We start from the raw sequence: 576716 nt of genomic DNA, 5'->3' as shown, positions 1-576716 counted from the left end.
AATGTCTCCGCATTTGCCGCTGGTGTTCAGACTTACCCCTGGGGAAGAACCCTTCGTTCCAGCCAAAATTGTGCATAACTTGGGGGTTCTGGTAGATGATAACCTCCAAATGGAGTCACAGGCTAACAAAACGGTTAGCGTCTGTTTCTCCTTGCTGAGAGTGCTTCGTCAGATTCTCCCGTTACTGCCTAGTGACACTAGACCCCTTGTGGTGAGGAGTACAATTCTGATTAGACTGGACTACTGCAACTCTCTGTATCTGGGAGCACCTCAATTCGTCCTACGGGGGTTGCAGAGAGTCCAGTCTATAGCAGCAAAGCTGGTGCTAAATAGGCAGCGCAGATCCTCTACGGCGTTGGCCCTAAAGGATCTTCATTGGTTACCGATCAAGGAAAGAATCTAATTTAATTCTCTCTGCATTGTATTCAGAGCAGCACATGGTCTGGGTCCAATACCCCTGCAGGAGAAATTTACCTGGTACAAGCCTGGGAGGAATCTTCGCTCTTCCAGTGCAAACCTGATAACGACCACCAGATTTAAGAAGTCTAGGATGGGAGGCAGAGCATTTGGTATTGCAGCATCACGCCTCTGGAATGATCTGCTCCAGAGTATCGGACAATCTAATTCCCTGCCATGCTTCAGAAAAAGCTTGAAAACCTGGCTGTTTCCAAGGAATGAGTATAATGAGCTTTCCACCTGCAATTAGGATTGATGCTTGCTGATGCCATCTGTTAAGTCGCAGCACCAGGATACCCGTAGGGTGACAGTTCGCGCTATATAAGTTCATATACAATACAATTACAACAAAACCCGTTTGTGAACCATAGATGAGGTTGGGAATGTGACTTTGCAATCTATTTGCTATAATCTTTGCAACATTTTTTGCTTCCATATTCAATAAAGAGATGGGACAGAAGTTCTTTGGATCGGAGTGATCTTTGCCTTCCTTAGGTATAATTACTATAGTGGCTTCGGCAGCCGCACCCGAAACTTTGCCCGACAAAACATAATGGTCAAAAAACCCCTTAAGATATTTGATGATTGAGGAAGTAAACATCTTATAGAAAGCAATGGGATAACTGACCGGTACAGGAGCTTTCCTAGAATGAGTAGATTTAATAGTTTGATTAATCTACTCTATTTCAATCGGTTTACCTAAAGTACCTTATTCATCATCCGATATAGTGGAGATAAGAAGAGAATTGAGGAATTGTTGGCAAGATAGTCCTTGAGGGGTATATACTTTTTCATAAAAATCTCTAAATATTTCTTGGGTATGAAACTTTTTCGAGCCATTTTTATCAGTAATGTGAATAATTTGTGTGGAATTAGTATTATAGTATTTAAGAGTAGATGCTAACAATTTACCGGCTCTATTACGTAACAATAATTGACATGATTTCTGAAAATGCACTCCAAGATAAGCTCTTTTGCTAACTATGGAATTGAAAGAATATTTTAATTGTTTAATATCCTGCAGAAAAGATGTATTGCTAGTATGGCTATAGAGTTTCTTTTTTGTTAAATTTCATATCCTTAAGATTGGAGAGCTCTTCTTATGTCACCATGCCTTTTAGACATGTTTTAATAATGTGACCCCTTTTGGCACACTTAAACGTGTCCCAAAGTATTATCAGGGAATTCAACGATAATTTGCTTTCTTCAAAGAACCAAGCAATCTTGTTATTGAGTTCCTTAACCTCAGCGTCATCCCCTAAAATGTCTGTATTTAGATGCAAATTACGGATCCCTTTTGTATCTGTAAGGCTAAGAATGGATAATAAAACTGCTGCATGGTCAGAAGAAACTATTGGGTGAATCATAGCAATCGTTGTATTTTTTAAAAGAGAAGCGTCAACAAGGTGGTCGTCGATACGAGAAAAGCTTGAATGGGTGAAGAGAAGAACATGAACTCACAACCCATAGGATTATGGCGTCTCCAGGCATCGAGAAGATGATGTGAAGAACACATACTAAGCAATTGTTTGTGTGCTTTGGGAGTCTAAATTTAGATGCAGAGTGCCTATCTAAAATAGGATCCAAAGGAAGGTTAAAATCTCCTCCAACAATTGTTTTAGAACTTTGTGGAATGTCAGCAAGTTTTTTGTTTGTTGCACGCCAGAAGTCAGGTTCATCAGTATTTGGACCGTATAAATTCATAATACATAAATACTCCACCCCATTAGTCAGTCATGTAAATAACCATCTCCTACTAGTGTCATGTTCAGCTCAAATTATAGATAAGTCAGATTTTTTAGAGATAAGAGTAATAACCCTGTTTTTATTCCCATTAGCTTTAGAGCACATTACATCTAACACCCGTTCTCTTCTCATAAGAATGGCTTCCCTAAAGCCTATCATAGTCTCGTGGAGTAAAATCAAATCCCCAGATAGGCTCTTACGATAATCCAAAATCTTGGCCCTTGTTACTGGGTGATTCAAACCCTTAACATTAAGAGAAACTATGTTTATACCAGTCATTCGTATATATATAGCTTGCTGACAGAAGATACATCTGAGTAAGAGTCTCGATGTCAGCCATAAGATATGTTAGGAGCAAAGAAAGTGAAGCAGATATCCCATAAATAAGGTGTCAAGGGAGGGGAAGGATAAAGAATAGGGAAGAAACTAGAGCGCTCAAACGTTCTTGAGATATGTCCAGAGCAACATCCAAGCCCTTTTCCACCAGAGGATGTCTTTAAAAGACATATTGCATGGGAAAACAAACGTAGGTGAGCAACAGCAATGACTGCCATCAAACAAACAGACCACTCCATCAGGGAGTCTCAGCAGAACAGGAAAAACAGCGGAACAAAAGTTGCCATCGTACATGTATAACTAACGGTTTGCATGATCACATCAGTCACGTATTAGGGGTGTAACATCAAGCAATTGTGAAATGGTTCAGTAAGATGTGAGGAACACTTATGTAAAAGAATGATATTCAATAAGTAAGCTAGCCATAACAAATTATAACGTATATATCTCAGCCTATCTGTACTCCCTCACAGCTCAAAGCATTCATATAAGTTCTAGTGCTATACTTGCAGTATCATCATAAACTGGCTATATGGTATAAGGCAATATGTAACCATATGTTACAAATTTTGAAGGTGCATCTTCAGAATGACAATACATTTAATTGGAGCAGCGCATAGAAACTTTTATGTTAGAAACCATTAGAGATTGGGCCAATACCGTCCACAGCATTGGAAGCAGAACAAGGTGGATATGCATTGCATCAATGGCCCATATGTATGTGTCAGAGCAATTCATTCCTGACAAGTAAATAATAAATAGCTACATAGAGACTAACTTTTCATTTAAATATATCTGAAAAAAAGATCAAAGGGCAGAATACTTACCTATAATAAGAAAAGCTATCAAAAGAGGCACATGAACTAGCAATGCTGAAAAAGTTACCATCAACATGTTGAACGATTAGAGCTATTTCTTTAATATTCCAATATCAGTCACATCGAAAAATTCAAATAGATATATGCGCCTGTAGAAAGACCAAACCAGATGAGCTTCCCACCACATACCATCATATAAGAGGCTCCCAAAGAAGACCTCAAACTAATCTAAACTCTAAATATGTATTACATAACAATACATAAAATGTCTAAATCTGACCAAATCAGTAATAGTAAGCAATTTCATGGAAGAAGCCACTGTACAAGGTACATTGAGTACAAACTAGAATAATTAGAGAAAGTTACATAAAATCCTGTAATTAGTAAAATATGCAAAGATAGAACCAGATGCTATTAATTGACATAAAGGATATGGTTTACAATGGAAATGTAGATATAGCAGATCAGGTACATACGAGTGGCTAGGGCCATGAAATACCAGGTAGAGAGTCTGAGTCCATCTGAGATTCAGAGTGATTATCCAAAACAGTTGAGAGGTCTAAAGGTTCATAAAAGATCTGTGAGTGGCCTTTGAGAGTTATCCGGAATGATTAGGGGCCCGATAAAGAAAATGGGATTCCCATATCAGTAAGCCTTATCCGCAGATTAAGGAAGCCTTTGCGATGGATTACGGTATCTCTGGCAAAGTCCTCTAAAGCAGAAATGTTGCGTGTGAGAAAGTGCCCTCTTTCTTGCATGGTGTGCCCCCACTTTTTGCTGAATTGCTGATGTGCTTTGACTGAGTGTGCCCTGGGCTCCTGCCAATCAGGTACCAAGAGCCTGTGTTCCTTCCCTAAAACTGCATTGAAGCCTAAACCCAATTGGCATCTCTGGCCACATGTCAGCCCCTGGTAAATGGTACCATAGGTACCCAGGGCACTGTGACCATAGAAGGCCCCTAAGGGCTGCAGCAATTATTGGCCACCCTTAGAGGCCCTGTACCCTGACACACACACACACTGCCTTTGCAGGCTGAGTGTCTTGGTGCAGAACAAAACAAAGGGTCGACATGGCACACATCCCTGTGTGCCCTGAGCACAAACCACTGCCCTGGCATACATCAGTCACCCCTCTAGCTGGGTGCCCTATGCCAGTGGGGAGGGTACAGGTGCATGAGCCCTGTACCCCAACAGTACCCAGGTCAATTCCTGGGCCCTGTAAGTGCAGTGCTGCCATTAAGAGTATATGGTGCTGGGAGGTTGTCATTACGAACTACGCAGCACCATAATGGCTACACTGAAGACTGGGAAGTTTGGTATCAAACTTCTCAGCACATTAAACCCACACTGATGCCAATGTGGGATGTAAAATGCACGACAGAGGGCATCTTAGAGATGCCCCCTGAAACATGACCAACTACCAGTGACCTGACTGAGTGGCTGCACAGGCTGCCACCACCACACATGTTTCTGAACCCCTGGGTCGGGAGCCTGTTGCTCTTGGGGGCCTGAAACAATGCACATCCTGGGTCGAGGTGCCAAGCCTCCTCCCCCAGGATGGGCAGGATTCACGAAGGAGAAGCTTCAAATTCATGCCGCCTTTGCGAGCCTCCCCAGACCATTTGCTGCTTTCAGCAACTGGTCCCCACTGGTTCTACCCCCCACTTTGGGCAGGAGAACCGACAGGAAAAACAAGTGAGGAAGAGAGGTATGCCCACCTCTGCCAACTCCACTTCTAAGGTGGGGGGAGGCGAAGTGAAGCACTCGAGTCCCTGCCATATTGAGGATGGAGAGTGGCAGAATAGGGGGTGTACCCACCCCAGGGAAGGGACCTATTGGTCCCTGCCCTTTACCTACATGTAACGCCCCTAAATTTAGTATTTAGGGGCACCCTGAACCTTCCTTCCTCAGATCCAGCAACCACAAGAAAAAGAAGAAAAGAATAAGGATGAGAAGCCGTGCAGAGCTAACAAGAGGACGACGCCCACTGACTTGACCCCAGCCCTACATGCCTGTCTCCCCTCGAACCTGCTCCTGTAAAATCCCGGCGTGTCCCGCAGACAGCAACCTCAAAAACCCCGCAGGACCGGCCTGCCTTCAATTTCCAAGCTGTTTCTCCCCTGTATACTGGACATGTTTAAACTGCAGCTTCTGGTGCCAGCCAGGAACCGCGAATCCAGCCCACCTGGCACCCACCGAACTCGGCCCGAGTGGAAAAATACCACGAGGAGGTCCCCCGGTGATCCTGACCCGTGATCCGGCGACCCCAGACCTGCCTCAAGCCTCCAGACAACGCCTGCAGTCTCAATCCAGAGGACCCCCCCTACCGCGACCAGAGCGGTTAAGAAAATCCGTCGTCCCAAGGCACCCCTACACCCGACGCCCCACGGCCTTGTGTGCCCAACACAGTGGTGCCTAACCAACTCTCAACATCCCAACTTACCCCTCAAAGTGGTGGTCACTCCTGGAAGATCCTCGTTCCCGAGCCTGCAGTGTTTCTTTGTCCCGGAGAATCTCCATTGAAATCAACAGGGCACCCGACCTCAAACAGCACCATGCACCCGGCTGCCCTAGTGCCACTGAGGGTGCCCTTTTGGTGCTAACTTGATCCCCAACTTGCCCTGAGCTTAACCCTAGGAGCTTTGCTCCCACCACCCCGTAGCCTGCTTGCCAGCAGCCACCAACGGGTGTCCCCCTATCCTCCATAGGATAACATTGGGCCTCAACACTCTGCACCCGGCCGCCCGAGTGCCGCTGAGGGTGCAACAACAGTGCATCACTGACCCTTGGAGACCCCTGAGTCTAACTACAGAACCCTAACTCAAATGACTGATTACTTACCTTGAAACCGATAACCTGTTATTCCTCATAAGATAACATTGACACTTTTTCTCCCAAAAAGTTTCTGTGTCAACTTTTGAAAACTAAGAATATTCCTTAAAAATCACACAAATAAGCAAAAAACAATTTTCTCAACTGATTTCAGGAAATGTCCCAGTGCTGAATCTAGGTATCCAGCACAGAGTAAGAAAAGTAACGTTAAATTAACTTACCTGCAAAGTGAATTTCCTCCCATAGGATAACATTGGTGATTCTATGTGAAAAAGTGTCAACTTTTGAAATACAATAATATTCTTTAAAAATCGTACCTCTAACTAAAACGCATTTACTCAACTGTTTTCAGGAAATGCCCCAGTGCTGAATCTAGGATCAAGCACTGTGTTAGTAAAAAGTAATCCGAAAACTAATCTAATTGAATTTTACTGAAAAAGCCTATTGATTCCTATGTACTGAGTCTACTAAGTTTGTGCATTACATTGCAACCCCTGTAAGCTCTAATTGATACAAAGTCCTACAGTATTTTGAAAGTATTCAACAACAGCATCTTGTAGTTGAAATGTATTTACATGCTTACCTGTACCAGGCTTGCTTGGTTCTAGAAATAAAACAATAGTATATTTTTTATACAAAAACAATTGGCCTAGAGTTCATTTCTTGAGTGTGTGAATTCATTTGCTGACTGAGTGTGTACATCAAATGCTTAACACTGTCCTCTGATACTGCCCTACTGCTCGACCAAGCTACCACTTTAGAGTGTAAGGTTCTATCTAACTTTAACCTCTGCCAAACCTCTGGAGACCTTTGGACTCTATACACACTGTACCTCACTTTGGTGCAGTATATACAGAGCTGGTTTCTTACATTGTGACCTTCCCATTGAATAGGCTTAATCTTCCTCATTTGTGCTAGGGTTTGATCTGTGTGTTGGCGTCGCAGTGGTTTAAAAATCAGTGGTCTTGGGGAGGACATATTTTTTTACTTAAAAGTTGGAACTCTGTTGGCTCTTTCTATTTCAAAGCCTTTTATGAAAGAGTTGCAGAACACTTCGGATCCAGGATATCAAGAAGTCAATCACTGAGGGAGCAGAATTCTCAATCCCATCCGCCATCCCAAAAATACAGGGATTACTTCTCAGATTAAGATCTTCCTATTCTGTTAGATCTCTCCTTAGAGATGAGATAAAGCGTTCCAGGTTCTGGATGTGCTTTGCTTGCTTATTCGTGTAATCTTCTACATTACTTATTCTTGTTTCGGCATTAGACACACATATTGATAGTTCTTTAAAGTCATTACAAATCCCTACCACCTCCACTTAAAGTAGATCAGTATTGGTTTTGGTGCTTTGAGCAATGTCATGTAACGTGTTGAGCTTAAGTAAAATAGCCTATAAAGTTGAAGCGGACTCAGGACAGCCTTTAACCGGTGATTCCAGGATAGGTGGAGAGTGTTTAGAACGTTTCATATTTCCCTTGGAATCTCTGTCTTTAATGTTACCACACGTATCTTCTGCCATTGGGTACACTCGTGTGGAAGAAGTAATGTATGATGAAATTAGAACCAAGGTATACTAGTCACTGTACACAAATAGCTAAAAGAATGGTGTTCAGGAATGATATGTTCCAAATTACTCATGTACCATAATGTCCAAGACCAGGCAACTTTAATATATTCTCAGAAGAGCAAACAAAGCAATGCGAATGAGCTACTGAGCCACTGAGATCGAAATGAGCAATCTGGCTGCTATGCGGAAAATTAGAAATCTCCTTCTATACACTGCAAAGCACTTGTTGAGGTATCAAGCACGTATTTAGCAGGATCGAAATACAAAGTGTGCTGAGCAGCTTTGAACCAACAGCCTATAGAGAACAATAGGAAATGGTAGCATACTCCAAGCTGTTTAGAAGTCTTATAACAACGTGGCCGATGTGAATAAACGTGAAATCCAAATGATACAGACCAGCGCTGGAGCTAATCTTGAGGAGAGAAGCACTGGTGCTGCCATTTTGAGATAGATAGTCACTGAAAGTTCGCATGTAATTTGGAGAGATTTATCACTCAACAAATAGCAGAATATCCAGTAAGCTCTTAATAATATTCGGTAAATATCAAACGCTGAATATATACCTCATTTACAAACCTAAAACCTGTCAGCAGGAGCTGCACGCCACGACAAGGTTTCTTTCAGCGGCCGCCATTTTCAAACCTCCATCAAGGAAAGAATCTAGCACTCCCGGCACTTGTAAATATATATTTCTAGACCCGAGGTCTTATTTTTTTAACTGCTTTACACTGTACCTCTGTATCTGTAGAGAATCTATGCTGCAATGCTGCAGATCAGAGCTTATAAATTCTCCCTACTTCCACGGACAGAGTAATTTCACAGTCATACGCACATACACTCACCATACGCTAGGGCCCATCACACCAACATTCATTCTATTACTCTATCCACACTGAATATACGAGAGAACTCCTAAATCAATCTGCATCTAATTTGAGGTCAATGCAACCAAATTGAATTGTCTCGAGTCATGATTTAAACAATTTAAACACATTTGAGATCTCAATAAAATGACAAAGAAATAACCACCCGACACTGAAATTCAAACAAAGTTATTTTATCTAAATTAGTTCAAATGAAAAGTTATTCAATTGCAAAATCATTATTCTCATAATTACCTATTCTAGCTAAATGTCGTATTTTAGGTCAGGTCAGGTCTCTCAGTAAAGAATCAAAGTCTCTCGAGTCGCCGTCCTCTCAATCAGCATCGATCCTCTTGAGCATAAGTTCAGGAAGAAGTGGCCTTAGACCCTTTCTAGTCTAACAATATTTATACCAAAACTTACACATTAAAAGTTACAAACAAGCTCTAAGCGTCCGTTGAGCAGAGCGAGCAGGAAAGGATGTTAACTCGCAACATTAGAAAAATCTTCGCTCTCGGATATCTCAAAAATAAAAACACGGAAAAAGGAAGTCAAACTAAATATGCAACATCCATGAATGCTCTTCTCCGGAATTATAGTGAAGCCACCGCAAGTTTATCAAAATGTTCATTTGTGACAATTGTTCTCCTCCAAGGATATCTGGCGACCAGCCCAGAGCTGCTGTCCTTTCATAACTTTTAGCTCAGACAGAGGCCGAGGTCATGTTTTCAACCATATTCAGCGAGGCCTCTCTTCGTATTTCATCTACTCAAATGCAGGCTGTAGATGTCGGCCATTTCTCAACAGGCCAAAATGGGCAACTTAATTAAAAAGAAACACAAAACAACGTTACTACATCGTATTGATTATACAGTGTTAATTCCCACTAATACCCTTATGTGTATGTAATTATCTAGTCATTTGCGACATAAAAAAGCATTAAAGCATATTATTTTAAAGCGCAAACACATAACAAATAGCACTTTAGCCACACTTATTTAATTAATTTGCTCACCAACTTAGTTCACTTATTAATTAAGCCATGCAACTGCATTCCCACGTGTAATTCTTTCATTAGTAAGGTTGATTAATTAAAACACTCGACAAAAATTAATACTTAATAATTAATCGTTAGTAATTTTAATTATGACATATAGAAATATAAACTGAAGTTTGAGTTTAAATAGAAAACCCTGCTCCAGCAATCCCCCCTTTGGTGATATATCATCACCACAAAAATCCAACCTAAAAATGTAGTCCCCTTTTCTTAGGAGAAATTCTAATGTCTTTTTGCATTTACATTAAACCCCAGTTTCTCTTTCATCATCTCTTTTTGTTTCTAAGTACATGCTCTCCCTAAATTCTTCTAATTCTATTTCTTGTGGCTCTCTTTTTGACCTCTTTTGTCTCTTTTCAACATTTTCTTTTATTATTTTCTTTTTACTCCTCCTGTATCTGCAACATAAACACCCTAATCTAAGAATCAATAAAGCAACAATCACACATGTCAATGGAAATAATATTTTACCAAAAATGGTACTACCTATCTTAGCAATAAAATTCTTAACAGCAATCACCTTATTAGCCATTTTAGTCCAGATACTTTCAGCTTCCAGTGGTACTAATTCTTCATGCAAATCAGTAATATTTTTGATATAGACCTTTAGATCTTTGCTTTCATCAGGAATGTAAGTGCAACAATGTTGAACTTTCAGCATTCCACAGACTCCACCCTCCTTTGCCAATAGAATATCAAGGGCAAGTCGATTTTGCATAGACATGGCACGTAAGGCAACCATCTCTGTATTCACCAATAGAAATCCTCCAGCGGTGCTTGTCGATAAGCGATCCACCACTGTTGACAGCTTCCAAATTCCATATGCATTTAGTGAAATTCCCACTGCTGGAATCAAAGCTCCAAAAATATCTCCTACAATTTCTGACCAAGTTTCTCTTTTAAAACGTGTTAGTAGATTAATTTGTTCTGCATCTTCTATTCTATCCATATGGAAAATCTTTGGAAAGACCAGGCCAACATAACATGTGCCATACCAATGGTCAGGCAACCTGTAATAAGCCCTATTCCCACAAATATAATACACTCCCGGGAAAACTGGATCTTCTCCTCCTTTGAATCCCCATCCTGTTGCAATAAAGTATGTATCATGACACTCACTAGTTCCAACGAAATGATTATCATATTGGGATTTCCTTCTGGTAATGCATAGTTTACCCTTCTGTGGTGCATCTAAAGCCAAAGTTGGACTGGCCCCATTTTTCAACTCCTTTCCCATCTCAATGTCCCACACTGTCTCACTCATTTTATATCCTCCTGCCTTTTCATGCTTGCTCATTCTTCTCTTCTCTACCATGTCTAGAAAAGCTTTTTCCTCTTCCTTCAAACTACAAGTTAAATTGTTTCTAAAAATGTAATCTAATGTTAATTCTTCTGTTTCAATAAAAATCTCACCAAAAATGTTAGCTTCTTTAGCAGGATTCAGTTTTTTATTCATAGGCAATTGCCCAAAAATGTTATCTTTATTAGACATCTCATAATCTATTTTCCCTAACAAATAAAAAATACTACTCAACACACTACATGAAATCCCATACTTAGCTGGAGGATGATGATAAGTAACTCCCTCTGAAACAGACGCAGGTAATTGCATACAGACGTAGCAATCCCTTACTTCCATTGTCTTTACGTATTCATACAACAATTTTGAAAAAACATTACTAGAAAAATCATTAATTGACCTATCCTTATGAATATACATATTACTAATTCTAGTCGGTACTACTTTCTGTAAACTCTTCCCTATGTTAGTCATATTCTCAGTATGTCCCAAAGTGTCTATTGTAACTCTAAAAGTAACTAATAAAGCAAGCACACTCCATAGTAGCATTAATAATCCTGTACAGCAGCAGCACATTCTGCACCATCTTTTCAGAAAGGTACATCTACTTTGATTATTTTCTGTGTTAGCCTCTACTACTCCACTACTGAATCTCTAGAACACTAGATTATTTCAATCCGTTAATTTTTAGATTTCTTCTTCTTCACTCTTCTCCAAGTGACTCCTTCAGTTCACTCAATTTGGATTTTCATCACTTTTCACTTCTTCTTCAGCAACATCAAATTGTATCAGATCCTGAATATCCTGAACATCTGTCTCTTCTCCAATGTCAGTCAAGATAACTTTCAGGATTCCAACAGTTTTCTCCTCCTCAACCACTCTCCGTAAGGTCCCCTCTGGATTTCCTTGACTTTCTGCCTCTTCCTCTTCCTCAGACAGTGCCACATACGTCCATTCCGGTGACCTATACTTCTGGTTGGGCTTTCTGATTCTCTTGATCTCCTCTGGTTCCTTTGGTTCTTTTCGTTCTTCTTCTTTTGCTTGATTTTGACTTGACACCTCGTTCACCTGTTCAGCTTTCGATGGATTCACTCGTGTCAGTCGATATCTCAGCCTCTTTAGCTTGTTAGGCCAAAGATCTCCTTTTACACTTCTCTTCTGTTTCACATCTCTATTGTTTCTTTCTCCAATCCAAGTTCTCTTTCTCAGAACTCGACCCTCTGGTTTCTCATTCTCACTCTCATCCGATTCTGTCTCATTTGCCTCTTGTTCATCAACGATTCTCTCTTTTTCCACAGTCTTCTTCTCCACCGATTGAGACTTCCCTACTACTGTCCCTCCTTGGGTCTCCGACACGCAATCTTCTTGCTGTCTACTTGTCCCTTCACCTAGCTTATCAGGAATGTTCCCTACACCTCCTCGGGGGTCTTCCGCAATCTGTCCCTCTCTATCTTCTTCTGACCCTACTTCTTCAGAAGTAATCTCAGGTGGATTTCTCTCAATCTCTTCATCTGACTCGGGTATAGTCTCTGTGGAGTTGCTCTTTTCTTTTCTTTCTTTCTCTTTTTCTTTTTCACTGCTCGTTAGAACTTCAGGCACTTTCCCAGAATCTGCACTCTCTTCTGAGGTCCGCAATGTTCCTCTTGAAGCCTCTCTTGGTAAGAAAAAAGAATCACCCGACTCTCTTTCTGACTCTCTTTCCCCCCTTTCAGGATTCTTTTTTCTTCTCACTGTTTCAGTGTCTGCATCATCACTGGAATCTGACTCTTCAAAGTACTCTTTCCCAGTCCCATACTTTGGATTTGGAACTCTCAGAGTATGACTTGCATGAATCCAGTTCTTCACTCCAGCACACTTTACAGCAGTCGTTGTAGTCAGAATGACTTGTCTTGGCCTTCCCCACCTTGGAACCAAGCAATTTCTTCTTCTGTGCACTTTTATTCTCACCCAATCCCCTGGGCTCAGATCATGGGCTTGCTTCTTTTCAAGTGTAGTCGCGTCTTCTCCAACCTGGTGAAACACAGAATGAACTGCGTCAGCCAGGCCTTTACAGTAATCCAAAATCATGTCATCAGTTATTGTCATCAACTTGTTGACAGGCACGAATGCATGTCTCATTGCACGTCCCATTAATATTTCATGTGGACTCAACCCTGTAGTTCTGTCTGGAGTAGATCTAATAGTCATCAGCACTAGAGGCAAGACATCAGGCCATTTCATTCCAGTAGCTAAGCACATCTTGCCAATTCTGTTTTTGATTGTGCCATTCATCTGCTCAACAACGCCAGAAGCCTCTGGCCTGTATGCACAATGTAGCTTCTGCTGTATGCTCAAGGCTTCACAAATTAAACTCATGAGCTCATTATAGAAGTGTCCCCCTCTGTCTGACTCAATTGTCACTGGGAACCCGTACCTAGGAATCAACTCTCTTAACAGCAACTTGGCCACTGTTATTCCATCATTTCTCCTAGTAGGATATGCTTCCACCCACCTTGAGAACAAACAGACTACCACTAGAACATACCTCAATCTATTCACTTGGGGCATTTCAATGAAATCTATTTGCATTCTCGTAAAAGGACCTCCTTCTCTGCCAATTGTTCCTAGGCTCACCACTGTTTTCTTTCCAGTATTGAACTGCTGACAAATCAAACATCTTTGACAGATGCTCTCTGCAATCAGCCTGAACTTTGCATTGTACCAGGTCTGTTTAAAGGACCTAATCATAGCATCCCTCCCCAGGTGTCCCTGGCCATGATACATTCTTGCCATTGTTGACAACATAGAATTTGGCATGACTGGTCTTCCATCTCTATAGATCCAAACATGATCTTTTTCCCTTGGTGCACAACCTGCTTTGATCCAATCTCTCATTTCCTCATCTCCTGCTTCATCCTGCAACTGCCTCACCTCATCCCATGTTTCCAGCACATTAGTAAACATCACAGTACAAAAAGACATCTCCTTCTCCTTTCCCCTGTTAATGGAATGATTGTTCTTTGCACAATACTGTGCTATGTCATTTGCAAATCGATTACCAAGAGTAACAAAATCATTTCCCTGTCCATGAGCAGCACATTTTACAACTGCTAGTTCTTTAGGCAGCTGTATCGCCTCAAGCAATTTCCCAATCACTTCAGCATTCTTTATAGGAGTTCCACTCGAGGTCAGGAAACCCCTTTGTAGCCAAAGCTGGCCGAAGTCATGAACCACTCCAAATCCGTATTGAATATCAGTCATTACAGTCACTCTCACATTTTTGCCAATCTTGCAAGCTTTTGTCAGTGCCACCAATTCCGCTACTTGAGCAGACTTAACTCCTTTCAAAGGTGAAGCTTCCATAACTTCTGAAACTTTGCACACTGCATATGCTGCACTCAGCACACCCTCTTCTGTTCTCAGACACGATCCATCCACAAACAGTACATGATCACTCTCAGGTAGTGGCAGATCTCTTATGTCTGGTCTCGATTTTGTACAGTAATCAAGCACATCCAAACAATCATGATCAACATCATCTCTCACACTCACATTTTCAGCATCTGGCAACAGTGTTGCTGGATTCACATTCACACATCTTTCAAGAGTCACATTTGATGCTCCCAGAATGATGTTCTCATATTTAGTCAGCCGACTATGTGACATATATTGAGTTCTGCTTCTTGTCAAAAGAATTGCCACATCATGAGGTACGAACACCCTTACAGGATATCCCATTATTATACCCTCACTCTGTTCCAAGCTTCTGCATGTAGCAGCTACTGCTTTCAGGCAACCTGGTAAACCCACAGCTACTGGATCAAGTGTTGATGAGAAGTACGCAATTGGCCTTCTCAGACGTCCATGTTTCTGGATTAACACTGAAAGTGCACATCCATTTCTCTCTCTACAGTACAGTTCAAACTCCTTCTCATAGTCTGGCATTCCTAGAGCAGGAGCTTCACATAATCTGCTCTTCAATTCTTCGAATGCTGCCATTTGTTCTGCATTCAATTCCAATGGGTCTTTTACCTCACTTTTGGTCAATTTAATCAGTGGCTTTGCTATCAGGGAAAAATTACTTATCCACTGACGACAATAACCCACCATTCCCAGGAACATTCTTACTTCTCTCTGGGTCATTGGGGCTCTCATTCCTCTGATAATTTTGATCCTGTCAATGGTCACTTTTCTTAGACCTTTTTCAATATTGTGTCCAAGATAATGTACTTCTTTTTTTGCAAAATTGCAATTTGGCTGGAGATACCTTTAACCCTCCATCTGCCAGATGATTCAGTAAAGCTATGGTATCTACTTCACAAGCTTCACGTGTCTTCGATGCCACAAGTAGGATATCGATATACTGTACTAGAACTGAGCTTTCAGGCATTGTCATACTCTCCAAAGACTTCTTCAGCAACTGATTGAATATTGAAGGACTCTCTGTATATCCCTGTGGGATTCGGCACCATGTCAAAATACGCTGTCCAAACCGAAATGCAAAAATCGGCTGGCTGTCATGATGCAATGGAATTGAAAATAAAGCATGGCACAAATCAATTACTGTGTACCATTCAGCATCATGAGGAATCTGATACAAAATCACTGATGGATTTGGCACAATGGGACAGCATGATACCACAATTTTGTTAACTTTTCTCAAATCTTGTACTATTCTGAACTTCCCATTAGGTTTCTTCAGCCCCATTATCGGTGAATTACATGGGCTACTCAGTAACTCTCTCAAAACACCTTGCTGAATCATTTTCTCAATTATAGGTGTTATTACTTCAATTATCTCTGGTGTCAATCTGTATTGTGGGATATTAGGGTAAGTGATTCCATCTTTCACTGTAATCTTTACTGGATCTACATTATTCATCAATCCCACATCTTCTCCAGTAAAATCCCAAACTACTGCTTTTACTGTGTTTCTCAACTCTTGAGGCAAGTCATCTGGATTAAATACAGCATATGTTCCAACAATCTCACTTTCTCTATTATCCAGAGTCATCCTGTATAAGACATCCTCATCCGGTGTCTCAAAGGCTATTCCATCCGGAGTACAAAAAATTGTGCAATTCATTTTACACAATAAGTCCCTACCTAACAAGTTCACTGGACTAGTGTTGCACACCACAAACCTGTGCATATCTGAAAATGTCCCTATCCTTACCCTTACTGGTTCAGTAAGACGAGTCTTAATCTGTGTATTAGACACACCAACCACTTGGATTGCTTCGTCCGAAAGAGGAAGATTTCTTATATCTGCTGACCTGACAGTTGATCTCGTCGCTCCTGTGTCTACTAAAAAAGTAACACTTTCCCCATTTATTTTCCCATCTACAAATGGTCCTGCCTGGTCTATTTCTAGAGTTGCTCCAAGTATGCACTCTTCCTCCTCTCTTCGGCACCGTCAATAATCCCCTTCAGACTCACTCCCCTCATTCTTTAGCCAGTATTGCTGTACTGGATTAGTACGTCTCGGTTTGTTTACCTGTTCATCATTGTAGAATCCTGAGTCCTGGTTATATTTCTGAGATCCTCTGTTCTGTGGCAAAGGCGGTTTTGGCTCTTGATTCTGCTGCTTGACAATCTTCTGCTGTTGCTGCTGATGATGATTACACCCCTCGTTCTGCACCTGTTGATTCGAGGATTTATTCTCATTACTCACTAATGGTGGATTTGTACACTCGGATCTCTAGTGCCCCAATTGTCCGCAGTTGTGGCACGGAAATTTTTTCTTTGCCTCTTCTATATTCCCCTTTCCTTTTCCTGTACCATATCTGGGCCTATTTCCTGTATTATTTGCTTGTTCAACCAGCTGTGCTTCTTGTCTTTCTGCAACCTTCACCTGTGCCCACATTGCTTTTTCCTTCAGTTTTTTTTGTTTCGCCTCAATTTCATCACTGAAGTACTTCGCATGTCTCAAGATCTCATCAATCTTCTTACTCTGCCAATCAACTGTGTGCTCACGTATCATTTCACTGATTTCAGGTCTCAAGCCATATACAAATCTGTATACAAAATGACTCAAATCCTTATCACCCAGATGTTCATCTCCACTGAACTGTTTAAAAGCCAGTATCAACCTTTCACAGAAAGCATGAACTGATTCTTTTGCTTCCTGGTGTGTTCGATCTATCTTAACCCAATCTGTCTCTTTAGGGGGTACCTTATTCTTCAGGAACACAATAACCTGCTCATATTTCTTCATAACCTCCGGGTCTGGAGCTCCTGTTCTCTGATCTCTTGGGTATGCCTTAGCAGGCCAATCTACAACTATTTTACACTCTGCCCACAAGTCTGCTGGAACAATTATATCAAACAGACTATTCAGGTCAATCCACAGCACTTTTGACAATTTCACAAACCTGTCTACCTGCCTATACCACTCGACGGGCTTTTCTCTCAGTCGAGGGAAGTCATTCGTAAATGACAAAATATCCTGTCTAGTCCATGGGACATGTACATATCCTCCTCCAGGAATCTCTCTCATAGGATAAGCATCCACTGTTTTTTCTTTTTCTCTCATGGGAAATGCTGAATAAGTCCTGTCCACTGTATCTTCCCTTTTCTTATACCACCTATCCTTCCACTTTTCCACATCACCCCATTTTCGCAATAAGGAAATCATTTCCTTAATCTGCCCTGTTCTGCCAACATCATTTAGATTCTCAATGTCTTTGTCAGAAAAATCCACTCTGTAAGGCTTCTGCAAAGCTTTCACCTTATCCATGTCAACTCCCATTTCACTCGCTATTCCTTTTAACCTATCATGTGTACTCTTAGCCCTCCAGGTGATACTCTTGCACATGAATAACAACTCTCCATCATGATGATTTTTCAACATTTCTGTAGGAATTGTTCCCGCAATAAGCTCCTCCAGTTCTATACGCAACCTAGCCACATCAATTGCCTGAGAATCTTTATCCTTCTTTTGAAGAACTTTCAACCAATCATTCACATCCTCAGCCGTTATTTCTGTAGACTTTTTCACTGTACTCACTTTTTCTGCCATCCTCTGTGGTTCCAAAATTGATCCTCCTACACAACCAGTATTCAATCCTGAATTAGGCTGTACATCTGACTCTTCATCACATATATCATGCCTCAACTGTCTCAAATGACTCTCTTCCGTCCTCATTCTTGACTCTGAACTAACTAGTCCATTTCCCACATATGGAACTGTCAAACCATTTTCACCCATTCTCTGCTTATCAAATATAGGCATAACCGGACCTATCGTTACAGGCACTGTAACTGCTTCTAGATTCTTGGTCAATTCCCTTATTTTCTCTGTCAACTCAGATGTGGTTCTTGCTAATTCTCTTGTTTTTTCATCCCCGATTGCACTCTCTCTCTCTCGCTCTCTCTCTCTTTCCCTTTCCGCGAAAGAGCTACCACTTTTCAGATCAGGTGTCACAACTTCTGTTTTTACGATTCGCAAAGTATCTCTCATTGGGGTAGCGACTGGTGTTCTCACTTCTGGTTCTGGTCTATATGGAGGTGGTCTCTTATAGATCATGTCATCCAAGACTTCATCCTCATAGTCATTAGCCCCATACCTTCTCAACTCTGCATCATGTACCTTTTCCGTACCTTTCCTCCCTTCTGTTTCTTCAACAGTTCTCATAGGATACAATCCCTCTGACATCTCGCCATCTCCTCATTCGATCATGATGAGTTTCACGATCATATTTCCTCCCAAAAATGTACCTATAGTTACCTCCACTCCTCTGCTTTTCTCGCTCATGCACCTCCTCTTCCCATTCTACCAATGCCTCGAACTGTGTCGGCCTTGGTCTAGGCTCTAGACACATCATTTTTTCCCGTAAATTTCTCAACACGGCCAGATTAAATGAACCATTTTCCGGGAATGCTAAAACACCATCTTCTCTAGTGTACTTAGCCCAATTGTCTAACCAAATACAAGTATGATACCCATATTTCGCAACCATGAAGGATGCAGGGGTTCTTGTCGGAGGTAGTAACTCACCCTCTCTAGTTATTATGTCTTTATCCTTGTCAAACCACTTTCTAATTTTACTGAACAATGATTTCTTCTTCTTTTCCTCTGTTTGGTAATACATTTTCGCGTTTACCACAACCCTCTAGTCCTTTCCGTAACTGTACGATCTTTTGTCCAATAACAGCGCGACTCACACTAACGCACCAATCCCAGAGCATCTACGTCACCCTGTACTCCTTCCAATCCCTGCGCGGCTCACACCAACGCACCAATCACAGCGCTTTCGCTGTTCTAACCCACTGTCCAATCACAGCGCGGTCTTTTCTGACGTCAGTAGTCGCTGTAGTCGCTTCTACTCCTGTCTCCTGTCACTTGTCTACCCCTCCTTTACAAAACCTTCTCGGTAGACTCTGTTTCAGATTCTACAAATCTATTAGTTACAACATATAAACATCTCCATTGTCTGCTTCGCTAACCACAGAATAGTAAAGACCTTTCCCACGGAAATCCCGCTTCTCTCCAGAACAGCGCTTACCTCTGCTCTACTACGGAATTATTACTTTCGTTGACACAGTAGCACATCCCTCTACTCTGCCCTTCTAACATGCATCCATTAACTGTTTCCTCCCGGAATGCTCCTAAGAGTTTCACAATCAACTAAATGCCCATACATTCACGCACTTTCATACCAGAAAATGTAGTACATTTACACAGAATCCTGCCTTTCCCGAGAACAGCGAACAATCTGTCCTACTACAGAATTATAACACACGTTAACCAAGCAGCGCTTACCTCTGCCCAGTCCTTCAAACAAGCTCAGATAATGCCTACTACTTCTCCAGCGGTAAGCTTTAACGGCGAACCTTACGGATCCCTGGGACTTAAGACCAGAGTTTCACAGATATCTTTTGCTACCATACACACTTCTTTTATACAGAAAATATGTCTCTAATAGTAACACATGACAATGTCACCTAATCGAACTCAGACAATGCGACGCGCAACTTCAATTGTCACACGCTTTTCCCTGCATTCGTACAGGGCCAACAATCCCGTCTTTCCCGAGAGCAGCACTCACTTCCCTCTGCCCTACTACGGAACCGTCACCGACTCCCTACGTCCCAGAAGCCGTACACACTACATGTAACTCAATACGACTACTTCAACATTTAGTATTAGTACATGTATCAACATCAATCAATCAATAAATCAATAAATCCAAAGCCTATGTATAAGCAATTTATCAGATCAAGACAATAATCAAAACCATCATACTGCTACCAGGAAACTGCTGCAGATCAGAGCTTATAAATTCTCCCTACTTCCACGGACAGAGTAATTTCACAATCATACGCACATACACTCACCATACGCTAGGGCCCATCACACCAACATTCATTCTATTACTCTATCCACACTGAATATACGAGACAACTCCTAAATCAATCTGCATCTAATTTGAGGTCAATGCAACCAAATTGAATTGTCGCGAGTCATGATTTAAACAATTTAAACACATTTGAGATCTCAATAAAATGACAAAGAAATAACCACCCGACACTGAAATTCAAACAAAGTTATTTTATCTAAATTAGTTCAAATGAAAAGTTATTCAATTGCAAAATCATTATTCTCATAATTACCTATTCTAGCTAAATGTCGTATTTTAGGTCAGGACAGGTCTCTCAGTAAAGAATCAAAGTCTCTCGAGTCGCCGTCCTCTCAATCAGCATCGATCCTCTTCAGCATAAGTTCAGGAAGAAGTGGCCTTAGACCCTCTCTAGTCTAACAATATTTATACCAAAACTTACACATTAAAAGTTACAAACAAGCTCTAAGCGTCCGTTGAGCAGAGCGAGCAGGAAAGGATGTTAACTCGCAACATTAGAAAAATCTTCGCTCTCGGATATCTCAAAAATAAAAACACGGAAAAAGGAAGTCAAACTAAATATGCAACATCCATGAATGCTCTTCTCCGGAATTATAGTGAAGCCACCGCAAGTTTATCAAAATGTTCATTTGTGACAATTGTTCTCCTCCAAGGATATCTGGCGACCAGCCCAGAGCTGCTGTCCTTTCATAACTTTTAGCTCAGACAGAGGCCGAGGTCATGTTTTCAACCATATTCAGCGAGGCCTCTCTTCGTATTTCATCTACTCAAATGCAGGCTGTAGATGTCGGCCATTTCTCAACAGGCCAAAATGGACAACTTAATTAAAAAGAAACACAAAACAGCGTTACTACATCGTATTGATTATACAGTGTTAATTCCCACTAATACCCTTATGTGTATGTAATTATCTAGTCATTTGCGACATAAAAAAGCATTAAAGCATATTATTTTAAAGCGCAAACACATAACAAATAGCACTTTAGCCACACTTATTTAATTAATTTGCTCACCAACTTAGTTCACTTATTAATTAAGCCATGCAACTGCATTCCCACGTGTAATTCTTTCATTAGTAAGGTTGATTAATTAAAACACTCGACAAAAATTAATACTTAATAATTAATTGTTAGTAATTTTAATTATGACATATAGAAATATAAACTGAAGTTTGAGTTTAAATAGAAAACCCTGCTCCAGCAGCAACCTCCCATGCTGCACTTGTGTGTCCTGTGAAGATATTAAGACATGTCAAACAGGAATCACTCATCGTGATGAGTTTCCTATGTCATCTTCATTTCAAATCCCTGTCATGGAAGAGCACAGCGTGTGTAGTGGTCTTCCAGAGGAAGTTTGGAGCACAAACTCCCTTCTCAGTGCTCACGAACCGTTCCTCCGTGCTCCGCCGCCCAAGGGTGATCAAATATCACCCTACAATTCACACGGAAGGGACCCCTGAGGCTGATAACAGGCAGAGAGAGTAGGGGAAATAGTCTAGGCAATAACAACGAGAGTCCTTTTGCCCAAGGCTGATATGTCAAAAGCTAAACAGTCATTGATAAATAGAAGACAGCCCGAAAATCCTGACCTTCCAAATTATGATATGAACAACATAATGAGCTAACAAGTCACATTTATTTGTTTGATGTTGTCAAAATCATAAACATAATGAATATAAAAGTTCCAGACGCATCCAAAGTCACACACACACGACCACTCAGTCAACATAACTCAGACACATACCCAAACAAACTCTAGCATGCTGTCAATTCAAACAATCACTAAACATCAAGACAACACAATTTAAATAAATGTACACAAATAATTACAAGATTTTCCCATCAGATAAGGGGGTACAGGAATTCAAACGTATAGTTGAATAAAGTCCATAGCAGCATCCAAGGGTCCCATGTTACATTGGTCATACAGTTCATCATCCCAATGCTTTCTCAGAGGGGTAGATGAAAACAGAAAAGCTAAGATCAGCTCCAGCGCCGACGTGCATTTCAGTGTCTAACCCAGCTGTGGGTCACACCTTCTTCAGGGCGCATGAGCTATGTGGGGGACACACAGAGTAATGCGCCTAGAGGAAAACATTGATAATAAGCAAATATACATATTCACAGTAACATATTCAGATAGATCCAGGTTTGAGGATATACACAGTCCTAATATCAGAAAGGACTGAAAGCAGGGAAGGTACAGTTACAGCGCTATGGGATGAACAGAGGATTACTATACAAAGGTGTGTGCACACTTAGAAAGCACAAACATAGTGTGAGATACTGGTGAGTTCTCTAATTAAAAACATGCAGATCAGCCTAGAGACATGCTAGTGTACACATGCCTAAAGAGAGAAACACATGTCCAAGAGATGAGGAAGTCAGACCCAAATCGGTCTGAGGGATAATAGTCAGGAAGCCCAGAAAACACAATAGTACAGTAACCCAAAAAGAATTTTTATATAATGCAGATACCTGGAACAATAAAGTAAGAAACACACCGCCACGGGATCATATAAGGCGTGGGCAACGCAAAGAAATGATTTCCACACTTGGATCTAGAGAGAAATAAATAAATAAATAATGGTAAAGAATGTTGGAACTAAAGGAGCCAAGAAAGAGGGAGCCCATGTCTCCCAGAGTTAAGGTCAGGCCTAGTTTATTAGGTCTTGGTATTACACAGCTTACCCGAGGAGCTATGTGATCAGGTCAATTACAAGCGTCTCAGCTAAGGGGGTCCAGACTCAAATAGGCACAGAATCAGGAGGTATTGAGCAGCCCAAAGGAACCCGAACAGTGAGAATCTTGCCGATAACAGGCCACAGGTCGGGCAATGTTCAATAATGTTTTATGAGATCGATGCGATATACCTAATAATGCCAGAAGTAATGCAACAATGAACGATAAGCAGAATGAGCACATAAAAGTCATAGCAAAAAGGGTTAGAGGGTATAAAGTGCAATCTAATGTATGGTGTCCCGGGGCCACATTATCTCAAAGATCCAGTAGTACAGACCGCTGTGGTCGGAATCACAATGTTTCTAAGCACGGGGGATGCCCGATACAGAGCCTGAAAATCGAGCAGAATGGGGACAAGGCATAAGCAGGGCTTTAAGTGGTTTAGACGGGGTCCAGGACCCCTCACACAAGAAGAACAAAGACTTTTGAGGTATAGAAGTAGGACTGGAGCCCCAGTAAAATTAGATTAGGAAACTTTGTGATCAAGAAGGAATCCCTGCCAAAAGAAGAACAGCCAGGAAGACTGAGGAAAAGTGCTGCCATTGCCGAGTGTCTGGGAGCTGACCTACAGTTGCTGTGATTGCTGAGGAAGAGGATCAAGGGACTGTCTGCTGTGTGCTGTGTCCCCCTTACTCTGCCTCAAGCGCGATCTGCCCCAGGATCGTGTCCCTTGCGCTCTGTGCGGATTAACGCACCGCTGAGGAACTTTGGAGTGCCTGCTTTGCCCCCCAGCGCTGTGTGTGCATTGACTCCACCGCCGCCCCTCGAGCTGTGTTGTGTGCCCGAGGCCGGGTTCGCCATTCTGAGAAGGAGCCTTGAAAACACCCTGCCGGTATTCACCACCGCCGGCCGGGGATCGTCATTTCCGAGCCGCTCTCGAATTGGTCACAGCAACGAGGGTTTCCCCCAGCAACGCGGAGGTTCGTCAGGCGGAGCTACATTGAGTCTGGAGAGGCGCGTGGCATCCCCTAGCAACCAGGGTTCCCTCGCGCTCGTCATCGAGGAAAGGAGCTGAATCTGAGGCCGAGGCGCGTCCCACCGGCGAAAGCGGCTTCACCGGAGATCAGCGCGGACCACAGAGCCCCCTTCACATCCTAACGTAACCGGCTCCAACACGTGACTGGAGTTTGCACAGGGGGGGAGATTGTGATCCCACGCGCTACCGGCGGGCTGCCGCAGGGTTGATTAAAGCTTGGTGACTTGACTATGGCAATCACGGGGGTGATTTGAGAAAGCGCTATTTTGTGATTTGAGAAAGCGCTATTTTTGTGATTGGGAAAAGGCTACTTTTTTTTTAACTTTATTTTGCATTTTAATAGTAAACAATACGATACATTTGTAGTATAGCTGTCATGTACGCAAATGACGATGTTGTTTTACAGCTTACAGTTAATTGCATTTTCATCGCATTTATGTGAAGGGAAATATACAAAATTTCTTATCGCCTACACATTAGCCAATCTCTAATTACACATTAGTTGCCCCAACTAATCGTTGTAGTGTAAGAAGAAGGTGTTTTACTGTTGTGATATATGGGAAAACCTTTTTACCATTTATGAAAATTTCTTATGCCGCATAAGAAATTTACATAAATTGTAAAAAGGTAGAAAACACAACTGCCAAACAAGCCGGAAGGGTGAGCTGCAAGTAAGTGGAGCCCCACGTCGTAGCAAGAATAGATAAAAACATAAGTATGTCGGCAAGTGAGTCTGCGCGCTGCTCAATTAGAGGGACAGCAGTGCGGGTCATATAAGTACAAGCATCTAACGGAAAAAAATGCATACACAGGGGTGAGTAACTCACAGCATACAGAGCTCAAGACACGGCAAAAGGGCTTACCCGATAGTGATGGTGCAAACGGCGGCGTGGGACGAGTGCCTCAGGTCAGCACTACTGGCCGGTAGAAGAGTGAGGCTCCGTCGTCCTCAGGGGAGCAGCTGCAAACGCCAGACCTCAGAACGCCAATTTAAATGGATGAGAGCACGAACGGGAGCATCGCGAATCGGAGGAGCGGGCAGGAGCGTTTCCCTCCCTGGAAGTTCGATGTAGAAAGCGGCCGAAAGAAAGACAACACGATAGGAAGAATGAGGCGCCTAGATAGTATGACTGCCTCAGAAAGCAAACATAAGAATGAGCAGTCATCCTGATATTGCAAAAAAATGCTAAGATGGTAGCTAGGAGCAGCGGGACTAAGAGAAGAGTAGAAAAGATGATGATATAATAAAAAAAATATATAAATATATATAGTCCAGAGCAAAATTCAGGTGACAAGGGTCCATTCCAAAAGGCCTAAGGACAGAGGTGGGTTATCTAACTGTGTACAGCGAATAAATGTCAAGGTCAACACGACCTAATGAAGAAAGGTGATGCAACAGGGCATCACTGTGGTCACGGGCCAAACCAGATGAAAAAAGGAATAATATATACAAAAAAATAATTACCAGAAGTGCCAGAAAAGGCACAACTGGTATGGGGAGATAGCCGGGGTCCGGGCGAAAGATAGGGACCCAAAGACATGAAAGAAGAAAGGGGGAAACTCCAAAGCTAAAAAGCTAAATTACAGAATTGCTCGTTCAGTCCTCTTTCTTTTGTGTTAAGAGTGAATATCCAGAACACTTCTCTCTTCCTGCAGGTGATTGTCATATCTCTACCTGCCTGGGTTCGGATTTTCTCCAGCACGGACCATCTGAGATCATTCTCCACATGTTTGGCCTCCAACCAGTGATCAACCAGGGGTGCAGTATGTTTTGACAGTCTTAGTTTGGATTTATGTTCCCCGATCCTTTTTCTGCATTCTCTCCCTGTTTTGCCTACATAGGCCAGATTGCAGGGACACATAATAATGTATATCACATTTGAGGATCTGCAGTTTGTCATTTCTTTGAGGAAGACCGTTCACTCGTTGATTCAGATATTATCGCTAGTGATGGCATTGGGGCATGCTTGGCAATACACACATCTGTGTTTGCCCTTAATGGGTTCCCCTCCTGCAATAGATTTCTGGCAGAAGGTGTTATATAAAGGACCTTTGCCTCTTACCAAAATGTTTCTGCGGTTTTTGTTCCTCTTAAATGCAAAAAGAGGTCTCTGTAGTTTTTGTTCCTGGTCACCAATATTAAGAAGGTGCCGTTGCGAATTTACGATCTGGCGGATCTTGTGGTCAAAGTTAGAGTGTTTGGTGACACAGACAAGTTTGTCCTGTTCCTCGGTGTATTTTGGTCTGAACATTGTATCCCGGTCATAATACCTGGCTCACTTGAGAGCGTTTTTGATTACTCTAATGGGATAACGCCTCCTTATTAGCTTCTCTTTCAGGGTTTCTGCTTGTTTCAGAAAATCCCTCAAGTTTGAACAATTTCTCCGATCACAAAGAAATTGGCTGAAGGGTATCCCCTCCTTCTGGCAACGAGGATGGAAGCTATCGAATTGCAATAGCGTGTTTCTTGCCGTGGGCTTGGTGTACAATGAAACCTGAAGGTGCGAGTCCTGATGTTCCACCCACACATCAAGAAACTCCACCTTGATGTTGCTCGAGTGGACAGTGAACTTGAGGTTGGAATCGGCCGCATTTATCCATAGGGTGAATTCATCTAAGGCCTCAGAGTCGCCATTCCAGATGAAAGAAATTTCATCAATAAAACGCGACCATTGGTGCATGTTTTCAAAGAACGGAGCCATTTCGTTGTATATATTCTGGACCTCGAACTGTCCCATGTAAAGGCATGCTACACTTGGGGCACAGGCTGCGCCCATACTTACACCATGGATTTGTTGGTAATAGGGGTCATTGTGTTAAAAAAAATTGTCCCCAAGTACGATCTCTAGACATTGGAGGATAAAGGAAGAATTAGTAATGGCAGGATCCGTTTCGAGGATTGACTTCAGTACTCTCATGGCCGCCTTCTGAGGAATGTTGGTATAAAGGGACTCCAGGTCCATCGTCACCAGAATTTCACTTTTGCTGTCATGGGGGAGATTTTCTATTTTGGATATAAAATGGCCAGTGTCCTTGACGTATGAGGTAAGGTTACATACCAGCGGTTTGAGACATCAGTCGGCATATTTGGACAGAGGTTCTGTCGCGGCTCCGATGGTGGAAACTATCGGCCTTAGAGGAGGGTTGTAGACATCTTTGTGGGTTTTTGGGACCCCATAGATAATGGGTATACGTGTGTAGATTGGAGTGAGAAATTCAATTTCTTTTTGTCAGATATAACCATTTTCCACTGCATTTTCTACTAGTCTGAGGATCTTTTATTTTAAGCTAGGTTCAGGATTGATAGAGATCTTCTTATAATGTCTGGTAGATCCGAGGAGATTTTTCATCTTCTCCACATATTGGGGGGTGTCAAAGATCACAATCCCCCCTACCTTGTCACAGGGTTTGATGGTAAGGTTCCCATTTTCTTTGAGTGATCGAAGGGCAACATTTTCTTCCCTACAGATATTAAAAGGGGGTTTTGGGACAAATCTGATGGTTTTCTGAATTTTTGACATGACAGCCTCCTCAAATATTTCTACTTCTGTGCCTAGAGATTCAAGACTGGGAGTGAAGTCAGATGGAGGTTTTAAACCAGATAGATTGTCTTCAACGTCGTAGGTGGGTCTGTTCAAAAAGAACTTCTACAGTCTAATCCTACGGAAAAATGACTGTAAATCCTTAATGAGTTCAAACTTGTTCAGGCTGGCAGAGTGGACAAAAGAAAGTACTCTCGATAGGAGGGTTGCAGTGTGGGAATCAATACTGCCCTTGGAGAGACTGAATACTGGAATATGATTTATTTTCTACAGTACTGCTGGTTGTGAGTTTGTATATATTTCTGTGGTGGCTCTTGTTCTGGGTAATAGCCCCTCTGTTGTCGGTTCCGGAACCTGGGGCAGAAATTGCCCCTTCGGTTGCCTAAAAAACGGTTACAAGCGGGAGATCTCTCAAACGGATCATGTCTGAGTTGGTAGTTAGAATTGTAGTTAGATGGGCCTTTGTTGTCTGAGTCCGTAGTATCGGAGAAGGTCGTCACACGTCTATTTACCCAATGAGGTATTCCTGGACCTGATGCACTCTCACTGTTAGAGGTATGAAAAATTTCAGTGAGATATGGGTATGTGCGTTCCTGGGAAAATAGGCGGATATCTTTCCTCAGCTTCTCCGTGAAAACTATCGGCCTTAGAGGAATATCACCCTACAACCATCACAACTCAATGCATCCATACCAGAGATGCCGCGGAGCTCACGGAAAGTCAGACATCTTCACTGCGCATCAATCCACGACCCTGTGAGAACAAAGAATTTTGATGTGACTGAATGCCTTTAATACATTTTAGCAAAAACTGATATGTTTGCATATCTCCAGTGGTAAATTTTATTTGTTAATAGCTCCCTACAAATATTTTATGTCATTTTTAAACTTTTTATACGCATCTAACCCAGTGGCGGCTGGTGACATTTGATAGTGGTGAGGCGTAAACGAATCTTCTTACCGCACTGCGGTGAGCGAGCGAGCCCAAACCACCCACGGAGGGTTCGGGGGGTTCCTACCCCAAGAAAATTTTGAAAAAAGAGTGGGCAAATGGTGCATTTTCAAGCCAATTTGAGGAAACAGGAATGTTAATAAAGCAATTGTGAATCTGTTCTAACAAAGACAATGACTGGCAAAACTGTTAGTCTAATTGGATGCATATCAGACGCCGGCCTACCACGTGCTCTGTCCATCTGTGCTAGTGTGTGCTATTCTTTCACAAGTAATGGTTTGTACTAAAGTGAGCTGGTATTCCTTGAATTCCACGAAGGTCCCTAGTATTCAAAAGAAAACTGAAATTATTCAAAAGAAAGACTGAAATTCTCCTGTGCGGGACAAACACAGGAAGAAAACCACTGAATCAAGATGAGACAACTGAGACAGGCACTAGAGCCAGCCAGTCATGTGCAAGGGGTTAACTTAAAAGCCCACTTTAAGTTTATGTCATGTATGGAGACAAGAAGTTTAGGTCCTATCCATACCAGTACGTAAAGCTAAATGTGTAAACGTTCCTATGGGCAGTGTCCACCTTTTTGTCTGAAAGGTTGCATTTGGTAGCAGCACTCCCACCACTTATTTTGCAACATATTTATTGCTGTTACAGAAAAATAAAGGAACAGGGAAGGGTGAAACCTTTGACCTCTCACAAGACCCTGTTTCAGATCACCAGCTTGGTCCACATCTGTGTACCAAATTCCCTGTGACTCTTAAGGGCTCCAGGGACAGGCCCCTTGACAAACGAGCTGGCCATCTCGTCTTCCTATTTTTCTCCTCTCATCCCTATCACTTCAAGAAAATTAGCGCTCTAAAACCTCTGAAGCAGGGGCTGCCTGCTGCACAAACACACGTCATCAATCAAGCAGAACGCAGAGGGCGCCATCTTTTATTCTTAAAGCCAAGTAGGGCAGAGTGAACGAGCAGGCAGCACTTTCATTTTGGTTGAGCACGATGTTCTGCCAAGAAAAGATATAAACCGCAAAAGTGACTGTACCCTGTGATGATTCATCTAATGTAAATGAGTTCACTTTAGCTTCCAAGAAAGATATGAAGCTTGCTGTTTGCACTTTAAGAACAGAAACGTGCCTCCTAATACACATGTATCATCATGAATATATCACCGATCATGTAGCTGCCAAGGTTTCAGATTGCTATGTGTGACACTTTCATAATTTCATTGTAATTATGAGTGACATTTCAATGGCTATGAGTGACTTTCTTGCAAGCAAAATCAAGCATGAAGACGAGGGAAACTTACAAAAATCATAAATTACACCCATTTTTGGACCCCGACCGAGTCTGTAACAGGGCGTGAGAGGCCCCAACATGGCTCTCAGCAGTCAACTGACTCGGTTTTCGGCTGCCGCAGAGTCACAGCATGGCATGGTTGGGCAGTACTGATAAGGCAGCTGCTAGATCAGTGCTGAAGCTAGTGTTGAAGTAGCAGGACAGACGCTATTGTTATCCGGGGCAAGGGATGAGGCTTTGTCTCTTTTAGCCAAACAAGCCCATGTCAAAGAACCATAGCTATATCCTTTTTTTTGGGCTACAGCATTTTCTATGATGGTATTTTAAGCACATACTTACACTGGTTTAAGTAAAACCACAAGTCCCAGAATACAATGTGTTGTAAGCTAAAAAGACAGAACTCGCAGGAGTCTCACATGGACCTACTTAGCAAACATGTGCATAGCAGAAAATAGTTCCTGAAGGAGCATTGGTCTTAATTTCGGTAGTGCACCCAGGAAAGTATGGGCATTTTTAAATTGTTTTAATTTATTTTTTTAATGAAGTACCTTTTCAATGTGTAGCTTGGATTCCTGAGCAAGTTTGCATCATTCCCAATCAAAGCACTTCACTCACCATTATGGAAAGAAACAACAGATTGCTACAGAAAAGTCTTTCTTGAAGCAGAAATAAAGCAGGACTGCATTTTTAAAAAAAAATCTATTTACATATTATGCCCTTTCCAGACAGTAGTACCTCGTCTTGGAGATACCAAGGCAAAATTGTTAAAACAACCTGAAACACGTTGTGTCGGTGTTTGGAACAAAGTGAAGCACGTCGTGTAGGCAGGGTGTCTGCAATAGTTATGACTGCCCTAAAAGCGTGTGAATATAAAAGACAATAAAACTGTTCATACACATTTTTTTGTGCAGAAGCCCTCATTTCAATTTGACAATGAAGAATGAAATCTGTTGATTATGATGAGGCCTTTTAGGGTTCATCTGCCACAGGGAAGCTGGCCGGTTTCAGTTTAACAAAGTGGAACACATACGGATTGTGAACCGACTTTTGCGCAACTGCCTTCAACTTGCATCTAATATGAATACACAATGTACACAATAAAAATGTTACTATAACGAAGTTCAAAAGAATTGATTAAACTAAAAAATAATCAGTTTGTGACGTCTCCCTCAGTGCATATTCTAGCTCGCACCTACCTTTCTGTGTGCTGCGCAGCGCTCCCGCCCACCCGCTTCTGTGTATGATAAGGATCTCTATAGGGGGCGACTCGGCTGATTCTCCCGTAGTTCTGACTGTCAGAGCAGAGAGCTAGCTAGAAGAGGCCGGGATCCTCCTGAGGATCCCAGCTGCAGGGTTCTTTCCTTGCAGAGAGCGGGAGGCTTGACATCGGAAGTGGACGGGCTTCCGAATCGGAATGGGAAGACGTGCTAAAAGAGAGCCAGTGGTACTTAGGCGCATAGTCATAAGGTGCTCTGCTTCGCATCAGCTTGGGGCCTGCGTTCATTGTCTGGATCAATGTGCAAGCACAACACAGACACTAAGGGGCATATTTACAAGCCCCTTGCGCCACTTTTGCGTCAATTTCCCCCTGTTAAAAGTGACGCAAAAGCGGCGCAAGAGGCTTGTAAATCTGCTCCTAAGTCCGCACTCAGCAGCTGAGTTGCGGAACCCTCACGGTACACTGAGCCGGCACTGGACGTTCGCTTGTACTGTACCAGAGTGAGAGGCACGCCCAGCATATTCAATTCCATGCGGGCGATTTTTGACCGCCCGGCCGGGAGAAGCAGAAGGCAGTTCTGCGAGCGCCATAATTACTGCGCCGGATCCGGCGATAACCAGTCCCTTAGCTTGCTGCTTCCTTTCAAAACAAACACCCCGCCTTTGGCAGCAGGATGTGACGTCACCCCGCGGCGCCCTGCCCCGGCTGTAATGGTAGGATGCATTGCACACACCTCCATGAAGTCAGGCTGTTTGAGAACTGTGCCGGTGGACACATGATGCACGATTGTAACTGTGAGCTGCCTGCCAGCAGCTTCAGCTAAGCTACGACCCGGAAAGAGCAGCGCTACATGCCACGGTGGGGGCGCCCAGCTGTCAAACTCCATGATATTACAGCTTTAGGCAGTGCTTCACTCAGGCTGAGTCACTATGCAAATGCGTGACAATGCATTTGAGTGCGGTGATGCGAATCACTACACTGAAATGCGTTAGAGTCACGCCTGATGCGTGATACTTGACAGGACTGCGATCACAGCATGCTGAAGTGCTCAGGCTGAGTGAGAACATGGCGATCAATGACAGGCCTGTAATTCCTCATGGTAATGATGTGGATCGAGTTCTAATCTCAAAACAGCAGAGGATTTTCATTTTAATGGCAGCAGAGGATTTTCATTTTAATGGCACAGGCACATAAAAAGGAGTGAGGACAAAATATATATGCCCACTCTGACTCATCTGAAAACGGTACACCGGTTCACTTGATTTGATGCTTGTTCGCTGTAAGGTCATTTTTGCACTTACTACAACAAGCCAGTGAGCCCACCGTCAGCCAAAGGAGGTCCCAGTTCACCAAAGATGCACGAAACTTTGAGGAATCAGCAACTTAATCACACACCATGGCAGAGGATTTCTGTACACATACGTACTGCATGACGACAGACCTATGTCAGCCTACGAGTACGACCAGTCAATAATACCACGCATTCCATTCCAGGTTTAAAAGATCATGCCCATGTTTATCAGAGTGTAATAAGAACACACTATACGGGGTCTGAGGGTATTTTTAGACTCAAACGGATTAAATCCCCCTAATTCCATTAATCACAAAACAATAGAAGTAATCCGTGGTCTATGGCAACAACTGTAAATCTAGATATGATTCTAGAGTAACAATATAGATAATGCTAATAATCTGAGTGCAACCAAGGAGAAAGAAGATCCAGAAAAAGAAAGAAAGTAATAATAGGAACCCATTTAGGATTATTGGTCTCCCATCATTTCACCAAAGTGACCAGTGTCATCATTTGGGGTTCCAAACAACTCTTTTATCTTCTGTGAGATTCTGAGGAATATCAAATGAGTTGTATCCTCTCTTTAGGTTCGTATCAGAGGAAAAGGAGAAATCATAAGAGAAGGTCTAAAGTTTGTATTTAAACCTTTCAAAATAATTGCCAAATAGAAATAATGCAGTGCAAACAATAGGGAGATGTGTGATTAAAATAGGATTAGCAAGAGAAAAGAGAAAATCTATTCTTTTCAATAATCTCAATTGCGTTCCTACGTAAAAACCGTGAGGAAAAAAGCAGTTTGAACAATTCACTGCTACTATATGGTCGGAATGTTTCAGCCAGCGGGGTAATTCTCCCCGGCTTTCTTCAGGACCTCACTACAACAAATCCTCGCTACTGCAATACTTTTTCGTTGAGTGTCAAAAAATAAATATACATACTGATGGGATGTATTTGCCCTTATTCTGATCTTCAGTATTTAGAAGATGAATAGGACATCTAGAAAAACAATAAGATTGCAAACTCAGTCAAAATTTACATCTGTATCTCTTTTGTCATAAAGTACAGTTTTGTTGTTATAGAAAAACCTTCACAATGGAAAATTCAAATGCTCACCCGTTAAATACGAGGGCTAGACCTCACCTCACCCGGCTCCAGCTCTTGTCAATGAGGCCCGCTCTATATTGAATCCATCAAATGCCCGACAAAGAAATGGATACACAAATATTTGTTTAAAGCATGTCCTTTTGGTGTCTTAATCACCTGAATCACTTTTTGTCATTAAGTGCACATGCAGTATATCATTTACGAATATACATCACAAAAAAAAATATAATAACGAATCTTGAAACATTCACCTATTCGTGGCTGACTAAGGAATGGCGGCTTGATGAACTCCAGTCATCCTTATTATACTTGTGTCACAAATGCGGTAGCGATTATTGTTTGGTCACATTCATCGCTCCTATCTTATGATATACCTAATTTTTCAAAACTTCTTTGAGGATATTTTTGCTATACTTGTACCTTCTTTATTGTTTATAGTAATTGCGTATTTATCATGCTTTCGCTATTTCTAAACCTCATTAATACCCGCCCTCATGATATATGTTGCTGTGTTGGTATTTTCCATAATAGAACTATTGTCCAAGACACTGTTGTGTCGCAGACGCCATTATTCTAAGTATCTCAGTTCTACATCTGGACTCTATAATGCGAGAACAACGGTAACTTAAAAAATTTATGCCCGTATCATTGTGAGTTAAAGGCATATAAGCACTAGTTCTAGTCTAATAGGATAGATAGAAAAATCTGGTCTCTTCAGATTAGCGTGTCTGTAAGGCTTATGCTCATGTCATTGCAAGTAAAAGCCTACAAGCATTAGTACTAATCTAATAAAATAGATCAAGAACTCCATGCGGCAGGTGATTACTCTACAGGTTGCTAAAAAATAGTAAGTGAAAGTAATGCGTGCTGTGTCTGAATTTCCCTTACCTGTCCGTCGGTACCTCGAGTTTGGACGTTGCTGGGATGGAGGTAAGGGACAAGGGGGAACCTTTGTTTTTTTGTGTTTAGACGCCCACAGGTGAAATGTGTTATCGTACACACGTCACGAAACAAGCACGTCATAATTGACTACAAAATTACGTCATTCATGACAGGATTTGTAGTTTTTGTGTGTTTTATATCGCTAATATGTCTAATTAGTTCTATATTTGATGTTGTGAACAATGGTACCGGGTTTCTCGTGTTCTGCGTTTACTCAATTCATACCTTATATAAAATATTGAAGCATGTTTGAAATGTCAATGAATAGTGTTGTAATCATAAATTCTCATATCGCTTTTTTACTCTGGGCAGTGAGTTTTCATTGGCTAGTTAAAAACTACCAAATGACGTCATTACACTCGGGAATGGTAGTTCAATCGAGAAAAACCTCAATACAAGATAGAGGTCTCATAACCACGATGTTAAAGAGCTAATCACAAAAATGATACTCACTTTGTTCTGTTGTTATACATTGTCATGTTTGGAAAATAATATTACAGCAAAAGCTATTTCGCTCTCAAATCGTTCGTTTATGGTTAGCTGACCAAAGGTCTCCTCGTTGCTAATCGAGTTTCTTGACTGTCATGATAAAATTACTCATATGTTCATAAAGGTCATAAACCGAACGACTGTCATAACAGTTGTACTTTTTCTTATTCATATTATATTCATAAACAGACAGAGTCATGTACAGAAGTTCATATATCTTGCTTGATCTGTAATCAGTTTGCAAAATAATGCGCATTAAGGCCTAGATGTGCAGTTTTTACTGTTATATCAAGTTGGATCTGAAGACACCTGATTACTCAGTCTATTATCTGTTGCTGTTACTGTTGTCATTATTTTCTGTAGAGAGAGACCCAAGGTATGGCATCATTCAATCCTTGCGTGTCACTTGATAATGTATATATCCACTTCTGTTCACGTATAAAGAGGAAGTTAGATATGTCACTAATGTGTGAGGGAATATAAGGTTTCTCCAATACCATCCACACAAAGTCCTCTGCATTGTGAGCTAAATCTACGAAATGTCTTGTCAGCTTGGTCGTCGTTTTTTTGCACCTAAATGTGCTCTTATGTTCTAACATTCGTAGTTTGACCTTTCTGTTAGTCATTCCAACATATTGTGAGTTACATGGGCATGTGATTAGGTACATTAAGTTATCACTATTACAATTTGTGAAGTTCTTTTGGATGCATGGTCTTGTGGTTCCAATATTTATAGATTTCGACTGTCTTGTTTGTGGACAGATGGCACAAGATCCACAAGGGTGGTGGCCTTGCACTGCTGGTAAACCCCACAGCGTGCCAACTACACATGGTTTATTGCCAAACGGACGTGTGTGGACAAGTTTATCTTGCAGGTTGGTGCCTCTTTTCAATTAAAACAAAGGCAGGGGTATTTTGTCTGTAAAACAATTCAAAATACGCCAGTGTTTCCTGACGCTCCTTTGTATGTCATTAGTCAGGGTTCTAAAAGTGTTTACAAATGTGAGGCGACCTAATGGTGGTTTTGCAATAGAGGGTTCTAATTATTATAATGATTTGAGAACGAAATAGCTTTTGGTGTAATGTTATTTTCCAAACATGACAATGAATAACAACAGAACAAAGCGAGTATCATTTTTTGTGACTAGCTCTTTAGCATCGTGGTTATGCGACCTCTATCTTTTATTGAGGTTTTTCTCGATTGAAGTACCATTCCCGAGTGTAATGACGTCATTTGGTAGTTTTTAACTAACCAATGAAAACTCACTGCCCAGAGTAAAAAACGCGATATGAGAATTTATGATTACAACACTATTCATTGACATTTCAAACATGCTTCAATAATTTATATAAGGTATGAATTGAGTAAACGCAGAACACAAGTAATAAGTCTGTATATTATGCATACATTGGTGTCCAAACTTTGGCAATATCCGCGACCTCAAGAAAGTGAGAGACTTTACGTTTCGTCTATTTTTATTTAAACCCAGTACCATTGTTCACAACATGAAATATAGAACTAATTAGATATATTAGCGATATAAAACACATAAAAACTACAAATCCCGTCATGAATGACGTAATTTTGTAGTTAATCATGACGTGCTTGGTTTGCGACGTGAGTACGATAGCACATTTCACCTGTGGGCGTCTAAACACAAAAAAACAAAGGTTCCCCCTTGTCCGTTACCTCCATCCCAGCGACGTCCAAACTCGAGGTACAGACGGACCGGTAAGGGAAATTCAGTCACAGCACGCATTACTTTTCACTTGCTATTTTTTAGCAATCTGAAGAGTAATCACCTGCCGCATGGAGTTCTTGATCTATTTTATTAGATTAGTACTAATGCTTGTAGGCTTTTACTTGCAATGACATGAGCATAAGCCTTACAGACACACTAGTCTGAAGAGACTGCCTTTTTCCATCTATCCTATCAGACTAGAACTAGTGCTTATATGCCTCTAACTCACAATGATACGGGCATACATTTTTCAAGTTACCGTTGTTCATGCATGATAGAGTCCAGATGTAGAACTGAGTTACTTAGAATAATGGCGTCTGCGACACAACAGTGTCTTGGATAATAGTTCTATTATGGACAATAACAACACAGCAACATATAACATGAGGGTGGGTATTAATGAGGTTTAGAAATAGCGAAAGCATGATAAATACGCAATTACTATAAACGATAAAGTAGGTACAACAAGTATAGTAAAAATATCCTCAAAGAAGTTTTTAAAAATGAGGTATATCATAAGTAGGGCTCCCGGTTTTATGGTATTTATTTTTTGGACATTTCCGTCTGTATTTATCCATATTTATTTTCTGCAAATTTTATCTGTATTTATCCATATTTATTTTGGGTTTTGTGGAAAAATGAAGCTGAAATTAGTATATTTCCACATTTATTTACCGGTAAATATGCACTCATGCTTGAATGCCTACTAGGTTTCAATGCTGTAGACACCTGCAGAAGATAGATCTAATGCACTTTTAATAAAATATGCACATTTTAGTATCAACCTTGTGCATATCTACTGTTGTTAAAGCCTCTTTACTAAAAGTACTTTCTTTTTTAGCCCCCTTACCTATCAATCCACATAGTTATTGGCCTGGCAGTCATGGCAGAGAGTATTTAGAATTACTCAAAAAGTAAACCAATTTCCGTTTTTATCCACATTTAAAAATAAATACAGACAAGAAAATAAATGTTTTCTGTCTGTATTTATCTGTAAAAATCAGTAAAAACGGAAAACAGGAAGCCTTAATCATAAGATAGGAGCGATGAATGCGACCAAACAAACATCGCTACCACATTGTGACACAAGTATAATAAGGATGACTGGAGTTCATCAAGCCGCCATTCCTTAGTCAGCCACGAATAGGTGAATGTTTCAAGATTTATTATTATATATTTTTTTGTGATGTATATTCGTAAATGATATACTGCATGTGCACTTAAGGACAAAAAGTGATTCAGGTGATTAAGACACCAACATGACATGCTTTAAACAAATATTTGTGTATCCATTTCTTTGTCGGGCATTTGATGGATTCAATATAGAGCGGGCCTCATTAACAAGAGCTGTAGCCGGGTGAGGTGAGGTCTAGCCCTCGTATTTAACGGGTGAGCATTTGAATTTTCCATTGTGAAGGTTTTTCTATAACAACAAAACTGTACTTTATGACAAAAGAGATACAGATGTAAATTTTGACTGAGTTTGCAATCTTATTGTTTTTCTAGATGTCCTATACATCTTCTAAATACTGAGGATCAGAATAAGGGCAAATACATCCCATCAGAATGTATATTTATTTTTTGACATTCAACGAAAAAGTATTGCAGTAGCGAGGATTTGTTGTAGTGAGGTTCTGAAGAAAGCCTGGGAGAATTACCCCACTGGCTGAAACATGTCGACCATATAGTAGCAGTGAATTGTTCAAACTGCTTTTTTCCTGCACTGTTTTTACGTAGGAACGCAATTGAGATTATTGAAAAGAATAGGTTTTCTCTTTTTCTCTTGCTAATCCTATTTTAATCCCACATCTCCCTATTGTTTGCACTGCATTCTTTCTATTTGGCAATTATTTTGAAAGGTTTAAATACAAACTTTAGACCTTCTCTTATGATTTCTCCTTTTCCTCTGATAAGAACCTAAAGAGAGTATACAACTCATTTGAAATTCCTCCGAATCTGACGGAAGATAAAAGAGTTGTTTTGAACCCCAAACGATGACACTGGTCACTTTGGTGAAATGATGGGAGACCATTAATCCTAAATGGGTTCCTATTATTACTTTCTTTCCTTTTCTGGATCTTCTTTCTCCTTGGTTGCACTCAGATTATTAGCATTATCTATATTGTTACTCTAGAATCATATCTAGATATACAGTTGTTGCCATAGACCACGGATTACTTTTATCAGAGTGTAATACCATGTCCATCTCAATAAAATCCTATACAGAGCCAAACTTCGCACGCAGCACTGCCATGCATTTAATCTGGGCCCTAGGCACCCAACAGGGAGACTCCTGTTAATTAACCCCTTGCATGCCCTTGACGGAACCACTCCGTCATGAGCCACGGGCGCCGTGTGCTCATGACGGAGTGGTTCCGTCATGCTGCGGCCATTGGCGGCCGCTCCTCCCACGCGGCGCTAATTCCCCGCCTGTGCGGGCGATTAGCGCAGTGGGTGGAGTCATGACGGAACCATGCCGTCATGAGCACAGCTCGCCCGTGACTCATGACGGCGTGGTTCCGTCATGAGCATAGCGGCGCTGCAAATCCCCCCAACCCCCCCAGCGCTGCGGCGGAATTCGCGCCGCAGCGAAGGGGTTAAAAATGATTTGTTTTTAGGCAATCGGGCAGCACGCAAACACTGTGAAATGTGGTATTTTTTATTTTGCAATTAGTTAACACACACACCACACACACTCAAAAACACTCTTCAATACTGAAGTGGGAAAAATGAAGTGTCCTCACATTTCCTCAGCTTCGCTATTTGGCAATTCCTCGAGGTGCGAGCTCGCGCCTCTCCAGCGCATACTTCACACGTGGGCCTCCCTTCAGCACATTTAACGTTTGTCCATCCTGCGTGCCCAAGTCTTGCATAAATATGACGGATAGAAGTATTTCAGTGAGTTTGAGCACTAATTAGAGTCAGATGCGTGCGTTTAACAACATTATGAATCTGGAGCACTGTTTATTTTACTCTGCAGACAAATAATAGAAAGTTAGCAGTTGCAGCCGGCAAGACGGGCGGGTGGGGACGGGAGGCAGGGGACAGCGACGGTAATTAAAATAAAGAAAACTTACCTCGCTCCGTTCCTTCTCTACACTATGGATCGGATCACGCGCCGCCTCAGCGTGTTCCCTCAGTTTGAAATGCACCAGGCTGCGCCAGGATTGGCTAGAGCAGGGTTACTCCCTGCCCATTTTGAGACCCGGGGGCTGCTGCATGAAGCACCCTCGGGTCCCTCGCCAGTCACTCTCCAAAGGGGATAGGTAGCAGTGGAGTAGTGTGCGCATGTTCGGGCTGTACCAGCCCAAAAACAGACATGCGCACTACTATTGCTGCTACAGCCGCACTGTCAGTGACAGTCTGTCACTCAAGCTGCCGCAGCCCCATCCCCTTCAGCGCCTTCCGATTGCCTCGGGGCCAGGTGTGTCCTGGTAGCGTTTAATTTGAGCGAGACTGGTCAGAGGCTGCAAGACTTTTACTGGCACAAATTAAATTTTAGGTGTGACGGTGCTGCCCATGTGGCTTAGTGGGGCAACCACTGAATGCCCCAATGGACGCACCGCCACTGATCTAACCCCATTCCAAGACTGAAAAAGTTCCAGAGAACAGACATAGCAATCTTAAGCATTCCCTGATTTACAGTGTTATCTGGGTAATTGAATGTGGTACCCTGCTGCAGCTGGGAAATGAAATAGGAGCAGTGCGAATGAGATCCAGCAGACCCTTGCACTGACCCACGCCTTAGGTCTCATATCTTCTAAGACATAACTTACACACATTTTAATGCATCCTGCTTCCTGTTCGCATTACTCCTGCGTCTAGATGGGACAGGCTCGTTAAAGCCTGGTATAGCTGCCATAAAGTTTTTCTAAAGTCGTCTGAAAAAGAGTAGTCCCTATATGTTTAAAAGGCACTGCACATTAAACTTTAATCTGCATTTTAGTGTAACATGGAGCTATGTCTGTGATGCAGCGCAAAAACCGTGGCAACGGGGAAAGCAAACCCGTACCGATATCCTCCCTGCGTCACAGACCCGTCATCAATCCTAACTCATTCACACATACAGTCATTGGTGGGGCCCATAACACCAACACTCACACTAACCATTTACCGGTCTGTACGCAGCAGGAGGGATGAGCGGTTCAAGCGCTGGACATGTAGGGGGAATACCTTATAACCTACAGGAAGAAAAGTTATTTTACAAAATGTACTTTAACACCCCTTCCACCTACAGATCTTAATCCTAAACATCAAGGCACTCCTCCCACATGGTCAATGGACCATTTAGTTGGATTGGTTGATGGTGATTTAGAACCAGCTAAAACACATTCAAGATTCAGATCTTACCTTTGAAGAGAGGATCACTACATCATCGGCATAAAGCCCCAGTTTTTTCTCCCAACCAGCAAATCTAAAAGGCTGAAGTTCTGGATCTTCTCTGATCTTCCTTGCCAGAGGCTCTATATATAAGTTGAAGAGCAAGGGCGATAGAGGGCACCCCTGCCTCGTTCCTCTTGATATCTTTACTGGTTGAGACAAGGAGCCATTAATTAGAATACGAGCCTGAGGAGCTTGATAAAGACCAGCTAGAGCATTATTAAAATGTATACCTAAGTTCAGGGATGTAGTCACTTCCTTCAGATATATCCAGTTTACCATATCAAAAGCCTTGGTAGCATCCAAGGCCACCAAGGCTAAAGGCAAATTATAGGTAGATGCTAGGTCGATCGTGGCAATCAGTGAAAAGGTCAAGTCTTTCAAGAATCTCCCCCGAGTAAAACCTTTTTGGTCATCATGAATTAAATCCACCATCAGCCCGTTTAACCTATCCGCCAGAATCTTCGTGTAGATCTTATAGTCACTGTTCAGTAAGGAAATGGGACGGTATGAGTCACATTTTTTTGAGCATTTCCCGGGTTTCAATATCAAGGCTATCGTGGCTTCCTTCCAGGAGGCTGGCATGACCTTATGTTCCATGTACAATTCATTAAATATTTTAGTTAAGGTGGGAGCTAGGGTATCTGCCAAGATTTTATAAACCTCCTGTGGGATGCCGTCTGGCCCTGGGGCCTTCCCCTTCTTTAGATGCGCTATTATATTTCCCACTTCCTGGACTTTTATTTTATCATTAAGAAGGCCCGCTTTTTCCCCTGGCAAGGAATTGTCCGTACCTGATCTTACCCATTTACTGAGGGTATCTTTAGATGGCTTAAGATCCTCCTGATATACTCTATTGAAATGATTATGGAAAGCTTGCTTAATCCCTTCGTTATCCTCAACTAGCCTGCCTGTTTGTTCACAAATAATTCCCTCAACCCTATTTCTCAGTTGTTCTTTCTTTGCTCTCCAAGCTAGGAGTTTTCCACACCCTTCACTGTACTCAAAATGTGCCATTTGACTAACTTCCCATCTCTTTCTTACCCTGTCTTGTATTATCATGGACACATTAGTTTTCTGTTGTAGCAGCTCTTGAAGCATACTTGTCCTCATCTGCTCGTCTATGCCAGAGTTCCTTAATTCTTTTTCTAAAGAACGGATCTTTTCCTCCTGTGTTGTGACCTCTTTATAGTAGTTTCTCCTTTTCTCAGCCCCCAAAGCACCTAGCCTCCCCTTCAGGAACGCCTTATAAGCATCCCAAACAATACCGGGGGCCGCTGATCCCCAGTTGATCTAAAAAAACTCTTCTGTTTCATATTTAAGAGTTTGTATCACCTCCTCCTCCAGTAGAATTGTGCGGTCTAAGGTCCACCTAGACTGAACCGCAGCCTCCCTGAGCTCTAGTATGAGCATCACTGCCGAGTGGTCTGACAAATGGGCTCCTAAGTGCTCAACCTTCTGTACCTCATCTTTGATCTTATAGTCCACCAAAAAAAAATCTATTCTGGACTGGTGTCTATACTTTTTGTTGAAGAAAGTAAAGTCCTTTTTTTCACCCGCTTTCCATCTCCAAATATCGAGCAACCCTAGATGTTCCATAATTTGTTTAATTAATCTAAACTTATTAGGGTTGGTCTGAGCTTTACTGCTTATAGACCTATCTAATGTTTTGTTCAACACTACGTTGAAATCGCCAGCCAGAATAATTGGATCAGATGAGTCTAGAAGCCTCTCCCAAAGATCTTGCAAGGGTATCACATCATCATGGTTTGGCCCATAATATCCTGCTATTGTAAATAATCTAGTTAAGATCTTAACTCTAGCAACTACCCATCTGCCTGCCTTATCCGATGAAGAGGAGTCTAAACTAACTTGAGCCCCTTGTTTCAAAAGAATCACCACCCCTTTAGTCACTGCTGTTTGTGCAGTACATACAAACTGTGCCACCCATTTCACAGCGTTAAATATCTCCACTGCCTCTTTCTCGGTCAAGTGAGTTTCCTGAAGTACAATAATATGGGCTGGAGAATCTTTCAAATACTGAAGTATTCTCATCCTCCTACTTCTTACCCGTAGGCCATTTACATTCCAGGATAGTGTGTAGATGATGTAGTGATCCTCTCTTCAAATATAAGGGAAACCTGGCCGCGTCTTATAGCCTTAACAACGGACTTTGGAATGGCCTCAGGTTATGAGATTAATGAAGATAAGTCCGAAATCATGACCTGGAATATAGAGGAGACACCTGGGAAGAATGAGATAAGATATTTGGGAGTAATGATACCACATGACATTGATGAGATAGCAAAGATTAATTTTGATAAAGTTCGGAAGGAAATTGCTAAACTTTTAAAATCTTGGTCCCACCTCCAATTAACAATTTTCGGAAGATGTAATCTGATTAAAATGGTAATTCTTCCAAAGCTTACTTTTCTCTTTGATGCAATACCTTTACCTTTTAAAACGCTTTGGCTGAAGAATTTACAAGGTGACTTGGGTTCTTTTATTTGGGCAAGTAAAGGACCAAGAATAGCTTGGAAGAAGCTACGAAGGAGGCTGGAAAAAGGAGGAATTGCGTTACCAGATCTCCTCTTCTATTCATGGGCTTTTCTCTTGAAGAATGGCAAGCATCTTTTTAACTCACCAAACCCCACAATTGCAGGAGGCTTATGGTGTACTATAGCGAACTTAGTCCCGGGTGGTAGGGAAGGTTTCATTTTTAAATATGCCGACCCCAAGTTCTTTAAAAAGATCAGGTTGAAGATCTTGAAAGGGTTTGCAGAGACTTGGTATAACGTGAGAAGAACTTTGAAAATTCCCTACCACAGTCTTCTAGCCCCTATCTGGGATAGTCCCGGCTCTCCAGAGTGGACAAAAGATAGCTTGGCTAAACCCCTCTTACAAGGAGGTTTTAGACAATGGGACCAGTTAATAACGGATGGGAGACTTATTTCTTGGGAGAGCTGTAGTCAGATTATAAATTATAGTCTCTCCAGATTTAAATATATGCAAATTCAGAGCTGGTTCGCTGATTCACGAACAAAAATAGGGGAACAGAATGAGTTAGAGTTTCAACTCAAGCTACAACTGCATCGAAAAAAAGAGGTGTCGATGATCTATTGGTTATTGGTGGAAGCTGAAGATGGAGATTTTACACTTCCAATGGAGTTGTGGGGCAAATACTTGCCGGAATCATCGCTGGAGAAGTACTGGCAAGTATCTATGGCTATGGTATTTAAATCAGTTAAGCCCGCGCACCTGAGAAGAAACCATCTCTTTTCCATCCATAGAGCATATTGGTCACCTTTGAAGTTGTCGAAGTTTGGGAGAAGAGGAGAAGTTCCTTGTCCAAAATGTGGTAAAACGATGGCAGATGACGTCCACATGTTTTTAGATTGTGTAGAGTTGCAAACTTATTGGAATGAAGTGACTGAGATGTTATCCCTAATGCTTAATGCTTAAGTTGCAAGTTAAGGTAAGCGTTTTATTTGTTATATTTGGACAAGTGGAGTCTGAAGTAAAACCTACTAAAGATCAGGCGAGACTTATTTTTTACATTGCATTGCTTGCACGAAGAGAAATCTGTAAACTATGGGTGTCCCCTCTCTCCCCAAACATAGATAACTTGCTACATTCTGTCAATTATATAGTCACTTTAGATGGAAAGAGCACTAGAGATGTAGATTTTTGGCTCCCTTTTACTGAATGGTGTAATAATTTAAATAATAATAGATAATCTTTTAATGGTCCTATGATTATGCCTACTAGCCTCGCTAAGCATTCGGGTTTATGATATATGTGTTTTGGTTTCTGCTTGGCGGAGAGTGAGAAAGAAGGAGAGTGGATAAATTGATACGTTTCCTCCTTTTCTTCTCTTGTACTTCTACACATACATTCCCGTATTGCCTATTGCAAAAGCCATAAAAGGGCAGAGGCGTTAGGTACCCATTGAAATGTGCAAAAGAGGAAGAACGTTGGTTTTGTCTTCCCAATAAAGAGGCTTATGAGGACTAAAAAAAAAAAAACCCCAAAAAAAAAAAAAGATTCAGATCTTACCTTTCTTAATAAACCACAAACTCATTTCTTGTTAATCAATATCTGTTTATCTAAAATTTCTTGATGAGTTAAGTTCGCATTTGGAAAGTTTATATCAAATTTTAAGTAAATCGCAGAACATCATATTTACCTAATCTGGCTATTCGGAGTCCTCTAATTCATTGGCTCAAATCTGCAGTCAGTCGTCCGAAAGCTAACCAAAGTTCAAAGTAGAGGAAAAGTAGGTCGCACACCGCTCGTCACACCAGCAAGTTGCCCCAAAGGACTGTGGGAAATGTAGTGGCGATGGCGGGTACGCCTATGCCACAAAATGTAAATAGAACAGTATGTGTATGCGTTAGCCATCCCTGGACACGTGTTTCGAGGTAGTTGCCTCTCGTCAGCAGGGAGCAGGTCAATGTAAAGGGGTGCCGCGTGGACTGCCAAATGTAATTAAAAGCAGGTTAAGTACCTCTCCTGGCGCGCAGGTGCAGACTCAAGGCTCGTCAGCCCGTTAGCTTAAGGAAGCCGTTTAAATTGAGGAAAACTAGGTCGCACACCGCTCGTCACACCAGCAAGTTGCCCCAAAGGACTGTGGGAAATGTAGTGGCGACGGCGGGTACGCCTATGCCACAAAATGTAAATAGAACAGTATGTGTATGCGTTAGCCATCCCTGGACACGTGTTTCGAGGTAGTTGCCTCTCGTCAGCAGGGAGCAGGTCAATGTAAAGGGGTGCCGCGTGGACTGCCAAATGTAATTAAAAGCAGGTTAAGTACCTCTCCTGGCGCGCAGGTGCAGACTCAAGGCTCGTCAGCCCGTTAGCTTAAGGAAGCCGTTTAAATTGAGGAAAAGTAGGTCGCACACCGCTCGTCACACCAGCAAGTTGCCCCAAAGGACTGTGGGAAATGTAGTGGCGACGGCGGGTACGCCTATGCCACAAAATGTAAATAGAACAGTATTTGTATGCGTTAGCCATCCCTGGACACGTGTTTCGAGGTAGTTGCCTCTCGTCAGCAGGGAGCAGGTCAATGTAAAGGGGTGCCGCATGGACTGCCAAATGTAATTAAAAGCAGGTTAAGTACCTCTCCTGGCGCGCAGGTGCAGACTCAAGGCTCGTCAGCCCGTTAGCTTAAGGAAGCCGTTTAAATTGAGGAAAAGTAGGTCGCACACCGCTCGTCACACCAGCAAGTTGCCCCAAAGGACTGTGGGAAATGTAGTGGCGACGGCGGGTACGCCTATGCCACAAAATGTAAATAGAACAGTATGTGTATGCGTTAGCCATCCCTGGACACGTGTTTCGAGGTAGTTGCCTCTCGTCAGCAGGGAGCAGGTCAATGTAAAGGGGTGCCGCGTGGACTGCCAAATGTAATTAAAAGCAGGTTAAGTACCTCTCCTGGCGCGCAGGTGCAGACTCAAGGCTCGTCAGCCCGTTAGCTTAAGGAAGCCGTTTAAATTGAGGAAAAGTAGGTCGCACACCGCTCGTCACACCAGCAAGTTGCCCCAAAGGACTGTGGGAAATGTAGTGGCGACGGCGGGTACGCCTATGTCACAAAATGTAAATAGAACAGTATGTGTATGCGTTAGCCATCCCTGGACACGTGTTTCGAGGTAGTTGCCTCTCGTCAGCAGGGAGCAGGTCAATGTAAAGGGGTGCCGCGTGGACTGCCAAATGTAATTAAAAGCAGGTTAAGTACCTCTCCTGGCGCGCAGGTGCAGACTCAAGGCTCGTCAGCCCGTTAGCTTAAGGAAGCCGTTTAAATTGAGGAAAAGTAGGTCGCACACCGCTCGTCACACCAGCAAGTTGCCCCAAAGGACTGTGGGAAATGTAGTGGCGACGGCGGGTACGCCTATGCCACAAAATGTAAATAGAACAGTATGTGTATGCGTTAGCCATCCCTGGACACGTGTTTCGAGGTAGTTTCCTCTCGTCAGCAGGGAGCAGGTCAATGTAAAGGGGTGCCGCGTGGACTGCCAAATGTAATTAAAAGCAGGTTAAGTACCTCTCCTGGCGCGCAGGTGCAGACTCAAGGCTCGTCAGCCCGTTAGCTTAAGGAAGCCGTTTAAATTGAGGAAAAGTAGGTGGCACACCGCTCGTCACACCAGCAAGTTGCCCCAAAGGACTGTGGGAAATGTAGTGGCGACGGCGGGTACGCCTATGCCACAAAATGTAAATAGAACAGTATGTGTATGCGTTAGCCATCCCTGGACACGTGTTTCGAGGTAGTTGCCTCTCGTCAGCAGGGAGCAGGTCAATGTAAAGGGGTGCCGCGTGGACTGCCAAATGTAATTAAAAGCAGGTTAAGTACCTCTCCTGGCGCGCAGGTGCAGACTCAAGGCTCGTCAGCCCGTTAGCTTAAGGAAGCCGTTTAAATTGAGGAAAAGTAGGTCGCACACCGCTCGTCACACCAGCAAGTTGCCCCAAAGGACTGTGGGAAATGTAGTGGCGACGGCGGGTACGCCTATGCCACAAAATGTAAATAGAACAGTATGTGTATGCGTTAGCCATCCCTGGACACGTGTTTCGAGGTAGTTGCCTCTCGTCAGCAGGGAGCAGGTCAATGTAAAGGGGTGCCGCGTGGACTGCCAAATGTAATTAAAAGCAGGTTAAGTACCTCTCCTGGCGCGCAGGTGCAGACTCAAGGCTCGTCAGCCCGTTAGCTTAAGGAAGCCGTTTAAATTGAGGAAAAGTAGGTCAAAACATGTGTCCAGGGATGGCTAAATGCAACACATACTGTTCTCCTTACACATCGTGGCATAGGCGTACCCGCCGTCGCCACTACATTTACCACAGTCCTTTGGGGCAACTTGCTGGTGTGACGAGCAGTGTGCGACCAACTTGTGTACAAATTATTACGGCTCCCTTGAGCTAACGGGCTGACGAGCCTTGGATCTGCACCTGTGCGCCATGAGAGGTACTTGACCTGTTTTTAATTACATTTTGGCAGTCCACACGGCACCCCTTTACACTGTCCTGCTCCCTGCTGACGAGAGGCAACTACCTCGAAACACGTGTCCAGGGATGGCTAAATGCAACACATACTGTTCTCCTTACACATCGTGGCATAGGCGTACCCGCCGTCGCCACTACATTTACCACAGTCCTTTGGGGCAACTTGCTGGTGTGACGAGCAGTGTGCGACCAACTTGTGTACAAATTATTACGGCTCCCTTGAGCTAACGGGCTGACGAGCCTTGGATCTGCACCTGCGCGCCATGAGAGGTACTTGACCTGTTTTTAATTACATTTTGGCAGTCCACACGGCACCCCTTTACACTGTCCTGCTCCCTGCTGACGAGAGGCAACTACCTCGAAACACGTGTCCAGGGATGGCTAAATGCAACACATACTGTTCTCCTTACACATCGTGGCATAGGCGTACCCGCCGTCGCCACTACATTTACCACAGTCCTTTGGGGCAACTTGCTGGTGTGACGAGCAGTGTGCGACCAACTTGTGTACAAATTATTACGGCTCCCTTGAGCTAACGGGCTGACGAGCCTTGGATCTGCACCTGCGCGCCATGAGAGGTACTTGACCTGTTTTTAAATACATTTTGGCAGTCCACACGGCACCCCTTTACACTGTCCTGCTCCCTGCTGACGAGAGGCAACTACCTCGAAACACGTGTCCAGGGATGGCTAAATGCAACACATACTGTTCTCCTTACACATCGTGGCATAGGCGTACCCGCCGTCGCCACTACATTTACCACAGTCCTTTGGGGCAACTTGCTGGTGTGACGAGCAGTGTGCGACCAACTTGTGTACAAATTATTACGGCTCCCTTGAGCTAACGGGCTGACGAGCCTTGGATCTGCACCTGCGCGCCATGAGAGGTACTTGACCTGTTTTTAATTACATTTTGGCAGTCCACACGGCACCCCTTTACACTGTCCTGCTCCCTGCTGACGAGAGGCAACTACCTCGAAACACGTGTCCAGGGATGGCTAAATGCAACACATACTGTTCTCCTTACACATCGTGGCATAGGCGTACCCGCCGTCGCCACTACATTTACCACAGTCCTTTGGGGCAACTTGCTGGTGTGACGAGCAGTGTGCGACCAACTTGTGTACAAATTATTACGGCTCCCTTGAGCTAACGGGCTGACGAGCCTTGGATCTGCACCTGCGCGCCATGAGAGGTACTTGACCTGTTTTTAATTACATTTTGGCAGTCCACACGGCACCCCTTTACACTGTCCTGCTCCCTGCTGACGAGAGGCAACTACCTCGAAACACGTGTCCAGGGATGGCTAAATGCAACACATAGTGTTCTCCTTACACATCGTGGCATAGGCGTACCCGCCGTCGCCACTACATTTACCACAGTCCTTTGGGGCAACTTGCTGGTGTGACGAGCAGTGTGCGACCAACTTGTGTACAAATTATTACGGCTCCCTTGAGCTAACGGGCTGACGAGCCTTGGATCTGCACCTGCGCGCCATGAGAGGTACTTGACCTGTTTTTAATTACATTTTGGCAGTCCACACGGCACCCCTTTACACTGTCCTGCTCCCTGCTGACGAGAGGCAACTACCTCGAAACACGTGTCCAGGGATGGCTAAATGCAACACATACTGTTCTCCTTACACATCGTGGCATAGGCGTACCCGCCGTCGCCACTACATTTACCACAGTCCTTTGGGGCAACTTGCTGGTGTGACGAGCAGTGTGCGACCAACTTGTGTACAAAGTTCAAAGTTCTTTGCTCAGCACGCTACAGTCCCAAAGATCCGCAAAGAACCAGAGACGTGCAAGCATCTATCATTGCCCGTAGATCTAAGGATAATTCGCAGTCATCAAATAATCGGGCAGCATCCGGATCCTCTAGGATTCAGGAAAACGCAGCAGTCGCCTAAGTAGCGTCGTCGTAGCGTCATCGAGGATGTCGTTGTAGTAGAGATATATAGCTGTGTCCCTCTCTATTCTACCATGCACTTTTATAATAAAATCGAAACAAATATGATACATTTTATATTTTAGCACAGTCATGATTGGCTGGTTGAGATAGTCCGATGCTAGGATTTGGGATGTTAGTACAGTTCGAGGGGTGAGGTCATCAAGTTCATTTAAAAGTCAGTCTGTTCCGGTTTACTGTAAAGTCAATTGTTTTCAGTCTTGGCCGTCTTCCCACTGTGTCCTTGCTTGGGTACATGGAGAACACAGGTCATGACGAGTCTTAGAAGACTTTTCGCGCAAGCGTAGTTCACTCCGGGCCTCGTGGGACAGTGGCCACTTTGTCGTGTAGCGTCAGCGGCCATCTTGTTTTTAGGCCCAAACGCCAACTTAAGAGAAACAAACACAAAAGAGTAATTAATGCATAGAAATAATATATCTAATGTTAACCCCTTACTAATCCCTCTATGTGCTTGTATTTATCTAACGTATAGCAACATTTAAAGCAATTATATTCACCCTTTTGGTCCTCTTCATGGGCAACATTACAAAGACATTACAAAAGCACATATATCATGCCGTATTCTATTTACTACATATACTACTGTTAGTATACGTACGGATTTTAGTCATTAAGGTTATTTAGCCATTCAATATGCAAATCCCACGTGTAAATCGAATATTATTAATGTTGATTAATAAACATGCAAACTCATTTGATAATATTATAGTTAATAGATTATTTAATTAGTATTTTCATGCAGAATGGGGGAGGTATACACAATTTTGTACTACCCGCTCCATCAATCCCCCCTTTGGTGATTTTATCACCACACCATCAAAATTTTGTATCAATTTGTCAAGAAAGTGAAATGAATTCTTTTAATTAGTTTACATCTCTGTTTCCTCAATTTCTTCTCTCCTTGCTGTTTTATACATACTTTCTTTCATTTCTTCTAATTCTACTTCTTCAAATTCCCTCTCTTGTCTCTTATTCTGTCTTCTTTTCAAATTTTCTTTTTTTAACTTTTTCTGTATTTTCTTTCTTTTATGACATAAACATCCTAGTCTTAAAATTAATACTATAAAAATCACACAGGTTAATGAAAATAAGATCCTACCTATAAAGGTACCAGCTAAGTTTAACAGGAAATCTTTAATGGAAGAAAGTTTCTTTCCAATCTTTTCCCAAAGTCTTTCAACCTCCAGTGGTGCAATTTCTTCATGCAAATCAGTTATATTTTTAATGTAGATTTTCAGATCTTTACTTTCGTCAGGTATGTAAGTACAACAATGTTGAACTTTCAGCATTCCACAGACACTACCCTCTTTGGCCAATAATATATCAAGGACAAGTCAATTTTGCATTACCATAGCACGCATGGCAACCATTTCAGTATTAACCAATAAAAATCCTCCAGCGGTGCTTGTTGACAAGCGATCCACTACTGTTGATAGTTTTCTAATTTTGTGTGCATTCAGAGATATTTCCACTGCTGGTATCAATGCTCCAAAAATGTCTCCTACAATTTCTGACCAAGATTCTCTTTTTCTACGTGTTAGTAGACTACCTAACTTATGTACACCATCTTCTCCTCTTCCCATGTGGAATATATTTGGGAAAATCAGACCTACATAACATGTGTCATACCAATGGTCCGGCAACCGATAATATGCCTTGTTCCGCAGATAAAATATAACCCAGGAAAAACTGGATCATTTCCTCCTTTAAATCCCCATCCACCTATGATTCGGTATGTATCATGGCATTCACTGTTCCCTACAAAGTAGTTATGATATGCAGTTTGATTCCTTCTAATACACAACTTCCCTTTCTGAGGCCAATCTAAAGCCACAGTTGGACTAGCTTCTCCCTTCAAGTGTTTTTCCATTTCAACATCCCAGACAGTCTTTTCCTCTTTTCCCTCAGATGCTTGCTTTTGCATTTTCAATCTCCTTTCTTCAACCATATCCAAAAACGTCTTTTCCTCTTCCTTTAAACTGCCAGTCAAATTATTTCTAAATATATAGTCTAATGTTAGTTCTTTAGTTTCTAAGAAAAATTCACCGAACACCTTTGCAGGCTTTACTTTATTCAATTTGTTAATCGCAGGTACTTGTGAAAATATGTTATCTACATCTGAAAAATAATATTCTAACTTCCCTATTTTGTAAAATAGACTAGCTATTACACTACATGTTATTCCATAAGTTACTCGGAGGTGATGGTAGGTCACTCCCTCCGTTACAGATGCAGGTAGCTGCATACAAACATAGCAATCACTCACATCCATTGTCTTTACATATTCGTACAAAGGTTTCGAAAACACATTGTTAGAGAAATCATTTAAAGACCTGTCTTTATGTAGATAATTTCTATCTATTTTAGTCGGATATACTTTCTGAATCTTTTCTATATTAGTTTTATTTTCACTATGTCCTTCTATTGTGTCTATGGTAATCTTAAATGAAATCATCAAAGCTAATACACTCCATAGAAGCATTAGTAATCCTGTACAACAACAACACATTTTAAACCATCGTTTTAGAAATACACATTTAGCTTTTCTACTTTCTGTGTTTGCCATTTTTGTAAAATGATCAGTGTCTTTTGACTTAGCCTCTTCTACTTCACAACTAGTTTTGTCTAACCCAAGGCTCTAAGCACCTACTTGGTTCTATCAGTTATGTCTTTTCCTGTATTTTCCTGTATTTCCATTAGCAGCACTTTCGTCTTGTTCAGTTTGGCATTTGATCGTCTTTCACTTTTCTCTCATAATCTTGATACAGAACTTCCTGAACATCCGTCTCTTCTCCAATATCGGACAAGATAACTCTCAGGATTTCCGATTCCTCGTCTTCCTCAACCACTTCCGGTACAGTCACCTCTGGATTTTCTTGGCTATCCGCCTCTTCTTTTATTTCAGGCAGGGCCACATACGACCATTCTGGCGACTTATTCTTCTGGTTGGGCTTTCTCGTTCTTTTGCCTTCCTCTACTGTAGTTACTTTCTCATTCTTTGATTTTTCTTGGCTAGATACTTCATTCACTTGTTCTGCTCTGGGTGAATTCACTTGTATCAGTCGATATCTCAGTCTCTTTATTTTGTTTGGCCAAATTTCATCTCTTGCTGACATTTTCTGTTTACTTCCTTTAGCATTCTTTTCAGCTCTCCATGCTCTTTTTCTCAGGACTCGACCTTCTGGTACTTCCTCATCACTTTCCTCTGATTGATTCTGTTTCAACTTGCTTTTTGCTTTCAGCTGTTCTTCTTTCCACCACTTCTTTTATTTTCCCTACTTCTGTCCCTCCTCATGGTTCTTGCACACAATCTTCCTGCTGACTAATTGTCCTTTCTTCTAACTGGATTTTTGAATTCCCTACAACTCCTCTGGGGTCTTCCGCAAGAATCTTTCCCTCTCTTTCTGTATCTGGCACCTGTTCATCTACTTTTGTTATTTCAGGTGGAATTTCTCTCAGTTTTTTATCAGGAACTTCCTTATCAACAATTTCTTTGATTGTCTCTTCACTGCTTTTCTCTTTTCTCCAATGTACCTGTGCTTGTTCAGTCTCTGAGTCTGAGCTTGTATCAGAAATCTGTAATTTTCTTCTCAAGGGAATATTTTCTGGGGCAACGATCAAACTTGGTTCTGACTCCCCTCTTTCAGGATTTTCTCTTGTTCTTGTTTCTTCAGCATCCGATTCAGAACTAGTCTTGGATTCTTCAAAATATTCTTCTTCTTTGTTATCCACTGGATTTGGGAATCTCAGTGTGTGACTAGCATGAATCCAGTTCTTGATCCCAGCACACTTCACAGCTGTTGTTGTGGTCAAAATCACTTGTCGTGGTTTTCCCCAACGTGGGACCAGACAGTTCCTTCTTCTGTGTACTTTAATTCTCATTCAGTCTCCTGGGCTCAAATCATGAGCTTGCTTCTTTTCAAGGGTGCTGGCATCCAATCCAACCTGATGAAACACAGAATGAACTGTGTCAGCCATCCCCTTACAGTAATCCAACAACAAGTCATCAGTTATAGGCAACAGCTTGTTGACTGGTATGAATACATGACGCATTGCTCTTCTCAAGAGGGCTCAAACCTTTGTTCCTATCTTGAATAGATCTAATAGTCATGAGTACCAGAGGCAAGACATCAGTCCATTTCAAACCTGTGGCTAAACACATTTTTTCCAATCGGTTTTTAATGGTGCCATTCATTTGTTCCACCAAACCAGAAGCCTCTGGGCGATAGCCACAATGTAGTTTCTGTTGTACATTCAATGCTTCACAAATCAACTTCATGATCTCATTATGGAAATGCTTTCCTCTATCTGATTTAATTGTAACTGGGAACCCGAATCTAGGGATGAATTCCCTCAAAAGCAATTTTGCTACTGTAATTCCATCACTCCTTCTTGTGGGATATGCTTCTACCCATCTAGAACACAAGCAGACCATTACTAGAACATACCTCAACCTATTACAGGGCGGCATCTCAATTAAATCAATCTGCATTCTGGTGAAAGGCCCTCCTTCTCGACCTATCGTTCCTAGACTTACCACTGTCTTTCTTCCAGGATTGAACTGCTGACATATAAGGCATCTTTGACAAAGGCGCTCAGCTACAAGGCAAAATTTTGCATTGTACCACGTTTGCTTGAAGGACCGAATCATCGCGTCTCTCCCTATGTGTCCCTGTCCATGATACATCCGTGCCATGGCAGACACCATGCTATCCGGCATGACTGGTCTTCCATCTCGATAAACCCATACATGATCTGTTTCCCTTGGTGCACATCCTGCTTTTACCCACTGTCTCATTTCCTCATCTCCTGCTTCTTCCTCCAACTGCCTCACTTCTTCCCAAGTACTCATAATGTTAGTAAACAGTAGGGGGTAAGAATTCATCTCTCTTTCTTTAGCCCTGTTGATCGAGTTCTGGTTTCAAGCACAATATTGGGCCATATCGTTGGCGTATCTGTTTCCAACCGCGATATAATCGGCGGTTTGCACATGAGCAACACTTCACAAGGGCCAATTGCTTAGGCAGCTGTATCGCCTCAAGCAACTTCCCAACCACTTCAGCATTCTTTATAGGAGTTCCACTGGAAGTCAGAAATCCTCTCTGCAGCCATATCTGGGCGAAATCATGCACAGCACCAAAACCATACTAACTATCAGCTATCACAGTCACTCTCACATTCTTTCCCAACTTGCATGCTCTAGTTAAGGCTACAAGTTCAGCAACCTGGGCTGATTTTATTCCCTTCAGGTAAGATGCTTCCATTACTGCTGCCACTGTGCATACTGCATATGCTGCACTCAGATTTCCTTCCTCTGTTCTCAAGCACGACCCATCTACAAACATCACAAAGTCACTCTCAGACAAAGGTACATCTTTTATATCAGGACGTGGTTTGGTACAGAAATCCAATACATCCAAACAATCATGATCCACTTCGTCCCTGACTTCAACATTCTCAGCATCAGGCAATAGCGTTCAAGGATTCACAGTCAGACATCTCACAAGTTGCACCTAATATGACCTTCTCATACTTAGTCAGCCGACTATGTGTCATGAACGAAGTGCGACTCCTTGTTAAAAGGATTGCCACATCATGAGGTACAAACACTCGCACAGGATATCCCATCACAATTCCCTCACTCTGTTCCAGACTCTTACAAGTAGCAGCTACTGCTTTCAAACAACCTGGCAACGCTACAGCTACAGGGTCTAGCATAGCTGAAAAATATGCAATTGGTCTTCTCAATTTTCCATGTTTCTGTATTAATACAGAGAGTGCACATCCATTCCTCTCACTGCAGTACAGGTCGAACTCCTTTTCATAATCAGGCATTCCTAATGCTGGCGCTTCAAACAAACTGTCTTTCAATTGCTTAAAAGCTGCTAGTTCTTCCTTACTTAATTCAATGGGATCTCTCTCATCACTTCTCGTCAGGCTTACCAAAGGTTTTGCGATCAGGGAAAAGTTACTTATCCACTGACGACAATATCCAACCATTCCAAGAAATATTCTCACTTCTCTTTGCGTCATTGGGGCTCTCATTCCTTTTATTATCCTGATTCTGTCTGTTGTTATCTTCCTCAGTTCCTTTTCAATTTTATGGCCTAAATAGTGTACTTCCTTTTGACAAAATTGTAATTTTGATGGTGACACTTTGAGTCCTCCATCTGCCATATGGGTTAGCAATGCTATGGTGTCCATTACACAGGCTTCTCGAGTTTTCAACGCCACAAGCAGGTCGTCGATATATTGAACTAGCACTGAATTTTCGGGCATTTCTAAATCTTCCAAAGACTTTTTCAATATCTGATTAAATATTGAGGGGCTTTCTGTATACCCCTGTGGGATTTGGCACCAAGCCAAAATACGTTCGCCAAAACGGAACGCAAAAATTTGCTGGCTATCTTGGTGCAACGGGATGGAAAAGAAAGCGTGACATAAGTCAATTACTGTGTACCATTCTGCATCATGAGGAATCTGATACAAAATCACAGATGGATTTGGTACAATAGGACAGCACGACACAACAATTTTGTTTATCTTTCTCAAATCCTGCACTATCCTAAACTTTCCATTAGGCTTTTTCAGTCCCATAATTGGTGAATTACATGGACTACTCATTATTTCTCTCAAAATTCCTTGTTTAATCATTTTCTCAATTATAGGGGTAACTCCTTCAATTATCTCAGGTGTCAATTTATATTGAGGGACATTTGCGTAGCTTATTCCTTCCTTCACAGTTACTTTTACGGGATCCACATTTCTCATCAATCCTACATCTTCTCCTGTGAAATCCCAAACTTCTGCTTTCACTGTCTGTTTCAACTCTTTTGGTAATTCATCAGGGTTGAATACAGCATAGGCTTCAGTAATCTCAGTTTCCATATTAGCCAGAGTCATTTTATATAGTACATCTTCATCAGGGGTTTCAAATGCTATTCCATCAGGATTACAAAATATAGTGTAATTCATTTTGCACAATAGGTCTCTTCCTAATAAATTTAGAGGACTTGAATCGCACACGACAAAGCGGTGCATTTTGGAAAATTTCCCTATACTGACTTTTACTGGTTCTGTGAGATACGTTTTAATCTGTCTGTTGGATACTCCAACTACTTGGATTGTTTCGTCCGATAGAGGAAGATTTTTAACATCAGCTGACCTAACAGTTGATCGAGTCGCACCAGTATCTACTAGGAAAGTAATATTTTCATCATTTACCTTTCCGTTCACAAAAGGGCCTGTCTGGTCTACTTCTAGAGTTGCGCCAGCTACGCACTCTTCTTCCTCCCTTCGGCACCGTCAATAACCTTCTTCTGACTCACTCTCATCGTGTTGTAGCCAATACTGCGAAACAGCGCTAGCGCGCGGCAGCTTAGTTACCTGTTCTTCGTTGTAGAATCCTGTCTCATTACTGTATTTCTGTGAATTTATGCTCTGTGGAAAAGGCGGTTTTGGCACCTGATTCTGTTGGGTAACAACCTGCTGCTGTCGCTGAGGTTGACCACTCACCTCTTTCTGCATCTGCGGATTCAATGATGCATTATCACTATTAGTATTCAGGGGAAATTTACACTCGGATTTCCAGTGCCCTATTCTTCCGGAATTATGACATGGCCATTTCTTTTTGGCTTCTTCAATATTGAATTGTCCCTTTCCTTTTCCAGCATTAAATCTAGGTTTTGGTCCTGCAGTATTTGCTTGTTCAATCATCTGAGCTTCCTATCTTTCAGCTACCTTTAGTTGTGCCCACATAGCCTTTTCTTTTAATTTACGCTGCTTGGCCTCGATTTCATCACTTACATACTTTGCATGTCTTAGTGCTTCATCTATTTTCTTATTTTTCCAATCCACTGTATGCTGTTTTATCATCTCACTAATTTCAGGACGTAGACCATATACAAATCTGTGTACAAAATGACTTAAATCCTTTTCACTCAAATTTTCGTCACCACTATACTGTTTAAAGGCAAGGATGAACCTTTCGTAGTACGCATGCACTGACTCCTTAGTTTCTTGATGAGTTTGTTCAATTTTCACCCAATCGGTCTCTTTGGGAGGTACTTTGTTTTTCAAAAAGGTGATTACTTGTTCATATTTTTTCATCACTTCGGGATCTGGGACACCTGTCTTTGGATCTCTAGGGTATTCTTTTGTAGGCCAATCTATTACAATTTTGCACTCTGTCCATAAATCTGCTGGTACTATTATGTTAAATAGGCTATTCAAATCAATCCACAAAACTTTTGATAATTTTACAAACCTGTCCACTTGTCCATACCACTCGACTGGCTTTTCGCGTAGTCGAGGGAAATCATTTGTAAATGACAAAATATCCTGCCTAGTCCAAGGGACATGTACATATACTCCACCTGGAATTTCTCTCATAGGGCATTCTGTTACTACCTTTTCCTTCTCTATCATTGGGAAGGCTGCAAATGTGTTTTCTGAAGCATCATCTCGTTTTCGGTTCCACCTGCTCCTCCATTTATCCACATCTCCCCATTTTCTCAACAAAATGATTATTTCTTTAATATGAGTTATTCGTCCTGTGGTGTTCAAATTTTCAATATCTTTCTCAGTAAAATCTACTTGATATGGTTTTTGCAAAGCTTTTACCTTCTCGATATCTATACCCATTTCATTTGCCACTTCCTCTAGTCTTTCGTGTAGATTCTTTGCTCTCCAAGTTATACTTTTTCACAAAAAGAGTAATTCTTCATCCTGATAGGTTTTTAACTTTTCTGTGGGGATAGTCCCTACTAATAATTCTTCCAAAACCATCCTTAGTTTGGCCACATCTATAGATTGGGATTCTCTATCTTTTCTCTGCAAACTCCTCAACCATTCACTTAATTCCTCTGATGTTGGACCTACTGGTTTTTCCTCATTACCTCGTTCTGAGTCTCTTGGGGTTTCTGATATGGAATCTGTAGTCATTATCAGTCTTTCAACTAAACATGGATTTGCTGTCAAATTTTTAGGCGTACTCTGTTCTGATGTACTTATTGTTTGTCTCCATGGGTTCGCTTCTGAATTTATCCTTAGCCTATCTGTCTGTTTATCACTGTCATAAGGGACAGTTAAACAATGTTCATTATCTTTTTGTTTATCAAAAATTGGCATTACTGGACCTATGGTTATGGGAAGAGTCACGGCTTCTACGTTTTTAGTCAATTCCCTAATATTTTCGGTTAACTCTAAAGTGGTTTTTGGTAATTCTGCTGAATTTTCACTACTTACCTTACTATCCTGTTTTCTCTCTATTTCTCTGAAAGAATTCTTTCTCCCTAAGTCTTGGGATACTGGTTCAATTTTAATGCTTCGTAAAGTCTCTCTCATTGGGGCACTTGGTGTTAACATGTCAGATTCTGGTTGATACTGGGGTGGATTTTTATAAAACATGTCATCAAGAACATCATCCTCCGAATCATTCACTCCATACCCTCCTGATTCTATATTATGTCTCTTTTCCGTACATTTTCTACCACTAACTTCTTCAACATGTCTCACAGGAAACAAACCATCAGTCATATTTTCACTTCGCCATCTCCTCATTCTGGCATCATGATTCTCCTGTCCATGTGATCTACCAAACATGTACCGATACCTTCAGCCACTCCTCTGTCTTTCTCTGTCATGCATCTTATCTTCCCATTCCGTCAATGCTTCAAACTGTGTTGGTCTCGGTCTCGGTTCTAGATTCATAATTTTCTCTCTCAAATTTCTCAAAACCGCTAAATTGAATGAACCATGCTCTGGAAATGCCAAAACTTCATAATCTTTTGTATATTTTGCCCAATTGTCCAACCAAATGCATGTATGATATCCGTATTTCGCAACCATAGAGGATGCCGGTGATTTCGGTGGAGGAAGCAACTGTCCTTCCCTAGTCACAATCGGTTTATCCTTTTTAACTAATCTTTCCAAACCAGGACTTTTTCTCTTTTTCTGGTGGATCGTAATACATCATTTTGTCTTCTGTGTATCGCTAGTTTTTCCCTACGACTATTCTGTTTTTTTAACCAATCGTAGCGCGACTCACACTAACGCACCAATCCGGAGCGTCTATGTCACTCCGGTAACTCTCCAATCCCAGCGCGACTCACACTAACGCACCAATCAGCAGCATCTACGTCACCCTGTAATTCTCCACTCCTAGTGCGGCGTACACTAACACACCAATCAGGGGCGTTTACATTTCTTACTGACTAGCCAATCCCAGCGCGGCCTTTCTAACGTCAGCTTTTCTCGCTATCGCAGCTCCTGCTCCTGCTGACCCCTCCTTTTCAAAATTTATCAGTAAACCTTTTCTTACGTTCTTTTGACTTACAAATCTGTTAGTAACGTCATAAAAATGCCACCATTGTCTGTTTCGCTAACCAGGAATAGTTAATGACCTTTCTCACAAGAATTCCGTCTTTCCCGAGAGCAGCGCTTACCTCTGCCCTACTACGGAATCGTTACTTCCGTTGATAAAGTAGCACATCCCTCTACTTCACCCTTCTAGCAAGCATCAGCTAACCATTTCTCCAGAATTAAGACACCTAGTTGGAGACCTAATGCTCCTGAGAAATAAAACCAGAGTTTCACAATTAACCTGAATGCTATTTCATTCACGCACTTTCATACGGAAAATGTAGTTCATTCACACAGAATTCTGTCTTTCCCGAGAACAGCGAGCAGTCTGTCCTACTACAGAATTATGACACATGTTAATAAAGTAGCACATCCCTCTACTTTATCCTTCTAGTAAGCTTAGGGAACACCTATTACCTTTCCATTGATAAGCGTAATCAGAGTGCCTTTTGGACTCCTGGTAACTAAGACTAAAATTTCACAGGTGACCTTCGCTACCCATACACCTCTTTCATACAGAAAAGTCCCTAACAGTAACACACAACGATGTTACCAAATCGAACCCAGACAATGAGTCGTGCAACTTCAATCGTTGCACGTTTTTACCGTGTACCTACAGGGCAACAACAATTCCATCTATCCCGAGAGCAGCGCTTACCTCTGTTCCGACTTCCTACATCCCAGAAGCCGTCAAACAACATAGAACTCGACGTGACTCAACATAGAATGTTAATACATAAACCAATACTTTCCCACAATCAATAATCAATAAGCAATTTACAAGCAATAATCACCAAACTAAAACAATAAAAACCATAACTCTACTACCAGAAAAACTGATACAGCGCAAAAACCCTGGCAACGGGGAAAGCAAACCCGTACTGATATCCTCCCTGCATCACAGACCCGTCATCAATCCTAACTCATTCACACATACAGTCATTGGTGGCGCCCATAACACCAACACTCACACTAACCATTTACTGGTCTGTACTCTGCAGGACGGATGAGCAGTTCAAGCGCTGGACATGTTGGGGGAATACCTTATAACCTACAGGAAGAAAAGTTATTTTACAAAATGTACATTAACACCCCTTCCACCTACAGATCTTAATCCTAAACATCAAGGCACTCCTCCCACATGGTCAATGGACCACTTAGTTGGATTGGTTGATGGTGATTTAGAACCAGCTAAAACACATTCAAGATTTAGATCTTACCTTTCTTAATAAACCACAAACTCATTTCTTGTTAATCAATATCTGTTTATCTAAAATTTCTTGATGAGTTAAGTTCGCATTTGGAAAGTTTATATCAAATTTTAAGTAAATCGCAGAACATCATATTTACCTAATCTGGCTATTCGGAGTCCTCTAATTCATTGGCTCAAATCTGCAGTCAGTCGTCCGAAAGCTAACCAAAGTTCAAAGTTCTTTGCTCAGCACGCTACAGTCCCAAAGATCCGCAAAGAACCAGAGACGTGCAAGCATCTATCATTGCCCGTAGATCTAAGGATAATTCGCAGTCATCAAATAATCGGGCAGCATCCGGATCCTCTAGGATTCAGGAAAACGCAGCAGTCGCCTAAGTAGCGTCGTCGTAGCGTCATCGAGGATGTCGTTGTAGTAGAGATATATAGCTGTGTCCCTCTCTATTCTACCATGCACTTTTATAATAAAATCGAAACAAATATGATACATTTTATATTTTAGCACAGTCATGATTGGCTGGTTGAGATAGTCCGATGCTAGGGTTTGGGATCTTAGTACAGTTCGAGGGGTGAGGTCATCAAGTTCATTTAAAAGTCAGTCTGTTCCGGTGTACTGTAAAGTCAATTGTTTTCAGTATTGGCCGTCTTCCCACTGTGTCCTTGCTTGGGTACATGGAGAACACAGGTCATGACGAGTTTTAGAAGACTTCTCGCGCAAGCGCTGTTCACTCCACGCCTCGTGGGACAGTGGCCACTTCATCGTGTAGCGTCAGCGGCCATCTTGTTTTTAGGCCCAAACGCCAACTTAAGAGAAACAAACACAAAAGAGTAATTAATGCATAGAAATAATAAATCTAATGTTAACCCCTTACTAATCCCTCTATGTGCTTGTATTTATCTAACGTATAGCAACATTTAAAGCAATTATATTCACCCTTTTGGTCCTCTTCATGGGCAACATTACAAAGACATTACAAAAGCACATATATCATGCCGTATTCTATTTACTACATATACTACTGTTAGTATACGTACGGATTTTAGTCATAAAGGTTATTTAGCCATGCAATATGCAAATCCCACGTGTAATTCGAATATTAATAATGTTGATTAATAAACATGCAAACTCATTTAATAATATTATAGTTAATAGATTATTTAATTAGTCTTTTCATGCAGAATGGGGGAGGTATAAAAAATATTGTACTACCCGCTCCATCATCTGCTCAGGACAATTATATGTACCGATGCTATGTTTCGTTTGAAATACTTTCAATAAACAGATTTAAACCACAAACATAGAGGGACTGCTCCCTCTTCCGGCCCTGTTTAAAAATCACTGCACAGCAAGCAGTGCATACCCCTCAATGCCCTTACATACTCTGCAGTGATTACTGCAGAATATGTAAGGGCGCTGAGGGTTACGCAATGCAGCACTATGCAGTGGTTTCTAAAGTTTAGAACTCACTACATACCACTCAGTTGCAGCGCCCTTACATACTCTGCAGCAATCACAGCAGTGTACTTAAGGGCACCAAATGGTATTTGGCTGCGCTATTGTCTTAGCACAAAATGCATCCTCACATCCATTTTTGGATGCAAGGGTATATTTTGTGCTGAAGAAAATAGTGCCAAATGCACACTCTGCCCCATCATGGAATTACACAGAATCACAGAATCAAAATACACCAATTATGCACACCTTTACTATTCTCACACCTCCATAACCTATAGGATTACTGCCTGGAGGAAATAATTCCTTGATATCCTCACCAAATATACTGTTCCAGTTCTTGTCACCAATCATGGTGTATCATGATCCAGATTCCACCAATACCATTACACTTTTGCCACCAATCCTGAACTCACATTCAGGCATCAACAGTGGTTCACCATTACCACACCATCATCTCTGATGCGAAAAAACACCAATGTCTTATCATCATCCATGCAACTCCCTGTTAGCATTTTAATTGATAACAGTTAGGGCATTGTTCCTTGTTTTCCTTAATCTTGGTGTCTCTTCTTTACTCCTTAACTCTCTGCACATTCACAGCGTCCATGCCAACATTAGCAATTTCCTCCACCACTTCATCTATTATACCCCCATCACTGTTTTCCCATTTTCTCTTCTTAGGCACCAACAAATTGGTATTCTCCATGCCCTGATTAATTGCTATTGCCTACAAGATTATGATTTCTTGTAAATGGTATTTGCTGTACTTGTGGGATATTAGTACATCTCGCCAATAGATCCCTAATGAGTGAATAAGTAAGATTTTCAAAATCATAAGTACAAGCCAGAGTTTTTAAAGAACCCACATAGTTTCCAATCTTTTCACTCTTTCCTTGAACTCTTGTGGAGAACATGTGCCGCTTCAGAACCACATTGATCTGTGAACCAAAACGTTGCTCCAGCATCAAGACCAACACTTCATGAGCATTTTTAGGGTCACCTTCATCATTATCTATCTGAAAATCATCCAAACTCTCATAAATGTTCCCACCTTCTACCCAAAGATTATGAAGTTAAACAATTTGTTTCCTGATTGCAGAATGTTTTTCACGTCCAATGACAAGGAGATATGAGTCAAACAACTGTTTCCAACACTTCTGCCCTCTCCGCATGGGACAATACTTGGTGGCCCATTGACCTCGACAACCCCTCCAACACCCACAGACCACGCTCACAACCTTGGCGTTATACTCAACTCCTCCCTCACCATGAACCGATAGAGCAACGCCGTGCCTTCCATGTGCTTCAACACCTTGTGCTTACTCGAATGGATCCCACCTGAATCCAGAAAGATCGTCATCCACGCACTCATAACCAGCCGACTGGACTACAGTAACATCCTCTATGCTGGAATAAACAAATCCTTACCTCTCAAATTCCAGACCATCCAGAACGCTGCAGCTAGACTTGTCCTCGGCATCCCACGTCAACACCACATCACCCAGCACCTACGAAAACTTCATTGGCTCCCCTTCAAAGAGAGTGATCTTCAAGCTCCTCACCCACACCTACAAATCACTCCACAACATCGGACCCCAATACCTCAACAAAGCAGTCTCCTTCTACGCATGCCAGAGAAGCCTCCACTCCGCTGATCTTGCCCTGGCTGAAATCCCACGCATCTGCAGAACCAGAGCAGGGGGGCCATCCTTCTTCTACATCACAGCGTGGAACGAACAACCCCTCAGCATCAGACGAACCCACACACTGCAAACCTTCAGGAAGAGCCTCAAGACTTGGCTCTTCGGATGAGACAGAGCTGCCCAAATACCCCCTCTTCAGCCCCAGCGCCTTCTGGCCCTCACGGGTGAGTAGTGCGCTTCACAAATCCCTGATTGATTGAATCCCTGATTGATTCCAAGAAAATGCTAGATCACCTTTCTTAGATAAAAACTGCAGTCGTTGATGTCAGTAGCCACCATAGTTGAGGCAATTAGCTCAGTTATTTTTCAGCACTAAAGAGATCAAGCAGTTAATAAACAAATTCCCAATATTAGGGTAATATCTTACACTTTTTTCAGGAACAACCAATTCAACCAATATAATGTATGTCACAAATATCAGCCACCAAAGGCTCCCAAACGTACTTCAAAAAGAGTCATGAAATCCTTCTGCCAACTTGCATTCCATGCTATTTATTTGATCCCAATGTAAAATGGCTGTGAAGCAGCGCGATGTAAGTACACATAAAGACACTCCTGACACATCTCAAACAAATATGGTAGAAACACAGCCATGTGGAAAACCTTGTAGTTTGATGTTACCACATAAATGGAAATTTAAGTTCAATGTGGATTGTGATGAAAACACTGCACCTGCAGTAGTTCTTGAATATGTCGAGCTAAAGTAATGCGGTGGAAACTTTAAATTTGTAAGGTTTCATGAACATGGTTGTCTGAATTTATATGTTTTTAATAGTGAAAATTGTATTTATACAACATAAATGTGAACCCACTTATGGGCAGGTACTTTGTAAAATTATTGTTTCCAAGAATGAGCAGCATACCTAAAAACTGTTTTGTTTTCCCCTTTTGTAATTATAGCCCTGAAGGTGCGTCAGTTAAACGCCACAAAATGTGTTTTCTGAAATTATCTTATGTTTGAGAATAATGCATTTGTGGTCAGATTCTATGATAAGAGAATATAGTTTTATATTGCGGAGAAGTTTTATGAATGAAGTTCTGTTGTGAGAACAAAGATTTTTGATGTGGCTGAGTGCCGTTAATACATTTGAGCATACACTGATATATTTGCATAGCTCCAGTGATGAATTATTTGTTAATAGCTCCCTATGAACGTTTTATGTAATTTTCAAACTATTGACTGTGTTGGGCACCACTCTAGTAGGTGAGCTTGTGCAGAGCCACTAGTATCCTTGCCCAAAATAGATTTAAACCATTTTTAGCCTTCGTTATTACTGCAGAATAAGCAATCCTAGAAAGGCCGACCAACCACCACATCCATATTTAACTGCAAGTACAAGGGCAGATTTACATGCTTTGACTCCGTTGTGCCACTGAGACAGATCATTAATGTATTGTAGAATGACTGAGGGGAGCTGCTCATTTGCAGTTGGCAGGGTGTAGACAAGAGACTCCTTTTAACAGCAAGAATGTTATTGGCATCCATTCTTGTCATCAATAGGGCTGGAGGGTGAGACCAATTTAAGTGGGGCCATTTACAGATTATAAAACAACACATTGATTTAAGTTACTGCAGATTATTTTAACCGGCGGAGCAGAAGAATTTATAAGTGATTCTACATAACAAGCATAACGCGTACTTACCAATTCTCCCCGATTCCGCCGGGAGAATTAAAATTTCTGCCCAGGCCTAGAGAATGGAAGTCCTTGGTTTTTCAATGATGAAAATTCAATTAAGGCTAGAGAAACGGCTTGAAAGGTTTGTTTGCCAGATGTTGTGATAACCTATTGGGAGTGAGACCTCAGGATGACATTGGATAACTCTTAGTCCTAATTCACCTGAACGTGTATGCTCTAGTCAAAGGACGAGATGACATGTGCGATTCTGAGTTTCCAGATGTGTTTGCTGAGTGGTAGGGTAAGCACAGAAATTTTTAACATAAGATTATTTTGAGACAGAGTAAAGTCTCTTGTGTGTACAAGGTGAGAAATGTTCCAAATATGATATTGGAACCACTGAGGGAGGAGCAGAAAAAATTGGTCATTCTGTGAGCGATGGAGGAAATTGAAATATCAGAATGGCTTGCCTCTGTGTTTCTTCCAACAAAGGAGGGTGGCAAAAATGATAAGGATGTACTTGAATCTGTGGACCTTCGTTTGCCAGCCAACCTTGTGGGCGTTTGAACAGGGCGTGAGGGACTGCGAGGCACTTGCAGCGAGAACATCGCCAACAGCTGCTGCCTCTTCCCGGACACTCCCCCTTTTCATTTGCCTTAACTATATCTTCAGAGCCTATTCCCGCAGTGCGGGACGCGCGCGGGACGTGCACCAGGCAAAGCCCGGGCCAAGGGCGGGCCCGTTTCAGCCCGTTACAGACCGAGTAGGACCGGACCGGGCCCCCCTTTAACATTTATTCTTGTATGTGGCTGATTACAATTTAGTTCTGTATTTGTGTAGCGTTTCGCAGTTGAACAACCTGATCTGTAAATGGCGTCTACACGAGGATCTAGGAATAAAGTGGCTACGGATGCAAATAGTATAATTGGCCCCTTGGATAACTTTATTGTGAGGGCCAACTCAGTCATCGATCAAGGAATTGCTCTTATGGAACGGAGAGTGTCCCAAGATCTTATTCTAGCAAAACGCTCGTCTTTGGGACACTTCGCAACAGCCAAAACTCCAGACCATCAGAATAAGCAATTAGCTCCCATTACAGTTCATGAGGACTTTCACAGCATCCCAAATGTGGTAGACCTCTCACTGTCTCCCTCTGATTGTATTTTAGACTCACAGTTAGAGAGGTCTGTGGCCCTAGAACCAGCTCAAACTGTAGAAGTTCTAACACCAAGACAAACGAGGGGTATGAGAGAGGGCGCCACCCAAAAAATGCCAAGAAATAAAGGAAAAATAAAGAAGCTAAAGAAGACCAAGCACAGTCTGAGAAATTTGGTACTCGAAGAAAAAGGGCTAAACGTGGTACCCCCAAGCAACGGGGAACAATCAGACCGACTGTCAAAGGATGGTCGTATTTCCGCATGTTCACATGCGAATAGTATGACTTCCGAACTGGACAATGCAGAGGTCGCTTCTAGCCCATTAGTAAATTCTAAGGTTGCTGAGGCTGATTACCACAAACTTTTTAATCATATGAGTGAGCTTTTTAAAACATATATTTTCCCTTTAGAAAATAGACTGAGTCTGATTGAAAAACAATTAACTGAATTGACCGTCTATTCTAAAAATCTGATTAGCTTCGAGGTAATAAAGGCGGGTAATAAGAATTTAACTCATCAAAATAAAAATCCTCTGGGCTCCACAACAAAAAAAACATCAGTCCCAAATGAGAATGAAACTATATTGGATTTGATCTTCCCAGAGAAGAAACCCAGAAAGAATACCATTAATCCTGCCACAAATAACACTCTGGAAGCAAACAAAACTCAGGATTATAAACATGAATTTCAATCAGGGAAACTAGCTATCAATTTACCCCGGAAGTAACCACTTTTTTGGTGGTTCTGACCGGGGTTCCTAAATTGAAGGAGGACATGGAGGAGTCCACTGGGTCTTTAAAAAATAAGGTGCAATACTGGCTTAATTTAAATCGCCCATTGCCTCCAAACAGGACGAGTAAGATTTTAATGGTGCGTAGGGCTCCCTGGGTGGGGTTCGGTAGAAAAACAATCCAGGGCGATTGTGTCTTGGTTAACTTTGAGGACCCGGCTACGGTTGATTATATCTGCTCCTGGGATACCCATAATAATAACGAGGCTATTGGAACCAAGAAACTTTCTTTCTTCTATCCCCCTAGGTCCCCCCTCCACTCAGCCTATGACTGTAGTAGGGGTGAAGTAGGTTACCAAGAGAAAGGAGGAGATACCAGGGGGTGGAGAAGGCAACCAAACAGGGAACTGGAAATCGGGGATTTCTGGCGAGGAATAACGACCACCAATAGGTACAGTTGCCTGGAGATGGTTGATTGACTCCATCTGATTGGTGAAGCCAAGCATGATCCTTGCGGCGAATCCAATAAATCTAAGAAAGAACGTAACTACCTTGAGAATGGCCATTTAAGGGACATGCATAATGCCGGGGACAAAGAGTTAATAAGTATTCAAATTGTTCCTCGGATTTTATCTGAGGAACTGGTCACCCAAGAAGTTGTAGTTCCAAATGACCCTGAGGTTGTACAAGATGGTGAATCGGTCTCCTTACAACCTCACAATATTACCGTGAGGGATACTAGATCAAATTCCTTACCGAAAGTACTAGACGTTTCTGTTGTAAATCCGCATGTCCTGGAAATATCAGAACCTGCTCATAGACGGAAGTTGGCCCTTTTGTCCTGGAACATAGTGGGGTTATCTAATAAGCTAAACGACCCTATTTTTTGTGACCTCGTTGAAAGATACGATATCATCTGTTTCCAGGAATGTTGGGATCAGGTTGAAACCCATCTTGCTGGGTATCGTACATATTTCACCACAGCTACCCAGTCTAGGAGGGGCAGATGTTCCGGGGGGCTTTGCACTTATATCTCAAATGCAGTTAATTTTACTATAAAGCACCATTCTACTGGGGGTCATAATGCTTTTCAGTTACTTTTTTTAAAAGGAAAAGGAAATTGTTCCATCATCTTAGTTAATTTATATAATAATATCCCTAAGGAGGGTCAGAAAGAAGTCTTGGATGACTTAATTAATTGTTTACGTAACGAGATAGAAAAGGAATATAATGATCCATGTATTATATGGACGGGCGATTTTAATTGCCATCTATGCCCCTACAGTAATTTAGGCACATGCGGTATGGTAAACCTAATCGGCGAACCATGTACACATTTTGAGCATTCTATGACGGGAAACCTGTTTAATAGTTTACGTTTTGATTGTAACCAGGGTTTTGTAAACAAATTTTGTAGTCCTCAGGTTAAATTTGAACCCACTTTCAACGGGCGTGGTATATTGTCCGTCATTGATTTTACATTGATCACTTCTAGCCACTATCACAATGTCCTGTTGTTTAAAACATTGGACATTGCGATCAGTGATCACTTCCCAATTAGTTAAATTTTTGATTTTGATTTGTGTTCTAGACTCATGCCTAGCGTAGCTGACAATTTATATCGCTATGCCATTTCATTGTCGAAAACAAACGGCTACGCGATAAAATGGAATAAGGTTGATCCTATAAAATTTACGCATACTCTGATTGCAGATCAATTTAATGATTTCATGATTTGTCTAGATGAAACGCCTGATCCAGATGTTGTCATTAGTGCCTTCTTGAGGATCACATCTCTTATTGGCAGCAAACTGACAGGAACTCCGCGGGACGGGGCGAAACTTAAGGCAGAGGCTGGTTCAATTCAGAATGTTCCAAAGCTCATACTAATTTAAAACAGGTTTTAAAAAAAATACCCAAAAATCCACAAGAAATTAGAACTGCTAGAGCAACCTATAGATCCTCATTACAAAAGCGGAAATCAGAGTTGAAGGAGAATGCCTGGACTGCTTTAGTCCAGGCTAGCTCTTTGAGAGACAATACTGCTTTCTGAAGAGCAATAAATGCTCCTTTTTTTAACGAAAGGAAATATGACTTGATAGAGCTTGCTATCGAAGATTCAGTCTGGGTCGACCACTTTACCGAGCTCTATAAAAAAGATGACTTGCCTACCTCAGATTGCAACCTTCAATTTCAATCGGTTGTTAGCGAGCCTATTTCTTCTCTCCTGTTCCCACTAGGGATCTTCTTTTCTATCTCCGAAGTGGAAGAAGCATTGTTGGCAAGCTCAAAAAACAAAGCTCCAGGGCCTGATGGGATCCCTATAGACATTTATAAAGATAATATTTCCTTATGGGCCCCATTGCTTACCAATGTATTAAATAGCTTCAATAAAAAGGGATTCCCACTTACTTGGCAAGAAGCGATCGTAGTGCCTATTTTTAAGAAGGGAGACCGTAATGATCCCAAATGTTATAGGCCAATTTCGCTTCTCGACTCACTTATGAAGGTAGCTGGTAGAATTATTTTAAATAGGTTGCAAATATGGGCGGAGGATAACGATATTTTATCTAAATTTCAGTACGGTTTTAAGTCAGGTTTGGGAACCGTCGAACAAGGCCTTAACTTAGCTTTAATAACTGGCAAATATACGACGGCAAAAAAGGGCAACCTTTTTATGACCTTCGTTGATCTTAGTTCAGCGTTTGATTGCTTAAGCCACGAGGTCTTATGGGACACTTTAAGTGGGTTTGGCATAGATCAAATAATTCTTAACTTTTTAAAAGAACTTTATAGAGGGGCTGGGGCAAAGGTACGATATGGAAAAAGAGGAGAATGTACCAACAAATTCCCAATAATGAAAGGCGTTCGGCAGGGTTGCATTTTGGCACCTTTTCTTTTTAACTTATATATAAATGGCGTGGCGGATTTTTTATTGGAATTAGATGTAGATTACCCACAAATTGATGGAGCGGCGGTCCCCATTTTACTTTATGCTGATGATGCGGTCATCATGGCTAGAACCCAAACGGGCCTCCAAAAGGCGGTAACCAGTTTTTCATCTTATAAGCGTTCTAGGGGTTTAAAAATTAATATTGGGAAAACTTTTACCATGTGCTGCTCATCAAAGAAAAAGCTTTCTTGTGATATTTTTATTCAAAAGTCTAAGATAGGCTTAACAAGTACTTTTTCATATTTAGGGATTGTTTTTAATAAAATGGGAACTTGGAAATCAGCGGTCAGCACAAGGAATCTTGCTTTTGCCCGTGCTCTAGGTGCAGTAAAACAATTTGCAAATAAATTGGGGGGTAGGCCTGTACGTATCCTCTTGGAGATTTACAAGTCTAAATGCGTCTCAACCGCTATTTATGGGGCCGGTATTTGGGGTACCACGGATTGCCGGGAAATACAAGCTAAAGAAAATTATTTCCTGTGCTATCTCTTAGCGGTACCCATTTCGACCTCCACATACGTTTGCCATAGAGAACTCGATCTGGTTTATATATCGGATCTAATAAAAATTAGCCCGCTACTGCTATGGCATAAGATATGGACCTCTGAGGCAACTACTTATAATAGAGCCATCCTGCTAGACTGCATGAGATTAGAGAGATCGAAAGATATCAAATGGATCTCATTTATAAAGGAATTCCTGACTAATATGGGGCATGTAGGATATTTTAATACCCGATCCTCGCTATCCTCGATCTCCAGAAAGGCTTTTAAAAAATGTTGTCTTGAATTTCTGGAGTCCAAACGGTGGCTTGAGGAGAGGAATAAGACATCTGTATTACATCATCATCTAATATTTCAGGGATCTGGCATGCAGCTTTATCTATCTCCTGAGCTTTCCTGTTACACTAGGATGTTGTTAGCTCGACTTAGAACTGGTTCTTATTATAGGATGTTAACCTTCCCCGATAATAACGATTGGTCGTCCAGCTTAATTAAATGCCCCTGTGATAACCTTTCTACGCGAACAACAATACATTGTGTTTTATTTTGTAAATATTATGCTTGGGGAAGAAAGAGATTTCTGATTCCCCTTCTTAAGATTTGGGGCCTGAGACAGTGTAAACCTGCTTATGTAAAGCTGCTGCTACTAGAAGATGAATTGACCATTAGTGCTGTATCAAAATTTTTAAAATTTGCAATTCGATGTAGATCCTCTATGAATTAAATTTTGGCTTCCTTCTTGACTTAGGTCTTCCCTATTATGAAGTACTCAGATTGTGATGTATTTTGATCTTTTATTATTGTGTTCTTATGTATGTATTTTTATGTGCTTTTATGGTTTTAACAACTGAAATCGAATAAAGCTATCTTTGACTTGACTTGACTTGACTTGATAAGGATGTGTGTGAGTCTTTGAGGATTGAGTAAACACATCTGTAAGGACCGTCAGACCTTACACAACATTTCTGTGACCTTGGCGTTAATCAAGGATGCAAAAATATTTAGAGTAATTGATTTGTCATCCGCCTACCATCAGATTACCCTTCATCCAGAGTCAACACATCTTACCCCCTTGTTACTCCTCTAGGGCCATACAGATTTGTATGCATGCCATTTGCTTTAGTCTCGGCTACTGATTGATTCTAGAGGATAATGAAGACAGTTTTGGAAGACCTTCCCAGAGTATTGTTTATCCAAGATGCCAACTTAGTGTATGGGAAGGGTCGGAAAGAACATGACACTACGATAAATTCTGAGTAAATTGCAAGATGCTTGGCTCAGCCTTTAAAAGAAAAATGCATGGTGACAACAGTTGCGCTTCTCTGTCACATGGCATTCAGTGCAGATGTGAGTCCCAAGTTGGATTTAGCTAAGAGGATTCTGCAAGCACCTTCACTTGCTAAAGAGAACCAAGTCTGTTCTTTTCTCCAGTTCAAAATATTTTATTGAGTTTTGTATATAGACAGTAAACAAGACAGTACAGAAAATAATACTACATAGCGAAAATACCTAATCACAAGTCATAAAATGATCAACGCCATTAAGAAAATACAATAGGTAAAAAGATGTAACATATTCATATAAAACATAAAAGGGGGAAGGAAAGGAAGAGACAATTCTAAAACTAGTGCATTAAATATCAATAGAGCTACTATATCATATGGAGAGATTAATCGAGAAATAATAAAATCAAAATATAAAACAACAGTACATCACTTAGAGGATAAATATACATCAACAGGTAACCAATAAGATTGATAAGAAATAGAATTATGAAGAATCCCATTCAGGGATAACTGAGCACCTTTTCTTGTAAAAATAACCCAGGACCACCACTCATTAACAGATAACAAAGAATTATCTTTCCAGCAATAAGTAATGGATTACAAAGCTGCTGAAATTAGGAAATTGAAAATTTACCTTCTAAAACATTTAAGTTTTGTGATAAAGTAGCAGATTTGCATATTAACATATGGTAAGAAACATCAACAGGAATTTTCAAAATCTTTTTTATAATATCCCAAACTTCAGATCAGAATTTAAACACTAAAGGACAGTCAAAAAGCATATGTTGTAGCGTACCTGGTTGGATTTTGCAATGCCAACATTCTGCAGAGGGAAGAAGTTTAGCTTGGAATAAATGTAAGGGAGTCCATAACCAATTAAGTAAAATATAAGAATTAGTTTGGTAGAGTGATACTGGTAGCCAACCAGATATACTATTCAGCCAGATATCTTTCCATGTGTTAGTGGATAAAGAAAGTGAAAGCTCACTGTTCCAAAAAGTTGAAATCATATCTATATTATTACCTAAAGTATTTGAAAACTTTTTATATAGAATAGAAACACCATGAGAAGAAGTGGAAACTGTTTGAATGTAAATTGATAAATCAGCTGTAACATTAGAGGGAATTGCATTGGGGAAATAATCTAAAATTGAATTGCACATATATTGATATTTAATAAGGTCGGAGTGAGATAAACCAAATCTTGTTTGTAATAATTCAAAAGAAATTAATGCATTATTAGAATAAACATCTTTAAGATAGAAAATACCCGCCTTGATCCATGAAAACCAGAAACTAACATTTCTATTCAATTTAATGACATTACTATACCAAAGTGGTAATTCTTCAGTATTATTCATGGGAAAAAGAAAAATTGAGTCTAGATCGTTAAATATCATTTTAGTGGATTTAATAATAACTGATTTATGAAAATTTGTTTGCATTATTAGACATGGTTATCAGAGAGGGTAATGGGAGTGGATGTACTATTGATTTCTCAATAGATAGCCAAGCAGGTGGATTATTTAAAAAGGAATGATTAAACCATATTGAACTTTGTTTTAAAATAAAGGCTTTATGATAAAGAAAAAAGCCAAGGATATTAAATCCAGCATTATGTTTGTGAACTTTTAATTTTTTGTAACTAATACGAGGTGATTTGTTATTCCATAGAAACTTAGATAGATATTTATCAACGTCCTTATAAAACTTGAATGGAAATTGAGTAGGAATCATGGCAAGAGTATAAAATATTTTAGGAGCTATAGTCATTTTGATAGAATCCATTCTGCCCCACCATGAAAGATGCAATGACAACTATTTAGATGTTTTATTTTTAATATAATTTAATATGGAATCACAATTTAAAGTAATACCAAGATATTTTACTTTACTCTTTTGCCAAATAATTCCATTCGTGGGAAGCATATCAGGAGTGCAAAAAATATTTAAGGGGAAAAATTCAGTTTTGTTGGTATTTAAAGTGTATCCAGAGACTGTGGAATATTTTGCTATAATATTCATTAAAGAGGGGAAAGAGGATATAGTGTCACTAATAAATAAAAGCACATCATCAGCATATGCAAGGGTTTTAACAGGAACATCCCTAATATTAATTCCTTTAATACCATCACATTTTCTTATTGAGGTAAGAAAAGGTTCAATGCCAATTAAAAATAAAAGTGGAGAAAGGGGACAACCTTGTCTTGTACCTCTAAAAGGTGAAAATTGATTTGAAACCTGGCCATTGATATATAAACGGGCAGTAGGTGCAGAATATAGAGCTGAAATCATGCGTATAAAAGACTCTCCAAAATTAAATGATCATAACGTATGAAATAAAAATTGCCAATGGATTTTATCAAAAGCTTTTTCAGCATCTAAGGCTAAAATACCTGAGGGTAACGTTAAAGTAGAACTTTGTTCAATAATGTGTAGCAAAGTTCTAGTATTATTCGCAGTATATCTATTCTTCATAAAACCAGATTGGTCAGGGTGTATAATAGAATCTAAAATAGGGCCTAATCTTGTAGCAAGTATTTTTGCATATAATTTACAATCTTGATTAATTAAGGATATAAGACGATAATTAGATACAACATTGGGATCTTTGTCTGGCTTAGGCAGTACAATAATTAAAGCTTCAGTAAAAGAACCAGAGGTAGATCCTGTAGACCCAAAAAACGTAAAAAGATGATATAAAAACGGTAAAAGTTGTGATTGAAATTCTTTGTAGAATTCTGCTGGAATTCCATCAGGACCGGGAGATTTATTTTTTTTTAAGGGATTTTATGGCTGATAAAATTTCATCTTTAGTAATGGGTGCATCAAGTACAATTTTATCAGGCTGTGATATCTTGGGTAACCCACAGGAAGCTAAAAAGGAATCAATTAAGGAAGCATCTTGAAAATCGGGTTTACTATGCAATTTAGAATAGAAATTCAAAAATTCATTAACAATTTCATTGTGAGATAAAGCAATTTTACCCTGAGGACCATGAATGCAATTGATTTGAGTTTTATCTTTTTTTATGAGTAAATAATTAGCTAAAAGTCTTCCAGATCTGTTGGCATTAAAACTAAATTTGGCTTTAGCATTAGAGATTTGAATGCCAGCTCGTTTACTAAGGATAGAGTTAAATTCATACCGCAGTTTTTGTAGCTCAAATTTATATTGAGGACCATTGGCGGTAATAAAAAGTCGTTCAGTTTTTGCAATTTGTTTTTGTAGGTTTTTGATATTTGCATTAAAGGTTTTATTATTGTATGCCATAATAGAGATCGTTACACCCCTAATATAAGCTTTAAAAGCATCCCATCTATTAATCATAGAAGTTGATTCTTCTGGGTTAAATAGAAAATAATCTTTAATGGCGGCTAAAAGTTTTGGTTTGTTATATTCATTTAACATTATACCAGTATTCATTCGCCATCTAGATTGTTTAATAAAAGTTGACTCTAAATTCAAAACCAAAGAAACCATAGCATGGTCTGAAACATCAATGTTACCAATTTGAGGAGTAGTTACTGAATTAATTAATTGCCTGGAAACTAATAAACAATCAATTCTAGAATGGGAATTATGAGGATTGGAAAAAAAGTAAAAACAATTTCTGTGGGAAAATGTAATCTCCAAATATCTACAAATTTAGTGGTTTGAATAAATGATTTGAACGCAAAATACACTTTAGAAGGGTGCAATTTAGTAAGAGATAATCTATCTAATAAAGGGCCAGAAATAACATTAAAATCACCTCCAACAATTAAAGGAACATTTCCAAACTTTCGAACCTCTGTCGTGAGAGTAGTCCAAAAAACAGGATCATCTGCAATAGGACCATAAACATTTAGTAAAAATAAGAATGAATCATGAACTTTAATTTTAACGAATATATATCTACCATCTGCATCTGAATTTTTACTCAAAATTTGACAGTGTAATTTTTTTTGCAAAAAGAATAGCCACACCATTTTTCTTACCATTAGCAGGAGAAGAAACACTCTTATCCACCCATTTCTTTTCCATATAATCTAACATTTTGTCATCTATATGAGTCTCTTGAATAAAACAAATTTCAGCTTTGCAACTTCCTAAATAGTCTAAAATTTCTGTACGTTTAACTGGATGACGCAAACCTTTAACATTTAAGGACACAACTTCAAGGATATGAGAACTGGCCATAGTAGAAAGGAAGAGAAAAGAGAACAAGAAGAGGAAGGTAAAAGAAGAAAAAGAAAAAGAGAAAAAGAATGAGAAAAAGGTAGCTCCAGAACAAGTAAAAGGGAAGAAGAAAAGAAAAAACATGGAAAAAACAACAAACAGAAGACATAAATGTGAAACGTGAAACGCACACACGTTCTATAAGCATGACCGAAACTGCTGGAGCCCAATACAAGAAATTATAGTAGCATGTCAGAAACAGGATACATGGTAGAAATCAAGCAGCAGAGTCATTAGTATCTATTGAGTGTTGAGACTGTTGAGCAATAAAATGTTTCAAATCTTCAGGACGTTGAAAAGATTTTGAGAAATTATCTTTCCAAATGCGCATCGTTGTTGGATCAAGAAGTGGGCATATTTGTAGCCAAGGCTTCGTAGTTGAGGGCGAAGAGCCGTGAATTCCTTGTGAATTGAGACAGTTTATTTTGCAAAATCTTGATGGATAAATATTTTATTCCCATTTACCATCAGTGAAGGTATTTCTCGTGCTGCTTTTTGAATTAAAACCAAATGATGGTGGCGGAGGACTTTAAAGATCATTTGTCGCGGTTTTGTATGATGAGGGTTCCGATGGGAGGGAATCCTGTGAGCCTTATCAATTTCAAACTTTTCTGGAAATTTGAGTTGCAAAGGGCCAGGAATCAGATTTTCCAAATATAATCCACAATTAGCTCCCTCAACATCCTCTGGTAAATTAAATATGCGAAGATTGTATTGCCTTTTGCGATTTTCCATGTCCAACAGTAAAGAGCACATAGGTGAAATTTTTGCCACAAGTGGAGTGAAGGCGTCGATTTTTGCCTTATTAGCTTGTATTTTTATTGAATAATCCGAAATTTTCATGGACGAACTGGCCATTTCTTTGCGTACGTTTTTGACTTCTGACGCAATGGTATCTGTATTTACATGAAGTGCCTGAATTTCCTCTAATATTAAGGATAAGGAAGGTTCAGCTGACTCAACTGCTTTTGATTTAACAGGAGGAGGCGAAACTTGCTGTCTCCTTTTATTATTAATGGAAGCTTTATTATCCATTTTCTTAAATAATGAATTAGATTTATAAGAGCAAAAGCAAATTATTATCAAATAATGAGAATGCTTCGGAGATAACTTAAAAATAACTGGTGCAGCAGCTAAAATGGGCTGTGGAAGTGGCTAGGCCCAAGCCAGCCCTCTCTTGAAAGAACACTCCGCCTTGACAGAGAAGTCCTGCTGTACCTGAGTGCTGAGCTGGGTGCAGGGACCAGGCGGTGAAAAAACCCACTTCCGATGCCCAAAATCGCAGGATTCCGCTTCACCACACAGGTAGGGACTTCATAAAAGTAGCGACCTCCTTAAAAGCGAGTTTCTGACAGAAATCGTCGTATAATATTTTAAGAAATGGGCGAAAAACGCGTTAGTGCTCCCAGGAGGCGGCCATCTTGAATCCCGCGCTCGCGCGTCCCCCAAGTATGTTCTTTTCTAAATTTTTAGATTTCAAATTTTCTGTAGAGTATTTTTTCCTGGGTCACAGAATCATGCTGCGGATTAATTGTCTAGGTTACCTATTGAGAGTGAGGGTAGCATTGACGATATATATTTGGTGAAATGGATAAGTGAAAATGCCATCAAACATGTGGAATGGACAGATGCTATGTCAGGTGATGGAGCATTGGAATACTTGAAGGAATGTATAGTGAAGGGTTGGCCAGAATGGAGAGATGCATCCCAGGAGTTGAATGGATTTCGGAATGTAAGTGAGGACCTGTGTATTGTGAAAACACATGTGGAGGTGTTAGAGAGTTGCCATTTGTGAGTTCGAGAGAGAAGCTTGTGTGGGGCACAGCTTGGCCCTGAGTACCCTGGCAACCCAGGTCCAATTTTGGCCAACATCTCACATAGTGGTTCAACGTGGTAACAACGAGGCCTGCAGGAGTGAGGATGAGAGTCAGTGCATGAACATGGGAGCCACAGGGAAAGTGAAAGCACAGCAGACACCTTTTCAGGTAACTTGGATCATTCACCCTTGCAATGCCACTGGTGTCATTTTAGTGTCCAGGTACATAACATAGAGGTCCGTGGCAGTGAAAAAGAATAGATCAGACATTGGGGGAGATGGGAAAGTCACTGGGGCTCCCTCACTGCAATCCAGATCACCTGTCCTGGATGCAACAAGCACACATGTACCAGGCCCAGAGGCCAATGGGGAAAGGATGCATAGAACTGAATGCAGTGACAGTGGAGGAAGCTCAGAAAATGTCAAAGTCCTTTTCTCATGGGCTGGACGGATTGGTTTTGTGACACTGCACTGTGTCCCAAAAAACAAGAGAGCGCAATTAATAAGTTGGTATCAAGGCTTGCACTGAAGGACGAGAAAAGAACAAGACGCAGCAGCTGTAGAGATGATAAACACCTTTTACCTTTTTTTTTAAATTTTAATTATTATTGAGCAGAGCAATAGGTTCAAGAAATACATAGTATACTACAGATAATTTTCATTAAAATTAAAGCCAGTTTCTACAAAAAATCCCAAAATGACAGCCTCACCATAGTTAATTTAGAATGACAAAGAACTAAAAGTATAGCAGCTAATTATGTACTTATTCACAAAGCAAAGTGCAAGTTTATCCTAAAACACAGCAGCAAAGAGGAAAAGTCCCAATACATCTAAAGTGCAAATGCCAATAAAGTGCTAGTGCCATCTTCTCGCCTAAAACCAACATAAATACAACATTTTATAAAAAAAGATTTGTGACTATTACAGTTCCTCACATCACTGACCAAAGTACCGAATACATTCTATAAAGTGCTAAAACTATTAATGTGCTGGTGCTGCTAAAGTGCAATAAAAGAAAGTGCTGATGCATTTTAGAAAAATGCTGCTACATTAATTTACCATGTCTGGTGCTATGATCTCTCCTTTAAATTTTTCCAGCTCATTAAAAAACTTCCATTTAAAAAAAAAAAAAAATTGTAGTTCCTACCCTCCTAGCGTATGCTTCCTCAAATTTTCGGGTTCTTTTCATTTTATTAAACCATTTCAGATGAGAAGGTGCTTCACTGGATTTCCAATTCTGCAGAATTAGGGAGCTAGCCACCATGCATGAAATAAATACAAAGGCTTTTTCGGGTTTGGATAGTATCTTATCTTCTTTACTGATACCAAACAAGGCAGCTTCGGCCTCGAGCAAAATATTCTTACCGATTGCTTGGCCAAAATCCGAAAAAACTGCCTCCCAAAAAAGCCTAAGTCCTGAACATGCAAAAAAAGTATGGTGCCACCCGCCCTCCCCATCTATTTGGCAGCAAAAGCACCTATTTTCTGCACCTGGAAATCTTTTATGTAAAGCTGCCGGCGTTAAATAGGAGAGCCATCTTGATAGGAAGGCCATCCTTTTAAAATTTGCGGCGCACAGGGATTTACTTCCTAGATGGCACATAAACTCCCATTCCTTCCCATCTAGCCTACATCCGGTCTCCCAAGTTATTTTTACCAGGTGAGTCTCTATCACAGAAGCCTGTCCCTGCTTATGAAGTAGCCTATACCAGTTGCCCACCCCTTTAATATTGACTCGATAAAGGGCTTCCAAATATTGATATGGGGTGTCCAAAATACCGCTGGTATTTGTTAGCAGATGGACAATGCGTAAATATTCAAAAAAAGTCGGCTTCCGGTGGCCTTCCGCCCGTGCCGTTACTTCTTGCCAGGAGATCAGCCTATTTTGAACTATAAAATGCCTTAACTCAGAGAATCCACAGCCTTCCCAAGTACTTATATGCTTTAATTGCAGCTGGAGGCCAAGACTCATACTTTCTCTTAATTTTAAATACTGGAGACCAGATGAACCTGTCTTTTTAAAAAAGGACTGGAGTCTAAAAAAATATTCTTTTAATGTCTTGTAACGTGTCTTTTTTGGAAGTTTGAAGGTTTTAAATACACTCGGGTTAGTGATCCGATTTCTTGTGTCATTATATCTATAAAAAAGCTATCACTAGTAAAATTAGATCCTAACAAGCCAGACACTAGATCTAAAAAGGCGGCCTCATAATAAGTTCTCAGATGAGGCAGCGCTAAACCCCCTTGTACTATTGGTAATTGGACCACATTCAATTTTACCCTCTGAGCTTTCTTACCCGAAATGAATTCTCTAAATAGAGTATCCATTTCATTAAAGTATGCCTGATTTATTTTAATCGGGACATTAGAAAATAGAAAAATAAGCAGCGAGAGTATGGACATTTTAATCAATGAAACTCTACCCATTATCGATAGGGGGAGTAATGTCCATTGTTCCAGCAGCTTCTTGCTCTTGCCCTTCATTTTTACATAATTCAGCTCAAATAACTGATGATACTGATTAGATACATATATCCCGAGGTATCTAATGGGATAATTTTTTGTTGCTTGTGTCTTTAGACAAGAGGGAAAAGTATTCAAATCAGCATTAAGGGCGAGAACCTCGGTTTTATTAGCATTTATTTTGTACCCGCCTATTTGCTCAAACTCCGAGAATTCCCTCAGAGCTGTTTTGAGGTTCTTGAAGTAGCCACACACGCAGTAGATGATAAACCAGATGTATTTATTGCTGCTCCCAATACAGCTTCCAGAGAATGACCGTAATAACGTTAAACCCTCGAAGCATGCACATTCTGATATCACCTTGGTGATATCAGAACCATGTCCACAGTAGATACTAAAATATCTCCCTTTCTCACCGATGAAGAAAAATAAACAAACTAAAAGAAAAATGATAAAACAAAACTAAATAAAATAAATAGACAAAACAGAATCGGAGAAAACATAAGAGAACAAAATTAACATTCCTAATAACTAATACATATCATAACTCCATACATTTGGGAACAAATCAATTTAGAATTCCTAATAACTAAAGCACTTCATAAATCCATACGTTTAGGAACAAATCTCATACGGCTGCTTTTCCTGACAGATGGAGTAGTAAACATATTTTGACATGAGCCATTTCCAGTAGATCTGTTACTACTCAAATCTATCTCCATCTTATCAATTGATGATTTACTAGTAGAGCAATCAGGATTGATTTTTAAACCCATTTGATGTACAACTTTATCAGGTATTCTATAAATTCTGGAAACATTCCACCAATTTTTCCCATTTACTCTCACCGCTAAACGCAAAACTGAATCAACACACATTGGTTGGCTGAATTTTGAAAGGCCTTTAGGTACATTGTGAGGACTTTTAATTTTAACCCAATCACCCACCATGATTTTGTGGGACCATCCTTCTCTGTTATCCAATTGCGCTGAATGGTTTAACCTGTTTTCTTCCACATTAGTTCTTTTCCCAGAAAATATCTGCGTATCTCTCTCCATTTCTCCTTGAGAATACAACACAGACAACCTGGACGATAGTCCCCACTGCCTTATCCAAGCTGGACACATACTGAACGTAGCCACTCTCCCTCTCAACAATTCAAAAGGACTTTTCCCAAACTCAGTGCCTGGCGTGGTCCGATGGGCCCATAACATACTCTGCACAGCTCTTTTAATGTCAATGTGTCCGGCAATTGCCCATTGCACACAGTCCACCAAAATTCGATTCATGCGCTCAATAAACCCATTCCCTTGTGGGTGATAAAGAGCCACTCGCCGATGGATAATACCTGATTGATTTAAAAAACTGGACATTTCTTTGGAGACAAACTGTACACCATTGTCTGACACTATCTCCTTTGGAAAACCCTCCCTTGCAAACAGGCTTTCTAAAAACTTAATAACTTCATTTGTGTTAGGATCAGACATAAAACAGACCTCCCACCATTTGCTGTGGTAATCTGCAATAACCAAAGCAAACTTGTATTTGTTGGACAACACATTGAATGGCCCAATGAAGTCTAATGCCAATTTCATCCAGGGACCAGACGGTAAATCAACTTTCACTTTGGGTGGAACAACCGTCTTAATTACTTTGTCACTAGCGCAACAAGTAAAGCACCTCTCAACCACACCCTCAATATGGCGATCCATTGCGGGCCACCAATAAATCGACCGAATTCTACGTTTAGTGCATGTTTGCCCAAGATGACCCTCATGTCCAGCCATAATTATATGCTCCCTCAAGCTTGCTGGGGGTACAATTCTATCACCACATAGAATCATCTCACCCCCTTCAAGAGACAACTCATCAGCCACCTTCGAAAAAGGTTGCAAATCGCTCTCTAGAAGTTTTTCCTTAGGCCAACCTTTAAGAATGCATCTCCTCACTTCTTTAAGAACTGAATCGGACTGCATTGCCTCAAACCACTCTTCCTCCTTGAAACACCCTTCTTTACACACATCAATACATGCTATCAAACATTCCTCATCTTCATCCCCATCCGATTCACACTTTGTTTCGGGCAAAGGTAGTCTGGAGAGTAGGTCAGGTCTTATATTTTTCCCTCCCGGAATATGTTCAATAACGAAATTGTATTGGAGAAGTTTGGAACTCCATCTGGTGATTCTAGGAGTATGATCCTTTACTACAACGTCATTGAGAATAGGAATGAGAGGTTTGTGATCTGTTAATAGCTTAAAAGATCTACCCCATAGAAAACTTTTAAACCTCTCAATTGCCCAACAACAGGCCAACAGTTCTCTCTCGATGACTGAGTAATTTTTCTCACTAGGACGTAATGATCGAGAGATGAAACCAACCGTGTGTTCAACACTACCTTCCATTTGAGTCAACATGCCACCAAGTCCATCCAGGCTTGCATCCACAGATACTATAGATTCCAAAGAAGGATCAAACGGAGTGAAAATTTTACAAGAACCAAGTTCACTCTTGATGTCATCAAAGTCAGTTTGACATTTTTGATCCCATGCAAAAACAGTCCCTCTCTTCAAAAGTTCCCGTAAATGAGCAGTTCTGGCTGAAAAGTTGGAAATAAATTTTGAATAGAACTCACACATCCCTAAAAACGAAAATACTTGCTCTTTGGTTTTGGGAGAAGCAACCTTAACAATAGCTTCTCTCAGACCAGATCTAGGCAGAATCCCCTTTCCGGATATGCAATGTCCAAGATATTCAATGGACTCCACACAAAAAACACACTTGCTCCAATTTCCTACAATCCCTTTTTCCTGTAATTTATTTAGAACTTCATGCAAACTTTTGTCATGTGAAGATCTACAGACTCCTGCCACTAAAATATCATCTTGGAATACAACCGTGTTTTTAACACCCATCAAGACTTTTTCCATTATGCGTTGAAACACGGAAGCCGCCGAGGCTAGACCAAACGGCATTCTTCTGAACTGGAAAGACCCAGATGGAGACACAAACGCCGTTAGATGTTTGGATGTGGCATCCAATTCAACTTGATGATAAGCCGAAGATAAGTCTATCTTCGAAAACCATTTGAACCCCTGGAACTTAGCTACAATATCATCAATACGAGGTAGAGGGTGTGAGTCCACCCATATATTTTTATTGAGGCAGCGCAAGTCAATGCAGACTCTAATATTCTCATTTTTTTTCCTCGTGACCACCAATGGACTTAACCAAAGAGAAGACTCAATGGGCTCAATCACACCTGATTCCCACATTTTTTCTAACTCCTTCGCTAAATCATCTCTAACACTCAGGGGTACATTTCGCAATTTGTGTTTAACTGGAGTAGCTCCTTTTTTCACTTTGATGAGATGTTTAAACCTGCTAATGAGACCTAGTGTGTCACAAAAAACCTTAGGGAATTCCCTTCCCCAACTGGAACGATCTTCATTACCAGAAACTTCACTTACAATAGACACTGGTTCCTTTGTGCCAGGTCTGAGGGTCATTCCAAATAAACCTTGGTGATACCACCCTAAAATGTTCAATCCTTTTATAGCCACATAAATCTTGCCAGTTATAGATCTCTCTTTGAAAACTAATGTGCTTTCAAAAAACCCTTTTAATTGAATCTTCCTTCCTTCGTACGATACAGGACTTCTATCAGGGGGTTCAAGGGGCTTATCCCCCCACACAGATTCAAACAATTCTTCAGTGATCATTGTCATACGTGCTCCTGAATCAGCAAGCAACTTCAAACTTTTCCCATCGACTATAATGTCTACAATGGGATCTACACATTCCTCGCCATCGTCTTTGACCACTAACATTAAATCGCTCATGGAGCTTACCACTTCAGTGTCATTCTCCACTTTGTCATTCTCCTCCCACACAACATTGCTGTTCCTCCTGGCAGTACATACTTTGGCAAAATGACCTTGCTTCCCACAATTTCTACAAGAAGCATTCCTAGCAGGGCATATACCTGAATTGGGAAAATGCAAAGGAAAACCGCATTTGGAGCACACATTTTTCTTTTGGGTGTAAGTTTGTTTTTTCTCTTGTCTGAACATAGGTGATTTCCCTTTCATATCATTTATGTTTTTATCAGACCCACTATTCTTGTCCACACCATTCCTTCCTTCATTAACTACACCCACCATTGCTTTTTCTGAGCTAAGTTCATTTGAGGACGTTTGAGAAAGTTCTATACTCTTGACTATGGAATAGTCTCCTCCAGCGAGGGTTTTTTTAGCGTTAGTAGTTTCTGTTGTACTTTTTTATCTCTACATCTTACAACTATTTGATCTCTGATGAGTTGAGAGGTAAAATTTTCAAACTCACATTCAGATGCCAATATACGTAGAGAAGCAACATAAGACACTATACTCTCTGATGTTTGTTGTTCTCTCGTAAAAAACTGGTGCCTAGCTACTACCAAACTCTTTTCAATATCAAATTGTTTTTCTAACATTGATATTGCTTGGTCAAAGTCATTCAGTGGTTCCTCACCCTCTGCTACTATAGGTAACGGTAAGTGTTCTAACACAGCTTGGCCCTCAAAACCAAGGTTGTGTTCTAGAATAAACCTTTTCCGTTCCGTGCTAAATCTAAGACCACCAGTGGCTCCTAAATATTTAGTGAATGCCCTATACCATACTTTCCACTCTATTGGTGGGTCCCCTGGAAGCTGTAGGAAAGGGGACGGTGCTTGTACATTCTGCATGTTTAAACACAAAAAATGCAATTTGAGCACACTCTACAATTTTACAATAACCAGCAACTGATCCTCCTTTCCCAACTAGTAACTGGATGTATGACGTAACAACGCAAGTCATTACAACGCGTGCAGTTACATCGCGGTCGTTACAACGACTGCGATGTTACTACGCTATGCCATTACAACGCAAGTCTTTACATCGACTTGCGCTAGATGGCGTGCTAACATTAGAAAAGCGTAATTTACTATTCCAACTCCAGTCCACTTAACAGTAGGGAAGGTGTTGGGATAGTAAACTACACTATTTGTAATATTAGCACGCCATCTAGCTTAAGTCGATGTAAAGACTTGCGTTGTAATGGCATGCGTTGTAAATCCACTTGCGTTGTAAAAGTTTCGTTATAATGGTAGTGCGTTGTAAAAGTTGCGTTGTAAAGGTTGTTTACCCTACTAACTTCCTATTGTAATAAGTAATCTTATTATATTTTTTTTAGTTATATCTCTCCATGCTGATACATGCTACTCTACTTGTTGAACTTATCTTGTAATGTGAGAAACAAAAACATATACCCTTAACACTGCACTTTAACCGAGTCTTTTAAATATCTATTAATATCCACCAGATGGCGCTCAACCACTGTTAATATCCTGAGAATGCACACTCGTTTGTTGCTCCGGTGGGTTTATTCTTTTGGAATAACGAGCTGCAGAACAAGACAAAAGTACCTTGGCTGGTAGACCTCTTCGTAAATGTCAGTCTGTGTAATGAGTACCTAGTTGGCTGTCACGAACAATGCCACGTGAAACACCTCAGAGCGCTTCGCAGGTGTTCTGACACACTCGAAAGATGTGACACGACATGAAACGCTTCAGAACGCTTCACTGCTGACTCTTCAGAGGCGACGTGATGAACGTGAACTCGTCATCGCCCTCGAGCATCACACGTCATCATTACTTCGTCCGGCATCAAAGAGTGAAGACCAACTGCCCGATTGAATCTCGACTCCTTTCACCACGATGCGCCAATCCTGGGATAAACAAAACTTCACCGGGAGACCAATCGCCAACAAGACAGTAAGGTGAAGCAATTAGCACCGCTTGACACTGCGCCGTGAATGTTTTCTTATCACGTGTACAGTTCAGTAGTTTTTCAGAACATCTTGACAACAGCTGTGACTGCCGAGACCGAGTGTCCCATCAGCAACGATATCACCTTAAAGATGTCCTTGTAAATAGAAATAATTTTGTTCCAATTCAACTGCAATTACGCAGTTATAGGTACAAAAAAAAATAAAAAATTATTTCGCCAACACAGAGTTTCAGCTTGAGAGAACCCGCACTCATGGGTTCGTGGGTGAGCAGCCAGATCCGATCGCGTCGCCAATTGAAGTAGCCACACACGCAGTAGATGATAAACCAGATGTATTTATTGCTGCTCCCCAATACAGCTTCCAGAGAATGACCGTAATAACGTTAAACCCTCGAAGCATGCACATTCTGATATCACCAAGGTGATATTAGAACCATGTCCACAGTAGATACTACAGTTCTCTTTATCAGGAATCAAGTATAAAATAATGTAATCAGCGAAGAGTTTTAATTTAGCCATACCAGGTAACGGGGGTTAAATAGCAGCATTATTACGTATCTTTAAAACCAGAGGTTCTATAAAAAAAGTAAAAAGTAATGGCGAAAGCGGGCAGCCCTACCTGGTTCCACGGTTTTTATTTATGGTTCCTGCACAGTTTGAATTAATTATGACCTGGGCAGTAGCCCCCTGGTAGATGTTATGTAGCATATTAACAACCTGTGCAGGAAACCCGAACCGCCACAAAGTGAAAAACAAGGTTTTCCAATTCACAAGATCAAAGGCTTTCTCAGCATCAAACATTACAATACTAGCCGGGATGGAATTTGTATTGAAATAATCCAGCGCATGTATTAAAAACTGGGTATTGGCCGCCATTGATCTACAGGCTATGAAGCCGGTTTGATCTCTATGGATTATTTCTTGGGCGGCAAATAAAAAACGTTCTGCCCATACCTTCATCAAAATTTTAGAATCGGAATTCAACAGACTAATGGGCCTATATGAATTAACATCTTCTGGATTTTTATCTTTTTTAACAAAAGAAACAATTATTGCTTCTTTAAAAACCCCTGGGACTGCGCAACCCCTTTTAACAAAATTAAATACATTTTTCAACGGAGTAGCAAGTTCTTTTAAGAATACCTTATAAAACTTGTTGTGAAAGCTGTCCTGCCCACAAGTTTTTGCCCCAGCTGTTGATTTAATAGCTGCTGAGATTTCGGTAGCTTCTACTTCCCTTCCCAATTCACCAATCCGGTTATCTGATAGTTTGGGGACATTCAAATTTATAAACTATTCCTGGATTTGCCCCTCCTCCACTAAATACTCTGTAGAGTACAGCTGGTGAAAATGGTCTACAAAAGTCTGTGAAATATTACTACTGTTAACTATTTCTTGACCGGTCCGAGGGTCTAAAATTCTGGTTATTATAGCTGATTCTTGTTTTTTCCTTGTGGAATTTGCTTAAAATTTGCCAACTAACTGGCTCTCTTCATAGACCCACTGTTGGAATATTCGTGAGTTGTAAACCTCTTCTAAAACAAAAAAATCCCTCAACGCTGTTCTTCCCTGCTCATATTTGTTGGGAAGAAGCTGAAATTGGAGAGCATATTCCCGATCTACCCCAGTTTGCAATTGGGCTATCTTAGTCTTCCGGGTATTGGACTGGGCGGCCGTATAGGCTATTATCTGTCCTCAAGCTGCTGCCTTAAACCCCCCCACACTGAAAAGGGGACGGCCGTATTTTCATTAGTCTTGAAATATTCCAGAATCCACTTTCTAAATCTTTGAACCCAACCCTCATTTTGCAAAAGGAGACAATCCAGCTGCCACCTGGGACGTTCCCTACTTCTTCCCCCAAGCACCATTTCTATCCTAACATAAGCATGGTCTGAAAAAGGATTACAGCCCATGCCAGCATCTTGAATCTGAAGGGATCTGGAGGTAAGAAAAAAATCTATTCGAGATGCTCTCTGAAAACGGTGTGAATAGCAGGTGTAAAATTCCTTATCAAGATTGGCTTTCCTCCATGGGTCCACCAATTGATATTCTTGTATAATGGTTTATCATCAACCAGATGATAAACAGCTTTTGTCATTTCCCCTTTATGGCTTGTACTGCTCTCACCTGTAGTACTATACCCGGCCCCTAAGGGAACACACTTTGAGAAGTTGACATGCCAATACCGAGGCCTGCGGCAATGAAACCCTGAAGGCAAACAGACAAAGCACCTGCGGCAGAGGTAAGGGTGCGCTGGTGTCTCCCCCTAATCGCTCGACCATATAGCAACAATGAATCTACTGTAAATTTAGATTCCTACATGTAAAATTCAAGTATAAAAACATAATAAACCATCCCCTGGCATGAAGTGGCCTCATCAACAATCTGTCTATACATATGAAGGGTTCTGGTGTGCTGTGTATTGGTACGCCGCCCGAGATACAACACGAAAACTGGAAGGGCAAGATTCACAAATGTAAACTTAGAACAATAGTCTAAGTTTACGACTTTCGGTATTCACAAAGGTGAGTTATGAGCAGTATCTTTATGTCCACCCTCAGGGCAGATTTTCTGCACTCAAGGCAAAATCTCCCCACTCGGGGTGGAACCTCCTTCCGAGTACAAAGGTTCTACTCTGCACCTGGAGTGGAATCTCCGCACCTAGAGTAGAATCTCCGTATTTGGGACAGATCTCCACCTGGGGTACGGAGATTCCTCCCAGAATGTAGAGATTCTGCCACAAGTGTGGATGTAAAGATATTACTCACAACTTACCTTTGTGCATACCGAAAAATAGTAAAGTTAGACTTTTGGTCTAAACTTAGACCAAAAGTCCAAATTTACTTTTGTGAATCATGCCCTAAATCTATTCGAAAGGAAATATTATCACAGACACAAAAGAGATCCTACATCAAAATGTATATAAACAGATACTGGACATTAATCAATATAAAGATACTCAATTAAAAGAGCAAACAGAAAAGAGGGAGACAATATACTTATTGTGCAGGAAACGTCCTTCCCATCCCCAACCACCTAGACAAAGATCAGTCTCTATATGATATTGCAGCACGACTCCCAAATAAATATTCACCCAACACAAAAAAGTTGTTACACATAATTTATATCTTCAGTATAATTATCACTGCTATGTACTGAACATATTGGAGACCAACTCACAAACTAATATGCAAAGAAAAAGAAAAGCAACCAGGCAGCTCTCATTTCTCAAACCCTAAAGGGAACGATGTCCAAACCAAACCACAACCTACCATAACATCTTAGCAATTCAAACCCACTTCGCAACCTTTTGAAGAAATAATGAAAGAGTTGAAGGACATTCAAATGACCCTAAGCTCTTTAAATAGGTCCTCAATGGAAACTAGGGCAGAGTTCAGATCTTTATGTTCTGAAATCCCCTCAATTCACATCTGTCTTGATATCTGCGATTGTTAACACTTGAATCTAGGTCTGCTGATACCACAGAATGGGGAACAGATGTAGGCGACCTGAAAAAAAGGTCACAGACCTAGAAGACCGCAGGATAAGGAACAACATATGTATACATGGAATGCCCAAAGGAGAACAAGAAAATAATTTGTGTACATTTCTTGAACACCTTCTCTCACATAAAAACTCAGTTGTATCACAACCGTCCCTTTGTTTAGCAGGAAAAACATATATAAGCGGATGCATGATCCCAGAGCAATCGACTGCCAGACGAAAAGCACTTGAGAAACAATGTAGTATGTAAGATGACATTCGAAAAGTGCACGATGACGATAAATGCAAACCTACTAATAAGCAACTAAAGACACTTGACCAATTGAAATACGAGCACAATATCCTTCTGAACCAAGCACTTGAGATAGACCCTTTCCAAATAAAAGCTAGAAATTCTGAAAATGCTGAAAAAGCTAGTAGGCTTTTGGCGTGGTTACTCAAGCAACAAAAATCTCAAACGATTATACCACTATTAAGGACCAAAGAAGTAACAATATAACTGGACAGAGAAAAATAAATATATAGCTTGCCAAGTACTACACTGGTCTTTTTATATTGGAAGAACGACAATGACTGTGGAACCTCGCAGCATGGATAAACTCTAGTTGCCAAAATTACCACCTGACCTGCAGGAACCACTCAATGAAAAAATTACTGACTAAGAAGTTAGCAATTACAGATATGCCTACAGGATAAGCTACAGGTGAGGATGGATGTTTGATTGAGTATTTTAAGATTACAGCAGAACACTCTGGGCCTTAGTTACAAGGAATTAATGCAGCATGGTGCCGCAAGCCATTTGGCTGTGCCACGCTGCGTTAATTCGGAAGCAAAGGGATGCGTCATATCTACAACGATATGATAGATCCCTTTGCCCTCACCTGTGCTGGAGCATAATTTACTGCCATGCGCTGATGCAGGCACCCTTGCAACATGGTGCAAGGGTGCCTGCGTCACGGGGATGATTGTTTTTGTGCAGGAAGGGACACCTTCCTGCACAAAAACAATCACAAGAGGTGATTACCTCTTCTTATGTGTGCTGCAGAATGCAGCATGCGTAGAAAGAGGAAAAAACGTGAAGAAATGAAAACATTTCTCCTTGTTGTGCCTCCCTACGCCTTACTTGGGGAGGAGTAGTATCCTGACGCATTTTCAGGTTTACAATTTCTCTTAAATATGAAAATGTGGCAGAAGCCATGGTTGTTGCGTGGGAACGTGTGATGAAAAAATCTGGAATCTGAGGGGAGCCACACACTTCCTTCACCCAGCATTCCACAAAGTCTCACGATACAAATGGTACCTCACTTGTGTGGGTAGGCCTAGTACCCACAACAGGAAACGGTCCAAAAGGCAACGTGGACACCACATTTTTCCACTGAAAGCTGATCCTTTTTTTGCAATGTGCCTAGCTGTGGATTTTGGGCCCTAGCTCAACCGGCACCTAGGGAAACCTAGCAAACCTGTACATTTTTAAAAGTTAGACACCCAGGGGAATCCAGGATAGGGTAACTTGTGTGGCTCTCACCAGGTTCTGTTACCCAGAACACCCTGCAAACCTCAAAGTTTGTCTAAAAAATCAAATTTTCCTCACATTTTTGTGATGGAAAGTTCTGGAATCCATGGGGAGCCACAAATGTACAGCCACCCAGCATTCATTAGGGTCTCCAGATACAACTAGTACCTCACTTGTGTGGGTCGTCCTGGTGCGTGCAATAGGAAGCGGCCCAAAACGCAACATGGAGAAATCAAATGTTTCCACTGAAATCTGACATCTTATTGCAATGTGCCGAGCTGTAGATTTTTCACACTACCTCAGCTGACACCTAATGAAACCTAGAAAACCTTTACATTTTGAGAACTAGACATGCAGGGGAGTACAGGATAGGATTACTTTTGTAGTTTTCTCCAGGTTCTGTTACCCAAAATTGCTGGAAACCTCAAAAAGCGTCCTCACGATTCTGTCATGGAAAGCTCTGGAATCTGTGGGGAGCCACAGACTTCCTTCACCCAGCATTCCTACAAGCCTCCAGATAAAAATGGTACCTCACTTGTGTGGATAGACCTAGAGCCTGTGACAGAAAACGGCCTAAAACTCAACGTGGACACCACATTTTTCCACTAAAAACGATCCCTTTGTTTTGCCATGTGCCTAACTATGGATTTTGGGCCCTAGCTCAGCCGGCACCTAGGGAAACCTAGCATGCCTGTAGGTGTTTGAAAACTACATGCCCAGGTGGAAACAGGATGGGGTGATTTGTGTGGCTCTCACCGGGTTCTGTTACCCAGAATCCCTTGCAGACATCAAAAGTTGGCTAATAAACAACTTTTCATCACATTTCTGTGATGGAAAGCTATGGAATCTAAGGGGAATCAAAAACTTCCTTCCTATCAGCCTTTTTCCAAGTCGCCCAGTAAAAATGGTACCTCACTTGTGTGGGTCGGCCTAGAGCCCGCAGCAGGAAACTGCCCAAAACGCTACGTGGATACATCCCATTTTTCCACTGAAACCTGACCCTTTTTTGCAATGAGCCTAGCCATAGATTTTGGGCCCTAGCTCTGCCGGCACCTAAGGAAACCTAGAAAACCTGTACATTTTTGAAAACTAGACACCCAAGGGAATTCAGGATGGGGTAACTTGTGTCTCTCACCAGGTTCTGTTACCCAGAATCCCTGAGAAACCTCAAAATTTGTCTAACAAAACACATTTTCCTCACATTTCTGTGATTGAAAGCACTGGTATCTGAGAGGGGCCATGCACTTCCTTCACCCAGCATTCCCTCAAGTCACCCGATAAAAATGGTACCTCACTTGTGTGGGTAGGCCTGGTGCCCTTGAACGGAAATAGCCCAAAACTATACCTGGACATCACATTTTTCCACTGAAAACTGATTTTTTTTTTTGCAATGTGCCTAGCTGTGGATTTTGAGCTCAACCGGCACCTAGAGAAACCTAGCAAACTTTTCCATTATTACACACCCAGCGTAATCCAGGATGGGATGACTTGTGTGGCTCTCACCAGTTTCTGTTATCCAGAATCCCTTGCAAACCTCATAACTTGTCTAAAAAAACTCCGCACATTTCTCTGATGGAAAGCTCTGGAATTTGACGGGAGCCACACACTTCCATCACCCAGCATTCCCCCAAGTCTCCCGTAAAAATGGTACCTCGCTTGTGTGGAGAGGCCTAGTGTCTGTGACAGGAGAGGGCCAAAACACAACGTTAACACCACATTTTTACACTGAAAACCGATCCTTTTTGTGCAATGTTCCTATTAGTGCATTTTGGTCCCAATCTCAAGTGCCACCTCAGAAAACCTAGAAACCCTGCACATTTTTAAAACTAGACACCGAGGAAAATCCAGGATTGGGTGACTTATGTGGCTCTCACAAGGTTCTGTTATCTAGAATCCCCTGAAAACCACAAAATGTGTCTCCAGAAATCCATTTTCCTCACAATTCTGTGATTGAAAATACTGAAACCTGTGGGGAACCACAAATGTACTCCACCCAGGTCTCCTGACAGAGCTGGTACCTCACTTATGAGGGTTGACTTAGTGCATAAAACAGGAAACGGTCCAAAACTCAACATAGACACCTCACAATTTTCCACTGCAACATGACCCTTTTTTTTTTGCAATGTGCCTATCTGTGGATTTGGGGCCCTAGCTTAGTTGCCACCTATTGAAACCTAGCATACCTGTATGTTTTTGTAAACTAGACACACAAAAGAATCCAGTATGGGGTGACTTGTGTGGCTCTCTCCAGGTTCTGTCACTCAGAATCATTTGCAGACCTCAAAGGCCTACAGATATGGTAGGTTTTCCTAGGTGCCGGCTGAGCTAGTGACCAAAATCCATTGAGCCAATACTCGCCTTGCCAGAGAAAGACAGATAAGACACATTTTACTGCCCATCAATATATTCCTACACACACAAACTGGTTGAATTTGGCATGAGAGTGAGTAAAGGTTTAATGCATACAATGGTATGAACAGGAAACTGCACAAAAATGAAATGCACAGTTAATAATTGAGTGGTTGAAAACCTAAACCAATGACTCACATCTTGTGAGCTGTAAAACCCCAGCAAGGTGCCAACCTCTTTACAGGCTATTCAAACACGTTCACACCACCAGTCGTGGGCCCAGCACATTACAACACTCACGTCAACAGACTATGTATACACAATGCACACCCTGGCAGAGAAATACTTAAAAGACAAATATTACTTCACGACCAGCTATTCCTCAAGTACATACACATACTGGGTGGATTTGGCACAAGGGTGAGGGAAGGTTCAGAGCATAACATTTTATTAACAAGAGATTTCACAAAAATGAAATGCACTGTTAATAATTGCAACGTTGAAAACCTGAACCAATGACTCTCAGTTTGTGAAATGGAAAGCCGCGGTAAGGCACCAAACTCTTTACAGGCCAATCACACACCTTTCATACGTGACACACACAAGACCATTCACACTGCCAGCCACAGGCACAGCACATTACAACACTCACATCAACAGATAGTGCCATTCAAGGGCCCATCATTTTCATAAGCTCACATGACTGACACAGCAATCACAGTGGCTGGTGGTTGTTAGAGTATGTCCACTGGCATTTGGCTAGAAGTATGTGTAGTGACCAGCAGCAATTCACTACTTACACACCACCAGCCAAACAACAGTCCACACACACTGTCAGCCAAGCACAGTCTACACACATCGCCAGCCAAGCGCTAGTCCATGCACATTGCCAGCCAAAGGTCAGTCCATGCACACTGCCAACTAAGCATCAGTCAATGCACACTGCCAGCCAAGCGCTGATACAAGCACAACTACAACCAAGCACCAGTCCACACATACCACCAGCCCAATGCCAGTCCATGCACACCACCGGGCAAACGCCAGTCAATGCACACCATCAGTTAAACGCCAGTCCACACACACTGCCAGCCAAGCACCAGTCCACACACACCGCCATCACATTTTTTTTATACAAAAAAGAAAACACAGACCAATTGGAATTAGATACAAAGATATAACTACAAATGCAACAGCTCTAACTAAATACATCACACAAATGCCAACTGTGAAATCTGAATAAAAGTTATAAAATGGTACAGAGCAGTCAGTTGACTTTTTCGCTCCCGGTTGCACCCACAAACTCTGTTTCATATGGTACAATTTGAAACATGTGGGCACACACAGCCCAGGTTTAGAAGGAAAATCAGGACAGTGCATACAACTCTCCTTCTGGATACCTCTTCAGGCACTAATTCTAAATTTCTTAGCAGGAACTTGTTTTTGACTGTGAGAGGAATGTGATCAGGAAAGTGGCAATCTTTCACTTTAGCCACATCCTCCATCACTGCTTCTCTAGGAACTCTTGCCTGTCCATTAAAACAAGGCTACCGATCAGAGACTGATGAAACTGAACAAATGTCATCTTTGATTCCGGATAACAGTCCTTGAATACAACAAAAGCATTAAAGGTTGCTATGTGGCATAAATGGCTAGACAACTTCTTCTACCAAACGAACACCTTACAAACATCAGTTTAAGGTTCCAACCTCTGATCTACTTTATCTACACAACCCATGTGCTTATTGTAGTCTAAAATTCACACATGTTTGTACACTTCAGCAACCTGACCCCAAACAGTCAGAGGTGAAGTATTTTATCATGGATGGTAGTCAGCATGTAGACATCTCTCTTGTCAGAAAATGTCGCAGCTAGAAATGTATCGCTACGCAAGGCAATGCACTGTCCCTTCTCAAATTGCTCACAAACAAGCTCTTTAGGGTAACTTTTACAATTAGAAGGAATTGTGCCACAGCAACATTGTCCACTTTGAACAATTCATTGAATGATTGCACACCAGTGTAAAAGTTATCTATGTACAAATGGTGACCTTTGTTATAGAGTCCGCTACCAAATTCCCACACAATTTTCCCACTATCTCCAAAAGTGGACAGACAACCAGGCGGTCAATATGGGAATCCCTACTGGTCTACACCCTGAGATTTATGACATATTTAGTACTACTCTCAGACAGCCTATACCTCTTAATTCCATAATGTGCCCTCTTGCTAGGAATGTACTGCCTAAAAGCCAACCGTGCCTTGAACAGGAACAAAGACTCATCCACAGCTATTTCTTTCTCTGGAACATAGATCTCTGAAAATCAATATACAGGGTGATATTGTGGCAACGCTAAAGCATTATCAACAAAATGCAGCATCCGAAGAAGAAGCAAATATCAATTATGACTTATGGTTGCAGGAAATATAGCCATTGCCATCAAGTAGACAATATGAAGACAGCGACAACTTCATTATCAGGCCCATGAAAAAAGTTAAACCCAAGAACTTCTTCAACTCATACAGATTTGTGGAAGTCGACTGGGTAGTTCTAGAGTGGGGCTTAAGTCTGTCAAATACTGTTCAGTATACAAATTAGTCTCCTCAACAATCTCTCCTAAAAATACATTGTACATGAACAATGAAAAATATTTATGGTAAAAAGTTTTCAGTATTCACTCTATACACTGCAACGGCAGTAAAGTCAGCAACAACGGCTGCACCATGTTTGGGTCAACCCAGAGTCCAGCCTTTCAGATCCAGGCTGCAATCCAGATGACTCTTCCTGCGCTATTGGCACATGAGTGTCTTCCTCTTAAAGCAGCACTTCATCTAAACTGAGAGTGGCTTCATCATCAGATGATTCCTCTTGGACAAAAAATTCACTGCCAGAAACCTGGTCTTCCTCCTCTGCCTCAGATGTAGAGTCAGTCTCATAATCATGATTAGAAGAAGACTCAAAAAGCACACCGACAACCTGCTGAGCAGTCATCCTGCAGCTAGCCATAATCCTTACTAAGTAAAGTAACTAGACAAACAAGTCAACAATACCCAACACTATATAAAATAAGTAAAAAGCAAAGTCTGGCTTTATCAAATGGAAAGTAAACTACTGGGATATAGTAAAACCTAGAAGGAAAATTCACTCAATACAAAGCAGACAAAGACCAATCTACTCTAAAACTATACTATCCCCTTGCCAGGTACCGCAACGCTGAGGATCAACTGCACTTACACTGCACAGACACAGCAAGCACTAAAGAAGTCCCACTGGAAAGAAAGGAAAAAAATAAAAACAACATTGCACACAAGGCTGTAAACACTGTGCACATATAAATATGTTACTTTGAAAGACAATCACACTGAAAGTTAACAAAACAAATTATACAAGTATACAAAGGATACACATTAGATGTAAAGATTATAAAATGAGTAGCTTACCAACCAAAACTCTACAAACTGCAGATCACCCAAGGCTACACCTGCAAACAGGATTCACCAAGAAGACAAAGGAAACAATAGGCTCTACAATAACGAAAAATTATAACAACATATCATAAGACACTGATATTCCTGTGAAAGCGGGCGTGGTACCACCAAATGGAAGTAAACTTTACCCGAGAAGCACCACATAGATAACCTTATTCCCAGATGACTTAAATGTTACCACCTACCCTGAGCCTTCATCCGCTCACAAATCTCTCAAGGGGGCAAAATCACACCCCAGAGGGCAGATCGGCCTAAAAATGCCCAATCTGCCCTCAGGGCAGGGCAGCATAAAATTAAATATTGGCAGCAAGGGGTGCGAACCCTTCAAAACATAACTCCCTTTTGTCTAGTGTGCTTCTGCTGCCACTAAGGGCAGATCAGCCTAAAAATGACCGATCTGTCCTCTGGGGGGGTGGAAGAACTAAAAATAAATTCTCCCCCAGGTGGGAAGCAACACTTGCCCAAGGGGTCGCTCCTCGAACAATACAAATCCCTGGTGCGTTAGTGGGCTTCCATTCCCCCATAGGGTAGATCAGCCTAAGAACAGACAATAAGCCCTCTGGGGGGTGGAATACCCATCTTCACGTACCGGGAGTGTCTGTGTTACCTTATCTGGACAATTGGCTTCTCCAGGTCCCTTCGCCCATAGTGATGTCTCAGCACCTGTCTTTGACCAGTCATACGCGTGAGCACCATGGATTTCTCCTGAACTTTCTGAAGTGCCGTCTTCTTCCTGCCACCCGGAGGTCCTTTATTGGGGCGTACTTCAATTCAGTTCTGGGCAATCAACAGGGCAGTACTCACAGTCCTTCCTTGAATCTGGTGGCCTGTGCAATTGCAGGTTGGGCAGAGCTTCATCTTCTGGCCATCTCTGCTTAACATATCAGGGGTGTGGACAATGTGGTGGTGAATGCCTCAAGTCACAGGTTTCCATCTTCTGTGACCCTGTGCCTCTCCCCCAGGATTTTCTGATTGCTCAGCCAGAGATTCTGGACTCCCAGGCAGGACTTGTTTGCATCCAGGACCAATACTCTGCTTCCCCTATTGTGTTCCCAGACACTGGAGTTAGGGGCTTGGGGGGTGGAGGCCTTGTCTCTCCAGTGGCCACCTTGGTTGCTGTATACCTTCCCTCCTTTTTTTCTGATTCCAGTCTTCTTGCTGAAGGTGCAGTGAGTGGGGGCCCAGGTGGTGGCTGTCTTACCTCACTGGCCTTGGAGGTCCTGGTTCCCGTTGTTGCTGAGCCTGGCAGTGGGTCCTCCTTGGATACTGCCTCGCTGCCCATCTCCCCTGAGGTTGACCTCTCCCTCCCTCCTGGTCCCTCTCACCCTAGCAGTCTGGAGGTTGAACAGCTGTCTCTTGGAGTCCGGGGTTTGCCTGACCACCTCAGCTCATTGATGCAGGCCTCCCGTAGGAAGTCCACTTTGTCCTCCTAATCTAAGCATTGTGCTTCCTTCTCCTCCTGGTGTTCTGAGCTTGGTCTGTCTCTTGCCCTATTGCTTCTATCCTTCAGTTTTTTCTGGATGGGTTTCATAAGAACTATGCTTTGCCTACTCTGAAAGGCCAGTGGGCTGCTATTTGGGCTTTCCGAGATCCGCATTCACTGCTGTCTTCAGATGGGTTGTTGGTTTGTCGGTTGTACCGGAGTTTCTCTCTCTTCTCTTGCTTCTCTCCTTCTGCTCATCCTCTGGTTCTTCCTTGGGATATTTCTTTAGTCCTGAGTGCTCTGCAGTCCTCTCCTTTTAAGCCTTTGGAGTCGGTTGACTTTAAATTCCTCTCTTTTAAGGTGGCCTTTCTGGTTGCTGTTACTTCTGCTCGGTGGTTTGGTGAGCTCACTGCCTTGCATTGTTCTCCTCCCTTTTTGCGTCTTGGATGATGCGGTGGTCCTCTCTTTGGATCCTGGGTTTGTTCCAAAGATTTGTTCTAGGTTTCATTTCTCTCAGGAGTTGATCCTCTCTTCTTTCTACCCTTCTCCTTCCTCTCCTGCTGAGCTGTTACAGCACACTCTGGATGTGAAGCATGCATTATCTGTCAATGTTGACCGCTTTGCAGAGTTTCGTTCTTCCGACTCTCTCTTTGTGACCTTTGGTCTGGCTGGTTGGGGAAAGGCTGCTTCCCATCTTACGCTGGGTCACTGGATCAAAGCTGTTATATCTCTGGCTTCTCAGGGCTCTGGTTTGCCTTACCCTTCTGGGGTTTAGGCTTGTTCCACTAGGGGTATTTCTGCTTCCTGGGCTGCTTTTCATGGGGTTTCCCTTGATGAGATATGTCGGGCTGTGACTTGGGCTTCTGATTCTACCTTTGTGAAGCATTATCATTTGATTTGTGCTCTGCCTGACCTGACAAATTTTGGTTGTGGTGTGTTGCGTGCTGTGGGACGTGTTCCCCCCAAATGATTCCGTCTATTTATTAAAGATTTTTCACTTTCTGCACTCCACTTTTGTGTCGGTCTGTGTTCTGTATCTGGTGTGCCAAAAGCCTTCGTGTGAGGATGCTTTGGTATGCCTTGTTGATAATGACTAGCTCAAGGACGAGGAAAGTAGAGGTAATGCTATGATTACTTACCGGTAATTCCCATTACTCTTAGTTCTACTCGTCCTTGACCCAGTCATATTTCCCACCCAACCTCCCTGTTCAGGCCTTCGTTGCTTGGTATGTTTGGAAGTGCTTTCTGTTGGCAATGTAATTATAGCCTCTGGAAGGAGGGTGGGTGGAGCCTAAAAGCGTCTCCTGTTTTGTTTCCTGTGAGTGGAATATACCTCATTGATAATGACTGGGTCGAGGACGAGTAGGACTAAGAGTAATGGGAATTACCGGTAAGTAATAATTTCAATCTCCACATTTGGCAAACCCAAGTCCCTGTCAATAACTCTCTTTTTTGCTGCCTCTTTAACCCAATAGACATAACTGTGGCTAACAATCCACACTCTAAGCAGTTTCAAGTAAAGGATCAATAGCAGTTAGGAGAATGCTGGAGTTGAATGAGCTAGTTTTCCAAATAAAAAGCAGCTAAAATGGAGGTGTTTTCTTTGGATGCTGTCAGTATGTAAGTGAATAAAATTAGGCACTAGCAAGAAGTCCTATTATTGGTTGTTGTTTCAAATAAAATAAATGTATTAGAGACATGGATATGCTGGAGTAAACCACACTGCTGAACCTCATTTGGAAGTAGCATGGACCTTCTAGAATGTGCTTTGAACTTTTAACCTACTGATTCCACTAGGTTGCTGCACTCAGTCAGCTAAGAGTGCACTGGGAGAAAGGTATTTAAGAGGTACAACATTTTCTTTAAAAGTACAGACGTAATGACAACATTTAACTAATTATACCTTTTAATTACCAATTCAGTAGTATGTAGTAAACTGTTATGCAGTATTTAAATTTGAAAAAAAAGAAAGATAAATATGTTTTGTTTTCGCAATTACTCCTCGGTGATCGCAAAAACATCGCAAACACGCATAAACAGGAATCTCTTTGGAAAGAGAGGAAAAAGGTTAACAGATAATAACCATTCACAAGTCGACCTAGAGTAGTCTAAAATGAAAGACATGATTTCATTTGCTGCCTTTTGTTTTATCAGTGAGTGCAAATTTGAAGAGGTTGCCATTTTATGGTTGCTTTGTATGAGAGTGGTGCACCATTTTTGTGCTTAGTTTTTACAAACCCTGACAGTGTCAGAACTATCCAAAAAGAGCTAAAACAACAATTCAATCTACAAACTCAATTTACTGGTAAGTACATAATATTTTAATCATTTTAAAAAAATGACATTAAAAATGAAAATGCCTATGGGACTTTGATTTAAAAAAAACTGTGGCACTGTGTGTCTTTTTACATATTTTAAGATAGATGCTTTCTCTATAGTGTGTGTTACTTGTAGGGCATGTCTTTAAGATATTACTACTGAATGCTTTGGGAAGTTAAGGAAAATTAATGTGTGCCCCATTATTCCATTGTGTATTTTATAGAAAAACAAGAGTATAGTACTGTTGAAAGTTACAATGAGCAATGTATTTATAAATTACAATGTATTAAATGTCTAAGCATCAGGTGCAGAACAGGCAGATCTTTGTTATTTGCATTTTGGGAGTTGTAGTACTTTTAGTCACATTATTAACCGGGAGTATTGTTGTCACAAATAAAAGCTATGAAAATGTGCTGTACCTCTATATTAATGATGAAGTACTAATACTTGTTAGGTATGTATTAGGACGTGTTTTTCAATGTGGTTTGTAACTTATATGAATGGTTTGCATATGCATAGATGGTGAGATATGGGTTTTACAGTTACAGATAGTTATATGTACGATGAGACTCTGATAGTTATATGTACGATGAGACTCTTGAGTTTAGGTAAACATGCAGAGAACCACATATTTTTGAAAAGATGGCCTGAAGGTGTAAATCTATTACGAAAGCGCACATACATGATGATTTATGTTCTTTAAGGCTGTTGTAAATTTCATGTGTATGGTGAGGATGGTGCATTTCTTTAAACACGCTCTGTAAAAGATTAAGGAGGGTTAGTAGTGTAGAGTGTCTTGAGAGAGTTCTTGTGCTAGTTTCAGTTGGCCTGTACCTTTTGTTTGAGAAGTGCTGAATACTTGTTTAAAACACACAACAAATATTTGAGAAATGATGTAGATTTTGTGCTTTGAAAAAGTGACAATTGCTGTTTTCAGTTAAAAAAAATTACTGATGCATGTCGCAATTGAATAACAGAGCACTGTACACTTCTACAGAGCCCTGTATCAAGTTATATATCGAGGGTGCTATCTGAAGTCCACTCACACATAGCTCAGTAGAAAAGGAAAAATACAGTAAAACGGGTAGTTTCATACTGACGGAAGGACTTAAAGAATCACTCACACATGTAGTGACAACTCTTATGTATTTAACAGCAATGGAGCTACTTTCACAGGTACTCAGGCACTACTCAGGCACTCATCCAATCACCCAGCCACTTCTCAAGCAGTCATTGAAGTACTCAGGCACTACCCACGGACTCATCCAATCAGCCAGGCACTACGCATGCACTCTTCCATTTACGCAGGCACACCGATGTACTCATTGAACCACCGCAGCCACTACCCATGCATTCATCCAATCACTCAGCCACTAACCATTCAATTATACAATCACCAAGGCTGTACCTAAGCAGTTATGCAAACACCCAGGCACATCCCATGCACTCATCCAAACACCCACTTAAAACTCATGGACTCATCTAAACACTGAGGCACAACTCATGCACTCCTCCAAACACTCCGGCACTAGTCATGCAGTCATCTAATTAATCAGAAAGTACCATTGCAGTGAACCTAGCACCCATCTAGTATCTATGCTCTTATCCAATTACTGAAGCAATACTCTTGCACTAACATAATCACCACAGTAATAGTACTGCTTTCATCAAATCACTCAAGCTTTAAAAATGGGCATATACAATTACTCAAACATTAGTCATGCATTTATGTAATCAGCCAGGCAGTACTGATGCACTCATTCAATTATCCAGGTAATATTTATGTAGTCATGTAATTGCCAAGGCACTACCGGTTCAACTAACCAAAAACACACGGGCATTAGTCATATACTCATTCAATCACTGAAACACTACTTATGCACTCATGCAATCTGCCAGGTGATATGTATGCACTTAAACAATCATGTACGCACTATCCATGCTCTCAATGAATCACGTATATACTATGCATGTAGTCCTGTTATCACAGAGGAACTAGAGTAGCATTCATTTAATCCTGCAACCACTATCTATGCATGTATTGAATCATTGAGGCTGAATGATGGTATATAGATGTTTGTATGACTTTTATGGTCTTTTTTTTAAGCCGAATAAAGTTTATTGATAATGATGATGAATCATTGAGGCATTAGTTATGCACTTGTCTAATCAATTTCAATTTCAATGCTCCTTTATTCAAACTTAGAGAAAGATCATGAAAGTAGAGGATAAAAAAAAGAGATACATTAAAATGTACTCACAAAATTCGTTCTCACAATATTACAATCTCGAATGCTACAGTACATGATCCTAAAAACAGCGAAATTACTATTTCATCTGATCTCCATACATTTTCTGTTTCAAATGGCCATCTTAAGAAAACAGCAAACATTAAAACAGATTTCGGGGCTATTTAACAGTTGAAGATAAATTAATGCTTTCCTACATTGACCAAAATCAGGCTTACTCAATAGAGGTTTAAGACACTAATGAAAAAACTAGTGATAAAATCAGAAAAAAAGAACATAAAGTGCAAAAAAGACTATTCTGACTTGTCATCGCAGGGACAAGGGGAGTATTGTACTCCACATGCCTTTGGTTCCATAAAAACAAGCTAGGCAGCAAACCATCCCAGACCTAAATCAAAATTAAAGGGACCTTTCTTAACGGGTTAACTCTAGTGTTAAATCAATCAATCAATCATATCATTTGTAAAGCGCACTTCTTACCCGTGAGGGTCTCAAGGGGCTGTGGGGTGGGGAATGCTGCTACTGCTCGAAAAGCCAGGTCTTGAGGAGTCTGCTGAAGGTCAGTAGGTCTTGGGTCTGCCGTAGGTGGGTGGGGAGGGTGTTACAGGTCTTGGTGGCGATGTGGGAGAACGATCTGCTGCCGGAGGCCGCTCTCCAGATGCGGGGGACTGTGGCGAGGGTGAGGTCGGTGGAGCGGAGCTGGCGGGTGGGAGTGTTGAAGCTGAGTCGTCTGTTGAGGTACGTTGGTCCGGTGTTGTGGAGTGCCTTGTGTGCATGGGTGAGGAGCTTGAAGGTTATCCTCTTGTTGACGGGGAGCCAGTGCAGGTCTCTCAGGTGGGGTGTGATGTGACTGCGGTGAGGGATGTCAAGGATCAGGCGTGCAGAGGCGTTCTGGATGCGTTGCAGCCGTCTCAGGAGATTGGCCAAGGCTCCTGCGTAGAGGGCGTTTCCGTAGTCCAATCTGCTGCTGACGAGGGCCTGGGTGACCGTTCTTCTCGTTTTGGTGGGGATCCACTTGTAGATCCTGCGGAGCATGCGGAGGGTGTTGAAGCAGGAGGAGGAGAAGGCGTTGACCTGCTTAGTCATGGAGAGGGTGGAGTCGAAGATGACCCCTAGGTTGCGTGTGTGGTCAGTGGGTGTTGGAGCTGTTCACAGTGCGGTCGGCCACCAGGAGTCGGCCCAGGCAGAGGGGGTGGATCCGAGGATGAGGACTTCTGTCTTGTCCGAGTTCAGCTTCAGTCGGCTGTTCCTCATCCATTCGGCGACGGCCTTCATTCCTTCGTGGAGGTTGGTTTTGGCGGTGTGTGGGTCCTTGGTGAGGGAGAGGATCAGCTGGGTGTCATCGGCATAGGAGATGATGTTGAGGTCGTGCAGTCGGGCGACGTGGGCGAGAGGTGCCATGTAGATGTTGAACAGCGTTGGGCTGAGGGATGAGCCCTGGGGTACACCACAGATGATCTCGGTGGCTTCGGAGCGGAAGGGGGGATGGCGGACGCTCTGTGTTCTGCCGGAGAGAAAGAAGGTGATCCAGTCAAGGGCCTTCACTTGGATCCCGGTGTCGTGGAGCCGTGTTTGTAGTGTGTGGTAGCAGACCGTGTCGAAGGCGGCTGACAGGTCCAGAAGGATGAGGGCCGCTGTTTCTCCGTTCTCTAGCAGGGTCCTGATGTCAACGGTGGCGGCGATGAGGGCAGTTTCGGTGCTGTGGTTGCTGCGGAACCCAGATTGGGAAGGGTCCAGGATGCTGTTCTCCTCGAGGTAGCGGGTCAGTTGTTTGTTGATGGTCTTCTTGATGACCTTTGCCGGGATCGGGAGCAGGGAGATGGGCCGGAAGTTCTTGAGGTCCTTGGAGTCCGCCTTGGGTTTCTTGAATAAGGCGTTGATCTCGGTGTGCTTCCAGCTCTCTGGGAAGGTTGTTGTCTCGAAGGAGATGTTGATGACTTTCCAGAGATGGGGTGCGATGGCTGTGCTGGCTTTGTTGAAGATGTGGTGTGGGCATGGGTCGGACGGGGATCCGGAGTGGATGGTGTTCATGATCTTGATGCTGTCGTCGTCGGTGATGTTGGTCCAGGAGAGCAGGCGGTTGGTGCGGATGGTGGTCGTGGGGGCGGCGGTCTCGTTGGTTGTCGGGGCGGTCGTGGTGTTGAAGCTGTTGTGGATGTCTGCGATTTTGCGGTGGAAGAAGATGGCCAGCGAGGTTCACAGGTCTTGCGAAGGTGGGACGTCATTGGTGTTGGAGCTGGGGTTGGAGAGTTCTTTCATGATGTTGAAGAGCTCTTTGCTGTTGTGTGCGTTGTTGTCTAGGTGGTCTTTGAAGGAGGCCCTTTTGGCAGATCTGATGAGGTGATGGTGTCTGCGGGTGGTGTTCTTGTGGGCTGTGTAGCTGTCCGGTGTTCGTTCACGGAGCCAGTTCTTCTCCAGTTTTCGGCAGGTTTGCTTGGAGGCCTGGAGGTCTTCAGTGAACCAGATGGCTTTCTTGCTGATGTGACTGTTGGAGGGTTTCTTGAGCGGGGCGAGGGTGTTGGCACAGTCGTCGATCCACTGTCTGAGGTTGCAGGTGGTGGTGGCGGGGTCGGTGGGGTTGACGGGTGGGCTCTGGGGGAGGGTGGTGGTTAGCTGGTCTTCGGTGACTTTGCTCCAGCAGCGGCGAGGCATCTGTTGGGTGTGGTGGTGCGTGGTGGGCTTCTTGAAGGTGAAGTGGATGCAGCGATGGTCGGTCCAGTGGAGTTCGGTGGTGTGGTTGAAGGAGACGTGAGGGCTTGCGGAAAAGATGGGGTCAAGCGTGTGGCCGACGGAGTGTGTGGGTGTTGTGACGAGTTGTCTGAGTCCGAGGTTGGCGAGGTTGTCGATCAGGGTGGTGGAGTTGCGGTCGTTCTTGTTCTCGAGGTGGAAGTTCAGGTCCCCGAGAAGGATGTAGTCTGTGGAGGGGAGGGCGTGCGTGCTGACGAAATACAAGGCAATTTTGTGTGTTGCAAGCATAGTATAGTAATAGCAGACATTATGCTTACCGGCAGCCTCCTGAATGCTCAATGTAGTGACATACCCCAATGCTCTATGCTTAACCAATGTTTTGGTAGAATTGGTGATCTGATAGGGTGCTCTAAATCCTTCTGAAAATCCTTCTGAAATGCCAATATCGGCCATAGTTTTATATACATATCTTAGCCAAAGTATAGGAGAGCCCCTACCCAATCACAGGCAGTCTTCAAAAACTGCCCTGTTTAGGCTAGCCTCCTTATTATTCCAAACACTATCCATAACAAAAGGGGAGCAAACTTGATGCGATCTGTTATGTACTCTAATTTTAGTTTGGAGTGCAAAATAAAATTAGCACTTCTGAGAAGTTGGCCTGGTATATGTTGTCCACTAGTTAAAGTGGGCACCTTGTACCAGTCCAAACAACCCCTATGGTAATTAGGTCAAAGATAACCTTTATTAAAAGCTATCCTAGTGGTAGCTATGGAGAGCAGCCTTCAGGCTAAGTCTTGAAGGAATGTTAAGCATCCTGTTTTACCAGAATGCAACCTTATAGTATTGGTTAAATGAAAGGGGAACCACACAGTAGTTATAATAATATGTATTTATTATCTATAATACTCTCTAGTATCCTCTACACAAGGATAGAACACAAATCAAATAATACAGTTGCAAAGAATCAAACATAAGTAGCACAAAACACAGTGGGCTCCCGGGGGAGACCAAACGATATACTAAATATGTGGTATAAGAACCACGACTCGGGACTAGACCTAGTCTAAAAGGTATAGAATTGCTGGGACCCCAAGGAACCACCCAAGGTGAGTAAACAGGGACCCCACGGAGGACGGGTGCAGAGTGACAACATGTCTGCGTGCTCCGTAAAATTCAATGGGAAAGTCGCTGTTGGAAAATTAGAGATTAAGGACCCTTCCCAGCAGATTACGAAGACAACCCTTCGAATTTAAGAGTTTGGAGAGCCACCCCACCCGTGGATACCTTTGTACCAGAGTCACCTATCCCAGAGGAGCCGGGTGCATAGGCATGAAGTGGCGTCGAAGACCCTTGTCGTTCTCTATGGATGTCGACAAAGAAATGCTGCTGCTGGAAGTAAGAAATGTTTCCGGTGGAATCCAAACATGGATTCCAGAAGAAAAGAACCTGAAAGCAGAGGGGACAGAGTCTGGGTCACTTTAGAGTGACCAGGGGCTCGGTAGATGAATGACCACCGATATCGGCTGCTTCAGGTGTGATGACGGTGACCTTGAATCTTCAGCTGCGAGGACCAGGAGACATCTAGGACAACCAGTAGCCGGAGGTGAGCTATCCCACAATGGATGTCGAGTGCTGAGGGGTCAGTGTCCAATGGTAGCACCAACAAGCCTTGGCAACGGCAACCAATGCAGATAGTCAATTTCAGTGTCGACCTGGCCCAGCAAGGACCAGGAGACTCACCACAGCAAGGTGAGTCAGGGCAGGCCTGGAGCAACCAGGAGAGCCCAAATAAAGCAAAGTTGACCCTCAAGTGGACCCACAGGCAAAAGGCACAGGAGTCACAAGGGGACGTCAGGTGGTTTCACAGGATACCAGCTAGCAGGGCACAGAGTGCAAGGATGTCAGAGTCCTTCTCAGAAAGGATGCGATGGAGTCAGGGCTACAAATGGCCCAATGCACGGACAAGCATTTGCATCTGCAAATAAACATGGTGCACAGGGGTATGGGTATACGGTCCACATGAGGGATATCCACTTCAATCTTGGTGAGAGGGCAGCTCAGCCTCAGAGACCTTCAGACACGTGCCTTCTGTGTTGCTGGAGCCTTCAGAGTCCGCAGAAGCTCAGGATCAGCAAACTGGTCAGATGCATTACGGTGCCTGGATTTGCAGGGGAGAGTCTCTTCCACTCCAAGGGAGATTCTTTTTCTGTCTTGGAGGTCCACAGGGTCCTGCACGGAGCCTGTATGGATCATGGACAGTGGCAAGACTGGGGACGGCAAGGGAAGATAAAATCAAGCCCAAGGGAGGTCCAGAGAAGTCCAGCGTGTCCAGGCGGTCGAGGTGTAGTGGTATCTTCTTGCAGAATCTTGCCCATGTAAAATCTAATGTCCTGTAGCCAGGTAACCCATTTTATACCCTAAGGAAAGGGTTGGGCAGATTCTAGGGATCCTCCTAGGGGAGGGACAGGGGGGAGGCTACTCCAATGTCCTTTGTACAGTTTCGCACCAGAGCAGGAGCAAATGGCTTCAAAAACTGGTTTGTGCCAGACTTTCTGGCACTGTGACAGTGCACCCACCCAGCCCCAATACACTAAATCCTGTCTGGGAGGTGGTCACACCTCCCTGTGACACAATGCCTATTGTGCTGCCTTCCCCATCTCAAGCTTGGCTCAGCAGCAGGAGGGCAGACTCGTGTCTGTGGCTGGCAGCATCCATTTTGTGCTATAAGGCTCGAGAAAGTTGGTACAGGTAGACTTAGGTACCCCCAGAACCTCGGTTCTGAGGGGAGGAATCATACCTCCCACACCAGTTACTGGTGTAGGGGTATGATTCCAAGGTGTTTGACACCAAACACAACATACTTTGTTGCAGTCGTTTTCGAGATAACATTTACCGCAAGGTTATTATGCACCTCTACCTATATGTCTGGCAGTATCACACACAGCCCGGGAGAATGGTCTCTGAACGCTATAGAGGGGCTCTGCTCATGCAGGAGTACCCTTTCAGGTAAAACCCAGCACCCTGCCTTCAGGATTGATAAGGCCTGCGATAGGGGTTACTTATAAGGTTTTAGGTGTAGTGATAAATATAGATATAGTAAACCTATATCTCTCGTAAGTGGTGCAAGCACCATCTTACACAGGCTGCAGTAGCAGACCTGAGGTTCCATTTTGCATGGCCTCTTATGGGTGGCATAATACATGCTGCAACCCATGGGAGGCCTCTGGGGTACCTATGCCCTGGGTACATGTGTACCATATACTAGGGACTGATAAGGGTACCCCAGTATCCAATCTGGAGTTGTACCAAAGTACATACATATCAATTTAAGGGTGAAGGTAGATAGGCTGGGGTCCTGAATAGCAGGAACCCAGCCAGACTAGTCAAAACAGTGGTTGAAAAAGTGTTGGTGACCATAAGAAGTAGATCCTACTTTTCTACAGCACTTGAATGCAGGAGAATGAGCAATTTCCTACAAATTCTCTTTTTTTTTGCCTAGATAGGTACTGTGTTATGAAACCCCCCAAACCCCGGCTCCATAGGTGGCAGTAGGGACACATTGCATTTAACAAATTGTAAGAAAGGGGGAAATAGTTGCCCTACCATTCCTCTTAGCAAGATTAAAAGGGAGCCCCTGCTCTCCCAGGTTTCCTCAGTACGGTGTTTACTTGAATCTGCCAGAAATTGCTTGCATCAAAATCCAGCCCTAGGTAACAAAAGTTATTAACTGCACTTAGCTGCTTATTACCCAGATTTAATTCTGGCACAACTTTCTTGACCGGGCCTTATGTATGTGACTTTTGAAAAATGTTTTTCAAATCTAGGGTTTTCATAAAAAGAAAAAAGATTCCACCAAATTGCGGAGGTCTCTGGAGTTCTGGCCGGCCACAGAGCATAGTTGGCATATAGTAAAGCTGGCACGGCTGAATTATATATTGTTGGTACATCCTTGGTTGGGCCTAATAGGTGGGTGATCAAATCATTAATATATAAAATGAAAAGTAACAGTGCTAACACCCACCCGTGGTGCACTCTGCTGGACAAGGAAAAGGTATCAGCGAGTTCGCCTAATTGACCATACCGAACCTTTGCATTCAAATTTTCATCAAGGCCATTAAAAAAAGTTACCAATGCAATATCTACCCCCAACTTAATTATCATCAGCCATGGTTTGGTTCTATTTACTCAGTCAAAAGTAGTGGAGAGATCCATGAAGGCTGGGTACAGTAGAAAGCGCCTGGTGACAGTATGCTTACTTACTATCTTATGTAAATTCAGGCACTGATCCACGGTGCCCAACCCTGGGCGGAAACCATATTCGCAGTTAGTTAAAATACTATTATCTACAGCCCATGTCTGCAGCTGATCAAAATTAACTCTTCCCAGTATCTTAATGGAGCTATCTACCAAAGAGATAGGTCTACAACAATTGGGTGACCCCCTATCACCTTTTTTAATGATAGGTACTATTATGGATAAGCACCACCAGTCGGGGATAACGCAACAGTTATTAAAAAGATTTGCAAGTTGTGGTCCCTGGAGTTCAGGATTACATTTATAAAGATCCATGGGGATCCCAACAGGTCCCTGTGCCTACTACCAGCACTTGCTCCTATAGCATCTTCAACTTCCCGATGGTAAACTGTAATAAAATAGGTTCAGAAGAAGAGCTAAAGAGCTGTTTTAATAAAGCCTCTTGCTCAATATCCCTTTCTAGATAGTAGATACAGGCAAAATGCTTGATCCAGTTCTGACCTGTGATATTACAGATCAATAGGGTGTTTGAAGAGGTATTACGCAAGGAGAGCCTATTTACTGTTTCCCAAAAATTCTTACTGAACTTATGCACCACAGCCAATTCTAGAATCTCCCAGGGCCCGATTCACAGAACTAACTTAAGACAAAATCCTAAACTTACTACCATTTTGGTATTCACAGAAGGCACTTACTCATTTTGGTATTCACAGAAGGCACTTACTCATTTCGGTATTCACAGAAGTTAGGAGTCCTAACTTTAGGACTCCTAAATGCCTTCTGTGAATACCGAAAGTCTTAAAATTAGGATTTTTCTCAGTTTAGTAGTAGTATAGTTAGGACTCCTAACTTTAGGACTCCTAAATGCCTTCTGTGAATACCGAAAGTCTTAAAATTAGGATTTTTCTCAGTTTAGTAGTAGTATAGTTAGGACTCCTAACTTTAGGACTCCTAAATGCCTTCTGTGAATACCGAAAGTCTTAAAATTAGGATTTTTCTCAGTTTAGTAGTAGTATAGTTAGGACTCCTAACTTTAGGACTCCTAAATGCCTTCTGTGAATACCGAAAGTCTTAAAATTAGGATTTTTCTCAATTTAGTAGTCCTAAGTTTAGGACTCCTAACTTTAGGACTCCTAAATGCCTTCTGTGAATACCGAAAGCCTTAAAATTAGGATTTTTCTCAGTTTAGTAGTTGTAAAGTTAGGAGTCCTAACCTTAGGACTCCTAAACTGAGAAAAATCCCAATTTTAAGGCTTTCGGTATTCACAGAAGGCATTTAGGAGTCCTAAAGTTAGGAGTCCTAAATTTAGGACTACTAAATTGAGAAAAATCCTAATTTTAAGACTTTCGGTATTCACAGAAGGCATTTAGGAGTCCTAAAGTTAGGAGTCCTAACTATACTACTGTTAAACTGAGAAAAATCCTAATTTTAAGACTTTCGGTATTCACAGAAGGCATTTAGGAGTCCTAAAGTTAGGACTCCTAACTTCTGTGAATACCGAAATGAGTAAGTGCCTTCTGTGAATACCAAAATGAGTAAGTGCCTTCTGTGAATTCCAAAATGGTAGTAAGTTTAGGATTTTGTCTTAAGTTAGTTCTGTGAATCGGGCCCCCAGTCTTTAGAAAACAGCAAATGTTTCCTTTCTTTGATGGTGATCTATAAGATTTCCTAGCCACTTGGATCGCTACAACACCACTAGGCGATCCAGCTGATATTTATTCCGGACGGGATTAGCGGCAGAACATTTCCTGTCCACCGGAGGTGTTCGGACACTTACATCAGAGGTTTCAATAAAGAATTCTTGATAATAATACATAATTGATAATAACAATGGGATAGCTCATTCCTATATCCTATATCTAGCCATTCCCCAAAAAGTGGTATATTTTTCAATAGATCTATTAAAGAGGCAGAGGGAACTGTCATACACCAGACAAACCTCAAGCCATCATTGGAATTTTTATTTATACGATCGTCCATTAATGGTCTTTTGTCCCTAGATAATGGAAAAACTCCTTCAACAAGGAAGGCATTGTGATCACTCCACTATGTTTCAATTATAGAGCCCTGCCGAAAACATATATAAAAAATATTTTTTTGCAAATACATAATCAATAGTGGACACTTGCCCCCTTCCTCTGTATGTTGGTTTAGCTCAGTTACTCCCCTAAGATTTACTAATCACATCATCAAAATCCATTTGGGCAACTAAATCCCTCTGTGCCAGCCGCCTGGTATCACACAAAACAGTATCAGTACCAGTGTGTCGCATGCCCGCACCAACTCTTGCACTTCCCATTTGTGCATTAAAATCCACGCAGATTAAAATCCTTGTCATAGACATATTTTCTTTTCCCTGTGGTTTTAAAGCTGCAAAAAAATCAAATAATTCATGAAATAGGCAAATCATTATTATGCAAATTAGCCAAATAAAAACGAAAAAAACTTCTAATATCTTTAATTAACAGAGCCTGAAATGCCAGGCTGCTCGTATTTATTATGGATATATTAAGACATAAATTAAGCTTCACCCAGATGGCAAGGCCTCTGTTAGCTCTCCCGTAAGGGGAGGCAGTGGCAGGACTAGAGGAGCATGAGAAACCATTGCAAGTTATAGGTTCTAGAGCCCAGGTCCCTTGGAGAGCAATACCAACATAATGGTTTATGAAAGCAAGCCATTTCAGGTGAGAGATCTTACTTCTGAGACCAGCCACATCCCAGCTAACCAAAGCAAAACTATTGGGTGCACTAAATTCTTCACCCTGTGTCACTGCTACCTAAGATATAGAATTGTTAATTGAACTAGTAATGATTTCAATTACCACTATGTCTTTCACAGAAACAATGTTGTTATTACTTGTTTCCAAAGCAGCCATTCCATTATATCCAAAGGATGATTCATAGGTATTGACCCAAATGGTCTTGCGTTGAGTACAAATACTATTAACCGTAAGATCCTGGGCAAAAGCAAAGGAAGCCATAATTACTCTTATGCAAAGCAATATTTTCATATGTGCCATTAGGCGGTTTACAATAATTGACCCCAGAGGTCTTTATCTGAAAATTATTTGCATTTGCCAAAAAGATTAGAAACAGGCATGGTTACAACATTGCTATTTTGGGGTGCAGCTATTCTTATTATCCACATAGAGGGTTTACTAACACTGGGACAGGGGTCCCAAACTGAGGATCTATAAAACGTCAATCCTGGTCATCCAAATTTTCTAAAGGAGCAAAACGATGAATGCACTTAATATTAAAATTCTCAGTAAATGGGTGCACCGGATTACCCCTGTACATCTCAAAGTGTGACTCAGCAAGTAGGAGAGTGCAAAGGCCATTGTTTGCACAACTGGCTGTGGCTGTAAGGACAGCATTGTCTCTGCAATCATAGGGTAGCTAAAAATTCACAATGATACAATCTTCATTATTACCCTTCTGGGAAGAACTCACCCATGCGACACAGCATGTTGTTCAGATGTTATTATGATCCTGCACACTGAAATTTGAATTTTTAATCAGGTAATGTGGAGCACAGTAGGAGACTCATAGGTAAGGTTTGAGGCAGTGGGTACACATGCTAGGACAACAACATATGGACAGCATGCGGTAGGCAGGTTAATTACCGGTAATTGGTGGAGCTTTATAATAGGCTGTGAGACCCTGTTTGTGTTAGCCGATACTTGGTATAAGGGCTACAGAGCCGTGCTGGAGACTAAAGCTGTTGTGTTTGGGGGTTTATTATGCTGCATATTAGGCTGCGTATGCAGTAGAGATCTGTGACAACCATTAGCCTCTATTGGTGCCTGAGAAGTATAACTTACTGAAGGGTAGAGAGTTCTGAACTGAGATATTAGCTGCATTAACACTTTTATACATGGCCTGGGACCCCTTCTGGGAAGTTGTTTGTTGCTCTAGGCTAACTAATATTAATTTCCCAACAGTTGACTCCAAACTATCTAATCTTTCTCTTATAGGTTTCAAACAGTTGTTTAAAATTACACTAAATTTGCACAACATCATTTCGCACATTGAGTCCTGTGTATATCCCATATGGTGTACAATGTCAGAACCTGACTTTGGGGTGGGAGAAAATGATATTGAATTTACCAGATGCCTGGATTTACGCTTAGTAGCTGGTGGATTTATAGGTTGCGAGATAACAAAAGTAGTCTCATTAGTCTTGGTTAAGCTATTCCTGCCGGAGTGATTTCTCTGTGCTAGTGTTTGGGCACAAGGTCTAAACCTCTCTTGTTCATCAATCCTTGACGCTTCCTTGGCTCCCAGACCTTGATCAAAAAGGGGAACGCTTCCCCAGCCCCCAGTGATAGACGCCGCTAAGGTAAATCAATCTCCTTAGAGACTATGCCCACCGCTCTTGCAAAGAAAGAGTCAAACGTGTTCAATTTGCTTCTTGTATTTACCTTGGGGTTGATGTCCCTCTTTTTGTCCATTTTTGATGTACTTTTATATAGTTATTAGGAAATATTGAGCTTACCCCAACTCTCGGCCAATTTCCTTGTAAGCTCCTTGGATGAGAAACGTTAAAACTAAATATTCACATGAAGGTTGCTGCATCTACTCCCTCTAGAAATCTCTTTATATCTGCAATCGCATGACACTTGAAAAATCAAGAGGGGGGCCCAGCCCAGCCTCATCTGGCCATGGACAGGTGCAGACAGGTCCGCCCTTGGCCCAGTCTCTGGCGCGACCCGCACACGTCCCTCACTGCAGGACACCTCTCGAGATTCTATGGCGCTCCAGCACCCAAGAACTGTGTTGCGGCCTTTGGCCGGGCAGAGAATACTGGGGCATGAAGTCACTTCCTTCACCCCAGCAACACAGCGAGTGGCAGCAGAAGAGTGAGGGTCCCACCCTGCAAGATGCCTCTCGAGATTATATGGCAATCCGACGACAAAAAACAGGCAAATCTATGTTATTTGCATTCTGTGAGTGGTAGTATTTTTAGTCACATTATTAAACAGGAGTAGTGTTGTCACCAATAGAAAATGTGCTGTACCCATATATTATTATGAAGTACTAATACTTGTTAGGTATGTATTACGAAGTGTTTGTCACTGCGGTTTGTAACTTATATGACTAGTTTGCATATGCCTAGATGGTGAGATATGGGTTTTGTAGTTGCAGATAGTTATATGTACGATGAAACTCTTGAGTTTAGTTAAACACAGAGAGAACAATATATTTTTGGAAAGATGGCCTAAATGCATATATCTATTATGAAATGACACATACACGATGATCTATGTTCTTTAAGGCTGTTGTAAATTTCATGTGTATGCTGAGGATGGTGCATTTCTTTAAACATGCTCTGTTTAAAATTGATTAGGGTAAGTAGTGCAGAGTGTCTTGAGGGAGTTCTTGTGGTAGTTTCACTTGGCTTGTAACTTTTCTTTGAGAAATGCTGAAAACATGTTTAAAACACACAACAAATATTTGAGAAATTATGTAGATTTGGGCTTTGAAAATGTGACAAATGCTGTTTTCAGTTTTAGAATCTTACTGATGCATGTGCAAATTGAGTAGCAGAGCACTGTACGCTCCTACAGAGCCATGTATCCAATTATACATCATGTGTGATATCTAGAATTCACTCACACATAAATCAGTAGAAAAGGAAAAATACACTAAAACAGGTAGTTTCATACTGACAGAAGGACATAATGTTGTGTGTAGATTTAGATTCTGTATATAGGTTTCCCGATTTATGCCCTTATATAGGTACAATTCATATTGCCCTTATTTAGGCATAGAAAATCCAGCCCTTATTTAGGCATTGTCCATGCTAACCAAATACAGGCATGGTCTCCTACATCCGTCAATCCACGTCACAACGAGTTCTTGGAAAACCAGACTCTTAAGACTTTAGGAATTTGCCTTGCTTGGATATTGATTTCTCCAAGAACTCATTTATTATGCATGAACATCTATTCCTTAGGGGTTCATTCATGAAGTTCCGATGCCCCACTTTTACGTCAATACAGACATTCCCAAACACCTTCAAGGTATAAATATACCTGCACTTGCCCTGGCAAACCACGGTTGCGGTACGGTCCAGTTCGACTGCTTACTTGCGGTTCGCCACGCCAAGTTCGGAAGGAGATCGAGTTCCCGCCTGATGGACTGACCAGACGCTGTCATCCTCCTCACAGAGAATCCATCTCCAGTGTTTCTGACTCCCCTTGCGCAGTGTTAGATATCGAGTCCCGGAAAGAGATTCCAACCTCACACATTCTAAGGTATGGAGCCGACTAGAACTTAGAGAAACTTTTGGCAACTCTTGGCAAAACTAAAACTATAGCTAGCTATACTTTAGAAAACAGCACCTACTTCTTACCTCATACTACACTTAGGTTAGGTACACTGGGGTAGAACTATTTAGAAGCATCAGATGAGTATTCACATTTTAGCCTGTGTTATTTATGTATGTATTTTATGAATATATGTCATACTACAAACCATGCTATTGCAGTATTATTTTATCTTACTGCTAACCCTGTACGTATTGTACTTCGCATCCTGTCTTACGATTGTAGAAGTTCATATCTCTAGCATGAGAAATGAGACTGTTCAATAAACCCCTTTTTATTGAAACGCCCGTCTCTCTATTTCTGTGCAACTCTGTAGAAACAAAGCATGCATGATTGACTGAGTGAACTGTTATCTTTTGTTTCCACGGTTCTGAGATTGTTTTGACTCTAAGGGAAACAAAGTTGTCATGTTTATGCAGTTGTCAGAAACTAATCCCTTCTTGTATGTTCGAGGAGTTTCTAGTGACCTCTCAGTTAGCTGGCACACACAAGTAATTAAGTTTAATGTACTCGATAGAGACATACTGACCTCAGTCCTATGTCAAAACTATAGTGTATATTATTCCAATGCGCAGAGCCTATCAGGGATATAGGAACTACACTACAATAAACAATCACTCACACATATAGTGACAACTCTTATATAGCTAACAGCAATGGAGGTACTTTCACATGCAATCAAGCACTACTCAGGCACTCATCCAATCACCCAGCAACTACTCAAGCAGTCTTTGAAACACTCAGGCACTACTACCCACACACTTATCCAATCACCCAGGCACTACACATGCACTCTTCCAATTACACAGGCACTACTTAAGCACTCATTGAAGCATGCAGCCAATACCCACGCATTCAGGTAGGTAAAGCTTTATTCGATACAATCACTTAGACCCTAACCAGTCACTTATACAATCACCAAGGCTCTACCTATGCAGTTATTTAAACTCCCAGGCACAGCCCATGAACTCATCCAACACACACTTATAACTCAAGCACTCATCCGAATACTGAGGCACAACCCATGCACTCATCCAAACACTCAGGCACTAGTAATGCACTGATCCAATTATGCAGAAAGTACTATTTGAGGTAAACCTAGCACCCATCCAGTATCTATGCTCTCATCTAATTCCTAAGGTAATACTCTTGCACTAATATAATCACCACAGTAGTAGGTTGCGTTCATCCAATCATTCTAGCTTTTACAATGGACTTAATCAAATACTCAGACATTAGTAATGCCGTCATCAAATCAGCCAGGCAGTATTGATGCACTCATTCAAATATCCAGGCAATATCCATGTAGTTATGTAATCACCCAGGACCTACCTGTTCAATTAACCAAAAATACATGGATAGTAGTCATGTACTCATTCAACCACTGAAACACTACTCATGCAGGCATGCAATCTGCCAGGTTCTATGTATGCACTTAAACAATCACGTACACACAATCCATGCACTAAGTGAATCAAGTATATACTACACATGTTGTCCTGTTATCACCGAAGGACCAGAATAGTACTTATTTAATCATGCAACCACTATCTATGCATGTATTGAATTATTGAGGCATTAGTTATGCACTTATCTAATCACTACATTCGAACTCATCCAAACTCCCAGATAGTAGCAATATAGTCATGCCAACAGACAGATAGTAACTATACAGATATAGAACCCCCAATGTAGTTCCTACATACTCACGGAATCATCCAGGCGCTACCTATATTCTCAGGGAATTATCTAAACACTACCTATGCACATATCCAATCATCCAGGGAGTGTTCTTGTACTCAACCACAAACACACGTATTTCAGTTTTAGTGAGGAATCTGTACTCTTTTACCACCATCTGGTAAAATATATATGTAACCTGTCACACACTGTTTGCATGTACTCAGAAGAATTAGTGAGCTATATGCTGTGATACAGATTAATGTGCAGATTTGTATACGCAGTGTTTACCAAAATTTAAATCTGATACATCTAAGTAGAAAAGTTCTCAGACACTGAATCTACTAGTGACACAGTGATAGAGAGGCACAGAAATAGCTCTTATGTTGTGTTTTCAGACTTACAATATTGAGACATTGTATTACTTTAACATTTTGATTGATGTTTATTGTAAAATTTACTACAAAAGGGATAAAGTGGTCTTTTACCATGTCTAAGTGAGAACTGAGATATGGTGTAGCTGTGTTGTAGGAGAGGCTGCTATAATATTAAAAGGTAACTAATAAATTGAGTTTTGTGTTTTGCTTTGGGTTTGGTACATAGAAGTAAGTGCTTACAGTTATGTAGCTAGGTTCATCGGTAGATTTAAAACATCAACATAACATAAAAAATGTGTATGTGTGTATATATATATGTATATATATATATATTCACTTAAAAAACCATAGGTTTCACACTTGTTATAGTTAGCTGGACATTTCCCTCGTAAAAAACCAATGAAATTCCCCCGTTATAGTTAGTGCAGGCAACTATAACTCACGCGACCGCAATCCTCTGCTGATGACATCAGATATTACATCACTGATGACATATGTGTCTTTCTGTAAAATAAATATTTGTAATATATGTATAGCTAAAGGTTAATGGAAGAATAAATGGGTAAATAAGTGTCTAAATACAGTGATGTAATATCTGACGTCATCAGCAGTGGATTGCGGTAAGTAAGTGTGGTGGTGTGTGTATAACTGTATATGCAAGTAAATGTATGTTTGATTCTTTATTAGTATGAGTGACTATGTGTGTGAGTAACTCTATGGATGAGTGGCATTTTGTAACAGGATGTATAGGTGTATGAGTACCTATGATGAGTGAGTACATGTATGAGTGACTGTATAGGACTGTTGGTGAATGAGTGGATGTGTATGTGGATCTTAGAATTACTGAAGAGGTTGTTGTAACTGGTATTGGTATGTCCATTGTTTTGAAAATTTTAGTCTCTATTTTTGAATGTGTGTATCAAAGGTTATATTAGGGTGAGAGGAGGTCTGCCACTCTATCACAAGGATGATGTCATGAGTGATGTCATCAGTGATGTCATTTGAGATGTCATCAGTGATGTCATGAGTGATGTCACTGACCATGTCATGAGTGATGTAATATGTGACGTCATCAGCAGTGCATTGCGGGCGCGCGAGTTATAGTTAGCTGAACTAACTATAACGGGGGAATTTCAATGGTTTTGTACAAGTGAAAAGTCCAGCTAACTATAACACCCCTGAAACCTATGGTTTTTTCAGTGAATTTCAGAGGTTTTTTAAATGCTAATTCCTAACTATAACGTGCCTGAAACCTATGGTTTTTTCTGTGAATTTCAAAGGTTTTTTAAATGCTAATTTCTAACTATGCCTACAGAGATAGGACATGTGAAGAAAGAAGAAAAAATGCACAGAAAGAAAAAAAAGAAGTGCAGAAAGAAGCAACAGAAGTCCTCAAAGACGAAGAAAAGTGCAGGAAGAAGTCAAAGTCAGTCAAAATTCCTTTATTCGATAAATTAATATCATAAAAGACACATATACAATCCTAACAAACACAATTAAAAAACTTTGAGTAGTACACACAATTCATGCAATGAGTACCGATCATGATATGACCTATTTCATATTCAAATATAAATAATGTAAAAACTACAAATATAAAAATTGTACGTTAAATGTTAAAAGTGATCTAATTTAAAACCTACAATGGGAAAACAAGTTTTTTCCTAATACGCATAGCAGCGACCAAGAAGCTTGCGACGTGAAACATAATTCGTGGGGTACTTAATTGCTGTAAATATACAAGTGCTGGCCTCACCTGTCTAAAACCCAGCTCCCTCAATATCGGGAGCAAAAACTTCCTCCTGCAATCCTTGTAAAAACTACAGAACATAAAAAAGTGTAGAGTATCCTGTCTCGAACAATTATCACATTTGCAGGGTTCTGCACGATCCACAGGGCACCAGGTTTTAAAAAAGCCCAGAGAAAAGTGCGCCAGGTTAAACCTAAATCTGATTAGGAGATACCGATGGTATAAGGCATTCACAACAATCAGATATGGTTCAGGACCAGGGGAACTAATCAGGGCATAATTAGCTCTGACTATTGGCTTTGTCATTTCTAGCTCCTCGCGTTCAAAGGAGAATAAGGTCTCAAGGGCAGTTTTGGTCAATACAAGATCCTTCTTCGTAATGGTTTCTGGCAATCGGAAGAGGGCCTCGCGTCCTATCTTTTGGAACCCAGATTTTATGTATGCCAACCATGATATTTTATTTACATTGTCCAGTTTTAAGCAATTATTTAATATTGCATGGTTTAATGTAATTTCTTTATTTAGCCAAATCTTGTGCCAGTAAAGGAGAGGAGCGATTCTAATCAGGTCAGTCACAAAACCAATCCCCACTTCCGTATGTATAGAAAAAGTCAGAGTGGACTGTGGGACAGAAAGGGTGTCTCTAAGGAACTTATTTTCAATAAGCTGTATTTTATTATGGTTGGTATAGCCCCATATCTGGCAACCATACGTTGCGACAGCTAAACATTTTGCATCGTATACTTTTAGTAGGGCTACAACTGGTCTAGCCCCTAATCTTTTAGCAAAGCCTCTAACTCCCGAAACTGTCCTAGCAAATGCCACACTCCGGCTATTAATTTGTGGATTCCAAGTGCCCTTTTCATCAAAAACCACCCCTAAGTAGGGGAATGTTGGGACCCTGTTTACCACATCCCCACAACAGAAGAAAGTTTTAACCCTGGATTTCTGCCTTCCCTTCCCAGCAATCAGGACCTGAGATTTTTTCGCATTTATTTTAAGATCCAGTTGTTGCATAAAATTTCCGAAGGCGTCCAGCAACTTTTGCAACCCTACTCCAGTGCGAGCCAGAAGCACTGCGTCATCCGCATACAGGAGAACCGGGATAACCTGGTCTCCTATATGCGGAATGTCTAAAGATACCTCTCCCAATTGGGAATCGAGAGGGTTTATATATAGGGTGAACAGCAAGGGGGCCAGGATACATCCCTGTCTGACACCTCTGTCTGAACTAAAGTGCCTCGTGCATCGCCCATTTGAATTAACTCTAATTTTGGCCGATAAGTCCGAGTGAAGATTGGCCAAAAAATACACAAGGGAAGGTTGGAGGCCCATGTTCAATAGGATATTCCAAAGTTTAGATCTATTAACAATATCGAATGCAGAGGAAAGATCCATAAAACCCATGTACAGAAACCCCTCCTTGGCCACTGTATATTTATTTATTAAAAGGTGCAAGTTTAAGCACTGATCAATGGTGCTCCGTTTAGGTCTGAAACCATATTGTGCATCCGACAGGATCCCACTCCCCTTCAACCATTCACTTAATCTATTCAAGACCACTCTACCTAATATTTTAACAGATGAATCTATCAAGGAGATTGGTCTGTAACAGGAGGGGTCCTGTCGGTCTCCTTTTTTCAAAATTGGAATAATGATTGAGGTTGCCTAAGTAGCAGGAAAGCTGTTATCATTTAACCCCGTCCAGTCAAATACATTAGTTAAAATGTTTGCCCAGATATGTGGATCAGCTCTAAACAGGTCCGCAGGGACCCCATCAGGTCCAGGGGCCTTGTTTTGCGACATTTCTTCTATGGCCCTTTCTACTTCAGGAACCTGAAAATCAAGAGAAAAAGAATTACTTTGTGGCAATCTTGATGGAACATGATTACCATCTACGGGAAGACTGTATATTTTTTCGAAATGGGTTAGCCATGCCTCATCAGGAATATTACAGTCAAATTCGTGATTTTTATCATCATTAGAAAACAAGGGCTGGTTTATAGTTGCCCAAAATTTCCCGCTATCTTTCAGGGTATCAATAGACAGAAGATTTGTCCAAGCTTCCTCCCTTAGTTCCTGTTTTCTTTGGGCTAAGGCCTGTTTATATACTAGCCTTTTAGAAACTACGAGATCCCTATCTCTAGGGATTTTTTTCAGGGCTTTCAGAAGGCCAGCGTGGGATTGGGAACATTTATTGTTAAACCATCTTTTTTCCAGCTGAGGTTTTTGCTTACCTTTAAGCAATAGATTCTGATTTATTTGTTTACAAATAATGTTAAAGGCATTTATAACCTCTGGGCCTTGAGACTCAGGATCTAGGCAAATATTAAACTCCGTTTCGGTTTGAGACCGAACTTCGGACAAAAAAGTAGCTGGGACCACTTTAGTCCACCGGAGTTTCCTACCCTGGTCAGTTAGAGCAACTTCTTTCGCCAGATTTTGTGACGGATGCCTAAACGCTAATGTTCGGCCACCCGGGATTATCTCCAGGATCACCAGGTTATGATCACTAAAAATAGAAACCTCTGTAAAATAACGTACAACTTGGACTAACATTAAAGAACTCAAAAAAATATAATCGATGGTTGTACCTTTGTCTTTCCCTTTAAAGGTTGGGATCCTATTTTCTCCCTCCCCACAAGCTGACTCATAAAGGTTCCATTCTGCGAGGAGATATTCTAATTTTTCCCCCTGTTTAGAATTTTCAAAATGTGGGGCGGCCGAGAATTGTGGATCCTCATGGTCATCACCTCGACACAATTTATCACAAGGGTGAATATTTAGATCCCCCATCAGAAAGATCTCAAAGGAATTCGACCTTGAACTATAAGATAATAGAAACTGCTCTAAAAGGTCCAGATTATTGTCGACATCCATTGAGTTATATAGATTAATAAATAAAACTTTGTTTACATCGGGAGCCGAAAGTTCCACAATTAAACAGTTTAGACAACCTGCATCAAGCTGCCTAAGTGAGCCCTTTATCTCAAGGGAGATCAACGTAATCAAGCCACCCTTTGCTCTCCCTGCTGCACTTTGTTTAGCTGGAATGTGGAAATGGCAATAGCCGTCCATAGAAAAACTATTTTGTGTGTCCCAAGTCTCTTGTAGGGATATTATATCAAATGAGCATAGGAATTCCTGCCAACTAGAGTCGTTCATTTTGGCCCTAATACCCGCCACGTTCCAACTCATAATCTTACAAGGAGGGACTAAGGGACTTTCCGGGTACTTTATCTCCCTAATATCATGATCCAAAAATGTAAGAGTCTCCTGAGCTGATGCCACCGAAATAGCAGAAGAGGCAGGCACTGGATTAGATGAAAGAGAAGGGTCAGGATGTTCCTGTGAATATACAAAAGGAACGGGGGAACTTAGACCAGTATTGCAGTCCTCTATCAAGGATGGAACAACCAGTGTAGGACAATCCCCTCCAAACTCTATTGGGCCACCCGGCAAATGGGCATCGGGATTTATTCTCCTGTTAACAGCTCTATCCTGATCTATTGTATCAGTAAGGTCAAGAACTGTATTGTTTAGGTTCAGTCAATCCACACCTTCAATATCATTGAGGGGACCGAAGCGGTTGTGCAATGGGAGGTTAAAATCTAAAATAGGTGGTCTAGGATTGCGCCTGTTTACCCTTACCCATTGTGCTGGCCGAGTGAAATAGATAGACGGATAAAAATACTGTAAGTCAAGGGTGAGGATGCCTACGGAATTTTGGGTATTAGGATGGTAACATATATGCCTAGCTGCCATAGGATCTCTAAAGTTTATAATAATGCAATCGCCCTCTACATCCTTAATTTTGGTACCCAGCCAACTCACCCTTCGCACAAACAAAATTTCGGCTTGCAGGTTGGGTGGGAGAGACCTGTTTCCATTAAGCCAATATATGACCTTGTTTTTTAATTCTCTAAAGGAGTCTGTCTTGTCGTGTGAAATCCTAGGGACGCCCGCCAGAATAACCGTATAAGGAAGTGACTCTGGAGGTAAATTTATGCATGGAAGTATGGGGATCGGGCCAGTATTCAACGGGTCAGGGATAGCACTAGCGAGCTGGTCTTTATTTAAGTCTGCGTATACTGGCTTAGTTTTACTTGCTCTATTTACAATATTAGAACGTTCTTTGTCAGGCTCCGCTGTGGAACCAGCTTCCGTCACCGTGGGTACAGGATCAGAACCACAATGAGGATTTTTAGTATGCGGAATTGACACGCTAATAATATCTGAGGTGTCCTTATGTGGTAACACGTTCTTAACCGGGAATAAACACCCATGGCCTGCCTGAAGTTCTAAAGCTTTTTCCATCACAGCCGTATTTGCCGACAATAAGTTTTCAAGATTCGCTACTTTGGCACTCAATTGTTTTACTCTCTCTAAGATGGGAGCCAACAATGATCTTAATAAGTGTTCAAGTGTGTCCATGTTGCCAGTAGAGGATGGGTTCGCACGTGGCTTGCCAGATATTGTTTTAGTGACTGTAGAACTGGAAATATCTAAAAGTGAATTACAGTCTGATTGAATATTAGTATTATTTGTAGATATCTGACTTTTTGCCACTTTAGCTCGTTTGCCCTTGCTCACCCCTCCTGCACGTTTCCTTTTACAGGATTTAGGCAGACTCATATGCCCTTTACCATTGACTTTATCAGTTTCTGGTGGTATCTCTGGGTTAGGGAATAAAGGAATAGTGTTATAAACTCCCAAGCAAGGTCTATTTTCCAAGATAGAAATGCTGTCTGTGCTGCGGATACTGTTTGGGCTTATGTTCGTTTCGTCTGAACCAAGAGCCTCAGTACTGGATGCCACATTTTGGACCATGTCAGTAGCCACGTGAACAGGGGACTGTGCCATCCTTATGTTCCCCAGAGAGGATCTCTTAGCTGTTAGCTCTACGGACAGTCTCTTCTCTGTAAGAATCATCTCATGCTCAAGGACACGGGTAGCTCTGGCGATGAAGTCATCCAAGGAGCCTGATACTGATCCCCCTGAACAGTCTTGCCCGCGTTTCCGACCAGATCTTAGAGAGGTTGCCATAATTTAAGAATGTGATAAACAATTCAAAGGCAAACAGAAACTGTACTTTCTGCCTTGAGGCAAAGGGGTACCAATAGGTCGAGGAAGAAGGATAACGTGCAGAAAGAACAAAAAGAAGAGCAGAAAGAATCCTTGTTGCAAAATCATCCTGTACCCTCAACTTTTTCAGACGGATACTGGTGGTAACTGAGTCTGACTAACCAGTCCTAGAGCCAGTGCTATGTTAAAAGACACTTAGAATACAGTGAAAACACCTACATACACTAGGGAACATTATGCGTTGGGGTCCCCCTGTGATTAGCATGACCTCCTCTGTAAGCCCCTAGTATATAATAGGGCAGGGGGATTAAAACTACCTCTTAAAACAGGCCACAGGGCGTTTTTGCACACGTTAACTCAGGCCCGTCCCCTCCCTTCACCACTGTGTAAACACGTCCTGTGTCCATTTTTAGTTGGGAGATTAAGTTCATTTGCATCCTGAGGGTCCCTAGGGTCCAACTAGCCCACTAGGTACCTCCAGTAAGTGCCACAGAGCTGCGTTGCAGAGAGGTGTAAAAAGTGGCACAGCCTGGACCACCTCTCTGCAATGCAGCTCAGTGGCGCTTACTGGAAAGCACTTGGTGGGCTAGTTAGCCCCCAGGGACCCTCAGTATTGAAGGGAAATTATATCCCCAATTTAAAACGTGCCATAGTGCGTGTTTGCACACGTCACCTCAGGCCCCGTCCCCTCCCTTCACCACTGTGTAAACGCGCCCTGTGGCTGTTCTAAGTTGAGAGATTAAGTCCCCTTGAATCCTAAGGGTCCCTAGGGTCAAACTAGACCACTAGGTACCTCCAGTAAGCGCCACAGAGCTGCATTGCAGAGAGGTGTAAAAAGGGGCTTGGCCTCAGAACACCTGTCTGCAGCGCAGCTCCCTGGCGCATACTGGAGATGCCTGTTGGGCTAGTTGGCCCTCAGGGACCCTCAGTATTGAAGAGGAATTAATTCCCCAACTTACAACTCGCAAGGGGGCGCGTTTGCAGAGTGCTGCAAGGAGGGGGCGTGGCCTCCGGCACTATGCCAGTCTTTTATTTATTTTAATTTTTTAAGAAGGGGGCTGTGTGGTTCCCCTTCTTATTCTAATTTATTGGCCCTGATGACCCCATCCCCCAGGGCCTGTCTCCTAATTATATTTTTTTACCCCAATCCCCAGGGCAGGCCACTGTTTTTTAGTATTTTAAAAAAATATATATTTATAGACACACCTAGGACATGCTGGACAAACCGTACGTACCTATCACCATGACGATTTGAGTGATATTCATTAAAAGGCGACTATGCATACAATGAATCCACGTGGAATGTATTTACTCCACTAGTGAAGCTCTGACATGTCTGATGCCCTACTGCGCCTAATCCCGGTAGACACCCTTGTCGTTTATTTATACAAACATGGGTAGCTATTGACGGGCACATTTAATACACATGCACACCAAGCCATTCAAAGGGGATTCGACAAAAATTCGACCAAAACTATGTAAGAAACTCCCCTCATGGTTAATAAAACACACATCCACTGCCGGATGTGTAATACTTTTTATTTTACTCTCTGGAAAGGGGACGAACATCACTTGAGAGTCACAGCGCGGTCCTGGCAGAGCCCAATGCTGTGTTACACCCACCATTGCCTGCCAAGTGCCACACACCTCTGTGTTGTATTCCACCAGCTAGTGCATATACTATGACACTCTCTAGCCCATGTGCACTGTAACACCACCCCGTGAATATGTCATGCCACACTTGTCTTCGCACGGGTTATATTGCCCCATCTAACGTGCCTTCCTCGATGCCTATGTTATAACGCACAGTGCTATGCCATACATATTACAATCTGGGATCCATATCTTTGTCACAATGCATATGCAACGTTACACTCCCCAGCACATATTTTATATTACAACTTTAGAGACTAGTTAGGTTACACAACACTGCCCTGTGCATATTACACTCCAAGGCGCACATCGCATAGCACGCGCTATTGCCTGTGCTATCTCGCGCTCTCCAATGAATCTGTCATTGCGCACAATGTATTGCATATTATATTTCACGCCCGGTTCATCTTATATCACACTTTTTGGTGCATAGTTTATACCATACACTATATCTAGTTTTCATTTTCAATCGTGCTCTCAGGACTATGTTCTATATAACACTGTGTTCACCTACCCTTTTCACGGGCATTACATTTTGCGATAGGGGGTGGAGGGTCAGGGGGTGTTTCTGCCAAGTGAGCCCGGAGTCACAGGCACAAACGCCTCTTCTTCCTGAATAAAAGTGAGATTATGCTGCATACTTGTTCATATTTTAAGTAGTTCGCACAGACACACGTGTTAAAAACAATAAAGTTCCTAATACCCGCCTTCTCTGAACAGTTAGCTTGCTGCCCCATCCCCCTCCTCCCTATCCTCTGTTGTGTGAATCCATGGACTAGCCTCCTCCCTCCTGCCATGCATGGTCTGATGTGCTGCCACTGCCCTCAATTTAGTATGATGTACCAGTCCCCTCCTCCTGCCCTCCATTGCCCAATTCTATGCCCCATCATTGACCTCCTGCTTAAACTCTGTGCTTAGCTTGCTGCCCCTATTCTCCTTCCCCCTGCCCTCCGATGTCTTTGTGCATGCCCCTGCTCCATCCTTTTTGCCCACCATGTTCCATGGACCTGCCACCCCTATCTACTCTGAGTTTTCTGTTGAGCTGCCACTCCCCTCCCACCTGCCTAACATTGTCAGATGACTGTAACCTGTCCCTGCCACCTCCACCCTGCCTGTCCACATGCCATGCCCCTATCCTCTTCCTCCTGTCCTACATGGTCCATTGTACTGCCACACCCTTCTGCCCTCCCTGGTCTGTTGTGCTGCAACTGCTCCTCCTGCCTGCTCCGTGCGGTCTGTTGTGAGGCCCCTTCCCCTGAACTTTCTTGTCTGTGCACAGGTCCTGACCCTCCCTTCTATCCTCCATCGTCCTTTGTGCATGCCCCTGCACCTTCCTTCTTGCCCATCATAGCCATTGTGCTGCCACTAACCCTCCCACTTGCCATGCATGGTCTTCTGTGCTGCCATGGCCCCTCCCACCTTCCCTGTGTGGTCAGTTAGCTGCCCCTGACCCCCTCCCACCCTCCCTCCATGGTCTGTGTGTATGCCATCACAGTCTCACTGTTGCTCTTCATGGTGTGTCTTGCTTCTAGTGCCCATCCTGCCTGACCTCCATGGCTATCTTGCTGCTCCTGCCCTGCCCCCTTGCCCCCAGCCCTCTGTTTACATGTGCAGACCCCTACTCTCTCCCTCCTGGCTTGTCTGTTCCATTGTAATGCCCCTGATCCATCCCTCCTGCCCTTTATGGTCTGTTATGCTGCAGCTTTCTCTCCTGTCTGTCCATTATGGTCAGCTAGCTACCATTGCCTCTTGCCCCTCTGTTCTCTGTTGTCCATGTGCATGGTCCTGTCCCTTCCCTCTTGCTTTCTATGGATTGTTGTGCTGCACTCCCGTCCCGCATGCCCTGTGTGGTGTATTGTGCTGCTGCAAACCCTGATGCCTGCCCTGCAGGGTCAGTTTGGTGAACCTCTCCATGTCCCTCCTGTCCTCTGTTATCCAAGTCCATGTCCCTACCCCATTTCCTTCCATGATCCAATGTACCATACTTGCGAACATTTTGAACTTGGTAAGAGGGAGATTTTGAAAAAAAACTGGGGTATTGATTTTCCCCTTTGATTTACATTGAAAAAGAGGAGATTGTAGACAGGAGACAGATCAAATAAAGCCCATTTGAGCTTAAAAACATTGGACGTTTCCTGGCTGAATCGGGTCTGTTGGCATGTATGGTTGTACTACCATTGCCTCTTCCTTCTGCCCACAATGGTCTATTACATTGCTACAGCCTCTCTTGCAAGTCCTGTATTGTTGGTTTGTTGCCCCTGCCCCCCTTTCCACTGCCCTCCATAGTCTGTTGTGCTGCCACGGCCCTTCCTGCCTGCTCAGTGTGGTTAAATTGTTGCCTTTGCACCCTCCTACCTGCCTTCAATTTTCAGAGTCCGTGCCCCTGGCGTCTGCCTCTCAACAGTATCCTAATGAACAACTAGATTGCTAACATTCTATATTTATTACAAAAGTGTGGAACGCCTGACGTCATCTTGATGTAATCAAAACTGTAATACCTAGAGCATTTCCTTTAGAAATGACATATATGAGAGGGTCTTATTGGCATCAAAATTATGGTTAGTGCTCTAAAAGACTAAAATAAGGACATATTTTCTGAGTTTTAAAATAGCGACAAAGCACTTTTAAATTATTTGTTATCTTTATGTTTTTTTATCCAGTTGACCACTTGATTAAATGTTGCACTTAGGGGAGAGGATGTGGTGTTACTTCCAGAACTGCAGACTTTGCAATTGGGGAACCAGGTTGGAGTTTCTGCTTCAGCTCGACATTCTGTGATTCTGGTCAAATCACTTAGTCTCCCCATGTCTACAACCAAAATGAATTTGTTCTTGTGTGATGTAACCAATGCTCATGTAAAGCACTCCAATACCTGACAAGTCTGCACTATATAACACTGCAAAAACACAGAATAATAAGTGTTTTGCACACTTCTGTCATTGGGCTATATTTGGGCCACATCTGGGTGATTTTGGGCTACATCTGGGCTCTTTTGTCTCCGGTGGCCATCTTGGGAGATTTATTTGTTATGAAGTGTCCTAATTTCCTCATGTACTGCAGTCTCCTCAGTAGGAAATGCTTTCAGTTTTTTACTTTGATTCCATCAAGAAGGCATACTCTTTTTGCTCATTAGATCACTGTAGTAAAGCTACTGCTCACCAGGGAAAACTGCTGCTGGTATTGAAAGTGCATGTTTCAGTCTGCATGTCAGAATTTTTTAATGAAATAAAAGAGGATTTCAGAAGTCAAAATGTGCCCTAGTTTTTCTTTCTGCAGCACTAATCATACTTGTTATGGAAAAATGAACCCCCTTTTTAAATTAAATGTTTTAAGAGTTACCACTTTAATCCAAGCAAGATGGCTTCAGGTGTGCCATACGTTTATCATAAGTAGGACTGTTAGCGCTCTAGTTGTTCTTTGGAACACTCTGGGAAGCTGCAGTAGAACACAAAGGAATCAACTGACAGTCTCTGCCCTTGTTGGATGTACATGTTTTACTGAGAATGTCAGACGTCATTCTCACATGACTGAGAAAGATAATGTGAATTTACAGAAAATAAGCTCTCAGTTTAGCTTATAGATCACCTTCCAAACCTCTGTGGGAAAAGCATGAGAAAATATTTTTCTCTCAATCATGAAATCCCAGCAGAAGGCTTTTTCACATGGTGAAATCACCTTAGAACATACCACAAATCCTAAAATGACTATGGTACCATCAACAAATGATTTATAATGTAACTAAAGTCTTAAAACCTTCTATAACTGCAATGCTTTTTAAAGAGGTGCTATCATGTATATTGGTCCCAAGATGGCTGCCAACACTTCTTGGATGAAGTGCTGACAGCCAATCAGATCTCAGGATGAGATGTGTGGTTAGGCTCCGCCCACATATATATATGATTTTACTTTTGATTTTCTCAGGAACTACTGAACAGATTGACATCAGATCTGCAAAAGGCACTTCCCTGAGCTGAGGACTACCTCTCTGCCAAATTTCAAGTAATTCTGTTCAGCCGTTCGGGCTGTACCTTGGACTAAAGGTCCCTATGGAAAATTGCATGGGGAAAACGCATTTTGGGACCCCCCTTTTTTCTCAGCCCCCCCTTGACGAATCCCCCCGAGACTTTTAGGGTAGGAGCGGAGCAGAGCGCCCCACCTATTTTGAAAATTTCGCGAGGATTCGTCAAACGGCGCCAAAGTTATTCAAATAGAATGTTGCGGTTTCCTATGGAAACACGGTCCTAACTATAACTATCTACTGGTGATATATATCCAGAAGCCAGTCCTTTGCTTCCTCCTCAATGCAGCCGCAAAAACGGAAGGGCATGAACTCCACTTTTCGGTGCGTAATTCTTTTATTGTTTCGCACAAGTTCTCACTACGCATTTCGGTAACAGCCGTTACCTTGATCACATGGTTCAACAATGCATTTTTCGTATCCAGAAGCCAGAACGGCACCAGTCCTTTGCTTCCTCCTCAATGCAGCCGCCAAAACAGAAGGGCATGAACTCCACTTTTCGGTGCGTAATTCTTTTATTGTTTCGCACAAGTTCTCACTATGGATTTCGGTAACAGCCGTTACCTTGATCACATGGTTCAACAATGCATTTTTCGTATTCCCTAAATACCACCGCCTACCAATGACGCCACTTAATTGACATAGTGAACAGACTATTGAATAATTTCAAACAGTGTAGTTCTTCATTACAAAATATACAACCTTGATCTGAAGTTCAGAATGTAATAATAAATACTTATATTAATTGCACATCAGTTTGTGATAAATAAATATATATATAAATAAATAAATGGATATATTTTATAATAAGACATGAATTGAGCTAAAATTTACATTGGGTCAATGAAGCTCATCCTGATCCTTATTCGTTATATCAGTATTGACTGTAATAAATCTATCTGCATAAATGCATATAGTGCCAAATTTGGCTGTAAAGATTCTGTCCGCCTCAATGTGTGAACCAGCATTTTTTAATGTACTCATCTCATGTGATGGTCATACACAAAACCATATGCCTAAAAATGCATTTTATGAACTACAACAAGGCTGAATAAAAAAATAAAAATATATATATATGTAGTCTTATAGCAGCTACTATAGGTTACAAACCTCATCTCTGGTATGATAAAGTGCAAATGTGCTCATAATTTCTCAAAGTGCAAAAGCATGATAAAAGTGCTAATGTGCTTTAAATTGTGCAAAAAGTGTGTGTTCCTTTATGGTGGATTTATAATATTATGCTTATATAATTTTTTACTATTAAAGACAAAGGTTATTTAATATATAATTAAAACATATATATAAAGCTATGATGTTTAATGATTTTCATTGGATTTCTAAATTTTTCTATTTCACTGTGTCAATTCCTTTAATTATGTTTTTATTAAAAAAAATGTCACCTTTTTTAACTTATTTTTTCAATTAGTTCTTTAAAAAATTTAAAAATATTATTTGTTTTTAATGGTTAAAAAAAAAAAAATTAAATATTTTTTTATATTTTTTAAAATATATATTAAACTATATTTTCAATACTTTTTTTGTTTGTTTTCATTTTTTGGGGATTCGCACCTTTCTCGATCCCTGCGCGTAAGCATTCGCGTACGGTATGCGTTGGGTACGTATTTTGGTGCGCGATTGCAATGCGACCGGTACGCGACTCCAAGCCTATACACAACACGTACGATGCACGTTACGCGACGCTTGCGCGCTTCCATGATACGTCATGTGCGTGTATGACGCGGTGGGTGCGCGAATCCCGCGAAATATTTTAAATTGAAAAAAACAACTATATATGTATTTCATGTGAATATTAATTTAAGACAAACTCTAAACTAGTCATAAAAGTAATATATTTTTACTTCTAATCCTATATTCCTTTTAAATTCCATTTCGCGGATGCGCGCTCGGTGCGTGCTGCCTATGCGCACGGTGCGCGGATCCCATGTGACCTGAAAAATAGAGATTTGATTGGTTCATTACACTTCCTATTCTAACTATTGAAAGACCCCACCCATTTCAATCATTCTTCTTTGACCTTCTTTGGAGGAGCATCTCTCTGCAGAGAAGAATCTTTTTTGGACTAAGTTTACACTTAGCTCTAATTTTTTTTTTAAAACAATGGCTTCAGGGCAGCAGGCATCTCCAGGATCTCCTCATTCATCTGAGGATGATTTTTTGGAAGAACCACCTCGCCCACCAAGATATTCATCTGTGGTGTGGAAATTTTTCACTTTTCCTGAGGGGCAAACCAAAACTAATGCCACCTTAGTAACCTGCAAGATCTGCCAGAGAGTGCTCTCCTGTGGGAATCTGAACAAAAAATATTCCTGCGGAACAGCAAGTATGATGAAGCATCTGAGGACCCTCCATCTGGTGAACCTTGCTCGAGAGGAATGCCGCAGAATGAGAGTTCTTACAGCTCCATCAGATCCATCACAGCCAAGCACTTCAAGTGTGGATCCATCTGTGCAAAATTTGGACATCCGTCCACAGTTTCAAACCCTAAAAGTGCTCTGTATAAAATGCAATGCTGTATTATGCTATGGAGAGCAGTCGATTGATCTTATCTGTCGAAAGCAAGAGAATCCTCATTGCTAGTTTTTTTTTTCCTGAAGTTCATTGTTTTGTTCCTCCAGTTCTGTTTTTTCCTTTTTCTTTTCAAGAAAAACAAAAAAAATTAAAAATTGTTAAAATAAAATACCCCAAAAATATAAAAGAAAACAGAAAGAAAAAAAAAGTTTTTCTAAGAACTAACTTTCCTGGTTTAAAAAAAGAGCTATATTTGTTTGTTAGTGTGTGAAAGTTTGGATGAATATATGTGTAGTATGTAATTGACTGAATGAATGCATTAGTAGCGTATGGTGAATGTATAAGTGCAGAACCATGAGGAAGTGCTGCAGCATCACACAGTAACCTCTTTAACTGCAGTGTGCTGTAGTACTTCCAAAGCACAGGGATGCAACATATGTACATAAATATGTTGCAAATCTATGCGTCTCTCTGCACGGCTGCTTAAACTGCATGTATGCTGAACATTTTAGCATGCATTGAAGATTAAAAAATGAGGAGAAATGAAAACAATTCTCCTTGTTGTGCTTTCCTACACCAATTGGAGAATGGTGCAGCATTCACATACATATCGAGATTTATGATTTCTGATAAATCTGGAGATGTGTCTTGTTCTATGAGTATACAGTGTAATCACGCACAACAACACTTATAGAACACCCTTTCAACGCAAAGTGGTGTGTATGATGAGGTTGTATTTACATGGAGTAGAAAAAGTACACAGAGTGCCTTTTCCTCTCATTGTAAATATGAAAGAGTGTCTTGCGCAATAACTATGTTACAAAAAGTGACATATTTCTGTTTGGAAAATTGCTTGCAAATGATATAAGGTTAGCACAGAGTTTTGTCTGCAAAGATGCTCAAAGAAGAATGATTGAAATGAATGCGGTCCTTCAATAGGTACAATGGGAAATATTATGAACCTGTTTTTTTGGAGGTCACATGATATCCGATGACAGAGAGATTTCAAAACTACATAGGTATAAACAGAGTGTTTTTAAAAATGTGTTCAAACTTTGTAGCTTCTTGCACCCATTCTGCATATTAATACTTAGTTAAACTTACCTTCATGGTAATAGAAATTAAAAATGGTACACATTTTTTTCAGATTTGTTTTGGAATATAAATTGTGGTAAATTGCTTATTTTAGAATTAGGATCTGTGAAAGAAAATAAAAAATAGTTATAACATGTAATAATACATTTTTTACAACACAGCATAATTTAAACAAAGTAATTTGTTTGCCTTTTTTGCTGTTCTCAGAATATATTAAATTTCACTTAACAGCGGGCAAAAAAAAAACAATCAAAAAGATTGTTTAAAAAAAAACAACATGCTATACTCAGTAAAATACCAGAAAATACAAATCACACATATATGAAATGCGTATGGCTAACAAAAGTTGATAACTTTAACTTACAAAAACTGTAAATGTTGTCGCTTTAAAATATTCACCGAGTCAATGAGCACGAAAAAGTCCATAATTCAAACATATAACTTTCCTTGAGGCCAAATGGTATTTTTGCACTCCTTTTTATGTAAATTGTCCAATGTTAATCCTATTAAATTATAATATTAAATTCCTCAGAGAGTGAACTATCTTTCTAAAACTTTGACTTTAAAAATATTAGGTAGGAATTTGGTAATTCCCTAGGCAAACGTTGTTTGTAAACCAACTGGGAATCATTACAAAGTGTCCAGCATTTGTCACATTTTAGATAGGCAGTGTAATGTCCAGATGTTGTGGAAGGACCATCATGGAAAATTATTGCAATTGCTACAAAAGTCCTTCCTGATATTGATAGTTGTGTTGCTACAAATTGCTTTATTAAAGTATCCAATTTTCTTCCATCAGCTGTACAACGTTGCATTATTAAAATGATGTATTGTCCATGTTTTGTTAAATATAATGTGGATAACATTTCTGATTTACATTGGCTACACTCCATGTTTTGATTTGCACCTTTAACTAATTTATTGAAAGACACTAATTTACAGTCGGGTAATGTTAGATACAGAACTCTTTCAGTGTCTACATTAGTGGTACGTGTATACATGCAATTTTCACAATGATGTTCCCATTTGTAAGAAAGGCCAAAAATATTTTCTATTTCTACACCTTCATTTTCAAAAATGGTAAGCATATACATTAAAAAATTCCTGAGCATCTTGTTGGATATTTTGTGTAAATTGTGTAGAACCAGAACACACATCCAAAAGATTACGAACATCTGAAACAGATTGTATTTTACTTGTATCTGTTGTCAATTTTTCATAAACAGAATGCAACAGAGAACAAAATCTTTTTTGCCCATTCTGCATAATTTGTTCTTGCAAACCTTCAAGATAAAAATCAACATTGACCACTACATTAGCATAGCAGTTGACACCTGAACTATTTTCAAACTGATAAGCAACAATCTCTTCAATAGTGTCCTTTTTCTTTTTACTTGCAATCACAACATTATCTTGTTCTTTTCCCTTCTCTACACCTTCAGTACAGATATTCTCAAACCTTCTTTTTCGACCAACCACACGCTTTTCAAATACAGGATATTGACCTAAATTGGGAGCATACGCCCTTCTTAACCTATTATACTCTTTTACAGAGTTTGCATTTGCAGTAACCTTTGTCTCATCAAAATCAATCAAAAACAAACCAGATAATGTTCTGACTAGCGACAAAGCAACATATGCCATACCCTCTTTAAATACGGTAGATCCAATGTTCACCAATGCACTGTCTACACTTAATCCTTGAGATTTATGAATAGTCACTGTATATGCCAGAGAAAATGGAAATTGTTTCCTACGGACATATAAATCTTTAACAAGCAAAAAACGAACTGAACAACGACCAATTTCTTTAACTTCTTCAATCTGATCAAATTTAATTTTTAAAATTTCAATTCCTTCTTTTTTCTGATAATTAACAAAAACCACCACTTTACCCATTGCTCCATTAACTAAACCTTTTTCTACATCCAAATTACGCCTTAAAATTACCTGACAGTTTACACATGCATATAGTGTCTTTTCTAAACCAGCTGTTTTAGATATTTTTTTCCCTAAAGAATCCAGTTTTGTCTTCAACTTTCCTGTCAAAATAATAGTGATTGCTTCATGCACTATTTTATCAATGGCTTTCATTTTTATAATTTCTTAATTTTCCAGTTTCAATAGTTCTTCGTTGAATATAGAACACTCGCGCAGTGTTGGCATTAAGCAGATCACTGATTTATTTTCTGCACTTTTCATGTACACTTTCTCAGGAACTACATTTTCATTTGGAAACAAATTGCAAAGTAATCAACTCTCCAAAGCTTGTTTGCCATGTTCTGTCAGAATTCCAATTCTTATATCTTGAAGAATACTTCCATATTCAGCATCATTTGCCTGTCGCATATTTGTTGTCAGTTCTTTGTATTCAAAATAAGTCCAAATGTTCACGTTACCAACACTACCAAGAGACTTTCTGGTATCTTCATGTGCAAGTGTTTTAAATACCGGTTGTCATTTTACCAGTCAGTCAGTTGCAGTAGATCTCCAAAAACGATGACGTGTTTTCCTCCAAATAACACGTCATACTCTGTTTTAAGAATTTGCTGCATTCTTAAATGCACAAAGGAAAGCATCATGTTTGAGACCATGCTTACCTCATTAATAATGAGAAGTTTCATTTTCTTCAGGACTCTTGAAACTTCACAACAAGCTTCTCCAGATAGCTTGTGGTATTCCAATATGTTCTCATGCTCTACTGGTAGCATTAGTAAATGATGTAAAGTAATTTCTTTAATGTTATGTGCTGCCAACCCAGTTGGAGCAGTGATAACACAAGACAAATGCGACTCAGTTGTTGTCTGCAGATAACTTGTAATTACTTTAATTAAGAATCTTTTTCCTGTTCCAGCTTGACCACTCACATACATTCGGATAGGTTGAAATGATGTACATGAGCACCCTTTCTTTTCATGAAGTAATCCATGGTCAATCTGCTCTTTCACTTGTTGATATATTTGTTTCTGTTCAACATTTAGTTGTTGTTCCAAGTTTCCTAACTGTATTACATCTTCTTGAGCTTGATACATTGCTGTTTCCACCTCATTCATGGCAATCGCTGCTTCATTTTCAACAATTGGTTGTCCTAGTAGATCTTGACTCAGTGCAGCAGAACTTTGACTGTCTTGAGAACTGTCTCTAGCAATCTCAGCTGCAATTGTAGCTTCTTGATCAATTTCATCATTCAACATTTTCACATAATTTGCAAAAGCACTGCATTGTATGCTATCTTCACAAGCATTAAATGAATCTTCATAGCTCCGAAAATCTCCAAGTAATTCCAATACTGAACGCCACGGTTTGAACATTTGCAAAAGGGCTAAATAGTAAAATTCCCTTTTGTCAGCAGTGTCGCAACTCAGTTTCCTGTGATTAATTAAATTTCCTTTCCTTTGTTTCACCAGACATCCTTCAGAACCAATCACTGCATATTTTCCATCATCGATGTTCTCTGTAGTATTCCGTTTAAAAGTGTAGTTTTGCAGCACTTCATAGAGACACATGTTCTCAAGATGATGACTTCTGTTTGGGTAATATGTGTCCAACATATTCGTTTTCAAAATACCTGTACTTTCTGGTTCTTTTTCTGCTAAATATTCAATTACTTGAACAGATTTCAGTACCCGATTTCGCATTGCTGCAAGACCTAGACTCACCCAAATGATTCTTCTACTTTTGGAATATAGACTTGCAGATGATAACCGATCTGAGCATTCATATGCTCCAATTTCACGATGCGATAACATCATCAAACTGAAACTGTATAATTTCTTACTTAGAGTCTTCTCGTGAGAAATCTCTTCCCACATTTCTTTCAATTCCGTCTTTTCTGATTTAGTAATGTAGGACATTACATATCGAGCAACAGCAATGGAATTGTCCGCAACATACTGAATATCCATGTTAGTGTTCCACATGGATAAAATAACTGGATTGTAGTCATTTATGTATTTTGATTCTTCGCTTCTTCTTAAGTTGTAGGTACTTTTTGAGACTTTCTTGTGATGGTATGTCGCATAGCTGACATAAAACTGTTCACTCTTCCTTTGGATAATACAGGACGTGGAAATCCAAAACGACATTTGCTATAGAACTTATCCTTTGACTTGTACTTTCGTCGACAGTATTTTCCACACCTATGGCTTTAAATACAGATTGACACCCCTAGTCTGATTTTTATAGTGACTTCGCCGACAACAAATACAAGAAACATTTGGTCTTTCACCTGAAATTACCTTAAACTTGGTGATTTCATCCTCAAAATTTTTTGTAATCACGGGTTCTACATTGTCTTCAACATTTTGTTCTACTAATGTGTCAGTTTCTGCACTCTCTTGCTGAGGACCAAAGTAACAAAACTCAATATCATCACAATCTTTCTTCACATCTGATACTGACCCACGCAAAAGAGCACTGTTCAACTCATTTAACTTTAGTGCTGGATTTTTTGCATAATACAATCTTCTCACTAACTTCCGCATTTGAGTATGATGTACTGCCAACATCCTGAAATGGTGAAAAACACTTTGACAAACTTTCCTAGAAAGACAAGCCAGAGAATGACCTTGCAAACCAGTATTTTTTCTCACTCTGCAAGGGTCTAGTCCTTGCAACAGCTTAATCTTTTGTTTAACACTTTTTTTACTATATGCTCGTAAAAAACTACATAATTTATCAATAGATTCTTGTCGTACACTACAAATACAACTGCAATCCCAAGTGTACACAGGGTGTTTAGGACGTCTCTCTAGAACTTCATCAGCTATCACTTCTTCTGCATTTCTTTCAACCATTTTCTCTTTGTCAATTGGACAACCATCTCTAACCTCATAACCTCGACCACTGGTGTCAACTGCATACAATAATTTATTGCTCTGTAAATAACTCTCTTCATTAAAGAAAGGCTCTGAACTGGAACTGTGTTTCCATTCTCCCAAAAAAAAATCACAATTTTTTTTTCTATTAATTGCTCTTTTCCTCCTACTTTTGGCCTTCATTAAATAGATTGGTTTATCTAATGATTGAATTCTGTTTAATACTAAAATGAATAGTTTCCTTTTTACTTCAAAAGCCTTTTCAACAATGGTTTCAATATGCTTCTTCTTTTTATAAAATAGAGCTCTCTTTTTATATTTCTTCAAATCTTTCAGCAAATTATGTACTACTCTCTTGTAAAATATTTTTTTGCGTATTTCCTTATACTGATTTTGCCTTCTTTTACCATACTTTGTCCCCTTTGACTGTCCATTTGCTTTTTTGCTTTCCCTATTATTTTGAATCTAGTTGAAGCATTCTCAGAGGTTTCAGCATTCTGTACATTCTGTTTGGTCTTACAAACATTTTTAATAAATTGCTTTGTGATCTTACCAGAATATTTTTTCTTTTTAGCCACATTATGTTGTTCATTCAATACTTGTGGTTGATGTATCTTCAAGTAATTCTCCTGTCTCTGTTATTTTCTTTTTTTTTTTTCTGGCATGATTTCTCTATTTTAACGGTGAAAAATAATCACAAATAAATGTATATTAATAACTTGCAAATTTATACTATTCTATTACTGTACAAACACATTTGATATAAATACTGACTAAGAAACTATAGCCCTGAAGCACAAGTGTGACGATGGTTAAAACACTACATGTGACAGGGTGTTTGCTAGAAGTGTATGGATACTGACTGGGATATTGATGGTGTGAAAGACAAGTGTGTAGGTGATTAGAGACCTACATGCATAGTGGATACGTGTTTGAATCCATCCATATGTTAAGGCCTGTCTCAGTCCAATAGTACTTAGATACTGACTGAATGTTTTGAGTATTGCAAGGAGAGTGCCAGGATGAATTTATATGTATTTGTATTTTGGTGCAGTAAATACATTAGTACATGGTGCTGAATAAGTCACTGGAGAAGTATAAGGGGAGTGAGAGGGTGTTTGCGGGAACTGTATGAATACTGTCTGGGATATTGAAGGTGTGAAAGACAAGTGTGTAGGTGGCTACAGACCTACATGCATAGTGGATAGACGTTTGAAACAGTCCATAGAGTAACACTTGGATCACTGCTGTTACACGTCGGGCCTCCTGTGTAGTCACTTGGGCGCAGGGGGAGAAATGAGTGCTGAACTTAACTTGATGCACACTTTTTAGACGCTCCCTTACTGCTCTCCAGTTGGTGGAGTTTGTACACGTTCCCTGCTTTAAATATCCTGTTTTGCCGAGAAGCCGGTGCTTGGCTTTCGGTTTCCTGGATCCTGATTACACGCTCCTCATTCCGAGTCCCAGCTCCCTGATTCCCTAACCTTGTTTCCCTGTGTCTTTAGGCTCCCTCTCGCGGCCCACGAGGAAGAGTCCTTACACGTTTGTGCTAGAGGGCGAGAGAGTTGCTCCGCTCCCTGAAGAGAATTGAACTCGCGGCTGCGTCGTAAGCTCAAAAGAAACGCGGCCGCGTTTTGGGTGTTACTTGGTATCCAGTTTTTCCCCCCCGGGCATTGTGGTGCACGATATTAGTTAAATCCCGTCCGCATCGGCTGGTGTTGAGGCGGATACATTGTTTCCTGTTCCCGCGTAGGCGGAGACGTTAGAAAACTTTCCACCGGCGCGCGGTGCGCGTTGGTGCATTTGAGAAGTATTGTTTACGCGCGGTGCGCGTCTGAATTTAATTGAGGGTCCTAATTTGCATGTCCTTCGCACGGTATGTGCCCCATATTTGGAAGCTTCATTTTTGGGATAGTTGCGGATGCAACAGTCTTTATTCCTAACTGGTTTTGGAGACATGCTTCTCTATTAGAATTTGGGCCCCACTTATCTTAATATAGCGCTGTTGCCCTATGAGGTCTGATAATACGATGCCTCTGGGAATGACCACTGAGTAATTATAGCAGAGACCCATAAACCCACCGCCATTGCTCTCCACCTAATAGTTTCCGGCCCTCTGCCCTGCTGAGTCTGTTCCTGAAGACTTCGTGCCCTGCTGAGCCGTTTACTGAACTGGACCTGCCCTGCTGAATTCTCATTTGATGAATACTTGTCCTGCTGAGTCATTTCTATTCTCCTTTTTGACTCAAGAGATGTCCAGCTGGTAAGAAAAAGCGTGTGTCATAGCTAACTTCAGCAATAGGAGTTTATGCTATATTTATGGTCATAAGGGAGGGGAGGTCCGTTTCTAATATTCTCTTCCATGTCTCCTCTGTAGATTGTCCTCTTCACTGACCATTCTGAGGAAATCAGCTGGGGGATCTGAAGTATATCCTTCTAAGCTTTGGGTCCCCACATCTCCCAGGGTCAATCTACTGGTTTAGTGTATCTGACTCACGCATCCGTGGACAGGTTCTGGGAGTGTGAGGATATTCTCGTCGCTCCTGTGGATTGGGTCCAAACCGCCAACACAGGTGGGTATATTCGGCAACAACTGCAAAACTACCTGAGTACTGACTGAATCATTAGAGTACTACAGACAGAGTGACTGGGTGAATCTTTTTAAGTTTTTGGGTTTTGGTGCAGTGAATAGATTAGCACTTAGTGCCAAATGAGTCAGTGGAGATGTGCAATTGAAGTGACAGAGTGTTTATTGGAGGTTATGGATACTGACTGGGAAATTGAAGGTCTGAAAGACAATTGTGTTGGTACTTAGAGACCTCCATGCATAGTGGAAACACGTTTGAATCAATCCATGTGCTAAGACCTGCCTCACTCCATTAGTACTTAGGTACTGACTTAATGATTAGACTATTGCAAGAAGCGTGCCTCGGTGAAATTATAAGTTTTTCAGTTTTGGCGCAGTGAATGCATTACTACATGGTGCTGAATAAGTCACTGGAAGAGTGCAAGGGGAGTGAAGAGGGTGTTTGCTGGAAGTACATGGATACTGACTGTGGAATTCAAGCTGTTAAAGACAAGTGTATAGTAGGTTAGAAGACTGCATGCATACAGCATAGACATTTGAAGCAGTCCATGTGGTAATGCATGGTTCACTACATGAGTACCTGGGAACTGACTGAATCATTAGACTAGTGCTAGGAGAGTGCCTGGGTAAAACATTTATGTTTTTCGGTTTTGGCGCAGTGAATAGATTAGTAAATGGTACTGGATCAGTCACTGGATGAGTGCAAGATGAATGACAGGGTGTTTATTGAAGTATATAGATACTGACTAGTTAATTAAAGAAGTCAAAAACAAGTGTGTAGGTGACTAGAGGCCTGCATTCAAAGTGGATAGACGTTTAAACAGTCCATGAGCTAAGACCTCAGACACTGCATGGTTACCTGGGTACTGACTGAATCATTACACTACTGCAAGGAGAGTGCCAGGGTTAATCTTTTTAAGTTTATTGTGTTTTGGTAGTGAATAGAGTACTCCATAGTGCCAGATGAGTCAGTAGAGGTGTGGAAGTGGACTGAAAGAGTGTTTACTGGAGTTTATAGATACTGACTAGTTAATTGAAAAAGTGAAAGACAAGTGTGTAGGTGACTAGAGGCCTCATTGAGCAAAACAAGTAAAATCTGTCTAAAAGCTTCTGTAACCCTGCTGGTGTTTTAGACAATAGCAGTGTATCGTCGGCAAATAAAAGAGTGGGGACTTTTTCCCCCGCCAAGACAGGTACGTCCGCCGGGACTTCTAGCAAAAATTTCACCACTCCGTTCACAAAAAGGGAAAAAAGAGTGGGCGCTAGTACACAGCCCTGGCGGACTCCTTTGCTGACTGGGATCTTATCAGTACGCTGTGCTTGACTACCCCATCTCACCCTGGCAAAATTCCCCTCATGAAGGCGTACCAGGAGGTCGAGGATATAAAGCGGAAGACCCAAGTCATGAAGGACAGACCATAGACGGTCACGGGGGACCAGATCGAAGGCCGACTTCAGATCGATAAAGGCTAGGTGGAGATTGCCCTTACCAATCTGAACAGTTTTCCAATATAACAATAGGAGCCTAAAGACCTGGTCAATCGTGCCCGTGAATGGCCTGAACCCAGCCTGGTAGTGTGATAAGATGTCATTGTCAGTGATCCATAATAGAATTCGCTCCAGCAGGACCCTGCCAACCACCCTCTGACTAACGTCAATAAGGCTTATTGGCCGGTAGTTAGCAGGGTCCTCCCTGGAGCCCTTCTTAAATATGGGTATGACCTCCGCCCCCCTCCAAGACTCGGGGATAGGTAGTCCCTTAAGAAGGGCGTTAAGTAGGATGGTAAAATAGACAGCCCAAGATTTGGGGTCAGAGCGGAACAAGTCTCCAGGTAGGCCATCTGGGCCTGCAGCTTTAGCTGGGACCAATCTATTGATAGCAGACATGACTTCTGTTTCAGTAAAGGGATCATTGTCAGGCGGGGTTAGGTCTGTGGAAACAATAGCAGAAAAAGCACCGGTACTTTGGGCACTGTCATCTGAGTAAAGTGTCGAAAAATGGGTAAACCACTCGTAGTTGGTGATATGGTTAGGAATTGTGTCAGGTTCCTGACCTTGGGAGAATCTACAAAGGTTCCAAAATGTGGTCCCATCCCTTGCTAGGCTGGCATCTTTTAAGGCCAGCCAGTGAGATTCTTCCCATGTACGCTTTGCGTTATCTACAGCCTTCCTATATGTAGACCTAGCATTCTTGATTAGGATGCAATCCTTAGTTTTAATAGCAGATACAAGCATTTTTCTGCTGGATCTGCACTCAGAATTGAACCATGAACCGGGTGTTTTGTGTTTATGGGAGTTGTTAGAGGGAAGAGATATAAAAAGGGACCCAATTGACTCAATGGTGTCTGCATGGATAGACACGGCCCTTGATTTCTCGTTAGCATCTTCACAAGCTTGCCTAAGTTCAGCCGTTTTTAATAGCAGTATTTCTTTAATTGTGGACAGTTTTTGGGTGTCAACTGCAACTTTGGGCCATTTGAGATATCTTTTACAATTGGATGGAATAACATCTCTTGTAAGCAATATCGGACGATGATCAGAGGTTGATTGATCAGGGGTCCATGGACTCTTTAGAGTCAGGCAAAGGGGGTAATGGTCACTGTCGATGGTAGGGACAATAACCATATCCACTGCATAATGCCAGAGTCTTCGGTCGATTAGGATGTAGTCAATTCTTGATGGGCTAGTGATTCTATTAAATGTAGAAGCTGCATGGAGGTCGGAAGGAAGTCGACCATTAGCAGCTCTCAGCCCATATTCCATAACCAGAGCATTCAATTGAATTACCACTGGTGACCATCTCGTTACTGGGGGGACAGAAAGGGAGGGTATGCCCCACCTAGTGTCTTCCTCTGCAACATCCAGGATGTCTTCGGTAGCAAGGGGTTCAAAAGTACAATTCAGGTCTCCGGCAGCCAAAATAGATGAATTCGGAGGGCAAGAGGAAAATTCCTCTTCTAAGATAGTAACAGTAGGGGACTTGGATCCTCCTTGGGTACCCCTAATGTAGATGTTAAAAAGCTCAATAGTTGGTCCCCCTTTCAACCCATTCAGGGTTAAGTGAAGCACATCTGGGGACGGACATTGTACATGTCTAACTCTACAGGAAAGGGCTATATTAATCCATATTATGAGTCATCTGAAGGTACAATTGTGTGCTGTGTTTGTGGGGACTTTTGTTACGCTTGTAGTGTACTCTGCTGATATACCTTCTAGCGGTACTTTGAGGGGCCCATCCAGGGCTTAATGCCAAGATATTTGCAGCGAGACATTGTGGCCATTACATTAAAAGCGCACTGCAACTCCCAACATTCAGCGGGGGATGACTATTCATTTGATTGGCCCATTGGCGGGCATGTGATTGGTCAAAATGGTGGCAGAGGCGTTTGGCTGCAGGTTGTAGTGAGGCACCAAGAAGAAGGGCGTGATGCCCGAAACGCGTCGTGCAGAAACCACAACAGGCGATATTGACTCTCCATGTGTCTGCTGTTCCACCCTGAATAAAGATTTTGCCACAAATCGGCACTGGCTTGAGTGCGCTCTTGTGCATAGGGCACTTGTTTTTGAAGATGATGCGCGGCCGCCCAGCCACGAAGAGCCGCACCACCCCGAGGATTGTAAGGGGGCCGTGGGGGTTTGGCATTTGCCGAGTCCTTTGGAGCAGTGCTTGGATGGATTTGAAACAGCGGTACTTTGAGGGGCCCATCCAGGGCTTAATGCCAAGATATTTGCAGCGAGACATTGTGGCCATTACATTAAAAGCGCACTGCAACTCCCAACATTCAGCGGGGGATGACTATTCATTTGATTGGCCCATTGGCGGGCATGTGATTGGTCAAAATGGTGGCAGAGGCGTTTGGCTGCAGGTTGTAGTGAGGCACCAAGAAGAAGGGCGTGATGCCCGAAACGCGTCGCGCAGAAACCACAACAGGCGATATTGACTCTCCATGTGTCTGCTGTTCCACCCTGAATAAAGATTTTGCCACAAATCAGCACTGGCTTGAGTGCGCTCTTGTGCATAGGGCACTTGTTTTTGAAGATGATGCGCGGCCGCCCAGCCACGAAGAGCCGCACCACCCCGAGGATTGTAAGGGGGCCGTGGGGGTTTGGCATTTGCCGAGTCCTTTGGAGCAGTGCTTGGATGGATTTGAAACAGCGGTACTTTGAGGGGCCCATCCAGGGCTTAATGCCAAGATATTTGCAGCGAGACATTGTGGCCATTACATTAAAAGCGCACTGCAACTCCCAACATTCAGCGGGGGATGACTATTCATTTGATTGGCCCATTGGCGGGCATGTGATTGGTCAAAATGGTGGCAGAGGCGTTTGGCTGCAGGTTGTAGTGAGGCACCAAGAAGAAGGGCGTGATGCCCGAAACGCGTCGTGCAGAAACCACAACAGGCGATATTGACTCTCCATGTGTCTGCTGTTCCACCCTGAATAAAGATTTTGCCACAAATCAGCACTGGCTTGAGTGCGCTCTTGTGCATAGGGCACTTGTTTTTGAAGATGATGCGCGGCCGCCCAGCCGCGAAGAGCCGCACCACCCCGAGGATTGTAAGGGGGCCGTGGGGGTTTGGCATTTGCCGAGTCCTTTGGAGCAGTGCTTGGATGGATTTGAAACAGCGGTACTTTGAGGGGCCCATCCAGGGCTTAATGCCAAGATATTTGCAGCGAGACATTGTGGCCATTAGATTAAAAGCGCACTGCAACTCCCAACATTCAGCGGGGGATGAATATTCATTTGATTGGCCCATTGGCGGGCATGTAATTGGTCAAAATGGTGGCAGAGGCATTTGGCTGCAGGTTGTAGTGAGGCACCAAGAAGAAGGGCGTGATGCCCGAAACGCGTCGTGCAGAAACCACAACAGGCGATATTGACTCTCCATGTGTCTTCTGTTCCACCCTGAATAAAGATTTTGCCACAAATCGGCACTGGCTTGAGTGCGCTCTTGTGCATAGGGCACTTGTTTTTTAAGATGATGCGCGGCCGCCCAGCCGCGAAGAGCCGCACCACCCCAAGGATTGTAAGGGGGCCGTGGGGGTTTGGCATTTGCCGAGTCCTTTGGAGCAGTGCTTGGATGGATTTGAAACAGCGGTACTTTGAGGGGCCCATCCAGGGCTTAATGCCAAGATATTTGCAGCGAGACATTGTGGCCATTATATTAAAAGCGCACTGCAACTCCCAACATTCAGCGGGGGATGACTATTCATTTGATTGGCCCATTGGCGGGCATGTGATTGGTCAAAATGGTGGCAGAGGAGTTTGCCTGCAGGTTGTAGTGAGGCACCAAGAAGAAGGGCGTGATGCCCGAAACGCGTCGTGCAGAAACCGCAACAGGCGATATTGACTCTCCATGTGTCTGCTCTTCCACCCTGAATAAAGATTTTGCCACAAATCGGCACTGGCTTGAGTGCGCTCTTGTGCATAGGGCACTTGTTTTTGAAGATGATGCGCGGCCACCCAGCCGCGAAGAGCCGCACCACCCCGAGGATTGTAAGGGGGCCGTGGGGGTTTGGCATTTGCCGAGTCCTTTGGAGCAGTGCTTGGATGGATTTGAAACAGCGGTACTTTGAGGGGCCCATCCAGGGCTTAATGCCAAGATATTTGCAGCGAGACATTGTGGCCATTACATTAAAAGCGCACTGCAACTCCCAACATTCAGCGGGGGATGACTATTCATTTGATTGGCCCATTGGCGGGCATGTGATTGGTCAAAATGGTGGCAGAGGCATTTGGCTGCAGGTTGTAGTGAGGCACCAAGAAGAAGGGCGTGATGCCCGAAACGCGTCGTGCAGAAACCACAACAGGCGATATTGACTCTCCATGTGTCTGCTGTTCCACCCTGAATAAAGATTTTGCCACAAATCGGCACTGGCTTGAGTGTGCTCTTGTGCATAGGGCACTTGTTTTTGAAGATGATGCGCGGCCGCCCAGCCGCGAAGAGCCGCACCACCCCGAGGATTGTAGGGGGCCGTGGGGGTTTGGCATTTGCCGAGTCCTTTGGAGCAGTGCTTGGATGGATTTGAAACAGCGGTACTTTGAGGAGCCCATCCAGGGCTTAATGCTAAGATATTTGCAGCGAGACATTGTGGCTATTACATTAAAAGCGCACTGCAACTCCCAATATTCAGCGGGGGATGACTATTCATTTGATTGGCCCATTGGCGGGCATGTGATTGGTCAAAATGGTGGCAGAGGCGTTTGGCTGCAGGTTGTAGTGAGGCACCAAGAAGAAGGGTGTGATGCCCGAAACGCGTCGTGCAGAAACCACAACAGGCGATATTGACTCTCCATATGTCTGCTGTTCCACCCTGAATAAAGATTTTGCCACAAATTGGCACTGGCTTGAGTGCGCTCTTGTGCATAGGGCACTTGTTTTTGAAGATGATGCGCGGCCGCCCAGCCACGAAGAGCCGCACCACCCCGAGGATTGTAAGGGGGCCGTGGGGGTTTGGCATTTGCCGAGTCCTTTGGAGCAGTGCTTGGATGGATTTGAAACAGCGGTACTTTGAGGGGCCCATCCAGGGCTTACTGCCAAGATATTTGCAGCGAAACATTGTGGCCATTACATTAAAAGCGCACTGCAACTCCCAACATTCAGCGGGGGATGACTATTCATTTGATTGGCCCATTGGCGGGCATATGATTGGTCAAAATGGTGGCAGAGGCGTTTGGCTGCAGGTTGTAGTGAGGCACCAAGAAGAAGGGCGTGATGCCCGAAACGCGTCATGCAGAAACCACAACAGGCGATATTGACTCTCCATGTGTCTGCTGTTCCACCCTGAATAAAGATTTTGCCACAAATCGGCACTGACTTGAGTGCGCTCTTGTGCATAGGGCACTTGTTTTTGAAGATTATGCGCGGCCGCCCAGCCGCGAAGAGCCGCACCACCCCAAGGATTGTAAGGGTGCCGTGGGGGTTTGGCATTTGCCGAGTCCTTTGGAGCAGTGCTTGGATGGATTTGAAACAGCGGTACTTTGAGGGGCCCATCCAGGGCTTAATGCCAAGATATTTGCAGCGAGACATTGTGGCCATTACATTAAAAGCGCACTGCAACTCCCAACATTCAGCGGGGGATGACTATTCATTTGATTGGCCCATTGACGGGCATGTGATTGGTCAAAATGGTGGCAGAGGCGTTTGGCTGCAGGTTGTAGTGAGGCACCAAGAAGAAGGGCGTGATGCCCGAAACGCGTCATGCAGAAACGACAACAGGCGATATTGACTCTCCATGTGTCTGCTGTTCCACCCTGAGTAAAGATTTTGCCACAAATCGGCACTGGCTTGAGTGCGCTCTTGTGCATAGGGCACTTGTTTTTGAAGATGATGCGCGGCCGCCCAGCCGCGAAGAGCCGCACCACCCCGAGGATTGTAAGGGGGCCGTGGGGGGTTGGCATTTGCCGAGTCCTTTGGAGCAGTGCTTGGATGGATTTGAAACAGCGGTACTTTGAGGGGCCCATCCAGGGCTTAATGCCAAGATATTTGCAGCGAGACATTGTGGCCATTACATTAAAAGCGCACTGCAACTCCCAGCATTCAGCGCGGGATGACTATTCATTTGATTGGACCATTGGCGGGCATTTGATTGGTCAAAATGGTGGCAGAGGCGTTTGGCTGCAGGTTGTAGTGAGGCACCAAGAAGAAGGGCGTGATGCCCGAAACGCGTCGTGCAGAAACCACAACAGGCGATATTGACTCTCCATGTGTCTGCTGTTCCACCCTGAATAAAGATTTTGCCACAAATCGGCACTGGCTTGAGTGCGCTCTTGTGCATAGGGCACTTGTTTTTGAAGATGATGCGCGGCCGTCCAGCCGCGAAGAGCCGCACCACCCCGAGGATTGTAAGGGGGCCGTGGAGGTTTGGCATTTGCCGAGTCCTTTGGAGCAGTGCTTGGATGGATTTGAAACAGCTGTACTTTGAGGGGCCCATCCAGGGCTTAATGCTAAGATATTTGCAGCGAGACATTGTGGCCATTACATTAAAAGCGCACTGCAACTCCCAACATTCAGCGGGGGATGACTATTCATTTGATTGGTCCATTGGCGGGCATGTGATTGGTCAAAATGGTGGCAGAGGCGTTTGGCTGCAGGTTGTAGTGAGGCACCAAGAAGAAGGGCGTGATGCCCGAAACGCGTCGTGCAGAAACCACAACAGGCGATATTGACTCTCCATGTGTCTGCTGTTCCACCCTGAATAAAGGTTTGCCACAAATCGGCACTGGCTTGAGTGCGCTCTTGTGCATAGGGCACTTGTTTTTGAAGATGATACGCGGCCGCCCAGCCGCGAAGAGCCGCACCACCCCGAGGATTGTAAGGGGGCCGTGGGGGTTTGGCATTTGCCGAGTCCTTTGGAGCAGTGCTTGGATGGATTTGAAACAGCGGTACTTTGAGGGGCCCATCCAGGGCTTAATGCCAAGATATTTGCAGCGAGACATTGTGGCCATTACATTAAAAGCGCACTGCAACTCCCAACATTCAGCGGGGAATGACTATTCATTTGATTGGCCCATTGGCGGGCATGTGATTGGTCAAAATGGTGGCAGAGGCGTTTGGCTGCAGGTTGTAGTGAGGCACCAAGAAGAAGGGCGTGATGCCCGAAATGCGTCGTGCAGAAACCACAACAGGCGATATTGACTCTCCATGTGTCTGCTGTTCCACCCTGAATAAAGATTTTGCCACAAATCGGCACTGGCTTGAGTGCGCTCTTGTGCATAGGGCACTTGTTTTTGAAGAATATATGTATATATGTATACTTTATCAGTAAAAGCAGAGCGGAAAATTGATCTGCGACTTCAAAAACATGAGGACACTATTAAACAACGCAAAATAATCAAATTCACTAGGGATAAAAAAGACTACGAATCTGGAAAGATTTTTACATTTGCACGAAAATTTGATACCGTTAAAAGGCAAGCCATAGGATCAAAGGCACCATTGGTTGGTACAACGTCAGTGCGCAATCTGGAGAGTAGTGATATAGAATTCAGCTCAGCAACTAGCAGTGCTGGGTCCGACAGTGGTTCAGAAACAGGGCAAGGCACCATACCAAATAGCTTATCTCCATCAGAAGAGTTGGGCTTTTTGGAGGAGGATCGCCGCCAGATGCTGCGGCAAACCACTCAGGCCAAGAGAGGCGGAAACGGCGAAATGAATGTAGAAAAGAAAGACGGAAATGCAAAATCAGGAAACAACAGGGGAAGATGGAGGAATCAAAAGAAAAAGAATTAACCGCTGGTAATGATGCCGCCAATGATACCACTGTAATTAACCTGACCCCTTTGAACTTAACCGCAGCAGAAACTAAGTTATTAGCTTTGGGTTTATCTTTTTGCCCTTCAACACAATTTAAATATGTTCAAACTAGGATTGACATATTCAAATTCATAAGAAAGCTTAAACTATTAAAGCATTCTAAACTTAGTAAAGCCAATACTACTGCTGCCAAAATCGTAGCCTCTGATAAAACTAGTGTTACACTTCAAGTCAGTGATATATCAAATTTAAAGACTATGCATTCTTTATTAGATCATTCTGATGAGGAATTCATAACATCTACACAACAGCAATTGTCTAATCTAGGTATCATTAGCAATGTACCAGCTTCCAGTCCTTTTCGTCCGACTTCTACATTCATCCCCCTTATGCCAAAGGACGCAAATGATACCTTCAGTGAGTGTGTTAACAATGACTTAAAAAACTTGAATCACAGGTTACAGTAAACCAGGAGAACTCGATCTTTCCATGAAAGACAGTATTCTACTCTGATCAAAAAATTAAAAGACAATGCCGACATAATCATATCTAAGGCTGATAAAGGTGGCAATGTTGTTCTATGGCCTAAAGACCAATACTTGCAGGAAGCATATCGCCATTTGAATGATGCATCTTGCTACAAAAAAGCAACAGCTTAAGACATACGTCATTTGAAAGATTCAGTCCACAAAGTACTTGGGCAATGGAGAAGAGATGGTTTATTGGACAAAAATGAATATAATTTTTTAAAGACAGACTTTCCTAGTACTGCGTTCCTATATATGTAGCTATGGGGGCGTGCTTCTCTCCCAGCTATGCATGCTTGCATGTTGGCTGGTGGGAGGAGCACGTCCTCAGGCCCACCCATGCGGAGCTGTATGAAGCATATGTTATACCCTGGTGGCGCTTTATAGATGATATCTGTATTGTGTGGAAAGGGTCTATGGATTCCGCCAGGGATTTTATTGACTGCATTAATGATAACAATCTCAATTTGGAATTTACTGCCCAGATCAGTGATACTAATATTCAGTTTCTAGACGTTGAACTGTATATTGACACGAAATCAATTCAAACTAAACTCCATCGCAAAAACACAGCAGGGAACTCAATGTTACATGCTCAGAGTTCGCACCCTCATCATTTACTAAAGAGCATACCTTATGGTGAATTTCTACGTATAAGACGTATACGTAGTTCAGAAACTGATCTTGTGGTCTGCCAAAATGAATCCCTCTCTAGATTCCTAGCCCGAGGTTATAAACTTAAAGACTTAAAAGTGGCTTTGGCCAAAGCCAATGAATTAAGTCGTATGGATTATCTGGATACTGTGAATAATAAAACTTCTAATAGAAGGATTATTTACAGTAATCATACCTCCAATGAACCAGATACGGTCCGTGTAATAACCACCTTCAGCAATCAGGACAAACAGGTGCGGAAGATAATATACAAGAATTGGCCAATAGTACTAACTGATATTACTATGTCGCAAATGTTGCCTCACCTACCACAAATCACTTTTAGACGTGCACCGTCCATGAGGGATGCCCTTGTGAAGACGAGTCCTGAGGTAGGGGCAACCAAAAATTGGTTGTCTAACCATAGAGGGTTTTATAAATGTCGCTCTTGTAAAGCTTGCATATTTGGATCTAATACCTGTCAGTTCACTAATGCATTTGAAGATGTCCCTACTCACATTAAAGGCTTTTTTACGTGCAAAACCGAATATGCAGTATATGTGTTAGAATGCACATGCCAGTTAAAGTATATTGGCAGTACCAAACTACAAGTATCTGCACGTATACTGCAACATTTATGTGCAATTGTGAACTCGGATCCTAACTACCCTGTAGCACGTCATTTCAAAATGGTCCATCAAAACAATCTCAATGACCTGAAATATTTTGTGATTGATTCAGTGCCTAAAATGATTAGGGGAGGCAACCGTGAAAAGAGACTTAGACAACTTGAATCTCACTACATAGTATTATTAGACACCAAGATGCCAAATGGGCTGAATACAGGGGAAGACCTACACAATTTCCTAAGACTGCTTTTATGAGTCTGTATGATTGTTTAACCGTTCAAGGTACCCCTTTTTTTATATGGAGGATTTTAGATTGTGCAGTCTTTTAGTTGGTCTCTGGGCCTGTTCGTGCCTCGGTTTTTACCTTGTTTTTAACCACTGGTTGAGATTGGGTCCTTGCCTTGGTTCGGGCTTTGCAGCTTGGAGACGATTGATTGTGCTGCACGTCTATCTCCTGCTATCTATCTATCTATCTATCTAGAGGGGTTATTTTGAATTTGTTGACATCTTTTTTAATTGAATAATATAACGGTTACCTGTCAATCAGTCCTGTTGGATGACATATAAGTTGTTCTATTGACCAGTGTCTGTTGCTTGCTGCTCTAAGCGTTTTTTGCACCAGTATATTTGCACTTAAGCATTTGTTGATGCGATGTTTTAATTTCATCTTATTCCAACCATTTTTTAGCCCAGGTTTTAAAGTATTTTACTCTAATCTATACTGATCGTTTTTATTTATTGCATTGTGCACTTTATAAATTATTGGAGTATTTATAATATATTATATTATTTCTATATATATATTATCTTTGAGCTTTTTATATGAGGCTCAGATATACTATTTAAATGGGCTTCTAATACATCTCCATGATAATGTTGGTACTTAGATGTTATTTGAATTTCAACCATTATACATCTGCTAAGTATGAGTAGATCCCTGGCCTCCAATTCTGTTCTAGGCTTGATGGCAGAGATGAGTAAACTGCTTTCCGCTATGGTGTGTCTCTTTCTCTTTCTTTCTTTCCCTCATTCTCTTTTACTTCTTTTCTTTTTTTATTAGATATAATCTTGGAGTAATTTTGGCCTGGCTATGAAAGTAATAGTGGCCATGTATATGAGATATTCTTTTATCAGCTCACTCGAGCTGAGTTTTCCAAAGATTTTCAAAAAAACTTTTTAAAGACCACCATTATCACTATTATCTTTTTCACTCTTTTTTTTCTATGCCTTCTGCTTAAAACCATATCTTAAGAACAATCAGATACCAAAAGCACTTGTTAGTTAAGAGTACATATTTTTAACCACTATGGTTTTATTTGTGCACATTTAAATCATGAAGAACTCTTTACTCATGTATTTATAATGTGTATAAATGATAGAGATGAATTGTTCAATTGAGTGTCATTATTGTTCTCTATAACGTCTGTAGTCTGTTTTATGTGCTCATTAACTTTATTGATTGGTTGATTTTGCAGGAGGAGTTTTGTTTACCACTGTGTCACCCCCTATACAAACTATCATTGGTTCTGGGCGTGTCATGTGATCAAGGTCGTGGCAACAGGACCGAAACGCGTCATGCCAAATTGAAACCGAAATAAATCTGCAATGATAATGATACCAGCACGTTGTGGTCTGTACCTGTGTTCTAGGAATTCAGAACGAAAGGATTTATGACCTATATATATATATATATATATATATATATATATATATATATATATATATATATATATATTATCTACTGCCGGTCGCCAGTAGATAGTTATAGTTAGGATCGTGTTTCCATAGGAAATCTCAAAATTCTATTTTGAATAACTTTGGCGCCGGTTGACGAATCCTCGCAAAATTTTCTAAACAAATGGGACACTCCGCTCAGCTCCTACCCTGAAAGTCTCGGGGTGATTCGTCAAGCGGGGGCCAAGAAAAAAGGGGGGTCCCAAAACGCGTTTTCCCCATGCATTTTTCCATAGGACCTTTAGTCGAAGATACAGCCTGAACGGCTGAACAAAATTACTTGAAATTTGGCAGAGAGGTAGTCCTCAGGTCAGGGAAGTGCCTTTTGCAGGTCTGGTGTCAATCTGTTCAGTATTTCCTGAGAAAATAGCATTTAAAAGCATATAAATATCTATACGCGCGCACCGTGCGCGCACTGTGCCGTGCGCGAGCGAAATTCTGATTGGTTGTTAGATGTCGGTAAACATTCGAATCGGTCGAAATCAGGAAGTGTCGGCCGCCATTTTGTCTCTCGCACTGAAAAGGAAAGGGGGAAAAAAGGTGGAAAACGTGAAAAGGGGGCAGGGAAGAGAGTTCCTGACCCCCTAGCCTTTGTCAGGGGGTCACAGAAGGACCCCCAAGGGGCAAAAAAACATTTTATGTTTTTGAAAAAATCCCGTGGGCCCACAGCGCATGCACGGTGTGCAAAGCACACCTTGCGCACACGGTGAAAAACCTTGAAAAAAAAAAAAATTTTAATAAATACATAACTTAGCATTTAAAAAACCGCACAAATTCACTTAAACAACCATAGGTTTCACACACGTTATAGTTAGGAATTAGCATTTAAAAAACCTTGCAAATTCACTTAAAAAACCATAGGTTTCACACAGGTTATAGTTAGGTGGATATTTCACTCGTAAAAAACCAATGAAATTCCCCCGTTATAGTTAGTTCAGATAACTATAACTCGCGCGACCGCCACTCTATCACAAGGATGATGTCATCAGTGATCTCATGAGTGATGCCACTGACCATGTCATGAGTGATGTAATATGTGACGTCATGAGCAGTGGATTGCGGGCGCGCGAGTTATAGTTAGCTGAACTAACTATAACGGGGGAATTTCATTGGTTTTTTACTAGTGAAATATCCACCTAACTATAACCTGTGTGAAACCTATGGTTTTTTAAGTGAATATATATATATATATATATATATTCCAAACGAAAGGTTGCTCCCCAAATGAAGGCGTCACACACGGCGTGCTTTATATCCTTTTTATTGCAGCACCTGCAGAGCCTTCAACAATACTGTGACAGCTTCATAGTGCGCCAAATTTCACCATACGCGTTTCGGGCTAGATTAACCCTTGTTCACTGGTTTGGCAACAGGAAAGCTGGCGGCAGGAAATGACATCGCAAATAGCAATGAGCAGGTAAGTCCAGCCACAGTGGGCGTATGCACCTCGTGCGTTCTGGTCTTGGAAGTTCAAATGATGTTATTACCAAATGGATGCCATCATGCTTTCTCCTTAACTCTCTCTTTCCTCAGTGGGTCACTGAAAACAAGCAGTGGGAATGCCTTGCATCCTAAGGGTTTCCGCAGCAGGACACGTCGTTCCATCTGCGCCTCACAGTCACAGGTGCGGAGGAGCTGCTCATCCGCAGCGGGGCGCCTTCGCGACCGGAGCCGGCCGCTCTATATTCCAAACGAAAGGTTGCTCCCCAAATGAAGGCGCCACACACGGCGTGCTTTATATCCTTTTTATTGCAGCACCTGCAGAGCATTCAACAATACTGTGACAGCTTCATAGTGCGCCACATTTCACAACACGCGTTTCGGGCTAGATTAACCCTTGTTCACTGGTTTGGCAACAGCTGTCACAGTATTGTTGAATGCTCTGCAGGTGCTGCAATAAAAAGGATATAAAGCACGCCGTGTGTGGCGCCTTCATTTGGGGAGCAACCTTTGGTTTGGAATATATATATGAGAGATCGTTTAACTCATTTTATTTTCAGGAATCAGTCACATATGTTAGCTGCTAATATTTAAGCTACCTATGTATGTTTTCACAGTTTTTCATGTTGTACCTAAGCTAATGCATCACAATTATGGTGAAAACTTCTATGTCTATGACGTTGTTGGTTTCTATGGCAACCAATGGTAAATGGTGGTGGTATTTGTATGGTTGACACTGACAGAACTGATCATGCAGTGATCAAGGCGGTCTTGCCGCCGAAACGCGTCTGACCAAGTTTTGAAATAAATCGTTTTCTGTGCCAGAATTATTCACGGAGTTGGTGCCTGTTTGTTGAAGAGACGCTCAGGTTGTTAATATATATATATATATATATATATATTTTTTTTTTTTACTGAACAATATCTACATAAGTACAAATAGTAATAATGCCCACAAAAGCTCTGGGGAAAAAGCAAAAGAAGCAACTAAGCATGCATGACGAACTTGAATACAAAAGGGGCAAAATGCAGAAAAAGTGGTGAAAGAAAAAAGAGCTACTGGTAAGAGCACAAAGGCGTTTCTTAAAATACATATGTGGAAATTTGCAAAGATTATAAAATAATTAAAATAAAATTCAAACTATGAGAAGGATTAAGAGTGGACACAATGTATATTGCAAGAGCAGGAAAGAATTTAACAAAGACTGACACACCTTAACCAGGCAACAGAAACAGTTTAAGGAAATCAGAGCCAGGATATTTCACAGTAAAGTAGTTATACATCTACAGAGAACTATGAAGAAGCAAAGAAGAAGGAGCGAGGCACTGAAAGAGAAAGAACAAGTTGAAAGTGTAGTCAACAAGGCCTTTGCTTCGAAGAGGATGCTTTTCATTTCAATTATAAATAGAATGAAGACTCTGGACAAAATGGTGTTGGGCATGAGGAGGCAAAACCAGAAGAAAGATCAGTGAATAGAGGTAACGTTTGTACAGTTTTTAGTGGAGAATAGATACATACTTCTTATAACGAGTTGTTCTTTAATGAAGAAAGCTATCTCCAGAATAATAGATTAGGTCATGATATTGATAAAAGAGGATGATGTTATGAAATGAAGAATGCAACAGACACACAATTGATGGATGGAATGCAGAACAAATCAAAACATTCACCCCCCTTCAAGGGATCTGGGTTAAATCCATCATTCTTTTGCTCACCATGCCACCCCAGTTTAGACCTGGCCATATGCAAATCAGTCTTGATCCTGTGCCTCATGGTAACAGTCCAGCCTGAACTGCCAAGCCAGGTCCTCCCTGGACCGGAAACAAGCATCCTAGGACCGGTTTTAGGGTTTCACCCCTCTTCAGCCAGGATAGCTTGATTCCAGTGGAACAGTGAGCCCAGGACCCACGTCTGGTCATACCGGGTGCACTTAGGTCGAGAAAGCAAAAGACACACAATTGATGGACGATTGATGGATTTAGGCCCAGATCTCTGTACTGGGGTGAATGTCTGACATTGTTCGGCATTCTGTCCATCAACTGTTGTTTTTACATTTGTCACCTCAAGTGGGACGTGTATGCCCAGACGTGGGTCCCGTGCTCTCCATGCCATTGGAATCAAGCTATCCTGACTGAAGAAGGGAGAAAACCTGAAACCGGTCCTAGGATGCTTGTTTCCAGTCCAGGGAGGACCTGGCTTGGCAGTTTGGGCTGGACTGTTACCATGAGGCACAGGGTCAAGACAGATTTGCACATGGCTGCGTTCAAACTGGAATGGCATGGTGAGCAAAAAAACGATGGGCTTAAGCCCAGATCTCTGTACTGGGGTGAATGTATGACATTGTTCTGCATTCTGTCCATCAACTGTTGTTTTTGCCTTTGTCACCCCGAGTGGGACAGGTATGCCCAGATGTGGGTCCCGTTCTCTCCATGCCACTGGAATCAAGCTATCCTGGCTGAAGAAGGGTGAAACCCCGAAATTGGCCCTAGGATGCTTGTTTCCAGTCAAGGGAGGACCTGGATTGGCAGTTCGGGCTGGACTGTTCCCATGAGGCACAGGGTCAAGACTGATTTGCAGATGGCTGCGTTCAAACTGGAATGACATGGTATGTAAAAAAATGATGAATTTAGGCCCAGATCTCTGTACTGGGGTGAATGTATGACATTGTTCGGCATTCTGTCCATCAACTGTTGTTTTTGCATGAAATGAAGAATGGCATTCCTATAACGAAATAAGTGATGGTGCCTAGAAATGTAGAACAAGTTATTGCAGAAGAGGTACAAGAAAGGCTTAGTCAGGTGCCTGTAAACAAATGGAATTGTACTAGTGTGTGTAGTATTCAACAGCTATCCTTTGATATATTAAGGAAATTCCTGTGTATCTGTCCAAGGTGAAGTTTAAAACACAAAATAAGTACTTTACAATGATTGAATCCTTGCAAGGTTAGAAAGCATCGAAATGTGCAGGGACACTCACTAGCTCGTTTATCAAGGAAAGTGTGCCAAAGCACCTTTCATCATTTCTTGATATTAGCTGTACATCACTCAACAATGCAAACTTTAGTTAGGAAGCTGTACTATGTGAAAACTCCTGCTTTAGGTTTAAGAGGAATGAATAAAGCACTTTTGCATGGTGCTGTTGAAAACGTAGAAAGGTTTGTGATGATGTGCTGTTTCAGTTCTTTGGTCCTGAGCAGGAGTCTCGAGAAAAGGAAGAGTTGTTAATTGGAGGAGTTGCAGAATAGGACACAGGTATTAGAGCTGATAGTTTTGAAGAAGCGATTACAAAAGTCAACTCAGTGTGCTCTGAAAAACAAGAGTATGTTTGTGTATGTTGTCGACGCACTCACTGCGAGATTTAAACACGGACTGTTGACTTGTATTCAAAAATTGAAAATGAAAATTATGATAACTGGCAAAAGTTAACTGTGCACTTATTTGTAGAGGAATGCTTTGACTTGTCTATATGGCAAGTTATATGTAAGTACTGTTACAATAAATTAGAAGATAAGAAAATGCCTGCTAGAGCTGTGCATAACAAGTTAGAACTGGTTTCTATTCTAGAAGCACTTCAAGGTTGAAATATTTATGAGACCATTCTTATCCAAACTATACATCCATTTTGAACTATAGTCCCTATGGAGCTGAAGACAGGTAAGTTACAGTCAACAGAGCTGCTGCTACACGGCTGTAGTATATTTGTCATTAGGTTTCAACACAAATATTGAAACTGTAGGGGTAGATAGAGATTTAGAAAAAGGTTTTGTAATTCTCGTAAATGGTGTGCCTACTAAGTACAAAAAGATGTGGCAGAAGTTAGTAGATGTTACCAAAGTTTTTAAAAAAACAACAAAATAATGTTTACTATAGAAATATAGAAAGCCTGCAAGATATCACACATACGGCGGATCAGACATTTCGATCAGCAGGTCAGATTGAGAAGGTGGATCATAACAGAAGAAATTTATGAGCATTATAGTATCCATCCTTTGCATTCTAAATAGGTTTTTGGTGATGCCATTGATCTGTTTCAAATGAAGGAGGAAAAGGCTGCTCCATTAAGTGTGTGGGAGAAAAGTTTAGAAGCTCAGTGTTTACCACATCTATTTCCTACTGGAGTAGGTGGCAGGTCTGACGACCAGCCTCTGCAAATACCTGCAGCTTAATATAGAGCTACTATTCTTTATTCAGAAGACCCTAGATTTCATCAGTTTATTCCATAGATTTCTACTATTTGAGAGTGGCTTGTCTGGTCTTTCATCTGCTGTGAATCACATTTTAAAAACAGGAGTTAATCTGCAGAATATATCAGCAAAAGAGTTTCTGGAGAAAGTTAAAGAAAAAGACGATTACTTGGAATACAATTTAATCTATCTAATGGCATGTCAAGGTGGGACTAATGTATAATAGTATCGGCATCATGGTAAACTGAAGTGCATGTTGAAGAACCTTGGAGCACCTACTTGGTTTCTGATGCTCAGTTGTGCTGAGTATGCATGGGATGACCTGCTAGATTCTTACAGGAGCCAAATTCCAATATAAAAGACATTCACCTGAAGACGCTGGGAGAACTGTGCTCACTAGGCCCTGCAAATTTTTGCAGATATTTTAATCACAGAATTCAAGCAATGATGGCTTTCATCTTGAACTAAACAAAACTTCCTCTTGGTGAAGTGACATATTTCTTTTAGCGTAAAGAGTACAAAGCCAGGGGTGTTCCCCATATTCACATGCTATTGTGGGTAAAAGATGGCCAAAAGTTTGGAACAGATAGTGATGAGTCTGTGGTGTCTTTTATTGAGCAGTATGTAACTTCCTCCATCTCAAAGGAGAGTGGCGACAAAATATTAAGACAACAAGTTCTACAATTCTAATATCATAGATACAAAAAATACTGTCAGTGAATATCCAGAGCAAAAGGGAAATTCTATACAAGATGTTGTTTTGGATTCAGGTGAACTGCCAACTCACGAGGAAGAGTCAACAGTCTATTGTCTGCAGTCAGACATACATTTACAAGAAAATCACTGAAAAATACATACAACCTTAGAAGAACAGATGCCTCTAAGTACATTAACTACTACAACCCTGTGATTCTGAAGATGTGGAATGCAAACATGGGTGCACAGTTTGCTGCAGACAACTCAATTGGTGTTGCTTTGTAAGATACATTTTGTATAACAAAGTCAGAGAAATCTGAGATGAAGGAGACGTGGGAGGAGATGACAGCAGAAAACAGTCTCACAAAGAAATTGTACAGTTTTAGTTAGAACATTCTTTCATTCTTTCTCACAGTGAAATAGGCTGTTATGAGTGTGTAGACAGGTTAAGCTGAGCTAGTTTGTTTTCTAAATCTAGAGGAGTTTTATGGGTGAGTTTATGGCTTGCTAATAATTGTAACAGAATACTGAAGTATTTTCCTGAAATCCAAAATCTTACAGAATTTGAGCCACACTGTACATATATTCTGAAGAGTAGAATGCTGGATACGTACTATTCAAGAAGAAGGCATCATCTGGAAAGGATGTCTCTATGGAATACTTCAGCATTATATATTCAGAAATATCAGCAAAAACATAGAAGACGGAAAGTTTGCTGTGGTTCGATGTAACAAATGTTTGGTCAGATATAACAAAGGAAATGTAATCAACCATTGAAAGCTAAGATGCTAAACTAAAGACAAATGAGAGTTTTTCTATTTAACCTTGTTACAGTTGTTTAAGCAATGGCACACTGAAAGTGAGCTACTTGGAGAATTTGCCTGTTGTGAAGACTTATTCAATGCTGTGAAAGACAACATTGAGTGCTCTGTGTTTCTAGTGTATCTTCAAATGTTGAGAGATGAGATTGAACAAGAAGAAACAATTGCTGCTGAGATAGAAAGAGAGAGTTCTCAGAGCTGTCAAAGTTCAGCACCTGGAAGTCAAGCTCCTCATTCAAAATGAAGCTGCAATAACAAGAATGAGGTGGAGAATGCAATGCAGAAAGTAAGACAGGAAACTGTGGTTCTACAACAACAAATACAGCAATTGAATGCAGATCAGAAAGAAAATTTTGAAGACGTAAAAGGTAAAGTAGAGCATGGATTTCTGCATAAGAAAAAAGAGTGTGCTTGTTCTACATCTGAACAAGTTATATTGTACATAAGTGGTCAAGCTGGAACTGGAAAAAGTTTCTTGATTAAAGTACTGACAAGTTATTTACAGAAGACAACAGATTTCAATTTTTCGTGTGTAGTTTCTGCACTAACAGTCTTAGTGGAACATAATATTAAAGGAGTTACCTTTAATTAATTATTAATGCTGCCTGTTGAACATGACAACAAATTAGAATACAACAAATTATCTAGTGATGCTTGTCATGAAGTGGCAAGAGTATTAAATAAATAAAAGCTACTAATTATTGATGAAGTCAGAATGGCGAGTAACTTAATGCTAGCTTTTATACATTTAAGAACGCAGCAAATATTATAAACTGACTATGATGTGCTTTTTGGAGGAAAACACTTCATAGTCTTTGGAGACCTGCTACAATGTACTGCAGTAAAAGGACAACCTGTCTTCAAGACACTACTACATAATGCAACTAGGAATTCACTAGGAAGTATTGGAAATGTAAACATTTGGAAAAACTGTGAATACAAAGAGTTAGTCAGTAATATATGCCAAGCATCAGATATGTAATACGGAGATATACTAAAGGACATAAGAATGGGAATTCTCTCAAAAGAAGGGTAAGGCACTATTACAAACCTATCTCATCAAAAAGCTGCTTTCAACTAATGCTTCAGCTGCAGAAGTAATGTATAATTTTGTTGAGGAAGAGAAGTCTATTGTTTGTTTGATGCCAACCCTTAAGGAGTGTAGTAAATTCAATGAACACTTACTTCAACTGGAAAGAGAAGAGATCATCGAAATTAGAGCAAATGATAAAATGGACCAAGGAGTTATAGTGCTACTAACAGAAAATACTGCAATGAAAATTGGCTAGTTTGGAAAAGTTTGTTTCAAAAACTGCAGGATTAGAAAAACAGGTACTTATCTGTTGGTTTTTTTTATTGGGAAAGTTAATCTATTATGAAAGTCCATAAATACAGAGAAAGATCAGAGAAAATTACTCAAATGCATCAATACCATTATCTATTAAGACTCAGCAAAAACCTTCTGAATATGATTAAAAAAACAACTATAAATCCATATACGCCATTACATAAAAACCCCTCTTAGCCAAATACTTGCCATAATTGGAGACATTTCTTATATAAGCCAGATCTTAATCCATATCTCCTTTCCAACTCCTTAATCCTGTTCAACTTTGACAACTGATGTTCAAATGTTGGAACTCCCTCTGATCACCATTTTTGAAGGATTAAAGATCTAGCCAATAAGACCACAATATACAGTTATTTTTTTGTAGCGGATCGGCTTTCAGCTCGGGTGAATATCCTAACAGAGCTGTCTGGGTGTCTATGGGTTGGTGCAATTTCAGTGTGTGCATGCAAAATTGTTTGATCTCATCCCAATACCTACACAGCCTTGGACATAACCATATCATATGTGTCCAACTACCATCTCCCTCTGCGTTACATCTAAAACAGCTTGCAGTGATCTGCAGATTAATCTTATGAAGGACGGCAGGGGTACTATACAAAAGCCACTTGGTGTAAAATTGCATGCACCACAAATTGGCGGCCTTTAACAAACAGAAATTAAACTCATTAATCTTATCCCAGACTGGCACAGATATCTGAAGGTTTTCTTTGGACTGCCATTTTGCTTGCACTTTTTCATACGGCTTAACCACACCATAATTACACAATAAGGAAAATCAGCTGCTGATAGTCCTACGAGTGTTCGAGTCTATCAAAACCTCAACAAGTTCTACAGTTACAATTATGTGTGTGGTATTTAAGTCCCTTAAAAATTGTCTGAGTCTAATAAAGGACCATTGCATCATTTATCTACAGTACTTAATATTGGGTTCTATTGCACACCAGTTTTTCCGATTCCCGTCCAAAAAATTGATGATCCTTTTGTAGACATTACTCAGCCACTTAGATCCAGCAATCTTATCCACCAAAGGTTCCGCCCCAAAATAAACATCTGATAAAAGGGTTGCGGCATTAATTGAGGGAATGTCATAATGTCAGAAGAACTCTTGCCTACGTTTAATATTCCACTGTAAGATTTTATATCTGACATTTTTTAGGGGGTTTCGTTAGGCGCATACAATCAATAATATCATTTTCTTTAAAAAATGTATCTGAAAATACATTTGCATACCTATTAATGTATTTAATCCATATTTGATATGTGGAAAGTTTTGCGAAAAAAATATTCTTTTAAATCGGGGAGGGCCAAGCCACATTCCTTCACCGGTCTATACAATATATCTAAAGCTAGTCTAGGTGTTTGATTTGCCCATAGAAAAGTCAAAAACATACCTTGCACTTCTTTGCAAAATTAAGTCTGTACTGCATTCGGAATAGCGGAAAATAACAAACTACAGAAGGGTAAAATTGACATACTAATGAACCCAGCTCGACCCATTATTGACATGAATAACTAATTCCATTTTAAAAACAGCCCTTTTATCTTATTTAACAGTGGGACAAAATTGAAAGCATATAAATAAATAAAAAAATTCGAAACATATATTCCATGATACCTCTTGGGTCTAGCGTTAGCCGTGGAGTGAAATTCTGTTGCTAGTGTTGTATTGCATTGCAGAATCTCTGTTTTCACTTTATTAATCTTATATCCTCCAATTAATGGATATACAAGAAAAAATCTCAAATATATTTTTCTGAATCTTTAAGTCAGGTTTAAGATTACGATGGCGGTGGTACTGCCACCAATGGGCTGTCAGTGGCGGTCACACCGTCATCGTATTCAGGCCCTTAGTTATGATTTTATATTCAAGATTTAAATGGCTTATAGGTCTGTGTGAGTTGACATCCCCCTTATCTTTATTTATTTTTGGAAAGCTAACCACAAATACCCTTTGAACAAGAACGGAATCCCACCCCCTTTTAAAATGTAATTTGCTAACGTCACAAGTTCAGGGTTTAATATGGAAGAGAATCTTTTATATAATTCCGCTGGCAGTCCGTCTTCTCCACATGCTTTTCCATTAGCTAATGATTGCACTGCATCTTCTATTTCTTTTAGCGTAATATCTGCCAGCAAACTCTTTACATGACTCATTTGCAGTTTAGGGATTGGAAGCTTGCTTAGAATATCCCCAAGTTTTAAAATGTTGACCTTCTATCTGACAGAATAGATAGCTTCAGAATGTTTAAAAGCTGTCTTATATTTGTGCTTCCCCTGTGATATGAATTTTAGTATCCCTATCAACCAGGGATGTAACCCTGTTCCAGGCCTGTCGCTCTCTTATTTGCCAAGCTAAATATTTCCCAGCAAATTTACTCTCTTTGTATATTTTTAAGAGATATGCAGAATTTGCCAGGAACCCTCTAGTATAATATTGATCATGCATAGCTGTTTGTGCTTGCTTAAGTGTCAATTTGCCCGATGGACCTCTAGTTCTAATTGGGTCTTTCTATTTTTTGGGAACGTTTTATTGCAATAGCTTTAGAAGTTACATACCCAGGAATAGTCCCATTAAAAGCCTCCCAAATACTTTTTGTTTTAGCTGTGTCTCTATTTACTTGAAACAAGCAGCTTATTTTGCTATGGACTTCCCTTTCTGTAAAAATTGTTGAGTAATCTTACGTCGCAATTTAAATGGTAAAGTAAGGCTAGTGAATGAGTAAAGTTATTACATTTATTAGGCATCCATACAGATATGACGTGGAATACTTAGCCATAATATTTGATGATGTTGGGGAAGGTAAGTAGATTGGTAGATGCCTTTTACGTTTCCTACTCATGAAAGACTTGTATGAAAGACTTATATGTCCAGAGAAAGCAGTTTTCAGTTTCTTTAGCGTATGCAGTAACTATCTACAAATTGCAAGGTTTAAGTGTAGATACAGCTCTTGTCAATATTGGTAGGGGTGTCTTCAAAGAAGGAATGTCATATTTAGCTTTGTTGTAAATTAACACATTATCTGGTTTATTTCTGATTGACTTTGATTAGAAGTAAGTGCTGATGTGTACTGTGTAGGAGAGTATAATCAGTTAAGAGGTCAATATGCTCCTCATTTTGGCCAGTATCCTGTGTTTGAAAAACCGATCATGTGTTCAAATATGGAAGCAGTCTATCAGAGCTGAACAGAAAGATGAACAAAAACAAAAGTGACAAAGACCTAAGAAAAGAAAACTACAGCATAATGTGGAAATGAAAGGCTATCACTTTGATAATACATCTGGATTGAACTGTTATGAAATGTAGTGTTAAATGGACTGTATCATTTGCCTCATTTTACAAAGTCTATTTAAAGTAAAGTAGATAAAAGAATGTCTTCACAACTATGCAGTTTTCTTGAAGAATTACGAAGTGACAGAAGTATTATACATTCTTTTACTAGAATATGAAAACTTACAGATGACTCTACTGGATCAATAGTGTTTTCTCAAAATCTTCAACAGGATGCTCAAGAATTGTCAATGGTAATGCTAGGACTAATAAAGGAAGAAGATGTTAATATTGGTGATTTTTTTTTTTTTTACTTATAAATGGAACCATAATTGGGAAGATTGAGAATTTACGTCTAGCACTGAAATCAATTCAGGACAATTCCTCTACTTGACATTACCAGATTGTAAAGCTGTGGCCTTTGAAACTTTTACCAAAAATTTCCATCAAGATACGACTTCTCCAAACTGCAGATCAGAACTTCTGTCTTCGTTGTTACTACAAATGTATGGAAAATATGTCATAGTCATGCTACAGTGTTGCATAGTAGATAGTACTAAATTAGAATCTGAAAATACAAACGTTATAGCTGGCCAAATTTCCATTTCAAAAAGAACTTTTACAACTATAGCAATCATATTTTATGAAGGAGTTAATATAACCTCTGGACACTATACAATATATTTAATATGTCAAACAGGATGGACAGAGTGCAATGACATACAAATGACATTCAAATCAAGGCTACCTAAAAAGTTACCAAACTTACATCTGCTGCTTCTAGAACGAAGTTCTAAGGAGAATATAGGATAAGAAATGTGGGTATTGTGTTAACATATACATGGATTATGTGTTTCTGAAACATTATTCAGCCTATGAGAGGTATTGTCTACAGCAAGCTGTTAGACATGAAAGACTCCTTTTAACTGAGGGGAAAGATTGCATAAAACATTTGAGGACTACATTCTGTTACTACAGATAAAAACTAAATGGATCTACTATAACACCAGTAGCCTTAAGTTGCATCTAAGAAGTCTCTTCACCACTGGAAAAATGCCCCCTTTTTTCTTGCTACAGCAACTTCTACGTAGTACTGTGTGTTATATTTCGTACATATACCAAGAACATTTTGGACATCATTTGGCCTAACAAAGATGATGTGTAGAATTGAAAAATGAAGACTGTTAATAATTATTGAACATTTTGTACCAGATATAAAATATCAGAAACAGTTTAACATATAGTTGCTTTAATTAAGGTAGTAACCTGCCTGCAAGCCAGTATTATCAAACTTTAAGTGAGGGAATGCACAGTATGACATGTTTGTAATGATCTACTATGCACCTTGTATTTTTTTCAAACCATTGATAGTTTTTTCCTTACTGTTTGATTATGATGCTTCATACAGACCACTGTTGAAAGTAAAGAAGTATGAAAAGTGAAAAAAGTAAAAAACAGTAAAACGTTTGACTACGTTGAATTCAAGTTTTGGAGAAAAAATATTCTGTGTTTTGGTGGCCTATTGTTCATAATAAAATCCTAATGTGTTTTTCTCTGTTTATATTTTTTCACAGTGGTTGCAGATCAGGATATATTATGTGAGTCAAATCACTAATCTACCAATGGAATCATAGAGTCACTACAGTCATCCCATCTCCCAAGCACTACACTTCCACTCATCCAATCAACCAGGCACTATCTAGGCACTCATCCCATCACTCAGATGGTAGGCATGCACTCATCAATTCAATTCACTGAGGCACTACTCATACAGTTATACTATCACCCAGTCACTGCACTCATTAATTTACCCAGGCTTGCACTTACACTCATCTAATGACCCAGAGACTATACTTATATTTGTCCATTCACCCAGGCACTACATTTACACTTATCCATTAATCCTGGTACTATACTTGCAGTTATCCAATGATCCAGGCTCTGCATGTGCACTCCTACAATCATGCAGACACTGCTCTTACACTCATACAGTCAATCAAGCAATACCCTTTCTATCATATAATCACCTAGGCACTACTCATGCAATCATTAAATCACCCAGCCACTATCTGTACATTCATCCAAACATCTAGGCACTACTCATGCACTCCTGGATCACCCAGGCAGTACACATGCACTTATCCAATCACCCAGGCACTTCTTATGCACTCATTTAATCACCCAGGCACTGTACATGCATTCATCTAATTATGCATGCACTACCCATACAGTCATGGAATCACCCTGGCACTACACTTGCACTTATTCATTCACCAAGACATTTCAGTTGCAATCATGCAATCACCCAGGCACTACACTTGCAGTCATCCATTCACCCAGGGACTACAGTTGCACTTATCTAGTCATTAAGGCACTGCACTTGCACTATGAAATCCTCAGGCACTCATACAATCACTCAGCCATTACCCACGCAGTCAAGCAATTACCAAGGCACTACACTTGCACTCATCCATTCACTAAATCACTGCACTTGCACTTATCAATTCACCCAGGCACTGCACTTGCACTCGTCCAATCATCAATGCACTGTGCTTGGGCTCATACAATCAGCTAGGCACTACCCATGCACTTATCCAGTCACCCCAAGCACTGCACTTGCACTCATCCAATGAACCAGGCATTGAACTTGCAGTCATGCACTCATCCAGACACTGCACTTGCACTCATACAGTTATTCATGCCGTACTGATGCACACATCCAATAACCCAGGTACTACTCATGTACTTATGCCTATACCAAGGCACTACCCATACACTCATTCAATCACTCAGGTACTACCCATGGACTCATGCAATCACCCAGGCACTACCTAAGCTGTTATTCAATCACCCAAACACTACACATAGACTCATTCAATCACCCTGGCACTATCCAGACACTCATCCAATCACCCAGGCACTACACATGCACTCAGCCAACTACCCAGACATTACTTGTGTACTCATACAATCACCTAGGCACTACTCATACACTCATACAGTCACCGAGTCGCTACTCATACATTCATCCAATCACCTAGGTACTACTCATGCACTCATTGATTCACCCCGGCACTAGTCATGCACTCATTCAATCACACAGACACTACCCATGTAGTCATTCAATCACTCAGGCACTACAGATGTACTTATGCAATTACCCAGGCACTACTCATGCACTCAAACAATTACCCAGTCACCACCCATGCACTCATAGAGTCACCCAAGCACTACCCATGCAATAATCCAACCACATCGGCACTACCTATTCACTCATTCAATCATCCAGACACTACACATGCACTAATCAAATCACCTGGGTACTACCTATGCTCTCATACAATCATCCAGGCACTAGTGATGCACTTATGCAATCACCCAGACACTACGCATGCACTCAAAAATCACCCAGGCACTACACATGCAGTCATACAATCACCCATGTACTACTCATGCACATACCAAGGCACCACCCATACACTCATCTAATCACCCAGGCACTATCCATGCACTCATGCAATCACTCAGACCCTACCTCTGCAGTCATTCAATCACCCAAACACTAACCATGCACTCATCTAATCACCCTGGTACTACCCATATATTTATCCAATCACCCAAAAACTACCCATGCACTCATTGAATCACCCAGGTACTACACATACACTCACCCAATCACCCAGAACTACCCATGCACTCATCTAATTACCCAGGCAGTTTATATGCACACATCCAATCATTCAGGTACAACCCATGCAGTCATACAATTACCCATGTACTACCCATGCACTCATAGAATCACCCAAGCACTACTCTTGCACTCACTCTAAGATCTTTGCACCACTCATTCAATCATCCATACACCAGTCATACACTCATTCTAACATACATGCATATTTTATGTTTTTTAACTGTAAAAGGTGGTTCTAACAGAAACCTTTTTTGCTTTTTAATTTTTTTGTGATTTTGTAAAGTCTAAAAAAAAATTGTTCGTTTTTAAGGTAACAAAAACGGCAACTGGGACATGAGGAACTCAAAAAATGTGCACTGAGAAATGTGCAAAAAATATAACAGTGGAAAAAAATTAGCATGTATGATTTTTGCAGCATTGCGAATAGCTGCAACACACTGCTCACCAGCACTTATAACAACACCATAGTCCATGCAATATGTGGCTATTTACATAAACTCTGGAGCAATATCTGTAGTAGTAGTCTGGACCTCTGAAGGGACTTTTCGGGTGGGAATTTTTGCTGCTGCCACTGATGCAGATAGCCCTCCAGCTTCTCTCTGCTTGATTGCTAGTTGCAGACATTTTCCATGATAGTTTTTTTTTAAAGTTTTAAACATAAATTTTATTGTTGAAAAAATTCAACCTAGTACAAGCAGTGAAATAAATATCAGAAAACAGTTAAAAATATTAAGTGAGCTAAAACAAATATAAAATAGATTAAAAAGCAATACATAGAAAATAGTTGCATACATCATGATAGGTTTTAAGATGATAAAACATTGATGTCATCCCATATGATTATTTTCTGTTTGTCCCTCTAAAGACGGTCTTCTGACAGATTGTGTATTGCACTAGTTTTGCAACAATTCCCCAGCTGGGATTTGAAAAAATCCCAAGCCACTCTTTCCCTCTTCTGAGGAGGCTCCTCATCTTCAACATCTTCTGTGTCGACCTCCTCCACATCCTACTCCTGCTGTTTTTGTACCTGATCCACATCTCATTGCTCTGTTGCCATTTGTGATACCAAAAATACCCCTAAAAAGTCATCAGGCAAAATTAACCACCTGCTCATAATAAAGTTCTGGAAAAGAAGATTCAAGAGGGAGGATTGGGTGTGTACTTCCTATTCATTTTGCTGAAAAGTATATTTTCCAATGATATTTCTTGCATTCTCAGTCACATGATATTAGTGGTGACCGATATACTCTGGGTTATCCGCATATTCATGGTTAACGCACAAAAGCAGAAATTCAAACGTTTGTAGTCACTTACTTTAAAAATGGAAACAAAAGCAGAACTTTCAATAGTACAATAGTGAACAGCTATACTGAGACTTGCTCACAATATCTCTATATATATTTCAAAGTTGTTGAAGATATGCAATATCCGTGATTACTGAGGTCATCATAACTTCCGCTGTCTTTGCGAACATGGGAACCAAATAAAATCATTTTGTTAAACAAGAGAACAGTAAACAGCTAGTGTCTAATATCAATGATTATAGGTGTATATATATGTGTTTTAGAGTTTCTGTATAACACGCGGTATCCGTGATGAACGACATCATCATGACTTTCGGTGTCGCCGCGAACATGAGAAACGCAAAGTAAAAGTGATTTTGTTAAAACATTATTACAGACAGAGAAATTTAAACAAGAGATATGTAAACAACTAGTGTCAAATAAAATATCTGTATATGTGTGTTTTAGAGTTTCTGACAAACACGCTCTGTCTGTGACTACCAACATCATTGCGAAGCCTGGCATCACCTCGAAAACGCAATATCGTCTTTGAAGATGAGTTTTCTGAAAACTCACTTCAAAAATATGAGTTCAAATAGTACACTAAAAAGGCTGTACTGTTAAATATACTGTAGAATGTGTCTATATATATATATATGTTTTACACTTTGTACAAACCACACGCTCTTCGTGACTACAGACGTCACTGCAATGTCAGTAGTCGCATATATCATTTTCTTTTGTAAAGGTGGTTTTCTCCTAAATTGATCACAGAAACAAAAGTTAAAACAATATCATACTAAATATTTAGACTTAAACTTTATTTTAAAAATTTCTTTAAGTGTATTTTTTAGTATGTGAAATACATTTGCTGATCACAAATTCTCCACAGTAAATGTGACTATGTTGTGCCGACTCAAAAAATTCTTAAAAATAAAACCAGTTATTAATGTACTTTCTGATAAATATATACCAAATTAAAAAATGAGTGGTATATAATATAATTATAGTATACAATATCCAATTTTAGAATGAAAATTTGACAATGCTCTTTAAAAAAAATGGACGTTACAAATAAGAAATAGAAATTTTAAAACCTTACAAATTCACTGAAATGACCAAAGGTTACAGGGACGTAATAGTTAGGAAATAGAATTCTAAAACCTTAGAAATTGACTGAGAAAAACAAAGGTTACAGGGACATTATAGTTAGGCTTACATTTCACTCATACGAAACCAGAGAAATTCAGCAGTTATAGTTAGCTGAGCTAACAATGAACTCGCGCCCCGCAATGCACTGCTTATGACCTCACATATTATATCACTCATGACATGGTCAGTGACATCACTCATGATATCACCGATGACATCTCAAATACAGTCGCCAGTAGGTAGTTTTAGTTGCAACCATATTTCCATTGGAAAAGTATGTTTTTTAATGTACCTATATCTTTTATGCTGTTTGCCGAATCTTCACAAAATGTTTTTTTAAAAGTGCCCCGGTGAATCCTGTAGCACATGGAATGAATCGATGTGATCCATGAAGTGGGGTCTGGAAAAAATAAGGTTAAAAAAAGAGTGCATTTGCAATGTTAATTCCCATGGGACCCGTTAACATGCCTACAGCCAGAAACACTGAACGGAATGACACCAAATTTGGCAGAAAGTTAGACTTGGTTACACAGATCACACTTCATTATTTGGTGTAAATCCATTTAGTAGTTGTAGTAGAGTAGTTGTAGTAGTAGTAGAGAAATTAAAAAATAAATAGTGATATCTGTGTTCAAGGATATTTCATGAACAAAAACAAGCTTGAAATGCAGAGCTCGGATTGGCTGCCAACACTTCAACCAGGAAGTGTTGGTAGCCATCTTCCACTTCGTCGAGTCCCAAGGAAAAAAAGTATAAAAAAAGGAATACCAGGCAGAGTAGGGAACCATGACCCCCAGGCCATGGTCTCGGGGTCCCTCAGAGATCCCGCACAGCCTGAAAGAATTAAAATAAATATATATTGCCTTAAATTTGTGATATTCACAAATTTGCAGCAAAAAAATGAGTGCAGGCTGCCATTGTAGGTTTAAATTAAGCCCCGGGCATATCATAAAAATAGGAGGGGGCACATGGGCCCCCCTCCCAAAGCTTATTGAATCACCGCGTACTGCCACCTCCCAGGGGCTTTATGTAAATGTAATGCGGGAGTCACACAGACCTGCTATAGCACCAGGGATGTTGACCTCCCCGGGGCTTTATTTAAATTGAATGCAGGAGGGCCTAGCGCACCCCCGTAGCCCAGGGCACTGCCACCTCCCTGAGGCATTACTCACATTGATTGTGGGCTGCGTGGACACCCTGCAGCCCCACCACCTCCCTGGGGCACTTTAAGATATATGTGCCGGCTGGCCTGCTTGGCCCATCTGAGCCCCGTGGACCACCTCCTCTATGGGGCAAAATAGCTCTGGGGACAGCCACATTCCAGGGCCGGCTCCCTTGGACATAGCTATTTGCTTTGGTTTGGTCGGAGTTCTACCGCTCCCACAAGCCATAGCAAACGCTCTGCTTCCAGAGCTGCTGGAAGAAGGACAAAATTGCTTTCGCAGAGCGAGAACTGCATGTTTAGGTGCTCTCTCTCTTTGAAAGAAATACCTGCTCCCGTAGGAGTTGGTGAGCTGGCAGGGAACACAGGGGGTTTTAGGCTCTCCCCACAGTCCCAAACAGTTGTGAGTGTGTGCCCTGGGTAGATCCAGGACACCCAAAATAGAGGTCAGACCACAGGGTTTGAGGACCCCGGTGCCGAAATAGGTCTGAGATGGGGCTGCTCAGCCCCCTCCCTTTAATTGAAAAAAAGGCTGAGCCCTGGGGCGTGGGGCCTCCAGTTCTGAAATCAGCCCGGGAGGGGGGCCCAACTGTCAATAAAAAAAAAAAAAAGTTGCCCCCTGGTATTGGGTCCCTGGGGCTGAAATTGATCCAGGTAAGAGGGGGCCACACGGCCAACCCTCACCTAGTATATAATTTTTTTTTTTTTTAATTCCAGACCAACAAGTCACCAAAGAACCCTCCCCCTTCCATCACCACTCTGCAGCCATGCTTCCAGGTGCACAACTGGTTGGAAGATGAAGTCCCCTTGGCTGCAGTGGAAACAACCCCTCCTGTTACCGCCAGTGAGTCCCACACAGGGAGGATTGTAGAGAGGTGAACAGAGGCCCTGCCCCCTTTCCCCCACCATTCTGCAAATGTGCCTCCTGGCACACTGCTGGTTTTGGGATGAAGTCCCACTGGATGCTGAGGGCCCTTTTGAGCCAGGTGCCCTTTGTGTTACCTCCAGTATGTCCCACACAGCGGAATTGCTGAGAGGTCTTCAGATGTCATGCCCCCTTTCTTTACCAATCTGCAAATGCCCCTCCTGATATACTAATGGTTGGGTGATAAAGTCCTCTTGGATGCTGAGGGTCCTTGGGGGCCAAGCAGCCTCCTGTTACCTTCAGCAAGTACAACACAGCTGGATTCCTGAGAGCTGGTCGGAGGCCCCACGTTCTTTCTCCACCACTCTGCAAACTTGACTACTAGTTGAAAAAACTATAGAAATTCACTGAACAAAACAAAGGTTGCAGGGATGTTATAGTTAGGCTGACATTTTGCTAGTAAAGAACCATATAAATTCATCCGTTATAGTTACCTGAGCTAACTACAACTTACGCCTCCTCAATGTAGCGCTTAAGACCTCACATTAACATCACTCATGACATGGTCAGTGACATCACTGATGACATCTCAAATGACATCCCTGATGATATCATCCACAAAACCACTCACACACCCACTCACCCTCTTACACACCCATACAACCTCTCACACTTCCACATACAGCCACACAACTACTCCCATACCCATTCACAGACCCATAAAAGTACTCACACACCCATTCACTGTACAGCCACTCACAGATCCACTCAATTACACAACCACTAACTCACCCATATAGGCACTCACAAACTCCATCACTAACCTTTACATTTCTCTCACATATCCACTCACTCACCCATACACCACTGACACACCCACTGATTCTACCACAAAGCCACTCAGACATACACCAACACACCGAAACAGCCACTCACATCCACACACTCACTGATTCAGCCACTCACACATCTACTCAGTCACTTATGCAGTCGCTCACACAGGCACTAACTCACCCATACAACTAGTCACACAGCCACTCACTCACATATACAGACACTCACACACCCACTCACACACCCATACAGCCATTCACATATGGAAACACAGTAAAACAGCCACTCACATGATATATATTGACCACTTCGCTGCTAGGCCTTTCCCCTAGGGCTAATCAATATTTTTGGCTATTTGGGGTGCTTTGCACTTTGGCCCCTGTAATTTTTTGTCCACATATAGTATACACGTTACATTTTCATCCATGAGGGGACCCAGAAATTAGTCAAAGTACAGCTAATTTTTTTTCTTTTTTAAAAGGGAAAAAAGTGCTGCAGAGGAAAGCGTGTGTTTTTCCCCTGCAAACTGTATCAATAAAGGGTTTCTGGTGCTGAAATCACCATCTTCTCATCTTTCAAAGTTTTCTACACAGTTTTGCCACTTTACTGGGAAATAGCCTATTTTTGTGTTTTCTACCTCCTTCTAGTTAGTGGGTGGCAGAAATGGGTATGAAAGAAATAATGGATCCCAAAAAGCTATACATTTTTGAAAATTAGGCAACATTCTAAATTTATTAAGGGGTAATTTCTGCAGATCCACAAGGTTTTTTTTAATAGAAACTAACAGTTGAAAATGAAAAATATTGAAATTGAGTTGAAAGATAAAACGCCATTTCTGCCAACGTTTTCACCTGTATCTTCTTCTAAGTATGACAGATTTGTGAAAGCAATATTCCGTTACATCTACTGGACCCTTTTGGTTGTGGGAATATATAGGTCATGTAGATTCACCAACTGAGAGCCAATAACTGAGTTGCGTCTTGCCATGGTTTTTCATTGTGTACCAGGTAGCAGTCCATTTGGTAAAATATAAAGAGTGAAAAATAGGTACCAAGAAAACCAATATATTTCTGAAATGGGAACAAAATACAGATTTTAGAAGCTGTTGTTAATTTGCACCTCACCAAAATTGTGGGTACCCATAGAAGCATGTGAATTAGAGGTTGTGTTTCAAAATGGCTTCTTTTTTTACAAATCAGCTTACATTTGGAAGGCAGAAATGCAAAGAAAGTCAAATGGTAATACCACTTGTTCTACTATTCTGTCTTCCCCTAAGTCTCCCAATAAAAATGTTACCTCACTTGTGTGAGTGGGCCTACTGCCTGCGACAGGAAAGGGCCCAACATGCAGTGTGGACATATCACATTTTTCTAGTGAAAACTGACCCTTGTTTTGCAATGTGCCTAGCTGTGGATTTTGGACTTTAGCTCAGCCGGCACCTAGGGAAACCTAGCAAACCTATACATTTATAAAAAAAAGTAGACCCAAAGGGGAAACCAGGATGGGGTGACTTGTGTGACTTTCACCAGGTTTTGTTACTCAGAATCCTTTACAAACCTCAAACTTTGTCAATAAAACTACATTTTCCTCACATTTCTATGATGGGAAGTTCTGGAATTTGCGAGGAGGCACACACTGCCACCAACCCAGCATTTACCAAAGTCTCCCGATAAAAATGGTACCTCAATTGTGTGGGTAGACCTAATACCCGCTAAAGGAAACGGCCCAAAACACAACATGGACACATCACATTTTTCCAGTGAAAACTGAACCTTTTTTCGCAATGCGCCTAGCTGTGGATTTCGGACCCTAGCTCTGACGGCACCTAAGGAAACAGAGCAAACCTACACATTTTTGAGAACTAGACATCAAGGGGAATCCAGGTTGGGGTGACTTGTGTGGCTCTCACTAGGTTCTGTTACCAAAATTCCTTGTAAACTTCAAACTTTGTCGAACAAAACAAATGTTCCTCACATTTCTGTGATGTAAAGTCTTAGAATCTGTGGGGAGCCACAAACTTCCAGCCACACAGCTTTTCCCAAAGTCTTCTGATAAAAATTGTACCTCATTGGTGTGGGTAGGCCTAGTACCCTGGGTGGTAGGAAATTTGTGTCAGACCGGTGATCCCATAACTTTCCCACACGGAAATGTGAGAAAATTTAGATTTTTTTCAGCTAAATTTAAGGTTTGAAGGGGATTCTGGGTAGGAAAATGTGGTGGGATCCAAGCTAGGCACACCTCCATGGACTCCCCTCGTTGTCTAGTTTTCAGAACTGTCTGGGATTGGTAGGTTTCCCTAAATGACTGCCTAACCTGGTATCTAAAACTCAGGTGCTTCCTTGCAAAACCAGGTCATTTTGTGATCGATGGGGGCATCTGCGTTTTTAGTCCCGTGCTCAGCGGTCATCTAGGGCAACCTACTAAAACCACACATTTCTGAAAACTAGACACCTTTTTGTAAAGGATAATTTTGAAATATTCACAGTACATTTTGGGCGGTTTCCTTTCATGGACACTAGGCTTCCCACACACGTGAGGTACTATTTTTATCAGGAGACTTCGGGAAATGCTGGGTTGGTGAAAGTTTGCTGCTCCCTTTAGATTCCAGAACTTTCCGTCATGGAAATGTGAGGAAAATGTGTTTTTTTCCCAGACGTTTGAGCTGGGTAATAGAACCTAGTGAGAGCCCCACAAGTCAACTCATCCTCGATTCCCCAGTGTGTCTAGGTTTAAAACATGTACAGGTGTGCTAGGTTTCCTTCGGTGGTGGCTGAGCTAGACCCCAAAATCCTCATCTAGGCACATTACAAAAAAAGGTAAGTTTTCTGTGGGAAAATGTGATGTGTCCATGTTGTGTTTTGGGTAAGGATGGGCACAATTTGCGTAGTCAAGCTACGCAAAGCTCCATGAAACGGTAAAAAATCTCCGCGAGCATGCAGAGTTCCGCGAAGATGCGGAATTGCTTGTTCCACCCGTTCGCGATGCATTTTTCCTGTTCGCTAACAATGTTTGCGTGCTCGGGGGGAATTATCAAGCGAATTTGCCAATGCGGTCGCCAATTGGCACGGCCATCTTCTTTCACTGTTTACGAATGCGGGAGAGTCCAAATTACATGTTCGCGAACCCACACTCTCGCGGAATCGCGTGGCCGGCTACCACAATCGCATGGTGCATGCGAACGGATAGGAAAACTCGTCAGCAAATGCAGGGATCCTGGTAAGTTGTTCTTGCACGTGCGAACATGCATTTTGAAAGCGCGAACAAGGGAAAACATCCACAACGCCGCGGATCGCGGAATTTTTGGTAATCCGGCGTTCTCTGTGGAACACAGAATTGCCCAAATTCCGCAAATTCCGGTAGCGGAACGGAATTTACCACCCAGGCCTAGTTTTGGGCCATTTTGTGTCACAGGCACTATGGGCCAGATGTACGACATGCCAAATAGCGACTCGCTATTTGGCATGTACAACAGTGTTTTGGACACTGCAATTCCCAATGGGGTCACAAAATGCAAAGCTCATGAATATTATTGAGCCACTCGCATTTTGCGACCCCATTTGGAATGGCTGGTCCTCCCAGGGATGGTGGCCTGCTGGGTTCAGCAGGCCACCATGTCTGGGATTGCTTTTAAATAAAGCAGCTCTTTTTCTTAAATGCAGCCCGTTTACCTTACAGGAAAACGGGAGGCATTTAAAAAAATTGAAATAAAACATTTTCGTTTAATTTTGTAAGGGCAGGAAGTGGTCCCTGGGACGGGTACTAGAACTAACCACACATGTGAGGTCCCAATTTTATTGGGAGACTTTGGGGAATGCTGGGTGGGTGGATGTTTGTGGATCCACACAGATTCCAGACCTTTCCACCACAGAAATGTGAATAAAATGTGTTTTTTAACAATGTTTGAGGTTTGCAAAAGTTTCTGGGTTACACAACCTGGGGAGAGCCACACAAGTCACACATCCTGGATTCCCCTGGGAGTCTTGTTTTAAAAAATGTATAGGTTTGCTAGGTTTCTTTAGTTGCCAGCTGCGCAAAAGCCCCAAATCTACAGCTAGGCACATTGCCAAAAAAGGTCAGTGCCTAGGGGGTTTCTGCCACCCTGGGGGGGTGGCAGATCTGGGGCTATTGCCCCGATATGCCCCCATGAGGGGCAGAAAGACTGTGGCTATTTTATTGGGGGTGCCATTGGTATACCTACTCCGGGCAGCCCCCACCTCTTATATTAAAAGGTCTGCTTGCTCCGCACTACCTAGTCGGCTATTTGCCCCCCTGAGTGGGACAGATCGGGGGCTATTGCCCCATCTACCTTTTGGGGGGGCTGAATGACTGTGACATTTTTTGGGGGGGTGGGTTCATTGGCATGCCCAGCCTGGGCAGCCTCCACCCCTGAACTTTGAAAAAAAAAATCCCAGGTGCCTAGAGGGCTATTGCCACCATCTGCCTCCCAGGGGGAAAGAAAGGCTGTGGCACTTTTCCTGTTCGCTAACAATGTTTGCGTGCTCTGGGGGAATTATCTTGCGAACTTGCCAATGCGGTCGCCAATTGGCACGGCCATCTTCTTTCACTGTTTACGAATGCGGGAGAGTCCAAATTACATGTTCGCGAACCCACACTCTTGCGGAATCGCGTGGCCGGCTACCACAATCGCATGGTGCATGCGAACGGATAGGAAAACTCGTCAGCAAATGCAGGGATCCTGGTAAGTTGTTCTTGCACGTGCGAACATGCATTTTGAAAGCGCGAACAAGGGAAAACATCCACAACGCCGCGGATCGTGGAATTTTTGGTAATCCGGCGTTCTCTGTGGAACACAGAATTGCCCAAATTCCGCAAATTCCGGTAGCGGAACGGAATTTACCACCCAGGCCTAGTTTTGGGCCATTTTGTGTCACAGGCACTATGGGCCAGATGTACGACATGCCAAATAGCGACTCGCTATTTGGCATGTACAACAGTGTTTTGGACACTGCAATTCCCAATGGGGTCACAAAATGCAAAGCTCATGAATATTATTGAGCCACTCGCATTTTGCGACCCCATTTGGAATGGCTGGTCCTCCCAGGGATGGTGGCCTGCTGGGTTCAGCAGGCCACCATGTCTGGGATTGCTTTTAAATAAAGCAGCTCTTTTTCTTAAATGCAGCCTGTTTACCTTACAGGAAAACGGGAGGCATTTAAAAAAATTGAAATAAAACATTTTCGTTTAATTTTGTAAGGGCAGGCAGTGGTCCCTGGGACGGGTACTAGAACTAACCACACATGTGAGGTCCCAATTTTATTGGGAGACATTGGGGAATGCTGGGTGGGTGGATGTTTGTGGATCCACACAGATTCCAGACCTTTCCACCACAGAAATGTGAATAAAATGTGTTTTTTGACAATGTTTGAGGTTTGCAAAAGTTTCTGGGTTACACAACCTGGGGAGAGCCACACAAGTCACACATCCTGGATTCCCCTGGGAGTCTTGTTTTAAAAAATGTATAGGTTTGCTAGGTTTCTTTAGTTGCCAGCTGTGCAAAAGCCCCAAATCTACAGCTAGGCACATTGCCAAAAAAGGTCAGTGCCTAGGGGGTTTCTGCCACCCTGGGGGGGGTGGCAGATCTGGGGCTATTGCCCCGATATGCCCCCATGAGGGGCAGAAAGACTGTGGCTATTTTATTGGGGGTGCCATTGGTATACCTACTCCGGGCAGCCCCCACCTCTTATATTAAAAGGTCTGCTTGCTCCCCACTACCTAGTCGGCTATTTGCCCCCCTGAGTGGGACAGATCGGGGGCTATTGCCCCATCTACCTTTTGGGGGGGCTGAATGACAGTGACATTTTTTTGGGGGGGTGGGTTCATTGGCATGCCCATTCTGGGCAGCCTCCACCCCTGAACTTTGAAGAAAAATATCCCTGGTGCCTAGAGGGCTATTGACACCATCTGCCTCCCAGGGGGAAAGAAAGGCTGTGGCACTTTTTTTTGGGGTGGGAGCATTGGCATGCCGATTCGGGGCAGCCCCCATCCCTGAACTTTGAAGAAAAATATTTCCTGGTGCCTAGTGTGCTTTCAGCCCCCCCCCCCCGAGGCATATAAGGGGCTATTGCCCCCATCTACCTCCTGGGGGCAGAAAGACTGAAGCAAGTGTTTAGGGGGATGGTGGCATTGATTTGCCCATTCTGGGTAGTCCCCACACATACATATAAAAAAAATTCCAGGTACCTAGTGGGCTGTCTGCCCCCTCCCCCCGATGGTCAGATCAGGGGCTATTGCCCCATCTGTCTCCTGAGGGGACAGAAAGACTGTAGGATTTTTTGAGGGGGTGTAGGCATTGGCATGCCCATTCTGGGCAGCCCCCATCACTGATTTTTGCAGAATAAAATTCCTGAAGCCCAATTGGCTTTCTGCCCCTTGGGGGGCAGATGAGAGGCTATTGCCTCCATCTGCCTCCTGGGAGGACAGAAGGACAGTGGTAGGGCTTTAGCAGGCCCATTCTGGGCAGACCAAACCCCTGGGTATAAATAGAAAAAAACGAATCCCTGGTGCCTAGTGGGTGGATCCATGCATGGGGATTGCTCGCCTTGGGAGATCCCCAAGTAGGGATCCACTAGGGAGGGGTACCATTGAAAGGGGAGATTCTCCCCTTTCAAACAATACCCCTCACATGTAATTCGGTGCTCGGGGGCTGACATAGCCCCACGAGCTCAGAAACAATTAAACTGAAACTACGTTTCAGTTTCATTTTCAATGTAATGACATCAGCTCGCCATGCGTGCATTCGTCATTACATTTGAAAAAAAAGCCTCAGGAGGTTGGGGCAGCCCTTCCACACCTCCTGAGTCAAACATTTTAAAAAATAAATTCCCTCTGCTGTCTACAGCAGAGGGATTGTATGCACCTGTGCACATGAAGGAATGGTTCTGTCATGAGCACAGTAGCACTGGTGCTCATGATGGAACCATTCCGTCATGAGCACCGAAGGGGTTGAAAATAGTATCACTCATTATTAGTACGCAAACTATATATATTTAACACTCATAAACCTTTAGAAAATACTCACACTTAATGGATGATGTCATCAGTTATGTCATGACTGATGTCATCTGTGATGTCAATGACCATGGCATGAGTGCTGTAATATTTGAGGTCCTAAGCAGTGCGCTGCAGGGTCTTCAGTTAGTTAGCTACTAGAACTGCTGAATTTCAATGGTTTTGTATGAATGTCGAATGTAGTCTGAGCATAACTATACATCTCTGTAACCATTGTTTTTTTCAGAGAATATATATCTATATATATCTATATATATCTATATATATCTATATATATATATTCAGTGAAAAAACCATAGGTTTCACACATGTTATAGTTAGCTGGAAATTTTACTGATAAAAAACCAATGAAATTCCCCCGTTATAGTTAGTGCAGGCAACTATAACTCACGCGACCGCAATCCTCTGCTGATGACATATGTGTCTTTATGAAAAAAAAATATTTGTAATATATGTATAGCTAAAATTTAATGGAAGAAGACATGGGCAAATAAGTGTCTAAATACAGTATTAGCATCAGCAGAAGATTGCGGTCGCGTGAGTTATAGTTGCCTGCACTAACTATAACGGGGGAATTTCATTGGTTTTTTATCAGTAAAATTTCCAGCTAACTATAGCATGTGTGAAACCTATGGTTTTTTAACTGAATTTGCAAGGTTTTTTAAATGCTAATTCCTAACTATAACGTGTGTGAAACCTATGGTTTTTTCAGTGAATTTGTACGTTTTTTTAAATGCTAAGTTACTTTACGCCATTGGTGGCGTGCGCGCCCACTTTACGCAGTTAGTGCCGTGCACGCACGGTGGGCACGCGGTGCGCTACGCGCACCGCGAACCACGTTACGCTAGATGGGCCATGTACGCACGATGCGCTTTGCGCACCGTGCGCACATGGAGGACATATGATACGCTTCGTTGTGAAAGGTAATATTTTAGTTTTTCACATCTGTAATCTGCCATGCACAAATGGTGCCCTTCGGGCACCGCTTGCACATGGGGTGGGGAGAGTATGGATATTTTTTTTTTTTTTGGATAATTTTTACCGTACGCGTACGGTAAGCGTAATCGGCGAAATTATCGAAAAAATTAAAATTCCGTTTTTGGCCTTGGGGGATCTTTGAGGACTCACTCAACATGGCTAGGTGCTTTGGAGCTGTCTAAACAGCCCCTTTACATGTTTTTGGCCTTTGTTTTTTAACCCCCTCTCAGACTGCGAGAGAGAAAATGGCGGCCGCCGCTTCCTGGTTTCGACCGATTCGAATGTTTACTAAGATCTAACAGCCAATCAGAATCGCGCTTGCGCACGGCGGCGTGCGCGTACGGTAAGCGCACCGTAAGCGCACCGTAAGCTGGCTCAGATATATATATTGATTTAAAGGCTATTTTCTCAGAATCTACTGAACAGATTTACACCAAACCTACAAAAGGCACTTCCTTGACCTGTAGACTACCTCTCTGCCAAATTTCAAGGAACTCTGTCCAGCCGTTCGGGCTGTAGCTGTGTCTAAAGGTCCTATGGAAAAATGCATGGGAAAAACGCGTTTTGGGACCCCCCTTTTATCTCAGCCCCCGCTTGACGAATCCCCCCGAGACTTTCAGGGTAGGAGCGGAGCGTAGCGCCCCATTAGTTTTGAAAATTTCGCGAGGATTCGTCAACCGGCGCCAAAGTTATTCCAAATAGAATGTTGCGGTTTTCCTATGGAAACAGGGTCCTAACTATAACTACCTACTGGCGACTGCCAGTAGGTAATATATATATATATATATATATATATATATATATATATATATATATATTATCTACTGGCGGTCGCCAGTAGGTAGTTATAGTTAGGACCTATTATCCATAGGAAATCCGCAACATTCTATTTGGAATAACTTTGCGCCGGTTGACGAATCTTCGCAAAATTTTCAAAACTGGTGGGGCGCTTCGGTCCGCTCCTATCCTGAAAGTCTCGGGGTGATTCGTCAAGTGGGGGCCGAGAAGAAAGGGGGGTCCCAAAACATGTTTTTCCCATGCAATTTTCCATAGAAACCTTTAATCGCAGCTACAGCCCGAACTGCTGAACGGAATTACACCAAATTTGGCAAAAAGGTAGCCCTTGGTTCAGAGTTGTGCCTTTTGGTGTAAATCTATTCAGTAGTTCCTGAGAAAATCAAAAGTAAAATCACATATATATCTGGGTGGAGCCTAACCACACATCTCATCGTGAGATCTGATTGGCTGTCAGCACTTTATCCAAGAAGTGTTGGCAGTCATCTTGGGACCAATATACATGATAGCACCTCATTAAAAAGCATTGCAGTTAATAGATCGTTTTAAGACTTTAGTTACATTATAAATCATTTGTTGATGGTACCATACTAATTTTAGGAATTGTGGTGTGTTCTAAGGTGATTTTACCATGTGAAAAAGCCTTCTGCTGGGATATCATGAATCATGTTTGAGAGAAAACTATTTTCTCATGCTTTTCCCACAGAGGTTTGGAAGGTGATCTATAAGTTAAACTGAGAGCATATGTTCTGTAAATTCACATTATCTTTCTCAGTCATGTGATAATGAAGTCTGACATTCTCAGTAAAACATGTACATCCAACAAGGGCAGAGACTGTCAGTTGATTCCTTTGTGTTCTACTGCAGCTTCCCAGAGTGTTCTAAAGAACAACTAGAGCGCTAACAGTCCTACTTATGACAAACGTAAAGCCATCTTGATTGGAATAAAGTGGTAACTCTTAAAACATTTAATTTAAAAAGGAACAAAATGAGGGGGTTTATTTTGCCATAGAAAGTATGATTAGTGCTGCAGAAAGAAAAATTAGGGCACATTTTGAGTGACTTCTCAAATCCTCTTCTATTTTATTAAAAAATTCTTACATGCAGACTGAAACATGTACTTTCAATACCAGCAGCAGACTTCCCTGGTGAGCAGTATCTTTACTACAGTGATCTAATGAGCAACTAGAGTGCTAACATTCAGAATTTATGGCAAATGTGTGACATAGCTGAATACCTTCTTGATGGAATCAAAGTAAAAAACTGAAAGCATTTCCTACTGAGGAGACTGCAGTAAATGAGGAAATTAGGAAACTTCATAACAAATAAATCTCCCAAGATGGCCACCAGAGACAAAAGAGCCCAAATGCAGCACAAATATCACCCAGATGTAGCCCACATGTAGCCCAATGACAGAAGTGCGCAAAACACTTTTTATTTTTTGTGTTTTTGCAGTTTTATATAGTGCAGCATTGTCAGGTATTGGAGTACTTTACATGAGCATTGGCTACATCACACAAGAACAAATTCATTTTGGTTGTTGACATGGGGAGATTAGGTGATTTGACCAGAATCACAGAATGTCGAGCTGAAGCAGAAACTCCAACCTGTTTCCCCAGTTGCAAAGTCTGCAGCTCTGGAAATAACACCACATCCTCTCCCCTAAGTGCAACATTTAATCAAGTGGTCAACTGGATAAAAAAACATAAAGATAACAAATAAGTGCTTTGTCGCTATTTGAAAACTCAGAAAATATGTCCTCATTTTAGTTTTTTAGAGCATCAACCATAATTTTGATGCAAATATGTAACCCTGGGCGCAGTGCTACGCTCCGGCCGTGGAGTGTGCGTAGCTTTGCCTACTTCATGATCCGCGAAGTAGGCGTAGGGCATGCAAGCTACGCACACCCACGGCGGAGCGAGTTGCCCGCCACCCGCCTCCCTGCCGCCCACTTTTAAAATACATTAAGAATAATGTTAAACTTTTAAAAAACAAGGTTTAAGTAAACTAAATAACTTACCTGAGCTGCGGCGTCCCGGGGCTCCCTCTTCCTTCTCTCGCCGACGACTTCCTCACAAATGCACTTGCGCGGCCGCATGCGCATTTGTCGCGGCAAGAAGGAGGGTGCAGGGGAATGCACAAAGGACCATGGAGGATAGAAGGGAGGGTCAGGACCTGGGCACAGACAAGAGAGTTCAGGGGAAGGGGCCTCACAACAGACCACATGGGGCAGGCAGGAGGAGCAGTTGCAGCACAACAGACCAGGGAGGGCAGAAGGGTGTGGCAGTAAAACTGACCTTGGAGGACAGGAGAAAGGAGATAGGGGCATGGAATGTGGACAGGCAGGGTAGAGGTGGCAGGGACAGGTTACAGTCATCTGACAATGCTAGGCAGGTGGGAGGGGAGTGGCAGCTCAACAGAACACTCAGAGTAGATAGGAGTGGCAGGTCCATGGAACATGGTGGGCAAAAAGGATGGAGCAGGGGCATGCACAAAGACATCGGAGGGCAGGGGGAAGGAGAATAGGGGCAGCAAGCTAAGCACAGAGGCTAAACAGGAGGTCAATGATGGGGCATAGAATTGGGCAATGGAGGGCAGGAGGAGTGGACTGGTACATCATGCTAAATGGAGGGCAGTGGCAGCACATCAGACCATGCATGGCAGGAGGGAGGAGGATAGTCCATGGATTCAGACAACAGAGGAAAGGGAGGAGGTGGATGGGGCAGCAAGCTAACTGTTCATAGAATGCGGGTATTAGGAACTTTATTGTTTTTAAAATGTGTGTCTGTGCGAACTACTTAAAATATGAACAAGTATGCAGCATAATCTCACTTTTATTCAGGAAGAAGAGGACGTTTGTAACTGTGACTCTGGGCTCACTTGGCAGAAACACCCCCTGACCCTCCACCCCCCATCGCAAAATGTAATGCCTGTGAAAAGGGTAGGTGAACGCAGTGTTATATAGAATATAGTCCTGAGAGTACGATTGAAAATGAAAACTAGATATAGTGTATGGTATAAACTATGCACCAAAAAGTGTGATATAAGATGAACCGGGACATGAAATATAATATGCAATACATTGTGCGCAATGACAGATTCATTGGAGAGTGCAAGATAGCACAGGCACTAGCATGTGCTAGGCGATATGCACCTTGGAGTGTAATATGCACAGGGCAGTGTTGTGTAACCTAACTAGTCTCTAAAGTTGTAATATAAAATATGTGCTGGGGAGTGCAACGCTGCATATGCACTGTGAAAAAGATATGGATCCCAGATTGTAATATGTATGGCATAGCGCTGTGTGTTATAACATAGGCATCGAGGAAGGCACATTAGATGGGGCTATATATCCCGTGCGAATGCAAGTGTGGCATGACATATTCACGGTTTGGTGTTACAGTGCACATGGGCTAGAGAGTGGCATAGCATACGCACTAGCTGGTGGAATACAACACAGAGGTGTGTGGCACTCGGCGGGCACTGGTGGGTGTAACACAGCATTGGGCTCAGCCAGGAGCGCGCTGTGACTCTCAAGTGAGGTTTGTCTCCTTTCCAGAGAGTAAAATAAAAAGTATTACACATCCGGCGGTGGATGTGTGTTTTATTAACCGTGAGGGGGGTTTCTTGCATAGTTTTGGTAGAATTTTTGACTTGGTGTGCATGTGTATTAAATGTGCCCATCAATAACTACCCATGTTTGTATAAATAAACAACAAGGGTGTCTACTTGGAGAGTACCCACCAGCGGGGGCACCGGGTTTATGCATGGTAGGGTGTCAGACACGTCAGAGCTTCACTAGCGGTGTAAATACATTTCACGTGGATTAATTGTATGCATAGTCGCTTTTTAATTAATATCACGCAAATCGTCATGGTGATAGCTACGTACGGTTTGTCCAGCATGTCCTAGGTGTTTCTATAAATATATATAAAAAACTAATAAAAAACAAAGGCTGGCCCTGGGGGATGGGGTCCCCGGGGCCATAAGTGGCCTAAGGAGGGGGGCAATACAGCCCCCTCCTAAAGAATAAAAAAAAAAATAAGGCCATGCCCCGGGGGTTGGGGTCCCCGGGGCCGATTAAGGCCTCGGGAGGGGGGCCACGTGGCCCCCTTCCAATTTTTTTTTCTAAAAAAAAAATTAGGGGGCAAGCTTTGGGGGATGGGGTCCTCAGGGCCAATAAATTAGAAACAGAAGGGGGGCCACACAGCCTCCCTTCTTAAAAAAAAAAAAAGACCGGCATCGCGCCGGAGGCCATGCCCCCTCCTTGCAGCACTCTGCAAACGCGCCCCCTGGCGAGTTGTAAGTTGGGGAATGAATTCTCCTTCAATACTGAGGGTCCCTGAGGGCCAACTAGCCCAACAGGTATCTCCAGTATGCGCCAGGGAGCTGCGTTGCAGACAGGTGTTCTGAGGCCATGCCCCTTTTTACACCTCTCTGTAACGCAGCTCTCTGGCGTTTACTGGAGGTACCTAGTGGGCTAGTTTGACCCTAGGGACCCTTAGGATTCAAGGGGACTTAATCTCTCAACTTAGAACGGCCACAGGGTGTGTTTACACAGTGGTGAAGGGAGGGGACGGGGCCTGAGGTGACGTGTACAAACACACCCTGTGGCGCGTTTTCAGTTGGGGAAATAATTCCCTTTCAATCCTGAGGGACCCTGGGGGCCAACTAGCACACCAGGTGCTTCCAGTAAGCGCCACTGCGCTGCGTTGCAGAGAGGTGGTGCAGGTCGTACCCCTTTTAACACCTCTCTGCAATGGCGCTTACTGGACGTACCTAGTGTGCTATTTTGCCCCTAGGGACCCTCAGGATTCAAGGGGACTTAATGTCTCAACTTAGAACGGCCACAGGGCGTGTTTACACAGTGGGGAAGGGAGGGGACGGGGCCTGAGGTGACGTGTGCAAACACGCCCTATGGCGCGTTTTAAGTTGGGGAAATAATTCCCCTTCAATCCTGAGGGCCCCTGGGGGCTAACTAGCACACCAGGTGCTTCCAGTAAGCGCCACTGCGCTACGTTGCAGAGAGGTGGTCCAGGCCGTGCCACTTTTTACACCTCTCTGCAATGCAGCTCTGTGGCGCTTTCTGAAGGTACCTAGTGGGCTAGTTGGACCCTAGGGACCCTCAGGATTCAAATGAACTTAATCTCCCAACTAAAAATGGCCACAGGGCATGTTTACACAGTGGTGAAGGGAGGGGACGGGGCCGGAGGTGACGTGTGCAAACACGCCCTGTGGCGCATTTTAAGAGGTAGTTTTAATCCCCCAACTCTATTATATACTAGGGGCTTGCAGAGGAGGTCATGCTAATAACAGGGGGACCCCAACGCATAGTGTTCCCTAGTGTATGTAGGTGTTTTCACTGTATTCTAAGTGTCTTTTAACATAGCACTGGCTCTAGGACTGGTTAGTCAGACTCAGTTACCACCAGTATCCATCTGAAAAAGTTGAGGGTACAGGATGATTTTGCAACAAGGTTTCTTTCTGCTCTTCTGTTTGTTCTTTCTGCATGTTATCCTTCTTCCTGCACTGTTCTGTTTGTTCTTTCTGCATGTTATCCTTCTTGCTACACTTTTCTGTGCGTTTTTTCTTCTTTTTTCTCATGTCCTGTCTTTGTAGGCATAGTTAGAAATTAGCATTTAAAAAACCTTTGACATTCACTGAATAAACCATAGGTTTCAGGCACGTTATAGTTAGGAATTAGCATTCAAAAAACCTTTGAAATTCACTGAAAAAACCATAGGTTTCAGGGGCGTTATAGTTAGCTGGACTTTTCACTCATACAAAACCATTGAAATTCCCCTGTTATAGTTAGTTCAGCTAACTATAACTCGCGCGCCCGCAATGCACTGCTGATGACGTCACATATTGCATCACTCATGACATTGTCAGTGACATCACTCATGACATCACTGATGACATCTCAAATGACATCACTGATGACATCATCCTTGTGATAGAGAGGCAGACCTCCTCTCATCCTAATATAACCTTTGATACACACATTCAAAAATAGAAACTAAAATTTTCAAAACAATGGACATACCAATACCAGTTACAACAATCTATTCAGTAATTCTAAGATCCACATACACATCCACTCATTCACCAACAGTCCTATACAGTCACTCATACATGTACTCACTCATCATATGTACTCATACACCTATACATCCTGTTACTTAATGCCACTCACCCATAGAGTTACTCACACACATAGTCACCCATGCTATTAAAGAATCAAACATCCATTTACTTGCATATACAGTTATACACACACCACCACACTTACTTCTACCGAAACTTGCACATACTTTGTATTTTAAACAATCAGTTATAGAAACCCATACTTATTCATACAGGAACTCTTCCAATCTCTCACTCTCACATATACTCACTTATATACACGAGTAGTCACATATACTAGTTTAAAACATATGTAGTTACTCATAAAGACACTATTGAGACAGTCATTCACTCACTAACACACCCATACACACACTCATCCATCCATACAGTCCTGCACACATGCTGTCTTCAACACATACAAACAGTGAGTCACTCATTCATGCATCTATGCACTACGTGATACCACCCAGCGAACCATACAGACACTCATACACTCATACTGATACTCAAAAAACCAACTAATAACCTATATAGACACTCATGTAGCTACTCACCAACCCATGCAGCCACTTATACACAAAGTGAGCGACTGATACAGATATTTACATATTTAAGCATTACTCACTAAGCCATGTATTCACTAAGATACACTTAATCAGTCAGTTCTACAAGAAATCTTTCAAAACAAAATCATCCATTTAGACACTTACATACCCATTTATTCTTCCATCGACCTTGAGATATACATGTATAAAACATATTTAATTTTCAGAAAAACACACTTTCACTGGACGATGTCATCAGTGATGTCATTTGAGATGTCATCAGTGATGTCATGAGTGATGTCACTGACCATGTCATGAGTGATGTAATATTAGACGTCATCAGCAGTGCATTGCGGGCGCGCAAGTTATAGTTAGCTGAACTAACTATAACAGGGGAATTTCAATGGTTTTGTACGAATGAAAAGTCCAGCTAACTATAACACCCCTGAAACCTATGTTTTTCAGTGAATTTCTAAGGTTTTTTAAATGCTAATTCCTAACTATAACGTGCCTGAAACCTATGTTTTTTTTCAGTGAATATATATATATATATATATATATATATATATATATATATATATATATATATATATATAATTTTTTTTTTTTAATTTACCTATAGATCTATGGAAAAGTGCACAACATTGTGGCCAAGGCCTGTAAATTAAATGCTACTAGTGGGATTCTAACTCTGATTGTGCCACCCACTCAAGTAGCCCTTTGAACATGTTTAAAGCTTTCCACTGCGGAGCATGTGGGTGCGGTTTACAATGCGATGCTGACCTGGCATTTAAAAACCCCCTGCAAAGCCTTAAATTCCCCTTTTATGACATATAAGTCAGCTCTAAGGTAGGTCCGGGGTATCCCATAGTGCAGGGTGCTATGTACTTAAAGGTAGGACATGTGCTTTAAGTTTTACATATCCTGGTAGTGAAAACGTCCAAATTCTTTTTTCATCACCGTGAGCCCTACCCCTCTCATAGGATAACATTAGGGCTTCCTTATTGCACTTAATACACTATAATTCCTGATTGAGAGGAGGTAGATATCTATTGTTTAATACCTATGGAATTGCAATGATAAAACCTCTTTAATGGCAAAGTCAAAATTAGCATTACAAATTTGAAAATGCCACTTTTAGAAAGTTTCTATAAGGTAACAGTGCCTACAAGGGATTTTGTTTCAGACAAATAATTAAGCTCTATTTAACACAATCTATTTTGAGTGCCCTAATTAGTGGCCTCAAGTATATGAATTATACAAATCAATTACAATAATCAAAAAGTGAATAAATTAATAAAAGCAAAAATGGGTGTATACTTTATTTGTGAGAATTTTTAAAATATAGAACTTACAGGGTACAAAACACAATTCACAAATCACCAACACACAAGTGACAGGGATTAATGATCTGACACAAAGTCATCTTCTGGACACTTATATGGGTAACCCATTTCTGACGCACATATACAGATAGAAACTATAATTCCACTTTGAATCATTTATTCCTTTATAACAATTTTCTGTTGAAAATGGGTTAGTTATGTCGATGTGTTAGAAATGGGATTTTTGGTGGGCAAGGGCATGTGCCAAAGCCAGGCAGAAACCACCACTCTAGTCATGATAAGGAAGTGACACTCCTAAAATAACCCCTGCTCACCCCCTTGGTAGCTTGGCACGAGCAGTCAGGCTTCTCTTAGAGGCAGTGTGTAAAGCATTTGCAGATAATCAACTGTATTACAGTGTAAGCACTACAAAAGGACCACCAGTTTAGAAAAATATCCAATATTTTTATATACTTAAGACAAGACCAAAAACTATAAAAATCCACAATACAGTACTTTAAAAATCTTTAGGTTATCAAAATATGCTTGAAAATCAGTTCCTTGATGTTGATAGCTCCATCCACGGCTATCATGGCGTCTTGAACAAACAAATCCAAATAGTTCTGGCTGACCAAGGCGTTGGGGGCTAGCCACGGTGTCGGGAAGACCCGCAAAACAGTACCTTTTAGAAATGCAGTGTGTTGGTGACCTCTCGTTGAGCTTCTGAAAGCACGGCGTCCGCAGGCGTCGGTTCTGGAGGCCGGTGCAGGAGTCGTTGGGGCCCTCGAAGTCACACAAGTTGCAGATCGAACTCCTCTCTGTTGAAGTCAGGAGCGGTGGCATCGGCGTCAGTAGGCCAAGGCTGTGGTGCGGGATGAGAGTGGTGCATCGTGTAACTTTACGAGCAGTGCCCTCAAACAATGGTGCGAGCAGCAGCGTCGATTTCGGCGTAGAGCGTCGTCGTCTGGGATACCAAGGTGTCGTCGTGAAGCAAGGCGGTGCGGTGCCTACAGGTCGAGGTACGAGCAGCGGCTCAGTGGCAGCATCAGTAGGCGTTGCGGCGGTGCCCTCTGCGGTGCCGTCCAGACACAGAGTTGGCAGCGTCGTCGTCGATGTTGTCGGGTTGCATTTTCTTCTGTTGCAGCACAAAACACACAGTCCCCAGTGCTGAGGGCAGAAGAGCTTGAAGTCTTTGCTGTTCCTGATACTTCTTGAACAGGGGGCAAGCTCTACCTCCAGCCCTTGGAGAAGATCACAAAAGTAGATTGCAGAAAGTTCTGTCCAGTCCTTTCACTGCCCAAGACAGAACCAGCCACTGCAGGCCAACATAGCAAAGCACAAGGGGGCGTGGCTTGCCTGGGAGCATGGCACATGCATGAGCGAGGAGCTCCACATCAGCCGAACATTTCTCCTTGAAAATCTGAAGCCCTGCTCCTGCCTGCTACCTTGCGGAACGCTGGGGAGCAATTGGACTGATTCTGAAGCCTATCAGAGCTGTGACCTGGGAGCAGTGTTACTCGGCTCAATCCGGGGAGCGGTGGCCACGCGTCTGGCTGACCGGGGTGGTCCTGATAGTATTTGCGCCCTGGTTGGAGAGCGCTGGAGAGGTCTGTGAACTGACTGAGGTGGGTCTCTGAGGCCTTTGAGAACCAGACAGCAGATGCACTGCGATCGGCTGGGCCCGACTTTACTGGGTCACAGCCATTTGTAATGGAGGTGTACCCTGGGGAGCAAGAAACGGGTGAACGACATCCTGCGAGGAGACCACCCTGAGGCAGCCGGAACTGATCTGGAGGGAGCTGTGTGATGCCGGTGGCTGCGCTACAGTGCCGGGGTTTGAGTGCTCAATCGGGACAGAAGGGAGTTCCCTGGGGCTCCGGAGTGTGCACTAGTCAAGGGGACTATTGGAGGCCATCGTGGAACAGTGAGTAGTGCGGCCTAAACCTGGGAGGCTTGGCCGCCATTTTGCAAACAGGACTGTGGGGCCCAGGCTGTATCTGACTGGGGCATTAGAGGACGCACTACTACAGGGGATGGACTGGACCCATCTGCCTGGTACCTGAGGCGATTAGCTGCGAGGGGGTTATCCGCTTCGAGGCCGGAGCGCCCGATCTGGAGTTGTGACTGGAGGCCTTGAGTAGATCCCAGAATTGGAGGGCTGCACGAGTGAAGGGTGGGCATTATATTGCGTAGTGCCCGTATCCCTTGCAAACACGAGGCACCTGCCTGGCTTACTTCTTGCTGGTGTGCATTGAGAGTGGGGGTGTGTACCCAAAAAGACGTTGGGCCTGGCGATTGGGTGGGTTCCGGTGCACGGAACAAGGCGGCCCATAGAGAACCGCGCTGAGACTGGGCCCATCCGCGCCGCGACCGGATTTGCCCTGCAGTGTTCTGGAGCAATATCATGGATAAACCTAGAGCCAAGACCACCGGGGCCATGCCAGATCCTGAAGAGAGTGCGTCTGAACAATCGCAACAGTGCCCGGAAGATCCAGTATGGCAACAGCTGAAACAAATACTTGATGCCATTGCTGACACTAAAGCCAACCTCCATCAGGACATCAGCACGGTGGCGGTTGGCTTGGGTCTGCTACGCGAGGAGCACCAGAAACTCTCGATGAGGGTTAAGAGTACTGAGACCAGCCTTGCTGAAATGAAGCCAGTGAAGGATTCGACAGACCAGCAATTGAGTGCCCTTGCTGACCGAGTGACTGTGTTGGAACACAGGGCGGAGGATGCAGAAGGGTGCAATCGGAGGAACAACGTTAGGGTGGTCGGGCTGCCAGAAGGAACGGAAGGGGGAGACATGGTGTCCTATCTTGAGGCTTGGTTCGGGTCTGTAGTGGCCCCGCAGGGGCTCTCCACCTTCTACACACAACAAGCCCATAGAGTGCCGGCTAGACCATTGGCCCCAGAAAGGTCTCCGAGGCCGGTAGTGGCCCGACTTCTTAATTTTCAGGACGGGGACTTGCTGCTGCAGAAAGCACGAGCTGATGGTCTATTTGTAGTGGGCAATAGTAGGGTCACCCTGTTTCCGGATTATACTTTGGAGGTACAGAGGATGCGGGCTTACTATCTGGAGGTAAAAAAAGCAAAGATAGATGAGGGTCTGCAGTACTCTCTGATGTTCCTGGCTCGCCTGCACATTGCACTTGAGGACACAACTCATTATTTTGACTCTCCTGCAGATATGTGGGATTGATTAGAAGGCTATAAAAGTGGGTTGTTGGGTGGTGTGAACCGGGAGGGGACGGGCCTGAAACCCGGGGCCTCCAGGATACGTCTCCCTCACAGATCACGGCGGAGGGTCCAGAGGAAACCTTCCACGATACAAGCTAAGGAGCGAGCTGCAGCGCTACGAGCGGTGGTGTCCTTTGAGAGAAGGTCTGTTTTTTATCATAGGTTACCCCAGGCCCGTTCTGTCCACACCTGAGGTATTAGACCCTTGTCCTTGCCCTGCCAGCCTAATTTGTAGGCCGTGTTAAATTGACCGGACGGTCCTGTTTTACTATATAACAAATGCCCTGGACCATCCTTGTCACTCAGCAAAGCATGAACCCCTACGTAGGCCTTGCCAGCCTGATCTGTAGGCCTTTTGTTAAGTTGACCAAAGTTCTGCACCCATCTTTACTGAACAGCAGGCTCTAGGCTTGTCTGACCAAAAATCACAGCCAGCCTCTCTCTCAGCGAGGCCTCCTGCTTCAAACTAAAAAGCCCCGACCCTACCCATGTGCAAAGTTCACTGGTACAGAGTTCACCGTTTCTCTATTCTGTCGACATAGAGTACATCACATCCTGGGTCTGTACATGAGAAATAGAGAAGTTCCCACCGCAGCAACCGTCAGGCCCCGTCAGACCGGCGTGATGAATGTGGCAACCCAGACACATATATCTATATATATATGTATTATTCCTTTGCATTACATATTTTCTGCTTGCCCTATGAAATTTACGACGAGCGCTTGGCCTGAGAAAATAACCTTTCCCCTAGTCTACGTTCTGCATTTAGTGGGATAGACACGACATGTCTGATAAAAGTTGCAGACCAAGCTTTAAGTAACCAATGTAGGTAGAAGTGGCATGAGATGACGTTATTGTATGCGCTTCTCATTGCCTAAAACAGTATAAAAGGGGAGCTCACACAGTCCTCGGCGGACTACCCCACCCGTCTGTTAGTAGATGGCAGACGGGTGTGGGTGCTCCCCAAGAACTCTTGTTTTTAAGCAACAATTTAACTTGCCAATATATTTGCTGTATATGCTATGTATGCTATTTTGCAATGCTATTTTGTCCCTAAATTGGTGTTTTCTTATTGAGCATTTCATACTTATATTACATTTGCAAGGCTGCTTTCTTTTAGGTTTTAGGTAGGTACGTGAGTATTCTCTGTATTTTAGATCAAGTGTGTTTTGCATTCTGTGAACATTTTCCTTGATTTAACTTATGTTTTTCATAATTCATTTATAAATGTGTCTTTGAGGTTTTCTGAAGTGTCTCTCCAAAAAAGTTCAATGCCTTCTGATTCATGCGAGGTCACTATATTTGTATTTTGTATTTTTATGCCTTTTTCTTAAAGTTTCTTGAAGGTGCATCTTCTTAATAAAACTGTTAAACTTTCAGCCTCAGGTTCCATGGCTCACATATCTGTTTCCTTCATTTTTAAAGCGAGCGTTCCCAGACACCCCGGCTCAAATTAAGGTGCCCCTTTTATCCCTAACTCACTCCCTCGATCATACAGTGAAGGTTCCCTGAGCCCCGTGCTCAGCCCTCTGCCCTCTTGACCTTTAAAAAATCTCCCTCGAACATTTGTTGCCGTGACTCGGATTGGCAGTACCGGCAGACAGGAGACAGCTGGGACCGAGAGGACGCAGACTAAACACGTGACTCCTTTCTGACTGAACCACAGAGAACAACACTCGGGTAAGTTAATGTTGACTGCCTGATGTGCTTGTGTCTTTTTTTGGTAACAGTTTGAGTGGAGCGCTTGTGAGACATCTGCGTTCCTTTTCCCTTTCAGTTTTCTTCCCTGTCTGGCTGGTCTCGCTAAAGGACATTCTAAAGCTGAGGAAGCTTGTGTGCGAAATGGAATTCTGAGCCAGAGAGTGAAGTTAGGAAGTTATGAGATTTACGTGTTTTTCTTGCTATAAATAGACATACGTTATTACTGTGCCTTTCGTGGAGCCAGAGGGAAGACTGCGTCTGGCATCTTTCAGTGCTCATTTTTGCTTTATTATTGTTATAACGTGTTACCGTGCCTCTCTACATATAGCTAGGGTAGGGCCTCTGTATAAGTAACAAGGACCTGACAGGTAAGGGAAGATTGCGTTTTGCTTCTTTCAGTGGTTATCTATTCATTGTTATAAGTTGTTACCATGCCTCTCTACATATAGCTAGGGGAGGGCCTCTGTCCAGTCACAAGGACCTGACAGGGAAGGGAAGGTTGCGTATGGCATCTTTCAGTGATTATCTATGTGTTTTTTGGTTCTCTGAAGATTCAGAGGGGGCCCTTATTTCAATACTAATAGGGAAGAGGTCGATTACCGGACCCGCCTAGCTAACAGGCTTATGGATATCTCCTGTTTAGAGTGGATTAGAAGTGGTTTCCCTGGTATTATTTATTAGATATTAAATTTTCGCTAGCTTAACCCCTTCGCTGCTAGGCCTTTTCCCCTCCTGTGCTAAGCCTTTTTTGGGCTATTTGGGGTAGTGCATGCTTAGGCCCCTATAACTTTTTGACCCCATTAGGTATCCACGCCAAATTTGCGTCCTTTTCTTCCAACATCATGCGGATTCTAAAGGTACCCAGGGTTTGTGAATTCTCCTAGAGGGTTCCCAGAATTTAGTCAAAATACAGCAAAATTTTGTATTTTTTGTGAAAAATGGGGAAAAGTGGCTGCAAATGAAAACGTCTGGGTTTTTCTCTGCAAATGATATCAAAAAAGGGTTTGTGGGGCTGAAATCACCATTTCTCCAGCTTTTAGGTAATTACAGATTTTTGTCAGAAATCCAACTTTTTTTACACAGTTTTGACATTTTTCTGGGACATACCCTATTTTTGCAATTTTTTGTGCTTTCAACCTCCTTCCAGATAATGGTAGAAATGGGTAGAAAAGCAATAATGGATCTTGAAAAGCTATACATTTTTGAAAAGTAGACAAAATTCTGAATTCAGCAAGGGCTCATTTGTGTAGATCCATCAAGGTTTCTTTATAGAAACTAACAGTTACATATAGGAAAAATTAAAAATTAGTTGAAAAAAGCAGCCTTTTGTGTCAACGTTTTCACCTGTAACTTCTTCTAATTATGACATCTCTTAGAAAGCAATGTATCGTTACATCTGCTGGACCTTCCTGGTTGTGGGGATATATAGGACTTGTAGGTTCACCAAGAGCCCAACGAACCCAGAGTAAGAAACTGAGCAGCATTTTGTAATGTTTTTTTTTTTAGTTCCGGGTATATAGCAATTATAGTGTGAAAATGTATACATGGAAAAATTGGTATGAAAGACACCTATGTATTTCTGAAATGGGAACAAATTACAGAGTTTAGAAACAGTGCATATTTGCACATTTTCGAAATTGGGAATACTCATACTTGCATGACAATTATTGGTCATTTTTCAAAATGACTTTTTTTTTACGCAATGTCTTTCATTTGGAAGGGAGAAATGCATCAAAAATCAATAGGTAATAACAGTTGCTTTACAAAACTGAACTACCCTAAGTCTCCCGATAAAAATGGAAGGGAGAAATGCATCAAAAATCAATAGGTAATAACAGTTGCTTTACAAAACTGAACTACCCTAAGTCTCCCGATAAAAATGGTACCTCACTTGTGTGGGTAGGCATAGTGCCCACGACAGGAAGTGGCTCAAAACCTAAGGTGAACACACCACATTTTAACACTGAAAATGTACACATTTTTTGCGAAGAGTCTAGCTGTAGTTTTTGAACCCTAGCCCTGCCGGCACCTAAGGAAACCTAGAAAACCTATACATTTTTGAAAACTAGACACCCAGGGGAATCCAGGATGGGGTGTCTTGAGTGCCTCCCACCATGGTCTGTTACCCAGAATCCCTTGCAAACGTAAAAAATTGACAAAAAAAACACATTTTCCCTATATTTCTGTGATGGAAAGTTCCTGAATCTGCGTGGATCCACAAATTTCCACCCACCCCGCATTCCCCAAAGTCCTTCGAGAAAAATGGTACCTCACTTGTGCGGGTCGGCGTAGTGCCCGCGACAGGAAACGGCGCAAAACGCAACGTGGTCACACCTCAATTTTGCAGTGAAAAATGACCCTTTTTTGGCAAAGTGACTAGCTGTAGTTTTTTAACCCTAGCCCTGCCGGCACCTAGGAAAACCTAGCAAACCTATACATTTTTGAAAACTAGACACCCAGGGGAATCCAGGATGGGGTGACTTGAGTGCCTCCCACCATGGTCTGTTACCCAGAATCCCTTGCAAACATTAATTGACAAAAAAGACACATTTTCCCCACATTTCTGTGATGGAAAGTTCTGGAATCTGTGTGGATCCACAAATTTCCACCCACCCAGCGTTCCCCAAAGTCCTATGAGAAAAATGGTACCTCACTTGTGCCGGTCGGACTAGTGCCCGCGGCAGGAAATGGTGCAAAACGCAACGTGGTCATACCTCAATTTTGCAATGAAAAATGACCCTTTTTTGGCTAAGTGACTAGCTGTAGTTTTTGAACCCTAGCCCTGCCGGCACCTAGGGAAACCTAGCAAACCTATACATTTTTGAAAACTAGACACCCAGGGGAATCCAGGATGGGGTGACTTGAGTGCCTCCCACCATGGTCTGTTACCTAGAATCCCTTGCAAACGTTAATTGACAAAAAAGACACATTTTCCCCACATTTCTGTGATGGAAAGTTCTGGAATCTGTGTGGATCCTCATATTTCCACCCACCCCGCGTTCCCCATAGTCCTACGAGAAAAATGGTACCTCACTTGTGCGGGTCGGCCTAGTGCCCGCGACAGGAAACGGCGCAAAACGCAACGTGTTCACACCTCAATTTTGCAGTGAAAAATGACCCTTTTTTGGCAAAGTGACTAGCTGTAGTTTTTTAACCCTAGCCCTGCCGGCACCTAGGGAAACCTAGCAAACCTATACATTTTTGAAAACTAGACACCCAGGGGAATCCAGGATGGGGTGACTTGAGTGCCTCCCACCATGGTCTGTTAGCCAGAATCCCTTGCAAACATAAAAAATTGACCAAAAAAAACACATTTTCCCCACATTTCTGTGATGGAAAGTTCTGGAATCTGCGTGGATCCACAAATTTCCACCCACCCCGCGTTCCCCAAAGTCCTACGAGAAAAATGGTACCTCACTTGTGCGGGTCGGCCTAGTGCCCGCCACAGGAAACGGCGCAAAACGCAACGTGGCCACACCTCAATTTTGCAGTAAAAAATGACCCTTTTTTGGCAAAGTGACTAGCTGTAGTTTTTGAACCCTAGTTCTGCCGTGTTAGAAAAGGTAGACGGACCGGGAGGGTCGGCCGGGGTCAGGAGGAGAGGTCTCCGGGGAGAGCCGTCTCCAGCGATCGTACAGACAAGTAACTTCCCCCCCACAGACGGATATCACACACGGATAAGGTTCAGCGTTCTTTATAAGCACTTATTTAAGGTACGGTTAAATGGTACAAGGAGGTCTGGACTCAGGGGTCCCCTCGATTAGAGTCTCGCAAGGTAGGGAAGGGGGTAGCGGGGCAGTCTATTTACCAATCAGGTAGTTCTGATGCGATGATGATGAGCTCACAATCCTCGAGCTTGGTGGTTAGGTGGTACGGGCCGCGGCAGCGCCAGCAGGTCCCGGTGTGGATGGTCGATACAACGGGCCGCGGCAGCGCCAGCAGGTCCCCGGAAGATATACGGTCCGCGGCAGCGCCAGCAGGTCCCGGTGAGGATGGTCGTTACAACGGGCCGCGGCGGCGCCAGCAGGTCCCAGGAAGATGACTGTTGCAGAAGGCCGCGGCAGCGCCAGCAGGTCCCGGTGAGGATGGTCGTTACAACGGGCCACGGCAGCGCCAGCAGGTCCCAGGAAGATGAATGTTGCAGAAGGCCGCGGCAGCGCCAGCAGGCAGGACGATGGTTCACAAGAGCGGGCTACGGCAGCGCCAGTAGACCGTCAAGGTTGAGTTCACTCGGTGTCTCTCGACTCCAGGATACAACTGCCTTCCTGCTCCGGAGCTGCCTCAGTTATAGGGCTGGTGCCCTTTGATGTCCGGACCCTCGCACTTGGAGGTCGGAGGGTCCGGGATGAAGGTGTCCAGACACCCAGCAGGGGGTGGAGCCAGTGCCTGGGGGAGCTGGGGGCGATCGGCACCTGGCGGGGGAGAGCCCTTGACAGTTCGTTCTCCCATTGACTTGCCAAGTGGTCCGCTCACCTCCTGGGTGGATGGTGGTGCCGGGATGTCGGGGCCGGCCAGGCCCGGGGTTAGGGTCGAGGGGAGGCCATGCGGCCGCGTGGTGCAGGGCCCCAGATGGCGGCTTGACCCGGCCGGGGAAGCCGGTGGGGCTGGACCCCGTGGTGAGTAGGGGTCCGAGGGCAGAGGGTCCGTCGGGAGACGGAGTACAGGTGTTTGTCGGGGGGATATGCCAGGTGGGCCGGAGTTCGGGCCCTGTCGAGCGGGGAGGGAGCAAGCCGTCTGTGAGGCCTGTCCAACATGCGTCCCCCCCAGCTGAAGGCGGGGAGAGTCACCCATCTCCTTGGGGACTCTCTTCGTCGAGGCGGAAAAAGCGGGACAGGCCATCCGCGTTGGCGTGGTCTTGGCCTGGTCGGTGCTCCACGGTGAAGTCCATTCCCTGCAGGGAAATGGACCAGCGCAAGAGTTTTGGGTTTTCTCCCCGCATCTGCATCAGCCATTGCAGGGGTCGATGGTCGGTTTGTACCCGGAAGTGGGTACCGAAGAGATAGGGTCGGAGCTTTTTGAGGGCCCACACCACTGCAAATGCCTCCCTCTCGATGGTGCTCCAACGCTGTTCTCGGGCCAGGAGACATCGACTGATGAAGGCCACCGGCTGGTCATGACCTTCGGGGTTCAACTGAGAGAGGACGGCTCCGATGCCGTGGTCGGAGGCGTCGGTCTGCACCACAAATTCCCGACTGTAATCGGGGGCCTGGAGCACCGGGGCGGTGCACAGGGCGGCCTTCAGCTCCTCGAAGGCCGCTTGACAATCAGGAGTCCAGTTGACCCGCTTCGGTTGGTTCTTGGATGTGAGACCCGTGAGGGGCCCCACGATGCTGCCGTAGTCCTTCACGAACCGCCGGTAGTAGCCGGTGAGCCCCAGGAAGGCTCGGACTTCGGTCTGGGTGACGGGGGGCTGCCAGGACTGGATGGCAGCGATCTTAAGTTGTAGTGGGGCCACCAGCCCGCTCCCCACTTGGTGCCCAAGGTAGGTCACAGACCCTTGGCCAATCTGGCACTTGCCGGCCTTAATGGTGAGGCCGGCCCGCTGGAGGGCGTGTAGGACCTCCTGGAGGTGACGGAGGTGGTCGGACCAGTGGCGGCTGTATACAGCGATATCGTCCAGGTAGGCAGCGCTGAATTCTTCAAGTTCCGCCAAGACCTGGTTCACAAGGCGTTGGAACGTGGCGGGGGCATTCTTCATGCCAAAGGGCATGACCTTAAATTGATAGTGGCCATCGGGGGTAGAGAAGGCTGACCGTTCCTGAGCCCTGGGTGTGAGGCCGATCTGCCAGTAGCCCGCCGTTAGGTCGAAGATACTAAGGTAGCGGGCGGCACCCAGCCGGTCGATCAGCTCGTCTGCTCGGGGGATGGGATGAGCGTCGGTCCGGGTGACAGCGTTCAAGCCCCGGTAGTCGACGCAGAATCTCAGTTCAGGGGCGGAGCCGGGGGCAGCGGCCTTGGGAACTAATACGACCGGACTGGCCCAGGGACTGTCCGAGGGCTCGATGACCCCGATCGTGAGCATCTTGGCCACTTCCTCCTGTATGCAGGCCCGTACCCGATCTGGTACGCGGTAGGCCCGGTGCCGGACAGGGGGACTGTCCCCGGTGTCTACGTCGTGCAGACACCAGGGGGTGACCCCGGGGGTGAGGGAGAACAGGGCAGCGAACTGCAGCAGGAGGTCCCGGCAGTCCTGGCGTTGCTCTGAAGTGAGGGCGTCAGAGAGCCGGACCCCGTCCACGGAGCCGTCCTTCTCCTGAGTCTTCAGGAGATCCGGGAGGGGCTCGGAGTCTTCTTCCGTGCCACTGTCTGTAGCCATCAAGAGGCTTAGTTCGGATCGCACAAAGTGTGGTTTGAGCCGGTTGGTGTGGAGGACCCGAAGGGGGTTCCGGGAGGACCCCATGTCGATGAGGTAAGTGACGGGGCTTTTGCGCTCGACCACTTTGAAGGGCCCCGTCCACTTATCCTGCAGGGCACATGGTTCGGTGGGGGACATCACCCATACTTGCTGCCCAGGCTCGAATTCAACGGAGGAGGCATTGTGATCATACCACCTCTTCATGTCCTCCTGGCTGGCCTCGAGGTTCGCCTTGGCCATCTCCCTGAAGCGCCGGGTCTGGTTTCGTAAGGCCAGGATGTATTTGAAGGCGTCTGGAGGGGTCGTGAGGGGGGCCATCTCCCAACCTTCCTTGACTAGGCTGAGGGGCCCTCGCACAGGGTGCCCGTAGAGGAGTTCAAAGGGGCTAAAACCGAGGGACTTCTGGGGAACTTCCCGGTAGGCGAAGAGGAGGCACGGGAGCAGTACATCCCACTGGCGACGGAGAGGCTCTTCCAATCCCCCAATCATCCCTTTGAGAGTGCGGTTAAAACGCTCCACTAGTCCGTTCCCTTGGGGGTGATAGGGGGTCGTGAATCTGTAGGTGACCCCGCATTGTTGCCAGAGGGACTTCATGTATTTGGATATGAAATTCGTACCTCGGTCGCTGACGACTTCTCGGGGGAAGCCTACCCGGGAGAAGATCCCCATCAGGGCCCGGCCAACCACCGGAGCGGTCACTGTCCGTAGGGGCACCGCCTCGGGGTAGCGGGTGGCATGGTCCACTAGTACCAAGATGAACCTGTGTCCTTGCGCCGTGCGGGGGTCCAGAGGTCCCACAATGTCTATCCCCACCCTCTCGAACGGGGTGGTGACCACAGGGAAGGGTTGCAGAGGGGCTTTCAGCTTCCGACCACTCTTCCCGCTGGCTTGGCATGTGGGGCAAGATCGGCAGTGGTTCAGGACGTCATTCCTCATTTTCGGCCAGAAAAAGTGGGTCACCAGGCGACTGTACGTTTTGTCCTGGCCCAGGTGTCCAGCCAGGGGGACATCGTGGGCCAGGTTGAGCAGAAAGTCTCGGAAGCGGAGCGGTACCACCAGAACTCGACCGGCCCCCAGCTCGGCGATTCTTTGCTCGCTGTAGAGCAGGTCGTTATCCCAGTAGACCCAGTGGGTTCCGGTGGTGTCCCCGGCGTTTTGGGTGCTGGCTTGTTGGCGGAGTCCCTCGAGGGAGGGACAGGTCTTTTGTTCCTGGCGGAACTGTTCTTGGGTGGGCCCCCCTTCTTGCCGCCACTGAGCCAGATCCGGAAGGTCCTGGTGTTGCGCGTCTTCTTCGGTAGTCGGGTCCGGGAGGTCGGACTCGCCGTTGTCCTCTACGGGGGCAACCGGGGGCGGAGGTGCTGGCCATTCGGTTTCTTCTGATCGGGGGGCGGCACGGGCAGCCATGGATCGGGTGGTTACGCAGGCCCAGTCCGGGAGGCCCAGCATCCCCAAGTGCTCTCTTCTCTCGACGGTGGCCCACGGGGAACTCTCGAGGTCATTCCCCAGGAGGCAGTCCACGGGGGCATCGTCCCGGACCGTCACCTTCAGTAGGCCGGAGACCCCTCCCCATTCAAACGGGACGCAGGCCATCTTACACATGCTCTCAGAGTTATCCGCCGAGCGGACGGGGCAGAGAATGTTCGGCAGGATCTGCTCGGGCTTTACCAGGTGACAGCGGACGGCCGTCACGCTGGCGCCGGTGTCACGCAAGGCCTCGGCTCTCTGTCCATTAATGGTCACCCACTGACCGTATTTTCTGGTGTTGGCGGGTAGGGGAGCCCGCGGAACCATGTCTCTTCCCCCTAAGCATGCCAGGACCATGGCGGCCGGTTCCCACCCTTGCTGGGCCGGCTCATACTCTTCGGGTCCCTCCGATGATTGCTCCTCCCCGAGGGCAGCGGCAGCTACCTGGCGGGGCTTGGGTGTTTGGTTCTGCGGGCAGCTCGGGTCATTGGCGTAGTGGCCGACTCGCTGGCATCGGTGGCACGTGACGTTGGCCCGGAACCCAGGACGCAACGGGGGGTTGCTCCGGCCGGCCGGAGGCGGGGTGCTGGCCACGGGGGTTGCCGGCAAGGCGTCTCTCCCTCGCCCCTGGCCTCCTCCTCCACCCCGAGGACGGTGCTGGCTTTGGTTGCTTCGATTCTGCTCGTGTGGCCCTCTCCGGCCCACTCGGGTGCTTTCCCATCGGTCAGCTTCGGCGGCGAGCTGCCGGGGGTCAGTCAGCTTACTGTCGAGTAGGTGCTGCCTGAGCTCGACGAAACAGTTGTTTGACAGGTGCTCCCATACCATAAGGTTGAAGAGTTGTTCGTAGGTGGTGACCTGACTTCCCTTGATCCAACCCTCGAAGGCCCGGCTGAAATAGTTCACGTATTCTACCCAAGTTGTACCTGGGATCCGGGTGCAGTCTCGGAACCTCTGGCGGTACATCTCGGGCGTGAGGCCGTAGCGGGCGAGGAGGGCAGCCTTCATGTGGTCGTAGGACGACATTTGGTGATCGGGGAGCTGTAGTAGGGCATCGCGACCCTCGTTGATAAATCTCCCCCAAAGTCCGGCTCCCCAATCACTCCGGTCGATCCGGTGGGAGGTCATTGCGATCTCATAGGCTTTAAACCACTGTTGTATGTCGTCTTCTCGGACATACTCGCGGACCACATCCTTGGGGATGTGAACTTTTTTCTCAATTGGCCCCGGGGTGTGTGGTCGCTCAGGCACCCCCAGTTCCTTATTCTGTTTGCGCAGTTCTATTTCCGCCAGTCGGCGCTCGTGCTCGAGCGTTATTTTTTTCTCTTCCAGCTCTCTCTGTCTCTGCTTTTCTTCTCGTTCCTCTCGAAGCCGCATATGCTCGAGGTTGAGTTTCTGTTCAGCTAACTTGAGTTCCCCATCCATCTTGAGTCGTGCCATCTCTAATTCGTGTAATCTGACTCTGTCTCTTTCTCGTATCTCCTCCTGCGAGAGGCCCGTTCCCCGCTCCTCGGGAGCCGTGGCGTTCCCCTCTGGTGTGATGCTGTTTTGGTCTGGTGTGACGCTGCTTTGGTCGGAGGGTCCTGCGACCCCAGTTTCTGTCCATGACTCAAGAGCGCGCTTTAGATCATCCTTGGTACTCAGGCCGGTGGTAGCAATGCCAAGTTCTATGCAAAATTGTCTCAGTTCGCGGTGGTTGTATTCTTCTAATTTCTCCATTTGGAACTTCTCGGTGGAGCTGCTATCTTTGGTCGACATCGTGTTTTGTCGTGGGGTGAGCTACTCTCTGTACGATTACGCGTTGATTCGGATCGCGCCGCTGGCCACCAATGTTAGAAAAGGTAGACGGACCGGGAGGGTCGGCCGGGGTCAGGAGGAGAGGTCTCCGGGGAGAGCCGTCTCCAGCGATCGTACAGACAAGTAACTTCCCCCCCACAGACGGATATCACACACGGATAAGGTTCAGCGTTCTTTATAAGCACTTATTTAAGGTACGGTTAAATGGTACAAGGAGGTCTGGACTCAGGGGTCCCCTCGATTAGAGTCTCGCAAGGTAGGGAAGGGGGTAGCGGGGCAGTCTATTTACCAATCAGGTAGTTCTGATGCGATGATGATGAGCTCACAATCCTCGAGCTTGGTGGTTAGGTGGTACGGGCCGCGGCAGCGCCAGCAGGTCCCGGTGTGGATGGTCGATACAACGGGCCGCGGCAGCGCCAGCAGGTCCCCGGAAGATATACGGTCCGCGGCAGCGCCAGCAGGTCCCGGTGAGGATGGTCGTTAAAACGGGCCGCGGCGGCGCCAGCAGGTCCCAGGAAGATGACTGTTGCAGAAGGCCGCGGCAGCGCCAGCAGGTCCCGGTGAGGATGGTCGTTACAACGGGCCGCGGCAGCGCCAGCAGGTCCCAGGAAGATGAATGTTGCAGAAGGCCGCGGCAGCGCCAGCAGGCAGGACGATGGTTCACAAGAGCGGGCTACGGCAGCGCCAGTAGACCGTCAAGGTTGAGTTCACTCGGTGTCTCTCGACTCCAGGATACAACTGCCTTCCTGCTCCGGAGCTGCCTCAGTTATAGGGCTGGTGCCCTTTGATGTCCGGACCCTCGCACTTGGAGGTCGGAGGGTCCGGGATGAAGGTGTCCAGACACCCAGCAGGGGGTGGAGCCAGTGCCTGGGGGAGCTGGGGGCGATCGGCACCTGGCGGGGGAGAGCCCTTGACAGTTCGTTCTCCCATTGACTTGCCAAGTGGTCCGCTCACCTCCTGGGTGGATGGTGGTGCCGGGATGTCGGGGCCGGCCAGGCCCGGGGTTAGGGTCGAGGGGAGGCCATGCGGCCGCGTGGTGCAGGGCCCCAGATGGCGGCTTGACCCGGCCGGGGAAGCCGGTGGGGCTGGACCCCGTGGTGAGTAGGGGTCCGAGGGCAGAGGGTCCGTCGGGAGACGGAGTACAGGTGTTTGTCGGGGGGATATGCCAGGTGGGCCGGAGTTCGGGCCCTGTCGAGCGGGGAGGGAGCAAGCCGTCTGTGAGGCCTGTCCAACATGCCGGCACATAGGGAAACCTTCCAAACCCACACATTTCTGAAAACTAGACACGCGGCGGCTTCCAGGGAGGTATGGCTTGCATGCATGCCCCAACGTTTCCTTACCCAGAATCCCCTGCAAACCTCAATTTTAGCTGAAAAAATCACTTTTTTCACACATTTTGGTGTGGGAAAGTTGTGGCATCACCGGGCTCACACAAATTTAACACCACCCAGCATACCCCCAGGTCTCCCGGTAAAAATGGTGCCTCACTTGTGTGGAAGGCCCAAGTACCCGCGGCAGGCAAGGGCCCAAAACGTTGTGAGGCGACATCAAAATGGCCTATCGCAAAACCACCTGGTTTTGCAAGGGGGGTCACTTGGGTTTTTGGCCCAGTGCTCGGTGGCCATCTAGGGAAACCTACCAAACCCATGCATTTCTGAAAACTAGACACCCGGCGGCTTCCAGGGAGGTATGGCTTGCGTGGATCCCCCAACGTTTCCCTACCCAGAATCCCCTGCAAACCTCAATTTTAGCTGAAAAAATCACTTTTTTCACACATTTTGGTGTGGGAAAGTTGTGGCATCTACGGGCTCACCCAAATTTACTACCACCCAGCGTTCCCCCAGGTCTCCCGGTAAAAATGGTGTCTCACTTGTGTGGGAGGCCCAAGTACCCGCGGCAGGTAAGGGCCCAAAACGTTGTGAGGCGACATCAAAATGGCCTATCGCAAAACCACCTGGTTTTGCAAGGGGGGTCACTTGGGTTTTTGGCCCGGTGCTCGGCGGCCATCTAGGGAAACCTGCCAAACCCATACATTTCTGAAAACTCGACACCCAGCGGCTTCCAGGGAGGTATGGCTTGCGTGGATCCCCCAACGTTTCCTTACCCAGAATGCCCTGCAAACCTCAAATTTAGCTAAACAATTCACCTTTTTCACACATTTTGGTGTGGGAAAGTTGTGGCATCAGTGGGCTGACACAAATTTCCTACCACCCAGCGTTCCCCCGGGTCTCTCGATAAAAATGGTGCCTCATTCGTGTGGGAGGCCCAAGTACCCGCAGCAGGCAAGGGCCCAAAACGTAGTGAGGCGACATCAAAATGGCCTATCTCAAAACCACCTGGTTTTGCAAGGGGGGGTCACTTGGGTGTTTGGCCCGGTGCGCGGCGGCCATCTCGGGAAACCTACCAAACCCATACATTTCTGAAAATTAGACACCTGGCGGCTTCCAGGGAGGTATGGCTTGCGTGGATCCCCCAACATTTCCTTACCCAGAATGCCCTGCAAACCTCAAATTTAGCTAAACAATTCACCTTTTTCACACATTTTGGTGTGGGAAAGTTGTGGCATCAGTGGGCTGACACAAATTTCCTACCACCCAGCGTTCCCCCGGGTCTCTCGATAAAAATGGTGCCTCATTCGTGTGGGAGGCCCAAGTACCCGCGACAGGCAAGGGCCCAAAACGTGGTGAGGCGCACTACGTTTTGGACCCTTGCCTGTTGAGGCGCACTACGTTTTGGACCCTTGCCTGTCGCGGGTACTTGGGCCTCCCACACGAGTGAGGCACCGTTTTTATCGGGAGACCCGGGGAAATGCTGGGTGGTAGGAAATTTGTGTCAGCCCGGTGATGCTACAACTTTCCCACACCAAAATGTGTGAAAAAAGTGATTATTTCAGCTAAAATTGAGGTTTGCAGGGGATTCTGGGTAGGGAAACGTTGGGGGATCCACGCAAGCCATACCTCCCTGGAAGCCGCCGGGTGTCTAGTTTTCAGAAATGTATGGGTTTGATAGGTTTCCCTAGATGGCCACCGAGCACCGGGCCAAAAACCCAAGTGACCCCCCTTGCAAAACTAGGTGTTTTTGCGATAGGCCATTTTGATGTCGCCTCACTACGTTTTGGGCCCTTGCCTGCCGCGGGTAGTTGGGCCTCCCACACAAGTGAGGCAATATTTTTACCGGGAGACCTGGGGGAACCCTGGGTGGTGGAAAATTTGTGTAAGCCCGGTGATGCCACAACTTTCCCCCACCAAAATGTGTGAAAAAAGTGATTTTTTCAGCTAAAATTGAGGTTTGCAGGGGATTCTGGGTAAGGAAACGTTGGGGGATCCACGCAAGCCATACCTCCCTGGAAGCCGCCGGGTATCTAGTTTTCAGAAATGTATGGGTTTGGTAGGTTTCCCTAGATGGCCGCCGAGCACCGGGCCAAAAACCCAAGTGACCCCCCCTTGCAAAACCAGGTGTTTTTGCGATAGGCCATTTTGATGTCGCCTCACTACGTTTTGGGCCCTTGCCTGCCGCGGGTAGTTGGGCCTCCCACACAAGTGAGGCACCATTTTTACCGGGAGACCTGGGGGAACGCTGGGTGGTGGAAAATTTGTGTAAGCCCGGTGATGCCACAACTTTCCCACACAAAAATGTGTGAAAAAAGTGATTTTTTCAGGTAAAATTGAGGTTTGCAGGGGATTCTGGGTAAGGAAACGTTGGGGGATCCACACAAGCCATACCTCCCTGGAAGCCGCCGGGTGTCTAGTTTTCAGAAATGTATGGGTTTGGTAGGTTTCCCTAGATGGCCGCCGAGCACCGGGCCAAAAACCCAAGTGACCCCCCTTGCAAAACCAGGTGGTTTTGCGATAGGCCATTTTGATGTCGCCTCACTACGTTTTGGGCCCTTGCCTGCCGCGGGTACTTGGGCCTCCCACACAAGTGAGGCACCATTTTTACCGAGAGACTTGGGGGAACGCTGGGTGGTGGTAAATTTGTGTGAGCCCGGTGATGCCACAACTTTCCCACACCAAAATGTGTGAAAAAAGTGATTTTTTCAGCTAAAATTGAGGGTTGCAGGGGATTCTGGGTAAGGAAACGTTGGGGGATCCACGCAAGCCATACCTCCCTGGAAGCCACCGGGTGTTTAGTTTTCAGAATTGTATGGGTTTGGTAGGTTTCCCTAGATGGCCGCCGAGCACCGGGCCAAAAACCCAAGTGACCCCCCTTGCAAAACCAGGTGGTTTTGCGATAGGCCATTTTGATGTCGCCTCACTACGTTTTGGGCCCTTGCCTGCCGCGGGTACTTGGGCCTCCCACACAAGTGAGGCACCATTTTTACCGAGAGACTTGGGGGAACGCTGGGTGGTGGTAAATTTGTGTGAGCCCGGTGATGCCACAACTTTCCCACACCAAAATGTGTGAAAAAAGTGATTTTTTCAGCTAAAATTGAGGGTTGCAGGGGATTCTGGGTAAGGAAACGTTGGGGGATCCACGCAAGCCATACCTCCCTGGAAGCCACCGGGTGTTTAGTTTTCAGAATTGTATGGGTTTGGTAGGTTTCCCTAGATGGCCGCCGAGCACCGGGCCAAAAACCCAAGTGACCGCCCTTGCAAAACCAGGTGGTTTTGCGATAGGCCATTTTGATGTCGCCTCACAACGTTTTGGGCCCTTGCCTGCCGCGGGTACTAGGGCCTCCCACACAAGTGAGGCACCATTTTTACCGGGAGACCTGGGGGAACGCTGGGTGGTGGTAAATTTGTGTGAGCCCGGTGATGCCACAACTTTCCCACACCAAAATGTGTGAAAAAAGTGATTTTTTCAGCTAAAATTGAGGTTTGCAGGGGATTCTGGGTAAGGAAACGTTGGGGGATCCGCACAAGCCATACCTCCCTGGAAGCCCCTTGGTGTCTAGTTTTCAGAAATGTGTGGGTTTGGTAGGTTTCCCTATGTGCCGGCTGCGCTAGGGCCCAAAATCCACAGGTAGGCATATTGCTAAAAACAACTCTGTGCCCAGTTGGCTTTCTGCCACCCGGGGGGGGCATCCGGGGGGAGGGGGTTGCCCCGATATGCCCCCAGGGGGGGAAGAAACACTGTGGCTATTTTTTGGGGGGTGGGGGCATTGGTATGCCCATTCTGGGCAGCCCCCACCCCCACACATAAAAAAGCCAGCGTAATCGTTGGCGTCTAGTGGGCTTTTTGCCCCCCAAGGAGGGCAGATTGAGGACTACTGCCCCATCAGCCCCCCCGGGGGGAAGAAGGTCCACTAGATGCCAGGGATTTTTTTGGGCAAATTTTAATTAGGGTGGGGGCTGTTCAAAACGGGCATGCCAATGCCCCCACCCTAATTAAAATTTGCCTAAAGAAATCCCTGGTGTCTAGTGGGCTTTTTGCCCCCCGGAGGAGCAGATAGGGGACTACTGCCCCATCTGTCACCCGGGAGGGCAGGAAGGCTGTAATTGTTTTTCGGGGAGGGGGTGGGGGCATGGGCATGCCAGTTTTTGGCAACCCCCACCCTAATTCAAATTCCCCAAAACACTCCCTGGCGTCTAGTGGGCTTTTTGCCCCCCCCGGTGGGGCAGATTGGGGGCTAATGCCCCCATCTGCTCCCCAGGGGAGGCAGAAAGTCCACTAGGCCAGAGAGTTTTTTGGGTAAATTTTAATTAGGGTGGGGGTTGCCCAAAACGGGCATGCCAATGCCCCCACCCTAATTAAAATTTGCCCCGAAAAATCCCTGGCGTCTAGTGGGCTTTTTGCCCCCCAGGGGGGGCAGATTGGGGGCTACTGCCCCATCTGTCCCCCACGGGGGGCAGGAAGGCTGTAACTTTTGCAGGTAGGGAGTGGGGGCATGGGCATGTCAGTTTTGGGCAACCCCCAACCTAATTAAAATGTGTTCCAAAATAATCCCTGGCGTCTAGTGGGCTTTTTACCCCCCCCAACAGGACAGATTGGGGGCTGATGCCCCAATCTGCCCCCCAGGGGAGGTAGAAAATCCACTAGACGCCAGGGAGTTTTTGGGGCAAATTTTAATTAGGGTGGGGGCTGCCCAAAACGGGCATGCCAATGCCCCCACCCTAATTAAATTTTGCCCCAAAAAATCCCTGGCATTTAATGGGCTTTTTGCCACCCGGGGGGGCAGATTGGGGGCTACTGCCCCATCTGTTCCCCACGGGGGCCAGAAAGGCTGTAATTTTTGCAGGGAGGGGGTGGGGGCCTGAGCATGTCCGTTTTAGGCAACCCCCACCCTAATTCAAATTTGCCCCAAAATAATCCCTGGCATGTAGTGGGCTTTTTGCCCCACTGGCAGGGCAGATTGGGGGCTGATGCCCCCATCTGCCCCCCAGGGGAGGCAGAAAGTCCACTAGACGCCAGGGAGTTTTTGGGGCAAATTTTCATTAGAGTGGGTGCTGCCCGAAACGGGTATGCCAATGCCCCCACCCTAATTAAAATTTGCCCCAAAAAATCCCTGGCGTCTAGTGGGTGTTTTGCCCCCCAGGGTGGTAGACTGGGGGCTACTGTCCCATCTGCCCCCAAGGGGGGCGGGAAGGCTGTAATTTTGGGAGGGGCATGGGAATGCCCTTTTTGGGACCCTCCACCCTAATACAAATTTGCCCCCAAAAAATCCCTGGCATCTAGTGGGCTTTTTGCCCTTCGGTGGGGCAGATTGGCGGCTAAAGCCCACTTCTGCCCCGGGGGGGGGGGGGTAGAAAGTCCATTAGATGCCAGGGACGTTTTAAGGCAAATTTTTATTAGGTTGGGGGCTGTTCAAAACGGGCATGCCAATGCCCCCACCCTAATAAAAATTTGCCTAAATAAATCCCTGGTGTCTAGTGGGCTTTTTGCCCCCCGGAGGGGCAGATAGGGGAATACTGCCCCATCTGTCACCCGGGGGGCAGGAAGGCTGTAATTGTTTCGGGGAGGGGGTGGGGGCATGGGCATGCCAGTTTTGGGCAACCCCCACCCTAATTCAAATTTTCCCCAAAACACTCCCTGGCATCTAGTAGGCTTTTTGCCCCCCCCCCCGGATGGGCAGATTGGGGGTTAATGCCCCCATCTGCCCCCCCAGGGGAGGCAGAAAGTCCACTAGGCGCCAGAGAGTTTTTTGGGTAAATTTTAATTAGGGTGGGGGTTGCCCAAAACGGGCATGCCAATGCCCCCACCCTAATTAAAATTTGCCCCAAAAAATCCCTGGTGTCTAGTGGGCTTTTTGCCCCCCAGGGGGGGCAGATTGGGGGCTACTGCCCCATCTGTCCCCCACGGGGGGCAGGAAGGCTGTAACTTTTGCAGGGAGGGGGTGGGGGCATGGGCATGTCAGTTTTGGGCAACCCCCAACCTAATTAAAATTTGTCCCAAAATAATCCCTGGCGTCTAGTGGGCTTTTTACCCCCCCAACAGGGCAGATTGGGGGCTGATGCCCCAATCTGCCCCCAGGGGAGGTAGAAAATCCACTAGACGCCAGGGAGTTTTTGGGGCAAATTTTAATTAGGGTGGGGGCTGCCCAAAACGGGCATGCCAATGCCCCCACCCTAATTAAATTTTGCCCAAAAAAATCCCTGGCATCTATTGGACTTTTTGCCACCCGGGGGGCAGATTGGGGGCTACTGCCCCATCTGTCTCCCACGGGGGGCAGAAAGGCTGTAATTTTTGCAGGGAGGGGGTGGGGGCCTGAGCATGTCCGTTTTAGGCAACCCCCACCCTAATTCAAATTTGCACCCAAAATAATCCCCGGCATCTAGTGGGCTTTTTGCCCCCCTGGCAGGGCAGATTGGGGGCTGACGCTCCCATCTGCCCACCAGGGGAGGCAGAAAGTCCACTAGACGCCAGGGAGTTTTTGGGGCAAGTTTTAATTAGGGTTGGGGCTGCCCGAAACGGGTATGCCAATGCCCCCACCCTAATTAAAATTTGCCCCAAAAAATCCCTGGTGTCTAGTGGGTGTTTTGCCCCCCGGGGTGGTAGACTGGGGGCTACTGTCCCATCTGCTCCCCAGGGGGGCAGGAAGGCTGTAATTTTGGTAGGGGCATGGGTATGCCCTTTTTGGGACCCTCCACCCTAATACAAATTTGCCCCAAAAAATCCCTGGCATCTAGTGGGCTTTTTGCCCCCCCCCCGGTGGGGCAGATTGGCAGCTAAAGCCCACTTCTGCCCCGGGGGGGGGGGGTAGAAAGTCCATTAGATGCCAGGGAGGTTTTTGGGCAAATTTTTATTAGGTTGGGGGCTGCCCAAAACGGGCATGCCAATGTCCCCACCCTAATTAAAATTTGCCAAAAAAATCCCTGGCATCTAGTGGGCTTTTTGCCCCCATGGGGGGCAGATTGGGGGCTACTGCCCCATCTGCCCCCAGGGGAGCAGGAATGCTGTTATTTTTGCGGGGGTTGGGGGTGGGGGCATGGGCATGCCCGTTTTGGGAGCCCCCACCCTAATTCAAATTTGCCCCAAAAAAACTCCCTGGCGTCTATTGGGCTTTTTGCCCCCCTGGCATGGCAGATTGGGGGCTCATGCCCCCATCTGCCTGCAGGGGGGGGGCAGAAAGTCCACTAGACGCCAAGGAGTTTTTGGGCAAATTTTAATTAGGGTGGGGGCTGCCCAAAATGGGCAGGCCAATGCCCCCACCCTAGTTAAAATTTGCCTAAAAAAACTCTGGTGTCTACTGGGCTTTCCCCCCCCCCCCCCCGGGGGGCAGATTTGGGGCTAATGCCCCCATGGGGCAGAAAGGCTGTCATTTTTGCGGAGGGTGGGTGGGGGCATGGGCATGCCCATATTGGGCAGCCCCCACCCCAATTTACAAGAAAGAATAAATCCCTGGCATATAGTGGGCTGTCTGCCCCCGGGGGGGGCAGATTTGGGGCTAATGCCCCCATCTGCCCCCCAGGGGGGCAGAAAGGCTGTCATTTTTGCAGAGGGTGGGTGGGGGCATGAGCATGCTCATATTGGGCACCCCCCACCCCAATTTACAAGAAAAAATAAATCCCTGGTGTCTAGTGGGCTTTTTGGCCCCCCGGGGGGGCAGATTGGGGGCTACCCCTTGCCCCCCCAGTCCCTGTCTGACCCATGTGGCGCAGCACCACATTTAATTAGCACAGGTCACTTTCAGATAACTGACCACGTAGTGCACCACAATATACCCCTAATTGTTTAAATATTTCCTCACATTTATATTTTGAAGTATGTACTTGGTGACAGGAGGTTGCGTCTGGCGTCTCCCACTTTGTGCCACAAATACGTGTTTATGGGACTGCGTCTGGCAGCTCACATTTGTTTTGAATTTTGATTACTTATTTGGTGTAAATTGTATTGTTTGAATGTTTATTTCTGCAGGGAATTAGAGGCATCTTATCGCACTGAGTTTAACAGTGTCTTTTTTCAACTGCGTGCTACCAAAAGGGGAGCTATTTTCCTTCATCACATCGCATTGTGGTTTCCTATCTCAGGCCTGGCAGTAGCCAACGTCTTTCGACTTCTCTCTCCATATTCTAATGGGTGTCCTCTGTTCTTCTGCTTTTTCAGCTACATGTGGTGTACTTTAACCCCTTCGATGCTCATGACGGAACAGTTCCGTCATGAGCATCGGTTGAGCTGTGCTCATGACGGAACCGCTCCGTCATGAGCACAGCCCCTGGGGGAAGCGCTGGTGCTCCCCCCCTGGGGCATCGATCATGCCCCCACAGATGGGGATGGCAGCGGAAGAGTTTCCGCTGCCACCCCCGAGCCCCCCCACGCTTCCTGGTGACGTCAGCGCGCACAGCGCGCGCTGGCGTCATCAGAAAGCGTTGGACGCGCTGGAATTCATTTCTTCCAGCGCGTCCAACGGATCAGGTAGGTGTTTTGCAGCGGTGTGGCGGGGGGGGGCGGAATTCCAGGGCCTTGAGGCATCGGGGGAGAGGAAAGAGTATTTCCTCTCCCCTGATGTCTCAATGCTGGGCATTCCTGTCCCACGATCGCGCACAGCGTCGCGACCGTGGGACAGGAATGCCCCCACTAGACCCCAGGGATGTTGTTTTCGGCCATTTGGGAAGCGACCCCTTGGGCAAGGGTCGCTTCCCTGGGGGACAATTTTTAGACAGACTTTTCTGCCCCCCCCTGGGGCAGATCGGTCCACTTTCGGTCCGTTGCTGCCCCCAGGGGGGGCAGAAAAGCCCACTAGACACCAGGGATGTCGTAATGGTGATATGGAAAGCAACCCCTTGGGCAAGGGTCGCTTCCCTGGGGGAGAAATTTTGCAAAGACTCTTCTGCCCCCCCTGGGGGCAGATCGGTCCACTTCCGGTCCATTTCTGCCCCCAGGGGGGGCAGAAAAGCCCACAAGACACCAGGGAATTTCGATATATTGATATGGGAAGTGACCCCTTGGGCAAGGGTCGCTTCCCTGGGGGAGAATTTTTGCAAAGACTCTTCTGCCCCCCCTGGGGGCAGATCGGTCCACTTCCGGTCCGTTTCTGCCCCCAGGGGGGGCAGAAAAGCCCACTAGACACCAGGGATGTCGTAATGGTGATATGGGAAGCGACCCCTTGGGCAAGGGTCGCTTCCCTGGGGGAGAATTTTTGCAAAGACTCTTCTGCCCCCCCTGGGGGCAGATTGGTCCACTTCCGGTCCGTTTCTGCCCCCAGGGGGGGCAGAAAAGCCCACTAGACACCAGGGAATTTCGATATGTTGATATGGGAAGCGACCCCTTGGGCAAGGGTCGCTTCCCTGGGGCTGAATTTGGGAGAATTTGTGCACAGACTTTTCTGCCCCCCCTGGGGCAGATCGGTCCACTTCCGGTCCGTTTCTGCCCCCAGGGGGGGCAAAAAAGCCCACTAGACACCAGGGAATTTCGCAATTTTGTTATGGGAAGCGACCCCTTGGGCAAGGGTCGCTTCCCTGGGGGAGAATTTGTGCACAGACTTTTCTGCCCCCCCTGGGGGCAGATCGGTCCACTTTCGGTTCGTTTCTGCCCCCAGGGGGGGCAGAAAAGCCCACTAGACACCAGGGAATTTCGTTATAGTGATATGGGAAGCGACCCCTTGGGCAAGGGTCGCTTCCCTTGGGGAATAATTTTTGCACAGACTTTTCTGCCCCCCCTGGGGGCAGATCCGTCCACTTTCGCTCTGTGTCTGGCCCCAGGGGGGGGCAGAAAAGCCCACTAGACACCAGGGAATTAGTGTAAATAAAAATGGAAGTGACCCCTTTGGCAAGTGTCGCTTCCAGGGGGCAATTTTTATAATATGTATTTGGCCCACCCGCCCCGGACAGAGTAGCCTTTTTTTTCCTGCTGTTTTCTGCCCCACCTGGAACATAACGATTGACCATTTGGGTAGTAACATAGAATGTTGTTATGTTTATTGGTTTTTTTTTGTGAATTGCAATAGTAATGTTTTTTTTTAAAACTTTTTTGTTCTAGGTGAAGGCTTTTGCTCTTTTCAGTTTGCCGTGTTTCTGGCGGTTCTGCTGTTTGTGTAGTTTGGTAAGAGACTCTTTTTTGTACAATGTAAATGTGTTTGATTTCTCTGCATGAATTTATTTTGCAAATGGTGTAATAATAGCAGTATGTTTGTTTTTTGAGTGTCAAAAACTTTTTGCATTGGTGCTCGATGTGTATTTTGTTGTCTTGTGAGTAATGTGTTTTTTTTTTCTTCTTTCTAGTTTGATATCGTTGGTTTTTGCTGTGTCACTGCAGAGTTAGTTTCTGGTGAGTGCAGCTGTCTCTTGTAATTGGATTGTATAGTTTTTGAGTACATTGATCTTTGTGATAAAGGTACACATTTCTTTACTTACTTGGTTTGCACATTGTTGGTTGTTGTTGACTTGGTTGTGGAGTCTTCTATCTTAGTAAGTATAATGGCTAGCCGCAGGATGACTGCTCAGCAGGTTGTTGGTTTGCTGTTTGAGTCTTCCTCTGATATTGGTTCAGAGACTGACTCTGCATCTGAGGGAGAGGAGGCAGGGGACGATTCTGGCAGTGAGTTGTCTCTCCGTATGGAGTCATCGGATGATGAAGATACTCTTAGTGCGGATGAAGTGCCTGTGTTAGAGGAGGAGACTGATGTGCCGATAGTGCGGCAAGAGGCATCTGGGTTGCAGGCTGGGGCTGCAAGGCTTCCCGTTGGTGTAGTGCGGCAAGAGGCTTCTGGGCTGCAGGCTGGGGCTGCTAGGCTTCCCTTTGAAAGTGATGACCTCTGGGTTGCCCCTGGCATGGTGCAGCCGGCATTGCCAGAGTTTACTGGTGTTCCAGGGTCTAGAGTGAATACTGAAAACTTTTTGCCTGTCAATTTTTTTCAGTTGTTTATGGATGATGTGTTTTTTGCAGAGATTGTTGAGCAGACTAATTTGTATGCCGAACAGTTTTTGAGGGACAACTGTGCCAGTCTTAAGCCACACTCTAGAGCTACCCGGTGGACTCCCACAAATGTTGAAGAGATGAAGAAGTTCTTGGGTTTAACTTTTTTGACGGGCTTGCTAAGGAAGCCATCAATGTCTTCATATTGGTCTAGCAGTCCCTTGATGGCAACGTCTATTTTTCCGGCAGTCATGAGTCGTGACAGGTATTTGCTACTGCTTCGGATGATGCATTTTGTTGATAATGGTTTAGCGTTGCCACGAGATCACCCTGACTGTGACCGTCTTTTTAAGATTAGGCCTGTCCTTGATCACTTTGTTGATCGATTTCCTGAGATCCATGCTCCTGGGAAACAAATTGCAGTGGATGAGTCTTTGGTGTTGTTCAAGGGCCGCTTGGTTTTTAGGCAATACATTCCTAGTAAGAGGGCACGCTATGGAATAAAGCTGTATATGCTGTGTGACAGTAGGACTGGATATGTCTCTAATTTCAGGGTGTACACCGGTAAGGAATCTAGGTTTAACCTCCCTGGTTGTCCGTCCACTTCTGGAGTGACTGAGAAAATTGTTTGGGAACTTGGAAGAGGATTTTTTAACAAAGGCCACCATTTATATGTAGACAACTTCTACACTGGTGTGCGGTTGTTCAGGGAATTGGCCAAAGTGGACACTCTTGCTTGTGGCACAATCCGCTCTAACCGTAAAGGTTTCCCGAAAGAACTTGTGTGTCAAAAGCTTGTGCGGGGACAGTGCAGTGCGTTGCGTTGCCAGGAGCTTCTTGCTGTGAAGTTTACAGACAGGAGAGATGTCTACATGCTGACTACCATCCATGATGAAAGCACTGCACCTGTGACTGTTTGGGGTCAGGTCGCTGAAGCGCGCAAACCTGTGTGCATTTTAGACTATAATAGGCACATGGGTGGTGTTGACAGAGTAGATCAGAGGTTGGAACCTTACACTGCTCTTCGTAAGGCTTACATTTGGTACAAGAAGTTGGCTATCCATCTTTTCCACATGGCAATGTTTAATGCTTTTGTTGTGTTCCAGGATTCTTGCCCTGAGTCAAAGATGACTTTTGCTAAGTTTCAGGAGTCTGTAATAGGCAGCCTTGTTGTAGTGGAACAGGCAAGTGTTCCTAGAGTTGGACTGGTGGAGGATGTTGCTAGATTGAAAGAACGCCACTTTCCAGATCACATTCCTCCCACACCCGCAAAAGATTTTCCCAGTAGGAGATGTAGAGTCTGTTGGCGAAAAGGTTTGCGGAAGGAGAGTCGTATGTACTGCCCCGACTGTCCTTCTCATCCTGCACTGTGTCTCTCTGCTTGTTTTAGAGCGTACCACACACGAAAAAAATTTGGGGAGGATTCTTGAGTGGTAAAGTGAACTGCCTGGTCTGTATTCTTTGGATAATTTGATTCTGTTTCAAGGTTGGTGTTAGTGCAATGTATTTAGTTGCTGATTTTCTGTTAGAAGATTTGTATCTATTTGCAATTTGTTTGTGTTTTTATTTTTAATTTTTTTTTAAATCCTAAATGTGATGGCGGTGTGTGTAGGCTTGCGCTTGGCTGTTGGTGTGTGTGGACTGGCACTTGGTTGGTGGTGTGCGTGGAATGGTGCTTGGCTAGCGGTGTGCATGGACTGGCGGTGTGCGTGGACTGGTGCGTGGCTGGTGGTGTGCGTGGAATGGTGTTTGGCAGGCGGTGTGCGTGGACTGGTACTTGGCTGGCGGTGTGCATGGACTGGTGGTGTGTGCGGACTGGTGCTTGGCTGGTGGTGTGCGTGGACTGGAGCTTGGCTGGCAGTGTGCGTGGAATGGTGCTTGGCAGGCGGTGTGCGTGGACTGGTACTTGGCTGGCAGTGTGCGTGGACTGGTGGTGTGTGCGGACTGGTGCTTGGCTGGTGGTGTCCGTGGACTGGCGCTTGGCTAGCGGTGTGCGTGGACTGGTGTTTCGCTAGCGGTGGGTGTGGACTGTTGCTCTGCTGGCAGAGTGTGAGTATTGACTTTCTGCTGGTCACTACACACACTGCTAGCTGAGTGCCACTCCACGCAATCCATCAGCCTGTGTAGTTGCTGTGTCTGGATTGTGGGCGTGTGAAAGTGATGGGCCCTTGAATGGCGCTGTGTGCTGGTGTGAGTTTTGTTATGTGATGGGCCCGCGGCTGGCGGTGTGAATGGTTTTGTATGTCTCACACGTATGAAAGGTGTATGAATGGCCTGTAAAGAGGTTGGTGCCTTGTCGTGGCTTTACAGCTCACGAGCTGTGAGTCAATGGTTCAGTTTCTCGCCCTTTCAATTATTACCAGTGCATTTCATTTCTGTGAAATCACTTGCTAATACAATTGTATCTACTGAACCATCACTCACCCTCGTGCCAAATCCAACCAGTATGTGTGTGTGCTTGCGGATTAGATGGCTGTGCAGTAATATTTGTCTTTCTGAAGCAGGGTGTACCTTGTCCCTTTTTGGTGAATTTTGTAATGTTTTGCTTTTGTGCCTGGTGGTGCGAATGGTCTTGTTTGTATCACGTATGAAAGGTGTGTGAATGGCCTGTAAAGTGGTTGGTGCCTTGACGTGGCTTTACAGCTCACGAGCTGCGAGTCATTGGTTTGGTTTTTTGTGAATTTAATTATTGACATTGCATTTCATTTTTGTGAAATCTCTTGTTAATAAAATTTAATACACTGAACCATGACTCGCCCTCGTGCCAAATCCAACCAGTATGTGTGTGTGTTTGAGGAATAGATGGTTGTGCAGGAATCTTTGTCTTTAGTTTCTCTGCCAAGTTACACTTTCCATGCAAGAATAACCCACCAACTTTAGATATTGTCGGAAACCCATGGGAGTTCATGGTGATGTCTCTATTGTGAATTACACATTTTTTTTTATCCCCAATGTCCTGCAAACCTCAAAATGTCTGCCACATTTTCTTTGCAATATTCCAAAATTCTCACGCAGTAGGAACAATAGATAATCTGGTTTTGCAAGGGGGGTCACTTAGGTTTTTGGCCCGGTGCTCGGCGGCCATCTAGGGAAACCTACCAAACCCACGCATTTCTGAAAACTAGACACCCGGCGGCTTCCAGGGAGGTATGGCTTGCGTGGATCCCCCAATGTTTCCTTACCCAGAATCCCCTGCAAACCTCAATTTTTGCTGAAAAAAACACTTTTTTCACACATTTTGGGGTGGGAAAGTAGTGGCATCACCGGGCTCACACAAATTTACCACCACCCAGCGTTCCCCCAGGTCTCCCGGTAAAAATGGTGCCTCACTTGTGTGGGAGGCCCAAGTACCCGCGGCAGGCAAGGGCCCAAAACGTAGTGAGGCGGCATCAAAGTGGCCTATGGCAAAACCACCTGGTTTTGCAAGGGGGGTCACTTTGGTTTTTGGCCCGGTGCTCGGCGGACATCTAGGGAAACCTACCAAACCCACGCATTTCTGAAAACTAGACACCCGACCGCTTCCAGGGAGGTATGGCTTGCGTGGATCCCCCAACGTTTCCTTACCCAGAATCCCCTGCAAACCTCAATTTTTGCTGAAAAAAATCACTTTTTTCACACATTTTGTGGTGGGAAAGTAGTGGCATCACCGGGCTCACACAAATTTACCACCACCCAGCGTTCCCCCAGGTCTCCCGGTAAAAATGGTGCCTCACTTGTGTGGGAGGCCCAAGTACCCGCGGCAGGCAAGGGCCCAAAACGTAGTGAGGCGACATCAAAATGGCCTATCGCAAAACCACCTGGTTTTGCAAGGGGGGTCACTTTGGTTTTTGACACGGTGCTCGGCGGCCATCTAGGGAAACCTACCAAACCCATGCATTTCTGAAAACTAGACACCCGGTGGCTTCCAGGGAGGTATGGCTTGCGTGGATCCCCCAACGTTTCCTTACCCAGAATCCCCTGCAAACCTCAATTTTTGCTCAAAAAATCACTTTTTTCACACATTTTGGGGTGGGAAAGTAGTGGCATCACCGGGCTCACACAAATTTACCACCACCCAGTGTTCCCCCAGGTCTCCCGGTAAAAATGGTGCCTCACTTGTGTGGGAGGCCCAAGTACCCGCGGCAGGCAAGGGCCCAAAACGTAGTGAGGCGACATCAAAATGGCCTATCGCTAAACCACCTGGTTTTGCAAGGGGGGTCACTTTGGTTTTTGGCCCGGTGCTCGGCGGCCATCTAGGGAAACCTACCTAACCCACGCATTTCTGAAAACTAGATACCCGGCCGCTTCCAGGGAGGTATGGCTTGCGTGGATCCCCCAATGTTTCCTTACCCAGAATCCCCTGCAAACCTCAATTTTTGCTGAAAAAATCACTTTGTTCACACATTTTGGGGTGGGAAAGTAGTGGCATCACCGGGCTCACACAAATTTACCACCACCCAGCGTTCCCCCAGGTCTCCTGGTAAAAATGGTGCCTCACTTGTGTGAGAGGCCCAAGTACCCGCGGCAGGCAAGGGCCCAAAACGTAGTGAGGCGACATCAAAGTGGCCTATGGCAAAACCACCTGGTTTTGCAAGGGGGTCACTTTGGTTTTTGGCCCGGTGCTCGGCGGCCATCTAGGGAAACCTACCTAACCCATGCATTTCTGAAAACTAGACACCCGGCCGGTCCAGGGAGGTATGGCTTGCGTGGATCCCCCAACGTTTCCTTACCCAGAATCCCCTGCAAACCTCAATTTTTGCTGAAAAAATCACTTTTTTCACACATTTTGGGGTGGGAAAGTAGTGGCATCACCGGACTCACACAAATTTACCACCACCCAGCGTTCCCCCAGGTCTCCCGGTAAAAATGGTGCCTCACTTGTGTGGGAGGCCCAAGTACCCGCGGCAGGCAAGGGCCCAAAACGTAGTGAGGCGGCATCAAAATGGCCTATGGCAAAACCACCTGGTTTTGCAAGGGGGGTCACTTTGGTTTTTGGCCCGGTGCTCGGCAGCCATCTAGGGAAACCTACCTAACCCATGCATTTCTGAAAACTAGACACCCGGCCGCTTCCAGGGAGGTATGGCTTGCGTGGATCCCCCAACGTTTCCTTACCCAGAATCCCCTGCAAACCTCAATTTTTGCTGAAAAAATCACTTTTTTCACATATTTTGGGGTGGGAGGGTAGTGGCATCACCGGGCTCACACAAATTTACCACCACCCAGCGTTCCCCCAGGTCTCCCGGTAAAAATGGTGCCTCACTTGTGTGGGAGGCCCAAGTACCCGCGGCAGGCAAGGGCCCAAAACGTAGTGAGGCGACATCAAAGTGGCCTATGGCAAAACCACCTGGTTTTGCAAGGGGGGTCACTTTGGTTTTTGGCCGGGTGCTCGGCGGCCATCTAGGGAAACCTACCTAACCCACGCATTTCTGAAAACTAGACACCCGGCCGCTTCCAGGGAGGTATGGCTTGCGTGGATCCCCCAACGTTTCCTTACCCAGAATCCCCTGCAAACCTCAATTTTTGCTGAAAAAATCACTTTTTTCACACATTTTGGGGTGGGAAAGTAGTGGCATCACCGGGCTCACACAAATTTACCACCACCCAGCGTTCCCCCAGGTCTCCCGTTAAAAATGGTGCCTCACTTGTGTGGGAGGCCTAAGTACCCGCGGCAGGCAAGGGCCCAAAACGTAGTGAGGCGGCATCAAAATGGCCTATGGCAAAACCACCTGGTTTTGCAAGGGGGGTCACTTTGGTTTTTGGCCCGGTGCTCGGCGGCCATCTAGGGAAACCTACCTAACCCATGCATTTCTGAAAACTAGACACCCGGCCGCTTCCAGGGAGGTATGTCTTGCGTGGATCCCCCAACGTTTCCTTACCCAGAATCCCCTGCAAACCTCAATTTTTGCTGAAAAAATCACTTTTTTCACACATTTTGGGGTGGGAAAGTAGTGGCATCACCGGGCTCACACAAATTTACCACCACCCAGCATTCCCCCAGGTCTCCCAGTAAAAATGGTGCCTCACTTGTGTGGGAGGCCCAAGTACCCGCGGCAGGCAAGGGCCCAAAACGTAGTGAGGCGGCATCAAAATGGCCTATGGCAAAACCACCTGGTTTTGCAAGGGGGGTCACTTTGGTTTTTGGCCCGGTGCTCGGCGGCCATCTAGGGAAACCTACCTAACCCATGCATTTCTGAAAACTAGACACCTGGCCGCTTCCAGGGAGGTATGGCTTGCGTGGATCCCCCAACGTTTCCTTACCCAGAATCCCCTGCAAACCTCAATTTTTGCTGAAAAAACTCACTTTTTTCACACATTTTGGGGTGGGAAAGTAGTGGCATCACCGGGCTCACACAAATTTACCACCACCCAGCGTTCCCCCAGGTCTCCCGGTAAAAATGGTGCCTCACTTGTGTGGGAGGCCCAAGTACCCGCGGCAGGCAAGGGCCCAAAACGTAGTGAGGCGGCATGAAAATGGCCTATGGCAAAACCACCTGGTTTTGCAAGGGGGGTCACTTTGGTTTTTGGCCCGGTGCTCGGCGGCCATCTAGGGAAACCTACCTAACCCATGCATTTCTGAAAACTAGACACCCGGCCGCTTCCAGGGAGGTATGGCTTGCGTGGATCCCCCAACGTTTCCTTACCCAGAATCCCCTGCAAACCTCAATTTTTGCTGAAAAAATCACTTTTTTCACACATTTTGGGGTGGGAAAGTAGTGGCATCACCGGGCTCACACAAATTTACCACCACCCAGCGTTCCCCCAGGTCTCCCCCTAGATGGCTGCCGCGCACCGGGCCAAAAACCAAAGTGACCCCCCTTGCAAAACCAGGTGGTTTTGCGATAGGCCATTTTGATGTCGCCTCACTACGTTTTGGGCCCTTGCCTGCCGCGGGTACTTGGGCCTCCCACACAAGTGAGGCACCATTTTTACCGGAGACCTGGGGGAACGCTGGGTGGTGATAAATTTGTGTAAGCCCGGTGATGCCACTACTTTCTCACCCCAAAATGTGTGAAAAAAGTGATTTTTTCAGCACAAATTGAGGTTTGCAGGGGATTCTGGGTAAGGAAACGTTGGGGGATCCACGCAAGCCATACCTCCCTGGAAGCGGCCGGGTGTCTAGTTTTCAGAAATGCGTGGGTTTGATAGGTTTCCCTATGTACCGGCAGGGCTAGGGTTAAAAATCTACAGCTAGTCACTTTGCCAAAAAAAGGGTCATTTTTCACTGCAAAACCACGTTGCGTTTTGCACCGTTTCCTGTCGCGGGCACTAGGCCGACCCGCACAAGTGATGTACCATTTTTCTCGTAGGACTTTGGGGAACGCGGGGTGGGTGGAAATTTGTGGATCCACGCAGATTCCAGAACTTTCCATCACAGAAGTGTGGGGAAAATGTGTTTTTTTTGTCAATTTTTTACGTTTGCAAGGGATTCTGGGTAACAGACCATGGTGGGAGGCAGTCAAGTCACCCCATCCTGGATTCCCCTGGGTGTCTAGTTTTCAAAAATGTATAGGTTTGCTAGGTTTCCCTAGGTGCCGGCAGGGCTAGGGTTCAAAATCTACAGCTTGTCACTTTGCCAAAAAAAGGGTCATTTTTCACTGCAAAACCACGTTGCATTTTGCGCCGTTTCCTGTCGCGGGCACTAGGCCGACCCGCACAAGTGAGGTACCATTTTTCTCGTAGGACTTTGGGGATCGCGGGGCGGGTGGAAATTTGTGGATCCACGCAGATTCCAGAACTTTCCATCACAGAAATGTGGGGAAAATGTGTTTTTTTTGTCAATTTTTTACGTTTGCAAGGGATTCTGGGTAACAGACCATGGTGGGAGGCAGTCAAGTCACCCCATCCTGGATTCCCCTGGGTGTCTAGTTTTCAAAAATGTATAGGTTTGCTAGGTTTCCCTAGGTGCCGGCAGGGCTAGGGTTCAAAATCTACAGCTAGTCACTTTGCCAAAAAAAGGGTCATTTTTCACTGCAAAACCACGTTGCGTTTTGCGCCGTTTCCTGTCGCGGGCACTAGGCCGACCCGCACAAGTGAGGCACCATTTTTCTCGTAGGACTATGGGGAACGCGGGGTGGGTGGAAATTTGTGGATCCACGCAGATTCCAGAACTTTCCATCACAGAAATGTGGGGAAAATGTGTTTTTTTTGTCAATTTTTTACGTTTGCAAGGGATTCTGGGTAACAGACCATGGTGGGAGGCAGTCAAGTCACCCCATCCTGGATTCCCCTGGGTGTCTAGTTTTCAAAAATGTATAGGTTTGCTAGGTTTCCCTAGGTGCCGGCAGGGCTAGGGTTCAAAATCTACAGCTAGTCACTTTGCCAAAAAAAGGGTCATTTTTCACTGCAAAACCACGTTGCGTTTTGCGCCGTTTCCTGTCGCGGGCCCTAGGCCGACCCGCACAAGTGAGGTACCATTTTTCTCGTAGGACTTTGGGGAACACGGGGTGGGTGGAAATTTGTGGATCCACGCAGATTACAGAACTTTCCATCACAGAAATGTGGGGAAAATGTGTTTTTTTTGTCAATTTTTAACGTTTGTAAGGGATTCTGGGTAACAGACCATGTTGGGAGGCAGTCAAGTCACCCCATCCTGGATTCCCCTGGGTGTCTAGTTTTCAAAAATGTATAGGTTTGCTAGGTTTCCCTAGGTGCCGGCAGGGCTAGGGTTCAAAAACTACAGCTAGACTCTTCGCAAATAAAGTGTAAATTTTCAGTGTGAAAATGTGGTGCGTTCACCTTAGGTTTTGAGCCACTTCCTGTCGTGGGCACTATGCCTACCCACACAAGTGAGGTACCATTTTTATCGGGAGACTTAGGGTAGTTCAGATTTGTAAAGCAACTGTTATTACCTATTGATTTTTGATGCATTTCTCCCTTCCAAATGAAAGACATTGCGTAAAAAAAAAGTCATTTTGAAAAATGACCAATAATTATCATGCAAATATGAGTATTCCCAATTTCGAAAATGTGCAAATATGCACTGTTTCTAAACTCTGTAATTTGTTCCCATTTCAGAAATTCATAGGTGTCTTTCATACCGATTTTTCCATGTATACATGTTCCCACAATAATTGCTATATACCCGGAACAAAAAAAAAAACCATTACAAAATGCTGCTCAGTTTTCTACTCTCGGTTCATTGTGCTCTTGGTGAACCTACAAGTCCTATATGTCCCCACAACCAGGAAGGTCCACCGGATGTAACGGTACATTGCTTTCAAAGAGATGTCATAATTCGAAGAAGTTACAGGTGAAAACGTTGACTCAAAATGCTGCTTTTTTCAACAAATTTTTAATTTTTCCTATATTTACCTGTAAGTTTCTATAAAGAAACCTTGATGGATCTACACAAATGACCCCTTGCTGAATTCAGACTTTTGTCTACTTTTCAAAAATGTATAGCTTTCCAGGATCCATCATTGTTTTTGTACCCATTTCTACCGTTAACTGGAAGGAGGTTGAAAGCACAAAAAATAGCAAAAATAGGGTATGTCCCAGAAAAATGCCAAACCTGTGTAAAAAATGTTGGTTTTCTAACAATATTCTGTCATTCCCTAAAAGCTGGAGAAATGGTGATTTCAGCCCCACAAACCCTTTTTTGATACCATTTGCAGAGAAAAACCCAGAAGCTTTCATTTGCAGCCCGTTTTTCCAATTTTTCACAAAAAAAACAAAATGTTGCTGTATTTTGACTAATTTCTGGGAACCCTGTAGGAGAATCCACAAACCCTGGGTACCTTTAGAATCCCCAAGATGTTGGAAGAAAAGGACGCAAATTTGGCATGGATACCTAATGTGGTCAAAAAGTTACAGGGGCCTAAGCGCGCACTACCCCAAATAGCCCAAAAAAGGCTTAGCACAGGAGGGGAAAAGGCCTAGCAGCGAAGGGGTTAATAGATATAATGTCTGTCACCTTCTCTCGATTTGCAATTTAGCGTCTCTCCCTCTCCTACCTGGCTTATAGGCCTTTCTCCCTGAAGTGATGCAAATCCTGTTCAATAGATGTTCAATTTCATTATGATTCATGGTAAAAAATCCTGTGACCTTTTGAGAAAATGTTTGTAGCGTGGGTGGCACTATTTTCTTAAATATTTCCCAGAAGTGACCAAAATGCGTCATGTCCTATTGGTCAGAGGCACCTGATAATGTTGTCCTTTTGTGGTCAATAGTTCATCATTAAAAGAGTATAAAGATCTGCTCCTTAGTCCATTCGATGGACTACCCCACTGCAGTGACCCCTTGGGTCACTGACGCCTGTGAGGTCTCTTTCAGCCCTCTAGCCAAGCACTAATGGTTTTCCCTCCTAATTTAACGTGTGCATTCCTAGCATTGCAGGAAAGTGCATGTTGCATTTTGAAAGTATTTCCATTGACTTAAAATATATTTGCATTACATGAGTTTGTTCTCACTCCAGAAATGTGTCTTTTAATGCCAAGACTTTGCTAAGACTCCCTGGCTATATATTGAATTTTTAAAAAAAGGGTTCTTCTTTCATATAAATCAGAAAGATATTTTTCTCTATCGTTTACACGTCTATTTTGTCAAAATTTTGCAGAAGCACCCCCTCAAATTAAACTGCCTTGATGCAGTGCCCCAGGACCATGACATTTCACCCTTTCATTGCCTTTAAATGTACTTTGAAATTGTAAATTCTTGCAAGGTTAATTTTCTCATTTAAGGGTTTGCCTTCAAGGCACTTGAGCGTCATAAACATCTATTCTTGTGTTACTTTCTGGCTGATTACAATTGTAGTTTTGAATAATCTTTCTGGAGTTAACAAACTGATGAATGTATTCTCTGCAGATGTTAACGATTTGATTAATAAAAGTGCCACTTCAACGTAAGGCCTTTGTTTCACATCCGTGTTCATTATTTTTAGATAAGCAACGTTTGTGTATCCAGTGACCACAACAGAAGGGAAATACTTACCATTCGTCTCTTATTTTGCTTATGGGCCCTCCTCATCTCTTTCTCTCACAGTGGTACCACAGGAGATGTTATATATAGGTGTACGTCTCTTGTGCACTGCAGTGAGAAGTGAGAAGCAGGAACATCTGGGTAGGTGCCAAGCACACCCACTTTAACTGAGGCAGATTCAGTTAGAGACCACGCAACTGGTGCGCAGTGAATCCAGTGAATACTGTGTCTAGCTTCCAAGTAGCTGCCTTCACGACTCTTAATTACGTCCTTTTGAGCACGGTTTTAAATAGACTCCCCTACTTTAACTCATTATACCCTGAATAAAGTACATTCAGTTCCTTGACAGTCACACCTCACGCTTCTCATCTCACCTTTCTGGCGTGCTTGCACCCATGGTAAAGGATCCTCCCACTTGAATATTCAGTCAAATGGTAGTAAGAGGGGTAGGAAGGCTTTTGCATGCATTTCTCGCCACAACACACGGCCACCTTTTTACGTCAAATGATAGACCAGCCACACCAAGGAAAAGGGACATGATAAGGTGAGGTCAAGGACTGCCATCCCTTACCGCCCAGAGTACAATGATAGAAGATGTAATACCAGGTAAAATGGAGCTATTCCCTTTGGTATTTTTGGATCATAGGCTTAACATAGTACATACAATTTTCTGTGGTCCACAATGTTAGAAGATTAAAAATGCCATCAATATAAGTAATATAGTTTCCTGGCAGAAAAGGAAATACTTTCAGTTTCAAATGCATATGAATGTCTCTCTATTTGGATGGCCAATTATAATTCACACTGAAGATTACACTAAATGCTGCAGTACTGGGCAACTAAGTACAGAATTATTTACTTCTACCTGCGTCCAAATTCAGCAGCAACTGAAGCAGGCACAAGCAGTAGCCCGAATGCTAGGGCAGATCCAGTAAGTGCTGCCACAAAGAGCACAAAGAGCACACAGTTGGGGTTAGTTAATAGGGAATATTTTGAAATTGTGTCTCATGGCCAAGAAAGTTAATGACACTAGATTTAGAGCAACGTAAATGTAGGAGCAGATGGTGAACATTAGACAGAAGATTGGAATAAGAAAGTTACGACTGAAGACTGTTCCCTTCCAATTTCGTGTGCACGGAAGTGCACAGAAGAGGGGAGATAAAATGATGGAGTGGAATGCACGGTAGCTACACCCATGGTTTGACTTTTTGGTCACACATCAAATGCTGCTAGGTCTCCTCAGCCTTTCATCTTTCCAAGTTGGATAAAATGAGTACCACTGAGTTAGGGGAACAAGAAAGATTTGCTATTTTGCGCCACAATGCCATTCTGAGTCAAAGTGTGCTTTACAAAATAGACGTGATATTAAATATTCTATTCAGCATAGCGTTCAATTAAACACAACACATGTTTTTAGATGTTACAAGGTAACAAAGAGTTAATAGGCTTTCACTTGGGCTGCCGTTAGAAGTAGCATTCATGTCCGATCACAGATTCTGGGCGTTGAGCCAGAGAAGAAAGAGACTTCCTGTGGTTGGCAACGAACATAAGATTTAAAGGAAAGAATATGTATGTGTAAAGATATGCTGGTCTGTGGAAGAAAGAAAAAAAAAGAAATAAGTTGCCTAGAATCACACAATTTGATAACGGGGGAAGCCGAGATTGAATACAGTTTAGTGAAGGAATATGCATGTGTTTATGTGCAGATGGGTGAGAGGAGGTAGAAATACGTTTTCAGATATGCACAGCTGTGTGCAGCCTTCGAAATATGAGCCAACCAGAGATTTGTAGGGAGAAGATTACCGCAGGTAGCCACCACATGCCCCAGTGCTAGGGAAATACAAAAGAATAAATAATACGTACAGATATAAAGTATATTTCAATGTTAAAAGATGGTATGCATGGAGTGAGGAATGCTCGGTATCGCAGTATTGCCAGAATAATATTTGGGAATTTAAAGAGGCCTTCTAAAAGTAGAGTTGCAGATTTTAGACGTGGTTGCATATATTTTGCAGTTTTTATCTCTACGAGTTTTCATTTCCCTTAAAAGTTTCTATCTTCTGTTTGGGTTCTTCTTTCGCTTTCTTAGTTAATCAATGATTAGAGGTTTTGCAACATTATTATTATTAGCGTCTTCCCTGCGTCTCCAAGAAGTGTATTGGATTTCCTGTCTTCGGGATGTTTGCTTATATAGGCTCAATGTTATTGTTTTCATCAACTCGTGTCTGGTTAGAAATAAAATATAAATAGGAACAACTTTCAGTAATGCCTGAACGGACTGCTTAAAGATAAAATAGGCAAAATAAGCACGACAATTGAGGGAAATAAATGAATAAATTGAGAGAAAGCAAAAATAGTTTATTGCCCATGGATCACTCCGTTTTCACTCACAAATATTACAATGTTCTGACAACAACTTAACGCCCCATATACTTCTCCCTGAACAATTAATATATGTATAGGTCACATCAACTAAACATTACAGTGGCATTGAAATTATGTAAGAAGGCATATATGTTTATAAATTAACACCCGCTGCAAAGTTTCTTTCTACTCAGGTATCCAGGCATAAGGGGAAGGACCCCATCATCCCTGAGTCCAAAGAAGAAGAGGACAGGTGATCAGCTGCAACAGGAACACCGCTATCTTCACAAGCAGATATTCTTCAGAGTTGGAGAGAATATTGGAGTAATAAATTACATTGTAAGGAGGAATGTGCTAAAATGCATTCTAAATGCAGTGCGTTCGCCAGGGACTACAAAGGATAAGAGTAATAGGAAAAGTAGTAATGTTGTGTTTATAGTATGTTTATGTATTGATCATTAGTAATGAGTATATGCCAATACAGAAGGATAGTGTGCATTGAATAACCGTGCTTCGTATTATAAGGTTTCAAGGATACAATGTGTACAGATTTAATATGTCTTTTAATATATAGGTGCAATCTTTCAGGGTGTTTGAAAACAGGTTTCAAGGTATAAGGGATTGGCACAAAGGGGTGTGGAATTTAATGAAATATCTACTAGTTCATGTCCTGTAACAAAATTCACTTGTTCCTTTTGTGGCATGTAATGCAGCAACAAATTATGGCAGCAATGTCATTATATAAGAGCTCTGAAATAGCCTCTCTGATCACGTTAGGGCTCCTTCCATAGTAGGCTTTGAATACTAACAATTCCCTTATGTTGCCACGTTTCCACAGATCTACGTACTGGGGCTAAGGGTATTGGTAAGCAACAGTTCTGGCTCACAAAAAAAAGTGGTGGAGGAAAAGTGAACTTGCAATGGCTCAGATTTTCGCTTGAGCAGATCTACACCTAAATGTTTGCTCATGCTTAAATGCAGTTCACAAATATTTTCTAGGAGTACTATTTTTTGGCCTACTTCTGTAGTCTTGTGAATTCACAAAAGTTGTATATCTGCACATACTCCAAGGACATGGGTGCACTTTATTTAATAATTAGGCCCCTAATTGGGTCTGGCGTAAACTATGACCTTTTATGTTTAGTAAAATGTTGTCTCTCTCTCACTCTCTTGGCTAACTTCACTGTGAGTGACTTCATTCTGTTCTTTCACAAGGAGCATATCGACACACAGTTGTTTTATCCAGTTGTTTATCCGGGAACTGCTGTGCAATGTGTGATTTTTGAGACCTAAACAATTTCTGCTTTTGCCAATGTTTGTTATAATGGTGAGGGCCCAGCAGCTCCTACACCAATGACAAAGCCAAAAGGCTGACCAGCAATTTCATTGACTTTACCAATGCTTGTTAATTTTTATGTTACAAAGAAATGGTACCTACGTTATTCAAGGAGTTTAGCGAAATGTTTTTGCCTTTATTTTTTGTGAACATTTTATTTTGAAAGCAAACTAATTATAAGTCTTGCTTTCTAGCTTCCACAAATATTGAAGAGCATTCTGAGAGCAGTATTCATGGCCTCACATTGCTAAAATATTGAAAAAGTGTATACACAGTTTTATACTCCAACCACTGCCAGTAGTGCAGTCTGAGCTTACAACATTTGCTTGGAGCGCTCACCGTAATAATAAAGCCTTTGCATTAATGAACAGTAAATGCAAGTTTGAACAGCTTTGACACACGGACACAAAATTACCTTTTTTTGCAGACTATGCCTTTCCTTGATCCATAGTGTGGTACTGTAAACTGACAGCCAGGGGGTTTGTGCTGTAGGGGTTGGGCCTACTTGTCCCAAGGACGAAATATGCATGAAAACTTGTTGCCCTTGACCTAAAAACAAAACTATTGCATGGCCTGTTACTACCAAAGTTTCAACTGTAGAATGTGCTGCACACACCTCCTCCAAGGACTGTGTATCAATTGATAAAGAATTTATTGATGCAGATGTACAAAAAAGGAATAGCATTAACTGATTATGAGTACACAATGGTTCAGATTGCTTCTACTACACATGATATCATGATATAAAGATAAAAGATGATGATATGTACTATGACACTAAGTATAATATTGAAAGGGCTGGGTGGAAGAAAAGGAAGAATGGAACAGGGGAGGATGTATGCAAACAGAAAAGGGATATGACTAGACCCAAATGGACAGATATGTTCACCAACGATAATGCTTGTTCCCATGGCCCGTCTTTTTCATGGTCCATCACTTGTTAGATGTGATGGGAAGATCAGACTGTTTTCCTAATGCTGTATTTCCACTGCCACACGCCACTTCATTTCCTCACATTAAATGGACTTCATCAACATGTCCCCCTACTCAAACTACAAGTACGTGTTGGTTATTGTGTGCATGATCGGCAAATGAACTGAGGCATGCCAATTTACGAACAGCAATGCACAAACTGTTGCCAAATACCTCCTGAAAGAGTTCATACCTCGCTTTTGAGTACTTATGCTTTTGGGTTCTGAAAATAGACTGGCGTTCATCTCACATGTGATTGAGGGGTTGTGCAAGGGGCAAGGAGCAACACAGAAACTACATGTTTTACACGGAAACTACCAAGTGGGAATGGTATCCCAAGCTCATCCTTAAGGGTTGCACATGCTACACAGAAGAGAAAGGACGAGTGTGTAAGCGGGCCCCAAGGATACATCACCTAAAGAACGTTTGGAAACATCGACGCCCCAACCCCTCAGTCTACAAGTTGTGACAACAAGACATCTTTACCTTTTCTTCATTTTATTTTCTTCATATCGAATGTGCCTCAGTAATAGAAGTGCTTGCAAACCTCTCAAATTACTTGAAGACAGGCATCAACGGTTACTTTTTCTGTTTACAGGTATCATCTCTGAGGCTCTATATTATTATTCAGCAGACGTTTTTGAAAATAGTACAAGTACAGCAGAAGATAAGTCATTCCTCCAACTAGTAAGACTAGCCACACGTACCAACAATTGGAACAATGCCTCAAGACTTGCTCAAGACTTTCAGAACAATTAGAGAAAATGATAATGGGTGCTACTAGCGGCATTGACCCCCATTGCTGCTATTATAATGACTTTTGTACCACATTGAATAAGTTGCCATTGATAAAGACGGGACAGGAGGACAGTTGACAGAGCAGGATGTTATGTCTGTACACACCGGCCTACCGACACAGAAAACAGTATGTGTTACAATATCATACCTGTCTCTAAATACGTGGGCTAATATACAATATGCTCTTCAGTCAGTACACCAAGTCCGTAGCTGTTGCACCTCCTGAGAAAAGCATCATTAGCAAAGGGAGAGCACAGATAGAACAGGGACTGTGAATAAATTAGCACTTTTAGAAGTTGTAGAAGTAACAACAATAGGACTACACTGAATGCAGCCTGCTACCATTACCAAATACCTGAAAGACCTGAAAGGTATGATGTAAGGATTTTGTTCAAGAGTGAGCAAGAGGAGGGAATGAGAGAGGATCTATTTTTTTTCATAGGGTACACCAGGCCCTACCTGAGGTATAAGACCCTTGTCCTTGCCCTGCCAGCCTAATTTGTAGGCCGTGTTAAATTGACCGGAGGGTCCTGTTTTACTATATAACAAATGACCAGGCCCATCCTTGTCACTCAGCAAAGCATGAACCCCTACGTAGGCCTTGCCAGCCTGATCTGTAGGCCTTTTGTTAAGTTGACCAAAGTTCTGCACCCATCTTTACTGAACAGCAGGCTCTAGGCTTGTCTGACCAAATATCATTGCCAGCCTCTCTCTCAGCGAGGCTTCCTGCTCCAAACTAAAGAGCCCCGACCCTACCCATGTGCAAAGTTCACTGGCACAGAGTTCACCGTTTCTCTATTCTGTCGACATATAGTACATCACATCCTGGGTCTGTACATGAGAAATAGAGAAGTTCCCACTGCAGCAACCGTCGGCCCCCGTCAGACTGGCGTGATGAATGTGGCAACACAGACACATATATCTATATATATATATATATGTGTTATTCCTTTGCATTACTATTTTCTGCTTGCCCTATGCAACTTACGACGAGCGCTTGACCTGAGAAAATAACCTTTCCCCTAGTCTATGTTCCGCATTTAGTGGGATAGACACGACACGTCTGATTAAAGATGCAGACCAAGCTTTAAGTAACTGACGTAGGTAGAAGTGGCGTGAGATGACGTTATTGTAGGCGCTTCTCATAGCCTAAAACAGTATAAAAGGGGAGCTCACACAGTCCTCGGCGGACTACCCCACCCGTCTGTTAGTAGATAGCAGGTGGGTGTGGGTGCTCTCCAAGAACTCTTGTTTTTTGTTTTTAAGATACAATTTAACTTCCCAATATATTTGCTGTATATGCTATGCATGCTATTTTGCTATGCTATTTTGTCCCTAAATTGGTGTTTTCTTATTGAGCATTTCATACTTATATTACATTTGCAAGGCTGCTTTCTTTTAGGTTTTAGGTAGGTACGTGAGTATTCTCAGTATTTTAGATCAAGTGTGTTTTGCATTCTGAGAACATTTTCCTTGATTTAACTTATGTTTTTCATAATGCATTTATAAATGTGTCTTTGAGGTTTTCTGAAGTGTCTCTCTCCAAACGAGTTCAATGCCTTCTGATTCATGCGAGGTCACTATATTTGTATTTTGTATTGTTATGCCTTTTTCTTAAAGTTTCTTGAAGTTGCATCTTCTTAATAAAACTGTTAAACTTTCAGCCTCAGTTTCCATGGCTCACATATCTGTTTCCTTCATTTTTAGAGCGAGCGTTTCCAGACACCCCGGCTCAAATTAAGGTGCCCCTTTTATCCCTAACTCACTCCCTCGATCATACGGTGAAGGTTCCCTGAGCCCTGTGCTCAGCCCCCTGCCCTCTTGACCCTTAAAAAATCTCCCTTGAACACCTTGTCACAGAGCCAGGGTCCACCCCCATCGGATGACAATGCTGGGTCTACTAAAGAACCGGCACAGTTTTTACCATGGGATCGCTGAGTGAGTTTAAGTGCATATCGTGGAATGTCAGGTGCATACATACTATGGAGCGTCGACACAAGGTACATGCTTACTTAGGGGTATATTCACAAGAACATGTGATCACTACCGCAAGAGTAGGTTAACGCAACTCTCAACATCGCAGCCTATCGCGGGAAAATTTTGCCATGCCAACCAAGTATTCACAACGCGCCGGTAGTATGTGATAGTCAACAGATAACGCGTCAAAATGTCAGCGTAAAAATCAATGCCACGCCGCAAAAATGCGAAACGCGAACGCAAAACATCATGCGATGAGGCCAATCACAGTACGTAAACCAGCGAGAAGCAGACACAAGCCTGCAAATCCCACGTGTCTGGCGGGAAAATGCATTATAATAGAAAGAAAAAAAAAAAATCAATTCAAACTGCGTAGCACCATGGATGCACCCGCACCGAGTGCAGAGGACCAGCCGAACCCCACAAGCCCCACGGAGGGCTAGCCAGGAACCCCTTGTTCAGGGAAGGGCAAGGAGAAGATGAAGAGGAAGACGGGGTTCAGTCGCAGGAAGACCGGATCATCATTACGGAGGTGACAGAACACCATCAACAACTGTTCGGCACATCCACTGCGGCACTGGCAACCCAAATGGAATTATGGCAGGCCATCCTCACCAACGTCAATGCAGTCGGAGTGGCGAAGAGGTCAATGGAGGAGGTCAAGAGGCGCTGTCATGAAGTGCACAGCCAAACAAAACAGAAACTTGCTGCCAACGAAAAGGCAGCAACGGCGACATGAGGTGGGAGTCCTGAAACACAGGAGGAGCTGGATGAGCTGGAGGAAATGGTGGCCACAGTCAGCAGTGTGGAGACGGGGGCAGGATTTGGGGTTCTGGATACAGCTCGATACGACCTGACCCAAGAGCAACAGGGTGAGTAACAACCAGGGAATGGGGGGACGGGGGGACATGCACAATTATGCGTAGCACACTGCACACCCACAATGATCGTGGAACAGGTCCCTGATAGCCTTGGCACACTGCAGCACACATAGAAACACCAAGTAGGCCCCCGTCCACAATGTGCACAAAGGGGCCCCCCTCCCTATCACCAATATCACAACCGACCCATGCACATGTGCTAAATCCAGCAAATCAGCGACTCTGTGACCCACACTGACTATGTAAGTGACACTGCATGCCCGATAGCATGGCAGCAGCCAAAAAACATGATATGGCCCACAAATCGACATGGAGGTGGCCCAGTGCGGATCACATCCGTAAAGGAGCAGGTCACACTCGGACATATCCACGTGCTCCCACAACACATGCCGTACAATACACGCAGCAGACGAACAATGCACCAGGCCACAAAATCTGTCAGAGAGCACATATGACCCAAGTCATAAACAAATCAGCCCCCGAAAAGCACACAATTCAAAGGCACTTTGCCTCAAAGGGAGAAGGCTACACGAAATTAGAGCTGCTGGGGCAACTCACCCACAATGCAGCACACACACATAGCAAGCACAGAACATCAGCAATGTCGACAATGTGGCACAAAGTGCAACACCAACACCACAGGACAGGGCTCACAACAGGTTCTGCATGTGCGTAGTAACCATCAACTCACATCTGGCATTGCCTGACACTGTGTGATGACAATGTACAGGTACTACCACACATCCGTCATGTAGTCGAAAAAAACGCTGACTGCCATCAAATAGCCAGCTCCACCAAAACAGTCACAATGTACATTAGCATACAGTCTGAATGTAAACATCTGCAAATCTTCAACCTACATGTGTAACTCTGTTAACCTGCATCTCCCCTTTACATTGCAGAGGGACAAATAACACCTCCTGCAGAGCACATGATAATTCCCATCATTGATGATGAAGAGGACAACCTGCACATGTGTCAAGACACCCTCCAACTGATAATGGACAGACTCCGCACCCCATCCCCAGGAGAAGGACAGGCCAGCTGCCCGAGGTGACCCCACCACCTGCACAGACCACACAGCAGGCAACACACACCACCACGGCTGTCTCCCAGGACCCCCGACCAATACATGGAGTTCCAACAGCGTGTGTGGGCTTGCCAGGTGGAGTTGGCTGAACAGCTGCGGATGGGTTTCGAGCTCTGGCAGCCAAACTCGATGCCATACGTGGGTGTCTGAGTCCCATCAGGGACCACGCACATTCCTTATTGGACACCCCCTGTACGCACCATGCTCCACCACAGACCTTGGCTGACCTCGCTGGGGCCATTAATCCAATACAAGTACTGTCTGGTCAGACAGGCACCAGCGATGACAGCACAGAGTTGACACAGATGCAGCAGTCAATGGAGACCATGGAGCAGATGCTGGCTGGAAGCATGGCTGTCACCGCTGGATACCGGCGAGTGGTAGCTGGGAACTTCAATGCCCTGCGGTTCATCATCTTGCCATTGCTGCCACTGAGCCTGTCCCAGATGACTGAAGCGGGAACATCTACACACACATCTACGACCCCTGACGTGTCAGTAGCACACAGTGTAGCTGCCCCATCGCCTTCGCAGTCTGATGTGTCAGTGGCACACAGTGATGCAGCCATCACCCCGCCACACACACTGGACACACCGTACACAGAACCCGTATCAGGGGAGTAAGATGGGGATGGTAATTACTGTGTGAGTAGCATCCATCACCACCAAATGGCCTGTCCCTGCCTGGTTGTGCCCCATGCATCATGCCCTGGGACAATACCTCTAACTGACCCCCGGAACACTCTGCGACATTCCCTTGGACCCCGACATGGACTGCCATCTCTTCACTGCTGGACAATTACACAGCAATCCTGCTGCGGACTGCACTCCCCCTCTTCCTAATCACTTTTCAATCCCCAAAGGACTCTGGTTGGCCCACCACTGGGCTTCCATGTAATGTGGGCTTGGATGGCCATGTACAGCTCCAGCTCCGTCAATCACCTGAATGTGAATAAAACATTATAAATCACACAGATGTGTCATGACTATGTTCACTCACATATGGAAGTATGGCTGGATGTAGAGACAATGATTGCACATGAAGGTACACCCTGGTAACGTACATCTATGCGCATGTGTATCCCTGAGACACATGGCCAATTGGATGACTGTTAAGGCACATACTAGATGTGTCCCCATTGCACATCAACAACAGTCTCACAACCCCCCAACGTAGGCACACGTTAATGTATTTAATAGGTCTGTGTGTAGGAATGACCAAATCGGTAGCAGGCCAGGAGTGGTGTCATTTATCACATGTGACAATAGAACTTCACGTCACATACCTACTCACACACATCTGTGTGGACACATTCTGTTAGATACATGACATTGCTCCACATGGTCAGAGGTTGGACACCATACTCCCATTGCTGAAGTCACGTAAGTGCACAGGTTGGCCAGCAACTATTCCAATACAATGTCTGGCTCACAGAGGTGGAGCTTGCAAAAGGGAGCCACCCCCATTGCACATGTGTCAGTCAGTTCCTCCCTGTGTAGGGACAATGCTCATTGTGGCACACAAGTGGATAATCTAATCAACACACATCACAGTTAGACACCAGTGAAGTGGCATAGAATTTATTGGCATGTGCGTGTCAGCACGGACGAGGCTACGGCCACAACAGGCAGGGACAAGCTTAAGACACTTACACACAGCATGGGAACATGTCGAGGTTAAGAAAATGGTGAGTCAAAAATGGACAACAATCATCACGAATGGCAACGGTCTCAGACCACCTTGCCTTGCTGGACGAGTCATGTGCTGTTTGGCGTCTGCCCATTGCCCCGTGTGAGGGGGCACGACTCACTGCCCATGGGATCTGTACAGTGCTCTGCCACCGAAGTGCGCCGAATGTCTGCTCTGCTGACAGTGATCAGGTGAAAGGGTCTGACAGGTTCACATGTCATGCTACAGTGCCATGTGTGTACTCTCCCAAAAGCGGTGTGTCCAAATTGGTAATGTTGCCAAAAGACACTGTGTTGCTCCGACCATGGACCTGCATCACCTTACACAGGTGTGTGTACACACACACAACGTTCCACGCAGATGCATCCAGAGTCCTGACAAATGCAGACATGTCCTCTGTTGTGGTGGGATATGTGAGCATTCCTCATGATGCAACAAGTTGTTGGGACCTGTGCTGTGGGTGACAATCCGATGTGGCTGCAGGAACGTAGTTATTCGTCCATGAATGCTCATGCAGCTTCATGTGCTTCATGTGCAATGTGTTCCAATAGGACGTCATTGTTGTGTTCAAGGAACAACAGGGTAAACCAGTCCTTTAGCTGGTCCGGGCCGGTTTGCTCAGCCCACACCGTTTCACCATTCCGCAACACAGCCCGATAGGGGAGCGCCTCGATGTGGTCACTGCACACGAGGAATTGTGCAATCTCCCATTCGCAACTGCCAATACTTACGCAGTATGTCAAGGCATCTCATGCACGGCTGTCTCCGTTACACTCCTGGTCGTGGTCCAACAGGGGGCGCAGACACAAGTCATAATCCAATTCATCTACGGTTGTGTTGGATAGGCAGACATCCATGGGACACTCGAATGTGCATGTTCAGCAATGGAACCAGGGCTGGACGCAGATGACGTAGGCAAGGCGGAAGGTCAGCCAGTAACTGATGCACAGCACTGCCAGTGGCAGTGCGCCCAGTAAATGCAGCATGCGTGCACGGTACTGTTCCATGTGACGGGGGTTGTGCATGTGTCCTGGATGTCCTGCCATTGCGTTGGTGCGTCTCGTGGAACCGGAACTCTTCTGGACTTGGCAGTTGTGTGGAGGATATGCCACAGCTCTGGGCAATGATTTGAATCTGTGTGCAACATTGGGGATAATGGGTTGCTGTTTTTGTGAGTGTCAAGGGCATCCCATGCGGGGGGAACCTCAAGCAGGGGCTTCTGTGTGTGGGGTGTGGATACGTCGGATAGTTCGTCCCCATCTGCCATGGCATCTCTCTTAGGGTGTTCCATCCGTGTTCTGGACAAAGGTCGGTGGTGCAGGTGTCCTCCAGCCTTCTGCATTGGAACAATGGAGCTTTCATCCCTGTTGTTTGTCTGACTGCTACTTGTGTTTTTGGAATGTGATGTGGCTTTGGCGCTGAGATTGATACAAGGCCTTGGGCTCATGGTGTAGCGATGGCGATACACACACACAAGTTGGCATTTGGAGCTAGGTGCCCGAGAGGACTTGCGCTGCTTGTGCAACCTCACCCCTTCTCTCTTCCACGCTCTCTCCCTCCCTATCTCTCTCTCTTTCCTTTGATGGGCGCATGGCACACCTTCTTCTCTTGGATTTTGTTTTCCAGGCTGTGTACTACAGATTGTCCAGTGAGGACCTGCCAGGACTCATCCGAATAGTTGTTTTGGCTTTTGTTTGAATGGTGTTTTGTGTTGGTGATTGCATTGCTGTATGACTGATTCTCCATTTTCTGGCCACAAATGTATGTTGATTTTTCTGCTTGTGCGACATCGGACAATATTTGTTTTGGGATTCATGGTGTTGGTGTGCAGTTTCTTTGTCCGGGATTGGGGGTCCCGGGGGGGTGTTGCAGGCCTGGAGGTGGTGTTGGTGGGTGTTGTGGTCCTCTTGGGTGTCCGTGCTGCATGTTCAGTTGCTTGGTGGCATCTGTTGTTCTTCATGTGTGGCTATGGGCTGTGCTCCCTTTTGTGGTGCAGCTTGTGGTCCGACTTTGCACCAGGTCTGAGCAGGTGTTATTTTCCTGCTGCTAACGCACCTTATCGCCTGTTTTGTGTTCTTATCGCAGTTCTGGCTGGTCGTTGTGAATGTTGTGGAGTGGTGTTATCGCGGCTTTTGGCACGGTAACGCCTACTCTGCATCTCATTAGTGATAGTTGCGGGGGTCATCAGTGGCGATGTTTTTTGCGGCTGCTATCGTGGGTAAACTGGTGATGTGGGCTGTTTGCACCGGCTTGTGAATGGGGAGGTAAATTTATCACGACTTTGGCTGCGCTAAAGTGCCGTTAAATGGGAGATAGATCCTTGTTTAAATCCCCCTTAGTGTGCAGGGGGATCCAAATTGCCTTCCTTCAAGAGACACACGTCACAGGCCGTGAGGGCCATGACCTGCAGCGTAGATGGAGGGGACAGGTTTTCTGCACGGCTTATTCTGCTTTTGCGCGAGGCGTATTGATATGGATAAGGGCGTCGGTCCCTTCCCAACTTGTGCGATAAATCATAGACGCAGAGGGGAGGTATGTGGTAGTAGCGGGCAGACTCAATGGCAGGAATGTTACGCTGGGCAGTGTATATGCACCCAATGTGGACCAACCGGCTTTCATTAACCTGCTGTCTGGGAGGTTGGCGCCCTTCTTGACTGGTGCTGTGATGCTGGGCGGGGACTTTAATTCTGTCACCGATGTCCTGCTAGATCGCTAACACCCGCCTCTCCTTACAGCACCAATTCATAGGATCTCTAGGGCCAGACAGGAGGGGCACTGACTGATACATGGCGGGTGCATCACCCGAGGGAGCGTGATTATTTTTACTTCTCAGTGCTGCATGAGCTTCATGTTAGATTGGATGCTATACTGTGCTCTCCGGACTTACACGCTGCAGTTAAACACTCCGAATTACTCACCAGGACGCTATCAGATCATAATCCACTGCTTTTGGGTGTGTCATGGTCCCAGGCGCTCTGCAAACCCAACTTGGTGATTAAACCCAGAGCTCTTAGAGGATCAAGTCTTTCGGGAGGCGGTTGGAACTGGGGTAACCCAATATTTCTTAGACAGCACGGTTACGGCGTCCTCGAACGCGGTGGAGTGGGATGCATTTAAGGTAGTGGTGAGAGGTCTCTGCATTACCAATATGCTGGGAGTGCGTAAGACACTTTTGCAGGATATAGAGAGTGCAGACAAGCATCTACGAACGCAAGAACGAGAACGACCTGAGCAGCCTGAGCGGGACCTGTTAGAAGCCAGGGAAGAAGTAGCTGTGGGGGTTGAGAGGCTGCGCTGTTTTGATTATAGACTAAGCCTGGCCAAAGCACTACGCTACGCCCGCGTAGTTTGCGAGGTTTGCGCTACTTCGCACTACGCAAATTGCACGTAGCACAGTGCAAACACGCGTAGCGTAGTGCAGCGGTCATTTGTTGCTTGCTCGCGGTCCTCAACATCAAGTTGGCGACCGCGAGCAAGCAAAATGACATCCCGGCGACACATTTTCCTCGTTCGCAACATCAAATTGGCGATCGCGAGCGTGGAAAATAAACCTTCCGGCGAGATTCTCAACGCAGGGAGGTCAGGTTTCTCATTGCGAGTGGTCGCGTATGCTCGCGACCGCTCGCGATGAGAAACTACGAGTCCGCGTTGAGAAAGCTGCCGCTCGAGTAAAAATCTACTCGAGCGGCAGAAAACTAAAGCTCGCACTGTGCAAGATGCCGTTTTCAATGATTGCACAGTGCCGGATGCTTGTCCGCACTGTGCAATCATTGAAAACGGCATCTTGCACAGTGCGAACAGGGTACTACGCAGTTCGCGAAGTGCTACGCGTAGCTCGCGTAGTGCAAAGTGCACTTTGCGTAGCTACGCGTAGCGCTACTTCGCGAACTACTCCCAGGGCTATTATAGACAGTATATGGTGCGTGCTCATGCTGAGCATGACGAATCTGGCACGTTGCTGGCTTGGTTAGCCAATCCGGCGAAGCGAGGGACGGTTATCCTGGAATTGCACAGCCCAACAGGGGAACTTTGCTATACGCAACAGGGGACATCGAGTGGAGACACTCTTGAGGAGTGTTTGGTAACAGCTGAGCTTCCAACACTTGATGGGACGCACGCAGAATTGCTAGGCTAGGACGTTACATCGGGGGAAGTTAGGGGGCGATTAAACATATGGTGCGCAAAAAAACTCCCGGGTGAATGGTTTGCCGATTTAGTTTTATCTCACCTACATCGAACTCTTGGCCCCAAAATTAGTGACTCTTTACAACAAGGCAAAAAGCCTGGGCCAGCCCCCAGTCACTACCCGTGAGGCTATAATTTTCCCATTGCTGAAACCAGGGAAGTCACCCTCTGATAGGACCGCTTATCGCCCGCTGTCCATGCTGACCACTGACTATAAGATCTTAAGCCGGATCTTGGCGACCCGTCTACTACCTCATATGGCCCATTTGGTACACGAGGACCAGGCGGGATTCATCCCGAAGCAAAACACTGCTGTTAATGTGCGGCGTTTGTTTACCATATTAGAAGCTGATACATATTCGAAGGTGTCCGCTGCCATTTTTTCGGTGGACATCGAAAAAGCCTTCAACAGCTTAGGATGGCCTTATTTGTTTCAGGTTATGCACACTTTTGGGTTGGGCGATTATTTTGTGGCTTGGACGGCATTGTTATACAGACATTCCATGGCTCGGGTCAAGACCGCTGGCCTGATTTCGGACGCATAAGAGGTGAGCCGAGGGACACGGCAGGGGTGCCCGCTTTCTCCCTTATTGTTTGCCCTGGCTATAGAACAAAAATAGCGGCACAGGCCCAGTCGGGGAGGAGGTATTCGGGTCTTGAGTTGAGCGGTATCACACACTATATCGCACCATATGCTGATGATCTTCTTATGTTTCTAGCAGACACAGATGCTGCCCTCGCCGGGGTGCAACGCTCACTCCAAGATCCTGGAGCTGTGGCAGGACTCCGAGTGAATTGGGTGAAGTCATGTCTGTTCCCCACAATCCCACTAGATGGGGGCCCCTTACACACCACTGGAGTGCAATGGGAGTATAGTTGCCTGACGTATCTGGGTACCCGTATTTATCACACGCAGGCCGATTTACTAGAGGGCAATGTGGACAGAGCTATTCAGAGCCTTCATGGCAGCATGGAGTTTTGGGGGACCTTGCCACTCTCAGTAGTGGGCCGAGTTGCTCTTCTTAAAATGGTGGCCCTCCCTAGGTTCTTGTATTATTTCCGAACTCTCCACATTTGGATCTCGTCATCGTTTTTTAAACGGTTATGGATGATGGTCACGAGTTTTCTCTGGGCTGCAGGAAGGCGACGAGTGGCCTTGCAGACTCTTATGCATCCGAGGGCGGAAGGGAGATTAGAGGTACCTGATTTTAAGACCTACTATTTGGCGGCTCAGCTGCAATGGCTTACTCAAGCAGTGGCGCAGGAATATCAAGGAGTGGGTGAGCAGGAAGGTGGACGGGTAATTGAGCAGGTATTGGTTCGTATTATTTTACAGCAACCACTGCGGCTCAAAACATTTGCTGCTGAACTGAGAACGTTCCAGCTTTGTTGGAATAGGTCTCAGAGGAGAGCGCAGATTGCAGTCCCCTACGTGCCTGAGATTCCTTTGAGAATGTATATGGCACTACCACTCGAGGGCAACTGGTCGGCGTTGACTGATTGGGGAGAGAGGGGACTGATGGCAATAAGGGACTTATACGAAGATAATACCCTGCTGCCATTCGATGCCCTCCGGGATCGGTACGATCTCCCTCGTGGGGACTATCTACTTCATTTGGCTTTGGTTTCGGCCATTCAAAAGCGCTGGAGAGAAGGGCTTTCTGAACCCCAGACTTCCATGGCTTGCCAATATGTGGTATTAGTGGCGGGAACCATTAAAGCAGTTACTAGCTTATACCGGCGAATGACGCACGAGCGACTGACTCCCTTGTTGGAGCTCAAGCAGAAATGGGAGGAGGACTTGGGTGTTGAGATCCCTGAGAAGGTGTGGGCCGAGCTGGTTGAACGGGCGTGGAAAAGTTGTAGGAATGCTCGTTTTCAGCTGGTACATTTCTTTATATTGCAGAGGGCGTATCTTACCCCGGCAAAGATTAATCAATATTTTAACACAACTGCAGCTCTCTGCCCGCAATGCGGCATGGAGGATGCTAGCTTCCGCCACTTGATGTGGGATTGTCTCCAGATGGGACATATTGGGAGGAGGTAGTGGAGCTTTTAAATGATGTTACTGAAAGAGAGATAGAGCCCACAATAGGCCCTTACTTGCTGCACTGGTTCCCCCACACCTCCAAGAACAAGATAACTAGCAAGTTCTTGTATCTAGGCCTCCTGTTAGCCAAAAGAAACATTACAGCACACTGGAAGGCCAAGAGGGGTCTGAGCATTCGGAGATGGAGAACTGATTTCATCAAATGGGCGGACTGTGAGGACACTATTAGTCTACAAACTGCTAGCCGCGCATGCAGTGAGAAAGCTTTGGAGGCAGCAAGGGCTTGGGTAGGATTGGTGGTTTTATTATAAGCTTCGGAGGATGACCCAGAGGTGGAGTCTTCGTCTAGCACTTTGGCCGTCTTACCCTGATTGAGATAGGTCCTGTATCTACCTAATTGACCCTGACATATCCCTAACTGTATATAGCTTTATAGCTGTAGAATTCTCTGGTATGTACTGTATAATATCTGTATAGTGAGCTGTTGCACTATACCCTTCTATGTTTATAGTGTCCTGATCTATGTACCATGCCGGGGGGTGAGGAGGGTAACAGGGTGGGGGGAGTATTCACTTAGCTTTGTTTTCTTTAACATTTAAGGTCCAGGTGCCTTTCTGATGGTCCTCGTTGATTCTGGTTGTTATAATTGTGTCTAGCTTATGATTCTGCTGAGACTGCTATAGAGATCTGTTTTAGTGAACTGCAATTTTGTTTAATGTGATCCATGGATACCTCACTTGTTTATGGGAGCGATCGGAGCACATTGGTAATGGATGGGCACCTGCAGCCATTTGTAATCTGACAATGTCAAAATAATTTAGTTTTGAAACTAATTTTTAAAAAAATTCTTAAAACACAGCAAAGCACACAGCAAAGTGGTAGTTACTCCTCACAGCTTCTCCAGCTCTTCTTCTTGGCAGGCTTTATAGTCCAAAAGAGTTCTAAAGTTCTGGGGTCTGGGCCCCAATATTTATATCCCAACATCCTTTGATCTGTTAGGCAGAGTGTCTGTGCCTGGCCAGAACCACTTCTGCCTTCTCTGGTGTGACTTCCTGGCAGGAGGTGGAGACGGCATTGTCAGAGGCAGACCAGGCCCTTTGAGGTGCAAGGAAATCTCCTCCCCCATCCACAATTGCAGCCCAGGTCCATTCAGCCCTTTCCTCACCCACCTAGACTATCTGAAGCCACTCTTGCTCCCCAGCTTTCTGTCATTCAAAACCCAGACAGGCAATCCACATTCTAGCAGAGGCACACGGGATGACTGAGCAAGAAAATACCTACTTTCTAAAAGGGGTATTTTCGAACACAGAATGTAAAACTCACCTTTTCTAAAAGATGCATCTTTAGATTCTGAGCTCAGGGATGCTAAACTTTATTTTCCTACCTAATTCCCTGGGCCAGTTATGTTTATAAGATGTTATATGTAATAATCAAACTGCCCATTTTGTCCTATGGGGAACAGGTAGCCTTGCAATAGTGAAAAACTAATTTGGCAGTAATTCACTATCAGGACATGCCACACACACACCAGAGCATGTTCTACCTTTCACATACTCTGCACCCTGCCCACAGGGGTACCTTGGGCCTACCTTAGGGGTGGCTGATATGCAAGTAAAGGGAAGGTTAGGGACTGGCAACTGTGTGCACTGGTCAAGTTGAAATGGCAGTTACAAACTGCGCGTAGACTCCACAATGGCGGGCCTGAGTTACCTTTTCAGGGATACTCACGTGGGTGGCACATTCAGTACTGCAGGTCCCACGAGTAGCAGTTGATTCACAGGCCCTGGCACACTCAGTGCACTTTACTAGGGACTAACAAGTAAATAAATATCCAATCATGGAAACACCAATCCATAACACAATTTACCACAGGTGCACTTGCACTATACCACTAATCAGCAGTGCGAAAAGTGCGCAGAAACACTACGCCAGCGAAAACAGAGTCAAAACTGGGAGGTCAGAAAGCAAAAACTCAGGGGAAGCACACCAAAAGATGCCAAGTCTAACACATGTCCCCTCCAGCTGAAATTTGGGAGAACCACCCACCCTCCTGGGAGTTCTCTTCACTGAGGCGAAAGAACCTGGACAGACCATCTGCATTGGCGTGTTCTGTTCCAGGACGGTGTTCCACCGTAAGGTCCATTTACTGTAGGGAGATGGACCACCTCAGCAGTTTTGGACTCTCACCCCTCATTTGCATCAACCATCTGAGGGGCCTGTGGTCTGTCTGAACCCGTAAGTGAGTCCCAAACAGGTAGGGTCTCAGCTTCTTCAGTACCCAGACCACAGCGAAAGCTTCCCTTTCTATGGCACTCCACCTCTGTTCCCTGGGGAGTAGTCTCCAGCTAAGGAAGACTACAGGCTGGTCTAGGCCCTCTTCGTTCAGTTGTGAGAGCACCGCTCCAACTCCATGCTCTGAAGCGTCAGTCTGCACGACGAATTCCTTAGAGAAGTCGGGTGCCTTGAGCACGGGTGCCGGCACATGGTGGCCTTCGGGGTATCAAAAGCCTTCTGGCAGGACTCAGTCCAGATCACCTTTTTGGGCTGCTTTCTGGAAGTCAGCCCTGTTGAGGGGCAACAATGGTGCCATATCCCTTAACAAACCTCCTGTAGTACCCGGTGAGTCCTAAAAAGGCCCTCACCTCTGTCTGGGTCTTGAGGGGCTCCCAAGCCAGAATGGTGTCAATATTAGGTTGTAGGGGTGCCACCTGGCCGCTTCCTACCTAGTGTCCCAAGTACACCACCGAACACTGCCCGATCTGGCACTTACTGGTCTTGATCGTGAGGCCTGCCCTCTGCAGCGCCTCCAACACTTCACCAAGGTGCTGCAAGTGTCCCAGCTGGAACTGAACACTGCAATGTCATCCAGGTAGGCGGCACTGAAATCCTCCAGCCAAGCCGACACCTGGTTGACCAACCTCTGAAAGGTGGCAGGGGCATTCTTCAATCCAAAGGGCATCACCCAGAACTGGTAATGTCCTTCTGGGGTTGAAAATGCTGACCTCTCCTTGGCTCCATCGGTTAAGGCAATCTGCCAGTACCCAGACGTTAAATCAAACGTGCTGGGGAACCTGGCAGCTCCCAACTGATCAATGAGCTTATCTGCTCTGGGGATGGGTTTTGCGTCAGTCCTGGTGATGGCATTGAGCCCACGGTAGTCCACACAAAACCACAGTTCTGGACTGGCACAGGTGCAGCAGCCTTTCGGACCAAGACCACTGGGCTGGCCCAAGGACTGTTGGAAGGTTCGATCACCCCTAACGCCAACATGTGGTGAACTTGTAGGATACACCACACTCCTTCCACAGGGATGTCCTGTACTTGGATATAAAATTGGTCCCCCTGTCAAAAACCACCTCTCGGGGGAACCCTACTCGGGAAAAGATCCCCATTAACACCCGCCCCACCACTGGCGCCGTTGTTGTCCTGAGAGGGATTGCCTTCGGGTACCGGGTGGCATGGTCCACCAAGACCAGGATGTACCTGTTGCCCATGGCTGTCTTGGGATCCAGTGGCCCCACAATGTCCATCTCTACCCTTTCAAAGGGCATTCCAAAAACTGGAAAAGTTTGGAGAGGAGCTTTGACCTTCCTCCCACTCTTACCACTTGCCTGGCAAGTTTGGCAAGACCTGCAATGTCCATATGACTGCCTTTGCATTTGGGGCCAGAAGAAGTGGGTGACAAGCCTGTCAAAGGTTTTGTCCTGCCCCAAATGTCCTGCCAAAGGCACGCCATGAGCCAGACCCAGTAGGAAGGTCCTGAAGCACTAGGGTACCACCAGCACATCGCTGTAAATGTAAATGTAAATGTCAAGGTACTTATAGAGCGCACTGTCACCAGACAGCCACCTTGCGGTGTCGCCTTTTGCGGTTTCCTGGCGCTGATACTCATACCGCTGTGGAACCCCTCCTGGCTTTCCCTGTGAAGTGTCCCCTCCTGGGCACCCCAGGGTGAAGCCAGGCATCCTTAGCGCTGTTGGGGCCGGTGTGGAGGCTAAGCAAGCTATTGCCCAGAGTTGCAGCGTGGTGCCCGTGATTAGAATAGGCACCGAGGCGAGAATAGACAGGTCCGAGGAAATTAAGCCCGAGCCCCGCCGAGGCAGGAATCGAACCCTGGTCCCTGACCAGAACTCTGCTTCAGGGTCTGCCGCTCTAATCATTGAACCACACTCCTCCACTGTACAGGAGATCATTCTCCCAGTAGATCCAATGTGATCCGGACTGATCACCAGCTGCCTGGTCTGCAGCCAGTCGGCGCAGACCCTCCAAAGAAGGGCACTCCTTCTGCTCCTTGCAGAATTCTCCCTGGTGGGACCCCTTCTTGCTGCCAATGTGTCAGCTCAGGGATGTCCCCCAGTTCAGCTACCTGCACCCCTGTTGGCACCGGGGCGTCCCCCTCAAGGTTTGCCTCCTCCCGGTCCGTGGGAACTTCAGGGGCTAGTTTCCCGCACCCCTTGCCCTTTCTTATGGCATGGACTTGGGCCACTGTTTCAGGCTCCAAGTCCTCTTGATCACCCTCTCTGGCTGCCATTGACCGAGTGGACACGCATGCCCATTCTGGCAACCCAAGCATCTCCAAGTGAGATCTGAGTTCAACATCCTTCCATAAGGACTGCTCCAGGTCGTTACCTAGCAGACAAGCTGCAGGCATGGAAGGGCTCACAACCGCCCTCAAGGGACCTGAGACCCCACCCCACTCAAAGCGAACCTGCGCCACCAGACACTGGCGCTCTGAATTGTCTACAGCAATTACTTGGTGGAATGCCCCTGGGACTATCTGCTTCTCAGAGACCAGGTGACACCGGACTGAGGTCACACTGGTTCCAGTATCTCCGAGAACCTCTATCCTTTTCCCATTGATGGACCCCCAGGTGCTGTATTTCTTTGTGTTAAGGGGCACCAAGTTTCCTGGGACCAGCTCACTGTCCCCTACTAAGACGAGGGTCATTTCTGAAGGGTCCCCACCCTCCTGTATGTACGCATCCTTCCCAAGTGCTACAGTAGCCAACACCTTGGACTGCCCACCGGTGGATGGCTGTGCCTCCTTAGGGCACTTGGGGTCCCCCTTCATGTGACCCACCTGGTCACATCAAAAACACTTGCGGGGATGGGTCTCAGCAGGGTTTCCTTTTAAGACCCCTTGTTTCTTATCTCCGGGGGGATGGGAACCTTTGCCCTGGGTGTTAGTTTGGGGCCCTTTAGAGAACTCCTGTGATTTACCCTTGTCCCCCCCATTTCTCTGCTGGGGACCCTGCCCACCTTTGGCTGAGTCTACCCCAAATGCTTTCTTGTGGACCCTGATACTCACCCAGCGGTCCGCCTCCATAGCAAGCTTCCTGGGGTCAGTCAGCTTACTATCAACTAGGTGCTGGCGCAGATCTGCAAAACATAGACTAGACAAGTGCTCCCATGCAATCAAATTATAGAGCCCCTGAAAATCTGTCACATGTCTGCCCTTCACCCAGCCATCCAGTGACCGGCAAAACACATCCACACATTCCAAACAAGTGTTGGCATCAGACTTCTTACTGGACCTGAACTGATCCCTGTACTTTTCAGGAGTAAGACCATACTTAGTGAGAAGGGTGTACTTCATGTCAGGATAGGTGAGGAGATATCCCTTACCCGAAACTATTAAAGTGTCCCAGGCTTCTTTCAGAAAGAGAGGCCACAATCCTGCTCCCCAATTCTCCTTAGGGACCACATTCATGTGTATCGCTGCCTCGTAACCCTGAAACCACCTTTGTATGTCGTCCCCCTTTTAGAAATCCTTGCCTACATTCTTAGGATTGGGTCTGTCTGCCTGTCTTGACGAATTGCTGCAACCATCTGAGCTGGGCCTATTTCATAGCTCCTTCTCCTTAAGACTTTGCTCATGGTCTAAGATCATCTTCCTTTCCTCCATGGCTATTCTTTTGTCTTCCCTCTCACTTTCTATCCTGAGTTTCTCCAACTCAAACTTCCTCGCTTCCCGCCTGTCCTTCAGCTCCTCAGGGGACAGGCCACTGCTGCCTGGCCTGGAAGTTTCTCCCCCTCCCAAAAGCACATCCACCCTTGGAATAGGCTCCTCCGCCTCTCCACTGAGATCACCAGACTGCTCGCTGGCATGTCTGGCTGCTACCCAGGCCCTAAGTGCCTTTTGTAGCTCCTCTTTCCTAGTGAGGCCTCTGACTTGGACTTTTAGGTTTTTGCAAATCACTTTCAATTCCCTAACATTGTAAGATTCCAACCTATCCTTCTCAAAGGCAATTTCCAGGGATGCAACAGATGATGCTCTTGATTCAGGCATGATGAAGTAGCAAGTTCAAACTGGCAAGATCAAAAATAGACCAAACAGAAAAAGGTCCAGTATGTGGCACGTAATGGTCTGCGATATGGCAATAGTGCACACCAATCACTCTAAGTCAAGTGCAAACGCAAGTCCTATACTCACAGCTGACAACCGATGTTAGAAATTGGATTTTTGGTAGGCTAGGGCATGTGCCAAAGCCAGGCAGAAACCACCACTCTAGTCAGGATAAGGGAGTTACACTCCTAAAATAACCCCTGCTCACCCCCTTGGTAGCTTGGAACGGGCAGTCAGGCATATCTTAGAGGCAGTGTGTAAAGCATTTGCACATAACATACAGTAATACAGTGTAAGCACTACAAAGGGACACCACACCAGTTTAGAAAAATATCCAATATTTTTATGTACTTCAGACAAGATCAAAAATGATAAAAAGCCACAATACAGTACTTTAAAAATCTTCAGTTATCAAAATATGCTTGAAAAACAGTTCCCTGATGTTGATAGCTCCATTCGGGGCTATCACTGCATCGTGAACAAACAAATCCCAACAGTTCTGGCTGACGTGTCATCGCGGACCAGCTACGGTGTCGGGAAGACCCGCAAAACAGTACCTTTTAGAAATGCAGGGCATCGGGCCCTCTCGTTGAGTTTCCGAAAGCAGAGCTTCCGCAGGCGTCGGTTCCAGAGGTCGGTGCAGGAGTTGTCGGGGCCCTCAAAGTCACACGCGTTGCAGATCGAACTCCTCTCTGTTGAAGTCAGGAGCACTGGCGTCAGTAGGCGTTGGTTGCTGCGGTGTGAAGTGCAGCGGTGCGGCGTGCGCTGCCCTCAGGTTGCGGTGTCAGCAACGGCTCAGTGGCAGCATCAGATGGCGGCGACAGTAAAACCAGGGTTGCGGTGCAAAGTGAATGCGGTGCTCGTCGCGGTGCTGGCAGGTCGCGGTGCAAGCAGCGGCGTTGCCCATGCTGAAGTGCTGTCGTCAGCTGATGAACTGGAGTCGATGGCGCCGGCATCGGTAGGCCAAGGCTGCAGTGCGGGATGAGAGTGGTGCGTCATGAACTTTACGAGTTGTGCCCTCGAACCACAATGCGAGCATCGGTGTCGATTTCGGCCTGGAGCGGCATTGTCTGGGATACCAAGGCGTCGTCATGAAGTGAAGCGATGCGGAGCGTGGTGCCCACAGGTTGCGGTGCGAGCAGCGGCTCGGTGGCGGAGCCAGCAGGTGTCGTCGGTGAGACCAGGGTCACTGTATGGCATTGCGGCGGTGCCCTCTGCAGTGCCGTCAGGACACGGAGTCAAAAAGTGCGCAGAAACGCTACGCCAGCAAAACCAGAGTCAAAACAGGGAGGTCAGAAAGCAAAAACTCATGAGAACCACACCAAAAAATGCCAAGTCTAACACGATGTTTCGGTCTTTTTGCGTAATTCATCCAGTAGACCATCTTCAGGACAGAGAAATTCATATGTAGACTGAAGACCCTTAAAATTTAGCCAAGATGTGGACAATTGGATAATTGGTCCAGATGAATAACAATGAATCAAAGCAACCTTACTATTGCCAGTGGTATAGTTAGGTTTCAACGTGCAGTCACAATCCAAAAATACCGTTAAACATTTGACGACTTGATACTTATGTTGCCAAATGAAATTACTTTCAAACATTATTCACACACCATCAAAGATCGGTGTCCTGGCTGTAGTCAAGCAGCCCAATTTACTTGATTGTACTTCTAGAAAGTTGGAATTTTCCTGCTCTTGGCCCTGAGTACCTGCAGCCTGTCTCTGATTGCCTGTCTTGGTTAAGTTACAGCAGGGCTTTGTGTATTCCCTCTTGCTAGACTTGGGGGTCTCTAGTTGGCACAGGTATGCACTTTTTACAAATAAGGACCCTCGCCTCTAGTCAGGGTAAGGGGGTACACTCCTAAAATAACCCCTGCTCACCCCCTCGGTAGCTTGACACGAGCAGACAAGCTTATCTCAGTGTGTAAAGCATTTGTGAACACATACAGTAATCAAGTGACAACACTACAGATGGACACCACACAAGTTTTGGTGCAAAGAAATAAAGATGTGAAGATCTTCCTGATGCGGCTCGCTTCTCCGATGTTGCGAGAGATCTCGGCTCGATGCCTCAGCTACAGCGGCGGCACACTTGTCCAGTGATGAGACGACAGCGGCTTTGGCGGCGACACTCTTCTCCAGCGATGCGAGACGCTTCCGCTCGATGCGACAGTTACAGCGGCGACACCCTTCTTCAGAGATGCGACGACAGCAGCTCCAACGGCAGCACGCTTCTCCTTGGATGTGAGGCGCTTTTCTTGATGCGGTGCAATGCAACAGTTACAGCAGAGTCATCCAAGATGCGACGGCAGTGGCTGTGACGGCAACACGCTTCTTCCTTGATGCAAGACTCTTCTCGTGATGCGGTGCAATGCGTCAGCTATGATGGCTGCGATGGCGACACTCTTCTTCGGTGTTGCGGGGCACTTCTCGTGATGCAGTGCAATGCGACAACTACAGCGGCGACACCCTTGTTCAGTGATGCGTCAGCAGCGGCTGCAACGGCGACACGCTTCTACTCCGTGAGTCGAACTTCCAGCTCCTTGCGACACACAGTCCCTCAGACGGCCCAAACACAGCAGCAGGCACTTCAAAGAACTCTGGGAAGCTGGTGGTTGAAGTCTGTTGTCCCTGAGACTTCAGCAGGAGGCAAGCTCTTTTCCAAGCCCTTGGAGATCCTTCACAAGTTGAGCAAAAGTACACACAACGTTCCTTTCTCCTCTCTTTGGCAGTAGGCAACCCCTGAAGGCCACATCCCAGTTTCAGGGATAGTCTCTCCTCAGATTCTTCTTGGTTCCCCTCCTCAGCAAAGGTTTCTTCTTGTTTCCCTAAAGTGATCTAAATTCTTGGGATCAGGGTCCCAATACTTATACCCCAAAATACTTTGTCCTCTGAGGGCAGAGGGGCCTTTGCCTAGTCCAAACCAGTTCTGGTCAGTCCTGGAGCACTTTGTTTACCTGACTCCTTCTTTCCTTTCAGAGTGCAGGGAAGAGACATGAGACGCACCACAGGAGACGGAGTCAGCATTGTGGAGGGAATGCACAGCCCTATTCAGGTCCCAGGTGCAACTCCTCCCTCCCATCTAGATGCAGATCTCTCTATTCACCACTGGACCACCTCACCCTGTCTCCTGGAATTCCCCAGCCATGCCACTCAAACTCCAGACAAGAAATACACAGCCTAGCAGAGGCAGGTTTGAATGGTTAGACAAGAAAATACCTACTTTCTAAAAGTGGTATTTTCAAACACAGAATGTTAAAACCAACTTCACTAAAAGATGTATTTTATCATTCTGAGTTCAGGCATACTAAATTCGAAATTCTACCATGTTCCCTGAGTCAGTTAGGATTATAAGTTGTAATAATCAAACTGCCCATTCTGGTCTATGGTCAGGTAGCCTTGCAATAGTGAAAAACGAAAATGGCTGTGATTCACTATTAGAACATGCCACACACACCAGGGCATGTCCTACCTTATACTTACAATGCACCATGCCCTTGGGCCTACCATAGAGGTGTCTGATATGAAAAAAAGGGAAGGTTTAGGGACTGGCAAGTGGATGCACTTACCCACTCAGCATGACAGTACCAGACTGCACGCAGGTCCTGCAATGTCAGACATTAGACACACTTTTACAGGCTGCTTCTGTGGGTGGCACAACCAGTGCTGCAAGCCCACCCCAGTGTTTCGATTTACAAGCCCTGGGCACTCCTGGTGCACTGTACTAGGGTCTGACAGGTAAACCAAACCAACAATCATCGAATCACAAATTCATACATCAATTTACAATAGGGAGTACTTGTCCTGTGGCACTGGACAGCAGTGGCACAGTGCCCTGAGCATCTAACACCAGCAAAACACATGAGGCAAAAGCAAAAAAATGGAAGGGAGACCCACGCCAAGGTGCCAGGTCTAACACGTGTCCCCTCCAGCTGAAATGTGGGGAGAACTACCCTACCTCCTGGGAGTTCTCATCACTAAGGCGGAAAAATATGGACAGACCATCAGCATTGGCGTGTTCTGTACCAGGGCGATGTTCCACCGTGAAATCCATCCCCTGTAGGAAAATGGACCACCTCAACAGCTTTGGATTCTCACCCCTCATCTGCATCAACCATCTGAGGGGCCTGTGGTCTGTCTGAACCCGGAAGTGAGTCCCAAACAGGTAGGGTCTCAGCTTCTTCAGTGCCCAGACCACTGCAATTGCCTCATGCTCAATAGCACTCCCCCTCTGTTTCCGTGGAAGTAACCTCCTACTGATGAAGGCTACGGCTTGATCTAGGCCTCTTCATTCATCTGTGCCAAAACAGCCCCCACACCATGCTCTGAAGCATCTGTTTGTACTACAAACTTTCTGGAGAAGTTGGGTGCCAAGAGCACGGGCGCCGTGCACATAGCAGTTTTTAGGGCCTCAAAAGCTTTCTGACAGGTGTCAGTCCAAATCACTCTCTTTGACTGCTTCCTGGAAGTCAGCGCTGTCAAGGGTGCAACAATGTTGCCATACCCCTTGACAAACCTCCTGTAGTAACTCGTGAGTCCTAAGAAGGGTCTCACCTCTGTCTGGGTTTTGGGCGGCTCTCAAGCCAGGATGGTTTCAATCTTGGGCTACAGGGGCGCCACCTGGCCGCTCCCTACCTGGTGTTCCAAGTACACCATGGAACCCTGCCCGATCTGGCACTTACTTGCCTTGATCGTGAGGTCTGCCCTCCGCAGCGCCATCAAGACTACCCAGAGGTGGTGCAGATGTTCTTCCCAACTGGCGCTGAACACTGCAATGTCATCCAGGTAGGTGGGACTGAACGAGTCTAGTCCAGCCAACACCTGGTTGACCAACCTCTGAAAGGTGGCAGGGGTATTCTTCATCCCAAAGGGCATCACCCGGAACTGGAAGTGCCCATCTGGTGTGGAGAATGCTGACCTCTCCTTTGCCCCATCAGTCAAGGCGATCTGCCAGTACCCAGACGTTAAGTCAAACTTGCTGAGGTACCGTGCAGCCCCTAGCCGATCTATAAGCTCATCAGCTCTGGGGATGGGGTGCGCGTCAGTCCTGGTGAGACTGAATTGAGCCCTCGGTAGTCCACACAGAACCGGAGTTCTGGTGTGGCACCCGGTGCGGCAGCCTTTGGGACCAAGACCACTGGGCTGGCCAAAGGACTGTTAGAGGACTCAATCACTCCTAACGCAAACATCTTGGAGACCTCCTCCTTGATGCAAGCTCTCACCCTGTCAGTCACCCTGTAGGTTTTGTGCCTCACAGGTGTACTATCCCCAGTGTCCACATCATGGACGCACCAATCCGTGACACCGGGAACCAGGGAGAACAGATCAGAAAAATGTCCGAGCAACTGGCGGCAGTCATTCTGTTGCTCAGGGGTCAGGGTGGAAGAGAGGTTGACACCATCCACTGACCCATCTTGCTCTGTCGCCGACAGGAGGTCTGGAAGAGGCTTGGTCTCCTCCTCCATTCCACCATCTGTCGCTAAGAGCATGCCCACTTGGGACCTCTCCAAGTGGGGCTTCAAGCGACTGACATGCAGGACCCTCAAGGGGTTCCTGGGAGACCGCAAGTCCACCAAGTATGTAACCGGACCTTTGCACTCTGCAACCTCAAATGGGCCGGTCCACTTATCCTGGAGCACGCAGGGCTCCATGGGGGCCGTGACCCACACTTTCTGACCAGGCTGAAGCTCTACCAGAGTGGCATTCTGGTCGTACCACCACTTCATCTCCTCCTGGCTGGCTTCCAGATTCACCTCAGCGAGTTGCCTGAAACGGCGAGTTTGGTTCCTAAAGGCCAGCATGTTGCTAAATACATCCTGGGGAGGTTTCCTGGAGATTGGTCCCAGCCTTCCTTGACCAGACTCAGAGGTCCTCTCACTCGGTGACCATAGAGAAGCTCAAAGGGACTGAACCCTAGAGATTTCTGTGGCACCTCACGGTATGCAAAGAGTAGACATGGTAAGAGTAGGTCCCACTTACGCCTCATGGGTTCCACAAGACCCATAATCTTGTCCTTCAGGGTTCGTTTAAACCTTTCAACCAACCCATTTCCTTGAGGGTGGTAAGGAGTGGTAAATTTGTAGGTTACCCCACACTCCTGCCACAGGGACTTCATATACTTGGAAATTAAGTTGGTACCTCGGTCAGACACTACCTTGCGAGGAAATCCCACTCTGGAGAAAATTCCCATCAGTGCTCGTCCCACCACGGGGGCCGTCACTGTCCTCAGAGGTATGGCTTCCGGGTCCTGGGTGGCATGGTCAACCAAGACCAGGATGAACCTGTTGCCCATGGCTGTCTTGGGGTCCAGTGGCCCCACAATGTCAATATCCACCCGTTCAAAGGGGGTGCTGACCACAGGGAATGGCTGGAGAGGAGCCTTGCGCTTCCTCCCACTCTTTCCACTTGTCTGGCAAGTCTGACATGTCCTGCAGGGAGTGTCTGAACTCCTGCGCATTTAGGGCCAATAAAAGTGGGTGACAAGCTTTTCAAAGTTCTTGTCCTGCCCCAAATGTCCTGCCAATGGAACATCATGAGCCAGCCCCAGTAGGAAGGCTCTGAAGCGCTGGGGTGCCACCAGCATGGGCTGACCCAGGCTCAGCAACCTTAGGCTCAGTATACAGGAGGTCATTCTCCCAGTAAATCCAATGTGACCCAGATGATCACCTGCTGCCTGGTCTGCAGCCTGTTGCCGCAGATCCACAAGCGAAGGGCATTCTTTCTGCTCCTTGCAGAATTCTTCCATGGAGGGTCCTTCTTCTTGCTGTCAATGGGTCAGCTCAGAAAGGTCTCCCAGTTTGGCTACCTGTTCCCCTGTAGGCTCCAGGGCATCCCCCTCAGGGTCTGCTCCCTCCTGGACCGTGGAAACTTTGGGAGCCCGTTTCCCACACCCCCTGCCTCTACCCTTGATGGCAGGCACCTGGTCCTCCCTCACAGGCTCCAGGTCATCTTGAGCACCTTTACTCGCTGCCATGGACCGGGTGGTCACACACGCCCAGTCAGGCAAACCCAATATTTCTAAATGAGCAATCCGTTCCACCTTCGCTCAAGGGGAGCTCTTCAGATCGTTCCATAACAAACAGTCAACAGGCATGGCGGGCCTCACAGCTACCTGAAGAGTACCAGAGACCACCCCCCCCCCACTAAAAGGGAACCTGAGCCACCTCGCAGTGACTCTCTGTGTTGTCAGCGGCAACAACTGGGTAGAATGCACCAGGGACAACCTGCTCTTGAGACACACTGGCTCCTGTATCTCTAAGAGCCTCCACTCTATGGCCATTGATGGTCACCCACTGCCTGCATTTTTTAGTGTTATCAGGCAGCTGGGTCCTGGGGACCACCTCACAATCTCCTAAGGAGACAAGGGACATCTCTGCGGAACCCCACCCACCTTGGGTACCCATCTCCTCATCCAGGGCTACACTAGCCATCTGCCGGGGGGCTGCACCAGGGGGTGCTGGTTTTCCAAACAGGCGACACTTGGGATAATTCGCTAAATGACCCAGGTCTCCACATTTGTAGTATTTTGGGAGTCCTCTTTGAACAGGTGGACCTGTCGGGACCCCTTGCGGATTCTGGGGGGGAGACTGAGAACCTTTGCCTTGGTTCCCTTGGGGACAACTTTGGGGCCTTCTATATAACTCCCTCTGTTTACCCTTGTCCCCCCACTCTTCTGCTGGGGACCCTGCCCACTCTTGGCTGAGTCTCCCACGTGACCCTTGAGGACCCTGGTACTGACCCAGTGGTCCGCCTCTTCAGCAAGCTTCCTAGGATTAGTCAACCTACTATCAATCAGGTGCTGGCGTAGCTCAGAAAAACAGTTACTTGACAAGTGCTCCCATGCAATCAAATCAAGAAGTCCCTGAAAATCATCATTTTTGCTACCCTTCACCCAACCATCCAATGCTCTGCAGAAAAAAGTGACATATTCCACCCAGGTACTGTTCTCTATCTTCTTGCAACCCCTGAACCTCTGTCTGTACAATTTAGGAGTTAAACCATACCTGGACATTAATGCATCTTTCATGTGGGGATAAGAATTATAGACATCAGCAGGCAAATCTAGCAGTGTTTCCTGCCCCTCACTAAGGAGCCGTTGTGAGAAGTTGGCCTGATATATGTTGTCCACTAGTTATAGTGGGCACCCTTTTCTGTCCAAACAACCCCTTATGGTGAATAGGTTAAAGAAAACCTTTATTGAAAGCTATCCAAATGGTAGCTATGGAGAGCAGCCTTCAGGTTAAGTCTTGAAGGAATGTAAAGCAGCTTGTTTTATCAGTCTATAATCTCTTGAATGACCAAATGAAAGGACAACCACACCAGGTACATATTTTAAATATATGTATTTAAGATAAAACACACGCCTCTAGTCTCTTTATGAGATTGGAGTTTGAAGTACTTAAGTTACAAGTTAGCAATCAACAGTAATAGCACAAATACACGTTTGGGTCGTCGGGGTGTACCAAACCATATACCAACAAAGTGGTATAAGAACCACAACTGATCTAGACACAAGGCCTAGAGCCTGTAGAATCGCTGGGACCCCAAGGAACCACCCAAGGTAGTGACTCAGGGGACCCACGGGGGCTGTGTGCAGTGTGTGAACACAGCCACGGGTTCCCGTTAGCTTCTATGGGCAATGTCACGGTTGGAAATTCAAAGATTAGGGACACTTAGAATCAAGTCAGGACCAAATCCTTTTGGACTTAGGAAGTTCTAGGGCTAGCACCCATGGGAGCACTGGAGTACTCGTGTTACCTCACCCAGGGAAGCAGGGTGAATAGGTGTCTTTTGGTGTCGGGTCGCACCATCGATTTCAATGGAAGCTGGTGAAGAAGTGCTGCTGTCGTGAAGAGGAGAAGTGTCCGAAGTGATCCAAGCCTGGATCTAGGATGGAAGGAACCTGAAAGCAGAGGGGGCAGAGTCTGGGTCACTTGCCAGTGACCAGGGGACGATGGACCAATGCCCACAGATGTCGGGTGCTTCAGGTGAGTTGATAGGTGTCTTGACTCTTCAGCCATGAGGTCCAGGAGGTGCCAATGAAAACCAGGAGCTGGATTCAAGCTGTCCCACGAAGTCTGTCGAGTCCTGCGGTATTGGCGATCAGATTAGACCCAACAAGCCTTGGCAACGGCAAGTCACTTGGAATCAGAGAAAGGACGTCAGTTCAGACCAGCAAGGTCTGGGGAACTCACCCAGCGAGAGTAAGTTGGGGCACGTCTGGAGCAACCAGGAAAGCCCAATCAGAAGAGGGGTTGCCTTTGTGGGGACCTACTAGCCAATGGGCTAGCGATCACGAAGAAGCCGCAAGCGGTCGCACTTAAAACTGGCCCACGGGTCACTCGTGGAGTGGAGGCCAGAAATCTTTGGTGCAGGAGGTGCTCAAGGCTGGGGCTACTCAGAGCCCAAAGCACAACTTCAAGGAAGACCAGGAAGATTATGGATCAGCAAAAGATCACTGTGTTCAGGGGTCACAGTTCCATGTCACCCACGATAGCCACGGGCCTCAACTTTGGTGCCTGCCGAGTAGGGGAGCCACTCCTTGACCCAAAGGGAGATTTCTTCAGTCTTCTAAGCAAAGTAGAACGTGGAAGGTCCAGGATATATATTGCAGAGTTTTGTCCAGGGTAATCTGAAGTCGCAAGGACTGGGTTCCCATACTTATACTAAGTTTGGGGGTTGGACATACTCTAGGGACCCACCTATGGGAGGGTTTGGAAAGAGTTACAACCATTTCCTTTGTCCAGTTTCGTGCCAGAGCAGGGGCAGGTAGCCCCTGCAACCGGTTTGAACTGGACTATGCACAGGGACACCAAGTGTGCCCCCAGTGCAGGACTTCAAAGCACCAGAGAGTGCTCCCGCCCAGCCCCAATTCACATCTGCCTGTCTGGGGAGGTGGTTACACCTCCCTGGGACAGGAAACCTATTGTCCAGGCCTCCCCTGCTGGAGTTTCGGTCAGCAGCAGGAGGCCAGACCTGTGTATGTGGCAGAGGCATCCATTTTGTGATGCCAGGCTGTAGAAAGTCCTACCGGGTTAGACCAGTGTGAACATGTCTCTCCCTCTAGAAGGGTGGAATGCTACTCCCGCCGCCAGAACTGGCGGGGGGGGTAGTATTCCAAAGCGTTTGACACCAAACACAACACGTTTCTGTGCAGCCATCCCAAAGTTAGCATTTACAGCGAGGTTATAATGCACTTAAGAATAAATGGTCAGGCTGCACCACAAACAGCATCAGAGGAGGTACTCCGAATGCTGCAGAGGGGCTCTGCTCATGCAGGGGCACCCTCTTACATAAAAACCAAGCACTCTGCCTTCATGATTGTTAAGGCCTGCCATAGAAGTGACTTATAGGTTTTTTATGTGTGTGCAATGATAGTGATATAGGTAGCCTATACCACTGTAAGGGGTGCAAGCACACCCTTACCCAGGCGGCAGTAGCAGACCTGTGGTGCTTCCCAGGGGTGGCATAAGACATGCTTCAGTCCCTGGTAGACCTCTGATGTACCTATGCCCTAGGTACATAGTATACCATATACTAGGGGCTTATAAGGCACTCCAGAATCCAATTAGATATGTGCCTAATATACATGGAAACCATTTTGGAGAGGAAGCAGCTAGGCTGGGGTCCTGATTAGCAGGGCCACAGACAGACTAAGGTTGAAAAACAGTGAAACACCAGCAAAAAGTGGGGGTACCCATGTGAAGCAGATCCTACTCTCCTACAACCGTCCCCACAACCCCACTCCCCAATCCTTCTCAGGGACCCGGTGGGAAGACATGGCTACCTCATAGGCCTTGAACCACTGCCCAATATCATCATTTTAAAAAAAAATCACCACATCCTCATGAATATACACTCTAGATTTAACAGGCAATGACGGTGTGCTGCCACCAGATGGAGCAATATCTAAGCTCTTGGCTTTCAACTCCATCTCCCTCAAAACCTTTTCATGTTCAAACTGCATTTTCTTCTCTTCTAGGGCTAACTTTCTAGTTTGCATTTCAAATTCTAACTGCCCATTTAACTTGAGCTTGGTCAGCTCCATCTCATGCACTCTACATCTCTCCCTGTCCTCCAACTCCTCTGGAGAAAGGCCTCTGGAAGAAACACTGCTACTTGCTGGGGAGACTGCTTTCCTTCCCCCTGGGCCCTATGGCCCTTCCAGCTGCTCCTCTGCATTCTCATTATCAAGGGTATTTCTTGATTCTACCCAGGCCCTCAGCGCCTTGTAGAGCTCTGGCTTATTTTTTCACTCAGCAGTGGAAACATTGAATTTCTTGCAGAAGTACTTCAGCTCCCTTGCTTTGTAGCTTCCTAGTTTCTCTTCCTCCCATTCAAGATCAAGAGATGCTATGGATGCTGTTTCCTCCATGATGGTTAAACGTCCCAAAAAGAAATCTTCCAAAAGTATGTGGTTGCGTTTTGGTCTGCACTCACTAGTAGTGTTCACCAATCACTGTACATGAGTCACAAATGCAAGTCCAAAATCCTCACCGCTGACCACCAATATTAGACTTGGGGGTCTCTAGTTGGCACAGGTATGCACTTGTGACAAATAGGGACCCTCGCCTCTAGTCAGGGTAAGGGGGTACACTCCTAAAATAACCCCTGCTCACCCCCTTGGTAGCTTGGCACGAGCAGACAGGCTTACCTCAGAGGCAGTGTGTAAAGCATTTGTGAACACATACAGTAATCAAGTGACAACACTACAGATGGACACCACACTATTTTTATATAAAAAATAAGTATTCTTTATATAGATTTACCACAAGACCATAAACGACAAAAATCCACAATACTGTTATTTTAAGATGCTAGAATTTAGCTTAGTTCTCTTTAGTTCTTAAATGCGATACTTTAAGTCAATGTACCTTTAGATGCGACACGCAGGGCAACGAAAGTGTTGCAACGATGTTGATGCGATAAAAGTTTGGTGCAAAGAAATAAAGACATGAAGATCCGATGTTGCGAGTGATCTCGGCTCGATGCGTCAGTTACAGCGGCGGCACCCTTGTCCAGTGATGCGACGACAGCGGCTTTGGCGGCGACACTCTTCTTCAGCGATGCGAGGCACTTCCACTTGATGCGACAGTTACAGCGGCGACACCCTTGTTCAGAGATGCGACGGCAGCAGCTCCGACGGTGGCACGCTTCTCCGTGGATGCAAGGCGCGTTTCATGATGCGGTGCATTGCGGCAGCTACAGTGGCGTCATCCAAGATGCGACGGCAGCGGCTGCGATGGCACACACTTCTTCCTCGATGCGAGACTCTTCTCGTGATGCGATGCAAAGTCTCAGCTACGATGGCTGCGATGGCGACACGCTTCTTCGGTGTTGCGGGGTGCTTCTCGTGATGCTGTGCAATGCGACGGCAGCGGCTGCGACGGCGACACGCTTCTTCTCCGTGAGTTGCGCTTCCAGCTCGTTGAGATACGCAGTCCCTCAGAAGGCCCAAACACAGCAGCAGGCACTTCCAAAGAACTCTGGGGAGCTGGAGGTTGAAGTCTGTTGTCCCTGAGACTTCAGCAGGAGGCAAGCTATTTTCCAAGCCCGTGGAGATCCTTCACAAGTTGAGCAAAAGTACATACAAAGTTCCTTTCTCCTCTCTTTGGCAGTAGGCAACCCCTGCAGGCCAATCCCCCAGTTTCAGGGATAGTCTCTCCTCAGTTTCTTCTTGGTTCCTCTCCTCAGCAAAGGTTTCTTCTTGTTTCCCAAAAGTGATCTAAATTCTTGGGATCAGGGTCCCAATACTTATACCCCAAAATACTTTGTCCTCTGAGGGCAGAGGGGCCTTTGCCTAGTCCAAACCAATTCTGGGCAGTCCTGGAGCACTTTGTTTACCTGACTTCTTCTTTCCTTTCAGAGTGCAGGGCAGTGACATCAGACGCACCACAGGAGGTGGAGCCAGCATTGTGAAGGGAAGGCACAGCCCTATTCAGGTCCCAGGTGCAACTCCTCTGTCCCAGCAAGATGCAGATCTCTCTATTCACCACTGGACCACCTTACCCTGTCTCCTGGAACTTACCAGCCCTGTCACTCAAACTCCAGACAAGGAATACACAGCCTAGCAGAGGCAGGTTTGATACCTACTTTCTAAAAGTAGAATTTTCAAACACAGAATGTTAAAACCAACTTCACTAAAAGATGTATTTTATCATTCTGAGTTCAGGCATACTAAATTCGAAATTTCACCATGTTCCCTGAGTCAGTTAGGATTATAAGATGTAATAATCAAACTGCCCATTCTGGCCTATGGAGAACAGATAACCTTGCAATAGTGAAAAATGAAAATGGCTGTAATTCACTATTAGAACATGCCACACACACACCAGGGCATGTCCTACCTTATACTTAAAATGCACCCTGCCCTTGGGCCTACCATAGGGGTGTCTGATATGAAAAAAAGGGAAGGTTTAGGGACTGGCAAGTGGGTGCACTTGCCCAGTCAGCATGACAGTACCAGACTGCACGCAGGCTCTGCAATGGCAGACCTTAGACACACTTTTACAGGCTGCTTTTGTGGGTGGCACAACCAGTGCTGCAAGCCCACCAGCAGCGTTTGGATTTATAAACACTGGGCACTCCTGGTGAACTGCGCTAGGGTCTGACAGGTAAACTAAACCAACCAATCATGGAATCACAAAGTCATACATCAATTTACAATAGGGAGCACTTGCACTGTGGCACTGGACAGCAGTGGCACAGTGCCCTGAGCATCTAACACCAGCAAAAACACATGAGGCAACAGCAAAATGGAAGGGAGACCCACGCCAAGGTGCCAGGTCTAACACCTCTAGACAGCCACACACAAAGGGAGCTTAGATGTTACTTGATGCGCTATCCTGGCCGGATGGGAGGGACGAGCTGGGCACAGCCTCACACTTACACCTGAATAGGCTGTGTCCTGTCCCCACACAACGGGCTGCATGCCCCCCGTCATGAGTCTGGAACCAGGACAGGAAGGGAGGGCATCTTTGCACTTCAAAGCTCTTCTTTGAAGTCTCCTCCATGTCAAAGGCACCACTTTTGTTGCCCTTCTGCCTGCTGCCCTCTCTGCCTGGGTGCTAAAGATTGGACAAACATCACTTCAACCCGAGTGACACTAACGTCTAACTGACTAGCCTTCTGATCTGAAGTCTAAGGGACATAACAGACTTTCAACCATCCTGCTCCTGCACCCGGACCATTGGAAGTGGGCCTAAGGTGCTTGCTCCAGCAGCACTGCCACATCCTCTGCTGTGGGAGCAGAATTGATGCATCGCGGATGTTATGGGACCAGGACTGTCACATTGCACTCAGAACGAACTCATCGCCATCGGAACCGCCTCTTCTGAACCACTGCATCGTTGCCTCTGCAGGGAGACGATCAACGAATCCTCTCTACTGAATAGAGAAACCTGGCACATCACCTTTGGACCCGTCGCACTTCAGAGCCACCTGTACATTGCCTATGGAACCAATGCACATGGAGAAACGCGATGCATCACCTCGATTGTGGGATCGACACTGACACATCTCTCAACTGCACAACACATCTTTGTTGTTATAACCAGGATCAAGGTACTTTTGTTCAGTGGGCCTCACGGGGTCCCTGTATTTAGCCGACACTCCATTGCAGTCCACCTGAACTTTGATCTTTGTCCCCTGCATGACCAGAATTCCCAAATAGGCACGTATTGCTTCTAAGCGCTATTTTACAGTTTATTCTTTTAAAATTCTTTGCTCACATTCTACATATTGGATTTTAGCCATTTTGTTTTTTTTATTTATTAAATTAAGAGCTGTGTTTTTAACTTGGTGAGGAATCTTTTTGTGTAGTACTTTCACTGTTTTACTATTTGAAATGTTGCACAAATGCTTTACACAATGCCTTTTAGTTTAAGCCTGACTGCTCTGTGCCAAGCTAACAGAGGTTGAGCACAGGTTAATTTAGGGTGTGTTTGTGACTTACCTTGACTAGGAATGTGGTTACTGCTTGACCAGGGCATCCACCCTAATCAACCAGGAACCCAGTTTCAAATGCTTATCTAATGCCTGTCATTAATGATTTGATTTAAATTTGTAAAGCACAACATATACCTTAAAATGTCTTGGTGCTAAAGTCTGCACTTCCAGAAATCGCAAAAGACCCTAATCAATAGTGGAATTTTTAAACCAGTGAAGCAAAAAGCTACATTTTTAGATGCTTTCTAAAGATAACAAGTTTTGGCTATGTCCTTAAATGCCATGGCATTTGGTTCCAGAGAATGTCTGGAGCATGCACAAAGCTTCTACCTCCCCAAGTGGCTTTACAAATCTTGGGGATTACCATAGTCTTAGCAAAGGTAGATCACAGACATCTTCTGTGGGTGTACCATGACATTTTTTTCCTCAGATAAACCGGACCCATTCCATGAAGGGCTTTGTGTGCCATACAGAGTACTTTTAAAGCAAGTCTGCACGTGATTGGCATCCAATGTAGCTCCTTGAGCCCCTTAGAAACAGATTCATTTTTCTTGAGGATTTTCAAGAGATGAGCAGCTGCATTTTGCAGTCTCTAAATCTTTATTACCAGCCTTATTGCAGTCCCAGATAAATTGCATTGCAGTATTCTAACCGTGAAAGCACGAGAGAGACAACCACGGTTGTCTGTAAGTCTGTGGGGTTGAAAGGTAGCACCTTTTTTTTGAATTTTTAAAAGATACAAGCATAAATAAATCAGCTGATTAGTCCACTCTTTAAAGGTAAGTTCAGAATCAAAAATCACTCCCAGATTTTTTACTTTGGTGCCTGGAGTGGGTAAAGGGCCAAGTGTTGAAGGCCACCAAGAAGTATTCCAATATACCAGATCTGGACAAAAGAGGAGCACCTCCATCTTGTTGGAGTTCAATTTTAAGCATTGGCTGTCCATCCAATTGATGATGGCTGATATACAGTTCCTGAATCTCATAGCTATCTTGTCTGTATTAGTGTGAATGGAGACAACAGGTTGCATGTCATCCACATATGATATTTTGTTGAACTCAAAAGATCTAATCAAGACAGTTAATGGGGCAACGCAGATGTTAAACAGTGCAGGGCTTAGTGAGGACCCTTGAGGGACCCCCACACTGCAGAGAAAAAGCATTGGAAATAAAGTCTCCAAATGAAATGGATTGTGTTCTATTGCTGAGAAAGGAAGCCAAGAGATTAAGAGCATTATTCTTGATTCCGATCTTTGTGTGTCGATGTTTCGGAATTTGATGACTTACAGTGTTGAAAGGTTCCAGAAAGGTCCAAAAGGACCACCCCAGACTTAACCCCGACATCCAAGAATTTCCTGTGTTACCACCACCAGAGCAGATTCTGTGCTTTGTGACTTCCTGAAACTGAATTGTGATCCATTAAGGATCTTGTTCTGCTCCAGAAAGTCAGAGAGAACCACATTGAGGTGTCTCTCAAGAATTTCTGCTGGTACTGGAAGTCTAGAAGTGGGGCAATAGTTTTTCACTTCATTGGGATCTAGTTTGGATTTTTTCATGAAAGGAAGGATGAAACTCTTTTCCAGTTCGAAGGAAAAGCCACTGAGTCCAAGATATTTTTCAGTAGGATTGTGAGTGGGAGGGGGCTAAAATATTGGCCAAATCATGACAAATGTTCACAGGACAAGGTTCAGTTGGGGCTCCAGATTTGATGCGTTTAATCATCTGAAACAACCTCATCAGATGTCAGAGATGGAACATTGCTTAAAGTTGAACAGTAATTATTGGGAACCACAGTTGTAGCGCTTAGAGCATAAATGAATTTTATATATCAGCACGATGTTGCAGATCATTAGCTGTTCAGAAAAGCAAGAGTGAATCTATAGAGAAGCAGTGGTCTCAAGTCTACTTTTGTAGTGTCTCAAGACCCACTCCTAGAACCTCATCTAATCGATTAATATAAAGGTTAACCTGGGAGTGGGCATAAAGCACCCCTGTCAAAGCCCTCTAGGTGACTTAAAGCACTAAGTCTAGTGAACTTTTGGGCCATACTTAACAGATTTTTGCAGATAGGCGGATATTGGTTGCAGTACTCAATTTGAGGCAGAAGGTATACTACATTGACTGGAAAGGGGATGTCTCTTCTCCCAGAGGTACTATGAAAAGATTTATGTCACGCACTCCATTTTCTCAAGTTAATCAATTGCCTTCTCCCAGAGGCCCATAAATCTGTTCATGCGTCTGCTTTAGAGCACGAAATTGGCATAGCATATGATCAGGTTCTGGTTCAGCCTTGCCAAATGGTCTGCTTTAAATTCAGACACTTCGGGCCCCATTATGATGGCGGGTGGCGGCAACACTGCGGTGCTGGTGGTGGCAGAAAATGCCATTTTCCGCACGCGAATAACAGTCCTCATATTACAATGGGCAAACATAGCCCATTTCCTGTCCACCACCATGAAAATGTGCCCGCCACCGCAGCGGTGGGAGCCAATAGAGACCCACTGCCGTGCGGCATGAAGTCCTGACCGTCATACAAATCAGGATGCCCCAAACAACATGTAACACCGCAGCGGAGAAACCACCCAACCAGAGACGGCAGAAGCATGACAGCGGAGCGCGAAACCAGGCTCCGGGTCCCCACCACCCGGTCCCGACCGCAATGGATCCTGCTCTACACGTCTTCCTGATGCTGTACCTGATACACTACCAGCAAGTTATGCATCGTCGCGGACAATGCAGCAGGTACACAATCACACATTTCCGCACACAACCACAACACACAACTAATGGGCTAATATACCGTTCCTGTCCACACCAGACACTCTCGCGGGGACAGGAACACATCCACAAGTGTACCCACACACGTCCTACCTGGCACTAAATCACCGCTCCGCATCCAGGTCACCCGTTAACCACGAAATCACAGCAATCTCCAGGTCACGTCACCGCAGCGGTGAAGACGCGAGAAAACATGCACACAATGCACTAGGCTGGGCCAGCGCCAGGCAAGGGCAGTCCACAAAGACACACAGGGCCACAACTACACCCTTCACACAGTAGGCCCCCCACACGCATTAGGAGACGTGCTGTGTGCCTCTCCTCTGCTCCCCCTGCACAACTAACCAGCCAGGTGAACCCAGATCCTGCACCACACACACCAAACAACCAGGGAGCCAGTCTCAGCAGGTGGGGCTGAAGAGGAACACACAGCACAGAAGCTCAGGGCTAGGGCAACCCTCCTCCCCACATCCACACTCCACTCATGTCAAGCAAACTGAGTCCAATCACAAAATGTACACTCACACTGAATATGAACAATCACCTAACTACACACTGCCTGTCAAGTCACCCAGACACACCCCACACTGACACACAGCCACATACACATACACATACTAGATGGCAGCAGCAATGGAGGACAATAAATGGGATAGACAAAAGTGAGGGGGACAGTGATGGAAGACAAGGAGCTAGCCACAAAGCATGTGTACATCACATGCAAGAGAAGGAACAGATCACAACACTCTTAGGCCAACCAATAACACATGGCTGGCACAGTGAGTGAAATTAAACCACAGTGACCTCTGTGCAACAATTCAGGGAGACAGCAAGGCAGGCACAGGGATGATAGGAAGTGTCTGGACAGTGATCAGCCACACATCTGTCACAACTTACTATACATGTGTATGCCATCAGCACAACACACAGGGCCCATTGACACACTCCATTACTGTCAAATACAACTTGGACACTTCACACATACCCCTCCTCCACTCACCTCACACCTGCATCACTCAACACTAGTGTTAAACACACAGAATGGTGCAAAAAATGTCCTGCGAATACACTGACAAACAATCACACTCCCTGGGGTGCAGCCACAAACATCACACACACACTCAGGGATGCCTGAACCAATGCTGGCATAAATACAACAGGCAAACACAAACCTCACAAACAACATACACAGAAGTACAACAAGCCCAAATATGGCCAGTCAAACAGTGGAAAGGCAATGGTAGCCCATACAGAACAGGAGTACACAACATCATCACTCAGGACCAATGCACAGACACCATACCCCAACACAGACAAGAAGTGCATCATCTCAAAACAATCATGGACACAAACTGGGAGCAATGGTCCAATAAGAAAACACAGACAGACATAATACCACATCACCCATCAAGTCAACATGGTGTAATAGTGTGCCACATGCATGCACATGCACAATCCTGACAAGTGACGGGTCAAATATGAGAGGAGAAACCACCAAGGTGCACTCAAAACAAGCTCAGGAACAAGGATACTCCTAAGTGCATGTGACAGACACACAAGTAATGCACACTACACTTGCAACACACATCTGAATGTATCACAATGCACAAACAACTCACACACAATGACATGCAAATAGAACATCACACACAGAGCATCTGTCAGCTGAAAGAGAAAACACTGGGTGACACTGGGTCAGGGGTGCAAATACTGCACACATCCACATCAAACACACAACAGATGCACATGCCAATCCATCACATTGCAAACACAGCTGTACATCAGGGGATGCACACCAGGCAATTACAAGGCAAAATACACGCACAGCACTGCATGCACAACAAGCAGTGAGTGCACAACAACAAAACCAGTAGCACACATATCTGAGCGCCACAACATGAACCCCCACAACACAAATCACCACAGCACACAGCCAACATCTCACTCAGGAAGGGTAGCAGAACCTCAGCAAACACACACAGCTGACCCATCACCCACAGATGCACAAGTCTGGGACACCCAGGTGCAAACAACATGACCAGAGGACTGTGCAGCAAAAACAGTTGGACTGCATATGAGCAACCCTGACTACAAACCAGCACAAGAAAATCCCACACAACCAAGTGGGAAACTGTCCTGAGTGGCACATTGGTCCTGTGCACAGATCAGTACCACAAAGCATAGTGTAACGAATGAAGTGGTGGGGAGGCACACACACTGGCAACCCAAGGGGATAGCTGACATGAGAGTGAAGTGGTGTGTACATCAGTAGTGGACATGTCAGGGGTGCACCATACACAAATAGGTGGAGTGCTCACTCACAATGGGTAGGCATCAGAAGCACTGATAGGGGATGGTATAACTCCACATCCCACATGCCATACTGGAGCAAACAATGCCTCAAGTGACAGCAATTCATGAGAAAACACACCCACAATGTCAGTGTGGCAGAGCAGGTCTGCACAGTGAGCACAAACAGTATCAAGACACATGGCGATCAACACAACACAACACTGACTTGCCAGTCACACACTCTGCATATTCACAATCTGCACCAACAACAAGTATGTGTCCCCCAGAAGTGCAAGGACACACCACCACACTGCACAGTGCACAACCTACAACTCCCACATGTGCATGTAATCAAAAGCAAGGGGCTGACTATTCAAACTAACAGGCATTCGACTCCTGGGTGACAGATGTGTGCAGTTCCCATTGCAGGGGCACACACACATCAACACTACTGACAAAGTCACTCCCTTCACACTGCACACATCATGACCACCCAAGTGCACACATTGAAATTTAGCCATGTGACTAGGATGACTTGCCATCACAAGCTGACCATAAACTAACACAGCTGTTCACACATCAAGAAAGATCACACAGACATGATTGTCCTGGCCAGCCTGCCTGCAATCCTGTGGATAGAATCCCACTCTGTGCTGGCAGTGCATCCAAACATGACATCTGTACAATTTAGCTAACCTGACCACAGAGTGATAATGATAACAGTAGTCCATCACAAACCACCATTATTGCACCCCAAGCCTCAGAGTCAAGAAGAACTGAAGTGCCTGTCACCTCTGCAAAACCCTGAAAAAGTGAAACAAGCCAGTCACACACTCTGCAATGTTGAAGTGGCATACAGAGCATGTGTCACATTAAACCATACCCACACATAAAACCCTTTATTTAGCAAGGACACTGACAAAGCAGACAACAGGAGTAACTGTCTTAATTACGCATTACACAGATAGGCATCAAAAGTAGACAAGGGCAAGACCAGTGACCAGTACAAAGTGCAAAGTAGGTACATGAGAAGCTGCACAGGGAATGGGAAAACACAGCAAAAAACAGCAAGGCCACTGGCCAGTACAAAGTACAGAGTAGGTACATGAGATTCCGCACAGGTAATGGGCAAACACAGCAATGAACAGCAAGGCCAGTGGCCAGTACAAAGTGCAAAGTAGGAACATGAGAAGCTGCACAGGGAATGGGAAAACACGGCAATGAACAGCAAGGCTAGTGGCCAGTGCAAAGTGCAGAGTAGGTACATGAGATCCTGCACAGGGAATGGGCAAACACAGCAATGAACAGCAAGGCCAGTGGCCAGTCCAAAGTGCAGAGTAGGTACATGAGAAGCTGCACAGGGAATGGGCAAACACAGCAATGAACAGCAAGGCCAGTGGCCTGTCCAAAGTGCAGAGTAGGTACATTAGATCCTGCACAGGGAATGGGCAAACACAGCAATGAACAGCAAGGCCAGTGGCCAGTACAACGTGCAGAGTAGGTACATGAGATCCTGCACAGGGAATGGGCAAACACAGCAATGAACAGCAAGGTCAGTGGCCAGTACAAAGTGCAAAGTAGGTACATGAGAACCTGCACAGGGAATGGGCATCACAAATGATGAACAGCAAGGCCAGTGGCCAGTACAAAGTGCAGAGTAGGTACATGAGAAGCTGCACAGGGAATGGGAAAACACCGTAATGAACAGCAAGGCCAGTAGCCAGTACAAAGTGCAGAGTAGGTACATGTGTGCTTGGGAACCTGCTCAGGGAATGGGTGAGACTGTACACTGCCATGGTCAGCAACACAGTCAGGGGGATAACAATGGGCAGTCCAGGCACCGCCGTGGGAGAGACAGATGTGTGAGGGGGACTTTGCCTCAGACTTGGCTGTCAGTCAGACTGGGAGGTGGCCGAGTGTCGGGGCAGTTGGAGGACTGGACCTGGGAGAGAGAGGACCCGCTGAGGTAGAGGCATCAATGGCTTTGTGAGCTGGAGGGCTGCTTGGACCGGGTGGTGTGGTGGCACGTGGAGGTGGAGACATGCTGCCATGAGATACAGTGTGGGTGGGAGAATGTGGAGGGGTGCCTTTCCACAAATGGAGGTTTGGTCCCGGTAGGAGTGGGAGGTGGGGCAGCCACAACAGGCACACTCTCCACAAAAGCTGCATCAGGTGCAGGCGGTTGCCCACCCTCAGTATGGGTGGCCTGGCCTTGCATTTGCCCCTCCGTCCCCTGTTGACCAGGTGAACCCCCTACAGTGACCTGCTACAGTGACCTGCTTAACAGGGGTGTGGATGGGAGTTGAGGTTGTGGGTGAATCTGCCTTAGAGCTTTTTTTATGTGGACTCTTAGGAGGCACTAGCTTCTCAGCAGGCACGGCACATGTCTGCTTTTTATTGCGAGAAGCATTTGGGACAGGAGAGTCCTAGGCTGGGGATGCCTCGGAGGCATGAGAGCCTGAGGCCTGCTTCTTGGCTTTATGCCCCCGAGTGACACCTGAAAGGCTTTTGTCTTTGCACTCTGGGGTGGCTTTGGATTTTTGGGGGGATGGTGTCTGCGCTCTGGCCCGCTTGGGCTGCTGCTGTTGAGTGCTGCTTGTGCTGTATCTTGAGCCTGAGGTCTGTGGCGTGTGGTCACTATCGTCAGATGTAGCCACTGGCAGGGGGATGGCCAAAGGGACTGGAGCTGGACAGTCCGGTGTAGCCCACCCACATCTGAATGAATGCCCTCCATGAAAGCAACTACCTGTGCCAACTTTTGGTCGTGGTCTAGGAAGGCATTGAGGAGAGTTGTCTGGCCCACACACAGCTGGTGCAAAAGGTCCACAGACTCAACACTGATGGCAGCAGGGGAGACAGGGGCAGCGGTGCCTGGGGTGAGGGACACTCTTCCCTTCTTACTGGTGCGAACACCGGCAACACTAGTGGAAGTAGCTGGGAGGGTGGGCACTGGGCGCTCTGTGGTGGAAGAGGAGGCAGAGTTCCCTCTCCCTCTGCCCGCCAACATAGATGTGTCACTGCTGGCATCAGATGACGTTGAGGTTAGTGTCTCTGGCTGTGATTCCTGTCCCCCTCCGAGGCGCTGGTCACATCAGTGTCACTGTGTTCGTGTGTAGCAGTTGTGCTTGATGCCTCACCACTGGTGTCAGTCCCCTGTCCTTCTGTGCCCACGGTAGATGCTGCAAGAGACAGAGACGTAGGGTCAGTTCTGTGGCATTAACACAAACATCATATGCAGGCAAAGCACGAAACAAGATGATGATATCCCCATGTTGCACACCACCCTGTGCAGTAACATCATGCAACCTCAATTTAAAAGTCGATTTTTGCGTGTCATCATGCAAACTTGGCATACGTGACCCATGTGATGACCACACAGCCAAATAGCCTGCCGGTGGCTCCATGTAACCAGACACACAGATCCCTCTGAGCATACCTAGGGCCCTGAGGGGGAAAAGATGTACCTCCCAACATGTCGCCACAGTCACATCTGGAGGCAGCAGAAGGGGACAACACACATACAGACTCCAACATATCAGTCCACAATGGCCTTGAACTCATGCCATCCACCATGTCATACTTTGGGGCACAATTACAGTTGCACATTGCTGTCAGATATGTAGTCCTCACAATTCTGACATCAGGCAATGCACACATTGATGAAAGCACACTCAGATGATGCACACTGCCGTTCCCTTCCATGGGATGTCCCTGGCTACCCCAATGCAGACAATGCCAGAAGGCCACAACTCAGAATGCAATGTCAAGGGCCATTACTCCAATGACATGAGAAAGTACAGGTAGGGAAAATGCATAACAGCTGCACCCAACACAGAGGCCACTAACAAGCCATTGCATCACACTGGCAACTTCACAGAGCCGAGCACTGGCCCAGGCTTGCACTACATGCAGCCCCTCACAACCAAAGTCATCCTTCCCAGAATACTCACCCCCACATTATTGCTGATGCTCCTTCAAACGTGCATCCAGCTCAGGCTGTGTCACACCTAAGATGTGGGCCATTAGTGGTGTCATGCTCCTGCGCGCCAACCTTCCAGTCCGAGGGAGCAGCCCCAGCATCATCTCTGCCACGTTTTTGCTCAGCCGGCAGATGTCATCCCACCTCTTGTGACAGTGTGTGCGCTGTCGGTTGGAGACACCCAGAGCCCGCACCTTGAGTGCAATGGCCCTCCACACGGCCTTACGCTAGTGGACTTTGAGCTGCAGGCATGGGAGACAAGAGGGGGAAAGATCAGTGACACAGGGTTATGTACCACTATCTCTGAGTACAGGATCATGATACTAACTCAGCACTACTTCACAGATATGTCTAGCAGAGACAATACAGCATCTTACATAGTACATTAGCATGGGAGAATCATACAAAAATGCTTGCAGGTATGAGGGTGGACACAGGACCTGCCCATCTCATACACATGCAGGATGCCAGCACAGAAAGCTATGTGTAGGGTGCCCACATCTACTATCCAGTTTGTGGGTGGGCAAGACATACATTACATCAGGAATTATGTTTCGGGGCAGACTCACTGTGTCCAACACTGCGCAGCCGTGAATGTCCTTGCCCTGTGAATGGCTCACATTGTCATGGAGGTCACATTTAGGGAATGATCTTACAATCTCACCCCCTTCTCACAAGGTCTATCGTGTGCAATGTACATGTCTGAGATGGCTCTTTGATGGATATTCTAAGAGACAACCCAAATGTTTCACTCTGTACATTCAGTGATGTGTCCTTGTCAGATTGGGCAGTGACTGTGCAGGCCAGGTGGGCTCACACTAAGGTCCAATGTGGGGCATCAGAAATGTCACATAAAGGGACAATATGAGAGCGTAAACAGTGCCTACACATGCAAGTCAGTACACCTGCTGGTGGAAATGGAAGGGGCTCTGTACAAAAGTACAACAATCTGCTGTGTCATAGGTGAATTACCACCAAGAGTGTCACCATCTAGCATTTAAGTCCTGAGCATAGTGCATACTTATACATGATGTCAATTTTGAGTCAGACACACTTCCATCAGCGCCCTCTGGACGTAAACCCTTGGTAAGGTCACAGATGAGCCTGTGAAGAACATCAGGGACCCACACATCCATTCACACAGGCAATTTCTGTCCTGACTCCTGCATAACCAACTTGCTGCATCACTGTATGGCTGACAAAACAAAACATGTCCCTCCCATTCTGATGTGCAGCCAGGGAAACATGTGAAATAGGCTACACACCCCTTTCCCATGGAGACAGAATGCTAGGCAGTGTATGACACAGCCCCACACTCTCAGGCACATACTGCAGCAGATCAACTTCATGTGTGCACTCCCTGCACTCTCTCTTCCACTCTGAAACACTTACCATGACATCTGGAGCACCATATAGCCTCCCATACTGTGTGAGCACCTCGTCCATCAGGACCTCCAGCTCCTCGGTGGTGAAGGGACGGGCCCTGATCTTCTTAGTCCTCACCATCACTGGGTCTAGGAGACAGAAGCAGCAGTTGGGGCTGAGGGATGTCAGACAGCAGTGTCTGGAGACTGGAGCAGCAGCAGTTGATTGTGAGGGGTGTCAGACAGCAGTGTCTGGAGACAGGAGCAGCAGCAGTTGGTAAAGAGGGGTGTCAGGCAGCAGTGTCTGGAAGCAGTGGAAATGTGAGGCTCTCTCCCACACATATATAGCCCCCTGGGGTAGTTTCAGTGGTTCTGAGCTGCTGCAATTGGTGTTCCAGGTCAGCTTTTTTCAAATACATCCAATGAGCAGCTCCGCGGTGGCGGAGCACATCTACCTCGATTTTCAAAATTGCATTAGGTTACCGCGATTGCAGTTCCCATTGGCTGTAGGGGCTTGGGCATTGGCGGTGACACTCCGCAGGGGCCAGGTGGTCGCTACCGCGGTCGTGCATCTTTCAATTGCATCCAATGACCGGCCCCGCGGTGGCAGAGCACACCTACTGCAATTTTCAAAATTGCGTTAGGCTACTGCGATTGAGGTTTCCGTTGGCTGTAAGGGCTTGGGCATTGGTGGTGACACACTGCCGGGGCCAGGCCGTCGCTTCCGTGATGATATGGCTGCTATACATTGGAGCCAGTGACCGTGATTTGTGTTGCGGAGCACTTTGACAGCACCTACGGACACATCATGCTGTATGAATGGCCAATGGCCAGTTCTCAACAGTGCACAGTAGACACATGATGCATGGCACAAGATTGTGCACACAATGACAATGTAACATTCACCCCACTGCTGACTACACATGCCATGTTGGTGTATATGATTGAAGACATTGGCATGTTCTCCCTCACATGTCACTTGTGATATTGCTGGGCATGTACACAGAACAGTGTTGTGATGGACTCTCCAGTGGGTACACATGTCAATGTGTGATAGGGCAGAGCAACTCACAGTGATGAATGTCTGACTACACAATGTGCACATTTCACTGTCTACTTTTCTTGGCTCATGCACATACTTGTTGCTTATGCACAGACTGTGCTCATTGTCTTGTTGCTGTGTGCCCTGTTTAACTTACGCTAGAAGTTGTGGCAGGTACAGCAGCTAGGTATGAGACAGTAGTGTTGCAGTTTCACACATATGCTGTATGAACTACTCTCAGGGCTACTCATGCAAGAAGTGGCCATATCCCTTTGGGTATTCACCTAGTAAGATATTGTTTTGAAGGTGCAAGTTGTGTGAAAAATGGACAGGTGTACAACTGGTGTAGCTGAAGGTGTCCCTACATGTAAGTTTGGCTGTAAGCTTAACTGTGATGACAGTCATTGTTGGCGTTGTGTCAGTCAAAACGTAAGATGTCGGACACATCTCATGGTGGATTGCATTGACATGTGTCCCCTTTCAGCTCACCTAGGAGGAGATCAAATGTGCATCATCCCTTCACAGTGCTGGCAGACATGGAGGATGAGGAGGTCGTACGGAAATTCTGTCTGGATCGACTCACCCTATAAGACCTATGTGCTATGTTGGAGCCCCACCTGTGGCCTCGCATAACATATCCAACTGCTTTCACACCAATGTTTAAGGTGATGGCGGCCCTGCATTTTTTGCTACTGGATCATTACAGTACACGGTGTCGAGCGCAGGTAGGATGTCACAACCTATGTTCAGCATGGTGGTACGTGATGTCCTGTCCGCTATGGTGATCTACAAGGACAGATATATCCATTTCCCCAAGAGGCATGAGTTGGCGGCTGTGAAGGGTGATTTTTATGCCCTTGGGCACATCCCCAATGTTGTTGGTGCCATTGACTGCACACGTGTTGGCCTGGTTCCACCTCAGGCACATGAGCACATCTACAGGAACAGGAAACATTTCCATTCCATCAATGTGCAAGTGGTGTGCCAGGCGGATATGATCATCTCATACATCTGTGCCAAATTTCTTGGCTCGGCCCATGACTCGTACATCATGCATAACAGCATTGTGCCACAGCTGATGGATAATCTGCTTCCGGAGTGTGCATGGATTGTGGGTGAGTACGCAGAGTCAAGTTGCGTGCTGTTTGTGTGACATGCTGTCCTCTGCCACAGTTATATTACAAAGTTGGTCTGTGTATCTCACACCTAGGTGATTCTGCATATCCCAACCGTCCTTGGTTGCTGAGCCCACTGTGGAATCCCAGGACCCCAAGTGAAGTCCGCTACAATGATACCCATGGGAGGATACATCGTGTGGTGGAGCGTACTTTCGGTTTCCTGAAGTCACTTTTTGCTGCCTGGACAAGACCGGAGTTGCACTGATGTACTCGCCCAAAAGGGCATCTTCAATCAACTGCCTATTTTTGCTTACCAACGAACATTGAACTTACAACAATTACTGAACATGAGCCCTCCTGAACCTGACAAATCGTATAAAGGCACTATCCCTTGTTTAAACTGTGGTAGCTGCAATAATATCATCAAGGGTACTATTCTCATGCATCCCACCAAAGGTACACCTATCAAACTCAAAGTTACGGCTACTTGTGATACTAGCAATGTAGTGTACTTACTCAAATGCCCATGTGGACTTCCATATGTGGGAAAGACTGAAAGGAAAATGAAAATTCGACTCACAGAACATAAAAGTAACATCGGAACCAATAACACTAAGTCAACAGTGGCTAAACATTTTCTTGAACACAACCACAATTGCAGTCAACTGAGGTTTATGATCTTGGAGCAGGTTTCTGTACAATGAGGGAGAGACAACAGTCCCTTCCTCTTACAACGCAAATTATTCTGGATAAATAGACTTAATTCTGTTCACCCTTGTGGACTTAATGAACGACTTGAAGTCAGTTGTTATCTATAACTGTTAACATTTCTAAGTTGCGCATTACCTTTTTGGCACTATAATCATGTTTTTTAAAAAACATTTTCTCTCATTTTCTCACCACTTTTCCTCTTTTCTTCCTATTTTCTCTTTCACTGTTTTTGCCCATAAGAAGCAACACTATTATCTTGTTAATTTCCTTTATAATAATTTTTTCACCCTCCTTTTTTCCCTAGTTTTCTTTATATGTTGCGACTGTGCTCACTCTGGTTTTACATATGTTTTGATTACTTGTTTCGTAATTTATTCCAGTCCTTCTGTTTGGTATAATGTCAGTCTTTCTTCATATCTTTTTTCACACTATACATGTTACGTAGTATGTTTTCCATTTTCATCCCGACTATCACTTCCGGGTTCCTTTCGGTATATTTCCGGTGTTTACTTCACGCGCTTTGTATCGCCTTTGGTGTGGTTCCGTGCACATCGTTCCGGTGTTAACAGGTATTTATACCCCCATGACATTTTACACTTATGATGTTGAGATTTTCCAGTCACTTTCAATTTAACCGCACAGAAGATTTGAGCACTACTTAGTATTCGCGCATCCGAATTGTTTGCACTTATCACACAGCGTCACGAGCACAATTGAAATAACTGTCAACATTTTTTACATTCCCGCATGTTGTTCAGCATCGTCCGCTTGCCGCGTTTTTACATGATATCTGTATCAGTTCCCCGCATAGTCACTGCACCGCTCTTTAATAACACGAGTTAGAACTAATTTGCAAATTTTTCTTGCACCTCGTACTAACGTCATCACAGTCACGTGTTTTGTTTTGCATTCCGTTAAGCTTGGACAAAAGCCCAGTGTCCTTCTCTATTTTTTCCTAGGATTATCCCCCTGATGAAGGGCCAGTCCCGAAAAGCATCGGGGACATCTAAATGTCTTGTTTAAAGCATGAACATCTACTTGTGAACCACATCTATATTTGAAATTAACAGATAATGTATGAGGAGCATCATACATACGAAAATTACTATGGATTAAACACGATATAATCGAATTACATTGTCAGTACCTTTATTACATATGCGGATCGCCGCATTGCGAGTGCTATAGTGAGGACGTCTTTTCCTTTAGACGCGTTCTGCTACTCATCGACTTACACCTCAGTGATTAGGAGGTGGTACTCACCAGCACCATTTAACATTTTAACATTTTACAAGGATCACCTCGTACCCAAATTCGTACTACCAGGGAGTGCAACCGTTTCTTCAAACTTCATCACATGCTGTCCTCTGCCACAGTTATATTACAAAGTTGGTCTGTGTATCTCACACCTAGGTGATTCTGCATATCCCAACCGTCCTTGGTTGCTGAGCCCACTGCGGAATCCCAGGACCCCAAGTGAAGTCCGCTACAATGATACCCATGGGAGGATACGTCGTGTGGTGGAGCGTACTTTCGGTTTCCTGAAGTTACTTTTTGCTGCCTGGTCAAGACCGGAGTTGCACTGATGTACCCGCCCAAAAAGGTCTGTCAGATTGTAGTTGCATGCAGCATGCTCCACAATCTGGCCTTGCGCAAGGAGATTCCCCTGCTCCTGGACGCTGATGAGCAGCCGAGGCCCCCGCCTGCAAACCAACCCATGTCCAGTGACTAGGATAGTGGAGAGGAGGAAGGTGTCGACCTGCATCAACATCTCATCAACCGCTACTACACTTGAAGGTGAGTGACAATGTACAACGGGGCCATTGTCTGCTGATGTCATTCTTGGTGAAAAGGTCTATGTGAGCTTTGTGACTGCAGCCTGTTGTTGACTCAGTGCTGGCTGCCAATGTTTCTGGGACAGGGTAGTTTGGCACAGATACAGGATGTCTATGTCGGTACTGTTGCTCATTGTAATGTGTGCAGATTGGAGTACCTTGATGACAAGTGTTGTGTGATGGCTGTGATGCCACCGCCTGACTAGTGAATATTGTTCTGTTGTGTTTTCCTAGGTCCCTTCAGACTCTCCTTGCCTACAAACAATCCATGCTCGTGGTACATTGTAATCATGGTGAACATTGCACATCCTGTGTTAAACACTGAGCAGACACAACATATGTGTGTAAGGAGTGTTTATTTACAATGGGTACATGTGACAGGGGAATGAATATTTACAAAAAGGTGAATAGTGAAGCAATGACTTGTCAGTGATGGTAGATGAGACAATCGAGTAGTCACCACATTGATGTGGTGACCCAGTCCAACAGACGGATTCCATTAACATGGCAGTGTAGGGAAGGACAGCCAACAAAGTCAATGGCAAGGTAAAGAGGGTAGCCATCATGGCTGGCTGCTTGACTGGCGTTTGGCAGGTGCTTTGCCATGGGTTCCTCCCTTAGATTTCTTCGCACGGCCTCTTGGTCGTTTGGCAGGGGGGGGTTCTGCTTCAGGGCCAATGGGGTCTGAGGAGTCCCCCCTCTCCGTGCGCACAGGGCAGGATGTAGAACTGTCATCCTGCGGGCGACTGGAGGGAGGTAGAGGTGTTGGTTGTGCCGCAGGCCTGTCCCTCAGAACCGCCACTAGCTTGCCCAAGAGGTCCATGATTTGGCCCATGCGGGTGTTTATGGACCTCAGCAGCAGCAAGAGCTCACGGGAATCTTCCTGTGCTTGGCTCGTTTGTCCCTGGGCCCGTTCATAGGCCCTAAGGACTCTGGTGATGTTGTCCAGGGCTTCGGTCCCAGTGTCCTGTTGGCTTAGACTCCCACTTGCCCTCCAACCTGCCCTGCTGTCACAGACCTGTTGCCTTACAACTGTAGGCACCACCTACTCTCTTTGCCCTCCTCAGTTGGTGGGGTGGGGTGGTCATCCTCTGGGGCAGGGAGAGTGTTGCATGCAGCACTGGTGGTGGAGGTGGTGGTGGTGGTGGTGGAGGCCGCACAGGTCGTTCCAGCAGGGGTGAGCGTAGTGGTTGTTTTTGCTATTGTGGTGGTGGGGTCCTGGAACCTGTTGCACCCTGGCATACCAGATGGGCTGGCTTCAAGCTCCGCATCCTCGAAAACCAAGGAGTCATTATCAGAGAGTCCATGTTAGCCGGGTCTAGTTGCTCAGTGGACTAAAGCAGCCACTGCAGGGGCCTGTGTTGGACCTCATGGTCACAGGTTCAAATCCCGGCGGGTCCACTCAGCCTTTCATCCATCTGAGGTCAATAAAATGAGTACCATTGAGTTGGGTAACAATAAACATCTGTTATTCAGCACCAGGACACCTACGGGTAATCGTGCACTTTACAAATACACCTGTCATGTTCCGGGGGTGGAGACTGGCTTTGCAGGTTGATGTTGTCGTTCTCTGCAGTCAGTTGTTGGACAACCTGTGGGACAGAGGTGAAATGGTCATTGACATTCACCCCTCAAGCTTCGTTGTACGATGTAACTTATTTACAGGTTATGCAACACACAGTTAACTATTTATCACGTTGTATGTCTGCACAGTAATGTGCATCATCATGACATGATGTGGAGGTACGTACATTAATTTTCCATGGTGTGACATGTCAATGGATACCATGCCCCATGTGCAGATTTTGTGAATATGAGGACATGTTGTCATCTGACAACTGGCGGCAATACAACTTGATGTGAACCATCTTTACTGCTTACTCTGCCTGGCAGGCATTACATCTGTGCATGAACTAGCCATTGTCATCTCATGCATATCTTTTTCATGTCCTGTGCTTTGATTTATTTATTCTACAGACCATGCTTGTTTTGTTTTCATATAGTCCTTCAAGCTCAGCCCCCATTCAGTGCTGTGCATGTTTGTGCCCTGATTTGCTTCAACATGGGATTTGGTGAGTCACACTTTTGTTTCTGTGACAGTTACATACGCTAAGCTGTCTGCACTCTGTGATTTGATATTGTATCTGTGTCAATTTTGGTGGGATGTGAGGGTTTGTGTTGTCATATGACTCAATGCTTTTTTAGATGAATGGTGAGGTGCATGCACTGTCTAATTATCTGTTATGTTGTCACGTTGGGGTGGACTTTCTGGCACATGCTTCTGGGTGTGTGTTTGAGTGCTCTATCTTGCTAAGCTGTGGAACAAGGGTGCCTGGTGGGAGCTGTAGTGCAGGTGTGCAGGCCTCCCCCCCCCCCCCAAACAGCCCTCCATGGCAAGATGGCTACCTACCTGTTAGATGAAGGTGAACAATGCAATGGCTGACACATGCTTTTGGGTGGGGGGGTTCCATTCTGCTCAGGGGTGGGACTGGGGTACCTGGTGGGAGTTGTAGTGCAGGCCTCCCACCCCCAAACAGCCCTCCATGGCAAGATGGCTACCTACCTGTAAGTTTGGTTGGTGTACTACAATGGCTGCCACATGCTTCTGGGTGGGGGGAGTGCTCCATCCTGCTCAGGGGTGGGACTGGGGTGCCTGGTGGGAGTAGTAATGCAGGCCTCCCACCCCAAAACAGCCCTCCCTGTTGCAGGCTACCTTTGGGGTGGTTTAGATGGAGTGGATGGTACATCTGTGAGACCTGTGTTGGGTATTGTGGTGCATATGAATGGACTTGGGTCTAGGAGGTGTAGCTTTGTGGTTGTGCAAGACAGTACACAGCAGTGTAATGGTATAGATTTGTTTGTCCTTACCAGCCTGCACTCCTCCGTCTATTCCTGTAAGATTCTCTGGATGTAGTATGGCAAGCACCTTCTTCTCCCATGCAGTGAATGTTTGTGGTGGAATGGGAGGGCCACCGCCAGTCATCTGAGCCAGCTGACGGATCTTGTCCTTCTTCTGTTTCACAGCCCTCTTCAGGTCATGCCACGGCTTCATGATTTCCTGCTTGGAGCGCGGGGTGGTCCCTACTGCCTTGACCTTGTTGACTATCCTTTCCCACATTTGTGCTCTGGTGGATAATGGTGTCTGTTGGACCACGTGACCAAACAATTGTGGTTCTACTCTGATTATCTCATCTACCATGACTGACAACTCACTCTCTGTGAATTTGGGCATTTTCTTTTGTGCCATGGTGTGTGATGTACAAATGTTTTGAGGTGCAGTTGTGAGGGTGGTGGGGGTGGTGTGGGGATGTGTATGTGTGTTGTTGTGCTGGTGAGATGTGTGGTATTTTGCCTATCGAATGTGCTGCAGGGTTTAGTTCCTTCAGGGCTGGAGTAGTGCAAAGGATTGTGGTCAGGAAAGGGGCTGGTTTTATACTCAGCTCTGTGGGTGTGTCAAAATAGGGTATTGCTGTCAGCTGTGTGGTGTGGGTTGTCCTGGGATTTGTATTTTTGAAGTTGCCATGGGGGTGTGTCCTTGGGGTGTGTTAGGTGTTTTTGAGAGCAGTGGTAGTTTGATGTGTGCACTTGGGGGCCTTGTTGTGTGTTTTTTTTGTCGACCGCCATATTTGTCATGGAGTATCCGCGGCGGTGGCTATGCAACAGCCCTTCCACCGGCTCTCCCATTTATCACTGTTTGCGGTCAAGGCGGTCGGAAACAGCGGAACTTCCCGCTGTCACATCGGGGCAATCCTAATTTTCCATGCGGTCACTCCGCTGGCTTCGCAGTGGTTTGATGTGTTTCTGCCGCAAATCTGACCATCGCGGACGGATTTTCACCAGCTCCTCCAGCTACCAGCAGTCTTTCGTGGTGTCACTCCGCCGCGGTCAGGATTTTGTGGCGGTGGATCCTATTCGGACCGCCGGTTTTGCCACGGTACCAGCGGACGGTTGAATTCCGCCATCATGGCGTTCAGGGTGATTTTCCGACCGCCATCCTAATAGACTCCTTAATCGCTGGGTGCAGACACTTCTTAGGTTCCTTTAACCCCTTCAGTGCCACGCCCTTTCCCCCTCCTGTGCCGGGCGTTGCACTAGTGGGTGGGGTTCATGACGAGATAGTCTCGTCATGGGCACAGCGCAACCGTGCTCCATGACGAGACCATCTCGTCATGGGCACTGAAGAGGTTAAGTACCTGTAACTAATGTGTTGTTTGATTATTAGGCTGGATCATGTGCAAAAGGATTTTTAAATGCTGTTTAGAGTTTCCTGAGTGAAAAGTATTTAACAATTATACATGAAATTTGCTTACAAATGTCAGATACCTTAAGATATGTGCTTCTTTTTCTCCAGCATTTTGATTTCTTTCTTTTGCCTTTAATTCAATGCTTTACAAACAAGCATTTGGAACTCTCGCCGGGACGTCTGTGCACCAAGCTGCACCAACGAAGGAGTTGGGTGCTTTAAGACGTACCCAGAGGCTAGAGAATGGACATCTTTCTTCCGATCATTAGAAAGACAGTGAGTGGACCCAGAATATACACTGGTCATCGCAACTCTGGCCACTTTTGAGTTTATGGTGGCCAATATATTTTCATTTATTATCACAACCCTACTCAGAGTGACTGAACACATATCTATCTAGGTGCTGACGAATGCCATTGAACCCTATAGAGGTCATATAAAGGTAGTAACATGTTAACCATTGAAAGGGCTATATTCGCTTTAATTCTCATTTTTAATTTATCCCAGTGGACCACTGAATAAAGTTGACTCAGCCCCCTTGAGATAGTTTTATTCAGCGTCACTTGTTATACTTTTGCACTCTGTCACTCACTGACCACATTACACCGCTCATCTTAAAACACCTTAGTCCTCCCAATTGGGGAATTGGTCTCCACACCATGGGCCTTGCATTCTGGGTGTGAGGGGGGAACCCAACGATGAAACATGTCACCCTCGGGTGAGTGAGGGTTCTTGTCCTAAAAAGGTTTTCTTCTCTGGCAGCTCCAGCTCACATACACCAAGTAGCAGCGGGACACTAATTGGAGATAAGATTTTGCAATACTATATTCAATATATGATCAGGCATACATGTTGTGAGTTTCACTAGCTCAAGCACTCGCATTATAAAGGCGAAAACTATCTGGTTTTGCTAAAGCGTGTTTTTATAAGGAGGTGACTTGTTTTTATCACCCCTTATCTTTCTAAAATACCTTTAGTAATATTTAGCATTTTGACACACACATTTTGGCTGTTTTTTCTTTAACAAAAGTGAGTTTCTTTTGCAGGAAAATGCGATAGTTCATGAGGCAAACAAATTGGCACCATAGATATGTTGTGCATAGCATTTTGATTGCCTTTTGTAATAATGGCTTTTGAGGTTTCTAAGAAGAATGTAGTTCCCTTTTCCCACCTCCACAGGAGAGAAACATTTTCAGAAAGCCACTTCTCATTTAGTTTTGCTATTTATCCTAGGCTACTGATGGGTATATTCTAACCCACAAGTTTAACGAATTATTTGATGAAAGCACAAAACAAACAATTCATATAAGAATCTAAATAAATAAAAATACAAAAATTGGCAAAGTCATTTGGCCAGGAGTTCTGTTAAGTGAAGTGATTGGTAATAGTTTGACTACTGTTTATATGTGCTGCCCCTGGCTGTCCTAGAAAGAAAACTCCATAATGAAGGAACATTTAAGGTTCTACATATATGTAAGCAGGAAGTAGTGACCTTTTGCAGAACGCACTATATTAGCGGAGTTAAGTTACACCTTCAGAAAAAAGTGTATTAGAAAGGTTATGTTTATGGTGTAAGTGTTGAACTTAGAAGACATGCACAGGGAAATGTCATAGTACTTTTGACATACTACTAGTATATTTCATACATATTTAAGAATGCCTGTGTGGGTGCATATCTTTACTTTGTGACCAAAATAAGCTGGAAAGCATGCTGTCATAAATGCAAGGTAAAACAAATGAAGGCTCAAGAGTGATTGATGAATTGCACTGTCTTTAAAATACACTAAAGCACCCAAACAGCAAGCTCTTCCCAAACATGAAAGCCATAAATACACAGTAGGAATGTTCTCATGTCAGCAGGTAAGTACATCACAAAATACACACTTGCTCGGGATCCTAGCAGTCTAACAAAAGACATGCTTGATCCCCAACACCCTAACCTAGTGGAACACAAATGGAACAATGCAATTCAATCATCCAAAAATGCCATGGCCTTGAAGGATAACCCGCCCAAGAATTGGCAAACCATGAAAATCACATGGAAACCAGTGGCCGAATTGACCCGACACAAAGGCCACTCATCTCTCCTTCTTCTTACTGTGCTTTTTCGAAGAAATGTTAATATGAGGCTTAGTGAAAGCTAAATCTCTTTGGAAGCAGACATGAAGATGTCACATTAATAATTGTTTTTTAAAAGAATTAAAAAAAATAGATGCTCCTTCCACATATACCGTTTTGAAATTACTTTGACAACCTTCTTAGAGGAAGTATCCATAGCAAATCGTACACAGGACTATTCCAGAAATACAAATCAATTTGGAAACAGGCACCCTCACTTTCAGGTAACACATTAATCACATGTTACCCCTAGTATGTATTTAAATGAAACATATTTCAAATAATTGAAATGCCCTTTCTCTATTGCCAATATGACACAGTAAAACAGCACTCCAAAAGGAGCCACTAAAAAGGTGCCAGAAATGCCTCTCCTTTAATCAACTCTCTAAATAGCTTCTATAAAGTGCATTTTACATAGCTACGTAATCCTTTAACCACAATAGTGTGTGTTTTATATCAATTCTGGCGAATAGCAAAGACTGCCTTTGGCCACACACAGCGACATGCTTCTTTTGGAGCACATGATGCCGCAGGAAGGAGGTGGCTCTGCTGTAACCCTCTTATCCAAGGGCTCTGCATTCAGCAAAATGCCATTGGCGCCTGTGGAAGGGACTGCATAGAAAATACATTAGGCCTTCAATGCAATTCTGTTACTCTCACTATAATACACACTCGCAGGAGGTTAGGCGCCTGGGTGCAAAAATTAAACCAAGCATAATGTTTTTAACAAATGGACACTATGAACCTCCTTTGGGCCATGCACCAAAATCATGGACCAACACTAAGAGAAATATATATATACGATCTGCACAATTCTGATGGATGAAACGTAAACAAGGGATATTAAATCTAGGCTCCTTTGTAACCACTTCCCATCTTGCACACATGAAGCCCACCCAAACTGAAATGTTTGCCTTTTCCCTTCGGATATGATGGTTGCTGAACTTATTTTTAGTGTCATTTGACAAGCTTCTCTGCTCTCAGAGAGACATTCCACTGACCCAGCCACTGGTCATTGTCTATACCAGTTCCCATCAAAGCAGGCGTGCTTTGTCAGGTTTCGACATGAATATCCATTTTGCATCTGAAGTACAGTATCGAAAGTGACTGGATCATTGGAGCCTTTTTCTTCAATGGATGCCTCCTTCTTCCCCTACAGTGTTTACACGCAGGCTAACTTCCTGTGGGTCCATGCCATGAAACAATGGTGGGCGGGCGAATACATTACTTTACAGAGAAGATTACCATTTTTGCGACATTTAGAGCTTTTGTAAATGAAAATTCTGAATTAGTATTAGCTAGTCTTTTTCCTGGATAAGTTATAGCTAACACACAGCCTACTACCACACGTGAGTAATGCAGATATAGTAATAGGTCATTCAATGTCAAATGGCATAAAAAAGACGAAGAGAATCTTCACAGGCTGCTGCTTTCTGTTGCCTTTAATTATATTAATTGAACTTTGAATGTTTTATGCAAGAGAATTGCCGTATTGTGACGCTGAAGAGCCCTGGAAGGTTTTTTGGTGCAGAAAAGGGTGGAACATTTAGGCTTCCAGTTTTTGGTGACCCCATTGCTAATACATGTAATTAGTAAAAACTGAAAAAGTCTAAAGGTACTGACCTTGATATGTTTTAGAAATAATAATTTTTTTGTGTTGCCGGATGCCAAATAAAAGCACACCAAAACTCATGCGCAAGATTTGGTAATTCCTCCCAAAGTGAGTCCCTCACACATTCTAGAGCTCTGTTAACATTGTCTCCATCCAAGTATACAGTACACACATGCGAAATAAACACGGAAAACTACAGGGAAAGCTTTTAATCTCCAAAAATATTTAGACATTTCATCTACGTGTTATCCGGTTTGTGCACTTTGCAATGCTGGGATGCCAAAATTCTCATCCAGGCGATTCATGTAAGGTAATAGAATGAAGGCAACAATTTTTTAATTCATTTTTTTCTGCTCTCTTTCTTAATTTTGATGTGTTTTAGCACATTGGCAGTTCGTATGTATCAGTTCTATCTTCATATATGTATTCCTATAATGGCACACAATGACCTTAGCGAACCTTCTACAATTCTGTAATCCAGGAACAGTAACACAACGCCCTGTTAGATCCAGAAGAAAGTCGCACAGCACCCATAACAATGTGAGATAATTAAAAGGGAGGTAGGGGAAGCTTGCAGTTGTTTACAATCAGATATAGACGTTTGGATGGAATTATAGACTCTACTTTGTTGTCTTTGTCATTCATTTTGTATTCTTTCTGCTGAGTAACCCTACATTCCTTTACAAAGTACCAGGGTATATGATGGCCGGCAATACATAATAGCACGGAGCCGAATTGTGTAGTCAACAAATATGAGGATAGTGATTTTATTTTTAGTAAATAAATTTTCTAGAATTGTCGATTACTTCATGCTCAATTAAAATTGGATCATATCATAGAGTAAGAAAGCAACACTTTGCGAAAAACATAAAACTGTTTTCAGCGCAATAACAAGAGGCACTTCTAGTTTCCAAGCTAAATATGATAGTTGTAAAATAGTCCTGAAGCAAATGATTTGGAGCAAAATATTTTCAGACCATAGGTAGGAGGACAGACCACTGTACAAAAATATACAATGCGGGTTGTCATCTTTAGAAAAAAACGTGTTGTTGATTTCAACAGGTATTCAGTGTGGGAGGTGAGTATAAAGTGAACAACGACCCTTATTTCTAGTAGAATGACTTTAACAATAATAAATAACCAGTTTTCAGCCTAAGCATAACTAACTTGCAATCAACGACAAAGTAAGTATAACGCATAATTGGGCAACCGACGGCATAAATAAACAATAATGATTAGGCTAGTAAACTATAGAAGCTAAAGCGAATGTATTCGCCTCTGAGAGTAAAACCTCGCAAGGAATGAGCGCACATGGACTCACAACTGCATTTAAAGACCAGGCTGAGCAGTGTCAAGCAAGACGGTGAGTGCAGGAATTTGTGAACTGTAGAGTTCTAAGTCAAACACCCCAATGGATTCATCATAAAACAGAAACAGTCAGTGATGTTTATCGCATATTCTTTCTAATATTATATAGAAGTGGATTCGTTGTATCTGTGATCCATATGTCGTCACTGTGATGGAGCCATCCTCATGACTGGAAACAATGCTTTTCGCAAGTCACTGTTAGAACAGAGATAGCAACAGGCGTGTATGTTTTAGAATTTCTTTTTAAAAAATATTTTAAGTAGGTGAGCAGTGCCTAGCCGATAACTATTTAATGTTCGGTGCTTCCAAAAATGTATTAATAATCGTGGCTATTTCATGTAAAAAGAGTCAATGTAAATGATAGCTGTAAGTGTACAAATGTATCTGCAGCATGAGCATTTCTCAATAATGCTACCGACCAATTGAAGCCTTTGATGATACATAAATGTATCCATTTATTAAAGGGAGACTTTGTCGATCCTAAGGGAATGCATGTTATGTTATGTTATTCGCAATTTGTAAAGCGCACGGGCACGCAGAGGTTTCATGGCGCTAATGCATGGTACTGGAGGGAAAATTCCGCACAGGTCTGAGGGGGGGGGGGCAAACTAGACAATATAAGACCGCGGAACGGCAGAATTATTCAATATTATCTTATCTTCAGCTAGAGGAGTCTGCGTTTAATGACCCGAAAAGGGTGCTGTTGTTGCTAATTCAAACAATTCATGGAGCAATAAAATGGCAGTTGCACCTCAAGGGAAACGGTTACCTGAGGCAGGGAGTGCGTTTGCTGCAAGACACAGAGCAACCTCCAATAAAATGTCGCTGGAACCGAAACTAAATGAGTGGGCACATCCAAAATCGCAGTTTCAATGGAATAGTACTTCAAACTTTGAAAAGATTAATAGGTCTCAGGGTGGCTAAGCGTTTAAAAATATCTCCAAAGTGAGAATATTAAGCAATAAGGGCATTTTCAAAAGGATAATAGTTGTGACAAACAAAATTGAATTTTTTTATTGGACAATGAAAAAATACTGTAGTTGGAAAGTACTCAGTATAGTTTACAATAAATTAAGTGGTAAATCTTGCTTGCCATTAAAAGGATTCATTCAGATTCCTGTTCCGGTGCAATAGTTGTATACCTAACAATGGGGCTCATTACGATGGCGGGAGGGCCGACACCATCAGCCCGTCGGTGGTGGTCTGCCTACCTTTTCTAAGGGCTGATCAGACCACCACATTACAATGGAGGTCGGATCGGTGGCGGTCTGAAAATCCAACCACCAACTTCCTGACAATCGGATAGATTCCAACCGCCAAACGGATCGCCCGCAATACCCAGAATGGTGGCGGTGCCTGGTAAACACCACCGTACAGATTATGATATCCATCCCTGCCTGCCTTTCCATGCCGGTTCAACTGCCATGAAAAGGCTGGCGGAGATGGACATTGGGGGTCTGTAGTGGGCCCCCTTTCCCCCCAGTCCTGTTCCTGTGGGTGTTGGGGTGCACCATAGGTGCCCCCAACATATCCCTGTACCAAGTGACTGGCACCGCATGGTGCCTGTCACGTAGTACAGGGATATGTAAAACATCCCTTAGCAGCACCCGCTGCAATGTTAAAGGTGGGTAATGCGACCGCCACGTATGAGCCCCAATGTGCTGAGTCTTAGTGATATCACCCCTTAAAACGTGGGCAAATGGGCTGGATTATGAGTCATGACAGATTGTGGGCAGTGTACTCCAGGCCTTGAAAAGGTTTTCTAGGTATGAACTCTCTACTTTACTTTTTATTACGTTTTTGTTTTGCATAATGTGAGTCTTGAATTTCTGCATGATTTGTCCAAAAGACAGTTACAGGGGCACTTAAATATATAGGACCCGATTCACAAAGATGAACTTAGACCTGAAGTCTAAGTTCAGACCTGAAGTCTATAGCCCTGTTTCAAAAAGATAAACTTAGACTATTGGTCTAAACTAAGACCAAACATCTAAGTTTATGACTTTGGGAATTCACAAAGGGCATTTACGAGTACCATCTTTATGTCTGTACTCAAGGCTAAGATCCACCCGAGTGTTGACATAAAGATAGTACTCGTAAATGCCTTTTTTGAATTCCCAAAGTCGTCAACTTAGACATTTAGTCTGAGTTTAGACCAAACGTCAAAGTTCACCTTTGTGAACCAGGCCCACAGTTTAGACCTGAAGGTTAAGGGCTCGATACATATATGTAAACATAGACCAAAAGTCTAAGTTTCCGTATTCAAAAAGGGATTTCTGAGTAGTATCTTCAGGGTGGGTATCACTCAGGGTGGAATCTCCGCACTCGGAGCAGAATCTTCGCACTCGGGGCAGAAGCTCCATATTCGGGGCAGAGTAAGTGCAATTTCAAACACCTGCAGACAATTAATGCCACCCGCAACCCCAGCACTACAAAACACATAAAAATAGCACACATTCAAGCCTCTGGTTTTTCGCACTGACGCTTCACCTGCCTGCTCTGCTTCTTCCCTTGCTGTCAACATGCAATATTTGAGGAGGAAGAAGAATTGCACTGAGGAGGAGACCAGTATGACTGTCACATATGTAGTAAGGAACAATAAAAACACTGCATAGGCTACCACCATACTTTAGCAGTGCAACACAGAAGGCCGCCCTATGGCAGCAGTTGCAACTGCAGTTAGTGCATTGGGGGAGGATGTCCGACTATCACAGACATCAAGAAGAAGTGGCGGGATGAGAAGAGGCAGAAAAAGGAGAAGGAGAAGTTCATCAGAATATGGCTGACCACAGCTTTCCCTAGTGGACCAACTGGAACCCATCTCCTTCTCACCTAACTTGAAAAGCATGTCCTCTCCAACATGTCCCCACCTACTTTATGGGCTACCTGTGAGTGATGCCCTTAATGTGTTTCCAGGTAATATGTGATGATTTAAACAATGACTTAAAATGATGTATGCGTACGATACACTACAAATGTGACTATGGAAGTCACTTCAAGTTTGTGCAAATATTCATGGTGAGTTAAACTCTCATGTGTCTCATTTTGTCTATTGCACTACACGTACCAGCAATCTTTGTGATGGAAATGGTAACTTCCAATTTCTCATTCTCAAACAGTAGCCCATCACTGATGTTGTTTTCCTTTTACACTGGAAAATGACAGTTAAAAATGGCCCTGTTTTAGTAACCATCACTGTTGTCTTGTAAATGCAATTGAGTAAATATGTGAAAACTTGTACACAATCATCATTTGTTGGTATTGTCTGTTGACTTCTCCTTTTGATTGCCATATACAGCCAGAGTAGATCCACCCACTGGAGCAGAGGTCCCTGCACTTTAAGGGAGGCAACATCATGGGGCACATCAACCCATACCACCACATACAGCTGCATATATTACACCGGGCATATCTTACCCCAGAAAAGTTACAAAAGTACTTTCCCGGAGGATCCTTCACCTGTCCCAGATGCCCAGAGCCTAATGCCTCATTCCAGCACATGCTGTGGGGTTGCCCGACGCTCCACAGCTACTGAAACACAGTCCACACCACACTTAGGACGGTCACGGGACTCCCAGACCTATATACATGGGAAGCTAGCGCCCTTGGAATCTGCAAACGCCGCAAAAATATGAAGGTGGAAATGCGCTTTGCGTTCTTGTTGCTCTTCCTTGCTAAGCGATGCATCACTATGCATTGGAAAACACCGGGGGGCCCTCCTCTAGCAGCATGGGTGGGTGCCGTTAAGAAGTGGGGCGCAGCTGAAGAGGTAATACTTCGCACAGAAGAGGTTAAGAGAATTCGTAAACATCCCATTTCTATGCCATGGGCCATGCTACTCCACTCTTTCACACAAGAAACACTGACGATGCTGGAGTCCCAACCTACCGGTTCCCCGGGGGCACTCATGGCCCCTGTGGCTGCCCGGGATGACTTGCAGAGGGCCGGGTCACCCGGCGGGTCGCAACTGACAGCCGTGTGCGGATCATAACTACATCTTCATAGGGGGGATCTCCGGTACTTTCCCTCCCCCTCCTCCCACCTGCGCATGCCTAACTAGCCACCCTCTCACAAAGCATCAATCAGGTGACTACCCCCAAACGGTAGCAATAAAAAGACACAGTGCACCCCAGTTCTATACCCCAGGTTTGTTTAAGTTTTTATTACTGCTGGCATACCACCACCCCTATGAAATCGTGCTAGTAGGGAGAGCACGCCTAACATCTCAGCATACAATAAAGACTGCCTCGTATGGGTGCTGACACTACCCCACCACTTGTCCCTTAGACCCATCATCGACTCGGAGGCTACACGAGAGATTGTAGACCATGATGTTACCTGATCTCATGCCAAGATGTAGAGTATGCGAGATTTTTTTTTGTGTATAACAATGCCATCATTACTGCTGTAATGTACGTAAATACAGAAAATGCCAATAAAAAGTAAAAAAAAAAAAAAATCAACCCATACCACCAGCACAAAGTTGTACGTGAATATGGCCAGAAAAGGGTCCCATCTACTACACAGTGATAAAACAACCCATATAAATTTTACATAGAATCCATCAATAGTCTCAGACATGTGAACTGAACCAGGAAATGTTGTTCATCATATATGTCAACTAAAATGTAAACTAAATATGCTCATATCATTTTAGGTCTTGTGATGTTGGCCAGAAAAACCCAACCTACAGGGCTCTGAGCTCCACGTACGGGTGTGACATTTGGTCAGGCACCACACGCTGGACGGATGGTAGACGCCGGTAGGTGCACATAATAATTACTTCATAAAATGCTCATTGTCGCTAATATTGGATTATATGTCAGCAGAATGTGTGTGTTTCTAATATTCCTGTTGTCACTCATCTCCATATGTTAAGATATGGCACATATGAGTATACTACTTCATAACATGTTGGCTAATGAAAGGATGGCTCTACATTTATGTTTTATCAATTTAGTATGTACCAAATTGCTTATATTTACTCATTCTGTAATTTGCTGCTTTGTCCTGCTTTGTCCTGTTGCCTGCCGTCTCACACTCGAGGGGGAGCGAACGAGACACCGGGAAGGAGGAGGACTACATCACCCAGCCTCCTTAGTGGCCTGTGCTTGCCGCCAATGCTACGGGATCAGCTGCGCCAGTAGGTGCCTACATAAACCAGCAGGGGCTCCCGCAGCGCGGGAAGCCCTTCTGTCATTTGCTGCTTATTCCTGTTGCCTGCCATCTCGCACTCGAGGGCGAGAGAACGAGACACCGGGAAGGAGGAGGACTACATCACCCAGCCTCCTTAGCGGCCTGTGCTTGCCGCCAACGCTACGGGATCAGCTGCACCAGGGGGTGCCTACATAAACCAACAGGGGCTCCCGCAGCACAGGATGTGCACGGGAGTGCCTGGGCCGCGTCCGGGCCAAGGGCGGGCCCGTCCGAGCCCGTCAGAGGCTGGATGAGGCTGGGCTGGGCCACCCCCTTTAGTTTTGCTACTTTGAAAGACTGTGAAGCTCGGGGAAAACAACAGTATCGGACATAAGCAGATCATTGTATTTGTTTGAATCCCTGGTACCACTAGGAAGTGCCATATTCATCATATGCATGGTAAGGGGGGACTTTTGGAAACATGTTACAGTGTCACTGGCTTTGTGCAGCAGAGTATCGGTACCATACGTATTCTGCGGAGGCCACGATAGCAAGGGGGATTGTTTATAGCAGAGTAAACAACATGGGGAAAAGAAAATGACCAACTAATAACTCCGCGAAAAACCTTAATAAGTCAAAAGATGTGAATATGACTCTGTTAAACTATCCAACGGGTGCAGCAGGTGTTATAGAAAAACAGATTTCTTCCATAGAAGAATCATTAAATATGGACTTACAGGGGTCAACAACTAATGATAAGTAATATCTACTCCTGATACAGGGATAGATGAAGTCTGTATCCAGGGAACTTCAAACTCAGTACATTCTAATAATGGTTGCATCCAGGTTATTTTTGATGATATTTCGATCAGCGAATTGGATGGTGAAACACAACCCCGTCCAAAAGACACTGTAATCCAAGTTCAATTGCGAAGTTGGATAAACCCCCACGAGTAACACACCTGGCCGCTCCTGAGAATAACCCGAAAAAACAACAAGGGAAAAAAGGCAACCATTAGACTCAAAAGGGTAAAGAAAATGTACCTCAACTAAAAAATAAAGGTAACGGTCCCCCTACTGAGAGTGAGAAAATGTTACATTTGATCATGGATATAACAAAATATGTCAAACAGTCTATCAGCACCTTGGAAGCTGGATTGGAGAAAATTGAAGCAGGTATGGAGAAAGTTATTGGAAACCAGAGTCTTATTATGCAAAACGGGAATATGAGTAATCTGGGAATGCTCAATGTCCCATGAAAACCTCAAGGTGTAAATCCAAATAATACCCTTGTAATACCTGATAAACAGAAAGGTGCACAGGTCAAGGTTAATAGGGCAGGGACAGAAACTACGCATAGTAGTTTAGCTACAAAGGGAGGAATGGCTAATGGTAAAGAAAAGGGTGCCTCTGAACTACATATGGGGATGAAAAATGAAAGTGATTCTCCACCACAAACTAGTCCAACTAATTTTAAGACTCATGATAGTTCATGTAACCTAAATCTACCCCCAGCAGCGTTCCGACCCTGGTCCTAGGGGAAGATAAGACAGTATTTCATTGAGGAACAAAGCTATCCATTGCTTAGGGAAGAGAATAGGACTAACGAGGGAAATGTTTAGAGAATTTAAAAATGGGCAGGCGAGTGACCTGGGTTGGCAACAGCAGGAAAGTTTTCCCAGGTGACTGTGTCCTTTCTTTCGGCGCTCGACCCCTGGTAAGGGAAATTTTACTTAGAACCCGGGGTAGAAACTTAACTGATCCAGGTATTAATGTCCTTCCCTTGGGCTACTTTTATCAGCCGAAATAACAATTCTGGCAAAAAGGAAATCATCCCTCTATTGAGCCCATTGATTATTTCTCCTATAATTTGTAGGTATCAAATAAATGTTGGCCTCTACAATCTCTGGATATGAATGACTGGCTATCTATACAAAAGGACCAGAGTGTTATTGTTAAGGATTTTGATAATTGAATAACCCATGAATTCTGTCATGACATTTTGAGTATAGATCTGTTGGTCAATAAGATTACTATGGGTGAAGTCATCGGGTCAGGCTTTATGACTAGTGAGGCATCGGAACAAAGTATGCCCAGTAATTCAAGTAGGGTTGAGCAATCCAGGTCTGAATCAAGCTGTCAGTTAGAATTTGTTTCTGGACCAATATCCCCCCAAAATACTAGTCTGCTTTTTGGGAATGTAGCTAGCATTCGTAATAAAGTGAATAATTTAACATGGACTGAGTTTGCCAATAAATTAGACATCTTGTGTCTACAGGAGACTTGGGTGATAGACGAAATCCACATAGATGGATTTAAGACACACCATTCCCCTGCAAAACACTCAACTCACTGGAGACAAAAAGGGGGGGATTAGTGTTTACATCTCAAATCTGCTGATGGTTCAAAAGATTGAACTGATAAAATATGAATATTGCTATCAAATAATATTGATCCGCCTAGATTGACTGTAATACATTTTTATAACAACGTACAAAAGAGACAGCTGGGTTAATTTTTAAAATGCTTAGTGACGATCTTATTAAATTAAGGGTAAATAAAAGGACTGAAATGATTATTGTTTGGGGAGGGGACTTTACAGTTACCCTATGTGCGAAAGCTGGGCTTGGGATATGTGGGCTGGAGGCAGAAGAGGATGAACACCCAAAACAATTTGAGCATACTGACAAGGGGAAAATGTTTAATTAACTATTGTTTTTATATGATTGTAGGTTTGCTAACTGTTTGTGGTCTCCGAGCGCGGATTTTGACTACACTTTCATAGGTAGGGGTTTACGGTCTATAATAGATTTTATTATTGCCCCCAACCGTTATGCTAACTATTTTGCAAACTATAAAATCCACTCAAATGTAATGAGTGATCATCTGCCCCAAAGTATTAACATTATTTTTCCAACTATTGATGACCAACGTATTAATAATGAATTAGTTTGGACTAAAAATATCTCTCTTGCCCGTTAAAATGGATACACTTTATGCTGGTCTAGCCATAATCTCGTTGAATTGAATAAGCAAATTATAACAAAGGCATATGATCCAATTCAAACGTGTTTGGGGGAAATGACTACCTATGAAAACATTTTGATAGCATTTTCCCAAATAACCCTGATTATACAAAACTTACTCAGAGTGGAAAACAAGGGTACTCGTATTTGTAGTAATGGGTGGTTTGATTCTCCCTGTACCAAAACATATACACAATTAAAAGAGGCCCTTCATAGGAATATGAGAGACCAGGGGGAAATTCGAGAATGTAGAAGGATGTATAACCTTGCAAGAAAATCCAGAAAGAAAGAGCTAAAAGAACATGCCTGGGCTGCTCTCCACGAAGCATCGTTGAGTAAGGATAGTTCTTTATTTTGGGGGGCAGTGAATGCACCGTTTTTCCCTAAATCAGGTGTTGCGACATTAGCGGTCGCAATAGATGAGAAAACCCGGATAGATTTTGTTTCAAGTGTGTATGAATCAAAGGAGAATGTAGAAAACATTGCAGATTCTCTGGATAGCCAGGTGGGAGATCGTTCTATTTTTTCACCAATGGAACTCCAATTTACACATGATGAGGTGATTGGAGCAATAAATGCAAGTAAGGGTGGTAAAGCCCCTGACCCCGATGGGATGCCAATTGATTTGTTTAAGTTAACCCCTACATTATGGTCTCCATTGATAATATGGGTCCTCCAAGCCTGCTGTGAGAAGGGGTTCATTAAAACATGGTTTAATAGTACCGATTTTTAAAAAAGGGGATCGGGAAAATCCGGCATGCTATCGCCCAATATCCCTTTTAGACTCCTTGATGAAGGTAGCTGTTAGGATAGTATTAGATAGATTGCAAATATAGGCAGAAGAGAATATTATTTTAAGTGACGTTCAATATGGTTTTAGACAGGGCCCAGGAACAAGCGAGCAGGTCTTAAATCTTAGTATTTTAATTGGAAAGTACACCCAGGCAAAGGCAGGGACATTTTATGTGGCGTTCATAGATCTCACAGCTGCATTTGACTGTGTTATACACAGCAAACTGTGGGACATTCTGGCTGATCTGAAGGTCGACCAGGTTTTGGTGCAGTTCCTGAGACAGTTGTATTCAAAGGCTACGGCCAAGGTCTGGGTTGGAACTAAAGGGGAGTGCACTGCGCCGTTTAAAGTGGAGAGGGGAGTGAGACAAGTTTGTGTCTTGGCACCTTTCCTGTTCACTCTATATACCAATTCTTTGGAGCAGGAGTTGGCAGGAAAGGCGAGAGACCCGCCGTATCTCAACAAATGACCGATTGTCTCCCTTCTCTACGCAGATCACACAGTGCTCATGGCCCGGACGCAGTTAGGTCTGCAGAAAGCCCTTGTTTCCTACACTAGCTATATGGATGATTTAGGACTAAATCTAAATGCTAGAAAAACTTTTATTATGACCTGTGTGCGGGGGAGACAAAAATGTAAAAGTCTCCATTTGGGAGAAACCAGCATAGTTTCCACTAACACTTTTACATACCTGGGTGTCCTGTTAGAGCATTCAGGTTCTTGGGGACCAGAGGTCAAGAGCCTTCAATCAATCAATCAATCAATCAATACACTTATAGAGCGCGCTACTCACCCATGAGGGTCTCAAGGCGCTGATTGGGGGGTGGTGCCGCTATTGCTCGAATAACCAGGTCTTGAGGTGTTTCCTGAAGGCGAGATGGTCCTGGGTCAGTTGTAGGTGTGCGGGGAGGGAGTTCCATGTCTTGGCTGCCAGGTAGGAGAATGATCTTCCTCCTGCGGTGGATCTGCGAATCCGTGGAACGGTGGCGAGGGCGAGGCTGACAGAGCGAAGCTGGCGGGTGGGAGTGTAGAACGAGAGGCGGCTGTTGAGGTATTCGGTGCCCATGTCGTGGAGTGCTTTGTGTGCGTGGGTGAGGAGTCTGAATGTGATCCTCTTGCTTACGGGGAGCCAGTGCAGGTTTCTCAGATGGGTGGATATGTGGCTGTGGCGAGGGATGTCGAGGATGAGTCGTGCGGAGGCGTTCTATATGCGCTGGAGTCGTTTCTGGAGTTTGGCTGTAGTTCCTGCGTATAGGGCATTACCGTAGTCCAGTCGGCTGGTGACGAGGGCCTGGGTGACGGTCTTTCTAGTTTCGGTGGGGATCCATCGGAAGATTTTACGGAGCATGCGCAGGATGTTGAAGCAAGAGGACGAGACTGCGTTGACTTGCTTGGCCATCGTGAGGGAGGAGTCCAAAATGAATCCCAGGTTGCGTGCGTGGTCCGAGGGTGTCGATGCGGAGCCCAGCGCTGTGGGCCACCAGGAGTCGTTCCAGGCGGATGGGGATTGCCCAAGGATGAGGACCTCCGTCTTGTCTGAGTTCAGCTTCAGGCGACCGATCTTCATCCATTCTGCGACGTCTTTCATTCCTTCCTGGAGGTTGGTTTTGGCGGTGGCTGGGTCTTTGGTTAGGGAGAGTATCAGCTGGGTGTCGTCGGCGTAGGAGATGATGTTGATGTTGTGTTTGCGTGCGATGGCGGCGAGGGGGCTCATGTAGATATTGAAGAGGGTTGGGCTGAGTGAGGAGCCTTGGGGTACGCCGCAGATGATCTCGGTGGCCGCTGAGCGGAAAGGGGGGAGGCGGACTCTCTGGGTTCTGTCGGAGAGGAACGAGGTGATCCAGTCCAGGGCCTTTCCTTGGATCCCAGTGTTGAAGAGGTGGGTCGTTAGGGTGCGATGGCATACGGTGTCAAAGGATGTCTTTAAACATTATGGTGTTTCTAAAGTTAAGCGGTGCACAGCACCCTATGTAACTTTCTTTCTTTAACTTTAACCTTTAAATACACGTGAACCTGCTCATTTACCATCTTTTTAATGATAGTGCTGTGTTGAGTTAACAGCAGCCCAGTGCTGCTGTTGACCAAGGGGCCACATGTACAGGTCAGTAGGGCTGCATGCGGCCTGTACTTTGAGTATCACTGATCTATACCAATGACATATACATGTAAGATGATTACCATCATCCGTTGTATTGAAATATGGATATGTAAGCTGCTGTCAGGACTTCCTCAGTGATCCAGGGTACACCATCCAGGGATTTAGGAGACATCCTGACTGCAGCAGTCAGACCCACTACCATCCCTCCAACAGGTAAGTGTGCCATATAGTGTTTCAAACTATTGATTCCCAATTTGTGCACAATAACCAAATAGATGTGTGATATGTTCCCAACATAACTAGTGATGTTAGTGTTAATTTTAAATCAATCAATCATCATTTGTAGGGTGCACTGTGCCATACCCAGGGGTATATGGGTGCTGTGTATCTGTCGAAAAACCAGGTCTTCAGTCTCTTTCTGAAGTCTGCCAGTGAGGGGGCCGTATGGAGCTGGAGGTCATTCCATGTCTTGGCTGTGATGTAGGAAAGTTAGCGGCTGGCACTGTGGGTGCGAGAGTGAGTGGAGAGGAGTGTAGGTATCTACTGGATTGGGGGAAGTTCAGTCGATGGTTGAGGTAGGCAGGTCCTAGGTCATGGAGGACTGCATTGGCGTGCATGATGATCTTGAACTGGCATCTTTCCTGGATTGGGATCCAGCTGAGGTCTTTGAGGTGGGAGGGTGAAGTGGGTTTGTTTGTTGAGGTCCAGGATGAGTGTGGCTGCGAATGCCGGTGTCCAGGGCTGGTGATGAGGGTCTTAGTGATGGTCTTTCTGGTGTTGGGAGGGATCCATCTGAAGATTCTTCAGAGTATGCGAAGTGTGTGGAAGCAGGAGGAGGCAATTGATTATGTTAACTTGTAGTTTCATGGTCAGTTGGCTATCAAGGATGATGTCCTGGTTACATGAATGGTTGGTTGGTGTGGGTGAGGATCAGAGTTCTACAGGCCACCAGCTGTAGTCTCACGCAGAGGTGTTCTTCCAGAAGATCAGTACTACAGTTTTGTTGGCGTTGAGTTGGAGGCAGTTGTCTTTCGTCCATTTGCAGACGTTAGTTTTGGAGTTGGCGGGTCCTCGGAGAGCGAGAGGATCAGTTGAGTGTCATCTGCAAATGAGAATATGTTGAGTCCATGGGATCTGACGATGTCTGTGAGGGGGTCATGTGGAAGTTGAACAGAGTGGGGCTGAGGGATGATCCTTGTGGTCCACGCAGATGATGTCTTTGGGTACAGAGGTGAAGGGAGGCACTCGGATGCTCTGTGTAGATCCTGTCAGGAAAGAGGTGATTCACTTGAGGGCATCTTGCCATATGACAATATTGTGGAGTCTGTTGATGGGGTTGTTGTGGGAGTCTGTGTCAAATGCCATGGAGAGGTCTAAGTGGATAAGGACCGCCATTTTTCCATGGTCGAGGAGTGTTCTGATGCCATCTGTGGTGACAATCAGTGCAGTCTCAGTGCTGTGGTAGGCACGGAATCCTAATTGAGAGGCGTCCAGTAGGTGGTTTTGTTCCAGGAATTTGGTGAGCTGCAGGTTGATTGCTTTCTCAAGAACTTTGGCCGGGTAGGGGAGCAGGCAGATCCGCTGATAATTGTTTAGATTGTTGGGTCAGTGGAGGCATTCTTTAGGAGGGGTCTGATGCCTGCTGGTTTCCATCTGTCTGGGAAGGTTGCTGTGGAGAGGAAGGTGTTGATGATGCTGGTGAGTTGTGTGCTGATTGGGTTCATTGTGAGGCTGTAGAGGTAGTGGGGGCATGGGTGGATGGGTGTCCTGGAGTGAATGGAAGACATGATGGCTAAGGTGGTCTGGATGGTGAGCGGTGACCTGGTGGTGATGGTTTGTGTGCTGTTTGCTGGTTGCTGGTTGGTTGAGGTTTTTAAGGGTTGATGGTGAAGGGTTGGATGTTGAAATTGTTGTAAATGTTGATGACTTTGCTGTGGAAGTAGACTGTGAGGGTGTCGCGGAGTTCTTGGGAGGGGCTGATGGTGTTCTATATGGGTGTGATGTTGTAAAATTCTGACTATTTTGAAGAGTTCCTTCGTGTGGTTGGCAGCAGAGTCGATTCAGGTGGGGATGATTTAAAAAATGTGCCAAGACATAGCGAGGAGACAAAATGACATCATAGCAATCTCTAGGAAAGAGAGTACAAGACACCATGCATTTGCTATGAAGATGATGGATGGCAGGTTGAAAATGTACCAAAGTCTTCCTTCACGGTCCACACATGGAGGGGACCCAACACACCTACATGCACTACACCCTACCCAGCCACCTGCACCACAAAGTGCACAGACACCACCCTACATGCACAGGCACCCCTACACATATCCCCTGCACAGTCACGTCCCCCCTACCCAGTCAAATAACCACCTGTACATGCACCCTCCTCCCATACAGGCACCTTTCCCACTTCTACAGGCACCCTCAACCTCTGTACATATACCTCCACCACCTGTACAGGCACTTTCGCCCCTTGTTCAGGTAACTCCCCCGCTTGTACAAGCACTATCAGCGCCTGTACAGGAACCTTCCCCACCTGTCCAGGCACCCTCATCTCCTGTACAGTCACACCCACCAACTGTACATGTAGATGCACAACACATCAGCAACAACACAGTAAACACAATTACTCATAGAGATACCCACCACCACAATTGTGCAGTCACAAGAGAGATCCCCATGATCACTGTAAAATATAAATACCCCCAATATATGTAAATAAAAAGATAGTCTTCACAAGTTAATACTGAGCTGTGTAATAGTTTGTGATGGTCAATTGGTTGTAGCCCACATACGTGACGGGAATGTGTGTGAGTGAGATATGAAGATTTGTAGGACCACCTGTATAACAAAGTATCATGTTGAAAACATAGCTAAATTAGGCATGGGCGGTGAACTCCGCTTTGGTTACAGAGTTTGCAGAGGTTTCCATGCTCTACGGAGCATGCAGATTTCTGAAAACCTCTGCTCTGTGGTTCAGAGTTTTTTCCTTGCTCGTACTCGCAAGTTGATGAGTGTAAGTGAGGAAAATCCACCACTCAGAGAGATTTCTTAATGCGGGCAGTCAGATATCTCAATGTGGGAGCTCGCAGATGGTCGCAACCACTCGAGCTGAGAAGCCTTTAATTCACATTCAGAAAGCTGCTGCTTGGTAGACAATCTACTCGAGCACCAACAAAAGAAGACGCGCCTTCTTGAGCTGCGCATGGTGCCATTTTTGCTGATTTTACAGCACAGGACAAACATGCTGCATTGAAAATCAACATGAAAGGCATGACCAAATGCACTCTGCTGCTTGCAGAACTCTGCATAGCAGGACAGAGTTTTTTGGTCACATCTCGCAGTTCCGCCTAGCAGAACTACGTGAACTCTGCCCAGGCGTAAGCTAAACACCTACTGATGTTGACTTCCATAATTTGAATCCAGCATATATAATGAACTACACAAGACAGAGATGGTGTTAAACAAAAATATTTATATATCAGAAAAACAATTAAGCAAAAAACTGTGCATTGGAAAGGGAGAAGGAAAATCAAATAACAATCTTCAGGCACCATGGTCAAGGGAACTTGGAGGGAGTTGGGCAAAATAAATAAAACATGTGAGGAAGTGTCAGGGATGCCAATCTATGTACATGTGTAAAACACAGTCTAAACTTAATCTAGTCATTTTGTCATCCTCACTGTCCTCCTTGTGCACAATGTGTAGATCCTCTGCTTCTGTGGACACATCCTAGCTGGCCCATGCAGGACCAGACACACCATGGGACTGGGCAACATGAGGGGTAACAGGGGAAACAGTGAGTAAGATGAACTAGGAGACACAAGTACAGTGGTCTGGGTGGGTCGTTGGACCAATACAGACAATATGGCTGTACCTAAGGAAATGATGGAGCCATTGATGTAGGCCATTTCTCTCGAATGTGCCTCTCATAACTTAGGGCGTATGTCCCTGATCTCTAGTAAGACCCGATAGGACACATTCTGCTCAACATCAGATGCCACCATCCCGTCCTGGGATGTTGCCCCAGGATTAATCACAGATAGAGTGGTTTGGGTAGAATATGAGGAGTGTGGGTTATCGGGGGCAGATGTCTCCTTTAGCTCTTCCAGACAGGCACTTGGCGAAGGACTAGTGGAACAGGGTGGAAATGGAGACCCTAATGGAATTGGGGGACTCAACAATTATGGAGAGGTCAGTGGCAGGCCTAGACAGTAATGGGATCTGCCCTAGGGACACCACGTCCAAGTCAAGTTCTTGTGGGCCAGGGAGGGATCCACATTCCTCCCCCCCTGGCTGGAGGTGTTCCTATCAATATCCCCCATTCAGTCTCTCCAGTCTCCACCCAGGCTGTTGCTATGGATAATATAGGTTGCTTCCGGGTGGGCGCACTACCTCTGTCTGATGGTTCCTTCTCCTCGCTGGTGGTATCCAGAGGACGCACCCACTGAGGATATCCTGCTCATCCCCTGGTCCTGCCCTGTTAGTTCTTGACCAGCCTGGTCCACTGAAATTGAAGACAAACAATTAATTAGCCGTGTACAAATCATAACAAAGCATGTAACTACATAAAACAAGTACTGACTTTGTACTTCTTGATCCCACTAAACAATTCCATGTTACTTGGGCCCAAAAGTATGTGTCTTCCACTGTAAAGTCCATAATTTAGTTTAAAAATGTAATCTTTCTCGATTCAGGTAAGTATAGTCTTCAGTATTTACTAACCTTCATCTTCCGCATTAGTGCAATGTGTGTTTCCTGACATTGAAACATAGATATCTTCCAATGTAAGTCTACAAGTGGAGATGGGACACAGTCTGAAAGGATATATCCGTACCTAAAAGTGGATCCAGGATCATCCTGTAATGTTTGGCCTCAACAGTCTTACACTTACTATCAAAAGTCATCTGTTGCGTAGCATAGTGAAACACAACATACATACAAAATTGGGTGTACACATACAAACAAGACCTTGGATATGACCTTTGCTAAGGCGTGATTCTAAATATTGGACTATCCCTTGACAACATCAGATACTCTACAGGACAAGTACTACATTAAGCTGGTCAAGACTACTTTGTTTGTGCTGTACACTGGTATTCACATGTGCATAATTAGTACTACTATCGACAATTTAGAAATTACATACATGCCACTGTTGAGAAAATGTCTGTATTTTGTTCCCTTGGATATGTTTGTGTCATTTTGAGTGAGACAAGTATCTCAAAGTCCACCTTTACTTCATGCTACGTAAATATAATATTTTACCTGGAAACAAATACCATCATCATCACTTTATTTCGGTCATAAATAATCATAAAAGTACACAGCACATACATTGTACAATAAAAGAAGGACACATGAGTAACATAGATAAGAGCATTTCCTATAAAAACAGAAGACACATACTTATGGTTAGTGATTTCATCATAAAGTGCTTGCTGTGCACTTAATCAACAGTACATATCAATTTTTGGCCAGGTCCGTCATAAAGTGCATTTAATTCATTTTAGCCACAGTGCATACCAATATCTGGATAAACCAAAGACCACAACACTACATGTATCCGTACTCACGATTCTTAACACCTCCCGATAGTGAGCGGGTCCAACTAGTTTACAGAGTGGTATTTTCCATTTTTCCCTAAGAGATTTATAGTTCGGGCAGAAAATACCAGATGCACAAGGGATTCAGGGCTTACATTACAGGCAGGACAAAGGTCACCATTGACAACATCCTTACTCCATTTTTTACAAAAGAGTTTAGCGGGTATAGTTTTGTACCGAAACCTGAGAAATAATTTTCGGGCCAGAGGAGGGACAATTTCATTCAGTGTGTCCTCAAAACAGGGGGCACGTTTAAAATTGAGAAAATCAGTAGTCAAATAACCCTCAGCTTTTGTCAGAACTTGTAATAACGTTGTTTCCCAAAACATTTCCTTCACCTTCAGACCAGAACCCCATCATCCCATGCCTCCCTAGTAACTTTTAATACTCTAAACCAGGTGATCGAGGTGATCGATGGGGACTTTAGCAGCTGGGAGAGAAGCTCCTGGTATGGTAAGAGTTCATCCACAGTCCACAATCTGTGCCAGAACATCAGGAGTTTATGGCTTACTTTATGTGCCAATTGCCTTTATGCAAGATCCAAGTATAAGGGCACCAGTGGGGTACTTACAGGTAGATCTACCAAGGATCTGAGGTATAAGTTGCATCTTCACCTTTTCAATATGTGCCACCAAGTTTATTGTTGGTGTCAGGCAGATGCCCAAATAATCAAAAGCATCGACACGACCCAAGTTGCTGTTTCCGACTGACACAGGTTTTTTGTTAGGCACAGACCGAACTGGGACAAATCCAGGCGTGCTGCCATCTCAGATCCCACGGACCTTGGCCCTTATCAAGGAGGCCACAATTCCCCCACAGACAACCAGCGGTACTGACGCTAGATTTCTAGCGATTCCTGACGTGCTCAACTGAGCGGAATCACACCACGCGACCACAGGATACGGCTTCATGAAGAACATTTCTCTCCCGCCGTCCAAACTTACGAACGCCCTGAAGAAGTTCATTGTGAAATGAACAAAACGCGTTGGCTGGAACTCAGTTTTGTCGGATGACTGTGAAAATAAAGAACAGTTTTTTGATACAACTTTACAAGTGAACTCACTTATTTGAACTGACCACTTGGGTAGTGCATCACTCCAAATTCTGGTGAGGTTTTTTGTTAGGCTTGACCATTCCTTTTCTAAAAATCATAAATTTCGTTTTTGTTTCATTTAGCACTAGACCTCGCTCATTGCAAAACGTGATAAAATCATTTGAAAGCTGCTGTAGTCCCTGCGGTGATTTTGAGATTAAAAGTGTGTCATCGGCAAAAAGCAGGGCAGTTACTCTTTTGTTGCCGATTTTCGAGGAATCCCAGCCGTCTCTATCTAAAAAGTTAACAACATCATTGATAAAAAGGATAAAAAGTGTAGGGGCAAGGACAAAGCCCTGCCTTACTCCGCACTGGACCGGGAAGGGATCAGTAAGTTGACACCCTCCCCACACCCCACCTGTGCTGTGTTTGATGAATGTAATCTTATTAAAACATCGGGCTAGGATTTGCATGCAATATATCTTATGCAGAGAATCAATAAGGCTAATTGGCCTATAACTGGATGGGCTTGCTCTATCCCCCTTTTTAGGTCTCGCCTGACCCAGCGCATGCGCTGGTCTGGCGAGACTTATTGAGACGGCTCCAAAAAGTGCTACCAGGCCAGCCTAGAGCTACAGTGCATGTGCCCGGGCGCGCGCGCCGCGCTTTACCAGGATTACTTTCACTTGCCGCTTTGATGTTTGATCGCGATCACTTTCGCGGCCGCTTTGCATAGCCAATAGGTCTCGCTTTTGGGACCTTATAAGTATTTAGTTATGCAACTGTTGCATGGCTAAACACTTATAAGGTCCCAAAGGTGAGACCTATTGGCTATGCCAATGCTTGTTATAAATTGGAACGATCTCAGCGTTTTTTCCCGACAGAGGGATAGGAGTGCCTCTGAGGATTAAATTAGTTAGTACGTTTATGTAGGATCCCCAGAGTGCTACATCCTTCTTGTAGAGTTCATTAGGGATTTTATCAGGTCCAGGAGTGTGCGCCGAGATGCAAGAGCGGATTGCCACTTGCGTTTCTTCTATAGAAATGGAGAGACCTTCATCCTCAGTTCCCTCCTTTATGTGACCCTCGTCTAACCCCTCAGCTATTACATCCCTTGACTCATACAAAGACCCAAAGTGTGTTTCCCAATCCTCTGGCTACACTGAGAATTCTAGTGTTCTCCCATTCCCCTTTAACCAGTATGCTGCTTTGCTCCAAAAGCTCTTCGAATCTTTAGCTGTCAATGCATTCCATAGAGCAAACCAGAGAGAGCACTCCCACTCCTTTTTCGCAGATTCGATTGCCCTCTTATACTTTGCTACGCAGGTCACTATCTCAGTGCATGATTTTTGCTTTACGGCCATTAAAAGCGCCTCCTTGCTGAGCCTACAGTCCTTATTATACCATGCACCTTTTTGATCAACTCTCTGGTGTATGCAGTAGCTTTCCTTCTTTTGTGGGTTTCCTTGGCGGCCTAACAGTTCCCTTATCTCTTTCTATAAGAGCTCATGGCTGGGGCCTATTATCTCAATGGGGTTCTCAATGGTAGAGCTGGCAGATTTCTCAAGTAGCATACATACCTTCCTCTTAACTGCACCCAGTACCTCCAGATGTGCCTCCACCCAGTCCCATCTAATTGCCCTCATGTTATTAGTGATTGTCAGAATGCCTAAATCTGGTCTCCTTGTTTTAACAGACCCAACAGGGCCCTGGTTGGTGAGAGTAAGGGCTAGGGCATTGTGGTCACTGTCAACCCTTTTACCACTTCCATATCTATAACTGAGTACCACTAGTTTAGAGATTCTAGACAATAATCAATCCTACTTCCATGTGCTGGCCTATTAAAAGTGGGGTCCCCATTAGGGTCAGAGGTAGTCCTTCCATTCGTGGCTCTCAAATCATGGTGCATTGTGAGTGCCATCAACTGTGCTCCTCTCTTAGTCCACCTTGCTAAAGGAAGATGTAGTTGGGGAATTTTCCACTCTCTGTCCCATTCATCGGTCAGGTTTGGGGGAATCAAAGCTAGCGGTTCAAAAGTACAATTGAAATCCCCCGCCACTAATACCGTAGAGTTATCTGAGTAATGTGATAGGGCAGGATCGAAAATGCGCAATGTATTAGTTTCCTCCTTGGCCCTCTGGACTCTGTTATAGACATTAAACATCCTAATTTTTTTACCATTTTAAAGGTAAGCTCTGATGCAAGTATATCCTCAGAGTCCACATGCAAGAGTTTCGCTTTGGTTCCTAGATCAATTTTCGCACATACCGCTAGTCCTTCCGAGGGTCTACCCAACTCTTTTCTTGTGGCATCAATGGCATAGGTGGAAAAGCCGCTTCTATAAAGACATTGGAGGCTCCAAGTTTTTTGGAATAGGATTACATCAAAAGAATCTACAAAGGAACACCATTCTGCATCCACCGTTAGCTTGGAGATTCCAGCTACATTCCAAACCAATATCCTGAGGGAATGGGATTCCAAGACTCCCCCTTCTGTGCCGTCTATCTCCCTCCTACATGTTGCTGCCACAGCCCCATTTCCCATATCAAGAACACTCTCTCTCTTCTCCTCAGAATCCGTAGCTACAACATATGATGAGGGAGTTATATTTGGGGAGGAGCTAGTATGTGGCAGCACCGGGGGGCTTAAGGATCCTAGCCTATTTAAATGTGTCATCTGTGCCTCATACAGAAGTCAGGTATGCCTCCTCGAAATGCCCATGTACAGTAGGTGGCAACCCCATTGGCACCAACCCATGTGTTGGAGAAAACAACCTAATGTGGGTTTCAGCAATAGGTGCCAGAAGAGGTCTAGAGGGTGCTCCAGCAGGGGTCTATATATGATAGATATGTAGGAGTTTTCTAAGGGGACTGTGTGGGAATCGATTGACAATAAACCAGTGATAATGTCAGCATCATAAAAGCTAACCTCAATCATTTCCCACATTGTGCCCTTCATAGGGAGTCTTCTAACCAATTTTATATCATCCCCAATAATTGTGTAGCATTGTCGCGTGGACCTTAACCAGTGTATGACCTTATTCTTGAGCAACTCCTGGTTTTCAAAGCTCCTAGTAGGAAGTTTAGGAACCTCTGTGAGGTAGATCTCTGCAGAGCTATCCCATGCGGTGGGTTTCGCATAGACACCTTCCAATACAGCCCCCCTGGCTGGGGCCCTCCTGTGATCTCGCATATGTGTGTGGCCTTCGTCCAGAACCACCTCTCCTCTATATATGTCCCTACCTTGCATGGGGCCCGGGGGATTAGTCTGGTTTTGTTTTATAGTGTCTTGAGGATTGCAATACCCAGTAGTGGATGGCAGAGTCTGGGAGTTTCTTATTCGCATAGGGTCTCAAGAACTATTTTCATTTTTATTAGCCATACTACAATGCTTTTGCACCACTAACAACCCTATTTGTTGATGGTGGCTTTGATTCTGGAGCCACCAGAAGCCCACCATCAACCCTTTCCAACAATTTGGCAACCTTTTCCTTTAGGGAGGATACCTCAGCTCTCAAGGATTCGAAAAGATCTTTTAATGACTGGATCACACCAATAGTGTTTTTAGATGTTTCTAAAGTGCCTATAGGTTCAGCTCCACACTCTTCCTCCCCCTCCCCTTCTTCTTCTACTCCGAGGGTGTCAAATCAATTTTGGCACTCAATATTGATGGTCGATGTTATACTATGCAGTCTTCGGGGTTAATACAAGGTTGGGTCGCTATTACACTATGCCCCTGTCTGAACAGGTCAATATCCAGGGCCTGACTATGCCTATTATGCTTTCTGGATTTCAAATAGGTATCTGCTTAGCTATCTTTTTTACTGGGGGGGGTTTGGGTGAAACGACAGTCATTGAACCTGGGAGTCCAGTATCTAGGGCTTTACTACACCTTTTGTTGGGCTTTTTAAACATTTATGGAATCTGCTTAGCTATTTTCTTCACTAGGGGCTGTTCGGGAGAGATAGCAGTCATTGGGACACAAGTAGTATCAATACCAATGGGGCTCCCATAGGAAGAATATGGACTAGGTGGATCAGAGTTGGCTATATCCCGGTATTCTGCCAGGATAGTCTCAATTCTGTCCATTGTCTCATGACAAACCACATTTGATGGCCTTTTGGAACCCAGTGGCTGTCCCTTGGCCTTCCTTTTGCCCATTGCATATTCTAGACTTGGGTGTTTTATGAAGCACAGGGTACAACCAAATGGATAAATCAAAGAGCAAGGGTCAATTGCCCACCAACCCCCACAGCACCTAGAAACAAAACAGCAAATATGGCTAGTTTTTACAGTGATAAATTAGTAAGGTTTTTAAAGTGCAAAGTGCAGAGTCCAAAGTGCTGATACTAGGAGCTAGGGAGTGGGGTCAAGGTGCATAGTGCAGGATAAAAATTATGCAAATTAAAAAGGCTAAAATCCAATCATATAGTTACAAAATATTAAAAACAGGTTAAGAAACTAAATATCTAATTTTCACTGGTTTCACTCAATGTTCACCATAGTCTCAGTGGGAGCATTCGTAGACAAAGTTCAAGATAAATTAGGTGAACCTCACGAGACAACGAGGGAAGTTTGCGAACAATAGGTGTAGGTGTAGATGTAGGGAGACCAGTACTAATGTCTTACAGCTCTCAGCTGTCAATTGCAGAGGTTCCGTACAGCCAGGGCAAAACGCCAGGTCAAAAAAGAAAGGCAACAGGGAGCTCACCAGACCTTGAATGAACTATCACATAGGGTGATTGGTAAACTCGAGAATCTCAGCGTCTGTTCCCTTAAAATCGTTGAGTGATGTTTGCCCCCCTTCTCCGGATCTGCCGCAGCATCCTTTAGCAATGTCCAAATCTGTAGGTCCCAGGCTGGGGCTTGATGTTCCTTGCCCCCCAACAGCAGGAACGGCAGCGGCAATCCGGTCTTCCACGCTTCAGGAGCACTGAGAGTGTTTTAGTGCCTTCTGGCATGAAGAGAGCTCGTCGGCGGCATCCATGCCACCAAGCAGGCTGGGACTTGATGTTCCTCGCCCTCCACGGGCAGGAATGGCAGCGGCAGCTGCAATCCGGTCTACAAAAACATGCATGATACAGCATCCAACACCCAAACCCTTCTCATACCAACACTAGACATTGTCCAAGCAATTCCTTTACCATTACATGCAATAGTCAGAGGTGTGGAATTAAAAAAAATATCTACTTGTCCATGGGGCAGGTTGCTTCAGAAATCTGCTTGTCCTGTAACAAAATCCACTTGTCCCTTTTGTGCCATGTAATGCTGTGACAAATCATGGCAGCAATCTCATTATATAAGAGCTCCGAAATAGCCTCTCTGATTATGCCAGGGCTCCTTCCATAGTAGGGTTTGAATACTATCAATTCCATTATGTTGCCACGTTTCTGCAGCTCTACATTCTAGCACTAAAGGTAAGCATCAAATCCGGGCTTGGAATGCCCTTTTGAGTCTGTCCAAACCTACTAACTTGCATGTTTTAAGGGTTTTCCCCAACTCTTCTCTAATCTTTTCCCATACTGAGAAAGGTTGGAAATTTACACCTGACAAATGACAGACCTAAACCTTTTTCCAGGGTTGGTAAAACAGTGGTTGGAGGAAAAGTTAACTTGCAAACACTCAGATTTTTGCATGAGCAAATCTACACCTGCAGATTTGCTCATGCTAAAATGTAGTTCACAAATATTTTCGAGGAGTACTATTTCTTGCCCTACTTCTGTAAAGTCTTGTGAATTCATGAAAGTCATATAGCTGCACTTAATTGTAGGACATAAGTGCACTTGTGAGACTTTATTTAAAAATTGAGCCCCTAATTAGGTCTGGCGTTAACCATGACATTTTGTATTTATTAAAATTATGTCTCTCTCTCTCTCTCTGTCTGTCGGCTAGCTTCACTGTGAGTGACAGCATTCTGTTCTTTCCAAGGAGCATAATCGAGACACAGTCATTTTGTTCACTGCCGGGACCTACTGTGGCAATGTGTGCTTTTTGAGACCAAAACAATTTTTGCTTTTGCCAATGTTTGTTATAATGATGTGGGCCCGGCAGCTCCCACACCAATAAGGTTTTACCAAAACATGCCAAAACAAGTCACGCATTGACAGAATCAAAATGCTGACCAACAATTTCAGACCTATTGGCTTTACCAATGCTTGTTTATTTTTGTTTCCCATAATCTTATTAAAACTGATTTTCCATTATGAATATTTTTACTAAATGATGCTGCAGGAAAAGAGTATCTAAAATGTTACAGTAGTTTAGCGAAATGTTTTTGCATTTTTTTGTGAACATTTTATTTTGAAAGCAAAGAATAATCAACCTTGTTTTCAAGCTTCTGCATATATTTGCATCTAATTAGAGAGCATTCTGGGAGCAGAATGCATAACCTCATATTGCTAAACACTGAAAACGTATGTACACTATTTTTACACTGGAACCACTGTCAGTAGTATAGTCTGAGCATACAACATGTACGTAGATCGCTCACCCTAATAATAAAGGTTTTGCATTAATGTACCATTAATCATTGTCAGTGAAATTGCTTTCTCTCCCTCGCTTTCCCTCTGCGTTTCAGTCGTTTTTTTTACCCTCAGCTCAATCTCTTTTTTGCGATTTTCTGCACTTTTTCTGCTTTTCTGCTCTATCTCCCTAGTGGTCCAGTGGACCTCTGTCTCCTTTCTCTTGCTCCGCTTTCCCTCTCCGTTTCACTCACTTTTTTTCCCTCAGCTCAATCTCTTTTCTGTGCTTTTTTGCACTTTTTCTGCTCTATCTCCCTGGTTGTCCAGTGGACCTCTGTCTCCTTTCTCTTGCTCCGCTTTCCCTCTCCGTTTCACTCGTTTTTCTACCCTCAGCTGCACTTCTCTGCACTTTTCTGCTTTTCTGCCCTATTTCACTTTTAGTACTTTTTTCCTCTTTATTCCTCCTTTTCCCTTTTTCAACCTGTTTTTCCCGCTGCTGCTGCCCCTGCGGACCCTCCCCCCCAGCACGACCAGCGCGACCGGAGCAATCCAGCTCCCCTCCCCGCTCCTGCCTCCCTGCTGTCCAGCCCTCCCCGACCCCTACTTAATGGTGCGCCAAAGGCAAGCCCCTCTGCGCCCATCTGTGACCCGACGGCAACCAGCACCAGGAACCCTGGACCTCCGCCCCACCAACGCTACGACCCAGCAGCACTCATTGCACTCAAACCAGGCCACAACAACTGCACGCTAAGCTGTCAACGCTGCCGACAAACCTACAGCACCGCCAGGAACACGGTCCCAACCGCAAGAACACACCCGAACCGAAGACCCTGCAATGCATCCTCCTCAACGTCCGATCCCTCCACAAACACGCCACAGAAATCTGGGACCTCCTCGACAGCACCACCCCGTACGTAGTGTTCTTCACCAAAACATGGACCAACACCACCTCGAGACCGGACATCGCCATCGCCATTCCCCAAGGATACAAGATCTCCCGGAAGGACTGCCACACCCGCATGGGAGGAGGAATCGCCACCGTCCACAAATCCACCCTCTGCCTGAGCACACTCCCCGACGAGCCCTCAGACATGTTGGAACACCTACACTTCAAGATACTGACCAGCCCTACCACCACCCTCTGAGGAACCCTCATCTACCGACCCCCTGGACCCCATGGACCGTTCGCCAACTCCATCACAGACATCATCTCCCCACATGTTATCACATCTACCAACTACACCCTGCTAGGAGACCTCAACTTCCACCTCGACAACCAACTGGACCCCAACACCACATCCCTCCTGGACAACCTCCACAACATTGGACTCCGCCAAATCGTTACCGAACCCACGCACTCAGCAGGACACACCCTCGACCCCCTTTTCACAACAGGAAACTCCATCACCTTCAGCCATACCACTGAACTCCCATGGACTGACCACCGATGCTTTTACTTCACCTTCAGAACACCCACCATCCACAAACACCAGCACCTGCTCCCACGAAGAAACAGGACCAGAATCACTGACGACCAGCTTACCTCCTCACTCAGCAACTCCATCAAAACCATCGTAGAAAACGAAGACCCCAACAACTCAGCCCGAACCCTGCACAGATGGATCTCTGACAGCGCCAACACCACAGCCCCCTCAAGTAAAACAACAACCACGCCAAGAAAGCAAGATGGTTTACCACCGAACTTCGAGAGTCCAGACGCACTTGCCGCCACTTCGAAAAGGCCTGGAGGAGCACCAAATCCATAGAAGCACACAACAACTTCAGAGCCGCGACCAGCGCCCACCACCAACTCATCAGAAAAATGAGGAAAAAAGCAATTGAAGACAGAATCGCCACACACGCACACAACGGCAAAGAACTCTTCAACATCATCAAGGAGTTCGCCCAACCCACCAGCAAGTCGACTGACACCCCTCCCTCACAAGACCTCTGCGACAAACTCAGCACCTTCTTTCACCACAAAATCAAGAGCATCTACGACAACTTCAACGAAGACAACCAACACACTGAATCCCCACCAACCATCCCTGACACCCTGAAGCCAGCGATTGACAACTGGACAGCCCTCACTACCGAAGACACACTGAAGACAATTAAGTCAATCCACTCTGGGGCCCCCACGGACCCTTGCCCCCACCACATCTTCAACAGAGCCGCTGACACCATCGCACCCATGCTCCGCCACACCATCAACTGCTCCCTGGTGACCGCCTTGTTCCCCGGCGGCTGCAAACACGACGAGGTCAACCCTCTCCTGAAGAAACTCTCAGCGGACCCCACCGACCTCAAAAACTACAGACCCATCTCCCTGCTCCCGATCCAAGCAAAAGTCATTGAGAAAGCCATCAACAGCCAACTCACCAAATTCATCGAAGAGCACAACATCCTCGACTCCTCCCAATCGGCTTCAGAAAAAAACACAATACGGATCCCGCCCTCCTCGCCACAACAGACGACATCCGCACCTTACTGGACAAAGGAGAAACAGTAGCCCTCATCCTCCTCGACCTCTCAGCGCTGTTCAGCACAGTCTCTCACTGCACCCTAATACACAGACTCCACGACGCAGGGATCCAGGACATGGCCCTCGACAGGATCTGCTCCTTCCTCTCCAGCAGAACACAGCGGGTCAGACTCCCCTCTTTCTTCTCGGACCCTACACCAACCACCTGCGGAGTCCACCAGGGGTCCTCCCTCAGCCCGTCCACCTTCAACGTCTACATGGCTCCACTCGAACCCATCGTCAGAACTTACGGACTCAAAATTGTGTCATACGCAGACGACACCCAACTCATCCTATCCCTATCCATCGAACCTAACACCGCCAGACACAACTTTCGGGAAGGCATGGAAGCCATCACCAAATGGATGAAAAACAGCTGCCTATAACTAAACACCAACAAAACAGAAGTACTCATCATGGACCCAAACCCCGCCACCTAGAATGACACCTGGTGGCCCCCCAGCCTCAGAAGCCCGCCCACCCTCACGGACCATGCACGCAACCTGGGAATCATCCTGGACTCCAAGCTCAAAATGGACCACCAGATCAACTCCGTCTCGTCCTCCTGCTTCCACTCCCTCCGCCTCCTACGTAAGACCTTCAAATGGATCCCCTTGAACACAGAAGACCGTCACTCACACCCTGGTCTTCAGCAGACTCGACTACGGCAACGCACTCTATGCCAGAATAAACAAAAAACTCACCCGCAAGCTACAAAACATCCAGAACGCCGCGGCAAGACTCATCCTCAACCTGCCAAGACACTGCCACATCTCCCAGTACCTGCGCACACTCCACTGGCTCCCCATCAAGGCTAGAGTCACCTTCAAGGAGCTCACCCATGCACACAAGGCCCTCCACGACACCGGATCAGCATACCTGAACAGCCGACTCCAATTCCACGCACCCCAAAGGACCCTATGATCAGCCCAGTTCTCCTACGCCATGGTCCCCCACACCAGAAAAACCAGATCGGGAGGCCGCTCATTCTCCTTCCTCGTGGCCAAGGCCTGGAACGCCCCTCCGCTGCACCTCAGACAGACATCACTTCCCATCTTCGCTAGAAACCTCAAAATCTGGCTCTTCGACAGACCCCCTCCTTGATGGACTGGAACCTGCACCCCCCCACCCCCAGCGCCTTGAGACCCTTACGCGTGAGTAGTCGTGCTTAAAAAACGCTTGATTGATTGATTGAACCATAAATACAAGTTTCAACAGCTTTAACACATGGACACAAATATTACCTTAACTGCAGGCAATGCCTTTCCCTGATCCATAATGTAGTACTGTAAACTGGCAGTCAAAGGGTTTGTGATGTAGGGGGTTGGGCCTACTTGTCCCAAGGACAATATACACATTGAATCTTTTCCCCAAACAATATGCGTCGGGCTATAAGAATTCCTCATCTCTGAATAGTGATATGGCCCATAGCTCACTAGTCATGATTATGTAGGTGCATTTATTCATAAAAATGCTGCTGTAAAGAAAATGTACCCAATTATGTGTAGAACCCTACACGTCCCAAAATGCCCTGAGAAAACAGCATTCCATGTGTTCCAATGATGTATAGGCCTTATATGTACTGCAGCTATTACTCTGATGAGGTGACAAAATATTCATGATGGTACATCTCTTTCACCACTCACATTATACTTCGAGAGACATAATGCAGTTTATAAGCTTACCAGGTCTCTGCTGCTGAAATTCCACCAGCTGAGCATGGAGGGTCAACCAGGCTGTCTTCAGGACACTCCTGTGCAGTGGGCTAAGGTGGAGCATCTGTAAGTGAGGCTGGGAGGACACATTCAATAAGTCCTGAGCCTTAATTCGGGCCCAGCATCGCAGGCCATTCCAGCGCTTGCAAAACATCTTGGCCCATCACTGGTACATGGCCATTGAACTGCATCACACTGTGATATCTTGTCAGAATCTAGCGCACACTTAAATACTCAGGATCCATTTCAGTCCGCCCCCTATACCACTCATCAACCCCAATTTACCTTTTTTTTCAGTGTGTTTGTGTATTTTACGTTTTATCTTTTTTACTTGTCTGTAACTTTTTGTACTTTTTTTGTTTTCACTTTCTTTTTCCTTCAATTGTTCCTTTCTGCTTCTTTTCTATTTTTCTACCCCAGCGCCATGTCTGAGGAGCACCAGGGAGCAAGCGACTGTGCCAGTGCAACTGCTAAAGGCTGCACACCATGCCGGTGCCGCCAAGGGGTGCAACCCCTCCCCATTTATATTTGGGCAGCGCTACCTCCCCTCCAAGCCGGCAGCAGGTAGCAGGCCTAGGAGTGAGTACGCTCTGAGGGAGGTTCAAATGTTGTGGAGAAGAGTGCATTGGTGTGCACACCAGAACACAGGTGTGCAGCGCACAGTGTAGCAGCTGACACATCGCTGAGCAGCCATCTTCGACCAAGAGCAGAACCGGCTCGACCTGCTGAGAGTCGAAGTTGCAGGACTCAGTAATTATTTGTTGTTTGCTCTCTAAAATGCGAAAAAAAAATCAAATAACATGCTGCTCACTTCATTAGGTAACTTAAGTTTCAGTAACGTTACAGATATTATGTGATCCAGCTTGAGATAGCCAAAAGCTCAGGCCTACCTAATTGTACTCTTCGGTGCTTGCTTGGGCTAATTATTTAAAGAAGTCATGCAGACTCCTCTGTCCTGTCACTAAGATAGTGGTAGTAATACCAGTGAGTTAGCATTCTCTGTGCCTTTCTTTATGTAGTTCATACAGACTCAGTCGCCCAGTGATGTATAGTATGCATCTATGCATTGAAAAGTGATACTGACTTGGCCCATCAACGGGGGTGAGAAGCAAAGATCATTTTTTGCAATGCATTAGTAGTTCCAAATGTAGTTTAGGAAATTAGGAATAGGGGTTAGGTGTAGGAAATTAGGTATAGGTCAATTCAATACTAATACTATATTCGATCTGATTTTGAAAAGTACTATGTTAATGCTTTTGCCTTTGGCTGCGAAAATATTTTTGGGGAGATTAACTGTACCACTGATCTATTTGTTTTAATCGTCTTTATTTCTTGCATCAGCACCCAAGGGCAAGTAGAGGACACCATTGCAGATGGGTCAGGGTAAAGTGGCTGCCAACACCAATGCTGTGGCGGGTGGAAGTACAACCACCACCAGTGGAAGTACCACCACCACTACCCGTGCCGCGATAGTGGCCGAGGCTGTTCTTAGTAAGTCCTGACATTATTATTATTTCCCACACTTATATCTCTTCTCATTTAGAATATTTTGTCTTGTTTATTTTTTTATTCTGTCTCCTTTCTTGAAACTCCTCTTCTATCTAATGTTTGTTACATTCTTGTTATCGGTGCATTATCCTTTTTCCTTTATATTTGAGTAGCTGACTTCCTCCTGTCTGTACTAGCCTGTAGATTTCTTCTGCTTGTTAGTAAGCTTTCCCGCTTTCCTTATATATCTTGTGGACTGGTACTGTAAAACGAGGGGCCTGATTCAGATCAATGCAGGGGGGTTATCTAAATCATGCCTTAAGAGAGCAGATTTTAGCTAATCTACTGTGAAGATTGCAGTCCCAAGTAAGCTATGTTTCTCTACGCATGTTTGTTGAGAAGGCATTTTTATTCTGGCCCATGCTCAAGCATAAAAAATGAGAAAGTGGCCACTGTCATGGTGGACCCCCCCCCCCCCAGTGCTGTGTTATGTTATTCATTTTATACCAGCAGTTTCCATGGCAGTGCAGTATGGCCGAAAAGTAGTATCAGGTCCCATAGCATTTACCAACCAAGTCCATATAACCTTCATTGATCAATTTATTCCACCCCTTCATTGCGCTTTAATGTCTCAGAGTCATCTTAGCTCTGCTCCTCCAATATGAAAAGTTTTTGGTTGGCTTGTCTAATACTACTGCTAATTGAAATGTAGTCATATATTACAGTTGTACTTTGTTAAACAAAAATAATGAGGGGAGGCGTATCTGGCCTCTAAAATTTGTAATTTTTTTATAGCAGCACAAACCACCAGTGCCGATGCCAGCGGCTGCACCAGTGCACTAGAAACAAAGGTGGTGAAGGGGGGGGCATGAGAGATGGCAGGGGTAGGTTACAGTAAGCCACATTGCTTGCTTATTGACATATAATTAGTTTACTCACTGTATTTGTAAAGCAAGGCAGATATGTATACAACCCATCATCATTCATCACCTCTCTGCCCATGGCATGTCGCCACCCATGACGTAACTGCAGCATGGTTCAATTTGGTACTGTAGGGTTGCATCTGCTTCAGTTAATGCGGCAATTAAAATGTTTTCAATGCACTTGCAAACTGAAAACAAGGTATGCTTCTCTCCCTGTGGCCACTCTGTCACCTCCCACTATTTTACTCCTTTATTCAATTGAGTTCTACTCTAGCCTACCAAAAAATAAAAAAATCAATTCTTGGTATATGTCAAATTTTTCTGATCAAGTGATTTATGTACATAATCATATATTTCATGGCTTTCATAACAGATTTATGTCTGTTTAAATGTTTCCCATTCAACATTCTTTAACTATATTGACTGACTAAGGGCCTGTTTATGAGTTTGGCGGTGTGGGAACGGGACACCATGTCACTGCCGCACTCCCACACCGCCAAACTTAAATGCTGACCATCTGTCAGATTAGGAGGTTTCTCCTGGTCTGAAGGGTGTTCCTTTGGCTTTCCGACAGGAGTGGCGTGCTTAGGCTCATATGTGGTAAAAAAACAATGGTTTGGGTGTGGCCAAAAGGTCCAATAATAAAGTGATCCTAAGGAGAGCACTTATGGTTAGAGAGTTGAAGATTGATTATTTTAAAGGAGCAAAAATATTGGAGCAAAAAAATGTACATAGGGACATAAGTGAACAGCCCAATCAGCATGACGCGCTGAGCTCCTCTCCCAAGACTTTCCAAATATGAACTGGGAGTGACTTTAACTATAAGTACTATGACTGCGCATACACTTTTACCATCATTTAATCTTTACCTTGGAGTTTCTGACCCCCCACTCTCCTTTTGCCCTTAACAGAAACTTATTGGCAGCAAATCATTAAGCGCAATTTATATAGCTGACCCTGCCTTTCAAGTTTACACAGTAAGTGTTTCCTTTCACCACTTTCCTTGCAAGCGCCCTTCATGGATGTACACCAGCTTCATCTGCGCTCTCAACTCTACCTTCCTACTAGTGCAAATTATTCCTTGTACTCCAACCTATGCTTGCGTATTCACATGCAGCATTTTCATCATTACTGGTCTTTTGCTTGTGAATCGCTACTATTTATCTTCTCTTTTCCACCGTTTAAATACTTTCACCACTTCGAATTTACATCATTGACTTTCGCTTCTAAATTGCCTTTAAATCATGTCTTTCGCTTCTGTATTTGCCTTAATTCATGTATTTCCACACCTACCTTGACCCCTAGAAATGTTATACAGAATAATTCAGGAGTAATATATATTTATATATGTCATTATGTTTTTTAGAAAAAGGAGCCTCTGATTGTATTAATTATACTACATGTAGGGATCAAACTATAGCTTATTTATTTGCCCGTTTTTCCTCATTTTAGATTCAGCTTGCTCACCCGTTATATGTCCTGATGATGATCTCGAACAGTTGAGATCGAAACGCCGTTGACCCTTTACAACAAAACTCTTCCTATTCTATAAAGTTGCTTGAGGAGTTTTACACTATTGTTGTCAATGCGATGCCGTTATTTTAAACTTCACCATCACTCTGCACGTCATGCCTCTTTCACTTATTGTGTGAGCACCTGAATTCTATTGTTGTGGAAATAAATGTTTCACATGAACTGACTTATGTCCTTATGTACATTATTAATTAATTTTTTTGCTCCAATTTATTTTGCTCCTTTAAAATAATTATTCTTCAACTCTCTAACCATAAGTGCTTTCCTTAGAATCACTTTATTATTTGACCTTTTGGCCACACCCGAACCATTGTTTTTTTACCGCATATTTCACCTCAGGTTCACGTATTGGGGTACCCTTGTTTTTCTTAAAACTAGGCTCATATGTGAGCCTTAGCAAAGCAGCAGTGGGAGCGCCAAAGCCCATTCCTACATGGTATGGACTGTGAAGTCATGCCGTATAGGAATAGAGGGTGAATGCACACATGGTGGCACACTATGTGCCCTCCTGCATGGATCTCCAGGCTTTGAGGTAACAGGGGTCTCTGTAAGGCCTTCTTTGTTTCCTCACCACCACACTTTTCATGGTGGGTTCGCCCCCTAAAAACTGTGGTAGTTGGAAACTTGTAATATGCTTGGTGGCGCCACAGGGGTACCACCAACAAATTGCAAGCCGCTGACTGTCACATCACCGCCGAGGGATCATGGATTCCCGATGATTGCAGCAGTTCACTTTAGGTCCAACCACCAAACTCGTAATAGGGCGGCCAGGCCGCCAGTGCGGCGGTTCTCGCACCACCACCATGGGTTTAGTAGTCCATCGGACCACCAAACTCATAATCAGGCCCTAAGCTAAAGATTAGCACATGATGATCAGTGACACCCCACTATTTTATAGCAAAACATCTACCTTCCCCACCTAATGCCTCTAACGTACCCTGCAATAGAGTAAGTTAAGTTTCCTTTCCTTAATGTCAAGCAAATGTATTTGTTGAAAATCATTTGTGGTGGAGGGCGAGGCCAGGGGGGTTAGAGTGGGACTAATTGTCTTATTTTTAGTTTTGCAGATGGGATACCCTATGGTTAACATGCCAAGTAAAATCTAGATCCGGTTCCTTATCCTGTACTGCAGTGCCTTTTTTTCCCACCATCTACTTATGGAAGACAGGATATCCCCATTTCGACATGACGTGTGACAGAATATCATTATTATTTATCTGCCTCTTTGGAGTCAAGGTAGAATTGAAAGGCATTTTGAGAAGAGCAGGGTCATTAGTAAGTAGGTAAGATAATTGTTCATTAAACTACCCCTGCTGCAGACCACAGAGCAAAGTACCCGACGCACTAGCATGCCTTCATTAATTTATCACTACAATAATATTTGTACGGCAGAGTGCATAATGCCTTACTCAATAATGACAGGTAATTCATTTTTATTTTTACACACTTAGGTGCCGATTACGATCCGGTAAAAACCGGGTACGAACCGTCGGTCGGAGCGTATTCTCCGTCCGACTCGTACCCGGGTTTAAAACATTACAAACATGGAATTACGATTCGCACGGAAACACCATTTCCGTACGAATCGTAAAAAACACCGACCGACGAAAATATGCATACGAATGTGATCCGGGAATGCTGCGACGTGACGTCGGGACGCTTCCAGGCAGCGTTTCACGACCCAGGAATTACGATTCGAACCGACAGCAGTCCGGACGGCAATATTTTTACGCCACCCAAAAAGTGCCGGAAATGCGAAACGACCAGAGTAGGTTGCCCGGTAAGCGCCGTACCCCCCCCAGCCCCCGCATGTACGCGCCGTACCCCCCCCAGCCCCCGCATGTACGCGCCGTACCCCCCCAGCCCCTGCATGTACGCGCCGTACCCCCCCCAGCCCCCACATGTACGCGCCGTACCCCCCCCGCCCCCGCATGTACGCGCCGTACACCCCCCCAGCCCCCGCATGTACGTGTCGAACCCCCCGTGTATGTACACCCGAGTACGTGTCAAACTGTACGTGTCGAACCCCCCGTGTATGTACACCCGAGTACGTGTCGGACCCACCCGTGTATCTACACCCGAGTACGTGTCGAACTGTACGTGTCGGACCCCCCCGTGTATGTACACCCGAGTACGTGTCGAACTGTACGTGTCGAACCCCCCGTGTATGTACACCCGAGTACGTGTCGGACCCCCCCGTGTATGTACACCCGAGTACGTGTCGGACCCCCCCGTGTATGTACACCCGAGTACGTGTCGAACTGTACGTGTCGAACCCCCCGTGTATGTACACCTGAGTACGTGTCGAACTGTACGTGTCGAACCCCCCATGTATGTACACCCGAGTACGTGTCGGACCCCCCCGTGTATGTACACCCGAGTACGTGTCGGACCCCCCCGTGTATGTACACCCGAGTACGTGTCGAACTGTACGTGTCGAACCCCCCGTGTATGTACATCCGAGTACGTGTCGAACCCCCCGTGTATGTACACCCGAGTACGTGTCGGACCCCCCGTGTATGTACACCCGAGTACATGTCGGACCCCCCGTGTATGTTCGACACGTACAGTTCGACACGTACTCGGGTGTACATACACGGGGGGGTCCGACACGTACTCGGGTATACATACACGGGGGGTTCGACACGTACAGTTCGACACGTACTCGGGTGTACATACACGGGGGGGTTCAACACGTACATGTGGGGGCTGGGGGGGGTACGGCATGTACATGCGGGGGCTGGGGGGGGTACGGCGCGTACATGCGGGGGCTGGGGGGGGTACGGCGCGTACATGCGGGGGCTGGGGGGGGTACGGCACGTACCGGGCACCTGTTTGGACGTCTCCATGGTTGTTATAGGGGTTCGGTGCGGACGGTCTTTTAACCATACGGTTGTACATTCGGACGCCCGGGACGGATTGTGATTCCCCGGTCGGACTTCGCTTTTCACGTTTGTACGGTAAATCATCCGAGGACTTGTCGGACACTTTTTCCGACCCGAGGACGTGTGGGGAATTATTCCCAATGCGATTCGTATGGTCTTTTTCCCATGCGAATCGTGATTGCCAGTTCGTACGGCACTTGTACGATTCGTACGGTAAAAAGACCGGATACGAGTCGCACGGGGAATTTTTTTACCGGATCGTAATTGGCACCAAAGTGTCTGTTTAGTATTTTACCAGGAAATCCTTTAAAAGAATAAAACCACTTAAATTCTTGCAGCTAGTCAGTGCTTTTATGTGAGGCATGTGTGGGTATAAAATGGCCCTGTGACTTCTAATCACATCAAATTCCAATGGCCCTAGGGGACCAGGAATGTACTGCTACTTTGTCATTATATAACTCTCAACAAATGTTTACGCAGTGCTTTGTTTACAGTTTCTCTTTTTTTTTCTTTTCTATAGCTTCTCCTGCCGCTCCACCACCACCACCTACTCGGCAGAAGATAGCAGCCCAGCTGCAACAGCAGAGGATGGACTGTTCCCAGACAGAATCCCATTGGCTGGTGGCTCTGGAGGTGGAGGAGTCTGAGGCAGTATCTGTCACTGCCCTGGACCCCAGTAATTCCAGCCAGCTGCCCGCGCCTTAAAACTCTGTGGAATTCCACGGTGTTCCACGAGCCGGCAGAGTTGTTCCACCCATACACCCCTACACAGCTCTACAGCAGTTAGGTGTGTAGCCCATTCCAGCATGGCGATTTGTGTCACTCAATACTGTCCTCTTTTTATGTCTATGCCCAGCCTCTACCTCCCGCCTGCGCATTGGCTGCTCACATTCTTCCAATCATAGCCTTGCAGGTGGCATGGAATGATCCTGGCAGCGGCGAGTAGCGGGAGGCCAGTAAGTGACCGGCGTATGCGGCCGGGAATCCAAGGGGTTGTTATTATCACACCAGTGCCTCGGCGGCCTAGTCACAATGAAATCTGCAATCTCAGGAAAGAAACCAGCCTATGGAAGAAAGTGGCCACCTGCTAACTCCTGCCCAACAGCTCGATACAGGTAGTGTCAGTCTTTTTGCCTGCTAACATGGAGGAAAAGGACTGCCGGGATTATTAGTATGGATGATTTACACATTGATTTACTGAGCGATAATCATTGCGGATACCACTATGAGAGATTGAAGCAGCTGCCCAAAACATCCAGGCAGCCTGACCTATCATCTTTTCCTCTGACTTTACAAGGTGCTCCCCTGTGACTTTCCCTACCGTTAATATGGCAATGATATATGACCACAAAGTTTGTGATAAAGTGCAATAATATTTCTGATGCTGGGCATTCAGCTGATATTGTGTTGCCCTCCCTTATCACAACTAATAAGATTGCTGCCATTCCACTGCCATGAAGATTGAATTAGGACTCAAACTCGATATATGCAGCAGAACTAAGATGGCTGCCATCTTGGAAGTATGGTAATGGCCTCTCCCCTGCTTGGATGTATGGATACAAACAATGCAATTAGTACAAGCAACTGACGAGGCCTCCAGTTCTGGCAGAGTGCTTCTGAAATAATGCTAATCGCTGATATTTTCCTTTAATTACAAACTTTTTCCAGATGATCACTGCATGGCAGCTCTGGGCAGCCTGGTATCACCTTGGCAGGGATGGCGAGTGGTTTTCACACTCTTTAGGCTTCTCACTGCCCTCGTGCCCACATTAACATGCAGTGTGCACATGGCAGATGCCAGTGGCTCGGGAAAAAGAAGCAGAGGCTTCGGGGGCCGACAAGTGGGTTAATTCTAGTGGCGGGTGCTGGTAAACACCGATACATGGTGTAGGCAGAGTTTTTGCCAAACTCTGCCCTCCAAGCAAAGTACAAAGTGACAAAACTCTGTGAACTCCGCTGGCGGAGCAGAGTTTACCGTCCACCACTGATCAAAATACTGCTAGATATGATGAGATTACTTCAGGAGGGGCTCAAGAGGAAAGCCACAAACAGAAACACTGACATTAGGCCATACTTTATCATAAGCTCTGTCTAAAAGAAAGCATATCCTCCAAATCCCTCCCAACCCTCTAGAATTTATGGAGAAACCATGATTTCCCTAGAAGATGGGAAGATCATGGTAGTAAACCATCAAGGGTGTATCCAAGGTTTGATTCTATGTTCAATCCCCTACAACCTCTGAAATAGGGTTACTGTCCTAAAAGGGATTTATACTCAAACCCTGGCAAATACAAAATCATGCTGTAGTCTATTTAAATTAGGTCTCAAAGTTGGCAGACGAAGTAAAAGAAAATCAGCATTCCCCATTGAACAAGATTACGTATTGGTTCGGGAGTTAAAGCAGTGCTTTTCAATTATTAGGAGTGATATGTCTTTTGTTGAGAGAACCATATTCCCAGGGGACCGTTTTGATTCAGTGAGGGTTGTTTTCAAACATAAAGATCTGGTGGATGGCCTAACGGCCTTTGGTGTCCATACAATAAGCAATGCCAATACACAAATTCAGATTAAATATAAATCTCAACCCAAATTAGACGCAAATGAAAAACTAGCAAATGGTGCCATCCTAGATTAGTATAGGATGCATAGCCAAATGGAAACTAATACAATTGATTGAGTGGGAACAAAGAGTATATCTAGAGTCTACCTTGACTGGAGCATTGGCACTGGGGACCCGATGGAATTTATGCATGAGGGATTCAATTTTACCCTTGCCTCCTAGTATTGGAAGGTCGGCTAACTTGACAGGAAGTAGAAACGGTGTTACATGTCCTATAGGAAAAGTATTTAGGGAAATTCCACTGCTGTATAAAGTAAAGGATACTGGCAGTAGCAGGCTGGATGGAGCATTCAGTATATCTGACCCTACCAATTAGATTGGGATCAGTTGGTAAATGCCCATGACATCTGCCTCTACCAGGAAACATTGTGTCTTGCCCCTATATTTAGGAATGGGTTCACCTCTTTTTGTACTAATGAGGTGCAGTTAGACAGAGGAAGGCCCTCAGGGGTTTAGCGATCTGGGTGAGACGATGCCCCAGTGCAAAATCAGACCTATTCATGTTGATTCATCAGATGTATTAGTGATTAGATTAGTCTTTGCCTCAGGGACCAGATTGAAAATATTTAACGTATATATTCAAGTGGAAGTTCACAATGCTGAGTCCTCGGTGCTAAAGGTGGTAGAGTATACCCTCTCAAATTTAACTGGTGAAGGCTTTTTGCTTATGGCTGGAGATCTTAATATCACTTTTGAACCCATGGTGGCAGCTTCCTACAATCTGACATCTGACCAAGATAGCTAGATAGCTAGTGGAGGATCCCACAGCTTGAACTTCCTTGTATGTAATGGATTCCTAGAGTACCACAAGTATTGGCACTGATGCTTGAATATAATTTAAGAGCAGCGAATGGGAGGACACATTCGGTTAGGGGAGGTAGGCTTATCTTTGATAGACCGGGCTGTTCTGGCCGATTTGACTACTTCCTAGTGGATCTAAGGCTCTGGACTTTCCTGTCAGATATGGCTGTACTGAACAGAATGGATAGTGATCACAATGCCCTGTGTTTGAACTTAGTGAGTAGTATGATAGAGAAGTAGCTGATTATAGGCAGAATGAGTATTGGGGACATTTCCGATTCTGGTAACAGTAAAGCCATTCGGTGGGATTGGGTGTGTAAACATTCTTAGTCCCTGGAAACAGTTCTCAGGAGTGTTAAATGGAAGTTGAAAAACAAAATGCCCTTCCCCCTGAGCATCAATCCAAAGTACTACAGGATGACATGAGGTCCTCTCCTCACAGATTAGAGAACTCCTAGCCCAGGGTAAAAGGGTTGGTACCAAAAATGCACAGGGGGCAATCTAATATAATAAAGCATGTAGGGAAGCCAAAGCAGAATTATTGGTGGCTATTAAATCCAAATGTAGGTCTGATTGGGTGAAGCATAGATCAGCTTAAAGGAGGGAGTTGGTCAAAGCTAAGAGAGAGTGGGAAAACAGTATGTGAGAAAATCTGCATTACACTACGTAGCGTTCCCTGATTAGGCAACGTCCCCCTGAGCATGGCAGTAAAGGATCGGTGGCAAGCGATATGTTAATTCAGATTTGAGAAGTTTTGAACAAAGTATAAGCTCCAACTTGGGCGTAAGTTGATTAATTTTTAATAAAGCATTGATATTTAATTTATCATATTGTGATTTCAAACAATTCCACTTGAGTGGTTCGGTATAGAGTGTTTCACATGTTCTCAAAGTATTTCAATTATGCCAATGCATTTCGGGCAGTAAAATGCCATTCATCAGGGGAACATCTATTGAAAAAGAATGAACAGCAAAGGTACAATAAGTAACCACAACGAGTTTTTTTTGTTTACATTTGTTTATTGGGATTTTGCATTTCATTGTTCAAGTTGACGTAATATCATTATAATATATGAACATGCATCTGTAGACAGTTGAGAGATAACTGTAGAGAACAGAGTTCATAACCTTATTGCATATCCAACATATTAGACAAGGTACAGTAGAATATTCTGGGAGATACCCTCCTGCCTAACTTTTGGTTCTGTACTAGTATTCTTGCTAGAACCTGGCTGGGTGAGTTTCCCAAGGGTGTGGATTTGTTGTTATATCCCCACGTTTACCTTTTTGTGTTATCTCATATATTATTTATTGAATGTGTTGCCATTTAAAAGTCATCGGTTTCGGAACAGCCAATGTAGATGTAAAACTACTAACCTTGGGGGTGAACTGGGGAAGCTGTTGGGGAGCTGCTAGAATGTATACTTTTACTATACTTATAAAAAAAGGGGGAAAAGAAGAAAAAAAAAACAATTGTGTGGTTGGTTATGTTTCCATTACACAGTGCAACGTTGTGGTGTGGTCCTATTACGTCTCCGGCCCTAGATGTCTGGGTTTGGCCCTGTAACTGTCTTCCGCTGGTCCCATGGGGGATAGGGGTGGAGTCTGAGATTGAGAGGCTACCAGTGATTCCGCTTGCGTTGTTTCATGTGTGAATTGGTACAATAATTGTGCCCACTCCAGAGATATGGGATGTTTACGTATTCCCCTCACTTCCTCATCCCTCAGTACCTCTTCTTCCGCTGCACCACACTTTTTCATGGCACCTATCCAGGCTGCTTCGGGGGGGTCCCACCGGGGCCCGCCAATGCATGGCTATATCCCTTTTTGCTAAGAGAATGGCTAGGGAGGCAAAGCGGCACTGTACCTTTTCGGTTTTCTGCCTGCAGAAGATTCCGAGGGTATAGGCTTCCCATGAGGACACAGTCATAATGTTGGTCGTCACTCATAGTGTCCGGTGTATTATGTCCCAGTACTGTTGGATAGTGGGGCAGTCCCAAAACATGTGTTTGAAGTCCGCCTCAGGAGTCTGGCAGCGGGGGCAGGCAAATTGTGTGTCAGGATAAAAACGGTGGAGACAGTGTGGGGTTAGGTATGCTCTATGGAGGATATTAAATTAAATGTCCTGAAACGCACGTTCCTGGAAACCTTTTTGGGATATACTAGGGCCATCTCCCACTCTTTATCATTAAGCACCCGTCCTACTTCATCTTCCCAAGTCTGCCATAACAAGTCTAAAGGGTGGAGTATCAGCTCCTGGACAGCTTTGTACAGCCAGGTAACTAAATGTCTACCCAGTCCCATATGCAGAATTGTGTGTAGCACCGGGTGTGTCAGAGGTTCCCCCTCATTTAGATTCCAGTAGGGTCGACTGCTGTCTAGTAGTTGCCTGTGTAGTAGGAACTGGCCCGGTGGAAGGTCATAGTGGTCAGCTATCTGAGCATACGTCCTTAGCTGTAATGTAATGTAATGTAAAAAAATTCTTGTAAAGCGCAGCTTACACCGGACGGTTTCTTGGCGGTGTTCACTTATTTGGGGAAGATGGCATAAAGGGAAGGTGACGAGTGCTTATGTGTAGATGCTGCGGAAGAGGTGAGTTTTGAGGAGAGACCTAAAGTGAGGGTAGGAGAGAGAGAGTCTGAGTTCCAACGGGAGTGAGTTTCAGAATGAGGGAGCCAGGAAAGAAAATCTGAGACCGTGTTTTTTGCGCCTAAACCTAGGCGTCTGGAGGAACGCATGGTGAGAGGATCGGAGGTGCCTGGAGGGGACGTAAGGATGCAGAAGAGAGGAGATGAAGGAAGGGCCAATGCCGGCCAGAGATTTGTGGGTCAAACAGCCTAGTTTGAACTTGCAGCGCTCCGATACAGGAAGCCAGTGAAGGGCTTTAAGCAGGGGGCAGACGTGGTGGTGTTTCGGTTGATGGTAGATCAGGCGGGCTGCCTGGTTCTGTACCAGCTGTAGTCTTTTGATTTGATATTGTGGGATGCCTGCATACAGGGCATTGGCATAGTCAATGCCAGCAGTGCCAAAGTGAGGGCTTCGGTGGTCAAGAAATGAGCTATTTTCCGGATCTTCCTTAGCTGGAAAAAACAGGAGGACACAGTGGCACTGACCTGATGCTTCATTGAGAGATCATGGGAGATTTAAACTCCCAAGCTTTTCACCTTTTCCGCGGGGCAGGGAGGGGGGCCAAGGGAAAGGGGCCAGAAGGTGGAGTTCCAGGGGTTGGATGGGCCTCCGACAAGAACAAGCTCAGTCTTGTCGGGGTTAAGTTTAAGATGGTGAGCACCCATCCAATTACTGATATGGCAAAGGGTAGACTGAAAGTCTTGGGCCGCTTCGTCCGAGGAATCGAGGTTGAAGACAAGCTGAATGTCATCTGCATAGTTAAATGCAGTGACATTCCTTCCCCGGAGGGAGCGGATCAGGGGGGTGAGGTACAAGTTGAATAGGAGTGGTGACAAGGACGAACCCTGCAGGACACCGCAGGTGAGCTTCATCCTGTCAGCCGAGAACTGGGAAAGTCGGACAGATTGGTGGCGGTTCGTCAGGAAGGAGCAGACCCAGCTAAGGGCCGTCCCACTGATGCCCGCCTCCTTGACACGGTCGACTAAGATGGTATGGTCGACCGTGTCAAAGGCTGTCCATCTTCGAACAGGGATTCCACCTTGATAACTGAGTGTTCAGTCCATACCTGGAGGGCTCTGGTTGTATAGTATTTATCCTTTTGGGGAAACCCTACTAATGGGAGCAGAGGTGAGTATAGAGTTTTCTCTCTGGACATGCGGTGAATTTTCAGCATGCACGTGCAGGCTATGGATATTTGTAGGGGGTAGGTGCGCAGTGGCTTGGTACCTAGCATTAGTATTCTCTGGATTGCTGGGAGGGGTACGCGACCCTCATCAGTGATTGTTTATCCTATATGACGCTCCGCCGTCCAGTGTGATTACCACTGGAATTGAGCCGCCAAGAAGTATGCTTCGAAGGATGGATCTCCCAGCCCTCCCTGATTCGTGGGCAAGTACAGTGTGGTTAAGGCTACCCTATGTCTACCTCCTCCCTTTATCAGCACAGTTTGCAGTGCATCCAGCTCCCGGAAGAAGGGACGCGGCGGTATCACTGGGAGATTGGTGAAATGATAGAGTAGTCTGGGAATCATGATCATTTTTGCAAGGGTTACTCGTCCAATGGGGGTGAGGGGAAGTGTTTTCCAGAAGCCCATCGCCGTTCGTATCCCCGCTAGCACCTTGCGGTGGTTCCCTTCATACAGGTCCTCAGGGGAGTGAAACAGCCTCACCCCCAGATACCTAGGCGCTGCAGCACTCCAGGCAAGTGTGTGAGCTCCGACAGGTATGTCGAGCGGGGTGAAATGATGGCTCAGTGGATAAAGCGTGGATTTGTCCCAATTGACTTTGAGACCAGAGGCCTCCGCAAAGTCTTGTAGCGTGGTCCAAATTGGGGTGAGGTCACTTGTGACGTCTCAGACGTATATCAGGAGATCGTCTGCATACAATGATACGCAGTGCACTGTGTCTGCTATCGGAATACCCCAAGTCTCGCCCTCTTGACGCAATTGTATTGCCAGGGGCTCTACTGCCAGGGTGATTAGGAGGGGGGATAAGGGGCACCCCTGCCTAGTACCTTGTTCTATCAGGAATGAAGCAGAAATGTATTTACCTATTCTCACTCGCAAGGTAAGGCCTTTATAGAGGAGTTGTGTATACGCCATCAGGGTAGGCCCTATCTTTATTCTACAGAGGACAGCAAATAAATATGGCCATAGCAAAGTATCAAAGGCCTCTTTGAGGTCTAGAATCAGACACGCCGCATTAGGGAAGTGCATTCTCGCTCTGTCCTGGATATGGAACAGCCTGCGCAGATTCTGCGAGGTGTTACGCCTTGGGACAAATCCACATTGGTCGGGGTGGATAAATGGTAGAAGAATTTGGGTATAACGGTCCGCTAGGATTTTGCCTAATATTGTACAGTCTGCGTTTAGCAGTGTTATTGGTCTGTATGAGGCGGGGAGCGTTGGGTCTCTTTGTGGTTTGATAAATGTAACTAGAATAGATTCCCTGAGCGAACCTGGAAGTTCATCTCTTTCTAGCTCATCTTCGTACATGGCTACAGCCCGAGGGATCAGTTGGGCTGAGAAGGTGTGTAATATTCAAGCTGGAAACCATGCATACCCAGAGCTTTGTTACGTGCCAGTGTTCTGATTGCATGGGTGACGTCCGGGGACTTGATCTTTCCCTCGAATACTTTTTTGTCTGCGGATAGGATGCGGGGTATAGGCAGTGGGCGGAGGTACTGGGTAATCGCATGCTGGTCTCCCTGTGCAGGGGTCCAATAGACACCCGAGTAGTAGTCGTGAAAAATGTGCAAGATATATATCTGCGAATGTCGAGGAGTCCCGATCTTATCGATTTTTTCCGTGATCGGTTTCACATCAGTTTCTTGCTTGGCTAGCCAAGCCAGGAGTGTCCCCACTCTATTACCCTCTCTATGCACCCTGGAAGCATGAACCCTAAAGTTATATTTGCGTAAGTCCCTCATTGCCTCTGCATGGGATGTTTTGACAGCTGCTATTTGGTCGGGGGTGGCTCCACTGGAATCTGTTTGTTTCGTTAAAGCCGCTAGCGCTACCTCTGCGCTTTGCAGTGATCTTTCAAGTGTTCTTTGTACCCCTACTATTTTCTGTATGCAATGCCCCCTGGCTGCGACTTTGAATGCATCCCATTCTATTATTCTTGACGCCTCCATACCGGCGTTTAATGTGAAATGCTCTTGGATGTGATCCCTGTGTTCGTGGCAAAACACCTGGTCTGTGACGCATTCCCGCTGTACTTTGCAGGTGGGCACTGGAGGATGGGAAGGCTTCCATCTGAGGGTCATTATGTATTCATCATGATCCGATAGTATCCTACCCAAATAGTCTGTGTGTTGTACTCTCGGGAGCAGTGTTGTGGAGCAGAGAAATCTATCAAGTCGCACTCGCAGGTTACTTGGGATGGAGTGGAAGGAGGATATTTTAGTGTCTGGATTCCCCTCCCGCCATGCGTCCACCAATGCCCAGTGTTATACCCATGTTCGATAGTGTTCTGTCTGCTTGTGTGCCAGTGAATGTATCAATGGGAGATGGGATCTATCAAGCCGGATGTCCAAGGCACAGTTGTAATCACCCCACAAGAGCCACGGGACCGAAGTGTATTGGGTTAGCACTCCCGTAAGGCGACTCCAGAATTGGTCCTGATCTATATTATGAGCGTATATGCTCCCTAACAGTATTGACTGACCCTCCAACAATCCCTCTAGCAGGGAATATCGTCCCTCTTTATCTATGATATGAGCTGCTCCCTAAAGGAGATCCCAGGCCGAATCCAGATCTGGGCACCCCTGGCGAATGCTGAGTATGTTATGGCACAGATATTACCCCGCCACTTCTTACACAAGCGATCCACCTCAACCGTTGTCAGGTGTGTCTCCTGTAGGAGAGCTATCTGTGCCCGCTGTCTCTTTATATATGCATAGATGGCGTATCGCTTATTTGCTGTGTGCATGCCTCTGACATTTGTCGTAATGATTTTTATATCTGTGTTAGGGATCTTAACGGTCATGTTGTCTGGTGTGAAACGCCATTGAAATATAGCGGTGAAACCAAAAGCGGACTGAGGTGTATACAGAAGTGAGAAAAAGGGTACTACATAGTTAAGCGCCATCTTGAAGAGGGGATGCCTAATATACATGTAACGTGTATTACCCGCACTTAATAGATGCAATCAAATAGACATGTAATAAATAAACATTCGCCGCCGACGTAGTGTGAACATGGATATCAATACTACGTTACATACGATCTTCCCGATTGGTTCAAACAAACAATACAAACAGAGTGCTTCAGCGCACTTGTGCATTAAGCACAATTAACTGAAATGAAAGATTAAACAGTGTAAATGAAACAAATGAGTACAGCTTTTAGAGGTTTCAGGGTTCATTGAAAAAAAGGTGTATAGTGCGAGATAAATGGGAATATGAACAGGAAGAGGAGATAGAACCAAATTCCAAGAGTGAAAAATAGAGCTACTTCAGGAACAAGAAAAGTGCAAGAAGGGATATTGCAAGGAAGGAAAAGAAAAACAAAAGTGTGAAGAAAATTTGAAGTGGCCAATAATCCATTACATCAAACACTGCTCATAAATAAAAGAAGAATTCCATTTGGTCATTAAGACCCCATGGTTTCATAGAATCTAAGATGGTTATCTAATAGTTTTCCCCCTGTAACAGGTAATTGTTATTGTCTCTGCCTTCCACTTTTTGTACAACCTCCAAAATTGTAAATTCTTGCTGGTTGATGTGATTCTTTTCAAGAAAAGGAGCAGCTACCACACATTTCATATTTTTGGTTCGAATGTTGCTTTTATGTTCATGGATACATATACGAGGCCACATGGGCATTTCAACAGATATATCAAGTTGGTCGAGTCACAATTCGCCGTGACATGTAGGTGAATGGTACCTTTCATGGGGTGGGTGATGGTAGTGCATTGAATAAGGTTATTACAATTGCTGCAGTTGTGACAAGGAACCACTCCTTTATAATTGGATGTTTGCACAGTCAGTTGAGGCTTGTTGAGTAATCAGTTCTTGAATGTTCTTGCCCCTCTTGTAAGCAAACAGGGGAGTTGTGCTGGAAATACCCTTGAAGTCTGGTTCCAAGGCTAAAATGGGCCAATGTTTGCAAATGAATTTCTTGAAGTGGTGGCTCATTGTTGAATATTTAGACACTACTACCATGTGTGTTTGTGGTTGTTTAGCAGATTGTGTCATAAGTTCTGTTCTAGATTTGGCTGTGCTTCTTTCCCTAGCTTGTTCAAGGATTTTTACGGGGTACCCCCATTGTCAAAATCTGTGTATCATGTTCTTTGTTTGTATTTGTGACTCTGTAGGGTAAGAAACTATTCTTTTTACTCTAAGTAGTTGTGAATATGGTATGTGATTTTTCAACGAGTATTGATGGAAGCTTTGATAATGTAACATGTTGTTCCGGTCTGCGGACTTTCTATACATAGTTGTCTCCAACCTTTCATTGACTCTGATTATCTGTACATCCAGATACGATATGGTTGGTTGATGAATCTCAAAAGTGAATTGTAAACGGTCATTAAAAGTGTTTAGTATGTTCTTTTTTTTTTTTTTTAAATCTTTTTTATTGAGATCAGGATAAGAGGTCAAATCAACAGTACATTTAGAAGTACAAACAGAAAAAAAACAAAAATGTTTTAGATATTCATATCAGTATGACTTGCAGGACATAAATATAAATGTCAAAGTAGATTTCATAAATGAAAAGGTCATTTTAATTCATTTTAATTCAGATAGCAGGTATAACAAACAGCAAGAGAGAGTAAAGCCAAAAAGAAAGAAAAGAGAAGGAGAGAAAAAAAAAAAAATTATATATATACCTATATACATATATATATAAATATATGTATATATATAACTTTCAGAGGAGTTCAGATAAATGAGGACCCCCAGATACTTTCTAGCTTCTGTAAGGATTTTGCTCCTCTGATTTTAGCTAGAGAGGATTCCATAATATATATTTCTTTAACCAAAATCCACCAGTCCATCACTTGTGGTGAGTTACTTGCGATCCAAGTTCGAGCTAGAGTCAGTCTAGCACAACCAATTAAGATATTGAAGAGATCTGAATGTGAATCTACTGGTGGATTATTGTAATTCTGAATACCAAGCAGTACATTAGTTAAGTTAAGTATTACTGGTCTAGACAAAATCGAAACCATTCCTTGTTTAACCTTAGTCCAGAATTCCGCAAGTCTAGGGCAAGTAAACAGCATATGTTCTAAACTTGCAGCAGGAAGGTCACACTTAGGGCAGCTAGTCCGTTGGTTATCAGTACTATTACTATACCACTTAAAAAGTCTTTCAGGAGTATAGTATAACTGACAAATAGTTCTATAATACTGTAACCTCAAGCTGGAAGAGTGAATTATACGATTTGTATTACAGATAGATGTAGAGATTTGATTAGCTGTAATATTTAGGCCTAGTCCAGAGCTCCATTTCGCTGCTATTTTCCCACAATCATCAGGTTTATATAGGGTTAAGACACCGTCTCCAACGCTAATAAATGACCTATCCTTGCTGGAGTAGAGACATTCCCAGATATCAGAGTCGAAGATATTCAAAAGCTTCATTTTGCGAATAAGAAAGTCATGAATCTGTATATATTTAAAGCGTGATGTTTCAGGTAGTTTGTAAAGTCTGCTAAGAGTCTCAAAGGTCAGAAGACCATCATTGCCATATAAGTCACCAAGTGTTTTTATTCCAACATTTTCCCAGATTTTAAATGACCCATCGTGAAATATTCCTGGGAGACCTGGGTTTACCCATAAAGATAATTGAGGATGATAGAGCGTCGTATTGCATTTAGTCAAAATCAGTTGCCAGATTTTATAACTGTCTCTTGTAAGCAAACAGGGGAGTTGTGCTGGAAATACCCTTGAAGTCTGGTTCCAAGGCTAAAATGGGCCAATGTTTGCAAATGAATTTCTTGAAGTGGTGGCTCATTGTTGAATATTTAGACACTACTACCATGTGTGTTTGTGGTTGTTTAGCAGATTGTGTCATAAGTTCTGTTCTAGATTTGGCTGTGCTTCTTTCCCTAGCTTGTTCAAGGATTTTTACGGGGTACCCCCATTGTCAAAATCTGTGTATCATGTTCTTTGTTTGTATTTGTGACTCTGTAGGGTAAGAAACTATTCTTTTTACTCTAAGTAGTTGTGAATATGGTATGTGATTTTTCAACGAGTATTGATGGAAGCTTTGATAATGTAACATGTTGTTCCGGTCTGCGGACTTTCTATACATAGTTGTCTCCAACCTTTCATTGACTCTGATTATCTGTACATCCAGATACGATATGGTTGGTTGATGAATCTCAAAAGTGAATTGTAAACGGTCATTAAAAGTGTTTAGTATGTTCTTTTTTTTTTTTTTTTTAATCTTTTTTATTGAGATCAGGATAAGAGGTCAAATCAACAGTACATTTAGAAGTACAAACAGAAAAAAAACAAAAATGTTTTAGATATTCATATCAGTATGACTTGCAGGACATAAATATAAATGTCAAAGTAGATTTAATAAATGAAAAGGTCATTTTAATTCATTTTAATTCAGATAGCAGGTATAACAAACAGCAAGAGAGAGTAAAGCCAAAAAGAAAGAAAAGAGAAGGAGAAAAAAAAATAAAAAAAAAAAAAATTATATATATACCTATATACATATATATATAAATATATGTATATATATAACTTTCAGAGGAGTTCAGATAAATGAGGACCCCCAGATACTTTCTAGCTTCTGTAAGGATTTTGCTCCTCTGATTTTAGCTAGAGAGGATTCCATAATATATATTTCTTTAACCAAAATCCACCAGTCCATCACTTGTGGTGAGTTACTTGCGATCCAAGTTCGAGCTAGAGTCAGTCTAGCACAACCAATTAAGATATTGAAGAGATCTGAATGTGAATCTACTGGTGGATTATTGTAATTCTGAATACCAAGCAGTACATTAGTTAAGTTAAGTATTACTGGTCTAGACAAAATCGAAATCATTCCTTGTTTAACCTTAGTCCAGAATTCCGCAAGTCTAGGGCAAGTAAACAGCATATGTTCTAAACTTGCAGCAGGAAGGTCACACTTAGGGCAGCTAGTCCGTTGGTTATCAGTACTATTACTATACCACTTAAAAAGTCTTTCAGGAGTATAGTATAACTGACAAATAGTTCTATAATACTGTAACCTCAAGCTGGAAGAGTGAATTATACGATTTGTATTACAGATAGATGTAGAGATTTGATTAGCTGTAATATTTAGGCCTAGTCCAGAGCTCCATTTCGCTGCTATTTTCCCACAATCATCAGGTTTATATAGGGTTAAGACACCGTCTCCAACGCTAATAAATGACCTATCCTTGCTGGAGTAGAGACATTCCCAGATATCAGAGTCGAAGATATTCAAAAGCTTCATTTTGCGAATAAGAAAGTCATGAATCTGTATATATTTAAAGCGTGATGTTTCAGGTAGTTTGTAAAGTCTGCTAAGAGTCTCAAAGGTCAGAAGACCATCATTGCCATATAAGTCACCAAGTGTTTTTATTCCAACATTTTCCCAGATTTTAAATGACCCATCGTGAAATATTCCTGGGAGACCTGGGTTTACCCATAAAGATAATTGAGGATGATAGAGCGTCGTATTGCATTTAGTCAAAATCAGTTGCCAGATTTTATAACTGTCTCTTGTAAGCAAACAGGGGAGTTGTGCTGGAAATACCCTTGAAGTCTGGTTCCAAGGCTAAAATGGGCCAATGTTTGCAAATGAATTTCTTGAAGTGGTGGCTCATTGTTGAATATTTAGACACTACTACCATGTGTGTTTGTGGTTGTTTAGCAGATTGTGTCATAAGTTCTGTTCTAGATTTGGCTGTGCTTCTTTCCCTAGCTTGTTCAAGGATTTTTACGGGGTACCCCCATTGTCAAAATCTGTGTATCATGTTCTTTGTTTGTATTTGTGACTCTGTAGGGTAAGAAACTATTCTTTTTACTCTAAGTAGTTGTGAATATGGTAAGTGATTTTTCAACGAGTATTGATGGAAGCTTTGATAATGTAACATGTTGTTCCGGTCTGCGGACTTTCTATACATAGTTGTCTCCAACCTTTCATTGACTCTGATTATCTGTACATCCAATACGATATGGTTGGTTGATGAATCTCAAAAGTGAATTGTAAACGGTCATTAAAAGTGTTTAGTATGTTCAGGGCTGTAGTAAGTGAGGAACGAATGAGATCCTTGCCACAGAACAAAAATGTCATCAATATATCTCAGGAATATCCTGGCATGTTTTTGTTCCAAATTTCTGAGCAGAGAATGTGTTTTTCTTCGAACAATTACGCAATGACAGCCTAGGATAACAAATGATTCTGTAAAATAGCAGAATTGGTCACTAGAATGAACAGAGATTTGGAAATAGTTGTCCAATCTCAGGATTGGGAAGCCCACTTTGGTAACTTTTAGCCATGAAGAGCCAGAATGGGATGAAAAAATAATTCTGGAAGTCTCGGACTTGGGTAATCTAAGCTGATTAGAATTTGGCCTAAGTGAAACCTTAATGACTATAGAGTCTTGTCTTACATCCTGTGCCCCAGGGCCTGATAAAATTCAGTGGCGGCCGGAGACATTTGAAAGTGGTAGGGCGTAAACGTTCAGGATGAGTGCCCTGTGATGAGTGAACGTGGCGAGTGAGGCCGACTGCCATAAGCAGGGTTCGGGGGGGTACTCCCCCAGGAAAAGTTTTGAAAAAGGGTGGGCAAATGGTACATTTTCAACCAAGTTTGAGGAAGCAATTTTTAAAATGGAATTTTGACATCAATAAAGATATTTCATATGATAGGTAGGTACTTCTTCAGTATAGCCAGAGAACTTCATAACCTTTGCAGGCCCTGTTCACCTCTCCTTATGTCTCCTGGACTTCTGCAGACCACTTCCTGGTTTTGCAAGCCACCTCCTGGTTCTGCATACTCCTTCCTGGTTCTGCATATCACTTACTAGTTTTTCATACCATTTCCTGATTCTGCACACTACTTCCTGGTTCTCTGATGTCATCAGTGACTGCCCATGCAATAGTGGTGCTACAATGTCTGAATCAGAATTTGCAATTCCTTGTTTTGCAATTGCAAATCTTTCCAATTTGTTATGTCTCATAACCTGTATACAAAGAGACAGTTTAGTGAATCCTAATGTGTGAGCCAGTGAGAACTGCAACAGCAAGGCTAAGGATCAGGGCCTCCATTCCTTTTTAGAGAATCATGCAAAAACTGTAGGACAAGCCAGACTTCTTTATATATAAAAAAAAGTTAATGGAAAGGAGGGCGGGAATACATCCTACTTTGACATTATTGTATTGAGTTCAAAGACACTAGTTAAAAATGCTGCTATTTCAACAGCAAAAGCTGAATCTTAAAATGAGTTAAGTATTGGTCTGACTTCATTTATACTTTGCAGCTCAAACAAAACAGAAGTTAATAGGATAGAACATCGTATCAGATGAAACTGAAGGTGAATAATAGGTATGTAGAAAAACAATATAACTAATACCAATCCCTAGCGCATTAGGAATAAAAACAATTTGAAAGTAAAGTAGGAATCCTGAGGACAAAATAAAAAACCTTCATAGCCAAGTTGAGTTCCTGACTCAGATAAGATGGATTCGAGGCAGTGGTTGGCATTAGATGTTCTTAGAAGAAGAAATCATTCATCAGGCTTAGAAGCATTCTTTGAAAACCTTTAATGAATTCCTATTTATTGTGGCTTAATGAGGAGCTTGCGCTGGGTGATTGGGAACTACTAGTATCTATAGAATGTGGGAAACGCCAATGTATTAGTTATGTGACCAGGTTGACAGCTTGGTTGCTTCATTCAAAGTTTAAACCTAAACACTTGTTTTCACTCTCAGAGATACCATGTTTTATGTCCAGACACAGCTGAGGGATGCCCCTTCCACCAGCCTGCAGAGGGACAGCATCTCCATCTGTGAATTAATACATTTCCTAGGTCACAAAGGCAGAAGATGTGTGCTTTTTGGGTCCCATTAAACAGCAAGATTTCTCGTTATTCCTAATGCCTGTAGTCAATGCCCAGTGTGGGCACACACCTCTCTCCCTGTTCACACCCCCAGGGCCAGACGATGATGTGAGAGGGGAAGGAGAAGGAGGGAGAGTGGCAGGGGGAGGGAGACGAGAGAGAAGCTACAGAGAGAGAGAGGGAGGGAGAGGAGACTCCCACGTGTTTGAAAAACAGGCCTCTGCTGATACTGACCAGTGCAAATACAACATCTGCCCAGTGGTCAAACCTTGAGCACAACTTAGGCTATGCTCACTGAAGCACATTCCAGTGTGCATCTCTTTACTTCTGGGCACAGCAGCCCACCACAGGACAGAAAGGACACACGTTTGCAGCCTGGGTGCTTATGGGATTAATTTACTGTGACACATTGCTGTATTGACCACCCCACCTCCACACACACACACTCACCTCCACTCGGGGAAGAGAACCGGAGGTAAAGCGTTCTTGGATCTACAGTTGTGAAATGCACCTTCCCCTCCATTAACGATAATCGTAGGTGTCAAGCAAATCAAGAAGCGCCTAGAAACACTCTAATTCGCTGATGACCAACTAAGGTGGTTTCTCGATTGAGAGAGTGCAATAGTCTTCACAAGTACAAGATTAGCAAAGGCACAATATTAGGAGGAATGGAATGTGGATGGACTGGTCCACGGAGGAGAAGTAACTAGAAGAAGACAGGAAGGGGGTCAGAGGAAGTCGGTCACACAGCTTGAAGTTCACACGGCAATGGTAAGGAGCTCTCGAGGCACTAGTAAGCGCACACAATCATCATTCACGACCCACACAACGGGCCTAGCGCAGCTTTATACCAGCATAATTAAAAAAAAAATCTTACCTTGGTGGGCCTAATCGTCAAAATACTCCCGCAATGCCCCTGTTGCAACACTGAAGCGCTGAGCATAGCGGATATGCATAATTTGATACATACTTTTGTGTGCCTGTAGGCATGTATATTTCTCCATTGTCAGGAAGCCTTGAGTACCACTTTTATTTCTGGCCTGTATTAGTTTTTGCTTCTCAAAATGTGGTCACCTTAGGATACCCCTAGACCACTTTGAACTGATTTGGCGCTGTTTCATCTCCCATGGACCCTCCTCAGACTCGCTTCATAGGCACTCTAACTCAAGGGATCTTTCACGCTCTACCATAACTCTTCAATGAAGTTTACTAACTGAAGTCACCCACCCAACACACACTGCTCTCTTGATCCTTCACAGAATGCTGCTAGGCGCTTGCTTTCTTCTATAACTGTGCACTATCTCCTATCCCTAGCTGAACACCTTTCTGCACACCACTAATTTCTCCTATCTTCCACTCTCTACTATCCCAAATCTCAAACTCTGTTTACTTTTCCTGATCCCTTATGCAGTGTTTTCCTAGCACCAACATTAATGCACCCGCCCGATTTGCCTTTTGTGTTCAACTCCAGAAATGTATACTTCTGACTGTTTTCTCTCCTTTTGTGCTAACTGCAACATCAGGTTAGTCTCAAGCCACACTAAACTTGCTCCTGAGCACTAACACACAGTCATCATCAAATTATATAAGATTTGAATAAGCCAATCATAAAAGTGCAGATTACAGTAAAAAAATATTTCACTAACACACTGTCAATCTTTAGAGCTTCAGGCTCGCCTTCTATCACCCTGCCAGATCCTTGCAATCCGAATCTCTGTTCTTGGCTGTGGTTCCTCGAATTAGGAAGGCACGCTCTGGAGGGCGCTCCTTTAGTCTGAGGGCCCCTCAGTTGTGGAACACCCTCCCTTTGGCCCTACGGTCCTCTATTAATCTGCTTCACTTTAGGAAGAGCCTGAAGACCTGGCTTTTTAACCTTTAGTATTTCTGTTGTTCTTTTTTTCAGTTGTTCGCTGTATGGTGTTATGTTTTTTATTCTGAGCTGCCTCGATAAAGCGCCGGGACACTCCTTTGGAGTAGCCTTGCGCTATAAAAATAAATGTATAACATAACATAACATAACATATTTCTTCTTGAGTTCAAATTCAAATTAGCCTTTATTTCAATATTTTCAATCATTAAAGACACAATAAAACAATACAATACAAAATATTGATTTTTATTAAAACATGCTGTAATATTACAAATAGTAAAAAGGTTAAGTTAAAAGTTCTTAAAATGTTAAAAAAAAATAAAAAGCTTTTGGCATTTAAAGATATTGCACATATAATCCCTAGTATAAATTTTGCATCCTTAGGTATACATTTTTTCATAATCTCGACTGCTTATGGACACCAACATAGTGTACAAGTAAGATGCGAATTTAGTACAGATCCAAGACTCCCCAAATGACAGTATGTATAAACACTTAAGAATTATTAAAAAACAGGGTTGACATTCGTGGCACCTGATTTCTTCATGTTATTTCTTCGAATGTCCCACATACAGCTCAAAAACATTGCCATAGCTATTACTATATCTTCATGCAAATTTGTTTTCAATATGCGAAGTGCAGTTTTGCTTGATCTTGTACCTAGATTGGAATACATCGGCTTTATCCATTTATCTCCGGGGCACTTGTATGCTGGGCATATGAACAATATGTGAATAATAGATTCATACATCGTTTGGCATGAGGAACATTTGATATCTGTTGCATTTTGCCATTTTAACATAAACGTTTTTATAGGGAGTGAGCCTAATCTAAACTGATGATACACTTTCCTATCTCATGGTCTAGAAATAAAGTTCCAGTATGCTTCAAACCTTGTTTCAAACTTGTGCTCCAGAAAAATGCCAGTAAGGGAAGTGTTTTGTATAGGTGACATGGACTTGATGTTAACCATATTCCAGTATGCTTCTTTATAATCTTTTTTTAATGGAAACAAACTACCTACTGGATCCTCCTACAGATGGCTCAGCCCCAAATCAACCAACGTGCACCTGATCTTTTGCAACCATATCATTTTACATGACGAATCATTTTCTCTTACATATTTTAGCACGTTTGCATAGGGTAACAGCTCCGGCATAGTCCAGAGCCTTCTCCAGTACGCTATAGGCCTAAATCGAGCTATCTCATCTAGTGCAGTACAACCCAAATTTTAAAATAGGGGTTTAAGAGGAGTGGATTGTGGGAGACCTGTTAGGGATCTCATGAACTTATTCTGGGTTATGACTAAAGGTGTTACATTTTCAAAGCCTCAGAGCTCTGCACCGTATAATATTGAGGCCCCGGTCTTAGCATTATAGATCGTTATTGCAGGGCCTACCGGCTTGGTTTGTGAAAGTCGGTGCTCTTTTAATAGGACACCTGCAAGTTGGGCATGCCTAAGGGCCAGTAAGTCTATCTGGGTATGTCCAGTTTAACCTCTTTCCCAGGGTGACCCCCAGATATTTGAAAGTGTCAGTTTGTTCCAGTAGAGCATTATCCATAAATACTCTCCCTTTCACTATTTTATGTCTATGTAAGACCATGAATTTCATTTTGTCTACATTAACAACTAACTCATGGTCGTTGCAGAAGACCGTAAATCTATCCAAGGCTCGTTGCAGTCCTACTTGTGTTTTGGATGGAATTAGGGTATCGTCTGCAAACATTAATAATGGTATCTTCAAGCCGGCAAGTGCAGGTGCATCTGTTGAATATGTAGAGAAGTAAGAATGGGAGCCAGGACGCACCCTTGTCGAACCCCTTTGCTTACTGGGAATCGATCCGTTACCTTTCACTGTGATCCCCAGCGGACCTGAGCGTAGTTTGACTCATGTAGTTTGACAATTAAGAATAGAAGTTCTGAAGGCATCCCTGATTCCTTTAATGACTCCCATAATTTGTTGCGGGGGACTAAATCAAACGCAGAATTTAGATCTATAAAAGCTGCGTATATAGTTCCCCCAGCTATAATTACGGTACTCCAGTAAATCAGCATAAACCTGAAGACTTGATCAATAGTACTAACATGGGGACGGAAACCAGCTTGTAATGTTGATAGAATATCACATTCGCCTATCCACGTGTTAATTCTGCTCAGCATGAGCCTGGCCAAAATCTTTTGCATTGTGTCTATTAAGCTTATTGGCCTATAATTGCTTGGACAGGTACGGTCCCCTTTTTGTATATTGGTATGATTTCAGCACCGCTCCAAGATTCAGGGATAGGAGCCAATCGGGCTATAGCATTAGGTAATGTATGAATATATTTAAGCCAGTTGGCACTATCATGTCTGAATAGATCGGCCGGAATACAGTCTCGATCAGTTTCGATCTCCCCAATCCCAAAGGTCAGCGTGGTGTCAGGAACTATTTCAAAATGATTGTTAAGGCTGTCTGGCGTGGCAGCAAATTGTGCCTGGAAATAGGAAACTCACTGTTCTGGTGCTACATTGTTGACCGGGCTTGCCTAATTTCACCGCTGCCCCATTTTACTGTCTGCCAAAATTTCTGCATATTTTTCCAATTACTCTTTTAAAAAAAAAAAAATTATTGAGCAGAGTAGAAAAATATAAGTTAGAACAGACATAATAAGCATATATATTAATATTAATATAGTTAATGCTGTTCAATACATAAAATCGCCAGTTTTCTTTTATATAAATGTGGGAATAGTCCAATCATCACAATTAAAGTGCATTTAGTAACGTGCTACAGACACAGCGAACTTGTTTTCGAAATTAACGGGAGTCATCACCTAAATCATATATATTCAAGAGAGGGCCATACTCCTAAATAAGAGAGCAAATGCAAATTCAATTAAGGTCAGAGAAATACAATTATACAGAGAGAATTGATACAGTTAACTAAAGTGCAAGTGCAAATTCAAATATGCTTTACAATTATTTCCTTCAAAAGAGGCGTACATACATCTCGAAGACTAATACTTGAGATCAAAATACAAATGGAAGGCATCACCTGGATGATAATACTTAAGAGAAAACAACCATTCTCTTCAGCTGAAGCGCACATCAAATTAATATCTCTGGAATAGAATTAAACCAGCGATATCACAAACATAATATAGTTATCCCTGTAGATCCCTCTCCATTTGATCGAAAAGTTTCCACATCGAGAGAAATTTTGTAACTGCTCCAACCCTTTTCGCATATACTTGTTCGTAAGCTCTAACTCGTTTCATTTTTTTATGCCATTCAATAAAAGTTGGATTTTTTGTTGTCTTCCAGTTCTGCAGAATCAGAGAGCGTGCCACCAGAAAGGAGATTGATAGAGACATTTCCCCCCCTTTTGTTATAACCTGGTTTCGGCTTCGTTTTAATAGACCGAACAGTGCCACCTCTGGATCTAGTGGTATATTACTTCCCAGAGTGTGGCTAAGCCCAGCGCATAATTCCATCCAGAACTGGCTCAACTTAGAGCTTGTACAAGCAATATGGAGCCAACTGTCCTCACCAGCTAGCTGACAGCGAAAACAAGTATTTTCGATCTCGGGATACATTTTATGGAGAGCATATGGGGTATGGTAAGCCGACCATCGGGACAGAAAGGCCATCCTTTTGAAATTTGTAGCCCTAAGCGCCTGATTACCATACTGCAAAATCGCTTGCCATTCTCTAATTGAGAGGTTGCAGAACAATTCATGTTTTATTTTTTTCCAGAAAGTTGGTGACAGCAGAAGGCTCCCTTTGATTTTGAAAGAGTCTATACCAATTCCCTATATCTGTCACTTTAGTTTTAAACACAGACGAAAGGAACAGAGGGGCGCCTAAAAGTAAATTTTTATCTATCAAGGATCTTATCTGGAGGAAACTAAGGAAAAGGACCCTACCCCGGGTGCCACATCTAGACTGAACTTCCTCCCAGGTGACACTCTTATTATAAAATGGCCTAATTCTTCAAAGCCTTTTGATTCCCAAAGTTTAATGTGGTTATGACAAATAAAAAGGCTCAAACTTCTAAGCTCTGATAACCCCAAATATTCGAATCCCAAAGATTTAGCTTTTTGCAAAAAAAAGTGCAGAAGTCTAATGGAGAACTCTTGATATGTCTTATATCTTACTTTTTTAGGCAGTTTTGATGTTTTTAAGAAAACCGGGAGCTGAGTCCCAGCTTCATCAGCCATTTTTCTCATTAAAGAAACATCCAGAATCCCCCTGTTATCAAGCAAATGAACTAAAATATCCATAAATGCAGCTTCATAGTGAGTTCGAGTATGGGGGAGTGACACCCCCCTCCCCCAGCTTGTATCTAGTTGTAAAATTGATAATTTGACTCTTGATACTTTTTTATTCCAAATAAACTGGCGAAAAAGTTTATCCAATTCTCTAAAATACGCTGAGCCGACTTTAATCGGGACATTTGAAAAAAGGAAAATTAATAAGGGTAGTAGTGACATCTTGATCAGGGCAACATGCCCTATCAACGAGAGAGGAAGAAATCCCCACTTCCCCAATAAATCTTTAATCTTACTTAATGCTGCTTCGTAATTTAGCCTAAATAAATCTGAATAGTCATTTGACACATAAATTCCTAAATAACGGATCGGTTCAGGGGAATATGTTTGCTGTTTTAGCAAATCTGGAAGAAAATTGCAGGATACATTTAATGCCAATACTTTTTATATCCTCCAATTGCCTCAAACTGAGCGAACTCCTTTAGTATTAAATCAACATTTTGTTTTTCCGGTTTGAGGTAGAGTATTGCGTCATCAGCAAATAATTTGATTTTGGACATCCCCCAATTGGAGTTTTTATATTTATATTAGCCCTAATCCTCACAGCTAGATGCTCTATGAAAAAAGTAAATAGAACCGGGGACAGGGTACAACCCTGTCGAGTCACACGCGTTATATCGATTAGACCTATTGATTTAGAATTATTCCTTATCTGGGCCTGTGCTCCTTGATATACATTTTGAAGTATATTAATAATTTGCTCTGGGAAGCCAAACTTTTCAAGGCCATAAAACAATGCTCCCCAATTCACTAGGTCCAATGCCTTTTCCGCATCAATCATTAACATTATAGCAGGGGTTTGGTGGGTGTTGAAATAATCAATTGATTGAATGAGAAAAGCTGTGTTGGACGACATTGACCGACCTGCTATAAAGCCCGATTTATCCTTGTGAATAGCATATTGAGCCAGAGAAGTAAATCGATTTGCCCAGATTTTCATCAGGATTTTGTAATCAACATTTAAAAGACTAATTGGTCTATAAGATCCCACTTGCGTGGGATTTTTACCTTTTTTAACAAAACTCACTATTGATGACTCCTTGAAAGACGCTGGAATTTCCCCTCCTGCTCTAACAAACTGAAAAAGCTCAAGCAAAAAAGGAAGTAATTCTGTCAAAAAAGCTTTATAAAATTCAGCCGGAATACCATCATTTCTACAAGCCTTGCCTTCAGGCACCGTGGCTAGAGCCAAGGAGATTTCTTCTATCGAAATATCCTTCATTAAAGCCTCTTTTTGTCCTATAGAAAATTGAGGAAGGATTAATTCATCAAAATAAGACTGAATGGCTTGTTTAGGCATCTGGTAGTCAGTTGAGTAGAGATCCTTATAGTGATACAAAAAGATTTTTGAGATATTATCTTGTCCAGAAACTGAATTCTGTGTCCCAGGGATTAGCAGTTCATCAATCACCGCTGCCTCTTGTTTGGCTCTCGTTGACCATACCAATAATTTGCCTACCATCTAACTTTCTTCATAGGTTCTCTGCTGATATGCTTTTGTACTACATATCTCTTCCCTGATAAAGAAATCCCTCAATTCCTGTTTGGCCCTATTAAGTTCCCTCACAGCAGCCTGATCCCTCTCAGCAGAGCTTCCCTTTTTATTAATCAAAACCATATCGACTGCTTTTTGAAGTTCCCCAATTCGAGCTTTGCGTTCTCTAGTGGGCTATGGGAGATCTCGCCTCCACGTAGCCTCGCTGATTGTTGCCCCGCTCCGTAACTGGAAACGCGAGTGGACAGATGATGCCCTGATGGCGGTGTGAGGCTCGGCGTTTTTCGCTCTTGCCTTCCGATTTCGGCTGGTGCTCTCCCCTCGATGTTTCGAGCCTCGGGAGTTATTGGAGCCGCGAGGCCGCGGCTGTGCTGGAGCCCACTGTCTGTCTGTGGCTCATGCTTTTCAGGCTTCGCCTGATTCTTTGGATTCTCTCGAGAGAGCTGGGTTGCTCAAGCGGCTGGCGTTGAGCCTTGGAGTCCCGTTACACTTCCTGCACTTATTGCTCTGGTCCAGTTGCTGGCGGTTCTCTTGTGGGCTACCGTTGTACCGCTGCGTTTCATCTGGAGGACTGAGGGACCAAGGGAGCAGGTAAATCTGGTGAAATCCTGGCAAAATTGACTGGGCACGAGTGAAAAACGCTATTAAACTTGACTAAAAGGAGCTGAAAGGGACTTTTTTTTTGTTTAAGTGATCAACTCCAAAACTCCAAAACTTCAAAACGATGGGGAGACATACTAAAAATCCTACTACCCCGTCTCAGCTAGACTCTAATCCACCATTAAAATCAAGAACTCACAATCTACAAATGAAAACGACCCAGGGTACTTCAAAAGCTGAGTGGGAAAGAGTTCAGAAAAGTAGAAGAGGGTCTACCCCCATAGCTAATTGTTCAAGCTCTGAGGAGGTACTTACAGATCAAGGCAAAGGTGAGCAAGGGGGGGTCACAAGGAAAATTAGACAATGCTTGCCAGGTATTGACAAGCTCAACTACACCGGACATAGAAGGGAGCACTGTTGATACAGTTTCTGAAATTGAGAGTCAGGTGAACCAGGACAAAAGTCTTTTAACGGAAAACCAAGAGGACCCATGTTTAAATCCCTCCAGTCTATTGGCAGGCAAAAACAAGGAGTACTCAATTTTCCAGAAAACTAACCCCTCTCAACCTTCAACACAGTCTCTACCTTCTCCCCTGAAACAGCCTCTCAAGCTGGACACTCAAAGCGTGAGGGCTCCCCAAGTTGACCAACCCCAGCCTTCCTCTTCTTCGCTAACCCCTACTCATGCACTCCCTCTGCTCTTCTGGCCAATGGGGCATCCCTCTCCTCCCGTGTCACCATCGGAGCTGCTTAAAGGTCCTAACCAAGTAGTTTTGGAAAGAACAGGACCCGTGACAGGATCAGCAATAGGTTCCACAACAGAATCTGGGCCCAGCTTCCTGTGCGATATAAAAAGCATGTTCAATATAATTCTTGAGGAGATTAGGGAAATGAAAGCCACCCAGGCAACTGAAATTGCAGCATTGCATGCACGATTATCGAAAATCAAAGAGGTGTTGGGGGCTATGCCAACTCGACTACAGGAAGGCGTGTTCTGAATTTCCCAGCTAGAAGATCAGATGACTTCAATTCATCAACAGGTCTCAGAGGATAAAAAACTAAAGAATGCTTCGGAACTGAAACTTGAAGAACTGGAAAATCATGCACGTCGGACTAATCTTCGCCTTGTCAGTGTTCCGGAGGGATGTGAGGGATCCCAACCAGTTCAATGGGTGCAGGCCTTCATAAAAATACAGTTCTTCCTGAGTTCGCTGGGGACCTTACGATCACGCGTGCTCACAGAGTTCCAGCTCAGCCCTTCCCTAACTCTAAATTTCCTACAACTATGTTAGTGAATTTTTCAGATTATCGCATAAAAGAGCAAATCTTGATCAGGGCTTTTCAAAAGAAGCAATTCTCATCATCTGAGGTCCCCCTCTGCCGTATCTTTTCAGATATGAGGGCTTCAGTGGCACGTTGCCGAAATGCGTTTGTCAAACTCCTATATCAATTTAAGGTGCAGGGCGCACAAGCAGCTATTGCCCAGCAGTCTAAACTGTGAGTCCTGGTCCATGGGAAGTTTCATATGTTCTCTCATCTGGATGAAGCACAGGAGATGTTGCAGCGAGTCACGAAGTACAAGTAATAGGAATCAAACAGCTTTCGAAATTGTTATGAGCTGCTCTGCCCTTATCTTATTGTTCCTTCTGGTGTTCTTTTGTGTGTTTTTTTTTCCTCATTCCAGGGCGGGGTGGGCAACATATCACATTAGGGTAAAATACCAGGGCACCTGCCATGAAGGGCCCTCAAGTGGTGCCAACAGTGGATAGGGCCGGTAATTCCCCTACTGCTAAGGGATGGGCTCAGGGGGTTTCAGGGGAGGGTCGGGTGTGGGATAGGGTGCACAGGAAGGGTGGCGCTTTAAAAAAACTAAATGAGCAGAGTAGTCTAAATATAAATATAAATTGCATTATATCTGGTACTGGAAAAGGAAAAAAGTACAATTATGTGAAAGTGTATATTCGAAATAAGGGTATGTTTATTGATGAGTTTTATTGGAATAATAATGTGAAATATGGATACTGATGTTCGTATTATATTGATCAATGTAAATGGTTTCGCGAATAAGCGAAAGTACGGTGGCCTGATAAGATGGCTGGCAGCACTCTCCCCTCAAGTCTTGTTTTTACAGGAGACCCACCTTAAATCCAACCAACATAATTTGTTTATCCCAAATACTTTTTCAAAGGTTTATTTTGCCTCAGCTCAGGCAGCAATAAGGGGGGTTGCGATCTATTTTGGAAGAGGAATGAGATTGGGAAATTGTTCAGATCGACAGAGATCCATATGGTAGATGGATTTGGCTTGTGGTAAGAGTAAACGGCAATCTGCTGAATTTGGTGAATTATTATGCACCTGTAGTAGATGATTTTGTCACGCTGAAAAGTATTAATGAGAAAGCCAGAACAGCGCTAGGCCCAATCATTCTTGGAGGTGATTTTAATTTTATACAGGATCTACAATTAGACACCTCTAATAAAGCCAAAAGGCAGATGAAACCTGGGACCAAGAAGCTGATAGATGTTATTAAACAGGATCATCAATTGGTTGACCCTTGGAGAAGGGCTCATGGTGTAGCTAAACAGTATACTTATTATTCTAGTCAATTCAGGTCCGTTTCTCGGATCGATTTCTTTTTAGTGTATCGTTCTCTTAGCTGCATAAATACCGAGATTATGGTCAATTCTTTCTCAGACCATTCGTTGGTTAGATTGGAAATAGACTTAAGGCTGGGGGTTAGAGAAAAATCTAGGTGGCAGATGGATCGGCTTCTCTTAACTAATCAACAATGGCTTGGGAATATGCAAGAACGGATCAGGGTATTTTTGGAGATTAATAGAGGAACTGCAAGTCTTTTCTCAGTTTGGGGGGCATTTAAAGCAGCAGTACGCGGCCAAATGATAGGCTTCATGGCAGATTTTTCCCATTACTCGCTTGCAGAAGTTCATTCCATCTTTGTTCATCAAACTCCTTTTTAGCTACATATTGGGCTTCTTTGTACGTGGTCCGTGCGATTTTAACCTCCTCTATTGTTTTTCCCTAATGGCTTGTGACAGATGCGTATATGCAACTCTACAATCCTTGTTGTACCAGATAGCTGACTTTTGAACTTCTTGACTGCTGGGTTTTATAGTCTTGACAAAAAAACATTTAAGCTTTGCAAACAGCTCTTCATGTGCCTTTAAAATCACAGTATCGAAGTCATCCTGGGTATCTAGGGTTGAAATCGCTTTTAGTGTGTTATCCACCACTAGCTTCATCTGCTCTACGGTGTTATCATTTTCCATTAGTGTTGCCCATTTTACCCTTCGCATATCATTTGTCATGATCACATCTGCAGTCACTATCTTGGTCAACTCCGACTGTATATCCAGCCCCTTTGTCTGTAGGGTTATCAATAAAGGGTTATGATCACTCTCTGTTCTCTGTTGGATCGACATATCAGTTAGTCGGGACCATAACTCCAAATTAATGAGAAAGTAGTCAATTTGACTGCTTCTCACCCCATTGTTATAGGTATGCTGGCCCTCGCTGTCCGACGGTGTCCTCCCATTTACGGCCCTAATACCCCGCTCCAGACACAAGCTTTTTAGCTGGAGTGCAGCCTTTGTCCATTTTTTTATTGGGGGTAATGTTAGCAATGGGATACCCCAAAAAGAATCCTCATCGCTACTGAGGCCTCCGTCTTCATAGCCTAGGGGCTCAAAAGTACAATTAAAGTTGCCTGCGATTACCATATAATTTTTCCTCCTATGATTCTCAATGAAGGTGTCTAATAAGGAGACAGTATTTGAAAGTTTCCCACCCGCCATCCCTCTCGCATATACATTTATCACTATTATGTCTAGGTCGTGTTTTGAGCATAGTATGATAGCCAAGATGTCAGGGTTATCAGTTGGTATCTCTTCAACCCGGTATCCTGAATGTTGCCTTACCCAGATACTAACCCCCCCGAGGGTCTCCCTTTTTGTCCAGCAATGGAAGGTTTAAAAAAATTCCGGTAGCCTGGGCAAAAAATAGAGTTCTGTGTCCATGTTTCCTGAAAGGCCCAAATATCATGCACCTCTATAAATGATGACCTGTCTGCAGACGCGATCTTAGATTGTAGACCAGCAATATTCCATGATGCGATAGCTAATAACAAGCTTACCGACTCGCCGTAGGGGGGTCAATGCCCACCTGATTGCTAAATTCCCTGATGAGTAGGTGAGTAGCTTATTTCCATCCCCTTAACTTCGGCCTCCCCAGGCAGCATCCGGGGGGAGACTGACACTAGGCATTCGTGTTCTTGCCATATGTTTGGCCAATTGTTGTCACAGTGTTTGGGGACAATACCCGCTGTGTTCCAAGAAGCTAGTTTAAAAGTCGCTTTTTGCGTCCCCTGTTGCCTTATTAATAACTGTGGGCTATCGCCGACTGCAGGGGCCGGGATGAGCTAGCTCTCACTACTCTCTGTTTGGTTTAGTTGCACTAACTGTGGTCTATCACCAATATCAGGCTCTGATGTGGTCTGGCTTTCACTACTCTCTATATGATTTGGTTTTACTGGCTGTAGTCAGTCGCAGGCTTCTAGGTCAGAGAGGGGGGCAAATCTGTTTTCCATTCTTCAGTCGGTTAACCTAGTTAAGCCTCTAGGGGCCACCTATGTCTGATTCTCCGTACGTTGGGGGCAGCTCCCTGTTATTTTTTGAAAAGGTGATCTATAGAAAAGGCCCAATGGTAACACAATAATATTATTGGTATTTCTATCTAAATTATTTCCCAGATTATCCAAAAGGAATCTGACAATGAAGCCATTATTTAAATTTCTAACCACTCAATCTCCCCCCATTCCTTTCCTTGTGGGCCCTATCCAGGAGACTCTTCTAGCCATAATCTTTTGGGTTTGTATGTCCCTGTCCAGAACCACCACCCCCTTCAGTTTTTGGTCCACCCAATGCATAGCTTTAGTCATCTATTGGACTGTGAATTCTGCCTGTCCCTCCCGCAGTAATGGCACATTTCCCAGTACCACCACCAGGGAAGCAGCCGCAGGAGGCAAATGTAAGGTCTGAATTCCAGCCTTTGATGATCCACATTCCGGTCTTTCGTACTTTCTGTTAACTCCTAGGCCACTCTTCCCTGATGGTATTCTGCTCTGCCCGGTTGTTACACAATTAGTGTTGTCCGTTAATGGATTGATTTCATCAGCCGCTTTATTCGATTCGATGTATCGGCTGTCCTGATGTTATTCTCATCCGTACTAATGGCTGAGTTAGTTTCTATGGAGAGTGCCACACTTTGGGGTACAGTTCATCCTTGTAGATTTTGTTGGTTTTGCGATTCAGGCTGATTTGCTTATTTCTTGAGTGGTCTGGGGTTTTCCATTTGGCGGTGGCATTGGCCTGGTTCTAACTAATAGTGCCTCTATTGCACAAAAATTAGACTTAGCCTGAGATTCAAGGCCATTTATGTTTTCTTCAATCCGGCTCAATCTCAGTGTGATGGGATTTAACATAGTGGAGACAAGGTTTCCAGTCTCTGCCACATAACCTCATTCGTGGCTGAACAAGGGGCAAGAGGAGTTTCGGGACTCGGCATTTCCACATTACTTAGGACTCTTGGATCAGTGTCTGTTATGCCCCCCCTCTTTTTTCGTTTTTACTGATTTTGCAGGTTTAGGTCTCTGTGGGCCCCCCCTCTTTCTTTTCACAGCAGGGTCAGGGGTCAATCCTGGTCCAGAAGATTTTATTAGTTCTGGTGCCCTGGTGGATGTTCTTTGTGTACTACAGATTGACTCAGGCTCAGGCTCACAAGGTATCAATCCTGTTAGTATTTCAGGAACTGTGTCTGGTGTTATTTCAATCAATTTGTCTGGGCTAAATCACCGGTCAGGTTTAGTGTGGGATGCCATGCCCCCCAGAGAGGATCTTTTATGGGAAAAAGGCTCCAGGGATAAGCGTTCCTCCGTCCTTTCTATCTAGTGTTCAAGTACAGAGGTTGCCCCAGTTAAAAATTGGTCAAGTGTCCCCACGATACTTCCACCTGGTTGCCACCCTTTCCCGTTCCCTCTCGCTTGTTCATCTTGTTACTGGGTTACTGTGGCAGGGATCTAACGTGCAAAGTATCAATGCCAATGTCCCATTCGTCTTGAGGTTAATAAATTAAGCCCGCGGCCACTTTTGGAGCGCCTCCTAGCACTTCTTGGTGACGTTTGGGGCCATGCGCCATGCAGGGAACACTGGGTGATGCAGTCCCCTCGGACCGTTGCAGGAGTTCAAATGCGGGCAAGAGTGGCAATATCACCTGTTGTAGCCCCCTTGGACTGGGGAAAGCAGCAGGTGAGCGAAGCGGCAAACTAGGCAGAAGGGAAAGTGAGACCCCTTGAGTTCACTTCAAGCACCCTTCACCCAAAGGTTCGACCCTAAAAACTCACACTGCTGTATGAAGTGTAAATATAAACTCAATTCCAGTGCAGATTTGTCATCCAGGACTCCTTCCGCATGCTGTGCATGGCACTCTTATCCACACACACAATCACTGCTCACTTGGCAAAGTCTTGTCCTTGCACGTGCATCCCATTCAACACTGTCCAGCAACTAGCACTTCCTAGCCTTAAACCTTTCCGTCCAAATACTCGCTCGCCAGAATATGTACAAGTGTGCACACACTCAGCCCAGCAGATGCACAATAACCATCCAACATTCTTTTGCCTGCCACATGCTCGCTCACCCATGTCTCCAAGCCATCACTCTTGCTTGTGCAAGTAATCTAGACCTGGTGCTATCTAGCATACCCACAGACATGTGCGCACACACACATCTCTGAGCTCTTGTCCACGCATTCAGTTCTAACTAGGAATGATCACTGCCTACACATGCACTCTCTTCACCCAACCTCTTGTCGTCCACACACCACCATCAGGAAGGACTACGAGACAGACAATTTGCCAAACAGTAGTCTTTTGTTCTCACACGTACCTCAGCATAACACAGCTTCTGTTTGTACATCCGACACAACTGTCTGCTAGACATAGGCTTCTCACCCACACATCCAGCCTGCCACCCATACCAGCATACAAACCAACCAGCTTCCCCTCGGTCACACAAATGCAGTTTACCTCACTTGAAAATTCCAACATAGTGAACTCCCCCTGATGTGGATTGTTTGAACAGGGATGGGTGTGATTCACCAAAAGTGGATGGCCGAAGGGTGCCCAAATTGTGTTTTGCGGATGATAGTCTATTGCTCTCACTCACCATTATTGTTAAATCAGGCTGACTCCAGGGATGTGGTGTTCCCCGGGGCTGTAAATGGCCCTGGAGGGAGGTCAGTATGGCTGCCCTCCCGTACTATTTCATTTATTGGCCTTACCCCATGGAATTAGCAGCTATGGGGCCGTAAACAGGCTGGGGAGGGGGGCTTTGTGCTCCCACCTCCTCAAAATGAATAGTCAAGTTAGCCCCCGGGACCTAGTCCACTTGGAAGCTCACCTATAAATACGGGTGGGAGACCTTGCTCAGTTTTTGTTTCAATTTGCCATTAATTTGCAGATCTAACTGCAGTTTTACTGCAAAATTGAGAAACAAATTGGTTTTCAGCCCTGGTGGGGTTCCTGCTCTACCCCACCACCAGGCCTAGGGGGTTAGGGTATTCCTACTCTGCCTCCCTCTCTTTTGTTAAGCCTTTTTTTATACTTGGCTGAGTCAGAATCCTAAAATGACTGCCAACACTTCCTAATTTGAAATGTTGTCAGCCAATCAAATTTCAACGTGAGATCTCTCAGATCTGCGGAGGGTTCACATCCCTGTATAACTTTATTTTCTTTTTTCTTTAATAGCTCCGCAACTACTGAATGGATTTACACCAAATCATAAAAAGGACTCTTTATGGTCCAATAGCTTGCTTTCTGCCAAAATTGGTGTAATTCTGTTCAGCAGTTCAGGCAGTAGGCGGGTCTAAAATCCCAATGGGAAATTACATGGGGAAAATGTGTTTTGGGACATCCCCTTTGTTTCGGCCCACGCTTGGCGAATGACCCCATAACTTTCCAGACAGTAGCTGAAGTGAGTGGCAAACGAATTTTGATAATTTTGTGAGGATTAGTCAAATGGTACCAAAGTTATGAGGAAAATAAAAACGCATTTCCTATGGAAACTAGGTCCTAATTATAAGCACACACATACATCTGCCCGTAGGTAAGATAGCTGTATATATATATATATATGAATATATATATATATATCAGCGTTGATTCCAAAATCAAAGCACACTCTCAGTTGCAGTTTACAACAGAAATTGTATTTCCAATGTTATGCGTTTTGAGAGTATCCACTCCCTTGATCACACATTGGGCGTTCGTGATTTGGTGCTATACATACATGCCGGTACTTAGCAGAGAAAGAGGACTTGCATTCATAGGTCTCTCACGTACTGCAAGTCCATGGTGGCCATACTTGAATATGTTCAACTGTGCAATGTTAATTTCACATGTCACTGTAACTCAACACTGTCTATTAATAATATACATAGACACTTTCAATAAAATCCAAAGTGATTGTAACACAAAAGGAAAGGAGGAAAAAAAAAGAAAGTCAATATATAATTTTTAACTCATGTGTGTTAAAATGATCAATCTTCCCATATTTAAGCTCGCTCTGATTACCATCTGATTGGGGTAATCACACGGAACTAAATAACATAATCAGGAGTATTTTGAGGAATATATTATATATTTCCAAGTCAACTTACTCGAAAAGTCTAATTCATCGTGACTTGTGCCAAGTTAATGAAAGAGTTGACCCATTATATGTTATCTAGATCAGACTGTAACCCTCTCGTGACCATTCATAGCGCCAAGTGGCATGTACTATACTAGTCCGGAGTAACAGGGTAACATAATATTCATAGCATCCTTGGGTAGTCTGTAAGAAAATCTTACAGGCATACCTTGAATTATTTAAAGTTACAGATACCATTTACCTTATCTGAGTTAACAATGCACCCGGATAGCAACATGTCGTTGCAAGAGATGCATACGTGATTATATGTGCGCTCGCCAAGTGGCCTTGCACTACATATGCTGCCAAAGTACCTCATGGACAAGTGATAAACATAGTGATAATAAGTGAAGTTTTGTAAAAATAGTGAAAAAGTTCATATCTACTCTTCCTAGGGTGCTTGCCCTGTTGCAGGGATTCTGCTTATGCACAGAACTATGCACAGGAAACCAGGACCTCAGTGAATTGTGGTGTACCAAAAACTCACCTCAGAACCCAGAACCCCTTATCTGACCAGCATCAGTGTCCCATTCGTTATCCGAGTTTTATCTCCGCGGTCCCAATGTATAGACAACCAAGAACAAGCGACTTAGGGTATTCTCAGGAATGGTGGGAATCAGAAATACCTGTTCGTAATTATTCTCATATCAGTCCACAACAGAATAAACAGAGACACGGTAAAGTATAAAGAGTTTATTTTATAAACCTCGTGTCCTAAGATGCAGTACTTTGGCTAACATAAGCAGACAAATGAATAAGATCAAAACCATCAGCATAGTTACAATACCATAGAAGATGAAAGGAGTAATCATAATAAAATGACAGTGGATGACAGCCACCTTCCTTTCGCTAGTAAACTAATATTATTATTATTAGACTAATAAAAGGTCTCTAGGCTTGAATGGGGAACCCCATACCGTAAAGATCAGCTTAGTGGAATCACATCACAGGATCAGCTTAGACTCTGCTCCTGGGAAAACTCTTCTTCCTAATGAATAAAAAACATGCAGCACTGCAATATTAAAAGCACCCGACTTTCAGGTATTTGCAGCTGAGTGCGTATTATAGCTAAATAGTGGGCCGATCAACCTGAACCCAACAACATTCACCGTCTAGCGACCCAGACTGTTTCTTTACACAATGTTCAGACCAAGGTCGCTGCTCACTGTTAGCGATGTGAACAACAGACAGTTCTCATGTGTAGCAAAGTCGAGCAAGCATTTCTCAATTAATAACATGTAACTACAGTGTCGTGTGCAAAAGCAGCAAAAGCGGCAAGATGGCTTTCTAACATCTAACGTGGCTGTGCTAACTTAACATTGTACGTATATAGATATGAGTCTTCACTACAGCCCTGTGGTGATGAAGAAAAGGGTAGGCAGCCCGTGATGTGCCCGTGGAAAATACAGTGGACCCCTTCCTTCCCTCCTGAAAAAGAGAAGATAAGAAAATTCAATTAAGATAGAGCATATATATACCCTACTCATGATTAAAAACATAGGTTTATACAGTTACATTACATTACATTACTGCCGAAGCCCTCTGAGTGCTCCGTAGGGAGGTGGTAGTGGCCGGAGCGGAGTGCGGTGAGTGGGTGCGCGGCCTGACCTGAGCTTGCGGCTGCGGAGGTGGGTGCAGGCCCGGGTGCAAGGCCGCAGCCTACGAGCTGCTGATGGCGGGAGCGACGCACAGGGTCCTGCGGGAGTAGATGGCACCACGACACATAGTCAGAGGCAACCCGGAGCTCCTATTATCTTGGATTGCATGGTGCAAGGCGCTGTTGGGCAACTTCCTGGGGCACTAGACTGGGAGTGTTATTTCGCACGAAGGGAGGTCTGAGGCTCGAAATTCAACGCTGATATTAAAGTCTATAGAGGGCAATTGGATTGCGGCAGCGATGTGAGGAGGACTGGTGATGATTTGCTCCCTCAATATTGAAAACTCCGCTGGCTCTATAGCACACAACAGAGGTGGACTCTCTCCCAATAACTACCAGTAGTCCTTTTCCAAACGCATAATAGATTATAGATATTAAATTGTTTGTGACGGCTGGACTCCCCTGCGCTCAATTTCTGCGTGGGGCGCGTTGGGACTGGTAATGAGCGTGTCCCCCCTTCCACTGCTGATCTAAGTCTGTGCAGTTCGTTAAAATAAAACTGTGTTGGTATCAACTTCTCGACACCATCATCAAAATGGCTGAGTTCTAAGCAATCCTCTCCAATATCAACCACAGACTGGCATCCATTTTGTGCTTCCTCTTTCCACCATCAGAAATAGAAGAGGTATGCATGCATGACTTAGTGGGTTTGGAAACAGAAAGAGTCATGTTCTTTCAATCTATGGTGGCCATATTGGATAGGGCAACCCGTTTTGTGCCTCCTCTTCCACTATTAGACATAGAAGAGGTACACACACATATCAAAGTGGTCTTTGGAAATAGAAATAGGAATTACCTATGGTCAATCTATAGCGGCCATCTTGGATAGGGCAACATTAATCATTATTTCCTACTTGTGGAATGGTCTATGGAAATAGAATGAGGAATGGTCTATCCTCTTACTGTGGCAGCTATCTTGGATATGACAACTCACCACATTCCACCATACTGGAATAATCGAGATCTCCACTAATGACACTCGTGCATTGACCACTGGTTTCCCCTAAAATATTCAGATGCTGCTTCTCCCCTCTACCTTCCTGCCTGTTTTTAGCCTCGTTAGGTATCTCCTTTTGGTCCTGATCTGACCTCACTCCTGTTGGTTTATTTTCACTCGATTTCCGGAATGTGCGCCCCCCTCTTATTATACTATCGCTACCCTAGTGGCCCCTTTTTCTACCCCCCACACCACGCCATCACCTCATCTCCTTATCATGGCTTCCATTCGAATTAAGTCTGGAATTAACTGCTTCAAAGTAATTTATCCCCCTAATCTGTCCAAAGCAGCAGAAAAAAGTTCAAGCATAACACCATTGAACAATTTCCAGATTCACTCTTTGTTGACCAATTCCATAATGGGCGTCTAGGGAAGATCAAAAATGGCTTCATTTTCTTCACTCACGACATCCCTTCCTGGTCCTCCAGCTTTTTCAATTCCTTCAACATCTCCTCCTCCTCTTCCTTCACACATGGGAAGCGGTTAAAAATGTCTCCCTCTGCTTGCTTTAATGGCTCTCTAACCATTACACTTTATAATAATGGCACTGTCATGATCCAAGCTACAGACTCCTGTCTCTCTCTCTTTGACCACCTCTTCCACTCCCTTCGTCCCACCCCTGCGACTACGATCGCTCTTGATTCTTCTTCTTCTTCTTCTTCTTCTAGCTTGTCTTCTTTCTCCCTTTCTCCCCCATGACGCCCATACATTCCTTATGACAGCTCTCCCGGGAGTCACAGGTCTACCCTTTATCTCCCCCTTCTCTTGCTCCCACCTCTCCCATTCTGCCCCCTTCCCAACTTGATCCCCCCTTACCTCATCTACTTTACCTCCCGCTTCCCCTCCCCACCCTGCATCTCCCCAATATTCCATTCCCCTCTCCCGCCCCCTAACCCCCCTATTCCTACCCATTTCCCCCCTACTTAATCCACCTTTCTTACAACCTGAACTACCGATCAACTTGCCTTACCCTTCCCCTTCCCTCCCCCTTTCTCCTCATCCCTTTCCGCTCTTCCCCTTCCCTCGTACCTTCAATTCTGTTCTTACATGTCCCATCTCTCTACAACCTACACTCCCCCCTCCCATGCCTCACATCCCTGGCTCCCCTCTTTATAATTCCATCCTCTTCCCTCCCTCTGACCTTACAGTCCTTCCTCCTCCTATGCTTCACAACCCTGTTTACCCTCTTGGTAATTCCACCCTCTTCCCTCCCTTTGACCTCACAGTCCCTCACTCCTCCCACAACTACCATTTAGACCAACCTCCCCCACTCTGCCTGGTGCCTGTCCCCCTACATTCACCTTTCATAGCCCATGGTACCTGGCCTGCACCCTCTCTCTTCTCCCCATTCCTCTGGCCTTCTATTGACCTCCCTCCCTCCCCCCCCTGTACAGCCCCTTCTCCTCTCATCTTACCGTATCCCTGGCCTTCCCTTAACCCCCCTCCTCTCGCCCTCCCTTTCCACTTCTCAATTTTCTCCTCCTACTTATGATCTCTATTCTTCACCTCTGCTCAACACCAGTAAAAATATCACTGTAACTCCATCCACTCCTTTCTACCACCATCTCTCCCCACCTCCGACCCTTACACCCCAACACTCTCCCCAGTCCCCCTCATCCCCCTGTCCTCCTTTGCCTACTTCACTCCCTCCCCCACCTTTGACCTTCGCACCTCAACACTCTCCCCGGTCCCCCATATCCCCCTGTCCTCCTTCGCCTACTCCACTCCCTCCCTTAACCATTGAGCCACCCAACACTCCGTGCTCAGCCCACCTATCCCTGGAAACTAAACTTGATTCTCTCATCTCTTCCATTTCCCAGCTTGATGCGTCCATTTCACTCTTAAGTGCTAAGATATCCCCCTCCCCTAATAACCTCCAGAGGAGTTCCCTGCTCCAATAAAGCCAACCACAGTCTGTCCTCCACAGACTTCACCAACTTACTGGCTAGCTACAAGACTACCAACGTCAATCCCCCTCCACTCTCCTCTCCTAACAATTCCACTCAATTCACCATTCAGACCATCTCTTCCGTCAGAACTTACCAGCCTCCTGCTCAAGGGGCACGCTCATTCAAGAATCTAATCACTATCCCCCTTATCAGCCCAAACACTCCCATCACCAAAACAGTTGCGTCAGAGCTACATTGTATGCTCCACAACTGCAGATCTGCAACCAAACACAAAATGGAAATCTCTGACACGATCACCCACCACAATCTCGACATGCTCTTTCTCACTGAGACCTGGTTTAATGACTCTTCTGACACTTTGTTTGATCTTCTGATACCTACCGACTACTCTATCCTCAGAAACGACATAACAGACAAGATCGGGGGAGGTGTTGCGATTTCTTCAGAAACTCCATTCAAATTAAAGCTTTCCCTCCATCTTCTTCTGCACATTCGAATGCCTATCCCTAGAACTTCAAGTTCATCACGGCTCACCCTTCAGGTTCCATGCCATCTACCACCCGCCGGGTAACTGCTCTTCTTTCATGGAGGAACTCACCGACTTTATTAGTGACCAATATTCACAAAGCGACAGGCAGATCTTCCTAGGTGACTTCAATCTCCACTGGGGCTCCGTGGAAGACTCGGCTGCCCACAAGCTTGCAACCTTTCTCTCAGCTAACGATCTTGTCCAACACTGCTCGGAAATTACACACGCCAAGGGCTCAATTCTGGACCTTGTTATTTCTAAACCAGACCAGCTTACCATTGCTTCTCCTATCCATGTAGACAGGTCAGACCATTTCCTCATTCCCTTCCGTTTTCACCTCTCGTACATTATTACTCTCGGCCAACCTAAAAGGGCTTCTACCTGGTTCCGCAACACTAGAAACATTGATCTTGAGACTCTGTGTGCTTCTGCTATGCGTTCACTTCCTAGTCTATACCCTAACGCGGATGTCAATGATCTCACTCCCCATTGCCTTTCAATCCTTTCAGTCGAAATCGACAATCCAAAGCAAAAGGAAAAGACACACCCCCTCAGCACCTTGGTTCAATAAAGCTCTCTATGACGAAAGGAAAAACCTTAGAATCTTGGAGAAACATTGGAGACAATCTCCATCCACCTCCAATCTCTCTCTTTTACGTTCAGCAAGATCCAAATACCACAACCACATCTTCCATGAAAAAGCATCACATTTCAGATCCCTCCTCGACACAGCTAAAAACAGACCCAAAAAACGTTTCGACCTCATCAAAAACTCAAACTGTTCTCCCCAAACTATCAAACCTGAGGATGCTTCAAAGAAAGCAACTTAATTCGCTCTATTCTTTGATGAAAAGGTCAAATCACTGGTGGATCAGGTCACCCACCCCACCCCCACTGAGGAGCGAAAATCCTTAGTCACTTGGCAGAACTTTGCCGCCATCTCGGAAGATGACCTCCTCAAATGCATCCTCGAAACCAAACCCTCCAACCATTCTTCTGACCCCATACCTAGTGTCATCGCCATTGATTTCTATACCAATACTCTCTCTTATTGGACCAGGCTGGTTAATCTCTTCCTCAATCAAGGATCCCTCCCAGCTGTCCTCAAAATAGGGCAGGTTACCCCCCTTCTAAAAAAAACCTCCGCAGATGCTAACAACCTCAATAACTTCCGCCCCATCACCAATCTCCCTTTTCTTTCAAAGATCACAGAAAAATGTGTTGCAAAACAACTTTCCCAACACATTATGGACAATAATCTCCTTGACATGTTCCAGTCTGGCTCTATTCAAAATTGCAGCACTGAAACAGCCCTGCTGCGAGTGATCGATGATGCGCTGCATATACTCAATTCGGGGGAATCGTGCCTTCTGATTCTTTTTGACCTATCTGCAGCCTTTGACACTGTTAATCACAACACCCTCCTTAACACTCTTCAACAGAGAATGGGCGTGGAAGGCACAGTGCTTAAATGGTTTGCCTCATTCCTCTCGGACAGATCCCAAATGACCAAGATTGCGAACAGTCTCTCGTCTCCACTGGTGATTGGTCAAGGCGTCCCTCAAGGATCCATCCTTGCACCCACTCTGTTTAAACTCTATCTGGAACCATTAGGGAACCTCCTAAGCAAATCTGGAATCCTCTACCATCTCTATGCAGATGACACCCAAGTCTACCTCAAGGTGTCTTCTTCTCAAGATCTCTCACTACTCAACTCTACTCTCAACTCTATTCACAACTGGATGTTAGTTCACCAACTTATTCTCAATCCCACCAAAACTGAATTCCTCCTCCTTTCTACCTCTCTCTCCCCGCCCCCTGTTCAATCTTGGATGGATCAGCTGATTTTACTCAACAGTAAACCCATCATTGTCGACTGCGCTAAATCCCTAGGTGTCATACTTGACAAAAGACTCAAGCTGATCTCACACATCAACTCCATTGCCAAGAACGCGCGTTATCAGCTGCGCCTTCTGTGGGGGATTCGTCGGTTCTTACCGGAGAAAGACCTAAAAACCTTGGTCCAATCACTAGTTCTCTCTAGACTGGATTATTGTAATTCTCTTCTGACTGGCCTTCTCAAATCTCACCTCTCCCCCCTTAAATCCATCCTCCATTCAGCAGCTCGCTTCATTTCGGGGTTCAAACGAAGTGACCACATCACTCCTATCCTGTCTTCTCTCTGATGGCTTCCCATCGAGGCTAGAGCTATTTTTAAAATGGCTTGCATCACCCACAAAGCCATATGTCCCTTAGGGTGCTTGGTTTCAAGGTCAAGAATACATTTTGATTCTTTCTTTCTGAGGGCAGGTTCTCTGTTTCCTCCCCTCTGACCCACGTGCACCTGTTCTATTACAAAATACCTTAATAGACTGCTATTAGATAGGTGAAACTCAGCAAAATGTCGTGCTATCGGATATTGGGGATCTTTGTTAGTGATAGCTCTGAGATGTTCAAGAACTCTCTTTTTTGCCATCAAAGTTGTACTGCCCACATACCTCTTGTTGCAGGGACATTCTAAGATGTAAATGACATGTGTAGTGCTACAAGTGAGGAACTGGGTTATTTTTCTTTTGCACTTGTTGTAGGGTATGCTAAATTCTTGTACCATCCTACTGTTCTTACATGCCTTGCAATGGCCACACATATAAAACCCTTTAAGGTTGTTATGGCTGCGGTCAGTATGATCGGTCACACCAACAGATAGCGGGCGGATCTCACAGGAGGAACCTTGCCCACAATAGAATATATATACATATATATATATATATATTCAATGAAAAAACCAAAGGTTTCACACATGTTATAGTTAGCTGGACATTTCACTCGTAAAAAACCATTGAAATTCCCCCGTTATAGTTAGTTCAGCTAACTATAACTCGCGCGCCCGCAATGCACTACTGATGACGTCACATATTACATCACTCATGACATGGTCACTGACATCACTCATGACATCACTGATGACATCTCAAATGACATCACTGATGACATCACTGATGACATCATCCTTGTGATAGAGTGGCAGACCTCCTCTCCCCCTAATATAACCATTGAAACACACATTCAAAAATAGAAACTAAAATGTTCAAAATAATGAACATATCAATATCAGTTACAACAACCTATTCAGTAATTCTAAGAACCACATACACATACAGTAATTCACCAACAGTCCTCTACAGTCACTCATACATGTACTCACTCATCATATGTACTCATACACCTGTACATCCCGTTACACAATGCCACTCATCCATAGAGTAACTCACACACATAGTCACTCATGCTAATAAAGAATCAATCATCCATTTACTTGCATATACAGTTATACACACACCACCACACTTACTTCTACAGAAACTTACATATACTTACTCTTTTAAACAATCACTTATAGAAACACATACTTATTCATACAGGAACTCTTCCAATCTCTCACTCTCACATATACTCACTTATATACACCAATAGTCACATATACTAGTTTAAAACATATGTAGTTACTCATAAAGACACTATTGAGACAGTCATTCACTCACTAACACACCCATGCACACACTCATCCACCCATACAGTCCTGCACACATGCTGTATTCAACACATACAAACAGTGAGTCACTCATTCATGCACCTATGCACTAAGTAATACCCCCCACCGAACCATACAGAAACTCAGACACTCATAGTGATAAAAAACCAACTAATAACCTATATAGACACTCATGTAGCTACTCACCAACCCATGCAGCCACTTATACACAAAGTAAGAAACTGATACAGATATTTAAATATTTAAAGATTACTCAGTAAGCCATGTATTCACTATGATACACTTAAACAGTCAGTTACACAAAAAAAATTCCAAAAAAAAGTATCCATTTAGACACTTATATACCCATTTATTCTTCCTTTGACCTTGAGATATACATAAATATAAAAAATATATAATTTTCATAAAAACACACAATCACTGGATGATGTCATCAGTGATGTCATCAGTGATGTCATTTGAGATGTCATCAGTGATGTCATGAGTGATGTCAGTGACCATGTCATGAGTGATGTAATATGTGACGTCATCAGTAGTGCATTGCGGGCGCGCGAGTTATAGTTAGCTGAACTAACTATAACGGGGGAATTTCAATGGTTTTTTACGAGTGAAATGTCCAGCTAACTATAACATGTGTGAAACCTTTGGTTTTTTCATTGAATTTCTAAGGTTTTTTAAATGCTAATTCCTAACTATAACGTGTGTGAAACCCATGGTTTTTTCAGTGAATTTCAAAGGTTTTTTAAATGCTAATTTCTAACTATGCCTACAGAGATAGGACATGTGAAGAAAGAAGAAAAAATGCACAGAAAGAAACAAAAGAAGTGCAGAAAGAAGCAACAGAAGTCCTCAAATACGAAGATAAGTGCAGGAAGAAGGATAACGTGCAGAAAGAACAAAAAGAAGAGCAGAAAGAAGCCTTGTTGCAAAATCATCCTGTACCCTCAACTTTTTCAGACGGATACTGGTGGTAACTGAGTCTGACTAACCAGTCCTAGAGCCAGTGCTATGTTAAAAGACACTTAGAATACAGTGAAAACACCTACATACACTAGGGAACATTATGCGTTGGGGTCCCCCTGTGATTAGCATGACCTCCTCTGTAAGCCCCTAGTGTATAATAGGGCATGGGGATTAAAACTACCTCTTAAAACAGGCCACAGGGCGTTTTTGCACACATTAACTCAGGCCCCGTCCCCTCCCTTCACCACTGTGTAAACACGCCCTGTGTCCATTTTTAGTTGGGATATTAAGTTCATTTGAATCCTGAGGGTCCCTAGGGTCCAACTAGCCCACTAGGTACCTCCAGTAAGTCCCACAGAGCTGCGTTGCAGAGAGGTGTAAAAAGTGGCATGGCCTGGACCACCTCTCTGCAATGCAGCTCAATGGCGCTTACTGGAAGCACTTGGTGGGCTAGTTAGCCCCCAGGGGCCCTCAGTATTGAAGGGAAATTATATCCCCAATTTAAAACATGCCATAGTGCGTGTTTGCACACGTCACCTCAGGCCCCGTCCCCTCCCTTCACCACTGTGTAAACGCGCCCTGTGGCTGTTCTAAGTTGAGAGTCCCCCTGAATCCTAAGGGTCCCTAGGGTCAAACTAGACCACTAGGTACCTCCAGTAAGCGCCACAGAGCTGCGTTGCAGAGAGGTGTAAAAAGGGGCTTGGCCTCAGAACACCTGGCTGCAGCGCAGCTCCCTGGCGCATACTGGAGATGCCTGTTGGGGGCGCGTTTGCAGAGTGCTGCACAGAGGGGGCATGGCCTCCGGCACGATGCCAGTCTTTTATTTATTTTAGTTTTTTAAGAAGGGGGGCTGTTTGGTTCCCCTTCTTATTCTAATTTATTGGCCCTGATGACCCCATCCCCCAGGGCCAGTCTCCTAATTATATTTTTTTGACCCCAATCCCCAGGGCCGGCCACTGTTTTTTATTATTTTTAAAAACATATATTTATAGACACACCTAGGACATGCTGGACAAACCGTACGTACCTATCACCATGACGATTTGCGTGATATTCATTAAAAGGCGACTATGCATGCAATGAATCCACGTGGAATGTATTTACACCACTAGTGAAGCTCTGACATGTCTGATGCCCTACCGTGCCTAATCCTGGTAGACACCCTTGTCGTTTATTTATACAAACATGGGTAGCTATTGACGGGCACATTTAATACACATGCACACCAAGCCATTCAAAGGGGATTCGACAAAAATTCGACCAAAACTATGCAAGAAACCCCCCTCACGGTTAATAAAACACACATCCACTGCCGGATGTGTAATACTTTTTATTTTACTCTCTGGAAAGGGGACGAACATCACTTGAGAGTCACAGCGTGCTCCTGACAGAGCCCAATGCTGTGTTACACCCACCATTGCCTGCCGAGTGCCACACACCTCTGTGTTGTATTCCACTAGCTAGTGCATATGCTATGACACTCTCTAGCCCATGTGCACTGTAACACCACCCCGTGAATATGTCATGCCACACTTGTCTTCGCACGGGTTATATTGCCCCATCTAACGTGCCTTTCTCGATGCCTATGTTATAACGCACAGTGCTATGCCATACATATTACAATCTGGGATCCATATATTTGTCACAGTGCATATGCAACGTTACACTCCCCAGCACATATTTTATATTACAACTTTAGAGACTAGTTAGGTTACACAACACTGCCCTGTGCATATTACACTCCAAGGCGCATATCGCATAGCACGCGCTAGTGCCTGTGCTATCTCGCGCTCTCCAATGAATCTGTCATTGCGCACAATGTATTGCAAATTATATTTCACGCCCGGTTCATCTTATATCACACTTTTTGGTGCATAGTTTATACCATACACTATATCTAGTTTTCATTTTCAATCGTGCTCTCAGGACTATGTTCTATATAACACTGTGTTCACCTACCCTTTTCACGGGCATTACATTTTGCGATAGGGGGTGGAGGGTCAGGGGGTGTTTCTGCCAAGTGAGCCCGGAGTCACAGTCACAAACGTCCTCTTCTTCCTGAATAAAAGTGAGATTATGCTGCATACTTGTTCATATTTTAAGTAGTTCGCACAGACACAATGTTTTAAAAACAATAAAGTTCCTAATACCCGCCTTCTCTGAACAGTTAGCTTGCTGCCCCATCCCCTTCCTCCCTATCCTCTGTTGTGTGAATCCATGGACTAGCCTCCTCCCTCCTGCCATGCATGGTCTGATGTGCTGCCACTGCCCTCAATTTAGTATGATGTACCAGTCCAGTCCTCCTGCCCTCCATTGCCCAATTCTATGCCCCATCATTGACCTCCTGCTTAAACTCTGTGCTTAGCTTGCTGCCCCTATTCTCCTTCCCCCTGCCCTCCGATGTCTTTGTGCATGCCCCTGCTCCATCCTTTTTGCCCACCATGTCCCATGGACCTGCCACTCCTATCTACTCTGAGTGTTCTGTTGAGCTGCCACTCCCCTCCCACCTGCCTAGCATTGTCAGATGACTGTAACCTGTCCCTGCCACCTCCACCCTGCCTGTCCACATGCCATGCCCCTATCCTCTTCCTCCTGTCCTACATGGTCCATTGTACTGCCACACCCTTCTGCCCTCCCTGGTCTGTTGTGCTGCAACTGCTCCTCCTGCCTGCCCCGTGTGGTCTGTTGTGAGGTCCCTTCCCCTGAACTTTCTTGTCTGTGCACAGGTCCTGACCCTCCCTTCTATCCTCCATTGTCCTTTGTGCATGCCCCTCCACCCTCCTTCTTGCCCATCATAGCCATTGTGCTGCCACTAACCCTCCCACTTGCCATGCATGGTCTTCTGTGCTGCCATGGCCCCTCCCACCTTCCCTGTGTGGTCAGTTAGCTGCCCCTGACCCCCTCCCACCTTCCCTCCATGGTCTGTGTGTATGCCATCAAAGTCTCACTGTTGCTCTTCATGGTGTGTCTTGCTTCTAGTGCCCATCCTGCCTGACCTCCATGGCTATCTTGCTGCTCCTGCCCTGCCCCCTTGCCCCCAGCCCTACTCCCTCCCTCCTGGCTTGTCTGTTCCATTGTAATGCCCCTGATCCGTCCCTCCTTCCCTTTATGGTCTGTTATGCTGCAGCTTTCTCTCCTGTCTGTCCATTATGGTCAGCTAGCTACCATTGCCTCTTGCCCCTCTGTTCTCTGTTGTCCATGTGCATGGTCCTGTCCCCTCCCTCTTGCTTTCTATGGATTGTTGTGCTGCACTCCCGTCCTGCATGCCCTGTGTGGTGTATTGTGCTGCTGCAAACCCTGATGCCTGCCCTGCAGGGTCAGTTTGGTGCACCTCTCCATGTCCCTCCTGTCCTCTGTTATCCAAGTCCATGTCCCTATCCCTTTTCCTTCCATGATCCAATGTACCATACTTGCGAACATTTTGAACTTGGTAAGAGGGAGATTTTGAAAAAAAACTGGGGTATTGATTTTCCCCTTTGAGTTACATTGAAAAAGAGGATATTGTAGACAGGAGACAGATCAAATAAAGCCCATTTGAGCTTAAAAACATTGGACGTTTCCTGGCTGAATCGGGTCTGTTGGCATGTATGGTTGTACTACCATTGCCTCTTCCTTCTGCCCACAATGGTCTATTACATTGCCACAGCCTTGAAGGAGGGTAGATTTTGTATCACAGGGGGCCCCTGGCCCGTTCTGTCCACACCTGAAGTATGAGACCCTTGTCCTTGCCCTGCCAGCTGCATTTGTAGGCCGTATTAAATTGACCAGCGGGTCCTGTATTGCTATATAATTATCCTGAGACATCCTTACCACTCAGCCAGCATAAAACCCCTGTGTAGGCCCTTCTTTTCAATATGTAGGCCTCTTTGTTAAATTGACCATAGCTCTGCAATTTTAGTGTATAGCAGTCTGAAGGCAGGTCTGCGAGGCCTTCTGATCCAAACTAGTAGCCCCCACCCTACCCGAGTGCTCCGTGCTCGGTATCAAAGTTCAACATCCCCCTGAAGCTGTCGACATACAGTAGGCTGCATCCTGGACTGGTACTTGCTTCCTGGGCAGGTTTCCCGCTTTTAAGGAAGTGGCAACCGCAGAGCGTCAAGTTAGGAGAACTGAGGAGATTTTATACATGAATATATTGAATTCCCGTACAATACCCATTATTTTCTGCTTGCTCTATGGAACTTACGATAAGCGATTGGCCTGAGAGACTGACCTTTTCACCCAGTCCATTGTCAGCATTAAGTGGGTAAATGACGAAATGTCTGGTAAAATCTGCAGTCGAAGCTTTTGGGTAGCATACGTAGGTAGATGTAGCGTGCAAAGGAGCCCACAAAATGATATAAAAAGGGAGCACCCACAGATATCGACGGACTACCTCGCCGTCTGTATGTAGGTTAACAGGCAGTGCAGGTTTTCCCCAAGAGCTGGGAGCTCTTGTCTTCCTTTGCTTAAAATGTCTTGCTCTGCTTTGCTTGAAGTATCTTATTCTATTTTACCTATATGAAATGTCATGTTATGTTTAACCATTGTTCTCTTTACTTTTGCATTTAAAAGATTTTGTATTGTAATTGCAGGAATGCTTGCTCTAAGAGTAAACGTGAGTGTTCCTAGGTAACATTTTCCTTGGTGTAACTTGTTTCTCATGATGCATTTATAGATGTGTTTTCTCTCTCTCTCTGTCAGTACATTAATTGAGATACAGAGAATATTATGACAGCTGTATGATTATCTGGATTCTGTTTTTTGTACTTTATGTCTCTATTCTGCGGTTTCTTTGAAGTTGCATCTTCTCATTAAACTGCCATTGTATTCTGCCTCCAATTCCATGTCTCATATGTCTGTTTTCTTCATTTTTGGAGCAAGCGTTCCTTCAAATTAAGGTGCCCCTTTTGTCCCTGACTCACTCTCCTGCTCAGTTCTGTGGTGGCTCCCGGGGATCTGGGGACCGCCCCTAGCTTCCTTGACCCGTAATAGATCTTCCCTCCAACAGCCTCTCTTGCAAGTCCTGTATTGTTGGTTTGTTGCCCCTGCCCCCCTTTCCACTGCCCTCCATAGTCTGTTGTGCTTCCACGGCCCTTCCTGCCTGCTCAGTGTGGTTAAATTGTTGCCTTTGCACCCTCCTACCTGCCTTCAATTTTCAGAGTCCGTGCCCCTGGCCTCTGCCTCTCAACAGTATCCTAATGAACAACTAGATTGCTAACATTCTATATTTATTACAAAAGTGTGGAACGCCTGACATCATCTTGATGTAATCAAAACTGTAATACCTAGAGCATTTCCTTTAGAAATTACATATATGAGAGGGTCTTATTGGCATCAAAATTATGGTTAGTGCTCTAAAAGACTAAAATAAGGACATATTTTCTGAGTTTTCAAATAGCGACAAAGCACTTTTAAATTATTTGTTATCTTTATGTTTTTTTATCCAGTTGACCACTTGATTAAATGTTACACTTAGGGGAGAGGATGTGGTGTTACTTCCAGAACTGCAGACTTTGCAACTGGGGAACCAGGTTGATGTTTCTGCTTCAGCTCGACATTCTGTGATTCTGGTCAAATCACTTAGTCTCCCCATGTCTACAACCAAAATGAATTTGTTCTTGTGTGATGTAACCAATGCTCATGTAAAGCACTCCAATACCTGACAAGTCTGCACTATATAACACTGCAAAAACACAAAATAATAAGTGTTTTGCACACTTCTGTCATTGGGCTATATTTGGGCTACATCTGGTTGATTTTGGGCTACATTTGGGCTCTTTTGTCTCCGGTGGCCATCTTGGGAGATTTATTTGTTATGAAGTTTCCTAATTTCCTCATGTACTGCAGTCTCCTCAGTAGGAAATGCTTTCAGTGTTTTACTTTGATTCCATCATGAAGGTATTCAGATATGTCACACATTTGCCATAAATTCTGAATGTTAGCACTCTAGTTGCTCATTAGATCACTGTAGTAAAACTACTCCACCATGGAAGTCTGCTCCTGGTATTAAAAGTGCATGTTTCAGTCTGCATGTCAGAATTTTTTAATGAAATAGAAGAGGATTTGAGAAGTCACTCAAAATGTGCCCTCATTTTCTTTCTTCAGTATTAATCATAATTTCTATGGCAAAATGAACCTCCTCATTGTGTTCCTTTTTAAATTAAATGTTTTAAGTGTTATCAGTTTATTCCAATCAAGATGGCTTCAGGTGTGCCATACTTTTGTCATAATGAAGACAGTAAGCGCTCTAGTTGTTTTTAAGAACATTCTGGGACATTCTGTCATTGGGCTATACTTGGGCTACATCTGGGTGATATTTGGGCTACATTTGGGCTCTTTTGTCTCTGGTGGCCATCTTGGGAGACTTATTTGTTATGAAGTTTCCTAATTTCCTCATTTACTGCAGTCTCCTCAGTAGGAAATACTTTCAGTTTTTTACTTTGATTCCATCAAGAAGGCATTCAGATGTGTCACACATTTGCCATAAATTCAGAATGTTAGCACTCTTTTTGCTCATTAGATCACTGTAGTAAAGCTACTGCTCACCAGGGAAAACTGCTGCTGGTATTGAAAGTGCATGTTTCAGTCTGCATGTCAGAATTTTTTAATGAAATAGAAGAGGATTTGAGAAGTCACTCAAAATGTGCCCTAATTTTTCTTTCTGCAGCACTAATCATACTTTTTATGGAAAAATGAACCCCCTCATTTTGTTCCTTTTTAAATTAAATGTTTTAAGAGTTACCACTTTAATCCAAGCAAGATGGCTTCAGGTGTGCCATACGTTTATCATAAGTAGGACTGTTAGCGCTCTAGTAGTTCTTTGGAACACTCTGGGAAGCTGCAGTAGAACACAAAGGAATCAACTGACAGTCTCATCCCTTGTTGGATGTACATGTTTTACTGAGAATATCAGACTTCATTCTCACATGACTGAGAAAGATAATGTGAATTTACAGAAAATAAGCTCTCAGTTTAGCCTATAGATCACCTTCCAAACCTCTGTGGTAAAAGCATGAGAAAATATTTTTCTCTCAATCATGATATCCCAGCAGAAGGCTTTTTCACATGGTGAAATCACCTTAGAACATACCACAATTCCTAAAATGAGTATGGTACCATCAACAAATGATTTATAATGTAACTAAAGTCTTAAAACCTTCTATTAACTGCAATGCTTTTTAATGAGGTGCTATCATGTATATTTGTCCCAAGATGGCTGCCAACACTTCTTGGATGAAGTGCTGACAGCCAATCAGATCTCAGGATGAGATGTGTGGTTAGGCTCCGCCCACATATATATATGCTTTTAAATGCTATTTACTCAGGAAATACTGAACAGATTTACACCAGACCTGCAAAAGGCACTTCCTTGACCTTATGGCTACCTCTCTGCCAAATTTCTAGTAATTCTGTTCAGCCGTTCGGGCTGTAGCTCGTTCTAAAGGTCCTATGGAAAAATGCATGGGAAAAACGCGTTTTGGGACCCCCCTTTTATCTCAGCCCCCGCTTGACGAATCCCCCCGAGACTTTCAGGGTAGGAGCGGAGCGTAGCGCCCCACCTATTTTGAGAAATTCGCGAGGATTCATCGACCGGCGCCAAAGTTATTCAAAATAGAATGTTGCGGATTTCCTATGGAAAAGGGGTCCTAACTATAACTACCTACTGGCGACCGCCAGTAGGTAATATATATATATATATATATATATATATATATATATATATATATATATATATATATATATATATATATATCCAACAAAACTCCTTCCCACGAAAAGAGCAGAAGCCACACAGGGAAAAGTCGAGGAAGCCCTTTATTTCAAGGTAATGGCGAATGCATTTCGGCAAATTGTTGCCTTCTTCAGCGCCCAAGAGTTTCAGGAGGCTTTCCTTTGCACTGTAAAAATCCTGCCGCCCTTTAATTGGTTCAGGCATGCTCCGCCCCCACAAATGTCAGCTCACCTGTTTCCAGTCCTCGGTTCTCCTATGGACTGCACAGCCCAGAATGCACTGTAATGCTTTCAGGTAGGTGGTGCTTGGGGGTAATTCTGCCAAATGGTCGCGCAGGCTGCGAGATGTTATGCAAAGTTTAAAACCATTTTCCTGCTTGTATTCAATGATGAAAAGCGCCTCCTCCAGTCCCCAACCGCCTCAGCCTCTGGGTTCAGGAGTCCAATCAACGGGGGCAAAATGACAATGCATGCCGCCCTGCGTGAGGTGGAATACCTCACAACCGCATTTTCCTCTTCCCAAACGTTTGAGGCGTGCCCAGACCATCCGATACCTCGGAAAACCAAAAACTGCCAAGACAGAGCCAGTGAAGTCCGGGCCGCTTGTGAAGCAGGGGCCTCTGTACCACGTCTCTGGCTGACGTGGAACTATATCCAACAAAACTCCTTCCCACGAAAAGAGCAGAAGCCACACAGGGGAAAGTCGAGGAAGCCCTTTATTTCAAGGTAATGGCGAATGCATTTCGGCACATTGTTGCCTTCTTCAGCGCCCAAGAGTTTCAGGAGGCTTTCCTTTGCACTGTAAAAATCCTGCCGCCCTTTAATTGGTTCAGGCATGCTCCGCCCCCACAAATGTCAGCTCACCTGTTTCCAGTCCTCGGTTCTCCTATGGACTGCACAGCCCAGAATGCACTGTAATGCTTTCAGGTAGGTGGTGCTTGGGGGTAATTCTGCCAAATGGTCGCGCAGGCTGCGAGATGTTATGCAAAGTTTAAAACCATTTTCCTGCTTGTATTCAATGATGAAAAGCGCCTCCTCCAGTCCCCAACCGCCTCAGCCTCTGGGTTCAGGAGTCCAATCAACGGGGGCAAAATGACAATGCATGCCGCCCTGCGTGAGGTGGAATACCTCACAACCGCATTTTCCTCTTCCCAAACGTTTGAGGCGTGCCCAGACCATCCGATACCTCGGAAAACCAAAAACTGCCAAGACAGAGCCAGTGAAGTCCGGGCCGCTTGTGAAGCAGGGGCCTCTGTACCACGTCTCTGGCTGACGTGGAACTATATCCAACAAAACTCCTTCCCACGAAAAGAGCAGAAGCCACACAGGGGAAAGTCGAGGAAGCCCTTTATTTCAAGGTAATGGCGAATGCATTTCGGCAAATTGTTGCCTTCTTCAGCGCCCAAGAGTTTCAGGAGGCTTTCCTTTGCACTGTAAAAATCCTGCCGCCCTTTAATTGGTTCAGGCATGCTCCGCCCCCACAAATGTCAGCTCACCTGTTTCCAGTCCTCGGTTCTCCTATGGACTGCACAGCCCAGAATGCACTGTAATGCTTTCAGGTAGGTGGTGCTTGGGGGTAATTCTGCCAAATGGTCGCGCAGGCTGCGAGATGTTATGCAAAGTTTAAAACCATTTTCCTGCTTGTATTCAATGATGAAAAGCGCCTCCTCCAGTCCCCAACCGCCTCAGCCTCTTGGTTCAGGAGTCCAATCAACGGGGGCAAAATGACAATGCATGCCGCCCTGCGCGAGGTGGAATACCTCACAACCGCATTTTCCTCTTCCCAAACGTTTGAGGCGTGCCCAGACCATCCGATACCTCGGAAAACCAAAAACTGCCAAGACAGAGCCAGTGAAGTCCGGGCCGCTTGTGAAGCAGGGGCCTCTGTACCACGTCTCTGGCTGACGTGGAACTATATCCAACAAAACTCCTTCCCACGAAAAGAGCAGAAGCCACACAGGGGAAAGTCGAGGAAGCCCTTTATTTCAAGGTAATGGCGAATGCATTTCGGCAAATTGTTGCCTTCTTCAGCGCCCAAGAGTTTCAGGAGGCTTTCCTTTGCACTGTAAAAATCCTGCCGCCCTTTAATTGGTTCAGGCATGCTCCGCCCCCACAAATGTCAGCTCACCTGTTTCCAGTCCTCGGTTCTCCTATGGACTGCACAGCCCAGAATGCACTGTAATGCTTTCAGGTAGGTTGTGCTTGGGGGTAATTCTGCCAAATGGTCGCGCAGGCTGCGAGATGTTATGCAAAGTTTAAAACCATTTTCCTGCTTGTATTCAATGATGAAAAGCGCCTCCTCCAGTCCCCAACCGCCTCAGCCTCTGGGTTCAGGAGTCCAATCAACGGGGGCAAAATGACAATGCATGCCGCCCTGCGTGAGGTGGAATACCTCACAACCGCATTTTCCTCTTCCCAAACGTTTGAGGCGTGCCCAGACCATCCGATACCTCGGAAAACCAAAAACTGCCAAGACAGAGCCAGTGAAGTCCGGGCCGCTTGTGAAGCAGGGGCCTCTGTACCACGTCTCTGGCTGACGTGGAACTATATCCAACAAAACTCCTTCCCACGAAAAGAACAGAAGCCACACAGGGGAAAGTCGAGGAAGCCCTTTATTTCAAGGTAATGGCGAATGCATTTCGGCAAATTGTTGCCTTCTTCAGCGCCCAAGAGTTTCAGGAGGCTTTCCTTTGCACTGTAAAAATCCTGCCGCCCTTTAATTGGTTCAGGCATGCTCCGCCCCCACAAATGTCAGCTCACCTGTTTCCAGTCCTCGGTTGTCCTATGGACTGCACAGCCCAGAATGCACTGTAATGCTTTCAGGTAGGTGGTGCTTGGGGGTAATTCTGCCAAATGGTTGCGCAGGCTGCGAGATGTTATGCAAAGTTTAAAACCATTTTCCTGCTTGTATTCAATGATGAAAAGCGCCTCCTCCAGTCCCCAACCGCCTCAGCCTCTTGGTTCAGGAGTCCAATCAACGGGGGCAAAATGACAATGCATGCCGCCCTGCGCGAGGTGGAATACCTCACAACCGCATTTTCCTCTTCCCAAACGTTTGAGGCGTGCCCAGACCATCCGATACCTCGGAAAACCAAAAACTGCCAAGACAGAGCCAGTGAAGTCCGGGCCGCTTGTGAAGCAGGGGCCTCTGTACCACGTCTCTGGCTGACGTGGAACTATATCCAACAAAACTCCTTCCCACGAAAAGAGCAGAAGCCACACAGGGGAAAGTCGAGGAAGCCCTTTATTTCAAGGTAATGGCGAATGCATTTCGGCAAATTGTATATATATATATATGTATATATATATATATATTCAGTGAAAAAACCATAGGTTTCACACATGTTATAGTTAGCTGGACATTTTACTCGTAAAAAACCAATGAAATTCCCCCGTTATAGTTAGTTCAGCTAACTATAACTCGCGCGCCCGCAATGCACTGCTGATGACGTCACATATTACATCACTCATGACATGGTCAGTGACATCACTCATGACATCACTGATGACATCTCAAATGACATCACTGATGACATCACTGATGACATCATCCAGTGAATGTGTGTTTTTCGAAAATTAAATATGTTTTATATATGTATATCTCAAGGTCGATGGAAGAATAAATGGGTATATTACTGTCTAAATGGATGATTTCTTTTTGAAAAATTGATTGTGTAACTGACTGATTAAGTGTATCATAGTGAATACATGGCTTAGTGAGTAATGTTTAAATATATAAATATCTGTATCAGTCTCTCACTTTGTGTATAAGTGGCTGCATGGGTTGGTGAGTAGCTACATGGGTGTCTATATAGGTTAATAGTTGGTTTTTTGAGTATCAGTATGAGTGTCTGCATGGTTCGGTGGGGGGTATGACGTAGTGCATAGGTGCATGAATGAGTGACTCACTGTTTGTATGTGTTGAACAGAGCATGTGTGCAGGACTGCATGGGTGGATGAGTGTGTGTATGGGTGTGTTAGTGAGTGAATGACTGTCTCAATAGTGTCTTTATGAGTAACTACATATGTTTAAAACTAGTATATGTGACTATTGGTTTATATATGTGAGTATATGTGAGAGTGAGAGATTGAAAGAATTCCTGTATGAATAAGTATGTATTTCTATAAGTAATTGTTTAAAAGACTAAGTATGTGTAAGTTTCCGTAGAAGTAAGTGTGGTGGTGTGTGTATAACTGTATATGCAAGTAAATGTATGTTTGATTCTTTATTAGCATGAGTGACTATGTGTGTGAGTAGCTCTATGGATGAGTGGCATTGTGTAACAGGATGTATAGGTGTATGAGTACATATGATAAGTGAGTACATGTATGAGTGACTGTATTGGACTGTTGGTGAATGAGTGGATGTGTATGTGGATCTTAGAATTACTGAAGAGGTTGTTGTAACTGTTATTGGTATGTCCATTGTTTTGTAAATTTTAGTCTCTATTTTTGAATGTGTGTATCAAAGGTTATATTAGGGGAAGAGGAGGTCTGCCACTCTATCACAAGGATGATGTCATCAGTGATGTCATCAGTGATGTCATTTGAGATGTCATCAGTGATGTCATGAGTGATGTCACTGACCATGTCATGAGTGATGTAATATGTGACGTCATCAGCAGTGCATTGCGGGCGCGCGAGTTATAGTTAGCTGAACTAACTATAACGGGGGAATTTCATTGGTTTTTTACGAGTAAAATGTCCAGCTAACTATAACATGTGTGAAACCTATGGTTTTTTCACTGAATTTCTAAGGTTTTTTAAATGCTAATTCCTAACTATAACGTGTGTGAAACCTATGGTTTTTTCACTGAATTTCTAAGGTTTTTTAAATGCTAATTCCTAACTATAACGTGTGTGAAACCCATGGTTTTTTCAGTGAATTTGCAAGGTTTTTTAAATGCTAATTTTTTTTTTTTTCTTCTATTTTTTTTAACATATTTTTATTTTAATTTTCTTACCTTTTATAAAGACTATGGTTACATTTTTAAAATTCTTTAATATGTTTTTTTTAAATATATTTTTTAAAATAAACATGTAAAATTTATTTGCATTCCTTTTTTTCTATTTTTTTTTTTTTTTTTTAGTACGCGTACCGTAAGCTTACGGTAAGCGTACGGTTTACGCAACGCCCGTAATTTCCCTACGCTGCTTGCGTATAGTTACGCAATTTGCGTAGCCGCGCGTACTACGCGTGGGACGCGTGCGCGCGTACGCTACACGCGCACGTTACGCGGAAGTGTCGGGTAGTGACTGTTATGCGCATGTGCGCGTGAGCGTGTCTTTTTTACGCGCATGCGTAGTTTTGCCGTAAGCGTACCGTAAGCGTACCGTAAGCGTACCGTAAGCGTACGGTAGGTCATGTGATCATGAAACACAACTTTTGATTGGTTGAAACTACTTTCAGTTCTAGAACTCTCCTACACCACACCCATTCCTGTCATTTCTGCTTGTGATCCCTTAGGAGAAGGAGCTGGGTTGTCTTTGTGATACGATGGCAGAACAGCAGAGCTCTTCTGAGAGTGAGGCTAGCACTAGCAGCACTGTTTTGAGGCAGAGAGCGAGGAAACAAAAGCCCTCTTATGTATGGGATTATTTTACTTTTCCTGAAGGCCAGCAAAAGGTGAATGCACCCTTAGTAACTTGCAATCTGTGTCAGCGTGTACTTTCAAGAGGTAATCCTGACAGGAAGTATTCCTTTGGGAATCATACCATGAAGAGACACCTCAAGGATGTACACAGAAGGACACATGGTCATCTTTTTGGAGGTAACTCTTCAGAAAGACAAGCAAGTACATCCACAGCAGCTCAGCCTGGACCATCATCTGCAGAGCTGACTCCTTCTTCTGCAGGTCAGGTGAGCCCTTCATCTGTGGGAGGAGCATCTCCTTTTGCTGGCCCTCTGGAAATGAACCCTCGATTTCGGAGGGTTGATATTCGATGCGCCTTTTGTCAAGATCTAATTTGCCATAGGGAGACCAGTGTTTCCCTAGTGAACAACAAAATAGATCAGCACATTTGTCGCTTTGAATAATTTTCCCATTCTTTCTTTCCTCTGTCCCTGCATGAACACAACGGTTCTTTTAAGAGCCAACCTTATCTTTCATCTTTTTTTTACATATGTTTTTAAAAACTTTTTTTTTATTTTTTTTTACCGTACGCGTACGGTACGCGTACTTTTTTTTTTTTTTTTTTTAAAAACACTAAAAATCAATTATCACATTACAAGGTCCTTGAGAGACTACAATTATTATTATTGACTTACCATACCCACTCAAAAAAATATTTATTCATTTGTTTTTTTAAAAAATAGCTTTAAAAATGGTTCTAGTTTTCGAAATTTTTCTATATCAATCTGAAAAAAAAGAAAAAAGTATTAATATTTTTTAAAACATTTTATAATACAGTACACATATTTACATATTTTTCAAAAAATATTTTTGCCTTATTTTTGCTGTTTTCAGAATATATTGCATTTCACTATAAATTGTGAAAGCAATTGCATTCATCATTTTACAGCGGGCAAAAAAAAATAACAATCACAAAGATTGTATTAAAAAAGCCCAGAATCTCTTTTTACTTAAACTTAACATTATAGAAATGCATAATATTCTAAAAAAATATCATCTAATACCAATACTTATTTCTTTAAAATACCGTCTGATATGTTTGTTTCAGAAGTATAATCACAATATTATATCTCAAATAACTCCACAATACATCTGATTCCATTTCCTTTAGGCCAAATAGTAATTTTAAAATTTTTTTGGGAATAAATTTCCAACGGTAATCCAATAAAATTCTAAAGTTTAATTTGTCCAGTTCTCACCGATTCTCTGTAACATTTTGGTTCACGAAAATTTTTTGAATAATTTATTAAGTCCACAATAGAATTGGTTACTTTTCCGCATGGCCAAATAGTAATTTTTTAAATCATTTTTGAAAAAATTTCCAATGGCAGTCCAATAACATTCCAAAATTTAAATTGTGCAGATGTTAACGATTATCTCTAAATTATTGGTTTTTGAAAGTTTCATTAAAAATTAAAAAAGTCCACATTACAATTGGTTATCTTTCCATTAGGCCAAATGATAATTTAAAAAATCTTTTTTTTACAAAATTGCAATGGTAATCCAGTAAAATGGTAAAATTATTTTGTCCAGATCTTGCCAAATCTCTCTAAAATTTAGGTTTCAGGAAGATTAGATAGGAATTTGCTAAATCAAAAGGCAAACGTTGTTTGAAAATCAATTGGGAATCATTACACAGTGTCCAACCTTTTTCACATTTAAGATAAACTGTGTAATGTCCAGAAGTAACAGTAGGTCCATCATGGAAAATTATTGCAACAGTTACAAAAGTTTTTCCTGAAATTGATAATTGCTGTCCTGTAAACTTCTTTATTAAAGTATCCAATTTTGAACCATCAGCTCTACATCGTTGCATCATTAAAATTACATACTGTCCGTATTCCTTTAAAATTAATGTTGAAAACATGTCAGATTTACACTCACCACATTTCATGCTATGATTAGCATCTTTAACTAATTTTGCAAAAGTGACTGTTTTACTCTCTGGCAATGTCAAATAAATAAACCTTTCATTATCAACATTAGAGCCACATATATTATAACAATTTTCACAACTATGTTCCCATTTATAAGAGAGACCAAAAAAAATTTCAATGGGAACTCCTTCTTCTTCCACTACCTGAAGAAAATACATCAAAAATTCATGTGCATCTTGCTGTTCATTTTGAGAAAACTGTGTTCGTCCTGAACATATATCTAAAAGTTTTCTAATTTCAGTAGCACTTTCTATTTGAGTTTTATCTTTACTCAGCTTTTGAAAAAGGAGACTCAGCTCTGAACAGAATCTTTTTCCCTGATTTACTATTATCTGCTCTTGCAAACTTTCCAGATAAAATGCAACATTCAGCACTACATTTGCATAGCAGTTGACACCAGAGCTATTTTCAAAATGACATCCTACAACCTGTTCTTCATTTTCCTTTTTCTTTTTGCTTGCAATTACATCACTCCTCTTTTTTTTCCTCTTCTCTACATCTTCATTACAGATATTCTCATTTTTTCTTTTACGAGAAACTACACGTTTCTCCAACACAGGATACTGACCTAAATGAGGAGCATAGCTTCTTCTTAATCTATTATACTCCTTTACACAGTTTGTATCAGCACTAACTTTTGAATCATCAAAGTCTATCATGAATAAACCTGATAATGTTTTCACTCGTGACAAAGCAACATATGCCATACCTTCTTTGAACACAGTTGAACCAATGTTCACAAATGCACAATCTACAGTCAATCCTTGAGACTTGTGAATAGTTACAGCATATGCTAGCGAAAACGGAAACTGCTTCCTACGTACATATAAGTCTTTTACAAGCATGAAACGAACTGAACAACGACAAATATCTTTAACTTCTTCTATCTGATCAAATTTTATTTTTAAACATTCAATTCCTTCTTTTTTCTGATAATTAATAAAACCCACAACTCTTCCCATAGCTCCATTAACTAAACCTTTTTCAACATCCAAATTTCTTCTTAAAAATACTCTACAGTTCATGCAAACATATAGATTTTTTTCTAATCCAGCTGTTTTGGAGATGTTCTTCTCTAGTGAGTCCAATTTATTTTTCAGTTTGCCTGTTACTGTGACAGTAATTCTTCCATCCTCAATTTTGTCCACTGCTTCCAATTTCCTGATCTCTTCCTTTTCCAATTTCAAAAGCTCCTCATTAAATATTGAGCATTCACGTAGAGTTGGCATTAAGCAGATGACACTTTTGTTTTCTGCAATATTCTTGTATATTTTCTCTGCAACTATTTCTTCCTTTGGAAATAAATTATGTAGCAGCCGACTCTGTAATGCTTTTTTGCCAACTTCTGTGAGTAGTCCAATTCTGATATCTTTCAGAATACTTCCATATTCTTCATCGCTTGCTTGCCTCATATTAGTAGTAAGTTCCTTGTACTCAAAGAAGGACCAAATATTTGTATTTCCGATGCTTCCCAATGACTTCTTCGTGTCTTCATGTGTGACAGTATTAAATACTGGTTGTCCTTTAACTGGAGTAAGTTGCAAAAGATCTCCAAAAACTATGACGTGTTTTCCACCAAATAACATGTCATAGTCTGTCTTCAAAATTTGCTGCATTCTTAAATGCACAAAGGCAAGCATTAAGTTTGATACCATGCTCACCTCATCAATAATGAGAACTTGCATCTTCTTCAATACTCTTGAAACTTCCAAGGATGCTTCTCCAGTTAGCTTGTTGTATTGTATTTTGTTCTCATGCTCCACTGGTAACATTAGCAAACGATGTAAAGTGATTCCTTTTATGTTATATGCTGCTAACCCAGTTGGAGCAGTAACCACACAAGACAAAGTAGAATCCGTTTTTTGCTGTAGGTAGCTTCTGATGACTTTTATTAGGAAACTTTTTCCAGTTCCAGCTTGTCCGCTTACATACATCCTGATTGGATGAAATGATGTGCATGAGCACTCTTTTTTTTCATGTAGAAATCCGTGATCAATTTTGTTTTTGATCTCTTCATAAATTTGTTGCTGCTCTTGATTCAGTTGTCTTTCCAAATTTTCTAAGTCTATAAATTCTTCTTGAGCTTGATTCATAGCCGTTTCCACTTCATTCATGGCTATTGATGCTTCATTTTCAACGATTGGTTGTCCTAGGGGATCTTGACTGAGTGTTCCTGAACTTTGGCTGTCCTGAGAACTGTCTCTAGCTATTTCTGCTGCAATTGTAGTTTCCTGTTCAATTTCTTCATTTAACATTTGCAGATAAGTTGAGAATGTACTGCATTGTATGCTGTCTTTGCAAGCATTAAAAGAATCTTCATAGCTTTGAAATTCTCCCAGTAGTTCATCCTCTGTACGCCATGGTTTAAACAACTGTAAAAGAGCCAAGTAGTAAAATTCCTTCTTGTCAGTAGTGTCACAACTCAGCTTCCGGTGATTTATCAAACTTCCTTTTGTTTGCTTCACCAAACATCCTTCTTCACCAACAACTTTATATTTTCCATTGTTGATGTCTTCTGCGGCTTTCCGTGAATAAATGTAGTTCTGCAGCACTTCATAGAGACACATGTTCTCCAGATGATGACTTCTCTTGGGATAATAAGTGTCCAACATGTTTGATTTCAAAATATCTGTACTTTCTGTGTCATTCTCGGCCAAATATTCAATTTCTCCTACAGATTTCAGTACCCGATTTCTCATTGCTGCAAGGCCTAAACTTGCCCAAATTATTCTTCTTGACTTCGAGTAGAGACTTGCAGAAGATAACCTATCTGAACATTCGTAGGATCCAATTTCTCGATGCGATAACATCTTCAAACTGAAACTGTACAGCTTCTTACTGACAGTCTTCTCGTGAGAAATCTCTTCTCACATTTCCTTCAATTCTGTTTTTTCTGATTTTGTAATGTAAGACGTTACATATCGAGCAACAGCAATGGAATTGTCAGCAACATACTGTATATCCATGTTAGCGTTCCACATGGATAAAATGACTGGGTTGTAGTCATTTATATTTTTTGATTCTTCTTTTCTTTTTAGGTTGTAGGTATTCTTAGGTGATTTTCTTGTGATAGTATGTCTCACAGCTGACATAAAACTGTTGACTCTTCTATTTGAAAGAACAGGTCTTGGAAATCCAAATCGACATTTAGTGTAGTATTTATCTTTGCTCTTGTATTTCCGTCGACAGTATTTTCCACACCAATGACTTTGGAAACGTAAAACTTGCTCCTTTAACTTTTTCTCTTCTGTGCTTTTTGGTATAGCACATGTTGCATATTCTTCAATGTAAGATAACACTGCTTCATCAGTATCTGTTCCAAACTTTGGGGCATCCTTGATCCACAACAGCATATGAATATGAGGAGCACCTCTTGCCTGGTACTCTTTTCTCCAAAAGAAATCCTCTACTTCTCCAAGAGGTGGATTTTTTTTATTGCAGATGAAGGACATCATAGCCTCAAATCTATGATTGAAATATCTGCAAACATTAACCGGATCCAATGAGCACAGTTCTCCTGGTGTCTTGTATTCGATGTTTTTAATGTTTGAATTTGCCTCTCGTAGAAAATCCAGTAAATCATCCCAAGCGTACTCGGCACAGCTTAGGGTAAGGAACCATGTTGGTGTTCCTAAATTCCGTAACATGCATTTTAATTCACCATGGCGTCGGTACCAATATTCATTTGTCCCACGCTGACAAGCCATCAGATTGATCAGTTGTGTTTCCAAATGATCATCTCGGTGCTGCACTTTCTCCATAAAATCCTTAGCAGACACATTTTGTAAATGTACTCCACTTTTTAAAATGTGATTTACTGCATAAGACAGTGCAGACAAGTCGCTTTCAAATAAAAGATGGAACAAATAAGGAATACTTTGTCGAAATCTGGGATCTTCAGCATATAGTCTTGTAGTCCGATACTCAGAAGCTGGAATCTGTTCTGGACGTTCATCGTATCGTCCTCCTTTTCCTTTAGGAAACAGCTGGGGAAAACATCGAGCTTCCAAGCTCTCCTCCCATACACTCACGGGAGTTCCTTTTGCTTTCTTCATCTGAAAGAGATCAATATTGTCTCCCATAACTTCTTTTGAATGAAGAGGATGTATGCTAAAATGTTCATAAATTTCTTCTTCCTTTGACTTGTCCACTTTTTCAATTTGTCCAGTTGGTGTTTCTGTGTCTTCTTGTAAATCTTCTTCTTCTTCTTCTTCTATATAAATTGATTCATACCATTTGTTATTCCTTTTCAAATACAAATTTGCTTTTTGTACTTTCCGTACATCTACCAGCTCCTGCCAAATCTTCTTATTCTTTGTAGGTACACCATTAACCAGAATAATTAATGGTTCAGTTTCCAAAGTATCCGCATCAATAGTTTCCATATTTTTTTTCAAATCCAAGGGCAAATACACCACTCTACCTTTTAAACCTCTCAGTAAATCTGAAGGAGGTAATTTACCAGTTTTGGGCTCCATACGTACTATGGTCTGGAACGGATGAACACATTGAATGAGTATAGACTCATATGTATTTAATTCAGAAAGTTCAGCAGGAATAGCATCCAATTCTAAATTATTATGTACAGCTCTGGTCGGCATTCTATTTTCCTCTAACTTGTTGTAACAGTATTTACAAATACGCTGATCTTCACCCAAATCAAAACAATTTTCTAGAAATATATATGTGGCAAAATCCTTCCACTTATAATTATCTTCATTTTCACTCTTTCTGTAGAGATCAACATTCCTAGTTTGTTTTCTATAATGAGTTCTGCGGCAACAAATACAAGTAAAATTTGGTCTTTCATTAGAGACTATTGCAAATTTTGTTATGTGATCATTAAATGTGTTACTTACAGAGGGTTCTACATTCTCTTCCACTTCTTCCTCATTTACTGTGTCCTTCTCTGCACTGTTTTGTTCAGGACCAAAGTAACAAAACTGAATTTCATCAACAACCTTCTCTACATCTGATACCGTTCCTCGGAACAGAGCCCTATTCAATTCATTTAACTTTATTGCTGGACTTTTGGCAAAATACAACCGTCTCACAAACTTTCTCATTTCAGTATGATGAACAGCCAGCATCCTAAAATGATGGAAAACACTATTGCACACTTTTCTAGATAGACAAGCCAGAGAATGACCCTGCAAACCAGTATTCTCTCTCACTCTGCATGGATCCAGACTTTGAAGCACCTTAATCTTCTGTTTTATACTTTTTTTACTATATTCTCTTAGAAACTCTCGAAATTTGTCAATAGATTCCTGACGCACAGTGCAAATACTACTACAATTCCAAGTGTACACTGGGGCTTTAGGACGTCTCCCCATTGCCTCATCTGCCATCACTTGTACCTCATCTCTTGGAACCATTATCTCCTTCTCCATTATGCAACCATTTTTTACTTCGTATGAACGACCTCTGGTGTCAACTGCATGCAGCAAACTATTACTTTGAAAATAGCTCTCTTCATTAAAAAAAGGTTCACTACTTGAACTATGCATCCACTTTCCTAAAAACACTTTACAAAAGTTTGTTCTGTTCACTACTCTTTTCCTTTTGCTATGTGATTTCAGTACATTAACCATTTTGTCTAATGTACGCATCCTATTCAAAATTAATATGAATAGTTTCCTTTTTAATTCTAATGCCTTTGTTGCAATGGCTTCAATTTCTTTTTTTCTCTTATAAAACTTTGCCTTTTGCTTATATTTCTTCACATCCTTTATCAAATTGGACATAACTCTCCTCAGAAACATTTTTCTACGTATCTCTTTAAACGCTGTTTTTCTGTTTAAGTTTATCTTTTTAGTTGCAGAAGGTATATTTGCATTAACTAAATTCTCTATTTTTTCCTGTCCTTTTCGATTGAAAATATTCTTTCCAGTACAGACATTTTGTACATTTTTCCTTTTTTTGAATATGTTCCTTAGAAAATCTTTTTTTTGCTTACCAGAAGATTTTTTCTTCCTCCCAACATCAGCATCTTCTACTAACTTTGATCCTCTAGTTGTCTTCAAATATAGTTTTTTTTTTAGCGTTTTTTGAACTCTGGATTTTGTAGGCATCTTAAATTTTGTTCACTGCTCTTCAGCAATACCTGAAAAAAACTAAAAAAAAATGTCCTTTATTTTATTTAAATATATTACTACATTTCTTTTCACAATAGTCACAAAACGAAATTTCTTTGCCAATTTGAATGCACACTTACTGCTCTTTTTTTTGGGCAAGTGAAAATCACTTTTACAGACTGACACATTATGAAACCACTTTTCAGATTTTTTTAAAAGCCCATGTCCAGACTGCTACACTCCAGCAAGGGCAACCAGTCTTAGTGATGCTGAATGTATTTGCATTACAGACTGAAACCTCAAAACCCCACTCGCTTCTAAATACTGTGCATGATTATACATGGAAAGGAGCTGGGTGTGTGCTAAGAGTCTGCTTCTTCCCCCAAAAAATCGCTCCCCCTTTTTCCTACTAATGCAACTGTGAAATCACCAGAGCAAAACGCAATAAATCTCTGCCTGTAATTCCTATTTCCACACAGAGTCATGTTTTCACATTAGTCCCAAAACGAAATTTCTTTGCCAATTTGAATGCACACTTACTGCTCTTTTTTTTTGGCAAGTTAAAATCACTTTTACAGACTGACACATTATGAAACCACTTTTCAGTTTTTAAAAAAAGCCCATGACCAGACTGCTTTTTCAGACCACCACCATGTGTATCCTCAGTGACTGCCTACACTCCTTCAAGGGCAACCAGCCTTAGTGATGCTGAATGTATTTGCATTACAGACTGAAACCTGAAAACCCCACTGCCTTGTAAATACTGTGCATGATTATACATAGAAAGGAGCAGGGTGTGTGCTAAGAGTCTGCTTCTTCCCCCAAAAAATCGCTCCCCCTTTTTCCTACTAATGCAACTGTGAAATCACCAGAAAAAAACGCAATAAATCTCTGCCTGTACTTCCTATTTCCACACAGAGTCATGTTTTCACATTAGTCCCAAAACGAAATTTCTTTGCCAATTTGAAAGCACACTTACTGCTCTTTTTTTTTGGCAAGTGAAAATCACTTTTACAGACTGACACATTATGAAACCACTTTTTTGATTTTTTTAAATGCACATGTCCAAACTGCTTTTTCAGACCACCACCATGTGTAACCTGGGTGGCTGCCTACATTCCAGCAAGGGCAACCAGCCTTAGTGATGCTGAATGTATTTGCATTACAGACTGAAACCTGAAAACCCCACTCGCTTGTAAATACTGTGCATGATTATACATGGCAAGCAGATGGGTGTGTGCTAAGAGTCTGCTTCTTCCCCAAAAAAATCGCTCCCCCTTTTTCCTACTAATGCAACTGTGAAATCACCAGAAAAAAACGCAATAAATCTCTGCCTGTAATTCCTATTTCCACACAGAGTCATGTTTTCACATTAGTCCCAAAACGAAATTTCTTTGCCAATTTGAAAGCACACTTACTGCTCTTTTTTTTTGGCAAGTGAAAATCACTTTTACAGACTGACACATTATGAAACCACTTTTTTGATTTTTTTAAATGCACATGTCCAAACTGCTTTTTCAGACCACCACCATGTGTAACCTGGGTGGCTGCCTACATTCCAGCAAGGGCAACCAGCCTTAGTGATGCTGAATGTATTTGCATTACAGACTAAAACCTGAAAACCCCACTCGCTTGTAAATACTGTGCATGATTATACATGGCAAGCAGATGGGTGTGTGCTAAGAGTCTGCTTCTTCCCCAAAAAAATCGCTCCCCCTTTTTCCTACTAATGCAACTGTGAAATCACCAGAAAAAAACGCAATAAATCTCTGCCTGTAATTCCTATTTCCACACAGAGTCATGTTTTCACATTAGTCCCAAAACGAAATTTCTTTGCCAATTTGAATGCACACTTACTGCTCTTTTTTTTTGGCAAGTGAAAATCACTTTTACAGACTGACACATTATGAAACCACTTTTTTGATTTTTTTAAATGCACATGTCCAAACTGCTTTTTCAGACCACCACCATGTGTAACCTGGGTGGCTGCCTACATTCCAGCAAGGGCAACCAGCCTTAGTGATGCTGAATGTATTTGCATTACAGACTGAAACCTGAAAACCCCACTCGCTTGTAAATACTGTGCATGATTATACATGGCAAGCAGATGGGTGTGTGCTAAGAGTCTGCTTCTTCCCCCAAAAAATCGCTCCCCCTTTTTCCTACTAATGCAACTGTGAAATCACCAGAAAAAAACGCAATAAATCTCTGCCTGTAATTCCTATTTCCACACAGAGTCATGTTTTCACATTAGTCCCAAAACGACATTTCTTTGCCAATTTGAATGCACACTTACTGCTCTTTTTTTTTGGCAAGTGAAAATCACTTTTACAGACTGACACATTATGAAACCACTTTTTTGATTTTTTTAAATGCACATGTCCAAACTGCTTTTTCAGACCACCACCATGTGTAACCTGGGTGGCTGCCTACATTCCAGCAAGGGCAACCAGCCTTAGTGATGCTGAATGTATTTGCATTACAGACTGAAACCTGAAAACCCCACTCGCTTGTAAATACTGTGCATGATTATACATGGCAAGCAGATGGGTGTGTGCTAAGAGTCTGCTTCTTCCCCCAAAAAATCGCTCCCCCTTTTTCCTACTAATGCAACTGTGAAATCACCAGAAAAAAACGCAATAAATCTCTGCCTGTAATTCCTATTTCCACACAGAGTCATGTTTTCACATTAGTCCCAAAACGAAATTTCTTTGCCAATTTGAATGCACACTTACTGCTCTTTTTTTTTGGCAAGTGAAAATCACTTTTACAGACTGACACATTATGAAACCACTTTTTTGATTTTTTTAAATGCACATGTCCAAACTGCTTTTTCAGACCACCACCATGTGTAACCTGGGTGGCTGCCTGCATTCCAGCAAGGGCAACCAGCCTTAGTGATGCTGAATGTATTTGCATTACAGACTAAAACCTGAAAACCCCACTCGCTTGTAAATACTGTGCATGATTATACATGGCAAGCAGATGGGTGTGTGCTAAGAGTCTGCTTCTTCCCCCAAAAAATCGCTCCCCCTTTTTCCTACTAATGCAACTGTGAAATCATCAGAAAAAAACGCAATAAATCTCTGCCTGTAATTCCTATTTCCACACAGAGTCATGTTTTCACATTAGTCCCAAAACGAAATTTCTTTGCCAATTTGAATGCACACTTACTGCTCTTTTTTTTTGGCAAGTGAAAATCACTTTTACAGACTGACACATTATGAAACCACTTTTTTGATTTTTTTAAATGCACATGTCCAAACTGCTTTTTCAGACCACCACAATGTGTAACCTGGGTGGCTGCCTACATTCCAGCAAGGGCAACCAGCCTTAGCGATGCTGAATGTATTTGCATTACTGAGTCCAACCTCAAACCCTTAAACTATTTTTTTCCAGTACACCTTAATTTATCGTGAAAACATAGTCCATATTATTTTACATGTTCCTCACATTTAAATTTCTCCCAAAACAGAAAATGATAAACGCAACTTCAACAAAAAGAATTTCCATTTCTATTATTCATTTCTTAATTTATCATATACATCTCCTCTCAAACTCTAACCTCACCTTTAAAATTAGTTAGTTGTGAAAGAAATGTGGCACTCAAACAGCAGATTATCAGAGCCAGGATCTCTGTTCTGTTCACCTCTCTCCTCTCAGCAGAACCAGATAATGGCAAACTTTCCCTCTATTTTTCCACACATATACATGTAAGTTTCAAATCTCAGTGCTTCCCCCTTTTTTTCAAATGTAATCACACATTTCTATTGGTTGAAAACCAACCCTTTTCCAAAAGTACCCTGCCCCCAACTTGACTTCTGCCTAGTACCCTTCCCCCAACTTGACTTCTGCCTGCTACCATAGCAACAGCTCATGGAACACTGCTGTGTGGAGTTAGGTCAGAAGTTCGCCACACAATGTTTCAATTCCACAGAGCAAGAGTGCTTGACTTTTCAAACCTAACAGCAAATCCATAGTACTGTTCTTTGGTAACACATTTTTTTGTACCAATACAAAACATGCTTCTATTAATTTACACATACAGCCTAGTTTTTATTCTAGAATGGTATGAAACAGCCAATCAGTTCTTTTTGTTTTGAAAAAAATATGTATGCCTCCATTTCCAAACTGTCTTTCTTTTCATATTGCCATTCTACTGAAAGACACCTCCTGAGTGCATCCAGTTCTCCTTTGAAGATGTTCACAGTGTGGATTGTAGGGCACAGCTATGTCTTCTGGAGTGAAAAGTTTGCAGAGAAAACAGATATGGTGAGAGACCTTGCTTTTGCCAAATGTAGACATTAAATGGATTGGTCAGAGAGGGTTAAAGTGGCACCAATTGATGCCATTGTTGAAATCCTTCATGCAAATCCAACACCCTGACCTCATAATAGTGCACTGTGGTGGCAATGACCTAGGCACTTTGACTGGGGTAGGTCTGGAAATGCTTATGAAGGAAACCTTTGCACAACTGTTTTCACTTTTCTCTAAAACTGCCTTTGTGTTTTCCAACATATGCCAAAGGCAAAAATGGAACTGGTCCAATCATTTCTGTCTGCAGATTGACAAAGCAAGAAAGCACGTCAACAAATCTGTTTCTGCTTTCCTCCGTGACTATGGTATGGGTGCCATTTACCACAACAACTTGCGTTATGACATGCAAGACATTTATAGAGGAGATGGTGTGCACTTCAATGATGAAGGGAACAGAGTCTTCCTCTTGAACCTTAGACTCTGCATCGGTACTTACTTGTAGGTACCACTAAAAAAATGACTTCATAAACACAACAGCTCTTTTTAGAGCTCCCTAATATCTAAACTCTTAAATCTGCATTTCATTTCTTTTTTAATTTATTTTTTCTTCCGTACGCTTACCGTAAGCTTACCGTACGCGTACCCCGTGATTTTTTTTAAAATCAATAAATGTTTTTTTTGTACTTTACAGTCCTTCTTTGACCCCCTCACAAATGTAACGGGGTCTGTAACTCTCCTCATTGCCCCCTTTTCTTGTTTTCACTCTTTTTTTTCTGAGTGAAACACACAAAATGGCGGCCGCCGCTTCCTGGTTTCGGCCGATTCGAATGTTTACTAAGATCTAACAGCCAATCAGAATCGCGCTCGCGCACGCCACCGTACGCGTACGGTAAGCGTACGGTAAGCGTACCGTAAGCGGGCTCAGATATATATATTGATTTAAAGGCTATTTTCTCAGAATCTACTGAACAGATTTACACCAAACCTACAAAAGGCACTTCCTTGACCTACGGACTACCTCTCTGCCAAATTTCTAGTAATTCTGTTCAGCCGTTCGGGCTGTAGCTCGTTCTAAAGGTCCTATGGAAAAATGCATGGGAAAAACGCGTTTTGGGACCCCCCTTTTATCTCAGCCCCCGCTTGACGAATCCCCCCGAGACTTTCAGGGTAGGAGCGGAGCGTAGCGCCCCACCTATTTTGAGAACTTCGCGAGGATTCATCGACCGGCGCCAAAGTTATTCAAAATAGAATGTTGCGGATTTCCTATGGAAAAGGGGTCCTAACTATAACTACCTACTGGCGACCGCCAGTAGGTAATGTATATATATATATATATACATATATATAGCACAGCAACCCGAGGATCGTTGGGCAGGAAAGCGGCAAGTACTATCTGGAAGAACTTTCTCTGTCCGCTTTCTATTGCCATAACCCTCAGCCAATGAGAATCCTCGGCAGGATTTTTAACAAAAGCCCCGCGAAAACTTACAGCTTGGAGCACACAGCAAACACCCGGCATTGAGGAAGGCAACCGCCGAAATGCGTCTGCCAGGGGCTGATAGTGTGGACATCGCGAAGATTGCTTTGTGTATCCTGGTGGCATTAAACCTGAGTTTGGCAACCCCAGCATGTGTCAGACCCGTTTTTAATTAAGCGGGCTTGGAGGAGTATGTGATAGCGGAGGTCGGCTCCGCTTTCTGGCACGCCCCTCGTTCAGGAGCTCCGCGTATGCCGGCAAATCCTTTGGTTTATGGTGCATGGAAAGCACAACGCGGCGCCCCCCCAACCTGGACTGGCTAAAAGGTATTGGGGAGAGGGAGCAGATTGACTGCTGAGAGGGTTGCCTGGCAACGATGAAATCCACCATGCAGATCCCGCAGAATAAAGGGAACAGGCGAGTCAAAAATGGCATTATCATGTGCTAGGGCGGGTCACTCTACCTTGCTCTGGATTTTAGACTGTCCTGTTCCTGACAGCGGGAGCCTCAGCACAGCAACCCGAGGATCGTTGGGCAGGAAAGCGGCAAGTACAATCTGGAAGAACTTTCTCTGTCCGCTTTCTATTGCCATAACCCTCAGCCAATGAGAATCCTCGGCAGGATTTTTAACAAAAGCCCCGCGAAAACTTACAGCTTGGAGCACACAGCAAACACCCGGCATTGAGGAAGGCAACCGCCGAAACGCGTCTGCCAGGGGCTGATAGTGTGGACATCGCGAAGATTGCTTTGTGTATCCTGGTGGCATTAAACCTGAGTTTGGCAACCCCAGCATGTGTCAGACCCGTTTTTAATTAAGCGGGCTTGGAGGAGTATGTGATAGCGGAGGTCGGCTCCGCTTTCTGGCACGCCCCTCGTTCAGGAGCTCCGCGTATGCCGGCAAATCCTTTGGTTTATGGTGCATGGAAAGCACAACGCGGCGCCCCCCCAACCTGGACTGGCTAAAAGGTATTGGGGAGAGGGAGCAGATTGACTGCTGAGAGGGTTGCCTGGCAACGATGAAATCCACCATGCAGATCCCGCAGAATAAAGGGAACAGGCGAGTCAAAAATGGCATTATCATGTGCTAGGGCGGGTCACTGTACCTTGCTCTGGATTTTAGACTGTCCTGTTCCTGACAGCGGGAGCCTCAGCACAGCAACCCGAGGATCGTTGGGCAGGAAAGCGGCAAGTACTATCTGGAAGAACTTTCTCTGTCCGCTTTCTATTGCCATAACCCTCAGCCAATGAGAATCCTCGGCAGGATTTTTAACAAAAGCCCCGCGAAAACTTACAGCTTGGAGCACACAGCAAACACCCGGCATTGAGGAAGGCAACCGCCGAAACGCGTCTGCCAGGGGCTGATAGTGTGGACATCGCGAAGATTGCTTTGTGTATCCTGGTGGCATTAAACCTGAGTTTGGCAACCCCAGCATGTGTCAGACCCATTTTTAATTAAGCGGGCTTGGAGGAGTATGTGATAGCGGAGGTCGGCTCCGCTTTCTGGCACGCCCCTCGTTCAGGAGCTCCGCGTATGCCGGCAAATCCTTTGGTTTATGGTGCATGGAAAGCACAACGCGGCGCCCCCCCAACCTGGACTGGCTAAAAGGTATTGGGGAGAGGGAGCAGATTGACTGCTGAGAGGGTTGCCTGGCAACGATGAAATCCACCATGCAGATCCCGCAGAATAAAGGGAACAGGCGAGTCAAAAATGGCATTATCATGTGCTAGGGCGGGTCACTGTACCTTGCTCTGGATTTTAGACTGTCCTGTTCCTGACAGCGGGAGCCTCAGCACAGCAACCCGAGGATCGTTGGGCAGGAAAGCGGCAAGTACTATCTGGAAGAACTTTCTCTGTCCGCTTTCTATTGCCATAACCCTCAGCCAATGAGAATCCTCGGCAGGATTTTTAACAAAAGCCCCGCGAAAACTTACAGCTTGGAGCACACAGCAAACACCCGGCATTGAGGAAGGCAACCGCCGAAACGCGTCTGCCAGGGGCTGATAGTGTGGACATCGCGAAGATTGCTTTGTGTATCCTGGTGGCATTAAACCTGAGTTTGGCAACCCCAGCATGTGTCAGACCCGTTTTTAATTAAGCGGGCTTGGAGGAGTATGTGATAGCGGAGGTCGGCTCCGCTTTCTGGCACGCCCCTCGTTCAGGAGCTCCGCGTATGCCGGCAAATCCTTTGGTTTATGGTGCATGGAAAGCACAACGCGGCGCCCCCCCAACCTGGACTGGCTAAAAGGTATTGGGGAGAGGGAGCAGATTGACTGCTGAGAGGGTTGCCTGGCAACGATGAAATCCACCATGCAGATCCCGCAGAATAAAGGGAACAGGCGAGTCAAAAATGGCATTATCATGTGCTAGGGCGGGTCACTGTACCTTGCTCTGGATTTTAGACTGTCCTGTTCCTGACAGCGGGAGCCTCAGCACAGCAACCCGAGGATCGTTGGGCAGGAAAGCGGCAAGTACTATCTGGAAGAACTTTCTCTGTCCGCTTTCTATTGCCATAACCCTCAGCCAATGAGAATCCTCGGCAGGATTTTTAACAAAAGCCCCGCGAAAACTTACAGCTTGGAGCACACAGCAAACACCCGGCATTGAGGAAGGCAACCGCAGAAACGCGTCTGCCAGGGGCTGATAGTGTGGACATCGCGAAGATTGCTTTGTGTATCCTGGTGGCATTAAACCTGAGTTTGGCAACCCCAGCATGTGTCAGACCCGTTTTTAATTAAGCGGGCTTGGAGGAGTATGTGATAGCGGAGGTCGGCTCCGCTTTCTGGCACGCCCCTCGTTCAGGAGCTCCGCGTATGCCGGCAAATCCTTTGGTTTATGGTGCATGGAAAGCACAACGCGGCGCCCCCCCAACCTGGACTGGCTAAAAGGTATTGGGGAGAGGGAGCAGATTGACTGCTGAGAGGGTTGCCTGGCAACGATGAAATCCACCATGCAGATCCCGCAGAATAAAGGGAACAGGCGAGTCAAAAATGGCATTATCATGTGCTAGGGCGGGTCACTGTACCTTGCTCTGGATTTTAGACTGTCCTGTTCCTGACAGCGGGAGCCTCAGCACAGCAACCCGAGGATCGTTGGGCAGGAAAGCGGCAAGTACTATCTGGAAGAACTTTCTCTGTCCGCTTTCTATTGCCATAACCCTCAGCCAATGAGAATCCTCGGCAGGATTTTTAACAAAAGCCCCGCGAAAACTTACAGCTTGGAGCACACAGCAAACACCCGGCATTGAGGAAGGCAACCGCCGAAACGCGTCTGCCAGGGGCTGATAGTGTGGACATCGCGAAGATTGCTTTGTGTATCCTGGTGGCATTAAACCTGAGTTTGGCAACCCCAGCATGTGTCAGACCCGTTTTTAATTAAGCGGGCTTGGAGGAATATATATATATGTATATATATATATATATATATATATATATATATATATATATAGCCTCACAGATTTTGGCTCCCTTTACAAGGCATATGGCGCTCTCTCGAGGATGCGGTAATGTAGATACGGCGGAGCCAAGCCATTTTCAAATCATCCCAAACTTCCAAAGGAATTTTTCTACTCGCGCTCACGGGTTGATCCTACACACATCCTTACATCGGAAAGAAACCGCAAGTAACGCGCCTCTACATGTGGAAAGTTTCCACCAGTCATCTCTCATCAGAAACATTCCATATGGAGAACTATTGAGAATACGGCGAATATGCTCTGAGAACCAGGAATGGCAAAAACATAGTAGACTTTTGATCAACAGATTCAAAAAAAGAAAATACAATAAAAATGTTTTGGCATCATGTCTAGAAAAAACGGAGAAAAAGCAACGATCTGAGATTATAGAGGAGAAACAAACACAAGAGACAAGCAAAAAAGATGATGTAATTCGATTAATTACAACTTACTCTACAGACTCCAAACAAATCGAATACATCTTGAGAAAAAATTGGAACATTCTATGTCTGGACCCCACAATGGTAAAAGTTGCAGGAAAATATCCTAGAATTACATACAGAAGAGCGAAAAATTTGAAAGATGAACTAGTTCATAGCCACTTGAAATCCAGAAAACGAAATACATGGATGACCACCAATGGTTCTTACAAATGTTTGACCTGTAAAGTATGCCAGATTGTACAAAATATAAAAAAAACACCAATGGCAAATAAAAAAATGTGGAAAATAAACCAACTAATAAATTGCAAAAGCCAATACATAATTTACATAATAGAGTGCCCCTGCAATTTAAAATATGTAGGGAGCACAGTGTGTGAACTAAAAAAACGCATACTGGAACATGTAAGAGCAACAATAAACAGGGATCGGAGCTATGCGGTGGCAGAACATATGGAGAAACAGCATGAGGGGGACTGGAAAAAGTTGAAATTTTATGGAGTTGAGATGGTTGAACGCCATGTGAGAGGTGGCAACCGAGAAAGAATTCTTAGACAGAAAGAATCTCGCCACATTTTGTCTTTTAGAACTTTAACCCCGGATGGACTCAACAAGGATGAGGAAATGTACTCACACTTATAATCAGTATTAGATTAATGTAAAGAAAACAAAAATCTAGTATACTCTCTCAGATAGGGGGTATCCGATCACGCCAATAGTTAATATCAGAATGATAATAGAATCATGAGATTGTAAAGAATTATCACCTGAAAGACGGTGATTCCAATTTGATTAATGGGTTTTATTATTATTATTATGTTTATTTATTTTCATCACTTTTTTACTTTTTTAGGTATTTCACTGGTTATATTTTCTAGGCCCCTAGTAAATCAATTAGTCAGTAATAGAGTTGTACTCACAAATAAAAATAGTGTACAGGTCATAAAAAACACAATAGTTTCCATCTATGGGTGTAAATATTTTTCCACCGAAACGTTATTCCAATTGGTTTATGAAAGAATTACACCCACCGGAGGGTATAATTTAGAATTTTAGAATTTTTGAAATTTTTTTAATTTCAAATTTTTAATTTGCAACTTTCACCCACCAGTGGGTAACATACATAAATTAGACATGAAAGGACATCACATAATATATGTATATACAAAATATCGAAAGTTAATTAATTTTATAAAGTTGCAAATAACGGGGGAAAAAACTAAAAAAATGCAAGAATGCAAAAATGATGGTTAGATGATTGTGATAACATAATGTATGGCCAAATAAGATGTAATGAGTTTAATTTCTTAAGATGAGTACTGACAATTTCACGTTTATTATTTGCACTTTTTTATTTGCACTGTAATATGATACTACAAAGTCCATAATGAAAAGCGTTCTGCAACGGGATATGACGTAATATCAACTGCATGCCCCTTTAAAATGTGAGAATCAGACATAACGCTTTGTACCCGTGATCAAGGTCTGAGGACAGACCGAAACGTTGGGCTGTTGAGCTGGTTAAAACGTTGTTGCTTTAATAAATGAACGACAATTTCAACCCGTGAGTGCGAGTAGAAAAATTCCTTTGGAAGTTTGTGATATATATATATATATTTTTTCAACAAAGTGCCCAAAGCATTTGAGAATGCACACACTTCGAAAGAACCATTCGGTTTATTTACACAAGGAAAACGAGCTTCAGGGTTCATGTAAGAGTCTTTATCCGACGCGTTTCAAGGCTCCTGCCTCTTAATCATGGATCTCTCACAAACAGTCAGCAGATGGCTCCGATTACGCCTGCTTCATTTAAATACCATCAGTGGGCCTCGCACATTGCGTGATTCTATTATTGCAGGCTGGGACTTGTAGTCTCTAGGAGTTAATTTTTACCTTTAGTAGGCTCTGCATTCTGTCAAGTTAATTTTGACCTTTCATTAGGTCATGATGCTGAGCGCGTTTATTTTCTCCACTTTCGAAGCGCTGTAGAATGAGTTTAGGCGCAGTCCTTCTTCACAGCCTTTCCATTTGCAGTTTGTTCGGAAACGGTGCTACTCTCCACGGCAGGGCTGCCGTAATTAACATTTTCAACAAAGTGCCCAAAGCATTTGAGAATGCACACACTTCGAAAGAACCATTCGGTTTACTTACACAAGGAAAACGAGCTTCAGGGTTCATGTAAGAGTCTTTATCCGACGCGTTTCAAGGCTCCTGCCTCTTAATCATGGATCTCTCACAAACAGTCAGCAGATGGCTCCGATTACGCCTGCTTCATTTAAATACCATCAGTGGGCCTCGCACATTGCGTGATTCTATTATTGCAGGCTGGGACTTGTAGTCTCTAGGAGTTAATTTTTACCTTTAGTAGGCTCTGCATTCTGTCAAGTTAATTTTGACCTTTCATTAGGTCATGATGCTGAGCGCGTTTATTTTCTCCACTTTCGAAGCGCTGTAGAATGAGTTTAGGCGCAGTCCTTCCTCACAGCCTTTCCATTTGCAGTTTGTTCGAAAACGGTGCTACTCTCCACGGCAGGGCTGCCGTAATTAACATTTTCAACAAAGTGCCCAAAGCATTTGAGAATGCACACACTTCGAAAGAACCATTCGGTTTATTTACACAAGGAAAACGAGCTTCAGGGTTCATGTAAGAGTCTTTATCCGACGCGTTTCAAGGCTCCTGCCTCTTAATCATGGATCTCTCACAAACAGTCAGCAGATGGCTCCGATTACGCCTGCTTCATTTAAATACCATCAGTGGGCCTCGCACATTGCGTGATTCTATTATTGCAGGCTGGGACTTGTAGTCTCTAGGAGTTAATTTTTACCTTTAGTAGGCTCTGCATTCTGTCAAGTTAATTTTGACCTTTCATTAGGTCATGATGCTGAGCGCGTTTATTTTCTCCACTTTCGAAGCGCTGTAGAATGAGTTTAGGCGCAGTCCTTCCTCACAGCCTTTCCATTTGCAGTTTGTTCGGAAACGGTGCTACTCTCCACGGCAGGGCTGCCGTAATTAACATTTTCAACAAAGTGCCCAAAGCATTTGAGAATGCACACACTTCGAAAGAACCATTCGGTTTATTTACACAAGGAAAACGAGCTTCAGGGTTCATGTAAGAGTCTTTATCCGACGCGTTTCAAGGCTCCTGCCTCTTAATCATGGATCTCTCACAAACAGTCAGCAGATGGCTCCGATTACGCCTGCTTCATTTAAATACCATCAGTGGGCCTCGCACATTGCGTGATTCTATTATTGCAGGCTGGGACTTGTAGTCTCTAGGAGTTAATTTTTACCTTTAGTAGGCTCTGCATTCTGTCAAGTTAATTTTGACCTTTCATTAGGTCATGATGCTGAGCGCGTTTATTTTCTCCACTTTCGAAGCGCTGTAGAATGAGTTTAGGCGCAGTCCTTCCTCACAGCCTTTCCATTTGCAGTTTGTTCGGAAACGGTGCTACTCTCCACGGCAGGGCTGCCGTAATTAACATTTTCAACAAAGTGCCCAAAGCATTTGAGAATGCACACACTTCGAAAGAACCATTCGGTTTATTTACACAAGGAAAACGAGCTTCAGGGTTCATGTAAGAGTCTTTATCCGACGCGTTTCAAGGCTCCTGCCTCTTAATCATGGATCTCTCACAAACAGTCAGCAGATGGCTCCGATTACGCCTGCTTCATTTAAATACCATCAGTGGGCCTCGCACATTGCGTGATTCTATTATTGCAGGCTGGGACTTGTAGTCTCTAGGAGTTAATTTTTACCTTTAGTAGGCTCTGCATTCTGTCAAGTTAATTTTGACCTTTCATTAGGTCATGATGCTGAGCGCGTTTATTTTCTCCACTTTCGAAGCGCTGTAGAATGAGTTTAGGCGCAGTCCTTCCTCACAGCCTTTCCATTTGCAGTTTGTTCGGAATCGGTGCTACTCTCCACGGCAGGGCTGCCGTAATTAACATTTTCAACAAAGTGCCCAAAGCATTTGAGAATGCACACACTTCGAAAGAACCATTCGGTTTATTTACACAAGGAAAACGAGCTTCAGGGTTCATGTAAGAGTCTTTATCCGACACGTTTCAAGGCTCCTGCCTCTTAATCATGGATCTCTCACAAACAGTCAGCAGATGGCTCCGATTACGCCTGCTTCATTTAAATACCATCAGTGGGACTCGCACATTGCGTGATTCTATTATTGCAGGCTGGGACTTGTAGTCTCTAGGAGTTAATTTTTACCTTTAGTAGGCTCTGCATTCTGTCAAGTTAATTTTGACCTTTCATTAGGTCATGATGCTGAGCGCGTTTATTTTCTCCACTTTCGAAGCGCTGTAGAATGAGTTTAGGCGCAGTCCTTCCTCACAGCCTTTCCATTTGCAGTTTGTTCGGAAACGGTGCTACTCTCCACGGCAGGGCTGCCGTAATTAACATTTTCAACAAAGTGCCTGTCGTGTCGTGGTGGTGAAGTACGACAGGAGTCAGTGTCCGTGTTCAGGTACCTTTATTTGTTCTTACAGCATATGCTCACGCGTCCTGCTTCGTCCCTGGTCTTCCCTTGTCTGTCCGTCCCCCACCCCCTGACCGGAAGTGGTGTCCGGTTCCCTGACCATTTCCCACACAGTCGGGTCCAGGGTCCTAGTGCCCTGTGCCCTGTGCCCAGGTCACGACATCTCCCCCTTTGTCGCAGAAAAGACAGAGATATAGTTGAGAGCGAGAGAGAGAGAGAGAGAGAGAGAGAGAGAGAGAGAGAGAGAGAGAGAGAGCCCTCCTTACATTTCTTCAATCAGTCTCTTTGGTCTTTTGCCCTCTCTTCTTTGGCGTGTTTCTCCTTTGTCCATCTGCTCCTCTTCATTCTGTCTTAGGCCTGCGTCTCCTGTTGCAACATCCTTTCCGTCTTCGTCCATGATCTTTAGTTCCTTGAAGTGTGAGCTGTTTCGTGTGATATGGTAACGTCCTGCTGATGCTGTTACCATGGGCCCTTTTACCTCTGTCACCGTCAATGGCTCCTTTGAGAACGGGCTGTCCGATTTTCTTAACTGTCGCTGCCGCACCACAACAGTATCGCCTTGCTTGAGGTGTGCAGGAGTGGCATGTCTCCTTGCGTCGGCATATGTCTTCATTTTATCCTTGGCCTCTTTGTCTTTGATGGCGACGCTGCTGTGTTCTGGCATTGTTGTTGCTTCCATCTGCGGTAGCCTCGTCTTGCTTGATCTGCCGAGAACTAGCTCCGCGGGACACCGTCCTGTGGAGCTGTGAGGAGTGTTCCGATAGTCCCTTAGTACTTGACACAGAGCCTGTCCTATTGATATCTGCGCCAGCTTTGCTCTTTGGACAGCCTTCTTTATGTTCCCCATAAATCTTTCCACCATGCCATTGGCTTGTGGCCACAGCGGCGTTATTTTCCTGTGGTGGATCCCTAAATAGTCCATGAATTTTCGAAATTCTTCTCCTGAGAATGGTGGACCATTGTCTGTCTTTAATGTTTGTGGGGATCCCCACGCCGCAAATATGTCGTCCAGAGTGGGCAGCGTTGCGCTTGCTGATGTTGACGATACTTGTCGCACGATGGGAAATCTGGAGAATTCATCAATTATCACGAGCAGGTAGTTGCCCGTTTCCAGAGGCCCATAGAAGTCTGCTGCCAGTTCTGTCCACACTGCCTGCGGTAGTTTTGACATTTGTAATGGTTCTGGTTTTGCTGGCTGCCCCGTCGTTTGGCAGATGTGGCAGTTTGTGATGGTGGCCTCCACCATATTGTCCAAACCCGGGAACCACACTTTCTCCCGTAGTAGTTTCTTTGTTGCCACCATGCCTCTGTGTGATTCGTGCGCTAAGTTTACAGTCTGTCTCCGCAGAGTTCTTGGTATCACTATTCTTGTTCCTCGCATTATTATGCCATTTTTTGTCTCTGATAGCTCTTCATTAATCTTTTTGAACGCCAACATTTCTTCTTTTATCACTCCGTTTTCCATGATGCTGTTGTTGTTGACATGCCTCCATCTCTGTTGTCTAGTTACCATTTTGACCGCCTGCATTGTGGTGTCCCGCCCTGTTTTGAGCTCCAACTCTGCCATCGTTATTGATCCTGGCGTGTTTTGTTTAAGTACAAAGTTCAGGTATTCTTCCGCTATTGATGTTGTTTCAGTTGTCTGTGGCAACGGGTGCCTCGACATGTAGTCTGCCGGGTTATGCTCTTTCCCTGGTTTGTGCACAATCTTGAAGTTGTAGTCCATGAGCCTTATGCCCCATCTTTCTATTCTAGGTGGTATTTTCGCGTTGGGATTTCCATAGATCGTTACTAGGGCCTGATGATCCGTTATGATGGTGAATGGTTTCCCATATATGAACATGTGATAGTGTTCGCATGCCCATACTACTGCGAGACTTTCTTTTTCTGGCTGTGAGTATGCCTTCTCTATTTCAGACAGGCTTTTGCTTGCGTATGCCACTATGTTTCTTGGGGACTCTTTACCTGGTCTATGTTGTGCCAGGATCGCTCCTAACCCCACCGGGCTGGCGTCCACCGTCAGTTCTGTGCACAGCAGGGGGTCGAAGTATGCCAGATGGTCCACCGCTGCCACTGCATGTCTGATGGCCTCAAATGCTTTGTTGCAGTCTTCGGTCCACATGAATGTCTGGCCTTGTTTCGTTAATTCTCTCAATGGTGTGCTTACCGTGGCAAAGTCTTTAATGTACCTCGCACAGTAACTGGCAAGCCCCAGAAATGACCTCACTTCTGCAACATCGCTCGGAGGTTTTGCTTTTTCCAGCGTCTCCACTTTGCTGCGATCTGGTCGCATCCCTTTTTTTGAGAAGATGTGTCCGAAGAACACCAGTTCATTTCTTCCTATTTCGCACTTGTCTTCGTTCAGTGTTAGACCTGACTGTTGCAGTTCGGAGCATACGTCCCGCAATGCTTTGTCATGCTCGTCATCTGTTCGACCAAATACCAAAATGCCATCACTGTAGTTGAGGCTGTTTTTTACTGGCCTTATGACTTGCCGTATTGTTTCTTGAAATATTTCTGCCGCCGATGAGATGCCAAAACTCAGCCGCTTGTACCGAAATAGACCTATGTGTGTGGAGAATGTCGTAATGTATCTTGACTGTGGGTCAAGCTCTAGCTGATGATATCCTTTGCACAGGTCCAGCTTTGAGAATCGGCATGTGCCAGTGAGGCAGCTGATCATGTCATTTAGGTGTGGTCCAGGGTGTCTTTCTCGTTCAATTGCTGTGTTTGGTATCCTCATGTCTACACAGATGCAAATTTTTGATGTGTTCTTTTTTGGGACTGCCACTATCGGGGACACCCATGGCGTTGGTCCGTCCGCCGGCTCTATGATGTCCTGATTTAGTAATGCTTGTATTTCTTCCTCGACTTGCGGTTGCAGGTGTATCGGTACTCGCCTGTGATGTTGAGCTACTGGTTTTACTGCTTCATTGATGTGCAGTGTTATTTGTCGTCCTTTCAGTTTTCCTAGTCCATGTAGGATCCTTGGATAGTCTCTCAGGATGTTTTTCTTCTCTGACATGTGGTATGTCATTGCGAGGAGACCCATCATCTGTGCTGTAACGTTACTTAGTAAGCATGGTGCTGGTACGTCACCTTTCAGTACATGTATGTCTTCTTTTCTTGATCTGTCTTTGTATATGAGTGTCTCTGTGAATTTCCCCATGTTGATCACTGGTTTTTTTGATCCCCACTTGTATACGTCAACCGTGGATGGCACTAGCGCCGGCTTTATCTCCATCTTTTCATATTCTGATGCACACATGATGTTGCACGTGGCGCCGCTGTCTAACACGAAGCATGTTTTGTGTTGTCCCACATCTATGTTCACCGTTGCTGTCTTTTGTACTTGATCTTTCTTTATTAGGTGGATGCTTTCTCGCCCTTTGTCTTCTTCAGCAGAGGCACCTTCGGACATCAAGTATAGTCGTCCTACGTTTTCTTGCACCACCTCTCCATCAGATTCAGTTGACGAGCTGCGGTTTGCCGTCTCCATGTGCCTGGCATATCTGTTTGTCGTCATTCGTTGTCTTCCCGGTCGTCCTCTCTCACTTCTGAACTCACTTCTGAATTGTGTGCCCAGACACGCGCTAGCAAAATGATTGCTCCTGTTGCATTTTCTGCATGTCTGACCCATTGCCGGGCACACGCCGGTGTGTGGGAACTCAAGTCCGCATCTGTAGCATGTTTTTTCATGTTGTTTCCTTGGCGGTTGCTCATTGTTCTCTTTCTTCCAATTGTTCGCACGGCTGCTTCCGACCATGCGGTTTGCTTGCTCCATTCGCCTCTCTTTGCCAAGCTCCATCTGCTTTGCTTGTGCCGTCGCCCTCGCTTCCGCCCTGGCCATCGTTAGAATTTTCTCCAGCGAAGTCGGCTCCTTCAGAATTCGTGTGCGAAATTCCATTGACCTACATCCCTCAATGATGCGCAAACGAATCGCTTGTTCGTTGTCGAACTTGTCGAATTCGCAGTGTGTGACCAGTTTGCGCAGTCTTGTCGCGAAGTCATCAAGGGACTCGTCTGTGTGTTGAAATGCAATTGCGAAGGTGTATCTTTCGAAATCAATGTTTCTTTGTGGATCAAATCTGTCTGAGAGGCACTTTATTAGCCCTTTGTATGTTGCCGTTTGGTCATCAGGGAATGTGACTAGTAGGTCATCTACTTCGTCCCCTACGAGATTTAAAAATAGATCCAGCTGCTTAGCGTCTGTTACGTCCGTGGCGCGCATGTATCGTTCGAACTTGCGAACCCATCGCTCCCATCTTATGCCTACTTGTGGTTCTGAAAGGTTGAATGGAAGCGGTCTACGGTATTGAGCGCTAGGTTTGTCACTCGCTTGTTCAGACATTATTGTCTCTTTGTTTTTCGCAGCTTTTCTTCTTCTTTCTGCTTTCTTTCTGCGGTTGCCGCACTTTTACTTCTTTTCTGTACTTTGTTTTACTCTAAATTGCTTTATTCCCCTTTTTCTTTATCTATTTCCTTTGTTGATGCACTTTTTCTTCTTCTTTAGTCCTTACAATCTCTTTTCCCACTTTATTTTCTGTTTTTTCGTTTATTTCCTGACTTTAAAATGGCTGCCAAGCCTTTCTCGCTCCTTATTCGTTGATTTTGCCTGTTTTCAAAATGGCCGCCAGGTCTCGCGAGATCGCGGGGACCTTGTGAGTTTCCGCCTGACTCTAAGATGGCCGCCGGGCCTTCCGCGGCGCTGATTGGCCGCTTTCGCCTGACTCTGAAATGGCTGCCTTCTCGCGAGATCTCGCGCGAGATTTTCATACGTTTGCTCACACGCGCGCTTCTTGTTGTTGTCCTTACCGGCTTGCAGTCACGGCCGGGTCACTTCTTTCTTTCCGCTGTTTGTTACGGCCGGGGTGGGCTCCCGCGCCGTTTCTCCGCAATCTTTATTGTTGCATTTGACTCAGGGTGGGCTCCTGGCGTCTTCTCGTCGCTCCTGGGCGCAATGGACTCACGCGCCGATGATCGCACCTTCTGTCGCCAGTTGTCGTGTCGTGGTGGTGAAGTACGACAGGAGTCAGTGTCCGTGTTCAGGTACCTTTATTTGTTCTTACAGCATATGCTCACGCGTCCTGCTTCGTCCCTGGTCTTCCCTTGTCTGTCCGTCCCCCACCCCCTGACCGGAAGTGGTGTCCGGTTCCCTGACCATTTCCCACACAGTCGGGTCCAGGGTCCTAGTGCCCTGTGCCCTGTGCCCAGGTCACGACAGTGCCCAAAGCATTTGAGAATGCACACACTTCGAAAGAACCATTCGGTTTATTTACACAAGGAAAACGAGCTTCAGGGTTCATGGAGAGTAGCACCGTTTCCGAACAAACTGCAAATGGAAAGGCTGTGAGGAAGGACTGCGCCTAAACTCATTCTACAGCGCTTCGAAAGTGGAGAAAATAAACGCGCTCAGCATCATGACCTAATGAAAGGTCAAAATTAACTTGACAGAATGCAGAGCCTACTAAAGGTAAAAATTAACCCCTAGAGACTACAAGTCCCAGCCTGCAATAATAGAATCACGCAATGTGCGAGGCCCACTGATGGTATTTAAATGAAGCAGGCGTAATCGGAGCCATCTGCTGACTGTTTGTGAGAGATCCATGATTAAGAGGCAGGAGCCTTGAAACGCGTCGGATAAAGACTCTTACATGAACCCTGAAGCTCGTTTTCCTTGTGTAAATAAACCGAATGGTTCTTTCGAAGTGTGTGCATTCTCAAATGCTTTGGGCACTTTGTTGAAAATGTTAATTACGGCAGCCCTGCCGTGGAGAGTAGCACCGTTTCCGAACAAACTGCAAATGGAAAGGCTGTGAGGAAGGACTGCGCCTAAACTCATTCTACAGCGCTTCGAAAGTGGAGAAAATAAACGCGCTCAGCATCATGACCTAATGAAAGGTCAAAATTAACTTGACAGAATGCAGAGCCTACTAAAGGTAAAAATTAACTCCTAGAGACTACAAGTCCCAGCCTGCAATAATAGAATCACGCAATGTGCGAGGCCCACTGATGGTATTTAAATGAAGCAGGCGTAATCGGAGCCATCTGCTGACTGTTTGTGAGAGATCCATGATTAAGAGGCAGGAGCCTTGAAACGCGTCGGATAAAGACTCTTACATGAACCCTGAAGCTCGTTTTCCTTGTGTAAATAAACCGAATGGTTCTTTCGAAGTGTGTGCATTCTCAAATGCTTTGGGCACTTTGTTGAAAATGTTAATTACGGCAGCCCTGCCGTGGAGAGTAGCACCGTTTCCGAACAAACTGCAAATGGAAAGGCTGTGAGGAAGGACTGCGCCTAAACTCATTCTACAGCGCTTCGAAAGTGGAGAAAATAAACGCGCTCAGCATCATGACCTAATGAAAGGTCAAAATTAACTTGACAGAATGCAGAGCCTACTAAAGGTAAAAATTAACTCCTAGAGACTACAAGTCCCAGCCTGCAATAATAGAATCACGCAATGTGCGAGGCCCACTGATGGTATTTAAATGAAGCAGGCGTAATCGGAGCCATCTGCTGACTGTTTGTGAGAGATCCATGATTAAGAGGCAGGAGCCTTGAAACGCGTCGGATAAAGACTCTTACATGAACCCTGAAGCTCGTTTTCCTTGTGTAAATAAACCGAATGGTTCTTTCGAAGTGTGTGCATTCTCAAATGCTTTGGGCACTTTGTTGAAAATGTTAATTACGGCAGCCCTGCCGTGGAGAGTAGCGCCGTTTCCGAACAAACTGCAAATGGAAAGGCTGTGAGGAAGGACTGCGCCTAAACTCATTCTACAGCGCTTCGAAAGTGGAGAAAATAAACGCGCTCAGCATCATGACCTAATGAAAGGTCAAAATTAACTTGACAGAATGCAGAGCCTACTAAAGGTAAAAATTAACTCCTAGAGACTACAAGTCCCAGCCTGCAATAATAGAATCACGCAATGTGCGAGGCCCACTGATGGTATTTAAATGAAGCAGGCGTAATCGGAGCCATCTGCTGACTGTTTGTGAGAGATCCATGATTAAGAGGCAGGAGCCTTGAAACGCGTCGGATAAAGACTCTTACATGAACCCTGAAGCTCGTTTTCCTTGTGTAAATAAACCGAATGGTTCTTTCGAAGTGTGTGCATTCTCAAATGCTTTGGGCACTTTGTTGAAAATGTTAATTACGGCAGCCCTGCCGTGGAGAGTAGCACCGTTTCCGAACAAACTGCAAATGGAAAGGCTGTGAGGAAGGACTGCGCCTAAACTCATTCTACAGCGCTTCGAAAGTGGAGAAAATAAACGCGCTCAGCATCATGACCTAATGAAAGGTCAAAATTAACTTGACAGAATGCAGAGCCTACTAAAGGTAAAAATTAACTCCTAGAGACTACAAGTCCCAGCCTGCAATAATAGAATCACGCAATGTGCGAGGCCCACTGATGGTATTTAAATGAAGCAGGCGTAATCGGAGCCATCTGCTGACTGTTTGTGAGAGATCCATGATTAAGAGGCAGGAGCCTTGAAACGCGTCGGATAAAGACTCTTACATGAACCCTGAAGCTCGTTTTCCTTGTGTAAATAAACCGAATGGTTCTTTCGAAGTGTGTGCATTCTCAAATGCTTTGGGCACTTTGTTGAAAATATATATATATATATATATATATATATATATAAATATATAAATACATATATATATATATTAATATTCCACACAAGTCTCCTCGTATCAATGGTGTTATCGTCAAACAATGTAAGACAGCCAGGGCACAATTCCTCTTATATGGGACACAATGAGACTGGATGTTCCGCCTCTATTCGAGCGGTACTCCTAATCAATTTTGGTTTTTCTATGTTTAGAGTGACTTTCGAACTCGATCTTTATTTAGGAAATATTTTGCCTAAAGATGTGAATATATATTATTTAAATTACTATTGTATGTCATTATATATGTCTACGCACCAATGTATTTTGCAAAGTCACGATGAAAAAACTTCTATGTCTATGACATGTACTGGTTGTCTAGGCAACCACAGGTAAATGGTGGAGGTATTTGTTTGGCTGACACTGACAGATCATTTCATGCAGTGAGCAAGGCGGTTTACCGCCGAAACGCGTCTGACCTGAATTTGAAATAAATCGCCGTCTGTGCCATAATTCTTCACGGTGTTGGTGCCTGTTTGTGGAAAGACGATCAGGGTGTTAATATATTGAAGAGGTTCGCCGGGACCTGGACACCAACCCTCCTCGATTTGGAGCACTGAGGTTACGGATCCTATTGTTACAGTTCCTCACGGAAGAATCCTCAGTGCCCCCCAGCAGCGAGAAGCACACGACTAATTTCACGAATGAAACGCACCTGAGACGCCGTCGAAGTGGAGAGTGACTGATGGATGTGGGAGCCGGAGGGCATTCGCTCTATCGGGTTAGCTCCTCTTAGCGGTACTTTTCGGTGTGCTGAGTGATATCGTAGCGGTGCATGCTGGGAGAGGTAGTCCCGTACAGTCAAGTAACGGGCAGTGAATGGCACAGAGGGTAATCGTATATTTCAAATAAAGGCCGAGGAATGGGTGAAAGCGCGAGAGGAGGCAGCTGTGGATATTTTCAATGATAAGGATGACGGCATGGAACAAGCGCGGTCTGCGTACAAAGGAACAGAACCAGTGGAAATAAATGATATTGCGAAAAAACTCAATGAGTTGGAAAAACTCCGCAAAAATGAGATAGCTAAATGGTGGGAATGTAAGTCCCTACAGAGATACATGGATGTGGGAAGAATCCCTAGAGGGCTCCGAATTCTGGTAGCGCCAACATATGAAAACCCTGACCCCGAAATGCTAAAGGATTGGGCTGACAATAGTGCCGAGTCCTCACGGAGAATGCTTCAAATCTTAATTAAATATGCTGAGAGTGATCGCAAAGTAATGTTGTCTAAGATCGAGGTATTGCTAAAAGAACTTGAGAATTGTGAAAATCAAGAGGAAATCAAAAAGAAATTGGGGGAAATGAACACCAGATTAACAAAACATGAAGATTCGATCAAAGAAAGAAAGGCAATAAAATTCCAAAGAGACAGGAATGACTATATGCAAGGTAGAGTATATACCTTCTCAAAAAAATTTGAAAACATACGAAGACAACAATTATCCAATACTGCCGAAACACTACATCAACACACAGACCCTAGTGTGTCTGAATTGAGCTCTGAAGTGGAGTCAGAAACGGAACAACTGAGTGACATGGCTTTAAGACGTAAACCACCGACAGTAATCCAGGAATTGGGTTTTTTACGTATAGAAAGACTGACAAGCCTGCGCCCGCGGCCCACACGCCAGGACAAGCAAAAAGAAACATCCCAGGAACATCAAAGAGTAGAAAGAGAAAAAACAGGCGCTGGGGCAAGCGGCATACAAACACAACAGAAATCAAACAAACAACAATACAGAAGAAACAAGCGCAGATAATGGATAAAGATAATTATCATGCAAGCAGAGACAGCGAAAACACAGTTATAAATCTAACAACGATGGATCTCACTGAAATTGAACAAAAAACTCTTGCACTTGGTTTATCATACTGCGAAAAATCTAATTTTGACTATTCACAAACACGGATAGACCTTTTTCAGTTTGTGAGAAAATTAAAACTGCAAAAATATTTTATGAATAGTAGCAACAAAGACTCACAACAAATGGTCTTCGATGTAACTTACACGCAAGAATCGATAACGGACGAAACTCTGTTAAGGGATCTTCTACTTATGCAACAAGAAAATCATGAAACAACAGATGTAGATACGATCATTGCCCTTCAAGGAATACGTAACCCCATCCCCACACCTTTCAAACCTAAATCGGTATTCACACCGATGATGCCTAAGGATGGTTTGGATATTTTTGCGGAGAACGTGATAAAAGATCTTAAATCATTGGCGCTCAAAAGTGATAAAGAATTTGCCAAGATACACAACACTAACAGAATGAACTACAATGAAGTCATGAGTAAAATCAAGGAACATCAAGATATAGTAGTCAGATGGTCAGACAAAGGGGGTAATGTCGTCCTGTGGCCCCTAGAGGACTATAACCTGGAGGCAATGAAACAGCTTAATGATAAGGATTGCTATTGCAGGATAGCGCCAACGGTTATAGTAGGAATTAAGGAAAAATATCATAAAACCCTATACCAATGGAAAAGTGTGAATCTAATCACTAAAGCGGAATTTGACTATCTGAAAATAGACTATCCAGTAACACCGCAACTATATCTAATTCCTAAGATTCATAAAAACGCAATCAATCCACCTGGCAGGCCAATCATTGCAGCTATTGGGAGCCTATTTGAAAACACTTCTCGTTTTATTGACTTCTTTTTACAACCACTGGTCTGTGAATTACCATCCCACATCAAAGACACTGGTGATTTCCTAAGCAAGATATTCGATGTAAACTGGAAGGAGGACTATGTTTTGATGACCCTTGACGTCAACTCGTTATACACGAGCATTAGACATAAGGATGGCCTTAATGCCTTGAAGCATTATCTAAACACAAGACCAATACACATGCAAGAACATTCCCTTATGTTACTCTGTATGGCAGAATGGTGCCTGGACAATAATGTGTTTATTTTTGATAAACTGTTTTACAAACAACTACAGGGCACGGCCATGGGTACTTGCTTCGCCCCCAGCTATGCTAATTTGCATATGGGCTGGTGGGAGGAGCAAGTACTCATGAAGGGACACAAGACTGCCATGACTGAAAATGTGAACATTTATGTACGTTATATCAATGATATTTTCATACTGTGGCAGGGAACTGAGGAAAGTGCAAAAGTCTTTTCCAACGAATTGAATAACAATAGTCTGAACTTATCATTAACCAGTCATACCAGCAAAACCTGCATCCAATTTCTTGACATTGAAGTGTACATTGAAAACAACTGTCTACAGACCAGAACTTATAGGAAAGACACCGCAGGGAATGCCATCCTTCACGCAGATAGTTTCCATCATAATAGCGTTAAGGAGGGCATTCCTTATGCAGAATGTCTCAGGATGAGACGAAACTGCAGTACAACAGAAGGTCTCGTGAAATCTACTAACAAATTGTTTAGTAGACTACAGAGCAGAGGGTATAAAATCGAAACCCTAGAGAAAGCCAGAAACAGAAGTGAGTTAAAGACACGGGAAGACCTTCTGTTTAAAAAACAAGAACAGAGTGCAAACAAAGAGGCAGGCATCCCGAGATTGATCACAGGATTTAATGCATACCACACTACACTGAGAAAAATCCTGCACAAACATTGGCAGACAGTCCATAGTGATCCGGTTTTGGGACCAAAATGCCCCAAAACACCGGCCATTAGTTACAGAAGAGCTAAATCCATGCGGCAGGAGTTGGTACGCAACGCACCTTCTGTAGCGAAAAGTCAAACTTGGCTACAATCACCCAGAGGCTTTGTTAGGTGTAGTAGATGCAAAGCCTGCAAACACGGCAATAACACTAAGTCTGTTATAATGCCTTTCAGACACTCACCATATGTTATCCGTGGTAGCTTTAACTGCAAAACGGACTTTGCCGTGTACGTGCTACAATGCACATGCCCAAAACTGTATGTTGGCAGTACGATCCACCAAGTCCACGTCCGCATTTTGCAACACTTGAGAGCAATTGCGAATGATGACCAATCATATCCAGTGGCACGCCATATCAATCTGTGCCATGGTGGTAAGACCCAAGACCTCTCCTATTTTGTGATTGATAGTGTCTCCAAAAATCCTAGGGGAGGTAACAGGCAATTGGCATTGAGGAGATTGGAATCAAAATATATCATTCTCCTCAATTCCAAAATCCCACATGGGATGAATGCCGATGAAGCGCTTAATGTCCATCTCTGATTCGTTATTTGAGAAGATTGGCCTCTTCGTTTGAACCCGTTCCTCGGAGCATGACTGCTCTTAGCTTTCAAATCTTTTTCATTTTTGACATTTCACAGTTACCTGTAAATATCACCCCATTTTACATGTGCCTCTATTCCTGTATATTATTTTTTGTTCTAGCAGAGTAGGAGGGCAACAGGTAATCCATTTCCATTTCCGGCCTGCCAATATAGATCGTAGTTATTCTTTTTGCCCACTTGGGCGGGACCAATCCCTTAGCTTTGTATGTACTCCTCTTCCCCTGGATTAGCACTAGGGGCTCCTTATGGTGATATTTAACCCACACCCCCTTTTCCTTTAATAACAGGTAGTGGCACTTTGTCATCTACTCTGTTCCCCTCATGTGGATGTAAGGAAATTCTCTAAGTGGAAATCTCCACTTTCTTTACTTTCTTCTGAGACTGTACATACTAGCGTAGATTGTGCAGGCCGGTCTAATTGGCCTTTTTGGTTGTATGATAATCATATGTCACATTCCCTCCTCTGCACGCCAACACAGGTACATTGATTTAGAGCACATTATATGGGACACAATGAGACTGGATGTTCCGCCTCTATTCGAGCGGTACTCCTAATCAATTTTGGTTTTTCTATGTTTAGAGTGACTTTCGAACTCGATCTTTATTTAGGAAATATTTTGCCTAAAGATGTGAATATATATTATTTAAATTACTATTGTATGTCATTATATATGTCTACGCACCAATGTATTTTGCAAAGTCACGATGAAAAAACTTCTGAAATAAATCGCCGTCTGTGCCATAATTCTTCACGGTGTTGGTGCCTGTTTGTGGAAAGACGAACAGGGTGTTAATATATATATATATATATATATATATATATATATATATATATATATATATATATATATATATATATATATATATATAAAAATACATATATATATATATTAATATTCCACACAAGTCTCCTCGTATCAATGGTGTTATCGTCAAACAATGTAAGACAGCCAGGGCACAATTCCTCTTAGCATGGTTTATTTTTAGCAGCAAAAGAAAACAGCTGACACGTTTAAAAGCTTGCGCTTCTTGGTCACAGGTCAAATACATCACATATTTATGTGACTACACCATCACCATTGAAGCAGCAATTTAATTTTTGGAATGTGTATTCACCAAATAGCACTGAGATCATCAGTTGTGTAATACATTGGGTGAGGAAAGTAACTTGTGTAAACCTGCAAAATGGCCGCCAATTTAGATACTAAAGAATAAGTGCTCTGTGTAGTCCTACTTCTATGGAGATGGTGTAGTCACATGTATATACAATGTATGCCGGTAAATGTAATTGACCTGTGACCAAGAAGCGCTGTTGAAAGACTGCACAAGTAGTGACAGGGTGAATACTAGGGTATGTGAGGTGTGCTTTGCTACTTCTTCATCTGAAGGACTAGTGCCTGTATGATTGGACTAGTGTATAGGTAGTAGCTGCACCACTTGTCTTACACTACATACAGAAGTTCAGTCAACCTAACTCATGGTAGTCGTCAGACATTGAAACTTGACAAAATATGTTTCTAGTTTCATGCACAGACATCGCTATCTATGTCCTATTTGCAGTCCATCTTTTCACAGATTTATATATAGTAGGATAGTGGTTAATTCAGTTGTGTACATGTTTTCAACCTTATATTTTTCTACCAGTTTGCTTAGAGAGACAAAGCACACAGCATCAGACCTGATCCAAACTCAAATGCCATCTCCTCTCATGCCACTGTTATTACTGTCAGCATGTCTCCAGAGATCTCAATGAGTGTGTCAGTGCCTTTTAGGGGTGAGATGATACACGTAAAGTAGCCTAATGGCACTAGACTTCCTCTCTTTCAGACCACATGCTTGGTAAATGTGTGTAGAAGAACCTGCATGGATGACTTTCTCCTTATTATACAGGGCACCTGCGTAATAAGCTTTGTGTTTAAGTGCTTTCACAAGGCCTCCTTAGAAAAGAGAGGTGTGGTTTTGGGACAGAAAGGTGAAATACCTTTGTCAAAATTTGGCCATTTGTATGATAGACCATTGAGTTTTCAAGTTACGATCATCAGCTGCACCACGCCTGTCAGACTACATGCACAAGTGCAGGCATCGGTGAGACAAGGAAGAGGTCAGACATTGAAACTTGACACAATATGTTTTTTATTTAAAGTACATTTATCAGTAACTACAACCTACTTGTAGTGTACCTTTCCAGAGAATTATATAAACTACAATAGTGGTTAATACACTTAGGAACAATTTAAAACCTCACATTTGACGACGAGTTTCATTTGTGCGACAGAGCTGACAATACCAGACTTAACCCAAAATGAACTTGTCAAGTAACAAAGGGGATTGCCCTAACCCTCCTACTACATCTGGGCCAAGAACAACTGGCAAAAAAGGGGTGAGGTGATGTAGAGAAATACTGTGCAAATTTTGGTAGGAATACCACACATTAATTCCTACTTATAGGTGCTTAGTGCCTTAGTGTTATTAACACATCTTTCAATTTATCACATAGCACATCAAAAAATGGATAAGAATAATTCTTTATATTTCTTAAATAGGAAATCATTAAAACAATAAACACATCAATCAATATATTACACTCACAATTCCTTCTAACCCATTCTAAATTTAATTGAATGGTTATTGCATATTTTCGAGCAATCCAACATCGAGTTAGTCCAATAAACACAAAAGAGGATAGGTCAATGCGAGGGTGTATCCAATTTCTTTTTACGGTGCTAATATTCTGTCGGCCTCCTCTGGTTTGTGAGGTCGACATGTTTCATCCCCCAAATTCAGGACATGGGCAAAAGGGAAATACAACCTATAAAATATTATATGCTATAAGATTCTGCTCAAGTCATTTGCTTATACCATAACTCATTAATATCTCAAATAATATTAAGTGTACCAAGATTACGTGAACAGGCATGCTCAGAACCACCTTGTTTAAAAAGAGGGAAACTACTGAATTGTGCATTAAGGCCTGGATATACGAGTGATCAGAACCTATTTATACCATTTCAAAAGCAAGACACTGAACCTGGCATTGATTCCATGGATGTCAAAATGCAGATTGTTGTTATAGATACAGCCGCTGAAGAATGCAGAAACTGTTTTGTTAACATGTTTCCTGGCTTTGTCAATCTGTGGACAGAATTGATTTGACCACTTCCATTTCTATCTTTGGCATATAGTAGAGTACACCAAGACAGTTTGAGGGAAAAGCGACATCAGTTCTGCAAAGGTTTCTTTAATTAGGATTTCTAGCACTACCCCAATCAATGTGCCTAGGTCATTGCCACCACAGTGGACAATCATGAGGTGAGGAGCTTGGGAATCCACAATGGATTTAACCAAAGCCAGCAACTGATAAAACCTAAACACTCTCTGGCCAAACCAAGTTATCTGCACATTTGCCAATCCCAAGTCTCTGTCAATACCTGTCTTTTTTGCAGCCTCATTAGCCCAATATATATAGGTGTTGCCCACAATCCATACATTTTGAAATGAAGGAGCAATAGTAGTGAGAAGAAAGCTGGAGCTGAATGAGGTAGTTTTTTTAAAAGGAAAATCAGTTAAAACAGAGGTATTTAAAATAAATATATATATATATTTCATTGGATGCTGTCAGCATGAAAGTGAATAAAATTAGGTAGTGTGTTGGAAGCCTTATCAAGAAGTGTTATTATTGGCTGTTGTTTAAAGAAAGAATTGAAATACAGACATAGATTTGTTTTTGAATCTATGGAGTAAAGCACACCTGCTGTATCTTATTTGGAAGTAGAAAGTTCCTTCTAGAATGTGCAGTGAACTTTTGACCTACTTGTTCCACTGAGTTGCTAGGTACCCTGAGCTAAGACTGAATGGGGAAGGAAGGGTGTTGAAGAGACAGATATTTTTTTTTAAGTGTAGGAGTGATGACACAATGTAAGTAATGGCAAGTTATGATTTCCAACTCAGGACTATGTAATAAACTTCTGTGTAGTATTTAAATTTCAGAAAAATGAAGCTAGATATCGATCTAAACTCCCATATTTTAGCCATGATTTCTCCGCAATGATCGCAAACAAATTGCAAACACTAGGCAACAGGAACCTCATTTTGAACTTAAGGGAAAGGGTTAACAGATTCTAACCATTCACAAGTGGAGATGCAGTAGTCTGAAATGAAAGACATGATTTCATTTGCTGCATTTCTCACGATGATAAAGTGGAAAATTGAAGAGGTTGCCATTCTAGACTTGCTTTGTATTACAATTATTCTGCTTAGTTTTTACAAATCTTAACAGCGTCAAAACTATGCAGAAAGAGCTAAAACAACAATATAATCTACAAAATGAATTCAGTGGTATATATATAACTTTGTAATTATTTTTAAAATGTACATTATAAATGAAGATGTATATGGGAGTTTGATTACAATGAGTATTACATGGGGAAAAATATATGAGATTAACTGTATCTATAAGAGGGTATGTGTTTAAGAGGTTAGTGGTGACAGTTTTGGGAAGTAAGAGAAAAATTAATTCATGCCTGTTTTTTACCTTGTGTATGTTATTGAAAAATAACGGTAGAGTCTTGTGGAAAGCTGCAATGAGGAACTAAGAATGTTTTAAATGTCTAAACATCATCATTCATGTGCAGAATAGATACGTCTGTCATTTGCATTCTGGGAGCTGTAATACTTTTAGTAACAACATTAAAAAGGAATAGTGTAATAAGAAATAGAAAATGAGAACATGTTTTCTACCTGTATATGAATTAAGTAGAAATAATACTTGTTAGGTATGTATTGGGAAGTGTTTGTTGAGGTGGATTTTTACTTATATGACCACTTACATATGCTTAGATGGTGAGATATGGTTTTTGTGTTTGCACATAGCTATATATAGGGTGGGACTTTTGAGTTTGCTTAAAGATGCAGACAGGTATATGTTTTTGGAAAGATGGCTTGAAGGTGTTTACAAGGTGATCTATGTTCAGTAAGGCTGATGAAATTTTCATCTATATATTGACAGTAGTGTTTTTCTTTAAACAAAGTTTGTTTAAAATTGAGAAGGAATAATAGTACAGAATGCCATGAGAGTTCTTATGCCAGCTGCATTTCAAATGTAGGGTATGCCATTTGCAAAAGGTTTTGTGCTTTGAAAAATTTCAAAATGTTGTTTTCCATTTTAAGAAACTTACTGATGCATGTGCACACTCAGTAACAAAGCAATTTATGTTTCTGAAGGGCCATGTATGCAATAATATATTAAATGTAATATTTAGATTTCACTCACACATGGCTCAGAAGAAAAGCATGCACACAGTAAAATAGTTAGTTTGATACTGACAGAAGGAGAGAAGGAAATAACCAATGATTCAGAGATATAGTGACAACTGTTATGTATCTAACTGCAATGAATGTACTTTCTCAGTGAGTTAGGCAGTATTCAGACACTCGTGAAACCCCTCAGCCACTACTCAGGCAGTCATCAAATCAGTGATTTACTATCCATTGAGTTAGTCAACTATCAAGAAACTATACATATACTATTGCAATCAGGCATGCAGAAATTACATAGTTATTGAAGTATGCAGGCACTATGTACACATTTATCCAATCACCTAGGACCTATCTAGTGACTAATGCAATTAACAAGGCTGTAACTATGCAATCATTATAACATCTGCGCAGAACCTATGCAGCCATATAAACACCCACTTACCACCCATGCAGTCATTGAAATACTGAGGAACAGGCATGCACTGATGAAAAACTCAGGCTATGCTAAATTGAGTGTTACATTTTAAAAAGTGTAGAAGAAGGAGAGATGAAGTAAAGCAGAAAAAACGAGTTGCGAGAGTAGTTGATAAGGCCTTTGCTTTGAAGAAGAAGCTTTTCATTTTGATTCTAAATAGAATGAAGACTCTTGACAAAATAGTGTTATACATGAGGAGACAAAACCAAAAGAAAATATTTGTGAATGGAAGTAACTGTTGTACAGTTTTTAGTAGAAAATGGATACATACTTCTTTTACAGAGGCTTTCTTAAATGAAGAAAGCTGTCTCCAGGGTAACAAATTAATTCATGCTATTGATTAAAGAAGACAATGTTATGGATTGAAGGATGGTAGTCGTATAGCAAAAGAGGTGATGTTACCTAGAAATTTAGAAGAATTTATTACAGAGGAGATACAAGGAGGGTGTAGTCAGGGTACTGTAGACAAATGGAACTGTAGTAGTATTTCTAGTATTAGACAGCAATTCATTGTTATATTACGAAAATTACTATGTATCTTTCCAAGGCGAAGTTTAAAACACAAAATAAGTTATACCATTCAACATTGCGAACTTTAGGTAGGAGGCTGTATTATGTGAAACCTCCTGCTTCATGTTTAGGAGAAATAGGCAGAGCACTTTTGCATGGTAGTGTGGCAGACATAGAAAATGTTTGTGGTGTTATGCAGTTTCGTTTCTTTGGTCCTGAGCAGGATTATAGGGAAAATGAAGAATTAAGAGGAGGCGTTGCAGAACAAGACATATATTTTACAGCTGATAGTTTAAAAAAGAGATTACAAAATGTAACACAGTGTTCTGTAAAAAAAAACAGTGTATGTTTGTATATGTTGTTGATGTACCTACTAGAAGATTTAAACACAGATGGTTGACTTATATGCAAAAAGTGAAAAAGAAAATTAAGATAACTGGCAAAAGTTACCTATGTATTTATGTTGTAGAGGGGCGGTTTGAATTGTCTGTACAGCAAGTTATATGTAAGTAGTGTTACAATAAATTGGAAGATGATAAAATGAACAGCACATAGATATTAGATATTGATTTTGTAAGATAATAAAATGCCTGCTAATGTAGAAAAACTATGAAGAGCCAAAAAAATATTTAAAACATCAAAATTATTTATTCTTTTCAGCATTGTGAAGGGCCATTATAGACTGATCTCCAGCACCAACTACAACTCCACATTCCATGCAGTATGATGCCATCGGGGAAAACTATGGAGCCAAATTCTGAAGTTGAGTTCGGACTTTTGAATGAACTCTCTGCTTTAGTGTTGTTGTGCTGCTATTGAAGTCGAGGGTCCTTCAGCTTTGCGTTGCCTTCTTACTGCTTACTATGAACTCCTCTTATGAAATGTGCAAGAAATATAAAAGGGAGAAAAAATACCACGTATTGGCAACATTGTGGATAGCTAAAACACACTGCTTGCCACCTGTTATAACTACAATCCATGCAATACGTGGCCATTCTTGAAAACTGTGGAGCCATATCTGTTGAAGTAGTCTGCACCTCTAAAGGGACTTTCTGGCAGGGAATTGTTGCTGCTGCCTCTGATGTAGATGGTCCTCCAGCTTCCTTCTGCTTGATTGGCAGTTGTAGATGCTTTCTATGAAAAGTTTTACGATGATATAACATGGCCGTCGTGCCACATGAGTCCAAAAAAAGTCTCCAGTCCACATCTACCACCTGCTCACATTAAACGTCTGGAAAATAATATTCACGAAGGAAGAGTGATTGTGTACTTCCTATTCGTTTTACTGAACAGTATACTATACTTTCACGGTCATGTGATGTCTTGCGATTGTGCTTTGCACTAGTTTGGCAACAGTTTTTAATTCCCCATGAGTTTGGGCGACATTGGGTAGTTTGATGGGTGTTTGGTAGTTACATTATATTTGTGAGTTTAGATGTTGAGTTCTTTTTTGAAACTGTTCTTTTTTATAAATGTGTTTTTAGAACAAAGTTAAACCAATATTTTACTAAACAGCTAGACTCAAACTTTGTGTAAAATACATCTATATATCTGTCATTTGTATTCGTGACTACTGATGTAATTTCGACTTCTGTTATTGTTGTGAAGACGCAAAATGCATTTTTGATTTAGTTATTTTGACAAATGAAAACAAAAGGAAAAGTTAACCCCTTCGATGCTCATGATGGAGCGGTTCCGTCATGAGCATCGGTTGGGATGTTTTTTTGCGTAAAGGAAGCAACCCCTTGGGCAAGGGTCGCTTCCTGGGGTCCCAAATTTTTATTAAGACTTTTCAGCCCCCCCTGGGGGCAGATCGGTCTTTTGTGTAGCCATTTCTGGTCCCAGGGGGGGGGCAGAAAAGCCCACTAGACACCAGGGATTTTTTTTTTGCATAAAGGAAGCGACCCCTTGGGCAAAGGTCGCTTCCTGGGGGCCCAAATTGTTATTAAGACTTTTCTGCCCCCCCTCATGACGGAGCGGTTCCGTCATGAGCATCGGTTGGGCTGTGCTTATGACGGAACCGTTCCGTCATGAGCACAGCCCCTGGGGGAAGCGCTGGTGCTCCCCCCCTGGGGCATCGATCTTGCCCCCACAGAGGGGGATGGCAGCGGAAGAGTTTCCGCTGCCACCCCGAGCACCCCCCATGCTTCCCCATGACGTCAGCGCGCACAGCGCGCGCCAACGTCATCAGGAAGTGTTGGACGCGCTGGAATTCATTTCTTCCAGCGCGTCCAACGAAGGAGGTATGTGTTTTGCCTCCGGTGGGGTGGGGGGGCAAATTAGGATGCCGTGAGGCATCGGGGGAGAGGAAAGAGTATTTCCTCTCCCTTGATGTCTCAATGCTGGGCATTCCTGCTTCACGATCGCGCACAGTGTCGCGATCGTGGAGCAGGGATGCCCCAATAGACACCAGGGATGTTTTGGTAGCGTAAAGGAAGCGACCCCTTGGGCAAGGGTCGGTTCCTGGGGGCCCAAATTATTATTAAGACTTTTCTGCCCCCCCTGGGGGCAGATCGGTCTTTTGTGTAGCCGTTTCTGGTCCCGGGGGGGGGGCAGAAAAGCCCACTAGACACCAGGGATGTTATTTTTTGCGTAAAGGAAGCGACCCCTTGGGCAAGGGTCACTTCCTGGGGGCCCAAATTTTTATTAAGACTTTTCTGCCCCCCCTGGGGGCAGATCGGTCTTTTGTGTAGCTGTTTCTGGTCCCAGGGGGGTCAGAAAAGCCCACTAGACACCAGGGATGTTATTTTTTTGCATAAAGCAAGCGACCCCTTGGGCAATGGTCACTTCCTGGGGGCCCAAATTTTTATTAAGACTTTTCTGGCCCCCCCCTGGGGGCAGATCGGTCTTTTGTGTAGCCGTTTCTGGTCCCAGGGGGGGGCAGAAAAGCCCACTAGACACCAGGGATGTTTTTTTTGCGTAAAGGAAGCAACCCCTTGGGCAAGGGTCGCTTCCTGGGTGCCCACATTTTTATTAAGACTTTTCTGCCCCCCCTGGGGGCAGATCGGTCTTTTGTGTAGCCGTTTCTGGTCCCAGGGGGGGCAGAAAAGCCCACTAGACACCAGGGATGTTATTTTTTGCGTAAAGGAAGCGACCCCTTGGGCATGGGTCGCTTCCTGGGGTCCCAAATTTTTATTAAGACTTTTCGGCCCCCCCTGGGGGCAGATCGGTCTTTTGTGTAGCCGTTTCTGGTCCCAGGGGGGGCAGAAAAGCCCACTAGACACCAGGGAATTCGTTTAAATAAAAATGGAAGTGAACCCTTGGGCAAGGGTCGCTTCCAGGGGGCAATTTTTTTATAATATGTATTTGGCCCCCCCGCCCCGGGACAGATTAGCCTGGTTTTTTTTCCTGCTGTTTTCTGCCCCACCTGGCACACAACCCGATTGACCATTTGGGTAGTAACATAGCATGTTATAATGTTTATTGTTATATTTTTTGTGAATTGCAATTGAAATGTTTTTTTTTTTAACTTTTTTGTTCTAGGTGAAGGCTTTTGCTCTTTCCAGTTTGCGGTTTCGTTACTGGTGGTTCTGCTGTTTGTGTAGTTTGGTAAGAGACTTTTTTTGTACAATGTAAATGAGTTTGATTTTTCTGCATGAATTTTTTTTTGCGAATGGTGTAATAATAGCAGTATGTTTGGTTTTTGAGTGTCAAAAACTGTTTGCATTTGTGCTCGATGTGTATTTTGTTGTCTTGTGAGTAATTTGTTTTTTTTTCTTCTTTCTAGTTGGATATCGTTGGTTTTTGCTGTGTCACTGCAGAGTAGGTTCTGGTGAGTGTAGCTGTCTCTTGTAAGTGAATTCTATAGTTTTTAAGTACATTGATCTTTGTGATAAAGATACACATTTCTTTACTTACTTGGTTTGCACATTGTTGGTTGTTGTTGACTTGTTTGTGCAGTCTTCTATCTTAGAAGGTATAATGGCTAGCCGCAGGATTACTGCTCAGCAGGTTGTTGGTTTGCTTTTTGAGTCTTCCTCTGACCATGGTTCAGAGACTGACTCTGCATCTGAGGCAGGGGACGATTCTGGCAGTGAGTTTTCTCTTCATATGGAGTCATCGGATGATGAAGATACTCTTAGTGCGGATGAAGTGCCTGTGTTAGAGGAGGGGACTGATGTGCCGATAGTGCGGCAAGAGGCATCTGGGCTGCAGCCTGCGGCTGCAAGGCTTCCCATTGGTGTAGTGCGGCAAGAGGCTTCTGGGCTGCAGCCTGCGGCTGCAAGGCTTCCCGTTGGTGTAGTGCGGCAAGAAGCATCTGGGCTGCAGGCTGGGGCTGCAAGGCTTCCCTTTGAAAGTGATGACCTCTGAGTTGCCCCTGGCATGGTGCAGCCGGCATTGCCAGACTTTACTGGTGTTCCAGGGTGTAGAGTGAATACTGAAAACTTTTTGCCGATACATTTTTTTCAGTTGTTTATGGACGATGTGTTTTTGGCAGAGATTGTTGAGCAGACTAATGTGTATGCCGAACAGTTTTTGAGGGACAACAGTGCCAGTCTTAAGCCACACTCTAGAGCTACCCGGTGGACTCCCACAAATCTTGAAGAGATGAAGAAGTTCTTGGGTTTAACTTTTTTGATGGGCTTGCTAAGGAAGCCATCAATGTCTTCATATTGGTCTACTAGTCCCTTGATGGCAACTGCTATTTTTCCGGCAGTCATGAGTCATGACAGGTATTTGCTTCTGCTTCGAATGATGCATTTTGTTGATAATGGTTTAGCGTTGCCACGAGATCACCCTGAGTGTGACCGTCTTTTTGAGATTAGGCCTGTCCTTGATCACTTTGTTGATCGGTTTTCTGAGATCTATGCTCCTGGGAAAGAAATTGCAGTGGACGAGTCTTTGGTGTTGTTCAAGGGCCGCTTGGTTTTTAGGCAATACATTCCTAGTAAGAGGGCACGCTATGGAATTAAGCTGTATATGCTGTGTGACAGTAGGACTGGATATGTCTCTAATTTCAGGGTGTACACCGGTAAGGAATCCAGGATTAACCCCCCTGGTTGTCCGTCCACTTTTGGAGTGACTGAGAAAATTGTTTGGGAACTTGGTAGATAATTTTTTAACAAAGGCCACCATTTATATGTAGATAACTTCTACACCGGTGTGCGGTTGTTCAGGGAATTGGCCAAAGTGGACACTGTTGCTTGTGTCACAATCCGCTCTAACCGTAAAGGTTTCCCAAAAGAACTTGTTTGTCAAAAGCTTGAGCGGGGACAGTGCAGTGCGTTGCGTTGCAAGGAGCTTCTTGCTGTGAAGTTTTCAGACAGGAGAGATGTCTACATGCTGACTACCATCCATGATGAAAGCACTGCACCTGTGACTGTTTGGGGCCAGGTCGCTGAAGCGCGCAAACCTGTGTGCATTTTAGACTATAATAGGCACATGGGTGGTGTTGACAGAGTAGATCAGAGGTTGGAACCTTATGCTGCTCTTCGTAAGGCTTACATTTGGTACAAGAAGTTGGCTATCCATCTTTTCCACTTGGCAATCTTTAATGCTTTTGTTGTGTTCCAGGATTCTTGCCCTGAGTCAAAGATGACTTTTGCTAAGTTTCAGGAGTCTGTAATAGGCAGCCTTGTTGTAGTGGAACAGGCAAGTGTTCCTATAGTTGCAGTGGTGGAGGATGTTGCTAGAATGAGAGATCGCCACTTTCCTGATCACATTCCTCTCACACCCTCAAAAGATTTTCCCAGTAGGAGATGTAGAGTCTGTTGGCGAAGAGGTACGCGGAAGGAGATTCGTATGTACTGCCCCGATTGTCCTTCTAAACCTGGGCTGTGTGTCCCTGCTTGTTTTAGAGCGTACCACACGCAAAATAATTTTTGGGAGCCTTCATGAGTGGTAAAGTGAACTGCCTGGTCTGTATTCTTTGGAAAATGTGATTCTGTTTCAAGGTTGGCGTTAGTGCAATGTATTTAGTTTCTGATTTTGTGTTTGTAGATTTGTATCTATTTGCGATTTGTTTGTGTTTTTATTTTTGTCTAAAAAAATCCTAAATGTGATGGCGGTGTGTGTAGGCTGGCGCTTGGCTTGGTGTGTGTGGACTGGCACTTGGTTGGCGGTGTGCGTGGAATGGTGCTTGGCTGGCAGTGTGCGTGGACTGGTACTTGACTGGCAGTGTGCGTGGACTGGCGGTGTGCGTGGACTGGTGCATGGCTGGTGGTGTGCGTGGACTGGAGCTTGGCTGGCGGTGTGCGTGGATTGGCGATTGGCTGCCGGTGTGCCTGGACTGGCGATTGGCTGGCGTTGTGCCTGGACTGGTGCTTGGCTAGCGGTGTGCGTGGACTGGTGTTTGGCTAGCGGTGTGCGTGGACTGGCGCTCTGCTAGCGGTGTGTGTGGACTGGCGCTCAGCTGGCTGTTTGTGAGTAGTGACTTGCTGCTGGTCACTACACACACTGCTAGCTGAGTGCCACTCCACACAATCCATCAGCTTGTGTAGTTGCTGTGTCAGGAATGTGGGCATGAGAAAGTGATGGGCCCTTGAATGGCACTGTGTGCTGGTGTGAGTTTTGTTATGTGATGGGCCCGCGGCTGGCGGTGTGAATGGTTTTGTATGTCTCACAAATATGAAAGGTGTATGAATGGCCTGTAAAGCGGTTGGTGCCTTGTCGTGGCTTTACAGCTCACGAGCTGTAAGTCAATGGTTCAGTTTCTCGCCCTTTCAATTATTAACAGTGCATTTCATTTTTGTGAAATCATTTGCTAATACAATTGTATATACTGAAACATCACTCACCCTCGTGCCAAATCCAACCAGTATGTGTGTGTGCTTGAGGATTAGATGGCTGTGCAGTAATATTTGTCTTTCTGAAGCAGGGTGTACCTTGTCCCTTTTTGTGAATTTTGTAATGTGTTGCTTTTGTGCCTGGTGGTGCGAATGGTCTTGTTTGTATCACGTATGAAAGGTGTGTGAATGGCCTGTAAAGTGGTTGGTGCCTTGACGTGGCTTTACAGCTCACAAGCTGCGAGTCATTGGTTTGGTTTTTTGTGAATTTAATTATTGACAGTGCATTTCATTTTTGTGAAATCTCTTGTTAATAAAATGTAATACACTGAACCATGACTCGCCCTCGTGCCAAATCCAACCAGTATGTGTGTGTGTTTGAGGAATAGATGGTTGTGCAGGAATCTTTGTCTTTAGTTTCTCTGCCAAGGTGTACTTTCCATGTAAGAAAACCCACCAACTGTAGATATTGTCGTAAACCCATGGGAGTTCATGGTGATGTCTCTCTTGTGAATTCAAAAAGTTTTTTATCCCCAATGTCCTGCAAACCTCAAAATGTCTGTCACATTTTCATTGCAATATTGTTCCAAAATTCTCACGCTGTAGAAACAAACAAATAATTATGTCCAAACAATCTGGTTTTGCAAGGGATGTCACCTGGGTTTTTGGCCCGTTGCTCAGGGACCATCTTGGGAAACCTACCAAACCCATACATTTCTGAAAACTAGACACCCGGCAGCTTCCAGGGAGGTATGGCTTGTGTGGATCCCCCAACGTCTCCTTACCCAGAATCCCCTGCAAACCTCAATTTTAGCTGAAAAAAGCACTTTCTTCACATATTTTGGTTTGGGAAAGTTGTGGCATCAATGGGCTCACACAAATTTACCACCACCCAGCGTTCCCCCAGGTCTCCCAGTAAAAATGGTGCCTCACTTGTGTGGGAGGCCCAAGTACCAATCCTGGATTCCCCTGGGTGTCTACTTCTCAAAAATGTATAGGTTTGCTAGGTTTCCCTAGGTGCCGGCAGAGCTAGGGTTCAAAAACTACAGCTAGACTCTTTGCAAAAAATGTGTACATTTTCATTGTGAAAATGTGGTGTGTTCACGTTAGGTTTTGAGCCACTTCCTTTCGTGGGCACTATGCCTACCCACACAAGTGAGGTACCATTTCTATCGGGAGACTTAGGGTAGTTCAGATTTGTAAAGCAACTGTTATTACCTATTGATTTTTGATGCATTTCTCCCTTCCAAATGAAAGACATTGTGTAAAAAATAAAGTCATTTTGAAAAATGACCAATAATTCTCATGCTAGTATGAGTATTCCCAATTTTGAAAATGTGCAAATATGCACTGTTTCTAAACTATGTAATTTGTTCCCATTTCAGAAATACATAGGTGTCTTTCATACCGATTTTTCCATGTATACATTTTCCCACAATAATTGCTATATACCCGGAACATAATAAAAAACCATTACAAAATGCTGCTCAGTTTTTTACTCTGGGTTCGTTGGGCTCTTGGTGAACCTACAAGTCCTATATATCCTCACAACCAGGAAGGTCCAGCGGATGTAACAGTACATTGCTTTTAAAGAGATGTCATAATTAGAAGAAGTTACCAGTGAAAAACTTGGCACAAAAGGCTGCTTTTTTCAACTAATTTTTAATTTTTCCTATATTTAACTGGAAGTTTCTATAAAGAAACCTTGATGGATCTACACAAATGACCCCTTGCTGAATTCAGAATTTTGTCTACTTTTCAAAAATGTATAGCTTTCCAGGATCCATTATTGCTTTTGTACCCATTTCTACCATTAACTGGAAGAAGGTTGAAAGCACAAAAAATAGCAAAAATAGGGTATGTCCCAGAAAAATGCCAAAACTGTGTAAAAAATGTTGGATTTCTGAAAAAAATCTGTCATTCCCTAGAAGCTGGAGAAATGGTGATTTCAGCCCCACAAACCCTTTTTTGATACCATTTGCAGAGAAAAACCCAGACGCTTTCATTTGCAGCCAGTTTTTCCCATTTTTCACAAAAAAACTAAATGTTGCTGTATTTTGACTAATTTCTGGGAACCCTCTAGGAGAATCCACAAACCCTGGGTACCTTTAGAATCCCCATGATGTTGGAAGAAAAGGACGCAAATTTGGCGTGGATACCTAATGTGGTCAAAAAGTTACAGGGGCCTAAGCGCGCACTACCCCAAATAGCCCATAAAGGCTTAGCACAGGAGGGGAAAAGGCCTAGCAGCGAAGGGGTTAAATTAGTATCTTACTAAATAGCTACACTGATACCTTATGTAAAATATGTCTACATGTGTGTTTTACAATTTGTTAAAAACACCCGGTATTCGCAGTCTGTCCTTGGCTATGGTCCGTCGGCTTAAACTGCCGACTTTGGTGCTGGAAACCAGGGTTCGATCCTCGAGGTTGCGTCCACATCCTGTGATCCTGGGCAAATCACTTAATCTCCCCGTGCCTGAATGTGTAATGTAAATACGGTGCTCATGTAAAGCACTCCAATACCTTCGGGTCGAGTTCGCGCTATATAAATATGCAAAAAAAACAAAAAAAACTCATAGAATCATACAGCCTCTACCTGTCTAACCATAAAAGACGTCCTTTCTCTATCACTCTGTAAACACGCCACCTCCTGGCATAGTACTAGCTGGGGGATGAAGTCTTCTTGGCTACTGAGAGTATTTGGGGGCCAAGTATCCCTCTTGTTATCTCCAGCAAGTGTCACACAGTCAGAGTGTCTTCTGACACTCCATTCCTGCACAACTCTGCAAACACGTCTCCTGGCATAATACTGGTTGGGTAATAAAGTAGTCTTAGATGCAAAAGGTCCTTGGGGACCTAGAAGCCCTGCCGGTACTTTCTACTTTAAAAAGCCACTTAATGTAGGAGTAGACCATGGTTGCTTACCCTTTACCATGGATGAAACTCTGGAAGCAATCACAACTACATGGAGGGAGAAAGCACCAGGTTTAGATTTAACTCCAGAGGATCTTTTTCTATCTGTACCTCAAATATGGAGTGTCATTCTCAATTGCACATACAATGCCATTCTAAAAGGGGCAGAAATTCCAGATTCTTGGCTGGGTGCCGAGGTCGTCCCCACCTACAAAAAGTGTGCCAAAAGCGACCCGGCAAACTATAGACCTATAAGCCTTATTGATATCGCCCAAAAAATATTCTGCCGCCAATTGTTAGGCAGAATTAATGATTGGATAAGGGAAGGGGACTTATTATTGCCTCTGCAGGCAGGATTTAATGGCAAGACAAGCACTCTAGACCAGGTGCTCTGCTTCCTTCTGATCCTGTGGAAATACGTGGCAATTGGGAAGGGCAAATTATATGTGGTATTTATGGATCTCCGTGCTGCTTTTGATCTAGTGCCGCGCGGGAAACTATGGGTAGTTTTGAATCAATTGGGGATCCCAATAAATCTCCTACAAATCATTCTGAGATTGCATACCAATAATTATGTCCAAATTGGATGGGGTCGATGAAGGTAAACTCACAAATCGGATAGGAGCGAGTCGCAGAGTGAGGCAAGGGTGCGTTCTTGCACCAACTCTTTTTATGCTTTATATTAACGGCTTGATCACACCGCTAACAGGCTGTAGGAGAGACCCTCTGAAGCGCAGCCCAAGAGGTGCCTGCCCTGCTTTTTGCAGATGATACCCTACTCATTTCGCGTGCACCAATGGGGCTTCAGAATCTAGTGGACAAGTTTGGGAGTACTTATTTAGACCACGGATTAGGAATTAATACTCAAAAACTAAATTCATTGTTTTTAACCAGCACAAGTCCTTTAAGCGTATAATAAAATTGCGCTCAACTGGGTTAGAAAAGGTAAAACAATTTGATTATTTAGGGCTTTGGCTCTCAAATACACTCCCATGGTCATTACAATGGTAAACAGCCTCCACAACGAAGCAGTCACCCTGCATGCAATTACAATGCGGTCGTTACAATGACCACGTTGTAACAACGCATACCATTATCCCGCAAGTCGAAACAACGACTTGCGGAGGGGAGAGAAGGTGTTGAATTTAAAATACAACACCTTCCCTACTGTCCGCACAGACTGAAGTCGGAATAGTAAATTAAATTATTCCAACATCCAGTGCCCCCATCCGCAAGTTTATTTTCCGACTTGCGGGTTAATGTTATGCATTGTTACAATGCGGTTGTTGTAACGACAGCATTGTAATTGCCTGTGGGGTGATGGCATGCGTGAAAAGAAGGCATATTCCATCACAATTATTGAAAAGTAAATTTTCTCTGTAGCACTTGGGGATGCCTCTAATTAAAAAACTAAAAAAGTCTATTTATAGACCACTGGCCCTAGTCATTAAGATATATCAAGCAAAGGGGCTAGGAGCCGCCCTCTATGGTGTGGAAATTTGGGGACACACTAATGTAGCGACTATTGGAAAACCAGAAAATAAGATCTGCACAGGAGCTTCCCCGAAATGCCCTACTAATCCCAGTGCACCTAGATTTGGACATGAAGAGTCACGTAATTGTCCCAAGTCCCCTAACCTTCTGGATGCCTATATGGGCAAATGAGTCACCACTCCCAATGAAAGAGTCAGTGCAAGAAATATTATCATTGGACACTAAAGGCTGCGTCCAATGGTTTAACCACATTAAGCAATGGCTGGGTAAACTTGGGATGAGTGACCTATGGCTATCCCCTGGGAATATCCCGAAAAATTCGGTAAAAATCCTCAAAGAGAAATACTGGAGTCAAGTTGAGGATAGTTGGTTAAATAGGAACAGCGTAGGAGGATTAAAACTAGATTTCTTAATTTTAAAAACACTATGCAGCAAGAGGATTTTCAGAACCGAATAGAGCCACCACTTGCAAGATCTCTTTATCTAAAACTCAGGTATTGCATCCTCCCACTCAACAGTTTTGTTAGTAGCTGGAATGATGTTGATATCCCATCCAGTTGCCCAGGATGTAAAGAGGTTTCTGAATCAGAAATTAATTTCCTCTTTTTCTGCCCCATGTATAGCCAACCGAGAAGAACTTGGCTAATTCCAATTTGTTGAATTCTGGCAGCTCATCACCTAACTGAGATTGCCAGACTCCTAAAAAGTGATAGCCCAGAATATCTAGTGTTTGGGTTGTCTAGATATCTACTCCATGCATGGACAACACGAAGCAAAGTAGTAAAGAATACCCAACAAGCAGGATTAGGGCAGTGAGTATATTAACTGTGGGAAGAACTAAATTTGTGGATGGATGAGCAACGTTCATGGGACAGAATGGTACTGAGTAGTGAAATATTATGGGTTCTCACTTTCTCACCTTGTTCATACAGAATGGCGACAATTAATTTCTGCTCAAAATCTGAATGACCCAGTATGTGACATTTGAAATTGAACTTAATATGCTGCTATTGTTTTTATGATTAATTGATATTTTATTATATTTGCAATAGAAGGGTAATTATGATTTTAATGTACACTTCAGTTGCTATAAAAAAAATCAAGTGTGATTTATAGTATGTATCCCAATTTTATTATGATTTTATTATTGGTGTTTTTAAAGTATAAGCTGAATGCTATTGCTAGGCCTATAGTTTCCCACACAAGGAATGGTAATGGGGATGTTAACAAGAAGGAAGGAAGAGGGGAAGGGGTAGGATGTAATGTACTGAATAATCTATTCTTCTAGATACACCTGATGTGGAATTTGTTTTCTCCACCCTCCCCCACTACTTCATTTGGACCTACCAATCAATGTATTGTAAATTGATGTTCTTTTATGATTTTAAAATGAAATTGAATAAAGATATATATATATATATATATATATATATATATATTACCTACTGGCGGTCGCCAGTAGGTAGTTATAGTTAGGACCCTGTTTCCATAGGAAATCCGCAACATTCTATTTGGAATAACTTTGGCGCCAGTCGACGAATCCTCGCAAAATTTTCAAAATAGGTGGGGCGCTACGCTCCGCTCCTACCCTGAAAGTCTCGGGGGGATTCGTCAAGCAGGGGCCGAGAAAAAAGGGGGGTCCCAAAACGCGTTTTCCCCATGCATTTTTCCATAGGACCTTTAGACACAGCTACAGCCCGAACGGCTGAACAGAATTACTTGAAATTTGGCAGAGAGGTAGCCATAAGGTCAAGGAAGTGCCTTTTGCAGGTCTGGTGTAAATCTGTTCAGTATTTCCTGAGAAAATAGCATTTAAAAGCATATATATATGTGGGCGGAGCCTAACCACACATCTCATCCTGAGATCTGATTGGCTGTCAGCACTTCATCCAAGAAGTGTTGGCAGCCATCTTGGGACCAATATACATGATAGCACCTCATTAAAAAGCATTGCAGTTAAAAGAAGGTTTTAAGACTTTAGTTACATTATAAATCATTTGTTGATGGTACCATACTCATTTTAGGAATTGTGGTATGTTTCACCATGTGAAAAAGCCTTCTGCTGGGATATCATGATTGAGAGAAAAATATTTTCTCATGCTTTTACCACAGAGGTTTGGAAGGTGATCTATAGGCTAAACTGAGAGCTTATTTTCTGTAAATTCACATTATCTTTCTCAGTCATGTGAGAATGAAGTCTGACATTCTCAGTAAAACATGTACATCCAACAAGGGCAGAGACTGTCAGTTGATTCCTTTGTGTTCTACTGCAGCTTCCCAGAGTGTTCCAAAGAACTACTAGAGCGCTAACAGTCCTACTTATGATAAACGTATGGAACACCTGAAGCCATCTTGCTTGGATTAAAGTGGTAACTCTTAAAACATTTAATTTAAAAAGGAACAAAATGAGGGGGTTCATTTTTCCATAACAAGTATGATTAGTGCTGCAGAAAGAAAAATTAGGGCACATTTTGAGTGACTTCTCAAATCCTCTTCTATTTCATTAAAAAATTCTGACATGCAGACTGAAACATGCACTTTCAATACCAGCAGCAGTTTTCCCTGGTGAGCAGTAGCTTTACTACAGTGATCTAATGAGCAAAAAGAGTGCTAACATTCTGAATTTATGGCAAATGTGTGACACATCTGAATGCCTTCTTGATGGAATCAAAGTAAAAAACTGAAAGTATTTCCTACTGAGGAGACTGCAGTAAATGAGGAAATTAGGAAACTTCATAACAAATAAGTCTCCCAAGATGGCCACCAGAGACAAAAGAGCCCAAATGTAGCCCAAATATCACCCAGATGTAGCCCAAGTATAGCCCAATGACAGAATGTCCCAGAATGTTCTTAAAAACAACTAGAGCGCTTACTGTCTTCATTATTACAAAAGTATGGCACACCTGAAGCCATCTTGATTGGAATAAACTGGTAACACTTAAAACATTTAATTTAAAAAGGAACACAATGAGGAGGTTCATTTTGCCATAGAAATTATGATTAATGCTGAAGAAAGAAAATGAGGGCACATTTTGAGTGACTTCTCAAATCCTCTTCTATTTCATTAAAAAATTCTGACATGCAGACTGAAACATGCACTTTTAATACCAGGAGCAGACTTCCATGGTGCAGTAGTTTTACTACAGTGATCTAATGAGCAACTAGAGTGCTAACATTCAGAATTTATGGCAAATGTGTGACATATCTGAATACCTTCATGATGGAATCAAAGTAAAAAACTGAAAGCATTTCCTACTGAGGAGACTGCAGTACATGAGGAAATTAGGAAACTTCATAACAAATAAATCTCCCAAGATGGCCACCGGAGACAAAAGAGCCCAAATGTAGCCCAAAATCACCCAGATGTAGCCCAAATATAGCCCAATGACAGTGTGCAAAACACTTATTATTTTGTGTTTTTGCAGTGTTATATAGTGCAGACTTGTCAGGTATTGGAGTGCTTTACATGAGCATTGGTTACATCACACAAGAACAAATTCATTTTGGTTGTAGACATGGGGAGACTAAGTGATTTGACCAGAATCACAGAATGTCGAGCTGAAGCAGAAACTTCAACCTGGTTCCCCAGTTGCAAAGTCTGCAGTTCTGGAAGTAACACCACATCCTCTCCCCTAAGTGCAACATTTAATCAAGTGGTCAACTGGATAAAAAAACATAAAGATAACAAATAATTTAAAAGTGCTTTGTCGCTATTTGAAAACTCAGAAAATATGTCCTTATTTTAGTCTTTTAGAGCACTAACCATAATTTTGATGCCAATAAGACCCTCTCATATATGTAATTTCTAAAGGAAATGCTCTAGGTATTACAGTTTTGATTACATCAAGATGATGTCAGGCGTTCCACACTTTTGTAATAAATATAGAATGTTAGCAATCTAGTTGTTCATTAGGATACTGTTGAGAGGCAGAGGCCAGGGGCACGGACTCTGAAAATTGAAGGCAGGTAGGAGGGTGCAAAGGCAACAATTTAACCACACTGAGCAGGCAGGAAGGGCCGTGGAAGCACAACAGACTATGGAGGGCAGTGGAAAGGGGGGCAGGGGCAACAAACCAACAATACAGGACTTGCAAGAGAGGCTGTTGGAGGGAAGATCTATTACGGGTCAAGAAAGCTAGGGGCGGTCCCCAGATCCCCGGGAGCCACCACAGAACTGAGCAGGAGAGTGAGTCAGGGACAAAAGGGGCACCTTAATTTGAGCCGGGGTGCCTAGGAACGCTTGCTCCAAAAATGAAGAAAACAGACATATGAGACATGGAATTGGAGGCAGAATACAATGGCAGCTTAATGAGAAGATGCAACTTCAAAGAAACCGCAGAATAGAGACATAAAGTACAAAATACAGAATCCAGATAATCATACAGCTGTCATAATATTCTCTGTATCTCAATTAATGTACTGACAGAGAGAGAGAGAAAACACATCTATAAATGCATCATGAGAAACAAGTTACACCAAGGAAAATGTTACCTAGGAACACTCACGTTTACTCTTAGAGCAAGCATTCCTGCAATTACAATACAAAATCTTTTAAATGCAAAAGTAAAGAGAACAATGGTTAAACATAACATGACATTTCATATAGGTAAAATAGAATAAGATACTTCAAGCAAAGCAGAGCAAGACATTTTAAGCAAAGGAAGACAAGAGCTCCCAGCTCTTGGGGAAAACCTGCACTGCCTGTTAACCTACATACAGACGGCGAGGTAGTCCGTCGATATCTGTGGGTGCTCCCTTTTTATATCATTTTGTGGGCTCCTTTGCACGCTACATCTACCTACGTATGCTACCCAAAAGCTTCGTCTGCAGATTTTACCAGACATTTCGTCATTTACCCACTTAATGCTGACAATGGACTGGGTGAAAAGGTCAGTCTCTCAGGCCAATCGCTTATCGTAAGTTCCATAGAGCAAGCAGAAAATAATGGGTATTGTACGGGAATTCAATATATTCATGTATAAAATCTCCTCAGTTCTCCTAACTTGACGCTCTGCGGTTGCCACTTCCTTAAAAGCGGGAAACCTGCCCAGGAAGCAAGTACCAGTCCAGGATGCAGCCTACTGTATGTCGACAGCTTCAGGGGGATGTTGAACTTTGATACCGAGCACGGAGCACTCGGGTAGGGTGGGGGCTACTAGTTTGGATCAGAAGGCCTCGCAGACCTGCCTTCAGACTGCTATACACTAAAATTGCAGAGCTATGGTCAATTTAACAAAGAGGCCTACATATTGAACAGAAGGGCCTACACAGGGGTTTTATGCTGGCTGAGTGGTAAGGATGTCTCAGGATAATTATATAGCAACACAGGACCCGCTGGTCAATTTAATACGGCCTACAAATGCAGCTGGCAGGGCAAGGACAAGGGTCTCATATTTCAGGTGTGGACAGAACGGGTCAGGGGCCCCCTGTGATACAAAATCTACCCTCCTTCAAGGCTGTGGCAATGTAATAGACCATTGTGGGCAGAAGGAAGAGGCAATGGTAGTACAACCATACATGCCAACAGACCCGATTCAGCCAGGAAACGTCCAATGTTTTTAAGCTCAAATGGGCTTTATTTGATCTGTCTCCTGTCTACAATATCCTCTTTTTCAATGTAACTCAAAGGGGAAAATCAATACCCCAGTTTTTTTTCAAAATCTCCCTCTTACCAAGTTAAAAATGTTCGCAAGTATGGTACATTGGATCATGGAAGGAAATGGGATAGGGACATGGACTTGGATAACAGAGGACAGGAGGGACATGGAGAGGTGCACCAAACTGACCCTGCAGGGCAGGCATCAGGGTTTGCAGCAGCACAATACACCACACAGGGCATGCAGGACGGGAGTGCAGCACAACAATCCATAGAAAGCAAGAGGGAGGGGACAGGACCATGCACATGGACAACAGAGAACAGAGGGGCAAGAGGCAATGGTAGCTAGCTGACCATAATAGACAGACAGGAGAGAAAGCTGCAGCATAACAGACCATAAAGGGCAGGAGGGACGGATCAGGGGCATTACAATGGAACAGACAAGCCAGGAGGGAGGGAGTAGGGCTGGGGGCAAGGGGGCAGGGCAGGAGCAGCAAGATAGCCATGGAGGTCAGGCAGGATGGGCACTAGAAGCAAGACACACCATGAAGAGCAACAGTGAGACTGTGATGGCATACACACAGACCATGGAGGGAAGGTGGGAGGGGGTCAGGGGCAGCTAACTGACCACACAGGGAAGGTGGGAGGGGCCATGGCAGCACAGAAGACCATGCATGGCAAGTGGGAGGGTTAGTGGCAGCACAATGGCTATGATGGGCAAGAAGGAGGGGGGAGGGGCATGCAAAAAAGGACGATGGAGGATAGAAGGGAGGGTCAGGACCTGTGCACAGACAAGAAAGTTCAGGGGAAGGGACCTCACAACAGACCACACGGGGCAGGCAAGAGGAGCAGTTGCAGCACAACAGACCAGGGAGGGCAGAATGGTGTGGCAGTACAATGGACCATGTAGGACAGGAGGAAGAGGATAGGGGCATGGCATGTGGACAGGCAGGGTGGAGGTGGCAGGGACAGGTTACAGTCATCTGACAATGCTAGGCAGGTGGGAGGGGAGTGGCAGCTCAACAGAACACTCAGAGTAGATAGGAGTGGCAGGTCCATGGGACATGGTGGGCAAAAAGGATGGAGCAGGGGCATGCACAAAGACATCGGAGGGCAGGGGAAAGGAGAATAGGGGCAGCAAGCTAAGCACAGAGTTTAAGCAGGAGGTCAATGATGGGGCATAGAATTGGGCAATGGAGGGCAGGAGGAGTGGACTGGTACATCATACTAAATTGAGGGCAGTGGCAGCACATCAGACCATGCATGGCAGGAGGGAGGAGGCTAGTCCATGGATTCACACAACAGAGGATAGGGAGGAAGGGGATGGGGCAGCAAGCTAACTGTTCAGAGAAGGCGGGGATTAGGAACTTTATTGTTTTTAAAACATTGTGTCTGTGCGAACTACTTAAAATATGAACAAGTATGCAGCATAATCTCACTTTTATTCAGGAAGAAGAGGACGTTTGTGACTGTGACTCCGGGCTCACTTGGCAGAAACACCCCCTGACCCTCCACTCCCTATCGCAAAATGTAATACCCGTGAAAAGGTTAGGTGAACACAGTGTTATATAGAACATAGTCCTGAGAGCACGATTGAAAATGAAAACTAGATATAGTGTATGGTATAAACTATGCACCAAAAAGTGTGATATAAGATGAACCGGGCGTGAAATATAATATGCAATACATTGTGCGCAATGACAGATTCATTGGAGAGCGCGAGATAGCACAGGCACTAGCGCGTGCTATGCGATATGCGCCTTGGAGTGTAATATGCACAGGGCAGTGTTGTGTAACCTAACTAGTCTCTAAAGTTGTAATATAAAATATGTGCTGGGGAGTGTAACGTTGCATATGCACTGTGACAAAGATATGGATCCCAGATTGTAATATGTATGGCATAGCACTGTGCGTTATAACATAGGCATCGAGAAAGGCACGTTAGATGGGGCAATATAACCTGTGCGAAGACAAGTGTGGCATGACATATTCACGGGGTGGTGTTACAGTGCACATGGGCTAGAGAGTGTCATAGCATATGCACTAGCTAGTGGAATACAACACAGAGGTGTGTGGCACTCGGCAGGCAATAGTGGGTGTAACACAGCATTGGGCTCTGTCAGGAGCACGCTGTGACTCTCAAGTGATGTTCGTCCCCTTTCCAGAGAGTAAAATAAAAAGTATTACACATCCGGCAGTGGATGTGTGTTTTATTAACCGTGAGGGGGGTTTCTTGCATAGTTTTGGTCGAATTTTTGTCGAATCCCCTTTGAATGGCTTGGTGTGCATGTGTATTAAATGTGCCCGTCAATAGCTACCCATGTTTGTATAAATAAACGACAAGGGTGTCTACCAGGATTAGGCACGGTAGGGCATCAGACATGTCAGAGCTTCACTAGTGGTGTAAATACATTCCACGTGGATTCATTGCATGCATAGTCGCCTTTTAATGAATATCACGCAAATCGTCATGGTGATAGGTACGTACGGTTTGTCCAGCATGTCCTAGGTGTGTCTATAAATATATATTTTTTAAAAATAATAAAAAACAGTGGCCGGCCCTGGGGATTGGGGTCAAAAAAATATAATTAGGAGACTGGCCCTGGGGGATGGGGTCATCAGGGCCAATAAATTAGAATAAGAAGGGGAACCAAACAGCCCCCCTTCTTAAAAAACTAAAATAAATAAAAGACTGGCATCGTGCCGGAGGCCATGCCCCCTCCATGCAGCACTCTGCAAACGCGCCCCCAACAGGCATCTCCAGTATGCACCAGGGAGCTGCGCTGCAGCCAGGTGTTCTGAGGCCAAGCCCCTTTTTACACCTCTCTGCAACGCAGCTCTGTGGCGCTTACTGGAGGTACCTAGTGGTCTAGTTTGACCCTAGGGACCCTTAGGATTCAGGGGGACTTAATCTCTCAACTTAGAACAGCCACAGGGCGCGTTTACACAGTGGTGAAGGGAGGGGACGGGGCCTGAGGTGACGTGTGCAAACACGCACTATGGCACGTTTTAAATTGGGGATATAATTTCCCTTCAATACTGAGGGCCCCTGGGGGCTAACTAGCCCACCAAGTGCTTCCAGTAAGCGCCACTGAGCTGCATTGCAGAGAGGTGGTCCAGGCCGTGCCACTTTTTACACCTCTCTGCAACGCAGCTCTGTGGCACTTACTGGAGGTACCTAGTGGGCTAGTTGGACCCTAGGGACCCTCAGGATTCAAATGAACTTAATCTCCCAACTAAAAATGGACACAGGGCGTGTTTACACAGTGGTTAAGGGAGGGGACGGGGCCTGAGTTAACGTGTGCAAAAACGCCCTGTGGCCTGTTTTAAGAGGTAGTTTTAATCCCCATGCCCTATTATACACTAGGGGCTTACAGAGGAGGTCATGCTAATCACAGGGGGACCCCAACGCATAATGTTCCCTAGTGTATGTAGGTGTTTTCACTGTATTCTAAGTGTCTTTTAACATAGCACTGGCTCTAGGACTGGTTAGTCAGACTCAGTTACCACCAGTATCCGTCTGAAAAAGTTGAGGGTACAGGATGATTTTGCAACAAGGCTTCTTTCTGCTCTTCTTTTTGTTCTTTCTGCACGTTATCCTTCTTCCTGCACTTATCTTCGTATTTGAGGACTCCTGTTGCTTCTTTCTGCACTTCTTTTGTTTCTTTCTGTGCATTTTTTCTTCTTTCTTCACATGTCCTATCTCTGTAGGCATAGTTAGAAATTAGCATTTAAAAAACCTTTGAAATTCACAGAAAAAACCATAGGTTTCAGGCACGTTTTAGTTAGGAATTAGCATTTAAAAAACCTCAGAAATTCACTGAAAAAACCATAGGTTTCAGGGGTGTTATAGTTAGCTGGACTTTTCACTTGTACAAAACCATTGAAATTCCCCCGTTATAGTTAGTTCAGCTAACTATAACTCGCGCGCCCGCAATGCACTGCTGATGACGTCACATATTACATCACTCATGACATGGTCAGTGACATCACTCATGACATCACTGATGACATCTCAAATGACATCACTGATGACATCACTGATGACATCATCCTTGTGATAGAGTGGCAGACCTCCTCTCACCCTAATATAACCTTTGATACACACATTCAAAAATAGAGACTAAAATTTTCAAAACAATGGACATACCAATACCAGTTACAACAACCTCTTCAGTAATTCTAAGATCCACATACACATCCACTCATTCACCAACAGTCCTATACAGTCACTCATACATGTACTCACTCATCATATGTACTCATACACCTATACATCCTGTTACACAATGCCACTCATCCATAGAGTTACTCACACACATAGTCACTCATGCTAATAAAGAATCAAACATACATTTACTTGCATATACAGTTATACACACACCACCATACTTACTTCTACGGAAACTTACACATACTTAGTCTTTTAAACAATCACTTATAGAAACACATACTTATTCATACAGGAACTCTTTCAATCTCTCACTCTCACATATACTCACATATATACACCAATAGTCACATATACTAGTTTAAAACATATGTAGTTTCTCATAAAGACACTATTGAGACAGTCATTCACTCACTAACACACCCATACACACACTCATCCACCCATACAGTCCTGCACACATGCTGTGTTCAACACATACAAACAGTGAGTCACTCATTCATGCACCTATGCACTACGTAATACCCCCCACCGAACCATGCAGACACTCAGACTGATACTCAAAAAACCAACTAATAACCTATATAGACACCCATGTAGCTACTCACCGACCCATGCAGCCACTTATACACAAAGTGAGAGACTGATACAGATATTTACATATTTAAACATTACTCACTAAGCCATGTATTCACTATGATACACTTAATCAGTCAGTTACACAATCAATTTTTCAAAAACAAATCATCCATTTAGACACTTATATACCCATTTATTCTTCCATCGACCTTGAGATATACATATATAAAACATATTTAATTTTCAGAAAAACACACATTCACTGGATGATGTCATCAGTGATGTCATCAGTGATGTCATTTGAGATGTCATCAGTGATGTCATGAGTGATGTCACTGACCATGTCATGAGTGATGTAATATGTAACGTCATCAGCAGTGCATTGCGGGCGCGCGAGTTATAGTTAGCTGAACTAACTATAACGGGGGAATTTCAATGGTTTTGTACAAGTGAAAAGTCCAGCTAACTATAACACCCCTGAAACCTATGGTTTTTTCAGTGAATATATATATATATATATATATATAATATCTACTGGCAGTCGCCAGTAGATAGTTATAGTTAGGACCGTGTTTCCATAGGAAATCCGCAACATTCTATTTGGAATAACTTTTGCGCCGGTTGACGAATCCTCGCACAATTTTCAAAATAGGTGGGGCGCTCCGCTCCGCTCCTACCCTGAAAGTCTCGGGGTGATTCGTCAAGTGGGGGCCGAGAAAAAAGGGGGGTCCCAAAACACGTTTTCCCCATGCATTTTTCCATAGGGACCTTTAGTCCAAGGTACAGCCCGAACGGCTGAACAGAATTACTTGAAATTTGGCAGAGAGGTAGTCCTCAGGTCAGGGAAGTGCCTTTTGCAGGTCTGGTGTCAATCTGTTCAGTAGTTCCCTAGAAAATCAAAAGTAAAATCATATATATATGTGGGCGGAGCCTAACCACACATCTCATCCTGAGATCTGATTGGCTGTAAGCATTTCATCCAAGAAGTGTTGGCAGCCATCTTGGGACCAATATACATGATAGCACCTCATTAAAAAGCATTGCAGTTAATAGAAGGTTTTAAGACTTTAGTTACATTATAAATCATTTGTTGATGGTACCATACTCATTTTAGGAATTGTGGTATGTTCTAAGATGATTTCAACATGTGAAAAATCCTTCTGCTGGGATATCATGATTGAGAGAAAAATATTTTCTCATGCTTTTCCCACAGAGGTTTGGAAGGTGATCTATAAACTAAACTGAGAGCATATTTTCTGTAAATGCACATTATCTTTCTCAGTCATGTGAGAATGAAGTCTGACATTCTCAGTAAAACATGTACATCCAACAAGGGCAGAGACTGTCAGTTGATTCCTTTGTGTTCTACTGCAGCTTCCCAGAGTGTTCCAAAGAACAACTAGAGCGCTAACAGTCCTACTTATGATAAACGTATGGCACACCTGAAGCCATCTTGCTTGGATTAAAGTGGTAACTCTTAAAACATTTAATTTAAAAAGGAACAAAATGAGGGGGTTCATTTTTCCATAAAAAGTATGATTAGTGCTGCAGAAAGAAAAATTAGGGCACATTTTGAGTGACTTCTCAAATCCTCTTCTATTTCATTAAACAATTCTGACATGCAGACTGAAACATGCACTTTCAATACCAGCAGCAGTTTTCCCTGGTGAGCAGTAGCTTTACTACAGTGATCTAATGAGCAAAAAGAGTGCTAACATTCTGAATTTATGGCAAATGTGTGACACATCTGAATGCCTTCTTAATGGAATCAAAGTAAAACACTGAAAGTATTTCCTACTGAGGAGACTGCAGTAAATGAGGAAATTAGGAAACTTCATAACAAATAAGTCTCCCAAGATGGCCACCAGAGACAAAAGAGCCCAAATGTAGCCCAAATATCACCCAGATGTAGCCCAAGTATAGCCCAATGACAGAATGTCCCAGAGTGTTCTTAAAAACAACTAGAGCGCTTACTATCTTCATTATGACAACAGTATGGCACACCTGAAGCCATCTTGATTGGAATAAACTGGCAACACTTAAAACATTTAATTTAAAAAGGAACACAATGAGGGGGTTCATTTTGCCATAGAAATTATGATTAATGCTGAAGAAAGAAAATGAGGGCACATTTTGAGTGACTTCTCAAATCCTCTTCTATTTCATTAAAAAATTCTGACATGCAGACTGAAACATGCACTTTTAATACCAGGAGCAGACTTCCATGGTGAACAGTAGTTTTACTACAGTGATCTAATGAGCAACTAGAGTGCTAACATTCAGAATTTATGGCAAATGTGTGACATATCTGAATACCTTCATGATGGAATCAAAGTAAAAAACTGAAAGCATTTCCTACTGAGGAGTCTGCAGTACATGAGGAAATTAGGAAACTTCATAACAAATAAATCTCCCAAAATGGCCACCGGAGACAAAAGAGCCCAAATGTAGCCCAAAATCACCCGGATGTAGCCCAAATATAGCCCAATGACAGAAGTGTGCAAAACACTTATTATTTTGTGTTTTTGCAGTGTTATATAGTGCAGACTTGTCAGGTATTGGAGTGCTTTACATGAGCATTGGTTACATCACACAAGAACAAATTCATTTTGGTTGTAGACATGGGGAGACTAAGTGATTTGACCAGAATCACAGAATGTCGAGCTGAAGCAGAAACTCCAACCTGGTCCCCAGTTGCAAAGTCTGCAGTTCTGGAAGGAACACCACATCCTCTCCCCTAAGTGCAACATTTAATCAAGTGGTCAACTGGATAAAAAAACATAAAGATAACAAATAATTTAAAAGTGCTTTGTCGCTATTTGAAAACTCAGAAAATATGTCCTTATTTTAGTCTTTTAGAGCACTAACCATAATTTTGATGCCAATAAGACCCTCTCATATATGTAATTTCTAAAGGAAATGCTCTAGGTATTACAGTTTTGATTACATCAAGATGACGTCAGGCGTTCCACACTTTTGTAATAAATATAGAATGTTAGCAATCTAGTTGTTCATTAGGATACTGTTGAGAGGCAGAGGCCAGGGGCACGGACTCTGAAAATTAAAGGCAGGTAGGAGGGTGCAAAGGCAACAATTTAACCACACTGAGCAGGCAGGAAGGTCCGTGGCAGCACAACAGACTATGGAGGGCAGTGGAAAGGGGGCAGGGGCAACAAACCAACAATACAGGACTTGCAAGAGAGGCTGTGGCAATGTAATAGACCATTGTGGGCAGAAGGAAGAGGCAATGGTAGTACAACCATACATGCCAACAGGCCCGATTCAGCCAGGAAACGTCCAATGTTTTTAAGCTCAAATGGGCTTTATTTGATCTGTCTCCTGTCTACAATCTCCTCTTTTTCAATGTAACTCAAAGGGGAAAATCAATACCCCAGCTTTTTTTTCAAAATCTCCCTCTTACCAAGTTCAAAATGTTCGCAAGTATGGTACATTGGATCATGGAAGGAAATGGGGTAGGGATATGGACTTGGATAACAGAGGACAGGAGGGACATGGAGAGGTGCACCAAACTGACCCTGCAGGGCAGGCATCAGGGTTTGCAGCAGCACAATACACCACACAGGGCATGCGGGACGGGAGTGCAGCACAACAATCCATAGAAAGCAAGAGGGAGGGGACAGGACCATGCACATGGACAACAGAGAACAGAGGGGCAAGAGGCAATGGTAGCTAGCTGACCATAATGGACAGACAGGAGAGAAAGCTGCAGCATAACAGACCATAAAGGGCAGGAGGGACGGATCAGGGGCATTACAATGGAACAGACAAGCCAGGAGGGAGGGAGTAGGGGTCTGCACATGTAAACAGAGGGCTGGGGGCAAGGGGGCAGGGCAGGAGCAGCAAGATAGCCATGGAGGTCAGGCAGGATGGGCACTAGAAGCAAGACACACCATGAAGAGCAACAGTGAGACTGTGATGGCATATACACAGACCATGGAGGGAAGGTGGGAGGGGGTCAGGGGCAGCTAACTGACCACACAGGGAAGGTGGGAGGGGCCATGGCAGCACAGAAGACCATGCATGGCAAGTGGGAGGGTTAGTGGCAGCACAATGGCTATGATGGGCAAGAAGGAGGGTGCCGGGGCATGCACAAAGGACGATGGAGGATAGAAGGGGGGGTCAGGACCCGTGCACAGACAAGAAAGTTCAGGGGAAGGGGCCTCACAACAGACCGCACGGGGCAGGCAGGAGGAGCAGTTGCAGCACAACAGACCAGGGAGGGCAGAAGGGTGTGGCAGTACAATGGACCATGTGGACAGGAGGAAGAGGATAGGGGCATGGCATGTGGACAGGCAGGGTGGAGGTGGCAGGGACAGGTTACAGTCATCTGACAATGCTAGGCAGGTGGGAGGGGAGTGGCAGCTCAACAGAACACTCAGAGTAGATAGGAGTGGCAGGTCCATGGAACATGGTGGGCAAAAAGGATGGAGCAGGGGCATGCACAAAGACATCGGAGGGCAGGGGGAAGGAGAATAGGGGCAGCAAGCTAAGCATAGAGTTTAAGCAGGAGGTCAATGATGGGACATAGAATTGGGCAATGGAGGGCAGGAGGAGTGGACTGGTACATCATGCTAAATTGAGGGCAGTGGTAGCACATCAGACAATGCATGGCAGGAGGGAGGAGGCTAGTCCATGGATTCACACAACAGAGGATAGGGAGGAGGGGGATGGGGCAGCAAGCTAACTGTTCAGAGAAGGCGGGTATTAGGAACTTTATTGTTTTTAAAACGTGTGTCTGTGCGAACTACTTAAAATATGAACAAGTATGCAGCATAATCTCACTTTTATTCAGGAAGAAGAGGACGTTTGTGACTGTGACTCCGGGCTCACTTGGCAGAAACACCCCCTGACCCTCCACCCCTATCGCAAAATGTAATGCCCATGAAAAGGGTAGGTGAACACAGTGTTATATAGAACATAGTCCTGAGGGCACGATTGAAAATGAAAACTAGATATAGTGTATGGTATAAACTATGCACCAAAAAGTGTGATATAAGATGAACCAGGCGTGAAATATAATATGCAATACATTGTGCGCAATGACAGATTCATTGGAGAGCGCGAGATAGCACAGGCACTAGCGCGTGCTATGCGATATGCGCCTTGGAGTGTAATATGCACAGGGCAGTGTTGTGTAACCTAACTAGTCTCTAAAGTTGTAATATAAAATATGTGCTGGGGAGTGTAACGTTGCATATGCACTGTGACAAAGATATGGATCCCAGATTGTAATATGTATGGCATAGCACTGTGCGTTATAACATAGGCATCGAGGAAGGCACGTTAGATTGGGCAATATAACCCGTGCGAAGACAAGTGTGGCATGACATATTCACGGGGTGGTGTTACAGTGCACATGGGCTAGAGAGTGTCATAGCATATGCACTAGCTAGTGGAATACAACACAGAGGTGTGTGGCACTCAGCAGGCAATGGTGGGTGTAACACAGCATTGGGCTCTGCCAGGAGCGCGCTGTGACTCTCAAGTGATGTTCGTCCCCTTTCCAGAGAGTAAAATAAAAAGTATTACACATCCGGCAGTGGATGTGTGTTTTATTAATCGTGAGGGGGGTTTCTTGCATAGTTTTGGTCGAATTTTTGTCGAATGCCCTTTGAATGGCTTGGTGTGCATGTGTATTAAATGTGCCCGTCAATAGCTACCCATGTTTGTATAAATAAATGACAAGGGTGTCTACCGGGATTAGGCACGGTAGGGCATCAGACATGTCAGAGCTTCACTAGTGGTGTAAATACATTCCACGTGGATTCATTGTATGCATAGTCGCCTTTTAATGAATATCACGCAAATCGTCATGGTGATAGGTACGTACGGTTTGTCCAGCATGTCCTAGGTGTGTCTATAAATATATATATTTTTAAAATAATAAAAAACAGTGGCCGGCCCTGGGGATTGGGGTCAAAAAAATATAATTAGAAGACAGGCCCTGGGGGATGGGGTCATCAGGGCCAATAAATTAGAATAAGAAGGGGAACCACACAGCCCCCCTTCTTAAAAAATTAAAATAAATAAAAGACTGGCATCGTGCCGGAGGCGACGCCCCCTCCTTGCAGCAATCTGCAAACGCGCCCCCTGGCGAGTTGTAAGTTGGGGAATTAATTCCTCTTCAATACTGAGGGTCCCTGAGGGCCAACTCGCCCAACAGGCATCTCCAGTATGCGCCAGGGAGCTGCGCTGCAGACAGGTGTTCTGAGGCCAAGCCCCTTTTTACACCTCTCTGCAACGCAGCTCTGTGGCGCTTACTGGAGGTACCTAGTGGTCTAGTTTGACCCTAGGGACCCTTAGGATTCAAGGGGACTTAATCTCTCAACTTAGAACAGCCACAGGGCGCGTTTACACAGTGGTGAAGGGAGGGGACGGGGCCTGAGGTGACGTGTGCAAACACGCACTATGGCACGTTTTAAATTGGGGATATAATTTCCCTTCAATACTGAGGGCCCCTGGGGGCTAACTAGCCCACCAAGTGCTTCCAGTAAGCGCCACTGAGCTGCATTGCAGAGAGGTGGTCCAGGCCGTGCCAATTTTTACACTTCTCTGCAACGCAGCTCTGTGGCAGTTACTGGAGGTACCTAGTGGGCTAGTTGGACCCTAGGGACCCTCAGGATTCAAATTAACTTAATCTCCCAACTAAAAACGGACACAGGGCGTGTTTACACAGTGGTGAAGGGAGGGGACGGGGCCTGAGTTAACGTGTGCAAAAACGCCCTGTGGCCTGTTTTAAGAGGTAGTTTTAATCCCCCTGCCCTATTATATACTAGGGGCTTACAGAGGAGGTCATGCTAATCACAGGGGGACCCCAACGCATAATGTTCCCTAGTGTATGTAGGTGTTTTCACTGTATTCTAGGTGTCTTTTAACATAGCACTGGCTCTAGGACTGGTTAGTCAGACTCAGTTACCACCAGTATCCGTCTGAAAAAGTTGAGGGTACAGGATGATTTTGCAACAAGGCTTCTTTCTGCTCTTCTTTTTGTTCTTTCTGCACGTTATCCTTCTTCCTGCACTTTTCTTCGTCTTTGAGGACTTCTGTTGCTTCTTTCTGTGCATTTTTCTTCTTTCTTCACATGTCCTATCTCTATAGGCATAGTTAGGAATTAGCATTTAAAAACCTCAGAAATTCACTGAAAAAACCATAGGTTTCAGGGGTGTTATAGTTAGCTGGACTTTTCACTTGTACAAAACCATTGAAATTCCCCCGTTATAGTTAGTTCAGCTAACTATAACTCGCGCGCCCGCAATGCATTGCTGATGACGTCACATATTACATCACTCATGACATGGTCAGTGACATCACTCATGACATCACTGATGACATCTCAAATGACATCACTGATGACATCACTGATGACATCATCCTTGTGATAGCGTGGCAGACCTCCTCTCACCCTAATATAACCTTTGATACACACATTCAAAAATAGAGACTACAATTTTCAAAACAATGGACATACCAATACCAGTTACAACAACCTCTTCAGTAATTCTAAGATCCACATACACATCCACTCATTCACCAACAGTCCTATACAGTCACTCATACATGTACTCACTCATCATATGTACTCATACACCTGTACATCCTGTTACACAATGCCACTCATCCATAGAGTTACTCACACACATAGTCACTCATGCTAATAAAGAATCAAACATACATTTACTTGCATATACAGTTATACACACACCACCACACTTACTTCTACGGAAACTTACACATACTTAGTCTTTTAAACAATCACTTATAGAAACACATATTTATTCATACAGGAACTCTTTCAATCTCTCACTCTCACATATACTCACTTATATACACCAATAGTCACATATACTAGTTTAAAACATATGTAGTTACTCATAAAGACTCTATTGAGACAGTCATTCACTCACTAACACACCCATACACACAGTCATCCACCCATACAGTCCTGCACACATGCTGTCTTCAACACATACAAACAGTGAGTCACTCATTCATGCAACTATGCACTACGTAATACCCCCCACCGAACCATGCAGACACTCAGACTGATACTAAAAAAAACAACTCATAACCTATATAGACACCCATGTAGCTACTCACCAACCCATGCAGCCACTTATACACAAAGTGAGAGACTGATACAGATATTTACATATTTAAACATTACTCACTAAGCCATGTATTCACTATGATACACTTAATCAGTCAGTTACACAATACATTTTTCAAAAACAAATCATCCATTTAGACACTTATATACCCATTTATTCTTCCATCGACCTTGACATATACATATATACAACATATTTAATTTTCAGAAAAACACACATTCACTGGATGATGTCATCAGTGATGTCATTTGAGGTGTCATGAGTGATGTCATGAGTGATGTCACTGACCATGTCATGAGTGATGTAATATGTGACGTCATCAGCAGTGCATTGCGGGCGCGCGAGTTATAGTTAGCTGAACTAACTATAACGGGGGAATTTCAATGGTTTTGTACAAGTGAAAAGTCCAGCTAACTATAACACCCCTGAAACCTATGGTTTTTTCAGTGAATTTCTGAGGTTTTTTAAATGCTAATTCCTAACTATAACGTGCCTGAAACCTATGTTTTTTTCTGTGAATATATATATATATATATACATGCTTACTTATACATACTTATGTTAAGAAACTAAAACTTGTGGCTCACAGTTACTTAACGGCATGATTTATAGGTTCTTCAGATAAGTATAACTATAAGTTTAACTATAAAGTTTAACTTTAACAGCTGAATTTTTATGGTTTTGTGTGGGTAAAATGTGAACCTATCTATAACGTCCCTATAACCCTTGGGTTTTTTCAGTGAATTTGCATGGGTTTTTTAAAGTCAAGCAATATATAATTGGATGCGCGGGTACCAAATGTTATCCGTGGGTACCCTCAGATCAGCAATAGGTTTCGCGTCCCTAGGTATACAAAGTTGTATTTCCTTAATAACTCCAAATCTACTGAACAGATTCGCGCCAAATTACAATAGGGGCTCTTTCTGGACCAAGAGTTAGCTTTCTGCCAAATTTGGTGAGAATCCTTTCAGCGCTTCGGCCTGTAGCCGTGTCTAAAGAATTGCAATATCCTCATAGACATTGCTTGGATCCCCCTTTTTCTCATCCCCCTCTTGACGAATCACCCTCAAACTTTCCATGCAAGAACTAGGCATAGTAGGCCACTTTTTTGGGAAAAGTTTGTGAAGATTTGTCAAATTGCGCTAAAGTTATTAGCAAAACAAAAAACACTTTGTCTATGAGAAAGGTTGCATATTATAATTAAGTTTGCTTTTCCATGGTTCGCTAATAACATTGGCACCATTTGACAAATCTTCACAAAACATTTCAAAATAATAGAAAAATAACTTCAGCTCCTTCCAGGAAAGTTTTGGGGTGATCTGTCAAGCGGAACTGAGAAAAAAGGGGGTCCCAAAATGCCAAATCTGCATGCATTTTCCATAAACCTCTTTAGGCAGCGCTACCGCAAAAATTGAATACATCAAATGTGATGAAAACCTAGATCTTGGTCCGCAGATTGTGCTTTTTGTGATTTGGTGTAAAACTGTTCAGTAGTTTTTGAAAGATTCAGGTACAAATATATTTGGATATCTGGACGGTTGAGTCCTCAAGAGTTTCTCAAGAGTCTTTAGGGAGTGCCAGTTTAATGATAGACCCAGGGAGCTTTTTTCCCTTAAGCTATCTCGGTCCCGCCGGAATCAGGCACCTGCGGGAGCAAGCACTCTGGCTGGCTGCCAGCCAAATGAGAAAATACTGCTGGCAGCCATTACAGGACCAGGGACTTAGTCCCCTATACCGAACTTTAAAAGAAATAAATAATATAAGGGGGCAGGGTAGTGATACACCGCCCACCTGGGCCCCATGCTCCCCTAGGCCTCATCGGGGGGTGACCCAGTGGGACCTCTCCTGAGTCAAAAATAAAAAAAATCTGACCATGTCATGAGTGATGTAATATGTGACGTCATCAGCAGTGCACAGCTGAACTAACTATAACAGGGGAATTTCTAGCGTTTTGTACGAGGGAAATGTCCAGCTAACTATAACGCCCCTGAAACCTATGGTTTTTTCAGTGAATTTCTAAGGTTTTTTAAATGCCAATTCCTAACTATAACGCCCCTGAAACCTTTGGTTTTTTCAGTGAATATATATATATATATATATATATATATATATATATATATATATATATATTCACTTAAAAAACCTTAGGTTTCACACATGTTATAGTTAGCTGGACATTTCACTCGTAAAAAACCAATGAAATCCCCCCGTTATAGTTAGTGCAGGCAACTATAACTCACGCGACCGCAATCCTCTGCTGATGATGTCAGATATTACATCACTGTATTTAGACACTTATTTACCCATATCTTCTTCCATTAATCTTTAGCTATACATATATTATAAATATTTATTTTTCATAAAGACACATATGTCATCAGTGATGTAATATCTGACGTCATCAGCAGAGGATTGCGGTCGCGTGAGTTATAGTTGCCTGCACTAACTATAACGGGGGAATTTCATTGGTTTTTTACGAGTGAAATGTCCAGCTAACTATAACATGTGTGAAACCTATGGTTTTTTAAGTGAATTTGCAAGGTTTTTTAAATGCTAATTCGTAACTATAACGTGTGTGAAACCTATGGTTTTTTCAGTGAATTTGTACGGTTTTTTAAATGCTAAGTTATGTATTTATTTATTTTTATTTTTTTCAGGTTTTTCACCGTGCGCGCACCGTGCGCGCGCTGTGGGCACTCGGTGCGCTTTGCTTGCGCACCGAGCACCCACTGTTCGCCGTGCGCGCAACGTGCGCGCACCTCGCGAATTTAAAAAAAAAAAAAATGTTTTCGCCCTTGGGGGTCCTTCTGTGACCCCATGACCAAGGGAAGGGGGTCAGGAGCTGTCCACTCTGCCCCCTTTTCACGTTCTCCACCTTTTTTTTTCACCCCCTCAGACTGCGAGAGACAAAATGGTGGCCGACACTTCCTGGTTTCAACCGATTCGAATGTTTACCGACATCTAACAACCAATCAGAATTGCGCTCGCGCACAGCAGGGTGCGCGCACGGTGCGCGCACGGCGCACGCATATAGATATTGATATGCTTTTAAATGCTATTTTCTCAGGAAATACTGAACAGATTTACACCAGACCTGCAAAAGGCACTTCCTTGACTTTATGGCTACCTCTCTGACAAATTTCACGTAATTCTGTTCAGCCGTTCGGGCTGTAGCTGCGACTAAAGGTCCTATGGAAAAATGCATGGGGAAAATGCGTTTTGGGACCCCCCCTTTTTCTCGGCCCCCGCTTGACGAATCACCCCGAGACTTTCAGGGTAGGAGCTGAACGGAGCGCCCCATTAGTTTTGAAAATTTCGCGAGGATTTGTCAACCGGCACCAAAGTTATTCAAAATAGAATTTTGAGATTTCCTATGGAAACTAGGTTGTAACTATAACTATATATAACTGCACCAAACCACTAGAGCTCAAAAGTAAATTTGAGCTGAACCACAAGTTCCGGCGTGCATGGCAGGTTGTAGTATGGATAGTTAGTATGGTTGCTCAGCCAGGTGCTCCCTCTAATGCCACCACACAGCTCCCGCTCCGTATTCACCAACAAGTCATCAGCAACGGATCCGCTCCCATCAGCGGCAGTGCAGCTCGCGACCGGGCCATCCATGCTTACCTCCTGTGTGTGCGGCTCACCTGGGGGCACCCTCTTTCTTCTCACATATGCGGCCGGCCCGGTCGCGAGCTGCACTGCCGCTGATGGGAGCGGATCCGTTGCTGATGACTTGTTGGTGAATACGGAGCGGGAGCTGTGTGGTGGCATTAGAGGGAGCACCTGGCTGAGCAACCATACAAACTATCCATACTACAACCTGCCATGCGGCCCACTTGGGATACGGTGTTTGGACTTCCAGTCCCAGAATTCCTGCTATAGGCTCACCTGAGCGTGCCTTTAAATAGAAATAAAAGAAGGTCTGGAATGATACCTCGCTGGTGTTTTGTAGAGCTGAACCCCTTGATGAAGAGCGTCTGCTCGAAACGCGTCGGGGACGCGATGGACTCTTCCTACTCCCCCTGAATCCATGCTTACCTCCTGTGTGTGCGGCTCACCTGGGGGCACCCTCTTTCTTCTCACATATGCGGCCGGCCCGGTCGTGAGCTGCACTGCCGCTGATGGGAGCGGATCCGTTGCTGATGACTTGTTGGTGAATACGGAGCGGGAGCTGTGTGGTGGCATTAGAGGGAGCACCTGGCTGAGCAACCATACAAACTATCCATACTACAACCTGCCATGCGGCCCACTTGGGAAACGGTGTTTGGACTTCCAGTCCCAGAATTCCTGCTATAGGCTCACCTGAGCGTGCCTTTAAATAGAAATAAAAGAAGGTCTGGAATGATACCTCGCTGGTGTTTTGTAGAGCTGAACCCCTTGATGAAGAGCGTCTGCTCGAAACGCGTCGGGGACGCGATGGACTCTTCCTACTCCCCCTGAATCCAAGCTTACCTCCTGTGTGTGCGGCTCACCTGGGGGCACCCTCTTTCTTCTCACATATGCGGCCGGCCCGGTCGCAAGCTGCACTGCCGCTGATGGGAGCGGATCCGTTGCTGATGACTTGTTGGTGAATACGGAGCGGGAGCTGTGTGGTGGCATTAGAGGGAGCACCTGGCTGAGCAACCATACAAACTATCCATACTACAACCTGCCATGCGGCCCACTTGGGAAACGGTGTTTGGACTTCCAGTCCCAGAATTCCTGCTATAGGCTCACCTGAGCGTGCCTTTAAATAGAAATAAAAGAAGGTCTGGAATGATACCTCGCTGGTGTTTTGTAGAGCTGAACCCCTTGATGAAGAGCGTCTGCTCGAAACGCGTCGGGGACGCGATGGACTCTTCCTACTCCCCCTGAATCCATGCTTACCTCCTGTGTGTGCGGCTCACCTGGGGGCACCCTCTTTCTTCTCATATATATATATATATATATATATATATATATATATCACAACCAAACCCGATCTTCATAAAATCGGACACCGACACAGGAGATGCTGTTAGCCATCCTGCTAGGGTTTATTCTTCTTTTTGCAACGCGTTTCGGCACAACTGCCTTGCTCACACAATTTAACATTACGAATCAATTTCATTTAAATACAAGTCACAGAGTCACATGACCACTTCCAAAATAACCACTGAAAACAGACTCATGTTACTTTTCTCGTAATGCTGATACTTTTAACACAATAATTTTTAACACAGTATTATTAATTATAGCATAGTGCCACGCTCCCTCCTCTCTTAATATATTAAAATCCTAAAATTCTTTTTCACTTAAGGATTTCAAAACCCATAATACTGAAGCATTACAGTTATATTAAAAAACCAATAATTCTCACAGAGGACACCGGGAGTAAGTGATTCTCAAGCATAAAAAGCCTTAAAAAAAATATATATATATATATATATATATATTCACTGAAAAAAACATAGGTTTCAGGGACGTCATAGTTAGAAATTAGCATTTAAAAAACCTTAGAAATTCACTGAAAAAACCATAGGTTTCAGAGACGTTATAGTTAGTTGGACATTTGACTCATGTAAAACCGGAGAAATTCACCTGTTATAGTTAGTTGAGCTAACTATAACTTGCTTGCTCGCAATGCACTGCTGATGATGTCACATATTACATCACTCATGACACGGTCAGTGACATCACTCATGACACGGTCAGTGACATCACTCATGACATCACTGATGACATCACTGATAACATCATCCAGTGAATGTGTTTTTCTGTAAACTGTAAATATTTTTCTTATATATCTATGCCAAGGTCTATTGAAGAATGAGTCGATATATAAGTGCCTGAATGGATTATTTAGTAGATGCATGACTGACTCTATAAGTCACTGATTGAACTTATGTTACTGAATGCATGGATTAGTGACTAAACTGTGTGAATGTCTCTATTAGTCTCTCAGTTGGTGTGTAAGCAGGTGCATGGGTTCTGAGTAGCTACATCAGTGTCTATTAGCGTTATTGATTGTTTGTATGAGTATCTGTATGGGTGTCTGAGTGTCTATCTGAGTGAGTTGGGGGTGTCTGACTGTGCATACATGTCTGAATAGCTGTTTCACTGGTTCTATACATTCAAAACTGCATCTCGAAGGGCTGTATGGATAGCTATCTGTGTGTACAGGTGTGTTGATTAGTGAATTGATGTCTCAGTTGTATATATGTGAGTAACTATATATGTTTTTAGACAGTATATGTGAGTGTAGTGGTGTATAATTGACTAAATGTGACACAGAGTGATTGCAAGAGTGTCTACATACACAAATGTGTACTTGTATTAGTGACTGTATAAGAGAGTAAGTATGTGATAGTATCTATATAAATTAGGGAAGTGGTGTGTGTATATATAAGTCAGGTGGTGTGTATATATCTGCATAGGTGAGTACATGGGTGTGTGATTGATTTTTGGCATGACTGAGTAGATGTGTGAGTAACTCTATGGATCAGTAGCACTGTGTGAATGTATGTATAGGTGTATGAGTGGATATTATACTGATGTAATAATGAGTGACAGCATGTATGAGTGACTGTATCAGTGTATGTCCGGCTCACAATATATAGATAGGAATCAGTGTATGGGTATCTAGTATCTGGTATTGGTGTGTCTATGGTTTCAAAAATGGTAGTCTGTATTTTAGTGTTGGTGTATTAAAGGTTACATTAAAGTGTGAAGAGGTGTGTCAGACTATCATGTGGATGATGTCATCAGTAATGTCATCAGTGATGTCATTTGAGATGTCATCAGTGATGTCATGAGTGATGTCACTGACCATGCCATGAGTGATGTAATATGTGACATCATCAGCAGTGCATTGTGAGAGCGCGAGTTATAGTTAGCTCAACTAACTATAACAGGTGAATTTCTCTGGTTTTGTATAAGTCAAATGTCCAACTAACTATAACGTCTCTGAAACCTATGTTTTTTTCAGTGAATTTCTAAGGGTTTTTTTAAAATGCTAATTTCTAACTATAACGTCCCTGAAACCTATGGTTTTTTCAGTGAATTTCTAAGGTTTTTTAAATATCGAACTGCTATTGTGCTATTTGTCATTACTACTGTTTTTTCTAACTTTTCAACTACATAAAATAAACTGCAAAACTACTATGTAATGTAATATATTTCACAAATTAGAGTGAGTTTTTAAATAATACAAAATAATTTAACATTCAGAAAACAATTTTTCTCTCTTTTTTTGCTGTCATCAGCTACTACTAAACTTCACTATTCACCGTAATGTCAGAGTAGTTTCATCATAAACAGCAGGGAAAAAAAAACAATCAACTAGATTGTTAAAAAAAAAAAATCCCTAATTCTCACAAATATAATACAAAATCAACAGAAATAACACATCCAATACTATTTCCAATCTTCAAATCTTACCTTTACTTCGTAGAGTCTGTTAACATTTTCTCAATATACCAAATAACGTATCAAACATTTCGCTGTGAAAGCATCCAGTGTGAATTCCTTAAAGTATCTTTACACCTTCCCACAAAGCCGAATGGTGTATCTAAAATCTTTGTTTCAGAAATATCAAGTATGAGTTGGGTAATTCATAAGGCAATCTCGGTTTCTTTTCCAAGTGTGTATCGTTGCAGTGAAAAACAAAACGAATTTTGTTGCGCGTGCTGCATCGCATTTGGCGATGCAGCGCGTGCAAGGAAAGCCTTTTCAACTTTATTAACATCCACAAATTCTTGCCATATTTTCCGACTCTTTGTTTGTACACCATTTACGAGAATGACTACTGCCTCATTTTCCTCTTTCTCTCCAGCAATAGTTTCAATATTTTTCTTAAAATCCAAAGGTAAGTACACCACTCTTCCTTTCAGCCCTCTTTGCAAGTCTGTTGGTGGCAGTTTACCTGTTTTAGGCTCCATCCGAATTATAGTTTGACAAGGATGACCAGATTGAATTAGAACCGACTCATATGTATTCAATTCTGCCAGTTCCTCCGGAATAGCTACTAATTCTAAGTTATTATGTACTGCTCTAGCAGGCATTTTGTTCTCTTCTAATTTTTTGTAACAATATTTACATATACGTTGATCACTACCTAACTCAAATCAACCTTCCACCAACAAGTAAGTTTGCAAATTCTTCCCACTTACTATTGTTCTCCTTTTCACTTTTCAAATACAAATCAACATTCCGAGTTTAACTTTTATAATGACTACGTCGACAACAAACACAAACGAATTTCGTTGCGTGCACTCCATCGCATTTGGCGATGCAGCGTGCGCAAGGAAATTTGTTTTATTTTATTTTTTCGCAACTTACCTGAAATCGGCCGTATGCCGCATTTTGCAACCCCCCACCCTGCTCCTCCTCCGCCCCATGTCACCGCCCCGCTAACACTCCCTATACGGGCCGTGGTTGCTTTTAGAATATTTCCATAATCTTCATCTCTTGCTTTTCGCATATTCTGAGTGAGTTCTTTATATTCAAAATTTAACCACAGATTCACATTTCCAATACTTCCCAGAGATTTCTTTGTGTCTTCATGTAGGTGAGATTTAAACACTGGTTCTCCTTTTACAGGTGTTAGTTGTAGCAGATTTCCAAATACAATTAAATGTTTTCCTCCAAAGAGAACGTGATAATCTGTTTTTAATACCTGCTGCAATCTTAAGTGTACAAAAGCTAGCATTAAGTTTGAGACCATGCTCACCTCATGAATAATTAATAGTTTCATTTTCTTCAGCACTCTTGACACTTCATGAGAAGCTTCTCCAGACAACTTCTGATATTGTAATTCACTATCATGCTCAACTGGTAACATCAGTAATCTATGCAAAGTAACTCCTTTAACATTGTGTGCAGCTAATCCATTTGGAGCTGTTACCACAGAACATAAATGTGAACCAGTAGTTTTTTTAAGATAACCGGTCAAAACTTTAATTAAAAAACGTTTACCTGTCCCAGCTTGACCACTTATGTACATCAGAAGAGGTTTAAAAGATGAACACACACATTTTTTTTTCATGCAACAAACCATGTCCTATCTGTTCTCTCACTTGTGTATATATTTCTTTCTGTTCAACATTTAGTTGTTCTTCTAACTTTTCCAATGTAATATTCTCCTTGTCTGCTTGTTGCATTGCAATTTCGACTTCATGCATAGCAATCGCTGCTTCATTTTCCAGTATTGGTTGTCCAAGAGGATCTTGACTACATTGACCACTACTTTGACTATCTTGAGAACTTTCATTAGTTATTTCAGCTGTAATAGTCTTTTCCCGTTCAACTTCATCATTCAACATTTTTAAATATGTAGGGAAAATTGTACATGTAATGCTATCTTTACATACATTAAAAGACTCTTCGTAGCAGTCAAAGTCTCCAAGTAAATCACTTTCACTACGCCATGGTTTAAAGAGTTGGAGAAGTGCTAAATAGTAAAATTCTTGCTTATCTGAAGTTTCACAACTGAGTTTCTTGTGCTTTATAAGATTACCCTTTGCATGTTTTACTAAACAACCATGGCATCCAACTACTGCATATTTTCCTTCTTTTAAATTCTGTTTAACATTTCTTTTGAAGCTGTAATGTTGAAGTACTTCATACAGACATAGCTGTCTCAGATGTCGACTCCTTTTCGGATTGTATGTGTCCAACATATTAGTTTTAAGAATGTCTGTACTGTCTGGTTCATTTACTGCTAAGTATTCAAAGTCTTCTAATGATTTCAACACTCTATTCCATGAGCAGGCAAGACCTAAACTTACCCAAATGATTCCTCGAGACTTTGAATATAAACTTGAAGAGCACAAGCGGTCTGAACATTCATAGGATCCAATTTCTTGGTGGGAAAGCATTTTCAAACTAAAGCTGTACAATTTTTTGCTAACGCTTTTCTCTTGGGCAATTTCTTCCCACATTTGTTTCATCTCTGTTTTTTCTGATTTTGTTATGTATGATGTAACATAACGGGCAATAGCAATTGAGTTATCTGCAACATACTGGATGTCCATGTTCACATTCCACATTTTTTAAATGACTGGATTCTAGTCATTGATATACTTTGACACTTCTGTTCTTTTTAAATTGTAGGTATTCTTCTGAGATTTCCGAGTTATTGTGTGCCTTACAGAAGAAAAAAAAGAATTTACTCTTCCTTTACAAATGACTGGACGTGGAAAACCAAACCGACATTTGGTGTAAAATTTTCCTTTAGACTTGTATTTTCTTCTGCAGTACTTTCCACAACGGTGACTTTGGAAACATAAAATTTGCTGTCTCAAGCTTCTATCTCCTTCTTCTCTTGGAATCTCACATGTCACAGACTGTTCGATGAAAGACAATACTGTTTCATCAGAATCAGTTCCAAATTTAGCTGCATCCTTGACCCATAGTAGCATATGTATATGAGGTGCACCTCTTGCTTGGTACTCCTTTCTCCAAAAGAAATCGGTAATTTCTCCAAGAGGTGTATTGTTTTTATTGCAGATAAAAGACATCATAGCTTGAAACCTATGATTAAAATATCTGCACACATTTACAGGATCCAATGAACACAGTTCACCAGGAGTCTTTATTTCAACATTTTTAATATTGGAATTCACTTCTTTTAGAAACTCAAGCTAATCTTCCCATGCATACTCTGCACAGCTAAGTGTGACAAAACATGTTGGTGTACCTAAGTTCCGTAACATACACTTGAGTTCTCCATGACGACCATACGAATACTCATTTGTTTCACGATGACATACCATCAAATTGATTAACTGTGCTTCTAAATTTTCATCTGTTTTTTCAACTTTCTCCACAAATTCTTTTGCAGAAAGAAGTGATTGATGACCTTCAGTTTTAAGTATGTGGTTCACTGCATACGACAGAGAAGATAAATCACTTTCAAACAAAAGGTGAAATATGTATGGAATGCACTGTCGAAATCTAGGATCTTCAGAATATAATCTTGTTGACCGATATTCTGAAGATGGAATACGTACAGGTCGGTCATCATATCGTCCACCTTCTCCAGTAGGAAACAGCTGTGGAAAACAACGAGCTTCCAAGCTCTTCTCCCATATACTCATTGGAGTTCCCTGTGCTTTTTTCATTTGAAATAACTCAATGCTGCTTCCTATTACTTCTTTTGAATGCAAAGGACATTTTGTGTAATGTTCATAAATCTCTTCAGTCCTTGACTTGTCCACTTTCTCAATTTGACCACTTGAAATTTCACATTCATCTTCTAAACTTATTACCTGTTCATCCACATTTACAGTTTTGTAATAAATATTGTTCTCTATAAGATATTAGGTGGCCTTTTCAACTTTATTAACATCCACAAATTCTTGCCATATTTTCCGACTCTTTGTTAGTACACCATTTACTAGAATAACTACTGCCTCATTTTCCTCTTTCTCTCCAGCAATAGTTTCAATATTTTTCTTAAAATCCAAAGGTAAGTACACCACTCTTCCTTTCAGCCCTCTTTGCAAGTCTGTTGGTGGCAGTTTACCTGTTTTAGGCTCCATCCGAATTATAGTTTGAAAGGGATGACCAGATTGAATTAGAACCGACTCATATGTATTCAATTCTGCCAGTTCCTCCGGAATAGCTACTAATTCTAAGTTATTATGTACTGCTCTAGCAGGCATTTTGTTCTCTTCTAATTTTTTGTAACAATATTTACATATACGTTGATCACTACCTCGCTTAAATCAACCTTCCACCAACAAGTAAGTTTGCAAATTCTTCCCACTATTGTTCTCCTTTTCACTTTTCAAATACAAATCAACATTCCTAGTTTAACTTTTATAATGACTACGTCGACAACAAACACAAACATAGTTTGGTATTTCAGAGCACACTACATTAAACCTTCCAATTTCTTCTTCAAACTGATCAGTGCTAATCACTTTCCCATCTCCTTCAACATCTGTAATTGTCAAACTTTCACTTTCTATTGACTGCTCTTCTGAACCAAAATATCGCATTTCAATAGCATCGCACTTTTTTTGAACAGCTGATAAAGAACCATATAAAAGAGCTGTATTCAGTTCACTTAAACATAATGCAGGACTTTTTACATAGTACAGTTTCCTTATAAACTTCTGCATTTCTGAATGGTGTACTGCTAACATCCTCAAGTGATGAAAAACACTTTTACACACTTTTCTTGAAAGACAAGCCAGAAAATGCCCATGTTTCTCAGTATATTTTCTTACATTACATGGATCTAGTCCTTGCAACAACTTAATCTTCTGTTTAATACTTTTCTGTGTATATCCTCGTATCAAATTTTGTATTATATCAATAGATTTCTGTCGAATACTACAAATACTGCTACAACCCCACTTATACACAGGAGCTTGTGTACATTTCCCTTGCACTTCTTCAACTATTAACTCTTCTGCACTTTTACCAACCAATTCCTCTTTTGGAAGGGGACAACCATCCTGAACTTTGTAGCAATGACCTCCAGTATCAACTGCAAATAGTAAACTATTTTCCTGGAAGTATCTTTCCTCATTAAAAAAAGGCTCACTACTAGAAGTATGTTTCCAATGCCCACTAAAGATTTTGCAAAAGTTGGTTCTGTCCATAATTCTTTGTCTTCTACTTTTCTCTTTCAACACTTTGATTACTTTATCTAATACTTTGATCCTCTTCAAAATCACAATGAATAACCTCTGTTTAAAGTAAAAGCAGTATCCACTATACTTTCGATACACTGCTTCTGTTTGAATTGCAGCACTTTCTTTTTATATTTGCGGCATATTTTCATTAAATTCTGAATCACTCTAGTTCGAAAAAGTCTCTGACGAATTTCTTGAAATTGTTTTTGTCTCCGGGTAACAGATACTGTTTCTTTATCATGTTTTCCTTCCCTTGTATTTGAAATTGAAGTCTCCTTCTCCTTACTTGAAAAATTCTTCTTATTCCTTTGTGTGATGTTATTTTCATTAAATGTTCGTAATATTTTTTTCAGAAATTGTCTAGTGTTTTTACCAGAAGAAACTGTTTGTGTAGTGCCCTCATTTTTTTGTAATTCCAAATCTTTTCTTTTCTGCAAATATAAATGCTTCTTTTCTTGTCTTTTTTTCTCAGTTCTTCTAGGCATTTTCAAATTTTTATCCAAACAAAATAATTTTCTGGAAAAAAAATAGATTAAATTATTTTTTATATCAGTTCAATATATTACAATAATAACATACAATTACATAAATTCTACTGACGGCTTGCAGAGGCAGTGCTGCAACGTGATGGAGCACGGCAAGGGAGCAGTAGGATGACGGGTAGTGCCATAGAACATACAGCAAGTATTTATTTAATTATTTACATACACCTTTCCAATTTACATGTAACTGTACTACCTTTTACTTTTCACCTCTCCACCGCACCCCACGACCCCACATACTCCCTCTGCAACCCACCGCAGACAACTTTATAGATAATATTTTTAAAAATTGTAATCTATATACTTAGGATGATATTACCAACCAAACGGCACACAGAAAAATTGCCATTATTAGCCTAACAATTTTATCTACAACTTCGCAAACATAACACTGCACCCAAAGCTTTAATTGGTGGGGAGGGAGTCTGAGCACCGGCAGTTTATTTTTGGGGGCCGTGAAACGGATATCTGTGGGGCTCTATTTTCGGGCCTCACAAAGGTAGTCCGTTGTTTTTTTTTTATTGGACTGTAGTGAGACCATGCACATTGCTCACTACTAAAAAGTGGAGACATCATGCCAGGCGAGTCGCGTTGTAGGAGAAAAGAAATCCTTTAAAGATTGCCATTTTCTCTCACGATTTCCCTTCTCTTTTTGCAGCGCAAGAGCAATATCATTGTGGCGTGATTAGCAGGGAGACCACCAGTTGCACAACGCCCATTGCTCCGGACTCCCTGAGACAGCTTCCCAATAGCACACACAGAGCCGCACCCGAGTACTTCACAGGTCTTCAAAAGACCATTTGCTTGGAAATGATGCTCTGTTTTTTTCTACCCCTTTTTAGAGCCCCTACATCCCCAGTCTGCCTATTGTTGAAAGAACTAGCCTCTCTGAAATTTCTCTCTGGTTGCGCCTTTGGAGACGACCACACGCAGCCAACTCCAACACAACCCTGCTCTCACCTTTCAAGGGTGTTGTTGTAGAGCTACGAAAACACACGCTTTGCCTGGCTCACTTAGGGGCATATTCTCAAGAACGGCGTTAACATTATCACCGCTTTAGCGGCAGGAAACTGCCGCTAAAGCAGCGATAATGAGCTTGATAATATTCCCTTGTGAATTCCCATAGAAGCCCAGCTTCACACCACAACCTGGTGGCTATGGGAATTGACATGTGCATCAAGCCCATTATCGCCGCTTTAGCACCAGTTTCCTGCCGCTAAAGCAGTAATAATTTTAATGCCGTTCTTGATAAATGCCCCGTTATCTTTCTAAATTTACGTCTTACACTGAAAAGCTACTTTACATTTCTTTCCCTACATCAACCTTTATTTAAAACTCCATGAGAGAAAGGTGGTGAACTCTGGTCCACAAAGAGCAACTCAAAGCTTTGTTGTTCTTTATCAGAAACTTCATCTGCCTCTCAATGATTATCGCCAGCCTTTTCGGCCCCTGAACATTTTCATATCTTTTTTATCTCTCACACATTTATAAAACATCTCTTCTAAAGAAACACACGCCAAACACTTCAATTTCATAAGAACAGACTATAATTAATACGTTTACTACCATATATTTTAGTATATCTACCTTTTTATTATTCACTAGTCACATACTACTAAAACTATTAACTATACCCAAATGCAAACCAGAAACCATGTTCATATTATATCTCAACCTATATTCAAATGATTCAAACTATGCATACATATAAAAGGAATGTATCACTTTTACTATCTCCATCACCTCTCCATGTAGTCTCCAAACACTGTAGATGGCCTCACAGTACAACAACCCACCTACACTTATATTCAAATCTACCTCTCACTGTCAAAAATGAAACCACAACCTGTCCACATACCATTTCTGGCTTTGGTTTTATCGCTTTTAACTTAATAACACATACATCTCCTACCCCCCCTTCCCCACTACTTCCACAAAAAGTATAATTTGCAAACGTGGGACATTTTGCTTATCTCACCGAATACATTGATTGATTGATTGATTGACAAACCCAAATTAACGCTGTACCTCATTTTTAAAACCATACAGTCCTTTAAAGATGACAAACTAAATTTCTTCTTCGTGAAAAGTTCCTAAACATATATAAAGTACTTATATAACAACAGGTCAAACTTTATGCATATTTTATAACCAATATGAAACACCACACTTTACTAACAGGATATTATTTTCAAATAAAAAATACTTTCAAACTTAAAAATATCACCTCAAATACTTAATCACTACTACAGAACACATAACACACTTTGTTCATTTCTACCTTCCCTTTGTAGTTGGTATGCAGATTTCAAATGTCACACACACATGCAATTCTTTCTTTGTCACACAGTACATGTAATGCACCGCTTTCATCAAGAATGGAACCAGTAATGGCACAATTTCTCTGTCGCTCCACATATAAATACATGTAAAGAACAAATCAGAATACTTAATTCTTTCATCGACATTCCAAAACTTATCTCCATTGGTTATTTTTGAATTTTCCATCTGAAAAGCTACTTAATATTCCGCGCCACATACAGGTCAGAAGTTCAACCTATTTTATCACCGCACTTTCTGGAACAGCTGCAGGTTAAAAGTTAATGATTTTTTTAAACGTAACTTTCTTTTTCCAGCATGTTCTCGAACATTTAACAGCACTGGCGGGTTAAAAGTTCGCCATTGTTTTAAGTTCCAAATGTACCTTCCAAATGCAAGTAGCACGTCTGGTTGAGTTGTGCACAATTCGAATGTACTCCACGTTTAGACTGCTCTTTATTAACCAATGACAAACATGCTTTTTCACGCAACTAATATGCACCCTAGTTTTTAGTACCCAATGCTTCTTATCTTCCAATCAATTATCATCTTCTGTGTAGTTTGCACTTTACAAATACCGTATTGATTTACCTTCGCACTCCCTGTATAACACCACCTAAGCACCATATACAAATTACCTTGTTCCAAACAAAACTTCCTCCTACTACGTATAAAATATTACTGACACTACTTAGACATGTGTGGCACAGCGGCCAGGGCACATGACTTCACACCATAAGACACACAGTTTAGGCTCAAGCTTTCATTCCCGACTCCCGCATCAGCTCACCTTAGCAGCATCAGACTCTACGCAATACCCCACTTAATTTCCGTACCAAGCACTTTCAGACCGGTTACTATGAGTAGTTTGCTTCGCCTCAGCCAATCAGATGGTAGAATTCCCAAATATCGATATCTGTAAATTTCAATATTTCTCCAAAACTGCTGAACGGATTTACACCAAATAAACAAAAGTGTGCTTTCTACACCAAGACCCTTCTCCCTGCCAAATTTGGAGTAATTCCGTTCACCCTTTCGACCTGTAGCCTTGTCTAAAGTTTCCTATGGAAATTAACATTGAGAAAACACGTTTTGGAACCCCCTTTTTTCTGCCCCCCCCTTGACGAATCACTCCCATATATTATATATATATATCTTAGTGGTTTGGTCCCCCCTAGGGCCACTGTATATTTCATGCTATTTACTGTATGTGCATTGTGTTTATCTTCATTATGGAGATATTGGAAAATACTAGAGAGTATCATACAATAAATACATATTTTTATAAATACTTAGGGGCTGATTACGATGTCGGGCGGATCGCCACCGCCCGCATGGAAGTGGCGATCCGCCCGACATCTTCCTCCGCCCGCCACCCATTTCCTCCCACGCCATATTAGTATGGCGGGGGGACCCCGGTGGATGGAAAGACCGTCCTCCGGTTTTCCACCAGTAGACCAGTCGACCGGGCGGAAAAGGGGCAGGATATGGTGGCAGTGTCTGCTAGACACCGCCATCCATATTAGCATGGGCAGCGGTGCAGGGCTTTCCATGGCGGAGACCCCGCCATGGAAAGCCAGGCAGATTTTGCTTACGGGGTCCTGTTGGGGGCATCCAGGGTATTGTGGGGGTGGGGGGTACACATGGGGGTACCCATTGTACCCCCCTACATTGGCATGGACAAGGTGGAAAGCACCATGCGGTGCCTGTCACCTTGTGCATGACAAGGCACAACGTGCATTCCTAGCATTGTGGCGGGCGGTGCTGTGAGCACTGCCCTCCACAATGCTGGGAATAGAGGATGCCACTGCCACGATGGCATCCTAATTGCTGGTGTGGGACCGCTGCACCACCTGAGGCTAATCCCAACACCGCTACGGTGGCGGGTGGACGAAAGTCCACCGCCATACTAATCGGCCCCTTTGTGTGGTTCTTTTCACTTCATCTATACTATAAGATTGCATCCTGGTCAAACAAGCTGCTTTATACTCCTTCTGGTCTAAGCCTGAAGGCCACAGCTACCACTTAGAGAGCTTTCTAAGGTTGTCTAAGACCTCTTAAATCACCATATGGGTTGTCTGGACTGGTACAAGGTACCCACTTACTTTAGTGGACGTCATATACCAGGCCAGCTTCTCAGACTACCATTTTTGAAACCATTGACACATCAAAAGCAGTACTTACATACCCACTCACTGATTCATATGTCTACACATACACACACACACTCGCACACCAACTCACTCACTAATAAAGCCAGTGATATATCTACTCATACAGCCACACAGCCACTCACACACTCTCTGTCACCTATAGAGCTACTCACACACCTAGTCACTCACCCAAAGAGTCAATCACACAGCCACTTGCTCAACTATGCAGTTATACACACAACAACTCACTTATTCATTCTAAGACATAATTACTCACCTATATAGTCACTGACACAAGCAGACACTCACCCATACAGCCACTCTCACAATCACTCACTCACACATACATTCACGTATATACTCCAACACTCACCTATACTGCCTTCCACATATCCTGTTACTCACCCATATACCACTGACACATCCTCCATTCACTCACAGACACAGCCATATGCGCACTCTCTCACCCATTCAGCTCCCCTCAGACCTACTCAAGAACCCATACAGCCACTGACTTGCCCAATCACTCAACAATGCAGGGAGTCACACAACACTCACCCACCCACACAGACACTTATACATCCATAGAGGTAATGTGAAAACCAATCAATAACCCATACAGCCACTCATGTACCTACTCACCAACCCATGCAGCCACTTACACTCCAACTTACAGACTGATATTTCACACAAATGAGTCACTCACCCATACATTCACCTAAACACGTATAGTCACTCACTTATACAGTCAGTCATGCATCCACTAAATCATCCATACAAGCACTTATATATCCAGTGATTCATTAATACATCTTGATGTATATATATTTAAGACTCATAAACATTTTAGAAACACTCATAGGAAGATGTAATCAGTGATGCAATATGTGTCATAAGCAGTGCTTTACGGGACTGCAAATTATCATTAGCTCAGCTAACATTAACTGCTGAATTTCTCTGTGGTTTTGTATGAGTGGAATATCACCCTAAAGATTACATCCCTGTAACCTTTGCAAAATATATATATCTAAATGTATATATATATATATATCCACACAAAACCACCAGCAAGCAAAAGGAAGAGGCCACACAGGGAATCCAGGAAAAGATCTTTAATTGGAATGCAGTTCTCGCATAATGCATTTCGACGTAGTGTCTTCCTCAGATGCCACTGCTACACTGAATCCACCTCTCGCCACCACTTTTGAATGATACTGCAGTCCTCCCTTGATTGGAGAGACACACCTCCCCTGCCATGTGATTGCTCACCTGATGTAGTTCGGTAAGTCCTACAACTCCCAGGATGCATCATCTCTGGACGGGTGATGCGTGGGGAAACTTGATGATGAAAATGTGGCTTCGGTGTACTGCAGAGAAGGGTGCGCTGTATTCAGTGTAAATTTAGTCCTCAGACCTCCCTGGGTACCCACATACGTTCCAGCCCCCGAGACACAAGTTTGCCGGGTCGTGAGCTAATTTAATAAATCAGTACTCCTCGTGAAGTCACGAGCTGCCAGCTGGCAGCGTCACTTGCTTGACCCATACTCGGGAGGTGGGCCGGAGCAATCCAATACCTTGGGCAATGAATAACTGCTTGCGCAGACACCAGTAATGCCTCCAGCCAACTTGATAGAACGGGGCCCCTTAACGTGTATATATACGAGAAGAACTCCGTTGCAAACCTCCAAGATACTGGACAGAAGAAACGGACCCAATCTTCTGAGTGCAAGGTATTTATTTAATCCATTAGTGTACCACGCACCGTCATGACGCGTTTCGGGCCCCAAAACAGAGGCCTTGATCACATACATATATATTAACATGTAGTCGCTTTACAAAAACCACACGGTTTCCTACAATGGGAGTGAGGCAGCAGGCACATTGAAAACTCGCAACGCTAGCACCAGAGTTACTGGCATTCAAAGAAGGCACACCAGTCAAAACGTGTCATGCAGTAAGGAGAATAAATTCATCTCTCTAGATCCACTGTGTTCCCTGTTTGTTTTTTGAAGACAACAAATCTGGTGTGATATTTGTGTGCAGCCACTGGCACGCTGGGGAACCCATCCTTCAGTGTTCAGAGGCAACAGTGGCACAAGGCGTTTGTATTAATTTTGAGGTATTGGAAGACCCTGAACCACCGCAAACCCGAGTGAGGATGGAACTTGCTGACAATTTGAGACCATGAATTCATGGAAAGACCCGTTTACTGAAACTGCGCCTTCATTTCTGCATGCTATCGGGAATTGCGGAGGATTAAGGTGCCCGGGGGACATTTAACATTTTTTTTTCACAAACTCTGGTGGCAAAGAACAACTGACAGCATTTCCATTGTAGGGAATGCTGAGACATATAGCCGCTTTACCAAACCACATGGTTTCCTCCAATGGGAGTGAGGCAGCAGGCACATTGAAAACTCACAAAGCGAGCACCAGAGTTACTGGCATTCAAAGAAGGCACACCAGCTGAAACACGTCATGCCGTAAGGAGAATACATTGATCTCTTCAGACCCACTGTGTTCCCTGTTTGTTTTTTGGAGAGAACAAATCTGGTGTGATATTTGTGTTCAGCCACAGGCACGCTGGGCAACCCGTCCTTCAGTGTTCAGAGGCAACAGTCGCACAAGGCATTTGTATTAATTCTGAGGTATTGGAAGATCCCGAACCACTGCAAACCTGAGTGAGGATGGAACTTGCTGACAATGTCAGGCCATGACTTCATGGAAAGACGCCGTTTACTGAAACTATGCCTTCATTTCTGCATGCTGTCGGGAATTGTGGAGGATGTAGGTGCCTGCGGGGACGTTTTAAATTTTTCTTATCACAGACTCTGGTGGTAAAGAACAACTGACAGTATTTCCATTGAAGGGAATGCTGGGACATGTAGTCGCTTTACAAAAACCACGCGGTTTCCTCCAATGGGAGTGAGGCAGCAGGCACATTAAAAACTCGCAAGGCGAGCAGCAGTTACTGGCATTCGAAGAAGGCGCACCAGCTGAAACGCGTCATGTTGTAAGGAGAATAAATTGATCTCTGCAGACCCACTGTGTTCCCTGTTTGCTATTTGAAGAGAACAAATCTTGTGATATATATATATATATCTATATGCATCTATCTATCTATCTATCTATATATATATATATATATATATATATATATATGCCACAAAATCCCAAAAAAGGAGAGTCGACGCCGTGTCGTTCAGTTAATCCGCTTTAATGTCAGCTGTTGATGTCAGACGCATTTCGCCTGTCCAGCAGGCTTGCTCACTAACATGTCAATAAAGTTTTTCCTTCACTTTAACTGAAACTTTTACGTGTCATGTGAGAACTACAAAAACATAAAGGGTGAATACAGACTTGTAGTTTTGACTCAAAATTCGTCATTTTACCAAACAGTATCGAGCCTTCAACACATTTTTTGAAAAAATCAATCAAACAATAGAAATGCAAGTGCCATCTATGTCTTAACTTCAGTACAACCCACTTGATAAATACTGGATTATTGGCATTACTTAATTATAAATTTTTTGATCGTTTGCGACTTAATTAATTTAGTCATGAGCGAGCAACATAATTTGTTCATCTATGTTTTAGAACTGTTACTAATAATAAAACAACTCCATTCACTGCCCCAGTGGGCGATATGTCAGTTGTTCCTTGTCAACATGCAACGGTCACGTGACCGAATCACCGTTGTTGCTTAATTTATCCACAAATAATTTCATTTTGTTGCCCAACACCTGGCCATATTGAAACCATATATTGTATTAGTATAACCCCAGTGGGTTGATATTTAATTCCAAAATTGGGTGTACTTTGAATTGTATGCAAGAAACTGATCTTTACAATACCTATTTGCTGTCTGTTCCTACTCTCTTGTGCATAATGTGAATGAAATAAAACAGTTAAAAAGAATGTGTAGGATCGATAGGATGGTTACAGATATGTATGGAGATCTTCTTCCATATTCAGCCCCATTGGGGTCTTCGTATTAAGTTTTATAATGTAGCTAGATTCTAGCCTGCGAAGTGCTTTTTGGCGATCGCCTCCCCTGATGTTCACTGGTACAGCATCGATCACGAAGTATGACAACCCTTTTGTGTCACTGTTATGGCATCTCTCAAAGTGACGAGCAACTGGATAAGCTCGTATGTGTTGCAACACTCTCTTGTGCACTTGAAGAATGGTGCTGCCTATGTACTGCAGGCCACAACTTAGTTTTACAAGAAAATTGACCTTTAATTTTCTGTTCTTTCTTCATAAAACTTGGAGTATAACTATAGGTATTCTTTCCAAAGGTACACGCCTTGCATTTTGTGCACTTAAGGAACCCGTTTTTTCTGACTAGCTATGATTTGCTTGTTGTCGTCTGAGTTTTAGTAGTTAGTGTATTGCTGACTAGAGCCTGTTTGAGGGAACGAGCCCTTCTGTAGGTAATCAGGGACCTTCTTTGCACACATTTTTTCAAGATTGGATCATTGCGAATGATGTGCCAATGCTTTTGCAGGATGCGTCTCAAGTCATTTTGGTGGTTATTGAATGTAAATCAAAGCATTTATTGCAAAAGACAGCATGCTCTCGTTTATATCCCTTACGCGTTTCAACTCCATTATGAGTCTTGTTCACAGGTGGAGCAGCTTGTCATGAAAAGGTTGCGCGCTCTTTATAAAACTATGCCCCACAATGCATTGAGGATGAAGATCTACATTTTATCAACTGTGGCAAGAACTTAAAATAAAACATAATTGTGTCCAAACTTGCACAGTTGACACAAGGCACTATTCTAGACATTAATTTAAATAACTTTGTCAAAGGCTGTGCTCTGAAGAACTACGTTGTACTGTGCCAGGCTGAAGTATAATTGCACATGACTCTTGCATTTTTGAAATAACTTTATTGCACAATGCACTGAAAAACAAACAAGCATGAAAATATACAACTGTGCAAGTTTGGACACAATTATGTTTTATTTTAAATTCTTGCCAAAGTTGATAAAATGTAGAACTTCATCCTCAATGCATTGTGGGGAATGTATGCTGAAACATCATGAGAGTCACGTGGGGCATAGTTTTATAAAGAGCGCGCAGCCTTTTCATGACAAGCTGCTCCACCTGTGAACAAGACTCATAATGGAGTTGAAACGCGTAAGGGATATAAAAGAGAGCATGCTTTCTTTTGCAATAAATGCTTTGATGTTCCTGGAACTGGGCTTCAGCACCTCTTTTTCGTCTGTTTATGGACAGGCTGCTCCGTGCCTGTTGACGCCTGAAGCCGCCCTGCAGGGACGGAGGCTCCCTTTTCTCTGAGATGTTTTGTGATATATATATATATATATATATATATCACAAGCCGGAATTAAATATCCAAGTTTTCGTCAAAGTATCGGACGCACTCTCAGAGGTCAATTGTTTCACCATAAGTTTTTAATTTTGTTAACCGCTACGCGTTTTGACACCCCAATGTGTCTTGATCACACGATAATTCAGTTCCGCAAGACAGTGCATAAATAAACATTAAACATAGAAGAGGCATTCAAAAAATACATCAGTACATAATGTTACGGTGGCGGCCATCTTGGAAGAGGTCAGATTGCACTTCTACTACATATCTCTCTGTACTAAAGCAACATATTTGAAGTAAAACTTGCATTGTAAATTTGAAAAGCTAGGGCATAATTAGGATTCTAGTTTACAATAGAAAGTTAGTTTTGTTCAGTATCCTGCGGATAGTGCCAAAACAGTGCGTCTACTTTAATCCCCCGAAGGGGTCAGAGTAACCCCAATTAATTTCTAGATGTAAACTGTTATTACAGAGAAAATAGTCAATGCTCCATGAGTGCAATTGCCCGCAAATTACCATGAACTTATTTGGTATATGTAATCGCGGTACCCTGAAAAGTTAATGTTACCCTAATTCCACCCGAGTGGGAAATGAGTCAAACTCGGACCCAGTGGTCCTGCTATCTAATATGATAATTTATCAATCCTTTTAGCATAGAATCTCCCCGCTTATACAGGTTTATATAAAATGAGCAGATATCATTACGTTTCGTGCATGATATATTGTGCAACGGACTAGTGCCTATACAAAAAAACTCATGCCTATGGTAACTCAACAGAAAAAAGGGGAACTGATGCACAAATTATTATCGATTGGCCTTAAGAATGTTGCCTCCATATTCAATATCAAACATAGTGTTATACCACAAAAACTACCCAATATTAGCATACAATACTTCAGTGCAATAAAAATGATCTCTTACCTTACAAAATGTGCAGGTAAATCCTTATGAAGAAAAGGGTGGGGAACCCGTGCAATGTCCTGAAACGTGTTGGGTCCCTTCCTTTTCTCCTGTGAGAAAAATGAGATAAGAGAATAGATTAAAATTAAATCATATATCAGATATACTTAATTATAGATACAGTTCCAAGCAGTATATCAACACAGTTATAAAATCAAGCTAAAAACAAATGAAAAACCTGTTAATTATCATGTAAATGTGTGGCCAGTTTCTCATCCAGGTTATGTCCTCCCGGGACTCTAGTCTCGAGTTCCATAATCCATTTGGATTCTTTTTTCCTGAGCTCTAGTTCCCTATTGCCTCCACGTCTTCCTAGTTTAATCTGATCAATTGCAAAAAATCTTAAGAGTAAATTGTTGGATTGGTGTTTTTCTTGAAAGTGTCAAGCAATGGGATAGTGTAGATCTACATTGGTGATTGCTCTTAAATGCTCCTGGATGCATTTCTTTACCATACAAATGGTACTCCCAATGTATTTGAGTTTACACGGGCATTCTAGGGCATATACTACATAGTTAGAGCTGCATGTGAGGAACTGTGAGATGGTTCTTTTTGTACACCCAGGTACCTCAAATTCTTTGACCATGTGGCTAGATCTACATGCTCTGCAATGCCCACAAGGATAAAATCCTTTTAAATTATGTAGATTTTTGTTCCGATTGACTGTGATGTCACCCTTCACAAGGATATCCCTCAAATTTCTTCCTCTCCTGTACGTGACAAGAGGTCTATCACTTATGTTTTGACCTATGGTGTTATCCGATTTGAGAATCCTCCAATTATCCACTAGAACTTTGTGGATCTTATTGGAAACCTGTGTAAAGGTAGTTATTATTCTTGAACTAGCCTCATCTTTGTTCTCTTTCTCAGTATATTCTAGACTCTTGGACCTCGTGATTTCTTTAATCTTATCCAGAGCTTTAGTGAGCACCCATTCAGGATAACTCCGTTCTCTGAATCTGGTAAGTATCTTCCCCTGTTCCAGGTTATAGATTTCATCTGTACTACAGTTTCTTCGCGCCCTCAGTAATTCCCCATATGGAATACTCCATTTCAATGCTTCTGGATGAGCACTGAGGGCGTGAAGAAGATTATTGCCTGCAGTTTCTTTTCGATGTAGGCTCGTTGTCAGGGTATTTTCATGTACAGTGATGAGAATATCAAGAAATTCTGTTTCAATCTTACTCATGTTGTAGGTCAGCCTGATATTGTACGGGTTACTGTGAAGTTTACCAATAAAATCAATTGCTTCACTTTCCGTACCACTCCACACTAGAAACAAGTCGTCAATGTACCTCATCCAAACTTTTACATGCACAAGATCTAATTGTAACAATGCATCCCTTTGAATTTCCTCCTCCCATTTGCCCAGGAAGAGGTTCGCGAAGCTCGGCGCAAAGCACAAACCCATTGCGGTACCTCGTACCTGTTTGAAGAGGTCACCATTGAACATAAAGATGTTATTGGAAAGGCAAATCCTTACCATCTCCAACAGCATATGTGTATGTTCCAAAAAACTTATGTCTCTCTCTTCAAGGGAGTGCAGACAAGCTGCAATCCCTTGTTCGTGATCAATGATGGTATATAATGAGCTCACGTCTAGTGTAATCATAATAAAGCTGTTATCCCACTTGATCTTGTCAATCCTATTAAGGAAATATTTTGTATCCTGAATATACGATGGTAAACGGATTACATATTCTCTGAGAAAGTGGTCAACGTATTTGGAAAGGTTCTCATTTACATTCCCTATAGATGACACAATGGGTCTACCCGGAGGTTTCTTTGAGTTTTTATGTACTTTGGGAAGCAAGTAAAGTATGGGCAATATCGGATAGTCTCTTTTAATGAAACAGTATTCCTGCCACGTAATAAGCCCTGCCTCCTGCCAGGCAGATAGTTTTTCCCAAGTTGTAGTTATACTCTGGTTATACTCTATGGTATTGCTTATACAGTAGAACTTATCATCACTCAATTGTTTAGTAGCTTCCTCAATGTACAGTTCTCTACCCCACAAAACAATGTTACCACCTTTGTCTGAAGGCCGTATTATAATACTATCGTCCTCGGCCAATGACACAATGAATGGCCTTTATTTTTTAGATAGATTAAACTGTACTTTGCTATTCCTTGATGTTCTATGCTTATATTTAGTCAACTCCTTGGTCACTACTTCATGAAAAGTGTCTATTGAATCATGAGGAAGGAGAGGATAGAAGATAGATTTGGGTTTAAATTGAGTACATGCTGTCCTATCCGTGGGGATATCAGCTTGATTCGCTCTAAATACACTACCTTCATCCTCTGATGCCACTCCCCCTAGTGTATACACACTCTGTAATAGGTTGGCATCTCTCACAGTAAAAGCTGGTTGTGTTCCACATTCTGCGTTCACATTTGTACTTTCTGGGGGTCTGTTGCTCATCAAAGTGTGCCATTTCTGTAATTTTAATTTACGTACAAACTTGAAAATATCAACTCTTGTGTTGGCATAGTTTAATAATTCTGTGGGGCAAAATGTTAGTCCTAAACATAAGGTTGTTTTTTCTGTTCCAGTTAATGATCTTGATGATAAGTTAATGATAGTTTTGTTTACCATTGTACTATCCATGATTACTTTGTGTTTCTGTAGCCACCTCGTCTGGTTCCCACAGGCTCCCTGCTTGTTCCTCCTTTGTTTGTATTTGAGTCGCCTTTGTTTGGAGCGTCCCTGCCTCTTCCTCTTCCTCATCCACGTCTCTGGCCGCGACCTCTCTGAGGCGTTGCTGATGCTGTCGATGATTTCTCTGGTTGTCGTCGTGTTCGAAGCACCCGAAACTCGTCTAAAAAAGTTGCTGGTTTCGTTATTATTTCTACATCAGAGGAAGTACTGGCTGTTTGAACCGAAATGTCGGTGTCCGAATCACTGGCTAATATAGTGTCTGGCAACTCGCTTGTGTTTACAACATCATCTGATCTGGTTCCTAGGACAGTTTGCTGGTTATTCAGATGATCATATTTTGGACTATATGTAAGAATACGACCAGACTCATAGTCTATACAGTCCCTATGTAATTTTCTCTGTTTGCGAAATTTTATGTCATCCTCATACTTCTTGAGTCTTCCTTTCAATTCCTCTTTAAATTTCTTGATACTGTCCTGCTCCGTACTTTTTTGAAATCATCCTCAATCCCCTCTAATTCTTTAATTATTCTCTCTCTATCCTCCCATGCATACTTAATTAGTATGCATAGCATATTTTTGGAGCTGGATGCTGAGTTAGCCGCCCATTCATCAAGCATCTGTGGATTGAAGGATTCATGTGATGGAGTTACGTAGATTCTTAGACCTTGCGGCACCATGTCTTTATCTACGTAATCCTGGAGGGAGATCGCCTTCCACCATTTGGATGATTCTTGTTTTTTTTTATTTTTCGTATCTTCTAAGTATGGTGTTCAGGACGTTGTCTCTGGGTTTCTCTGTGGTTGGTACTACAGCTGCACCTTTCTCTGGTGCACGAGCAAAACAAACCTGCGCTTCTTTCCGTCTCTCACTTTCATCTGCCATGATGATATAACTGTGTTATGGTAGTCCTGTGTAATGTGCGCTTACAAGCATGCACTTTCCATTGAAACACGAGGAAAACAAAATTGCGGTAATGATATCTCCCGCTTCTCCTCTTCTATACTTATGTGAACTTTTGACCTCCCCGCCTTGATGTAGGCAGTTCCTGATGCCACTGAATGTTCAATAATCCTTTTAGGAGTACATGCGGATACGATCGTCCCATAAGTAAGACTGAAGTTTTTTCAGCTTTGTTGCTTACGTATTCGTCACTCCGCTCATGCCCATGCACCACAAAGTAAAACCCGACCCCCGGTATTCACTCCGAGAGGGAGCCCGCCCGAACACAGCGTGCACGTACGTCCCCCCCTCTCCCAAAGCGACACCCGGGGCCAAGCTCACCTCCGTGTTTTGGGCTTGCGTCCTCCAACAAAGGAAATACATTGATCAGTTCTCCTCTGCTCCCATGTGGCTGGCATATAGTCCCTCCATAATGTGAATGCAGTCAGGATGGGTTTTCCTGAGACCGGTCCCGAGTCAGGTGATGCGTCTGCAGGCGAAGCCCTAAGCCGGAATTAAATATCCAAGTTTTCGTCAAAGTATCGGACGCACTCTCAGAGGTCAATTGTTTCACCATAAGTTTTTAATTTTGTTAACCGCTACGCGTTTCGACACCCCAATGTGTCTTGATCACACAATAATTCAGTTCCGCAAGACAGTGCATAAATAAACATTAAACATAGAAGAGGCATTCAAAAAATACATCAGTACATAATGTTACGGTGGCGGCCATCTTGGAGGAGGCCAGATTGCACTTCTACTACATATCTCTCTGTACTAAAGCAACATATTTGAATTAAAACTTGTATTGTAAATTTGAAAAGCAAGTGCAAGAAAAACACCAATCCACCAATGAACCTCAGCACGACTAAAAGTCTTTATTCAGGTATGGATGGCGTCCCTGGTGCCGATAGCAATTAACAGCTGCTCCGTCGAGTATCGCCTTACACGTTTCGAAGGTAAAGCCTTCTTCCTCAGAGGCTCCTGGACGGAAGAGATTACGTGCTCTGTTTCGGTTACAGTCTAAATTAGTGCGTAATTCCACGCCCACAGTGGGGCACTTTGGGAACTGTAGTACCGACAATCCTGCCATAGATGGCTGCACTGATTCCTGTTCAATGATATTTACAAGCCCGCAGATGGGCCTCAGCAACAGGGTGCCATCCTCAATCCTTGGCCGATGCTTCCACATAACAGTCCGATCAATACCGGGCTTGTGGCCCCCGAAATCCACAGGGTGGTGCTGCTCGGCAGCGGGGCCTACCGCCTAGTATTCACGCTCAAAACTTGCCCAAAGCAACAAGCAGCACTCCAACCTCAGCACGACTTAAAGTTTTTATTCAGGTATGGATGGCGTCCCTGGTGCCAATAGCGATTAACAGCTGCTCCGTCGAGTATCGCCTTACGCATTTCGAAGGTAAAGCCTTCTTCCTCAGAGGCTCCTGGACGGAACAGATTACGTGCTCTGTTTTGGATACAGTCTAAATTAGTGCGTAATTCCACGCCCACAGTGGGGCACTTTGGGAACTGTAGTACCGACAATCCTGCCATAGATGGCTGCACTGATTTCTGTCCAATGATATTTACAAGCCCGCAGATGGGCCTCAGCAACAGGGCGCCGTCCTCAATCCTTGGCCGATGCTTCCACATAACAGTCCGATCAATACCGGGCTTGTGGCCCCCTAAATCCACAGGGTGGAGCCTTTATTGTTGAAAACCAGCATTTTCAGCTCCAAACATTTACAAGTTCCTAACGTGCATCCTTTTTTTTAAACGAATAAAATACCACAGTGGGTTTCAGAATGAAATCCCCAGCTTTCTTTTTCCATAACTCAGCTGCGCCTAAATATTGCATGCAGTTAATGGCGCCTACCTTGCATTTCAGTTTGGCAGAGTCATCCTCTGAAGAAAGAGCCTGGGGGCTCTGAAACGCGTCAGGAACTTGTAAATGTTTGGAGCTGAAAATGCCGGTTTTCAACAATAAAGGCCTTTGAAAAGCAACTCAGCTGGGAAGTTGTGTCCTTGCTTCAGGGCAAACTTTTTTGTGGATATATATATATATATATATATATATTCAGTGAAAAAACCATAGGTTTCACACATGTTATAGTTAGCTGGACATTTTACTCGTAAAAAACCAATGAAATTGCCCCGTTATAGTTAGTTCAGCTAACTATAACTCGCGCGCCCGCAATGCACTGCTGATGGCGTCACATATTACATCACTCATGACATGGTCAGTGACATCACTCATGACATCACTGATGACATCTCAAATGACATCACTGATGACATCACTGATGACATCATCCTTGTGATAGAGTGGCAGACCTCCTCTCACCCTAATATAACCTTTGACACACACATTCAAAAATAGAGACTAAAATTTTCAAAACAATGGACATACCAATACCAGTTACAACAACCTCTTCAGTAATTCTAAGATCCACATACACATCCACTCATTCACCAACAGTCCAATACAGTCACTCATACATGTACTCACTCATCATATGTACTCATACACCTATACATCCTGTTACACAATGCCACTCATCCATAGAGTTACTCACACACATAGTCACTCGTACTAATAAAGAATCAAACATACATTTACTTGCATATACAGTTATACACACACCACCATACTTACTTCTACGGAAACTTACACATACTTAGTCTTTTAAACAATCACTTATAGAAACACATACTTATTCATACAGGAACTCTTCCAATCTCTCACCCTTGCATATACTCACATATATACACCAATAGTCACATATACTAGTTTTAAACATATGTAGTTACTCATAAAGACACTATTGAGACAGTCATTCACTCACTAACACACCCATACACACACTCATCCACCCATGCAGTCCTGCACACATGGTCTGTTCAACACATACAAACAGTGAGTCACTCATTCATGCACCTATGCACTACGTAATACCCCCCACCGAACCATGCAGACACTCAGACTGATACTCAAAAAACCAACTAATAACCTATATAGACACCCATGTAGCTACTCACCAACCCATGCAGCCACTTATACACAAAGTGAGAGACTGATACAGATATATACATATTTAAACATTACTCACTAAAACATGTATTCACTATGATACACTTAATCAGTCAGTTAAACAATCAATTTTTCAAAAACAAATCATCCATTTAGACACTTATATACCCATTTATTCTTCCATCGACCTTGAGATATACATATATAAAACATATTTAATTTTCAGAAAAACCCACATTCACTGGATGATGTCATCAGTGATGTCATCAGTGATGTCATTTGAGATGTCATCAGTGATGTCATGAGTGATGTCACTGACCATGTCATGAGTGATGTAATATGTGACGTCATCAGCAGTGCATTGCGGGCGCGCGAGTTATAGTTAGCTGAACTAACTATAACGGGGCAATTTCATTGGTTTTTTACGAGTAAAATGTCCAGCTAACTATAACATGTGTGAAACCTATGGTTTTTTCACTGAATTTCTAAGGTTTTTTAAATGCTAATTCCTAACTATAACGTGTGTGAAACCTATGGTTTTTTCACTGAATTTCTAAGGTTTTTTAAATGCTAATTCCTAACTATAACGTGTGTGAAACCCATGGTTTTTTCAGTGAATATATATATATATAAATTCACTTAAAAAACCATAGGTTTCACACATGTTATAGTTAGGTGGACATTTGACTCGTAAAAAAACAATGAAATTCCCCCGTTATAGTTAGTTCAGATAACTATAACTCGCGCGCCCGCAATCCACTGCTGAAATGTCCACCTAAATATAACATTTGTGAAACATATGGTTGTTTAAGTGAATTTGCAAGGTTTTTTAAATGCTAATTCCTAACTATAACGTGTGTGAAACCTATGGTTTTTTAAGTGAATATATATATATATATTACCTACTGGCGGTCGCCAGTAGGTAGTTATAGTTAGGACCCTGTTTCCATAGGAAAACCGCAACATTCTATTTTGAATAACTTTGGCGCCGGTCGACGAATCCTCGCAAAACTAATGGGGCGCTACGCTCCGCTCCTACCCTGAAAGTCTCGGGGGGATTCGTCAAGCGGGGGCTGAGATAAAAGGGGGGTCCCAAAACGCGTTTTTCCCATGCATTTTTCCATAGGACCTTTAGAAACAGCTACAGCCCGAACGGCTGAACAGAGTTCCTTGAAATTTGGCAGAGAGGTAGTCTACAGGTCAAGGAAGTGCCTTTTGTAGGTTTGGTGTAAATCTGTTCAGTAGATTCTGAGAAAATAGCCTTTAAATCTATATATATATCTGAGCCAGCTTACGGTGCGCTTACCGTACGCGCACGGTGACGTGCGCGAGCGCGATTCTGATTGGCTGTTAGATCTTAGTAAACATTCGAATCGGTCGAAACCAGGAAGCGGCGGCCGCCATTTCGTGTGTTTCACTCAGAAAAAAAAGGGTGATAACTTGAAAAGGGGGCAAGGAAGAGAGTTTCAGACCCCCTAACATTTGAAAGGGGGTCAAAGAAGGACAGAAAAGTACAAAAAATTTTTTATTAATTTTAAAAAAAATCGCGGGGTACGCGTACGGTAAGCTCACCGTACGCGTACGGTAAAAAAAATTGAAAAAAAGAAATGAAATGCAGATTTAAGTGTTTAGATATTAGGGGGCTCTAAAAAGAGCCGTTGTGTTTATTAAGTGATTTTTTAGTGGTACCTACAAGTAAGTACCGATGCAGAGTCTAAGGTTCAAGAGGAAGACTCTGTTCCCTTCATCAGTGAAGTGTACACCATCTCCTCTATAAATGTCTTGCATGTCGTAACGCAAGTGTTGTGGTAAATGGAACCCATACCATAGTCACGGAGGAAAGCAGAAACAGATTTGTTGACGTGCTTTCTTGCTTTGTCAATCTGCGGACAAAAATGATTGGACCAGTTCCATTTTTGCCTTTGGCATATGTTAGAATACACAAAGGCAGTTTTAGGGAAAAGTGAAAACAGTTGTGCAAAGGTCTCCTTCATAAGCATTTCCAGACCTACCCCAGTCAAAGTGCCTAGGTCATTGCCACCACAGTGCACTATTATGAGGTCAGGGTGTTGGATTTGCATGAAGGATTTCACCAATGGCATCAATTGGTGCCACTTTAACCCTCTCTGACCAATCCATTTAATGTCTACATTTGGCAAAGCAAGGTCTCTCACCATACCTGTTTTCTCTGCATACTTTTCACTCCAGAAGACATAGCTGTGTCCTACAATCCACACTGTGAACATGTTCCAAGGAGATCTGGATGCACTCAGGAGGTGTATTTCAGTAGAATGGGAAAAAGAAATGAAAGACAGTTTGGAAATGGAGGCATACATATTTTTTTAAATAAAAAGAACTGATTGGCTGTTTCATACCATTCTACAATAAAAACTAGGCTGTATGTGTAAATTTATAGAAGCATGATTTGTATTGGTACAGAAAAATGTGTAACCAAAGAACAGTACTATGGATTTGCTGTTAGGTTTGAAAAGTCAAGCACTCCTGCTCTTTGGAAATGAAACATTGTTTGGTGAACTTTTGACCTAACTCTACACAGCAGTGTTTCAAGAGCTGTTGCTATGGTAGCAGGCAGAAGTCAAGTTGGGGGAAGGGTACTAGGCAGAAGTCAAGTTGGGGGAAGGGTACTTTTGGAAAAGGGTTGGTTTTCAACCAATAGAAATGTGTGATTACATTTGAAAAAAAGGGGGAAGCACTGAGATTTGAAACTAACATGTATATGTGTGGAAAAAGAGAGGGAAACTTTGCCATTATCTGGTTCTGCTGAGAGGAGAGAGGTGTACAGAACAGAGATCCTGGCTCTGATAATCTGCTGTTTGAGTGCCACATTTCTTTCACAACTACCTAATTTTAAAGGTGAGTTTAGAGTTTGAGAGGGGATGTATATGGTAAATTAAGAAATGAATAATAGAATTGGAATTCCTTTTGTTGAAGTTGTGTTTATCATTTTGTGTTTTGGGAGAAATTTAAATGTGAGGAACATGTAAAATAATATGGACTATGTTTTCACGATAAATTAAGGTGTACTGGTATAAATAAGGAATACTTTTAGGGTTTGAGGTTGCACTCAGTAATGCAAATACATTCAGCATCACTAAGGCTGGTTGCCCTTGCTGGAGTGTAGTCAGTCACCCAGGTTACACATGTTGCTGGTCTCAGAAAGGTGTTTGGTATTGCTCTGGTGATTTTACATTTGCATTAGATGGAAAGGGGGAGGTATTTTTTGTGCAGAAGCAGTCTCTTAGCACACAGCCAGCTGCTTATCCTGTGGAATCATGCACAGTATTCACAACCGAGTGGGGTTTGAGGTTTCAGTCAGTAATGCAAATACATTCAGCATCACTAAGGCTGGTTGCCCTTGCTGGAGTGTAGTCAGTCACCCAGGTTACACATGTTGCTGGTCTGAAAATGTTGTTTGGACATGTGCTTTTTTAAGAATCTGAAAAGTGGATTCATAATGTGTCAGTCTGTAAAAGTACTTATCACTTGCCAAAAAAAAGAGTAGTAAGTGTGCTTTCAAATTGGCAAAGAAATTTCGTTTTCAGACTAATATGAAAACATGACTCTGTGTGCAAATAGGAATTTCTGGCAGAGATTTATTGCGTATTGCTCTGGTGATTTTACATTTGCATTAGATGGAAAGGGGGAGCTATTTTATTATGCAGAAGCAGACTCTTAGCACACACCCAGCTGCTTACCCTGTGGAATCATGCACAGTATTCACAACCGAGTGGGGTTTGAGGTTGCAGTCAGTAATGCAAATACATTCAGCATCACTAAGGCTGGTTGCCCTTGCTGGAGTGTAGTCAGTCACCCAGGTTACACATGTTGCTGGTCTGAAAATGTTGTTTGGACATGTGCTTTTTTAAGAATCTGAAAAGTGGATTCATAATGTGTCAGTCTGTAAAAGTACTTATCACTTGCCAAAAAAAAGAGTAGTAAGTGTGCTTTCAAATTGGCAAAGAAATTTCGTTTTCAGACTAATATGAAAACATGACTCTGTGTGCAAATAAGAATTACAGGCAGAGATTTATTGCGTATTGCTCTGGTGATTTTACATTTGCATTAGATGGAAAGGGGGAGCTATTTTTTTATGCAGAAGCAGACTCTTAGCACACACCCAGCTGCTTACCCTGTGTAATCATGCACAGTATTCACAACCGAGTGGGGTTTGAGGTTGCAGTCAGTAATGCAAATACATTCAGCATCACTAAGGCTGGTTGCCCTTGCTGGAGTGTAGTCAGTCACCCAGGTTACACATGTTGCTGGTCTCAGAAAGCTGTTTGGACATGTGCTTTTTTTTAAATCTGAAAAGTGGATTTAAAATGTGTCAGACTGTAAAAGTATTTATCACTTGCCAAAAATAAGAGTAGTAAGTGTGGTTTCAAATTGGCAAAGAAATTTCGTTTTCAGACTAATATGAAAACATGACTCTGTGTGCAAATAGGAATTACAGGCAGAGATTTATTGCGTATTGCTCTGGTGATTTTACATTTGCATTAGATGGAAAGGGGGAGCTATTTTTTTATGCAGAAGCAGACTCTTAGCACACACCCAGCTGCTTACCCTGTGGAATCATGCACAGTATTCACAACCGAGTGGGGTTTGAGGTTGCAGTCAGTAATGCAAATACATTCAGCATCACTAAGGCTGGTTGCCCTTGCTGGAGTGTAGTCAGTCACCCAGGTTACACATGTTGCTGGTCTCAGAAAGCTGTTTGGACATGTGCTTTTTTAAGAATCTGAAAAGTGGATTTAAAATGTGTCAGATTGTAAAATTATTTATCACTTGCCAAAAATAAGAGTAGTAAGTGTGGTTTCAAATTGGCAAAGAAATTTCGTTTTCAGACTAATATGAAAACATGACTCTGTGTGCAAAGAGGAATTACAGGCAGAGATTTATTGCGTACTACTCTAGTAATTTTACAGTTGCATTAGTAGGAAAGGAGGAGCTATTTTTTTCTGCAGAAGCAGACTCTTAGCACACACCCAGCTGCTAATCCTGTGGAATTATGCACAGTATTCACAACCGAGTGGGGTTTGAGGTTGTACTTAGTAATGCAAATACAAACATGTAAAATAATATGGACTATGTTTTCACCATAAATTAAGGTGTAGTGGTATAAATGAGGAATACTTTTAGGGTTTGAGGTTGCACTCAGTAATGCAAATACATTCAGCATCACTAAGGCTGGTTGCTCTTGCTGGAGTGTAGTCAGTCACCCAGGTTACACATGTTGCTGGTCTCAGAAAGCTGTTTGGTATTGCTCTGGTGATTTTACAGTTGCATTAGATGGAAAGGGGGAACTATTTTTTTATGCAGAAGCATACTCTTAGCACACACCCAGCTGCTTATCCTGTGGAATCATGCACAGTATTCACAACCGAGTGGGGTTTGAGGTTGCAGTCAGTAATGCAAATACATTCAGCATCACTAAGGCTGGTTGCCCTTGCTGGAGTGTACTCAGTCACCCAGGTTACACATGGTGCTGGTCTCAAAAAGCAGTTTGGACATGTGCTTTTATCAGAATCTAAAAAGTGGATTCAAAATGTGTCAGACTGTAAAAGTACTTATCACTTGCCAAAAAAGTAGTAGAAAGTGTGCTTTCCAATTGGCAAAGAAATTTCGTTTTCTGCCTAATTTCAAAGCATGACTCTGTGTGCACACAGGAATTGTTTTTAGATATTTAATTTGTGAAGGTGTTATTGTGATTTTCACTTCTAGGAAAGGGGTACATATTATTTTAAGATTTGAAAAGATCATAAAAAATGTAGTAATATATTTAAATTAAAAAAAGGAATTTTTTTTTAGTTTTTTTCAGGTATTGCTGAAGAGCAGTGAACAAAATTTAAGATGCCTACAAAATCCAGGCTAAGGAAAAACCACAAAAAAAAACTATGTTTGAAGACAACTGGAGGACCTAAGTTAGTTGGAGATGCTCATGTTGGGAAAAAGAAAAAGTCTTCTGGTAAGCAGACAAAAGATTTTTTAAAGAACATCTTCAAAAAAAGGAAAAATGTACAAAATGTCTGTACTCGAAAGAATGTTTTCAATAGAAAAGAACAGGAAAAAATTGAGAATTTAGTTCATGCAAATATACCTTCTGCAACAATAAAGATTAACTTAAACAGAAAAACAGCGTTTAAAGAGATACGTAGAAAAATGTTTCAGAGAAGAGTTATGTCCAATTTGATAAAGGATGTGAGGAAATATAAGCAAAAGGCAAAATATTATAAGAGAAAAAAAGAAATTGAAGCCATTGCAGCAAAGGCATTAGAATTAAAAAGGAAACTATTCATTTTAATTTTGAATAGGATGCGTACATTAGATAAAATGGTTAATGTACTGAAATCACAATGCAAAAGGAAAAGAGTAGTGAAAAGAACAAACTTTTGTAAAGTGTTTTTAGGAGAATGGATGCATAGTTCAAGTAGTGAACCTTTTTTTAATGAAGAGAGTTATTTTCAAAGTAATAGTTTGCTGCATGCAGTTGACACCAGAGGTTGTGCTTACGAAGTGAAAAATGGTTGCATAATGGAGAAGGAGATAATGGTTCCAAGAGATGAGGTACAAGTGATGGCGGATGAGGCTATGGGGAGACGTCCTAAAGCCCCAGTGTACACTTGGAATTGTAGTAGTATTTGCACTGTGCGTCAGGAATCTATTGATAAATTTCGTGAGTTTCTAAGAGAATATAGTAAAAAAAGTGTTAAACAAAAGATTAAGGTGCTTCAAAGTCTAGATCCATGCAGAGTGAGAGAGAATACTGGTTTGCAGGGACATTCTCTGGCTTGTCTATCTAGAAAAGTGTGTAAAAGTGTTTTTCATCATTTTAGGATGCTGGCTGTTCATCATACTGAAATGAGAAAGTTTGTGAGACGGTTGTATTTTGCTAAAAGTCCAGCAATAAAGTTAGATGAATTGAATAGGGCTCTGTTCCGTGGATCGGTATCAGATGTAGAGAAGGTTATTGATGAAATTCAGTTTTGTTACTTTGGTCCTGAACAAGACAGTGCAGAAAAGGACACAGTAAATGAGGAAGAAGTGGAAGAGAATGTAGAACCCTCTGTAAGTAAGACATTTAATGAGCACATAACAAAATTTGCAATAATCTCTAATGAAAGACCAAATATAACTTGTATTTGTTGCCGCAGAACTCATTATAGAAAACAAACTAGGAATGTTGAGCTCTACAGAAAAAGTGAAAATGAAGATAATTATAAGTGGAAGGATTTTGCCACATATATATTTCTTGAAAATTGTTTTGAATTGGGTGAAGATCAGCGTATTTGTAAATACTGTTACAACAAGTTAGAGGAAAATAGAATGCCGACCAGAGCTGTACATAATAATTTAGAATTGGATGTTATTCCTGCCGAACTTTCTGAATTAAATACATATGAGTCTATACTTATTCAATGTGTTCATCCGTTCCAGACCATAGTACGTATGGAGCCCAAAACTGGTAAATTACCTCCTTCAGATTTACTGAGAGGTTTAAAAGGTAGAGTGGTGTATTTGCCCTTGGATTTGAAAAAAAATATGGAAACTATTGATGCAGATACTTTGGAAACTGAACCATTAGTTATTCTGGTTAATGGTGTACCTACAAAGAATAAGAATATTTGGCAGGAGCTGGTGGATGTACGGAAAGTACAAAGAGCAAATTTGTATTTGAAAAGGAATAACAAATGGTATGAATCAATTTATATAGAAGAAGAAGAAGAAGATTTACAAGAAGACACAGAAACACCAACTGGACAAATTGAAAAAGTGGACAAGTCAAAGGAAGAAGAAATTTATGAACATTTTAGTATACATCCTCTTCATTCAAAAGAAGTTATGGGAGACAATATTGATCTCTTTCAGATGAAGAAAGCAAAAGGAACTCCCGTGAGTGTATGGGAGGAGAGCTTGGAAGCTCGATGTTTTCCCCAGCTGTTTCCTAAAGGAAAAGGAGGACGATACGATGAACGTCCAGAACAGATTCCAGCTTCTGAGTATCGGACTACAAGACTATATGCAGAAGATCCAAGATTTCGACAAAGTATTCCTTATTTATTCCATCTTTTATTTGAAAGCGACTTGTCTGCATTATCATATGCTGTAAATCACATTTTAAAAAGTGGAGTACATTTACAAAATGTGTCTGCTAAGGATTTTATGGAGAAAGTGCAGCACCGAGATGATCATTTGGAATCTCAATTGATCAATCTGATGGCTTGTCAGCGTGGGACAAATGAATATTGGTACCGACGCCATGGTGAATTAAAATGCATGTTACGAAATTTAGGAACACCAACATGGTTCCTTACCCTAAGCTGTGCTGAGTACGCTTGGGATGATTTACTGGATTTTCTACGAGAGGCAAATTCAAACATTAAAAACATCGAATACAAGACAGCAGGAGAACTGTGCTCATTGGATCCAGTTAATGTTTGCAGATATTTCAATCATAGATTTGAGGCTATGATGTCCTTCATCTGCAATAAAAAAAATCCACCTCTTGGAGAAGTAGTGGATTTCTTTTGGAGAAAAGAGTACCAGGCAAGAGGTGCTCCTCATATTCATATGCTGTTGTGGATCAAGGATGCCCCAAAGTTTGGAACAGATACTGATGAAGCAGTGTTATCTTACATTGAAGAATATGCAACATGTGCTATACCAAAAAGCACAGAAGAGAAAAAGTTAAAGGAGCAAGTTTTACGTTTCCAAAGTCATCGGTGTGGAAAATACTGTCGACAGAAATACAAGAGCAAAGATAAATACTACACTAAATGTCGATTTGGATTTCCTAGACCTGTTATTTCAAATGGAAGAGTAAACAGTTTTATGTCATCTGTGAGACATACTATCACAAGAAAATCACCTAAGAATACCTACAACCTAAAAAGAAAAGAAGAATCAAAAAATATAAATGACTACAACCCAGTCATTTTATCCATGTGGAATGCTAACATGGATATACAGTATGTAGCTGACAATTCCATTGCTGTTGCTCGATATGTAACGTCTTACATTACTAAATCTGAAAAAACTGAACTGAAAGAAATGTGGGAAGAGATTTCTCACGAGAAGACTGTCAGTAAGAAGCTGTACAGTTTCAGTTTAAAGATGTTATTGCATCGAGAAATTGGATCCTACGAATGTTCAGATAGGTTATCTTCTGCAAGTCTCTACTCGAAATCAAGAAGAATAATTTGGGCAAGTTTAGGCCTTGCAACAATGAGAAATCGGGTACTGAAATCTGTTGGAGAAATTGAATATTTGGCCGAGAATGACCCAGAAAGTACAGATATTTTGAAATCAAACATGTTGGACACATATTATCCCAAAAGAAGTCATCATCTGGAGAACATGTGTCTCTATGAAGTGCTGCAGAACTACATTTATTCACGGAAAGCCGCAGAAGACATCAACAATGGAAAATATAAAGTCATTGGTGAGGAAGGATGTTTGGTGAAGCAAACAAAAGGAAGTTTGATAAATCACAGGAAGCTGAGTTGCGACACTACTGACAAAAAGGAATTTTACTACTTGGCTCTTTTACAGCTGTTTGAACCATGGCGTACAGAGGATGAACTACTGGGAGAATTTCAAAGCTATGAAGATTCTTTTAATGCTTGCAAAGACAGCATACAATGCAGTACATTCTCAACTTATGTGCAAATGTTAAATGAAGAAATTGAACAGGAAACTACAATTGCAGCTGAAGTAGCTAGAGACAGTTCTCAAGACAGCCAAAGTTCAGGAACACTCAGTCAAGATCCCCTAGGACAACCAATCGTTGAAAATGAAGCATCAATAGCCATGAATGAAGTGGAAACGGCTATGAATCAAGCTCAAGAAGAATTTATAGACTTACAAAATTTGGAAAGACAACTGAATGAAGAGCAGCAACAAATTTATGAAGAGATCAGAAACAAAATTGATCACGGATTTCTACATAAAAAAAAGAGTGCTCATGCACATCATTTCATCCAATCAGGATGTATGTAAGCGGACAAGCTGGAACTGGAAAAAGTTTCCTAATAAAAGTCATCAGAAGCTACCTACAGCAAAAAACGGATTCTACTTTGTCTTGTGTGGTTACTGCTCCAACTGGGTTAGCAGCATATAACATAAAAAGGAATCACCTTACATCGTTTGCTAATGTTACCAGTGGAGCATGAGAACAAAATACAATACCACAAGCTAACTGGAGAAGCATGCTTGGAAGTTTCAAGAGTATTGAAGAAGATGCAAGTTCTCATTATTGATGAGGTGAGCATGGTATCAAACTTAATGCTTGCCTTTGTGCATTTAAGAATGCAGCAAACTCTAAGGACAGACTATGACGTGTTATTTGGTGGAAAACATGTCATAGTTTTTGGGGACCTTCTACAACTTACTCCAGTTAAAGGACAACCAGTGTTTAATACTGTGACACATGAAGACACAAAGAAGTCATTGGGAAGCATCGGTAATGCAAATATTTGGTCCTTCTTTGAGTACAAGGAACTTACTACTAATATGAGGCAAGCAAACGATGAAGAATATGGAAGTATTCTGAAAGATATCAGAATTGGACTACTGACTGAAGCTGGCACAAAAGCATTACAGAGTCGGTTGTTACATAATTTATTTCCAAAGGAAGAAATAGTTGCAGAGAAGATATACAAGAACATTGCAGAAAAGAAAAGTGTCATCTGCTTAATGCCAACTCTACGTGAATGCTCAATATTCAATGAGGAGCTTTTGAAATTGGAAAAGGAAGAGATCAGGAAATTGGAAGCAGTGGACAAAATTCAAGATGGAAGAATTACTATCACATTAACAGGCACACTGAAAAATAAATTGGATTCACTAGAGAAGAACATTTCCAAAACTGCTGGATTAGAAAAAAATCTATATGTTTGCATGAACTGTAGAGTATTTTTAAGGAGAAATTTGGATGTTGAAAAAGGTTTAGTTAATGGAGCTATGGGAAGAGTTGTGGGTTTTATTAATTATCAGAAAAAAGATGGAATTGAATGTTTAAAAATAAAATTTGATCAGATAGAAGAAGTTATAGACATTTGTCGTTGTACAGTTCGTTTTATGCTTGTGAAAGACTTATATGTACAAAGGAAACAGTTTCCGTTTTCTCTAGCATATGCTGTAACTATTCACAAGTCTCAAGGATTGACTGTAGATTGTGCATTTGTAAACATTGGTTCAACTGTGTTCAAAGAAGGTATGGCTTATGTAGCTTTGTCACGAGTGAAAACATTATCTGGTTTATTCATGATAGACTTTGATGATTCAAAAGTTAGTGCTGATGCAAATTGTGTAAAGGAGTACAATAGATTAAGAAGAACCTATGCTCCTCATTTAGGTCAGTATCCTGTGTTAGAGAAACGTGTAGTTTCTCGTAAAAGGAGAAATGAGAATATCTGTAATGAGGATGTAGAGAGGAGGAAAAAAAAGAGGAGTGATGTAATTGCAAGCAAAAAGAAAAAGGAAAATGAAGAAGAGGTTGTAGGATGTCATTTTGAAAATAGCTCTGGTGTCAACTGCTACGCTAATGTAGTGCTGAATGTTGCATTTTATCTGGAAAGTTTGCAAGAGCAGATAATAGTAAATCAGGGAAAAAGATTCTGTTCTGTGCTGAGTCTCCTTTTAGAAAAGCTGAGTATTGATAAAACTAAAATAGAAAGTGCTACTGAAATTAGAAAACTTTTAGATGTATGTTCAGGATGTACACAGTTTTCTCAAAATGTACAGCAAGACGCACAGGAATTCTTGTTGTATTTTCTTCAGGTACTGGAAGAAGAAGGGGTGCCAATTGAAAATTTGTTTGGTCTCTCTTATAAATGGGAACATAGTTGTGTAAACTGTTACAATACATGTGGCTCTAATGTTGATTCTGAAAGGTTTATTTATTTAACATTGCCAGAGAGTAAAACAGTCACTTTTGCTAAATTAGTTAAAGATGCTAATCATAGCATGGAATGCGGTGAGTGTAAATCTGACATGTTTTCAACGTTAATTTTAAAGGAATACGGACAGTATTTAATTTTAATGATGCAACGATGTAGAGCTGATGGTTCAAAATTGGATACTTTAATAAAGAAGTTTACAGGACAGCAATTATCAATTTCAGGAAAAACTTTTGTAACAGTTGCAATAATTTTCCATGATGGACCTACTGTAACTTCTGGTCATTACACAGTTTATCTTAAATGTGGAAAAGGCTGGACACTGTGTAATGATTCCCAATTGATTTTCAAGCAACGTTTGCCTTTTGATTTAGCAAATTCCTATCTAATCTTCCTGAAACCTAAATTTTAGGAGAATTGGCAACATCTGTACAAAACAATTTTACCATTTTATTGGATTACCATTGGAATTTACAAATTTAAAGTTTTTTAAAATTACCATTTGGCCTAAAGGAAAGGTAACCAATTGTATTGTGGACTTATAAAATTCTTAATTAATGTTTCGGTAATCAACATTTTAGAGAGAATCGGTAACATCCGTACAATTTAAATTTTTGTATTTTATTGGATTACCGTTGGAAATTTAATCAAAAAAGATTTTTAAAATTACCATTTGGCCTAAAGGAAAGGTATCCAATTGTATTGTGGACTTAATTAAATCCTAATTAATCTTTCGGAAACCAAAATTTTAGAGAGAATCGGTAACATGTGTGCAATTTAAATTTTGGAATTTTATTGGATTATCGTTGGAAATTTAATCAAAAAATAATTTCAAAAATTAACATTTGGCCTAAAGGAAAGGAAACTAGATGTATTGTGGATTTATTTGAGATATATTTTTTTTGAGATTATGCTTCTGAAAGAAAATTGTCAGACGGTATTTTTTAGAAATAGTTTTTGTTATTAGATGATATTTTTAATGAATAATATTTTGCATTTCGATAATGTTATGTTTAACTGAGAAGAGATTCTGGGCTTTTTTTAAACAATCTTTGAGATTGTTATTTTTTTTTTGCCCGCTGTTAAGTGATGAATGCAATTGCTTTCACGATTTATAGTGAAATGCAATATATTCTGAAAACAGCAAAAAATGGCAAAATATTTTTGGGGAAAATATGTAAATACGTGTACTGTATTATAAAATGTTTTATTAAATATTAATACTTTTTTCTTTTTTTTCAGATTGAGAAAGAAAATTTACGAAAACTTGAACCATTTTTTTAACAATTTAAATAAAATTTTAATTAATAAATAATTTTTGGAGTGGGTATGGTAAGTGAGAAATTTCATGGTCCCTTTTTTCCACTTCTCCACAATCACATTTTCAGTTTTTCATTGTAATCTCTCAAGGACCTTGTAATGTGATAGTTGATTTTTAGTGTTTTTTAAAAAAAAAAAAAAATTATGCGTACCGTACGCGTACGGTAAAAAAAAAAAATCAAAAAAAAGTTTAAAAAAATATATAAAAAAAAGTTGAAAGGTAAGGTTGGCTCTTAAAAGAGCCGTTGTGTTCGTACAGGGACAGAGGAAAGAAAGAATGGTTATATTAGTCGGTAGGACAAATGTGCTGGTCTATTTTATTGTTAACTAGGGCAACACTGGTCTCCCTACGACAAATTAAACCATGACAAGTGGCACACCGCATTGTAACCCTCGCAAACCGAGGGTTAGTTTCCAGAGGACCAGAAAAAGGAGATGCTCCCCCCACAGATGAAGGGCTCAGCTGACCTGCCGAAGATGGACTCGGCCTTGCAGATGATGGACCAGGCTGAGCTGCTGTGGATGTGCTTGGTTGACTTACTGAAGGGTTTCCTCCAGTATGTCGAGCATATGTCCTACCATGTACATCATGAAGGTGTCTCAACATAGTGTGATTCCCGAAGGAATACTTCTTGTTAGGATTCCCTCTTGAAAGTACACGGTCACACAGCTTACAAGTCACTAAAGGTGCATTTACCTTTTTCTTGCCCTCTGGAAAAGAAAAATACTCCCATATGAAAGAGCTCTTTTGTTTCCTCCTTCTCTGCCTCAAGGTAGTGCTGCTAGCCTCACTCTCTGAAGAGGTCTGCTGTTCTGCCATCGTATCACAAAGACAACTCAGCTCCTTCTCCAAAGGGATCACAAGCAGAAATGAGGGGAATGGGTGTGGTGTAGGAGAGTTCTAGAACTGGAAGTAGTAAAAACCAATCAAAAGTGTTGTTTCTTGATCACATGACCCACCGTGCGCGTACGTTACGCTTACGGTGCGCTTACGGTGCGCTTACGGTAAAAGTACGCATGCGCGTAAAAAAGACACGCGCTCGCGCGCATGCGCAAAACAGTCACTCCACAACACTTCCAATTTCAAATTTCGTTTTCTGCCTAATATCAAACCATGACTCTATTGCGTATTTATCTGGTAATTTTAGATTTGCATTGGTAGAAAAGGGGCAGCTAATACTGTATTTAGACACTTATTTACCCATAAATTTTTAGCTATACATATATTACAAATATTTTTTTTTCATAAAGACACATATGTCATCAGCAGAGGATTGCGGTCGCGTGAGTTATAGTTGCCTGCACTAACTATAACGGGGGAATTTCATTGGTTTTTTATCAATAAAATGTCCAGCTAACTATAACATGTGTGAAACCTATGGTTTTTTCAGTGAATTTGCAAGGTTTTTTAAATGCTAATTCCTAACTATAACGTGTGTGAAACCTATGGTTTTTTCAGTGAATTTGTAAGTTTTTTTAAATGCTAAGTTACTTTACGCCATTCGTGGCGTGCGCGCCCACTTAACGCAGTTCGTTCCGTGCGCGCACGGTGCGCTTCGCGCACCGTGCGCGCACAGTGAGCACGCGGTGCGCTTCGCGCACCGCGTGCCCACGTTACGCTAGATGGGCCATGAACGCACGATGCACTTCGCACACCATGCGCACATGGAGGACATATGATGAGCATCGTTGTGACAGGTAATATATTAATTTTTCTTTGCAGTGACACATTTGAAAGCACACTTACTACTCTTTTTTTGGCAAGTGATAAGTACTTTTACAGTCTGACACTTTTTCAATCCACTTTTCAGAATCTGAAAACAGCACATGTCCAAACAGCTTTTTCAGACCAGGAACATGTGTAACCTGGGTGATTGACTACACTCCAGCAAAGGCAACCAGCCTTAGTGATGTTGTATGTATTTGCATTACTCACTGCAACCTCAAACACCACTCGGTTGTGAATACTATGCATGATTCTACAGGATAAGCAGCTGGGTGTGTGCTAAGAGTCTGCTTCTGCAGAAAAATAGCTGCCCCTTTCCTACTAATGCAAATCTAAAATTACCAGATTAATACGCAATAAATCTCTGTCAACAATTCCTCTTTGCACAGAGAGTCCTGGTTTGATATTAGGCAGAAAACGAAATTTCTTTGCCAATTTGAAAGCACACTTACTACTCTTTTTTTGGCAAGTGATAAGTACTTTTACAGTCTGACACATTTTCAATCCACTTTTCAGATTCTGAAAACAGCACATGTCCAAACTGCTTTTTGAGACCAGCACCATGTGTAACCTGCGTGACTGAGTACACTCCAGCAAGGGCAACCAGCCTTAGTGATGCTGAATGTATTTGCATTACTGACTGCAACCTCAAACCCCACTCGGTTGTGAATACTGTGCATGATTCCACAGGATAAGCAGCTGGGTGTGTGCTAAGAGTCTGCTTCTGCATAAAAAAATAGTTCCCCCTTTCCATCTAATGCAACTGTAAAATCACCAGAGCAATACCAAACAGCTTTCTGAGACCAGCAACATGTGTAACCTGGGTGACTGACTACACTCCAGCAAGGGCAACCAGCCTTAGTGATGCTGAATGTATTTGCATTACTGACTGCAACCTCAAACCCTAAAAGTATTCCTCATTTATACCACTACACCTTAATTTATGGTGAAAACATAGTCCATATTATTTTACATGTTTGTATTTGCATTACTAAGTACAACCTCAAACCCCACTCGGTTGTGAATACTGTGCATAATTCCACAGGATTAGGAGCTGGGTGTGTGCTAAGAGTCTGCTTCTGCAGAAAAAAATAGCTCCCCCTTTCCTACTAATGCAACTGTAAAATTACTAGAGTAGTACGCAATAAATCTCTGCCTGTAATTCCTCTTTGCACACAGAGTCATGTTTTCATATTAGTCTGAAAACGAAATTTCTTTGCCAATTTGAAACCACACTTACTACTCTTATTTTTGGCAAGTGATAAATACTTTTACAATCTGACACATTTTAAATCCACTTTTCAGATTCTTAAAAAAGCACATGTCCAAACAGCTTTCTGAGACCAGCAACATGTGTAACCTGGGTGACTGACTACACTCCAGCAAGGGCAACCAGCCTTAGTGATGCTGAATGTATTTGCATTACTGACTGCAACCTCAAACCCCACTCTGTTGTGAATACTGTGCATGATTCCACAGGGTAAGCAGCTGGGTGTGTGCTAAGAGTCTGCTTCTGCATAAAAAAATAGCTCCCCCTTTCCATCTAATGCAAATGTAAAATCACTAGAGCAATACGCAATAAATCTCTGCCTGTAATTCCTATTTGCACACAGAGTCATGTTTTCATATTAGTCTGAAAACGAAATTTCTTTGCCAATTTGAAACCACACTTACTATTCTTATTTTTGGCAAGTGATAAATACTTTTACAGTCTGACACATTTTAAATCCATTTTTCAGATTCTTAAAAAAGCACATGTCCAAACAGCTTTCTGAGACCAGCAACATGTGTAACCTGGGTGACTGACTACACTCCAGCAAGGGCAACCAGCCTTAGTGATGCTGAATGTATTTGCATTACTGACTGCAACCTCAAACCCCACTCGGTTGTGAATACTGTGCATGATTCCACAGGGTAAGCAGCTGGGTGTGTGCTAAGAGTCTGCTTCTGCATAAAAAAATAGCTCCCCCTTTCCATCTAATGCAAATGTAAAATCACCAGAGCAATACGCAATAAATCTCTGCCTGTAATTCCTATTTGCACACAGAGTCATGTTTTCATATTAGTCTGAAAACGAAATTTCTTTGCCAATTTGAAGCCACACTTACTACTCTTATTTTTGGCAAGTGATAAATACTTTTACAGTCTGACACATTTTAAATCCACTTTTCAGATTCTTAAAAAAGCACATGTCCAAACAGCTTTCTGAGACCAGCACCATGTGTAACCTGGGTGACTGACTACACTCCAGCAAGGGCAACCAGCCTTAGTGATGCTGAATGTATTTGCATTACTGACTGCAACCTCAAACCCCACTCGGTTGTGAATACTGTGCATGATTCCACAGGGTAAGCAGCTGGGTGTGTGCTAAGAGTCTGCTTCTGCATAAAAAAATAGCTCCCCCTTTCCATCTAATGCAAATGTAAAATCACCAGAGCAATACGCAATACATCTCTGCCTGAAATTCCTATTTGCACACAGAGTCATGTTTTCATATTAGTCTGAAAACGAAATTTCTTTGCCAATTTGAAAGCACACTTACTACTCTTTTTTTTGGCAAGTGATAAGTACTTTTACAGACTGACCCATTATGAATCCACTTTTCAGATTCTTAAAAAAGCACATGTCCAAACAACATTTTCAGACCAGCAACATGTGTAACCTGGGTGACTGACTACACTCCAGCAAGGGCAACCAGCCTTAGTGATGCTGAATGTATTTGCATTACTGACTGAAACCTCAAACCCCACTCGGTTGTGAATACTGTGCATGATTCCGCAGGATAAGCAGCTGGCTGTGTGCTAAGAGTCTGCTTCTGCACAAAAAAATACCTCCCCCTTTCCATCTAATGCAAATGTAAAATCACCAGAGCAATACCAAACAGCTTTCTGAGACCAGCAACATGTGTAACCTGGGTGACTGACTACACTCCAGCAAGGGCAACCAGCCTTAGTGATGCTGAATGTATTTGCATTACTGAGTGCAACCTCAAACCCTAAAAGTATTCCTTATGTATACCAGTACACCTTAATTTATCGTGAAAACATAGTCCATATTATTTTACATGTTCCTCACATTTAAATTTCTCCCAAAACACAAAATGATAAACACAACTTCAACAAAAGGAATTCCAATTCTATTATTCATTTCTTAATTTACCATATACATCCCCTCTCAAACTCTAAACTCACCTTTAAAATTAGTTAGTTGTGAAAGAAATGTGGCACTCAAACAGCAGATTATCAGAGCCAGGATCTCTGTTCTGTACACCTCTCTCCTCTCAGCAGAACCAGATAATGGCAAAGTCTCCCTCTCTTTTTCCACACATATACATGTTAGTTTCAAATCTCAGTGCTTCCCCCTTTTTTTCAAATGTAATCACACATTTCTATTGGTTGAAAACCAACCCTTTTCCAAAAGTACCCTTCCCCCAACTTGACTTCTGCCTAGTACCCTTCCCCCAACTTGACTTCTGCCTGCTACCATAGCAACAGCTCTTGAAACACTGCTGTGTAGAGTTAGGTCAGAAGTTCACCAAACAATGTTTCATTTCCAAAGAGCAGGAGTGCTTGACTTTTCAAACCTAACAGCAAATCCATAGTACTGTTCTTTGGTTACACATTTTTCTGTACCAATACAAATCATGCTTCTATAAATTTACACATACAGCCTAGTTTTTATTGTAGAATGGTATGAAACAGCCAATCAGTTCTTTTTATTTTAAAAAAATATGTATGCCTCCATTTCCAAACTGTCTTTCATTTCTTTTTCCCATTCTACTGAAATACACCTCCTGAGTGCATCCAGATCTCCTTGGAACATGTTCACAGTGTGGATTGTAGGACACAGCTATGTCTTCTGGAGTGAAAAGTATGCAGAGAAAATAGGTATGGTGAGAGACCTTGCTTTGCCAAATGTAGACATTAAATGGATTGGTCAGAGAGGGTTAAAGTGGCACCAATTGATGCCATTGGTGAAATCCTTCATGCAAATCCAACACCCTGACCTCATAATAGTGCACTGTGGTGGCAATGACCTAGGCACTTTGACTGGGGTAGGTCTGGAAATGCTTATGAAGGAGACCTTTGTACAACTGTTTTCACTTTTCCCTAAAACTGCCTTTGTGTATTCTAACATATGCCAAAGGCAAAAATGGAACTGGTCCAATCATTTTTGTCCGCAGATTGACAAAGCAAGAAAGCACGTCAACAAATCTGTTTCTGCTTTCCTCCGTGACTATGGTATGGGTTCCATTTACCACAACAACTTGCGTTACGACATGCAAGACATTTATAGAGGAGATGGTGTACACTTCACTGATGAAGGGAACAGAGTCTTCCTCTGGAACCTTAGACTCTGCATTGGTACTTACTTGTAGGTACCACTAAAAAATCACTTAATAAACACAACGGCTCTTTTTAGAGCCCCCTAATATCTAAACACTTAAATCTGCATTTCATTTCTTTTTTTTCTTTTTTTTTTACCGTACGCGTACGGTGAGCTTACCGTACGCGTACCCCGCGATTTTTTTTAGAATTAATAAATGTTTTTTTTGTACTTTTCTGTCCTTCTTTGACCCCCTTTCAAATGTTAGGGGGTCTGAAACTCTCTTCCTTGCCCCCTTTTCAAGTTATCACCCTTTTTTTTCTGAGTGAAACACACGAAATGGCGGCCGCCGCTTCCTGGTTTCGACCGATTCGAATGTTTACTAAGATCTAACAGCCAATCAGAATCGCGCTCGCGCACGTCACCGTGCGCGTACGGTAAGCGCACCGTAAGCGCACCGTAAGCTGGCTCAGATATATATATTGATTTAAAGGCTATTTTCTCAGAATCTACTGAACAGATTTACACCAAACCTACAAAAGGCACTTCCTTGACCTGTAGACTACCTCTCTGCCAAATTTCAAGGAACTCTGTTCAGCTGTTCGGGCTGTAGCTGTGTCTAAAGGTCCTATGGAAAAATGCATGGGAAAAACGCGTTTTGGGACCCCCCTTTTATCTCAGCCCCCGCTAGACGAATCCCCCCGAGACTTTCAGGGAAGGAGCGGAGCGTAGCGCCCCATTAGTTTTGAAAATTTCGCGAGGATTCGTATATATATATATATATATATATATATATATATATATATATATATATATATATATTCACTGAAAAAACCATAGGTTTCACACATGTTATAGTTAGCGGAAATTTTACTGATAAAAAACCAGTGAAATTGCCCCGTTATAGTTAGTGCTGGCAACTATAACTCACGCGACCGCAATCCTCTGCTGATGCTAATACTGTATTTAGACACTTATTTGCCCATGTCTTCTTCCATACATTTTTAGCTATACATATATTACAAATATTTTTTTTTCATAAAGACACATATGTCATCAGCAGAAGATTGCGGTCGCGTGAGTTATAGTTGCCAGCACTAACTATAACGGGGCAATTTCACTGGTTTTTTATCAGTAAAATTTCCGCTAACTATAACATGTGTGAAACCTATGGTTTTTTCAGTGAATTTGCAAGGTTTTTTAAATGCTAATTCCTAACTATAACGTGTGTGAAACCTATGGTTTTTTCAGTGAATTTGTACGGTTTTTTAAATGCTAAGTTACTTTACGCCATTCGAGGCGTGCGCGCCCACTTAACGCAGTTCGTTCCGTGCACGGTTTTTATCAACTTTAATAAGCCCTGTACATTTGGTGGCCTTCGGCCACCAAAAGCACAGGGGGTGGGGTCAATGTGGATAGTGTTTTTTTTATTTCGATTTTATAATTACATGTTGCCAAAATTTAGTTTTTTTTACCTATTAATAAGCCCTAAGTGTGGATAGTGTTTTTTTTTTTTTTTTTTTTTACCGTACGCTTACGGTAAGCGTACGGTAAGCGTACTCGGCGAAATTGCCGAAAAAAAAATAAAACCGTTTTTGCTCTTGGGGGATGTTTGGGGACTCCCTCAACATGACTATGTGGGAGGGAGTTGTCATAACAGCCCAGTAACATGTTTTTGGCCATCATGTTTGATAAACAACACTCAGTGCGAGAGACAAAATGGCGGACGCCGCTTCCTGGTTTCGGCCGATTCGAATGTTTACTAAGATCTAAGAGCCAATCAGAATCGCGCTCGCGCACGCCACCGTACGCTTACCGTACGCTTACGGTAAGCGTACGGTAAGCGGGCTCAGATATATATATTGATTTAAAGGCTATTTTCTCAGAATCTACTGAACAGATTTACACCAAACCTACAAAAGGCACTTCCTTGACCTAGGGACTACCTCTCTGCCAAATTTCTAGTAATTCTGTTCAGCCGTTCGGGCTGTAGCTCGTTCTAAAGGTCCTATGGAAAAATGCATGGGAAAAACGCGTTTTGGGACCCCCCTTTTATCTCAGCCCCTGCTTGACGAATCCCCCCGAGACTTTCAGGGTAGGAGCGGAGCGTAGCGCCCCACCTATTTTGAGAAATTCGTGAGGATTCATCGACCGGCGCCAAAGTTATTCAAAATAGAATGTTGAGGTTTTCCTATGGAAAAGGGGTCCTAACTATAACTACCTACTGGCGACCGCCAGTAGGTAATATATATATATATATATATATATATATATTCACTGAAAAAACCATAGGTTTCACACATGTTATAGTTAGCTGTACATTTCACTCGTAAAAAACCAATGAAATTCCCCCGTTATAGTTAGTGCAGGCAACTATAACTCACGCGACCGCAATCTTCTGCTGATGACATATGTGTCTTTATGAAAAAAAAATATTTGTAATATAGGTATAGCTAAAATTTAATGGAAGAAGACATGGGCAAATAAGTGTCTAAATACAGTATTAGCATCAGCAGAGGATTGCGGTCGCGTGAGTTATAGTTGCCTGCACTAACTATAACGGGGGAATTTCATTGGTTTTTTTACGAGTGAAATGTACAGCTAACTATAACATGTGTGAAACCTATGGTTTTTTCAGTGAATTTGCAAGGTTTTTTAAATGCTAATTCCTAACTATAACATGTGTGAAACCTATGGTTTTTTCAGTGAATTTGTACGTTTTTTTAAATGCTAAGTTACTTTACGCCATTTGTGGCGTGCGCGCCCACTTAACGCAGTTCGTTCCGTGCGCGCACGGTGCGCTTCGCGCACCGTGCGCGCACAGTGAGCACGCGGTGCGCTTTGCGCACCGCGTGCCCACGTTACGCTAGATGGGCCATGGACGCACGATGCGCTTCGCGCACCGTGCGCACATGGAGGTCATATGATGATCATCGTTGTGACAGGTAAAATATATGTTTTGTTTATCTCTGATGAGCCATGCACAAAAGGTGCCCTTTTGGCCCCTTTTGCACACGGGGTGGGGAGAATGTGGATATTTTTTTTTCTTTTTTATTATTTCTTACCGTACGCGTACGGTAAGCGTAATCGGCGAAATTTTCGAAAAAATTAAAATTGCCTTTTTTCACTTGGGGGATCGTTGGGGACTCCCTCGACATGGCTAGGTGCTTGGGAGCTGTGTAAACAGCCCCTTTACATGATTTGCACTTTGTTTTTCAACCCCCTGTCAGAGTGCGAGAGAGAAAATGGCGGCCGCCGCTTCCTGGTTTCGACCGATTCGAATGTTTACTAAGATCTAAGGGCCAATCAGAATTGCGCTCGCGCACGCCACCGTACGCGTACGGTAAGCGCACCGTAAGCGCACCGTACGCTGGCTCAGATATATATATTGATTTAAAGGCTATTTTCTCAGAATCTACTGAACAGATTTACACCAAACCTACAAAAGGCACTTCCTTGACCTGAGTTTTTACACAAAGACGGTGCACCAAGGAAAAAAGTCTTTTCAATAAGTCCAATTTGTTGTTCTTTTATTTCCATTCAATTTTTCAAAAAACAGACTCAGCCAACGCGTTTCGTTCTCTACGAACTTCGTCAGGGCTGTGAGAAAACATAGATAAAAACATACATATGTATAAAAACACATAAAATACACCATACAACACAACAACCTACATAGCCAATACTACATAGAAAAATGACATCATTACATATTACCATATAAATTAGTAAACACACCTCAACAAACACAAAAATTCAATTGCAAATTCTGACAAATATATATGTTACATACAAAAGATGAATCAGACATGTATTGCATTTACATACACATATATAAAAACCAAACAACATACAATTTAGTCAAACATATATATATCACAAAAGGTTTAAGAAAACACCACAGAAAACACATATATATTCTGCTTAGTTTCACGGACAGGACTTAGTGTGTTACGCCCACCTACATGTGCTGTCCAATGTTATATGAGGAGAACTCCTTTGAATCAATTTGTAAATGTGAAAAGAACTCTAAAAGATAATAATTAATAATCAGGTTTGATAAATTCTATTGCATATTGTTAATGACAATATGCACTAACGTATCACAAGAATAAAAACTATGGTTGTCACCATGATATATTACATCGCTTTACAGACCTGCGGGTACTACTTACTTATACGCATAAAATATTAACGTTAGAAGCGTTTTGAGCAAGCGAACGATCAACATTATTATATTCACCAGTCTGGAAATGTTATTATTAACAAAATGCATACGGCCGCTTTAAAGACCGGAGGGTCCCACCTAATTGTGTGCAAAAATATTTAGCATCAGAAGCGTTTTAAAAATGCAAATAATCAACATTATTTTCACTAATTTGGACATGTAGCTGTCCCTATCTACCTCCCAATAAGCTATCAACTTGTTGAACTATTGGGGCGGTAGCAGCGAAAATCCCAGCAAAAGATATATATGCACGAGCAACGAACAACGCTCATGGCGATAATTCAATAAAAGCGTTTCTTCTTATCACACAGTTCGCCCAAAAGGACAATAATAATAAGAATCATAGAATAAAAATAGCAAACGATGAAAGCGTTTTTCAAAGTGTAAAAGTGGTATTACATCATTACATTCCCCTCCACACATAACATAGCGATCTCGTCTTACCTTTCAAAAAAGGGGCGCTATCTCGTGTCACCAGTGAAACCCTACCCCATAGGTCAGCCGTCTTAAATAGGCCTATCCCCCATATCACGTGGTGTATGTCGATGTTTATAGGCGAAAATACAAATCTTAGTGTTCGTTTCACCTCTGCGGGCGCCATTTTGGAACGGAGTTCCCATACATAGTGTTCAATCACGTATCGGTTAAACCCGCATATATATAAAAGTCACTTAAACAGATATGGGAAATTCGATGTCCAAACCAGTCCCATATTAAGATTACAATAATAATATCCTCACTGAAGCGATTCTTTGGCCAGGTTTTCAGTACTCGAACATCATGGGAGTAACATGATCGATATATTTATACATTTTTGTCCATATTTAATGTAATATATGTGGCGACCAATTTTTTGTATAGACCACGTATTTCAAAACTGCTATAATGAAACCATATTGTTTTACCAATAGTAGCGTATAGGTCCAAGTAGCGTATCGTTTGCCTGCATATGCGATACTCAATACTGAAAGTCTTTATGATATCAAAAATCAAGGGGAAACCTCAAAGTATAAATAAAGCGTTTCCTATATATACAGGTGTACGTCACGAAAATATACATATATTAAAATCAATATAGGCACGTGAGCCTAAGAAGTTAACCGATGGACGTGTAAAAGTATAAGCTCGATACGATCCATATATAATGTTGACGTACCAGTATTCCCTGATGTTAGTACTATCTCTACCTAGACACAAAGAACAAAACGTATCAAAACTTAAAGTGTATATCATTAGAAGCCAAAATTGGCGTCAATGATATTTATACTGATATTCGCTTGATCTGCACGCAATTCCATGACATATTATTGGTCAACCCTCCATGGGCTCAATATATAACGAGTTATTGTTAATGTTTCAAATCAGTATACAACAATGGAAGTCAACACTTCAAAGGAGAAGGGAGAAGAAGAGGATGAAGCGAACAAAAGTGAATGAACTCCAGTAAAGCCCAAGTAATACTCAAAAGATGTTTTTGGGGCTGTATATATACAAACGGACAACTATTATCAATATTCTCACGATGTCCTCCAGTCATTAATGGTAAATTCATATGGCTAGTGGAGTTTCTTTTTGAAAGAGGAAGAGAATAATAGTAATGGCCACCAAGGGTTATCTGCAACTAGTTTAATCATAGGATGAGGAGAGCAGACACGGAAGCAAATTTTATCTGGTATATCAACCCTAATATCCAACAGGTATCAAAACTGAAAATCATATCCAACACAAAACAAAAGCCGCTGTGTGAAACAATATGTCAGTCCAAGTGTCCGACTATAAAAAGTAATGCATTTCCCCATCCGTATTGTGGCCCAGACTATTCGCTCTCAAACGACAAATCCATTTGGATTCTTTCTGTCTCAGCAACAGATCCCTGTTGCCACCTCTCTTTGGTTTTGGAACGTGTTCAATTGCATGGAACCATAATTCCAAATCATCAGGATGTTCATTAACGTAATGGTTAGTGATTGGGTATCTGGTGTCTTTGGATCTTATTGCCCTCATATGTTCCTGGATCCTGAGTTTTAAAGCCCGAATGGTACTCCCGACATAGATTATACCACATCTACATCCCAAGACATATATCACATATGTCGTATTGCAGTTTACAAAATTCTCAATTCTGTACTCTCTTGAGCTATTGTAACAGAAGAGGGATGTTTTATTCCTGCCTAAAGGGCAGACATTGCACATTCCACATGTGAAAAATCCCTTTGGTTTCTCCGGTAACCATGTTTGGGTTCTTTGATGAGAGGTTACATAACTAGGACAGAGTGATCTTTTCAGAGACATACCCTTTCTGTATGTAATAGATGGTCTGTTGTTAATCACATCTCTTAGCCCTGGGACCCCCACTAAGAGATGCCAATGCTTTCTAAAAATATTGAAGATGGTATTACTATGGGAAGTATATTGAGTTATGAACCTAACCTTGGTGTCAGTTACATGTATTTTCTTTTTGTCCTGTAATGTCGTGTTCCGGTCCATCCTACTGACCCTAAGTTCGGCTCTATCCAGAGTTGCCCGATCGTATCCCCTTTTTGCAAATCTGCTCTTGGTGTCCTCAATATGTGTATAAAACATGTCTTCCTCACTACAATTCCGTCTGACCCTCACCATTTCACCAAAGGGAATGTTCTTCTTTACAGAGTGAGGGTGTGCACTGTTTGCGTGCAGAACAGCGTTACACGCAGTTTCCTTCCTATATAGTGTACTCTGTATTTGCCCATGTTTGATGTAAAAAGTAATATCCAAGAAGTTGATATGCTCCTTATGATGAGTCATTGTAAATTTTACATTGTATGTGTTGTTGTTCAAAAAGGATACATATTGATTTAATTGGTCAATCGACCCGGACCACAGGCAAATCACGTCATCAATATACCTCCCCCAGTACACGATGTAATTAGTCCAGGGGGAGGCATTTCTGTTCCAGGCATGCTCCCTCTCAAACCATCCCATGAAAAGGCAGGCGTAAGAGGGAGCAAACCTGGAACCCATTGCGGTTCCATGTATCTGTTGGAACCATTCACCATCAAAAAGGAAAAAGTTGTTGTCCAAAATGATGTTAATCATTGAAACAATCATCTCATTGTAGTCAAAAAAACTAGCGTCTTCTCTATCAAGGAAGGATTGAACTGCTTTGATACCATATGTCTTGTTGATGCAGGTGTAGAGACTCTCTACATCTAGAGTCACAAATGTTAACTCATCTGACCAATCAAAGTATTTGAACTTCATTAAAATGTCCTTACTATCCCTTACATATGAGGGCAAGTTTGGGACATATTTCTGGAGCTTGTGATCAACAAATTCTGATATTTTTTCTGTGGGTGAGCCCACCCCAGAAATGATTGGTCTCCCAGGGGGAAATTTCCCCCCCTTGTGTACCTTAGGTAATACATAGATACACGGGAAATTCGGACAGTTAACCCACATAAATCTGCATTCTTCTTCACTGAGAAGTCCGGATTCCCGCCATTCTAATAGTTTTGCATTGATGTTCATTGTGCTGTTGGGGATAGGGTTCTCATTGACCTTCCGATAGTGTGTCTCGTTACTGAGCTGTCTTGATATCTCCTGTATGTAATCTACATGATTCATTACCACGATGTTCCCGCCTTTGTCGGCTTCCCTTATGACTATGTTCGTATCCCTATTTAGTCTTGTCAGGGCTAGTCTCTCTGCCGCTGTTATATTGGTAGTTGACCTGGGAGTGAATCTTCTGGGTGTTTCAATATTATAGAGCTCCTCTGTGATTTTATTATGAAAATCATCAATATTGTGGTGGTAAGAATGTGAGGGTATAAACTTAGATTTTGGACGTAGTCCACTGTCAATACTCGCACTATGATTAATGTCTAGGTCTTCAAGGACCGTAGTTATGTTCACCTCATCATCTGGATTCAGGGAGAGGAGACAATGTATATTGCGTACTTCTTGTATGGTGTGTGTACTCCCACTCTGTACACCCCTGTCACCCCCTTGTTCACAAGGTTTATTCGCAAAGAAATCTTTAAGTTTCAATGTCCTGGTGAATTTAAACAGATCAACATGCAGGTTAGCAAAATCCCCCCCTTGTGTTGGGCAAAAATTGAGACCTTTACTCAGTAAACTCTTTTCATCATCATCCAAGATTTTATTTGAAAGATTTATGATTTTTAAATCGGTATTCACATTCTGACTGGTCAAGAGATCCCCTGTTGTTGCCAGGCCACCCGCAGCTACTTCCTTACTTTGGGTACTGCACCCGATTTGTTTGCCAAGCCTCCCCTTTTGGTTGCTCCTTGATCGCCTACCCCCCCCGCCTCTTTTTGTTTGATCTTTTTTCTGTTGGAGGCGATTGCTTATCCTTAGGCTGGCTAATTCTTTTTGGAAGGACGAGGCCCCCTCTTCTAAAGGGACATCTGGCATTGTATGACTTGATGTGGAACTACCTAAAGAGGAAAGGGATAGATTGCTATTAGAGCCTGTTTCCTCACTAACATCTCTGTCTTCCCTTGTTCTCTTCTTAGTTATATCCTCATTTCCCTGCAACCCATCAAATTTTTTGGCAAAGGTGTATATTCTGCCATTTTGGTAGTCCCTATCATCTCTTCTTATTTTACTTAGTTTTTTGTTCTTCAAGTACACTTGGTGATCATCCATCACCTGTTTAAGTATTGTATAATTTTTCTCAATCAGGTCCTTCTCAGTTATGTTGTTAATTTCCTTTTCTAGGAGCTCAATCTCTGCCTGTAGCTTTTCTCCCTTCTCTGCAGCGTGTCTTACCAATATTTTCATCATTGTTATAGATGCACCCTCCAGATTGCATTCCCATTCTTTAAGTAGATCACCACTCAGATCTTCAAATGTCGGGAAAATCAAGATACGGAGTCCCCTTGGAATTTTGCCATTTTTCATGTACTGTTCCAAGGTGACTCCGTCCCACCATCTACTTAGTTCCTGTTTACGCAATTTTTCTAGTTTCACAAATAATGTCTTAAGGCTCACAGTAGCCGTATTGGTTACAGTTGTTGTGTTTTTAGAGACACTAGTCCCAAAAAGATCCATAGCCAATTCCTCGCGTCCATCCTGAAATTTAGGCATATTGTCTAAGGGAATAAAGCCCTCAACTTTGGATTAATATTTATGAAATAACACAGTGGAAAAGAGTGCAGAACGGTCAATTAGATAAACTGTAAACAAAAAAGAACGTACGGCTGACCACAGTTAAGCACACCAAATCCAAAATCAATACATACATTTTAAGAAGGTGCAAAAACACGTCCAGAGCATGCCGTACTTTTGCTCTACTGGAAAACCAGATATACAAACTTTTTACACAAAGACGGTGCACCAAGGAAAAAAGTCTTTTCAATAAGTCCAATTTGTTGTTCTTTTATTTCCATTCAATTTTTCAAAAAACAGACTCAGCCAACGCGTTTCGTTCTCTACGAACTTCGTCAGGGCTGTGAGAAAACATAGATAAAAACATACATATGTATAGTTAGCTGGACATTTCTCTCGTAAAAAACCATTGAAATTCCCCCGTTATAGTTAGTTCAGCTAACTATAACTCGCGCACCCGCAATCCACTGCTGATGACGTCACATATTACATCACTCATGATATGGTCAGTGACATCACTCATGACATCACTGATGACATCTCAAATGACATCACTGATGACATCATCCAGTGAGTATGTGTTTCTCAACAATTTTAATATGTTTAATATATATAGGGAAAGGCCTGTTGTAGAATGAGTGGTTGTACAACTTTGTAAAAGGATGATTTTTTGTGGTGCGTAACATGATTCTATAAGTGAGTCATTAAATGTATCTTACTGCAGACTAGTGACTAAACTGTGTGAATGTCTGTATGTTTCTGTCTGTTGGGGTATAAGTAGCTGCATGGTTTTGTGAATAGCTATATGAGTGTCTATATGGGTTATCGATTGGTTGTCTAAGTATCTGTATGGGTGCCTGAGTGTTAGTGTGGGTAGGCTGTGTGTGACTCTGTGCATAGATGTGTGAGTGGGTGATTCTATGGGTGCATGGTTTTAAGAGTGCATCTGTGATGGACTGTATGGCTGAGCGAGTGTATGTATGGGTGTGTTAGGGATTGAATGTATATCTCAGTGGTACATTTGTGACTAACTACATATGTTAAAGGCAGTATATATGTGTGTAAGAGTATATAAGTGGCTAGATGTGAGAATGTGAGATTGTGACAGTGACTGTATGGATGAGTGTGTGCTTTTGTCAATGATTCTAATAGAGCATAAAAATGTGATACTATTTTTGTGAGCAAGGGAACTTGAGTGTGTATAACTGCATAGGTGAGTAAATGGCAGTGTGATTATTTGTATGAATGACTAGGTGTGGGAGTACCTCTATGGATGATTGGTAGTGTGTGAGTGTCTATATAGGTGTGTGTATAAATTAATATGATACTTTTTTATGGAGTGACTGTAACTATGAGTGACTTTACAGGTGAGTGTGTGGAGGTGTATGAAGACCTAAAAGTTAATATGTGGGTATGCAGTTATTGGTATTGCATTATTTATGGATATGAGAATGGAACTCTGTAATTTTGAGTTGGTATATCAAAGGTTTTATAAGGGTGTGAGAAGATGTGGTAATTTATCACATTGATGACGTCATCAGTGATGTCATCAGTGATGTCATTTAAGATGTCATCAGTGATGTCATGAGTGATGTCACTGACCATGTCATGAGTGATGTAATATGTGACGTCATCAGCAGTGGATTACGGGTGCGCGAGTTATAGTTAGCTGAACTAACTATAACGGGGGAATTTCAATGGTTTTTTACGAGAGAAATGTCCAGCTAACTATAACGTGTGTGAAACCTATGGTTTTTTAGGTGAATTTGCAAGGTTTTTTAAATGCTAATTCCTAATTATAACGTGTGTGAAACCTATGGTTTTTTCAGTGAATTTGCAAGGTTTTTTAAAAGCTAATTTCTAAATATAACGTGTGTGAAACCTATGTTTTTTTCTGTGTTTTTGCATGGTTTTTTGAATTCTAATTCCTAACTATAATGTGTGTGAAACCTATGGTTTTTTCATTGAATTTGTTTTTTTTCTTTTTCTTTTTTCCTTTAAACACTATTCTACCTATGTATATATTCATGGTTTTAATGCATTCTTCAATATAGAAATATTCACCTTTTTTAAATAAATGGTTAGATATAGTTGTATAACATAGTTAATATCTTGAACAACCTTTATCTTTTTTTTTTTTTTTTTTCCGTGCACGTACGGTAAGCTTACCGTAAGCGCACGCTTCGCTTTATGTACGGTGAGCGTACGTAATATTTATACTTCGTGTGCGCATGCTTACGCAATTTGCGTACGCGTCCGTACTTCCTACGCGACGCGTAAGCGCATGCTTCATGTGCGCACGTTACGCGGAAGTTTACGAGCGTGCATGTAATGCGCATCCGCGCGTGCACGTGTCTTTCATACGCGCATGCGTACTTTTACCGTACGCGCTCGGTAAGCTTAACGTGCGTGTACGGTTGGTCATGTGATCAAGAAACAACACTTTTGATTGGTTTAAACTACTTTCAGTTCCAGAATCTTCCTACACCACACCCATTCCCCTCATTACTGCTTGTGATTCCCTAGGAGAAGGAGCTGAATTGTCTTTGGGACACAATGGCAGAGCAGCAGACCTCTTCTGAGAGTGAGCAGGGCAGCACCATCATCAGAAAGAGAAGGAGGAAACAAACTAATTCTTTTGTTTGGGAGTATTTCACTTTTCCAGAGGGGCAGAAAAAGGTAAATGCTCCATTAGTCACCTGCTCACTTTGTGAGCGTGTCTTATCTAGAGGTAACCCAAGGAAGAAGTATTCCTTTGGTAATCACACTATGGTGAGACACATTAGGGATGTACATCCCAGGACTTTTGCTCGACATACTGAAGCAAACCCTTCAGTAAGTCACCCGAGCACACCCGCAGAAGCTCAGCCGAGTACATCTTCGGCAGCTCAGCGGAGCACTTCCTCTGCGGTGGGAGCATCACCCTCTTCTGCTCCTCTGGAAACGAACCCTCGATTTCAGAGGGTACAAATGAGGTGTACCAGATGTTATGGTCTAATTGTTCATGGGGAGACCAGTGTTTCCCTAGTAAACAATAAGATAGACCAGCACATATGTGGTCCTTGTTAATATTCCCATTCTTTCTTTCCTCTGTCCCTGTATTAACACAACGGCTCTTTTAAGAGCCAACCTTACCTCACAACTTTTTGAATTTTTTTTAATTAATTGTTTAATTTTTTTTTTTACCGTACGCGCATTTTTTTTTTTTTTTTTAAACATAATTTTTTTTTTTTTACCCTACAAGGTCCTTGAGGGAGTACAACGGAAATGAGAAAATCAGCGAGAGGAGAAGTGAAAAAAAGGGAGCATGAAACTAAATGTGTGATAAATACAGAAATTTCACACTTACCTGACCAACAAAATAACGTATTTATTAATAAATGGTTTATTTAAATTGCTAGAAAAAAGGTTTATTTTTTCCTAAATTTTCTTTCTCAATCTGAAAAAAAAGAAAAAAGTATTAATATTTAATAATACATTTTAGAATACAGTACACATATTTTCATATTTAAAAACAATTTTTTGCCCTTTTTTTGCTGTTTTCAGAATATATTGCATTTCACTGTAAATCGTGAAAGCAATTGCATTCATCACTTAAAAGCGGGCAAAAAAAAATAACAATCTGAAAGATTGTTTTAAAAAAGCCCAGAATCTCTTCTCACTAAAACATACCTTTATAGAAATGTAACATATTCTTTAAAAATATCATCTAAGAACAATAACTATTTCCACTAAATATCGTCTGAAAATTTTTGTTGCATAATCATAATCACCAAAATATTATGTGTCAAAGAAGTCCACAATACAAATTGTTACCTTTCCTTTAGGCCAAATGGTAATTTTTAAATTCTTTTTTGATGAAATTTCCAATGGTAATCCAATCAAATTGCAAAAATGATTTGTACAGATGTTGCAAATTCTATCTAAAATTTTGGTTTCAGAAAAATTCAATAGGAATTTGCTAAATCAAAAGGCAAACGTTGCTTAAAAACCAATTGAGAATCATTACACAGTGTCCAGCCTTTTTCACATTTAAGATAAACTGTGTAATGACCAGAAGTTACAGTAGGTCCATCATGGAAAATTATTGCAACTGTAACAAAAGTTTTTCCTGAAATTGATAATTGCTGTCCTATAAACTTCTTTATTAAAGTGTCCAATTTTGAACCATCAGCTCTACAACGTTGCATCATTAAAATTACATACTGTCCGTATTTCTTTAAAAATAACGTTGAAAACATGTCAGATTTACATTCACAGCATTCCATGCTATGATTGGCATCTTTAACTAATTTACTAAAACTCACTGATTTACTCTCTGGCAATGTTAAATAGATAAACCTTTCTGAATCAACATTAGAGCTGCATGTGTAGAAACAGTTTTCACAAGTATGTTCCCATTTATAAGAGAGAACGAACATATTCTCAACATGTATGCCTTCATCTTCCAGTACCATAAGGACATACATCAAGAATTCCTGTGCATCTTGCTGGACATTTTGAGTAAACTGCGTACGTCCTGAACATACATCTAAAAGTTTTCTAATTTCAGTAGCACTTTCTATTTTAGTTTTATCAATACTCAGCTTCTCATAAAGGAGACTTAGCACAGAACAGAATCTTTTTTCATGATTTACTATTATCTGCTCTTGCAAACTTTCAAGATAAAATACAACATTTAGCACTACATTAGCGTAGCAGTTGACACCAGAGCTATTTTCAAAATGACAACCAACAACCTCTTCAACATTGTCCTTTTTCTTTTTGCTTGCAATCACATGACTCTCTTTTTGTTATCTCTTCTCTACATCCTCATTACAGATATTCTCAAATCTCCTTTTCCGAGAAACAACACGTTTTTCCAACACAGGATACTGACCTAAATGAGGAGCATAGGTTCTTCTCAATCTATTATACTCCTTTACACAATTTGCATCTGCACTAACTTTTGAGTCATCAAACTCTATCATGAATAAACCAGATAATGTTTTCACTCGTGACAAAGCAACATATGCCATACCTTCTTTGAACACAGTAGAACCAATGTTTACAAAAGCACTATCTACAGTTAATCCTTGAGACTTGTGAATAGTTACAGCATATGCTAGAGAAAACGGAAACTGCTTCCTACGTACATATAAGTCTTTTACAAGCAAAAAACTGATTGAACAACGACTAATCTCTTTAACCTCTGCAATCTGATCAAAATTTATTTTTAAAAATTCAATTCCATCTTTTTTCTGGTATTTCACAAAACCCACAACTTTACCCATAGCTCCATTCACTAAACCTTTTTCAACATCCAAATTTCTCCTTAAAAATACTCGACAGTTCATGCAAAGATATAGATTTTTTTCTAATCCAGCTGTTTTCGAAATGTTCTTCTCTAGAGAATCCAATTTATTTTTCAGTTTGCCTGTTAATGTAATAGTAATTCCTTCATGCTGAATTTTGTCAACTGCTTCCATTTTCTTAATCTCTTCCTTTTCTAATTTCAAAAGTTCCTCATTGAATATCGAGCAATCACGTAGTGTTGGCATTAAGCAGATTACAGTATTATTTTCTGCAATGTTCTTGTGTATTTTCTCTGCAACTATTTCTTCCTTTGGAAATAAATTATGTAGCAACCGACTCTGTAATGCTTTTCTGCCAACTTCTGTGAGTAGTCCAATTCTGATATCTTTCAGAATACTTGCATAATCTTCATCGTTTGCTTGCCTCATATTGGTAGTAAGTTCTTTGTACTCAAAGAACGACCAAATATTCGCATTACCAATGCTTCCTAATGACTTCTTCGTGTCTTCATGTGTCACAGTATTAAACACTGGTTGTCCTTTAACTGGAGTAAGCTGTAGAAGATCCCCAAAAACTATAACATGTTTTCCACCAAATAACACGTCATAGACTCTCTTTAGAATTTGCTGCATTCTTAAATGCACAAAGGCAAGCATTAAGTTTGATACCATGCTTACCTCATCAATAATGAGAACTTGCATCTTCTTCAACACTCTTGAAACTTCGAAGCATGCTTCTCCTGTAAGCTTGTGATATTCTATTTTGTTCTCATACTCCACTGGTAACATTAGCAAGCGATGTAACGTAATTCCTTTTATGTTATATGCTGCTAACCCAGTTGGAGCAGTAACACCACAAGACAAAGTTGAATGTGTTTTTTGCTGTAGGTAGCTTCTGATGACTTTAATTAGGAAACATTTTCCAGTTCCAGCTCTTCACTCACATACATCCTGATTGGTTCAAATGATGTGCATGTGCACTCTTTATTTTCATGTAGTAATCCGTGATCAATTTTTTTTCTGACTTCTTCATAAATTTGTTGTTGTTCTTCATTCAGTTGTTCCAAATTTGGTAAGTCTATTAAATCTTCTTGAGCTTGATTCATAGCCGTTTCAACTTCATTCATGGCTATTGCAGCTTCATTTTCTACGATGGGTTGTCCTAGGGGATCTTGACTGAGCGTTTCAGAACTTTGGCTGTCTTGAGAACTGTCTCTAGCTACTTCAGCTGCAATTGTTGCTTCCTGTTCAATTTCTTCATTTAACATTTGCACATAATTTATGAAAGTACTGCATTCAATCGTATCTTTACATGCATTGAATGAATCCTCATATCTTTGAAATTCTCCAAGTAGTTCGTCCTCTGTACGCCATGGTTTAAACAGCTGTAAAAGTGCCAAGTAGTAAAATTCCTTTTTGTCAGTAGTGTCGCATCTCAGCTTCCTATGATTAATCAAACTTCCTTTTGTTTGCTTCACCAAACATCCTTCCTCACCAATGACTTTATATTTTCCATTTTTGATGTCTTCTGTGGCTTTCTGTGAAAAAATGTAGTTCTGGAGCACTTCATAGAGACACATGTTCTCAAGATGACAACTTCTTTTTGGGTAATACGTGTCCAACATGTTTGTTTTCAAAATATCTGTACTTTCCGGGTCGTTCTCGGCCAAATATTCAATTTCTCCAACAGATTTCAGTACCCGATTTCGCATTGCTGCAAGGCCTAAACTTACCCAAATTATTCTTCTTGATTTCGAGTACAGACTTGCAGATGATAACATATCTGAGCATTCGTAGGATCCAATTTCTTGATGCGATACCATCTTTAAACTGAAACTGTATAGCTTCTTACTGACAGTTTTCTCGTGAGAAATCTCTTCCCACATTTCCTTCAATTCCGTTTTCTCAGATTTAGTAATGTACGATGTGACATACCGAGCAACAGCAATAGAATTGTCTGCCACATACTGAATATCCATGTTAGCATTCCACATGGATAAAATGACTGGGTTGTAGTCATTTATATATTTTGACTCTTCTTTTCTTCTTAGGTTGTACGTATTTTTTGGAGATTTTCTTGTAATAGTATGTCGCACAGCTGACATAAAACTGTTTACTCTTCCTTTTGAAAGAACAGGTCTTGGAAATCCAAATCGACATTTTGTGTAGAATTTATCTTTGCTCTTGTACTTCCGTCGACAGTATTTCCCACACCGATGACTTTGGAAACGTAAAACTTGCTCTTTTAACTTTTTCTCTTCTGTGCTTTTAGGTATAGCACATGTTGCATATTCTTCAATGAAAGATAAAACTGCTTCATCAGCATCTGTTCCAAATTTTGGGGCATCCTTGATCCACAACAGCATATGAATATGAGGAGCACCTCTTGCTTGGTACTCTTTTCTCCAAAAGAAATCCACAACTTCTCCAAGAGGTGGATTTTTTTTATTGCAGATGAAGGACATCATAGCCTCAAATCTATGATTGAAATATCTGCAAACATTAACCGGATCCAATGAGCACAGTTCTCCTGCTGTCTTGTATTCGATGTTTTTAATGTTTGAATTTGCCTCTCGAAGAAAATCCAGAAGATCATCCCAAGCGTACTCAGCACAGCTTAGGGTAAGGAACCATGTAGGAGTTCCTAAATTCCGTAACATACATTTCAATTCTCCATGGCGTCGGTACCAATATTCATTTGTCCCACACTGACAAGCCATCAGATTGATAAATTGTGATTACAAATGATCATCTCGCTGCTGCACTTTGTTCATATAATCCTTAGCAGACACATTATGTAGATGTACTCCACTTTTTAAAATGTGATTTACTGCATAAGATAGTGCAGACAAGTCACTTTCAAATAACAGATGGAACAAATAAGGAATACTTTGACGAAATCTGGAATCTTCAGCATATAATCTTGTAGTCCGATACTCAGAAGCAGGAATCTGGACTGGACGTTCATCGTATCGTCCACCTTCTCCTGTAGGAAACAGGTGGGGAAAACAACGAGCTTCCAAGCTCTCCTCCCATACACTCACGGGAGTTCCTTTGGTTTCTTTCATCTGAAACAGATCAATAGTGTTTGCCATAACTTCTTTTGAATGAAGAGGATGTATGCTGAAATGTTCATAAATTTCTTCTTCTTTTGACTTGTCCACTTTTTCAATTTGCCCAGTTGGTGTTTCTGTGTCTCCTAGTAAATCTTCTTCATCTTCATCTATATAAATTGATTCATACCATTTATTATTCCTTTTCAAATATAAATTTGCTCTTTGTACTTTCCGTACATCTACCAGCTCCTGCCAAATTTTCTTATTCTTTGTAGGTACACCATTAACCAGAATAACTAATGGTTCAGTTTCCAAAGTATCTGCATCAATAGTTTCCATATTTTTTTTCAAATCCAACGGCAAATAGACAACTCTTCCTTTTAAACCTCTCTGTAAATCTGAAGGAGGTAATTTACCGGTTTTGGGCTCCATACGTACTATAGTCTGGAACGGATGAACACATTGAATGAGTATAGACTCATACTTATTTAAATCAGAAAGTTCTGCAGGAATATCAACCAATTCTAAATTATTATGTACAGCTCTAGCTGGCATTTTATTTTCTTCTAACTTGTTATAACAGTATTTACAAATACGCTGATCTTCACCCAAATCAAAACAATTTTCAAGAAATATATATATTGCAAAATCCTTCCACTTATAATTATCTTCTTCTTCACTTTTTTTGTAGAGATCAACATTCCTTGTTTGGATTTTATAATGGCTTCTCCGGCAACAAATACAAGTAATATTTGGTCTTTCATTAGAGATTATAGCAAATTTTGTCATTTGATCTTCAAATTTCTTACTTACGGAGGGTTGTACATTCTCTTCCACATTTTCCTCAATAACTGTGTCATTCCCTGCACTTTCTTGTTCCGGACCAAAGTAGCTAAACTGAATTTCATCAGTAACCTTCTCAACATCTGATACAGTTCCACGGAGCAGAGCCCTATTCAACTCATTTAACTTTAGTGCTGGACTTTTAGCAAAATACAATCTTCTCACAAATTTTCTAATTTCAGTATGATGAACTGCCAGCATCCTAAAATGGTGAAAAACACTTTGACAAACTTTCCTAGATAGACAAGCCAGACAGTGTCCTTGCAAACCAGTATTCTCTCTCACTCTGCATGGATCTAGTCTTTGAAGCACCTTAATCTTCTGTTTAACACTTTTTTTACTATATTCTCTTAAAAACTCACGTAATTTATCAATAGATTCCTGTCGCAAAGTACAAATACTACTACAATTCCAAGTATACACTGGGGCTTTAGGACGTCTCCCCATAACCTCATCCGCCATCACTTCTTCCTTATTTCTTGGAACCATTTTCTCCTTTTCCATTATACAACCATCTTTCACTTCATAAGCTCGTCCACTGGTGTCAACTGCATGCAGCAAACTATTACTTTGAAGATAACTCTCTTCATTAAAAAATGGTTCAGTACTTGAACTATGCATCCATTCTCCTAAAAACACTTTACAAAAGTTATTTCTTTTCACTACTCTTTTCGTTTTGCTTTGTGACTTCATTACATTGACCATTTTTTCTAATGTACGCATCCTGTTCAAAATTAAAATGAATAGATTTCTTTTTAATTCTAAAGCCTTAGCTACAATGGCTTCAATATCTTTTTTTCTCTTGTAAAATTTCGCTTTTTTCTTATATTTTTTCACATCCTTTAGCAAATTGGACATCACTCTTCTCTGAAACATTTTTCTACGGATCTCTTTAAATGCTGTTTTTCTTTTTAAGTCAATCTTTATTGCTTCTGCTTGTACATTAGCATTTATTAAATTCTCACTTTTTTGAGAATTCCTTTGTCTGCTTACCAGAAGACTTTTTCTTTTTTCCAACATAAGCATCTTCAACTAACTTGGGTCCTCCAGTTGTCTTCAAATATACATGTTTTTTCTGTTCTTTTTGCTTTCTTGATTTTATAGGCATCTTAAATTTGCTTCACTGCTCTGCAGCAATACCTGAAAGAAACTAAAAAAAAATACCTTTTTGTAATTTAAATATATTACTATATTTTTTATGAGCTTTTCAAATCTTATAATACTATCTACCCCTTTCCTACAAGTGAAAAACACAATAAAACCAACACAAATTAAATCTCTAAGAACAATTCCTGTGTGCACATAGACTCTTGGTGTGATTCTAGGCAGAAAACGATATTTGATTTGCAATTCAAAAGCACACTTACTACTGTTTTTTGCAAGTGATAATTACTATAACAGTTTGACACATTTTCATTATAGTTTTCAGAAGCAGAAAAAAGAACATGTTCTAACAGCTACTTGAGACTATAACCCGGTGTAACCTGGGTAAGTGACTACACTCCAGCAAAGGAAATGAGCCTTGGTGATGTTGAATGCATTAGTGTCACTCACTCAAAACTGAAACAACACACAGTGCTGATTAGTAAGCATAACTGTGCATAAGAAGCTGCTGGCTGTGTGCTAAGAGTGTACTTCTGGAGACTGTTTATTGTGAGGTACAAGAGACATCTGCATTGACGCTTGCACAACTGCCTCATCACATGTGGGATAAGGGTTAATTTGAGTTTTGAACATGTGGGAACTAGATGACCCATTGCACGAGTGGAAGGAAAATATACCATGTTGATTTCAAATATGTTAGCATTTGCCTCTCATTTGAGAGATACTGATTTGGGCTGAATGCTAACCAACACACTTCATGAAAACAAGCTTCCCCTTTCCTACGAATGCAATTCTAAATGAACCAGAGTAATACGAATTAAATCTCTGACAACAATTCCTCTGTGCACACAGACTGATGGTGTGATTGTAGGCAGAAAACGAAATTTGATTGGCTATTTGAAATAACACTTACTACTGTGGTAGAGCAAGTGATAATTACTCTAACAGTCTGACACATTTTCCTTATAGTTTAGAGAGGCAGAAAAGAGCACATGTCCAAACAGATTTTTCAGACCATGTACATGTGTAACCTGGCTGACTGACTACACTCCAGCAAAGGTAATGAGCCTTGGTGATGTTCAATGCATTAGCGTTACTCACTCCTACCTAAAACACCACACAGTGCTGATTAGTAAGCATGAGTGTACAGGAAAAACAGCTAGCTCTCTGCTAAGAGTGTGGTTTTGGAGACTGTCTACTGTCAGGTGCAAGAGAGACTTGAATGGACCCTTACATAACTGCATAAACACTGTAAACATGTATGTAAGACTACATGTGTGGTAAGGGTTAATATGAGTTTTTAGCATGTAGCAACTACATGACCCGTTGCACGAGTGGAAGAAAAATCTACCATGTTGATTTCAAATATTTTAGCATTTGCCTCTCATTTGAGATACTGATTTGGGCTGAATGCTAACCATCACATTTCCAGAAAACAAGCTTCCCCTTTCCTACGAATGCAATTCTAAAAGAACCAGAGTGATACGAAATACATCTCTGACAACAATTCCTGTGTGCTCACATACTCATGGTGTGATTCTAGGCAGAAAACGAAATTTGCTTGCCAATTTGAAAGCACACTTACTACTGTTTTTTTTGCAAGTGATAAGTACTCTAACAGTCTGATACATTTTCATTACAGTTTTCAGAAACAGAAAACAGCACATGTGCAAACAGATTTTTGAGACCATGAACATGTGTAACCTTGGTGACTGACTACACTCCAGCAAAAGAAATCAGCCTTAGTGATGTTGAATGTATTAGCGTTACTCACTGCTACCTGAAACAGCACTCACTTGTGAATACTAAGCATGATTCTACAGGATAAACAGCTGGGTGTGTGCTAAGAGTGTGTTTCTGCAGACTGTGTATTTTCAGTTACAAGAGACATATGCATGCATGCATCCATAACAGCATATACATTGTAGTAATGTATGTAAAAGTACATGTGTGGCAAGGGTTAATTGGAGTTTTGTATATGTAGGACCAAGCTCAGCAATTGCATGATTAGAAGCAAAATCTACTATATCAATTTCAAATGTGTTAGCATTTGCCTCCCATTTGTGTGATACTGATTTATGCTGAATGGAAACCATCACAGTTCCCCAAAAAAAGCTGACCCTTTCCTACAAATGCCATTCTTACAGAACCAGGCCAACAGAAATAAAATCTGTGACAACATTCAAAACCTCCCCTTTCCTACCAATGCAATTCTAAAAGAACTAGAGTAACACGAAATACATCTCTGACAACAATTCCTGTGTGCACACAGACTCATGGTGTGATTCTATGCAGAAAACGAAATTTGCTTACCAATTTGAAAGCACACTTACTACTGTTTTTTTTGTAAGTGATAAGTACTCTAACAGTCTGACACATTTTCATTACAGTTTTCAGAAACAGAAAAGAGCACATGTCCAAACAGCTTTTTGAGACCATGAACATGTGTAACCTGGGTGACTGACTACACTCCAGCAAAGGAAATCAGCCTTAGTGATGTTGAATGTATTAGCGTTACTCACTGATACCTGAAACACCACTCACTTGTGAATACTAAGCATGATTCTACAGGATAAACAGCTGGGTGTGTGCTAAGAGTGTGCTTCTGCAGACTGTGTATTTTCAGTTACAAGAGACATATGCATGCATGCATCCATAATAGCATAAACATTTGTTCTGCTCGATTTTCCCGGCCTTCTTGTGAGGAAAGGTGATTGAATGTGACTTCAGTCTCTTACCATTCAAGTCTAAGGGTTGGAGTAGTGAATGGAGCCTATTTACTAGGCACTTCGACATGATCCTGTGCTCTTCCCCATAGATCAGGGCTTGCACACATAGCCTAGGGGATAGATTCGTTAGTATTAGGGATAACCTGTCCTGTAGTGAGGGTATTTCATGGAGCCGTGCTGAATTCAGGCCTGGTAGGCCTCAAACGGGAGAGACTCCATCTTTCTTTCTGCTCCGGCAGCTTGGGATGCTTCTAGGTCAAATGTAATGTTTTAGTTATGAGGTGTTATTCGCTTGGAGAGAACCGGTTCAGGCCGGCCCTTATCGAAGGATTGTATTTTTCTTCATGCCGAAGACACTACATCAGGCCGGCCGGCTGGGAACGTGTCCTTGGTACGGGGAGGTACAAGAATTTGGTGGGCGGCAGGTTACGGGCCGGAATTTTCCATGAGGAAACGCACCTCTATATTAGTGAAAGTCTGAGGCAGTTACATGTTCAGTCTGTAGGCGGCATCTAGCCGTTAGCAGTAAAGCTACTACTTATTCCAGGGAAGACAGACGCCATCTTGAAGGCGGAGAAAAACCGAGAGACAGATACTCTCCTAGCAGAATAACCAGAGAGGAGAGAGTAGCCGATAAGGAAGAGGTCCCAATGACTCGGAGAAGGGTGAAGGGAACAGCGCATAGTGGTGCAGACGTGTATCCGTGACTGCGGAGGTGTGACTTCCAGGCGAGCCGAGGCACAGACGAGAAGGGGACCTAGATGACCACTGAGTGCAGGCTACACACTACTAAGGTGATGTCGACCCTTTCTTATTAGAGTGCACAACTTAATCTTTCACTTTTCTTTGCAGGTTATGTGTTATATTGTAATGTTATGTGATTGCGTATGTAATGAGTAATAAAGTACCCAGTTTGTAGTGAACCAACATGTGCTGCGTGTTCTTGTATGAGAGGGTAGCCTATTTTTCTAGTCAGCTGCGGCTACATGAACAGATGTTAACCCTGATCAGGTAAGTGGTAACTGAATAAGGGAGAGAGGAGCCCCTCGAACCGGAGAACAGGCTATGCTCGAACTGGCGGTCCTTGTGTGATCTGATGAATAGTGAGACTGATTCCCTTTTTGTATGTTATGGTGATCATAGGATGAACTGTTGTATGAACTGCCGTCTGGGTAGAGAGGTCTGGATTCGTATGGGATCGCGAGGCCGCCACTTGTGCTGAGACTGCCGTCTGGGTAGAGAGGTCTGGATTCGTATGGGATCGCGAGGCCGCCACTTGTGCTGAGACTGCCGTCTGGGTAGAGAGGTCTGGATTCGTATGGGATCGCGAGGCCGCCACTTGTGCTGAGACTGCCGTCTGGGTAGAGAGGTCTGGATTCGTATGGGATCGCGAGGCCGCCACTTGTGCTGAGACTGCCGTCTGGGTAGAGAGGTCTGGATTCGTATGGGATCGCGAGGCCGCCACTTGTGCTGAGACTGCCGTCTGGGTAGAGAGGTCTGGATTCGTATGGGATCGCGAGGCCGCCACTTGTGCTGAGACTGCCGTCTGGGTAGAGAGGTCTGGATTCGTATGGGATCGCGAGGCCGCCACTTGTGCTGAGACTGCCGTCTGGGTAGAGAGGTCTGGATTCGTATGGGATCGCGAGGCCGCCACTTGTGATACTGTCGTATGGGCAGAGAGGTCTGGATCCGTATGGGATCGCGAGGCCGCTGATTATAGGTCTTGGTATGTATGAGTAGGAATTCCCTGTCCTTAGGTGGTAGATATATGTGGTTACCTATTGTAAATAGGCCCTAGGGAGGGGGAGGGGGTAACGTTCTGGCTGGGTTAGTGAGGCCCTGATGAGCGGGTTCTATCTGATCCGAAAACCCAAGCAGAACAACATTGTAGTAATGTATGTAAAAGTACATGTGTGGCAAGGGTTAATTGGAGTTTTGTATATGTAGGACCAAGCTCAGCAATTGCATGATTAGAAGCAAAATCTACTATATCAATTTCAAATGTGTTAGCATTTGCCTCCCATTTGTGTGTTACTGATTTATGCTGAATGGAAACCATCATATTTACAAAAAAAAAGCTGACCCTTTCCTACAAATGCCATTCTTACAGAACCGAACCAACACAAATAAAATCTCTGACAACAATTAAAACATCCCCTTTCCTACCAATGCAATTCTAAAAGAACCAGAGTAACCCGAAATAAATCTCTGACAACAATTCCTGTGTGCACACAGACTCATGGTGTGATTCTAGGCAGAAATGAAATGTTATTGCCAATTTGAAAGCACATTTAAATGCTCCCATTTGTGTGTTACTGATTTATGCTGAATAGAAACCATCATATTTACAAAAAAAAGCTGACCCTTTCCTACAAATGCCATTCTTACAGAACCGGACCAACACTATTAAAATCTCTGACAACAATTCCTGTGTGCACACAGACTCATGGTTTGATTCTAGGCACAAAACAGTATTCTTCAGTGATACCAGTACACCTTAACTTATGATGAAAACATACTCCATAATATTTTACAAGTTCAAGACAGTTAAATATCTCCCAAACCACAAAATGTAAAACATAACTTTTAAAGAAGAATCACAATTCTAATATTTATATCAAAAATCACCACATACATCCCCTCTCAAACTCATATCTCATCTTTGAAATTAGTTAGTTGAGAAAGAAATGTGGCCCTCACACAGCAGATTATCAGAGCCAGAATCTCTGAGCTCTACACCTCTCTCCTCTCACCAGAACCAGTAAATGGCAATGTTTCCCTCTTTTTTCACACATATACATGTTAATGTAAAATCACAGTCCTTCCCACATTTTTTCAAATGGAAACACACATTTCTATTGGTTGCAAATTTCAACCCTTTCCAAATGAACCCTTCCCCCAACTTGACTTCTGCCTGCTACCATAGCAACAGCTCATGGAACACTGGTGTGAGCAGAGAGGTCAGAAGTTCAGCACACAATGTTTCTATTCCAAAGAGCAAGAGTGCTTCACCTGTCAAACCTAACAGCAAATCCAAATTAATCTTCTGTGGGAACACAATTTTCTGAACCAATACAAAACATGCTTTTAAAAATGTACACATACAGCCTAGTTTTAACTGTAAAATGATTTGAATCAGCCAATGAGTTCTTTTTATTTTAAAAAAATATGTATGTCTCCATTTTACAACTGTCTTTCATTTGATATTGCCATTCTACTGAAAGACACCTCCTGAGTGCATCCAGATCTCCTTGAAAGATGTTCACAGTGTGGATTGTAGGTCACAGCTACGTCTTCTGGAGTGAAAAGTATGCAGAAAAAAGAGGTATGGTGAGAGACCTTGCTTTGCCAAATGTAGACATTAAATGGATTGGTCAGAGAGGGTTAAAGTGGCACCAATTAATGCCTTTGGTGAAATCTTTTCTACACCTCCAACAGCCTAACCTTATTATCGTGCACTGTGGTGGAAATGACCTAGGTACTTTAACTGGGGTAGGTCTGGAAATGCTTGTTAAGGACACCTTTGTGCAATTAATGTCGCTTTTTCCTCAATCTGCCTTTGTATATTCTAATATATGCCAAAGGCAAAAGTGGAACTGGTCCAACCAATTTTGTCCACAGATTGACAAAGCAAGAAAGCACGTCAACAAATCTATTTCTGCTTTCCTCAGAGACTATGGTATGGGTTCTATATACCACAACAACTTGCGTTACAACATGCAAGGCATTTATAGAGGAGACGGTGTTCATTTCACTGATGAAGGCAACAGAGTCTTCCTCTTGAACTTTAGACTCTGCATCGGTACTTACTTGTAGGTACCACAAAAAAAACACTTCATAAACACAACGGCTCTTTTTAGAGCCCCCTAATATCTAAACACTTAAATTTTATTTTTACTTCTATTTTTTTTATTGGTTTTTTTCTGCAACTGAGTCCTCCCTTTGGAACCACTATAGTGAGAGGGTTACCAAAGCAGCAAGTGATGCCTCCAAACGTTGTTGGACGGTAGTCCCACGCCGCAGTAGCCAGATTGCAGGTAAGTCCGTTCTTTGTCCCCCTTCTCAGGCAAACGCAATTTGCCTCCTCTCTCCCCTTGTGTCAGTTGCATCCAAATGGGAATCACACACCGGGGGGGGGGGGGTACGCGCTGTATTGAATACTACCACAAAAGTTGCAGGTCAGGCGCGTTCCTCCAGACCGAGAGGGCGTGTCACTTGGCCAGCACCTGCAAGCTGGCAAAAACACAACGTCCAGCCTCCCTTTTACTCAAAAAAGAGTGCACTACATTAGCGTAGCAGTTGACACCAGAGCTATTTTCAAAATGACAACCAACAACCTCTTCAACATTGTCCTTTTTCTTTTTGCTTGCAATCACATGACTCTCTTTTTGTTATCTCTTCTCTACATCCTCATTACAGATATTCTCAAATCTCCTTTTCCGAGAAACAACACGTTTTTCCAACACAGGATACTGACCTAAATGAGGAGCATAGGTTCTTCTCAATCTATTATACTCCTTTACACAATTTGCATCTGCACTAACTTTTGAGTCATCAAACTCTATCATGAATAAACCAGATAATGTTTTCACTCGTGACAAAGCAACATATGCCATACCTTCTTTGAACACAGTAGAACCAATGTTTACAAAAGCACTATCTACAGTTAATCCTTGAGACTTGTGAATAGTTACAGCATATGCTAGAGAAAACGGAAACTGCTTCCTACGTACATATAAGTCTTTTACAAGCAAAAAACTGATTGAACAACGACTAATCTCTTTAACCTCTGCAATCTGATCAAAATTTATTTTTAAAAATTCAATTCCATCTTTTTTCTGGTATTTCACAAAACCCACAACTTTACCCATAGCTCCATTCACTAAACCTTTTTCAACATCCAAATTTCTCCTTAAAAATACTCGACAGTTCATGCAAAGATATAGATTTTTTTCTAATCCAGCTGTTTTCGAAATGTTCTTCTCTAGAGAATCCAATTTATTTTTCAGTTTGCCTGTTAATGTAATAGTAATTCCTTCATGCTGAATTTTGTCAACTGCTTCCATTTTCTTAATCTCTTCCTTTTCTAATTTCAAAAGTTCCTCATTGAATATCGAGCAATCACGTAGTGTTGGCATTAAGCAGATTACAGTATTATTTTCTGCAATGTTCTTGTGTATTTTCTCTGCAACTATTTCTTCCTTTGGAAATAAATTATGTAGCAACCGACTCTGTAATGCTTTTCTGCCAACTTCTGTGAGTAGTCCAATTCTGATATCTTTCAGAATACTTGCATAATCTTCATCGTTTGCTTGCCTCATATTGGTAGTAAGTTCTTTGTACTCAAAGAACGACCAAATATTCGCATTACCAATGCTTCCTAATGACTTCTTCGTGTCTTCATGTGTCACAGTATTAAACACTGGTTGTCCTTTAACTGGAGTAAGCTGTAGAAGATCCCCAAAAACTATAACATGTTTTCCACCAAATAACACGTCATAGACTCTCTTTAGAATTTGCTGCATTCTTAAATGCACAAAGGCAAGCATTAAGTTTGATACCATGCTTACCTCATCAATAATGAGAACTTGCATCTTCTTCAATACTCTTGAAACTTCGAAGCATGCTTCTCCTGTAAGCTTGTGATATTCTATTTTGTTCTCATACTCCACTGGTAACATTAGCAAGCGATGTAACGTAATTCCTTTTATGTTATATGCTGCTAACCCAGTTGGAGCAGTAACACCACAAGACAAAGTTGAATGTGTTTTTTGCTGTAGGTAGCTTCTGATGACTTTAATTAGGAAACATTTTCCAGTTCCAGCTCTTCACTCACATACATCCTGATTGGTTCAAATGATGTGCATGTGCACTCTTTATTTTCATGTAGTAATCCGTGATCAATTTTTTTTCTGACTTCTTCATAAATTTGTTGTTGTTCTTCATTCAGTTGTTGTTCCAAATTTGGTAAGTCTATTAAATCTTCTTGAGCTTGATTCATAGCCGTTTCAACTTCATTCATGGCTATTGCAGCTTCATTTTCTACGATGGGTTGTCCTAGGGGATCTTGACTGAGCGTTTCAGAACTTTGGCTGTCTTGAGAACTGTCTCTAGCTACTTCAGCTGCAATTGTTGCTTCCTGTTCAATTTCTTCATTTAACATTTGCACATAATTTATGAAAGTACTGCATTCAATCGTATCTTTACATGCATTGAATGAATCCTCATATCTTTGAAATTCTCCAAGTAGTTCGTCCTCTGTACGCCATGGTTTAAACAGCTGTAAAAGTGCCAAGTAGTAAAATTCCTTTTTGTCAGTAGTGTCGCATCTCAGCTTCCTATGATTAATCAAACTTCCTTTTGTTTGCTTCACCAAACATCCTTCCTCACCAATGACTTTATATTTTCCATTTTTGATGTCTTCTGTGGCTTTCTGTGAAAAAATGTAGTTCTGGAGCACTTCATAGAGACACATGTTCTCAAGATGACAACTTCTTTTTGGGTAATACGTGTCCAACATGTTTGTTTTCAAAATATCTGTACTTTCCGGGTCGTTCTCGGCCAAATATTCAATTTCTCCAACAGATTTCAGTACCCGATTTCGCATTGCTGCAAGGCCTAAACTTACCCAAATTATTCTTCTTGATTTCGAGTACAGACTTGCAGATGATAACATATCTGAGCATTCGTAGGATCCAATTTCTTGATGCGATACCATCTTTAAACTGAAACTGTATAGCTTCTTACTGACAGTTTTCTCGTGAGAAATCTCTTCCCACATTTCCTTCAATTCCGTTTTCTCAGATTTAGTAATGTACGATGTGACATACCGAGCAACAGCAATAGAATTGTCTGCCACATACTGAATATCCATGTTAGCATTCCACATGGATAAAATGACTGGGTTGTAGTCATTTATATATTTTGACTCTTCTTTTCTTCTTAGGTTGTACGTATTTTTTGGAGATTTTCTTGTAATAGTATGTCGCACAGCTGACATAAAACTGTTTACTCTTCCTTTTGAAAGAACAGGTCTTGGAAATCCAAATCGACATTTTGTGTAGAATTTATCTTTGCTCTTGTACTTCCGTCGACAGTATTTCCCACACCGATGACTTTGGAAACGTAAAACTTGCTCTTTTAACTTTTTCTCTTCTGTGCTTTTAGGTATAGCACATGTTGCATATTCTTCAATGAAAGATAAAACTGCTTCATCAGCATCTGTTCCAAATTTTGGGGCATCCTTGATCCACAACAGCATATGAATATGAGGAGCACCTCTTGCTTGGTACTCTTTTCTCCAAAAGAAATCCACAACTTCTCCAAGAGGTGGATTTTTTTTATTGCAGATGAAGGACATCATAGCCTCAAATCTATGATTGAAATATCTGCAAACATTAACCGGATCCAATGAGCACAGTTCTCCTGCTGTCTTGTATTCGATGTTTTTAATGTTTGAATTTGCCTCTCGAAGAAAATCCAGAAGATCATCCCAAGCGTACTCAGCACAGCTTAGGGTAAGGAACCATGTAGGAGTTCCTAAATTCCGTAACATACATTTCAATTCTCCATGGCGTCGGTACCAATATTCATTTGTCCCACACTGACAAGCCATCAGATTGATAAATTGTGATTACAAATGATCATCTCGCTGCTGCACTTTGTTCATATAATCCTTAGCAGACACATTATGGAGATGTACTCCACTTTTTAAAATGTGATTTACTGCATAAGATAGTGCAGACAAGTCACTTTCAAATAACAGATGGAACAAATAAGGAATACTTTGACGAAATCTGGAATCTTCAGCATATAATCTTGTAGTCCGATACTCAGAAGCAGGAATCTGGACTGGACGTTCATCGTATCGTCCACCTTCTCTTGTAGGAAACAGGTGGGGAAAACAACGAGCTTCCAAGCTCTCCTCCCATACACTCACGGGAGTTCCTTTGGTTTCTTTCATCTGAAACAGATCAATAGTGTTTGCCATAACTTCTTTTGAATGAAGAGGATGTATGCTGAAATGTTCATAAATTTCTTCTTCTTTTGACTTGTCCACTTTTTCAATTTGCCCAGTTGGTGTTTCGGTGTCTCCTAGTAAATCTTCTTCATCTTCATCTATATAAATTGATTCATACCATTTATTATTCCTTTTCAAATATAAATTTGCTCTTTGTACTTTCCGTACATCTACCAGCTCCTGCCAAATTTTCTTATTCTTTGTAGGTACACCATTAACCAGAATAACTAATGGTTCAGTTTCCAAAGTATCTGCATCAATAGTTTCCATATTTTTTTTCAAATCCAACGGCAAATAGACAACTCTTCCTTTTAAACCTCTCTGTAAATCTGAAGGAGGTAATTTACCGGTTTTGGGCTCCATACGTACTATAGTCTGGAACGGATGAACACATTGAATGAGTATAGACTCATACTTATTTAAATCAGAAAGTTCTGCAGGAATATCAACCAATTCTAAATTATTATGTACAGCTCTAGCTGGCATTTTATTTTCTTCTAACTTGTTATAACAGTATTTACAAATACGCTGATCTTCACCCAAATCAAAACAATTTTCAAGAAATATATATGTTGCAAAATCCTTCCACTTATAATTATCTTCTTCTTCACTTTTTTTGTAGAGATCAACATTCCTTGTTTGGATTTTATAATGGCTTCTCCGGCAACAAATACAAGTAATATTTGGTCTTTCATTAGAGATTATAGCAAATTTTGTCATTTGATCTTCAAATTTCTTACTTACGGAGGGTTGTACATTCTCTTCCACATTTTCCTCAATAACTGTGTCATTCCCTGCACTTTCTTGTTCCGGACCAAAGTAGCTAAACTGAATTTCATCAGTAACCTTCTCAACATCTGATACAGTTCCACGGAGCAGAGCCCTATTCAACTCATTTAACTTTAGTGCTGGACTTTTAGCAAAATACAATCTTCTCACAAATTTTCTAATTTCAGTATGATGAACTGCCAGCATCCTAAAATGGTGAAAAACACTTTGACAAACTTTCCTAGATAGACAAGCCAGACAGTGTCCTTGCAAACCAGTATTCTCTCTCACTCTGCATGGATCTAGTCTTTGAAGCACCTTAATCTTCTGTTTAACACTTTTTTTACTATATTCTCTTAAAAACTCACGTAATTTATCAATAGATTCCTGTCGCAAAGTACAAATACTACTACAATTCCAAGTATACACTGGGGCTTTAGGACGTCTCCCCATAACCTCATCCGCCATCACTTCTTCCTTATTTCTTGGAACCATTTTCTCCTTTTCCATTATACAACCATCTTTCACTTCATAAGCTCGTCCACTGGTGTCAACTGCATGCAGCAAACTATTACTTTGAAGATAACTCTCTTCATTAAAAAATGGTTCAGTACTTGAACTATGCATCCATTCTCCTAAAAACACTTTACAAAAGTTATTTCTTTTCACTACTCTTTTCGTTTTGCTTTGTGACTTCATTACATTGACCATTTTTTCTAATGTACGCATCCTGTTCAAAATTAAAATGAATAGATTTCTTTTTAATTCTAAAGCCTTAGCTACAATGGCTTCAATATCTTTTTTTCTCTTGTAAAATTTCGCTTTTTTCTTATATTTTTTCACATCCTTTAGCAAATTGGACATCACTCTTCTCTGAAACATTTTTCTACGGATCTCTTTAAATGCTGTTTTTCTTTTTAAGTCAATCTTTATTGCTTCTGCTTGTACATTAGCATTTATTAAATTCTCACTTTTTTGAGAATTCCTTTGTCTGCTTACCAGAAGACTTTTTCTTTTTTCCAACATAAGCATCTTCAACTAACTTGGGTCCTCCAGTTGTCTTCAAATATACATGTTTTTTCTGTTCTTTTTGCTTTCTTGATTTTATAGGCATCTTAAATTTGCTTCACTGCTCTGCAGCAATACCTGAAAGAAACTAAAAAAAAATACCTTTTTGTAATTTAAATATATTATTATATTTTTTATGAGCTTTTCAAATCTTATAATACTATCTACCCCTTTCCTACAAGTGAAAAACACAATAAAACCAACACAAATTAAATCTCTAAGAACAATTCCTGTGTGCACATAGACTCTTGGTGTGATTCTAGGCAGAAAACGATATTTGATTTGCAATTCAAAAGCACACTTACTACTGTTTTTTGCAAGTGATAATTACTATAACAGTTTGACACATTTTCATTATAGTTTTCAGAAGCAGAAAAAAGAACATGTTCTAACAGCTACTTGAGACTATAACCCGGTGTAACCTGGGTAAGTGACTACACTCCAGCAAAGGAAATGAGCCTTGGTGATGTTGAATGCATTAGTGTCACTCACTCAAAACTGAAACAACACACAGTGCTGATTAGTAAGCATAACTGTGCATAAGAAGCTGCTGGCTGTGTGCTAAGAGTGTACTTCTGGAGACTGTTTATTGTGAGGTGCAAGAGACATCTGCATTGACGCTTGCACAACTGCCTCATCACATGTGGGATAAGGGTTAATTTGAGTTTTGAACATGTGGGAACTAGATGACCCATTGCACGAGTGGAAGGAAAATATACCATGTTGATTTCAAATATGTTAGCATTTGCCTCTCATTTGAGAGATACTGATTTGGGCTGAATGCTAACCAACACACTTCATGAAAACAAGCTTCCCCTTTCCTACGAATGCAATTCTAAATGAACCAGAGTAATACGAATTAAATCTCTGACAACAATTCCTCTGTGCACACAGACTGATGGTGTGATTGTAGGCAGAAAACGAAATTTGATTGGCTATTTGAAATAACACTTACTACTGTGGTAGAGCAAGTGATAATTACTCTAACAGTCTGACACATTTTCCTTATAGTTTAGAGAGGCAGAAAAGAGCACATGTCCAAACAGATTTTTCAGACCATGTACATGTGTAACCTGGCTGACTGACTACACTCCAGCAAAGGTAATGAGCCTTGGTGATGTTCAATGCATTAGCGTTACTCACTCCTACCTAAAACACCACACAGTGCTGATTAGTAAGCATGAGTGTACAGGAAAAACAGCTAGCTCTCTGCTAAGAGTGTGGTTTTGGAGACTGTCTACTGTCAGGTGCAAGAGAGACTTGAATGGACCCTTACATAACTGCATAAACACTGTAAACATGTATGTAAGACTACATGTGTGGTAAGGGTTAATATGAGTTTTTAGCATGTAGCAACTACATGACCCATTGCACGAGTGGAAGAAAAATCTACCATGTTGATTTCAAATATTTTAGCATTTGCCTCTCATTTGAGATACTGATTTGGGCTGAATGCTAACTATCACATTTCCAGAAAACAAGCTTCCCCTTTCCTACGAATGCAATTCTAAAAGAACCAGAGTGATACGAAATACATCTCTGACAACAATTCCTGTGTGCTCACATACTCATGGTGTGATTCTAGGCAGAAAACGAAATTTGCTTGCCAATTTGAAAGCACACTTACTACTGTTTTTTTTGCAAGTGATAAGTACTCTAACAGTCTGATACATTTTCATTACAGTTTTCAGAAACAGAAAACAGCACATGTGCAAACAGCTTTTTGAGACCATGAACATGTGTAACCTTGGTGACTGACTACACTCCAGCAAAAGAAATCAGCCTTAGTGATGTTGAATGTATTAGCGTTACTCACTGCTACCTGAAACAGCACTCACTTGTGAATACTAAGCATGATTCTACAGGATAAACAGCTGGGTGTGTGCTAAGAGTGTGTTTCTGCAGACTGTGTATTTTCAGTTACAAGAGACATATGCATGCATGCATCCATAACAGCATATACATTGTAGTAATGTATGTAAAAGTACATGTGTGGCAAGGGTTAATTGGAGTTTTGTATATGTAGGACCAAGCTCAGCAATTGCATGATTAGAAGCAAAATCTACTATATCAATTTCAAATGTGTTAGCATTTGCCTCCCATTTGTGTGATACTGATTTATGCTGAATGGAAACCATCACAGTTCCCCAAAAAAGCTGACCCTTTCCTACAAATGCCATTCTTACAGAACCAGGCCAACAGAAATAAAATCTGTGACAACATTCAAAACCTCCCCTTTCCTACCAATGCAATTCTAAAAGAACTAGAGTAACACGAAATACATCTCTGACAACAATTCCTGTGTGCACACAGACTCATGGTGTGATTCTATGCAGAAAACGAAATTTGCTTACCAATTTGAAAGCACACTTACTACTGTTTTTTTTGTAAGTGATAAGTACTCTAACAGTCTGACACATTTTCATTACAGTTTTCAGAAACAGAAAAGAGCACATGTCCAAACAGCTTTTTGAGACCATGAACATGTGTAACCTGGGTGACTGACTACACTCCAGCAAAGGAAATCAGCCTTAGTGATGTTGAATGTATTAGCGTTACTCACTGATACCTGAAACACCACTCACTTGTGAATACTAAGCATGATTCTACAGGATAAACAGCTGGGTGTGTGCTAAGAGTGTGCTTCTGCAGACTGTGTATTTTCAGTTACAAGAGACATATGCATGCATGCATCCATAATAGCATAAACATTTGTTCTGCTCGATTTTCCCGGCCTTCTTGTGAGGAAAGGTGATTGAATGTGACTTCAGTCTCTTACCATTCAAGTCTAAGGGTTAGAGTAGTGAATGGGGCCTATTTACTAGGCACTTCGACATAATCCTGTGCTCTTCCCCATAGATCAGGGCTTGCACACATAGCCTAGGGGATAGATTCGTTAGTATTAGGGATAACCTGTCCTGTAGTGAGGGTATTTCATGGAGCCGTGCTGAATTCAGGCCTGGTAGGCCTCAAACGGGAGAGACTCCATCTTTCTTTCTGCTCCGGCAGCTTGGGATGCTTCTAGGTCAAATGTAATGTTTTAGTTATGAGGTGTTATTCGCTTGGAGAGAACCGGTTCAGGCCGGCCCTTATCGAAGGATTGTATTTTTCTTCATGCCGAAGACACTACATCAGGCCGGCCGGCTGGGAACGTGTCCTTGGTACGGGGAGGTACAAGAATTTGGTGGGCGGCAGGTTACGGGCCGGAATTTTCCATGAGGAAACGCACCTCTATATTAGTGAAAGTCTGAGGCAGTTACATGTTCAGTCTGTAGGCGGCATCTAGCCGTTAGCAGTAAAGCTACTACTTATTCCAGGGAAGACAGACGCCATCTTGAAGGCGGAGAAAAACCGAGAGACAGATACTCTCCTAGCAGAATAACCAGAGAGGAGAGAGTAGCCGATAAGGAAGAGGTCCCAATGACTCGGAGAAGGGTGAAGGGAACAGCGCATAGTGGTGCAGACGTGTATCCGTGACTGCGGAGGTGTGACTTCCAGGCGAGCCGAGGCACAGACGAGAAGGGGACCTAGATGACCACTGAGTGCAGGCTACACACTACTAAGGTGATGTCGACCCTTTCTTATTAGAGTGCACAACTTAATCTTTCACTTTTCTTTGCAGGTTATGTGTTATATTGTAATGTTATGTGATTGCGTATGTAATGAGTAATAAAGTACCCAGTTTGTAGTGAACCAACATGTGCTGCGTGTTCTTGTATGAGAGGGTAGCCTATTTTTCTAGTCAGCTGCGGCTACATGAACAGATGTTAACCCTGATCAGGTAAGTGGTAACTGAATAAGGGAGAGAGGAGCCCCTCGAACCGGAGAACAGGCTATGCTCGAACTGGCGGTCCTTGTGTGATCTGATGAATAGTGAGACTGATTCCCTTTTTGTATGTTATGGTGATCATAGGATGAACTGTTGTATGAACTGCCGTCTGGGTAGAGAGGTCTGGATTCGTATGGGATCGCGAGGCCGCCACTTGTGCTGAGACTGCCGTCTGGGTAGAGAGGTCTGGATTCGTATGGGATCGCGAGGCCGCCACTTGTGCTGAGACTGCCGTCTGGGTAGAGAGGTCTGGATTCGTATGGGATCGCGAGGCCGCCACTTGTGCTGAGACTGCCGTCTGGGTAGAGAGGTCTGGATTCGTATGGGATCGCGAGGCCGCCACTTGTGCTGAGACTGCCGTCTGGGTAGAGAGGTCTGGATCCGTATGGGATCGCGAGGCCGCCACTTGTGCTGAGACTGCCGTCTGGGTAGAGAGGTCTGGATTCGTATGGGATCGCGAGGCCGCCACTTGTGCTGAGACTGCCGTCTGGGTAGAGAGGTCTGGATTCGTATGGGATCGCGAGGCCGCCACTTGTGCTGAGACTGCCGTCTGGGTAGAGAGGTCTGGATTCGTATGGGATCGCGAGGCCGCCACTTGTGCTGAGACTGCCGTCTGGGTAGAGAGGTCTGGATTCGTATGGGATCGCGAGGCCGCCACTTGTGATACTGTCGTATGGGCAGAGAGGTCTGGATCCGTATGGGATCGCGAGGCCGCCGATTATAGGTCTTGGTATGTATGAGTAGGAATTCCCTGTCCTTAGGTGGTAGATATATGTGGTTACCTATTGTAAATAGGCCCTAGGGAGGGGGAGGGGGTAACGTTCTGGCTGGGTTAGTGAGGCCCTGATGAGCGGGTTCTATCTGATCCGAAAACCCAAGCAGAACAACATTGTAGTAATGTATGTAAAAGTACATGTGTGGCAAGGGTTAATTGGAGTTTTGTATATGTAGGACCAAGCTCAGCAATTGCATGATTAGAAGCAAAATCTACTATATCAATTTCAAATGTGTTAGCATTTGCCTCCCATTTGTGTGTTACTGATTTATGCTGAATGGAAACCATCATATTTACAAAAAAAAAGCTGACCCTTTCCTACAAATGCCATTCTTACAGAACCGAACCAACACAAATAAAATCTCTGACAACAATTAAAACATCCCCTTTCCTACCAATGCAATTCTAAAAGAACCAGAGTAACCCGAAATAAATCTCTGACAACAATTCCTGTGTGCACACAGACTCATGGTGTGATTCTAGGCAGAAATGAAATGTTATTGCCAATTTGAAAGCACATTTAAATGCTCCCATTTGTGTGTTACTGATTTATGCTGAATAGAAACCATCATATTTACAAAAAAAAGCTGACCCTTTCCTACAAATGCCATTCTTACAGAACCGGACCAACACTATTAAAATCTCTGACAACAATTCCTGTGTGCACACAGACTCATGGTTTGATTCTAGGCACAAAACAGTATTCTTCAGTGATACCAGTACACCTTAACTTATGATGAAAACATACTCCATAATATTTTACAAGTTCAAGACAGTTAAATATCTCCCAAACCACAAAATGTAAAACATAACTTTTAAAGAAGAATCACAATTCTAATATTTATATCAAAAATCACCACATACATCCCCTCTCAAACTCATATCTCATCTTTGAAATTAGTTAGTTGAGAAAGAAATGTGGCCCTCACACAGCAGATTATCAGAGCCAGAATCTCTGAGCTCTACACCTCTCTCCTCTCACCAGAACCAGTAAATGGCAATGTTTCCCTCTTTTTTCACACATATACATGTTAATGTAAAATCACAGTCCTTCCCACATTTTTTCAAATGGAAACACACATTTCCATTGGTTGCAAATTTCAACCCTTTCCAAATGAACCCTTCCCCCAACTTGACTTCTGCCTGCTACCATAGCAACAGCTCATGGAACACTGGTGTGAGCAGAGAGGTCAGAAGTTCAGCACACAATGTTTCTATTCCAAAGAGCAAGAGTGCTTCACCTGTCAAACCTAACAGCAAATCCAAATTAATCTTCTGTGGGAACACAATTTTCTGAACCAATACAAAACATGCTTTTAAAAATGTACACATACAGCCTAGTTTTAACTGTAAAATGATTTGAATCAGCCAATGAGTTCTTTTTATTTTAAAAAAATATGTATGTCTCCATTTTACAACTGTCTTTCATTTGATATTGCCATTCTACTGAAAGACACCTCCTGAGTGCATCCAGATCTCCTTGAAAGATGTTCACAGTGTGGATTGTAGGTCACAGCTACGTCTTCTGGAGTGAAAAGTATGCAGAAAAAAGAGGTATGGTGAGAGACCTTGCTTTGCCAAATGTAGACATTAAATGGATTGGTCAGAGAGGGTTAAAGTGGCACCAATTAATGCCTTTGGTGAAATCTTTTCTACACCTCCAACAGCCTAACCTTATTATCGTGCACTGTGGTGGAAATGACCTAGGTACTTTAACTGGGGTAGGTCTGGAAATGCTTGTTAAGGACACCTTTGTGCAATTAATGTCGCTTTTTCCTCAATCTGCCTTTGTATATTCTAATATATGCCAAAGGCAAAAGTGGAACTGGTCCAACCAATTTTGTCCACAGATTGACAAAGCAAGAAAGCACGTCAACAAATCTATTTCTGCTTTCCTCAGAGACTATGGTATGGGTTCTATATACCACAACAACTTGCGTTACAACATGCAAGGCATTTATAGAGGAGACGGTGTTCATTTCACTGATGAAGGCAACAGAGTCTTCCTCTTGAACTTTAGACTCTGCATCGGTACTTACTTGTAGGTACCACAAAAAAAACACTTCATAAACACAACGGCTCTTTTTAGAGCCCCCTAATATCTAAACACTTAAATTTTATTTTTACTTCTATTTTTTTTATTGGTTTTTTTCTGCAACTGAGTCCTCCCTTTGGAACCACTATAGTGAGAGGGTTACCAAAGCAGCAAGTGATGCCTCCAAACGTTGTTGGACGGTAGTCCCACGCCGCAGTAGCCAGATTGCAGGTAAGTCCGTTCTTTGTCCCCCTTCTCAGGCAAACGCAATTTGCCTCCTCTCTCCCCTTGTGTCAGTTGCATCCAAATGGGAATCACACACCGGGGGGGGGGGGGGGTACGCGCTGTATTGAATACTACCACAAAAGTTGCAGGTCAGGCGCGTTCCTCCAGACCGAGAGGGCGTGTCACTTGGCCAGCACCTGCAAGCTGGCAAAAACACAACGTCCAGCCTCCCTTTTACTCAAAAAAGAGTGCACTACATTAGCGTAGCAGTTGACACCAGAGCTATTTTCAAAATGACAACCAACAACCTCTTCAACATTGTCCTTTTTCTTTTTGCTTGCAATCACATGACTCTCTTTTTGTTATCTCTTCTCTACATCCTCATTACAGATATTCTCAAATCTCCTTTTCCGAGAAACAACACGTTTTTCCAACACAGGATACTGACCTAAATGAGGAGCATAGGTTCTTCTCAATCTATTATACTCCTTTACACAATTTGCATCTGCACTAACTTTTGAGTCATCAAACTCTATCATGAATAAACCAGATAATGTTTTCACTCGTGACAAAGCAACATATGCCATACCTTCTTTGAACACAGTAGAACCAATGTTTACAAAAGCACTATCTACAGTTAATCCTTGAGACTTGTGAATAGTTACAGCATATGCTAGAGAAAACGGAAACTGCTTCCTACGTACATATAAGTCTTTTACAAGCAAAAAACTGATTGAACAACGACTAATCTCTTTAACCTCTGCAATCTGATCAAAATTTATTTTTAAAAATTCAATTCCATCTTTTTTCTGGTATTTCACAAAACCCACAACTTTACCCATAGCTCCATTCACTAAACCTTTTTCAACATCCAAATTTCTCCTTAAAAATACTCGACAGTTCATGCAAAGATATAGATTTTTTTCTAATCCAGCTGTTTTCGAAATGTTCTTCTCTAGAGAATCCAATTTATTTTTCAGTTTGCCTGTTAATGTAATAGTAATTCCTTCATGCTGAATTTTGTCAACTGCTTCCATTTTCTTAATCTCTTCCTTTTCTAATTTCAAAAGTTCCTCATTGAATATCGAGCAATCACGTAGTGTTGGCATTAAGCAGATTACAGTATTATTTTCTGCAATGTTCTTGTGTATTTTCTCTGCAACTATTTCTTCCTTTGGAAATAAATTATGTAGCAACCGACTCTGTAATGCTTTTCTGCCAACTTCTGTGAGTAGTCCAATTCTGATATCTTTCAGAATACTTGCATAATCTTCATCGTTTGCTTGCCTCATATTGGTAGTAAGTTCTTTGTACTCAAAGAACGACCAAATATTCGCATTACCAATGCTTCCTAATGACTTCTTCGTGTCTTCATGTGTCACAGTATTAAACACTGGTTGTCCTTTAACTGGAGTAAGCTGTAGAAGATCCCCAAAAACTATAACATGTTTTCCACCAAATAACACGTCATAGACTCTCTTTAGAATTTGCTGCATTCTTAAATGCACAAAGGCAAGCATTAAGTTTGATACCATGCTTACCTCATCAATAATGAGAACTTGCATCTTCTTCAACACTCTTGAAACTTCGAAGCATGCTTCTCCTGTAAGCTTGTGATATTCTATTTTGTTCTCATACTCCACTGGTAACATTAGCAAGCGATGTAACGTAATTCCTTTTATGTTATATGCTGCTAACCCAGTTGGAGCAGTAACACCACAAGACAAAGTTGAATGTGTTTTTTGCTGTAGGTAGCTTCTGATGACTTTAATTAGGAAACATTTTCCAGTTCCAGCTCTTCACTCACATACATCCTGATTGGTTCAAATGATGTGCATGTGCACTCTTTATTTTCATGTAGTAATCCGTGATCAATTTTTTTTCTGACTTCTTCATAAATTTGTTGTTGTTCTTCATTCAGTTGTTGTTCCAAATTTGGTAAGTCTATTAAATCTTCTTGAGCTTGATTCATAGCCGTTTCAACTTCATTCATGGCTATTGCAGCTTCATTTTCTACGATGGGTTGTCCTAGGGGATCTTGACTGAGCGTTTCAGAACTTTGGCTGTCTTGAGAACTGTCTCTAGCTACTTCAGCTGCAATTGTTGCTTCCTGTTCAATTTCTTCATTTAACATTTGCACATAATTTATGAAAGTACTGCATTCAATCGTATCTTTACATGCATTGAATGAATCCTCATATCTTTGAAATTCTCCAAGTAGTTCGTCCTCTGTACGCCATGGTTTAAACAGCTGTAAAAGTGCCAAGTAGTAAAATTCCTTTTTGTCAGTAGTGTCGCATCTCAGCTTCCTATGATTAATCAAACTTCCTTTTGTTTGCTTCACCAAACATCCTTCCTCACCAATGACTTTATATTTTCCATTTTTGATGTCTTCTGTGGCTTTCTGTGAAAAAATGTAGTTCTGGAGCACTTCATAGAGACACATGTTCTCAAGATGACAACTTCTTTTTGGGTAATACGTGTCCAACATGTTTGTTTTCAAAATATCTGTACTTTCCGGGTCGTTCTCGGCCAAATATTCAATTTCTCCAACAGATTTCAGTACCCGATTTCGCATTGCTGCAAGGCCTAAACTTACCCAAATTATTCTTCTTGATTTCGAGTACAGACTTGCAGATGATAACATATCTGAGCATTCGTAGGATCCAATTTCTTGATGCGATACCATCTTTAAACTGAAACTGTATAGCTTCTTACTGACAGTTTTCTCGTGAGAAATCTCTTCCCACATTTCCTTCAATTCCGTTTTCTCAGATTTAGTAATGTACGATGTGACATACCGAGCAACAGCAATAGAATTGTCTGCCACATACTGAATATCCATGTTAGCATTCCACATGGATAAAATGACTGGGTTGTAGTCATTTATATATTTTGACTCTTCTTTTCTTCTTAGGTTGTACGTATTTTTTGGAGATTTTCTTGTAATAGTATGTCGCACAGCTGACATAAAACTGTTTACTCTTCCTTTTGAAAGAACAGGTCTTGGAAATCCAAATCGACATTTTGTGTAGAATTTATCTTTGCTCTTGTACTTCCGTCGACAGTATTTCCCACACCGATGACTTTGGAAACGTAAAACTTGCTCTTTTAACTTTTTCTCTTCTGTGCTTTTAGGTATAGCACATGTTGCATATTCTTCAATGAAAGATAAAACTGCTTCATCAGCATCTGTTCCAAATTTTGGGGCATCCTTGATCCACAACAGCATATGAATATGAGGAGCACCTCTTGCTTGGTACTCTTTTCTCCAAAAGAAATCCACAACTTCTCCAAGAGGTGGATTTTTTTTATTGCAGATGAAGGACATCATAGCCTCAAATCTATGATTGAAATATCTGCAAACATTAACCGGATCCAATGAGCACAGTTCTCCTGCTGTCTTGTATTCGATGTTTTTAATGTTTGAATTTGCCTCTCGAAGAAAATCCAGAAGATCATCCCAAGCGTACTCAGCACAGCTTAGGGTAAGGAACCATGTAGGAGTTCCTAAATTCCGTAACATACATTTCAATTCTCCATGGCGTCGGTACCAATATTCATTTGTCCCACACTGACAAGCCATCAGATTGATAAATTGTGATTACAAATGATCATCTCGCTGCTGCACTTTGTTCATATAATCCTTAGCAGACACATTATGGAGATGTACTCCACTTTTTAAAATGTGATTTACTGCATAAGATAGTGCAGACAAGTCACTTTCAAATAACAGATGGAACAAATAAGGAATACTTTGACGAAATCTGGAATCTTCAGCATATAATCTTGTAGTCCGATACTCAGAAGCAGGAATCTGGACTGGACGTTCATCGTATCGTCCACCTTCTCTTGTAGGAAACAGGTGGGGAAAACAACGAGCTTCCAAGCTCTCCTCCCATACACTCACGGGAGTTCCTTTGGTTTCTTTCATCTGAAACAGATCAATAGTGTTTGCCATAACTTCTTTTGAATGAAGAGGATGTATGCTGAAATGTTCATAAATTTCTTCTTCTTTTGACTTGTCCACTTTTTCAATTTGCCCAGTTGGTGTTTCGGTGTCTCCTAGTAAATCTTCTTCATCTTCATCTATATAAATTGATTCATACCATTTATTATTCCTTTTCAAATATAAATTTGCTCTTTGTACTTTCCGTACATCTACCAGCTCCTGCCAAATTTTCTTATTCTTTGTAGGTACACCATTAACCAGAATAACTAATGGTTCAGTTTCCAAAGTATCTGCATCAATAGTTTCCATATTTTTTTTCAAATCCAACGGCAAATAGACAACTCTTCCTTTTAAACCTCTCTGTAAATCTGAAGGAGGTAATTTACCGGTTTTGGGCTCCATACGTACTATAGTCTGGAACGGATGAACACATTGAATGAGTATAGACTCATACTTATTTAAATCAGAAAGTTCTGCAGGAATATCAACCAATTCTAAATTATTATGTACAGCTCTAGCTGGCATTTTATTTTCTTCTAACTTGTTATAACAGTATTTACAAATACGCTGATCTTCACCCAAATCAAAACAATTTTCAAGAAATATATATGTTGCAAAATCCTTCCACTTATAATTATCTTCTTCTTCACTTTTTTTGTAGAGATCAACATTCCTTGTTTGGATTTTATAATGGCTTCTCCGGCAACAAATACAAGTAATATTTGGTCTTTCATTAGAGATTATAGCAAATTTTGTCATTTGATCTTCAAATTTCTTACTTACGGAGGGTTGTACATTCTCTTCCACATTTTCCTCAATAACTGTGTCATTCCCTGCACTTTCTTGTTCCGGACCAAAGTAGCTAAACTGAATTTCATCAGTAACCTTCTCAACATCTGATACAGTTCCACGGAGCAGAGCCCTATTCAACTCATTTAACTTTAGTGCTGGACTTTTAGCAAAATACAATCTTCTCACAAATTTTCTAATTTCAGTATGATGAACTGCCAGCATCCTAAAATGGTGAAAAACACTTTGACAAACTTTCCTAGATAGACAAGCCAGACAGTGTCCTTGCAAACCAGTATTCTCTCTCACTCTGCATGGATCTAGTCTTTGAAGCACCTTAATCTTCTGTTTAACACTTTTTTTACTATATTCTCTTAAAAACTCACGTAATTTATCAATAGATTCCTGTCGCAAAGTACAAATACTACTACAATTCCAAGTATACACTGGGGCTTTAGGACGTCTCCCCATAACCTCATCCGCCATCACTTCTTCCTTATTTCTTGGAACCATTTTCTCCTTTTCCATTATACAACCATCTTTCACTTCATAAGCTCGTCCACTGGTGTCAACTGCATGCAGCAAACTATTACTTTGAAGATAACTCTCTTCATTAAAAAATGGTTCAGTACTTGAACTATGCATCCATTCTCCTAAAAACACTTTACAAAAGTTATTTCTTTTCACTACTCTTTTCGTTTTGCTTTGTGACTTCATTACATTGACCATTTTTTCTAATGTACGCATCCTGTTCAAAATTAAAATGAATAGATTTCTTTTTAATTCTAAAGCCTTAGCTACAATGGCTTCAATATCTTTTTTTCTCTTGTAAAATTTCGCTTTTTTCTTATATTTTTTCACATCCTTTAGCAAATTGGACATCACTCTTCTCTGAAACATTTTTCTACGGATCTCTTTAAATGCTGTTTTTCTTTTTAAGTCAATCTTTATTGCTTCTGCTTGTACATTAGCATTTATTAAATTCTCACTTTTTTGAGAATTCCTTTGTCTGCTTACCAGAAGACTTTTTCTTTTTTCCAACATAAGCATCTTCAACTAACTTGGGTCCTCCAGTTGTCTTCAAATATACATGTTTTTTCTGTTCTTTTTGCTTTCTTGATTTTATAGGCATCTTAAATTTGCTTCACTGCTCTGCAGCAATACCTGAAAGAAACTAAAAAAAAATAACTTTTTGTAATTTAAATATATTACTATATTTTTTATGAGCTTTTCAAATCTTATAATACTATCTACCCCTTTCCTACAAGTGAAAAACACAATAAAACCAACACAAATTAAATCTCTAAGAACAATTCCTGTGTGCACATAGACTCTTGGTGTGATTCTAGGCAGAAAACGATATTTGATTTGCAATTCAAAAGCACACTTACTACTGTTTTTTGCAAGTGATAATTACTATAACAGTTTGACACATTTTCATTATAGTTTTCAGAAGCAGAAAAAAGAACATGTTCTAACAGCTACTTGAGACTATAACCCGGTGTAACCTGGGTAAGTGACTACACTCCAGCAAAGGAAATGAGCCTTGGTGATGTTGAATGCATTAGTGTCACTCACTCAAAACTGAAACAACACACAGTGCTGATTAGTAAGCATAACTGTGCATAAGAAGCTGCTGGCTGTGTGCTAAGAGTGTACTTCTGGAGACTGTTTATTGTGAGGTGCAAGAGACATCTGCATTGACGCTTGCACAACTGCCTCATCACATGTGGGATAAGGGTTAATTTGAGTTTTGAACATGTGGGAACTAGATGACCCATTGCACGAGTGGAAGGAAAATATACCATGTTGATTTCAAATATGTTAGCATTTGCCTCTCATTTGAGAGATACTGATTTGGGCTGAATGCTAACCAACACACTTCATGAAAACAAGCTTCCCCTTTCCTACGAATGCAATTCTAAATGAACCAGAGTAATACGAATTAAATCTCTGACAACAATTCCTCTGTGCACACAGACTGATGGTGTGATTGTAGGCAGAAAACGAAATTTGATTGGCTATTTGAAATAACACTTACTACTGTGGTAGAGCAAGTGATAATTACTCTAACAGTCTGACACATTTTCCTTATAGTTTAGAGAGGCAGAAAAGAGCACATGTCCAAACAGATTTTTCAGACCATGTACATGTGTAACCTGGCTGACTGACTACACTCCAGCAAAGGTAATGAGCCTTGGTGATGTTCAATGCATTAGCGTTACTCACTCCTACCTAAAACACCACACAGTGCTGATTAGTAAGCATGAGTGTACAGGAAAAACAGCTAGCTCTCTGCTAAGAGTGTGGTTTTGGAGACTGTCTACTGTCAGGTGCAAGAGAGACTTGAATGGACCCTTACATAACTGCATAAACACTGTAAACATGTATGTAAGACTACATGTGTGGTAAGGGTTAATATGAGTTTTTAGCATGTAGCAACTACATGACCCATTGCACGAGTGGAAGAAAAATCTACCATGTTGATTTCAAATATTTTAGCATTTGCCTCTCATTTGAGATACTGATTTGGGCTGAATGCTAACCATCACATTTCCAGAAAACAAGCTTCCCCTTTCCTACGAATGCAATTCTAAAAGAACCAGAGTGATACGAAATACATCTCTGACAACAATTCCTGTGTGCTCACATACTCATGGTGTGATTCTAGGCAGAAAACGAAATTTGCTTGCCAATTTGAAAGCACACTTACTACTGTTTTTTTTGCAAGTGATAAGTACTCTAACAGTCTGATACATTTTCATTACAGTTTTCAGAAACAGAAAACAGCACATGTGCAAACAGCTTTTTGAGACCATGAACATGTGTAACCTTGGTGACTGACTACACTCCAGCAAAAGAAATCAGCCTTAGTGATGTTGAATGTATTAGCGTTACTCACTGCTACCTGAAACAGCACTCACTTGTGAATACTAAGCATGATTCTACAGGATAAACAGCTGGGTGTGTGCTAAGAGTGTGTTTCTGCAGACTGTGTATTTTCAGTTACAAGAGACATATGCATGCATGCATCCATAACAGCATATACATTGTAGTAATGTATGTAAAAGTACATGTGTGGCAAGGGTTAATTGGAGTTTTGTATATGTAGGACCAAGCTCAGCAATTGCATGATTAGAAGCAAAATCTACTATATCAATTTCAAATGTGTTAGCATTTGCCTCCCATTTGTGTGATACTGATTTATGCTGAATGGAAACCATCACAGTTCCCCAAAAAAGCTGACCCTTTCCTACAAATGCCATTCTTACAGAACCAGGCCAACAGAAATAAAATCTGTGACAACATTCAAAACCTCCCCTTTCCTACCAATGCAATTCTAAAAGAACTAGAGTAACACGAAATACATCTCTGACAACAATTCCTGTGTGCACACAGACTCATGGTGTGATTCTATGCAGAAAACGAAATTTGCTTACCAATTTGAAAGCACACTTACTACTGTTTTTTTTGTAAGTGATAAGTACTCTAACAGTCTGACACATTTTCATTACAGTTTTCAGAAACAGAAAAGAGCACATGTCCAAACAGCTTTTTGAGACCATGAACATGTGTAACCTGGGTGACTGACTACACTCCAGCAAAGGAAATCAGCCTTAGTGATGTTGAATGTATTAGCGTTACTCACTGATACCTGAAACACCACTCACTTGTGAATACTAAGCATGATTCTACAGGATAAACAGCTGGGTGTGTGCTAAGAGTGTGCTTCTGCAGACTGTGTATTTTCAGTTACAAGAGACATATGCATGCATGCATCCATAATAGCATAAACATTTGTTCTGCTCGATTTTCCCGGCCTTCTTGTGAGGAAAGGTGATTGAATGTGACTTCAGTCTCTTACCATTCAAGTCTAAGGGTTAGAGTAGTGAATGGGGCCTATTTACTAGGCACTTCGACATAATCCTGTGCTCTTCCCCATAGATCAGGGCTTGCACACATAGCCTAGGGGATAGATTCGTTAGTATTAGGGATAACCTGTCCTGTAGTGAGGGTATTTCATGGAGCCGTGCTGAATTCAGGCCTGGTAGGCCTCAAACGGGAGAGACTCCATCTTTCTTTCTGCTCCGGCAGCTTGGGATGCTTCTAGGTCAAATGTAATGTTTTAGTTATGAGGTGTTATTCGCTTGGAGAGAACCGGTTCAGGCCGGCCCTTATCGAAGGATTGTATTTTTCTTCATGCCGAAGACACTACATCAGGCCGGCCGGCTGGGAACGTGTCCTTGGTACGGGGAGGTACAAGAATTTGGTGGGCGGCAGGTTACGGGCCGGAATTTTCCATGAGGAAACGCACCTCTATATTAGTGAAAGTCTGAGGCAGTTACATGTTCAGTCTGTAGGCGGCATCTAGCCGTTAGCAGTAAAGCTACTACTTATTCCAGGGAAGACAGACGCCATCTTGAAGGCGGAGAAAAACCGAGAGACAGATACTCTCCTAGCAGAATAACCAGAGAGGAGAGAGTAGCCGATAAGGAAGAGGTCCCAATGACTCGGAGAAGGGTGAAGGGAACAGCGCATAGTGGTGCAGACGTGTATCCGTGACTGCGGAGGTGTGACTTCCAGGCGAGCCGAGGCACAGACGAGAAGGGGACCTAGATGACCACTGAGTGCAGGCTACACACTACTAAGGTGATGTCGACCCTTTCTTATTAGAGTGCACAACTTAATCTTTCACTTTTCTTTGCAGGTTATGTGTTATATTGTAATGTTATGTGATTGCGTATGTAATGAGTAATAAAGTACCCAGTTTGTAGTGAACCAACATGTGCTGCGTGTTCTTGTATGAGAGGGTAGCCTATTTTTCTAGTCAGCTGCGGCTACATGAACAGATGTTAACCCTGATCAGGTAAGTGGTAACTGAATAAGGGAGAGAGGAGCCCCTCGAACCGGAGAACAGGCTATGCTCGAACTGGCGGTCCTTGTGTGATCTGATGAATAGTGAGACTGATTCCCTTTTTGTATGTTATGGTGATCATAGGATGAACTGTTGTATGAACTGCCGTCTGGGTAGAGAGGTCTGGATTCGTATGGGATCGCGAGGCCGCCACTTGTGCTGAGACTGCCGTCTGGGTAGAGAGGTCTGGATTCGTATGGGATCGCGAGGCCGCCACTTGTGCTGAGACTGCCGTCTGGGTAGAGAGGTCTGGATTCGTATGGGATCGCGAGGCCGCCACTTGTGCTGAGACTGCCGTCTGGGTAGAGAGGTCTGGATTCGTATGGGATCGCGAGGCCGCCACTTGTGCTGAGACTGCCGTCTGGGTAGAGAGGTCTGGATCCGTATGGGATCGCGAGGCCGCCACTTGTGCTGAGACTGCCGTCTGGGTAGAGAGGTCTGGATTCGTATGGGATCGCGAGGCCGCCACTTGTGCTGAGACTGCCGTCTGGGTAGAGAGGTCTGGATTCGTATGGGATCGCGAGGCCGCCACTTGTGCTGAGACTGCCGTCTGGGTAGAGAGGTCTGGATTCGTATGGGATCGCGAGGCCGCCACTTTTGCTGAGACTGCCGTCTGGGTAGAGAGGTCTGGATTCGTATGGGATCGCGAGGCCGCCACTTGTGATACTGTCGTATGGGCAGAGAGGTCTGGATCCGTATGGGATCGCGAGGCCGCCGATTATAGGTCTTGGTATGTATGAGTAGGAATTCCCTGTCCTTAGGTGGTAGATATATGTGGTTACCTATTGTAAATAGGCCCTAGGGAGGGGGAGGGGGTAACGTTCTGGCTGGGTTAGTGAGGCCCTGATGAGCGGGTTCTATCTGATCCGAAAACCCAAGCAGAACAACATTGTAGTAATGTATGTAAAAGTACATGTGTGGCAAGGGTTAATTGGAGTTTTGTATATGTAGGACCAAGCTCAGCAATTGCATGATTAGAAGCAAAATCTACTATATCAATTTCAAATGTGTTAGCATTTGCCTCCCATTTGTGTGTTACTGATTTATGCTGAATGGAAACCATCATATTTACAAAAAAAAAGCTGACCCTTTCCTACAAATGCCATTCTTACAGAACCGAACCAACACAAATAAAATCTCTGACAACAATTAAAACATCCCCTTTCCTACCAATGCAATTCTAAAAGAACCAGAGTAACCCGAAATAAATCTCTGACAACAATTCCTGTGTGCACACAGACTCATGGTGTGATTCTAGGCAGAAATGAAATGTTATTGCCAATTTGAAAGCACATTTAAATGCTCCCATTTGTGTGTTACTGATTTATGCTGAATAGAAACCATCATATTTACAAAAAAAAGCTGACCCTTTCCTACAAATGCCATTCTTACAGAACCGGACCAACACTATTAAAATCTCTGACAACAATTCCTGTGTGCACACAGACTCATGGTTTGATTCTAGGCACAAAACAGTATTCTTCAGTGATACCAGTACACCTTAACTTATGATGAAAACATACTCCATAATATTTTACAAGTTCAAGACAGTTAAATATCTCCCAAACCACAAAATGTAAAACATAACTTTTAAAGAAGAATCACAATTCTAATATTTATATCAAAAATCACCACATACATCCCCTCTCAAACTCATATCTCATCTTTGAAATTAGTTAGTTGAGAAAGAAATGTGGCCCTCACACAGCAGATTATCAGAGCCAGAATCTCTGAGCTCTACACCTCTCTCCTCTCACCAGAACCAGTAAATGGCAATGTTTCCCTCTTTTTTCACACATATACATGTTAATGTAAAATCACAGTCCTTCCCACATTTTTTCAAATGGAAACACACATTTCCATTGGTTGCAAATTTCAACCCTTTCCAAATGAACCCTTCCCCCAACTTGACTTCTGCCTGCTACCATAGCAACAGCTCATGGAACACTGGTGTGAGCAGAGAGGTCAGAAGTTCAGCACACAATGTTTCTATTCCAAAGAGCAAGAGTGCTTCACCTGTCAAACCTAACAGCAAATCCAAATTAATCTTCTGTGGGAACACAATTTTCTGAACCAATACAAAACATGCTTTTAAAAATGTACACATACAGCCTAGTTTTAACTGTAAAATGATTTGAATCAGCCAATGAGTTCTTTTTATTTTAAAAAAATATGTATGTCTCCATTTTACAACTGTCTTTCATTTGATATTGCCATTCTACTGAAAGACACCTCCTGAGTGCATCCAGATCTCCTTGAAAGATGTTCACAGTGTGGATTGTAGGTCACAGCTACGTCTTCTGGAGTGAAAAGTATGCAGAAAAAAGAGGTATGGTGAGAGACCTTGCTTTGCCAAATGTAGACATTAAATGGATTGGTCAGAGAGGGTTAAAGTGGCACCAATTAATGCCTTTGGTGAAATCTTTTCTACACCTCCAACAGCCTAACCTTATTATCGTGCACTGTGGTGGAAATGACCTAGGTACTTTAACTGGGGTAGGTCTGGAAATGCTTGTTAAGGACACCTTTGTGCAATTAATGTCGCTTTTTCCTCAATCTGCCTTTGTATATTCTAATATATGCCAAAGGCAAAAGTGGAACTGGTCCAACCAATTTTGTCCACAGATTGACAAAGCAAGAAAGCACGTCAACAAATCTATTTCTGCTTTCCTCAGAGACTATGGTATGGGTTCTATATACCACAACAACTTGCGTTACAACATGCAAGGCATTTATAGAGGAGACGGTGTTCATTTCACTGATGAAGGCAACAGAGTCTTCCTCTTGAACTTTAGACTCTGCATCGGTACTTACTTGTAGGTACCACAAAAAAAACACTTCATAAACACAACGGCTCTTTTTAGAGCCCCCTAATATCTAAACACTTAAATTTTATTTTTACTTCTATTTTTTTTATTGGTTTTTTTCTGCAACTGAGTCCTCCCTTTGGAACCACTATAGTGAGAGGGTTACCAAAGCAGCAAGTGATGCCTCCAAACGTTGTTGGACGGTAGTCCCACGCCGCAGTAGCCAGATTGCAGGTAAGTCCGTTCTTTGTCCCCCTTCTCAGGCAAACGCAATTTGCCTCCTCTCTCCCCTTGTGTCAGTTGCATCCAAATGGGAATCACACACCGGGGGGGGGGGGGTACGCGCTGTATTGAATACTACCACAAAAGTTGCAGGTCAGGCGCGTTCCTCCAGACCGAGAGGGCGTGTCACTTGGCCAGCACCTGCAAGCTGGCAAAAACACAACGTCCAGCCTCCCTTTTACTCAAAAAAGAGTGCACTACATTAGCGTAGCAGTTGACACCAGAGCTATTTTCAAAATGACAACCAACAACCTCTTCAACATTGTCCTTTTTCTTTTTGCTTGCAATCACATGACTCTCTTTTTGTTATCTCTTCTCTACATCCTCATTACAGATATTCTCAAATCTCCTTTTCCGAGAAACAACACGTTTTTCCAACACAGGATACTGACCTAAATGAGGAGCATAGGTTCTTCTCAATCTATTATACTCCTTTACACAATTTGCATCTGCACTAACTTTTGAGTCATCAAACTCTATCATGAATAAACCAGATAATGTTTTCACTCGTGACAAAGCAACATATGCCATACCTTCTTTGAACACAGTAGAACCAATGTTTACAAAAGCACTATCTACAGTTAATCCTTGAGACTTGTGAATAGTTACAGCATATGCTAGAGAAAACGGAAACTGCTTCCTACGTACATATAAGTCTTTTACAAGCAAAAAACTGATTGAACAACGACTAATCTCTTTAACCTCTGCAATCTGATCAAAATTTATTTTTAAAAATTCAATTCCATCTTTTTTCTGGTATTTCACAAAACCCACAACTTTACCCATAGCTCCATTCACTAAACCTTTTTCAACATCCAAATTTCTCCTTAAAAATACTCGACAGTTCATGCAAAGATATAGATTTTTTTCTAATCCAGCTGTTTTCGAAATGTTCTTCTCTAGAGAATCCAATTTATTTTTCAGTTTGCCTGTTAATGTAATAGTAATTCCTTCATGCTGAATTTTGTCAACTGCTTCCATTTTCTTAATCTCTTCCTTTTCTAATTTCAAAAGTTCCTCATTGAATATCGAGCAATCACGTAGTGTTGGCATTAAGCAGATTACAGTATTATTTTCTGCAATGTTCTTGTGTATTTTCTCTGCAACTATTTCTTCCTTTGGAAATAAATTATGTAGCAACCGACTCTGTAATGCTTTTCTGCCAACTTCTGTGAGTAGTCCAATTCTGATATCTTTCAGAATACTTGCATAATCTTCATCGTTTGCTTGCCTCATATTGGTAGTAAGTTCTTTGTACTTAAAGAACGACCAAATATTCGCATTACCAATGCTTCCTAATGACTTCTTCGTGTCTTCATGTGTCACAGTATTAAACACTGGTTGTCCTTTAACTGGAGTAAGCTGTAGAAGATCCCCAAAAACTATAACATGTTTTCCACCAAATAACACGTCATAGACTCTCTTTAGAATTTGCTGCATTCTTAAATGCACAAAGGCAAGCATTAAGTTTGATACCATGCTTACCTCATCAATAATGAGAACTTGCATCTTCTTCAACACTCTTGAAACTTCGAAGCATGCTTCTCCTGTAAGCTTGTGATATTCTATTTTGTTCTCATACTCCACTGGTAACATTAGCAAGCGATGTAACGTAATTCCTTTTATGTTATATGCTGCTAACCCAGTTGGAGCAGTAACACCACAAGACAAAGTTGAATGTGTTTTTTGCTGTAGGTAGCTTCTGATGACTTTAATTAGGAAACATTTTCCAGTTCCAGCTCTTCACTCACATACATCCTGATTGGTTCAAATGATGTGCATGTGCACTCTTTATTTTCATGTAGTAATCCGTGATCAATTTTTTTTCTGACTTCTTCATAAATTTGTTGTTGTTCTTCATTCAGTTGTTGTTCCAAATTTGGTAAGTCTATTAAATCTTCTTGAGCTTGATTCATAGCCGTTTCAACTTCATTCATGGCTATTGCAGCTTCATTTTCTACGATGGGTTGTCCTAGGGGATCTTGACTGAGCGTTTCAGAACTTTGGCTGTCTTGAGAACTGTCTCTAGCTACTTCAGCTGCAATTGTTGCTTCCTGTTCAATTTCTTCATTTAACATTTGCACATAATTTATGAAAGTACTGCATTCAATCGTATCTTTACATGCATTGAATGAATCCTCATATCTTTGAAATTCTCCAAGTAGTTCGTCCTCTGTACGCCATGGTTTAAACAGCTGTAAAAGTGCCAAGTAGTAAAATTCCTTTTTGTCAGTAGTGTCGCATCTCAGCTTCCTATGATTAATCAAACTTCCTTTTGTTTGCTTCACCAAACATCCTTCCTCACCAATGACTTTATATTTTCCATTTTTGATGTCTTCTGTGGCTTTCTGTGAAAAAATGTAGTTCTGGAGCACTTCATAGAGACACATGTTCTCAAGATGACAACTTCTTTTTGGGTAATACGTGTCCAACATGTTTGTTTTCAAAATATCTGTACTTTCCGGGTCGTTCTCGGCCAAATATTCAATTTCTCCAACAGATTTCAGTACCCGATTTCGCATTGCTGCAAGGCCTAAACTTACCCAAATTATTCTTCTTGATTTCGAGTACAGACTTGCAGATGATAACATATCTGAGCATTCGTAGGATCCAATTTCTTGATGCGATACCATCTTTAAACTGAAACTGTATAGCTTCTTACTGACAGTTTTCTCGTGAGAAATCTCTTCCCACATTTCCTTCAATTCCGTTTTCTCAGATTTAGTAATGTACGATGTGACATACCGAGCAACAGCAATAGAATTGTCTGCCACATACTGAATATCCATGTTAGCATTCCACATGGATAAAATGACTGGGTTGTAGTCATTTATATATTTTGACTCTTCTTTTCTTCTTAGGTTGTACGTATTTTTTGGAGATTTTCTTGTAATAGTATGTCGCACAGCTGACATAAAACTGTTTACTCTTCCTTTTGAAAGAACAGGTCTTGGAAATCCAAATCGACATTTTGTGTAGAATTTATCTTTGCTCTTGTACTTCCGTCGACAGTATTTCCCACACCGATGACTTTGGAAACGTAAAACTTGCTCTTTTAACTTTTTCTCTTCTGTGCTTTTAGGTATAGCACATGTTGCATATTCTTCAATGAAAGATAAAACTGCTTCATCAGCATCTGTTCCAAATTTTGGGGCATCCTTGATCCACAACAGCATATGAATATGAGGAGCACCTCTTGCTTGGTACTCTTTTCTCCAAAAGAAATCCACAACTTCTCCAAGAGGTGGATTTTTTTTATTGCAGATGAAGGACATCATAGCCTCAAATCTATGATTGAAATATCTGCAAACATTAACCGGATCCAATGAGCACAGTTCTCCTGCTGTCTTGTATTCGATGTTTTTAATGTTTGAATTTGCCTCTCGAAGAAAATCCAGAAGATCATCCCAAGCGTACTCAGCACAGCTTAGGGTAAGGAACCATGTAGGAGTTCCTAAATTCCGTAACATACATTTCAATTCTCCATGGCGTCGGTACCAATATTCATTTGTCCCACACTGACAAGCCATCAGATTGATAAATTGTGATTACAAATGATCATCTCGCTGCTGCACTTTGTTCATATAATCCTTAGCAGACACATTATGTAGATGTACTCCACTTTTTAAAATGTGATTTACTGCATAAGATAGTGCAGACAAGTCACTTTCAAATAACAGATGGAACAAATAAGGAATACTTTGACGAAATCTGGAATCTTCAGCATATAATCTTGTAGTCCGATACTCAGAAGCAGGAATCTGGACTGGACGTTCATCGTATCGTCCACCTTCTCCTGTAGGAAACAGGTGGGGAAAACAACGAGCTTCCAAGCTCTCCTCCCATACACTCACGGGAGTTCCTTTGGTTTCTTTCATCTGAAACAGATCAATAGTGTTTGCCATAACTTCTTTTGAATGAAGAGGATGTATGCTGAAATGTTCATAAATTTCTTCTTCTTTTGACTTGTCCACTTTTTCAATTTGCCCAGTTGGTGTTTCTGTGTCTCCTAGTAAATCTTCTTCATCTTCATCTATATAAATTGATTCATACCATTTATTATTCCTTTTCAAATATAAATTTGCTCTTTGTACTTTCCGTACATCTACCAGCTCCTGCCAAATTTTCTTATTCTTTGTAGGTACACCATTAACCAGAATAACTAATGGTTCAGTTTCCAAAGTATCTGCATCAATAGTTTCCATATTTTTTTTCAAATCCAACGGCAAATAGACAACTCTTCCTTTTAAACCTCTCTGTAAATCTGAAGGAGGTAATTTACCGGTTTTGGGCTCCATACGTACTATAGTCTGGAACGGATGAACACATTGAATGAGTATAGACTCATACTTATTTAAATCAGAAAGTTCTGCAGGAATATCAACCAATTCTAAATTATTATGTACAGCTCTAGCTGGCATTTTATTTTCTTCTAACTTGTTATAACAGTATTTACAAATACGCTGATCTTCACCCAAATCAAAACAATTTTCAAGAAATATATATGTTTCAAAATCCTTCCACTTATAATTATCTTCTTCTTCACTTTTTTTGTAGAGATCAACATTCCTTGTTTGGATTTTATAATGGCTTCTCCGGCAACAAATACAAGTAATATTTGGTCTTTCATTAGAGATTATAGCAAATTTTGTCATTTGATCTTCAAATTTCTTACTTACGGAGGGTTGTACATTCTCTTCCACATTTTCCTCAATAACTGTGTCATTCCCTGCACTTTCTTGTTCCGGACCAAAGTAGCTAAACTGAATTTCATCAGTAACCTTCTCAACATCTGATACAGTTCCACGGAGCAGAGCCCTATTCAACTCATTTAACTTTAGTGCTGGACTTTTAGCAAAATACAATCTTCTCACAAATTTTCTAATTTCAGTATGATGAACTGCCAGCATCCTAAAATGGTGAAAAACACTTTGACAAACTTTCCTAGATAGACAAGCCAGACAGTGTCCTTGCAAACCAGTATTCTCTCTCACTCTGCATGGATCTAGTCTTTGAAGCACCTTAATCTTCTGTTTAACACTTTTTTTACTATATTCTCTTAAAAACTCACGTAATTTATCAATAGATTCCTGTCGCAAAGTACAAATACTACTACAATTCCAAGTATACACTGGGGCTTTAGGACGTCTCCCCATAACCTCATCCGCCATCACTTCTTCCTTATTTCTTGGAACCATTTTCTCCTTTTCCATTATACAACCATCTTTCACTTCATAAGCTCGTCCACTGGTGTCAACTGCATGCAGCAAACTATTACTTTGAAGATAACTCTCTTCATTAAAAAATGGTTCAGTACTTGAACTATGCATCCATTCTCCTAAAAACACTTTACAAAAGTTATTTCTTTTCACTACTCTTTTCGTTTTGCTTTGTGACTTCATTACATTGACCATTTTTTCTAATGTACGCATCCTGTTCAAAATTAAAATGAATAGATTTCTTTTTAATTCTAAAGCCTTAGCTACAATGGCTTCAATATCTTTTTTTCTCTTGTAAAATTTCGCTTTTTTCTTATATTTTTTCACATCCTTTAGCAAATTGGACATCACTCTTCTCTGAAACATTTTTCTACGGATCTCTTTAAATGCTGTTTTTCTTTTTAAGTCAATCTTTATTGCTTCTGCTTGTACATTAGCATTTATTAAATTCTCACTTTTTTGAGAATTCCTTTGTCTGCTTACCAGAAGACTTTTTCTTTTTTCCAACATAAGCATCTTCAACTAACTTGGGTCCTCCAGTTGTCTTCAAATATACATGTTTTTTCTGTTCTTTTTGCTTTCTTGATTTTATAGGCATCTTAAATTTGCTTCACTGCTCTGCAGCAATACCTGAAAGAAACTAAAAAAAAATACCTTTTTGTAATTTAAATATATTACTATATTTTTTATGAGCTTTTCAAATCTTATAATACTATCTACCCCTTTCCTACAAGTGAAAAACACAATAAAACCAACACAAATTAAATCTCTAAGAACAATTCCTGTGTGCACATAGACTCTTGGTGTGATTCTAGGCAGAAAACGATATTTGATTTGCAATTCAAAAGCACACTTACTACTGTTTTTTGCAAGTGATAATTACTATAACAGTTTGACACATTTTCATTATAGTTTTCAGAAGCAGAAAAAAGAACATGTTCTAACAGCTACTTGAGACTATAACCCGGTGTAACCTGGGTAAGTGACTACACTCCAGCAAAGGAAATGAGCCTTGGTGATGTTGAATGCATTAGTGTCACTCACTCAAAACTGAAACAACACACAGTGCTGATTAGTAAGCATAACTGTGCATAAGAAGCTGCTGGCTGTGTGCTAAGAGTGTACTTCTGGAGACTGTTTATTGTGAGGTGCAAGAGACATCTGCATTGACGCTTGCACAACTGCCTCATCACATGTGGGATAAGGGTTAATTTGAGTTTTGAACATGTGGGAACTAGATGACCCATTGCACGAGTGGAAGGAAAATATACCATGTTGATTTCAAATATGTTAGCATTTGCCTCTCATTTGAGAGATACTGATTTGGGCTGAATGCTAACCAACACACTTCATGAAAACAAGCTTCCCCTTTCCTACGAATGCAATTCTAAATGAACCAGAGTAATACGAATTAAATCTCTGACAACAATTCCTCTGTGCACACAGACTGATGGTGTGATTGTAGGCAGAAAACGAAATTTGATTGGCTATTTGAAATAACACTTACTACTGTGGTAGAGCAAGTGATAATTACTCTAACAGTCTGACACATTTTCCTTATAGTTTAGAGAGGCAGAAAAGAGCACATGTCCAAACAGATTTTTCAGACCATGTACATGTGTAACCTGGCTGACTGACTACACTCCAGCAAAGGTAATGAGCCTTGGTGATGTTCAATGCATTAGCGTTACTCACTCCTACCTAAAACACCACACAGTGCTGATTAGTAAGCATGAGTGTACAGGAAAAACAGCTAGCTCTCTGCTAAGAGTGTGGTTTTGGAGACTGTCTACTGTCAGGTGCAAGAGAGACTTGAATGGACCCTTACATAACTGCATAAACACTGTAAACATGTATGTAAGACTACATGTGTGGTAAGGGTTAATATGAGTTTTTAGCATGTAGCAACTACATGACCCATTGCACGAGTGGAAGAAAAATCTACCATGTTGATTTCAAATATTTTAGCATTTGCCTCTCATTTGAGATACTGATTTGGGCTGAATGCTAACCATCACATTTCCAGAAAACAAGCTTCCCCTTTCCTACGAATGCAATTCTAAAAGAACCAGAGTGATACGAAATACATCTCTGACAACAATTCCTGTGTGCTCACATACTCATGGTGTGATTCTAGGCAGAAAACGAAATTTTCTTGCCAATTTGAAAGCACACTTACTACTGTTTTTTTTGCAAGTGATAAGTACTCTAACAGTCTGATACATTTTCATTACAGTTTTCAGAAACAGAAAACAGCACATGTGCAAACAGCTTTTTGAGACCATGAACATGTGTAACCTTGGTGACTGACTACACTCCAGCAAAAGAAATCAGCCTTAGTGATGTTGAATGTATTAGCGTTACTCACTGCTACCTGAAACAGCACTCACTTGTGAATACTAAGCATGATTCTACAGGATAAACAGCTGGGTGTGTGCTAAGAGTGTGTTTCTGCAGACTGTGTATTTTCAGTTACAAGAGACATATGCATGCATGCATCCATAACAGCATATACATTGTAGTAATGTATGTAAAAGTACATGTGTGGCAAGGGTTAATTGGAGTTTTGTATATGTAGGACCAAGCTCAGCAATTGCATGATTAGAAGCAAAATCTACTATATCAATTTCAAATGTGTTAGCATTTGCCTCCCATTTGTGTGATACTGATTTATGCTGAATGGAAACCATCACAGTTCCCCAAAAAAAGCTGACCCTTTCCTACAAATGCCATTCTTAAAGAACCAGGCCAACAGAAATAAAATCTGTGACAACATTCAAAACCTCCCCTTTCCTACCAATGCAATTCTAAAAGAACTAGAGTAACACGAAATACATCTCTGACAACAATTCCTGTGTGCACACAGACTCATGGTGTGATTCTATGCAGAAAACGAAATTTGCTTACCAATTTGAAAGCACACTTACTACTGTTTTTTTTGTAAGTGATAAGTACTCTAACAGTCTGACACATTTTCATTACAGTTTTCAGAAACAGAAAAGAGCACATGTCCAAACAGCTTTTTGAGACCATGAACATGTGTAACCTGGGTGACTGACTACACTCCAGCAAAGGAAATCAGCCTTAGTGATGTTGAATGTATTAGCGTTACTCACTGATACCTGAAACACCACTCACTTGTGAATACTAAGCATGATTCTACAGGATAAACAGCTGGGTGTGTGCTAAGAGTGTGCTTCTGCAGACTGTGTATTTTCAGTTACAAGAGACATATGCATGCATGCATCCATAATAGCATAAACATTTGTTCTGCTCGATTTTCCCGGCCTTATTGTGAGGAAAGGTGATTGAATGTGACTTCAGTCTCTTACCATTCAAGTCTAAGGGTTAGAGTAGTGAATGGAGCCTATTTACTAGGCACTTCGACATGATCCTGTGCTCTTCCCCATAGATCAGGGCTTGCACACATAGCCTAGGGGATAGATTCGTTAGTATTAGGGATAACCTGTCCTGTAGTGAGGGTATTTCATGGAGCCGTGCTGAATTCAGGCCTGGTAGGCCTCAAACGGGAGAGACTCCATCTTTCTTTCTGCTCCGGCAGCTTGGGATGCTTCTAGGTCAAATGTAATGTTTTAGTTATGAGGTGTTATTCGCTTGGAGAGAACCGGTTCAGGCCGGCCCTTATCGAAGGATTGTATTTTTCTTCATGCCGAAGACACTACATCAGGCCGGCCGGCTGGGAACGTGTCCTTGGTACGGGGAGGTACAAGAATTTGGTGGGCGGCAGGTTACGGGCCGGAATTTTCCATGAGGAAACGCACCTCTATATTAGTGAAAGTCTGAGGCAGTTACATGTTCAGTCTGTAGGCGGCATCTAGCCGTTAGCAGTAAAGCTACTACTTATTCCAGGGAAGACAGACGCCATCTTGAAGGCGGAGAAAAACCGAGAGACAGATACTCTCCTAGCAGAATAACCAGAGAGGAGAGAGTAGCCGATAAGGAAGAGGTCCCAATGACTCGGAGAAGGGTGAAGGGAACAGCGCATAGTGGTGCAGACGTGTATCCGTGACTGCGGAGGTGTGACTTCCAGGCGAGCCGAGGCACAGACGAGAAGGGGACCTAGATGACCACTGAGTGCAGGCTACACACTACTAAGGTGATGTCGACCCTTTCTTATTAGAGTGCACAACTTAATCTTTCACTTTTCTTTGCAGGTTATGTGTTATATTGTAATGTTATGTGATTGCGTATGTAATGAGTAATAAAGTACCCAGTTTGTAGTGAACCAACATGTGCTGCGTGTTCTTGTATGAGAGGGTAGCCTATTTTTCTAGTCAGCTGCGGCTACATGAACAGATGTTAACCCTGATCAGGTAAGTGGTAACTGAATAAGGGAGAGAGGAGCCCCTCGAACCGGAGAACAGGCTATGCTCGAACTGGCGGTCCTTGTGTGATCTGATGAATAGTGAGACTGATTCCCTTTTTGTATGTTATGGTGATCATAGGATGAACTGTTGTATGAACTGCCGTCTGGGTAGAGAGGTCTGGATTCGTATGGGATCGCGAGGCCGCCACTTGTGCTGAGACTGCCGTCTGGGTAGAGAGGTCTAGATTCGTATGGGATCGCGAGGCCGCCACTTGTGCTGAGACTGCCGTCTGGGTAGAGAGGTCTGGATTCGTATGGGATCGCGAGGCCGCCACTTGTGCTGAGACTGCCGTCTGGGTAGAGAGGTCTGGATTCGTATGGGATCGCGAGGCCGCCACTTGTGCTGAGACTGCCGTCTGGGTAGAGAGGTCTGGATTCGTATGGGATCGCGAGGCCGCCACTTGTGCTGAGACTGCCGTCTGGGTAGAGAGGTCTGGATTCGTATGGGATCGCGAGGCCGCCACTTGTGCTGAGACTGCCGTCTGGGTAGAGAGGTCTGGATTCGTATGGGATCGCGAGGCCGCCACTTGTGCTGAGACTGCCGTCTGGGTAGAGAGGTCTGGATTCGTATGGGATCGCGAGGCCGCCACTTGTGCTGAGACTGCCGTCTGGGTAGAGAAGTCTGGATTCGTATGGGATCGCGAGGCCGCCACTTGTGATACTGTCGTATGGGCAGAGAGGTCTGGATCCGTATGGGATCGCGAGGCCGCCGATTATAGGTCTTGGTATGTATGAGTAGGAATTCCCTGTCCTTAGGTGGTAGATATATGTGGTTACCTATTGTAAATAGGCCCTAGGGAGGGGGAGGGGGTAACGTTCTGGCTGGGTTAGTGAGGCCCTGATGAGCGGGTTCTATCTGATCCGAAAACCCAAGCAGAACAACATTGTAGTAATGTATGTAAAAGTACATGTGTGGCAAGGGTTAATTGGAGTTTTGTATATGTAGGACCAAGCTCAGCAATTGCATGATTAGAAGCAAAATCTACTATATCAATTTCAAATGTGTTAGCATTTGCCTCCCATTTGTGTGTTACTGATTTATGCTGAATGGAAACCATCATATTTACAAAAAAAAGCTGACCCTTTCTTACAAATGCCATTCTTACAGAACCGAACCAACACAAATAAAATCTCTGACAACAATTAAAACATCCCCTTTCCTACCAATGCAATTCTAAAAGAACCAGAGTAACCCGAAATAAATCTCTGACAACAATTCCTGTGTGCACACAGACTCATGGTGTGATTCTAGGCAGAAATGAAATGTTATTGCCAATTTGAAAGCACATTTAAATGCTCCCATTTGTGTGTTACTGATTTATGCTGAATAGAAACCATCATATTTACAAAAAAAAGCTGACCCTTTCCTACAAATGCCATTCTTACAGAACCGGACCAACACTATTAAAATCTCTGACAACAATTCCTGTGTGCACACAGACTCATGGTTTGATTCTAGGCACAAAACAGTATTCTTCAGTGATACCAGTACACCTTAACTTATGATGAAAACATACTCCATAATATTTTACAAGTTCAAGACAGTTAAATATCTCCCAAACCACAAAATGTAAAACATAACTTTTAAAGAAGAATCACAATTCTAATATTTATATCAAAAATCACCACATACATCCCCTCTCAAACTCATATCTCATCTTTGAAATTAGTTAGTTGAGAAAGAAATGTGGCCCTCACACAGCAGATTATCAGAGCCAGAATCTCTGAGCTCTACACCTCTCTCCTCTCACCAGAACCAGTAAATGGCAATGTTTCCCTCTTTTTTCACACATATACATGTTAATGTAAAATCACAGTCCTTCCCACATTTTTTCAAATGGAAACACACATTTCTATTGGTTGCAAATTTCAACCCTTTCCAAATGAACCCTTCCCCCAACTTGACTTCTGCCTGCTACCATAGCAACAGCTCATGGAACACTGGTGTGAGCAGAGAGGTCAGAAGTTCAGCACACAATGTTTCTATTCCAAAGAGCAAGAGTGCTTCACCTGTCAAACCTAACAGCAAATCCAAATTAATCTTCTGTGGGAACACAATTTTCTGAACCAATACAAAACATGCTTTTAAAAATGTACACATACAGCCTAGTTTTAACTGTAAAATGATTTGAATCAGCCAATGAGTTCTTTTTATTTTAAAAAAATATGTATGTCTCCATTTTACAACTGTCTTTCATTTGATATTGCCATTCTACTGAAAGACACCTCCTGAGTGCATCCAGATCTCCTTGAAAGATGTTCACAGTGTGGATTGTAGGTCACAGCTACGTCTTCTGGAGTGAAAAGTATGCAGAAAAAAGAGGTATGGTGAGAGACCTTGCTTTGCCAAATGTAGACATTAAATGGATTGGTCAGAGAGGGTTAAAGTGGCACCAATTAATGCCTTTGGTGAAATCTTTTCTACACCTCCAACAGCCTAACCTTATTATCGTGCACTGTGGTGGAAATGACCTAGGTACTTTAACTGGGGTAGGTCTGGAAATGCTTGTTAAGGACACCTTTGTGCAATTAATGTCGCTTTTTCCTCAATCTGCCTTTGTATATTCTAATATATGCCAAAGGCAAAAGTGGAACTGGTCCAACCAATTTTGTCCACAGATTGACAAAGCAAGAAAGCACGTCAACAAATCTATTTCTGCTTTCCTCAGAGACTATGGTATGGGTTCTATATACCACAACAACTTGCGTTACAACATGCAAGGCATTTATAGAGGAGACGGTGTTCATTTCACTGATGAAGGCAACAGAGTCTTCCTCTTGAACTTTAGACTCTGCATCGGTACTTACTTGTAGGTACCACAAAAAAAACACTTCATAAACACAACGGCTCTTTTTAGAGCCCCCTAATATCTAAACACTTAAATTTTATTTTTACTTCTATTTTTTTTATTGGTTTTTTTCTGCAACTGAGTCCTCCCTTTGGAACCACTATAGTGAGAGGGTTACCAAAGCAGCAAGTGATGCCTCCAAACGTTGTTGGACGGTAGTCCCACGCCGCAGTAGCCAGATTGCAGGTAAGTCCGTTCTTTGTCCCCCTTCTCAGGCAAACGCAATTTGCCTCCTCTCTCCCCTTGTGTCAGTTGCATCCAAATGGGAATCACACACCGGGGGGGGGGGTACGCGCTGTATTGAATACTACCACAAAAGTTGCAGGTCAGGCGCGTTCCTCCAGACCGAGAGGGCGTGTCACTTGGCCAGCACCTGCAAGCTGGCAAAAACACAACGTCCAGCCTCCCTTTTACTCAAAAAAGAGTGCACTACATTAGCGTAGCAGTTGACACCAGAGCTATTTTCAAAATGACAACCAACAACCTCTTCAACATTGTCCTTTTTCTTTTTGCTTGCAATCACATGACTCTCTTTTTGTTATCTCTTCTCTACATCCTCATTACAGATATTCTCAAATCTCCTTTTCCGAGAAACAACACGTTTTTCCAACACAGGATACTGACCTAAATGAGGAGCATAGGTTCTTCTCAATCTATTATACTCCTTTACACAATTTGCATCTGCACTAACTTTTGAGTCATCAAACTCTATCATGAATAAACCAGATAATGTTTTCACTCATGACAAAGCAACATATGCCATACCTTCTTTGAACACAGTAGAACCAATGTTTACAAAAGCACTATCTACAGTTAATCCTTGAGACTTGTGAATAGTTACAGCATATGCTAGAGAAAACGGAAACTGCTTCCTACGTACATATAAGTCTTTTACAAGCAAAAAACTGATTGAACAACGACTAATCTCTTTAACCTCTGCAATCTGATCAAAATTTATTTTTAAAAATTCAATTCCATCTTTTTTCTGGTATTTCACAAAACCCACAACTTTACCCATAGCTCCATTCACTAAACCTTTTTCAACATCCAAATTTCTCCTTAAAAATACTCGACAGTTCATGCAAAGATATAGATTTTTTTCTAATCCAGCTGTTTTCGAAATGTTCTTCTCTAGAGAATCCAATTTATTTTTCAGTTTGCCTGTTAATGTAATAGTAATTCCTTCATGCTGAATTTTGTCAACTGCTTCCATTTTCTTAATCTCTTCCTTTTCTAATTTCAAAAGTTCCTCATTGAATATCGAGCAATCACGTAGTGTTGGCATTAAGCAGATTACAGTATTATTTTCTGCAATGTTCTTGTGTATTTTCTCTGCAACTATTTCTTCCTTTGGAAATCATGTAGCAACCGACTCTGTAATGCTTTTCTGCCAACTTCTGTGAGTAGTCCAATTCTGATATCTTTCAGAATACTTGCATAATCTTCATCGTTTGCTTGCCTCATATTGGTAGTAAGTTCTTTGTACTCAAAGAACGACCAAATATTCGCATTACCAATGCTTCCTAATGACTTCTTCGTGTCTTCATGTGTCACAGTATTAAACACTGGTTGTCCTTTAACTGGAGTAAGCTGTAGAAGATCCCCAAAAACTATAACATGTTTTCCACTAAATAACACGTCATAGACTCTCTTTAGAATTTGCTGCATTCTTAAATGCACAAAGGCAAGCATTAAGTTTGATACCATGCTTACCTCATCAATAATGAGAACTTGCATCTTCTTCAACACTCTTGAAACTTCGAAGCATGCTTCTCCTGTAAGCTTGTGATATTCTATTTTGTTCTCATACTCCACTGGTAACATTAGCAAGCGATGTAACGTAATTCCTTTTATGTTATATGCTGCTAACCCAGTTGGAGCAGTAACACCACAAGACAAAGTTGAATGTGTTTTTTGCTGTAGGTAGCTTCTGATGACTTTAATTAGGAAACATTTTCCAGTTCCAGCTCTTCACTCACATACATCCTGATTGGTTCAAATGATGTGCATGTGCACTCTTTATTTTCATGTAGTAATCCGTGATCAATTTTTTTTCTGACTTCTTCATAAATTTGTTGTTGTTCTTCATTCAGTTGTTGTTCCAAATTTGGTAAGTCTATTAAATCTTCTTGAGCTTGATTCATAGCCGTTTCAACTTCATTCATGGCTATTGCAGCTTCATTTTCTATGATGGGTTGTCCTAGGGGATCTTGACTGAGCGTTTCAGAACTTTGGCTGTCTTGAGAACTGTCTCTAGCTACTTCAGCTGCAATTGTTGCTTCCTGTTCAATTTCTTCATTTAACATTTGCACATAATTTATGAAAGTACTGCATTCAATCGTATCTTTACATGCATTGAATGAATCCTCATATCTTTGAAATTCTCCAAGTAGTTCGTCCTCTGTACGCCATGGTTTAAACAGCTGTAAAAGTGCCAAGTAGTAAAATTCCTTTTTGTCAGTAGTGTCGCATCTCAGCTTCCTATGATTAATCAAACTTCCTTTTGTTTGCTTCACCAAACATCCTTCCTCACCAATGACTTTATATTTTCCATTTTTGATGTCTTCTGTGGCTTTCTGTGAAAAAATGTAGTTCTGGAGCACTTCATAGAGACACATGTTCTCAAGATGACAACTTCTTTTTGGGTAATACGTGTCCAACATGTTTGTTTTCAAAATATCTGTACTTTCCGGGTCGTTCTCGGCCAAATATTCAATTTCTCCAACAGATTTCAGTACCCGATTTCGCATTGCTGCAAGGCCTAAACTTACCCAAATTATTCTTCTTGATTTCGAGTACAGACTTGCAGATGATAACATATCTGAGCATTCGTAGGATCCAATTTCTTGATGCGATACCATCTTTAAACTGAAACTGTATAGCTTCTTACTGACAGTTTTCTCGTGAGAAATCTCTTCCCACATTTCCTTCAATTCCGTTTTCTCAGATTTAGTAATGTACGATGTGACATACCGAGCAACAGCAATAGAATTGTCTGCCACATACTGAATATCCATGTTAGCATTCCACATGGATAAAATGACTGGGTTGTAGTCATTTATATATTTTGACTCTTCTTTTCTTCTTAGGTTGTACGTATTTTTTGGAGATTTTCTTGTAATAGTATGTCGCACAGCTGACATAAAACTGTTTACTCTTCCTTTTGAAAGAACAGGTCTTGGAAATCCAAATCGACATTTTGTGTAGAATTTATCTTTGCTCTTGTACTTCCGTCGACAGTATTTCCCACACCGATGACTTTGGAAACGTAAAACTTGCTCTTTTAACTTTTTCTCTTCTGTGCTTTTAGGTATAGCACATGTTGCATATTCTTCAATGAAAGATAAAACTGCTTCATCAGCATCTGTTCCAAATTTTGGGGCATCCTTGATCCACAACAGCATATGAATATGAGGAGCACCTCTTGCTTGGTACTCTTTTCTCCAAAAGAAATCCACAACTTCTCCAAGAGGTGGATTTTTTTTATTGCAGATGAAGGACATCATAGCCTCAAATCTATGATTGAAATATCTGCAAACATTAACCGGATCCAATGAGCACAGTTCTCCTGCTGTCTTGTATTCGATGTTTTTAATGTTTGAATTTGCCTCTCGAAGAAAATCCAGAAGATCATCCCAAGCGTACTCAGCACAGCTTAGGGTAAGGAACCATGTAGGAGTTCCTAAATTCCGTAACATACATTTCAATTCTCCATGGCGTCGGTACCAATATTCATTTGTCCCACACTGACAAGCCATCAGATTGATAAATTGTGATTACAAATGATCATCTCGCTGCTGCACTTTGTTCATATAATCCTTAGCAGACACATTATGTAGATGTACTCCACTTTTTAAAATGTGATTTACTGCATAAGATAGTGCAGACAAGTCACTTTCAAATAACAGATGGAACAAATAAGGAATACTTTGACGAAATCTGGAATCTTCAGCATATAATCTTGTAGTCCGATACTCAGAAGCAGGAATCTGGACTGGACGTTCATCGTATCGTCCACCTTCTCCTGTAGGAAACAGGTGGGGAAAACAACGAGCTTCCAAGCTCTCCTCCCATACACTCACGGGAGTTCCTTTGGTTTCTTTCATCTGAAACAGATCAATAGTGTTTGCCATAACTTCTTTTGAATGAAGAGGATGTATGCTGAAATGTTCATAAATTTCTTCTTCTTTTGACTTGTCCACTTTTTCAATTTGCCCAGTTGGTGTTTCTGTGTCTCCTAGTAAATCTTCTTCATCTTCATCTATATAAATTGATTCATACCATTTATTATTCCTTTTCAAATATAAATTTGCTCTGTGTACTTTCCGTACATCTACCAGCTCCTGCCAAATTTTCTTATTCTTTGTAGGTACACCATTAACCAGAATAACTAATGGTTCAGTTTCCAAAGTATCTGCATCAATAGTTTCCATATTTTTTTTCAAATCCAACGGCAAATAGACAACTCTTCCTTTTAAACCTCTCTGTAAATCTGAAGGAGGTAATTTACCGGTTTTGGGCTCCATACGTACTATAGTCTGGAACGGATGAACACATTGAATGAGTATAGACTCATACTTATTTAAATCAGAAAGTTCTGCAGGAATATCAACCAATTCTAAATTATTATGTACAGCTCTAGCTGGCATTTTATTTTCTTCTAACTTGTTATAACAGTATTTACAAATACGCTGATCTTCACCCAAATCAAAACAATTTTCAAGAAATATATATGTTGCAAAATCCTTCCACTTATAATTATCTTCTTCTTCACTTTTTTTGTAGAGATCAACATTCCTTGTTTGGATTTTATAATGGCTTCTCCGGCAACAAATACAAGTAATATTTGGTCTTTCATTAGAGATTATAGCAAATTTTGTCATTTGATCTTCAAATTTCTTACTTACGGAGGGTTGTACATTCTCTTCCACATTTTCCTCAATAACTGTGTCATTCCCTGCACTTTCTTGTTCCGGACCAAAGTAGCTAAACTGAATTTCATCAGTAACCTTCTCAACATCTGATACAGTTCCACGGAGCAGAGCCCTATTCAACTCATTTAACTTTAGTGCTGGACTTTTAGCAAAATACAATCTTCTCACAAATTTTCTAATTTCAGTATGATGAACTGCCAGCATCCTAAAATGGTGAAAAACACTTTGACAAACTTTCCTAGATAGACAAGCCAGACAGTGTCCTTGCAAACCAGTATTCTCTCTCACTCTGCATGGATCTAGTCTTTGAAGCACCTTAATCTTCTGTTTAACACTTTTTTTACTATATTCTCTTAAAAACTCACGTAATTTATCAATAGATTCCTGTCGCAAAGTACAAATACTACTACAATTCCAAGTATACACTGGGGCTTTAGGACGTCTCCCCATAACCTCATCCGCCATCACTTCTTCCTTATTTCTTGGAACCATTTTCTCCTTTTCCATTATACAACCATCTTTCACTTCATAAGCTCGTCCACTGGTGTCAACTGCATGCAGCAAACTATTACTTTGAAGATAACTCTCTTCATTAAAAAATGGTTCAGTACTTGAACTATGCATCCATTCTCCTAAAAACACTTTACAAAAGTTATTTCTTTTCACTACTCTTTTCGTTTTGCTTTGTGACTTCATTACATTGACCATTTTTTCTAATGTACACATCCTGTTCAAAATTAAAATGAATAGATTTCTTTTTAATTCTAAAGCCTTAGCTACAATGGCTTCAATATCTTTTTTTCTCTTGTAAAATTTCGCTTTTTTCTTATATTTTTTCACATCCTTTAGCAAATTGGACATCACTCTTCTCTGAAACATTTTTCTACGGATCTCTTTAAATGCTGTTTTTCTTTTTAAGTCAATCTTTATTGCTTCTGCTTGTACATTAGCATTTATTAAATTCTCACTTTTTTGAGAATTCCTTTGTCTGCTTACCAGAAGACTTTTTCTTTTTTCCAACATAAGCATCTTCAACTAACTTGGGTCCTCCAGTTGTCTTCAAATATACATGTTTTTTCTGTTCTTTTTGCTTTCTTGATTTTATAGGCATCTTAAATTTGCTTCACTGCTCTGCAGCAATACCTGAAAGAAACTAAAAAAAAATAACTTTTTGTAATTTAAATATATTACTATATTTTTTATGAGCTTTTCAAATCTTATAATACTATCTACCCCTTTCCTACAAGTGAAAAACACAATAAAACCAACACAAATTAAATCTCTAAGAACAATTCCTGTGTGCACATAGACTCTTGGTGTGATTCTAGGCAGAAAACGATATTTGATTTGCAATTCAAAAGCACACTTACTACTGTTTTTTGCA

This window comes from Triturus cristatus, chromosome 2_2 (genome assembly GCF_964204655.1).
Source record: "Triturus cristatus chromosome 2_2, aTriCri1.1, whole genome shotgun sequence".
NCBI classification, from domain to species: domain Eukaryota; kingdom Metazoa; phylum Chordata; class Amphibia; order Caudata; family Salamandridae; genus Triturus; species Triturus cristatus.
This window is presented reverse-complemented; position numbering follows the sequence as displayed.